Below are 564,717 nucleotides of genomic sequence, written 5' to 3' on the forward strand. Positions count from 1 at the left end.
TTATGAATTTGAATACTGCCTACTTCATATTAGTGGAATCATATAGTATTGTGTATTTGTGACTGGCTTATTTCACTGATCATAATATTCTCACGGTTCATTCATGTTGAAGCATGTGTCAGAATTCCTTCTGAATAATATTCTATTATATGTACAGACCATGTTTTGTTTATCCATTCAACCAGTGATGGAAACCTGGTTTGCTTCTTCCTTCTGACTATTGTGAATAATTCAGTGAGCATTTTTCATGGCTCTCAGGTGACCCCAGGGGAAGGCAGTGACTTTCAGAGGATGGGTAGCCTTATAGTGGCCACAGTGGTGGTGAGTAGACCCACAGGGGCTCGCCCCTTCCCTCCCCTCTGCTCTTCTGCTTCTCTCTCTGTACTCCCTTAACCAGTCTCCATCAGTTCAGGTATCTCAGCATTAAATTTTTTTTCTTCTTCTTCTATTTTCATTGTGTGCATAGAGGCTAAAATCTGCCCATGACCCCATCAAGACTTGACTTGGATTCCTGGTCACCTTAAAAAGCTACAGATCCCACCTGACCAGGCGGTGGTGCAGTGGATAGGGCATCGGACTGGGATGCGGAAGACCCAGGTTCAAGACCCTGAGGTCGCCAGCTTGAGCGCAGGCTCATCTGGTTTGAGCAAGGCTCACCAGCTTGGACCCAAGGTCGCTGGCTCGAGCAAGAGGTTACTTGGTCTGCTGAAGGCCACTGTCAAGGCACTTATGAGAAAGCAATCAATGAACAACTAAGGTGTCGCACCGAAAAACTGATGATTGATGCTTCTCATCTCTCTCCGTTCCCGTCTGTCTCTCCCTATCTATTCCTCTCTCTGACTCTTTCTCTGGCTCTGTTAAAAAAATTAAAAAAACAAAAACAAAACTACAGTTTCCTGAGCTACCAGAGGACACAGTATCACAAAGATCTGTGGCTGAGGGTATGTCTCTGAAGTCCACAGGCCAAGAGAGGACAGCAGGCCCCGTAGTAAGTGTGCCTGGAACCTGGCAGGTTTGCCCTCCACAGGGCCTGGGTCCTGCCTATCTCAGCAAAGTTTCCTCATCCTTAACCGAAGTCTGGGCTTCCCTCTTCCCTTTGCCAGGACTCCCCAACCTAGACTTATTGCCCCAAAGACCAATGAGTCAGCTCTTACAAAAGATGATTTCATGAGTGTTCGAACAACAAATGAAACGTAAGGCGGAGACTCCTTAAACCCCGAGTAGCTGCAGTGACATCCTTCCTGGGAATGGCTCTGACTGGGACTGGCTTGGTACGTCCGCAGTATAGTGAGGGAGAGAGGCAGGGGGAAGGTTTTGCAGGGCCGGGAAGGGTTTGGGATTGACCATAAACGTGAAGGGAAACCACTGGAGGACCCTGACTAAGGAGCGTATGATCCAGCGGGGTTTAGAGAACGGGGGTGAGGGAGGCTAGAGAGGAGGCTGCTGGTCTTCCGGGTCGGAGACCTTGGTCTTCCATTCAAATCTGTCCGTCTCTTATGCTTTCTCAGTTGCTTAGGCCTGGAACTTGGGGGTTGTTCTTGACTCCTTCCTTCTGGAAATGTTCCCCGACACATTCCTCCAACGCCCTATGTCCAAGCCCCCAAGGAAGACACTGTATTTTGCTATTTGTCACACTCTCTAGTAACCCCATTTTTGCACAGTTTGATGTGGCAGTCTTTTTTTAAGGAGAAAGGCAATTTTACTCTCAAGAAAAAAAAGTAGTTTTGGCAGTGAGTCTTGCCTGTGCCTCAGAATCATTTCGGGAGCCGCCTGGGTTCCACTTCAGGTGGTGCTGGAGGATCTGTATTTCACCTGGCTTGGAACTCTGTGAGAAAGGGATTTGATCTGAATCCCCAACTAGATCCTTACCTCCAGCAGGGTGCGTGAAATGGAATGAATAACCCAGTTTTGCTGGAGGGGGTTGGTTCCGGAGTTCACGTCTTGGTGTAGACAAGTCAAGCCTAAAATTCTCCCTTCCACTCCTATTAGATATGTGGCCTGCGCTGGTTTGAAAAGACTGACTTAATAAGTCGCTGGGCACTTACAAAGACTCCAGAAACGTTAACTGTTTCTGCCCGGGCGCCGTCTTTTCAAATCCTCCCGGGTGGATGCGAACATCTGCCCCATTTTAGGGATGCACAAACGAAAGCCCAGCTGACTGTGGAGTGCCAGGGTTGCTCTGCGTTCGGCCCGTCGCCCTTGACAACGCGACACAAGGTCACGGAGGTCCTGTCCCCAGGTCCAACTAGCCCCACACGTTCCATGCAGGCCCCCGCTGACCCGCCGGCGCAGGCAGGGACAGGGCAGCCCGGCGCGCACCGTGACGTCACCGCGCCGCACCCAAGGAAAGCCTCGTCCCGGCGCGCACCTGCGCGGGGCGCTCGAGAGGACGGCCATGGCGCGCGAGCTCAGGGCGCTTCTTCTGTGGGGGCGTCGGCTGCGTGCGTTCCCTCTGGCGGCCACTCCGGCAGGTGAGGGCAGCCGGACCAGTGGGCCCGGGTTGGGGTTCAAAGAGCACCCCGGGACTCCGATCCCGTTTCGTCCTCTGTCGGAGACGCGGGGACTGCAGCCCTCGCGTGGCGTGGGAGCCTGGGAGATTTATTCGTCTAACGCGCGGCGAGCGGCGGACGCCCAGCGCTCGGTGCGTTTTGGTTCCTCCTGGCTCAGCCTCGCATCATTCTGCGCGGCATCCCCAGGCCGTAACGCCTGAGTCCCGGCTCGTGTGACTACAGAAGGGGCTTTTTCCTGGGCCGGATGAGGTGGAGGGGCCTTGGGCTCCTGGCTCCTGGCTCCTGGCTCGTGGAGCTGAAGGCAGTTTCGAGGAGCGAATTCTGAGAGTGTGGACTGGGAACCGACTTCACCAGCCTGGTCACTTAAGTCCCTTAGTTGCGCTTTTCTTCCTTCCCGCTTTCAAGTTGTTTTATACACGAGTAATGCATTAGCTGCTTGCTCCCTCGTTCAGTTGACACAAACCCTAGTGCCCACTCCGCCCGGCAGGGCACACACGGCAGGGAACCAAACAGAGCCGGCACCGGCGGCCCTCCTGCAGCCCCTAGACCCGAGTTGGTGGCTGCCCGTCCTGAGGGCCTAGGATTGGTAGATGCTGAAATGAAGGATCGTAATCTGTGCTCCTCGCTGGGAAGTAACCATAGGTGAACATGTTCGCTTTCCTCCCAGGCTCCAACAGTTACACACATATTAATAGACTTGTCTATTCTTATGTATAAAGGTCTAAACCACATATGCATTGTTACAGAATTTTTGTTTCAAGGCTCCCAGCATGGCTTACACATATTTTTTTATTGGAACGGAAAGAAATATCGATTTGTTGTTCCACTCATTTATGCATTGATTGGTTAATTCTTGCACGCAGGCTGACAGTGGTGGGGGGTGGGGAGACGTCCCAACCCGCAACCTTGGGTATCTGGACCATGCTCTAACCATCTGACCCAGCCAGGCAGGCTTGCACATACATACATTATATGTATTTTCGTCAGTATGCACAGGTCTGCGACTTTCCACTGGCTGCGTATATCCTGTATTATGGACAAATCCTCACTTACTTAAAATTGTCCTGTTAATGGACATAATTAAGAGTATTTCCAGTTGGCTTTTTTTGTTTTTGCTTTTGGTTGTTAAACTGCTTTGTAGAATGGGCGCTATTTAAATCTTTGTGCACATCTATGGTATTTCTCTAGAATTATAGAACTAAAGTTTTAGAATTGATGGTTCAGAGACCATGCAAATTTGAAATGTTAGCCAATATTGACAAATTATTGTCCAAAAGGCTTTATCATTTTATATTACCATTAGCAGCAAATGAGAGTACCGATAGCAAGGTATCTTCTCCAACACGATATTAGATCTTTTCCAAACCAATGGTTTATAGACTATTTCTTGTCTAATTTACATTTACATGGAGCAAGAATGTTTTCATTTGTTTAATGGCCATTTGTATATCTTCTATGAATTTCTTCTTTATATCTTTTCACACTTTTTTTTTTAAATACAACTTTTTTTTTTATTCATTTTAGAGAGGAGAGGGAGAGACAGAGAGAGAGAGAGAGAGAGAGGAGAGAGAGAGAGAGAGAAGGGGGGAGAAGCTGGAAGCATCAACTCCCATATGTGCCTTGACCAGGCAAGCCCAGGGTTTTGAACTGGCAACCTCAGCATTTCCAGGTCGACGCTTTATCCACTGCACCACCACAGGTCAGGCTCTTTTCACACTTTTTATTGTTACTCAAGTTTTAAATTTTGCTGTACTCTCTAACCTTTTGTTTATGTGTGTGTGTGAGAGAGAGAGAAAGAGAGAGAGATGAGAAGCAGCAACTTGTAGTTGCATCACTTTAGTTCATTGATTGTTTCTCATACGTGCATTGACTGGGGGGCTCAAGCAGAGCCAGGGACCCTGTGCTCAAGCCAGAGACCTTTGGCTTTTGGGATCATCATGTCAATCCCACTCAAGCTGGCAATCCTGCGCTCAATCTGGTGAACCCGTGCTCAAGCCAGTGTCCTGGGGGTTTTGAACCTGGAACGTCAGCCTCCTGGGTTGACATTGCATTGTGCCACCACTGGTCAGGTTGGTTTTTTTGTTTTTTTTTGTATTTTTCTGAAGTTGGAAACGGGGAAGCAGTCAGCTCTCACATGCATCCGACCAGGATCCACCCAGCATGCCCACCAGGGGGCGATGCTCTTCCCATTCAGGGTGCCGCTCTGTTGCTACCAGAGCCATTCTAGCGCCTGAGGCAGAGGCCATGGAGCCATCCTCAGTGCCCGGGCCAACTTTGCTCCAATGAAGCCTCGGCTGCGGGAGGGGAAGAGAGAGAGAGAAAGGAGAGGGGGAGGGGTGGAGAAGCAGATGGGCGCTTCTCCTGTGTGCCCTGGCCGGGAATCGAACCCGGGACTCCTGCACGCCAGGCCGACGCTCTACCACTGAGCCAACCGGCCAGGGCTCGGTCAGTTTTTTTTTCCTTATTCTTAAAACCCTTTAACACTTCTTGCGATACTGTTTTGGTGGTGATGAACTCCTTTAGCTTTTTCTTGTCTGGGAAGCTCTTTATCTGTCCTTCAATTCTAAATGACAGCTTTGCTGAGTAGAGCAATCTTGGTTGTTGGTCCTTGCTTTTCAGTACTTTGAATATTTTGTGCCAGTTTCTTCTGGTCTGCCCTCCTCTCACTTAAAAAAGAAAGAAAGACAAAATGTGAAATAGTTCTTATTTATATCATACTTGGTAAAATGAGAGATGATCTGATTGCGATATTCAATTCCAGAAAAATAATCAGTGTATTTATCACAGCTTAAAATACTATGTGTCTGTGCCTAAAGCACATAACTTAAGATGCAGTATGAAACAAAACCATAATAAGGATTTTGACTGATAGATGGAAAAGATGGGTGATTTTTTTCAAAAGGAAAAGAAACACCCATTGTATTTTGACTAATTTGTCTTACTTGGCAGTTCCTTACTTGTATTTTTAATTGCTGCTTACTAGTCAAAAATGGCCTTGCAGGACCCTGGCCAGGTAGCTCATTAGGTTACTAGTGATTTTCAACCTTTGTTTCTCACGCACTCATAAACTAATTACTAAAGAAAAAGGGGCCCTGACCTCTTCTTTAGTAACGAATTTATTTGTGCCATGAGATGAAAATGGTTGTATTTAGTCAGGGGCACTGACCTTAGTAATTAGTGTGTGTTTGTGCCATGAAAAAAAAGGTTGAAAATTGTCCTGATACACCAAGGTTGTTGGTTTGTTCCCTAACCTGGGCACATACAAGAATCAACCAGTGAATGCATAAATAAAGTGAAATAACAAAAGGATGCCCCCCCCCCTTTCCCTTCCACTTTCTCTAAAATCAATCAATAAAAATTACATAAATGAAAATGACCTTGCAGGACCACTAACGCCATCTATCTCTAGGCTGCCTGAATGTTCTACTTGAGCATAGTGACGTATATACTGACCAGGCAGTGGTGCAGTGGATAGAGCGTCAGACGGGATGCATAGGACCCAGGTTCAAAACTCCAAGGTCACTGGCTTGATCGTGAGATCATAGACATGACCCCATGGTCGCTGGTTTGAGGCCAAAGGTCACTGGCTTGAAGCCCAAGGTCTCTGGCTTGAGCAAGGGGTCACTCGCTCTGCTGTAGGCCCCCAGTCAAGGCAATATGAGAAAGCAATCAATGAATGACTAAGGTGCTGCAACAAAGAATTTATGCTTCTCATCTCTCTCCTTTCTGTCTCTCTGTCCCTATCTGTCCCTCTCTCTGTCTCTGTCAAAAAAAAAGTTTCTTGATTATAAAAAGAGTTGCTTCTCCAGTAGATTTTTTTTTTCTTTTTTTTTTTTTCCGAAGCTGGAAACGGGGAGGCAGTCAGACAGACTCCCGCATGTGCCCTACCAGGATCCACCCGGCATGCCCACCAGGGGACGATGTTCTGCCCCTCTGGGGCATCGCTCTGTTGTATCCAGAGCCATTCTAGTGCCTGAGGCAGAGGCCACAGAGCCATCCCCAGCGCCCGGGCCATCTTTGCTCCAATGGAGCCTCGGCTGTGGGAGGGGAAGAGAGAGACAGAGAGGAAGGAGAGAGGTAGGGGTGGAGAAGCAGATGGGCGCTCCTCCTGTGTGCCCTGGCCGGGAATCGCACCCCGGACTCCTGCACGCCAGGCCGACGCTCTACCGCTGAGCCAACCGGCCAGGGCCTCCAGTAGATTTTTTGGCATCTCAAGAAATGAGGGTGTTCTTGCTTTGAAAAAGTTTGATACTAAGAAATATATGCTTGTTAATTTGGTGACCTAACTTATACATCAACAAAAAGTTAATAGAAGCCTGACCAGGCAGTGGCGCAATAGATAGAGCATCGGACTGGGATGCGGAAGGACCGAGGTTCGAGACCCCGAGGTCACCAGCTTGAGCGCGGGCTCATCTGGTTTGAGCAAAAGCTCACCAGCTTGGACTCAAGGTCGCTGGCTCGAGCATGGGTTACTCGGTCTGCTGAAGGCCCACAGTCAAGGCACATATGAGAAAGCAATCAATGAACAACTAAGGTGTCACACGAAAAACTGATGATTGATGCTTCTCATCTCTCTCCCTTCCTGTCAGTCTGTCCCTCTCTCTGACTCTCTCTCTCTGTCCCTGTAAAAAAAAAAAAAAAAAGTTAATAGAAGAGCCTGACTGGAGCACAGTGGATAAAGCATCAACCTGGGACGTTGAGGTTCCCAGTTCAAAACCCCAAGGTTGCTGTCGGGAGCCGATCCACTAATGCTGGCTAACTAGGTCACAGCAGAAGAAGATCCACAACTGCTGGTTGACAAAGTCACAGCAAAAGAAGATAGAGTCACCGCAGTAAGACCAACAGCTGCGGGTTGACAAAGTCACCGCAAGGAAAGGCACGATACTTCCCCCTTTAATCTTTTGAATTAATCTGGCCTTATATCCCCCCTTTTTCTGGGTGTGTGCTATTATTTGTGGCACAGGGATAATAGTACCGTACTTTCCCTGCAGATTTGTAGTAATTTCTTTGGAAATGAGACAGAAGGTGTAAGTTCCACAGAAAAGCCTGTAAGCCCCTTGAACTGGGCTCATAAACATAAGAGGCTGGCTATGATATCCCTCGTAAAGGGTTAAGTTTGTAGGAGAATTTCTTATTATTAATCATGTTAGAAAGAATATAGCCAGAACTTAGCTAGTGTATGAATATAGTAAATAAATAAAGTTTAACCAGACAATAGAATCTTAGATAAGGTGTTATGGAATGGCCTGTTGCATGGCCTGGGATAGGAATGCAGTCAGCAAGAAAAGGATGTTTTGCTAAGAGAATTGTTTTATGACTGAAGGCAGTTGCTGGACTTTCTCAGTGAGACACTCATGAGATTTATAAACTTTCCCAAAAATTCTTTCTTCTGATAATGAGAGGTATGGCAGGGGGCATCCATAGAAGCAATAGCAATTAATGTCTTCTGAAATTATGTTGCTACTAAGCTATCTTGCGAGTGCACTCTATATATCTTTAAGTAAAAGTTACTCTTAATGTTAAGTCAGTTTCTCAATGGGCAAGCCTTTTGTTATCTTGTGAGAAAAGCCAGGACACTGCATAAATTCCAGGCCATTTGCCTGAGCAAGCGGTGGTCCTTTGCTAGTCCTTAATGATTTTGTCTGTTAATCTCTCTCTGCCCCTTGACTCACAAACAACAGTAAAGTTGAGTTATTAGTTAGTACTAATCCTTTAAAAGCTTTTACCGATGTTATCGCTATTCAAGTTATTTTTTAGTTGTACTTTGAATGATTTGTAGTTTACAGATATAAACTAACTGTTATCTGGAAACATGTAAACATAGTGAAACAGAAGCAATGATTAATACCATGTAATTGTAACTTGGTGTGTGTGTATAAAAAAGGAGCTGTACTAGCATTTGGTAGAGATGCCTGGCAGTAAATGCTAACTAGAGAATAAAGAGAAAGAAAAGAATTCGGCTCTCTCACTCGATTTCGCCGACGCCGTCTCTTCCTGTGGGACCCCTGGATCCCCCCCGGGGCTGGACCCCGGCATTTGGCGCCCGAACAGGGACCTACAGGTAATCCCCCCTCGTTGTCTCGGGACGGCTAGGACTCCACTCAGGGTGCTGCAGACCCCCCTGTAAGAAAGACAGGGTGAGGATAGGTGGAGAATTTCAGAACTTAAGATTTTGAGAAGTCATGGGCCATACTGAGTCTAAAGAAAGAAGACTCTTTATAAAAGTCATTAAGTATACACTTTCCCAAAAAGGAGTTAATGTTTCCTCTAAACAAGTAGCTCGTTTTATGAAATTCATACAAAAATGTTCTCCATGGTTTCCAGATGAGGGAACGCTTGATTTCGAGGAATGGGTTCAAGTTGGAGAAGATTTAAAACTTTATTATGAGGTACATGGACCAGAAAAGGTCCCAGTTGATACAGTTGCTTTATGGAGCTTGATTAAAGATGCCTTAAATCCAGAACATGAGATGCATAAACTTTCTAAGGCAACTGCTCCTCCAAAAGAAGAGACTCCGTTAATTAGAAGTAAAAGGCAGTCTCAAGATACTACAAATCATGCTATGGCCTCTTTAAAATTAAGTAAACATCAGGATAATAGTGAAAATCTTTTATCTCCAACAGATGAGGCTGAATTAGAAGATGAGGCAGCTAAAAATAATAGGGATAATGAGGATTGGAAGTCAAAAACAGTCTTGCCCATATTATATCCCTCCAAGACTGACAAAAAGGATGAAAATAAGGCTATTAAAATGTCTTTGCCTCTACCAGTACAATCACCAGATGATAATGAAAAGAAAAAATCATCTGGGTTAACAGGGTTGCAGAAGGCAATTCAAGCTTCTTGCGACCAAGGGGAAACTGATTTGGCATTATGTTTCCCTGTGGCTGTGGCTGGTGAATTTGATGATGAGGAGGATCCTACATGGGAGCCGCTTTCTTATAAATTATTGAAAGAGTTGAAAATGGCTTGCAGTCAATATGGACCCACCTCTCCTTATACTATGTCTTTGATAGAAACAGTTTCTCATAATTGGATGACTCCTTATGATTGGGAACAAGTGGCTAAAGCTTGTTTATCTGGAGGAAATTATCTCCTTTGGAGAGCTGAATATGAGGAGCAAGCTAAACAACAGGCAGTTAGGAACAGGAGGACTCATGATCCTGTGATTAGAGAAATGATTACGGGAGAAGGAGAATTTGCTGATGTTAGTGAACAGTTAAAACTTTCTAAACCAGCTTTGATACAAGTGAATAATTGTGCTATATCAGCTTGGAGAAAGTTGCCAGCTTTGTCTGGTGGAGATGTTACTGTGGTAGGAGTAAAACAGAAAGGTGATGAACCTTATGAGGAGTTTGTTGCTCGGTTGATTCAAGCAGTAAGAAGAGTTATTTCAAATGAGGCAGCAGGAGATATTATAATTAAACAGTTGGCTTATGAAAATGCTAATTCCACTTGCCAGGCTATGTTGCGGTCAGTGAGGAGAGAAGGAACGATAGGAGATTTCATCAAAGCCTGTCAGGATGTAAATCCTGCTTTTGTTCAGGGAGTAACTATTGCTGCAGCTTTAAAAGGAGAAACGTATCCTCAATTTATTAAGACTATGTATCAAGGAAAAATGCCTTCTGTCAATGAAGCTTCCTCTAAGGGAAGTCTTACTTGCTTTACTTGTAATCAAACGGGCCACTTTAGCCGACAATGCCCTAACAAGAGTGAGCAAGCAGGCCCAGGAGTGCAAGGGACAGCTCCCATAATTAATAATGCTAATAATAATGTCCCATTGCCTAAGACTTTGTGTCCACGCTGTCAAAAAGGATATCATTGGGCAAAGCAGTGCCGTTCTAAATTTCACAAAAACGGACAGCCATTAGGACCAAAGTTAGGAATAGAATGGCAGCCCCCACATAATTCAAATCTGACAAGTAATCCAAGTAGCAATCAGGGAAACTGGCAAGGGGGCCAGCCTCAGGCCCCGATAACAATTGGGGCCAGCCTGAATCCATTTGTCAACTCCGGTCTGTCTCAGACCTCACCCGGGCCTCCCGCGTGGCAGGCGGGAATTCTACCACTGAACCACCCATGCCTCCATGCAAAATATGAGAAGCAAGCCTCTTGTGGGGGTTGAAATGGAGGGATTCCGGCTGCCGGTTGCAGCAGCTATTAGAAGTCAAGAATGATTAGAAAACTGAGATGAGTTTTAAAGTTGTGTTATTATCTGATTTTCTTTAGTAAAATAGAAGGACTTAAGAGTTTGGAAAAATTACAGTTTTTTTTGTTCTCCTCTTTCTCTCAACTCATTTTATTTCTTTCCTGTTCTATGCCTGAAAAGAGGGCAAAGGGAACACCTGTTTGGATATGGCTAAACAGAATCTCATAAACGGCCGTTCTTGAAACTTTTCAAGAGAGAGTTCTGTTTGGTTTCTATCCAATATGTTCCAATCAAAATTGCCCTGTGTAAAAATCAAGCAGGCCATATTCTAATCTCTAAAATCCCGGGTTTCTCTCTAATTTGTCTGATTTGTCTACTTTGTCTGATTCTTGTTTGTGTTTGGTCTTTGTTTAATGTTGTCTAAATGTGATTTTTTAAGTTCTTGCATGCAAAAATTGAATATGCTGGCTCTAATATTATAAAGATATCATCCCTACAAATTTATAATTTTAATTGAAACAGGTAAAGCATGCTCATTTAAATTTAAATAGAATAAAAGATGAATCCTAAAGGCTTGTTGATTTTGACTAAACTGCTTCAAGCTTCAGGCTGCTTGCTGTGGCTACAGAGCATGAAGCAGAGTAGATTTGCCTAACAAAGGTGTAGATTTTTTTAATATAGAAAAATAATGAAAGTCACTGGAATTTTCCAGCTTTAACGTGTTCTTTAAATTGCCTGTTAATTAATGGAGTAGAAATGTTTTTATGAATATAGGAAACTCGTATACTGGAACTCCTGCAAATCTTCTTTATCATGCTTCTTACTTTAAAAAATTTCTTTTGAATGTTGATATACAGGATTATTCAACAGTTGAAGAGACGCTGGAATCCTACAGGAGATGCTGAACCTGTTTCTTCGGAAAACTTTTACTCTCTTTTGTTTAATCCAGCTAATAACACTGTTTTGTCTTTTTACAAATAGCTCCAGATATACGAAAATGATTTATATAGGCAAATAAGGACCCTTAAACCCCTCACCAGTTGCGGTGCCTCATGGCTACAGTGTAATTGTTATAGATTTACAGGACTGCTTTTTTACTATACCATTAGCTACACAGGATTGTCGAAGGTTTGCATTTAGTCTGCCATCAGAAAATTTTAAACAACCTTATGAGAGATATCAATGGAAGGTATTACCCCAGGGAATGAAAAACAGTCCCACGCTTTGTCAAAAATTTGTGAATCAAGCTTTAGATCCAATAAGATTAAAATATCCTGATCTTTATTTAATTCACTATATGGATGACATTTTGCTTGCTCTGCCTGATCGGGAAAAATTGCATAATATTTTACAAGAAACAACTCAGTCTTTACAGAATTTTGGATTAAAAATTGCCCCTGAAAAAATTCAAGTACAGCCACCTTTTAATTACTTGGGACGTGTTCTGTCTACAGACATTGTCAGTCCTCAAAAGTTACAATTAAGAAAAGATCATTTAAAAACTCTAAATGACTATCAAAAATTATTGGGAGACATTAATTGGATCAGACCCTATTTGAAATTAACTACAGCAGAGCTTAAGCCATTGTTTGATATTTTGAGAGGAGATGCTGATCCAACTTCTCCTCGAGAGCTCACAGAAGAAGCGGCAAAAGCTCTTAGAAAAATAGAAGAAGTAATTAATAATCAACATTTAGTCAGAGTTATTATAGAGGAACCATGGCAGCTTGTGATTTTAGCCACTGAACACACTCCTACCGGATGTTTGTGGCAGAATGGCCCTCTAGAGTGGCTTCACTTACCTGTCTCTCACAAGAAAGTTATTATGCCCTATACTGATTTGGTGGCTACTCTTATAATTAAAGGAAGAAACCGCAGCAGAGAGTTGTTTGGTAAAGAAATGGCGGAAGTCATTGTTCCTTATAATAAGGATCAATTTCAAGCATTATTACAGCTAAATTCAGAATGGCAAATTGCTTTTAGTAATTTTACAGGGCAGGTTTTATTTCATCTTCCTGCTCACCCACTGCTGCAATTTCTAAAAAGACAATCAGTAATTTTTCCCACTAAAACTTCTAGAAATCCGCTGCCGCCACCAGCTGCACTGGTTTTTACTGATGGCTCATCTAATGGTAAAGCTGTAACAATTATAGGGGATGAGCATATTATCACTGAAACTCAGGAGAAATCAGCGCAAAAAACAGAAATTATTGCTGTTATAACAGCATTTCAAAAATTGAAACATGTTCCCTTTAATTTGTTCACTGATTCACAGTATATAGTTAAAATGTTTCCTCACATTGAAACTGCTTCTTTACCACATCATCTAACCACGATTTTTTCACTTTTAAACAGCCTACAAAAGCAGATTCATTCCAGAACTCTCCCTTTCTTTATCGGCCACATTCGCTCTCACACTTCTATTCCAGGGCCACTACACGAAGGAAATCGTCTTGCTGATTTTCTTACACAGCAGAAAGCAGTGTTTACAGCAGTAGAAGAAGCAAAACTTTCACATGCTTTACATCACCAGAATGCATCTGCACTCCGGTGGCAGTTTCAACTATCTCGTGAAGCTGCTCGAGCTATCGTGCGTAGCTGTAACACTTGCCCTACTCACTTTTCTAATCGTAGTTTTGGAGTTAACCCACGAGGACTCCGACCCAATGACCTTTGGCAGATGGATGTCTGTCATATTTCATCTTTTGGCAAACTTTGCTATGTACATGTTTGTGTTGATACCTTTTCAAATGTTGTTGCTTGTACTGCACGAACTGGAGAGGCCTTTAAGGATGTAGTACAACATCTTTTTCACTGCTTTGCTATTCTAGGAATGCCAAAGGCTATTAAAACTGATAATGCTCCAGCATATACATCAGCTGCCTTTAAAAGGTTTTGTAACACCTTTAATATTTCACATATTACTGGCATCCCTTACAATCCACAGGGACAAGGTATAGTAGAAAGGACTCATCAGACCCTGAAAATGCAGATTCAAAAACTACGGGAAGGTGAGTTAAAATATAGTTCCCCACATCAGCTTTTAAATCATGCTTTGTTTGTCATTAACAATCTTAATTCAGACTCTCAAGGCCACACTCGCATGCTGAGACACTGGAATCTGGATCTGGATAAGCCTAAACCAATGGCAAAGTGGAAGGATTTATTGACAGGTCAATGGAAAGGTCCAGATGTAATTTTAACTCAAGGGAGAGGGTATGCTTGTATATTTCCACAGGACGCTGACTCGCCTCTTTGGATCCCAGACCGGCTGATTCGCCATGCCTCGCCGGAGGTCTCCGCTGCCGCTGCCGCCCCCTCCTTATCTCCCTCCTCCTCCTCCTTATACACCATCCAGTCCGGAGGAGACTTCTGTGCCACCCGCGTCACCAGTGACTTTCCAGCAAAAGCCATCAAAGAACTCTCTGTATAATCCTGTTACTCGAGGGATACAGCGATTGTCACTACAGGGAGCTAGACGACCTCCCTATCAACGGATGGCTCGCTCTACTCGAACTGTCAACCCACCAACCTGGGGCCAGTTGAAGGCGTTGTCTGAAAGGGCTGATTCAATTTGTCGTCAACAAAATATAGAGCGTAACCCTGTTAATATGTTTATTGCTATGCTAGCTGTACTTTCAATTCAGGTACTTAATGTTGAGGCTACTGGACAAAACAAATCTTATTGGGCTTATATTCCAAATCCACCATTAGTTAAGCCTGTTACTTGGGGAGGAGATGATATACCTGTGTTTAATAATCATACTAAGTTTTTAGGAGGATCATGTAGTTCTTTTATTATGCATAAAACTGATTCAAATTTCTCATTTCATGGAAAAACGGATAAGGTACCTATATGTTTTATGTTTAATAATACTCACAAGATTTCTGGGTGTTTTCCTACTACACTTAAGACTATTTTGACTGACTCTCCTAAAAGTAATAAACCTGGACACCCAACAAGAGACTTATGGTCTCTCACAATTTTAATGCCTGGAGGCCCTGACACCCATGAGTATAATCCTGTTACATTGCCTCCTAAGGGATTTCACCCATGTAAACTTTATCCTCCAAAAAAGGCAACTCAAGAGCCTTACTGGTGGTCTGTGGAGAATAGATTTGGTTTTCCCCCATGGCAAGAATGTACATATTACAATTATATGAATTATACTGCATATGCTGTTAATTTCACTGTACAAGATTGGTCTAGTCCTTATTCTGAATATGATTATAGAAAATTAGTGCAGAAAATGAGAGACGATTACAGTTGGTCAGATAAATATAATCCTTTAAATAAAATCGTCACACGTTGGCAGTCTGCTGGATGGATACCTGCACAGCTGACTTATCAGGATGAATTAACCACCAGGTATCAAACAAAGCTTTGGCAGCTAATTGCAGCTGCTGCACCAGCATATTTGGTTAGGCCTTACCCTTATCCTGCTCAGAATATTTTTGTTCAGGCTTGTGTACAGGCTCCTTATGTACTCTTGATTGCTACAATGGACAGTAATCTTTCTGTTAGTACTTATAATTCTATATTTAGCATTTCCTGCTCTCGCTGTGTTTTAACAAATTGTCTATCTATTGACACCAAAGCTCAAGTTATGTTTATTTTGCGACAGCCACCTTATGTGATGTTACCTGTTAGTCTGTCTCAGCCTTGGTATGATGACCCAGGGTTGCATGCACTACAGGCTGCTTCTGAAGCGCTTGCTCACCATCGAGGAAAGCGATTTGTTGCTGAATTGATTTTGGGAATTACTGCTCTTATTGCTATTATAGGATCTGTAGCTGCTTCCACCACTGCTTTAGCTCAATCAGTTCACACTGCAAATCATGTGGATAGTTTATCTCGTAATATATCTCTTGCATTAGCAGTACAGGAGACTATAGATAGGAAGTTAGAATTGAAAGTGAATGCTTTAGAGGAGGCTTTTATTCACATATGTAATGAGCTGTTAGCTATGAAAGCTAGAATGACTCTTAGATGCCATGCAGGATTCAGGTGGATATGTGTGACTCCTTTAGAATACAATCAGTCTATCATAGCATAGAATAATGTACAGAATCATTTGTTAGGTGTATGGAATAATAGTGATATTAGTTTAGATTTAAGGGAATTACATCAGCAGATACAAAACTTAGGACATTCAGGCTCTTTAGTCTCTGCCTCAGAAGTAGCTGATCAATTTGTTGAAAACATTAAAAGTATGTTTTCTATGCATGGCCTGACCTCTCTGGCTACTGATATAGGCATAATAATAGCTGTGGCAATTATCACTCTTCTTGTCCTTCCAGTCATGTTCCGACTCTTAAACAGCAATCTCAGAGAAACAACGGTGAAAATACAAAAGCTTTATTTAAATAATAAAAAAGGGGGAGATGTCGGGAGCCGATCCACTAATGCTGGCTAACTAGGTCACAGCAGAAGAAGATCCACAACTGCTGGTTGACAAAGTCACAGCAAAAGAAGATAGAGTCACCGCAGTAAGACCAACAGCTGCGGGTTGACAAAGTCACCGCAAGGAAAGGCACGATACTTCCCCCTTTAATCTTTTGAATTAATCTGGCCTTATATCCCCCCTTTTTCTGGGTGTGTGCTATTATTTGTGGCACAGGGATAATAGTACCGTACTTTCCCTGTAGATTTGTAGTAATTTCTTTGGAAATGAGACAGAAGGTGTAAGTTCCACAGAAAAGCCTGTAAGCCCCTTGAACTGGGCTCATAAACATAAGAGGCTGGCTATGATATCCCTCGTAAAGGGTTAAGTTTGTAGGAGAATTTCTTATTATTAATCATGTTAGAAAGAATATAGCCAGAACTTAGCTAGTGTATGAATATAGTAAATAAATAAAGTTTAACCAGACAATAGAATCTTAGATAAGGTGTTATGGAATGGCCTGTTGCATGGCCTGGGATAGGAATGCAGTCAGCAAGAAAAGGATGTTTTGCTAAGAGAATTGTTTTATGACTGAAGGCAGTTGCTGGACTTTCTCAGTGAGACACTCATGAGATTTATAAACTTTCCCAAAAATTCTTTCTTCTGATAATGAGAGGTATGGCGGGGGGCATCCATAGAAGCAATAGCAATTAATGTCTTCTGAAATTATGTTGCTACTAAGCTATCTTGCGAGTGCACTCTATATATCTTTAAGTAAAAGTTACTCTTAATGTTAAGTCAGTTTCTCAATGGGCAAGCCTTTTGTTATCTTGTGAGAAAAGCCAGGACACTGCATAAATTCCAGGCCATTTGCCTGAGCAAGCGGTGGTCCTTTGCTAGTCCTTAATGATTTTGTCTGTTAATCTCTCTCTGCCCCTTGACTCACAAACAACAGTAAAGTTGAGTTATTAGTTAGTACTAATCCTTTAAAAGCTTTTACCGATGTTATCGCTATTCAAGTTATTTTTTAGTTGTACTTTGAATGATTTGTAGTTTACAGATATAAACTAACTGTTATCTGGAAACATGTAAACATAGTGAAACAGAAGCAATGATTAATACCATGTAATTGTAACTTGGTGTGTGTGTATAAAAAAGGAGCTGTACTAGCATTTGGTAGAGATGCCTGGCAGTAAATGCTAACTAGAGAAAAAAGAGAAAGAAAAGAATTCGGCTCTCTCACTCGATTTCGCCGACGCCGTCTCTTCCTGTGGGACCCCTGGATCCCCCCCGGGGCTGGACCCCGGCAGGTTGCCAGCTGGTCCGCTTGAATGCGAGCTTGCTGGCTTGAGCAGGGGTCACTGCCTTGAGTGCAGGATCATTGACATGATCCCAAGGTCGCTGGCTTGAGCAAGGAGTCACTGGCCTGGCTTGACACCTCCCCCCCAGTCAAGGGACGTTTGAGAAGCAGTCATTGAACAACTAAAATGAAGCAACTATACCTGACCTGTGGTGGTGCAGTGGATAAAGCATTCAACATGGAATACTAAGGTCGCCAGTTTGAAACCTTGGGCTTGCCGGATATAGGCACATGCGAGAAGCAACTACGAACTGATGTTTCCCGCTCCTCCTCCTGCCTTTCTCTCTTTCCTGTCTCTAAAATCAATTTTTAAAATCTTAAATAATAAAGTGAAGCAACTACAGGTTGATTGATGCTTATCATCTCTCTGTCCTTCCACTCTCTCTGATCCTATCTCTATCTCAAAAATAACAAATAAAAATAAAACCCAAAAATTTAATAGAAGAAATGCCACAGGATGAAGGTTATTGCAGATGTTTTCAATGAGCAGTATAGAGAGTGAGTGTTTGGAATTTTTAGTAGGGAGAGACTGTTGTGACCTTGGGAGACAGGAGGTTTGATGGAAGAGAGGGCCTCAGCCTGGGTGTGGTTGCAGGTAGAAAGCAGAGCACTAGCAGGTGTGTGTGTGCACGTTTTTGAGATTCAAATTATTGGTGCTTCCCATTTTGTGCAACCCCAAACCACCAAATAGATTAAATTGTGACATTGTAGCCTGACACTGAGGTTTGTGGTTTTCCCATAGGGTATAAAGGAAACATGAAGACAGATATTGTGCAGAGAGTGTGTCTTTATCTGGTTCAGGCATATTTATTATTGCGTTATTGGTTTGTTCTTAAAAGTCGTTGTAAAAAAATTCAGCTAACATGAAATCAAGCCTGCTTTAAACAGTGCTCTTGACTAATATAAACTTGGAATTACGTTGGCAAGTCTTAAAGTCCTGGTTGGAAATGTTAGATTACTTAAATTTTCCCTTTTCCAAACTATGAGGATTTATATTACTCCCATTATAAACAACATATTAAATTATTTCAAAAGTATTTTGAGTACTAAGTGGGGGGAAAAACAAAAGACATAGTAAAAATAAAACATGGAAAAATTATTTAATCTTGGAGTGACAAAGGCCTTTACAAAAACTAATTTCCTTGATAGATAAAGAGCTCTTACAAATCAATAAGAAAATGATGGAAAATGTGGTAGAAAAATGATCAGAGGAAATCAACAGTCCATTAACAAAAAAGGAAATGGAAAATATTTTAAAATATGGATAGATACTCACTATTGCTTATAGTAAGAGAAACGTTAATGAAAAACTACAGTGAAGTTTTTACCTGACCAATAGAGTAAAAAGTTTTAGAATAACACTGTGTTGGTAGGAGGTAGGGGTTATATACACTTTCATATGTTGGTAGTGAGAATGTAAACTGATACAGCCTCTCTGGAGGGTGACTTGGCAGCATTGACTATACTTTTACCGGGACATAGCCTTGGACCTGGTGATTTCATTTCTGGATGTGTACTAGGATGTAAACTCATGCATAAATGAAATGACACATATACAAGAATATTCCTTAAAGCAGTCTTATTTTAAAACTTTTATTTTTTATTTATTTATTTATTTATTTATTTGTATTTTTCTGAAGCTGGAAACGGGGAGAGACAGTCAGACAGACTCCCACATGCGCCCAACCGGGATCCACCCAGCACGCCCACCAGGGGGCGATGCTCTGCCCACCGGGGGGGGGGGGCGATGCTCTGCCCCTCCGGGGCATGGCTCTGTTGTGACCAGAGCCACTCTAGCGCTTGGGGCAGAGGCCAAGAGCCATCCCCAGCGCCCGGGCCATCTTTGCTCCAATGGAGCCTCGCTGCGGGAGGGGAAGAGAGAGACAGAGAGGAAGGAGAGGGGGAGGGGTGGAGAAGCAGATGGGCGCTTCTCCTGTGTGCCCTGGCCGGGAATCGAACCTGGGACTTCTGCACTCCAGGCCGATGCTCTACCACTGAGCCAACCGGTCAGGGCCTATTTTTATTTATTTTTTTGACAGAAAGAGGGACAGACAGGCAGGAAGGAAGAGAGATGAGAAACATCAATTCTTTGTTACGGCTCCTTAGTTGCTCACCGATTGCTTTCTCATATGTGCCTTGGGGGGGGGGGCTATAGCAGAGAGAGTGACCCCTTGCTTGAGCCACCGACCTTGGGCTCAAGCCAGTGACCATGGAGGTCATGTCTATGATCCCATGCTCAAGTCAGCAACCCTGTGCTCAAGCCAGAGACCTCAGGGTTTCGAACTTGGGTCCTCTGCGTCGCAGTCTAATGCTCTATCCAATGCACCACCACCTGGTCAGGCGAAACATTCTATTTTTATAACTCATACTTTACAGAGATATTACAAAAGTAATACTCAGGATTCCCTTTCCCTTCACCTAATTTCCCCTAACAATATCTTATATGACCATGGTACAACTATTGACAACTGAAATAACACTGACACAATACTACTAAGTTATCTGCTGATGTTATTTTAATTTAGCCATCATTCCCATTGATGTCATTTTTTAGGGTCCTGAATCCCACATTGCACTTAGTTATGTTCCTTCAGTCTCCTTGGGTCTGTGATGGTGTTTGTCCTCAGATGGTGTTTGTCCTTCAGGACCTTGATTTCTTTAACCAGTTATTTTATAGGAGGTCCCTCACTTGGGTTTGTCTGATGTTTTCTTATGATTAGACTGAGCTGCATTTCTGGCAAGAAGAGGACAGAAGGGAAGGCTGTGTCTTCTCACTGTACCAGGAGCTGCAGGATGTTGACTCATCTCATTCCTGATGATGGCGATTGTGGTCACTTAGGGGATATTTGCCACTTTCTCCATGATAAGCTGCTGTTTTTCTCTTTAAAATCAATAAGTATCTTGTTGAGGATACTTTGACATTATGCAAATATTCTATTTCTGGTGGACCTTCAACAGTTTATACTTGTTACTACTATTACTGTGCTTGCCTAATGGTGATTGTCTATTCCATCATTCCTTATACATTAATTGCAGTTCTACTGTAAGGAGGAGTTCCTTTCTTTCCCCCATTTATTTATTATTTAAGTATAGACTAATAGTTACTTGTTTTATTTGTCACTCACTTTGTAGCCCATTGCTTCCATTATGTTGTTGCTCAGATTGTCCTAGACTTTGCAGTTGGGAGCACCTTCCTGTTGGAGCCTGTGTCCTCTTGACATGCCCCATCATTTCTGAGTCCTTCATCACTTTCTGGTACCGCAAGGTACTCCAGGCTTGTCGTGTGTATTTCCTAACGGTCCTGGTTCCTTTCAGTGGAGAATGGTATTTACAAACCAAGATCAGGTGCCAGAGAGGGTTGCTACCCACCCTGCTTTGCCCAGGTCAAAGGTACTTCCTGGGAGATGGGACTTTCAAGTGGGCAGTTCCAGGATGGTCGCTCTCCCCGGGGCCAGCTGTGCCCATTGCTACTGGGGTGTCATTGCCTCTAGGCCTGTCAGTGGAGAGAGCTAGGAAATACTGTGCGTGTTCTCACGCACACATGCACGCACCTCAGTCCTTGTTTCTGCATGGGGTCTGTATGTGTCTGAGCACTCAGGAGTTCATATGGATGCTTCCCGTCCTGCTGTAGCGCCACAGGCTTCCTCCTGGCCTCCCTCTCCTTATTTGTAACTCCGTTCTCCTGACCCAGGAGCCACCATCTACTTACTTGCTTGATCTTTGTATATACTAAAGCAGTGTCAGGTGGCTAACAGTTCTGGTACAGTAACCTTTTAGGTTACTTTACAGTATACAGTCAGAATACCAGGTTCTGAAGTTCCTTAGATTCAGTCTTCCAGTGTGGTTAGGTAGTTTGTGATATAGCTTTGAACATTTGTTACTATTTGTGTTTCATTTGCTGTTCCTCACAAACCCTGCTTGCTCTTAATCCTTTACTTTTTGAGTATGTGGAATATTACCATGGTTCTGAGAGTCAGAGATCCTCAAAAAGGTACCCTCAGAAATGTCACATTCCCCTCAGCTCTGCTACCCTATTCCCAATCCCTTACTCTTTCCATTCTATTCCCACATACCTGTTGTGAGTTGTTATGCCCCCCCCCCCCCAAGATCTTGAAATCATAACCCCCAGCACCTGTGAATGTAACTGTATTTGGAAATAGGGTCTTTGCATATGATCAAATTAAGATGAGGTCATTGGGGTGGACCTTAATCCAATGTGGCTGTGTCCCCATGAAAGGGAAATTTGGGCGTAGACACAGGGGAAACGATGTGAAGACACAGGGAGGAGAATTCTACCCACACACCAAGGAGGACCTGAGGCTACAGAAGCAGGAAGAGGGCCTGGAACAGATTCTCCCTCTCAGCCTTAGAAGGAACTGACACTTTGATTTTGGACTTCTAGCCTCCAGCACTGTGAGAGAAGTTTCTATTGTTTAAGCTGCCTAGTCTGTGGGGCTTTGGTGTGGCAGCCCTAGGAAACTAACACACACACCTTGTAGTCCAGTGTTTCCCACCTCCAGGCCGAGGACCGCTCAGCCAGAATTCCCTGCTGGTCCACAAGAGTTACCCGCCCTGATGTTGGATAAGGACTACAGACCCAGTAATCTTAGTCAAATTCGCTTATGCTCAGGGTGATTTCTGCTTTAGCAGTCCCTGAAATAATTCTATTTTCACCAATCCTCAAGGGTAAAAAGCTTGAAAACCACTGTTGTAGTCAACCAATTTCTTTTTTTTTAAATTTTATTTAACTTTTCCATTGATTTGAGAGGGGAGGCATCACTAGTTGTTTCATTTAGTTGTGCACTTATTGGTTGCTTCTCATACATGCCCTGACCGGGGGACCAAATCCGCGACCTCGGCACTGTAGGATGACGCTCTGTTCACTGAGCGACCCGGCCGGGGCACCAATTTCTTATGATTTGAATTGTGTGCCCCCAGAAAAGTATGTCCAAGTCCTAACTCCCCATAACCTGTGGATTTGACTTTATTTGGAAATAGGGTCTTTGCGGATGTAGTAAGTTAAGATGATGTTACATTGTGTTAGAGAGCCCCAAATCAAGTCTTAACTAGTGTCCTTACAAGAAGAGGTATCTTTGGACACAGGCTGTGCGCACAGGGAAGAGAAGGTGTGTGATGACAGGCAGAGACTAGAGTGAGGCATCTACAAGCCAGTGAGCATCAGGGATTGCAGGCAACCCCGGAAGCTTGGGAACAGCCATGGACAAACTCCCTCGACCTCTAGAAGGAGTCAGCCCTGCCAACACCTTTATTTTGGCTTTCTGCCCCCAAAACAGTGAGAGAATAAATTTCTATTGTTTTAATCCACCCATTTTGTGCAACTTGGTTACAGCATTCCTAGGAAATGAATACATGATCTCATTAGTTTGTAGTTTATTCTTCCTTTGTTTCTTTTGGAAATAGATTTCTCTGTATTGTCTCTTTCATGATGGACAGCATGCAGTGGATAACTCTTTAGCACTTTGGAGGATCATTTTAACAGCACAAAACTGGAAGCAGTTTAAACATGCATCAGTTGAGAACTAGTTGAATACTTACCCATTATAGTGGAATATTTTGTGTTTGTTATAAAGAATAAGCAGCTTTCTGTACTGATTTGGAATGATCTCTAAGATGTGTTCTTGATTATGTACACATGCAAGACTGGAAATTAAAAAAAGCTCTGCTAGCCATAAATCAAACAGCTACTCTCCCTCCTCCCCCACACCAATATGGGGGCAAGTTTAGAACAGGTAGTTTATGGAGGTCTCAAAATATTAAGAGCTGTTAGCCTCTAAACTTTTCAGTTTTCTATGATTTCTGTTTTCTGGGGGGTACAGATGGTTTTAGCTGAGAGGCAGTGGAGGAATGCAACCTGTTTTTTTCTGAAGACCAAAGGACAGATGGCAAGGAAAGGACTCTGTTAGCAGAGCAGTGTGGGACAGGAAAGAGAAATGATCAATTCAGTAAATTCTGCTTTTATGCAAATAGAATGGGTCAAGAGTACTCCAAATAAAATTCACCAGTGAGGAAAACCAGCATCTATACTTGAGTATGTGATGTTATCTAATGTTTTGGGGACATGTGAATAGGAACTTGGGAGGTGCTCCCTATATGCCAAGACTGAGCTTGATATAGGGAGAGAAGGGCAGAGACATGCCAGTGTTGGTGCCCCTACAGAAAGGGGCACAAGGAGCAAGAAGGATGTCAGCAAAGCTGCTGGGCTGGGGCTTCCGGAAGGAGGGAGGGTTCCGTTGGTTTGTGGCTAGTTTGGTGGAGGGTTTGGAATACCAGCCTGAAGCATTCAGAGTTGGCAAGGTTGCATTCAGGAATAAATTCTCCAGAACTTGGGGAATCAGATGGAATTGGTGTCAGAAGCTGAGTGTGTAGAAGTTTAAAGGATGGATTGGAGAGAACACTGCTGCAGGAGACCGGGTCCAGACTATGTGGGGACAAGGGACCAGACGGGAGTCATGTGGCTGGAGGTGGGGCAGGGACCATGCTGGGGGCTACCTTCATTTCACTACTAAAAGACTGAAAGCCTGCACCTCTCTCCTTCCCTGTGGTCAGCTAGAAGGGAGTGGTTGCCAGGTGCAATGTGGTAAAGGGAATATTAGATGAAAGAAGTTCGAAAATGCTTTCATTGTTTGCGGAGGCTGCTCACATGGAGACGTGGTCAAGAACCCCACCAACCTGTTGATTGCTGAGCTCTCTACTCTTCCTTTTCTGAAGGACCTCCTCATGATAGTGGCTTTGATGCTTACACCCTTGTCAGTCACAGTGTGTCATTTAGAATTCAAATCCAGATCCCGTCCTAAGGTGGATTTAGGTCTAACCTTCCTCAAACCTCTCTACTTTATCCCACTCTGACTGGTTTCTTCCTTAGAGTCCAAGGTCCCCCACCTTTGGTGGGAAATCTGCTTGTGTCTCCAGATGTGTCCGTGAGTGTTGGCCCTGGTGGAAGGAGCTCACCCATGGTCTCCGTGCTCAGGCTGGGGGCCAGCTGGGCGCTCAGGGACTCCAGGCCAGCCCTGGTTTATTCAACCTTCTCACCAAATATCACTTAATTCCAGAAGGAAGAAATGCCCCAAGGTTTGGGTTGTTTTTATTTGTTTTAGCTGTATGGATAAATACTGCAATTAAGCACAGAAAATTAAATATTTAGACTGGAAATTGAGCAATTTTTGAGTTGGGATAGATATTTTTACAGTGTTATGCATACAGATAAAGGCTCAGGCCATGTTATTTATAAATCCAGGAATAAGCTTTAAAAAAGACAAGCTTCTATACCTTGAAGGCATGTGGAAGTCAATATGTTGACTTTTAAAACTGTCGGGTTAGCCTGACCAGGGCGGCGCAGTGGATAAAGCATGGACCTGGAACACTGAGGTCGCTGGTTCCAAACCTCTGGCTTGCCTGGTCAAAGCACATATGGGAGTTGATGCCTCCTGTTCTTCTCCCCTTCTCTCTCTCTTTCTGTCTCCTTCTCTCTTTTATCCCCCCTCTAAAATGAATAAATAAGAAAAAAATTTTTAACCGTCAGGACAATATGAATCCCTCTGTGTCTTCCACATGTATAGTACATACCAGTCAGGCACAGTGCAGTAAGGTCTAGAGCAGTGGTAGTCAACCTGGTCCCTACCGCCCACTAGTGGGTGTTCCAGCTTTCATGGTGGGTGGTAGCGGAGCAACCAAAGTATAAATAAAAAGATAGATTTAACTATAGTAAGTTGTTTTATAAAAATTTATTCTGCCAAACTTAGCGAAAATCTGACATAAAGTACTTGGTAAGTAATTATTATTACATGCTTTAACTTGCTCTAACTCTGCTTTATAAATTTTATAAAGTAAAGTTACTTCCCTACTTTATAAATCACCATTACTGTGGAATTGGTGTGCGGTTAGAAAATTTTACTACTAACAGAGAAAAAAGTGGGCGGTAGGTATAGAAAGGTTGACTACCTCTGGTCTAGACGTTCACATGGGGGGTCTTGCATTTCTGGCCTGTGTCCTTGGAAGCATTGGCCATGAAGCCCGTACATGGTGCCAGTCCCCAGGCTGGTGGTCCTGGAGTCGGTGCATGACACTGTCCTGAGGGGCTGCTAGTAAGTTTGGTTCCTGCTCGGTACAGTGGAGAATCTGCCTGTGTTTGTAGCACCCGGAGGCAGAGGACTCATCTGTTAGCCAGGATGGAGATAGTCGTGTCAGATCATGGGTTTCCCATCTTCCCTGTATGGTTTCTGGGTCCACTGTGCTCAGCGGGTTACAGAAAACAAATGCAAAAGGCCGTGTAACGCCCTTTCCTGGGTATAGGTGGAAGAGATCGTGCGCGGCTTTTCAGTTTGAATATAGTAATTTTAAAAAGTCTTGACACTTTTAGACAAGAAAAGGAAAGGAATCAACAAAGATTCTTTAAAAAATAAGACTTTTTCAAAATATTAACATTTAAATAGTTGGATCCCTCTTAGGGGACATAATTGTAGTTACAATGTAAGGAAGGCTTACCTGTTGTTATTCAGCCCCCTGTGGGGGCTCTGAGCATTGAGCGATGAGGGACGTTCAAGTTGGGGGCATTTGTACAAGATCTCACTGGGGGCATATGTGGGAAAAGGGACCAAAGGCCCCTGCCTGCCTTCAGAGCTCGCCCCTGAGTTCTGATACTTTTATTGTTATATGACACGTGTGAAGATCTGTTACGAAATACGTTTATGAACACATTAGGGAATCTGTTTCTGAGTGCTTATTAACTCCTTTGTGCACATTTGTTTTTTGTTTTTTTTTAGGAAAACCAGTTCTATGTTCTTGGAGGGCGCCAGTCCAGTCCAGCCTCCCCAGGCGAAACCTGGCTTCGAGCTTCCACGTTGGACGTCCGTTCAGCTCGCAAGCTGCTGAGGACCGGAAGGAAGAGCCCCTCCACTCCATCATCAGCAGCACTGAGACTGTGCAGGGTACTCTGTTCCGCTGAGCTGGGGTCTGGGAAGGCTTAGCGCCTGGCTGGCTTGCGAAGGGAGGTTTTTGAGGTGGACGTACAGTAATAACTGATAGAGCCACCGCTCGCTTCAGATACAGGAAGGTCTTGGTTGGAGGTAGGGTTCCCCAAACAGTGAGTGCATCCTCTGTAGGAGCTTCGCACTTTCATTCTGCTGTGTCTTGCCCCCTCTGGTGGTTACCCATGGGTTCGCGGCGGGGCACCCTCTGAGTCGTGATTCATGGCACATCTGCTAATAATCATGAAAGTGGGAAGGAAACTCAGTCTTGGCTCTGCTGATGCAGGACCACAAGCTGAAGTTGTCCTTCCGTTCCTAAGAAGTGTAGAGAAGCAGTCTCTAGAGCCAATCCCAAAGTGGGTCCATTTCTGGCTTTTAAATGAGACAACAGAATATTTGATGTTTAGGTTAAGAAGAGAGTGAGGTTTGCTTGCTATTTTGCTTTCTAAGTAATTAATTTGGAAACCACTGTTTGGAAGAATAGAACCCAGATTCTGGTGGTTGGAACCAGCCCAGTTTTTACGCGGGACACTTTGGGAAGTGCCGGCCTCTGGTCCCTCGTGGTAGCCCGGACCCCAGGAGTGCAAGCCTTAGCGATGGGTGGTGGGCGAGAGCTGTACCCCCTTTGCCCCTTTCTTGGAAACAAAGGGGAACCATTGGGTTTGTTCTGCTCCTGAGACCTCCTACCTTAGAGCCGCAGAGTTGGTTTCTTTTTATTTACTCTTTTGCAAAAACATTTAAAACTCATTATCTTAAACATTCTCTTGAATATTACATAGCATATTCTTCCACGGAAATATAAATGAAACTTTATTGGTTGTGTCTGTGATTTATTACTAGGTTCAATTTCCAAACATGAGTTCCAGGCTGAGACAAAGAAGCTTCTGGACATTGTTGCCCGTTCCTTGTACTCAGAAAAAGAGGTGCGGTACCTGTTCGTCACTCCCAGCATTAGCAAGCATGCTTTTGGCAAAACTATTTTTATACTCTTCTGGGAGAAATGCTAGATAGTATATTAACTATGAGAAGGTATTACATTTAGACAGGTCCTGATCTTAGCTACCAGTAAGAGTATTTTTTACCAAAATCTGTTTGAGTAAATGTATCCAGATGATTCTTTGGGCCAGATAAACTTTTTTTTTTTTTTTTTTTTTTGTGTTTTTCTGAAGTTGGAAACGGGGAGGCAGGCAGACAGACAGACTCCCGCATGCGCCCGACCGGGATCCATCCAGCACGCCCACCAAGGGGCGATGCTCTGCCCATCTGGGGCATTGCTCTGTTGCGACCAGAGCCACTCTAGCGCCTGGGGCAGAGGCCATGGAGCCATCCCCAGCGCCCGGGCCATCTTTTGCTCCAATGGAGCCTCGGCTGCGGGAGAGGAAGAGACAGACAGAGAGGAAGGAGAGGGGGAGGGGTGGAGAAGCAGATGGGCGCCTCTCCTGTGTGCCCTGGCCGGGAATTGAACCCGGGATTCCTGCACACCAGGCCGACGCTCTACCACTGAGCCAACCGGCTAGGGCCAGATTAACTTTTGAAATGAATGAATTTTGCTGATAATTTAAAAGTCCCCCATATATTAGCAAAGGGACCCTTCTCTCATCAACTGGTATACCACCCCTGGAGGAAGAAGATCCCTTGGACCTCTGTGGCTCTGTGGAGTATACCAGCAAGGAGATACTAAGGACCTTTTTTTTTTTTAAGCGAGAGGTGGACAGCAGTTCCAACGGGGACAGACAGAAAGGGACAGAGATGAGAAGCATCAACTCATAGTTGCGACACCTTAGTTGTTCATTGACTGCTTTCTCATGTGTCTTGACTGGGGGGCTCCAGCTGAGCCAGCGACCCCTTGCTTAAGTCAGAGACCTTGGGCTTTAAGCCAGTGACCTTTGGGCTTCAAGCCAGAGACCATGGGATCATATCTATGATCCCACACTCAAGCTGGTGAGCCTGCGCTCAAGCCAGATGAGCCCTCATTCAAGCCAACAACTTTGGGGTTTTGAACCTGGGTGCTCCGTGTCCCAGGTCGACATTCTGTCCACTGCACCACTGCCTGGTCAGGCCCAATGACCTTTTTGAGGGATTAAAACTCATCTAGGGATAACAGAACATGAAAAAATTAAAGAACAAATAGGCCATTATTGTTTCTGTGCTCATTACTAGAGTGCCAAGAAGAATTTTGAAGAAGGGTAAAGCACCAAATTCCAAAGTGAAAAGGGACTTTTCAAGAAATATTTCCAGGGCTTATGCTATGAAATATTATATTTCCGTATCTTTGTGGTGTCCAGCTTGTTACCTTGGGGGTCAGATTAGCCCACTTCCTCCCCATCTTTGTGCTGCTCTCACTGTAAGTGGAGGGTCTGCTTGAGGTCAAGGTGCTTTTCAGATACTGGTAGGTGAGTGGGTCTGTGGCCCTTTTTTATCCTGAACATAGTCAATTTGGTCTTTGATGATCCTGTGTTAAATGAGAATCTTTCTTCAGTGAGTAGTAGAGAGATGTTTGGGAATTATTTTCTCATCCCTGGGCAAGAGATGGGGAAGAAGTGGTTTCTCAGAGGGTTCTTCTTCAATTTTTAGTTAACAGATTGACACGTACTTTCAGGCTTGTTTTTCCGGAAGGAACAGTAGAGTTCGAGTTTACTATAATATATAATATAAAGCTGTGTCAAAGAGAAGCAGTTGCCTTTAACTATTTTGTGACCTAACCTGGAGAAAACAGCCTTTGAGTAAAGTAGAAAGTTTTTATGGTTAATGGTTAAAAAACTGAATATTCCTTGGCAATTTTTCCCTGTTTTTTAGCAGTCGTTGCAAAGGCTGCTAACCAAATAGATCCTGCCATGTTAGCGTCTTCTTTACCTGCCTAGGTGTTTATACGGGAGCTGGTCTCCAATGCTAGCGACGCCTTGGAAAAGCTGCGCCACCAGCTGGTGTCTGAGGGCCAGACACTGCCGGAAATGGAGATTCACTTGCAGACTGACACTGAGAAAGGCACAATCACAATCCAGGTACCTCCTCCTGGATCCTACGGTGGCTCACCCCCTGCCTCTTGTTTGATGCCAGCACTAGTCCCAGAGGTGCCTGGGCAGTGGCCTTCTTCACACATCAGTACAGAAGAGATTGGACCTACCTTTTATTAATTTTTTTTTTTTTTTTTTTATTTTCTGAAGCTGGAAACGGGGAGAGACAGTCAGACAGACTCCTGCATGCGCCCGACCGGGATCCACCCAGCACGCCCACCAGGGGCGACGCTCTGCCCACCAGGGGGCGATGCTCTGCCCCTCCGGGGCGTGGCTCTGCCGCGACCAGAGCCACTCTAGTGCCTGGGGCAGTGGCCAAGGAGCCATCCCCAACGCCCGGGCCATCTTTGCTCCAATGGAGCCTTGGCTGCGGGAGGGGAAGAGAGAGACAGAGAGGAAGGGGGGGAGGGGTGGAGAAGCAAATGGGCGCTTCTCCTATGTGCCCTGGCCGGGAATTGAACCCGGTTCCCCCACACGCCAGGCCGACGCTCTACCGCTGAGCCAACCGGCCAGGGCTACTTAATTTTTTTAATGTTTATTTTACTGATTTTCAAGAGAAAAGAAGGGAGAAAGACAGGAACTTTGATCTGTTCCTGTATGTGCCCTGACTAGGGATGGAACTGGCAACCTCTGCGCTTTAGGATGATTGTCTAGCCAACCAATCTATCCGGCCAGGGCATGTTATTGTCAGTCATTTAATGTTAGCCATTCTAGTGGTATCTCCTTGTCATTTTTAATTTGCATTTCCCTAGTGATTGATGCTTGTGAACATCTTTTCATGTGTTTTTTTGTCATTTGTATATCTTTTTTTGTGAAATGTCTCTTCTGATTTTTTTGTTCATTATCAATCAGTTTGTCTATTGAGTTATAAGAGTTCTTTATATGTTCTTGATAAAAATTATATATGACATACATTTTGTAGATCTCTTATCCCAGTCTGTGGCTTGCCTTTTGATATTCTTAGTGGCTTTTGAAAAGCAAATGTTTTTAATTTTAATGAAGTTCAGTTTATGCTTTGTGCTTTTAGTGACCTAAGAAATCTCTGCCTATTCCAAAGTTATAACCACATTCTCCTATATTTATTCTAAAAGTATAATAGTCCATGGTCCATTTTTGTGTGAAAGGTCAGGGTAGAGACTTATGTTTTGCATGTGGCTATCCAGTGCTTTAGCACCATTTGTTTTTCATTTCTCCATCAGTTATCTTCAATCATTTGTCAAAAATCAAGAGACACACTGTGCAGCCTTATTTTTGGATCAGTTTTATATGTCTATCCTCTAGTTAGGTTTTCTCAAGATTGTGGCTGATCTGACCAGAACTTGTTGTTTCTGATGACTGTGTGGATTGCTTCTCTGGGCCCTGCCAGCAAGTGTAGTTGACGCCACTGTGCCTCCAGGCTGTCCGTACACCTCATCCCATCTCCCCAGGGGCCAGCACTTTGGCGCTCAGTGTGTCTCTCTCCTTAGGACACTGGCATCGGGATGACACAAGAAGAGTTGGTGTCCAACCTGGGAACAATCGCTAGGTCAGGGTCAAAGGTAAGTTCCCCAGTGCCCGCCCCTTCCTCTCCTTGAAAGGTGGCTCCCACCAGAGGGCAGGTCCCAGCACACTCTGAACACCAGCTTTAGTAGGGCTGTTCTCTGGCGTAAGCTCTGTGTCGGTGCTGTGGAAACACCATGTGACATGATTTCACTGTATTGGCAGGCCGACATCTGAGGAAGTTGCTTTTATTTTATAGTAAAAAGGCTGGAATAAGTACTCCACACAAAGGTATAAACTGACCAGCCCTAGGTTCAAAGCCTGTTGGTATAAGTCTGGAATATGCCATTCTGCCTCCTGACACTTTTCTCAAGTCATTGCTCAGTGATTACTTGAGCTGCATAGGCTTGAGGCAAAGAGGGTAGGCAGAAATAAATGCCTTACTCTCAGAGAGCACAGTTCACAAGAATAAATTTGGCCTGCAGGGTCTGGGAAGGATGGTTCGGATGGTTCTTCAGAACCCCTGTGGGCACAGAGCGCCCACTGTGGGTGGTCGGTTGCTGGTGTGACCCGAAGTCTGTAGGGGAGGCCAGTGTTAGTGGTCAAGGTGTCCTTCCCAGTGGTTTTTGTGCCAACCCAAGACAAACTGGTGGCCCTCAGCTGCCTTCATCTATCTCCATGGTAACCAGATGCTTTTTGTTTGTTTTTGTGGGCCTCAGTGGCACCTGAAATGGTACTTCGCACCAAGTGCTTGGTCCACAGTGATTTACAGAAATTTCCACTTTTTAAAAATTTTAAATCTTTTATTATTATTCTTTAAATTTTTATTTATTCATCTTAGCAAGAGAGGAAGGGGAGAGAAGAGAGAGGCAGGAACATTGATCTGTTCCTGTATGTGCCCTGACCAGGGGTTGAACACCTCTGCACTTTGGGTTGATGCTCTAACTATCTGGTCAGGGAAGAAGTTTCCTCTTTTAAAAAACTTCTTTATCTTGGTGCAGTGGGTAAACCGTCAACCTGGAATGCTGAGGTCACCAGTTCGAAACTCTAGGCTTGCCTGGTCCAGGCACATATGGGAGTTGATGCTTCCTGCTCCTCCCTCTTTTCTTTTTTTTTTTTTTTTTTTTTGTATTTTTCTGAAGCTGGAAACGGGGAGAGACAGTCAGACAGACTCCCTCCCGCATGCGCCCGACCGGGATCCACCCAGCACGCCCACCAGGGGCAATGATCTGCCCACCAGGGGGCGATGCTCTGCCCCTCCGGGACGTCGCTCTGTTGCGACCAGAGCACTCTAGCGGCTGGGGCAGCGGCCAAGGAGCCATCCCCAGCGCCTGGGCCATCTTTGCTCCAATGGAGCCTTGGCTGCGGGAGGGGAAGAGAGAGACAGAGAGGAAGGAGAGGGGGAGGTGTGGAGAAGCAGATGGGCGCTTCTCCTGTGTGCCCTGGCCGGGAATCGAACCCGGGACTTCTGCACGCCAGGCCGACGCTCTACCACTGAGCCAACCGGCCAGGGCCTCCTCCCTCTTTTCTTTCTCTCTCCCTCTCTAAAATAAATAAACTAAAAATAAATAAATAAAAATAAAAAATAAAAAACTTCTTTATCATTACTTACTCCCTGCTATTACATTTATTGTTGTATTTCTATCTAGGAAGGCCTGTGCTATCTCATACAGTAGCCACTAGCTACATGTGGCCATTTAAATTTAAATTAGTTAAATACAATTTAAATTCAGTTCCTCAGCTGTACTAGGGCCAGGCACTGCTCAAGTGCTCATTAGCCAAATGAGGTCAGCAGCTACAATATTGGACCATGTAGAACATTTATATCGTTGCAGAATGTTCTGTTGGACAGTGTTTATAGCAATCAATGTGGTCATTTTACTTGATTTTAATCTTAGGAAATTTGAAAACATGAGTTATAACAGGTAAAGTAAGTGCCTTTGGTGTCATATACAGCGTGCACTTGGGGTGCCCTGCCCCCCACGGAGCTTAGCCTCTAGGAGGCCGCAGGAAACCCAGCCAGGCGTGGGTGGCACAGCCCTGTGCCCCCTGCCCCTCAGCTGCCCCAGCAGGGAGGGCGCCGCTCTTCTCTTTCTGCAGGGAGACGTGTGCACTCAGGCACACGGTTGCGCCTGGGTGTGTGACCCGCAGGCCTACGGCTGACAGGCAGGGTTACAGGCCCTGTAACTCAGATATAGAACCGGTTGGTTCCTCTGCTGCCCAGCTTGGGGTCTTTGGGCAAGTCACTTTACCACTCTATGCTGCTGTTCTCTCGGTGTAAAAGGGGTGAAAAAATATTCGGTGTGGTTGTCTTGAGGATTACCTGCGGTCTTAGCCCTTGTTAGAGGAACGTGCACAGGGCGTCACAAACATCAGTTCTTCCTAGGCAGGGGACTGCCTCCCTCTGACCAGCCTTTGCCACTGCAGGCCTTTCTGGATGAGCTGCAGAACCAGGCAGAGGCCAGCAGCAAGATCATTGGCCAGTTTGGAGTGGGTTTCTACTCGGCTTTCATGGTGGCCGACAGAGTTGAGGTCTATTCCCGCTCAGCCAGCCCGGGCAGCCCTGGTTACCAGTGGCTTTCAGATGGGTGAGTATGTGACAGTAGGGCCCCAAGTCACACAGGAGTGTCCCCTGTCCAGGAAGCACCGCAACTATGTGTCACCTGATGTGCAGAGTGGGATTCAGCTGAAGCATTGCCACTTTGCTTGGAAAGTTAGACCCTCCTCAGAAAATGCCAGTGGGCCTTCCTGGGCCTTTTATGGGATGCCTGACCTAACACTTTTGGGGACCAGCTACTATCTAATCCCAGGGCCTAGGAGTTGGTTTGGGCTCCATGACTGTGCTCCATAGTGTGGGACGTCCCAGGCGGGGCTCCTTGATCCATAATTAGGCCCTTCTCCTTCTCCCGGGGCCCTCTTGCTGTGGGCGGCCCCATGGCCTTGTCCTGCAGGTGCTCATTCCTGATTCCTCCGACCCTGGAGTTTCTGGGTCTGACCCACAGGCTCGGTCCCTTTTCCTGCCCACTCAGGCCTCGGCTTCCCCTCAAAGGGGCTGGTTTTCCTCTCCAGCAGGCTGTGGGGCTCTTTCTTAAAGTTGGCTAGGTGCATGTTCCCAGGCAATCTCGAGATTGAGGAGGATGATACCTTAGCCAAGTGTACGCCTTTGTTTCAGCAGGCGCCAGACTTGCTTCCTGCACCCGCTTTCCTGACGGAGTCTCCTGTCTGCCGCTGGGGTTCTAGTAGCACATCTGAGAGGAGAGCTGGCCAGAGCACAGCTCATCTTTCTCAGTCAAAACTAAGATTTGTTTTCCATGAAAGCATTGCTAGAGTAAACTTGGTAGTAATAAGGAATCGACTTATTTGGAGTTTGCCCCTCTTCTTTTTTTTTTAATGAGAGGGGAAGCTGAGACAGACTCCCGCATGCGCCCTGACAAGATCCACCTGGCATGCCCACCAGGGGGCGATGCTGTACCCATCTGGGGCATCGCTCTTTTGTAACCAGAGCCATTTTTTAGCACTCGAGGCAGAGGCCACAGAGCCATCCTCAGCACCTGGGCCATTAGGCTTGGCTGCCGAAAGAGAAGAGAAAGATAGAAAGGAGAGGGGGAAGGGTGGAAAAGCATATGGGCGCTTCTCCTGTGTGCCCTGACTGGGAATCGAACCCGGGACTTCCACATGCTGGGCCGATGCTCTAGCACTGAGCCAGGGCTTCTCTTTTACTTCTGAAATAATTCCTCTGCTCTTAAGGAGACACCTGGCCTCTGCTAGACCTAGAGGCTCAGAAGTGCACGGAATTAACATGGGAGCCAGGGCAGCCTGCAGGCCTCTGCTTCCTTCCTCCGGGTGTCCTCTGCACAGCTCACAGGCCTGCTCAGGAGAATGAAGGCTTGAGAAGCTGCGCTCCTAGGACAACGTCCCGAGGGAGCGGAGAGCCCTGCTCTCCACACTGCAGCAGCCACTGTTCCTGACAGAAAGTTGGTGGCCTAGGGGCTCGGCTGGGTCCAGAAAAGGTGGCACTCTTGCTTCCTTTCTGTGTGTCACTTTGGGTTCCATCTGGGGAAACTGAGGGCCTGCTCTATAGGAATTGTCAGTGGTAACGTGTGGAACTGGCTTTGCCTCTCCTGTGTCTTAGCTCTGGGGCATTTGAAATCGCGGAAGCCTCAGGAGTGAGAGCTGGAACCAAAATCATCATCCACCTCAAGTCAGATTGCAGAGAGTTCGCCAGCGAGGAACGGGTTCGGGGTGAGTGGCAGCCGGGCCTCTGCAGACATGTGGGCAGTGGCACCAGGTCAGCAAGGCACCTCCTGCTGGCATGGTTTAGAACATTCTGCCGTGATGGGAGTGTGTAGGGGACGCGGGCAGAGCCTGGGAGTGGGGGGCTTCCCGGGGTTGGCTGCCTAGGCCCTCCAAGGACAGAATCGGGGCTGACTGTGGACCCAGGAGGCAAGGCTTAGCCTCTTGACTGTTGGCAAAGTCAAGTTCCATTCTCTCTCCCTCCCTTGGGGCTGCACTTTCTCCCTAGTCACTTGGGGGACTTGCACAGTTCTTTCCTCCTCCGGTCTGTGGTGTCAGTTGTCGCTGGCCCACCCAGCCGGCCAGCCTGAGCCCAGGCTTCGTGTGGACCAGAGCAAGTGCTTCTGGTGGGTTTTGCTTTCTATGTCTTATTAAATACTGATCAGAGGTGCTGAGTGCTGTCTAGTCTTCACTGTTAGCTCATAAACCATACTTACGTCACCAAGATGGCGGCCTGGTCTTGTGGTAGCCTGGATCCAGAGACATCTAGCTCTGGTGTGGTTCTGCTCTGTGTATGCAGGCAGGATGTGTCCCTGCGGTGTCCTGGCTTCCTGCCTGTGACATGAGCAGAGCGCTGCTGAGCCCTTCCCGTCTGCCGAGTGACCCCTGAAGCAACTTGCAGAGCTTCCATTTCTAGAAGCTTCTTATATTCTCGTTTTTCTTTTGTCTCTTCCAGATGTGGTGACAAAATACAGTAACTTCGTCAGCTTCCCCTTGTACCTTAATGGGAAGCGCATTAATACCTTGCAGGTGAGACCCTCAGCTGTACAAAGGGCTCGGGCGCAGGTAGCTGTAGAGGCCAGTGGGTGCGTTTCGGGGCTGGATGGGCAGAGATGGGACTGGGTGATGCTGTCAAAGTCCCAGAACAGGTGTTCTTTGCGGAGAGGTGGGATTGGGACTCGTGGTGCAGACAAGGTCCCTCCCCCTACACACCCATCCCTCTGCACCAACTGGAATGCACACACCGCACATTTTACCCTTTACTTAGTGTACTCAGTCATGCAACCATCACCATAGTCAGTTCTAGAACATTTTCATCACTCAAAAAAAACAAACCCCATAGCCTTCAGCAGTCACTCCCCAGACCTAGTCTCTGGCCACAGCAACTACAGTCTGTCTCTATGGATCACCTTTCCTGGACATTTCTTATAAATGGAATCAAGCACGATGTGGCCTTTTGGGTCCGGCCTTTTATCATCATGTTTTCAAGGTTCATCCATGTTCTCCTTTTTGGGGGTTGAATAACATTCATCGTATGGCTAGACTGTTATTCACGATGTGTGGGCATGTCCAGATCCTGGCTCCTGGTTGGCCCTTCTGGACACACTATCCTGGGGAGGGGGTACTTGTTCTTAGCCTTCTGTGTGTCTCTCTTTGTGGGCTCCCCAACCCATCCATTCTGGGACACCCCTTCCCCGACTGCTGGAGTGGGTGGGGCTAGAGGCAGAGGGAGGGACTTGTACCTGACACGGCCACCCAGTCTGATCCAGGAGGCTGGTTCTCAGCTCATCCTGAGGGAGTGCTCACTAGTACCCAGGTGCCATGAGCTCCACCAGCTCAGCTCCATGTGGTTGTTATGAGAATGTGTCTTGAACTAACATTACCTATTAATCTCCGTTTCCAGGCCATCTGGATGATGGACCCCAAGGACGTGGGCCAGTGGCAACATGAGGAATTCTACCGCTACATTGCGCAGGCCCACGACAAGCCCCGCTACACTCTGCACTACAAGACAGATGCCCCTCTCAATATCCGCAGCATCTTCTATGTGCCAGAAACGGTGAGCACAGGCCTGACCGGGCGCCCTCAGTATGCTGGGGCTGCAGACAGCTTGTCCACAGCCCCCTGAGCGGGGCGTCACTCATGGCAACAATGTTTTCCATCACCAGTAGCATTTCCCCTGAAAGATGACAGTTCAGCACACATTTGTCACAAAAATTAATTTGGCAGCATCAAAGTAAACAAAAACAACAACAAAACTATGCCTGTGGGTGGGTGAGCACAGAGTTGAAAAGTGAGTGATTTACATGGTGTTTTTTGGTGGAACAGACTTTTGGCCGTGAATGCCTGGGCTTTGTAAACAGGGTGTCAGCTCAGAGTGCCTCCAGGGAGGGCCCTTGTAACAGCCCACAGGCTTTCTCTGTCTCCAGGTAGCGTGTTCCTGAACTCCACAGTGGGATGGGTTCTGCAGTGCTCAGATGAATTGTATGTTCTCCAGACTTCTGTCTTGCCCCTAAGACTTCCTGGTTCACAGGACGGTGAAGACTCTGATGAAGCCTGCAACAGAGAAACCTGCTCAGGGGTTAGACCGAGTCTCCTGGCTTCACTTGACTGGAGCCCTCTTTTTTCCTTTTACTTTTTTTCTTTTTATTTTTTTAAGTGAGAGGAGGGGAGATAGTGAGACAGATTCCTGCATGTGCCCCAACCAGGATCGGATCCACCCAGCAACCCCCATCTGGGCTCAATTCTCAAATCAACCAAGCTCTCCTCAGCGCCTGGGGCTGATGTTTGAACCAGTTGAGCCACTGGCTGCAAGAGGAGAAGGGAGAGAGAAGGGGGAGAGGGAGGGGAAGAGAAATGGTCACTTCTCATGTGTGCCCTGACTGGAGATTGAACCCAGGATGTCCGCACACCAGGCAACGCTCTCTCCACTGTTGGCCAGGGCCTCTTTTATATTTTTAAAGTTTAGTTATTATATTTAGAGAGAGGAGGGAGAGGGAAAAATGGGGGAAGAACATGAAGCATCAGTTCATAGTTGCTCCTTGTATGTGCCGTAACTGGGCAAGCCTGGGATTTTGAACCGGCAACCTCAGCATTCTAGGTTGACGCCCTCTGCACTGAGCCACCATGGATCAGGCAGCTAGAGCCCTCTTAACGCCTCACATTTATTATCTGCCTTGGAAAGAGCTATTCTCAACCCTCATTACTGAGTGTCCTCTGTATACCGGCAGTCCCAGTGTCTCCTGGGACTTGTTAGTAATGCAGAATCTCGGGCCCCACCAGGACTCCAGAATCAGTCTCTACTTTAAAAAGGACCCAATGTGTGTACAAACTGTGGGTTTCGAAGCACTGGGTTAGAGCAGGGATTGGCAGACATTTCTGTGCGGGGCCAGAGAGTGACTGGTTTGGGCTTTGCAGGTTCTGTCCAACCATAGAGTTCTGCCATTAGCGTGAAAGCCCCACAGACTGCACCTAAATTAACAAGCAGAGTCATGGTCCCAGAAGCTAGAGACACCAGCATTTATATTTCATGTACTTTTCACATACCATGAAATAGTTTTCATTTGCTTTTTCTCAACCATTTAAGGATAAAAGGCCATTCTAGGCTAGCAGACAGGTGACGAGCCAGATTTGGTCTGTGGACTGTAGTTTGCCAATCCCTGACCCCCAGCAGGTCTGGTTCTGTTCATGGGGACATGCAAGTCTATTTTCTTTCTTAACTCTTTTTTTTCTCCCTTTCCCTCTTACCTTACTAATTGTATTTTCATTTTATTCTTCAGTACATACCCAGGAGACTACATGTATCATTGACTTTTTAAAAAGTAACATATTTTATATTTTAAATCTCATAAGACATTTTATTATTTATACATTTTAAATGTAGTTAAATTTATTCATATTACATGTTCATTGTTTTCATTGATCTTTATTCCTATCATCTAGTTCATTAATTTTCTCTTCAGCCTCATCTAATCTGTCATTGAATTTCTTTTAAAAGTTCTTTTTTGATATTTTCATTATCTGGATCTCTTGTGGCTTTATTTCTTTTTTCTGTTTTCATGTTATTTTTCAGTCAGGTGGTCTGGTCTTTCCATATGTCTTTTTTTTTTTTTTTTTTGTATTCCAACATTGTACAGGAAAAATTCTAGAGATATTGTGAGTCCTAGATACTCTTTTCTTCTTCTGAAGAGAGGATTTCTGTGGTTTGGGTTTTGTTTTGGTTTCTTGCCACTGCTAGTTTTTTTTCTGGGCTACTTTAATAACTCAAACTTTCCTTAATCTAGTCAGAAATTGAGATAATTTGAAACTGAAATTCAGTAATGTCGGCTGTCTGTGTCGGAAGGTTTCACATCCAGGGATTCAATTAACTGTAGAGTGAGAAAAATATTTAGGGGGGAATGTTACATTGTTACTGATGTGTACTGTGTAGTTAGGCCTACAATGGTTGTGGCTGTACTAAACATCTACAGATGTTTCTTGTAATTATTCCCTAAACAGTACGGTATAACAATTGTTTACATACCATTTACATTATATTAGGTGTTATAAATCTAGAGATGATTTCAAGTATACAGGAAGATATGCATAGGTTATATGCAAATATTGCACCATTTTACATAAAGGACTTGAGCATCCATGGGTTTTGGTATCTTCAGGGGTCCTGGAACCAATCTCCTACAAATACCAGGGGTTAACTGTATCTGAAAAGGCAAGTCTGTGTATGGTTTACCTTTATTACTAGTGTGTATGTATCCTTTGATCCCAGTTTAAGGACTGGGAGTTTGATGTTTATAAGAAACCCTCCTCCTTGCCCTAGCCAGTTGGCTCAGTGGTAGAGCGTTGGCCCAGCATGTGGAAGTCCTGGGTTCAATTCCTGGCCAGGGCACACAGGAGAAGCACCCATCTATTTCCCCCCCTCCCCCCTCTCCTTTCTCTTTCTCTCTCTTCTCCTCTGGCATCCAAGGCTCCATTGGAGCAAAATTGGCCCAGGCACTGAGGACGGCTCCATGGCCTCCGTCTCAGGCGCTAGAATGCCCTCAGTTGCAATGGAGCAACTCCCTAGATGGGCAGAGTGTCGCCCCCTAGTGAGCATGCCGGGAGGATCCTGGTTGGATGCGTTGGGGAGTCTGTCTCTCTGCCTTCCCGCTTCTCATTTCAGAAAAATATTAAAAAAAAAAAAAGAATCCCTCCTCTCTGAACTACAGTGTTTGTTCTTTGGGCCCCACATTGCTTAAATAACAACAAAATACCCTGCTTAGTTTCTTAGCCTCTTGACCAGAACTTTTGGAAAGGATCACCTTCAGGAGCAACATCAACCCAATGCTAGGATTTCCTCTTTAGGTTTCTTTTCTTTTCTGGACCTTGGCTCTTTAATTTTTCAGTGCCTTGGTAGCTTAACTCTCCAATTCCTTCAGACAAATGTTTTGTATATGTGGGGGGGGGGTTGGGGGGTTTTTTTTTTGTATTTTTCTGAAGTTGGAAACGGGGAGGCAGTCAGACAGATTCCCGCATGCGCCCGACCGGGATCCACCCGGCATGCCCACCAGGGGGCGATGCTCTGCCCATCTGGGGTGTCGCTCTGTTGCAACCAGAGCCATTCTAGCGCCTGAGGCAGAGGCCACAGAGCCATCCTCAGCGCCCGGGGCCAACTTTGCTCCAATGGAACCTTGGCTGCGGGAGGGGAAGAGAGAGACAGAGAGGAAGGAGAGGGGGAGGGGTGGAGAAGCAGATGGGCGCTTCTCCTGTGTGCCCTGGCTGGGAATTGAACCCAGGACTCCCACATGCCAGGCCGACGCTCTACCACTGAGACAACCTGCTAGGGCCTGTATATGTGTTTTTAATTTAGTCAGGAGTACGAGTCGAGTACCTAGTCTGGCAATGACAGAAAATGAACTCCTGTATTTATTTTGTTTTAGGTTCTTTTTAATCTTTCTGAATGACATATATGTGATGATAGTTTTTAGATTATTAGTAGGAAATAATCTATATATTGGTCCTTTTCCTAGGTGCTACCATATTGCAAGTCTACTTTTCATATCCCCCGGGGACAGGACTGGGGAGGGCTGCAGCTGCCCAGAGAAGGCCCCCTGAGAGCTGTTATGTGGGGGTCCCTGGGCACTAGAGTTCTGAACGGGCATGGGCGGTCTCCTGGCCTCTCTGCTTCTGGGTCACTGCGTGCCTGCCCCACAAGTCCCAGTCCAGGGCTGGCAGTGGGAAGGATGGTTCAGAGTCATCAGGCTCCCCCTGACCTTGTAAGTTCTGCCCGTGTGTGTGGCTGACACTGCCCTTTCCTCACCCCCAGAAACCATCCATGTTTGATGTGAGCCGGGAGCTGGGCTCCAGCGTCTCTTTGTACAGCCGCAAAGTCCTCATCCAGACCAAGGCCACCGAAGTCCTGCCCAAGTGGCTGCGCTTCATTAGAGGTATGGGGCCGACACGCCGGACGGGAGTGGCTTCCTGCGTGTGGCCCAGGCTGCTGACTGCATTAGAAGGAGCTCATCTTGAATGAGTGTGGGCTCAGGGAAGCAAGCGAGCCAGGCATGATGCTCACAGAGCCCCCCAGGAAGCTGACCCCCTCCAGATCCTTGTCTCGGTTGATTTGGGGGAAAGGGACAGATGAACATGTTTAAATTGAGTTATTTTAGTGGTTAAAGATACTACATGAGTTTTAGACTTAAACATGAATTACTTTGCATTTGAGTGAGATTATAGTTTAATAATAAAAAAACCTCTATATGTAAACTTTTATATTCATCAAAGCACAAAACGGTGTAAAATACCATGACATATTTATGACTTTGAATATGAGATCCAGGAAGTGTTTTTCAGAGTGTCAAAGTGATGCTGAAATGTTAGAAACATCCCTGGCGACGGCCCACAGCCTGCCTGCTTTTCCTCCTATCACATCACATCGCCCTGACCTAGGCTGTCTGCAGAGACGCTAGAATGTCAGGACTTGGAGGGCCTGGGGGGGTGTTGCCCGCTGAGTCTCCTTCCTTTGTTCTTCCTGCCTCTGTCTTACCCTCACGTGCCTGATGTCACATGGGCTTTGGAGGAGAAGGTAGAGGCCTGGTGGCAGGCTAGTGGCCCTTTGGGAGGGCGAGGTGGAGTCTCAGGCACTGCCAAGGTCCTCATGGGCTTGTGTCTCTAAGGTGTGGTGGACAGCGAGGACATCCCCCTGAACCTCAGCCGGGAGCTCCTCCAGGAGAGCGCCCTAATCAGGTAAGCCACCGGGATCAGGCACCTGCTGAGACTAGGCCTTTCCTGGCTTGCCTTTGCCACCAGAGGGCCAGGGTAACTGGAAGAAGCCAGGAGCAGAGTAAGGGGCTGCAGTGAGGCCACACCCTAGGGGCTGTGTGCCTGGAGAATGTGTGCAGATCACGTGTGCTTTGCCTGATGTTTTGCTTATCATTTTTATAAAAAGAGTTTGGGGCCCTGGCCAGTTTGCTCAGTGGTAGAGCGTCGGCCCAGCATGTGGAAGTCCTGGGTTTGACTACCAGTCAGGGCACATAGGAGATACTACTGTCTGCTTCTCCACCCCTCCCCCTCTCCCTTCTCTCTCTCTCTATCTCGCTCTTCTCGTCCCACAGCCATGGCTCGGTTGGAGTAAGTTGGCCCTGGGAGCTGAGGATGGCTCCATGGCCTTGCCTTAGGCAATAAAATGGCTTGGTTGCCAAGCAACGGAGCAGTGGCCCCAGATGGGCAGAGCATCACCCCATAGGGGGTTTGCAGGGTAGATCCTGGTCAGGGCTCATGCAGAGTCTGTCTCTTTGCCTCCCCACTTCTCACTTTAAAAAGGGGGAGGGGGTATAGGGACTAACCTGCTGAGGAAAATTATTGCTGTGCTTGGATATATTCCCTCTCTTAGCCAGCCTCCATTACCCAAACCCAGGGGTGGTCACAGCTGTGGAGAGTCCAGACAGGCTGTCTCTCTTTTTTTAAATTTTTCAAGTGAGAGGAGGGAAGATAGTGAGACAGACTCCCACATGCGCCCTGACCGGAATCCACCTAACAACCCCATCTTCAGCCAATGCTTGAATCAACCAAGTTATTATTATTATTATTATTTTTTTTTTTTTTTTTTTTTTTTGCATTTTTTCTGAAGCTGGAAACAGGGAGAGACAGTCAGACAGACTCCCGCATGCGCCCGACCGGGATCCACCCGGCACGCCCACCAGGGGCGAAGCTCTGCCCACCAGGGGGCGATGCTCTGCCCATCCTGGGCGTCGCCATGTTGCGACCAGAGCCACTCGAGCGCCTGAGGCAGAGGCCACAGAGCCATCCCCAGCGCCCGGGCCATCTTTGCTCCAATGGAGCCTTGGCTGCGGGAGGGGAAGAGAGAGACAGAGAGGAAGGCGCAGCGGAGGGGTAGAGAAGCAAATGGGCGCTTCTCCTGTGTGCCCTGGCTGGGAATCGAACCCGGGTCCTCTGCACGCTAGGCCGACGCTCTACTGCTGAGCCAACCGGCCAGGGCAACCAAGTTAATTTTAGCACCTGAGACTGACGTGCTTGGACCAACTGAGCCATCCTCAGCACGCAGGGCTGACATTCAAACCAGTTGAGCCACTGGCTGCAGGAGGAGGAAAGGGAGAGAAGCAGATGGTAATTTCTCTTGTGTGCTCTGACCAGGAATTGAACCTGGGATGTCCATACGCCGGGTCGACACTCTATCCACGGAGCCAACCAGCCAGGACTAATTTTTTTTATTTTTAAATGTTCCTTTATTTCACTTTTTGCATTGAACATAATTGTTTATTGACATTTTAAAATTTTAACTTTATAGGAGGTATAACTGACATAAAATTATAAGATATTTAAACTGTACATATAGTGATTAGATATATGTATATGCTATGGAAGGATTCCACATATGTCATTCTGTATTGCTGCAGTTAACACCCTGATCCACAAAATCCCAATTTTGTAAAATTGTAGTGTGCATATAGTATATCTAGTAGTAATCCAAATTATAGTATATATGTTACATATACAGTATTGATCCTAATTATGCAAAACTAATGTACAGAAAGTAGTATAATTTTACATATGTACACAGTAATTTATTTGTATTGGGATTTTTCTGGCTTTTTTTTTTTTTTTTTTTTTTTTTTTTTTTCTGAAGCTGGAAACGGGGAGGCAGTCAGACAGACTCCCGCATGCTCCCGACCGGGATCCACCCGGCATGCCCACCAGGGGGCGATGCTCTGCCCATCCGGGGTGTCGCTCTGTTGAGACCAGAGCCACTCTAGCGCCTGGGGCAGAGGCCAAGGAGCCATCCCCAGCGCCCGGGCCATCTTTGCTCCAATGGAGCCTCGCTGCGGGAGGGGAAGAGAGAGACAGAGAGGAAAGAGAGGGGGAGGGGTGGAGAAGCAGATTGGCGCTTCTCCTGTGTGCCCTGGCCGGGAATCGAACCCTGGACTCCTGCACGCCAGGCCGACGCTCTACCACTGAGCCAACCGGCCAGGGCCTTTCCTGGCTTTTAATACGGGTGCCTTTTCATGTCATTAAAGGTCTGTAGATACTGTGACTTTTAGTGACTGCACTTTTTCTTTCATTTCAGCCTATTCTCTCCTGTTGAACACTTAGCTTGTTCGTAACTGTTTTTTCTTTTGTGTGCTACAATGCAGCCCCTGCCCCATAAGTCTTGGTGACTCGTTATGTTTCCCAGGTTGTAATCTCTGCAGTTGGAACCTTCCAGGCTGCCCCACCAAGGGCAGTTGGCCCACGCTCCTGCCTCTAGGGAGCACTTGTCTTCCTACCTTTTTGTTTGTTTTGGCCAGGATTGTATTTTGTTTTTATTCTTTGGTTATTAGTGGAGCAGAACGTTTTTTCATAGCCTCTGGCTGTTAGTATTTCATGAAAGTTGCTTATTTGTGATAAATTCACTTCTGTGCTGTAGGAAACTCCGGGACGTTCTACAACAGAGGCTAATAAAATTCCTCGTTGACCAGAGTAAAAAAGATGCTGAGAAATATGCCAAATTTTTTGAAGATTATGGCTTGTTCATGAGAGAGGGCATTGTGACTACTGCCGAACAGGAGGTCAAGGTAGGGTCTGGGTTTCTGTGGAGGAAGCTGGTGAGCCGGAAACCTGAGCTTCCCAGAATGCACGGTCAGGCACCCAGCTGCTGCCGCCGGGGTCAGCACACGCAGCGTGTGGCCTCTGGGTGTCGGCGGGAGGCTGCAGCAGGCCCAGCGTCCTGTTCAGGAGCGGCCAGCACGTTCGTGGTCTGATTGGTGGAGCTCCTTTAGTGGGGTGCTACTGGGGCTCGAGTTCAGTTCGTCGTGCAGCCTCACTTAACATGCTTGTTCAGTCAACATGCTTTGGCCATTTCAAAATTGCGATATTACACATAGAATATAAAATTCACTGTTAAAATGAATAATTCAGGGGCACTTGGTACATTCCCAAGGTTGTGTAAACATCACTGATGTATCATTCCAGAACATTTCCATCACTTTAAAAGCTACCCATCCTTATTAAACAGTCAGTTCCAGTGCGGGCGTTTCGCCTTTGTGCTTCAGAGAGCAGCAAGGAAGGCGGGGAGACCAAACACCTGGAGCTCCCAGGGGGTTGTTCTTCAGGCTGTGGGAGGGTGGGGCTGGAACGACACCGGGCATTCTGAGATTCCCCTTCTGCTTCCTCCCTGTGCCCCCCTCACTCCTGGTGGCCAGCAGACTCACAGCACCCCAGGCCTGGGCCTGTTGAAACTCCCCTCATTCTTGTCGTATTTTGGTTGACAGCAGCTAGGTAGGTGGTGTTCACTGCATGCCAGCGGATTTTGTAAGGGCTGGATAAATATTAACTCAGTGTATTTGTGTTTGTTAATGGAGACCTACAGCGTGCTCATCTGAATTAGAGCATGACTCGCCAGGTGGGTTTCCGCAGCCTGGTTGTGACCTGTTTTTCCTCTTTCTGTCCACCTTTCATCTCCGCCACATCACTTCATCGTTTGGGCCCAGCCCTCTGCTTGCCCTCCCCAGCTCTTCCCTGTGTCCTCCACGCTTGTGTGGGATGTGCTTATTTTGTTTTTTGTGTGAGTGTGACAAGAGACCAACAGAGAGAGGGACAGATAGGGACAGACAGACAGGAAGGGAGAGAGATGGAAAACATCAATTCTTTGTTGCGGCACCTTAGTTGTTCATTGACTGCTTTCTTATATGTGCCTTGACCCGGGGGCTACAGCAGATCGAGTGACCCCTTGCTCAAGCCAGCGACCTTGGGCTCAAGCCAGCGACCATGGGTTATGTCTGATCCACACTCAAGCTGGTGACCCTGCGCTCAAAGCAAATGAGCCATGCTCAAGCCAGCAACCTTGGGGTTTCGAACCTGAGTCCTCTATGTCCCAGTCTGATGCTCTATCCACTGTGCCACCACCTGGTCAGGCTGTGCTGTGCTTATTGATGAGTCAGTGGTGTAGAAAAGAATTTATGTCTCAGGTCATGTCCAGGCTGGTGGCATCAGGGGTCCAAGCCCCCAGTTTGTTGCTGCTGCTCCTTGGTCCTTACCAGGCAGCTCCCACCAGGAGTTGAGCTGGCTCTAGCAATCACATTGCATTTTAGCTGACAGGAAGGAGAAGGACAGGCCCCTCCTTTAAGGGCCCATTCTACATGTCACACACCCACTTCCACTTGCACCCCATTGGCCAAGACTAGTCATGTGGTTGAAGGAAGACTGGGAGATGTGGGCTTTACACATGTCTTCATGTCCCATGTGACTAGGGATGGAGGGAGGACAGTGGGTCCAGGAGCAGTTTCTGCCACGGGGATGGTCTGGCCACTCCTAGAGTGCACACAGCTTGCCCAAAATCCCTTCTCCAGGAGGTCCTGGGCCCCCCTGGGGTGGAAGGTACTCTCTGAGATTCCCTGACTTTTAATGTGATCCCTGAACAGCTCCAACTAGAGTCCACCATAGCCCCTAGGGGTTGAGCCACTTCGGAAGCCATCCCTAGGCCAGGCTTCTGTGGGAGCTGCAGAACATGGTAGGCCCACCAGCCGGGGGTGAGGTCGCAGGCTCTCCCCGCTTTAGCTGTAGGCTTCCCAAGCCTGCTCTGGAGGCTTTCCAGGCGAGGACCTGGAATGAGCAGTGGCCTGCCCTCTGTCTGTTTCAGGAGGATATTGCGAAGCTATTGCGATACGAATCCTCGGCACTGCCCCCCGGGCAGCTGACCAGTCTCATAGACTATGCCGGCCGCATGCAGGCCGGCACCCGCAACATCTACTACCTGTGCGCCCCCAGCCGGCACCTGGCTGAGCACTCACCCTACTATGAGGCCATGAAGCAGAAGAACATGGAGGTGGGTGAGCAACAGAGCAGGCTCAGCCCCTACAGGCTGTTGGGGCAGGTCAGAGGACAGGTGGTTTGTGGCAGGGGGGTGTCTCTGTGCTTAATGGGAAATGGCTGAATGTGCCCAGGACCTGGGGAAGCCCAGCAGTATGATTTAGCGTGCAGGGCACAGAGGCCCAGGCCGAAGTCTGCCATCTAGTCTGTGTCTGTAGGAGGTGACACAGGGAGTGCTCTGTAAACAGTCACTGTTTCTACTACTAAGACATAGCCAGAGCCTCCCTTCCCACCCGCTGGCACCTGCCTTATCTGCAGAGGCCCAGGAAGGCCCAGAGCGTCTCGGGCTCTCCCAGCCTCCCCCGTGGCCCTCTCGGTCCCAGGCCGAGTCTTCCCCAAGCCTGATGCAGAGGTCCTTGGCCCCTCTCAGGTTCTCTTCTGCTATGAGCAGTTTGATGAGCTGACCTTGCTCCACCTTCGTGAGTTTGACAAGAAGAAACTGATCTCTGTGGAAACAGACATTGTTGTCGATCACTACAAGGAGGAGAAGTTTGAGGATGGGTCCCCAGGTTGGTTCTATTCCTTCTCTCTGGGCACAGGTGTGGGTGGTGGCCTGGGGGTGCAGGTGAGCCTGGGACGGCCCAGGGCCTGACACTTTGCTGAGGGCCTCTTCTGTCCTGCAGCAGTTTATAGGGATTTTCTTTTCTCGTTTCTATCCAGGGTCACTAACTACACATAAGCAGCTCTTTGGAAACACCTTAATGATTAACAGGAAGTGTAGATGCCAGGTCTCTAGTGCCACTTCCAACTTGGCTTCCTAAGAGAAACCAAAAGTGTCTTTTTAAAGCTGTAACAAAATTGCCTGACTGGTGGTGGTACAGTGGATAGAGCATTGACCTGGGACACTGAGGACCCAGGTTTGAAAACCTGAGGTCACTGGCTTGAGTGCGGGGTTGCCGGCTTGAGCGTGGGATCACTGACATGACCCCATGGTCTCTGGCTTGAGCCCAAGGTCACTGGCAAGGGGTCACTGGCTCAGCTGGAGCCCCCGGGTCAAGGCATGTATGAGAAGCAATCAATGAACTGCTAAAGTGACACAACTATGAGTTGATGCTTCTCATCTCTCTCCCTTCCTGTCTCTCTGTCTCTCTCACAAAAAAAACGATATGGATCTCAGGGTAATCACAAAGGCCCTTCTGAGGCTCAGTTTCATCTGCTGAATTTTAGACAAAAGGCATCTCTGGTGGCTTCCATCTTGGTGCCAGGAGCCAGAGCTGGGTGGGGGTGGGACAGTGGACACTTGCCATCGGGGCGTCAACATTTCGGGCCCCCAGTGGGAGTGAGGTAGGAGTTGTGAAGATGATCTCTGAGCTCAGGCACTTCTCCCCTCAAGCTGATGACCGCCTGTCAGAGAAGGAGATGGAGGACCTGATGGCCTGGATGAGAAATGTGCTGGGGTCCCGTGTCACCAACGTGAAGGTGAGGCCTCTGGAAACCAGCCACCACCTAGCCCCCGTGGCTAGCCTGCTGGCTCTGAGTTTCCAGCCTGCTGGGAGTTCTTCTCACTTATGAAAAAAAAGAAGCGGTGCTTTTTTTTTTTTTTTGCATTTTTCCGAAGCTGGAAATGGGGAGATAGTCAGACAGACTCCCGCATGCACCAGACCGGGATCCACCCGGCATGCCCACCAGGGGGTGATGCTGTGCCCCTCTGGGGCATCGTTCTGTTGAGACCCGAGCCATTCTAGCGCCTGGGGAAGAGTCCACAGAGCCATCCTCAGGGCCCGGGCCAACTTTGCTCCAGTGGAGCCTGGGCTGCGGGAGGGGAAAAGAGACAGAGAGGAAGGAGAGGGGGAGGGGTGGAGAAACAAATGGGCACTTCTCCTGTGTGCCCTGGCCAGGAATCGAACCCAGGACTCCTGCACGCCAGGCCGACGCGCTGGTGCTTTTGGGTATGGAAGAGGGAGCCCCCAACAGGATGCTGTTCCGGGAACTCGGGGCAGGGCCGCAGTCAGGCTCCCTTCTCTGCTGGTGACCTGGAGGGAGGTCTGAGGCTCTCCCTGCAGACCTCTGTTCCGCCTGCTGACGTAGGGTAGACGCTTGGTTAAGACTGCCAGCCCATGTTTCCTCACTCGGGGTCTCTCATCCCAGGGTCCCCCCATCCCAGGGTCCCCCTCAGCCCCGGGCCCCGGCCTTGTTTACAGGTGACTCTTCGACTGGACACCCACCCTGCCATGATCACCGTGCTAGAGATGGGGGCCGCCCGGCACTTCCTGCGCATGCAGCAGCTGGCCAAGACGCAGGAGGAGCGCGCGCAGCTCCTGCAGCCCACGCTGGAGGTCAACCCCAGGTAAGGTGCGAGCCCGGGGTCCTCAGTGCCCGGGAACAGCATGTTCGTGTCAGACCTGCAGATATTCCTTTAAAATTGTGAGTGTTTGTATTCATGATACACAGGGAAAATGCATAAAGCTTATGGACAGTTTGGTGAATATTTATACAGTACCCATGGAATTAAACTACTCAATTTAAGCTACCCATGTAAAGTTGAAATAAAATGAACTTTGTTGGCACTCAGGTGCTCCCTGTTTTCTCACCATTAAAATTCTGTCCCTCAGGTAACCACAGTCCTGATTTTTGTGGTAGTCACTGCTTTGCTTTATGGTCTGTCTGTGCATTCTTAACAAGCTCAGTTTTGCCTGTTGATGGGAAGTCTTACTTTCCCTCTCAGCATGTGAGAGCTCTGTCCCTGTGGAGGGTGGCCGTCTCTTGTTTTCATAGCTGAATAATAACATGCAGAGTTTGAACCCACCTCCACACAATTATATATGCCTTTCTGACAGACCTTCGGGTGGTTTCTGTACATTCCTGTCCATGTCTGACACATGTGCAGTGTGAGTCTCTCTGACTTGTGCTCCCGGGCGTGAAGCTGCTGTGTGCGTAGTGGGGTGAGCTCATGGCCAGCTGCTTACACGTCCCGACTTTTACTTAAGACCTTGGCCTTCTCATGACACATGTTACAAGGCTTTATTCTTTTTCCTGTTGGGGTCTTTTTATTTACTTACCCCCGCCCCCCATTTTTGTTAAGGTTGGTTTTTTTTAATTGATTTGTAGTTCTCTACTATATCAGTTGTAAATCTCTCCCACTTTATCTTTTCACTGTATTAAGACGTCTTTTGATGAGAAGTTCTTTACTTAATTATATTAATGGTAGGTGCTTTTTGCATCTTAAGAAACCTGTCACCAGAATCATGAATTTATTCTGTCCCCTCCCCAGCGATCCAAGTTGCCTTCTCCGTCAGAGTATCAGGTGTCTGTGCGCATGCGTCTTCTCTGTTGGTCTGTCTGCAGCGGTACCGCTGTGTCTTAACCAATGAACTTTCCCCCAAGCCTTCGCATTCAGTGATTACTCCCCGTATTTTCCTTCAAGAATGTCTTGGCTACATGTAGGTCCTCTCTTGTATATAAATTAATTTCAAGAGTTAGTATCTTGCCTGACCAGGCGGTGGCGCAGTGGATAGAGCGTCGGATTGGGATGCAGAGGACCCAGGTTCGAGGCTCCAAGGTCGCCGGCTTGAGCTCGGGCTCATCTGGTTTGAGCAAAGCTCACCAGCTTGGACCCAAGGTCACTGGCTTGAGCAAGGGGTTACTCGGTCTGCTGTAGCCCCACAGTCAAGGCACATATGAGAACGCAATCAATGAACAACTAAGGTGTCGCAAAAAAAAAAAAAAGAGTTAGTATCTTTATGATATCAACTCATTCCGTCCATGTATATGATATATATTTACTAGGTCTTATTTCATGTCTTTGGGTAGCTTACATTTTCTGTGGAATTTCTTTATATTTTTTATAGTTATTCTATTGGATATTTTGAAATTTCATTTTCTAACTGAAACCAGGGTTTTGTGGGGTTTTTTGGAAATTGATTTTGTGTGCAACAATAAGTTTTAAAATAAAATTACATGAACAGTTCACCAAAAATTCTAAAGAAATTTAAACAAAATTCATAGTCTTATCCCCCACAAGTCACTGTAACAAAGTTGGTGTGTGTGTGTGTGTGTGTGTACACATTTTTTTTTAAGTGAGAGGCAGGGAGATAGTGAGATGGACTCCCTTATGTGCCTCAACCCAGGATCCACCCAGCAACCAATGCTAGGTACCAAGCTATTTTTAGCACCTGAGGCTGACACCTTGGACCAACCGAGCCATCCTCAGCACCTAGGGCAGTGCTCTATTGAGCCACTGGCTGTGGGAGAGGAAGAGGGAGAGAAAGTGAAGGCGTAGCAGATGGTCACTTCTCTTATGTGCCCTGACCAGGAATTGCACCCAGGACATCCATAAGCCAGGCTGATCCTCTATCCGTGGAGCCACTGGCCACGGCCAAATTTGATTTATTTTCTTTAGGACTTTTATCTCATATTTTGTGTGTGTGTGTGGGGGGGTTATGTATAATAGATGTCTAATTTTTTACATTATCACTTTATCATAAGTATTTTTCCATGTTGATATGTAACCATAGATTTTCTTTTTTATAAACTACTGGGGAACAAGGGGAAGTGCCTTTTACATTTTCTGAACCTGATTATTTGACATGGACTTGCTGGGTAAAAGAGGTGAGGTTGACGTGTGACTACTCATGCAGCGTGTCAGCCCTTTCCGTGAGCTGACCAGTTAGCGTGATGTGTGTGCCTTCCTCCCCGGAAGGAGTGTGGCTCTAGCTGAGTCCCCGACAGAGGGATGCTCGTGCCAACTGGACACCCACTTGGTGTAACCAGTTCTGGCACAAAGGTAGTTTCATAAGAATTGTGTGGAAGTACTTGTTTCTATTGCAAAATTTTATTTTTTAAATGCTATTTACCTTTAACATTGGTAATACGTTCACATGCCTGAGAATTCAAAAGAATCAAAAAATTTTTTTTAAAAAAAAGAATTATTTTTTTAAAATTTATTTATTCATTTTTTTAGAGAGGAGAGAGAGAGACAGAGAGAGCAAGGAGAGAGAGACAGAGAGAGAGAAGGGGGGAGGAGCTGGAAGCATCAACTCCCATATGTGCCTTGACCAGGCAAGCCCAGGGAGAATCAAAATTTAAAATAAAATTTCCCTCTTGTCATTGTCCCCATAAAGCCACAGTAGGTTCTGCATGGCTCTCTCCAAAGATATGGTGTACCTGTGCAGACATGCAGCTGTGGCGTCCACGTTACACAGGCAGTCACTTGCTGCACAGAGGTCTTCGCCTTGCTTTTTAAAAAATATTTCTGGTCTGACCAGGAGGTGGCACAGTGGATAGAGCATTGGCCTGGGACACTGAGGACCCAGGTTCGAAACCCTAAGTTGCTGGCTTGAGTGCTGGGTCACTGGCTTGAGTGTGGGATCATACACATGACCCTGTAGACAACTAAGGTGCGCAACTATGAATTGATGCTTCTCCTCTCTCTCTCTTCCTGTCTTTCCCTCTTTCTGAGGGACAGAGGTGTTTCTGATTATAAATAGTATTGCTGTGAAGGAAGGGAAATTGCTGTCTCAAGAGCACCGTCCATGTTTAGTATTTGTAGACTCCAGTTGTCTATAGTAGTCAGACAAATTTATGATTCTCCAGTGCCTTCAGTTTTATCAATTTTTGCCATTCTCATAAATGAAAATTTATCTTAGAATTTTGATGTACTTTTTTTTTTTTTTGACAGAGACAGAGTCAGAGAGAAGGACAGATAGGGACAGACAGACAGGAAGAGAAAGAGAGAGAGATGAGAAGCATCAATTCTTTGTTGTGGTTCCTTAGTTGTTCACTGATTGCTTTCTCATATGTGCCTTGACTGGGGGGCTACAACAGAGCGAATACCCCTTGCTCCAGCCAGCGACCCCACGCTCAAAGCAGTGAGCGTGCACTCAAGCCAGATGAGCCCATGCTCAAGTTGGTGACCTCGGGGTTTCGAACCTGGGTCCTCTGCGTCCCAGTCCGACGCTATATCCACTGTGCCACCACCTGGTCAGGCTGATATACATTTTTTATGAGTAAGGTCAAACACTATATATGTATTTACCTATGTTTTCCTGTGCAGAAAATAATTTCAATTTTTATGTTGTCAGATTTATATTTTCTTTTTGACTTCTGGGTTTGTATTTTGCTTGGAAAGGCTTTTCCCTCTGAGTTTATAAAAATTTCTTTCCTGGCCTGCCCAGTAGTTGCGCAGTGGATATAGCATCAACCTGGGATGCTGAGGACCCAGGTTTGAAACCCCAAGGTCGCTGACTTGAGCGCAGGTTCCTCCGGCTTGAGCACAGCCTCACCAGCATGAGTATGGGGTCATCGACATGATCCCATGGTCACTGGCTGGAGCAAGGAGTCTCTGGCTCAGCTGGAGCTCCCCGGTCATGGCACATATGAGAAACAACCAATGAACAACTAAGGTGCCGCAATTACAAGTTGATGCTTCTCATCTCTCTCCCTTCCTGCCTGTCTCTGTCTCTGGCAAAACAAACAAACATTTCTTCCCCGTTTTCTAAATTTTATACTTAACATTTGATCCTTTTGGAATTTGCTTTGATCTAAAGCAGGGGTCTCAAACTCGTGGCCCGCGGGCCACATGCGGCCCGCCGAACAATTTTGTGCAGCCCGCAGACTAATCCACAAAGTTCAAAATATTTTGGATAAAATTAAGTAAGCCTAGGGGCCTACTTGTATTTTTCATTTCTCTAGCATCCTAGCTAGATATTAGCTTAGTTAACAGCAGTTGTGATGCGAACTACAGTTTCTGGTCGTTTTGTGACACTGAGTAAACTGCATGTACGATTGTGCTTGTTGTACTGATTTTTTTTTTGTTTTCAACTGCAGTGAGAAAAGTGTTGCGTAACAGTTGCCTTTTGTAGACCTAGTGCGGCCCGCCGAACGGCTGTGATCTTGCTCTGCAGCCCACATGCTGAGTTGAGTTTGAGACCCCTGATCTAAAGAATCCATTTTTATTATTTTCTGGTTGGCTGGCCAGGTATTCTGTCTTTTCCACTCTTATGATGTGCTATCTTTAATCAAGTACAAATGAAGTTCCCGTATGTGTGTGTGGCTCTATACACTGCTGACTTCCTTGCACTTAGCTATTATCGCCTTTTTATTTTCCAGAACTAAACTGTTTAATTACCGGAATGTTATAATATGTTTTAACATCTGGGACTTCCTCCTCCAGCTTCTCCTGTCTCTTTTCTCCCATATTTACTTCTATTTGTGAATTTTATATTAGATTGTTTAGGTATAAAATTAAATTTTTAGTACAAAAGAATCAGATTAAATGTATGGATTAACTTAGGGGAGGTTTCACCTGTAATTATGGTCTGTTTATCCAAGCACCAACATATGCTTTTTTACATATATATTAAATTCTTCTTTGCCTTCAGTGTTTAGTTTAGGTAACTTACTGCATTTTCTAATATCAAAACTCTTGAGTGTTTCTTTGGGAATATAATCAGTCATGTGATCTGTCAGTGATCATTTACATCTTTCTAATTTTTACGTGCCTGTGTTTTATTCGGGACTGTGCCCGTGAGCGGGGTGCACAGCCCTGAACTCGCTCCTGGGGCTCCTGCTGCAGGCACACTCTGATCAGGAAGCTCAGTCAGCTGAGAGAGAGCGAGCCGGACCTGGCCCAGCTGCTCGTCGATCAGGTGAGTCCCCGGGAGACTGGCGGACAGCTTGCAGCCAGCGGGCGGCCAGTCTGTGAGCCTGCCCCTCCCCCTGAGCCGGACAGCTCAGGCTCCTAAAACGCTGTTATAAGGACAGCTCTCTCCCTCTCTTCTCTCTGCATTAAATTGCCCCTTAGTCGGAATTAGGACAGCCCCCGCCCCAGCAACCAGGTCACCACCCTGCCTTTCAGATCTACGAGAACGCCATGATCGCAGCAGGGCTCGTGGATGACCCCCGACCCATGGTGGCTCGCCTGAACAACCTGCTCGTCAAGGCCCTGGAGCGACACTGATGGGGCAGGCTGGGCCCTGTGGCCCAGGGGTGCAGCACAGCAGCCAGAGGGGCCCCAGGGGAGTGACAATGGAACTGTGTGTCTCTGCCATGGGAAGAGGAGGCGGGGTAGGAATGACTGGATACAACAATGAGAACGTCCCTCTTTTGACCTTTATTAAATTAAAAGGTAATTTCTTAATCTAAATGTTAGACTTTGTGTGCATACTGGTTGGGAAAGTTACTCTGGTGACACAACTCCATACTTATGATGGAAGCAAGTACGGTGAGGAAAAGCCCACTTCTGGTCCCCTTTCTCAAGCTGTGGTGCTGGTCAGGGGGACAGTAGGGAAGGGACAGAGGGGCCGCTGGCCGCTGGCCCTGTGCATTGGGAACTCCGTCCCCAGAACCTGAGCATGACAGGATCAGCCACCATCTTCAGGGTGCAGGTCTCCAGCCAGGGCCCCGGACCTGCTCTTGTCAGGCTCTCCTCAGCGTCACCTCCACTGGGTAGTGGTCACTGATGGCTTGGGCCTGTGGAGAAACAGGCAGTGAGCATGGGGATGCCCATGTGGCGGTGCTCATGAGGGCCAGGACTCGAGCCCAGACACTGCACGCTGTCACATCTGCCCGGGAGGAGGCTCCCAGGGCTGTGGACAAGGGTTCTTTCAAGTCAATGAAATGAGCAGTAATTCTACAAGTGCTGCGAGTCTGGGTCTCACTCCCCCCGCGCCCAGGCGCCCAGTAGAGACAGCCTGTACAAGATGGTCACCTACAGTCTGGTTGCTCAGTCCATATGCTGCTTGGAAGTCAAAGGGAGTGGCTGAGTCAGGAACAACAGCATGTTGGAGCAGAGTGCCAGCGACCACGATCCTGCAGCACCAGACACAGGAAGGTCCCCTTCAGCCCACTGTCCAGCTCTGTGCACTTAACCCTCGGAGCCCACCGTGTCCCCCCAGCGCATCCCAACAAGCTGAGCTGCAGGGCCTGAGCACTTCACCCAGCCCAGGCGCCTGGCCTTCACCTGCCGTAGGTCCAACTGAGGAAGCTGCAGGAGCCAGCTCCCGTCTGGCCTATGTGGCCCTTGGGTGTCACTGCCCAGGGAAGGCCCCCAGGCCAGGACCAGCTTTGTACCTGGCCAGACCCAGGTCTGGATGTGCCCAAACTGGGCACCACTGGCTGACCTGCATCCTGGAGACTGCTCAGAGGAGACGAGTACCATGGTCACCCCTGCATTTGCTTTTCCTGACAAAGACTGCTGCTGTTCCACTTCTAAGTGGTCTGCAGCTCAGGAGGCTGAGTCTCCTCAAAGGTGTTGGGAACCGCGTCTGAAGGTGGGCCTCAATAGAGGTCGCAGCTGCTTGTGGAGGTGTCCCCGTCCACCCGCTGAGTCTGCAGAACCCACTGGGGACATACTGCTCACCTGTCGTAAGCACAGTGCGTGGCCGTGACCGTGGTGTCAGCAGTGTCAGGAATCAGCCACTGGAAGATGGGGGTCGTGCGCAGGCGGATGGATGACCAGTGCGAAGGGGTCACATAGCTGCAGCCAGCATTGAAATCGCCCATCAACATGATGTCCTACCAGGAGACGCCAGCCAGTTAGCCCAGGGACAGAACAGGGTCCTTAGCAGCCCAATCCAATGTGTGGGGCCTCACCTCGATGTCCCACTTCTGCCGGACATCCAGGTAGACATCGTAGAGATAGTCGATCTCAGCCACTGCGTCCAGGGGGGCCGCGTGGAGGGGCACAATGGCAAACTCCTTGACCTCTGTGGGGAAGGCAGTCGTGCTCAGCGAGGGGGCAGGGTCGGGCGGTTCCATTCTGCTCTGCAGGGGTATCGGCCTGGCTCAGTCACATGTTTAGGGCTGGGGTGAGGGACACATGAGACAGTCCTGGGGGTGGGGTAGGGGTGTATGTTTCCCTAAGTAACTTCAACACAAAACCAGAGCAGTGGGGTGAAGAGAGCAGCCAGCTCCCCGGAGGGGTGCACGGCAGGGGCATTATGTGATGTGGGTCTTCACAGTGTCCCAGGAAGGGGCAGCGGCCTCTGGCAGCGGCACTCACGGGTAAATGGGGAGGAGAACTTAACGATGGCTGGCTCTCGGCTGAAGGTGTCGTTCCCACAGGGCTCACAGCCATCGTCATACTGGTAGCTGTCCAGCACGGACACCTGGTCAGGTCTGCAGAAGGCCAGGACAGAGGGTGCTTACTCGGGCTGGGGGCACTGCCTCATCTCGCTAAACCCACCTGTTGCTGCGGGCAGGGGCCCAAGCTAAGCTAGGACGTCACACAGACCCTCCAGCTGGAGCTCCTGCCCACCCATGGCCTCGCCTCACCATGTCGTGAGGCCTCGGGGCATAGCAGGCACCTGGAGGGTGAGTAGCCCAGCTCTTAGCCTGCCCTGGGGCCTCCATTCTTGCCCCCACTCCTGGAGGAGTGGCTCATGGGCTTTCTAGACACACACACCCCCCCTTGTATCAGTGACTTCAGAGGAGATGGTCACATCTCGGCACCCGGCTTTACCTGAACAGGAAGAGGTAGCGCTCCTTATAGGTGCTGCGCCCCAGGGGCTCGCTGACTATATAGTGATAGGTGTTAGGGTCATCCCTAGATTGAAGAAACAAATGTACCAGTCAGGGACCACAGGGGACATCCTACTGCCTACAGCAAGTCTCTTGCCCACATCCGTGTCCCTGGGGCCTGGCCGATGGCACTGAGCCCTGAAGGGACGGGCACTGTTCCCACTGCCTCCCCAGGCCCAGCCACCTTCACGCACTGATTCAGTCTGTCCAGCAGCTTCCCCACGGCTGTCAGGTGGCTGTCTCTGACCTCCTGGACCAGGGCGATGTCATAGCGACTGAGGATCTAGGGACAGGGCCACAGTGGTGCTGAGCAGGGCCCGGCTGGGTGGAAGCTGGGGCGTCTGGGCCGTACCCGCTTCATGTCCTTGCAGGGACCAAGCTGCTCTTTCCCGGGGTACTTTCACATTGTTTGCCCTGCCACCTGATGAGGTCAGCCACAGCAGTGACTGGGGCCCTGTCCCCACAACTGACTGGGGGCAAAACAGACCTGAGAGTCTATGATTGCCTTTAGGACTGACCACTGGCCCAGTGTCCCCAGGGCCTATTAGAGCACCCTTCCACCCCTGGGTTCCTTGGGGATAAGCTGGACCGGACCTACCTGCACAATGTAGTTGACGAGGGTGGCATTGGACATCTTGGTCTCCCCAAAAGTCTGGATGTTGAAGGCTGCTATTCTCAGAGGCAGGGCCACGTGTAGCACACCAGCAAGGGTGAGCAACACTCCCATCAGCCTGGCATCCATTCTGGAGAAGGGACATTCGTATGTGGGTCTGGTGAGAGACTGGGCCTTCTTCTCTGAGTCCAGCTGTGCAGAGCTGGTGGAGCCCAAGGCTGATAACTGTCTTCATGGGCAGTGCTGAGCGGCCCGGGTGAGCCGCAACCCTCACCCGTTCCCAGAGAGCCAGGCATCAGCACCAAGGAAAGGCCCTCAGGCTCTTCCCACCCCTCCACCCCCAGAAGACAAGCCCCCGGAGTGTCGCCAGCCTGAGGAGGTGCTCTAGTGGTGGGACCTGGCTCCCTAGACTGGCCAGGGCTCACAGCTTGGCCACAGCCACCCAGAAGTCCTCCTCTATGCCTCTGGACTTGGTGCCCACCCTCCAACTGGCCACACACGTCACTCGGCTCTTGGACACTAACTAGACACACTCACCTGAAATGTGACTTCCACCAAAGATGATGAGAATTCTGCCAAGAGCCAGGAATTGATACTTTTTCCTTTTGTTGCTTTAAGAAAAGAAAAATAATTTACAAAGGTAAGTCTATTAAGAAACACAGCTGAGAGGCCCGTGCAGAGCTGCTACAGCTCTGAGTCCCCACACAGGGAATGCCTGGGGTTTTAAAGGTTTAGGCGGCTGGGACCTTTCCAGGGGCATTACCTGAAGGACACAGAACAGTGGTGCTGCCTGTGTGGCTTTCCCACACAGGTGAGTGGTTGGCATGTGTTTGTTTTAACAGTCACAGGGTCTTCGTGCTGTAAAAAAGAACACCTGACGGTATTTGCACTTAGTTTTAAAAAGTCTAATAAGTGAGCCAGAGGCTCGTGGCCGTCACACATGCTGCTCTCCCAAGGGTGGGGAGCGGGTGTGCTCTGGAGGGCGGGGTCCTGGCTGCACTTCGGTTTGCAGGACTTGAGATAATGACCTTGGGACCAGGGGTCAAGGCCAGACTTCTCACATTGCTCGTTACAGATGGAGCCCATGGTGGCTGCTCTGTGGTCCAGGAGGTTGTTTGTTTGTTTGTCTGTTTGTTTTAGTGAGAGAGACAGGAATGGAGGAAGATGAGGAACATCAACTTGTAGCTGCGGCACTTTTAGTTGTTCATTGATTGCTTCTCATACATGCCTTAACTGGGGGTCTCCAGCTGAGCCAGTGACCCCTTATTCAAGCCAGCGACCTTGGGCTTCAAGCCAATGACCTTTTGGGCTCAAGCTGGTGAGCCTGCGATCAAGCCAGTGACTTCAAGGTTTTGAACTTGGGACCTCAGTGTCCCCCCAGGTCACCGCTCTATGCACTGCGCCACCACCAGTCAGGCCCAGCCCCTCTTCTTGATCCACCAGCTGTGAGGGCTGCAGGCCTGGCTGGAAGACGAAACTCTTATGTGCTGTGCAGCCCTGGGAGCTGCAGGATCTGGTGCCAGGAAGGGGTGGGGACTGCAGGGCCACCTCGGTTGGCAGCAAGGCCGTGGAGAGTCTTCTTGAAGCGGGAAGAGCTCCTGTGCGCTCCAGGTGCAGGTGACCCGAGTCACAGGCCACTGTCAGGCAGCAACTCAGGGTTCCCGACAGGCCTTGGGTCCAGTCATTTCTTTTTTGGATCCTTGACTTTCCCACTTGTATTCTTTTCTTGTGACTGCTGTAGTAAGTCACTTCAAACTTGGTGGCTTAAAACAGTAGGAGTTTATTCTCTGTTTTAGAGGGTAGAGTCCAAGCTCCACTTCACTGAGCTGCAGTCTGGTTGTCGCAGGGTTGCGCTCTCCCCGGAGGCTCTGGGGGAGGGTCCTTCCTGCCTCTTCCGCTTCCAGGGGCTCCTGGTGTACTTGGCTTGTAGCCATATCACTCTCATTTCTGCCTCCATCTTCACACTGCCTTCTGTGTATCAGTTCTCCACCTGCCCCCTTTCATAGGGACTGACTGGATTTAAGGTCCTCCCAGATAATCCAGGACCATCTCTGCATCTCAAGATCCTTTATCACGTCCGCAGAGTCCTTCTTTGCCATGTTCGTTTCAGATTCCAGGCTTCAGGTTCACGATTCCAGGTATTAGGACACGGATAACTTTGGGGGCGCCATTATGCAGCCCGCCACCCATCCAAGGGGACTCTGCCCCGCGTGGGGAGGGCTGGGTCCCTCCTAGGATGGAAGGATCATTGTGTGAAGGTGAGTGCAGGTCTTTGTGGGGGTTAGAAGGCCGGGAACAAGGGTGGCTTGAGGGCAGCAGGCAGTTGGGACCAAGGTCTAAGTCACAAAAGTGCCACAACCAGGCCAGGTGGTCATGAAGCAGAGGAACACAGAGGGGATTTCAAACAGGTTATTAGGCAAATCCACGTCACAAGACCAGAACCCCCGAAAGTAATGAAAACACGCTGACGGATGGCTCTGGCTCTCAGCACGAATGCTAATCAGCTCACGTGTCTCTTGATCGAGTGACTGTAAAATAGAATCAGGTGGCTTGGTACTCTAGCTTCTGGGAGCCCCGATGTAGACGTTTGCAAAGGTTTGATTATTGGGTCTCCCGTTGTCAGTCCCTGAGGCTGAGAGAGCCTTAAGCATGTCAAAGTCCAGATCCCAACCACCAAGCAAGACCATTGACCTAGGTCCCTTTCTTCCACGACCTTCTCTCCTGGACACACGAGCCAGACCTTTTGAGGGGACTATGTGAGCAAACCTGGAGGGAGGCCCCTGGTTCAGCGTTTGGTTGAACACAGAACACTGGCCGCAGATAGCATAGCCATGGCTCACACTGTAGGTGCCCGGCCCCTCTGGGTCTCAGCACATGGGGCACAGCCACCTGTCTGTCAGCACCCCTGCCCGCCCCTGAACCAAATGCTGTCCCTTCTGTTCTGGGGAACTCCCAGCCACAGTCCCTGCCCTCTCTCCAACGTGCCAGAAGAAAGGTCCTGACCTTGGTCCCACTGGGACAAAATGCCAAGCTCTGTTGCCATGTTGGCTGCCCTCAGGGTTGGGCCCACATGAGAGGCAACACAGCCCGGTGAAGAGCCTGGCCCAGGAGTCAGGGATTTGGGCCCAGAACAGGCTCATTCACTGCACCTTCAACCACTCTGAGTCTCGGTATCTACATGTATAAAAAGGGCATAAAACCATCACTGCTTTCCTCTTAGGTTTACCTTAAGGATCAATGGATACAACATTATTCCACAAAAGAAGCATTTAACATCTCAAAATATCCCTAAGAACAGTAACCCTATCCAATGGTGTCTTTTCATTACTCTTACCTTTCCCTCATGGACCTCCTTCCTTCCAGTCAGCTGTTGCTGTGTAACCAGCAACCCCAAAATTCAATGTATACAACAATATGCATTATTTCTCGCTCACAGGTCTACAGATGAGCTGGGAGGGCTCCGTTCCCTGGACTTCCTCTGGGGCCAGGCTGAAGGGGCTGCAGCTACCCAGGGCATGCTCATCAACGTGGTGGGAGGTAGAAATTTCCAGAGGGGTAGAGAAGACATGATGCCTCAGCTTGGCATCTGCACACAGCCATTCCTCCCCCATCCTCTCAGTCTCAGCCAGAGACAGGGCCAAGCCCAAGAGCAATGGCGGGAGCCGGGGAGCCTCCTCCTGTACCAGGTCCTCTCTGAAGACGCAGAAGGGATGCCAGGGAAGGAAAAGAGGCCCGGTGCTTCTGGCATTTTCCAAAGTCACATCAGCAGGAACATGGGCACTGACAGCAGGCCACTCTCTCTGGTCAGGGTGAGCTATTTGTACATGAACCCTGAGAGTCTGCCCCCCTCTTTGGTTCAATGTGGCCCAGGTACAGGTTGGGGGAGCGTCAGAGCACAATGAAGTTGGAACCAGTCCTGGGCTCTGATGTGGCTGAAATTGAAGAATAAAGGAAAAAATCCTCTAAGCACCGAGGCTGGGAACAAATGGCTTCAAAGGAACCCTGACATGTGCAGGCTGTCGGGCTTTCAGCAATAATGAGTGCCGCAAGAACTTCTGACCTGTCCCGATGAGCTGTGGGTGACCCGCTGCACACCAGTGTGTGTGGCCCGGGGGAGGGGAACAGCCACAGATGCAGAAGGAGAAGGGAGGGCACAGAGCTCTGGTTCCCCAAGGTGTGCTGAAGCAGCCTCCGTCCCACCATGAGTTCTGGCACCCTGGGATGCCTTTTTTTTCCTTTTTTTTTTCTTTTTTTACAGAGACAGAGAAAGGGATAGATAGGGACAGACAGACAGGAACGCAGAGAGATGAGAAGCATCAATCATCAGTTTTTTGTTGTGACACCTTAGTTGTTCATTGATTGCTTTCTCATATGTGCCTTGACCACAGGCCTTCAGCAGGCCGAATAACCCCTTGCTCAAGCCAGCGACCTTGGGTCCAAGCTGGTGAGCTTTTGCTCAAACCAGATGAGCCTGCGCTCAAGCTGGCGACCTCGGAGTCTCGAACCTGGGTCCTCCTGTCTGTCTGTCCCTACCTATCCCTCTCTCTGACTCTCTGTCTCTGTAAAAAAAAAGAGTGTGGCCCTGGCCGGTTGGCTCAGCGGTAGAGCGTCGGCCTAGCGTGCGGAGGACCCGGGTTCGATTCCTGGCCAGGGCACACAGGAGAAGCGCCCATTTGCTTCTCCACCCCTCCGCCGCGCTTTCCTCTCTGTCTCTCTCTTCCCCTCCCGCAGCCAAGGCTCCATTGGAGCAAAGATGGCCCAGGCGCTGGGGATGGCTCCTTGGCCTCTGCCCCAGGCGCTAGAGTGGCTCTGGTCACAATATGGCGACGCCCAGGATGGGCAGAGCATCGCCCCCTGGTGGGCAGAGCGCCGCCCCATGGTGGGCGTGCCGGGTGGATCCCAGTCGGGCGCATGCGGGAGTCTGTCTGACTGTCTCTCCCTGTTTCCAGCTTCAGAAAAATGAAAAAAAAAAAGAGTGTGGGGAGGGACACAATTCACCCGACTCTAGAGAATGAAATCACTCAAAATGTTTAAATGGCCAGTTTTGCATGTCAGAAAGAGCCTTTGGTCACTGAGGAGCAGGGCCGGGCTTGGGAGGAGGGAAAGCAAGCAGGGTGGCTTGGGTGAGGGACAGGCGCTCAGAGCAATAGGGATGGTGAGGCGGGCAGAGCTGCAACTTGGGGTCAGGAATTGTGGCACAATGGATGTGGAGAGTAAGAAGAAGGGTTTCAAATGGTCAGAAATTGTGTTGATAGACAATGGTCAGCTGTCAAGTCCTGAGGGTCAGTGGTTTCCCACCTACTGAGGATATTATATTCCTGACTCTCCTCTGAGGCGGGGCCTCATCCCTGAGCTGGGATCCCATAGCTGCAGCTGGGACATCTCCACTGAACTCCAATGGACTTCGAGGCCCCGGTTGCACCCCGCTGTGGCCTAGCCTCCAGTCGGATGCTCAGATGCCCGGTACCTGTCGGGTCACACTTTCCCTCAGCCCTGCCCCAGGTGCATCCCGCGTCTGCACTCCTCCAGGTTCTGCAGCCGCCACAGCTGTCCTTCCCTGACTGCATGCAAAGCCTGCCAGTGGTCACCCAGCACATCTTGTGAGCATGTAATCCGATCATGTTATTCCCCTGCTTACAATCTGTCATCGGTGTTTCATTATCCTTAAGATAAAACCTGGTGCCTACCAAGACCTGAGTGACTCTAGCTCAGGGCCCCCACTCTGCCTGGATGGCCAGTGCCACCTTGTTATTCCCCCATTTCAGCTCAAAGGTCACTTCTTCAGGGAGGTGGTTCTCTCCCCATCCACATGCTCCCAAGGTCATTTTTCATGATCACTTATTTTCTCTCTCTCTTTTTTTTTTTTTTTTTTTGTATTTTTCTGAAGCTGGAAACGGGGAGAAACAGTCAGACAGACTCCTGCATGCGCCCGACTGGGATCCACCTGGCACACCCACCAGGGGCGACGCTCTGCCCACCAGGGGGCGATGCTCTGCCCCTCCGGGGCATTGCTCTGCCACGACCAGAGCCACTCTAGCGCCTGGGGCAGAGGCCAAGGAGCCATCCCCAGCGCCCGGGCCATCTTTGCTCCAATGGAGCCTTGGCTGCGGGAGGGGAAGAGAAAGACAGAGAGGAAGGAGGGGGGTGGAGAAGCAAATGGGCGCCTCTCCTATGTGCCCTGGCCAGGAATCGAACCCGGGTCCCCCGCACACCAGGCCGACGCTCCACCGCTGAGCCAACCGGCCAGGGCCGCAAAGACGTTTTCTAAGGTGTAAGTTGGAGAGGTCAGCACACCTTTAGCGCATGAGTATAAGCACATTCGTGATTCAATAATAAACCCAAGGCCCTTAAACATTTCATTAGTTGCTGAACTCTACTGACTAGACTCCCAATGTGCTGGTAATATTTTCAACAAGGTAGCAATGAAAAATGTTCTAGAAATTTTCAATCTCTCAGTCTCTGCCAAGCACAAAAAACCTTCTCACTGGCACCTCCTCTCCACCCAAGGCTTAGGTTCTATAGAAGGGGCGAGCAGGGCCCTGAGGGGCCAGGACAAGGAAGCTCATGCGATAGCACCAGCTGGTTACACTGGTGTTTGCAGTAATACTTAGTACTGATCTATCTTCCAGTTCACTAATCCCCTCTTCAGCTGCCTCCTAACTGCTGTTAAATCCATCTACTGAATTTTAGTTTACTATTGTTGTTTTTTTAAAGTAAGCATTGTATTTATTCAGCCAACACGATGAGCTTTGGTTTCTTTATCAGCAAAATGGAGATATCTATCTTCACTGAGTTATCGTGAAGATTTCATTATTGCCTGGCCTGTGGTGGCACAGTGGATAAAGCATTGACCCAGAAGGCTGAGTTCACTGGTTTGAAACTTCAAGGTTGCTGGCTCTGAGCACAGGCTCGTCAACACAGGGTTGCGGCTTGAGCAGGGCATCGTCCACACAATCCCAAAGCTAGCCAGTTTAAGCCCAAAGGTCACTGGCATGAAAAGCCCAAGGTTGCTGGCTTGAGCAAGGGGCCACTGGCACAGCCCTGGTCAAGGCACATAGGAGAATCTCAATGTACAACTAAAGTGAAAGCAGCTATGAGTTAATGCTTCTCACTCTCTCTCACCCTCTCGCTCCCTTCCTGTTTCTCTCTCTCTCTCAAAAAAAAAAAAAAAAAGATTTCATTATTAACAGTCCATAAATGACAACCCATGAACAAGTTCTGTGACAGCTAAGCACTGATTACACCCTGGAGGTATTAAGGATGTGAAAAGGTCCCTGCTCTCAAGAACCTTAGTCTCCAGGTCTACCTACCACCAAATAATTCCTGATATGGTTCCACTGCTGTTTCTCTGCTCACTCTCCTTTATCATAGAGGAGAGGCAAGTTCAAGAGAAAACACTGACATGTTTTACAGAAAACTACAGTATTAATATATTCTAACATGTATCCAAGTTTCAAGCAGGTCACTTTGAACCTCAAATAAGGAATCACAATATTCAATATTAATTAAAAACTGAAAAAGGGTAGTTGGGGACTTTTGAGGTTTCAGTTCAAAGTGAAAATGCAGACATTTACTTTGGTGGATTTGTGTTGACATATTTCTCTTTGAGAAGCTTCAACTGTTCTTCCTTCTTCCTTGTGTTCATCTTCTGAAATGCCCTGTTGCCATTATATAAGGTGACCAATCATCCTCCTTTAGGGAGGACAGTCCTTTTTTCAGTTCCATCCTCCCTCGAAAAGTGTCCTCCTTTTTGATATTGGAAGACTAATCTGTAAATGTCCGTACTTAATCGATACAGAGTTGATCCATTGCATGTAATGAGACATATTTATATTTGACATGACGATTTGTCAAGGATTAGTACGGTGCGGAGAAATGCAATTATGAGACGCATGCGCTCCGCACGGGAGACCTTGAGAGAGTGCACAATATACTGAGTGTACAAATGGCTTTGTACACTTCTTACTGAAACCTGACATGGCACATAAGACATTGTAGTCTCATGATTATTTCTTTCTCAGTGAATATTCAATCATAGACAGGCAAACACAATTCACATTTTATTAATTCATTACCTATTTAATAATTTCCAAATACGTATAATTTTACTTATAAGTATTTTCCTGAAATTCGAGTTTTAAAGTGGGAATCTAACCTCAAACCATACCTATTAATGACGCATTTTGATTAAATAGTTGCATAAAACAGATGTTTTTTAATTAGAAAATGATAAATACACCCAAATATCACTCCAAATTAGTGGTTTTGTTTGATATTTAGTTTTACTAAATGAGTACTTTTTTCTTACAATTATCATTAAAAATTAATAGGCATGTAAGCATAATTACAATATAAAATATTACAAATGTTTTTATTATGCATTTATCATAGTGTATTATTGTTGCAATGAATAAAATGTTTCTTTTATTTACGATATTGTTTTATTCAATTATTTTTGTCCTCCTTTTCATTGTAAAAAAGTTGGCCACCTTACATTATAGTACAAAACCATGAGGTCTCTGTTACAAACATTGAATCTTGACGACAGGTGATCACACATATTCTTGGCATCAAAGATGTCTTCTTAGACCACATAAGCTGTGCCCTAGTTCCAGGTATGTTTCCCACTCTGATTTTATGAATAGGTCTGTATTTCCCAAATATATATTTCTTTTTTTTTTTTTTTAAGTGACAGAGACAGAGAGAGGAACAGACAGACAGGAAGGGAGAGAGATGAGAAGCATCTATTCTTCGTTGCGGCTTCTTAGTTGTTCATTGATTGCTTTCTCATATGTGCCTTAACCAAGGAGCTACAGCAGACCGAGGTGACCCCTTGCTCAAGCCAATGACCTTGAACTCATGCTGGTGAGCCTTGCTCAAACCAGATGAGCTCACACTAGCGACCTCAGGGTTTCAAACCTGGGTCCTCGGCGTCCCAGTCCGATGCTTTATCCACTGCACCACCGCCTAGTCAAGCTATCATACATTTCTTTTTTTTTTACAGAGACAGAGAGAGAGTCAGAGAGAGGGATAGACAGGGACAGACAGACAGAAACGGAGAGATGAGAAGCATCAATCATTAGTTTTTCGTTGCGCATTGCAACACCTTAATTGTTCATTGATTGCTTTCTCATATGTACCTTGACCGCGGGCCTTCAGCAGACTGAGTAACCCCTTGCTGGAGCCAGTGACCTTGGGCTCAAGCTGGTGAGCTTTTGCTCAAACCAGATGAGCCCATGCTCAAGCTGGCGACCTCAGGGTCTCGAACCTGGGTCTTCCGCATCCCAGTCCGATGCTCTATCCACTGCGCCACCGCCCGGTCAGGCTATCATATATATTTTTTTGGGGGGGGGTTTGTATTTTTCTGAAGCTTGAAACGGGGAGAGAGAGTCAGACAGACTCCCACATGTGCCCGACCGGGATCTACCCGGCACGCCCACCAGGGGGCGACGCTCTGCCCACCAGGGGGCAATGCTCTGTTGCGACCAGAGCCACTCCAGCGCCTGGGGCAGAGGCCAAGGAGACATCCCCAGCGCCCGGGCCATCTCTGCTCCAATGGAGCCTTGGCTGCGGGAGGGGAATAGAGAGACAGAGAGGAAGGAGAGGGGGAGGGGTGGAGAAGCAAATGGGCGCCTCTCCTGTGTGCCCTGGCCTGGAATCGAACCCGGGACTTCTGCACGCCAGGCCGACGCTCTACCACTGAGCCAACCGGCCAGGGCTATCATACATTTCTTTAGCTGTGATTTTGTAAGGCAAATTTCTTATATACAAAATCCAGTTTACTTCGGGTGGAAGTCGAATGTTTGCCACCTTGGCTACTTGCATCACCATCTTGGCAGGCTGATGAGGTTAATGCCATAAATACCGGAATTTCTCCTTAGTCCTCTGGAGCTGGCTCAGCTTTGAGCTCAACACAGCATCAGACACAGGAAATCCCCACCTACTGAATTCTAAATTTCAGTATCGTATTTTTCTGTTTCAGAACTAATTTTTTATGAATCCCAATTCCCTGCGAAACTCCTCTTATTTACTTTATGTTAGTTATTTTGAAGTCCATGTCTGATAGCTCTAGTATCCTAATCGCTGGTGGGTCTGTCACCTCCCCCTCCCCCCAGTTCTGCTTCTCAGTATGCCTAGTAACTTGACTGTCAGGCTCTGTGCATGGCAGAATGGTGGGGTCAGGATGGTGTCTCCCTCCAGGGTGGGAAGCAGAGGGGCAGGCCGCCACAGGCCAGTCGGGGGATCAGCTGAAACTGAGCCTGTCTGCAGTCCTTCTGAAGTCCAACCAACCTACCAGCAGCTTGCCCCAACTCCCGGAGTACCACCTCCAAAGGTCTCAGCCGAGAGTTTGGCATATTTTTTAGGGTCATTCCTCCTTGACAGGCCCTGGAAAATTCCCTAGCACCATGAAACTGCCCAAAATCCTGCTCTGCTTTTCAGCCACTTTCTGCTTCTCTTGCCTAAGAAATGTCATCAGCAAATACCTCGAGAGAAAACGACTGTTGTCAACTTCACTTTGTGGCCGCCTTCCTCGCAGGAATCCTGGCCCTAAAGTCCTAATGCCTCAGCAGGCCCAAACTCCCAGCTTGGTCCTCCCAGCCCTGCAAAATTGTGCGGAGCTCCTCTAGCTTCTCTGCCTCTTAGCTGCTACCTGTGCCCGGCCCCGAAGGGAAAAGCCAGTGCAGGGAACAGGGCTTACCTCCTTGAGCTTGCTACTGAGTCGTGGCTGCTGGAGTGACTCTGCACACCTTCAAGCTGATGCCTTCTGAATGATGGCTGGTTCGTCGAGTCCTCAGCAAGCAGTGGTCTACTATAAACTACTCCATGGCCAGAAGCAGTCTATTTTCATTACCTGGAATTAGTCACTAAAATGGAGAGTTGGAAAGGATATGGGCTGATATAAGTAGGCAAGCTGGTTCAACTGGCATAGGCCATGTGGACATCTCTGAGCTACAAATGTCCTGTGCAGAGTTATTCAGCCAATGAGAAAGCCAGAAGGGACACAGCCCATTCCCTCTGCCCAACCAAGAGCCTCCAGGACAGACCCCTGCAGGCTCATCGGAACCTTGTGGTATTTGTTCTCATCAGCCAAGTCCTAAGAGTGAAGATGGCACAGTGCCAACACATGGCAGTTTTTTTATGCTGGAAGCTCATCCTACAGCTTCTCAGAGAACAGGAGCATCTGTGCTCAGGTCTATTACCTCACTACTAGAGTAGAAGTATTGCGGACTGTCCGTACCAGGGGGGCATCCTTTCTGGGGTCTCTGTCCCCTCGGCCAAACGGACATTGATCATTTCAGATGGGTAATGCTCGTTTCTGACAAGAACTGGACCCTCTTCAGCTGTGCTGGCTGTCCCCATTTAAGTGTGAACATCTCACACAAGGTGAGCTGACTTGGTCCTCTCTGATAAATGAGTAGAGGGCAGGCTTCCATTCCTGGGCCCGTCTCCTCAGCCTCCATGTCCAAATCCTGGTAGGATAGAGGCATGTAACCAAGGGAGATAAGGGAGCACCCAAATTACAGCTCCTAACTGGAGGGATGGGCTCTCCATGGACTCAGGAGCCATCAGAGCAACAGTTAAGTAAGGCCTGGCCAGAAAGCAGAGATCAGAACCACTCTGCCCTGTCATGGAGGTCCCAGGCAAAAGGCTGAAGATTGCTAGAGAGCAGACTCCAGAGTGGAACTGGCATGGGCTCATCTCCATGGAGAGAACTGTTCATGCCCAAGCACAGCTGGACCCTCATGTGGGCAAATGCAGTGGTGGGATTCAAATAATTTAACAACCGGCTCTCTGCCCCAATGAGCATTTTAAGCACACACACAAAAAACGATATACCAAAAGGTAGTTTATTATTTCATGGATTTAATACTTAAATGAGAATGATAAAAGAGGTACACAAAACTAAATTATGAGTTTTAAAATGAAAAATGTTAAAGAACACCTGACAAAAAATAAATAAGACTGTTAAGACATTCCCATATTGCTTCTTGATGGGCATCCTCTCTTGCAATGTTTTCCACCTATGGACGTAATGAACATGACCACAGGTGCTTAGAATATGCTGTTGTGCAGATGAACGTTCCGAGTGAGGAATGTAATTGGTGATTTCCACATTGGGCGGCTGCCCAGGCGCCCACCTTAGAGAGAACCCTGATTACAGGTGCCATTTTAACAATCGGTTCCGATGGGGCTGAATCCCACCACTGCTCCCCACCCACAGGATGTCTCTGGAGCTAACGTCTGCCGAACTGCAGGCGTCCACCTGCGCTACTGCCTTTCCGCGAAGGAAGCTCTCCCGCCCTGTCGGGGCGCGGCGCTTCCCCAAAGACCCCTCCCTCCGTGTCCTCTTCGGCTCTGCAGGCAGGCGCGCTGCGAGGGCCGCCATGAGCACTTCCTGTGGGAACCGTGGCGGGCCCACACTTCAACTGAAAACTGCGGCGGTGTCCTGCACTCACTCCCCCTGACTTTCGCTCGCCTCTTAATGGACTTTGCCAGGCGCCACTGCACCAGCAGACACAGATACGTCCCAGCCCTCCCGCCGCCGGCTCCGCAGAGCCCCGTCACGCTCCCCGGAAACGCTCTTTGCCGGGGTGCATCGACCGCAGAGGAGTATGGGAAGCAAATCTTTCGGACTGATCTGCGCCTGCGCGGGCACAATTCTGCACAGAGGAGCCGGGTGGCGCATGCGCAGGCTTTCGGCTTTCGGTTGAGAAGGTGTCCCGGCGGCGCGGGAGGTAGGAGGGGCTGGGCTAGGAGTCTACACCCGGGAGGAGGAGGTACAACCATCTCGGCCCTTTCTCGCTCTCCCGAGGGAGAAGATCCTTTCTCGCCCCCTCCAGGGGCGGTGTAGAGGCAGAAGCCGCTCGTGGGTGGGGGAAGCTGGGGCTGCCGGAAGGGAGGAGAGGTAGGGGGATCCGGATACCCACGGAGTCACTGTCGGGGGCTCAGTCTGGCGACTGGAATTCGCTGTCCGAGTCCTTGGCAGCCCTCCCCCAGGGTGCGCCCCCTACCCGTTTCCCGTGTGTTACCCGGTTGAGGGGAGTGGGAGGGTCCGCCCCTCACCTGCCCATTCATTCCGCGTCTGCTGTGAGCCCGGCGCCGCGGTAGGTACAATGCTGAGTAGGACGAACCGCGGGCCCTATAGAAATTTGCGGTCCTGTGCGACCCGCTACTTCCTTCAGTAAATATTGATTGAGTTCGTATTGGAGATGGACTGTTTTAGCAACAGAGATGTGGAGACTGTAGTGTTGAGGCCGGAATTTGCTTATGCCGCACACATCCAACAGGATAAGATTCAGTTTGGTTAGCTTGACGTCCCAAGCGTTAGGACACTGATCTCTGCTTCTTCCTGAAGCCTTCTCTCATGCACCCCCGCTTTATCTTAGCTCGGAATGTACCAAAGTCTTAGCAGTTAACTAAATAATTGTTGAGCACTCTTTTTTTTTTTTTTTTTTTTAACAGAGACAGAGATAGAGTCAGAGACAGGGACAGACAGACAGGAACGGAGAAATGAGAAGCATCAATCAGTTTTTCGTTGCACGTTGCAACACCTTAGTTGTTCATTGATTGCTTTCTCATATATGCCTTGACCGCGGGCCTTCAGCAGACCGAGTAACCCCTTGCTCGAGCCAGCGACCTTGGGCTTAAGCTGGTGAGCTTTTGCTCAAACCAGATGAGCCCACGCTTAAGCTGGAGACCTCGGAGTCTCGAACCTGGGTCTTCCGCATCCCAGTCCGACGCTCTATCCACTGTGTCACCACCTGGTCAGGTTGTTGAGCACTCTGTATAAGTAAGGTGCCTAAGTAATACGAAGTAAAATAGATGAATCTGTACCTTCAAATTATTTTTAAAGATGTATTAATTTTAGAGCGAGGAGACAGAGAAAGGGGGGGCAGGAAGCATCACCTCATAGTCTCTGTGTGCCTTGTCCTGGCAAGCCCCGGATTTCAAACCCGTGACCTCAGCCTTTCAGGTGGATGCTTTATCCGCTGTGCCACCACAGGGCAGGATCCTCCTCAGTTTTGAGTGTAGTAGGGTATATAATTAAGTAAATGAGTGAAAATATAAGAGCTGATGCCCTGGAACCATACTGTTTGGATTTGATCCCAGCCCTGCCACTTCCAAAGCTGTGTGAACTTGAGCCATTTCCTCGTTCGTGTTGATTCCTTACTATAGAGAAAGGATGGTAATAGATTCTACTGAATAGGATGGTTATAGGGATTAAATGAATTAGACTTGTAAAGCGATTGACCTGGTGCCGAGCATACAGTAAGCTTTCAATAAATGTTACCTATTACATATGATTGTAACTTGGGATAAGCCCTGTTGTGAAAACTGTGATGAAAGAAAATAATAAGGATGGAGAGAGTGTACTTAAAGGAGAAGGGGAAACTTCTCAAAGAAGGTGACATGGAAGATGTGAATGAGATAGCCATGCTAAATAGATTCTGGGTCTGTGTGTCTGCCCAGCTCTGGAAAACTAGATGATTAATCGAATTACTGGACAGTGAAGATTGCATTATTGAATTTGAAGTGAACTTTCTGCCATTGAGTCATTCAGTTTGATTTTCGAACCTGTCAGGCCCAACCTTTGCATTTGGTCATCATTCTAGTCACCTGAGTTTGGAGAGCCCTTGCTAGGGTAAAAGGATGGAGAAAGTGGCCTTTTTTTTTTTTTTTTTAAAGTGAGAAAAGGGAAGATAAAGAGACAGACTTCTGCATGCACCATGAGCGGGAGCCACCCAGCGCTCCCCGGGCTGGAGTATGCTCAAATCAACCAAGCTATCCTTAGTGCCTGAGGCCAATGCTTGGACCAAACCAAGCTATCCTCAGCGCCTGGGGCTGTTGCTTGAACCAGTCAAGCCACTGGCTGTGAGAAGGGAAGAGAGAAAGGGGAGAGGGAGAAGAGAAGCAGATGGTTGCTTCTCATATGTACCCTGACCGGGAATTGAACCTGAGACATCCACACACCAGGCTGACCCTTTATCCACAAAGCCAACTGGCCAGGGACAAAGTGGTCTCTTTTTGACTTGGAAAAATAGATTTTATCAGTGAAAGATGAGCCTCCTGTGTTCTTATCTTTTCTTTGTTCCTGTATCCTGAGTGTCCAAGAGCAAATTCATTCACACTTTCTCTCTGTGTGTCTCTGTCTCTCTCATTACATTGACTGCTGATAGAGTCTCTGGTAGCTGGAGGCCTTGGACCAGCATAGACCTAAGAAATACTTTTTCTGGATTTGGGAGTCATCATGTTTTAGTGGTGACATCCCTTCATGGGATTAATTCCCTAGGCTTCAGCAAAAACAATACTCTTCCAAGATACCCAGATTTTTCTGCCTGTGAAAGACCATGCTTTGATGGGTTTCTAGACACCCCCAGCCCGCATTGTGTTGTGATGTTCTATAGGATGATGGGTCTGTATTAAATAGGCTTTACCTGAGTTTTGACAGAGGTATTGTTACTCCCATACTCTATGATCTTATACCTTCCTGAAAGAAATGGCATAAAATGACAGTATCTGTCTAATTACACTTAAATGCTTTTGGTTTTCCACAGATGTGAAAGAACCAAATATACTTGATCACCATGGAGATCTTGGAGAATAACTTGAGCACCAAATTCATATGTATTCTATCTCAGAGGCATCTATTGGACAACAAAACCTCTCAGATGTGAACTTTAACAGAGGGAAGCTTTAAACATGCTGTTTAACACAGGCTCAATTTGAAGAAAAACATTTAAAATCATTATGGAGGGGAAAACAGTACTTTTTGCTCAATTTTGCATGCTCTCCAGGTATCTCAGTGAGAAGTAAAGAGGAGCCCTAATGAAGTTGTGGTTCTGAATGAGGCCCAGCTAGGCTCATTCTTGAGCCCGCAGACTGACCCTCACACCTCTGAAAACCAGCTTAAAAGCTTTCAAACTCGCCAGGTGATGGATGAGTCAGATGATGATTTTAAGGAACTCTGTGCCAGTTTTTTCCAAAGGGTGAAAAAGAATGGCACCAAGGAAGCGTCAGGGGCCAGGAAGACACAGAAGTCTTCCAACAGCGTTCAGATAACAAGCAAACTGGAAAGGACTAAACAAACTGCTACCAGGAGCAAAACCCTGCAACGCCCCCGGGAGAGGAAAACTCGATCTGGCAGCCAGGCCACGAGGACCAGAAAGCAAGGGGTACCCAAGTGGCAGGAGAGTGAACCAGCTCCCCCTGAGAATGGGGAGGGAAGGGGGACTGCTTCCGCTGGGCTCTGGGAGAGCAGATGGAGCACCCAGACAGGTGACGCAGCCGGAATCACTGCCAGGGCTTCCGGAGAAGAAACCAAAGGTGATTTGTACTGTTTTAAACTAAGAGTCGGACAATTTTCTGTAAAGGGCCAGGTAGTAAATGCTTTTGGCTCTGTAAGCCATACAGTCTCTGTCACAACTCCTCAGTTCCCTAGACAAGATGTAAGTTAACGAGCAGTGTTCCAACAAAACTTCATTTACAAGAACAGGCAGCCCGCCTAAGGGCCACGGTTTGCCAACTCCTGTTTTATTTATTTATTTATTTTTTGTATTTTTCTGAAGCTGGAAACGAGGAGAGACAGACAGACTCCCGCATGCGCCCGACCGGGATCCACCTGGCACGCCCACCAGGGGGCGACGCTCTGCCCACCAGGGGGCGATGCTCTGCCCCTCCGGGGTGTCGCTCTGTTGCGACCAGAGCCACTCTAGCACCTGGGGCAGAGGCCAAGGAGCCATCCCCAGCGCCTGGGTCATCTTTGCTCCAATGGAGCCTCGGCTGCGGGAGGGGAAGAGAGAGACAGAGAGGAAGGAGGGGGGGGGGAGTGGAGAAGCAGATGGGCACTTCTCCTGTGTGCCCTAGCCGGAAATCGAACCCAGGACTTCTGCACGCCAGGCCGACGCTCTACCACTGAGCCAACTGGCCAGGGCCTGCCAACTCCTGTTTTAAGTAATAATCAAAAAATATATAACCCCTGTTTGAATTTTCCACATGATTATGTCTGGAGCCCTCTTCTCTTTCGGTTTCCTATTATTGTTTACATTATATAGTGGATACGAGTTACATGAACTTGAAAATAACGCTGCTTCCCCCATTTTCCCACATCTATTCTATAGTGGGTGCCATGTGGGCTTGAGTTCCAGGAGAATCTTTAATCCTTCCTTTCTCGTCCAGTTACCGTTTTTTTTTATTCATTTGTTTAAAGCAGCTTCCTTACTCTGCTGCCCTTGATGTGCTAAACCATATGCCTAGTGTACTTTCTCCATGCACAGCTGAAAACCAGCCTTGCATATATAATAATACAGCACAAGGTTTTTGGGCTCCTGAGTTCTGTTTCTAAATTTTTCTCACCTTCACTTCCTGATCTTAAATAATATTTTTTACCCAATGTGGTCAGCATAACTTCTCAGTGGAGTGGTTGGTGGTGAAGACTTAGCTCCCAGAGACTGTTGTGAGGCTTCAGTAGTGTAGTAGTGTTGAAATGTTTCAAGCTTCCCCTGAGAGTTGAGTGAAAGGTATGCATGATTTCCCCCACACATATCTGCAAAATTGACATATAACTCCAGGGGCTTCATGGAACTCCACTAGAGGCCATCTGAGGACACCGAGTTAAAGGAAACTCTTGACATAGAAAGATATAAATGTTTTTCATTAATATTTATTTAATAACGGCTTTATAGAGATATTCATGTTCTGTAAAATTCACTCTTAAGGTATACAGTTCAATGGTTTTAGTATATTCTAAGTTGTGCAACCATCGCCACTACCTAATTTTAGAACATTTTCATCACCCCCAAAATAAACCCTGTGCTCATTAGCAGTCACTCTCCTGTCATAGATCTTTATAAAGGTACGTTTATATGAGCACAAACAGTGAGGTTACCAAAAACAATCAGTCCTATTCACACTTGAGAGTTAAATCTAAACTCTAAACTAGTTGGTGAAGGACCTCTTTGAAACTTGGGTCTAACCTGTATTTGGTGGAAAGTATTGTTTCTCGCGCTGGAACAGACGCATGTGAATATTTTGCTCCGCAGAGGCTGCTCCTAACAGCGACTCCCAGCACCGTCCCGGTCTGACCGCCGTGGTGCCCAGTCCCTCCAAACCGCGAGCTGCGGAGCTGGTCCTGCAGCGAATGCAGCAGTTCAAGAGAGCAGACCCCGAGCGTTTGCAGCATGCTTCAGAAGGATGCTCCCGCCAGGCTGCGCTCGAAGGAAACGTTCCGAAGGGCCCTGGCGATGCGACGATGGCAGGGAATGGTATGATAGGAGTTTTCTGTCTTCCCAACAGGAATAAGTTCTAACTGGAGGGAAGGAGCAGGAAGCAGCCAACCTTCATTGTGTTTCTGTGGAGGGTGGGCTCTCACCAGCTTGGGCGTTCTGCCTTTGCCACTTCGTGTCTCTGGCCACAGACTGAACGGTCCCTTGGGTCATTTCTAACTTAGTCTCTTTGACAATGTACCTCTTCCTCTTGTTTTTATTTTCTTTTTCTTTTTCCCCCCTGTATTTTTCTGAAGCCGGAAACGGGGAGAGACAGACTCCCGCATGCGCCCGACGGGGATCCACCGGCACGCCCACCAGGGGGCGATGCTCTGCCCACCAGGGGGCGATGCTCTGCCTCTCCAGGGTGTCGCAACCAGAGCCACTCTAGCGCCTGGGGCAGAGGCCAAGGAGCCATCCCCAGTGCCCGGGCCATCTTTGCTCCAGTGGAGCCTCGGCTGCGGGAGGGGAAGAGAGAGACAGGGAGGAAGGAGAGGGGAGGGGTGGAGAAGCAGATTGGCGCTTCTCCTGTGTGCCCTGGCCGGGAATCGAACCCGGGACTTCTGCACGCCAGGCCGACGCTCTACCACTGAGCCAACCGGCCAGGGCTCCTCTTCCTCTTGTTTAAATTTTGACTTTTTATTTTGCATTTTTTCCATGCAGAAAAGTAAAATATATATGACAACAAATTCGCTGTATCCTCAGCCTGGGTTTAACGGTTGTTAACATTTTGCCATCTATTTTTTTGTCTCTATAAATACACGTGTTTCTGTACTGTATGAAAGTAAGTTATGTACATCATTACCCTTTACCTCTGGATTCTCTTCATAACCATTACCACAGTAATTCCATATTATTTCCTGGTGTCCAGTTCATATTCACATTTCCCCAGCTGTCTCAAGGGTAGCTTTTGGAGCTGGTTTCTGAGTATTCGTCAGAACTGTCAGTTTGCACACTGCATATGACTATAGCCAGTATAAGGTCTAAACTCAAGAACAGTCCCTATGTCTTGTTTTGTTCTGGTTTTTTTTAATGATGTTTTTTTGAAGAGTCCAGGATAATTGTCTTTTAGCATTTGCCACTTTCTGGATTTGCTTGATTGTTTCTTCATGATGTCATTTAACCCCTTCCTGCAACCCCTGAGCTGCACTACACTGAGTAAACCAGAGGACTCATTGGCTCCAGGTTAAACAGTTTGGCAACAGCGCTTTGCAGGTTTTACACCACCCGAGAAGCGCGTCATGTCTGGTGGTTCTATTCTTCATCCCCTGAACAATAGGAATCCTCATCTTGGATGCAAATATAAAGAAGGGAAAGAGGCCTGACCTGTGGTGGCGCAGTGGATAAAGCGTCGACCTGGAAATGCTGAGGTCGCCGGTTCGAAACCCTGGGCTTGCCTGGTCAAGGCACATATGGGAGTTGATGCTTCCTGCTCCTCCCCCTTCTCTCTCTTTGTCTCTCTCTTCTCTCCCTCTCTCTCTCCTTTCTAAAATGAATAAATAAATAAAAAAATAAAAAAAATAAAATAAAATAAAAAAAAAAAAAGAAAGGAAAGAAAGGAAGAAACTGTTGACAGACCTACAGCTAATGACCATGTAGTGTCTGGTATTGCATTTGCAGATCTCACCTCAGGAGCTCTGACCGTTCTCAGGCTACTCCGAAGGTCCACACAGGTAGCGAGGTGACACTGCCCTGCCATCAGACCTTGAGCACCCAAAGGGTACAAAGGAGTTGCTCAGCCAGTGTGTGAGTCCAGCACCGCCCCTACATGTGACTCAGTTGCTCCCATATATCCTTTTTTTAAATTTATTGATTCTAGAGAGAATAAGGGAGAGAGAAACATTGGTTTGTTTTACTTACTTATGCTTTCATTGGTTGATACTTGTATGTGTCCTAACAATCGAACCCACAACCTTGGCATATTGGGATAGTACTGTAGCCAGCTGAGCTATCTGGTCAGGGCTGCTTCCATATATCTGCTCATCATACCCAGTAATACTCAACTGCTTTGCTTAAAAAGAAGAAGAAAAGGAAAGAAAATAGGGAATTAAAATAAAGCAGGATGCTTTACTGGCTTTGGTAGAAAGAGTGATATAGGCCATTAAATATCCAAGAACTGAGGAGTCATGTTTTCAGAGCGTATCCTTCGTGAACACCAAGGGTCTGCTCCAGCAGTATCAGACGTGACAGGGTAGCAGAGGTGGGCGTGGCTACCTGGGAGCCATCTCAAGCTATTTCACTCTGACCTGGTTCTGCTCTGGGCAGTAAAGGTCATAACAATAGGAAAGGTTGAACTTTGAAGAGAAAACTTAGATTTGTTGGGGTAGGAGTCTTATAAACCTGGCATGTCCAAGACAGCTGACTTTAGAAGAAATGGGAAAACTGAAAGGAAAGTTCTCCAGGACTTGATACTCAAAAGAGTGGTCCTGGACCACCAGTATCAATGAGCCTCACCTGGGTGTTGTTAGAAATGCAGGACCTGACCTGACCAGGTGGTGGTGCAGTGGATAGAGCATCTACTTGGGATACTGATGACCCAGGGTCACCGGCTTAAGCGTGGGATCGTAGACATGACCCATGATCACTGGCTGGAAGCCCAACGTTGCTGGCTTAAGTCCAAGGTTGCTGGCTTGAGCAAGAGGTCACCGGCTCAGCTGGAGCCCCACTCCTACCCCATCAAGGCACGTATGAGAAATCAATCAATGAACAACTAAAGTGCTGCAACTACAAGTTGATGCTTCTCATCTCTCTCCCTTCCTGTCTCTCTCTCGCTCGCTTAAAAAAAATGCAGGGTCTCAGGATCCACCTAGACCTCCATAACGTGAACCTTCATTTTAGGTAGGTCCCCAGGTGATTTTTACACACCTTAAAGTTTGAGACGTACTGTTCTAGGAGCCCTGTGTAGTGCCCCACTTTACTGGATGGTGCCCGGCATGAGGCAGGGTAGCGCCCCTGCTCTGGGAGATCTGACACGTGCAGAGGTCTGAAGATGAGCTCATGCCCATGGCTCTGCGTGCCTCTCCACAGGGTCTGGGGCCTGGCTTCCTGCCACAGACAGCGACACTGCAGTGGCGCTGGCCCTGCAGCAGGAGTTTGGTCAGGAACGAGCCTCCTCACATGAAGACGGCCTGGAGGAGAAGGGTCTGTTCTTCTGCCAGATCTGTCAGAAGAACCTCTCGGCTATGAACCCGACGCGACGGGAGCAGCACGTGAACCGGTAGGAGCGGCTCCGCTGTCACTGTTCCTGTGGGTGTGACCTGAGCCAGGGAACCCTGTGGCTGTAATGGCAATCTTGAGATACCTTACTGTGACATAGCACCTCAGTGTTGGTATCAAGCTGCTCTTGCTTTTTACTAACAGCTTTGTTGAGATATAATTCACACACCATACGGTTCACCCCTTTAGAGTAAACAATTCAGTGGCTTCATTTAGTAATGTTCACAGTTACGCAACCATCACCCCAATCAGTTTTAGAATATTTTCATCACCCCGAAAAGGGAACTTTTGCCCATTAGCACTGGCTCACCATTCCTCCGCCCCCCAGCCCCTGGCAACCGCTAATCCGCTTTCTGTCTCTCCATTTGCCTGTCCTGGATGTAAGTAGAATCGAACACTATGTGGCCTTCTGTGTCTGGCTTCTTCACTCGGCGTCGTATTTTCAGGGCTCACCCATGTTGTAGCATGTGTCAGTGCTTGATGTGCTTTATGGCTGAATAATATTCCATCGTATGGATGGACTACATCTTGTTTATCTGCTCACCCATTGATGGACATTGTGTTGTTTCCACCGTTTGGAGATTGTGAATAGAGCTTCTATGAACATGCATTTCATGAGTTTGCTTAAGTGTCTGTTTTCAGTTCTTTTGGGAATATACTTAGTAGTGGAACTTCTAGATCATACGGTGACTCCGTGCTTGTGTTTAATCTGTCCTCGCTTTCTTCGGTCACCTTTGCTAACAGATACCTAAACTCCGTGTCTGGAGGCTGACTACAGGCTGTGTGGAGGAACAAGGTTTGGGGGAACGAGGTTTGGCCCCCAACATGTCCACATAGCTGTGGATCCATGTTTGCTTCGATTCACATTACCAGGGAAGGTGGTTCTCCTGTGTTTACTGTCCTCCCTCAGGTGCTTGGATGAGGCTGAAAAGGCACTGAGACCCTCCGCACCTCAAATCCCTGAATGTCCAATTTGTGGCAAGCCATTTCTCACCCCAAAGAGCAGAATCAATCATTTGAAACAGTGTGCGGTGAAGATGGAGGTCGGCCCCCAGCTCCTGCTCCAGGCCGTGCGGCTGCAGGCGGCTCAGCCCGCGGGGGCCTGCGGCTCGCTGGCTCACGCGTCCAGGTGAGTCAAGTGAAACAGAGACAAGCAGAGAAGTACTCTGACTTGTTTAAACATAAAGCCATCTGTAGTATCAGAGGACAATAGGCCCTCTTTGATTCTGGAAATGAGAGATACGAGGAGGAAATCAGTCATGGTCTCCACAGGGATTGAGGACGGGACGAATTCTGCATCCCGGAAGGCTTTGAAATGGTCTGCGTGAGCGTGGGTCTGTCTGTGGAAGTGACTATTGGACTGCTTTCCTTGAGGTCCTTCCTCCGGAGAGCTTTTCACTCCGGCATCCTGTGGGCCCTGCCTGTGGAGCAGCTGGGAATTCGGAAGTTCACTAGACCACATTTATTTTGTGTGAGGTGCAGCCTCACCACCATCTCCGTGTAGTCGATTTTTATGCTGATAATACAGATTACTCAGCAGAGTTCAAAGAGTTGGTGAGACGGAACCACAGGCCTTTAAAAAAATATTTGCATGAATTAGATCTTAAGCGTTAAAATAGGCTGTGCTGATGACACAAGTCTTCAGCATGCAAACCACAGGCACAGACGTGGCAGAGGGGTGGCTTGGCGCCGCACGACCCCTGCATTATAGGGAACACGGGCGCGTGGGCCCCGGACTGATGCAGGTTTGGGATTTCTTTCCTTGGACAGCTTTCAAGAACAAAGGGAAGCCCTGGCTGGGTAGCTTAGTTGGTTAGAGCATCGTCCTGATACACCAAGGTTGCAGGTTTGATCCGCAGTTAGGACACATATAAGAGTCAACCAATACGTGCTTAAGTGAGTAGAACAACAAAATCGATGTCTCTTTCCATTGATCTCTCTTCCTTCTTCTCTGTCTCTAAAATCAATTAAAAATAAAAAAGCAAAGGGAATGCCATGGACGGTGTGTTTTCCTGGCCACGGCCTGGCGCACGGGTCCTGGGCCTGTGAGCTGGGTCATTGCTGAGATGGGGGCAGAGGCTGAGTCTTCGCGGGGGAGCCGGTCTGCCTTCTAGCGCGTCCGCACTACCCTCGTGGACTTGGAAGCCTTAAGGCTGAGAACGGACCTTACCGAGGCCATCGCTTGCCTTTTGGCAGGACCGCACTGAAACTACCTGCTCAGATAAAATGTACGTGCTTTTTAAATAACTCCCATGAAGTGAAACAAGGTGTGTGAGGGTCCTCCTAGAAGGTTGTTAGAGTAGAGAGCAAAAATGGACGCCTCACTGAGGGGTCCTCACTTAGGGCCTCCCTTGCCCTGAGGCCAAGCCTGGGGTGTTTGGAACTCGGGTAGGCAGGCCTCCCTGGCCAGGGCACTTGTGCTGCTCAGAGCATCCCACCTGTCCCTGAACCCCTCGCCTGCTTCTATCTGGACCCAGGCCCACCAGAGGTCCAGCCTACACAGCGGCAGGGCCCCGCATGTTAGGGTGGCTCCTTTCCCTCTTGGAAGCTCTGGTTATCTATCGTGTAGGGTTCCCAGGAAGTTAGAACTGAATCAGGGCTTGCTTGGATCTTCCAAGACGATGCCTGGCCCAGTGGAGGGCATGAGCTTTTGTGAAGGTCAGAGGCGCTCAGAATGCCCTACAGCTGAGGGAGCGTGATCTGAAGGCTGCCCCAGCTCCGTCCCACCAGCACCCTTCTACTTGCCCAGCCTCGGGAATCAGCAGGCAGTCTAGGTTCTCTCGGCCAGAAAATCTTTCAGTCAATCTCCGAGCCAGATGAGTTGCTACATGATAGCCTCGTAGGCCACTGGCCACATTGGTGGCCCCAACTGAGAGGCTTCCCTTGCGGCCTTGGGCAGAGGCATTGCCCTGCAGCCCCTGCAGGAGGGAAGGGTCCTTTCATGGCCAGCGTGTCCATGGTTGCCTAGGTGGCATCTGAAGAGTCGATGGGCAGTTGGTGGAATCCAGGGTGCCGACTTGGAGCTGTTGAGTGTTGATGCCACTACATGGGTCTGGCCACATCTGGGGTGTGCAGGTACCAGTGGTGGCATTGTACAGCCACCAAGAACCCAGCTGGGCAGGATCACACAGAAGACCCCAGACCCTTCTGTGTCTCGATCGTGCCGGACTTTTGGCCTAGGTTCGTATGCGCTTACATGAGTCACAAAATGAGGATTTTGAATTCCTGGAGCACTCGAGGCCGCTGTCTGATAAGTCCACATTTACCCTTTCTCTTCCCCACAGAGGAGAAGGGGTCCGGCTCTCTGGTCCAGTGGGGACCGCCTCCAAACAGGAAGTGCTCGCACCTCTGGCGTCACTAACCTTTCTGTTTGGCTGCCCTTAAAGCTTCAGTAATCATGGTGGAGGTCTGAAGCGGAAGGGAGCCCCCAGAAAGAAGGAGCCACAGAAGCGGCAGAAGGTCAGTGAGCGCGAGGTGCTGTCCGAGGACCTGCTGGTGGCCATGGCTCTGTCCAGGTCTGAGCTGGAACAGGAGGCTGTGTCTGCGGAGCTCACACCGGGAACTGCTTCTTCTGAGAGGACCAGGCTGTCAGCAGGTATGTGTGACCACAGTGGTGGCTCCAGGGGCCTCACCGTGCCGCCTCTGGCTAAAGGTTACCTCTGGCCCTCAGGCGGTGCGGGTGGCCCTGTTACTGACTCCCACTTCTGTTTCTCTCTAGAGAAGAAGAGTCGCAAGAAGAAAGCGCCCCCTCTCCCACCCCAGCTGTTAGTCCAGGACTCGGAGACCACGGGGAGACAGATCGAGGATCGTGTGGCCCAGCTCTTTGCACAGGAAGAAGCGGAGTTGCCCAGCACGCCACCACTTCCTGCAAGCAGGCTTTTAAAGGAAGAGCTGGGAAAGGCCAGCAGTTGTCTGCAGCCACCTGAAAGGAAGCAGAACTTTCTGTGGGAAGGCAGTGCCCTGACTGGAGCCTGCACTTTGGAATCCTTCTATACGGCAAGCCTGGTGCCTCCCATGGTGCCCCAGTCCACCAAGGTGCACCCCCTTCCGGACACGTGTGGGCGGGCTCTGGGGACGGGTTGGCAGCTCCAGGATTATAGCACTGGGAGTTAACAGCTGGGGGACAGAAAGTTCTATCCACTGCGCCACCGCCTGGTCAATGGACAGAAAGTTCTAGAAAGAGCAGAGGGGAAGAGAGAAAGCCTAGGGGTGTCAGTTACAGGGTGTTTCTCTTTGCAATGTCTATATGGCTCTCTTGGTAAGAATAGGGAGGACCAGCCCTGGCCAGGTTGCTCAGTGGATAAAGCATCGATTCAATGTACCAGGGGTCAGGGGTTCGACTCTGAGTCAGGGTACCTACGAGAAGCAATCAATGAGTATACAACTAGATGGAACTAAGTGAAACAACTAGTTGATGCTTCTTTCTTGATCTCTCTCCCTTCTCCCCACTCTCAAATCATTAGAAAAAAAAAAGACAGGACCTGGAGAGTTTGTTTAAAATGCAGAGTTCCAGGCGCCACCCCCAGGCGGCTGACAGGATTTGCCTGTGATGGGCCCCAGGAGCCTGGCAAAGCCGATGCAGGTGGTCTGAGAGTTGGTACTCGCTTGCTTGAGGCTATTTAGATGACATCAGGAGAATGGGGCTCCCAGGGATCTTTCTGCAGATGTGGATGCCACAGGCATGGCTTCTGCCATGATAGAGGCCGGCTGACATAGTGATGAAGAGAAGCTTCCCAGGGTCGCTCTGGGCTGTGGCTGGTACCTTCGGGGACTGCCTGGGTGGTGGCTGCTATGGCAGCCACAAGATCATTCTGGCTTCCGACTTCTTTCAGGGTCTCGCACAGGAGCCCGTGCTGCCACCAGTATCACCTGATCAGCCACAGCCAGACGTGTGCATGCCACCTGCCCTCCATAGCACCTGTCCCAGGAACCAGTTGCCCTCTGCCAGCCAAAAGGAGTACCAGGCCCTGCAGGACCTCATGGACCTGGCAAGAGAGGGGCTGAGTGTCAGCCCATTGCCCTGCCCTGGGAGGAATACAGGTGAGACACAGTACGGGGCACCTGGACCCTCGCCTCCCCGTGACCCAGACCACGGAGGCCGCTCAGATCTGCGGTTCCCTGGCTCCTCCCCGTATGATGGGAGAAAGGCAGTCTCTGTAGGGGCTCATCCCCGTGTGATGGGAGAAAGGCAGTCTCTGTAGGGGCTCATCCCCGTGTGATGGGAGAAAGGCAGTCTCTGTAGGGGCTCATCCCCGTGTGATGGGAGAAAGGCAGTCTCTGTAGGGGCTCATCCCCGTGTGATGGGAGAAAGGCAGTCTCTGTAGGGGCTCATCCCCGTGTGATGGGAGAAAGGCAGTCTCTGTAGGGGCTCATCCCCGTATGATGGGAGAAAGGCAGTCTCTGTAGGGGCTCATCCCCGTATGATGGGAGAAAGGCAGTCTCTGTAGGGGCTCATCCCCGTGTGATGGGAGAAAGGCAGTCTCTGTAGGGGCTCATCCCCGTGTGATGGGAGAAAGGCAGTCTCTGTAGGGGCTCATCCCCGTGTGATGAGAGAAAGGCAGTCTCTGTAGGGGCTTTCTTTTTCTTCTCAAAAATAAATGTGACACAGGTAAGTTCATCACCATTTCCTAAACTTTAACCAAGGACAGAACAAGTGATCTGTGGGCTAATTCTGTTTATTTCAGTGCTTGTGCCCTCTCTGTTGGGAGGGGGTAGTGGTAAGAGTGGTGTGTGGGCTTCACTTTCACTGAAGAAGTCCCAGATAATAATCACTTCCTAGATGCCTCTGGGGTCAGCTTAGCCCCCAGTTCATGCCTTTTCCCTGGAAGCCGACGTTGCCAGGAGGTGATTTTTCTTTTTAACCAGTGAATCCTTCTCTCAGGGCTGGATCTGTTGCCTGATGGCCTTCCCCTGACTGGGTTTGTCCTGCCACCTGAGGAGCAGCACTTGGACACGGGCAGCCAGGCTTCGGTAAGGACCCCTCTGTGGGGCCTGGCCCTGCTCCGCTCTGCAGTGTTGGCTGCTGGGGCTTGTCGTACATTCAGTGGGGTCAGCTCACCACCAGCCTTCAGGCCCTTGCAGGAATCCGCTGGTCCCGCTGACATTATTTGAGCTGAGCCAGGCAAAAGCCCACAGGAGCCTCCTGTCCTCTGTCAGGGCTCCACCATGAGGCTTTGTCCCTTTTGTCACTGAACATGGGGGGTAGCTCATTCTCCCAGCCCTGGGGACCTGCTCTGCCTGGAGCCCAGAGGAACCACCAGCACTCTGTGCGGTCACCTCATTCAGCTGACTGCTCTGTTTACTCGCTTCTCAGAGTTTCATTCATTCACTCTGGGCTCACTGTGTCCTCCACCATGGGTCATGGGCTGGCCTCCCCCAACAGTTCATGTTCTGTGTTGGTGATGAATTGGGTGAAAAGGGGGTTTCCATTAGCGTGTACATCACCCCATTAGTATATCAGTGTCACTCCAAGTTTCCTGGTGACCATGGCACACAGAGAAAGGCCTTAGACCTCCTTTCAGCCCAGTGCCTGAATCGAGTAGACTGGGGTCCTCATCTGTTATTCCGGGCTGGTAAGTTTCTTCACGGGGCCACCATCAGCGAGTGTGGAACACTTGGCCTGGCACACAGCGCTCGGCAGCTACCGCTGCTGCAGCTCCATCTTTGTTAGAGCAGCCACGCCCCTCCACGTGCTGGCCCCTCCCACTTTAGGCCAGGAAACTCAGTGATGAGAATTGGAGAAAGTTAGTGTATTGCTTGCTGTTCCATGCCACTGAGTGACTTAAGGTGACTTACAGCTGCAACCCAATGGAGGTACTCCGTTGAGAGGACTGTGAGGGTCCCACCTGGCCACCCCAGCACCATCCCAGCTGGGGAACCGGCACAGTTAGAGAGGTGAGTGGCAAGTGGCAGTAACAGCTCTCCTGTTCCAGCTCTCCCTCAGTCTGCTGGCTGCCGACTTCAGTGCCATGGTCAATAACCCACACCTGAGTGACGTCCAGTTTCAGACGGACAGCGGGGAGGTGCTGTATGCCCACAAGTTCGTGCTTTATGCCCGGTGCCCGCTTCTCATTCACTATGTAAGTGCATGGCGAGCGCGCTGTGCCCGAGCCCTCTGTCTCCCTCAAGCCTGTCTCTCTCCCCCCCCCGCCCCTGCCTTCGTCCTTCTCTGCTTTCTTCTGTTCCTCCCCGCTCTGCCCAGGCTCTCTCTCCATCTCCCTGCCCCCCGCTCCCCCCCTGAGCCGCCTCACTCCCCCCACTCTCACCCCTCTCCCCTTCTGCCCGCCTCCCACTGCTTTCAACGTTTTTTCCCAATGTAGTGCCATAATGGTTACACTTTTGTGGAGAAGACATGTTTGAGATTAGAAAGTGCTATGAGGAAATGACTTCAGGATTGGGAAACATCAGCTTTCTTGTTCTGTTGAATAAAAATCCTTTTCCCTCCAGAATTGTTTCTTTTTTCTCTATTTGTGTAATTATGAAGACTAATCATCGATGTCTTTAAAGTTGAGCTGATGACAGATATCTCTGTGTTGACCTGTGTTTGACTTGAATACTGTGTTGTTGGAATCCAAGAAACTGCTGTAGTCACTCAGAAAGTTCTAGTGCCTTTGATATGTCTGTCAGGAGGGAATCAACTAGGTTCTTGAACATCTCCTGATTTGATTTTGAAAAGTTTTATGCAGAATTTATGGTCAACAAAATGGAGCGACACTGGCTAATGCTTGTGCCCATGCTGAGGCTGTTTGTAACTTAGAGACTGACAGGAGCCACCCAGCCCCCAGGCCATCTGCTTTGTCCCAAGTCATGACTGTCCAGGGAGTAAACCTTCTATACTTTATTTCACCCTCAGGTGAACAGCGAAGGGTTCTTTGCTGCAGAAGATGGCGACCTAAGAACCCAGCGCGTCCTGCTGAGTGACGTGAGCGCCGAGGCTGCCCGTGCGTTCCTGCGCTATCTCTACGCTGCCGACCCCGGCCTGCCTCCCCAGCTGGTCCCAGACCTGAGCTCCCTGGCCTGCAGGTCAGCACTGTCCTTTCCGTTGACTTCATGGCCTCGGACAGGAACTGACAGGTTACTAGGGTCCTGGCTCATGGGAGGATCAGGGCTGGGTCCTTTCTACACCTTCTAATCCCAAGGTTATGCCCAGTGGTGACTTTGAGCAAGGTGTATTGATAGGTGGTCTGGCCAGAAATGGACTCTTGCAGGAGAACTGAGTGCTGTTTGAAGAGTCCTCTGTCAAGTCCTGTGGCTTTAGTTCCCTGGGCGTGATGAGAGGGTGGCCCTCCGCCTCCGCCATCCCTAAACACGCTGCTCCCCGATGGTCCCAGCACCGAGGCCGGACAACAGCAGGCCTCTCCCAGCCCCAGAAACAGAAAGTAGAGAGGAGGCATAGTCCAAGTCCCGTGAATCTGCACCAGCCAGCCTTATCCACACACCAATATCTCAGGAGAAGTGACAGGTAGCTCAGCAAAAGAAAAAAAAAAAAAAAAAAAGCATTTTACCTCCTGACAAGATGTGAGGGCTTCTGGGATTTTTTTTTATTTTTCTGAAGTTGGAAACGGGGAGGAAGTCAGACAGACTCCCGCATGCGCCCGACCGGGATCCACCCGGCATGCCCACCAGGAGGCGATGCTCTGCCCATCTGGGGCGTCGCTCTGTTGCAACCAGAGCCATTCTAGCGCCTGAGGTAGAGGCCATGGAGCCATCCTCAGCGCCCAGTCCAACTTTGCTCCAATGGAGCCTCGGCTGCGGGAGGGGAAGAGAAAGACAGAGAGGAAGGAGAGGGGGAGGGGTGGAGAAGCAAATGGGCACTTCTCCTGTGTGCCCTGGCCAGGAATCGAACCCGGGACTCCTGCACGCCAGGCCGATGCTCTACCACTGAGCCAACCGGCCAGGGCCTTCTGGGATTTTTTTTAAAAAGGAAACAAACCTTGTTTATCCAAGGAAAGGATTGGCTCAGCCTCTAGAGCAGGGGTCCCCAAACTTTTACACAGGGGCCAGCTCACTGTCCCTTAGACCGGTGGAGGGCCCGACTATAAAAAAAACTATGAACAAATCCCTATGCACACTGCACATATCTTATTTTAAAGTAAAAAAACAAAATGGGCACAAATACAATATTTAAAATAAAGAACAAGTAAATTTAAATCAACAAACTGACCAGTATTTCAATGGGAACTATGCTCCTCTCACTGACCACCAGTGAGAGAGGTGCCCCTTCTGGAAGTGCGGCGGGGGCCGGATAAATGGCCTCAGGGGGCCACATGTGGCATAGTTTGGGGACCCCTACTCTAGGGTTTTAAGTGTGCCTATTAGACCACAGAGCCTTCAGTCAGGTGGCAGGCTGGTGTACTCCTCGGCCTGGGTGACCTGCGACAGGGTTAGTCTGCTTTGGTGTGCATCAGTCACAACACTGGGTGAGTTTCAAGGGAGCACGTGCTCCCCAGTTCTGCAGCGCCGCCAGTTGTCCTCGGCTCAGCCTGACAGTCACTATCACATGTGCACAGTGGAGTTAGTGAGGCCTACCTTCAAGTCCCACAAGTCTCTGTTTTTGTTTTTTTTTTCATTTTTCTGAAGCTGGAAACAGGGAGAGACAGTCAGACAGACTCCCGCATGCGCCCGACCGGGATCCACCCGGCACGCCCACCATGGGGCGACGCTCTGCCCACCAGGGGGCGATGCTCTGCCCATCCTGGGCGTCGCCATATTGCGACCAGAGCCACTCTAGCGCCTGGGGCAGAGGCCAAGGAGCCATCCCCAGCGCCCGGGCCATCTTTGCTCCAATGGAGCCTTGGCTGCGGGAGGGGAAGAGAGAGACAGAGAGGAAAGCGCGGCGGAGGGGTGGAGAAGCAAATGGGCGCTTCTCCTGTGTGCCCTGGCCGGGAATCGAACCCGGGTCCTCCGCACGCTAGGCTGACGCTCTACCGCTGAGCCAACCGGCCAGGGCCAAGTCTCTGTTTTGTTTTTTGTTTTTATTACTTATTTTTTTGTATTTTTCTGAAGTGAAAAGCGGGGAGGCAGAAAGACTCCCACATGTGCCTGACCAGGATCCACCCGGCATGCCCACCAGGGGGTGATGCTCTGCCCATCTGGGCCGTTGCTCTGTTGTAACCGGAGCCATTCTAGCGCCTGAGGCAGAGGCCATGGAGCCATCCTCAGCACCTGAGGCAGAGGCCATGGAGCTATCCTCAGTGCCCGGGGCCAATTTTGCTCCAGTGGAACCTTGGCTGCGGGAGGGGAAGAGAGAGATAGAGAGGAAGGAGAGAGGGAGGGGTGGAGAAGCAGATGGGCACTTCTCCTGTGTGCCCTGGCCGGGAATCGAACCCAGGACTTACACACGCCAGGCCGACACTACTGCTGAGCCAACTGGCCAGGGCTACAAGTCTCTATTTTTAGAGCTGAGTGGCCGGGGCTGGTGCACATGAACCCTGGTTGCAGGTGGGCAGGGAGAAGACCGAGACTGAGCCGTGGTTGTTCCCCTGGGAGGACTTCTGCTCCAGTCCTGGCCTGGCCGGGCGCCCAGTCGCAGCCGCCGTGAGGATGGTGATGAGACATGGCGTTTCCTGTTGCAGGTTTGGTGTGAGCAAGCTTGTTCACCTGTGTGAACAAGCGTCCGTCTTGATGGATTCAGAGGGCACACCGCAGAAGGAGAAGGAAGATGAGGATTGTGAAAGCAGAGCGGAGAATTTCCAAGAACTCTTGAGGTCAATGTGGGTAGATGAAGAGGAGGACGCAGAAGCCTTGCTAAAACCCGAGGCCCTCGGAGGAGATGGAGAAAAGGTCAATGACGCAGAAATGGAAGAAATTTATGAATTCGCAGCTACTCAGCGAAAGCTGCTCCAGGAGGAAAGTGCTCCAGAGGTTGAGGAAACCAAGCAGCTTGAGGACGGTCCAGGCTCCGGGCAGATCCTAGCAGGGGTCCGGGTTAAAGAGCAGGCGGAAAGTGCGGAGCTAACGGCAGCCTCCAGGCAGGGAAGAGACGCTGCCCCAGCCGAAAGGAAGAACGTGAGCCAGTCCAGGTTCCTGCCACCTGGGGGCCAGTGTTCCGATGGAGAGGGGGAGGCAGGGGCCCCAAAGGAAGCCCTGGCTCACACTAGCTCCTCCAGCCCTTCTACGGGCTGCTGGGCAGAGAGAAAGGAAGGGCCCTTGCTGTACTCAGTTGATGACGACGATGATGAACAGCCCTTTTCATCAACTCCAGAAGGATACCCTCAGCCGTCCCAAATAATAAGTCATCACAAGAGAGGCAGTGGCACTAGCAGAGAAAGGGGGAGAAGGAGCTCCCGTCCGCCTACTCGCCGGCAGACACCTCCATCACAGCCCGCTCCGGGCAGGAGTCCTGGACAGCCACACCCTCACTTCCATCGCACAGGTGACTCATCCCCACCCGCTCCCCAGTCGCAGGGCAGAGCTTCCAGGGTGGCCTCCCAGGACTCACCAGCAAAGCAGAAGAGGGGCCGGAGCCTTCTCACACTGCTTAACCATCCAGACTGCCAGAAGGGCGAAGAACGTGGTTCCATGATGGAATACAGAAATACAGGGCTCCTGATCTCACCAGAAAAGTCTCCATCCATTGACCTAACTCAGGCCAAACCGAGCCATCAGAGCTCCAGATCTCAGAATTCTCCATCCAGCATGAACAGAGAAGATGAAATTATTCTTTTATTGGATTCAGATGAAGAGCTGGAGCTAGAAAGAAACAAAATAAAGTCAGGTTTTAATGGTTCCTTGGAAGAAGGAAAAGTTCTAGAAGTTAGCCCCAAGTTCTCTGACCTGTTTTCCATCATCGACGTTGATGCAGAGCAGGAACCTTCCCAAAGCCCACCAGAGGGAGAGGCCCCAGCGCAGCAGGACGAGGGGCAGCCGTCAAGGAGCGAGGGCTGTGTGGGTGGCAGAGGGACCCCCCAGCTGTTCTGCAACCCCGAGACCAGTCCCAACGAGGACAGCACGACAGACACCTCGTGGCTGGTGCCCGCCACCCCACTTGCCAGCAGAAGCCACGACTACTCATCACAGACCCAAATCATGGGCCTCAGATCCAAGACTTCAGCAAATGAAATAGCTCAGCTTCAGCCCAGGACCCCATTAGAGAGCAGTGAAGGACCCCAAACCTCCAGTAAGTTTACAGTAATTGTGCCCCAGACGTCGTCGTCCTGCCCGGTGCCTGTCAATCCTAGAAGCCCTTCTAGTCCCCGTCCCAGACGCCACAAGCACTTTTCTCTGCTGGCTCCCTGTCCAACCTCAGGAGGCCTCACTGATTTCAGTGGACAGTTCCGGAAGCATTCACTGCCTGGGCCGAGCCTGCCCAGTCAGGTCACAGCCAGTGAGGTGGTGGAGGTGGAGGACAGTGAAGATGAGCAGGAAGTGGCCTCCCACCCGGCGAGCAGCAGTCCGCTGCCGGACAGCGGCCCCCCCATTCCGACTGATGACTGCTACTGGCATGTGGAGCCCCTCTCGCCAATTCCTATCGACAACTTGAACCTTGAGCGGACTGGGCCCCTGAGCACCAGTAGTCCGGGCGGTAGAGTGGGGGAGGCCCCAGACAGTGCTGACTGCCACTCCCCTGCACCCCCATCCTACTCCACTCCCCTGCACCCCACTCAGATGGGTACCACCCCCACCCGAGGGAGCTGCACCGGCCACAGGAAGCCTCAAGAGAAGTCCCCTCCGGCCAGCTCCCCTGGCAGCAGCAGGCTCAGCTTCTTGACCTCCGCTCTGTGGGACGATTGGGATGGAGAAGAGGAACAGAAGTCTCCAGAGGGTTTTCCTCTGGCTCAGACACCAAATGCCGATCGAGCTCAGAAATCGGATGGCTTAGAGAAGCCGAGTGAGTAGTGGGAAGAGCTGTTTATCTTTTACATTCTTTTACACCAAGGGCCCAAGAGGAAACCAGTAATGACAACATGGGGTGGCAATGCTGAAGGGCCGCTGGCCTGTGACGAGCCCCTTCCTTGCCTTCCAGACCCCTCTCCAGAGTTGAGGGAGAACAGGCTTGCTATCAAACACAAAATTCTTAGCCGGTAAGTCAGGGCTTTCTCCACTGGCCTGGACTCTACAGCTCACCTGGGCACACACTAAAAATCCCTGCCTGTGGACCCCACTTCAGAATTCTGAACCAGCACCCTGGGAGGCCAAAGTGCACACCTCAGGTGGGCCTTAGGACTGGGCGAGTGGAGTTCCTCAAACAGTTTAACATAGAATTGCCATTACAACCCAGCAATTTCACTCCTATGTATACATCCAAAAGAATTAAAATCAGGACTCAGATCCTTGTACACAGATGTTTATAGCAGCTCCATTCACAATAGCTAAAAGGTAGAAACAACCCAAATGCCCCTCAACTGATTGAGTAGGTATATAAAATATGGTCTAATCCAAAAATAAAAGGAATATTATTCAGCTATTGAAAGGAATAAAAGCAATCATACCTGCTACAACACAGCTGAACCTTGAAAACATGTTAAGTGAAAGAAGCCAGTCACAAAAGATCACATATTGTATGATTCCATTTATATGAAATAACCAGAACAGTCAGATCCATAGAAAGCAGATTAGTGTTGCCAGGGACAGAGAGGAGTGGGGTGACTGCTGGCTACAGAATTTCCTCTGGAGGGATTCAAACATTTTGCGACTAGACAGAAGTGCTTGTTGTACAACACTGAATATACTAAGTGCCACTGACTTACTTTAAAAAAATGTTTTTAAGTGAGAGGAGGTGAGACAGAGAGATAGACTCCCACACATGCCCTGACCAGGATCTATCTGGCAACCTCATCTGGGGCTGATGCTTGAATCAACCGAGCTATCCTCAGCACCTGAGGCTGATGCTCGGACCATCCAAGCTATCCTCAGCACACAAGGCCAACACTTGAGCCAGTCGAGCCACTGGCTGCAAAAGGGGAAGAGAGAGAGAAGGGGGAGCAGGAGGGGAAGAGAAGCTGATGGTCGCTTCTCATGTGTGCCCTGACCAGAGATCAAACTCAGGACTTCTGCACGTGGGGCTGATGCTCTATCCACTGAGCCAACCAGCCAGGGCTTAAAATTTTATTGTGTAAATTTTTTTTTTAATTTTATTTATTTATTTTCAGAGAGGAGAGAGAGAGGGAGAGAGAGAAACAGAGAGAGAGAAGGGGGGAGGAGCTGGAAGCATCAACTCCCATATGTGCCTTGACCAGGCAAGCCTAGGGTTTCGAACCGGCAACCTCAGCATTTCCAGGTCGACACTTTATCCACTGTGCCACCACAGGTCAGGCCTTATTGTGTAAATTTCATGTCAATTTAAAACAACAGATGCCGCTGTGAGAGAGGCCTGTTGTGGGCCTCAGTCCATCCTTGGATGATGCCAATTTCCAGCTCATTTCAGTCATGGGGAAAACCAAAGCAGCCAGTGTGGGCCCCTGAAGGTGCTGCCCCTCCCCCAGCGGGGCAGACCAAGGGGAGCCACGAAGGGCAGGGTGGCACTGAGCAGTGACCAGGAATGGAAGCAGAGCTTAAGGAGATCACATCTGCTTGCGACCTGGTGTTTCGTTTCCTCTTTAAGTCCTAACCAATTGGGCTTGACTGACCAGCACTTTCAGCCTTGGGTGGGCATCAGAATTGCCTGGAGAGCTTTTTAAAATGCATGTGGCCGGGCCCCACCCCAGAGTTTCTGCTTCAGGAGGTCTGGGGTGCAGCCAAGAATTTGCATTTCTGCCTGGTTCCCAGGTGATGCCGTGAGAACTGCTATAGGAGACTTGAGACCCGCACGCCCAGACTAAGTCAGGGGCCTTCGTCTGAATCTGAGGCGGGCTTTAGGGGTGACAGACTCTGAAATTTTATAAAGGATTTTGTGCAGTTTTTAGGGGACAGCCTGTTCTCGCTGGCGTTTCAAAGTACTCCATGCTCACAAAAAGGATGAGAACCAAAGTCCCTCTTTTCCTGATTACCCCGTTCACCTTTCATTTTCCCGTCGATTTGAGGGAGAGAGCGTGAGAAGCATCAGCTTGTTTCACTTAGTTCCATTTGTGCACGTTCTGGTTGTTTCTTGTACATGCCCTGACAGCTTTGAACCCACAACCTCTGGCGCGCTGGGTCAATGCTTTGTCCATGGAACCACCAGCCCAGGGCCCCATTTATATTTAAAATACCTGTTCCTTCCTTTCCTTCCTTTCCTTCCTTTCCTTCCTTTCCTTCCTTCCTTTTCTTTCTTTCTTTCTTTCTTTCTTCCTTTCTTTCTTTCCTTTCTTTCTTTCCTTTCTTTCTTTCCTTCTTTCTTTCTTTCTTTCTTTCCTTTTTTTTTTTTTTTTTGTGGTAGAGACAGAGAGAGTCAGAGAGAGGGACACACAGACAGGAAGGGAGAGAGATGAGAAGCATCAATTCTTCATTGTGGCTGCTTAGTTGTTCATTGATTGCTTTCTCATATGTGCCTTGGCTCTGGGGCTACAGCAGACCGAGTAACCCCTTGCTCGAGCCAGCAACCTTGGGCTCAAGCTGATGAGCCTTGCTCAAACCAGATGAGCCCACGCTCAAGCTGGCGACCTCGGGGTCTCGAACCTGGGTCCTCTGCATCCCAGTCCGATGCTCTATCCACTGCGCCACCGCCTGGTCAGGCTACCTGTTTCTTTTTTTTTAAATAACAGCTTTATCAGGACATTTTCACATACTATAACATTCACCCTTGAAATGTTCCATTCAGCGGGTTTTAGTGTACTCACAGTTCTGCAGCCATTGCCACTATATCCAGAACATTTTTATCACCCCAGAGATAAGTCCTGTCACTGCCATTGCCCCGTTACTCAAACCTATGTCAACCACTTATCTGCTTCTCCATTCACAAAGCGTCAGCATTGCACAAGGCCACCAGGGGCCTCTGTGTTCCGAGTGACACTTTCTAACAGGAAGTCAGGGTGGCAGAGTCAAACGGTGAAGGGGTGGACATCGTTGTTCTCATGGAACAGATGGGACTGGGCTTTCTCCACGTGCATCTTTCTCTTGGTTACACTAAGGATCGGAAAGGGGAAACCCAGGTCCCTCTTTCTGAAACATGTCTGTTTTGTTCTACCTGTAAGGTGCTAACCGGAGGAAGAACTTGCCCCCGAAAGTGCCCATAACGCCAATGCCACGGTATTCCATCATGGAGACCCCGGTACTAAAGAAGGAGCTGGATAGGTTTGTGGTGTGCTTGAACGCTTGCCTATTTGTGGTCCCTTCTCTCCCACGAGTGACCGGGCTTAGCAAGGCTGGGAGCTGAAGGCCCTGCCGCCAGATCCGCCCCGGGCTCTGGTGTGTGGGCTGTGGGGGGAGGGCCCTGTGCCTGCCAGCTTTCTGCGTGCTGTTCCCCAAACTCCCCAGGCCCCAGGAAGATAAGAAATGAGACTCCCCCGCTTACCCATTAGATGACAGGTCTCCTTGTCATGTGGGTGGTGATGGGACCCTGGCCTTAACAATCTGAATAAGGAGACATCTCTTTTTTTGTTTTTTAATTTTTTATTATTTTTTTTATTTATTCATTTTTATTTTTTTTAGAGAGGAGAGAGAGACAGAGAGGTAGAGGGGGGGGGGGAGAGAGAGAGAGAGAGAGAAGGGGGAGGAGCTGGAAGCATCAACTCCCATTTGTGCCTTGACCAGGCAAGCCCAGGGTTTTGAACCGGCGACCTCAGCATTTCCAGGTCGACGCTTTATCCACTGTGCCACCACAGGTCCTCTTTTTTTGTTTTTGAGAGTGAGTGTATGGCCATGCAGATTGGCAGTGAATTCGGGCAGATGATAAAAGAACTGTGGAGCCGGAGGATGGTGGGCCATTCTGATTTATTGGAGGCTCACAAAGACAGGCAAGCCAAAGGAAGAAAGAAAAAGAAAATATACAAAGGGAAAGGAAAACCTGCTTTTCGCAGTGGAGGGCAAGGGATCAGAAACCGACAGCACCTCTCAGTGGCGGGCGCAATCTAATCCCACCGCCCGGGAAGCACTGTCTCCTTACACTAGTGCTGTCATGTGTGCCTGCACCAACTGCACAAAGCGCTTGCAGCTAGTAAACCTGTGAGCAAGCTTAACAGCTGTTTTCCCCACAGAGTGAAGGGAAAGAAATGAGACGCTGAGAAGCATCAAGCTGCAGTCGCGGCACCTTAGTTGTTCATTGACTGTTTTCTCATATGTGCCTTGACTGGGGGGTTACAGCAGAGCCATAGACACCTTGCTCAAGCCAGCGCCCATGGGGTCATGTCGATGATCCCATGCTTGAGTTGGCGACCCTGCACTCAAGTTGGTGACCTCAGGGTTTCCAGCCTGGGACCTCAGCATCCCAGGTTGACTCTTATCCACTGTGCCACCATCGGTTAGCCTTAGAGACATCTTTTTTTTTTTTAAGATTTTATTTATTCATTATAGGGAGGGGAGAGAGAGAGAAAGGAGGAGGAGCAGGAAGGATTAACTCCCATATGTGCCTTGACCAGGCAAGCCCAGGGTTTTGAACCAGCAACCTCAGCGTTTCCAGGTTGACGCTTTATCCACTGCGCCACCACAGGTCAGGCAGAGACATCATTTTTTAAGAGAACATATAACCTAATGAATGCTGCTCTTCACATTGGGCCTAGAGAAATCATTGCCACCACTATTGCTCAGAACATGAGGAACAGCCCTTCTGGAATATTTTTTTCTTTTTCAAGTGAGAGGAGGGGAAGTAGATTCCCACATATACCCCAGCCGGGATCCACCTGGCACCCCCCATCTGGAGCCAATCTCTGCCCATCTGAGGCCATGCTCACAACTGAGCTATTTTTAGTGCCTAAGGCGGAGGCTCCACGGAGCCATCTTCAGCATCCAGCATTCAGGGACAGTGTGCTCGAACCAATTGAACCAAGGCTGCGACAGAAGAGTGAGAGAGAAGGGGAGGGGGAGGGTTGGAGAAGCAGATGATTGTTTATCCTGTGTGCACTGACGAGGAATTGAACCTGGGACATCCACACACTGGGCCGATGTTCTACCATTGAGCAAACTGGCCAGGACTGGAATATTCTTCAGAGTAAGCTCAATCGGCATGCAGGATAGACACTAACCTCTGAATGAATACTCATAAAAGCCAAACATTTAAGATTTCAGTTACACAAAACCAGTGATTTGTTGACAGTTGTTTGCTCTTTGCTGAAGTTAACCTGTTTCCCACTCAGATTTGGAGTACGCCCTCTGCCCAAACGCCAAATGGTCCTGAAACTAAAGGAGATATTCCAGTACACTCACCAGACCCTGGAGTCCGACTCTGAGGACGAGAGCCAGGCCTTACAGGTGCCCGCAGAGGCTCCTTGCAGCCAGACGCACACCACCAAGACCTCTAAGGCTTCAAAGGCAGCTGGCCGCACCAGGCTGGAGGCCACTTCTGACCCTAATCCCCACAGATCCAAGGGACTGGCTAAGGCCAAGAGCACCCAACGTCGAAAGCAGCAGCCTGGCGGACGCATCCCCCCCATGTCACCAGCCAAAGAGGTGCCACTAGGCCCTGATGATGACGCCCAGCTCCCAGCCTCCCAGGAGTCCACGGCTACCTCTGTGGACGGCAGTGACAGCTCCTTAAGCTCACAGAGGTAACCAGAGCAAAGGACAGGGCTGGTGGCTTCACAGGTCCTTTGACCAGGTCTGAGGGTTGGCATAAGCAAAGCCTCATGGCCGATGTAGGAAACCTCAGTTGCCTTCTGGTTTTAAACTCCAGGAAGTCCAGCTGGGGTTCCAGGGTAGCCCCCTGTGGGCCTCCTGAGCCGTCCTTTAAAGTTCCCACATCCGTGAGTGGGGCTGGCCCAGCATGCCTTCTTGGTGGGGGCCTGCTGCCACTGGCCAAGGACAGGAGCCTGAGCAGCTCAAGTGCCAGGAACACAGCCCTGGGGGGTCATCCATGCCTGAAACCCACTCCTTCCTTCAAAGAGCCTCCTGGTCTTAGTGGGGCTGGAGGTAAGGGGTGTTGCGAAATACTAATATCTGGTTCTTTGCAGTTCTTCCTGTGAGTTTGGAGCAGCCTTTGAGTCCGCAGGGGACGAGGAGGGTGAGGAGGAGGCCAGCTCTTCGCAGGCGGCCATCCCAGCGGCGGCCACGGAGGAGGCAGTGCGGCGCTACATCCGCTCCACGCCGGCGCTCTACCGCAAGGTCCTGCTGTACCAGCCCTTCGAGCTGGCGGTGCTGCAGGCTGAGCTGAAGCGGCAGGGCATCCGCATGGCCGCGGGGAAGCTGCTGGACTTCCTGGACGCCCACTGTATCACCTTCACCACCGCCGCGGCCCGGAAGGAAAAGGGGAGGAAGAGGCGGCAGCCCAAGGGCCGGAAGAAGGCAGACAGAACCGCCCGGCCTGCGCCCTGCTCCCCGTGCGTGGCCGTCGGCAGCCTGTGAGGGGCTGTGAGTCCAACTCTGGGCTCCTTGAGCAAAACAGGCGCCACAGGCGTTTCTGGGCCCTGAGGCCACTTCTACTGCCCCCGTGAAAGTGACGACCCGCTTCCTTCCTCTGTTCCCTGGAGTGGTGCTCAGAGCATGTCACCCACGGGCTTCGGGCCGGGCTGCCTCCTTTTAGCCCTGCTAGCCTCTGTGTGTTTCAGAGGCCGGCCTCCCCAGCGGCCAGGGCAGGCAGGGCCCGCTTGGCACACCTGTTCTCTACGTTTATCAACCGCAGTATGTCCATTCCTGAGCTAGCTGTGCAGACAGTGTGCCCCGTCTGTCTTCCTTCTTAGCACTTGTGCTGTGACCCCAGGCCCCACCAGCAGACCCGGTGTCCACAGGCCTCCACACTGCCATGCCCCAGGTACTCACTGGTCCTGCCATCCTGCCCAGACACCGATCACTGTCACCAGCAGTCTCCAAACTGGACAGTGCAGAAGGGCCCCGCGCAGCTCTGAAGCCCCCGGAACAAGCATGTGTTTGTAAGCTGGTTTGGGGGGGTGTGGAAGGCTGCCTCCAGCGTCGGGGGCAGTGCAGACCACAGGTAAGGCCTGGAGGAGAAAACGAGTGGGCCTCTGCGTCTTTGTGAACATCCTGTCTGTTTTAAATACCGTGTAGTCCATTTTATATGATGTGCAATAAAAAAGACTGCTTTATGAAAACCTTCCGAATTCTCCACTCTAGGAAAATGAGGGAAAGCAACCGTGACCCTCACCCCCTGTCCCTAAAGTATGTCTGCAGAGGCCTTTGTGCCTGTTCTTTATCGTAAGGGGTCACCCAGGCCTGTTGGCCCCTCATTCACTTTGGCTCTTAGATAATTTGGCTCTTAGATAATAGATGTTCATTTATCTACACATTTGTCTTTCCATGCAGCCATGTAAAGAGAGCCCTTATCGCCTGACCAGGTCGTGGCGCAGTGGATAGTGTTGGACTGGGATGCAGAGGACCCAGGGTCAAGACCCCGAGGTCACCAGTTTGAGCAAGGCTCACCAGCTTGGACCCAAGGTCGCTGGCTCAAGCAAAGGGTCATTCGGTCTGCTGTAGCCCCCGGTCAAGGCACATATGAAAAAGCAATCAACAACTAAGGAGCTGCAACAAAGAATTGATGTTTCTCATCTCTCTCCCTTCCTGTCTGTCCCTCTCTCTGTCTCTGCCACACACACACACACACAAAAGCCTTTATCAGGTGCTGCGCTCCAAGGGGGCACAAAGCCCAGTAGCCTCACCTGGACTTTGACACATTTGCAGGTTCAGGCCACCAGGCCCAGAGTCAGAATCTGCATTTTAACAGGACAAGTTTGTGAAGCCTGCTCTGGCCTGGGTGGGAGCCTCAGTAAGGAGGGAAATAAGTTGACGCTTCCAGTCACTTAGTGGAAAAAACAGAGTCTGGCCTGGCCTGTGCTTGGTGTGAGGGTCAGTGCTCAGGTGGCCCAAAGGGACAGCTTCCTGGGGGGGGGGGCTTTGTGAACTGGGCCTCAGGTATCCAGGGAGGTGAGATGGGTTTCCTCAGACACCTACTGCGTCCTGGTTCATGACCACGTGGAGAGGACCTGGGCTTCCCGGCATACACTGGCGCCAGGGATGCCAGGGCTCAAATTATCCAGCTAAAGCAGTGGTTCTCAACCTGTGGGTCGCAACCGCGGTGGGGGTCGAATGACCAAAACACAGGGGTCGCCTAAAGCCATCGGAAAATACATAATATGTATTTTCCGATGGCTTTAGCCGCTGAGAAGCCGCGCTACCGTCTGCAGCAGTGCTATTCAGCTTGAACGCAGGCTGTTATGGATGTGCGTTCCAAAATGAATGCCTGCGGTCATGCGCAGACGTGATTGCATCATCCGTCCAGGGCCTAAGGGGCGGGGAAGCGGGGGAACGCTCCACAGTCCATAGCAGCGCATTACGTGTGCCCGGCGCTTGCTGACGTCATCAGTGAGCGGGTGCAGCAAGCGCCAGAGGACAGAAGCCTAGGAGGCGGAGAGGCAATGAGAATACATAATGCATATCAGGTATTTATATTCCGAATAATAACTGTAGCAAAATTACAGTTATGAAGTAGCCAACAAAATTATTTTTTGGTTTGGGGTTACCGCAACATGAGGAACTGTATTGCAGGGTCACGGCATTAGAAAGGTTGAGAGGCCCTGGCCGGTTGGCTCAGCGGTAGAGCGTTGGCCTGGCATGCGGGGGACCAGGGTTCGATTCCCGACCAGGGCACACAGGAGAAGCGCCCATTTGCTTCTCCACCCCCCCCCCCCTCCTTCCTCTCTCTCTCTTCCCCTCCCGCAGCCAAGGCTCCATTGGAGCAAAGATGGCCCGGGCGCTGGGGATGGCTCCTTGGCCTCTGCCCCAGGCGCTAGAGTGGCTCTGGTCGCGGCAGAGCGATGCCCCGGAGGGCAGAGTGTCACCCCTGGTGGGCGTGCCGGGTGGATCCCGGTCGGGCGCATGCGGGAGTCTGTCTGACTGTCTCTCCCCATTTCCAGCTTCAGGAAAAAAAAAAAAAAAAAAATTAAAAAAAAAGAAAGGTTGAGAACCACTGAGCTAAAGACAGATACTGCTCTGATCAGACTAGTGGAGTCTGGCTGCCTGACCCGGGATGGCGCAGTGGATAGAGTCAACCTGGAACGTTGAGGTTGCCGGTTTGAAACCCCCTGGCTTGCTGGGTCGGGGCACATGTGAAAAGCAACTACTATGAGTTGACGCTTTCTGCTTCCCACCCACCCCTCTCCTCTCTCTAAAATCAATAAATAAAATCTTTAAACAAAAAAGGAAAAGATGGAGTCTGGCCTATTTTAGAAGGTACCATGTGTTTCTCACATGAAAGGCTCTATCTCCCTCCCCTAATATGGACTATTTTAGGGAAGTGAGATGGAGTTAGGAAAGTAGCAACGGGGTCCTTACCCAGCTTCACTGTTTCACAGAGATCATGGACCCAGGTGCAGTGGAAACCGGACCGGGATGTGGTGGAGACTGTGGACCTGGACATGCAGCTTGGGTTGTGGTTCCCTGGGAGAGGCCTGGGAGCCCTCACTCCTGGAAGGCGTGGCAGACGCAGAACCTTACCAACTCCAGGTCGATAAGGAGCTGTTGGGGAGAGGTAAAAAGTGGTAAAAAGCCAAAGGCCAGGAAGGCCAGGCTTTGTGGCAGGTCGGGTTTGCATGGAGTGCCCCGCCCAGGAGCCAGCAGGGGCCAGCAGTGGACCTGGTCAGCAGTGGACCTGGCCAGCAGTGGACCTGGCCAGCAGTGGACCTGGTCAGCAGTGGACCTGGCCAGCAGTGGACCTGGTCAGCAGTGGACCTGGCCAGCAGTGGACCTGGTCAGCAGTGGACCTGGCCAGCAGTGGACCTGGCCAGCAGTGGACCTGGTCAGCAGTGGACCTGGTCAGCAGTGGACCTGGCCAGGGCGCTAGCTGAGAGCTTGAACCTGAGTGCAAAGCAGGAAACTGGGTTAAAAACCAGCCACAGCCTGACCGGTCATGGAGCAGTGGAGTGTCGACCCAGAATTCTGAGGTCCCCAGTTTGAAACCTCAAGATCCCAAGCTTCAGTGCAGGATCATTGACACGATTCCCAAGGTCACTGACTTAAGCAAGGGGTCACTGGCTCAGCTTGAGCTCCTGATCAAGGCACATATGAGAAACAATCAATCACTAAAGTGAAGCAACTGTGAGTTAATGGTTCTCATCTCTCTCAAAAAAAACAAAAAACCCAGCTACCAGAAACCTCCACAATCAGAGACTCAGCGAGCGGTCTCCAGGGAAAGAACCTCGAGGCTTCTGAGTTAGCTCTGACTCAGGAACTGGGAAATTCGGGCCAGCTGATTGGTTGGAAAGGAAAACATGGCGGAAGCTGCCCTCTCCCAGATCACAATGGGCCTCTTGGTGGACCTTGGGCGCAGAGGTTTCCTTCCAGAACCTCTGCCCTGCCAGGCAGAGGACATAGCGCAAGAAGAAAGCATCCTGGGCCTGAAGCAGTGGACCCTTCACTGCTCAGCGCAGCTGCTACACCCACACTGCACTGGGACGTGACAGTCTCCTGGGCCTGCCCCACTTCCTGTGGCCCAGCCACGGCCTGGGCATCGTCACTCAAGGCAATTAAAAGAGAACCACAGGAGCATTTGAGAACTGGTTTGTTCCTCAGCATGTGTCATCAGTTTGATCCAAATAAACTTAAACTCTTATAAAAACTTCAAAAAAGGGGAGAGAGAGAGAACCGCAGCCCAGCCTTTGCAGGACCCAGGCAAGGTGGCCCTGAGGCCTGCACAACCCCAGCAGGCCCCACCCCTGCAGGCAAGAAGCCTCAGGCTGTCATCCAGTCGGGATGGGAAGGTTCCAGGCTACTGCTGGTCAGGATGACCGCAGCTCTGGGCGGACAGAACGCCCCAGAGTGAGAACAACCAGGACGACACTGCCCCAAACAGGCAAACATCCTCAGGAGAGGCAGGAGAAAGCCCCCTGCTTCTGGCAGGAGCCGGCAGAGGGAGCCCGTGGGCCAGCCCAGTCCGGTGGTGGGCCGTCCCTTGGGAGTGGGAAGGAGCGGTGTGGGCAGGAAAGTGCCCACTCCGGGATGTTCCCCGAGATCCCCGCGGTGGAGGCTGTCCCCTCTTGTGCTCAGGATCCATCCACTCGGAGTTGTGAGAGGAGGAACAGAGAAGGTCTCTTGGCCTCTTTCAGGGTGACAGATAGCCCCAGGCCCCTGCGGTTTCTGACATCCTGTGGGCGGCCTGGTTTCAGCCGCCTTTGCTGCACCCCGAGGCTGCGCTGCAGGCGCCAGTCTGTGCTCTGCAGACCTGGAGCCTCAGAAGGCTTCCCCAGGGCAGCTGCCGGGTCTCCCAGCACCAGGGAAATCGCTGGTGCTCAGAAAGCACTGATGGGGTGGCGAAGGCCATGGTAAGGAACAAACACTTCTAACCTGCCCTAGCATCTCCCCTGCCCCTCCCCTCTGTCACTCACACACAGCTGTTGAGAAAAGACCAATATAAGCACACACCTCCTCCCACGTCCCCTTATCCACAGATTGCTGCACCCGTTACTCTCCTGCCCTACAGCCATCTCTGGCTCCCACATGCTTGGTGAGGAAACCTGAGGTTCTTATCACTTGGCTCCCACCTTGTCACCTGCTTCTCTCAGTGGCTTGCTCCCTGTCCCTAGAGATGTACTGTACTTTTCCTCTACTGAAACGTTTCTCATGTTTTTCACTCTGTTCCTTGTCCTTCCCCCTCACATCTACCCACTGGTACAGCCCACGTGCTGGAGTCCAACTCTGGGGGCCTGAGTGAAGCGGCCATTCTGCCGTTTCAGGGTGCAGGTACCCTGCCGAGACTCACAGGAAGACACTGTGGGGTACAGCTGGGTTGAAGGCGCCTCTCGGGTGCCAGAGAGAAGTAAAGCAAAGGGGGTTAGAGAGGGTGATGAGGGCCATAGCATACCAAGGCACGCAGGCCTGGCAGTGGGGACATAGGTCCTGCCCCGGAGAGGTGATTTCCCTCTGTGGCCTTGAGCAAGTCACTGACTGGCCTCACCGCTCACCTGCTCCCCCCCCCCCCGGCCCCCAAAGCAAAGGTCTGCTGATGGCGAGTCTGCTTTTCTCTGTGGCTTCCACTGGACCACCGTCTCCTATGCATCAGCTCTGCTGGACCGGGGTGGCGCCCCCTGCCCCTCTGACTTAGGGGGCGGTGATGACAGAGAACCAGCAAGGCAGCCAAGGCTCAGTGATTTGTCTGAGAAGCTGTTGGCTTTTGAAATCAGACAGGAAGGAGGGCTGAGGTGGAGCCGGCACAGGAAGAGGTAAGAAGCCCTCGCTGCTGTGACAGCCGGTGGGCTCCGAGACTGCAGAAGCAGGCGGACTGTGTCCCAGCTGCCCGGAGCACGGCCTCGCCCCTGTCCTGGACAGAGTCTGAGGGCTCAGGATCCCGCTGACTGGCCACAGAGAGACCCGGAACTTTCCCGCCACCACCTAGCTGTCTCTGTCCACGGGGGCAGGGCCAAGCTGGAAGCCCTGGGATGGAGCGCGCCCCAGCCCCCTCGTTTTGGCAGCCCTGAGGCAACGAGGCCCAGGAGGTAAGTCAAGTCCAGGCTGCCTCAGTGCAGGACAGGGCAGGAAGAGGAGATGGCTGGCAGGCAGGACTGACTTTTTAGGAGTTGCCCTGGGGAGGGTGGCTGGGGTGAACTCCAGGAGGGTGTCTCCATGGTGCCACGAGCTACTGAGCAGGACCAGTTCATGGTGTGGAATAAACAAAGTGCCCAAGGACGGCCAAGGGCGCAACACCCAGCTCCTGAGGTACCAGTGATGGGGCAGGAGGAGCAGGAAGTGGCCGAAAGTGCAGCAGGCAGGCAAAGGGGACACAGAGCAGGGCAGCCCACTAGTGAAACTTGGAATCAGCAGACCTGAGCACCTTCCACTGTAACGTGGAGGCTTCAGTAGCAGACCTGCCCCACGGGCCTGAGGGCAAAGGGAGGCAGTGCGGTGGGTGGGGCCAGCACCCCGTGCCTGCGCCATAAATCATAAATGCTGCCCTCCTGTCGGGGGAGCAGCCCCCGGGATCTCTCCCAGCCCCACCCTTGGATGGAGATGAAGTTCTATCATACTGAGAGGAACAGTAACCATGGAGGACTTCTCAGAAGAGGCACTGCTGAACTGGGGGCCAGGGGTGGCTGCTGGCCCTGGGGTCCTCCCCTGTGGCCAAACTCCTGGAGCGCTGGGGTTCCTTCCAGGCCCCTCAATGGAGACACATGCTTTCCTCAAGCCTGGGGTTCACTCTTGGCCATCACAGGTCATCCTGTGGCTGACTTCCAGGTGGGGTACAGATTGCGTGTCCCCTCCTTCGTCCAAGGGGCACTGGGCTCACCTGTCCCTGTCTTCCCACTGGGACTCCAGGGGCCAGTGCAGGAGGAGCAGGAAGCATCAACTCCCGTATGTGCCTTGACCAGGCAAGCCAGGGTTTTGAACTGGCAACCTCAGCGTTCCAGGTGGACGCTTTACCCACTGCGCCACCACAGGTCAGGCAGGAGGGCTATGTCTTGCAGCAAAGGAGCCACTCCCTCCCCTGGGAAAGGCCAGTTGGTCTCAGGTCAGGAGAGAAGAGCACCCAAGAAGCTGTGGCCTGTGATACCGACAGCCCAGGCAGGAGGCCAGCAGGGCGGGCCCGTACAGTCAGCCGTGCAGGTGGGCAAAGCCGAGGCTGCCGTTCATGCACAGGCCAAGCAGACAGCTAGGGCTGAGGCCCCTGGGAGGGAGGCTTAGGCCAAGATGAGACTCACTGGCAGAGTCTACGAGTAAATTGAGAACCCGAGTCTTCTCAGGGATGAGGCAGAAGTCCCGTTGTCCAGCTGAGCGGTGTCTGAGCGACGCCCACAATAGGGAGCACAGGTCCTTAGCTGCGCAGCCTGCCTCACAGATGAAACTGGGGATGTGTGGGAGCAGGACAGCCTGGCTCCATGGGAGTGGCAGTGGCCCCCAACTGTACGGCCTTGCCCTGCCCCTCCAGCTCAGACCCCTGCAGACAGAAGGCCTCCAGCCTTTGGGTCTCTAAAGGGGACCCGAGGCCCTCTTGCTTGTGCGGGCTGGGGGTGGGGGTGGGGGCTGCGGCTCCCACTGGCTGTCGGCACTGGGCAGAGCCTACCGAAGAACCGCCCCTGACTTCCCCCCACCAGAGGTTCGCCGTGGGTTCCACCCTGCCCGGGGTGACATCTGGGGCCAAGGAGCACCCCCCTCAGGGAGACCCTCACCAGCTCTGATGCTGGCTCTGGGAGGTCACAGGGGTAGGCTTCCTGGTTCACCTGCTGGAGTCTCCTCCTCTGTCCTTACGGAAACCAGGTGTCTGAAGATAAAGCCAGGTTGGGGAGAGGGGAGTCCTATCTGATTGGGGTCTGAGGGGGAGGGGTGCCAGATAAAACACAGGACACATGTTAAATTTGAATTTCAGATAAACAACGAGATTTTTAAAACAGTATAAGTTTGTCCCAAGTACTTATACTTGGGATGTACTTATACTAAAAGAATTATTTGTTGTTTATCTGAAATTTAAATATCACTGGATGTTCTGTATCTTACTTTGCTAGATTTGGCAACCCGAAGCCCAAGGTCTGTGGAACAAGAAAGACAGGTGTCTGCTAAGGAGGGCGAGTTGACCCCCCACAGAGAGCAGGGGACGCTTGCCCCTCCCACCTGCCCAGGCACAGTCCCTGCCTTTTCTTCCTGCCTGCTGTTGTCTCTCCTTTGCCACTTTGCAAGCCTCTCTCTGGTCCAGTGGTTCGCAGCCCGGCTGCTCATTAGAATCACCAGGGCAGCTTTGAAATACATTCATGTTGGGGCCCTACCCCAGACCAACTAAATTTCTGGGTGGTTGGACTGAGCAGGGGCGTTTTATTTTTATTTTTTTTATTTTTTTTGTATTTTTCCAAAGTTGGAAACGGGAAGGCAGTCAGACAGACTCCCGCATGCACCCGACCGGGATCCACCCAGCATGCCCACCAGGGGGCGATGCTCTGCCCCTCTGGGGCATCGCTCTGTTGTGACCAGAGCCATTCTAGCGCCTGAGGCAGAGGCCATGGAGCCATCCTCAGCGCCTGGGCCAACTTTGCTCCAATGGAGCCTCGACTGCGGGAAGGGAAGACAGAGACAGAGAGGAAGGAGAGGGGGAGGGGTGGAGAAGCAGATGGGCGCCTCTCCTGTGTGCCCTGGCCGGGAATCGAACCCAGGACTCCCGCACGCCAGGCCGACGCTCTACCACTGAGCCAACCAGCCAGGGCCTGAGCAGGGGCGTTTTAAAAATAGCGTTCCATTAAAAAAAAAAAACTTATATGACTCAGCAATTCCGCTTCTGGGTGTATGTCCCCCAAAGAATTAAACACGGGGACTTGAACAGATATTTGTACACCTATGTTCCTAGGTGCATTATTCACAATAATCAAAAAGTGGAAACAACCCAAGAGTCATTGACAGATGAATGAATACACAAAATGTGGTCTTCCCATCAAATGGAATATTATTTAGCCTTAAAAAGGAATGAAATTCTGATACCTGTTACAACACATGTGTGTGTTACAGCACAAATGACCTGTAAAACATTCCACTCATTGAAAGAGGTCAGATGCAAAAGGGCAAATACTGTATGATTTCAGTTCTATGAGGTCCCCCAGTAGTCGGGCTCACGCAGAAAGAACGGTGGGCGCCGGGGCTGGGAAGGCGGGACGGGCGTTAGTGTTCAATGAGCACAGAGTTTCCTTTTGGGAAGATGAGGAACTGCTAGAGGCACATGTTGGGGATAATGGTACAACACTGGAAATGTACCTAATGCCACTGAATTGTACACTTAAAAAAGGTTAGAGTGGTAAATTTTGTTATGCATATTTTACTACAATAAAAAATTTAATTAAAACTATAGTTCTCCAGCCTGACCAGTGGTTCAAAACCTCGCTGGCTTGAGCATGGGCTCACCAGCTTGAGCACAGGGTTGCTGGCTTGAGTGTGGGATCATAAACATGACCCCATGGTCGCTGGCTTGAGTCCAAAGTTGCTGACTTGAACAAGGGGTCACTCGCTCTGCTGAAGCCCAGTCAAGGCACGTATGAGAGAGAAATCAATGAACACTTAAGGTGCCACAACAAAGAACTGATGTTTCTCATCTCTCTCCCTTCCTGTCTGTCTATTCCTATCTGCCTGTCACTCTCTCTGTCTCTGTCACACACACACACACACACACACACACACACACAGTTCTCCAGACTATGTACTGCCAAAACTGAGAAGCTCTAGGTCTGGCCCTTCTTTAACGTGGTGTCCTCTTACTCCTGGCCCCCACCTCACCCCCAGCAGTATCACAGTTTGTCACCTGGTCATGGTCCACCTCTGGGCCCTCCCTGGTATCACCCAGTCCAAGAGCAGGACACAGACCCTGGGTACACTAAGAGGCTGCGATTGTATTTCTTCATTTTAATTTATATACATTTAAAATTTTAGATAACTGTTAGTCTAACTTTTTAAAAAAATTTTAATTTATCTTATTCATTTTAGAGAGGAGAGGGAGAGACAGAGAGAGAGAGAGAGGAGAGACAGAGAGAGAGAAGGGGGGAAGGAGCTGGAAGCATCAACTCCCATATGTGCCTTGACCAGGCAAGCCCAGGGTTTTGAACCGGCGACCTCAGCATTTCCAGGTTGACGCTTCATCCACTGTGCCACCACAGGTCAGGCCTAACTTTTTTTTTTTTTTTTTTTTTTTCATTTTTCTGAAGCTGGAAACGGGGAGAGACAGTCAGACAGACTCCTGCATGCGCCCAACCGGGATCCACCCGGCACGCCCACCATGGGGCGACGCTCTGCCCACCAGGGGGCGATGCTCTGCCCATCCTGGGCGTCGCCATATTGCGACCAGAGCCACTCTAGCGCCTGGGGCAGAGGCCAAGGAGCCATCCCCAGCGCCCGGGCCATCTTTGCTCCAATGGAGCCTTGGCTGCGGGAGGGGAAGAGAGAGACAGAGAGGAAAGTGCGGCCGAGGGGTGGAGAAGCAAATGGGCGCTTCTCCTGTGTGCCCTGGCCGGGAATCGAACCCGGGTCCTCCGCACGCTAGGCCGACGCTCTACCGCTGAGCCAACCGGCCAGGGCTAACTTTTTTTTTTTTATGAGAGAGAGAGAGAGGGAGAGGGAGAGATACAGACAGAAAGGGAAAGAGATGAGAAACATCAACTCATAGTTGCAGCACCTTAGTTGTTCATTGATTGCTTCTCATATGTGCCTTAATCAGGGTGCTTCAGCCGAACCAGTGACCCCCTGCTCAAGCCAGAGACCCACGCTCAAGCTGGATGAGCCCGTGCTTAAGCCGGCAACCTCAGGGCCTCAAACCTGAGTCCTCAGCATCCCAGGTCAATGCTCTGTCCACTGTGCCACTGCCTGGTCAGGCCAGTGAACTCTCCCCTCTTTTTTTCTTAGGTTAGAGGAGGGGAGGTAGTGAGACAGACTCCTGCATGCACCCTGACCGGAATCCACCCAGCAACCTTGCCTTGGACTAATGCTCTAGTACCAAGCTATTTTTAGCACCTGAGGCTGACTCTCTTGAACCAACTGAACTACCCTCTGCATCGGGGCCATGCTTGAACCAACTGAGCCACTGGCTGCAGGAGAGGAAGAGGGAGAGAAGGGGTGGAGGGAAAAGCAGATGGTCACTTCTCATATGTGCCCTGACTGGGAATCAAACCAGTACATCCATATGCTGGGCTGGCGCTCCATCCACTGAGCCACCGGCCAGGGACACAAAACCTCTTTTTAAGTGCATAACACTGAGACCCGGAAAACACAGGGCTAGGAGCATGACTGGACCTGGTGCCATGAACTAGGTGTGATTTCTGCCCAGCTCTAAGTCCTGTTTTCTCTTCTAGACCCCTGGAGAAGGGATGGCTGACCCCCAACCCCAGAGTTCCTAAGTCCCTGCTGGAGGAGCTGCTGTGAGTGGGCCATGGGCCGGACATCCTGCCCTCTGCAGGTGAAAAGGGGGTGGTAAGGCAGGCTTGGGGGTCCTCAAGTGTCTCCCTTAGCTGAGGGAAGGACATGGGGGGATACACAGGAGGGCGGCTGGCCTCGGCCACAGGATCCACTCTCGGCCCCAGGGAGGGAAGGACATGTGAGCGGGTGGGACTGAGACTTGGCTCCGCCTCTGAGTGCCTCTGCATTCCCGTCCCTGTGGAGAGCGGTGCTACCTGTGGGTCAGGGGCCCTTGTTCTTCCAGGAGACGCCAGGAAACCAAGAAAATGAACTACGCTACTGCTCTGAGAACGAGCTTCCCTCTCTTTTGACTCTTCCATTCTTTTTGTTTGGTTCTTTTCTAACCACTGGACTTTAGTTATTAGAGCAGTTTTAGGTTTACAGAAAGATTGAGAAAAACTGAGCACAGAGATTTCCATCTGCCCCCCGCCCCTGTGTCTACCCTCCCCCCCGTTGGGCATCGCCGCCAGAGTGGCACATTGATTACGACAGAGGAGCCCGCACTGACACGCCATTAACCACGAGTCCAAGCTTCCGTTAGGGTTCACTCTTGGTGGTGAACATCCTACACGTGTACAAATGTATAAGGACATGCATCCACCACTGTAGTATGTCACACAGTGTTTCACTGCCCTAAAAACCCTCTGTGCTCCACTGAGTCAACCTTCCCTCCTCACCCCAAACCCTGGCAATCACTGATCTTTTTTTTAATTTAATTTTATTATTATTATTATTTTTTTGTATTTTTCTGAAGCTGGAAATGAGGAGAGACAGCCAGACAGACTCCCGCATGCGCCCGACCGGGTGGGCGATGCTCTGCCCCTCCAGGGCGTCGCTATGTCGTGACCAGAGCCACTCTAGCGCCTGGGGCAGAGGCCAAGGAGCCATCCCCAGCACCCGGGCCATCCTTGCTCCAATGGAGCCTTGGCTGCACGAGGGGAAGAGAGAGACAGAGAGGAAGGGGGGGGTGGAGAAGCAAATGGGCGCCTCTCTTCTGTGCCCTGGCCGGGAATTGAACCCGGGTCCCCCGCACGCCAGGCCGACGCTCTACCGCTGAGCCAACCAGCCAGGGCTTTTTTTTATTTATTGATTTTAATGAGTGAGGAAGGGAGGGAGAGAGAGGGACAGGAACATCGATCTGTTCCTGTATGTGCCCTGACTGGGGATCGAACTGGGAACCTCTACACTTCGGGACAATGTTCTAACCAACTGAGCTATCCGGCCAGAGCAGCCCCAGATCTTTTTACTGTCTCTACAGTTTTACCTTTTCTGGAATTACATAGAGTTGAAATCAAACAGGATGTAGCCTTTCCAGATTGGCTCTTTTCAATCTTCCCTTCTTATAACCACATCGCCGCTTCCAGGTTACAAATGAGGACACCACGGCACAGAGAGCTCAGGCGGCCTGCCCTGTGTCACACAACCGGTAAGTGGCAGCGCTCAGGTTCGAGTTGGGGCCTGGGTTCTTATCCTTTGGCCCCCTGCCTCTGAGCAATGCTCCTGACGCCAGGGATTATCCTCAGCATCCGGGAACAAACAGCCCTTCCTACCCCTTCCTGGAAGCCAGACTGTGGGCCACTAGCTGGGGTAGCAGGAAGGGTGGGTCCCCACACGTCCCCGAAGCCCCTTACCTGTCCCAGGCCCCTGGGCAGGGCGGCAGCAGGCGGCAGGCCCGGGCCCTCTCTGCACAGCTCCCGGCAGCAATCCTGGACTCCATGAGGAAACAGGAGGCGCGCGTGGGCGGGGAGGCCGGCCAGGGCCACGGCCAGGGCGCCGGCTCCCCTGCCGAGCAGGTGAAAGCCCTCGTGGACCTGCTGGCCGGGAAGAGTGGTCAGGGCTTCCAGGCCCCGCAGACCCTTGACAGGACACCCGACTCCCTGCAGGAGCCTCATGGCAATGGTAGGCAGACGGAGGGACATCCCCAGGCCCTCTCCCCTCTTCTCCTCTCGCCCCCCATTCTATCCCCTTCTTCTTCCTTGTCCCTCTCCTTGCTCTCACCCACCCTTCCCACCCTCTCCTCTGGCCTCCGCCCCACAGACTCAAGGATCCCGAGACGCTGGGAGGCCCTTCTGAGCAGGGCAGGAGGCGGCCTGGAGCTGGGGGGGCCCTCGCCCAGGCTGGCCAACCTCCTGCTGGTGGAGGGCCCGACGGACTTGCAGCTGAAGGAGCACGACTTCACCCAGGTGGAGGCCACACGGGGCAGCTGGCGCTCTGCCAAGACCATCGCCCTGAACCGGCTCTTCCTGCCTCTGTCGCGGGTATCCATCCCACCGCGCAACTCCATCACCATCGGGGTGGCCGGTGTGGGCAAGACCACCCTGGTGAGGCACTTTGTCTGCCTCTGGGCCCGGGGGCAGGTCGGCCGGGACTTCTCACTGGTGCTGCCTTTGACGTTCCGGGATCTCAACACCCACGAAAAGCTGTCCGCAGACAGACTCCTCCGCTCCGTCTTCCCCCACATCGGGGAGTCTGGCCTGGATGTGGCAGCCCTGGCCAAAGTCCTCCTCATCCTGGACGGCCTGGATGAGTGTAAGACTCCTCTAGACTTCTCCAACACCGTAGCCTGCACCGACCCCAGGAAGGAGATGCCGGTGGACCACCTGATCACCAACATCATCCGGGGCAACCTCTTCCCCGAAGTTTCTGTCTGGGTTACCTCCCGTCCCGGCGCAGCTGGCCAGATCCCAGGGGGCCTGGTGGACAGGATGACCGAGATCCGAGGCTTTAATGCCGAGGAGATCAGAGTGTGTTTGGAGCAGATGTACCCTGAGGACCAGGCCCTCTTGGACTGGGTCCTGAGCCAGGTGCAGGCCGACAGGGCCCTGTACCTGATGTGCACTGTCCCCGCCTTCTGCCGGCTGGCAGGGTTAGCACTGGGCCACTTGGGCCGCCACAGGCGGGGGCCCCAGGACGCAGAGCTGCCGCCTCCAAGGACCTTGTGTGAGCTCTACTCCTGGTACTTCCGGATGGCCCTGGGTGGGGAGGGGCAGGAGAAGGGCAAGGGGAGCCCGCGCATTGAGCAGCTGGCCCACAGCGGCCGCAGGCTGGTGGGGACGCTGGGCCGGCTGGCCTTCCACGGGCTGGTCAGGAGGAAGTACGTGTTCTATGAGCCGGACCTGAAGGCCTTCGGCGTGGACCTTGCTCTGCTGCAGAGCAGTCTGTGCGGCTGCTTCCTGCAGCGGGAGGAGACGCTGGCCTGCTCGGCCGCCTACAGCTTCAGCCACCTGTCCCTGCAGGAGTTCCTGGGGGCCGCATACTACCACAGCGCCTCCAGGAGGGCCGTCTTCGACCTCTTCACCGAGGGCAGCGTGTCCTGGCCGCGGCTGGGCTTCCTCACACACTTCAGGAGCGCAGCCCAGCGGGCCATGCAGGCTGAGGACGGACGGCTGGACGTGTTCCTCCGCTTCCTCTCCGGCTTCTTGTCTCCCGGGGTCAATGCCCTGCTGGCTGGCTCCCTGCTGGCCCCGGGCGAGCACCAGGGCTCCCGGCTGCAGGCAGCCCAGCTCCTGCAGGGCTGCCTGCGCCCCGACACGGTGGTCTGCGCCCGCGCGGTCAATGTGCTGCACTGCCTGCGAGAGCTGGGGCACACCGAGCTGGCCCGCGGCGTGGAGGAGGCCGTGCGGAGCGGGGGCCTGGCCAGGCTGACCGGCCCCCCGCACCGAGCCGCCCTGGCCTACCTCCTGCAGGTGTCAGATGTCTGCACCCCGGAGGCCAGTCTGTCCCTGGGCGTCAGCCAGAGCGTCCTCCAGAGCCTGCTGCCCCAGCTGCTCTACTGCCAGAGCCTGAGGTGGGCGCCGGGGTGGGGTGCGCAGGGGTGTCGGCAGAGAGGGGAGGACCTGGCAGGTGCTGCTCCTGCACCATGACCGTTCATCTCAGCGTCCTGGGGCCGCTGGAACAGGCGGGACTGCACACGAGGTGGCTCAGAGCTGCAGAAACATGTCCTCGCCCCGACCTGGAGGCCAGAGTCCGCGTCAAAGGTGTCGGCGGGGCCGTGCTCCCTCCGACACCTGCGGGGGAGGACCTCTGCCCCTCTAGCTTGTGGTGGTGTTCATAGTCTTGGCCTCATAAATGCATCAGCCCAGTCTCTGCCTCTGTGGTCACGTGACCACCTTCTCTGCGTCTTTATGCAGAGCTTTCCTCGCCTGTGAGGGCACTTCCCCCAGTATGACCTCACCTCACTTAATTACGTGCGTGCGTGCGCAACAACCCTACTTCCAAGTCAGATCTCACTTTTTTAAATTTTTTATTTTTCTGAAGTTAGAAGCGGGGAGGCAGAGAGACGGACTCCCACATGTGCCAGACTGGGATCCACCTGGCATGCCCACCAGGGGGCGATGCTCTGCCCATCTGAGGTGTTGCTCCATTGCAACAAAGCCATTCTAGCACCTGAGGCGGAGGCCATGGAGCCATCCTCGGCACCCAGGCCAACTTTGCTCCAATGGAGCCTTGGCTGCGGGAGGGAAAGAGAAAGAGAGTAAGGAAAGGGGGAGGGGTGGAGAAGCAGATGGGCGCCTCTCCTGTGTGCCCTGGCCGGGAATCGAACCCAGGACTTCCACACGCCAGGCCAAAGCTCTACCACTGAACCAACTGACCAGGGCCCAGATCACATTCTTGAGGCACTGGGAGGTTAGAATGCCAATGTGTCTTTTTTGCAAGGGACACAATTCAATCCATAACACCCTGTGAACCATCCCAGTGCTGACAGAAGCCACACCCACTCACTCCACCCTCAGCCTATCCTCCGTCCACTGCTCTGGACCTTAGTAAGGGGTCAGGGTGGGGAGAAGACACAAGGGCCAGGACCTTTCAGAACCTGAGTGAGTTTCCATGTCCTCAGAAGGGGGAGAGCTAGCAGCAACTGTCCCACGGATGCACGTGGTGTGTGGGGCTGCTGGGAGACACCCCTCTGAACAGGAGCCCCAGGGCCTCACAGAGATTGGAGTTCTGCATTCCTAAGACTTTGTAGGAAAGCCCTGTGGGCATGGGGGGGTGCTGGCCTAGACCTCTGGGCTGTGGAGTGGGGGCTCCATTGGAATGGAGAGAAGGGGAAGGGAGGGTCCCAGCCTGGGTGTCTGAGCTTAGCGCCCCCTCTTGCTGCCCCGATGCCAGCCAGGGACCTCATCTAACCTGCTGTGGGCCGTGGTGCCACTCACTGATTGCTGTCCCCCTGACCAGGCTGGACACCAACCAGTTCCAGGACCCCGTGATGGAGCTGCTGGGCAGTGTGCTGAGTGGGAAGGACTGTCGCATTCAGAGGATCAGGTAAGGCTGACCCAGAGACTCCGCCCAGGGTGCTCACGTGTCTCTCGGGGTCTGAGAGCCCTTTCTCATCCTCTCTGCTCAACTGGCAAGGAGGGGTGTCTTTGAAGCATATGTCTCAGGCTGTAGGCTGCTCGTTTCTGCCCGTTCCAAAAAGTGCTGAGGCTCAGGCGCTCGTTTATAAGAAAAGAGAAAGGATAAGGCGAGAATCAGAGGCTGTCGCGGACATGGAAGCATTTCTCCAAACACTGCAGGTGCTGATTTGGTCCCAGACCCAATTTTCTCAAAGTTAGCCCTCAAATAGTGTTCTGGGCACAGGATTCTATCTTTAAATAAAATTTTCTTTAAATTTTTTAATTAAAAAATTTAAAATGGAAACTGCATCTTTAATGTAATTAGAGTAAAGGTTCTACGCTGCCTGCAGAACAGCCCTATGTGCGTATGAAATCTCTTTTGTAATAAGTTCCAAGTTGGAGTAAGACCCCTGTTCATAGTTGAAATGATACCATGACCTGAGGGTGGCCTTCAGAGAGTTAGGGAGGTGATTTTGGGGAACAGGACCAAAGACTGATTTGTTCATCCTCACACAAGGTTCTGGGTTCTGAAAATAAATCTTTAACTGAAAAAAACAAGAATGTGTAATGGGTCAGGAGTAAGACGTTCATTGAGGATAGTGGTTAGAGTGATAGGCTCCATGTGACCTTGTACGGACTCCTCTGTGTCTAAGGAGGAACAAAATGAGTTTGCAACTGTATCTACGTGTGAGTCCAGGGGCTCCCATGACCACCCTGAGGTTCAGTGTTGCTAGAAGGACTCACAGGACCCAGGAAATCTGTCATCTCCACGCTTACAGTTCATTCTACAGAAAGGATACAGATTAAAATCTGCAGAGGGAAACGGTGAATGGGGCAGGTCACAGAGAGACCAGGCACGGGCCTCCAGCTCTCCCCTCCCCGTGGAGTCCCAGCGATGACACAGGACAACACACACACAGAGCATTCCAACCAGGGAAGCCCACCCACGCCTAGATGTCCAGAGTCTTTATTGGGGGTCGGTCATGAAGACATACCCAACCTCGCGCATGCTGACCATATTCTCTAGCTCCTCCAGAGGTCAAGCTGACACTGCGTGGCACAAGGTCCCCAACATAAATTGTGAGATAAACTATTCAGCAAAACCTAAGTCCTCCAAGTAAGCAGAGATATTCTTTTTTTTTTTTTTTTTTTTTCCGAAGCTGGAAACAGGGAGAGACAGTTGGACAGACTCCCGCATGCGCCCGACCGGGATCCACCCGGCACGCCCACCAGGGGGCGACGCTCTGCCCCTCCGGGGCGTCGCCCTGCCGCGACCAGAGCCACTCTAGCGCCTGGGGCAGAGGCCAAGGAGCCATCCCCAGCGCCCGGGCCATCTTTGCTCCAATGGAGCCTCGCTGCGGGAGGGGAAGAGACAGAGAGGAAGGAGAGGGGGAGGGGTGGAGAAGCAGATGGACGCTTCTCCTGTGTGCCCTGGCCGAGAATCGAACCTGGGACCCCTGCACGCCAGGCCGACGCTCTACCACTGAGCCAACCGGCCAGGGCTTAAACAGAGATATTCTTATCAGGCAGGGCATTCCAAGAGTTTAGAGGTCACCTCTTAAGAACCAGGGGCAAAATTAATCCTTTGCCAAACATAGCCTCCTAAAGTTGTTGTGAAGTTTCAATGAGTTAATTCAAGGAAAGTGCTTAGGACAAGGCCAGACACTGTATAAGGACCAGCTATTATTAGCAGAACTATCTTTGTCTTGTTATCCATAGATATAAATATAATTCTTTTGAAAGAAACATGATAATGACAACTTCTCATTATTAATGTTTTGTTTTTGTTCTTGTTTTCTTCCTGCATGGGAGCCATCAGCAAAATAGTCAACTTTCAGGTCCTGGCTGGTTTGCTCAGTGGTAGAGCATCGGCCTGGTGTGCAGGAGTCCTGGGTTCGATTCCCGGCCAGGGCACGCAGGAGAAGCACCCATCTTCTTCTCCACCCCTCCCCCTCTCCTTCCTCTCTGTCTCTCTCTTCCCCTCCCTCAGCCAAGGCTCCATTGACGCAAAGTTGGCCCAGGTGCTGAGTATAGCTCCATGGCCTCCGCCTCAGGTGCTAGAGTGGCTCTGGTTATAATGGAGCAACGCCCCAGATGGGCAGAGCATCGCCCCCAGGTGGGCGTGCCAGGTAGATCCCAGTTGGGCACATGCAGGAGTCTGTCTCTCTGACTCCCTGCTCTCACTTCAGGAAAAAAAAAAGTCAACTTTCAGTGTTTGGCTTAAAGGAGTCTAGTCTAGATAGTGCTCATAAATTTTTCTGAATAAAGCCAAATACTTCTTCTTAGGGCCACACCCTCTTTCTCACCTCTCTATAGTTGGTTCTCAGTACCACATCTCTGTTTGAAATACCCAAGGAATCCTTTACAAAGCCCACATGGCTCATGAAATATTACTTACAAAATATTATAAAAATCTTGGGGTGAGGGGTTTGGACAGAGACTCTCTAGAACCTGAGGTCCTCAAATGTTTTTTAAAGCAGTAGAACCGCTTTCTGAAAAGTAGTATATCCAGCCGAATCCCAGTAAGTCAAACAGACAAAAGGGAAAGCTGCTAAGACTGAGGAAGAGGGGCCGGAGTCCATGCGTCTGGCCCTCTGAGACTCCTGGGGGCTCCTGAGCTTTCCTGTGGAACCCAGCGGCCCTTGAAACTCAGCTTGAAAAGCACTGGGGAATCTAAGTGTATCCACGGGGCATCCCCACAGTTTTAAATATCTGAGAAACATTAAACCTTATCAGCTACCGTTTCTGAAATTGGGTACAGGAAACAACATTAGGTTGATCCACTGACATATTTCTGGACTCACCCTTTCGGCAGATATATACTTTTTTTACTTTAAAGTTAGTATGTAATAACTCTACCATTTTTCTTTCTTGCATTGGAAAAAGGGCTGGAACCAGGAGTAAGCTGGAACCGAGTTAATGAGAGCTGATTGATAAATTTTCAGGAATTTTCTTGCAAGCTGTGAGTGCTTGAAATTGGCCATGGTGGGAGTATTTACACCATGAAAATTGGCCAAGGCTACAAATCAGTGTTTTTATACTTTGTTTTTTCCTGGGAGCCAGTTTTCTAGCATACCCCTGGCTGGGGTCTATGTGCTAGTCTTCCGTTCCTGCCTGCCCTTTGTCCTGTGTTGTGTAGCAGCTGTTGTGCTGGATTCTGGCCAGACTTTCCTGGGACCCTTTGCCAGCGTGCCCACTCTGGTCCTACCTTGCCCAGCTTAGAGGCTTTCCTGGGCCTGGCGTTCCATTCCAGTACTCACATGATCTCTGCTGGCGTCCCAGCCCTGATGGCACTGGTGAGGGGGAGGGGTTTGCATCATGAGCCCGAGCGGAGGAAGAGATGATGAGATTGATAGATCTGCAATAACCACTCCTCTCCCTCTCTTTGGGCAGCTTGGCTGAGAACCAGATCAGTAACAAAGGGGCCAAAGCTCTGGCCAGATCCCTCCTTGTAAACAGAAGTCTGACTACTCTAGAGTAAGTACAACACCAAAGGCCAATCTTTCACCGTTCAGACAGGGGGCACTTGCGAGTCATCTTGTGAAGTCACTTTGACCACACTCTCCCCTGGGAGGGTTGGAAGAACAGCTGAGAAAACAGTTATGGTTCCTGCTCAGCCATTCAGACTCACCCAGGAAGCACCAGCATTTTGGCCCTGACCTGGTGCTATCCTTCTCCTCTCCATTCTTGGCCCAAGCCCACTCGTCCATCAGATCCTGTTTTCTTCTCCCCGTCACATAGGGCTGCCTTCGGAAATTCCTTGTTTGCCTACATAAAAATCTCTGTCCTGCTTCCACCCAACATGAAATCCTAAGCTCATACATTCTGTTCAGGACGCAGAGTTAAAGATCAGTGTAACTTCTGTTCCTCCTTCCTTCCCCGGGACCTGGATGGCAGGTCACGGTTCCTCTCTCCTCCTTCCACCAGCCTCCGCGGTAACTCCATCGGACCTCAAGGGGCCAAGGCGCTGGCAGATGCTCTGAAGATCAACCGTACTCTGGCCTCCCTGAGGTATATGTCACCTGCTTCCCCCTGCAGAGGGACCAAAAAACCTCGTCAGGTGCCACCCATGGAGTGGGAGGTGATTCAAAATGCAGCCATGAGATACCAGCTCCCACCATGGATTCCACAGGATCTTGTATCCTGAGCAAGTTTCCAGGTTTCAGCTCCTCCCTGGTTATCGTGCTTGTTTATGGCCTGAGCAGGGGGTAGAGCAGGGGTCCCCAAACTACGGCCCGCGGGCCACATGCGGCCCCCTGAGGCCATTTATCCGGCCCCCGCTGCACTTCCGGAAGGGGCACCTCTTTCATTAGTGGTCAATGAAAGGAGCATATTGACCATCTCATTAGCCAAAAGCAAGCCCATAGTTCCCATTGAAATACTGGTCAGTTTCTTGATTTAAATTTACTTGTTTTTTATTTTAAATATTGTATTTGTTCCCGTTTTGTTTTTTTAATTTAAAATAAGATATATGCAGTGTGCATAGGGATTTGTTCGTAGTTTTTTTTATAGTCCGGCCCTCCAACGGTCTGAGGGACAGTGAACTGGCCCCCTGTGTAAAAAGTTTGGGGATCCCTGGGGTAGAGGTATGTAGAGGGGGAGGGGCAAAATGATCTATGAGGAAAACCTCTTGTCCTCCGTGAGTGAGAAACCCCCGAGACCATGGCGTCAGAATGTTTCCCTGAGGTGTTTTCCAAGACCTCAAAGCCCGTCCTCCGGAAGGGTCTCGTGGTTGGCTCTGGTTTGCTGGGCTCCGTTTCGGGCCCGTGGTTGTATCCGTCCTTAGTTGAATGTGCACCACCATTTTGTTTTGTTTTGTTTCCATTTGTTTATATAGAAGTGAAATTCACAGAAAACTCACCATTTTGAGGCGTGCAGTTCAGTGGCACAAAATACACCCACAACTGAGCAGCTGTCACCTCCAGCAACCACCAATTTGCTTTCTGCTCAATGGCGTAGCCTATTCTGGATATTTCACATAAATGGAAGCATGCAATACGACCTTTAGTGCCTGTCTTCTGTCACATAATTTGTGTTCCAACTTTATCCACCTATCTACCTTTGACCATGTATCAGTTCATTCCATTTTAAGGCTGACTAATATTAATGGGCACGTAGGTTGTTTGCACTGTTTGGCAGCGTGAATGATGTTGCTGCACACATTTGTGTACAGCATTTGAGTACGTGTTTTTAATTCTTTCAGGGAGATGCCCAGTAGTGGAGTTTACGGGTCACATGGTAACTCTGTGTTTAAACTTTTGAGGAATTACCAGTCTGTTTTCTACAGTGGCCACACCATTTTACATTCCCACCAACAGTGGACGAGAGTTCCAATTTCTCTACCTCATGACAACACGTGGGTGCTATGACTTGTACCTGTAATTAGGATTTTGGATGACGTAGCTAGATCACCATGGGCATGCTGACCTCAGTCAGCAGACAGGTGCTCAGAGACCCAGAGGGGAGCCTGAGGCTAGAGCAGCAGAGGAAAGGACCAGTGGTTCCCTAGTTCCTGTGTGGTGGGCACTGAGGGCACGCTGTGGTCACAACTCCTTCTCTTGCCTGACCAGGTGGTGGCACAGTGGATAGAGCATCAGCCTGGGATGCTGAGGACCCAGGTTCAAAACCCGGAGGTCGCTGGCTTGAGCGCAGGGCTGCCAACTTGAGTGTGGGATCATAGACATGACCCCATGGTCGCTGGCTTGAGCCCAAAGGTCACTGGCTTGAAGCTCAACGTTGCTGGCTTGAGTAAAAGGGTCACTCGCTCTGCTGGAGCCCCCCAGTCAAGGCACATATTAGAAGCAATCAATGAATAACTAAGGTGCCGCAATGAAGAATTGATGCTTCTCATCTCTCTCCCTTCCTGTCTGTCTGTCCCTGCCTGTCTGTCTGTCTCTCTCTAGCTAAAAGAAGATAAAAAAAACAAAACTGCCCCCCGCTTGGGCATTGGTGACACTGTGGTGATGGTTCCGACCACCCCTGGGTGCCCTCGTGTGCTCCATCAGTGACGCAGCTCTTTCTTGCCTCCACAGCCTCCAGAGCAACAGAATCAGTGATGATGGTGCCAGGTCCATGGCCGAGGCTGTGGCAGCCAACCGGACCCTCTCTGTGGTGCAGTGAGTGGACGTGCTGGCCTCCCCTCCGTGTTCTCTCATCTCCTCCTCCAGAGGCCTCTCTACCTGTTTTCTGCAAGGAGGGCTGGGTGGGGCAAGGTCCTGAGGCTTTCTGGCCTGTATTATTATTTTTTTTTTTTAGAGAGAGGAAGAGGGAGAAATTGAGGGAGAAAGAGAAAAAGAAAGATAGGAAGGGAGAGAGATGAGACGCATCAACTCATAGTTGCAGCACTTTAGTTGTTCATTAATTCAGTGGTCCCCAGTCTTTTTTGGGCCACGGACTGGTTTAATGTCAGAAAATATTTTCACAGATCGGCCTTTAGGGTGGGACAGATAAATGTATCACGTGACCGAGACAAGCGTCAAGAGTGAGTCTTAGACAGATGTAACAGAGGGAATCTGGTCTTTTTATTTATTTTATTTATTTATTTTTTTACAGAGACAGCAAGAGAGTCAGAGAGAGGGATAGATAGGGACAGACAGACAGGAACAGAGAAAGATGAGAAGCATCAATCATTAGTTTTTCCTTGCGCATTGCAACACCTTAGTTGTTCATTGATTGCTTTCTCATATGTGCCTTGACCGTGGGCCTTCAGCAGACCGAGTAACCCCTTGCTCGAGCCAGCAACCTTGGGTCCAAACTGGTGAGCTTTTTGCTCAAACCAGATGAGTCCGCACTCAAGCTGGGGACCTCGGGGTCTCAAACCTAGGTCCTCTGCATCCCAGTCCGATGCTCTATCCACTGCGCCACCACCTGGTCAGGCAAATCTGGTCATTTTTAAAAAATAAAACATCGTTCAGACTTAAATAGAAATAAAACGGAAATAATGTAAGTTATTTATTCTTTCTCTGCGGACCGGTACCAAATGGCCCATAGACCGGTACTGGTCCATGGCCTGGGGGTTGGGGACCACTGCATTAATTGCTTCCAATTTTTGCCTTGATGGGGGGCTCCAGCTGAGTCAGCGACCCCTTGCTCAAGCCAGGGATCCTGGGATCATATCTATGATCCTGCACTTAAGCCTACAAGTCCATGCTTCAGATGGCAACTTTCGGGTTTCCAACTGGGTCCTCCGCGTCCTGGGTTGACACTCCAACCACTGCGCCACCAGATGGTCAGGTACTTTCTGCCCTGTCTTAATGGCCCCTAGAAAACTTTATGTCCATTGCTTTTCCAGAGAACAGGTGTTGGGCAAAATATTAAAAATGAAGCTTCTTGCCAATCCATAAAATCCTCTCCACAAACATGAGAAAGAAAAAAACAGCTTATTATATGGTAAGCATTCAACTAGACTGTAATGTGGATCATAGGTAACCCACTGATGAGATTGCCAAGACAGAAAGAAATCACACCTCTTTCCACAGCCAACAGCTAGAACCCATTACATACGTGCTTTCTCTCATCCAAGTACTAACCAGGCCCGACCCTGCTTAGTTTCCGAGACATGTTTTTAAGATAAACAACAACTTGGTGGCACGGTGGATAAAGCATTGACCTGGCATGCTGAGGTCGCCAGTTGGAAACCCCAGGCTTGCCCAGTCAGGGCACCTATGAGAAGCAACTACTATGAGTTGATGCTTCCTGTCCCTTCCCCTCTTTCTCTCTCTGAAATCAATGAATAAAACTTTAAACAACAACAACAACAACAAAAATCTTGTCCTCGATTAAGAGGACTGGAGAGCACTGTTTGTCACATGTAGTTCATTCTAAATTAGCCTGGCAGTTGGGGAAGCCATCTGTGTCCGTTAATTGCTTTCAGCCAAAGGAAAGTTAAAACCTCTTCTCCTAGGACAGGAAGGCACTTACAATTAGGAGGTTGCTGGATATCATCAGTATCTACTGGTCACTGCTTTCCAGTTTCTGACAAGAGAGGGCCCTTGCCTCTTACTCTCCACGTAATGTCAGTCTCTGGGCCTCACTTTGGCGACAATCGGCAGCCCGTTCCAGGTGCCCCTCCTCCCATGCTGTCATTCATGAGGCCGGCACGTGGCACTCAGTAGTCTCTGACGAGTCAGAGTATCTTCAGCTTGGGAACGGCTGTGACCAGCTTGGCTGCAGGACCCTCTCTTCTCCCACAGGCTGCAGAAGAACACCATCGGCCCCGCGGGAGCCCAGCGGATGGCAGAGGCCCTGAAACAAAACAGGAGTCTGAAGGAGCTCATGTGAGAAATGCAGAAGGGGCAAATTGGCATCCTCAGTGATTAAAACCCTTTGAGTAGTGAGTTTTTTTCATGCTCGCTGACCCCCAGGAGTGAGTTTTTCAAAAGATGAAATTAGTTCTAGTTCCAGTTTTATTCACTTAAAATCATGTTCGTTTGATAACCAATTTATGGAAACAAGAAGGACATACATTTGCCTTTTTTTAATGTTGCCTTACACATGTATGATCGTACTCTGGGTGGTCAGGAGGCACGAGGAGATACAGGAATAATCACACTACTCACAGGGTTAATACAATGCCCAGCACATCACAAATATTTATGAGCATGGGGATGGGTGGATGGATGGATGGATGGGTGGATGGGTGAATGGATGGGTGAATGGATGGGTGGATGGGTGAATGGATGGGTGGATGGGTGAATGGATGGGTGGATGGATGGATGGGTGAATGGATGGGTGGATGGGTGAATGGATGGGTGGATGGATGGGTGGATGGGTGGATGGGTGAATGGGTGAATGGATGGGTGGATGGATGGATGGGTGGATGGGTGGATGGGTGGATGGATGGGTGGATGGATGGATGGGTGGATGGATGGATGGGTGGATGGATGGATGGGTGGGTGGGTGAATGGATGGGTGAATGGATGGGTGAATGGATGGGTGGATGGGTGAATGGATGGGTGGATGGATGGATGGGTGAATGGATGGGTGGATGGGTGAATGGATGGGTGGATGGATGGGTGGATGGGTGGATGGGTGGATGGGTGGATGGATGGGTGGATGGATGGGTGGATGGATGGATGGGTGGATGGGTGGATGGGTGGATGGATGGATGGGTGGATGGATGGATGGGTGGATGGATGGGTGAATGGATGGGTGGATGGATGGGTGGATGGATGGATGGGTGGATGGGTGGATGGGTGGATGGATGGGTGGATGGATGGGTGGATGGATGGATGGGTGGATGGGTGGATGGGTGGATGGATGGGTGGATGGATGGATGGGTGGATGGGTGGATGGGTGGATGGATGGGTGGATGGATGGGTGGATGGGTGGATGGGTGAATGGGTGAATGGATGGGTGGATGGATGGATGGGTGAATGGATGGGTGGATGGATGGATGGGTGGATGGGTGGATGGGTGGATGGATGGGTGGATGGATGGGTGGATGGATGGATGGGTGGATGGATGGGTGGGTGGATGGATGGATGGGTGGATGGATGGGTGGGTGGATGGATGGATGCGTGGATGGATGGATGGGTGGGTGGGTGGGTGGATGGATGGGTGGATGGATGGACAGATGGATGAATATATGGGTGCAGGATAGCTGGCTTTGGACTCCAAAGCACTGGACCAGGAGAATGGAGACCCAGATTCCCAGGACTGAGTGAGCCATGACTGTCTCAGGCTCACATTTACTGCCTTCTCAGCTGGCAGAAGAAAACATTTCCTAGCCACGTTCACATAAAGAATCACAAACACCTGTCACTACAGAATTGGTCCTGCCCCCTGGCCCTTACCCCCTGCCAGGGAGCCAAGAAAGACTTTGCTACCTTGATCTCTTACAGGAAGCAGGAGGTCACTAATAGAGGCCACTGGCCAACCAGACTCAAGCAGGAGAAACCGTGTCCCGGCACCTTTGAGACAACAGACAGCCCTCCCCCAGGCCCTGCCCTGCCCAGCTGCTGCCGGGGGCCGGCTCACCCATGCCCCATCTCTTGCAGGTTCTCCAGTAACAGCATTGGTGATGGAGGTGCCAAGGCCCTAGCCGGGGCTCTGAAGGTGAACCAGGGCCTGGAGAGCCTGGAGTGAGTCAGCCTGATCACCCTCCAGGGGTGGCTGTGGGCAGAGGTTGGCTTCCCCCAACTCCTCTCTGGTTCCCCATTCAAAGGGTGGGTGGGGTCTGGAGGAAGGCTCTCAGTCAGGGCCACTTTCCTGCCGGAACCCAACCCACCACCAGCCCTGGGCACACTGGGATCTCGCTGTCTCTCACTTCATGCCCACCCCAGTTGACCCATCGTACTATACCAGCTCCACTTCCCTGGACAATTGGGTTTGGTATTGGTTCTGGGGTTTTCAGAGCGACAACAACTACTGAGAGCCCTTTAGAAGTTGGCGCAGGTAACTATAGAGGGAGTCAGCTGCAGGGGCCGTGGTGTGGGGTCGGGGAGCTCGGCGCTGCCCCCTTACTGGGGACAGCTGTGCCCCTTTCTCCGGGGGCTGCAGACACAGCACATGCCCCTCTCAGAGGCTGTTTGGAACCATCCAGACCCAGGCAGAGTCTGAACTTGGGGGCTGGTCGTACTGGCCCCGCCTGCCCTGCCCTAGCAGGGGCTGGGACGTGGGGGATGGGAGAGGAAAGAGGAGGGATAAAAGTGCCAGGTGGGGTGGCACCTGCCTCAGGAATCCCCAGCTCCCTGCTGAACTCAGTGCTTCAGCGGGACCGTGGCTCCCTCCGGGTCCTGAGACAGCCTCACCGAACGTGCCCCTCTTCTGCCTGCAGCCTGCAGAGCAGCTCCATCAGTGACGCGGGAGTGGCAGCACTGATGGGGGCCCTCTGTGCCAACCGAACCCTCCTCAGCCTCAAGTAAGTCCCAGCCTCCCTCGAAAACAGGTATGGACTTCGGGACTGGGAAGAGAAGGCTGGCGCTGGGATGCCCACACCTGACCCCGTGGGCTGGTTACAGTGAAGACCTGTGGTTGGGCAGCTTGGTACTGGAGCTGGCATCCTGCCCGCTTCCTGCTCGCGGAGGGCAGGGCCGCTGGGGCCCGCAGCTGGCCGCTCCTGCTGCTCCCTGCACGTACACAGGTCCTTAGGCACCCGAGCCTGCCCACCGCCTGCTCCTCCCAACAGAGGGCCCACTGTCCCATTCTCCCCACTGTCCTACCGGTGACAGGCCTGAAGGGGCGACCCTGGCTCGCTCAGCACCAGAACCCGGGCTTGCTGGAGGCACACGCCACTCCCAGCTCGCGCAGGAAGGCCGGTCCCCCCGCAGTTCCTCTGGTTCTGTACACCCGAGTGCCTGGGCCCGAGTTCCCGGGCCCCGTCTGCCCGGGCCCGTCCGCCCGGAGGCCTCAGCTGCCCAGGCAGCAGCTCAGGGCTCTTCTCTCTCCTCAGCCTGAGAGAAAACTCCATCAGCCAGGACGGAGCCCGGCACCTGGTGCGAGCTCTCCGCACGAACAGCACCCTGGAGAACCTGGAGTACGTGGGCTGGGGGGCAGGCTGCGCTCCCCAAGGCCCTTCCATGCCCAGGCCTCGGCCCCGCAGGCGCAGGGGCTGACGGCCCAGGCCGTGGTCACTCCTGCCGCTGTGAAATGCTGAAAGGGGCCTGGCTGGGAGGAGGCAGCATGGCCCCTGGCCCCTGGCGACCCTGGCACAAGTCTCCCGCTCTCGTGTCATAAATCACACGAGGATAAAGGCAGTGGTGACTCCGCCTGGCCCCCACCCTGCCCCATAGCAACGCACGAGCGTGTGGAAGGGGCCACATCGTGAGGGGCTGTCAGCACAGGGCTCAGGAGCGAACCCGAGCACCTCTGCCACCTCCTGGGCAGTGACCTATCACGGGCCCTCACCGGCTGAGGCTGAGCCCGCTCCCCTGGGGGGTGTCAGAATTGGTTACGACAGCCCAGGGCACAGGCCCGGCACACGCAGGTGCTCCTTAAGCATGCGCGAGGCTGCCCTAGTGGACGGGATGCAGCCCTTGGGCTGGAGGACAGCGGTCTGGATTCCTGGGGGCAGGACGGGGCATCCTGGCCGGCTTCTGCTCACTTGCTCCTGTTCCCCTCCCCGCAGCCTGACAGCCAACCTCCTCCACGACCAGGGTGCCCAGGCCATCGCGGTGGCAGTGAGAGAAAATCACACCCTCCTGTCCCTTCAGTGAGTCCTGGGTGCCCCCCACCCCTCCCCTGCAGAGCTGCAAGGACGGGCTGACACAGGAGGCCGAGTCCAGCTTTGGGCATCCCCCACACGGTCTCGGGGGCCTCCTGCCCTCTGCTCTGCTTCCTGAGGTTGATCCTCGGAGAGGTCAATGGTGGGAGGTGGGTGCCCACTGCTGTGCCTCCGTGTCATGTGCTTTAGGCAGGGGCCATCTGGAGTCTTTATTTGGGCCTGTCCCTGGGCCCCCCACCCCTAACCAGAGAGTAAATGCTGACTCCTTGGGACTAAAGATGCAGAGGGTTTCAGTTCTGCCCATCAGTGGTCCTTCTAGATTTTAGAATCTAGAATCCGCCCTGCGGGGACCCCATTCCCTGGTGTCAGACTCTCCTGGGAGAAGCCCCCTCTTTCAGAAGCCCCGGGATGTCCTGGGCTGCCCTGGGCCACTAGTCATGTGGCCTGTGTCTGCCTAGCCTGCAATGGAACTTCATCCAAGCCGGCGCCGCCAAGGCCCTGGGACAAGCACTACAGTTCAACAGGAGCCTGACCAGCCTCGAGTAAGTGGGGCCCCCTGGGGGCCAAGGAGCAGGGGAGTCGGAAACCTCAGCCCCCACCAGGCGCAGGGCTCCCGCCCGCAGCACACAGCCGCCTCTGCCCTGAGGCCTGCGCCATGCTTCCATCACCATCTACTTCTCAAAGAAATCACAGCTTTATTGAGAAATAATCTACCCACTTAAGGTGTATTAATTCACTGATTTTTGTTTTTTTACACAGAGAGAGAGTCAGAGAGAGGGACAGACAGGGACAGACAGGAATGGAGAGAGATGAGAAGCATCAATCATTAGTTTTTCGTTACGACACCTTAGTTGTTCATTGATTGCTTTCTCATATGTGCCTTGACCGCGGGCCTTCAGCAGACCAAGTAACCCCTTGCTCAAGCCAGCGACCTTGGGTCCAAGCTGCTGAGCTTTGCTCAAACCAGATGAGTCCATGCTCACGCTGGTGACCTCGGGGGTCTCGAACCTGGGTCCTCCGCGTCCCAGTCCAATGCTCTATCCACTGCGCCACCACCCGGTCAGGCAATTCACTGGTTTCTAGTATGATATATTCACAGCTGTGCAACCATCACCACCATCAAATTTAGAACATTTCTATCACCCTCAAAGAAAACCCAGATCCATCACCAGTCAGTCCCCGCTCCAAAGAGGAGGTCCTAGGCAACCGCTAACTTACCGTCTCTATAATTTACCTATTCTTGACATTTCATATAATGAAATCATACAATATGTGGTCCTTTGAGTCAGGCTACTTTTTTTCAATATAATGTTTTCAAGGTTCAACCACATCATAGCACTTCATTCCTTTTTACGACTAATACCACTGTATGGAGGGTCCACATTCTGTTTAACCTTCCATCTGCTGCTGCACATCTGGGCTGTTTCCACGTTTTGGTTCTTAGGAACAGTGCCGCTGTGAACATCCATGTCCAAGTTTCTGTGCAGACACGGATGCTTTCGGTTCTCCTGTGTATGCACCGGGGACTGGAACTGCTGGGTCAAAAGGCAACTCTAACCTTTCCTGAGTTTCATCTGCTTTTCATCCTGCCTGCTTCTCTCTCAGCGTCCAGCCATCCGTCTCTGGGTGGTTCTGTTTGACTCTGAAATAGTGGTGCTCCCCAGTTGTCCCAGGCTGTTTTCCCTTGACCAGCATCGCTTCTGGAAGCTCCCCTCCCCTCCCAGGCTTTGCAGTCCTGATGGCCCCACATCTGAATCCGACTTCTCTCCTGAGCTCCAGACCTACGTGTCCACTGTCCATTCTGTCCCTCCCCGTGGGTCTCACCAGCACTTCACATTACCCAACGACCTCCCGCATGAGCCGGCTTCTTGGTTCCCCATCATACGAACAGACCCAGCCCACCGTGAAAAGTGGAAACACTGTCATTGCTCTTTCCCAAGTCCTGTCGATGCATGTCCGAGTCCTGTTGATTCTCCTCCCCGTATCCGAGCCTCACGGCCACTGTACAAGCCACCAGCATCACCCACCTGCGTCACTGCAGCAACCTCTACATCCAGTCCACCTTCTGCTGGCCAAGATCTTTCCAGAATGCGAATCTGTCCCTGTCCTGGTGAGAGGTTTCAATGGCTGCCCAGTGCCTATCGAGTGCAGTCCAACCTTTAGCGTGGCTTCCAGGCCCCCAAACATCTGCTTCCTTATGCCTCCTCAGCCTGGTCTCACACTCTAGGGACTTGACTCAGTTTCTCTGGGTTCCTTAGATGGGCCAGGCCCTCTCCGCTACCGCTTAGCCTTTGGATTTCTGTCTAGACCCATTTCTCTGGGTAGTCCGTGGGACCACACTGCAGCCCCGCTTGGCTTGTAGTGACTGCTCATTTAATCACGTCTCCCCACCCGAGTTCCAAAAAGGCAGAGCCGGCCTTGCCAGCGCACAATATACTCAAATGTCATTTATTTATTTACTTATTTATTTTTACAGAGTCAGAGAGAGGGATACACAGGGACAGACAGACAGGAACGGAGAGATGAGAAGCATCAATCATTAGTTTTTCGTTGTGCATTGCAACACCTTAATTGTTCATTGATTGCTTTCTCATACGTGCCTTGACCGCAGGCCTTCAGCAGACCGAGTATCCCCTTGCTTGAGCCAGCAACCTCGGGCTCAAGCTGGTGAGCTTTTGCTCAAACCAGATGAGCCCTCGCTCAAGCTGGCGACCTCGGGGTCTCGAACCTGGGTCCTCCGCATCCCAGTCTGACGCTCTATCCACTGCGCCACCTCCTGGTCAGGCTCAACGTCTTGTCTTTTTTTTTTTTTTTTTTGTATTTTTCTGAAGCTGGAAATGGGGAGAGACAGTCAGACAGACTCCCGCATGCGCCCGACCAGGATTCACCTGGCACGCCCACCAGGGGCAACGCTCTGCCCACCAGGGGGCGGTGCTCTGCCCCTCCTGGGCATCGCTCTGTCGCAACCAGAGCCACTCTAGTGGCTGGGGCAGAGGCCAAGGAGCCATCCCCAGCACCCGGGCCATCTCTGCTCTAATGGAGCCTCGGCTGCGGGAGGGGAAGAGAGAGAGAGGAAGGAGGGGGGGTGTGGAGAAGCAAATGGGCGCTTCTCCTATGTGCCCTGGCCGGGAATCAAACCTGGGTCCCCCGCACGCCAGGCCGACGCTCTACCGGTGAGCCAACCGGCCAGGGCCTCAAATATCTTTTAAATTATTAATGCAAGCTAGCAAGAGTGGCCTGAGGATAGGGGGCTTTTAGTTTTCTAGTTTGTTTTTTTTGTTTTTTTGTTTTTTTACAGAGGCAGAGATAGACAGGGACAGACAGGAATGGAGAGAGATGAGAAGCATCAATCATTAGTTTTTCGTTGCGCGTTGAGACTTCTTAGTTGTTCATTGATTGCTTTCTCATATGTGCCTTGACTGCGGGCCTTCAGCAGACCGAGTAACCCCTTGCTGGAGCCAGCGACCTTGGGCTCAAGCCAGTGAGCTTGGGTTCAATCTGGTGGGCTTTTTGCTCAAACCAGATGAGCCCGCGCTCAAGCTGGCGACCTCAGGGGTCTCGAACCTGGGTCCTTCCGCATCCCAGTTTGATGCTCTATCCACTGCGCCACCACCTGGTCAGGCTCTAGTTGGTTTTGAAAAACATGCGCTTTATGTCCCAAGCCCTCGCTGACAGTGCTTCCATGTGTCCCTTTTCTTGATTGCCTCTGATAGCCCAGAATAGTGCAGACCCCAGATTCCTCTGCACATTAATTAGGAGGCCATGGGACTACAGTGGCCACACAGGGTGACCCGGGAGTATCATCGGTGTGTGTGTGTGTGGTTTGAATTAAACAGAAGGTTCAAGCTCAGCATGTCATGCTAGAGAGCCGGACCTATGCCCTGTGCGCCCAGGGGGCACTCTGTGTGTTCAGTTTACAGGAGAACGCCATTGGGGACGAAGGTGCCTGTGCCGTGGCCAGTGCGCTGAAGGCCAACACAGCCCTCACTGCTCTCTAGTAAGTCCCGATGTGCGCGGCGGCCGGGAATGGACCCTTCCCCGTCCTTCCATACAAAAACCTGTGTTTGTTTCCCAACCAAGGAACGTGTATCTCTTTTCCTAATGTTAGCCACCCGGCAGGGAAAAGGGTGTCCAGATCAGCCCTGCTCCCGCAGTTCTAACAAGATTTAGGGGTACAAGAAGCGTTTCCCTGCTAACTCTCCAGACTACCTCTACTTCCTGTACCCGCAGTATCTAGACAAGTCCTAGGCAGCAGACGGTGCAGGTGCAAGATGCACCGTTCTTTGGACAGATCACAGGCCACCAATTTTTAGTGCGATCTTCAGCACTTTCAGTCCGAAGTCAAGGGTTGTGAAAACAAAGGGCGACTATGAATGGAAGCTGGGCTCAGGGCCGGGGTGAGGGCTGGAGAGCCTGCCTGTCGGCCAGGCTGCGGCCGCGGCTGCGTTGACAGCGTCTCCTCCTACAGTCTCCAGGTGGCCTCCATTCGAGCACCGGGGGCCCAGGCCCTGGGGGAGGCCCTGGCTGTGAACAGAACCTTGGAGATTCTCGAGTAAGTAGCCCAACTCCCAGCTAAAGTCTCTTGCCCAAAGAAACCAAGCCGTTGATTCAAGATGAACAGATATTGAGAATTAAGTGTCAACTTACATCTAACTCAAATCATTTAAGTATCTTCACTTAGAGCAAGCATGCCCCAGATCTCCCACTCCTACGTCACCCCTTTTCCTTGGGAGTCACTTTGTTGGCCCTCCTTTCCCCGGGTACCTGCCCTTCTTGGTCTTGCCCAAGCTGAACATGTCATGAGGTCCTGTTTAGGACTCCGTGGGGTGGTCTGTGTCCTCTGATCTCCATCTTTGAGATCCAGGAGTTTGGGGGCCTCGAGCTCTGCGAGGCTTTCAGGCATGTCCAGGTCACCCCTGCTCCTGCGGCGCTGTGATGCCGAACACACAGGGGCTGCTGGGTGGAGTGTTGCCACCTCTGTCTCGGCCCAGCTCCCCCTTCGGAACGGAAAAGGAGAATGAAGGCTCCCACAAACCACCCAGGTTGGGCCGGCTCAGCCCGTCCTGGGTGCCCTTCTTGCTCCCCAGAGCCGAACTCAGTTCTGTGCCCGGGAATGGGGAAGGGGCACCCTGACACCCTCAGCTGCCCAGCCCACACTCATCCGCAGAGGTATCATTTCCACCTCTTAGCTGTCTCTTTTCTTACAGCTTGAGAGGAAACGCCATTGGGGTAGCTGGTGCCAAAGCCCTGGCAAATGCCCTGAAGGTCAACTCAAGCCTCCGAAGACTCAAGTGAGTGGTTGTTGAGCCCTATCTGCACCCAGAACACACTTCTTCGCTGGAGCCGGAACCTCCCCCCTGGGAGAAGATGCTTTTGATTTCTTCTGTAGCTGCTTCCTTTTGAATAGAAAAAGTTCAGATTATTCTGGTTACTATAGTCTATATATGGTGGATGGGCTTGTTCATTCTGCCTAGCTTAAGTCAGAGGTAAATCACTTAACATCTACATTTTTTGGTCTATATCCTCCCTGGCCCTTGGATGGGACACCCTGGCTCCCATCTGAGACTGCAGTGGGGGTTAAACGCCACCGCGCTGTTGCTATGGCACTTGTGGACAAATCAGCTCCAGAACTGCCCCCCGCCCCAACAGAATGCAGTGCTGCTACCTGGGATGTATTCTTCTGTCCTGAATGGCTCACTGTGGTGTCTCCATCTTTTCTCTGCCTAGTCTTCAAGAGAATTCCTTGGGGATGGATGGGGTGATATGCATTGCCACCGCACTGTCTGGAAACCACAGGATCCAGCATATCAAGTGAGTGGGTCTCAGCAGGACCTGCCCATTCCTGTCATTCTCTCTCACCCTTAGAACTGCTCCCAGGTCGGGCCCTACCTTTGGCCCAAGTCTCAGAGCCAGCCAACTCCCAGGCCCCTCCGCAGCTGTGGGGAAAACCTCGGTGTTAGAGTCATTCAAAGCCTTGTCCGTGGGAGGGGCCCCGGGAGCACAAAGGTTTCACCCAGAGCTCTGCATTCCCTGCAGTGAACCTCCTGCTCTTTACTACAGAGAGCCGGTAGGCCTCCAGTCCTTCACCAAGTTCTCAACTTGTCCCACTCCTTCTCTTCCAGTCTCCAGGGAAACCACATTGGCGAATCTGGTGCCAGGATGATCTCAGAGGCTATCAAGTCCAATGCTCCCTCGTGCACTGTTGAAATGTGAGCAAAGCAAGTTCCTGGTGGACTGGGAAAGTGGACGGGCAGAGACGCAGCTGGAAGCCTCCAAACAAAACGACCACTTTCCAGGGTGACTTCCTGTGATCTCACAATGACGGTGACCTGCACGCGAGCTAGTACCCTGCAAAGAGGTAGGAAAGATGCTGCCAGAGGTCACGAGCACCTCCCCTGGCCCAGGGTCTGTCTAGGCAGGGTGAGACAGACACTCCGGTATGGCACACAGAGGAGAGGGTCTTCCCCCAAGGGACCCAGGACTTAGGCCCTATGCTCGGCAAGTAAGAAGCTGGTCTGAGCTTATTCATACGTTGGGGTCTTCATGCATCTCCCCCCAACGTTTGTTTTATTACTTCCTTTTTCCACTCATCTGGTTAAAATCAATCCCCTTCCTCTGAAATGAGTAGCCATATTCCGGCCCATTTTGAGTATCAATGTGGCAATGTTGATAGAGAGGACCTCTCTTTTCCCAAGAAGAAAAGAAAGTTTTAGAAGTATGATCCTTAAAGATATGGAAAAAAAATGGAATTTTTTTGAAGAAAAATAAAGGCTTTAAAAAGAAGAAAAAGAAAGGCTTTATTTACAGAATTCTGGAGACAGAAATGAAAAAAAATTTTTTCCCAAGGTTTTCGCCATTCTTTTATCCATTACAAACTCTCTCAGAGGCGGATTATGTCTGGCACACTGTCAACAGCACAGTAAATGTCGATGCCTTAATGTATTTCATACTGGGCTTCCAAAGCACTACTCTGGCTACAGCTTCCCCCGGAAGGCGAGCCACGCTGAGCTTCTGTGTGGCATAAATTCCCTCCGATGTCTGTGTTGAAAGGGTTAAGATCCCAAATGGATACCAAATAAGCAAGGAAGATGCTTATAAAGATTATAAATTATCATTTCAAAATTTGAACAGGAAGCACTGTTGTTCCAGATGTTTCTTTAAAAATGTGTATTCAGGCAAGACTCATCACGGGTCACTAAAACCATGGATGAAAGCCAATTGAGGAAGAAGATATCCACAGTCTCAAAATTATCACCCCACTAAGGGTACTTAGAAGGTATCTTACAGAAACCTTATAAATGTTGTCTTAACAAAGTGATTAAACTTAATGTCACCAATAGTGGGACAGATGGACATGAGACCCAGACGTGAGGCACTGAGAAGGACATATCACTGATGTCGTTTCCTTGCCAAAAAAGGTTTACCTGAATCTAATCATGAAGAAAACTGAGGGGCATTCTGTAAAAAACAAAAACAAAAACTAGACTGACCTCTTCAAAAATGTGAATGTCATGAAAAATAAAAAAGGCTGGGGACTGTTTTAAACTGAAGGAAATTAAAGAGACATAACTTAATGCAAGATTTTCGACTGGATCCAAGACTGGAGGGAATAAAATCAGCCATAAAGCACATTATTTGGAAATTGATGACATTTGACCACGGGTCATACGTAGTATTTATTGGATTATTTTTTTAAAGATATTTTTGCTGGGTATCGTCCGTTTTTCTTTTGGTACTTTCAAGATGTTGCTATGTACAGTCTTCTGGTTTGCAGTATCTGGCTGAACTGAGAACTCCACAGAAGAAAAGCTGCAGTAGCTAAATCCTGAAGAAAGCTGTGCCATGCAGGAACCTGGCACTGGAGAAACCTGGGAGGTCAGGAGAGCGGAGAAAGTGTGCTCTCAGGGACTCCGAGAGCCCGCTACACTAGAATTGGAAGGAAAGCCCCTACTTTCTCCAGAGTCTCTCCAGCACCCTCTACTGACAAGTCTAACATCTTGCTGGCTGACAAAGGAGAGATTACAAACGATAGCACCATTACAACAGAGCAGGCCAAAAGGTGGATTTGGAGCAGAGACAATAAACTAATAAATCAGCACAGTGAAATCTGTCTTTTTTTTTTTTCAGGGGAGCAGTTTCTATTGCTATGTCTTCTGGATCAGTAATTTTTTTTATGCAGTGTCTGATCTGCTCTTAATGCCAGTTTGTATGGTTTCATCTCATTCTTTTTACTCTCTAGTTTTGTTTGAGGCTTTCTTAATATTGTCCATTTCTTTAGATTTTCCATATCTCGCCTTAATATTACTCATGTTTTACGCTACCACCTGACTATATGAAATATAGTTATAACTGTTAAATGTCGTTTTCTACTAATTTTATTACCGATCATTTCTGGGTCATTTCTTGATTTTTTTCATTATACAGGTACCTGGTAATTTTTTTTTACAGTGAGAAAAAATTTTAATTGACTTTTAGGGAGAGAAAAGGAGAGGGGAGAGAAAGAGAGATCAATTTGTTGCTCCACTTATTTATTCTTCCATTAATTCTTGTCTGTGCCCTGACCAGGGATTAAACCTACAATCTTGGCGTATCAGGATGACACTCTAACCAACTGAGCTACCTGGCCAGGGCTACAGTGAAAATGTTTTATATTTAGGATTAGCCAGCTGGACTCGATTTAGATGATCTCAATTGTATTGGCAATATCCAAAGCAGCCTAGTCAGGAGCCAGTAGAACACATGCTTTCTTCTCTCCATCAGGCCTGATTAAGTTGATATTGGCCTCGTCAATACCACAGAGCTTCTTCACAGCTTGTTTGATCTGCTTCCTGTTGGCCTCACCGTCCACAATGAACCCAAGTGTACTGTAATCTGTCTTCTTCACGGCTGACGGGCAGTCGGGGAGCTGGAGGATGGCAGTGGTCGAGTGTGTTTCTCCCGGGGTGCTCTCCGAGGATTTCTCCCGGGTGCTCTCCGAGGATTTCTCCCGGGTGCTCTCCGAGGATATCCGGGCTGCCTTCAGAGCTGCAGTGTCCTCATGCCTTGTATTTTTTTACTGGACACCAGACATTGGGAATTTTCTTTCTGGATGCTATTTTTATATTCCTTAAAATACTCTTGAGCTTTATTCTGGAACAGAATTACTTAGAAATACTTGGATAAATACTTGATTTTAAGCTTCGTTAGCCAGGATCAGCCATCCTTTATTCTAAGGTTATTTTGGCCCATCTTCTGAGAAAATGCCTCAGTGCTCTGGGCCCAAGTCCAGAAAACAGTTTTGGGCATATTTACAATAGACACTATAGAAATCCAGGTGTAGGCTCTGGCAGGTTGGCTCAGTGGTAGAGCATTGGCCTGGTGTACAGGAGTCCCGGGTTTGATTCCCAGCCAGGGCACACAGGAGAAGCGCCCATCTGCTTCTCTCCTCTTCCCCCTCTCCTTCCTCTCTGTCTCTCTCTTCCCCTCCCACAGCCAAGGCTCCATTGGAGCAAAGTTGGCCCGGGTGCTGAGGATGGTTCCATGGCCTCTGCCTCAGGTGCTAGAATGGCTCCAGTTGCAACAGAGCAATGCTTCAGATGGGCAGAGCATCGCCCCTAGTGGGCTTGCTGGGTGGATCCCAATCAGGCATATGCGGGAGCCTGTCTCTCTGAACTTAAAAAAAAAAAAAAAAGATACAGTGACTCTTTTGCATCTGAGAGGCCATGGCGTCTGAGGTGGTTAGCAAGGCCCCCAAACACACCTATTTCTCATTTAGCTTACTGTTTCAGACATGACACATCTCAACTTACTGATGAATTGAGTGTTGAATGTTTTACAAAAGGGGTAATCTCATACATAAAATTTAGGAAAAGATAGAAATAACTGTCACATGGTGTCCTAAAGTTTACACGTACCATATTAACCTGTGAACTTCCTTCAAGTAAGTATTAGTTATCGGTGCAAATAAAATAATTATACTCTCAAGTAAAAATTATTTAATAATATAAAAATATGGAAGTACACTTAAGAAAAGTAACTTCAGAAGTCTTGACTCTATAATTGAAAAACAAATAAAAACTGTTTTGTGCTTTCAAAAAAAGACAAACAAAAAACACCACCTGTCACTTCTCTTCACAATGGAAAATTCTAGTGTTACTCCATTTGAATCCATTCTGGTTTATTTTTTAAGTCAGAAACGCAAATCTGTACTGACACTTTTTCTTAAGTTGCTTTCCTAAGAAGGAATGTTACCGTCTGAGAGAAAATGGATTATTTATCACCTGGAGCACCCTCTGTTGCCTGATTTCCAAAGCTTACTTCCATTCAGAAAATTTCAGTAAAATACAGTTAAAGCTTGGTATTGTGAGCATGCAGAAGAAAAAAAAGACTAAAAAATGAAATAAAGGCTAGAATTAAAAGCCTTTAAATTGTATTGTACAAGTGATTAATAGTCCGATACTAATTTGTAAAATGAGTCCTTGTACGCAGTTCCAGCCCCAGATTTGTCCTACTGACTCTTAGATGATATATGTGACAATAATCAAAACTTATACAGAAACTTAGTGTATTTCTCCTTGAGTTCTTGTCCTATGGATGTGAATCACTAGGAATACACGCATTTCCCAAGTTTCAGGAGATAAATAAGGCCGGAACAAATCATCTTTGGGGTGTGTTCAGGTTCTTGTTTAAGCTTCACGGAGTAACACATAGGAAGCAGAAGCAAAAACAGGTCATACCTTCATGAACAGTGAGTCCAGATGGTTTAGTGGACCAAGCATGCTTCCTTTCTAACCTTCTAAATTACCATTTACCTACAGTCTGAGGGTTTTCATCTGCACGGGTGCCTTGGTCAGAAGGTCAGAAGTCATTCACTGTCCTCCAGAGGGTTTTCATCTGCACGGGTGCCTTGGTCAGAAGGTCAGAAGTCATTGTCACTGTCCTCCAGGGGCTCAGGTTTCCGGACCCTTCGACTGGGTCTGGCTGGAGAGAGAGCAATGCTCTCATCTTCCAAATCGTCGTCTTCTTCATCATCTTCCAGGTCAATCTCACTGTCCTCGGAGTCTTCCTATGGGAAAAAGACAGCAAATACAATTGAGGGTCTCATCTCATTCCTGACACCGTGTCGGCAAGACCCTGCCTCACTATTTTACTAGTAGTTCAAAAACTAGCAACAGAGTAGCAGTCAGGCTGTGGCGACATAAAAATGGACCTACATCTAGATATTGCTGGCTGGCATATAGAGATCAATGTATCTTCTAACGGGTAACCTTCAAATACGAACATGCCATCAAGATTGGAGCCGTAGGGCTGGCCTCCCACTGATGTCTCGGGAACGCCAGACCTGCCCGAGGCTCATGGATGCTGCTTTGCTCCTGGTGGCCCAGAGCCACCGATGCGTAGCAAGGAGAGAGGGGGCTTGGAGAGAGGAGGAGAGCTTATTTTGTTTTTTGATAAATAGGGGATGGAAAGCCACACAGGAAACAGGTGTAAAGAGCAAAATAAAAGAAACACTCTCCATCATCTAGATCTAGGGTGACCAGCCAGGTTTTAAAACGGCAGGTCCTGTATCCCAAGTAAACCAGGTTCACTGGTCACTCTACCTAAACAATAAAACCTCAAAATTTAATCCTCCCTTCCTCTCCAGCTCCTCTGCCGTTTCTCTCTTCCCCTTACAACAAAACTCCTTGAGTGAGTTTTGAACTCACCGGCCCGACTTGTTCCCACCTCACCGCACACTCCAGGTGGGCTCTCACCTACCAATACCCCCAAACGGCTCTTGTCAGACTGACATGTTCAGTGAGTGCAAATCCAACGGGTAATTCTCCATCTTCCTGCTGGACCTACGGCTCCTCCTTCCCTGACACACACTCTCCTGCCCTCCAGGGCATCCTTGTCCCCGGGTTCTCACCTCACCTCACCTCACTCCTGTGCCTTGTCTCATCTGCCCAACCCTCTTCATCTCTCCGACCTCCACAATGTGGGCTTGGGGTGGAGCCTTAGGCCTCCTCTCCTCTCCTCTCCTCTCCCCCCAAGTAATCACATGTATCCTTGTGCTTCCGGGTCACCTAGATAGGGATGTCTCCCCCAATCTCTAGCCCAGACATTATTTTGACCTCTAGACTTGAATTTCAACTGAGCACCAGCATATGCACATCTAGCAGGCAAGTCACACGTAGAACGTCCAAAATCCAAACTCTCCATCTGCTCTCCAAGGCCCTTCCTCAGATCCGCCCCAGCTCAGGAGACGAAAACGGTCCTTTTGGCTGATTATGCCACAAGCAAGGCACCCTTCATTTTCTCTAACATCCTGTGTCCAGGTTAGCTTAGGAGCATGTTCAGAATCTCCCACCTCCACTGCTCCCACCAAGGCTACGCCACCGCCACCATCGCCTTGGAGCTGACTGCGCAAATGCCTCCTCGCTGGGCTCTCTCTTTTTTTTTTTTTTAATTTTTTTAAAAATTCATTTTTAGAGAGGAGAGACAGAGGGAGAGAGAGAGACAGAGAGAGAGAAGGGGGGAGGAGCTGGAAGCATCAACTCCCATATGTGCCTTGACCAGGCAAGCCCAGGGTTTCAAACCGGTGACCTCAGCATTCCAGGTTGACACTTTATCCACTGCGCCACCACAGGTCAGGCTCGCTGGGCTCTCTTAAATGTGCGTCAGCTCTTGCACCCCGGGCTCAGGATTCTCCAGCACCTTCCCATTGTACTAAGAGAAAATGCCAAGTCCTTGTCACCTGCTGCAAAGCTCTGCACGGTCCCTACTGCCTCTCCTGCTGCTCCTGTCCCCAGTTCATTCCATTCCAGCCATGCTATCACCTCTGGTCCTCGAATGCAGAAACCACACTTCCTGTCACCAGAGTGCTGCTCCCTACCTCCCTAGCACCATGTCCCTCCTTCCATTCAGGCTTCTGCCCAATCATCACCTTATCAGAGGTCTTCCCTGAACAATCAAAAGGCATTCCTCATCCTTGTCACTCTGTTCCTGAGCCTACTTTATTTTTCTTACTACCATGAGCCCTGACGGAGCTGCCTCACTGCTACTGGACTATAAACTCCATAAAGGCAGGGACCGTGTTCTATTCACCGCTGTGCTCCCCACAATCCACAGCAGTGCCAGGCAGGTACAGGCACTCAAACAACATCTGCCAGTGACTGAGTGAACACACGGAGGATGGACTCCCACCCCTCAAGGGTGGTGCGTGAAAACAGCCTCCCTAAAATAAACAAGCACAACAGGCACGAAGGAGACTTGAGCTACAATCGTGCATTTGCTCTGAAAAGTAGAAAGCTGTACAAATGATCAAGCAAATCCTGAGAAAAGAGGCCAGCCAGTGCTCTCCAGGCGTCACCAGGCGTCCCCGGGGGCCGTGCCAGACTCTCCTGACTTCTGTGTTGAATAAGACGATGAATTGAAGCTGTTGAACCATCCATCCCCTACCTTGTTAAATTTGTGGTGGATTCTCTGCTTCTCTAAAGACATTTTCTGTGTGTTTAAGGCTGCCTTCTCTGTGCATCTTGCCCAGCACACCTGAGTGACCTCTTCCTCCTGTGAATTTCTGACAGTACACACTGCTGGTACTAAATAAACGGACCTTTTGTACAAGAACATTAAGGCCCACGCTCCCTCTCTGTGTAGCCACTAGTGCCACACGGTAGACACTCGTGACATTCAACCTGATGGGGAGCTCTGTGATTGGTGTCAGTCTTGTCCCCCTCTGCCTCCTGGGACTCACAATGCTGCCAGGGACCACAACGAAGGAGGCAGGCCCGGAGTGATGGATGAAGAGGCTGAGAGCTGGAGCCAGCAGGGCCCCTTGTGTCCCCACTCCGTTTACTTTCCAGTCATTATGCACTTAATGATGGTCAGCCTCCCCAGGCTGTGGTCTTGGGAGCACCTCCTTTCACGTTCCCGCTCACGATGGAGCCGAAGCGAGGGCCGGTCCTCACCCCAGCCCGCAGCACCCCTTCCTTTCCCGGCCAGGGTTCAAGGGCCAGGCGACTCCCCAGCCACAGCCCTCCTTGTCTCTGGGCTCAGTGCTCACTCTTCCCCCTTGGCACAGGCATCTTTAGGAAACTTCACCGTTCCGTGGGACCCGCTCTGAGGGCTTGCTCCCAGGAGACAGGCATGGCGCCTGGGGAAGGCTCTCCGCTGGCCCGGAGCCAGCACACAGCACACTCACAAACGGGGGAGGTGAAAAGAAAACCAACCCGCTTCTTGGAGCTGGAAGTCTTGCATTTACCTAACAGAGCTGGTGTTCCTGCCATCTTTGGAAAGTGAGAATAGACAGACCATGAGAAGGGAAAAAAAGGTAGGGCAAGCAGATTCATTTGAAAGAAAAGAAATAAGCCATCAACAAGCAGAAAGGAGAGTTCAGCTCCTTGGACGGCTACACTCGGCCACAAACCGAGTGATGAGGCAGGTGGAGAAGCTGCGACCCGAGCCGGGCTGCGCAGACGTGCTTAGCTCCTGGCTAATCCCCCCGAGGCCAGCCTTGGACCAAGCAGAACACCGCTGCTAACGGGGCGGGCAGGACTCACGTCGTCGTCCAAGTTTCCATCTTGCATTGTGCCCACGACGCGTTTGCTAGGTCTTCCTGGGGAGAACAAAAGCATGAAGAAATGCAAAAAGTAAGGCAGGAAACGGCATTCAAGATTGGTTTCCCTTTAGAAAACTGGGAAAAGTATAAAAGTTTACTCAAGTAGCATCCAACTAATCAGACCTGTCGACAAATGGGAATAAGTGTTCTGCATTTCCACAATGGAACAAGGCAACAGGCAGTGAAATGTAAGCACGAATCAGAAATCAGAAAGCGAAGATGTATCCTGTGAACCCCATTGTTAGTGTGCACACAGAACAGGTCTGCTGTGTGTGGAAGAAAGAATACACTTTCCCTTTATGGACTCGGGTCACCTGTACCTGCATCTGTGTCTGAGTTTCAAACAGAAAAAAGTTTAAGTATCACAAGAGTTCATCTTTCAAAATATCATCATATCTAAATGATTCTCCATTCCTCCTCTAAAAGTTGATGTTGTTTAGATGTGACTTCTACAGAAACTCAGGAAGCGTCCTTCACTGGGTAGAGACAGAGCACCTGAAGGCTGAGAAGCACCCATGGCCCCAGGTCCCGGCCTCGGGAGAGAGGCAGTAAGGGCCGCTCAGAGAGGCGCTTACTCAGGACAGGCCTGGATGTGACGTCTCAGAGCGAGTTATGGAAACTTTCCTTGGGTCAGAAAAAGTGCAGATCTTGTGCTGTTTCATGTCTGTAGTGAGTGGTCAGCAGTCGAATTTAGGGGCACCAGTGCCATTCCAATGAACTAATCATATGACTTTTTAGAGCCTGGACATCCATATGTAGAATGAGAGTCATAACCTCTAACCCAGGGATCCCCAAACTACAGCCCGCGGGCCACATGCGGCCCCCTGAGGCCATTTATCCGGCCCCCACCGCACTTCTGGAAGGGCACCTCTTTCATTGGTGGTCAGTGAGAGGAGCATAGTTCCCACTGAAATATTGGTCAGTTTGTTGATTTAAATTTACTTTTATTTTAAATATTGTATTTGTTCCCGTTTTGTTTTTTTACTTTAAAATAAGATATGTGCAGCGTGCATAGGAATTTGTTCATAGTTTTTTTTATAGTCCAGCCCTCCAACGGTCTGAGGGACAGTGAACTGGCCCCCTGTGTAAAAAGTTTGGGGACCCCTGCTCTAACCTCTACTGATGTCATGAAGCTGTTAAAAAATAAAAGGAAGAAAAAGGATATCAGAGCATCTAATTATCCCATGTAAAAAGCAAAATTTAATAAATAAATACAGCTGGACCTAGAATAAGAGAAAGCAGTTAACAACAAAAGTTAACGGGAAATGATGAAAGAAAGATGATTTAACCACTTAAATTTATTATGTATATAAAAATGAAACTGAGCTGAAAAAATTAAGTGGTAGGTAAGAAATGTTTTTAAAGACAAGTATAGAGCAACTTAGTGCTATCTATCAGACTTTACATAACCTTTGACCTAAGAATTCCACTTTTAATAATACAGCCTAACGACACACCTGCTGATATGCAGAAAAGTGCATCATCTACAAAGAAAAGAGCAGAAGTAACATAAGTATCTACCATTATGGGAATGCCCAAGGAAATTACAGGTATAGCCATACTATGGAATACTATACAACTATCAAAAAGAAGCAAGCAGATCTATATTTTACTGACTTGGAAACAGTTAAACATATTTAAAATATTTTTTAAAAAGCAGATTGCAGAACCATACACAGTCTGGTCACATTCAGGTTAACAAACACTTTAGGTGATCCTGGTGTCCATGTTTGAGTATGTGTGAGTAAAGGCAATTTGGAAAGACACACCCTTTGGCCACTGGCCATGACCTAAGGTGGGGAGTGGGACATGAGGAAGACCCCAAAACCAGATTTGCTCCACATATTTCATTGCTTAAATCTGTTGCAATGAGAAAGTATCAATTAGAATAACACTTTTAAAAGGCAGAGAAGTCAGCCCTGGCTGGATGGCTCAGCGGTAGAGTGTTGGCCTGGCCTTTGGAAATTACAGGTTCAATTCCCAGCCAGGGCACACAGGAGAAGCGCCCATCTGCTTCTCCACCCTTCCCCCTCTCCTTCCTCTAGCTCTCTCTCTTCCCCTCCCGCAGCCAAGGCTCTGAGGATGGCTCCGCAGCCTCCGCGTGGCAACCAAGCAGTGCCCCAGATGGGCAGAGCATCGCTCCCTGGTAGGCGTGCCGGGTGGATCCTGGTCAGGCGCATGAGGGAGTCTGTCTCTCTGCCTCCCCACTTCTCACTTCAGGAAAATAAAAAATAAAAAAATTTTAAAAATAAAAGGCAGAGAAGCTTGGGTAAGTCCTTTTTTGTACATTAATTCTCTGACCATAAGGTATGTAACTACACTGAGCAGTTTGGACTCAAAAAGGGCAAAATATAGTGCAGCGGCAGAGGCAGTGTGTTCCTGTGACCTCTGTGAGAAACACCAGACCTCAGATAAGAACCGACCGTTCTTGGGACCACAGGTAAGAGCACTAGTGACGAGGATGACCCCCGAGCAGCTCCGAGCCGCATCCTGATAAACAGGGCAGGATAAACCCTGGAGCAGGGCCACTTCACAGTGTGCTCTGGGCCTTGATACCGAGGAGCCCTGACCCGGGCCTGGCCGTGGTCAGGCCGGGGAGGAGGGCGAGTGAAAGGGGCCGTGGTACCTTGCATGAGCACCTCTATGGCTGTCCGCAGCTTGGACAGCCGTCTCTCTTCCAGTTCACTGTCAGATTCACCATCCTCCTGGATGTCAATGTCTGAGTCATCATTACCTGGCAGGAACACAAGTAAGCAAAAACAAAACAGAACAGAACAACTAAAAACCGGCTGTGTGCGGAGGGTCCACCATTACTTCCCGAACAGTCTGTCCAGCAAGGCGCTCGTACAGGATCTGCACCTCTCAGCCTTTCCCTTGATGCGTTCGAGTTTATGGGCCTCTCGGGATTTGCCGGTACTTAGCAAAGAGTGAGTGCAGACAATAGGTCGTTTTTTCTAAAAAACAATTTCTCTGGGGCAGGGGGAACACACAATATGGAGTACAGAAGCTGTGTTGTAGAATTGTTCACTGAAACCTATATGATCTTGTTAATCAGTGTCACCCCAATAAATTCAATTTTAAAAATTGCCAAAAATGTAGTGGCTGACAAAGGTAACTAACCTTTAAAAGGTTATTTTATGACTCATTGACTTGAGTTGGGTTTATAAGAATGAGTTCTTGATTAAACTGTAAGGAAGTAAAAAAAAAATTGTCGAAATACTTAATATCCTTTAGAATAATTGATTTTCACTCTGTATCTCTTCATGCTGTAATGAATACCACACTTGAATCTCCTTTGTAAATATTTACTTGTTCTAATAAAAGAAATTAAAAAAAAACTTTCCAAGGCTAGAAAAAAGTGGGTCAAAGATACGAGATAGAAACACTATTCCAGCACGTGAGACGGGACAAGGAACAATCGAACAGCCAGTTGTCAGGGCAGCTGGGAGTTCTTGTTAGTTGGAGGGAAAAAAACATTTTCTGTTCAGTCTTAGGCAGTGTTAGCAGAACTCAAGCTCCTTGAAGATAACAAAGATGGAGAATGCCCCACCGCAAAGGTCAGTGACTGCACGGAAACAAGACTGCAGGTGAGGGGACCAGGCTACGAAGGGCCTGACAGGGCCGGCCAGAGAAGGGTGGGAACTGGGGACTGCGCTGAGGGCTGCTGCTCAAGAGCTCCTTTACTGGAGAAAATTCCATTTTAAGGATGTATAAAGAAAGGTCATTCTCAATTCCATCGCCTTTTTCATTAATTTCTTAAATACTCTCCTGGAGTTCTGAGCAGGCTGAGTGTGTCCTAATGGAAACCCACGGAGCCAGAGCTTCCACGGCGGGAGGAAAGCTCAGTGCCCAGCCCCGGATGACTGGGTTAAGGATGGAACTGGAGGAGTGTGCAGTTGCTCTGATCACTGACTCCTAAGTCAGTCTGGAAGGATAGCAAGTATTCACCGAGAAAGGCTTTGATCTAGGAGGGTGATGGGATGGCAGCTGTGTCCAGCTGGGCACCGAGGAAAGCTTCCTGCTTTCCTTGGCCATGGAGAGAAGAGCTGTGTCCACAGCACAGAGGGGCAGACCTGGCAGCCGGAGGGTCAGGAAGAGCATCCTCCAAGACTCCAACACAATCACTCTGAAAACCACCACCTTACAAAAGCCCTTACAGAGAGTATAGTTAAATACTGACATGAATTAATGACTACAAAACAAAATCACTGTTCAGCTTAGTTCACTTTTTTCTTCACCCAGAAAAATTGTGACATTAAATCCGTAACCAATGCAACACATATCAATGGTATCATGAATTCTAAAACAGCATTAAAACAGAGATTTCAGGTTCAACATGATCTCTTCTGACAACTCAAAGCAATACACTGAAGATTAAGCAGGTAAACCAAAGCTAATGCATGGTGACACTGAAATCGCTGAGTTTTCAGTAACATGTTAAAATTAAGTAAAGCAGACAGTGGTGCTGGTATAATTCAACAAAAAAGAATAGTCTTTCCAACAAATGGTGCTGGGACAAGTGGAGAGACAAATGCAAAAGAATGAAATTGGCGCCTTACTTCACAGTATATACAAAAATTAACTCAAAATGGATCAGAGTCCTAACTGTAAGAGTTAAAACTATAAAACTCCTAGAAGAAAACATACGAATCATCCTTGGTAACTCTGAATTAGGCAGGGTTTTTACTTAGATATAACACTAAAAGCACAAGTAACAACAACAAAATTGATAAACTGGACTTAATTAAAACTTTGTACAGCCTGGCCTGTGGTGGCACAGTGGATAAAGCGTCGACCTGGAGTGCTGATGTTGCTAGTTCAAGACCCCGGGCCTGCCCGATCAAAGCACATACAAAAGCAGCTACTCCGAGTTGACGCTTCCTGCTTCTCCCCTCACACTCCTCTAAAATCAATAAATAAAATCTTTAAAAAAAGAGGAAGGAAGGAAAGGAGGGAAAGAGGAAGGGAGGGAGGGAGGAAAAGAGGAAGGGAGGGAGGGAGGAAAAGAGGGAGGGGGGAGGGAGGGAGGGAGGGAGACAGACAGACAGGTCATCTTAAGAACATTAGGATGAGTAAAAATGAGAATGGTCCTTTATAAATATTTTCTTAACTCCTTTGTCCACTTGAAGCTAATTAAGTGCTATTCTTCATTAAGTTGGTTTAAACTGGAAATATTTCTAAAAAAATTAAATCACACATTCTTCTAAGAATTTTTGTCCTTCAAGAGATCCCAAACCTATGGATTGCTAATGAAAGTCTGAGGTCAGAAGAACAGGGCAAAATGAGAAAGGTCTTAATGTGTGGGCCTGGGGCAGAACTGGATGCAGCCAACCAACCAGAGCTCTACCTGTGCCAAGCCTCCCAGGAGGAGATAAACCCCACACACGACTTACTGTGGCTTCGGGCTCTCCTGGCTGACCTGGAATCATAAAGGTGAGGGGCTGCTTTGGCTAGAGAGGCCCTTGGAATTTCCTAACTTACCCTAGGAGGATTTCCCAGCAGGCCCTACTCTCCTTCCAGAGTTTCCTGAGATTCAGGAGAGGCACAGAGCAAGTACAAAAGGAGAAAGGTACAAAGGGAAAAGGCAGAGAGCGAGCGAGCATGCCTGATGTCCCAGGAATACCACATCTGAAGCTCTGGAAAAGATGTCACCATGAAAGAAGAGCCGGAAGAGAAGTAACTCTATGAGACAAAGCCATGAATTCAGCAGGAAGAGCGTGTGCTGCTATAGCTCCTGAGGCTGACTTGACACATTGGAGACTAACCAGTGTGCTAACCAGTCATGGAGAACATCCCTTCCCAGAATCTAGGTCTTATACAAAGGTAGTGACCGCTCTGCTGCATACGGGTGGGGGTGGGGGACCTGTCTTTAGGCAAGCGACCTGCTCACCGGCACTGTATTATGATGCTTGTTTTCCACCAACCTGACCTAAAAGGAACTTACAGACCTCCACGACAAAGTTTTCTTTCATAATTATGTATTACATATAATTCAAACTATCTTTTAAATAGAGAACAGTATTTTAGTTGGTATGAAAACCAAATGTGCTTTAAATGCTATGTAGTTTAAACCACTCTCTTGAGTTTTGACAAAATTAAAATAGTACCTGATATAAAAGTTGTGAGAAAACTGCCTTTTGAAAATAAAATATACATATAAATATTTTAAATTACACTTTGATTGATTTTAGTGTGAGAAGAAGGGAGAGAGAGGGAGGGAGGGGAAAGAGAGAGAGAGGAAGGGGGAAAAGAGAGGAAGAGAGAGGAAGAGAGAGGGAAAGAGAGGGAGAGAGAGGGAGGGAGGGGGGAGAGGGAGACAGGAACAGTGATCTGTTCCTGTATGTGCCCTGACTGGGATTGAACCAGCAACCTCTGTGCTTTGGGACAATGCTCTAACCAACAGAGCTATCCAGCCTGGGCTACATATAAATTTTTCAATGCTAAAAATATTATTCCAGAACAAACACATCTACTTTGAAAATACAGACTTACTCGCACTCTTGAGCAGTCGCTTTTCTTCTTCCTTCAGCTTGTTCTGCATCAGATGGAGAGTATTTTCAGCTTCCTATGGTACAGGAAAAATAAGACACGGAAGAGATGACCCTTTTCTGTTTCTGGTTTGTCTTTTGAGAGCACACTTATTATCGCTGGGGACAGTGAAATAAGGAAGGACTTAGGCTAGAAGAAACAACCGGGGAGAGACTAGGCGGGGCTGCCACTGGCTCACTGGAGAGTCAAAAAGGGGCCCTGGAGACAGGCTGAGGGGGTGAGCCCAGGACAAGCTGCCACTGCCCACTGCTCCCCTGGTTGAGTTTAGGAGATGCATGCCTGAGAGGGAAGAAAAGTGTGGGTGTGCTCCCAGGAGGGAGAGTTCATGACCCTTTTCTGGACACTTTATTATTCTTTACCATTTGAGTAAGTACTGCTAAGTTTGTGATATAGAACCAGAAAAAAATCTAAACTAAAAGAAGGTGGGTGAAGAATACTAACATTGCGCCCTGGCCGGTTGGCTCAGTAGTAGAGCGTCGGTCTGGCGTGCAGAAGTCCTGGGTTCGATTTCCCGCCAGGGCCCACAGGAGAAGCGCCCGTCTGCTTCTCCACCCCTCCCCCTCTCCTTCCTCTCTATCTCTCTCTTCCCTTCCCGCAGCTGAGACTCCATTGGAGCAAAGATGGCCCGGGTGCTGGGGATGGCTCCTTGGTCTCTGCCCCAGGCGCTAGAGTGGCTCTGGTCGCAACAGAGCGACGCCCCGGAGGGGCAGAGCATCGTCCCTGGTGGGCGTGCCGGGTGGATCCCGGTCGAGCGCATACAGGAGTCTGTCTGACTGTCTCTCCCTGTTTCCAGCTTCAGAAAAATACAAAAAAAAAAAAAAAATACTAACATTGCCTGAGATATTACTACAGTTGGGAAATTGACACTCTTTCTCTATAATCACCCAGCAACCCTATGGAAAGGGAGGCTTCCAGAAGGGACACAACTGACCTAGGATGGGCCTGAATGGGCCCAAACCCATGCTCCTCCCCATACACCTCAATGACTCTGAACAAACTAAATGACACAATGAAATACCCATCGTGTATGCCTACACCGATGAATCAACTGCGAGTACTACAAGCCTCTTGCTCTGAAAAGAATAAAGCGCCCTGGCCAGTTGGCTCAGCGGTAGAGTGTTGGCCTGGCGTGCGGGGGACCCGGGTTCGATTCCCGGCCAGGGCACATAGGAGAAGCGCCCATTTGCTTCTCCACCCCCCCCTCCTTCCTCTCTGTCTCTCTCTTCCCCTCCCGCAGCCGAGGCTCCATTGGAGCAAAGATAGCCCGGGCACTGGGGATGGCTCCTTGGCCTCTGCCCCAGGCGCTAGAGTGGCTCTGGTCGTGGCAGAGCAACGCCCTGGAGGGGCAGAGCATTGCCCCCTGGTGGGCAGAGCTTCGCCCCTGGTGGGCGTGCCGGGTGGATCCCGGTCGGGTGCATGCGGGAGTCTGTCTGTCTCTCCCCGTTTCCAGCTTCAGAAAAATACATGAAAAAAAAAAAGAGAAAAGCACGAACCATTGTTTTTCTGCCCTGCACAACTCTAGCCCTGAAGAACGCTAACTGGTTGGACTGATAAAGATGGGAAAAGAAAGAAATACTAGTTTTAATTCCTAAAACACATTTTTTTTAAATTAATATTTCAGTTAGGTTACAAAATGTGGCCCTGATTATTCTCAAAACAGAGGATGAAAGACAAAATTAGCCTTTAAAAAATGTTTGTTGTTGACAGGAACATTAAAAAGAAAGCACTATGCTTCGGACACATTAGGAGGGACCAGGTATTAGCAGCACAGAGAGCAGGTGTGGCCACAGGAGATAAAGAGGGAAATGCTTGTTGAAGGAAGAACAGGCAGCCTGAGGCATGCTCTTCAGAATGGCGTCTGAACCCAGGGTGGCCCCACATAACAGCATCAAGTATCTAGTTTATTCTCACTGGCCCTTTATTGTTCATTCCCAGGCACCTAATGCTTAAAATGTCCTGGACTCTAGGCTCTCTCCAATGCCCTCAAAATGTGCCTGTCCTATATCCTGTTCCTCCAGGGCTTGCCTCTGACACAGAGTGTTGGCAACAGGGCCTTGTCAAGATAAATGTGTCTACATGAATGTGGTAGTCACTCACAGCCAACCCTCTTGGAGAGAAAACAGCTTCACCTAATTTAAATACCCAGGTTTGTAAGAAGGAAGAAGGCTAGCATAACCTTTATACCAAAAGCTGTCAGGGACAGTGTAAGAAAGGGAGATTGTAGACCAAGTTTACCATGAACATAGATCCAAATGACTATTCTTGGGTTAAACAGAAATACCTTAAGGGATAAGGGCAATTCAAAAAGTGAGTGCGATTTGGTCCAACTTCTTTTGCACCGAATTCTGTATTTATCAAGTCACACTGGTATTTGAACTATCCCTCCTAAATGGCCTCAAACACTGGCATGAAAGGAACCTATAAGCCGGTCAGGTTCTGGGTCACACGTATTTCCCAGAATAATCAATAAAATGCAATTCCTCTTTATAAAGCATTCTCCAATAAGCCAGTTTGGGTGATTCAATTTAAGGGCTTAAAAATCTTTAAGTGAACTGACCAAGCATGCTTTTAGACTCAAGACCAGTTACATAATTTGTGGGACTCAGTGCAAAATAAAAGGCACTTGCCCCAGCCCTGGCTGGCTGGCTCAGTGGACAGAGCATCGGCCTGGCATGTGGACATCCCAGGTTCAATCCTGGTCAGGGCACACAGGAGAAGTGTGCCTCTCTTCCTCTCCCTCTCCCCCTTCTCTCCCTCCTCCCCTCTCGCAGCCACTGGCTCTATTGGTTCGGGCGTCAGCCCTGGGTGCTGAGGAGAGCCTGGCTGGTCCAAGCAGTGGACTCAGGTTCTAAGGGTAGCCAGCTGATTCGAGCATCAGCCCAGATGGGGGTTGCTGTGTGGATCCTGGTCAGGGTGCATGTAGGAGTCTCCCTTAAAAAATAAAGAAAATAGGCCCTGGCCGGTTGGCTCAGCGGTAGAGCGTCGGCCTAGCGTGCGGAGGACCCAGGTTCGATTCCCAGCCAGGGCACACAGGAGAAGCGCCCATTTGCTTCTCCACCCCTCCGCCGCGCTTTCCTCTCTGTCTCTCTCTTCCCCTCCCGCAGCCAAGGCTCCATTGGAGCAAAGATGGCCCGGGCGCTGGGGATGGCTCTGTGGCCTCTGCCTCAGGCGCTAGAGTGGCTCTGGTCGCAACATGGCGACACCCAGGATGGGCAGAGCATCGCCCCCTGGTGGGCAGAGCGTCGCCCCTGGTGGGCGTGCCGGGTGGATCCCGGTCGGGCGCATGCGGGAGTCTGTCTGACTGTCTCTCCCTGTTTCCAGCTTCAGAAAAATGAAAAGAAAAAAAAAATAAATAAATAAAGAAAATAAAATGCACTTTCCCTGACTGGATAGCTTGGTTGGTTAGAGCAGAGGTTCTCAACCTGTGGGTCGCGACCCCAGCGGGGTCGCCTAAAGCCATCGGAAAATACATAATGCATATCAGTATTTACATTCCGAATCATAACTGCAGCAAAATTACAGTTATGAAGTAGCCACCAAAATTATTTTTTGGTTTGGGGTCACTGCAACATGAGGAACTGTATTGCGGGGTCACGGCATTAGAAAGGTTGAGAACCACTGGGTTAGAACTTTGTCCTGAAGCAGAGTTTGCCAGTTCAGGGCACATACAGGAACAGATTAATGTTCCTGTCTTTCTTTCTCCCTTTCTCTCTCTCTTTTTTTTTTTTTTTTTTTTACAGAGACAGAGAGTCAGAGAGAGGGATAGACAGGGACAGACAGGAATGGAGAGATGAGAAGCATCAATCATTAGTTTTTCATTGTGCATTGCAACACCTTAATTGTTCATTGATGCTTTCTCATACGTGCCTTGACTGCGGGCCTTCAGCAGACCGAGCAACCCCTTGCTGAAGCCAGCAACCTTGGGCTCAAGCTGGTGAGCTTTTGCTCAAACCAGATGAGCCCTCGCTCAAGCTGGCAACCTCAGGGTCTCGAACCTGGGTCTTCCGCATCCCAGTCCGACGCTCTATCCACTGCGCCACCACCTGGTCAGGCCATTTCTCTCTTTTTTAAAAAGCAATAAATAATTCTTTAAATGCACTTAAAAATTATTAAGGAGGCCCTGGCCGGTTGGCTCAGCGGTAGAGCGTCGGCCTGGCATGCGGGGGACCCGGGTTCGATTCCCAGCCAGGGCACATAGGAGAAGCGCCCATTTGCTTCTCCAACCCCCCCCCCCTCCTTCCTCTCTGTCTCTCTCTTCCCCTCCTGCAGCCAAGGCTCCATTGGAGCAAAGATGGCCCGGGCGCTGGGGATGGCTCCTTGGCCTCTGCCCCAGGCGCTAGAGTGGCTCTGGTTGCAGCAGAGCGATGCCCTGGAGGGGCAGAGCATCGCCCCCTGGTGGGCAGAGCTTCGCCCCTGGTGGGCGTGCCGGGTGGATCCCGGTCGGGCGCATGTGGGAGTCTGTCTGACTGTCTCTCCCCATTTCCAGCTTCAGAAAAATACAAAAATAAAAATAAAAATTAAGGATTGTGCTGGCTGGGTAGCAGTTGGTTAGAGCATCATACAGATGCACCAAGGTTGCAAGTTCAACCCCTGGTCAGAGTACATAAAAGAATCAACCCGTGAATGCATAAATAAGTGGAACAACAAGTCAATATTTTTCCTTCTCTCTCTTTCTTCCTCTCCTCTAAAATTAAAGAAAACATTATTAAGGATTTCAAGATGGCAACAGCAGAACATTACAGTAAGCACAGGATCTTGCAAGTTCAAAGTCTTGTGTGACCGCACAGGTCACATGTTAGGCCTGTCTATAGTCCTAACTAACCAAACCCTGATTATAAACTAATATCAAAGAATAGTTTCACCTGACACCTATACAATTTTATTAACCAATGTCACCCCAATAAATTCAATAAAAAATTTTTAAAAAAGATTTGGCTGATAAACTAGTATCAAACATTCACTGATATTTTTTTTATAAATTTTATTTATTTATTTATTTATTTATTTATTTATTTATATTTTACAGGGACAGAGAGAGAGTCAGAGAGAGGGATAGGGACAGACAGACAGGAATGGAGAAAGATGAGAAGCATCAATCATCAGTTATTTTGTTGCAACACCTTAGTTGTTCATTGATTGCTTTCTCATATGTGCCTTGACTGCAGGCCTTCAGCAGACCGAGTAACCCCTTGCTTGAGCCAGCGACCTTGGGTCCAAGCTGGTGAGCTCTTTTTTTTGCTCAAGCCAGATGAGCTTGCGCTCAAGCTGGCCACCTCGGGGTCTTGAACCTGGGTCCTCTGCATCCCAGTCCGACGCTCCATCCACTGCGCCACTGCCTGGTCAGGCCATTCACTGATATTTTTTACAAACTGATTGTCAACAAGTACAAAATAACACACCAGAAGGCATGGTCTGTGCAAAACCATTAAGCACTTACTAGCCCTGGCCAGTGGGCTCAGTGGGAGAGCGTCAGCCTGGCATGTGGATGTCCCAGGTTCAATTCCTGGTCAGGGCACACAGGAGAAGTGCCCATCTGCTTCTCCACCTTTCGAACCCCTCTCCTTTCTCTCTATATCCCTCTTCCCCTCTCACAGCCAAGGCTCCATTGGAGCAAAGTTGGCCTGGGTACTGAGGATGGCTCCATGGCCTCTGCCTCAGGCACTAGAATGGCTCCAGTTGCAATGGAGCAATGCCTTGGATGGGCAGAGCATCACCCCCTAGCGGGATTGCTGGGTGGATCCTGGTTGGGTGCATACAGGAGTCTGTCTCTCTGCCTCCCCACTTCTCACTTCAGAAAAATACAGGGGGCCCTGGCCGGTTGGCTCAGCGGTAGAGCGTCGGCCTGGCATGCGGGGGACCCGGGTTCGATTCCCGGCCAGGGCACACAGGAGAAGCGCCCATTTGCTTCTCCACCCCCCTCCCCTCCTTCCTCTCTGTCTCTCTCTTCCCCTCCCGCAGCCAAGGCTCCATTGGAGCAAAGATGGCCCGGGCGCTGGGGATGGCTCCTTGGCCTCTGCCCCAGGCGCTAGAGTGGCTCTGGTCTCACAGAGCGATGCCCCGGAGGGCCAGAGCATCGCCCCCTGGTGGGCAGAGCGTTGCCCCTGGTGGGCGTGCCGGGTGGATCCCGGTCAGGCGCATGCGGGAGTCTGTCTGACTGTCTCTCCCGTTTCCAGCTTCAGAAAAAAAAAAAAAAAAAAGAAAAAAAAGAAAAATACAGGGGAGGCCTGACCTGTGGTGGCGCAGTGGATAAAGCGTCGACCTGGAAATGCTGAGGTCACCGGTTCGAAACCCTGGGCTTGCCTGGTCAAGGCACATATGGGAGTTGGTGCTTCCAGCTCCTCCCCCTTCTCTCTCTCCTCTCTCTCCCTCTCTGTCTCTCTCTCTTCCCCTCTCTCTCCTCTCTAAAAAATGAATAAATTAAAAAAATAATAATAAAAGAAAAATACTGGGGGAAAAAAATAATTAAGCACTTACCTCAAACCTCTCTTGCTCCAGCCTATGATGATCCTCGAGCTGTTGTTCCAGGTAAGCCAGATTTCGAAATTTCTCCACATAAATGTCATACTGCTTTCGTAATTCTTCCTCTATCTTCTCATATTCATCCATAAAGGCTGGCCTAGCACGATCAAATAGAATCAAAAGTGAAAGATAGAGTAGCTTGAAACTGGGATACAGGATTTATATTCCACCATGGTTCTCTCTGAAAAGCCGTGAATTAACCGGAGAAGGGGCTTCACTGCTCTCTAACTGTGGGAAGCTAATTTCCCTCCTTCTCTTTTCTCCCCCCGAAGTGAACATACTTTTTTTTAGTCAAAAAGACATAATTTTAATAAAAACTTGAAGTAGTGCTCAAAGTACAAAGAATAAAGTAAAAATTACTCATAATCCCATATTTGACGTACATCCTTTCAGACTTTTTTATACATAGATACATATAGAAATGCATTTTTTCTTTTTTTATTTTTTTAGAGAGAGGGAGTGAGATGAGATGCATCAACTCATAATTATGTCACATTAGATGTTTACTGATTGCTTTTCTTACATGCCTTAACCAGGGAGGGGAGGGAGGGATGATGGGACTCCAGCTGAGCCAGTTACCCCTTGCTCAAGCCAGCGACCATGGGCTTCAAGACAGCAACCATGGGGTCATCTCTATGATCCCACGCTCAAGCCAGCAACCCTGTGTTCAAGCTGGTGAGCCTGCACTCAAGTTGGATGAGCCTGCACTCAAGCTGGTGCCTTGGGGTTTCAAACCCAGGACTTCAGTGTCCCAGGTCAATCCTCTATCCACTATGCCACCACCAGTCAGGCAGGAATGTATTTTTAAGCAAACATTAAATATATTACCTTAAATTAGCATTCTTTAACTGGTGTGCTGCAAGAATTTTTAAAACATGCAATACCTGCCTGACCAGGCAGTGGCGCAGTGGATAGAGCGTCGGACTGGGATGTGGAGGACCCAGGTTTAAGACCCCGAGGTCGCCAGCTTGAGTGCGGGCTCATCTGGTTTGAGCAAAGCTCACCAGCTTGAACCCAAGGTCGCTGGCTCGAGCAAGGGGTCACTTGGTCTGCTGTAGCCCCACGGTCAAGGCACATATGAGAAAGCAATCAATGAACAACTAAGGTGTTGCAACGAAAAACTGATGATTGATGCTTCTCATCTCTCCATTCCTGTCTATCTGTCCCTATCTGTCCCTCTCTCTGACTCTCTGTCTCTGTAAAACAAAACAAAACAAAAAACAAACAAACAAAAACACATGAAATACCTATTTAGTCAGGAGCCCTGACCTCTATTCCCTTAGATTCTAAAATAAAAAAAGACAGCACCTAATATAATAGATGTCCAGTGTGAATAAATAAAAATCATACCTATTTTTTTGTCAGATCAGCAAAAAATATAATTGTGTGTGTGTGTGCTGCAGAATCTTATTAATTAGCTTATCTGTGCCATGAGATGAAAAAGGTTGAAAATTGTTGCCATAAATAAAGCTCTGCAGTCTTTTTTCTCACTCAACATGCCACTGATTTCAATAAAGAGTTTACAAATCAGCATACCACACACATCTCTCAAAATCAACAAATCAGCATTATCTTAGTTGGGCATATTACTCTGCTGCCTTGATGTTTCAAAATTTAACCAGTCTCCTAAAAAGGAAAAGTAAGTTGCTATAAATTAAAGCTAAGTTTTTAAACAAAATTTAACACCAAAACTGTAACAAAAAGCTACTTCAACTGGTTTGCTGAATTACTTTTTCTTATTAAAGGGAAAACTCTATTCTTTTAAAAATACAAACAGATACACTAAAAACAATTTTATAATCGTTTGTACTAAAGCAAAACACAGCAACTTTTCTATTAAAAGGATCTGAGGTGTAACAAAAATGAATTTACACTTGAAAAGCATAACTTTTTTTTCACACTTATAAGAGAAAGTTTATTTAGAAAGTCACAGAGATGGGCATTCAACACAATCAACAGTTAAATGAAATGTTTACCTGAAACCTATGTACTCTTAAATGAGCAATAATATTTTTTTAATTAAAAAAAAAAGGCCCTGGCCAGTTGGCTCAGTGGTACAGCATCAGCCCAGTGTGTGGATGTCTCAGGTTCAATTCCTGGTCAGGGCACACAGGAGAAGTGCCTATCTGCTTCTCTACCCCTCCCCTTTCTCTTCCTCTCTCTCTCTTCCCCTCCTGCAGCCATGGCTTTACTGGAGCAAGTTGGTCCCAGGCGATGAGGATGACTCCATGGCCTCTGCCTCAGGCACTAAGAAGAGGTTGGTTGCTAGGCAATGGAGTGAGCATCAGATGGGCAGAGCATTGCTCCCTAGTGGGCTTCCTGGGTGGATCCCAGTCTGGGCGCATGCAGGGAGTCTGTCTCTCTGCCTCCCCTCCTCTCACAGAAAGAAAGGCACAGGGGTAGAATAAGTGAACTATAGCCCTGGCTGGATAGCTCAGTTGGCTCTTAGAGCATAGTCCCTAAGCGTAGAGGTTGCCGGTTCGATTCCTGGTCAGGGCATGTAAGAACACATTGATGTTCCTGTGTGTGTCTCTCTTTCCTTCCTCTTTCACTGAAATCAATAAATAAAAATTTTTTTAAATCCCCAAAAAACAAAGAAGTGAGCTGTAGAAGAAATGTGCTCAGGAAACAAGTAATAGAGGCAAAAGAAGGGCCCTGGGACCTCAAAAGAGAAAAGGTAAAGGTAACATGTCTGGGGGAAGAAGGAAAGGGCGGGGCATAAAGGCTAGGGCATGCTCCCGGGGCAGAGAGCCTTGAAAGGCTGAACTTTGTTGTTTTTTAATTGATTTGAGAGAAAGAGAAACACTGATTTGTTGTTCCACTATTTATGCACTCATGTGCCCTGACCAGAGATCAAACCCGTGCCCTTGGCATATCAGGGTAATGCTCCAACCAACTGAGCTACCCGACCAGTGCAAAGCAGAACATTTTAATGAGACAAACCTATCTGGTGGCCCTGATTCTAGAGGCAGAAGTGGCATGGTCCCTTGGCCGGGAGGAAACCTTTGATGTTCCCTGGGTAACTGATGTTGTCCCCAGGTGCTGCCTCCCCACAGATCTTGGAACAGTAGACAGACTGTGCCAGTCACCAGTATCTCAAAAGAGCAAGACACATTCAGAGCAGATACAGCTGCTGGACAGAGGAAGGAGTAAAGAGAGAAAAACAAACAGAGATTGAAAAGGGAGAAAGAGCAGTGACATGGGAGAAAGAACAATAAAATAAAACAGCAAGGGAAGGAGGGTACAAAACAGGGGGATGGGGGGGAAGGAGTAAGAGAGAGATCTTCTAAGAAAAGCTGAGGAACATGCTCGAAAGGCTCCTGTGACCTAGAAGGTGTTTCACACCACTGTCTCGTCTATCTACAAGCCCTGGAAAACACACTTTCTGTGAGGGAAAGCCAGAAGGAGGAGAAATTACAGGTGAGGAAGTAAAAGTCCATGATCTACTTAAACCAAGAAATGGAAGTAGGTTTCTGTTTCCACCTAATTTATGGCAAAGCACAGATCTTAGGAGACCAAATCTTGTATAACTTTCACCATCTGGATGTACTTACTTTGCCCTGAATCCAAGAAGCTATAAAAGCTAAACAGAAGTTCAAGAATTAAGCAGTTTTCCAGACATACTGAAAGCAGTAAAGAGAATGAGTTTAGCACTGCGCTTATCTGAACAGGCAACACCCAGACATTCTGAAGTAGAGGCAGTCTGTCGCAAGGCTCCTTCCATGGCCTGAAGGGTTCGTATCACTGACTCTGTCTGAACTTCCAAAGACAGCTTTTCCACGCATTCACTAGGTGTTTGTATCTACCTGACACTCTGCAGAGTCTGGAGTCGCTTCCGGTTTCTTTCCAGTTCTAATTTCCTCTTCTCGATTTTGGCTTCTAAATTAGCTTCATCAGAGGCCACATTACCGAGCAGGTCTTTAGTCTTCTGAACCTGCATCTAGGTTTAATTGAAAACGGATGAGACAAGATGCTAATAAGGACCTCTGACCTGACTCTTGGAAGAGTGGGATTTCTCAACTATATCATTATGCACAACAACATCATGCTTCACAGAAACAAAAGTAAGCAGAGAGAACTGAGTAAACCCTCCCACAAGTCATTGCTCGTTGAACTAATTATTTTCCCGGGGGAATATCACATAGGCCCAGACAAAATTATTACCCTTTTTCCCTCCATGAGAAGAGGTGTTTCTGTCCAGAAAATAAAGATGGAAAGAACAGTGTCCCAAGCGGAGCAGTGAGGGGCCCAAGATCTTCTGTCCAGCTCACTTGTTTAGTCTGGTTACACATCACTCTGAATTGTTAGTCTGCTTTTATTTATATCTTGCTCAGGCTACTCCCATAGTTACAAATATCTGGCTTTTAGAATATACAAGGATGGGCAAAAGTAGGTTTGCGGTTGTTCAAATGGAAAAAGATGTGCAGGTTATGATTATGATAATAGCTTTATTAAGTAAAAAGAATGTCACAATGGTACAGTACACTTAGGTACAATCATGTAAGTACTTAAATTGTCGGCTTTCATCACTTACACATTTTTTGTAGTCTACTTGTTATACTTAAGCACACTTTGGCACAAAGTTCTTACCTACTTTAACCCACCCTTGTAGGCACATACAAGTATGGCTTTATTTAAGAGTGGACAAAAAGAAACATTAGTTGGTCCCAGTCCTGCCTGCTAGGATTGCAGAGAAGAGGTTCTTTTTCTCTCTCCCTGGACACTGGACTTTGACTATGGACGACAAGAAACAAAGAAGCCATTCTGTGAGGTCAAAGTGGCTGCCTCATGCAAGATAAACCAGCCTCTGGGAGGAGCCTGGGCAGCAGTGGGACACAGGCCCTTGGACAGGGGGGTGGAGTGAGGAAGGGAAGAGGGTGACAGATCACCGATGAAAATGCAGGCCTCCCTGTCCTCTTCTGAGAGCAGGTTCATTTGAAATAGGGGTAGTCTAAGTATGTGCAGTGTGTCTTCACACTCGTGTTGTCTGGGAACCTGGCCGGATTGGGGTCTGTGGCTTAGACTTGCAACCTGCTGTAATACTGTTTGAAACTCAACCAGCCAAATGTGGAACAGCCTCCTCAAGTTTGGGCTCTCTGACTCTGCTTTAAGTTCTTTTTTTCGTATTTTCCCAAAGTTAGAAGCAGGGAAGCAGTCAGACAGACTCCCGCATGTGCCCGACTGGGATCCACCCGGCATGCCCACCAGGGGGCAATGCTCTGCCCATCTGGGGTGTTGCTCCGTTGCAGCCAGAGCCATTTTAGCACTTGAAGCAGAGGCCATGGAGCTGTCCTCAGCGCCCGGGCCAACTTTGCTCCCATGGAGTCTTGGCTGCAGGAGGGGAAGAAAGAGATAGAGAGGAAGGAGAGGGGGAAGGGTGGAGAAGCAGATGGGCACTTCTCCTGTGTGCCCTGACTGGGAATTGAACCTGGGACATCCACATGCCAGGCCGACGCTCTACCACTGAGCCAAACCGGCCAGGGCCTGCTTTAAGTTCTTAATGGCCAAGATGGGTTCTCCCCTCCAGTACTCTGCATATGTGTGGTGCACCATAATAGTTTATTGGTTGTTTACATGCAGGTCTCTGAAATGCTATGGGATACACAAAATCACCTAAGGAGCCAGGTACTCTCCACAAGTCTGAGACAGTGTGTATTTGGAAGCAACTGCTTTTATTGATAAATTTGTGGTATGAATTTTTTCATCTAAAACAACTAATCATTTCCAAGATGCTTTCATGTAAACAGTGTCACTAACAATCCATTTGCTGCAAGTGCTTTAAAAATACCAGCAGAGAGCCCTGGCCAGGCAGCTTAGTTGGTTGGAGCGTCGTCCCAATACCACTAAGGTTGCAGGTTCAATATTCAGTCAGGGCACGTACAAGAAGCAACCAAAGAATGTACAACAAAGTATAACAACAAATTGAAGCTTCTCTCTTTCTCACTTTCTTTCTCATCCTCATATCAATAAAAGAAAATTTAAGCCTGACCCCTGATGGCACACTGCATACAGTGCAGACCTGGAATGCTGAGGTCTCAAGTTCAAAACCCCAAGTCACCAGCTTGAGTGCAGGCTCATCTGGCTTGAGAGCCGACTCACTAGCTTGAGTACAGGGTCGCTAGCTTGAAGCCCAAAGTCACTGGCTTGAGCAAGGGGTCACTGGCTCAGCTGAAGTTCCCCCCCACCATCAAGGCAGGTATGAGAAGTTATCAATGAACAATTAAAGTGCCACAACTACAAACTGATGCTTCTCATTTCACTCATTGCCTATCTCTTGGGAAAAAAAAAAAGGTTGTATGGAAAAGCCATTGGAAATGGCTTGAGTGGGCTCCTAAGTTGGGTGGGATGGGGTCACAGGGAATCACCAGTGTGGAGTGAATAAGCAGAACAGAGAGATTCATAGGTGCAACGAAAGTTTTGATGCTGCCAGAGAGGAGATGGGGATTAAGAAGTACAGATTGCTAGTCATGGGGATGTAAAGTACAGCATAGGGAATACAGTCAACAATACTGTAATAACCAGTGCAGTGTCAGAAAGGTACTAGACTTTCTAGGCGATCACTTCATTAATTACATGTCACACCACTGGATTGCACACCTGAAACTAATATAATAGTGTACATCAATTTTAATGAAAAAAATTATTTATAAAAAAGAAAAAAATCACCAGCAGAGTTGTGAGTTCACTCTCACAGGAAGACAAGGTAGGTAACTGTTTTTCTGAATTATTGGATTAAAACCTAGTGCATTTACCTGCCCTCAAAAATAAAAATGCTTTTGGCCCTGGTCTGTTGGCTCAGTGGTAGAATGTCGGCCTGGCATGTGGAAGTCCCAGGTTCTGCGTTTGATCCCGGTGAGGGTGCACAAGAGAAGCGCCCATCAACTTCTCCACCTTCCCCCTCTCCTTCCTCTCTGTCTCTCTCTTCCCCTCTCGCAGCCAAGGCTCCACTGGAGCAAAGTTGGCCTGGGTGCTGAGGATGGCTCCATGGCCTCTGCTTCAGGCACTAAAATGGCTCTGGCTGCAATGGAACAATGCCTCAGATGGGCAGAGCATCATTGCCCCCTGGTGGGCATGCTGTGTGGATCCCAGTGGGCGCATGCAGGAGTCTGTCTGACTGCCTTCCCACTTCTCACTTTGGAAAAATATTTAAAAAAAATTTTTTTAAAGGCATCTGTTCCTCAAATTAAAAAGATCAAGTGATCCCGGCCAGGGCACACAGGAGAAGCGCCCATTTGCTTCTCCACCCCTTCGCCGCGCTTTCCTCTCTGTCTCTCTCTTCCCCTCCCGCAGCCAAGGCTCCATTGGAGCACAAAGATGACCCGGGCGCTGGGGATGGCTCTGTGGCCTCTGCCTCAGGTGCTAGAGTGGCTCTGGTCGCAACATGGCGACGCCCAGGATGGGCAGAGCATCGCCCCGTGGTGGGCAGAGCGTCGCCCCATGGTGGGAGTGCCGGGTAGATCCCGGTCGGGCACATGTGGGAGTCTGTCTGACTGTCTCTCCCTGTTTCCAGCTTCAGAAAAATGAAAAAAAAAAAAAAAAAAAAAAAAAAAAAGATCAAGTGATAAACACAACTTCCCTAGTAGTCTGAAATAAATGGCCTATATTTTAAAATCCCTTTTAAGTATCCATGTTGTTATGTTTTTGTTTTTAGAATTATCAAATATTATGGCTATTTTTCAATAAGGCAAAGACATATTTTTAGACATATTTTCCAAATTTGTTTACATGAGAGGAGGGGAGATAGTGACAGACTCCTACATGTGCCCTGATCAGGATCCACTTGGCAACCCCCTCTGGGGTCAATGCTCAAGTACTGAGCTATTTTTAGCACCTGAGGCTGATGTGCTTGGACCAACTGAGCTATTCTTAGCTCTTGGGGCTGATGCTGGAATCAATCGAGCCACTGGTTGTGGGAGGGGAAGAGGGAGAGGATGGGAAGAGGGAGGCAGGGAGAGAAGCAGATGGTCGCTTCTCTTGTGTGCCCTGACTGGGAATCGAACACCACAAGTCCATATGCAGGACCAATGCTCTAACTACTGAGCCAGTCAGCCAAGGCCCAAATTTAGTTTTCAATTATAGTTGACATACATCAGATTAGTTTCAGGTGTACAACATAGTGATTAGACACTTATACACCTTATGAAGTGTTTACCATGGTAAGTTTAGTACCCACATGGCACCATTCATAGTGGTTACAATATTAACTGTATATTCCCTATGCTGTATTTCCCCATGACTACTTTTTATAACTGCCAATTGGTACTTCTTAAACCCTTTCACTTTTTTTGCCCAGCCCACCCAGCCCCCACCTCCAATCTGCCAACCATCAGTTTGTTCTCTTTATCTACGAGTTTCTATTTGGTTTTTTGGATTTCATATATAAGTGAAATCATATAGTATTTGTCTTTGACTTATTTCACTTAGCATAATACTCTCTAGGTCAATCCATATCGGAAATGGCAAGATTTCATTCTTTTTATGGCCGAGTCCATATATTCCTGTGTGTGTGTGTGTTTGTGTGTATCCCATCATCTTATGTATTTGTCTACTGATGAATACATAGGTTGTTTCCATAGCTTGGCTATTGTAAATAATTCTGCAATGAACACAGAAGTGCTATATCTGTTCAAATTAATGCTCTCGATTTCCTGGGATATTAATTACTCAGAAGTGGAATTTCTGGGTCATATGACAGCTCTATTTTTAATTTTTTGAGAAATCTCTATACTGTTTCCACAGTGGCTGCACCAATTTACAATCCCACCAAGTGTGAGAGGGTGTCCTTTTCTAGATACTCACCAACCACTGTTGACTTATTGGTAAAGACATTCTGACAGGTGTAAGGTGATATCTCATTGTGGTTTTGACTTACATTTCCCTGATGATGACTAGTGATGTTGAGCATCTATTCATATGTTTGTTGGTCATTAGTATGTCCTCTTTGGAGAAATGTCTATTCAGGTCCTCTGCCCATTTTTAAATTGGATTTTTTCTTTTATATTGAGCTTCATGAGTTCTTTATACATTTTGGATATTAACCCCTTATAGAATATATAATTTGCAAATAACTTCTCCCATTCAGTAGGTTGTCTTATTGTTTTGTTAATGATTTCCTTTGCAGTATAAAAGCTTTTTATTTTGATGTGGTCCCATTTACTTTTGCTTCTGTTGACTTTTGAAATAATATCTTAAAAGTTGTCCACCAAGTAATGAATTATGCCCTTATCTAGCTGTTCTATTTTTGATATATACTAAGTGCTAAAGGCACATTCATGCCATGTTAAGCTGATTGAGCCAGGACAGTGACAAGCACAAAAATATTATCGTAAATTTTTTAAAATTTAAAATCAATCATAAACTTACAAACACCTGGAATATAATACAATACATTTAAATTTTTTATTTATTTATTTTAGAGAGAGGAAGGGAGTCATAGAAACACTGATTTGTTCCACTTATTTATGCATTCATTGATTGACTCTTCAATGTCCTGACTGGGGACTGAACCCGCATCACTGGCCTATTGATACAAAGCTTGAACCAACTGAACCAGCGAGGCCCAAAGAATTTTTTCTTGACCTAGGTAAGTTGCTGACCTAATGCCCAATCATTTTTAGACATTCTACTGTGTATTTCTTACAAAATGGACTTTCTCCTACATAACCATAATACAACCATCAAGACAGAAAATGAACGCTGATGTACCATTGCCACCTAACCCTTACACCCACTGAGTTTCCCATTCGTCCCCATGAAGTCCTTAACAGTAGATGGAGGTCACCCTTGGCATTCAGCTGTCATGTCTCTTTAGCCTCCTTCATTCTGAAATGTCTTCTGAGCCTTTCCTGGACTTCCATGACCTTTTCACTGTTGAAGAGTATGGGCCAAGTAATTTATGGGATGTCCCCAATGTGCCTTTGTCTGATTAGCTCCAGATTATAAAGCTATATCAGGAATAGCACAGATATGACATCATATCACATATGCTTAATTTTGATCTGTTCCATTACTGGTGATGTTCACTTTGATCACTTGATTAAGTGGGTGTCTATTAGGCTTCCCACTTTTGCCCTTGTAATTAATTGTATTTTGCCCTTGTAATTAATTGTATTTTGTGGAGAGCTACTTTTAAACTATGTGAAAAATTAGCTGTCAATATATTCACTTATGTTTTTATATCCGTGAGCACTCATGGTCTGCCATTTCATCCAATGGTCTATAATCCATTACTATTATTTACTTTGGTGTTTACATTGTCCCTAGTCTGACCAGGGGGAAGCCCACTCAAGCTGGTTTCTCATGGAGCACTTCTTACTTTTTTTTTTTTTTTTACTTCTTACTTTTTGACATAAGATCTTACACTTTTCTGTCCCAGCTTTGTAATCAGCCATTTCTTCCCAAGAGCCCTGGTTCCTTTTAGTGGAGAATGGCATTTAAAAGCCAAGATTTGGGGCCTGACCAGGCAGTGGCGCAGTGGACTGGTCAAGGCACACATGAGAAAGCAATCAATGAACAACTAAGGTGTTGCAATGCACAACGAAAAACTAATGATTGATGCTTCTCATCTCTCCGTTCCTGTCTGGCTGTCCCTGTCTATCCTTCTCTCTGATTGTCTGTCTCTGTAAAAAATAAATAAATAAATAAATAAATAAATGCCAAGATTTGGGTGTTGCATGCTCAGAGGTAAGAAGTGTAGGAATGTATATGAAGGCATACATGTACATATGTGTGTATATAAATATTAAACTTTTTATGAAATATATGAAAACTTATTACTATATTTACCTCTCTGTATATTAAAAATCATGCACTTAATTAACACTTCCAATTTCAGGGTTCAATCACTTCTCGGCCTTTTGGCTAAAATCAAGTGTAGTATCTGTTCTTATTAGTTCAATTTCAGGGTTCACTGTAATTTTCTTCATTTTCATATTTGTAACTCCCTTTTCCAACAGTGAGAAACTTGGCTTCTGTTGTCTTTACTATACAGGGTGGGGCAAAAGTAGGTTTACAGCTATTCATATGGAAAATAATAAACAATACAAAAACAGTTTTGTGAACTTACAACTGTAAACCTACTTTCCCCCCACCCTGTATTTACTTACTTGAAACAATATACCTGACTGTAACCAATCTCCCCTCTTGACTGCTCTGCCCTTCTTACCCTGCCGAGGCTCGGGCTCTCTGTGCTGGGTCTCTCAGGGAGCATGACCATATTAGAACAGGGTCTTATAAAAACCTAGCAATCTTACAATTCTGTACAACTTTCAGCAAATTTTTATGTCTACTCCAAATTTACATAAAGCCTGCCCCACTTGTGTCTACTGAATAAAATTAATCCTAATAATAGCTGAATAGGCCCTGGCCGGTTGGCTCAGTGGTAGAGCGTCGGCCTGGCGTGCGGGGGACCCGGGTTCGATTCCAGGCCAGGGCACATAGGAGAAGCGCCCATTTGCTTCTCCACCCCCCACCCCCTCCTTCCTCTCTGTCTCTCTCTTCCCCTCTCGCAGCCAAGGCTCCATTGGAGCAAAGATGGCCCGGGCACTGGGGATGGCTCCTTGGCCTCTGCCCCAGGCACTAGAGTGGCTCTGGTCGCGGCAGAGCGAGGCCCCGGAGGGGCAGAGCATCGCCCCCTGGTGGGCAGAGCATTGCCCCTGGTGGGTGTGCTGGGTGGATCCCGGTCGGGCGCATGCGGGAGTCTGTCTGGCTGTCTCTCCCCGTTTCCAGCTTCAGAAAAATACAAAAAAAATAAAAATAAAAATAAAAAAATGGCTGAATACCGACTGTATTCTGGAAACTATGTATGACGTGCACTGTCATAATAAATACTCAAAGGACCCTCTATGGCAGGCGCTGCCATTCTCCCCACGTTGCTAATGAAGAAAGTGAGGCACAGAGAGGTTAAGTAACTTGCCTAAGATCACAAGGTGGGATTCAAACCCAAACAGTCTAGTCTAGAGTGCCCCTCACTCTCTGCTTCCAATGAATGAACAAATAATAATTGATTAGTGGCTTAGTAAAGGATGGCAATCGTTTCATTTTAATATATTTAAATGTCCAGCAATGAAAAAATGGTTGTCAAGTGTGAAGAGTCCATATAATAGAGTATTTACTAAAATTATTGAAAAATTTAAGAGAATTATTAAACTATTAAAATTGACAAATTTTTAATAACATGAGAAGCTATTCATATATACATTACAAAAGAAAAAATAGCAGTAAGTGACCTAAGTATTTCAGAATGTTCTCTAAATGTTTCATTTCTCTACTAACATATCCTTCTTTGTTACTAGGCCTAGCTCATTCTGTCTTATGGAGGCAAGATATCAATATTTACAAGGCCCAGGCACAAAAATATTAAATAAAACCCAGGTAATCTTACCAAAATATCTTTTATGGCAATTCTCATCACTTTTTCAGTCTCGTTTATTTCCAGAGGTCTGGCAATTGCTTCTGTTCTCAGTTCCTATTGGAAACAATAAAAAAAAATTACATATATTTTCCAAAGAGGATTTCTCAAAACTAATTCCCAGATCTAGATATGGCTTATAGACTGGCTCTTTTAAAGTTTCATTAAAACATGGTTCTCCTGCCTGACCAGGCGGTGGCGCAGTGGATAGAGCATCAGACTGGGACGCAGAGGACCAAGGTTCGAAACCCCTAGGTCGCCAGTTTGAGTGCGGGCTCATCTGGTTTGAGCAAGGCTCACCAGCTTAAACCCAAGGTCGCTGGCTTGAGCAAGGGGTCACTCAGTCTGCTGTAGCCTCCCAGTCAAGGCACTTATGAGAAAGCAATCAATGAACAACTAGGGAGCAGCAACAAAGAATTGATGCTTCTCATCTCTCTGCCTTCCTGTCTGTCTGTTCCTCTCTCCATCTCTGTCACAAAAAAACAAACAAAAAACACAAAAACACATATGGTTCTCTATCACTCCACAGGGAGCTTGCTGGGCGCATGTGGGAATCTGTCTCTGCCTCCCCTCCTCTCACTTAATAAAAAAAAAAAGAAAAATCATGGCTGTCTGATGCAAAATCACTTCCACCATCACCTTCTCCAAATGTCTTCTGTAAGCCTACTGCCCACCTGGCTCTTTGCAGCGCTCAAGGCCTCTCTTTTCTTAGGCCCCAGGTCCCCACAGCACCATGGGCAACTTACTATCCCTCATCTTTTCTATTAAATTTGCTTCTTTACCTACATTCTCTTCAGAGGACCCTCAAACTAAGTGCAGCTCAACTTGCTGTCTGAATCCCCTGCCAACTTCCACAATCTTTATGATTAAGTCGCTCTAAGTTGTCTATCACTGACAACTGCAACCCATGAGAAGGGTTGCCTTCGTTCTGTCCTAGCATCAGTCATGGACCAATCAAGGGAAGTATTTGTACCTATTATATCAGTACTGGGAACTTCTGAGACATGGCATTTTCACGTGGATGCAGTTATGAGATTCCTGAATCACTTTATCAAACTCTGGCTTGTGCTTCCTTTACTCCATAGTGCACCTTACCTCCCCTCTAGTAGAAAACCTTTGAGGGGAGGGATTAAGACTTACTCAAGGGCTGGTGTCTTGCCCGTGGCTGGTGTTGATCTTCAGTGAATGCTGGCTGAGTATATGAAAAACAAATCCTGGCTAAGGGATCTTCCTCAGATCGTGACTGTACACAGAATGTGAGAAGGGTCACATGGCTTCCATAGTAATAGTTCAGTCACGGTTCCATCAATTCAGTACAGGATGGTATTAAAAGGGTCCCCAGTGAAATCCTGGTGAAGCCGTTGCTCCACTGACAGAGAGTAAGTGACCAGCTCTTGTCTCTAGGTCTGTTAGGAACATGTCTGGACATGTGAACTACTGCACTATCAACTAAACACGTGGAAAGCCCAAAGTTGCCTCAATAGTTATCACAAATTAGCTATGAGGCATTAGTGGCAGTTGTGTTCAGTCAACTACACTTCTGCAGGTGGCAACCACTATATCAAGAGCAGGGATGGGGACTTGGCACCCGAGTTTCCCACTCCCAGTCTTCTAGGGCAGAAATGGAAAGCGAGAAAAAGAAAAAAACCAACACACTGTAGCAGCACCGCCAGAACACAGGCAAGGAAATGAGAGTGGGCATGGCTGACACACCCGATGGGAACCAAATGAGTTCAATGTATTTAGTTATTTATTTTTAAATTTTTACTTACTGAATTTTAGAAAGAAAGGCAGGAGGAGCAGGGGAGGGATGGGAGGCGGGAGGGATGGAGAGAAGGGGACAGAGAGAAAAAAACATCAATTTGTTGTTCCATTTATTTATATATTTATTCATTGTTTCTTGTATGTGTCCTGACCGGGGATGGAATCTACAACCCTGGCCTATCAGAACGATGCTCTAACCAACCGAGCCACCCGGCCAGGGCAAATGTATTTAACTTAAAAATATTAGATGAGAGCATGTATGCTTCAAGTGCCATAAATCCTTACAGGTAAGAATTAAATTTCATTTCTTCTTAAACCAGTGGGTCCCAAACTCTGCTGTACATTAGAACCACCTAGAGGTCTTTACAAACTGGATGCCTGGCTCTCACCCCAGACTCTATGATTCACTGGTTTCAGGGTCAACATGGACATCGGGTGATTTAGGAGCTCTATGGGAGTGTTCCAGAACCACATCCTTAAACAGTTCCTTAAACATAATGGGCGGAGCACGCTCCTTGAATGACATTACCTAGCACAGGACTGCAAATAAATTTCAAATGTTAACATTAACATCAACTGATTGGCAATACCAAGATGACTGGTCCCCAGAACTTTGCTGTGCATGAGAATCGCACGGGAGACTTTGAGAGCCCCCAACACCCCAGCTACATTTTATACCAATGATGTCAAAATGAAAGCCAGGAATGACTAGTTTTTAAAAATCCCCAGGTGATTGCATTGGGCAGCAAAATTTGGGAACCATGGTTCAGAGAAGGATTTTCTTGAGAAGAATGCTGAGGCTGAGTTTACCGGGTAAAAGCATCATGATCAATCTAGGCTGGACAGGCACTGGAGAGAAGTTTCAGCAACACGCTATATATACAGCTCACAAAAATTAGGGATATTTTATCATTTCATATTCATTTTGTAATATCCCCTAATTTGGGGGGGGTATTTTCTGAAGTGAGAAGCGGGGAGGCAGAGAGAGAGAGAGACTCCCGCATGTGCTCAACCAGGATCCACCTGGCAGGCCCACCAGGGGGCGATGCTCTGCCCATATGGGGTGTTGCTCCTTTGCAACCAGAGCCATTCTAGCACCTGAGGCAGAGGCCATGGAGCCACCCTCAGCGCCCGGGCCAACCCGCTCCAATGGAGCCTTGGCTGCGGGAGGGGAAGAGAGAGACAGAGAGGAAGGAGAGGGGGAAGGGTAGAGAAGCAGAAGGGCACTTCTCCTGTGTACCCTGACCAGTATTTGAACCCGGGACATTTACACGCTGGGCCAACACTTTACCACTGAGCCAACTGGCCAGGGCCCAAATATCCCCTAATTTTTGTCAGCAGCATACTTGCCATTCCTGAACTAGTAGTCAAAGGTATTAATAACAGATCGGTGCCCATTAGAACCAGGAACAGCAGCTAACACCACATATTACCTTCTCACACATTCTCTCATTTAATCAGATAGAGTTTAATAAAATCAGAAGAACAGGGAAAAAAGAACTAATAAAGAAAACCTTGAAAATCTGCTTAGCTGAGAAAGTAATTGAGCCGTCTGAGCACCGCTTACCCTCAGCTCTACCTCCTTGCCTAGCAAGTCATACAGAGATGCTCCTTTGGAGGTGATTTCAGAAGCAAGCTGCCTGGCTGCTTTCAAATCTGCAATCTGAAAGGAAAATATCAAAAACAGGAACCTTAGTGACAAGTTTTTAATAGACATTCAAAAACAATCAGTTTGTTAATACCAATCCCTACTCCAGTCGGGATATTTGACTACAGAATACATTTTCCACAAGACATCTACTTCCATCCTGAGGAAGGATGAAAGCACACCAGCTTAGAAAACAATGATTTAAGTCTCTCTAAAGACCCAAATGTCAAGTCAAATGCGATCTTCCACCAGGAAGTGTACAGGATGAAAGCGGCCATGCCTCCTATTTAAACTAGGTCACAACAGAGGTCCCCGGCAGTGGCGGGTGACTAAAGGAACGTAATCTGAGGGACACACTCCTAGTTCAGCATCCTGATGCCCTGTTTAACCTTCCTGTCTCATTGTCTGCCTTCAGACTGCTCTCCACAGGCTGCTGTGAGGCTCCGATGAGCTAACAGGCAACAGTACCTGGCTCCCACGGGGTGGCAGCCATTGCTATGAAGATGATGATGATTTAGCATCTAGCCTTGTGCATAAGCTTCTTTCTTAGGAGTTTCGTGTTACCCGTCTTGCTTGACTATGCCAAATTTTCAGAGCCCAAACATCACCCTGCTCTGCCCAAACTACCTCTCTCCTAAACAAAAATCCCCGTGTTGGCCCTGGCCGGTTGGCTCAGTGGTAGAGCGTCAGCCTGGCGTGCAGGGGTCCCGGGTTCGATTTCCAGCCAGGGCACACAGGGGAAGCGCCCATTTGCTTCTCCACCCCTCCCCCTCTCCTTCCTCTCTGTCTCTCTCTTCCCCTCCCGCAGCGGAGGCTCCACTGGAGCAAAGATGACCCGGGCGCTGGGGATGGCTCCTTGGCCTCTGCCCCAGGCGCTAGAGTGGCTCTGGTCCCGACAGAGCGAGGCCCCGGAGGGGCAGAGCATCGCCCCCTGGTGGGCAGAGTGTCGCCCCCTGGTGGGCGTGCCAGGTGGATCTCGGTTGGGCGCATGCGGGAGTCTGTCTGACTGTCTCTCCCCGTTTCTAGCTTCAGAAAAATACCAAAAAAAAAAAAAAAAATCCCCATGTTTTTCTTTTATTATCAAGCCATCAGCATTCTGTCAGCATTCATTCAAAGCGGCTGCCTTTCTCCCTATTCCCTGTCCTCTAAGTATCTGTTCCATTAGCTCTAGCTTCTCCTACCTCACTAGCAGCTGGCTTTCAGTGAATCGCTGAATTAATTTTTTGTATTTTTCTGAAGTAAGAAGTGGGGTGTGGTAGACAGACTCCCGCATGCGCCCAACCGGGATCCACCCGGCATGCCCACAAGGGGGCGATACTCTGTCCAACTGGGCCGTTGCTCCGTTGCGACCAGAGCCATTCTAGCACCTGAGGTGAAGGCCATGGAGCTGTCCTCAGTGCCCAGGCCAACTTTGCTCCAGTGGAGCCTTGGCTGCAGGAGGGGAAGAAAGAGATACAGAGAAAGGAGAGGGGGAGGGTAGAGAAACAGATGGGCGCTTCTCCTGTGTGCCCTGGCCGGGAATTGAACCTGGGATTTCCACATGCCGGGCTGACGCTGTACTGCTGAGACAACCGGCCAGGACCTGAATTAATCTATTGTGACTTCTGCTCTTATCCAAATGCTGATGAGTACACAACTGACAAATTGCTCTTAGTCAAGAAGTAAGGAAAGAAGTGGTTCTGTGAGTATATGACATGTTCCATTTCAAAGTTTGAGAAACTCACATTCTGTCCCTCCCCACAAAACTTTCACTGTCCTTACCTTTGAGCCAAGATCAAACTTGAATTTGCTGATATCGTCTTCTCCTATTTTAGAGCCCTCCGTCCCTTTGGTCTTCATGGCATTATAAAGGACAGAGGTGATCTTCAATAGTTCTTTCACTGCATACCCATCTGCTTGATAAAGCTTCTTAGTATTGAGTTTTATACGTGCCTTGGTAGCCTATTTTCAAACAAACAAAAGAAAAGCGTAAGGCCCTTTCCATGTAAAATCTAAACAAAATTTCATGTAGGCACTTTGAAAATATTCTCAACTGGGACATAAGCTGATCATATTGAGTCAAACTTTCAAAAAAAAAAGTCAAACTTTCAAGTGACTCATGTATTGTAAGTGGGTATATAAATTGATACAATTTTGATGGAAAGCAATTTGGTAAATGAAAACAAAATTACAAATGACATGTATCTTTTGACCTAGCAATTCCTGTCCTGAGAACTTATCCTGGAGATGGATGTATAGGTTGTTACAGTACTGCTTCAAAGAGCAGAGGTCACAAATACCTAAATGTCTATCTATATAAATTACATAAATTGTGGTTTATTGCAGCAAGCAATACTGCTCAGGTGTTAAAAAAGAATAAGGAAGTTCTACATGTATTTGGAAAGTTTTCCAAAATGCACCATTAAGTGAAGAAAGATTCTAAACAGCATGCCAACATTTGTATAAAAAGAAGGAAAAAAATATATATTCTATTTGCTTATATTTGCATAAACTCTGGAAAATATCAATAGTGATTACTGGGAATAGAACTGGGCTGATGGCAGACAGGATAAGAAGTCCTTTGTGTGTGTGTGTGTGTGTGTGTGTGTGTGTGTGTGTGTGACAGAGACAAGATAGAGGGACAGATAGGGACAGACAGAAAGGAAAAGAGAGAGATGAGAAGCATCAATTCTTTGTTGCGGCTCCTTGGTTGTTCATTGATTGCTTTCTCAAATGTGCCTTTACCAGGAGGCTACAGCAGAGCAAGTGACCCCTTACTCAAGCCAGAGACCTTGGGCTTCAAGTCAGCAACCCTGAGCTTAAGCTGGTGAGCCCATGCTCAAGCCGAATGAGCCCATTTTCAAGCCAGTAACCTCAAGGTTTCAAACCTGGGTCCTCTCCATCCCGTCTGACACTCTATCCACTGCGCCACAGCCTGGTCAGGCAAGAAGTCATTTTATTCTATATCATTTCATGATCTAAAAAAACTTCTGAACCATGAAATATATTATTCAAAAATAAAAATTTAACAAATAATGAATTAAAAATAAGAACTTTGCTGGCAAAATGGCTTTACAGAAACATGATAATGGAATGGGTTTAGAAACTTGAAAGAAGCTCTAACTAGGATTCTAACTCTTTCTAATATATTTAATTTTACAACTCCATCAAGTAACTATGAACTAACCATGAACTGGGCAACTGCTTTAATGAAGAAAACTCTGTCCTGTTCCGTCTCAATATCAGAAGGGATGTCAGTCTGAGGTTCATACCTATTAGAGAGAAAATACACACCAATTAAGTAGAAAGTCCACGAAAGAGCAAGTGGGCAACTGAGAGGCCAATGGATCCATAAAAGGAAGCTCTCTGAGTCCCCTGCTAAGGTCGTAATATTAAGAAAGACTTCAAAAGCAACACAAAATACCAAACATCCAACAGAACAAATCCTCAGGCTAAGAAAAAGTTTAACTGATTTCAAAAGTCAAAACTGGGGATTCACCTTACAAAATTAAATCTCGCTCAGACCTCACAGTTTAATTAAAATAATCAGAAGGATTACTTTGGCTGATGGCCCTCGACCCAGAGTTAACTAATTAGTTCTGAGAAACAGCAGTTGTTGGGAGTTAGCAGACTGCAGCCCTTGGCCTCATTCTGTAAAGGCTGCGAGCTCAGAAGGGTGTTTACATTTTTAAAGAATTATTAAAAGAACAACAACAACCCACAAGATGGAATATGCAACAGAGATCTTATGTAACCTGCAACCACCTCTAAGGTCTTTACTATCTTCTTAACAAAAGTTTGCCAACTCCAAATGTTAGATACTAGATTTTTCACACAAAATGAAATAAAATTATTTCTAATCCAGTGTACTCATTAGTGTGCAGGGAGTCTCTCATGAAGGTGACAGGATGGAAAGAATCTTGGCCCCCAGTGGCACTTCCTATTGAAAACACTCCTCTCACCACTGCCTGGTGTATTCCTTCTCCCACAGCCGTCTTTAAAACTCAACTAACTTTTAATAGGTTACAAGTAAGTCTGTTAAACTCATATTTTATTGATGTATTCCTTTAGCTTCACAACAATATCCTGGTTTTTTTCCCTCTCTTTTTTTTTTTTAAGTGAGAGGAGGGAAGATAGAGAGAGAGACTCCCACCAGGATCCAGACAGCAACCCCTATCTGGGGCTGATGCTCGAATCAACCACGACAGGGGAAGGGACAAAGAAGGGGGAGTGGGAGTGGGAGAGAAGCAGATGGTCACTTCTCATATGTGCCCTGACTGGAGATTGAACTCGGGCCATCCACACACCGAGCCAACATTCTATCCACTGAGCCAACTGGCCAGGGCTAACAATATTCTGTTTCTAGGTGAGTAATAAGTAAAATCAAGTATTCATTCTTAGACCTCGATAAAGTGCAATTCTAACCTTTTCACAAGCCAGAGAAGAATTTCAGATACAAGTCCAAAATTTGGTGTGCGGAAATTTTCCATAGAAATATGTCGAGGGCATCCCAACGCTCTCATCATCTCAGTAAAATCTGTCCAAGGTAAAATACAATTTGGTTAATTCATCATCCAACAGCAACTACTTATTAACTTACTTCCTGTTTTCCCTTCTTCTTCCCCAATCTATTTATAATTTTAGGGACTATTTATCATAAACTCTCTAAAAGGGAAAGGGAAAAGTAGATAAAAAAAAAATAATCTGCTTCCTGAAAAACATGTAAGTTCCCTGGGAAAAGTGAAAGCTGTACATTAAAATGGGGTTTAGAGATTGGCTGTGAATTTGATTTCTCTTTAATATCCCATTTCTTTCCTGGATATCTTCTAACCACTCAATATGAGAAACACTTGACATTATAAAATGTCAACAGTGGTTATTTTGTGGAGGTGATGGTGGTAAAGTTCATGTTTCTGTCCCTTTTTTTTTTTTAGTGAGCACATAGGCCCTTAATAACAAATTTTAAACATTAGATGCATAGTATCTAGAGAAATCTTATAGAGAATGGTTAAACTATAGAGCACTATTTAGATTTATTTATTGATTTTACAGAGAGAGGAGTGGGGAGAGGGTGAGGAGTATTAACTCATAGTTGCTTCACTTTAGTTGTTCATCAATATCTTGTTGTATGTGCCTTGACCAGGCAAGCCCAGGGTTTCAAACCTGCGACCTCAGCACTTTAGGTTGATGCTTTATCCACAGTGCCACCACGGGTCAGGCTTGATTTATTTATTTATTTACTTACTTACTGAGACAGAGAGAAAGTCAGATAGGGACAAACAGGAACGAAGTGAGATGAGAAGCATCAATCATCAGTTTTTCGTTGCGACACTTTAATTGTTCATTGATTGCTTTCTCATATGTGCCTTGACTGGGGGGCTACAGCAGACCGAGTAACCCCTTGCTCAAGCCAGCGACCTTGGGTCCAAGCTGGTGAGCTTTTGCTCAAACCAGATAAGCCCACGCTCAAGCTGGCGACCTCGGGGACTCGAACCTGGGTCCTCCACATCCCAGTCCAACGCTCTATCCACTGCGCCACTGCCTGGTCAGGCCAGGCTAGATTTATTATAAAACTGATTAAGAAACAGTAATACTAGCACTTGTTGATACAGAAAGTTACTGTCACTAAGCTTTAAGCAGAACTTGGAAATAAACACAACTAACATGTTTTGAGTTCCCACAATGTGCCAAGATCTGTATTCAGTGTGCTCGTGGCTATTTAACGTCTGTCCTCACTCTTCTTGAAGGCAATTATTCAAAATGAGCCAACAACATTCACAAAGAAGCTACCCAGACACCAGAGGTTAGGTCATTTCACCAGACAACAGATGAGAAAGCATGAGCAGAGGAAATGGAAAATAAAGCAGCAGCCTTTCTACCACACAGTCAGGCATTGCCTGAATATTTCTTCCCCCTAAGCAGTAGTTCAGTTCTGTCCATTCTGCAATATTATTGTCAGAATGGAGACAATTTGAGTAAGATTCCTACCATAAATTGCACAATTGTACAAAATTCATTTAATGTGAAAATGTTCAGTAATGTCAAAATGTTCAGAAGTCCCCTTCTTGTACAGTCTTCCCCATACAACTCCATTCAATGTCCCCTAGCAGAGTGCTCTAACGACAAGGGAAGAGGAACTTGTTTCTACAACATAGTCACCAAGAACCTTCAAATCCCAGAGGGCAAAATTCATACCATGGTGCTAGTAGGTGATGCATTTTCCTGCATACTTATATGGCAGAAAAAGAGCACTTCATAATGGAAAGGAGTAATCTTTAATGATGAAATTTGAGGCACCAGTAATTCAGTTAGAAATTTGGCCTTACAGAGGCCCCTCAAATCACACCAAATTGGCAATCACCTGCTACATCTATGCAGGCGGAGTCACTTAGCCAAACTGCTTCTGATTCTGAAAATGACACTGTATAGAAAGGCAAGGAATTCTAATTCACACAGTACTATGTCTTGATCCTGGGTTCCAGCCAGTTCTGGTTGTGTGACCTAAAGCAAGCTCCTTTACATATCTGTGCCTCAAATATTTAGTCCAGAATTACACCACCTATTTTACTGTTAAAGTGAGGACTAAAATAAGATAGTGAATGCAAAATGTCTGGTGTGTAACAGGTGTCTCCCAAAGTATGAATAACCAATTTTCTTTTCCCTATTCTTCTATTTCTCCAACCTTCTAGCAAAGGCATTTGGGTTCCCTCTTAATCAGCCTCTTTAGAAAGGATGAAGGCTTCGGAAGTTAGCTGAATTCAAACTCCAGTGCCAGCTCGTACCACCTGTATCCTTGACTAAGTAACTTGGCTTCTCTGTGCCCGCTTCCTCATGTCTAAATACACAAATGTAGAATCAATCATTCAGAGGAGTAAATAAAATGAAGCACGCACACTGAACAGTTACTACCTGGCAGGTCATAAAAACTCAAAAAACTTGGGCTGCAATTATTACTCAGCAGTCCCCTCCTCGGTCTTGTTGTTCGTTTCTCTGAGCTCTAATTTAACCTAACCTTACCTAACTAACCCCAAAAGGGTCTCTGCGTTTTCTAATACCATTGCGAAGAGCCCAAGGGTTACACAAACCAATTAAAATTATTATAGATAAAATTAGCAAGAAAACCTGACTCGAAAGAACCACTGAGCTAAAACCAGTCAAAATTAGATAAAATTCAAACTTCGGTTCCTCAGCGACAGTAGCCACTGCCAATGGCAGATACAAAACTTCCCATCATTGGCAGAAAGCGATGTGCCATGGCTGGGGCGCTCAGCTTGGGAAGCCGCAGAAGGCCAGGGACGCCCCCGAGGCGCAGAGGCCCGGGAGGAGTCCGGCGGAGCTCAGACCAAAGGACCCGGCAGGCCGGAGTCTCGGGTCTTTCGGAAGGCCCTGAGATAACAAGGGGAAAGGTGGCCTTACTCCGGAGGTCGCGGAAAGACATGACGCTCAGGAGCCCGCTAGCCGGAAGTCTCTGTCGTTCTTCACTCAGTGCTCGTGTCTCTATGGCAACGCACGGAGCTCTCGACGGCGCGCAGCAGGGGCCAAACCAAACAAGAGACGAAACGGCTGGACTGCGCGCGCGCACGAGGGAAGAGGTGGACTACATAAGGATGTCCCGAATCAATCAGAAGCTCCGAGCTGCAGAGTGTCCGAACCCCCTTCACACGTCTTGCACAGACATTTGGCACTGGCTGACTAGTTCTGAGCACCTACTATGTGCTTAAACCGTGCTAGGCGCTCATCCTGCTCTCCATTTCCTCAACGCCTCTAGAATGTTTGATAACGTCACGAAGCCGGGTCTCCCTTGCCCAGCACGCTTCTTCCTGCCATGCATAAACTGCTAGCTGTGCGCGCATCAGAAGCCCCCGGGGAGGAACCGCAGTGTTAAAGGGCAAAACCCCCCAATACAGATGGACGGCCAGGATTGATCTTGGTACCGCGGGAGGATGTCAGGCCTGGACCCGCGCACGCGCACCCGACTCATTCGTCACGACAGGTCGGAAATTGACCCGGGTCCTGGCGCGCCAGTGGTTGTCTTGGTAACTTTTTTTTTTCTCCACCCCCACCCCCACCCCAGAGGTGGAGTGTTTGTGCGCCTGCTTAAATGACGGGAAGGTTCCTGTGAGAGGACCGTGCACAATAGATGGCCAGATCAGCTGGGTGTTCACGTGGGAGCATTCCTTAGGGCTGCTATGGTGGACAGGCGACAAAGAGCCGGGAGGTGAAGTGAACTGAGCTTGGCAGGGTGAGAGAAGAGGTGACTGCCAACCGCTGGGATGCCCTCCACCCCTGTATTGGTGTTGGCGAAGTAACAGGCGCATAAATGCACCAACTATGAAGAGAGTCCGTAGATATATTCACACAAAGATGACAACGCACTTAAGTAGACAGTAGTCTTTCAATAAATGGTTGGAAACAATTGGAAATCCAAATAAATGAATCTCCACACCTAAAACCTAAAACCGTCACTTATCACGGTAAATTGCTGTTCATATCAATCTTTAAGTTAAAACAAACAAACTAAAACTAAAACTGAATTTTCTATTAGAAAATGTAGGGACCTGACCTGTAGTGGCACAGTGTATAAAGCATCAACCTGGAATGCTAATTAAGGTTGACCTGGAATGCTGAGGTCACCTTTTCGAAACCCCAGGCTTGTGCCTTCAAGGCACATATGAGAAGCAACTACTAGGAGTTGATGCTTCCCACTCCTCTCCCCACCCCTTCTTTCTCTCTCCTCTCTCTCTAAAATCAATAAATAAAATCTTGAAAAGAAGAAAGAGAGAAAGAAAGAAAACTTAGGGGAAAAGCTTTATGACTGGGTTAAGCAAGATTTCTTAGATACACCAAAAGTGGCAATCTTTTTTTTTTATTTCTTATTTTTCTTAAGTGAGAAGTGGGGAGGCAGACAGACAGACTACCACATGTGCCCTAACAGGATCCACCTGGCATGCCTACTAGGGGGCGATGCTCTGCCCATCTGGGGCCTTGCTTCATTGCAACCGGAGCCATTCTAGTGCCTGAGGTAGAGCCCATGGAGCCATCCTCAGCACCCAGGCCAACTTTGCTCCAGTGGTGCCTTGGCTGTAGAAGGGGAAGAGAGAGATAGAGAGAAAAGAGAGGGGAAGAGTGAAGAAGCAGATGGGTGCTTTGGTATGCCCTGGCCAGAAATCAAACCTAGGACGTCCATGCACCAGGCCAACACTCTACCACTGAACCAACCGGTCAGGGCCTAAATTTTTTTTTTTAAAGATTTTATTTATTGATTTTACCTGGGTAGGGGGAAGAGCGAGAAGTATCAACTTAATAGTTTCTTCACTTTAATTGTGCATTGGTTGCTTGTCCTCTGTACCTTGACCAGGCAAGCCCGGGGTTTGGAATCGGTGACCTCAGCATTCGAGATCAACAATCTATCCACTGTGCCACCACAGGCCAGGTCCAAAAGTATAAATCTTAAAAAATGTTTTTTAGGCCCTGGCCGGTTGGCTCAGCGGTAGAGCGTCGGCCTAGCGTGCAGAGGACCCGGGTTCGATTCCCGGCCAGGGCACACAGGAGAAGTGCCCATTTGCTTCTCCACCCCTCCGCCGCGCCTTCCTCTCTGTCTCTCTCTTCCCCTCCCGCAGCCAAGGCTCCATTGGAGCAAAGATGGCCCGGGCGCTGGGGATGGCTCTGTGGCCTCTGCCCCAGGCGCTAGAGTGGCTCTGGTCGCAACATGGCGACGCCCAGGATGGGCAGAGCATCGCCCCCTGGTGGGCAGAGCGTCGCCCCCTGGTGGGCGTGCCGGGTGGATCCCGGTCGGGCGCATGCGGGAGTCTGTCTGACTGTCTCTCCCTGTTTCCAGCTTCAGAAAAATGCAAAAAAAAAAAAAAAAAAAAGTTTTTTAATAAACTGGACCTCATCAAAAATTTAAACTTCTCTTCAAGACGCTTTTAAGGAAAGAAAAGATAATCCACAATCTAGAAGAAAATATTCACAAAACACATCTGATGAAAAGACATCTCCAGGACTCTCAAACCGTAATTCAATTAGTGGACAAAAATTTAAAGATACTGTCCAGTTTTCCCAGCACCATTTGTTGAAGCTATATGGCAAATAATAAGCAAAAAGTTGCTCAAGGTTATTGGTCATTAGGAAAATACATATTAAACCACAATGAGGTATCACTCGGCAGCTATTAAGATGGCTAAAACAACAAACAACAAAAAACCTGACAGTGCAAAGAGCTCAAAAGGATGTGTATCAGCTTGAACTTTCATACATTGGCTCCACCGTTTTACATTCCAACCAGCATTGTAGGAGGGTTCCAGTTACTCCACCTCATTAACATTTGTCAATTTTAAAAAATTTTAATTATATCCATTCTCATGGCTGTGAAGTAGTATCACATTGTGGTTTAAAATTACATTCCCCTAATGACTAATGATGTTGAGCACCTTTTCTTGTGCTTGGTGACAGTTTGTATATCTTCTCTGGAGAAATGTCTATTCAACTTCTTTGCCATTGTAAAATTGGGTTGTCTTTTTGTTGTTGAGTTGTAAAAATTCTTTATATTATATTCTGGATACTAATCAAATATAAGATTTGCAAATATTTACACATCAAAATGTGTAGACTGTCTTTTACTTTTTTTTTCTTGTGTGAGAGACAGAGAGAGTCAGAGAGAGGGACAGATAGGGACAGACAGGAAGGGAGAGAGATGAGAGACATCAATTCTTCATTGCGGTTCCTTAGTTGTTCATTGATTGATTTCTCATGTGCCTTGACTGTCGGGAGCCGATCCACAAATGCTGGCTGACTAGGTCACAGCAGGAGAAGATCCACAACTGCTGGTTGACAAAGTCACAGCAAAAGAAGATCGATGGCTACTGGTTGATAGAGTCACCGCAGTGAAGACCAACAGCTGCAGGTTGACAAAGTCACCGCAAAGGAAAGGCACAACGGTACTTCCCCCTTTAATCTTTTGAATTAATCTGGCCTTATATTCCCCCCTTTTCTGGGTGTGTGCTATTATTTATGGCACAGGGATAATAGTACCATGCTTTCCCAGTAGATTTGTAGTAATTTCTTTGGAAATGAGACAGAAGGTGTAAGTTCCACAGAAAAGCCTGTAAGCCCCTTGAACTGGGCTCATAAACATAAGAGGCTGGCCATGATATCACTCATAAAGGGTTAAGTTTGTAGGAGAATTTCTTCTTATTAATCATGTTAGAAAGAATAAAGTTAGAACTTAACTAGTGTTGAATATAGTAAATAAATAAAGTTTAACTAGACATTAGAATCTTAGGTAAGGTGTAGTAGAGTGGCCTGTTGCGTGGCCTTGGATAGGAGTGCAGCTGGCTAGTAAAGAATGTTTTGTTAAAAGACTTGTTTTGTCACTGAAGGCAGTTGCTGGGCTTTTCTCAGTAAAACATTCTCATGAGATTTTTGTATTTTCTTTTTTTTTTTTTTTTTTTTTTCTTCATTTTTCTGAAGCTGGAACAGGGAGACAGTCAGACAGACTCCCGCATGCGCCCGACCGGGATCCACCCGGCACGCCCACCAGGGGCGACGCTCTGCCCACCAGGGGGCGATGCTCTGCCCATCCTGGGCGTCGCCATGTTGCGACCAGAGCCACTCTAGCGCCTGGGGCAGAGGCCACAGAGCCATCCCCAGCGCCCGGGCCATCTTTGCTCCAATGGAGCCTCGGCTGCGGGAGGGGAAGAGAGAGACAGAGAGGGAAAGCGCGGCGGAGGGGTGGAGAAGCAAATGGGCGCTTCTCCTGTGTGCCCTGGCCGGGAATCGAACCCGGGTCCTCCGCACGCTAGGCCGACGCTCTACCGCTGAGCCAACCGGCCAGGGTGTATTTTCTAAGAATAAGGAGAGGAATGTGGTGGGATTCATAGCAGCAATAGCAATTAATGCCTTCTGATATTATGTTGCTACTAGCTATCTTGCAGGTGCACTCTATGTATCTTTAAGTAAAAGTTACTCTTAATGCTATGTTAGTTTCTTAAATAGCAAGCCTTTTGTAGTCTTGTAAAAAAAGAATTAGGACACTACATGAACTCAAGGCTATTTGCCTGAGCAAGCGGTGGTCCTTTGCTAGTCCTTGATGATTTTGTCTGCTATCTCTTTCTGCGCCCTTGACTCACAACAACAGTAAAATAGAGTTATTAATTAGTACTAATCTTTTAGAAGTTTGTACCGATATTGTTATTACTATTCAAGTTATTGTATAACTGTACTTTGAATAACTTACCACCTGACTTGTAGCTTATAGATATGAATTAACTGTTATCTGGAAATATGTAACCATAGTGAAACTAAAACAATGATGTATTCAAAATACCATGTGATTGTAACTTAGTGTGTGTGCATAAAAAGTAATGTTAGACCAGCCATTGGCAGAGATGCCTGGCAGTAAATGCTAACCAGAGAATAAAGAAAAAGAAAAGAATTCAGCTCTCTCACTCGATTTCGCCGACGCCGTCTCCTCCTGTGGGACCCCTGGATTCTCCCCCCCGGGGATGGACCCCGGCACTTGACAGGGGGGCTACAGCAGACCGAGTGACCCCCTGCTCGAACCAGCGACTTGGGCTCAAGCTGGTGAGCTTTGCTCAAACCGAATGAGCTCGCGCTCAAGCTGGCGACCTCGGGGTCTCGAACCTGGGTCCTTCACATCCCAGTCCGATGCTCTATCCACTGTGCCACCACCTGGTCAGGCTGTCTTTTACTTCTTTTGTGTGTGTGTGACAGAGACAGAGAGACAGAGAGAGGGACAGATAAGGATAGACAGAGAGGAAGAGAAAGAGATGAGAAGCATCAGTTATTCGTTGTGGCACCTTAGTTGTTCATTGATTGCTTTCTCATATGTACCTTGACCAGGGGGCTCCAGCCGAGCAAGTGACCCCTTGCTCAAGCCAGTAATCTTGGGTTCAAGCCAGCAACCTTGGACTTCAAGCCAGCGACCTTTGTGCTTAAGCCAGCAACCATGGGGTCATGTCTATGATATCATGCTCAAGCCAGTGACCCCATGCTCAAGCTGGTGAGCCCGTGCTCAAGCCGATGAACCCACACTCAAGCTGGTAACCTCAGGGTTTTGAACCTGGGTCAGGTCCTCCGTGTTCTAGTCTGATGCTCTATCCACTGAGCCACCGCCTGGTCAGGCCTTTTACTTCTTTTTTTTATGATTTTATTTATTGATTTCAAGGTGAGGAGAGAGAGACAAAGTTGAGGGGGGGTAAAAAATTCATAGTAATTGTTTCTTTTATGTACCTTGACAGGACAAGCCTGGGGCTTCGAACTGGCAACATCTACATTTCAGGTCCATTCTTTATCCATTGTGCCACCACAGGTTAGGCTGTCTTGTACTTTTTAATAGAGTCTTTTACAGCAGAAAAGGTTTTTTTTTTGTTTTGTTTTGTTTTTGTATTTTTCTGAAGCTGGAAACGGGGAGAGACAGTCAGACAGACTCTCGCATGCGCCCGACCGGGATCCACCCAGCACGCCCACCAGGGGGCGATGCTCTGCCCCTCCGGGGCGTCGCTCTGCTGCGACCAGAGCCACTCTAGCGCCTGGGGCAGAGGCCAAAGAGCCATCTCCAGCGCCCGGGTCATCTTTGCTTCAATGGAGCCTTGGCTGCGGGAGGGGAAGAGAGAGACAGAGAGGAAGAAGGGGGGGTGGAGAAGCAAATGGGCGCTTCTCCTATGTGCCCTGGCCGGGAATCGAACCCGGGTCCCCCGCACGCCAGGCCGACGCTCTACCGCTGAGCCAACCGGCCAGGGCCTACAGCAGAAAAGTTTTAAATTTTGATGAAGTTCTATTTATTTTTTCTTTTGTTACTTGTGGTATTGTTGTCATATCTAATAATTTATTGTCAAATCTAAGATCATAAAGATTTATTTTATTTATTTATTGGCAGATTGATTGATTTTAGAGAGGGGAAAGGAGAGAAACATTGATTTGTTTGTTCCACTTATTTATGCATCCATTGGTTGTTCTTGTATATGCCCTGACCGGAGATTGAAATTGCAACTGTGGCATATTGGGACAATGCTCTAACCAACTGAGCTACCTGGCCAGGGCATAAAGATTTACTCTTATGCTTTCTTCTAAGAGTTTTCTAATTTTAGCTCTTACATTTAGGTCTTTGATGAATTTTGAGTTAATGGTGTGAGGTAGGGGTCAAACTTCATTCTTTTGCATGTGGCTATTCAGTTGCCCCAGGATCATTTGTTGAAGAAATTCTTTCCTCAATTGAATTATCTTGGCACTCTTGTTGAAAATCAATTGACCATAGATATATAGGTTTATTTATGGTCTATTTTATTGGTTGAGGTGTCTATCATTATGCTAGTTTCACACTGTTTTGTGTAAATTAAAATTTTTCTTTTTTTGCCTGACTTATGGTGGCTTGGTGGATAGAGCATTGACCTAGAATGCTGAGGTCACCGGTTTGAAAGCCTGGGCTTGCTCAGTCAAGGCACATATGAGAAGTAATGACAAGTTGATGCATCCTGCTCCTTCAACCCACCCCACTCCTGACTTTCTCTCTCTCTCTCTCTAAAAATCAATAAATAAAATCTTTTTTTTTTTTGACAGAGACACGGAGAGGAACAGATAGTGACAGACAGACAGGAAGGGAGAGAGATTAGAAACAGCAATTCTTCATTGCAGCACCTTAAATGTTCACTGATTGTTTTCTCATATGTGCCTTGATGGGGGGGGGCTACAGCAGACCAAGTGATCCCCTTGCTCAAGCCAGTAACCTTGGGTTCAAGCTGGTGAGCTGTGCTCAAACAAGATGAACCCACGCTCAAGCTGGTGACCTCAGGGTTTTGAACCTGGGTCCTCTGCATCCCAGTCCAACGCTCTATCCACTGTGCCACCACCCTGGTCAGGCAATAAATAAAATCTTACAAAATAAAATCACATTTTCCAGGGGAAAAAATTTTTTTTAAGTGTTTTTTTTGGTTATTTGGACTCCCTTGAAATATCACATGAAGTTTAGCATCAGATTTTCTATTTCTGCATAAAAGGCCATTGGAATTTTCAAAGTATTTGTAGATCACCTTAGGGAGTACTGCTGTCTTAACAATATTAAGCCTTCAACCCATAAAAAGGAGTATTTTTCCATTTAGTTGTCTTTTTTATTGCTGTCTTTTACAGCAATGTTTTAAAGTTAGGGTTTTTTGTTTGTTTTTTTATAGAGACAGAGTCAGAGAAAGGGATAGATAGGGACAGACAGACAGGAACGGAGAGAGATGAGAAACATCAATCATTAGTTTTTCGTTGTGACACCTTAGTTGTTCATTGATTGCTTTCTCATATGTGCCTTGACCACGGGCCTTCAGCAGACCGAGTAAAACCTTGCTCAAGCCAGCAACTTTGGGTCCAAGCTGTGAGCTTTTGCTCAAACTAGATGAGCCCGTCCTCAAGCTGGCGACCTCGGGGTCTCAAACCTGGGTCCTTCTGCATCCCAGTCCGACACTCTATCCACTGTGCCACTGCCTGGTCAGGCTGTTTTATAGTTTTCAGTGTTGTCTTATAGCTCCTTGGTGAAATTTATGCCCGTTTTATTATTTTTGTTCTTTTGCCAGTATATAAAAATACAATTAATTTTTTTTTAGAAATACAATTAATTTTTATGCCAATCTTATATCTAGCAACTTTGCTGAACTTTATTAGCTCTGATAGTTTTATTAACTCAAACAATTGAGTGTGAACTAATTTTTTCTCCATATATGATCATGTCATCTGTGAATAGAGAGAATTGCAAATTTAACTTAAAATTTTTTTTCAATTACAGTTGACATTCAATATTATGTTTCAGGTGTACAGAATAGTAATTAGACATTTATTTAACTTATAAATAATGTCTCCTATCTGCCTGACATCATCACAGATGTTACAATATCATTGACTATGCTGCACATTACATTCCAATGACTATTTTGTATCTGCCAATTTATACTTAAGCCCTTAACCTTTTTACTTAGTCTTCCAACTCCCTATCTGGCAACTACCAGTTTGTTTTCTGTATAAGTTTTGTTCATTCATTTATTTTGTGTTTTAGATCCCATATATAAATAAAATCATATGGTTGTTGTCTTTCCTTGTCTGACTTAATTTACTTAGCACAATATCCTCTAGGTCCATCCATGCTTTTGCAATTGGTAAGAATTTACTCCTTCTTATGGCCAAGTAATATTCCATTATATATATGTACCACATCTTTATCCAGTAGTCTATCACTAGACAGTTAGGTTGCTCCCATATCTTGGCTATTGTAAATAATGCTGCAGTAAATGTAGACATACATGTATCTTTTAAAATTAGTGTTTTGGGTGTCTTTGGATAAATATGCAGAAGTGGAATTGCTGGGCCTTATGATAGTTCTGTTTTTAATTTTTTGAGGACTTCATACTGTTTCCATAGTGGCTGCATTAATTTGTAATCCCAACAGTGCACAAAGGTTCCCTTTTCTGAACATCTTTGCCAACACCGGTTGAATTGATAATAGCCATTTTGACAGTTGTGAGGTGATATCCCATTATAGTTTAATTTGCATTTTCCTCATGATTAGTGACGTTGAACATCTTTTCTTACAACTATCGGCCAGATGGAGAAATGTCTATTCAGGTCCTCTGCCCATTTTTAAAAACAGATTGTTTGGCCTGACCTGTGGTGGCACAGTGGATAAAGTGTCAACCTGGAACACTGAGGTTTGAAACCCTGGGCTTGCTTGGTCAAGGTACATATGGGAGTTGATGCTTCCTGCTCCTCCCCCACTTCTATCTCTCATTCTTTCTCTGTCCTCTCTCAAAATGAATAAATTAAAAAATTTTAAACATTGTCATTTTGGTGCTAAGTTATATAGGTTTAATATATATATATATTTGGATATTAAACCTTTATCAACATAACATTGGTGAATAGCTTCTTCCACTCAGTAATCTGTCTTCTTTTTGATGGTTTACTTTGCTGTGCAAAAAGATTTTAGTTTGGTGTAGACCCATTTGTTTCTCTTGCCCAAGGAGACATATTCTATTACCTCTAATAGTTTTATTAACTCAAACAATTGAGTGTGAACTAATTGCTAAGAGCAATGTCAGAGTTTACTGCCTATATTTTCTTCTAGGAGTTTTATGGTTTCAAGTCTTACACTTAAGCCTTTAATCCATTTTGAATTCATTCTTATATATAGTGTAAGAAAATGGTCTAGCTTTTTTTTGTATGTTTCTGTCTAGTTTCCCCAACACAATTTATTGAAGTGACTCTCTCTACCCCATTGTATATTCTTGCCTCCTTTGTCATTAATTGACCATATAGGTATGGGTTTATTTCTAGGTTTTCTATTCTGTTCCATTGATCTATGTGTCTGTTTTTTATGCCAGTACCATGTTGTTTTGATTACTATAGCCTTGTAGTATAGTTTGACATCAGGTAGCATGATACCTCCAACTTTATTTATTTTTTTTAACAAACAAAAGGTTATTTAGAGTTACAGAGGTAGAAAAGCTGACCCAGTTGGGCTGCATGAACTCAGGAAACAAGTTACAGAGTCAAAAGAAGGGCCCTTGGAGCTCAGGAGAAAGACAAAAGTATTACACCTGGGAGAAGGGGGAAAGACGCAGCATAGTCCAGAGAGAGGAGAGAGAGGAGAGAGAGGGAGAGAGGGAGAGAGAGGGAGAGAGAGAGAGAGAAAGAGAGAGAGAGAGAGAAATTGTCTTTTTCTTAAGATTGCTTTGTCTATTTGGAGTCTTTTGTGGTTCCACATAAATTTTAGGATTATTTGTCTAGTTCTGTGAAAAATGCCATTGGTATTTTGATAGAGATTGCATTGAAACTCTAGATTGATTTGGGCAGTATGGACATTTTAACTACATTAAATTCTTCCTATCCATGAGCACAGTATATGCTCCCATTTATTTGTATCTTCTTTAATTTCTTTCTTAAAATTTCTTATAATTTTCCTAGTACAGTTCTTTTACCTCCTCGGTTAAATTTATTCCTAAATATTTTATATTTTTTGATGCAATTGTAAATGGTATTGTTTCCTTAATTTTTTTTTTTTTTTTTTGTATTTTTCTGAAGCTGGAAATGAGGAGGCAGACAGACTCCCGCATGCGCCCGACCGGGATCCACCCGGCACGCCCACCAGGGGGCGATGCTCTGCCCATCTGGGTCGTTGCTCTGTTGCAACCAGAGGCATTCTAGCACCTGAGGCAGAGGCCACAGAGCCACCTCAGCACCCGGGCCAACTTTGCTCCAATGGAGCCTTGGCTGCGGGAGGGGAAGAGAGAGACAGAGAGGAAGGAGAGGGGGAGGGGTGGAGAAGCAGATGGACGCTTCTCCTGTGTGCCCTGGCTGGGAATCGAACCCGGGACTCCTGCATGCCAGGCTGATGCTCTACCACTGAGCCAACCAGCCAGGGCTCCTTAATTTCTATTTCTGACATTTAATTATTGGTATATAAAAGTGCAACTGATTTCTGAATATTAATTTTGTATCCTCCTACTTTATTGAAGTCATTTATCAGTTCTAATATCTTTTCCATGGACTCTTTTTTTTAGTCAGAGAGAGAGAGAGAGAGAGAGAGAGAGAGAGGAGAAGCATCAACTCATATTTGCAGCATCTTAGTTGTTCATTGATTACTTCTCATATGTGCCTTGACTGGGGGGCTCCAACTGAGCCAGTGACACCTTGCTCAAGTCAGCAACCTTGGGATCAAGCCAGCAACCATGGGATGATCCCAAGCTCAAGCAGCCAAGCCTGTGCTAAAGCTAGATGAGTCATGCTTAAGCTGGCAACCTTGGAGTTTTGAACCTGGGCCTTCAGCATCTCAGGTTGACACTCTATCCACTGCACCACCACCAGTCAAACTAGAGTTCTCTCTATATAGTTAGTATGTCATATGAAAATAATGAAAGTTTTACTTCTTCTTTTCCAATCTGGATGCCTTCTATTTGAAAGTTTTAACTTTCTTTTAAAATTAATTTTAATGGAGTGATATTGATAAATAGGGTACATATTTTCAGAGAAAACATCTCTAGGTTATTTTGACATATGATTATGCTGCATTCCCATCACCCAAAGTCCAATTGTCTTCCATCACCTTCTAACTGGTTTTCTTTGTGCCCCTCCCTTCCTCCAACCCCTTCCCTCTCCTACCCCCCCACCCTGTAACCCCCACACTCTTGTCCATGTCTCTGAGTCTCATTTTTATGTCCCACCTATGTATGGAATCATATAGTTCTTAGTTTTTTCTGATTTATTTTGCTCAGTATAATGTTATCAAGGTCCATCCATGTTGTTGTAAATGATCCAATGTCATCATTTCTTATGGCCGAGTAGTATTCCATTGTATATATAAGCTTTTTAATCCACTCGTCCACTGACGGACACTTGGGCTGTTTCCAGATCTTCACTATTGTGAACAATGCTGCCATAAATATGGGGGTGCATTTCTTCTTTTCAAACAGTGCTATATGGTGTTATTGGGGTATATTCCTAAAAGTGGTATAGCTGGGTCAAAAGGCAGTTCGATTTTTAATTTCTTGAGGAATCTCCATACTGTTTTCCACAGTGGCTGCACCAGTCTGCATTCCCACCAGCAGTGCAGGAGGGTTTCCTTTTCTCCACATCCTCGCGAGCACTTATTCTGTGTTGTTTTGTGGATGAGCGCCATTCTGACTGGTGTGAGGTGATATCTCATTGTGGTTTTAATTTGCATTTCTCTAATGATTAGTGATGTTGAGCATTTTTTCATTTGCCTATTGGCCATCTGTATGTCCTCTTTGGAGAAGTGTCTATTCATTTCTTTCGCCCATTTTTTGATTGGATTGTCTGTCTTCCTGGTGTTGAGTTTTACACGTCCTTTATAAATTTTGGTTATTAACCCCTTATCAGACGTATTGTCAACTATATTCTCCCATTGTGTAGTTTGTCTTTTTATTCTGTTCTTATGTCTTTAGCTGTGCAAAAGCTTTTTGTTTGATATAGTCCCATTTGTTTATCCTGTCTTTTATTTCACTTGCCCATGGAGATAAATCGGCAAATATATTGCTGCGAGAGATGTCAGAGAGCTTACTGCCTATGTTTTCTTCTAAGATGCTTATGGTTTCACGGCTTACATTTAAGTCTTTTATCCATTTTGAGTTTATTTTTGTGAATGGTGTAAGTTGGTGGTCTAGTTTCTTTTTTTGCAGGTAGCTGTCCAATTTTCCCAACACCATTTATTAAAGAGGCTGTCTTTACTCCATTGTATGCTCTTACCGCCTTTGTCAAGTATCAGTTGTCCATAGAGCTATGGGTTTATTTCTGGGTTCTCTGTTCTGTTCCATTGATCTATATGCCTGTTCTTAAGCCAGTACCAGGCTGTTTTGAGTACAATGGCCTTGTAGTATAACTTGATAACTGGAAGTGTGATACCTCCCACTTTATTCTTCCTTTTCAAGATTGCTAAGGCTATTCGTGTTCTCTTTTGGTTCCATATAAAGTTTTGGAATATGTGTTCTATATCTTTGAAGTAAGTCATTGGTATTTTAATCGGTATTGCATTAAATTTATAAATTGCTTTAGGTAATATAGACATTTTAATGTTTATTCTTCCTAACCATGAGCACGGTATATGCTTCCACATGTTTGTATCTTCCCTGATTTCTTTTATCAATGTTTTATAATTTTCCAAGTACAAGTCTTTAATCTCCCCAGTTAAATTTATTCCTAGGTACTTTATTTTTTTGGCTGCAATGGTGAAGGGGATTGCTTCCTTAATTTCTCTTTCTGACAGTTCATTGCTAGTGTATAAAAATGCCTCTGATTTCTGAGTATTAATTTTATATCCTACCACCTTGCTGAATTCATTTATCAGGTCCAGTAGTTTTTTGACTGAGACTTTAGGGTTTTCTATATACAATCATATCATCTGCAAATAATGATAGTTTTACTTCTTTTCCAATTTGATGCCTTTTATTTCTTTTTCTTGTTTGATTGCTGTGGCTAGGACTTCCAGAACTATGTTGAATAAGAGTGGTAAAAGGGGGCACCCTTGCCTTGTTCCTAATCTTAAGGAGATTGCTTTTAATTTTTGCCCATTGAGTATGATGTTGGCTGTGGGTTTGTCATAGATGGCCTTTATCATGTTGAGGTATGTTCCCTGTATTCCCACTTTACTGAGAGTTTTGATCATGAATGGGTGCTAAATTTTATCAAATGCTTTTTCTGCATCTATTGAAATTATCATGTGGTTTTTCTCCTTCCTTTTGTTTGTGATGAATCACATTGATTGTTTTGTGAATATTGTACCAGCCTTGCCTCCCAAGAATAAATCCCACTTGATCATGGTATATGATTTTTTTCATATATTGCTGGATCCAGTTTGCTAATATTTTCTTGAGGATTTTAGCATCTAAATTCATCAGGGATATTGCCCTATAATTTTCTTTTTTTGTGTTGTCTTTGCCTGGTTTTGGAATCAGAATTATACTCGCCTCATAAAAGGAACTTGGAAGTCTTCCTTCATCTTGAATTTTTTGAAATAGCTTGAGAAGGATAGGAGTTAGTTCTTCTTTGAATATTTGGTAGAATTCACTTGTGAAGCCATCAGGCCCAAGACTTTTCTTTTTTTTTTTTTTTGTATTTTTCTGAGGTTGAAAATGGGAGGCAAACAGACTCCCGCATGTGCCTGACCGGGATCCACCCGGAATGCCCACCAGGGGGCGATACTCTGCCCATCTGGGCGTTGCTCTGTTGCATCCAAAGCCATTCTAGCACCTGAGGCAGAGGCCATAGAGCCATCCCCAGCGCCCGGTCCAACTTTGCTCCAATGGAGCCTCTGCTGCAGGAAGAGAAGATAGAGGCAGAGAGGAAGGAGAGGGGGAGGGGTGGAGAAGCAGATGAGCACTTCTCCTGTGTGCCCTGGCTGGGAATCGAACCTGGGACTCCTGCACGCCAGGCCAACACTCTACCACTGAGCCAACCGGCCAGGGCTTTTGGGAGTTTTTTGATAACTGTTTCAATCTCTTTGTTGTAATCGGTCTGTTTAGGTTTTCTGATTCTTCTAGATTAATTTTTGGGAGATTATATGTTTCAAGGAATTTGTCCATTTCATCTAGGTTGTCTAGTTTTTTGGCGTACAGTTCTTCATAGTATTTTCTTACAATATTTTATATTTCTGTTGTGTCAGTTGTTATTTCTCCACTCTCATTTCTAATTTTATTTGAGTCCTCTCTCTTTTTTTCTTGGTGAGTCTGGTTAAAGGTTCATCATCTTGTTTACCTTTTCAAAGAACCAGCTCCTGGTTTCATTGATCCTCTGTATTGTTTCTTTAGCCTCTATGTCATTTATTTCTGCGCTGATCTTTATTATTTCCTTCCTTCTACTAGCTCTGGGCTTTACTTGCTGTTCTTTTTCTAGTTCTTTTAGATGCAGGGTCAAGTTGTTTATTTGAGCTTTTTCTAGCTTCTTGAGGTATGCCTGTAATGCTATGAACTTCCCTCTCAGGACTGCTTTTGCTGTGTCCCATAAATTTTGAGTTGATGTATACTCGTTATCATTCATTTCTAGGAATTTTTAAATTTCTTCTTTGATCTCATTGTTAACCCATTCATTATTTAATAACATGCTATTTAGTTTCCAAGTGTTTGAGTATTTTTCAGTTTTTCTGTTGTGGTTGATTTCTAGTTTCATGCCATTCTGATCAGAGAAAGTGCTCGATATGATTTCAATCTTCTTAAATTTGTTGAGGCCACTTTTGTGCCCTAACATATGGTCTATCCTAGAGAATGTACCATGAGCACTTGAAAAGAATGTATATTCTGCTGCTTTAGGGTGAAAGGTTCTGAAGATACCTATTAAATCAAGTTGATCTAGTATGTCCTTTAAGTCTGCTGTTTCTTTGTTAATTTTCTTTTTTTTTTTTTTTACAGAGAGAGAGAGAGAGAGAGGGATAGACAGGGGCAGAGAGATGAGAAGCATCAATCATTAGTTTTTCTTTGCACCTTGCAACACCTTAATTGTTCATTGATTGCGTTCTCATACGTGCCTTGACCGCAGGCCTTCAGCAGACTGAGTAACCCCTTGCTCCAGCCAGCGACCTTGGGTTCAAGCTGGTGAGCTTTTGCTCAAACCAGATGAGCCCTCGCTCAAGCTGGGAGCTCGGGGTCTTGAACCTGGGTCTTTTGCATCCCAGTCCGACGCTCTATCCACTGCGCCACGCCCGGTCAGGCTGTTAATTTTCTTTCTTGAGGATCTATCTAGTGATGTTAGTGGGGTATTGAAATCCCCTAGTATTTCTGTGGATCTCACCCTTTAAATCCATCAAAGTCTGCTTTATATATTTAGGTGCTCCTATATTAGGTGCGTAGATATTTATAATGGCTATATCTTCCTGTTGGATTGCTCCCTTTATCATTATGTAGTGACCTTCTTTATCTCTTACTATAGTCTTTGTTTTAAAGTCCATTTTGTCTGATATAAGTATTGCTACCTCAGCTTTTTTTCATTTCCGTTTGCATGAAATATTTTTTCCATCCTTTTATCTCCAGTCTATGTGCATCTTTTTTTTAAGTTGTGTCTCTTGTAGACAGCATATGTATGGGTCCTGTTTTCTTATCCACGCAGCTACCCTATGTCTTTTGATTAGATCATTTAATCCATTTACATTTAAGGTTATTATTGATATGTAATTGTTTATTGCCATTTTATTCTTTAAAACTGTATTCCTCTTTTGCTATATTCTTTTTCTCCTTTGATCTGTTTACAACAGGCCCCTTAGCATTTCTTGCAGCCTTGGTTTGGTTGTAGTGAATTCCTTGAGTTTTTTTTTTTTTTGGTCTGGAAAGCTTTTTATTTTTCCTTCAATTTTAAACGATAGCCTTGCTGGATAAAGTAGTCTTGGTTGTAGGCTCTTGTTCTGCATTACTTTGAATATTTCTTGCCATTCCTTTCTGGCCTCAAGTGTTTCTGTTGAAAGTCGGAAGTCATCCTTATGTGGGCACCTTTGTAGGTGATAGTCTTTTTTTCTCTAGCAGTTTTTAATATTTTCTGTTTATCACTTAGCTTTGGTATTTTAATTATGATGTGTCTTGGTATAGATTTCTTTGGGTTTCTCATTAATGGAGTTCTCTGTGCTTCTGGAACTTGTGAGATGTTTACCTGCCTTAATTGAGGGAAGTTTTCAGCTATGATATGTTTGAACAAAGTCTCTATCCCTTGTTCTTTCTCTTCTTCTTCAGGAACCCCTATGATGTGGATGTTATTTCTCTTCATGTTGTCACAGAGCTCTGAGTTTCCTCAGACTTTTTAAAAAATTGTTTCCCAAGGTGGTAGCACCATTTAACATTCCTACCAGCAGTATATGAGAGCTCTAGTTCCTTCACATCTTTGGTACAGGCCACACAATACTCTGCCATTTATTTATGGGAAATTAGACAGTTAAAAACACTGTGATTTACCCAGTCACCTCGATGCTCAAAGCACTGACCCAGGTTTCACTAAGTCTGTACTCCTAAACTTCTTTTTTTTTTTTTTTTTACAGAGGCAGAGATAGACAGGGACAGACAGACAGGAATGGAGAGAGATGAGAAGCATCAATCATCAGTTTCTCGTTGCGCGTTCGACTTCTTAGTTGTTCATTGATTGCTTTCTCACATGTGCCTTGACCGTGGGCCTTCAGCAGACCGAGTAACCCCCTGCTGGAGCCAGCGACCTTGGGTCCAAGCTGGTGAGCTCTTTGCTCAAGCCAGATGAGCCCGTGCTCAAGCTGGCGACCTCGGGGTCTCAAACCTGGGTCCTTCCGCATCCCAGTCCGACGCTCTATCCACTGCGCCACCACCTGGTCAGGCTAAACTTCATTTTCTACTCACAGATGAGGAAGCTGTGGTCCCAAAAGGTCACTTCTGTAAGCGACTCCTCAGCCTGCAAGAGCTGTCTGTTTTGTGTGGCCTGTTCAAATCCAGAGGGACCAGGGATCTTCCTCCCCTAAGGTTCTACCCCTTTTGCTGTTCTCTTCCACCCTGTCCCTGTCCTGGGATTCATCCTCCATCAAACACAGAGGGTCCAGGGAGGCTGGAAGTCTTCACTGTGACATCACATAGCTGGTTGCCAAGGGAGACCTGCAGACCCACCCTCAGGCAGAGGAGAGGAGAGCCCTGCTGCACAGAAGGCTGGGCCACTCCTCCCCCACTGCACTGGCCCTCCATGGAAGCCTTGGTCTATGCGTTTTCTGAGCTGCGTCTAAGAGAAGGTGTGGGACTGTAGGGGGAGTGACAGGAAGAGAAATGTCCTCCTGCCCTGCCCTGGGCCCAAAGTCCCCAGGGTGGCCTCAGAGACATGCATGCTTGGGAGAGAGGAATGGTCACTGATCCACAGTGTGTGACCTGGATGGACTGTGATTCCGGACCCACTGTGCATTTCTACACTAGCACCAAGATGCTCTTTCTAGAGCAGGGGGCCACAAGGTGGTGAGGCTCAGGCTTCTCAGACCTCCCTGTTAGCTAGGAGAGGAAACAAGGAGTAACATGTTGAGTCAGGGGAGGCTGACGGCAGGGGATTTAGTTAATTTGACAGACAGGTAAGCTGAAAGTCAGCAGGTCAGCATGGAGTCCATCACATGAGTGTGTGACTGCATTCTCCCTGCATGGTTGCTGGGGCCCACTGGCCACATCTCTTCTACTTTCCCCTCCACAGATGCAGTGAGCTGGGCCCAAAGACTCCCCAGTCACCCTGACACACCATCCAACATCTACGAGGGAGGGCTGGGGGCCCAGCAGCAGCAGTGCCCCAGTGCCCAGGGAAGCAAGCCCAAGAACTTCCGGCTACGCCACCTCCAAGGCCTGGCACTCTATTTGCCAGGCCACATGTGGCCCGCTGGCCAGTGTGAGAGCCACTGGCTGGGCCGGCTCATGGCTAGGGGCCGCCTCCCATGGCCAGAGGGCATGGCCTGGCCCCTGGACCTGCCACAGGGGGCTTTGAACCCAGGTAACAGCCACTGTTCCACCCTTCTGGAAGCTCAACTGCCCAGGGACAGCCTGGGAAGTGAGCACCTGTCTAGATGAAGCAGGAGGTAAAGACTCAAGACAGGGTTGGGTTGGAGACCCAGATGGTCCTTTTCCTACTCCCAAGCCTAAAAGGTTTCTGTCCCATGTCTGCAGTTGACGAGCTCCCCACTGCTAGCCCGGGCCTCAGTTTCCCCATTTGTAAAATGAAGGGTTTGGGATAGATGAGGGTCCTTCCAAACTTGAACAATGTTTCCCTCTTCCTCCTTCCTTGATTATCTAGAGACACACCCCTCCACTCCAGGCTTGGACCCCAGGTTGTGTGTGGAGGGCACAGGATAAGATAGGCTGGCAGCCTCCCTTGGGTCCCTTTGAGTGACTCCTCTCCCCTCTTTCCTCAGCTTCCAGTTCCACCATGGATCCAACCAAGGGTGCCCCCTCCAAGCCTGGTACCTCTGCAGGCTTGGGGTTCAGGCCCAAGAGGTCTTGGGAAGCCTCAGAGGAGTCCATCTGTCCTTTGTGCAAGAGAACCCGCTCTGGGGCTCTGGAGAGGTTGTAGGGATCTAAGTGGGAGGGCTGGTTCTCACAGTTCAGGACAGGAGGGCAAAGATGACCCAGGAGGTGGTGCAGTCAAGAGCAGAAGGGCTCAGCCCCACCAGCAGCGCTTCCAGACTGAGACACCCACAGCTGCCCAGCACCAGAGCCTGGGCCAACCTCGGGAAAACTCGAGAGGAGGGAGGAGGTCCTGAGAGAGGCATAGAAAAAAATAGCCTGAGTATGTATGCCCTTGCAGCCTGCTCCAACTCAAGTCAACTGCTGGTACCTGGGAGGCCAGGCTAAGCAGAGTGGGGCTGCCTACAGGCTGGGGAGCCTACAGGTCTAATCTCAATAAAACCCAAAGCCTGCATGCACCTCTGTCCTCAGTCTGTCATCGGGCCAGTTCAGTTAGAGAAACAGCCCCTTGGCATCTCTGCTTCTGAGAGCAAGTTCCTATGTCCTTGGCCTGTTGATATTTGGGACCAGATCATTCTTTGTGGTGGGGGCCATCATGTCTGCTGCCTCTACCCACTAGATTCAGCTAGCTCCCTTCTCCTACTTGTGACAATCAAAAGTGTCTCTAGTGTCCAATGTCACCTAGGCACAGAACCATTCCTGGTCTGTCACCAGGCCTCAGTGACTGTCTGATTTCACTCCTGGAAGCCCAGGTGGGGCTAGCGCTGAGCTGCCTCTTTTGGGTGCTCCTGCGAGACCCACGTGATAATGTCAGTAACACTCTGGACACTAGGACAGCTCGGTTCCTCCAGACGCAGGGGAATACTCCCTTAGGCTCCTCCCCTGCACCTGTACATAGGTCCCTGGGCCATTTGCAGGTTGTTAGTATTGATGTGGCCCTGTGCAGTGGGGGAGTGAGGTTGCAGTAGGTAGACAGTAGCCTCAGAAGGACTATTGAGAGAGCAGGTGGGGAACACTGCCAGCCAGCTGGTCCACAAGGTGAGTCCCATGGGGTGTCAGAAAGGGCAGGTGCCTTCTCCACTCACTCCCCCCAGAAGGTTAGGGGGACCTGAGGGACCACTGCTCAAGACAGACATTAGGGAGCTACCCCACATACCAGGCAGGCACCAGGCAGATGTGAGACCATGAGAGAAGCTGTAATACTCGGTCCTTGAAGATGGCCATACTCCCCTTCCCATTTTTATTTATTTTTTGATGGAGACAAGAGAGAGGGACAGATAGGGACAGACAGACAGGAAGGGAGAGAGGTGAGAAGCACCAATTCTTCATTGCGATACCTTAGTTGTTCACTGATTGCTTTCTCATATGTGCCTTGACTGGAGGGCTACAGCAGACCGAGTGACCCCTTGCTCGAGCCAGCGACTTTGGGTTTCAAGCCAGTGACCTTTGGGCTCAAGCTAGCGACCATGGGGTCATGTCTATGATCCCATGCTCAAGCTGGATGAGTCTGCGCTCAAGCTGGCAACCTCAAGGTCTCGAACCTGGGTCGTCCCAGTCCGACACTCTATCCACTGTGCCACCACTGGGTCAGGCCCCTTCCCACTCTCTGATGAAAAATGAAGGCTTAGAGAAGACCAGACTGCCCAGGGTTAAGATCTCAGAACACCCAGGTTGTGATGGCCTCTGCTGGGCCATATCCTGGCAGTATGGCCTGGTGTAGAGCCCTGGCCTTGACATGGGACTGGCGCTGGGCCTCCCTTTACCAATAGAATGTGATGGAAATGACATGGCATCACTTCTGCCATGAAGGAGGCCTGGAAGCTTCTAGGTAGGGTGTGTGTGTGTGGTGCTAGGGAGGGGGTCAGTGTCCACATGAGGAGCCCCCACATGGTAGGAAATCAACCCACCCCAGGGAAGGCCACCTCTGAGCTCCAGGCCACCTTGGGAGTGGATCCTTCAGCCCACTGAGCCTCCCTCCATGAAGCATGGAGGGCAAAGGAACCACAGCCCTGATCTTTCCTTGACGAAGGCTATCTGCTAGAGCAGCGGTTCTCAACCTGTGGGTCGCGACCCCGGCGGGGTCGCCTAAAGCCATCGGAAAATACATAATGCATATCAGGTATTTACATTCCGAATCATAACTGTAGCAAAATTAGTTATGAAGTAGCCACCAAAATTATTTTTTGGTTTGGGGTCACCGCAACATGAGGAACTGTATTGCGGGGTCACGGCATTAGAAAGGTTGAGAACCACTGGGTTAGAGCAACACGTCAGCCCCAAAGGCTACTGGCTGAGTTAGCCCCTAAACCTCCCAAAGCTTCCTTGAAAAGCTCTCCATAAAGGATGAGAAGCAGAAAAGCATGGCCATGGCTTGCCGGGACAGGGAGCTAGCTGTGCAGCTTTCTTCACCTGTCCAATAGGGTGGCATGCACGACCCTATGTCCCCAGGGTGACCAGAAGCTCCAAGAGGTTAGTGGAGCATGCAGTCCTGGGCTTGGCCAAGCCTCAGGCTCCCATGATAGGGTACCCTGGCCCAGGGTCCCTGCCTGACCACTGCATTGTCACCTACCGAGTCTTCCCTAAGCCAGAGCAGTGGCCCCAGAGGACCAGACCCAAGGCCTAGAGCTGGCCAAGGAGACTCCTGAACAAATGGGGCAGCTGCTGAGGACCTTCTGAGTTTAGAAGAACCTGTTGTGCTTCTCAGCTCTAGAACCTCTTCCCCAGAACCGCACTACTTGGAAGGATAAATTACACAAAACGATCAGTCCTTTGAGCAGAAGCCATCTTCCAGACTTGTCAGTGACGAGCAACAAGCAGTTCTTAGACCATCCAATGTCACTGCCCCAAGAAGGGGACAAATCCCCATAGAAATGGCCCCAGTGCAAGACAGGATGTGACCAATTACAGTGTATTTATTTGTAATGAGACACTACAATCTGTTCAACACTAGGCTGGACACGACCGTGATTGGGGGCAAGAAGGATGGGGCACGGCAAGGTCTTAGCTCAATTATAAATGTCCAAGGCAGAACCTTTTGGAAGACTCTTCCCTTATCCCAAGGGGCGGAAATAAAAATCACAGGATAACCGTTGATTCAGATTAGAGAGGACACTGAGCTGGGCCTCAGCTCAAAGCCAGCGTCAGCACAGAGTGGGGACCCGTCAGCAAGTGTGAAGTGGCCGAGGAAGGAGTGCCTTCATCTCAGGAAACCCCTCTCCCCGCCACAAGGCCAGAGGGGAGGGGGGTCCTGAGGGAGGGAAGGACAGTAGTCCCTGCGGCCCCCTTGCCTGGTTATCCCCTCTTCCCCCCCACTCAGGCTGGTGCACCGTGGTGATGGCTCCATGACACAGCAGCAGTGCTGGGCGCAACTCCACCACCCTCCTTCCCTCTGGAGAGCAGTGCAGGGAGCAAGCAGCTTTGGGGGGCGGGGTGGAGGGGACGTCAGCAGCAAGTGATGTCCACATGCACGCTTCCTGGCACTGACACAGCCTCTCCTGCCTCTGCCCCCAGAGGCTGAGGGACCACAAGGCACATGACTGCCCCCAGCCCCAAGGCCAGGCCCTACTTGATCAACTCCATGCTCTGTCTTGGAACTGCATCTCACGGGACTGGGGGGCTGGAGGGGAGACCCCCTGGGACCCTCCCGAGTACCTGTCCTGAGCCCGGCTCCCTGTGGCAGTTCAACTAAATGGTGCATTCAGCATGTGAGGAGTAGTTCCTTGGTCTCTGGGACAGCAGGACTGCCAGCAGAGGAGTGGGGACCTTCCCATGATCTGACCACCGTGTCAGAGCTCTGTGCCTGGGTGGAAAGCCTCCCCCACTCTGCCCACCACTCGCCAGCCCCTCGCAGGGACGCAGGGGCTGCTCCCCGCCTGAGGCTCTGCGGGCTGGTTCTGGACAAGGGTCTGGCATCCCCTTTATCTCACCACCCCCACTATTCTGAGGCTCCCGTCTTTAAGGTCAAATCTATGTAGAACACTTGGGTTCCTCCCTCCCAGAAGTTCATTCTGGCTTTCGAGGAAGGAGCTAGAAGGAATGGGTAGTACAGGGGAAAGAGGCTGGTGAAGAGGTGTAGGGGAGGAGGTCCCCTCCAGTCCCCTTACTCCCAAGCAGCAGAAGAAACAGACTCCAGCGAACACTGCAGCCGGCTGGCGGCGCATGGGGCCAGGCCAGGGCAAGGGGCAGAGGTGTCCAGAGCAGGAAGGAGGGCTGGAAGAACCTGCAGGAGAGAGAAGAGGGGAGCAGGGGTGAAGGCCTTGCAGAAACGTTATGTCCTACCCTATGTCTGGCCTAGGAACCCACAGCTGGCCCCAGGTTCCCCTAAGTGTGAGCCCTTTTCCAGGCCTACAGTCCCAGTCCCTTCCAGGGATCCCTGGGCTCCTCAGTCCTAGCACAAGTGAAGGCACTGAGCGTGCCAGGCCAGGTAGCCTTGGAGCATTGTATGTGCTTGGCTCAAGCCACCAGTCTGCTCTAGGCCATGACCATGCACAAGCAGGAAAACCTGGAGTCCCCAGAACCCTCTCCCGCTCTGATGTTCTCTGAGCTCTGCGAGACCGGCCCCGGCAGCGCTCAGGGTGTTCGGAAGTGGCCATGCTGGAGCAGAGCCCTCCTCGACCAGGTGCCAGCTCAGGAAGCTTGGCCGTGAGCTGACGCCGCCACTGGTGTTAAAGCCAACACCTGAGCAGGACCCGCGGAAGCACGCCTGAGACAGCAGAGGGGATGAGTGGCTACGGTCGGGCAGAAAGGCCTTGGTCTTTGGTACCTATCCCATTTTCGAAAGATGTGAATGCACTATTTTTAAAAAAGTCATTCAGGAAGTGAAAAGATCAAGTTCTGCCCAAGGGCTCAAGGACTCTCTGCTTTCCTCCCTCAAGTTTCTGAGAGTTGGTTGGGAACTACCTTAGCACTTAGCAAGTGCCCATCCAGGGCCCGCTGCTTTTCTTGTTGAAAGCGCCAGGCCCCCCATTTCTCAGGACCATCCTCCCACTCAGCTCTGCTCCCCTTTTCCCTCCCGCCTGCTCTGGCATACCTGGTGGAGACCGAGCACACCCGCCCCACGACGCTCCGCTTCCAAGCCCACATAGCACCGGGCCTGCAGCTGGGGCAGGCGGGCGGGCAGCTCCTCTGCAGAGCACAGCTGAGGTCAGATGGCCAGGAAGGTGGGCTCCGCAGGGCGCCGAGGGGTGGGACCTGCTGAAGGGTGCCCGGCTGGCATCACATGGTCCGGCTGTACTCAATGCCGCCCTTGGTGGAGATGCTCGACCATGGCAGAAAGCTGCAGAGCAGGCTGTGGGCCTGGCGGTAAATCCTGTGCGGGATGGAGCAGGGGCTCAGGTTTGCTAGTGCAGAGCCCAGGTGCTGGATGTAGTCCGTGGGGCTCTGTTAAGGAAGACTCCAACTCGCCTCACCGGCCTGCACCCCTGGGGAGGCACTGTCAGCAAAGAACCGAACAGCAACCTACAGGACTGCGTCCAGACGGCATGCCATTCTCAAGGGAGGCCAAGAGTACGCTGACAGACTAAGGCTGCGGACAGGAACTAGGTGCTGTGGGGGGACCGCAGCAGAAGAGCATGTGTTCTTGATCCTCTCCTAGTCTCTAGCTTCAGAGTGGCAGGGCCTCATCCCTGTGACCCGGGGGCTGGGGTGGGGGTGTCAACAATGCTAAACACAGCAGAGACCCAACTTCACACAAGCTTGGAGGCCTGTGGGCTCCTGTACCACCTTTCTCTTTCCCATTTATCTCCCTATGAAATGGATAAATCCTACACTAATTTATTTCATCTCTCTCACACACACCCTGTAACTACTAAGAACTCTTCCAGACTCCCTCCTATCCACAACCAGAAAGAGTTGAAGAGGAGGGAGCAGAAAAGGGACACACCTCTGGGTCATGTACCCCACACTTGTTTTCTCCTCTGCCAGCTCACAGGCCCCGTGAAGGCAGGGGCTTCTGTCTGGTTTGTTCACTGTTGTAGCCCCTGCATACCAGGAACAGGAGGCTCTCAACCAATACTTACTGGATGAATGGATGGACGAATGGACAGATAGATCTTGGGCCAGGAGGGTTAGAAATCTTCAATTACATTTTCTACTCTTAATCCTCAAACCAGACTGAAGTCTGGGGAACACTGAGTGTCAGAGCACATCTGCTTTCCCAGTATCTGCAACCGGCCATCATTTTCTAATACATGCAACCCAGATCTACCCACACCACCATCTCACTGGGGAAAAATGCATCCTGTGAGCATGGCCTCGTGAATGTCATCTGAAGGCGACCATAGCTCCAACTGGTACACAGGCCCTGCTAGAAAGCCAACAGTCTCTCACCCTTAGAAAAGGATATAGAATGGTCCAGGGAGGGTGGCCGCCATTGATATAGAGGACATAAGTGAAGCCATCTTTAAGAACCCCACGGATGGAGTAATAATAAGGGAGATAGTGGTGTTGCTTAAAGTCTCTGTTTTCATAGAAGTTTATTGCTGTGTTGTTGGTGGTGAGGACGTGCAGGTAGATGGCTTTGCAGTGGTCCTGGGCGGTGGTGGATATGTGATCCTTTAAACTCTCCAGTAAAAGAGAACCTGCAGACGAAGAGGCGACAGTCAAGCAGGCAGACCAGGGCAGGAGGAAGCATGAGGCAGATGAGGAAGTGGCCTTCGCAGAGACATCTGCAGATCTCTCTGCCATCGTATCAAAGACTGCTTCCCATAAGCACCTGCTGACAAAGTCCTTAAATGCCACAGCCGGATGAGACCTGTTCACTGCAGACCACTGGGTGTGCAGGACCACGGGTCCGGGCCGTGCAGTTCCCTCCCAGGGGCTGTACCCACAAGCAGAGACACACTAACCGTTCAGACAACAAAAAGTGTAAACCTAAGCCCAGGGAACTGTGGAACGGGCAGATGTGGGTTACAGGAAGACTGCTGTTCACTGGCTGTGTGGCTGGGTGGGATGAGAATCTGGAGATGTGGGTGGCACAGCACCTTGGATGTGATAAGCATCGAACACATGGCAGCTAGGACTGTTTCTTCAATTACAGTTTCTACTCTTAATCAAAATACCTTGTGACCAGACATACGCTGTGTGTGGGGCAGCAGATGTATAAGAAGTGCCCACTGTGTACTGAGGACCTCTGGGAACTGTTAGTAAGCTGACCTTGTCAGATTTGGGAGCGAGGCCATAGCAGAAAAGACCTGGTAATGTGTGGAAAGAGCATGAGCTCAACTGAAGGTCGGTGGAAGGGGTGGGGACGAGGAGACCTGCTGGGAGGAGTGGATGAAGGTCTGACCCACGACGGAGGAGGGGTGGCGGAAGAGACAGAGGGAGACTGGTGAGCAAGAGTCATCAGGCTGCAGGAAGTGAGTGGACATGGGTGGGTGGGGTATGTGTGCCAAAATGCACGAGCTCAGCCGCCCTTACCTATGCCGTGCTTTCTGAATTCCTTCACTACTCCCAGGCTTAGGATGTATGCAACCTGTGTGTCAACAGAGAAGTTGGAGGCTAGAATATCTCCATCCTAAAGAAAAAGTCAGAAATAAAGTCAGGTTCACAGCTGAAGCACTGGTCCCCTGTAGAACACATCTCATGTGCTGACTCTTTAGGCCACAGCACCTGAGGGCACGCCGGGGCAGGGACAGAACAGAGATAATGGAGAGTCACCCCTGCCCCTGGAAACAAGAGGGTGTGGGCCATTCTGCTAAAAACTGAGAAAATTAAAACACTCACAAAAAGTCACTTCTCTTTGGAATGGGTGGTAGACCACACAAGGAAGGAGACTGAGGCCAGACCAGTGAAGCTGTGATGGCAGAAAGGAACGACTATGCTGGGTGGGCACTAAATGGTACCCACTTACTGACACACCAAGAGATCAAACAGCCAGACAAACACAAAGTCTGAAAATTTTAACTAAAGGATCCAGCACTGCCCCCAGTGGTCTTGGGAGTAAAGAGGATAGGGAGTTTGGGTGGCCCTTCTGCTGTCCACACCAGGCAGAGGGACACGCCACGGCCCGCACCCCTTGTTCTCTTGGTTCCAGAGATGGAATTCTGAACTGAGAGAGTCGTGAATTTGACCACCATGAGGTTCTGATAGTCTTCCAACTGAAAAGAAGGAGATTTGATGGATTCTTTCCCATGGGAAGGACGCTTGGTGACTTGCCCTCTCTGGTCCCCATCCACTTTCACTGAGTAGTAGCTCCTGTGTGCCTGGCATAGGTTGGCATGTCCCTGTCCCTGCGCCCACTCTCCTGGCCCGGCCCCAGCACTCCACACCAGTCTCAGGAGGTAAGGCAGGCACTTTGTTCGCCAGCTAATGTCTTCTCCAGGCCCTGCTTTCTTTCCCCACTGTTGAACTCATTCAGCTTAAGAGCAGGATCTGAGACAGTGCCAGAGTGCAAAGGCTCCCCTCTCCTGATCCCCAGAAAGTAGAAGGAAACAGTCCCAATCTCTGCCCTCAAGGGAAAACCCACACATTCAAATGAGCACAGAGATCCTGGCCAGTGGTTCAGTGGACAGAGTGTTGGCTGGGCAAATGGACATCCTGGGTTCAATTCCTGGTTAGGGTACACAAGAGAAGCGACCATCTGCTTCTCTTCCCGTCCCTCTCCTCCTTCTCTCTCTCTTCCCCTCCTGTAGCCAGGGGCTCAAGGGTCGGTCCCAGCACTGAGGATGGCTCTGTTGGTCCAAGCATCAGCTTTCGGTGCTAAAAAATAGCTCGACTGATTTGAGCACCAGCCCCAGACGGGGCTGCCAATGGATCCTGGTCAGGGTGCATGTGGAAGTCTGTCTCACTATCTCCCCTCCTCTTACTTAAAAACAAACAAAAAAACAAAGGAGCACAGAGATCTAGTAATCATGTGTGGGGCTGGACAGTTGCCAGGAGTACACAGGAAGAGCTTCACAGAGTGGGCTTTAGGGAACAAGTCAGGGGAGAGGAGAGTGGGCAGTTTGTCCCAAGAAAGAGGAAAAAAATATATTGATGCTTGCTGAAAACACTGCTGTTTCTTTGTTGTTTTGCTGTATTTTGGCACTGAAAAATGGAAGAAAAAAAACTCAGAAGAAATCTAGGATAGAAAAGTTACTCTTAAAAGAAACCAACTTTGCCAGAATCTAACTACAGATAAAATAGGGTGGACTTGAGTGGGTTAGATCTTTAAAAAAGAGAAAGATCCTTCTCACACTTTTAAAGGAAGAGCCTCAAACCAAACAGCTAGAAGCCGCTGTCAGTAATTGGTAGGTTTTCCCCCTCACTGGAGTCAATACCCACATGGTAAACGCTCCTTAGTTGCTAAGATGACCAAAATCATTAGGCAGAATCTTGACCCACCTCAACCACATTTTGTGGTTCTGACCATGACCTCACATTTGATGTTTAGAGCAGGACTTGCTAACCTGGGGTCCACAGGCTCTTCAGGATTCTTAGATAGATCTTGGAGGGGGTCTATGAAGCTGAACAAAAAAAAAGTTATATTTTTGCCTGACCAGGCAGTGGCGCAGTGGATAGAGAATCGGCCTGAGACGCTGAAAACCCAGGTTCAAAACCCCAAGGTCATGGCTTGAGTATGGGCTCACCAGCTTGAGTATCGGGTTGCCAGCTTGAGCACAGGGTCACTGGCTTGAGTGTGGGATCATACACATGACCCCATGGTTGCTGGCCTGAAGCCCAAGGTCACTGGCTTGAGCAAGAGGTCACTGGTTTGTCTGGAGTCCCCTAGTCAAGGCACATATCAGAAAGCAATTAATGAACAACAGAGGTGCCGCAACGAATAATTGATGCTTCTCATCTCTCTCCCTTCCTATCTGTCCTGTCTGTTGATCTCTCTCTAAAAAAAAAAAAAAAAAAGATTGACCAGGCGGTGGCGCAGTGGATAGAGCATCGAACTGGGATGTGGAAGGACCCAGGTTCGAGACCCCGGGGTGCCAGCTTGAGCAAAAAGCTCACCAGCTTGGACCCAAGGTCACTGGCTCGAGCAGGGGGTTACTCGGTCTGCTGAAGGCCCACGGTCAAGGCACATATGAGAAAGCAATCAATAAACAACTAAGGTGTCGCAATGAAAAACTGATGATTGATGCTTCTCATCTCTCTCCATTCCTGTCTGTCTGTCCCTATCTATCCCTCTATCTGACTCTCTCTGTCCCTGTTTACTAACTGAAACAGCATTTCCCTCAAGAAAGCACAGCAGTATCAGCAGTTTCTGTGACACTGCCTCCAAGACAAATCAGTCTCTAATAACTCTGCAGATTATCAGTGGACCATTTATACCCCTCCCAAATTCAAAATGACAGTCATTAGAAAGAAGCCTGCGGTTAGAACTTGTTCCTTAATGCACATATGACTGTATCCATACACACAGAAAGAAACCAGCTGGGCACTAGTCTCCATGTGGTCAGGGCTCCTAAGAGCAAGAGCCAGACAGCAGGCAGCATGACTCTGTCCCCAGGCCCCGCAGCCCCGCCATCACCGCACATACTTACCTCCTTGTGTATCTTGGTCCTACTTTTTATTTCGGCTACTATCATTCCTACAATGGTACCCCTGTAGGTTGCGGCAAGGGAAAAGAACTTCTTGTTGGAGGTGATCTCACGATACCATGAGTCTGGGTACCTGAGGAGAACAAACTCAGGTGAAACTGCAAAAGGCCAAGTTCAAGCAACACTGTGCTCCAGACAGTGGACCCACAGGGGACTCAAGGCTACTCTGACTACTGCTCCAGGTTGATAGGGAGCCTGCCCAGCACTCAGTCTCCATCAAAGTGTATCCCTCTCAGGGAATCATCTTCTTAAAGCAGCGATCTGTCCAGACAGGATGGGGTATTTCTGATGGGAAAATTTCACAAGATGCAGAAGTAAGAGGGGGAAAACGTCCCATGACATGATCTCCATGAGAGCAGTGCCTGCAGGGGCAGTTAGAACAGTTCAGATTCAAAGCCCTTGGGGGCCCCACGGGAACAAGGAAGAGAACATTTTATGCTAAACCCTATGATGCAGTGATGAAAGGCAGGTGACTCAGCCCCAGATGAGACTCACATGAGGGGGACAGGGCACTCGGGGCTTTTAGGTCACCTGGGGAATAACCAGAGAGCTTAGGCGCCTTTCTTGAGACTAAGAGCTGGAAGAGGCTGTCAGACCCTGCACTGTGTGGAGACAGTGATGAGGGGCTGTGCTCGGGTCGGCCTGCAGAGGCCACTAATCACCACCAGAGGGCTCTATGGGGCCTGGATGGCCGGAGCTCCCCTCCTGGTCACAGTGAAACCTGAGGTTAAGACTCCTAGAAATATGACTGTTTAGCAGGATCTTGTTTATTTTTATTTTTTTAAAGTTTGCAACTCTTTTTCCCACAACAAGTAATATGTACTATGTGCATATTACAAAAAAAATGTAGGGAATATAGACAAGCAAATTGAGACAAGCTACTAATAGTCAACCCCCCCAAACTACCAAAAACACTGCTAAATAAATGGTACATATCTTCACAGGCCTCTCCCCTGTGCGTGCTTTAAATAAAAGTGGAACTGTGCTACATACCATTTCCTAATCTGTTTTTTCATTTAATATCTCACTAAAACAAACAAAACAAACTCTCCTCGTCAAATAGAGCTCCAGGAGTTTTCCCTGACTGACTAATACTGCATTTTTGCATGCACATACCCTAATATGTGTCACTAATTCCTTAGTGTTAAAATACTTAAGTTGCTTCTCAATTTCCTGATTTATAAGTAGCAACGAATCAAACATGTCTGTACTTCAGGGTTCTCAGCAAAGCCCTTTTGGGGAGCTCTTCACATCAGGCACACAGTGAGGCAGAAAAGGGTCCGATGGCCACCAGAGAGCAGGGCATCTGACAAGCAGAGTAACTCGTGGTCACTAGCACCATGGCCCCTGCAGGTCATCCTCACGTCTGCATACGCTGCCAGCTTCAGCCGCTCCGTGGGCATCTCCCCACCTGCTCCCCTACCCTTTCACTCTGCAGCAGGGGGGCAGAGGACGCCAGTGCACTTACTCGATGGGGAACCAGTCTCCGCACAGATGCTTCACGGTGTCTATGTCATCGTGGCAGAGGAGGCGCAGGCTGACCTCGCTGAGGGCACTGGACGGCACCACCTCTGTCATTCACACCTGCAGAGAGGGAGGTGGCATCAGGAAGGCAGCCGACCGCCCCTGCAAACCTCTCCACCAGCTCCGACACCGCCAGGGCACATTCACTTCCCACTGGCCTGGGAGGCAGGGAAGATGGGGTGGCAGTCCCCTCAGAAACCGCAGGGAGGGTTTCTATCCCTACAATAACCCCCTGCAACAGGCGTCACAGTCACCCCCCACACTGCAGACGAAGAAACAAGGCTTCAGAAGGGCTGGCAGGATGGGGACCTCGGGTCCCCTCACTGCTCACGTGGGACATTCCTGAGCCCCAGAGAGCAGCCTGCCTTTGGTCGGTTTCTCTCTTCTCTGCGCCTCTGGGCATCACTCCTGCTCGGCCGGTCTCCTGTCTGCCTCACATCGCCTTTCCCCATCACACAGAGCACACGGCCGCCTCAGCCCTTCTCCGGACACGGGCCGTGGCTGCCAGCCCCTTCAGAGCAACCTGGGCAGGGCCGACGACTCGCTGGATTTCCAGGTGGCGCTTGCTGGGTGAGTCATTTCTCCTCCCTTATACAGCAGAGAAAGACTCGTGAGCAAAAACGGAGACTGTGAGACACCGGATGTTCAAATCAGGGGTCAGGAGCTGCTGAAGACTATGTTAAATCAGGAAGATACACTTAGTCCAGGCTGCTGATGGAGCAGCTGCCCTTGGTCCAGTTACGGTACCTCAAGAAGGCAGAAAGGAAGGCCAAGTATTGGACTGTGACAAAGGGAACACAAGAGTCTGTTTTCTTTATGTTGAAAGCTGGTAAGAAAAGGCAAAGGATTGTGTATTTACGACATCTTTTAAGGAGGAACTGCACAGTTAGTTCATCCTTGATGGCTGAAGAAAAAGTCTTTCTACAAAAGAATGACTGCCAATAAAAGCAGAAATAATGATAGAATTGGAATGTCATCACTTTGCAACTGCAAATGAAAATAACTGAGACAAAGCGAGATTCATAAAAGGCCTTTTTTAACCACTCAGTCGAGGGTGTTGGGAGCGGGAGCAGGTCTGAGACAGGGAGGCAAAGCACCTGTACACCCAGACTTACTGATCAGGGAAAAGCCTTTCAACCTCAAGATCCCCAGTCACAATTCCCACAGCGACGCAGCCATCTTCTCTGACCAGCGCCATGTGCGCAAAATCCGCAAAGTCCTCAGGCCGCCGCCTAAACTGCTGGGCCGGAAGCCAATCATGCCTCCAGACCTAACTTCACAACTATAGATAATACCTGGCACACAGCTGGAAATTCAACAGCACCATGACATCCCACAAACACAGAATGGTAAAATTCTGTAAGATGACTGGCCTGGCCTCTTCAAAAAGTCAATGTGAATAAAATAACAAAAGCAGATTAAAAGAGACAAGGAGGCTTACAACCAAATGTAATGTGTAAAACCCCTACTAGAAAATATAAAAGTAAAAACATTTTGTGGAAATTTAATTTCGAGCTAGACAGCAGATAAAATTGTTAACTGTCTCAGATGAGAAAGGGTATAATGGCTATGGAGGAAGTCTCAGGAGAGGCATGCCGAAACATTTTGGAACGAAGCATTTCGAGGTCTAGAACTAACTTTAAATGGTCCCCCCTCCTCCAAGCTCAGCTACTTAGGAAGCAAATATGACAGTTAACTGTTGAATCTAGGTGGCAGATAAAATATGATATAGGAAGTTATTGTCCATACATTCAATTTTATTAAAATGTATTTGAAACTTTTTAAACACTGGGGTTAGGGACGCCCTGAAAGAGACTCTATAACTTGCCTAAACTTACTCTAGAAACCACAGTTCTGCAAGTGGGTACCAGGATAGTCCAGTTGATGCCCAAAGGTCAAAGGGACCAGATTTTCTGCTCTTATAGCTCTGTAAGCACAAGTAACATGCCCGTGGAGATCCTTCAAGGTCACCTGCTCCCGACCCTGGCTTGTACCTGGTTCTCACAGGATTTCAGGCATTCTGGTGATGCGCAGGAAGTCTGTGTCTTAAACTGCCACAAGCCAGGGGTTGAAATCCACCCTGAGGCTTGACCACAGGGCCAGTGCTCAGCTTCTGAGCCCTGGGACAGCCCCAGCTTACTGTGCCCAGCAAAAATGGCTCCTTTGGCCCTGGCAGGTTGGCTCAGTGGTAGAGCGTCAGCCTGGCGTGCAGGAGTCCTGGGTTTGATTCCCAGCCAGGGCACACAGGAGAAGTGCCCATCTGCTTCTCCATCCCTTCCCCTCTGCGTCTCTCTCTTCCCCTCCCACAGCCAAGGTTCCATTGGAGCAAAGTTGGCCTGGGTGCTGAGGATGGCTCCATGGCCTCTGCCTCAGGCGCTAGAACAGCTCTGGTTGCAACAGAGCAACGCCCCAGATGGGCAGAGCATTGCCCCCTGGTGGGCATGCCAGGTGGATCCCAGTCAGGCGCATGCGGGAGTCTGTCTGACTGCCTCCCCATTTCCAATTTCAGAAAAATACAAAAAAAAAAAAAAAAAAAAGAATGTCTCCTTTGAGGGCTGGCCACGGGCTGGCAGCCCCCAAGGAACAGGTGCTGCTGGGCAGTTAGGCCGAGGGCATGAGTCCCTCAGCCTGGGTAATGACAGGTCCTCTGTTGTGCCCCTGCCCCTTCCTGGTGCCAGCCTACCTGAGGGGGACCATCTGCAGCCAGGGCTTTAGAAGCTACGACTGCAGGGCTAGAAACCTTGGTGACCTTGAAGTATACCTACAGGGTGGGAAGGAGGGAGAAAGAGAAGGAGGTACTCCAGGATCTCCAGGGCTCTGGGCCACTTTAGATTTGGTCTTTCTAGAATACACTGGACTCCAAGGGGTAAGCACTGTACCATCCTGACATGTACCCCTACAGAGAATGACTCAAAGGGTTGAAATGAGAAGCAACCTGCTTTCTTTTTTCTGTTTTCTCATAGTGCCTGTACACTGCCTACGTCATGTCTGCAAGGCAGGGTGAGGCAGGTTAATAAGATGCTAGGAAAATCCCTTGGCAAGTGGAATGGGGAAACTGAGACAGACACCTGAACACACTGGTCAAGCAATTCACAGCCAGATACAGAAGGTCACCAGGATGGAAAGCCCCAGGGGCTTAGCAACAGGCAAACTGCGACCTTGCCCCCAGGGTGGCCTTCCCTCCACCCACTCACATATTGCTGGTCATGTGGTTTAGACGCTGGCACTGACCAATCAGTGGAGACGATGATCATGAAAGGGAATACCTGAAAAAGCTGGTGAATATTCTATTGATATCCTTCCCTAAGACTTCCCCTAAACTCCTAGCTATTAAAACCATCAAGACCAAGGGCCCAAGGCATCTGTCTCCCCAGGAGCATACCCACACCTTTCCCTTCCTCCCTAAGGTCTCCCTCCACACGCATACATCTCCTAAACTCTTCGGGACCACAAAAGACTTGCAACCCTTAATTTGTCCCCAAGGCCCCTTTTCTGACTCTCCACCGAGCTGACAGCAGCTCACCTTGGCTCACTTCTTTCCTACAGCACTTTTAGGGAGCCAAAGCCACCCTGCCTGTCTCTCCCCGTTGCTTTTTTTTTTTTTTTTGACAGAGTCAGAGAGAGGGATAGACAGACAGGAAGGGAAATGAGAAGCATCAATCCTTTCGTTGCTGCTCCTTAGTTGTTCATTGATTGCTTTCTCATATGTGCCTTGACCAGAGGGCTACAGCAGAGCAAGTGACCCCTTGCTCAAGCCAGCGACCTTGGGCTTCAAGCCAGTGACCTTTGGGCTCAAGCCAGCGACCCAGCACTCAAGCGGGATGAGCCTGTACTTGAGCCAGTGACCTCAGGGTTTCAAACCTGGGTCCTCTGCATCCCAGTCCGATGCTCTATCCACTGTGCCACCGCCTGGTCAGACCATTGCTTATTTTATCCTAAGCTCTTCCTTGTTTCACTGTCCCCAGCTTTAGTAAATGTACTCTCAAAATCACCTGGACTTGTGTGTGAAATCTTTCCTGCACAAAATCAAGGCCCCATGCACTACCAGCAGGCCTTAGGCAGACCTGCTCTGGCCTGTTCCCCTTTCCAGGAATAGGTGGACTGCTCCCGTGACTCGGTTGGCAGCTCTGGGTGCCCTCACCTGGCCTGCATGCTGAGGGGCTCTGAGTGGTATGGAATAGAAGCTCAGCAGGACAATAAATGGGGGTGTTCTTGCCTGAGGCCTGGTGGATCCCCACAGGTGTTAGGTCAGGAAGAAGCTGAGGGACCACCTGCACCTTAGAAAGGAGCAGCATCACCAGTAGATGCCCTAGTCACTCAGAAGGGGACACAGCTGGTCTCTGGATACATGATCTTTTTTTTTTTTTTCTTTTTCTTTTTTTTAACAGGGACAGAGAGAGAGTCAGAGAGAGGGATAGATAGGGACAGACAGACAGGAACGGAGAGAGATGAGAAGCATCAATCATCAGTTTTTCATTGCAACACCTCAGTTGTTCATTGATTGCTTTCTCATATGTGCCTTGACCGGGGGGCTACAGCAGACCGAGTAACCCCTTGCTCGAGCCAGTGACCTTGGGTCCAAGCTGGCGAGCTTTTTGCTCAAGCCAGATGAGCCCGCGCTCAAGCTGGCGACCTCAGGGACTTGAACCTGGGTCCTCCGCATCCCAGTCCGACGCTCTATCCACTGTGCCACTGCCTGGTCAGGCGTGATCTTGATGGAACCTCCAAGAGCCAAGCTGACCCAGACAAGTCTCTCCTCGCAGAGATGACAAAACGAGGGACAGGGCCATCACAAAAGTAATGGCAAGGCCTGTTGAAAAAGGACAGGCCACAGCTGCTGGGCAGTGCTTATTTGAGTTCATAGTTCCAAACAATACAAATCCAAAACACAACCAAACAGAAACACACACACACCCCCGAGTTGGCAAATCTGAACTTTCCATGTCGTCCGCTTTTTCTTTTTACTGGACGCACCTTCAGAAACCAAGACACTGCACCAATGCCTTGTAAATAGCTTGCTGTCTGGTTCCTACCTAGTAGGACCATTCTGGTGCTCAGCACCCCTTCCTATGCCCACTGCTCCAGCCCCCATCCCTGATAGCACCCAGGAGGTTCTGGTGAATGTGGCCTCAGGGACCTCACGCTGCCTAAGTGGTTAGCTACCTCTTCGAAAATGAACTAGTTGACCAAAAATGGCAAATCCTGAATTTTTGAGTCATCACTGTCCCAAATATATCCCAGCAGTCCCTGGCTAGGAGGTGACTCCCTTGTCATCCTGGGTAAATGGCTGTTCTGCTCCACAGAACACAACTGTATGGGTTCGCTGGGTCCACACATCAAAAGCAGGACAGAGCCCAGCACATCACATTCCCCAGGGGCACCACTTCTCTGGAGGCTTCTGCACAGCCCTCACTGCACAGGCGACTTCCCTTCCCCCACAGAAGGAGCAGGCTACACACACACACACACACACACACACACACACACACACACACAAATCCTCTAAATGCTGAAATGTTGTTAATCTTGTTAGGTATGAGACTAGTATGTGGTTATGTAGAAAATGTTTATAATCCTTAAGCGATACCTACTGATTATGGAGGGGTGAAATGACAGAATGTTCTGGAAGTTAATTCAGTTGGAGCAAAAGTGGCAAAATGTTAGTAACTATTGAATTTGATGATGGGTATACCAAGTGGTTGTTTGAAAATGTTCCTAATTAACATTAACTGATGACCCACCAAACTTCCCCACAAAGACCACGTTTCAGATATGGACAGCAGGCTTCCCAGGGGACTGATTTCAATGCCTCCTCGAGAGCTCGGGAAGCAGCACCACAGCCTCTGCACGCCTCCTCACTGGGAACAGTGAATTCCCAGCAAATCATGGTTGGTCCACTGTGGAGCACTCTGGATCCCAGATGGTCAGATGCCCGGTTCAGTGTTATGGGGGCAGGGAACACTGCTTGGGACCCATGCTAACCAACCCTGAAACCCCACTGGGGTTTTAAAGTGACGGTGTAGATACTCATGGGGTAGTCCAAAGACACAGGGCATTGTTTTAGGAACCATGCTTGAAGCTGCCCAAGATGCTAGGTTATCAACCACAAGGCCACTTTAGGGCAATGCCCTTCCCTTTCCGTTAGAGCTAAGATAACTGGGGGGAGGCAGAAAGTCCTGTCAAAACTTTGACCCTTTGGGGAGTAAAGAGGGGTAAATATACTGTGATGGAAAGTGATTTGACTTTGGGTGATGGGAACACAACACAATCAACAGTTCAAATGTTATAGAAATGTTTACCTGAAACCTATGTACTCTTATTGACCGGTGTCACCCCATTAAATTTAATTTTCTAATCAAATTTATTTAAAAAACAAACAAAAAAATCTTCAACCCTTCAGAACAAAGTCAACACCCCTACATCAGTCCAGATCAAGGCCTATCAATGCAGTCTTTCCAGCTCCTGATACAAGGGTCTTCCTTTCCCTCTCAACAACCTCTAGGGAAAACCCTGGCAGACAAAGCCCAAATACCTCACCACCTGCCTACTCCAAGTGGCCAAACAGGATGATCTATAAAATTCTGCTCAACACCCTACGGAGAACACAATCATTACTCTAAATTGAGCAATAAAGTGTGAAGTCAGCCCTCAAGTGGAAGCAACCTAACTGCCTGTCAGCTGACTGCACCCATAAAATGCGGTCTATCCATATAGTGGCTATTTAGTACTGACACCTGCATAATGCTGAGAAAAGCCAGCCACAAAAGGTCACATGGCTTATGATTCCATTTATATAAAATGTCTAGAAGAGCCAACTCCATAGGGATAGATGGTAGATTAAGGGTAGACTGATTAATGGTAGATCAGTGGAGGATGATGGCTGAGGGACGCACAGCTCTGTGAATACACTAAAAATGTTGAATGATATACTTTGAATGGGAGAACTGTATGGCATGTGGATTATATCCTCAGCTGTTAATAAAGAAACAAAAAACAGCCCTAATCCTGAGAGTGAATGATTCTTTTGTGAGCAAATGGATAAAAAAGATTCTTTTGAAGAAAGTCATAATAAATTCCAGAAAGAATCACAAGCTTCCCACCCTGCAAGTCAAACTGCAGGGACTCATACTGTTGCCCCGTGGTGGGGCTCCTTCAGTGGGGGCTGGCCCAGACCCCACCTCCCGGATGCCCACCACTGTGTCAGATCTGCTACGGTGGGCGTGGGGGTGCTCCGGGGAAGATGACGCTGGTGATCGGGGACCTGGCAGAAAGCACAGACTTGCAGAGATGAGGAAAGAGCTGCCAACCCATGAACACCAACCTGGGAGCCACCTGCAGATCGGGGCCAATTTTAATACTTCATAGTCAAAGAAAAAAAGTCTGTCACTGACTTGATTGTCATAAGAAGTGACCAAAGTTATCAAGTCTCAACTAAGCACATGTGTTGTCCACGAGTTTTCATGGGGCAGCTGTTTAGATGACTGAGAAGGAAAAGATCACTCTCAGATCTCCCCTGGCTAGGCAATCAACACAACCACACACCACTGGATGAATCTCCAATCAGCTTTCAGCCCCAACGTGTGACCTGTGCCGGGAAACCCTGTATCACCCTCTTCCCTGGAAAACCGATTCCATGGTGTGTCTGGGGCCTGCCAGGCTCGAGCTGGCCCCAGAAATGAGATTACCTGATTGCCCTCGCTCATGGGCAGCATACCAGGTGTCCCACTGGCGATGTCCCCCCAGTTTTCTCCATCAGCAAATATGCTGAGGTTCCCTTACAAAAAGGAGCTGCAGGACAGGATGCTGTCAGCTTGCTCGCAGCAGCCACTCCCCCAGAGCTGGCAGGACGAGTGCAGGCAACTGGCAAAAGCAGCCGGCAGAGTCGGGTCTGGATGGCCACAGGCAGACCTGGGGTGCCCGAGGAACCGGAGCCGCTGCCCGGTCCGTCAGTGCTAACCAGCAAGGCCGGACTTCTCTGGTTGCCTGGGGCGGAGGACTGACATCCGAGAGGCTGGGGGGGGAAACTTCCTGAGGTGCTCGCGCTGTTCATCTTGGGGGTGGTTACACACACAAACATAGATGCACACATGTTCAAACTCACTGGGTACATTTTCTTGTAGGTATATTAAACTTCAACAAAGTTGATTTTAAAAGATTTAAAAACCCCTCTCCATTGAGGTTTGAAAGATCCATAATAAACAAGCATCTCTCATCTCTAATGCCCTGGGATTTATCCCCTTTCCCCCTAGTATCCTTGGGATAAGGCTCTTGACCAAAGGGGCAGGATTTGTTCCCTGTTCAACTTTCAAAAAAACCCACTGGGCTCCAATACACCCAGCTATTTGTGGATTTTCACATCCCTATTAAAAATACTTTTCATGTATTCAAAGGCCAGTTCTTTAGATGCCTTGACTTAAAAATAGAAACAGGTCACATTTAACTAAAGGAGAAAGCAGATATTACAGTGCCTAATCTGTCCCAGCCCAACTGACAGCAGGTGGAGGAGGCAGGAAGGCAAGGGAGACGTAGAAACTGGCACCTTTGTGCCAGTGAAAGGAGGGCATGCAGTCAGAAAGGGCGAATTTAGAGGCCCTGGCTGGTTGGCTCAGTGGTAGAGCGTCGGCCTGGTGTGCAGGAATCCTGGGTTCGATTCCTGGTCAGGGCACACAGGAGAAGCGCCCATCTGCTTCTCCACCCCTCTCCCTCTCCTTCCTCTCTGTCTCTCTCTTCCCCTCCCGTAGCCAAGGCTCCATTGGAGCAAAGTTGGCCTGGGCACTGAGGATAGCTCCATGGCCTCTGCCTCAGGCGCTAGAATGGCCCCAGATGGTCAGAGCATCGCCCCCTGGTGGGCATGCTGGGTGGATCCCGGTTGGGCGCATGCGGAGTCTGTCTGCCTCCCCGTTTCCAACTTCAGAAGGATACAAAAAGAAAAAAAAATGGGGTGAATTTAGAGATGGAGGCAGTGCAGGTGGGAGGCTGGTGTGGCAAGTGACTAGTTACTGCTGGCGGAACAAGTCAGGGAACCCGCATGTGGCACCTGTGGCGACCCCATTTGTCCATCCAGAACCTTCCACAGAGTACTCATCTCTTATTCTATGGGCTCCCTTCAGGGCTCAAGAGCCAAGGATTCGGAGACCTGCTAGAAACAGCTGACAGTGGGCAAAGCCAAAGCAAAGGCCCTGTGTTAGGCCCCCTGTTCCATGCCGAGCCCTGGGTGCTTTCGGGACGGGTACTGAAGCTGCAGATGTACATGCCATCTCTTGGTATACATTTCCCTACAAAGACACTGACGTGTCCACATCCCAACAGGGACAATACTGTACAGGAGAACTCAAAGTTCACTTGAATTTTTTAAGTGAAACATGAAGTTGAAAAGGTCAGGCTTGCGGTGAGAATTCTTCCTGGGGTTTCCTGGGTCTGCATCATGTCCTTAGCCTTTAGACGTTGGGTGAGTGGAGTCATTCAGGAGGGGCAGAAACTGGATTCTCCAAGACCCAAAGGAAGGGCCTGCCGGCTCACCACTCCGTCCATCTTCTCTCCTTCCCCAAACCTCATCCCTGGGGCTGTCTGTGAGCCTTGTTTTCCTTCTGTGCTGGAATGACCTTTCTGGTCCCTGTACCCTCGGCCGCTTTTCCCTGAGGACGTAGTGGTGGCTGTAAGGGGGTAGTGTCTGCATATCTGAACATTCCTTCCCCCACAATGCTTCCCGAGTACCTGTGTGTGCTCAGCCAGAGGCTCAGAGTGAAAATGGAGGAATGGCTGCCAAGATGTCCCCAGTGTCCACAGAAGAATTTTCCATTTCCCTGTCAAGTTCTGGGATTCAGAATCTGGGGGGCTCAAAATGGAATTGTTCCAGATTCTGGAAGGGTTTCCTGGTGTTGTCATGATGCCCACAGGGTCCTCTGCTCCCATCGTAAATAATAAAGCCAGAAACAATCCTATTTGCCAGAGACCCTTCTCCTTTGGAGACTATGTCCTGATGTCCCAGGCCCATAGGGCCTTTGCCTTGTTCAAAGGCAATGCTTCAGGGTCCCAGACAAGCCACACTTAACTGCTAAAAACCGCCCTTTTCTCTTAATGCCTTAAGAAGTGCTCTGGACTCTACCCTTGACGTCAGCAGACTTCCATTATTCAGGCCAGGCATGACCACACCGCACCCTCCATCACCCATAAAACCTTCCCTTCCTTCTCTTCTTTTACTTCCATTGGTTCCAAAGTGCCCTTCCTCCTTGACAAGACTAGGTCAACCTCCACTTATGCTCCGGATGCTGTACCTGCCATGTGCTCCCAGACCCTGCAGGTATGCTGGAGTCACAATGACTCAGGGTGACCCAGGTCAAATCCCAGCTCTGATGTCCACTGAGACCTCTGTCCTGCTTCATGCTTCAGCTTTCTTATCCGCCTCTGGGAAGACAAATGAGATGGCCACTTCCAAAGGGCTGCCCCAATCCCTGGCTCAAGCATCCCCTTCTCCAACACCTTCAACCTTCTCTTTTCATAAATTCCCCTCCAACGAGTTGTAAACACACCACATACACCCTTTTAGACAAGCCTCCTGCCTTCTTTCTCTTCAATGTAACCACCTACAATACTACCTCTGCTGCCACATTCTTGCTTTATTCCTGCCCCACCTTCTGCTCCAGCACACCGGTGATGACAACCAGCCGCTTCCTCTCTCTGAAATCCAGCAGCTCTTCCTGGGGAACTGCCTCCCCTGACTCTCTACAGCTCCCACCTCGGCTGACCCCTTCTTGAGCCCTACTCCCTTCACCCTATGACAAAGCACCACCCTGGCACACTACAGAATTCTTCCCCAGTGAAGTACAAAGGAAGATGAGCACTCTTCTGCGGCACAAGTATTCAAACCATCAAACCACCAGGCCCTTGGAAATGTGCAATTCTGCGGACGCCAGGTTTATTGGCTTAGAAAATCCAACACTAAACTCGAAGTTCTTGCGTTTAGGATAGAGTGGGGAGACTAGGACAGCGCCTTGCTCATCGGTAAAATGGGTCGTAGGCTAAAAGGCGAGAGTGAGGGAGCAGCGTTCATGGCTAGTCTGCTCAGAGGAGCAGCTGCTGGCGAGGGCGGCGAGCCATTGCCAGGGAAGCCTGGGCTCCTTCCAAAACTGCAGTGTGGGAGGAACGTGATTAATTTACAGGGTGACAAGAAACAAACACCGCTGCTCCACTGCCAGACAGCGCCCTCCTGAGCCCAACCTATCATGCTCTGAGGGGAGCCTGGATATCTGTGACATACAATTCAGGACATGTCTCTTCAAGCAAGAATTGATGATATTAGAGAATTTCACTTGCATGAAATTCTGAGACTGGCTAAGGGAACGGATGGTGACAGACATCAGAAAGTGGTTGGGAGGGGACACTGAGAGGGATACAAGGCAACTTGCTGGCGCAAGGATGACGCTCTGTTTCTCCCTTCGTGGTTGTCAAACGGAGGTATCTGCTCACTTAACATCTGAACACTTGGCTGAAGGTTAACTATGCCTCAACTTTAAAATAAGACCGCAGGCGGTTCTAGTGTGGCAGCAGGTCCAGATTACTCTTTCCGTTGGGTCAAAGACTCTTATCATCCCCTAAATTTCATGCTGAGAATCCATTTAGCTTTTATTTACCACACGGTATTGAAACCCCCGGCGCTGCTCTCGGGCCTGTGGCTGCAGCAATGGCAGTCAGAAATCTCTGAGGAGATGCTGGAGTGGGTATATGAGGGCCGGGGTGTGCACTCTCCTGCACCGCGCCAAGACCCTCCCAGAAACCACTTCTTCTGCTCAAGGAATTCCACGGCAAACAGCACACTGGTGAACATGAAAAGTGTTGTCAACCAGGCTGCGCAAGGAGGGGTCAATACAACCGTGTGGGAGGGACGCTCTTCTCTGAGCCACCAGGGAAAAGGCAGGGGGTCAATCCCTTGCATCTTCCCCAAACTGCACCTAAGACCCAAGGGGTCCTACTGAGAAAAAAAAAAAATGTCTTCATGTTGCAACATTCTTTCTTTTATCTTTCTTTAAAAGTGTGGTAAAGCATACATAAATTTTTATCATTTTAGCCATTTTTTAAGTCAGTGGCATTAAATGCATTCACACTGCTGTGCAACTACCACCAGTGATGGTCACCAATGACGAACTTCTGCACGTTCCCAAACTAACACTGTTCTCATCAAACACTAACTCCCTACCCCTCCTGTTCTAGTCTCCAGCAACCACACTTCACTTTCTGTCTCTACAAGTGATGCAACTTTTTTCTGTGTGTAACAGACACAGAGAGACAGACAGAGACAGGAACAGACAGGGTCAGACAGACAGGAGGGGAGAAAGATAAGAAGCATCAATTCTTCATTGCAGCACCTTAGTTGTTCATTGATTGCTTTCTCGTATGTGCCTTGATGGGCAGGGGAGGTGCTACAGCAGAGTGAATGATCCCTTGCTCAAGCCAGCAACCTTGGGCTCAAGCCAGCGACCTTGGGCTCAAGCCAGTGACCCTGGGCTTCAAGTCAGCAACCTTTGGGCTCAACCCAGTGACCATGGGGTCATATCTATGATCTCACGCTCAAGCTGGCAACCTCGGGGTTTCAAACCCGAGTCCTCTGTGTCCCAGGTCGATGCTCTATCCACTGCACCACTACTTGATCTGGCAACTTTTTATGCTTAGTGGTACCTCTTCACTCAAAATGTCGCCTTGGAAGGAAGCCTTCAACTTCACTTAAGCAGAGACTTCTACCAGTCTCCCACAGATGTGTCTATACCCAGTATGGTTCCTTTGCTTTCTCAGGAAGGGAAGGTGCCAGACCTGAGCACCATTTCAGCATGACAGAGGCCTTCATGCAGCTCAGAGCTGTGCTTTCCATTGTGTCCAAGATGAGACAGATCTTATTTTGTTTGAAATTTTATTTGACCATTGTGGTTTTTTACTTCATGTCCACGGTAAAATGACCCAATGTGAAGGGCAGGTTCTCAGTTTACTGTGCATGTGTGCCACTTGCAAACCCTGATGCTCCTTCAGAAGGCATTTGGGGCCCTAGCTCGGGTGGCTCGGTGGACAGAGCCTGTCCCAGGGCACTGAGGTCGCAGGTTTGATCCTTGGTCTGGGTACATAAGAGAAGCAACCAATGAGTGCACAACTAAATGGAACAACTAAGTGGAATAAGTTAATGCTTCTCTTTCTCTCTCCCTTCCTCTCTCTCTCCCCTTTCCTTTCTCTCTCTCAAATCAATGGAAAAATAAAAATAAAAAAAGCATTCGGGCTACCCTCGGTCATGGGAGCCTGGGAGACTCCCCTCCTTGATCTAAGGACCTATACCAGAGCAGCTGGTGAGTTTCCAAAGGAAGGACTGGCGGGTAGTACACTGCCCACGGACTGTTTGCCGTTTGTGGTCCCATTAGGTCAGGGGTCGGGAGCCTTTCTGGCTGAGAGAGCCATGAACACCACATATTTTAAAATGTAATTCCCTGAGAGCCATACAACAACCCGTGTACATTAGGCATTATCCAATAAAAATTTGGTGTTGTCCCGGAGGACAGCTGTGATTGGCTCCAGCCACCCGCAACCATGAACATTAGGAAATGAATGGATTGTGATACATGAGAATGTTTGATATTTTTAACGTTATTATATTTTTATTAAAGATTTGTCTGCGAGCCAGATGCAGCCATCAAAAGAGCCACATCTGGCTCATGAGCCATAGGTTCCCGACCCCTGCATTAGGTCAATGTCAGAATTGGAAAAGGACAGCCCAGTCTGAGAAAGAGACAAGGACAAAGAGGAAGAACAGAGGTAAGAACAAACCCCGGAAGGATCTGAACCGGGGGCCAGAGAGACCCCACTGTTCCCTCACCTGAAAGCTCAGAAGAGTCCTGTTCCTGGAATAGAAAATGAGAGTGCAGACAAGCCCGTGCTGCTGGCTCGCACAGTCACATGGAAAGATGCAGCCAGAGCTCAAAGCAGAAGACAGGTGGGGCGCGGGCTGGATGAACCGTAAGGATGGCCTGGTCAAGAAGTACCTTTGCCTGGTGGCTTTTTGAGCTGGGATCTTGGTAGGAGGCCGTTTGACATGGCATGCCCAGAACACAATTCCCAGTTCAGATGGAGTGAGCCAGCTGGTCTAGTTAAAAAACAAAACAAGGCCCTGGCCGGTTGGCTCAGCGGTAGAGCGTCGGCCTGGTGTGCGGGGGACCCGGGAACGATTTCCAGCCAGGGCACATAGGAGAAGCACCCATCTGCTTCTCCACCCCCCCCCTTCCTCTCTGTCTCTCTCTTCCCCTCCTGCAGCCAAGGCTCCATTGGAGCAAAGATGGCCCGGGCGCTGGGGATGGCTCCTTGGCCTCTGCCCCAGGCGCTAGAGTGGCTCTGGTCCAGGCAGAGCGACGCCCTGGAGGGGCAGAGCATCACCCCCTGGTGGGCAGAGTATCGCCCCCTGGTGGGCAGAGCTTCGCTCCTGGTGGGCGTGCCGGGTGGATCCCGGTCAGGCGCATGCGGGAGTCTGTCTGACTGTCTCTCCCCGTTTCCGGCTTCAGAGAAATATAAAAAAAATAAAATAAAAATAAAAACAAAACAAATCAAACAACAATAAAACCACCCATAATGACTATATTTTTGCAGGGTGGGAATCAAAAGGGTAGAAAAATACCCAAGACTAGGCTCGGGCCTGACCGGGCGGTGGTGGAGTGGATAGAGTGTCAGACTGGGATGCTGAGGACCCAGGTTCGAGGCCCCGAGGTCGCCAGCTTGAGCGAGGGCTCATCTGGTTTGAGCAAAAGCTCACCAGCTTGAGTCCAAGGTCACTGGCTTGAGCAAGGGGTTACTCGGTCTGCTGAAGGCCCGTGGTCAAGGCATGTATGAGAAGGCAATCAATGAACAACTAAGATGCTGCAATGCACAACAAAAAACTGATGATTGATGCTTCTCATCTCTCTCCATTCCTGTCTGTCTGTCCCTATCTATCCCTCTCTCTGACTCTCTCTCTGTCTCTGTAAAAAAAAAAAAAAAAAAAAGACTAGACTCGGCCTGGGGCTCAAAACCGAGAGCAAATTGGTTCTTCCAGAGACCTTCAATGGCTATAAGCAACTCTAACACTGCTTAGGGGGAAGAGTGGGTGACACGGATAAGCAGCTACCCAGTTTGAAAGGGGAAAGTACAGCAACAGGGGAATCGAGTTTCAGAAACCTGCCCACTCCCTGGCTACTGCCCTCCGCCACCCATCTCACTCTTCCGGGTTTTGTTATGATTTTTAATCTCAGCTTCTCTGGGTTTGCATTTAGGATCCTTCAGAGTTAAACAGAAGTTAAATATAGAAAAATGGGTCAAATTTGGTATAAATTAACACTTGATCATGAGGTAAACTTTTATACCAAAATGATTTTCAAAAGTAATTCAACCTCCTGTCGCATCTGCCTCTGGATGTTCTATGCCACTTAATTTTTGAATCATTTGAGATTTTTATTTATTTTATATAAAAATTATGGACATGTTTTTATATTAAAATAATCTCATGGGCTATGTTTGATTAGTAGTAATTTGGAAAATTCACAATGTCTCTTCAAATTATAAGTAGAATGATTACTCATTTTATCCCAAAATAGACTCTCTTAATGCCAACTTTTAAACCTCATACCACTGGAACAACATAACATCTGTCCACTGATGCCGGAAAGAAAGAGATTCAAAGTTGTAACGAAGCCAAGAGGAGACGGCTGAATAAGGACCCAAAAAGACTAGTCAACTATTTTAAAGGGTTCCTGTATAAACATTAAGAAGCAATTTTAGCATACTCTCCCTCCTGGGAGCATGCCACGCCTTTCTTCTCCCACAAGACTGCATCCCTTAAACTAAGGAACCCCATTAGACGTACAGCCAGGGGAAGAAATGGCCAGCGGCAGCTCATCCTGGGCTAACCCCCTGTACCTGTCTCTAAGACCCCCTTTTCTCTGACTTGCCAGGGAGCCAAAACAGCCCACCTAGGCTCTCCTGTTGCTTCTTCTGTCCTAAGTCCTTCCTTATTTCACAGTACCAGCTTTCATAAACGCACTCAAAATAAAAAAAAAAAAAAAGTTGGCCCTGGCTGGTTGGCTCAGCAGTAGAGTGTTGGCCCAGCGTGTGCAAGTCCCAGGTTCAATTCCTGGCCAGGGCACACAGGAGAAACGTCCATCTGCTTCTCCACCCTTCCCCCTCTCCTACCTCTCTATCTCTCTCTTCCCCTCCCACAGCCAAGGCTCCATTGGAGCAAAGTTGACCCAGGAACTAAGGATGGCTCCATGGCCTTTGCCTCAGGTGCAAGAATGGCTCCTGTTACCATGGAGCAATGGCCCAGATGGGCAGAGCATCGCCCCCTGGTGGGCATGCCAGGTGCATCCCGGTGAGGCGCATGTGGGAGTCTGTCTCTCTGCTTCCCGGCTTCTCACTTCAGAAAAAATACACACAAAAAAAGCAATTTTAGTGGCTATATAAAATCCAATTTAAAAAAATATTTTTAAGCCCTGGCCGGTTGGCTCAGTGGTAGAGCGTCGGCCTGCCGTGCAGGGGTCCCAGGTTCGATTCCTGGCCAGGGCACACAGGAGAAGCGCCCATCTGCTTCTCCACCCCTCCCCCTCTCCTTCCTCTCTGTCTCTCTCTTCCCCTCCCGCAGCCAAGGCTCCATTGGAGCAGAGATGGCCCGGGTGCTGGGGATGGCTCCTTGGCCTCTGCCCCAGGCGCTAGAGTGGCTCTGGTCCAGACAGAGCGACGCCCCGGAGGGGCACAGCATCGCCCCCTGGTGGGCAGAGCGTGGCCCCTGGTGGGCGCGCTGGGTGGATCCCGGTTGGGCGCATGCGGGAGTCTGTCTGTCTCTCCCCGTTTCCAGCTTCAGAAAAATACAAAAAAAAAAAAAAAAAAAAAAAAATCTAAGTTTTAAGATAACCACTTACAAAAAAGGCTTAAAAAGAATGTAAGAATTCATATGCAATATAAAGCAAAAATTATGAATCCCCTAACCACCCCATTTCCCCTAAAATGACTGTTACTGGTTTCTGCTGTTCTCTACAAGAAAATCAGTATTTTAAATGGAGAGGGCTTGTCTGATAAGGAGCCCAAGGGGTCTTTTGGGGTGGTGGTTGTACAGGTAGTTCATGCCATGAGCTTTCATCAAGCAGTATACTTTTCTACATGTATATTTCAATGAAAAGGCTACAAATGAGAAGCCAGAGAAGGAAAGTAATTTGAAACTAAGTATAAAGAGCAACAAAATAGCTGACCAACAAGACCTTCTGAACAGTTTACAACTAGAGTTAGGAGTCACCCTCTAAAAAGAAACAAGTTTGCCCTGGCTGGGTAGCTTACCTGGTTAATACATGCAACAGAGAGCCAAGGTTGTGGGTTCAATCCTGATCAGGGCACATACAACAATCAACCTCCACGGCAGGGTACTCAGGCTCCATCAAGCACTAGCTGTACTGTTGACATGAACCCCAAATAACTTTTTTTTTTTTTAGATTTTATTTATTCATTTTTAGAGAGATAGGAGAGAGGGAATGAAAGGGGAGGAGTAGAAGCATTAACTCCCATAACGTGCCTTGACGGGCAAGCTCAGGGCTTTGAACCAGCGACCTCAGCATTCCAAGTCGACACTTTATCCACTGCGCCACCACAGGTCAGGCCCAAATAACTTCTTGTAGAAAGCCCTGGCTTCCTGTTCAGATCCCTTTCTTACTTCACAAGAACTGAGCAAACGCCTTACAGTTCATAGCAGAATATGAACCGTACTATATGCACATTGGGTTTTCAAACACATAGCTCTCTTGTTAATGAGCAATGTTAGATGAATAGGCCTCAGGTAATTCTGAGCTGGTCTGCCAGCCCATTCTTATCAGAGGTCATGCTAAAAAAAAATGACATTTAGGGGAAAATATCTGATCCCGGAGTTATTAAAGATACTTACAAATATTTGCTGAACCAAATTTAGCATTTGAACTCAGCCAAAAAAGACCCAGAAGTTCCAGCATCATTTTGCAGGTCAACATTTTACTTGACAGCACTGCCCATGAATACAAGCAGGACCAGCTTCAATGTAGAGTCAAGTCAAGTTTGCTTTCTATAAACTAGGAACTGAGATGGAAAAACCAGGAGGACTTTGTAGATTCCTTCCAGGAAGAGATGGTGAAGGGAGATAACAGATTAAGACAAAGGAGCCACCATTCAAGGGGAGACACTGCCTGATAAGCCTTAGCTTTCTATTCAGGTAGGAGAGCCGTCACCAAAAAAGTGAGACCCTGTGGGCTATTTCAGCAGACAAAAGACATGCACTGCCCTGAACAGAGGAGTCTTCTCTACAGTGTTCCCTATGCCTGCTGCAATGTGAGGATGCCACGTCTACCTGGTCAAAACACCTCAGGCTGTGAGAGGCCAAACTGTTGGTAAGAGGTACACTTGAGGCTCCTTGAGGCTCCGAATGGGGACAGAGCCCCCAGGACAGCATCACCCTTCTCAGTTCAGGTGTATTTTTTTATCTCTTCAATCTCCTACCATCCGGGAATTTTCTCCCATCCAGGGCAGAGCATGCTGTTGCTTAGTAACTTCAACAAGTCATATTCCAAATCTGGAATAGGTGTGGTTAAAATAAACACAGTGATAAAAATCACTGCAAATTACATCTGGGAGAGGCTAAAGATAGGAAACACACAGAGACCTTTTCAAAAAGTGTCTACGTTTTTTTATTCTGACCTATAAACACCACACCATGTCCTGACTTTGTTTCTTATGGTTTTTAACTGTCTTCCTAGAAACCCAGCATATCTGCAAGTTCAGTGAGATGGAACTCCAACAAACCACAGTCCAGAGGAGAAAGAACCTTGTGAGCACTGCATTCTCAAGGGCCAATCTGCACATTAATTCTGATGGGTCCGAAATCCTAGAATGGAGGAGATGAAGACCTATGTGCACTGCCATGACTGATTTGTCCATTTGGAAAGATGACTAGGACTTATCGTGTTTCCCCAAAATAAGACAGTCTCTTATATTAATTTTTGCTCCTAAAGACACACTAGGTCTTATTTTCAGGGGATGTCTTATTTTTCCATGAACAAGAATTCACATTTATTGTTGAACAAAAAATTAACATTTATTAATATATTGTACTCATGTCATCACAAACATCAGCATAACCATCAAGAATTTCTTGTGACTCTATTTCCATGTACAATAATCTACCCTGTTTCTCTGAAAATAAGACAGTGTCTTATATTAATTTTTGCTCCTAAAGATGCGCTAGGTCTTATTTTCAGGGGAGGTCTAATATTTCTAAGCTTGAAAAAAATTTCACTAGGTCTTGTTTCTGGGGGATATCTTATTTTTGGGAAAACGGTATATTTCAGCTGACCCTTGAGTTTTTTTCTAGTCTTTAATTCCATTTTCTCTAACTTAGCTTAAAATTGAAATTGGAAAAATCAGTTTGTGCTGCCTGTGACCATTTTAGCCAAATAAGAAGAAATAGGGATTGACTATGGGAGCTTTATTCAGATAGCCAGGGATATGAAGAGACAGGGGTTATGTTCCCAAAGCCATCTCTCCCCCATCTTGAGCCAATCTTTTTATAAGGGGAACAAAAGGGAGGTAAGAGCTTTGGAATTTCAAGGGAGAGTTAATCAGATCATAGACAAAGTTAATTGGATCATAGCCAGCGGTTGGGTCCTTGGAGCACAAAGACTTTGCTTGCAGACCCCTGGGGCACAAAAGTAGACAGTTGGCAGATCTCCTGTGGCACAAAAGCAAACTATCTGTGGATCTCTTTAAGTCATGCAGGCCCGCCCAGTCATCCCAGCTCCTGGAACAAAGCCTCCACCTGCACTCACCCTGAAGCCCACTGACCAGAATCAAAGCCACCATTACTCAAGCTAATATTTTAATTATTTTTTTTATTTTTTATTTTGTGTGTGTGTGTGTGTGTGTGTGGTGACTGAGACAGAGAGAGTCAGAGAAAGGGACAGACAGACAGGAAAGGAGAGAAATGAGAAACATCAATTCTTCCTTGCGACACCTTAGTTGTTCATTGATTGATTTCTCATATGTGCCTTAACTGGGGGGTTACAGCAGACCGAGTGACCCCTTGCTTGAGCCACCGACCTTGGTTGGGCTCAAACTGGTGAGCTTTGCTCAAACCAGATGAGCTCATGCTCAAGCTGGTGATCTCGGTCAGGGTCTCAAACCTGGGTCCTCTGTGTCCCAGTCTGACGCTTCTTTGCACTGCGGCACTGCCTGGTCAGGCTAAAATTTTAATTCTTGAGTTCCTGCTATCAAAACAATTGAGGGTGTGTGTGTGTGTGCATGTGTGTGTGTGTGTGTGTGTGTGTGTGTGTGTGAGAGAGAGAGAGAGAGAGAGAGAGAGAGTGTGTGTGTGTGTGTGTGTGTGTGTGAGATAGAGACTATGAATTCAGTCTCTTTCAAATTCAGTGATGCTCAACTCCCCTTCCTCCCCGGCACCACTAGCCAAAGGACTTCTATCACTCACCTCTACATCACAAAGTGGTAGAAGGATTGTTGTATTTCTGTGGAAGACCTGGGGCAACCATACCGATTCAGTCGGTTAAGCATTAACTAGGAGTTTTCTGTCTTTAGTTTTCTGGTAAAATATCTGCAACTCGCAATGTTCTTTCCAGTCTGACACTCCAATTAACAGCCACGCCAGGTACCCAGGGACTACTGTATGGGGCTGTTATCCTTTTCTTCAGGACAAATGAGTAACAAAATCGCACGGTTTGAGGAGTTGGCAGAGTGAAAAGAGATAAAGCAGTCAATGTCTAAGTTAACTCCTTGCCCTATCTCAGGTCCTGGGCTCTGTCACCAGCTGGGCAGGCACACAGATATTCATTATTAGTGGTCCTGAGAAGGCCCACAGCCTCCCTCAAAATAATCCTATTCCTTAGGAAGTGCCCAATTCGGCAGAGGAGGGCAAAGTAGGGTCTGTATGTAAACCACCAGAAACGTAAGGAACTGAGATGTCTTACTACAAAAAGGTACAATTGAGGGAGTACGACGCCAAGACGACCAAGACAGAGCCCCAGGCTTTCAGGAGTTCACAGGAGAGCAAAGAAGCCGGCACAAGGACTACAGACCGTGCAACAAGAACCAAAGCCAAGCGAGAAGGCGGCAAACCGCTCAACTGTGAAAAGGCCAAGCACTTTCTCTCGCGCGAGGCGCGGGGAGCGAGGGGCAGGCTGCACTCTGGCTCCAAACGTCCCGAACAACTCGTCCTGGGGCCCGACATCCAGGCGCCCTAGGCAAAGCGGCCGGCTCGCCACCTATGGCTGGGAACCGCGCCCCTCGGGTCTTCCCTCCGCACCTTGCCGCCCGGGCCGCCCTACTACCTGGCGCGTGGTCCCTGGCGACGCCGAAACCCCGCGGAGAGATCTGGGCTCCGACTGGCGTGCCCTCCTCCGGCGGGGTTGTCCCGCACACCTCCAGGGTCGCCCGTGTCCCCTACGCCCCAACCCGAGCTTCTACTGCTCCCCATTCACGACCCCCGAGCCGGGCCGGCGGCTCCACTACAAGCCCGAGCCCAGGGGACCTCACCTTGGGCGGGAGCCGGCGGCAGCGGACGGCGCCGTCGGGGCTCAGCGCATCCTGGGGTCGCAGGGAGCCGGAAGTGGAGCAGCACCGAGCCCCGCAAAGAGTTATGTAACCGGCAGGGGCCGCAGCCGGGACCGAGGCGGCGGCCCGCGGCACTTCCGCCTTCTGCGCCGAGCCTACGGCGCAGGCCGGAAACCCATTGGCTACTGGCGCCTACGTAGGGCACCGCCTCCCCGAGGCCGAGGTCGCCATCTTAGGAGCGGGCAGACCTCTTCTGAAACTGGGTGACAGAAAACTTGGGACTCTGGTGGGGAGTGTCTGCAGGGGCCAGGTGATGTTCTGCGAGCCCACGGGGCCGCCCAGACGACGTGGGCCGGAGCCTGAGCGCCCCACACGCAGACCGGGAGATTGCTCGCAGCCCTCCAGGTCTCGGCTAACATTTCCCTTGTTTGGGTTTGGGACTTGTCCATCCCCAGCCACTACAGGTGTGGAACCAGGGAAGCTTGACTGAGTGACCCACCACGGCTGGCAGGCAGCCCCACCCCACCTAGCGCGGGATATCCGACCCACAGCCAGAGATCAGTCTTCGCAGAGTTTAGGTCTGTCGCTGTGTAAATAGGCAGGTGTCAGTTGCCCTTAGGTTGCATTGAACCCTGGTGAGCAAATTCTGGTATTAACTTTCAGGCAGGACTTTATTCTTTGCCTTCCAATAACTTAAACAATGGTTCACATAGCCAAAGAATAGAATAGAAAAGAACTGCTTTAAAAGATTTAATTCATATTCTGGAGAATAAACGTTATCACACATTTAAAGTCTAAATAAGAAAAACAGTACGTTACGTTAGAAATGTTAAAAGCACATTCTTTTAATACTTTGACAAGGAAATGGCACCTAAAGAGATTACAGTTATAAAGGTAACTGGTATAAATGTTGTAAAGTACTGCAATCCATGGGTTACACAGAGACACCAGGCAGGTTACAGAAGGGATTTGAGTAGTTTATTCATTAACCAGCTAGCTACACGGGGCACGATCCCAAATCATGTAGGCCCTTTTACTGTTCTAGACCTTTTGTACAAAATCAAGTACTGGTTGGGGTGGGTAAGGAGGGAGCATGGTACAATATTCAATTACTAACAAGCTTACAACATGTATTTATAGGATCTATTAAAAGGAAAAAGCATTCCTACACTGTTGGAATCCATGGTAGTCTGAAAAGACCAGAGTAACAGGCTTTATTGAAAGGAAGAAAGGAACCCTGCCAGGCACTTCTCCGGGGAGAAGGGCACCAGTTACAGACTATGAGGGGAATTTTATAGGGCTTGGGAGAGCCTGAGGGGGTACTGAGTCAAAAGTCCTGGTATGTTCCCTTTTACGGTTTTAGGATTTCAGCTTTCTGGAACTTTTCTGCCTCAGGGGCGATTATCCAGTAAGTAAGGGTGAGATCAGGCAGCCAGGTGGGACAACAAAAGGGCAGTTGGAAGTTCTGGTAAATTCATATATCATTTCTCAACTCTGTGGTATGATAAAAAAGGAAAAGAGGTGGGGGGAAGGAGAGGGTATGGGGTTCAGGAAGGAGCTTGTCTCAGACCAGCCATCTTCTGGAGCTACTTTCTGCTGTTATCCCTATTGGGGGCCTCCTTTGTGAACCTCTCCCTGGGGCAGTTGGAGTAGGAGTGTATTTATAGGGTTCCAGATTCTTCTGTTTTGCGAGGGCAGGTTTCAGGGTTGGTGTGTAGGGTTAGGTAGATTTTTCCACTTTTCTGATTGGCGAAGGTCTGCATTCAGTTCTGTAAGAAACTAGTGAACAAACGTAAGAGGCAGGGTCCAAAAGTAAGAAAAATAAATAGTAGAGTGAGTAGTCCAATGAAAGGCAATAGTCAAGACACCCAGTTTGTGTGAAATCACTGATTCCATGTTTACGAATTCGCTGGGCTTCAGAGAGAGAGGGAGTAGGAATATGATAGGGAAGTGGCCAGTCCCCCTGCCCCTAGACCTATTTTTATAGAAATTTTTAAAGCAACAAGAAGAGGGATTACCTGTATAGCTCATTTGGTCCTAAGATTGACGGGTAGTGTACTAGGAATTGGAAGAGGCTCATGGGGGTGGGATTAGATTGATATTTGGGGTGAGATAGATTAGGGTACAGGTTTCTGTCCAATTAGTAGGGAGATACATATAGGTGTTGGTTCCACACAAGTAGAAAGCCTTTGATTGGGTGAGGCAGGTTGAGAGGTGAATGGAGAATAGAAGGACAAGGGGTCAGTTTTGTTTCTCTGTTTCTGAGCTCCAGATGGTCAGAGTGGAGGAAAGAGCCGCCCCAATAAGTGGGGAGAGTAGAGGATTGTTAGGTAGGGTGACTAATCAAACATTCTTCGAAAACCAGTTTTCTGACTGTTCAAATTCTTTTTTCTCTGTACAAACTTCCTACAACCTGCACAAACCTTCTACAATTTACATAAACCTTCAGCTTTCATGCACTTTCTTATCCAGAAACAACTGGCCTTCATAACAACTTGCTTTTCCTTTTTCTTTCAAAAGTATTTCCATACATTGGTGGTCAGTGAGAGGAGCATAGTTCCCATTGAACTACTGGTCAGTTTGTTGATTTAAATTTACTTGTTCTTTATTTTAAATATTGTATTTGTTCCCGTTTTGTTTTTTTACTTTAAAATAAGATATGTGCAGTGTGCATAGGGATTTGTTCATAGTTTTTTTTTATAGTCTGGCCCTCCAAAGGTCTGAGGGACAGTGAACTGGCCCCCTGTGTAAAACATTTGGGGACCCCTGCCTTATACCTTCTATTATCAAAACCATATAATTCCTTTCTAGTCAGAACTCTTGATTTAAAAATCTTTCACTTTTAGTGACAATTAAGTTGAATTTCTTTTTACCCTAGTTTCCATTTTCCCTAATTCTGATTAAAAGAGTCCTTTGTTTCTTCATATATTTGCCATACATAGACCAACCAACTTCCAGTTTGTGGTTGGAGTAAGGCATGCCATTTTTCTACTTTAGCAGCAGTGGGAGTTATCAGGATCACGGTGTGTGGACCTGTCCATGTGAAAGTCAGTCCTTGAGTGATGTAATGCTGGAAGGGCCTCTTGGACAATCTTTGAACAGTTTGCTGAGTAACCTGTAAATCCTGAAACTACTTAGGGAAAGGATGGTTATATTTCTACACTTTGTACCTAGAGTTTAAGTCCTAGTGACCACTGCTTCTAGCCTGAATTAGCAGCAAGTCCCAGCCTACAGTAGGCATGGGGCATTGAGACAAGAATAAAGGAGATACTATACATTAAATAAAGCAACAAAATTAGACTGTCAATAACCACAGTCTTTGAGGGATCTTTGAGGGATAAATAAAACTCAAATATTCAGGCAAGGCATAGTAGATGGCCCTTGTGTTTCCAAGAAATGAGATCAGCTTATTTGCTACCTGGAAGAAATACCTTAGGCTCGTGAACGATGTTCTTGGGCCTTCAGTGGCAATTTCCAGCATGCTGGACAAGGTCAAGTCACAGGTAGCTGGAGCAGGGCTAGAAGAGACTGAATCCTCCCTCCATGGAGCAAGGGGGCAGCTTACCTTCTCATGTCCCTTTTCCACAGCACAGATGTGTCAACTGGTGGGGCTGGGAAGCCTGACAGGCTTCAGTTCAATGACCTTTCTTTCCACTCTTGATCAGGGCCCTGATGGAATTCTATGAAGCCTTTTAGGGCATTGGAGCCTTTAAGAGAATATGCCAAAATCTGGTATTTCCTGACTTTGGGGGGGCCTTATTTGTCTTTTCTGTTACTTCTTTGGCCATTATAGACCTTAAAAGCCATGCTCAGAAGATCTCACTGAGGGGCTTGACTAAGAGAGCAAAATTGAGAATCCAGTGTCTAAAGAAACTTATTAGACCAAGGAAAGAAAGGATTTGATCTGTGGTGGTAGGTGGTTGGAGACTGTGTACGGTCTGAGTTTGATCTAGGGTGAGACCTCAGGTGGTGGGGGTTAAGGTGATGCCCAGATAGACTACGGACTAAGTGAAGTTGAGCCTTAGCAGAGAAGACATAACATCCCTTCATAGTGAGGAAGTTAAGAAGGGTGGAGGTGTGTCTCCTTGAGCCAGGCAGGGAGGGGCTGCAGAGGAGTAGGTCATCTACATATTGTAAGAGAGTACTAGTTTTGAGATTGCATGCTACTAAATCCTGAGTTAGTGCCTGCCCAAACAGGTGTGGGCTGTTTTTGATCCCCTGGGGTAAGACAGTCTATGTAAGTTGCCAGGCTACATTAGTGTCCAGGTTAGTCCAGGTGAATGCAAACAAAAAGAGTCAGGGTGTAGAGGAATGGTAAAGAAGGCATTCTTGAGGTCTAGGACCATGAAATGAGTGGTGTTTGAGGGAATGTGTGACAGTAATGTGTAGGGATTAGGGACTACTGGATGGAGGGGAACTACTGCCTCATTGATTAGGCATAAGGCTTGTACGAGGCAATAAGCCCCTGAAGGTTTTTTGTTTTGTTTTGTTTTGTTTTTTACAGAGACAGAGAGTCAGAGAGAGGGATAGATAGGGACAGGCAGACAGGAACAGAGATAGATGAGAAGCATCAATCATCAGTTTTTTGTTGCAACACCTTAGTTGTTCATTGATTACTTTCTCATATGTGCCTTGACCGTGGGCCTTCAGCAGACCGAGTAACCCCTTGCTCGAGCCAGCAACCTTGGATCCAAGGTGGTGAGCTTTTGCTCAAACTAGATGAGCCCGCGCTCAAGCTGTTGACCTTGGGGTCTCAAACCTGGGTTCACTATGTCCCATTCCAATGCTCTATCCACTGCGCCACCACCTGGTTAGGCCCCTAAAGGTTTTTGAACAGGAAGGATGGGGGTATTGTAGGGAGAGTCCATGGGGATGAGTAAGCCTGATTTAAGAGGCAGGTAATTATTGGTTTAAGGCCTTAGAAACAGACACAGTTACACATTAAACAGACTTTACATACAAATTATACATTAAGAAATTTAAGTGCTTTACTTGTTTCAATTAAAATTATACTAGAAGTATTTTCTGACAAAGAAACAAAACAGATTACTCACTCACACTGCTCAATAGACAACTCTGCTTTTTTAAGGTTTTTGAGATGGCAGGGAGTTGTCAGCATAGAGGGGAGGAAGAGAGAAAGCAGACGGATGGACTGTGTGAACAGCTGGATGGAAAGAAGGATGGTCAGAATCTGCAGGAGGAGGAGGAGGAGATTAAAGTGTTGGTCGTGGTGCCATGTGGTCAGAGGAGTCAAAAAGATTAGAGCGGCCCTGGCTGGTTGGCTCAGCGGTAGAGTGTCGGCCTGGCGTGCGGGGGACCCGGGTTCGATTCCCGGCCAGGGCACATAAGGAGAAGCGCCCATTTGCTTCTCCACCCCCACCCCCTCCTTCCTCTCTGTCTCTCTCTTCCCCTCCTGCAGCCAAGGCTCCATTGGAGCAAAGATGGCCCGGGCGCTGGGGATGGCTCCTTGGCCTCTGCCCCAGGCGCTAGAGTGGCTCTGGTCACGGCAGAGCGACCCCCCGGAGGGGCAGAGCATCGCCCCCTGGTGGGCAGAGCATCGCCCCTGGTGGGCGTGCCGGGTGGATCCCGGTCGGGCGCATGTGGGAGTCTGTCTGACTGTCTCTCCCCGTTTCCAGCTTCAGAAAAATACAAAAAAAACAAAACAAAAAAACAAAAAGATTAGAGCTCTGAGAAGAGGGGAGAAGACGAGGGGTAGTGGGAGGCACAGTCAGTCTCTGAGGAGGGGGAAGGGTGGGTCGAAGAAGAAAAAGAGACAGAGCGCCCATCTGTAAGGAGGAAGGAGGGGTTTAAGAACACAGTGGAGAAGGGAGGGGCCCTTGGCCAACAGGGGAGGAGAAAGAGAGAATGTTATTTGTAGGCGAATGAAAAAGAGGATTCAGCGAAGAGAGGGGAGGGAGCTTTCTGGAGGGAAGAGACTCAAGTGGAAGAGATTTGCAGAGGGACCAGAGAGAGGTCCTGAGAGAGGGGTGCCCCCAGGGGTCAGGCAGGAGGTGGAGAGAGTTGGGAGTCAGGCGAAGGAAAGATTAGGAGTGGAGGTTTTAGGTGAGGTTTCTTTGGCCAAAAATGGCCTGTGTGTAGAACAAGCAACACAGAAATTAAGGACAGGAGCAAAGGGAGAAGAAAGCCTGCATGTAAGGAATCTCTGATGCCCTCCCCGTCCAGTGGCAGAAATTGTCAAGATCTCTTAGGATATTGTAATGGTAGTAGAAAGCAACCTGGCTAGGTACCTAGACTTTCGAGGAAGTCCGTAGAAGCAGGCTGCTCGAAGTAGAAACCCCCCAAATTGTGAACCTCAGAGAGTAGAGTGAGTCCCGAAGGAGTAGAGGAGTCCTGAAGGAGTAGTCCCGAAGGAGTAGAGGAGTAGTCTCTGAGGCCTGAGATTGGGAGGAACCCACGTTCCAAGGGGAGCCTAGCTGGACGGTTTGGACTGAGGGAGCCCACAGTAGAGGAGACTGGTGAGAGAAGGGGGCGTCCCCTTCAGTCATAGTTCTGAGAGGAGAAAATCTCTGTAAAAGGGAGTCTCAGACAGGAGTTCCTCACTCCAGGGCTGAGATCCTGGAATGTAGGAGAGGGGTCTGGCTAGGCGCACCTAGACTTTTGTAGAAGTCCATAAAGGAGTAGAGGCAGACCACTCATAGATATGGGGTCCGAAATCAAAACCGTCTTAGCAGGAAGGGGTGTTTTTAGAGAGAAATTTGGAGGCCAACTGGGGAAGGGGGAGGGAGAAACTCCTTACCTTTCTCTGGTCCAGCAGGGGTTTGGGACAGGGACAGATCACCGGCCAATCAACCTACAATTACACATGCAAACAGAATCAGGGAATAAGCCTGGGACGAGCTGCCACTGCCCATTGCTTCCCTGGTTGTAAGTTTGGATGGCAAAGAGGGATCGTCCAGGCAGTTAGTACCCTGTCCTGGGTTTCAGCACCAAATGTTGGAATCCATGGGAGTTTGAAAAGACCAGAGTAACAGGCTTTATTGAAAGGAAGAAAGGAACCCTGCCAGGCACTTCTCTGGGGAGAAGGGCACCGGTTACAGACTGAGGCAAATTTTATAGGGCTTGGGAGAGTCTGAGGGGGTACTGAGTCAAAAGTTCTGGTATGTTCCCTTTTACGGTTTTAGGATTTCAGCTTTCTGGAATGCTCCTCCTTGGGTGGTTGATCAGCTTTCTGGAACTTTTCTGCCTCAGGGGCGATTATCCAGTAAGTAAGGGTGAGGTCAGGCAGCCAGGTGGGACAACAAAAGGGCAGTTGGAAGTTCTGGTAAATTCATATATCTATCATACACCATGAGATAACACAGTAGTGATAATTGTTTTACATACCTGGCAAAGACATCCCCAAATCTTCTAGTATCTACCCCCCATCCCTGTCACCACAACGAAATGGTTAGCTTAGGATAAGGAGAGAGGCCAAATGAAAATACCTTAGCTAAAAGTGTTGGGGCTAGGTTTCCTAATAAGCTAGTCCCCGCTTGTTTAGTTTCCAAGTTTTTATACATATAAAGGATTTCAAGAGGGATGATTGTTAGAAAGCATATAAAATGTTACAGAATGCAGGTTTTTCAAGCAAGGGGAGTGGTCTCGTGGTCCCTTTGTCTAGAGGTATACGTCACTCTCAGGACTCCAGGAGGAGAGGAAGAGTTAGAATCAGTGTAGGAATTTTTTTTTTTTCAGTGTAGGAATTTTTAATTAAGATATGTAAACATTGTCTTCTAAAGGATCTTAAGGAAGGGGAAGAGGGAGTTTCCAGATAAGTCCCATCTTCTCTGTTGTCTAGCAAGTAGTGACCTCAGTCCTTCCAGAGAACTATAGTTAAACTATAACTAGATGACCCAGTTGCCCTTGTAAGCCAGGAAGCTCCCACATTCTTCTCCCTCCATTCTCCACAGGAAGGAGGGGGCAAGAAACCTGACTTTTCCTCTTTAAAATGGCATTGCCAATACTAAGTTTTACAGTTCTTTGATACCTTATCACATAAATAGGTCAAGAGTACTATAACAAGATGATGTAAAACAATAAATCATTTACTGTTATCTACATATATGTAGTGGCTGGTAGAATGCTGATTTACTTGTAGTTGTTTCTGTAAGTTCCTACTTTAAAAATAAAAAACGTTAAAAATCACTTGGACAGGCCCTGGCTGGTTGGCTCAGTGGTAGAGCGTCGGCCTGGCATGCAGAAGTCCCGGGTTCGATTCCCAGCCAGGGCACACAGGAAAAGCGCCCATCTGCTTCTCCACCCTTCCCCCTCTCCTTCCTCTCTGTCTCTTTCTTCCCCTCCCGCAGCGAGGCTCCATTGGAGCAAAGATGACCCGGGTGCTGGGGATGGCTCCTTGGCCTCTGCCCCAGGTGCTGGAGTGGCTCTGGTTGCAACAGAGCGATGCCCCGGAGGGGCAGAGCGTCGCCCCCTGGTGGGCGTGCCGGGTGGATCCCGGTCGGGTGCATGCGGGAGTCTGTCTGACTGTCTCTCCCCGTTTCCAGCTTCAGAAAAATACAAAAAAATAAAATCACTTGGACAAAATGAAAATTAATACAATACAATTTAAAGCCCTGTAGGGTTATAGGATTCAATACCACAAATCAGCTACTGTAAGCAAAAATGCTATGGTAAACTGTGTTTTGGCTCATTTAGAAAACATTGAGCACTCTACACAATTATACTTAGTGTGTTGTAAAGCCAGTAACCAAGGCCACCATCACAGCAGCCTGGCCAGTGCAGGTTCGCATTGGATTCGAACAGATGGTAATGAAACAATGGAGCCAAGAACTGGTGGGCTATTAGCTTTAATCCTAGCTTGCACCCGGCGGGCAAGAAATACACACAGTGGGAAAACACTTCTGTAAAGCCAGCAGGCAGGGCCAGGGCCACTATCACAGCAGCCCGGCCCATGCAGGTTCGCATTGGATTCGGACAGTCGGTAAAGAAACCATGGAGCCAAAAACTGGTGGGCCATAGCCTTTAATCCTACCTTGCACCCGGCGGGCAAGTAAAAATACACACTGGGCTCCAAAACCCAGTCACATTCAGTGCTCACAAAGCCACTGACTTATCCGAGTTTCCTAGAATCAAAGGTTTCTAGCTCACCAACCTTATTCTCCTCAGTTCCCCATTTCCTTCCTTATCCCAGATACAAACTCTGTACAAACTGGCATCTCACTCAGCACTCCGCCATCTTGGCTGCTTCTCCTGGCCTACTCCACGTGGCCTCCTTCTGCTGGCTCTACTCTCTCCGCTCTCTCATGCTAACCTCAGGAACCAAGAGCCCAAACTCTCGTTCCGTCCCCATTTTATAGTGTAGAAATCTAAACCCTTAATCCAATATACATAACAGGGAAGTCTCTAATACAAAGTCACTTCTCTGAGGCATGATTGGATTGTACCACCCCACATCAAGACGGGTGGGAGAGGCTTAATCCCAAAACCAAGCCCCAGGCTACAATGATCCTGTCTGCCTCCAACACACATTAATATCACCTGGGCGATGGCATCTTTAACAAAGTGAGCATAATACATTTTATCCGCCCAACAACTTCCCTTCCCTTTCAGGGCTCCCAAAGCCACTGATTTACCTGAGTTTCCTAGAATCAAAGGTTTCTAGCTCACCAGTCTTATTCATCTCTGCTCCCAATCTCCTTCTCTCTGCACAAACTCTGCGCAAATTGGCTTCTCCTTCAGCACTCCACCATCTTGGCTGCTTCTCCTAGCCTCCTCCACGTGGCCTTTTTCTGCTCTCTCTGCTCTCTCCTCTAATGCTAATCTCAGGAACCGGTCTGCCCCACTTTATAGTGTAGATTCAAAACCTTTAATCCAATATACAAACAAGGAAGTCTCTGATACAAAGTTACTTATCTGAGACATAATGGGATTCGTCATGAGAGTGCACCACCCCACATCAAAAAGGGTGGGAAAGTCTTAGTCCTAAACCCAAGCCCCAGGATACAAGGATCCTGCCTGCCCACAGCCCGCCCCCAACACACATTAATATAATCATGCCCATCCCAAGCAAGAAGGGCAACTAATATCATCACCTGGGCAACGGGCTTCCACGTGAGCAGCACCATCTTTTTGTTCTCTTTTTTTTTTTTTTTTGCTTTTTTTTCTCTGCACCATCTTTAACAAAGTGAGCATAATATATTTTATCTTCCCAACACGTGTCATTATTAAATTATTTACAATTAAACTTGTTGCAAAAAAAATTAAGAGTAATTAGAAAAGTCCACACAATACAGCAAGATAAATAACAGAAGGACACTTAAAAGTGAGGTGGGTGTGTAAAATGCAGACTTGGAAGCCCTATATGCTTTCTAGAGATGGGCTGCAAATTTAGATTTGATCTTTTTCAGAATCCACTTTGTTGAAAACAGCTGGTTACAAGATTTGGTGAGTTAGTGTGTCAGAGCTGGCTAATTGTCCCCTAGTGTCCAATGTGCCACTCTTCTTCCTCCTTCATTTTCTTCTTCTATTTATTTATTTGTTTATTTATTTATTAGAGAGAGAATGAGAGAAAGACAGGAAGGGAGGGGGAGGAGAGAGATGAGAAGTATCAACTCTTAGTTTTGTCACTTTAGTTGTTCACTGATTGCTTCTCATATGTGCTTTGATGGGGGGATGGGGAGGGGCTCAAGTCAAGCCAGTGACCCCCTTACTCAAGCCAGTGACCTTGGGATCATGTTGATGATCCTGCGCTCTAGCCAGCGACCCCATACTCAAGCTGGCAAGCCTGCACTAAAGCTGGCTCACCTTGGGGTTTTGAACCTGGGACCTCAGGTCAGCACTCTATCCACTGTGCCACCACTGGACAGGCTTCTTTTTTTTTTTTTTTTTAATTTGTATTTTTTTTAATTTTTTTTTATTTATTCATTTTAGAAAGGAGAGAGAGAGGGGAAGAGAGAGAGAGAAGAGAGAGAAAGGGAGAGGAGCAGGAAGCATCAACTCCCATATGTGCCTTGACCAGGCAAGCCCAGGGCTTCGAACCAGCGACCTCAGCATTTCCAGGTCAACGCTTTATCCACTGCGCCACCACAGGTCAGGCTGGACAGGCTTCTTTATTTCTTTTCTTTAGATAACTGCTTTATAATATCTTCTCGTAATAATAGAACTTTACCCTGCATAGCAGATAAAGAGCTGTCAAGCTAGGTTTATATTTCTTGGCCTCTCTTGGGGCAAAGGTGAAAGTATGTGCCAGAGTTTTTACAATGGGCAAGAGGGAAAGGGATGTAGGCAATTTCTGTGTCATATCCTCAAAAGGAAATTGCTTAAAAGTTAACAGTTGGTAAAGCTAGGTGAAAGTTACATAGGTGTTTACAGCACTGTTCTTTCAAATAATCCCGTTTGGAAAATTTTAAATAAAAAGATAGGGTTAAAAGAAAAAAGAAATTGATCACTTTCCTTATCTTCTTTCTCCCATTTCCCCATGTTGCTGTCCATGGAACTTGGATGCAGTGGTAACCCCTTCAATCACACAAGAGAGGCAAAACCCTATATAGGTCCTTGCTACTCAAAGTGTGGTCTGTGGTCCAGGAGCATGGGCATAACCTGGGAGCTTGATAAAAATACAAAACTTCCAGCCTCACCCAAATCAACTGAATTATAATTTGCATTTAACTAATACTCTGCATGTAAGAGGATTCCTAAGTGATTTATATGCACATTCAAGTTTGAGAAACACTCCTTAGCTGATGACAGGTTAACAACATTCTGTTTTTTCTAGGGTCCATTGGACAGCTAAGCTTAAAATGGGTTTAAGATGAACTGTCAAAATTGAGAAGGGCATATATATTTATTCAAACTTTAATGTTTTAAATTTATTGATTTGAGAGAGAGAGAGAGAGAAACATTGATTTGTTTTTCCACTTATTTAGGCATTTATTGGTTGATTCTTGTATGTGCCCTGATCAAAGATCAAACCTGAAACCTTGGTGTATTGGGATGATGCTCTAGACCAGGAGTAGTCAACCTTTTTATACCTACCACCCACTTTTGTATCTCTGTTAGTAGTAACATTTTCTAACCGCCCACCGGTTCCACAGTAATGGTGATTTATAAAGTAGCAAAGTAACTTTACTTTATAAAATTTATAAAGCAGAGTTACAGCAAGTTAAAGCATATAATAATAATTACTTACCAAGTACTTTATGTTGGATTTTTGCTAAGTTTGGCAGAATAAATCTTTATAAAACAACTTACTGGCCCTGGCCGGTTGGCTCAGTGGTAGAGCGTCGGCCTGGCGTGCAGAAGTCCCGGGTTCAATTCCCGGCCAGGGCACACAGGAGAAGTGCCCATCTGCTTCTCCACCCCTCCCCCTCTCCTTCCTCTCTGTCTCTCTCTTCCCCTCCCGCAGCCGAGGCTCCATTGGAGCAAAGATGGCCCGGGCGCTGGGGATGGCTCCTTGGCCTCTGCCCCAGGCGCTAGAGTGGCTCTGGTTGAGACAGAGCGACGCCCCAGAAGGGCAGAGCATCGCCCCCTGGTGGGCAGAGCGTCGCTCCGTGGTGGGCGTGCCAGGTGGATCCCGGTCAGGCGCATGTGGGAGTCTGTCTGTCTCTCCCTGTTTCCAGCTTCAGAAAAATACAAAAAAATAAAATAAATAAAAAATAAAACAACTTACTATAGTTAAATCTATCTTTTTATTTATATTTATACTTTGGTTGCTCCACTACCACCCCCCATGAAATCTGGAATGCCCACTAGTGGGCAGTAGGGACCAGGTTGACTACCACTGCTTGAGATACCCAGCCAGGCATTCAAACTTTATAAACACTGACAAATGAGAAAATAATAATGATAGCTCTTTTCCCAGGGCTTACTATGTGCCATGCACTATGTTAAGCATCTTATTCAGGATCTCATTTATCTTCAGGACAGCTGTTTCACTTCAGTGCCACATGTTGCTGCAGGGATATTCAAGATGGTTGTCCTCACTGGAAAGGACAACACAAAAAAGAAAACTACATCTATCTCTATATAGTTTTCTCTGTATGTATTTTTATATGTATCTCTAATGAATACAGATGCAAAAATCCTAAATAAAATACTAACAAATCAAATACAACAATACATTAAAAAAAATAATATGGCCCGACCAGGCGGTGGTGCAGTGGATAGAGCGTTGGACTGGGATGCGAAGGACCCTGGTTCGAGACCCTGAGGTCACCAACTTGAGTACGGGTTCATCTGGTTAGAGCAAAAGCTCACCAGCTTGGACCCAAGGTCACTGGCTCGAGCAAGCGGTTACTCAGTCTGCTGAAGGCCCGCAGTCAAGGCACATATGAGAAAGCAATCAATGAACAATTAAAGTGTTGCAATGCGCAATGAAAAACTAATGATTGATGCTTCTCATCTCTCCGTTCCTGTCTGTCTGTCCCTGTCTATCCCTCTCTCTGTCTGTAAAAAAAACAAAAAAAAAAACAAAAACAAAAACAAACTTAAAAAAAAAAATATGCTTGACCAGTGGTGGTGCAGTAGATAGAGCATCAACCTGGGATGCCAAGACCCCAGGTTAAAGACCCCAAGGTTGCCAGCTTGAGCGTAGGCTCATCCAGCTTGAGTGTGGGATTGCCAGCTTGAGTGTGGGATTGCCAGCTTGAGTATGGCACAATTGACATGATCCCATGGTCGATGGCTTGAGCCCAAGGTTGTTGGCTTGAGCAAGGGGTCAATGGCTTGGCTGGAGCCTCCAATGCACAGCACATATGAGAAACAATCAATGAACAACTAAACCAACACAACTACAGTTAATGCTTCTCTTTCCCTCCCCCCCCTCTCTCACTAAACAAACAAGCAAACAAACAAAACCATCACAATCAAGTGGGATTCATTCCAGGAGCACAAGAGTGGTTCAACATACATAAATTGATCAATGTAATACACCACATCAACAAAACAAAGGACAAAAATCATATGGTTCTATCAATAAATGCAGAAAAGGCATTTGATAAGATACAACATCCACTTATGTTTAAAACACTCAATAAGATGGGTATAGAAGGAAAGTGCCTCAACATAATAAAGGCCACATATGACAAACTATTAACCAATATCATACTAAATGGTGAAAAACTGAAGGCTTTTCCTCTAAAATCAGGAACAAGACAAGGCTGCCCACTCTCTCCACTCTTATTCAACATAGTACTGGAAATCTTAGCTAGAGCAATCAGGCAAGAGAAAGAAACAAAAGGCATTCATATCAGGAAAGAAGAAGTAAAGGTGTCCCTTTTTGCAGATGACATGATCCTGTACATAAAAAACCCCAAAGACTCCACCAAAACCTATTAGAAACAATAAATAAATACAGTCAAGTCAGAGGATATAAAATCAATATTCCAAATTCTACTGCTTTTCTATACACCAACAATAAAACTTCAGAAAATGAACTGAAAAAAAATTCCTTTTACAATTGCAACAACAACAATCAAATACTTAGGAATAAACTTAACAAAGGATATGAAAGACCTATCGACTAAAAACTACAAAGCATTATTGAAAGAATTGAAAGAGACACAATGAAATGAAAAAATAGTCCATGTTCATGGATTAGAAGAACCAACATAGTTAAAATGGCCATATTACCCAAAACAATATACAAATGTAATACAATCCCCATTAAAATCCCAATGTCACCTGAAAAAGCAGGTGGCACAGTGGATAAAGCATTGGAATGGGATGCAGAGGACCCAGGTTCAAAACCTCGAGGTCACCAGCTTGAGCATGGGCTCACCATCTTGAGCACAGTGTCACTGGCTTGAGTATGGGATCATAGACATGACCCCATGATCACTGGCTTGAGCGCAAACATCACTGGCTTGACATCTTTGAAAAGGAGTTAATATCCTAAATATTTAAAGAACTCACAAAGCTCAGCAACAAACAAGCAAAAAATCCAATTAAAAAATGAGGAAGGAGGCCCTGGCCGGTTGGCTCAGTGGTAGAGCGTCAGCCTGGCGTGCGGAAGTCCCAGGTTTGATTCCCGGCCAGGGCACACAGGAGAGGTGTCCATCTGCTTTTCCACCCTTCCCCCTCTCCTTCCTCTCTGTCTCTCTCTTCCCCTCCTGCAGCCGAGGCTCCATTGGAGCAAAAGATGGCCCGGGCGCTGGGGATGGCTCCTTGGCCTCTGCCCCAGGCGCTAGAGTGGCTCTGGTCGAGACAGAGCGACGCCCCGATGGGCAGAGCATCGCCCCCTGGTGGGTGTGCCGGGTGGATCCCGGTTGGGCGCATGCAGGAGTCTGTCTGACTGCCTCCCCGTTTCCAGCTTCAGAAAAATACAAAAAAAAAAAAAAAAAAAAAAAAATGAGGAAGGAGCCTGACTAGGCGGTGGCGCAGTGGATAGAGTGTCAGACTGGGATGTGGAAGACCCAGGTTCAAGACCCCGAAGTCGCCAGCTTGAGCATGGGCTCATCTGGTTTGAGCAAAGCTCACCAGCTTGGACCCAAGGTTGCTGGCTTGAGCAAGGGGTTACTCGGTCTGCTGAAGGCCCGTGGTCAAGGTACATATGAGAAAGCAATCAATGAACAACTAAGGTGTCGCAACAAAAAACTAATGATTCATGCTTCTCATCTCTCTCCATTCCTGTCTGTCTGTCCCTATCTATCCTTCTCTCTCTCTCTGCCTCTGGAAAAAAAAATGAGGAAGGACTAGAAGTGGATTAAGGTCAGTTGAAGCCCCAGGTACAGAAGAAAATATTGGGCCCCTTACATTAGAAAAAAGTGTAAAGTTGGGGTTTTGTGGGGCCCTTCAGAAGTCAGGGCCCAGGGTGCGCACCGGGTGTGCCCACTGTAAAATCCACCTCTGGGAAGGACCTGAACAGACACTTCTCTCAAGAAGACATACAAATGGCTCACAGATATATGAAAAGATGCTCATCTTCACTAGCTATTAAAGAAATGCAAATCAAAACTACAATGAGCCTGACCTGTGGTGGCACAGTGGATAAAGCATCGACCTGGAAATGCTGAGGTTGCCGGTTCAAAACCCTGGGCTTGCCTGGTCAAGGCACATATGGGAGTTGATGCTTCCAGCTCCTCCCCCCTTCTCTCTCTGTCTCTCTCTCTCCTCTCTAAATATGAATAAAATAAAAAAATTAAAAAGAAAACTACAATGAGATATCACCTCACACCTATTAGACTGACTGTTATCAACAAGACAGGTAATAACAAGTGTTGGAGAGGCTGTGGAGAAAAAGGAACCCTCATTCACTACTGGTGAGAATGTAAACTGGTACAGCCATTAGAGAAGACAGTATGGCAATTCCTCAAAACATTAAGAATAGCCTAGGCCCTGGCCGATTGGCTCAGTGGTAGAGCGTCGGCCCGGCGTGCAGGAGTCCCGGGTTCGATTTCCAGCCAGGGCACACAGAAGAAGCACCCATCTGCTTCTCCACCCCTCCCCCTCTCCTTCCTCTCTATCTCTCTCTTCCCCTCCCACAGCCAAGGCTCCATTGGAGCAAAAAGTTGGCCCAGGCGCTGAGGATGGCTCCATGGCCTCTGCCTCAGGTGCTAGAATGGCTCTGGTTGCAACAGAGCGATGCCCCAGATGGGCAGAGCATCGCCCCCTGGTGGGCATGCCGGGTGGATCCCGGTCGGGTGCATGTGGGAGTCTGTCTGACTGCCTCCCTGTTTCTAACTTCAGAAAAAAAAAAAAAAAAAAAAAAAGAATAGCCTGACCCGGCCTTGGTTGGTTGGCTCAACGTTAGAGCATTGGCCTAGTGCGCAGGTCCCAGGTTCAATTACTGGTTAGGGCACACAGAAGAAGCACCCATCTGCTTCTCCACCACCCCTCGCCTACTTCTCTCTCTCTCTCTCTTCCCCTCCTACAGCCATGGCTTGTCTGAATCAAGTTGGCCCTGGGCAGTGAGGATGGCTCCATGACCTCCCCTTCAGGTGCTGAGAAGAGCTTGGTTGCTGAGCAACAGAGCAATGCTCCAAACAGGCAGAATATTGCCCCCTAGTGGGCTTTCCAGCTGGATCCCAGTCCAGATGCATGCAGGAATCTGTCTTTGCCTCCCCTCTGCTCACTGAATTTAAAAAAAAAAAGGATTGGGGGGGGGGAAGAGAATAGCCTGACCAGGTGGTGGTACAGTGGATAGAGTTGGCCTGGAATGGTGAGGACCCAGGTTTGAAACCCTGAGGTTGCCAGTTTGAGTGTGGGCTCACCAGCTTGAGTGTGGGGTTGCTGGTTTGAGCATGGGATCATAGATGTGATCCCTGTTTGCTGGGTTGAGCAATAATAGGTCACTGGCTCAGCTAGAGCCCCACAGGCAAGGCATAGATGAGAAAGCAGTCAATGAACAAGTAAAGTGCTGCAACTATGAGTTGATGCTTCTCATCTCTCTCTCTTCTTGTAAGTCTGTCTCTCTCTCTGAACTAACATATGACCCAGCAATCCATCCACTGGGTATCTACCAAAAAAACTGAAAAACATTGGTACAAAAAGACACATGCACCCCCATGTTCATCGCAGCATTACTCACAGTGGCTAAGAAATGGAAACAACCAAAGTAACCTTCCATAGAGGTCTGGATAAAGAAGATGTACATACATACAATGTAATACTATTCAGCCAAAAGAAATAGTGACATATTGCTATTTACAACAGCATGGATGGACCTTGAGAATATTATACTAAGTCAAATAAGTAAGTCAAAAAAAGCTAAGCTAAGAACGATATGATTTCACACATAGGTAGGATATAAAAATGAGACTTGTGGACATACATAAAAATGAAGTGGTTACCAGAGAGGAGAAGGATGGGGAGGACAGGGGGACAACTATACAGTGACATAAAATGATTTGACTTTGGGTGATGGACACACAACACAATTAACAGTTCACATGCTGTAGAAATGTTTATCTGAAACCTAGGTACTCTTATTGATTATTGTCATCTTGTTAAATTTAATTTCTAAAAAAAAATAAAAGATAGTTGTTCTAAAAATACATTCCATCTTCTCCCACTGTGTGGGTGGTATTGACTCCACCCTCAAAATAATTTTAATCATGTAACCCGTTAAGGTCAGTCATTCTCCCTTGGTTTGGTGATTGGCTCAAGATAACCCAGAAAGTGGGAGAGGCATCTCCTAGTCACACTGATTGGTTCAGGAAAGGTTTAACCAGCACTAAGTTCAGTATTGATTGGTCCTCCTAGTTGTTGCCTTCCTGGTTTCTTTTTCTCTCTTTCTGATGGGTTTTAAGATTTATTCCAGTTAATTAAGAGACCACAGGCTTTGTGATAACCATCCTCTCCTTCAATTTATCTACTGTATTAAATAAAAAAAAAATAGAACATGCTTTTCAGTTCCAGCAAGTTTTACTGCAATCAAATCTCCAGTCCTTGTACTGGGGGTAGAGCTGTCACCTGTCACCTCCAGAAGTTCTCTTTCATCAGGAACTGCCTATTCTGACAGTTCTGCCTGCTCCCCCTTCCTCAGGTTTATTATTATTTTTCTCTTGCCTACTCATGGCCATTTTGACTCACTGGCTAGAATTCAAGCAGAGAGATATCTAAAGGCACTACCAGTGGGCAAAGCCAGCAGTCTCTACTCCTATAGTCTAGGCACAGTTCAAGCTGCCAAGTAGAGACAGTCCTTTATGAAGTACTTAAAGAAAACCCTCAATTCCTGCTTCCTCAGCTGCAGCACCCTCTCCCATCCTCAGAGATAAGAAGGTGATCAGGTTCCTCTGAGCCAGGAAGTGCAGCAACCATCTACATGGGCAGGCTCTGCCCTTCGGAGCTCTGGCTTAATTATTACTCTGGTAATTATGATGGAATTAATACATACTCTAACATATAAGAATTAACTTTCTCTGCAGTTCTATGAATGTTCAAGGCCAAGATCTCTCCAGAAATTAAGGCATTTTAATTTTCACCTCTCCCTCTGGTTCCAAGGCCCTCATCTAGCCCACAGGAGAACAAAGTTGGGTACTGCTCTCTTGCACCAACTTCGGTGATTACACTGCCTAGGGCCCTACTCACTGCTCCATCTGATGGAAAGAGGGGATAGCAGAGGCTGGTGATCCATGAAATACTCAGATATTCAGGCTGTAAAAATAGTATTGCAACTAACTTGTACAGAAACCTGCACATGGGCCTGACCAGGCCGTGGCACAGTGGATAGGGCATCGAAATGGGATGCGGAGGACCCAGGTTTGAGACCCGGAGGTCGCCAGCTTGAGTGCGGGCTCATCTAGTTTGAGCAAAGCTCACCAGCTTGAGCCCAAGGTCTCTGGCTTGAGCAAAGGGTCACTTGGTCTGCTGTAGCCACCCCCGTCAAGGCACATATGAGAAAGCAATCAATGAACAACTATGGTGCCACAATAAAGAATTGATGCTTCTCATCTCTCTCCCTTCCTGCCTGTCTGTCCCTATCTGTCCCTCTCTCTGTCTCTCTCTGTCTATGTCACACACACACACACATACACCAAAAGAAAACAGAAAAAAAAAAACCCTGCACACAGTTCAATTGATTTTCTTAGGGAAAATTCCTAGAATACTGGTTAAGTAAGAAGTCTCCTGTTCCACACATCCTTACCAGTATGAGGTATTATCATTCCTTACTTCTCTGCAATCTAGGTGAAAAAAAGATTTTATTATTTTAATGTGTATTTCTTAGTAAGTTTGATAATTTTTTTCCTATTTTTATTAACCATTTATATTTCTTCTTTACATTATTTTTACAGATGATTCCAACATACTTTTTCATTTTTGTCTTTTTATCATTTTTATTTTTAAATTATAGTTGACATACATTATTATATTCATTTTAGGTGTACATGCCAGTGATTAGAGATTGCATAACTTACTAAGTGATCATCCCACTAAATTTTGCACCCATCTGACACCATACATAATTATTAGAGTATTTTCTTTTTTGACAGAGACAAAGAAATAGTCAGAGAGTGGGACAGATAGGAACAGACAGGAAGAGAGAGAAATGAGATGCATCAATTCTTCATTGCAGCACCGTAGTTGTTCATTGATTGCGTTCTCATGTGTGCCTTGACGAAGGGGGGGGGGTGGTGGTGGCTACGCAGATCGAGTGACCCTTTGCTCAAGCCAGTGACCTTGGGCTCAAGCCAGTAACCTTGGGCTTCAAGCCAGCAACCTTTGGGCTCAAGCCAGTGACCATGGGGTCATGTCTATGATCCCACATTCAAGCCAGTGACCCCACACTCAAGCTGTTGAGCCCAAGCTCAAGCATGAGACCTTAGGAGTTTCAAACCTGGGTCCTCTGCATCCCAGTTCAATGCTCTATCCACTGTGCCACTGCCTGGTCAGACAATATAGTTATTAGAGTATTATTGACTATATTCCCTATGCTGTACTTTACATCCCATAACTATTCTGAAACAACCAATTTGACCTTCTTAATCCCTTCACCTTTTTCATCCATCTCCCGAATCTCCTCTCATCTGGCAACTGTCAAATGTTCTCTGTACCTATGAGTCTGCTTCTGTTCTACTTCTTTGTTTTTTAGATTCAATTGTTGATAGATGTGTATTTATTGCCATTTTATTGTTCATATTTTTTTAATCTTTTTTCTTCTTCTAAAGGAAGAACCTTTAACATTTCTTACAATACTGGTTTGGTGGTGATAAACTCCTTTAGCTTTTTCTTGTCTTGGAAGCTCTTTATCTGTCTTTTGATTCTAAATGACAGGTTTGCTGAGTAGAGTAATCTTGGTTGTAAGTCCTTGCTTTTGATCACTTTGAAAATTTTTGCCAACCCCTCCTGGCCTGCAAAGTTTCTGTTGAGAAATCACCTGAAAGTCTTCTGGGAGCTCTCTTGCAGGTAACTGTTTGTCTCGAACGGTTTCAAGAGTCTCTCTTTGTCATTAACCTTTGGCATTTTAATTATGATGTGTCTTGGTGTAGGTCTCATAGGGTTCATCATGTTTGGGACTCTCTGCACTTTCTGTACTCATGTCTATTTCCTTCACCAGGTTGGGAAAGTTTTCTATAATTTTTTTCACATAGGTCTTCAATTTCTTCCTCTTCTCCTTCCAGCAAGCACCGCCATGATGCAAATGTTGGCATGTTTGAAGTTGTCTCAGAAGCGCCTTACATTATCCTCATTTCTTTTTGGATTTTTTTTTTTTTCTGTTCTGATTGGGTAGTTTCTGTTTTCTTACCTTCTGAATTGATTTGATCCTCTGCTTCATCTACTCCACTATTGAGTCATTTAATGTATTCTTCATTTCTGACTGGTTCTTTTGTTTTCTGTGTTTTTATATTTCCTATCTCTTGAAGTTCTCACTAAGTTCATTTATTCTTCCCCCAAGTTTATTGAGCATGATTACACTATTTTTTTTTTCCTTTTGCTGTTCTGATTGGGTGGTTTTCCCCTCTTTATATTTCAAATCACTGGTTTGATTCTTTTTTTTTTTTTCTTGTGGGAGAGACAGAGAAAGTCAGAGAGAGGGATAGACAGGGACAGACAGACAGAAACAGAGAGAGATGAGAAACATCAATTCTTCGTTGCGGTTCCTTAGTTGTTCATTGATTGATTTCTCATATGTGTCTTGACTGGGGGGCTACAGCAGACCGAGTGACCCCCTTGCTCGAGCCAGCAACCTTGGGCTCAAGCTGGTGAATCTTGCTGAAAGCAGATGAGCCTGCGCTCAAGCTGGCGACCTCGGGGTCTTGAACCTGGGTTCTCCACATCCCAGTCCGATGCTCTATCCACTGCACCACCACCTGGTCAGACTTGATTCTTGGGTTTATGTACTCTACTGTTGATTCCCTGTAAATTATTCTTCATTTCAGTTAGTGTATCCTTTTTAATTTTTTTTAATTTTTTATTTTATTTTATTTTTTTTAGCAAGTAAGAGACAGACAGACCAGAGGGAGAGAGATGATAAGCATCAACTCATAGTTGTGGCACTTTAGTTGTTCATTGATTGCTTCTCATATGTGCCTTGACTGGGGGACTCCAGTCGAGCCAGTGACCCCTTGCTCTAACTAATGACCTTGGGCTCAAGCCAGCATCCATGGGATCATGTCTATGATCCCATGCTCAATCCAGTGACCTTGGGGGTTTTGAACCTGGGACCTCAGCATCCCAGGTCAATGCACTATCCACTGCATTACCACCTGTCAGGGTACTTCTCATTGGTCCTTTTTTATGCTGTTGAGGTTCTCAGTAAGTTAATTGAGCATCCTTATAACCAGTGTTTTGAACTCTGCATCTAGTAGATTGGTTTTCTTCATTTTGTTTAGTTCTTTTCCTGGAGTTCTGTTCTTTCATTTGAGACATGTTTCTTTGTTTTCTCATTTTGGTAGCCTCCCTGTGTTTGTTTCTATGTGCTAGATAGAGCTATTAGTCTCTTTGGGTTGGTAGAGTGGCCTAATGTAGCGGGTATTCTGTAGGGTCCAGTGGTATAGCCTTTCTGATCACCCAAGCTGGGTACTCAAGGTGCACCCTCCTGTGTGGGCAGTATACCCTTCTTTTGTAGTTCAGCCTGGATTGCTATTGGCACATCACTGGGAGAGATTTACACCCAGGCCAATCAGCTACAAAGATTTGCTGCGACCACAGGCCTCCAACCTCTGACCACCATGGAGGATCAGCTGTGCAGGGAGGGGCCCAACCCACAGAACACTGAGGACTTACTTTAGTGGGACCCTGGTGCCCGCTGAGTCCATCTTTCGAGTGTGTTGCTTGTGGAGGTAGTTGGGTGATGATTTAATGTGGTCTGAAGCTGTCTACTGGGTGTGCTGATTCTGGGCCTCCTGGGAGATGCAGGCCATGGTCAGCCACCACCTGTGTTTTGCCTGGGTCCACTGGCATGAGCTACAAAGTGATCTGCAAATGGCTACTATTTGTACTGAGCTTAGAAGTGCCCAGGCAAGGCCAAATTGTAAAACAAAGCCAGCTGCTGCTAGTGCCTAGGCTGGAGCCACTTAATAAGAGGCCAGATGCTGCTTGTTTGAGAGATTATAGGAAAATCTGAAGCATGAGCCAGGAAAGGCTATTTGTATGGAAAAGCCACTGGAAACAGGTTGGGTGAGCCTGAAAATTGGGTAGCACGGGGGGCCTCAGGGATTCACAAGGGTGGGGCAAACCATTGGAGCCAGGTTGATAGAGTCTCAGATATGACACCTGCCTGCTGGCTCTGTACAGGGAGGGCTTATCAGAGGAACAATGGCCTTTGCCAGCACCACTAGAGAAAGCTGTCCCACTGACCTCCATACATGACAATTCATGTCCTCCCAATATGTCTCTGGTGCCTTTCAAGCTGCTGCCCCAGTGCTGGAACTCAGAGAGAGTGAGTCTGAATAAGTCTATGAACGGGGCCTTAAGAGGAACTGCCTTGGCCTATTGTGGCCTCCATCTCCCTCTGCCTCAACCTCCATTTGTTTTTTTATTTTATTGTATTTTATTTTATTTATTTTTACAGGGACAGAGAGAGAGAGTCAGAGGAGGGATAGATAGGGACAGACAGACAGGAACGGAGAGAGATGAGAAGCATCAATCATCAGTTTTTCGTTGCGACACCTTAGTTGTTATTGCTTTCTCATATGTGCCTTGACCGGGGGCCTTCAGCAGACCGAGTAACCCCTTGCTCGAGCCAGTGACCTTGGGTCCAAGCTGGTGAGCTTTGCTCAAACCAGATGAGCCCGGGCTCAAGCTGGCAACCTCAGGGTCTCAAACCTGGGTCCTTCTGCATCCCAGTCTGTCGCTCTATACACTGTGCCACTGCTTGGTCAGGCTCCATTGGTTTTTATAGCCAGAAGTTACGGGGACTTTTCCGGGCACTGGCACCCTGGGCTGAGGGGCCTGGCTAGGGGAACCTCTGCAGCTGAGATATTCTCTCCTTATTTTTATCTGCCACATGTGGGTGTGGGACCAGCCTGTTCCCTGTCTCTGCCCCTCCCACCAGTCTTGATATGGCTTCTTCTTTAATTCCACAGTTGTAGGGTTTGCATTCAGCTTGATTTCAGGTGGTTCTGAATGATGGCTGTTCCATAGTTAGCTGTAATTTTGATGTGGTTGTGGGACAAATGCTGGGTACAGCATTTCCCAATGCTGTCATCTTGCCCAAATGTCCCAACATGATAATTTTACTTTTATTTAATTTGGGGGAATTTTTTGACATAAACATTTATTTTAGAAGCATGCATCCCACAGTAAATTTTTAAAAGCAGAACAAAATTATATATGGAAAAGTAAGTTTCCCTCCGATTACCAGATTCCTCCAGGTAACCACTGCTGCCAGAGTCTAGTATCCTCTCAGAGATCTTATTTACACAGATAAGCAGTACGACATTTTCATAGATAAAAAGCTAGCGTGAGTGAGATGAGGGCCATGTTTGCATATCGAATTTTTTTATTTTCCTCTTTCCTCACTTACAGAGAGCTGGGCACTGCGCCAGGAGCTGCGGGTACAAATGGTGACTGAGATACATTCTCTACCTTTGAGAAGATGTGTGATTACAAGATAGTTTGATGAGTATTTCAATAGAGGTACTTACACAGGACAATGTAATAGTGAATAGACATTTGCCAAGTGTCTGCTAGTTGCGACTCAATTGTTTTACAGTGCTTCCTAAATGTCCTTTCCCAACAGCCTTGAAAGGTAGGTATTGCTGTTTCATTTTACAGGAGATGAAAGACATCCACCCCAGCCAGGTCTTTATAGCATGCAGAATGAATCTTTTTTCCCTAGCAACACCATGAAGGATGAAAGCCAAAGAAATTGGTTCATCATTTAAAGCCATGATGCTTTCTCTTGGATCATAACTTTCCCGACTCACCCAGGAGGACAGCTAGGTTTCCAAAAACAGCCTTTCCAGGAAGACCCTAAAAACAGGGTCCCAGAAATACATCATGAACAAGCCATTTCATGGTAAGCACTGGGGACAGTCAGCTTGTTGGCCAGCATCTGTTCTGCCTGGGAGGACCCTGGACCACCTTATAGCACTCCCAAGAAAGGAAAGAACTCCCTGAGACTGGCTTGAGGTGGAATAGATTATGACTCACAGTTCTGAAGGGTTTGTTAACATTTGCATGGATCAAAGCCAATACAACCAGGAACCAAATATTTTGTTTTCAAAGAGATTCCATTTTTGGTGTAAAACAATGCAAGTGTATAAGGCAGGGGTCGGAAACTTTTTGGCTGAGAGAGCCATGAACACCACATATTTTAAAATGTAATTCTTTGAGAGCCATATAACGACCTGTATACGATATGCATTATCCAATAAAAATTTGGTGTTGTCCCAGAGGACAGCTGTGATTGGCTCCAGCCACCTGCAACCATGAACATGAGCGTTAGGAAATGAATGGATTGTAATACATGAGATTATTTTATATTTTTAATGTTATTATTTTTTTTAAATTAAAGATTTGTCTGCGAGCCAGATGCAGCCATCAAAAGAGCCACATCTGGCTTGCGAGCCATAGGTTCCTGACCCCTGGTATAAGGGATCACAAAGGATGATACTGCTTGCTGCAATTAGAACCAACACAGAGGTGGCAGAGATAGTGACAGTTATTATCTCTATTTTGCAGACCATGTGGTCACTTAGCCTGGACTCAGAGAGTCAGGCCAGTATATTTGGAGGGTCTGGTTCTCCACTTATACTCTCAGTGTACCCTGAGACTGGGCTTACCAGTCAGACTCATAAAACTGAGGCTAGGCCCTGGCCAGTTGGCTCAGCGGTAGAGCATCGGCCTAGCGTGCGGAGGACCCGGGTTCGATTCCTGGCCAGGGCACACAGGAGAAGCGCCCATTTGCTTCTCCACCCCTCCGCCGCGCTTTCCTCTCTGTCTCTCTCTTCCCCTCCCGCAGCCAAGGCTCCATTGGAGCAAAGATGGCCCGGGCGCTGGGGATGGCTCTGTGGCCTCTGCCTCAGGCGCTAGAGTGGCTCTGGTCGAAACATGGCGATGCCCAGGATGGGCAGAGCATCGCCCCCTGGTGGGCAGAGCATCGCCCCTGGTGGGCGTGCCGGGTGGATCCCGGTCGGGCGCATGCGGGAGTCTGTCTGACTGTCTCTCCCTGTTTCCAGCTTCAGAAAAATGAAAAAAACAACAACAAAAAAACAAAAAAAAACAAACAAACTGAGGCTAAAACCAAATGATGTCAAATGCTGTTTTACTTGTTTTATAGTTAAGAGTCATTCAAATACTTGTATCCCTTTTCCAGACACTTCTTCTATAGTGTTTCTGGGAAACTAGACTACCAACCAGAAAATTCTTGAGAACAGAGTATAAGAGGAAAGAAGACAGAGTCTTCTACTCAGTCTGCAAAGGACTCAGCAGACCCTTCTCTAGTGTCGGAATGCTGGTCCCACAATTCCCAGTGTTCCTCGTATCTGAGCAGCGCTAAAAGGCTTGCCAGATTCTTGCTGACTCTTCTTTCTCTTGGATCCCTTCAAACTGGGCCCCTCTAAACACATCTTTTACAGATCTATAAGTCATGTGTTGATTAACTTTCAAGGCTTTGGTTAAGATTACTTATTTTTACAGAAACATGATTTTATTTCCATTTCTCCAGTTTAATTTTCAAAATTCAGCTTTATTCCTTTTTGTTCTTTGAAAACACCTTATTACAGGAAGTGATATGTGGACTACACTAATGTATCTGATTGCTAAAACACCAACATATAATAATTGTATTTGAAAACTTCTTTATTATATGCGGCTTAAGTGTCTGTTTGTCGCCGATAACTTATTGGTTGCTTGCATAACTGTACTAGCCAATGGGGTGAAGTTGCTACGGCATTCAAATAGTCCCGCCTTCTGGCATGCCACCTCACAAATTGAGGTTAAAGATTGGAGCAATTATTATGCTGTTAAGAAATCTTAACACCAGAAGGGGTCTTTGCAATGGTACAAGACTAGAGGTTCTCCAATTGAAAAATAATGTCATAATAGCTAAGTCTTTGACTGGCTCCTCTAAAGGTGAAATACATGTCATCCCAAGAATTGATTTGGCTCCATCTCAAACAGGGTTGCCGTTTCAATTGAGACGTAGACAATTTCCTGTAAAACTTGCCTTTGCTATGACCATCAATAAGTCTCAGGGCCAAACGCTTAAGCGTGTTGGCATTTTTTTACCTGAGCCTGCATTTGGACACGGTCAACTTTATGTTGCCTGTTCAAGAGTTTGTGAAAGAATGGACGTAAAATTAAAAATAACTGATGGTCCTCTGCAAGGCGAGCTTAAAAATGATGGAAAGATCTACACAAGAAATGTGTACAAAGATATCTTTGACATGTGAATTAACATTTTATTATTTAAATCATCTTTATTTATTGAGCTAGCGGTGGCTCTTAAGAAATGTACCGCCAGTGGTTTCCTTCATTGCACTCTCTACTTTAAGCAATTAAGCAAGTAGAAGGGGGAAACCCCGTGGGGCAGTAAGCAAAGGGGCGTCCTCGCTGCCTGCCCTGGGTAATTCAGTTTGAATTAGCAGACACCTTTGCACAAATCATTTTAATTACAATTTATAATATCTAGAACAGCGGTCATTTCGTATGACCGCCGGGCCTTCTAGTTTCAATATAAAGCTTATACTTTTTGAGCACTTTTTTATGCTAAGTGCTTTTATGCTATACTTTTGTGCTAATTTAACCATCCCAACAATCACATGAGGTAGTTACAATCATTATTCCCATTCTGTAGATATGGAAACAGAGGCTTAAAGAGTTTATATGATTGACCCAAGATGTTAGGGCTGTTGGGAGAAATTTTAACCTAGGATATCTAAATCCAATGCCCTGACAATTATTCTGCTAGTTATAAAAGAACTATATACCCACTTTAACAAGTAAGAAAAATACAGAAAAGTATAAAGAAGAAAAAAATTACCCTTTACTCATCAGCCAGAGATAATCAATAAACATTACTGTGTCTTCTTACTGCTGTTTTCAGTACATTTTAAAATAAATATAATGGCATTTTGTGTACAATTTTGCACCCCATTTTTAAACTTATAATGGAAGCCTTTCACCATGTTATTAAAAACTCCTTATAAACATCATCTTAATTGGCTTAACTCTTTCCTCCTACGTAGACGTTAGGTCATTTTCAATATTTCTCTACTATAAATAATTCTGTGTCATTTTCAATATATTTCCATTTTAAACTTATTTCTTTAGGATAACATGGCACTTATTGCCAGTTGCCCTTGATGTCTACTTTTTCTTTCCTTGTAATTATAATAGAACTTGTGCTTTTTACCTGAACACAGGCTATCCAGAATAAATACATACCATGCTCCCAAGCCTCCCTTGATCTAGGTGTAGTGATGTGACCACATAAGTTCTAGCTAATAGGATGTGAACGGAAGTGACAGGTGCCACCTCCAAGTTCTTCCCTGTAAAGGAAGAGGCATGCCCTCCCTTTTCCCTTGATGCTGGCAGCAATTCAGATGTGACAGTGAGCCATACTGGACTAGGGTCATGAGAGAAAACACCCTAAGGACAGCAAAGCACAAAGCAGGAGTCTGGGTGCCTAACAACTTCCCAGAGCACAGCTATCATACTGGCTTGGATTCTATGTGGGAGAGAAATATATTTCTATTTGTTTAAGCCAATGTTATTTTGGGTTTCCTTGTATAATTAATGAAATCAGATGCCCAATTGATACTGATAGGTTTTACAAATTAGATTTACAGGGACAAATGGTATGACTAGTTTCAAACCTCACAATGCCTCCAGTATGAACACATTACTTTACTAAAAAAAGTACTCATTTACCTACTCACCAGCCAAGTAAAAGCATGTTTCACTAAACCTTTTATATCGCTCAGTATTAATAATTTAAAATATTGACTAATGGCCTGACCTTCGGGGACACAGTAGATAAAGCGCCGACCTGGAATGCTGAGGTCACTAGACTGAGGCCCAGGCTTGCCTGGTCAAGGCACATATGAGAAGTAACTATATACAATGAGTTGACACTCCTGCTCCTCTCCCTTCTTTTCTCTCTCTCTTTATGCTCTCTCTAAAGTTAATAAAATCCTTAAAAATAAATAAAATATTGACTAATAAAGTGGATTCCCTTTGAGTAGGTTTCCTCTGGCTCTGAAAGCATCACGCACAGCAGGAGACAGCAGGATTTCACTCACCCCCTGGAACCCTTCTCCCCACTCTGGCTGGCTCAGTGCCTCATTGCTTTAGGCACTGCCCTTCTGGATGCTGCAGGGGAGAAAAGGGCAAGGCCATCACTTCACCCCTGGCCATGCTGTCTCTATAACTCCTAGGCCAGTTGTCTCAGATAATTAAACTGATTTCAACTCTCTCAATCTGATGGTCCCTTTGGGAAGAAATTAATTATCTAAGCATATATTCTACTAACATACTATCCAACCCAATGTTTCTTCTCCAGCTTCACTGTCTAACCTGCATGCAGGGGTCTCCAAACTTTTTACACAGGGGGCCAGTTCACTGTCCCTCAGACCATTGGAGGGCTGCCAAATACAGTGGTCCTCTCACTGACCACCAATGAAAGAGGTGCCCCTTCCAGAAGTGCAGTGGGGGCTGGATAAATGGCCTCAGGGGGCCGCATTGCGGCCCGCGGACCATAGTTTGGGGACGCCTGCTCTATAGGTTTCACTGTTCTCCAGAACTTAATATATATAATTCTATAATCAGTATCAGTTGGTCCAGAATCTTCCTTTGGAAGCAACTCAGACCTCAATAACTAAAAAAAGAATCCTGCTAGAGTTGACATGGAGCAAAGCCACTTTCTGGTAATGGGATTAATGTATTGGAGGTACCATTTTAGAGCCCTGGGCCTGTTTCTGATGAAGGAACTCCTGCCTGGCTAGAGGTGATCCTAGTGTCAAAATAATGAGAGCCTCTTGTTTTTGGTGAATGTAAAAACTGCAGGCATGCACTGCAGCCATCATTCCCTCAATGAGAGACTGGATACTAGTAAATGTAGTTTTTAAATTTATTTTGTATTTGAGTGAGAGAGAGACAGGAAGGGAGAGAGATGAGAAGCATCAACTCGTAGCTGCATCACTTTAGTTGTTCATTGATTGCTTCTCATATGTGCCTTGACCAGGGAGCTCAAGCTGAACCAGTGACCCCTTGCTCAAGCTAGAGACCTTGGACTCAAGCCAGTGACCTTGGAATCATGTTATGATCCCATGCTCAAGCTGGCAAGCCCTCACTCAAGCCAGTGACCTTGGAGTTTCAAACCTGGGACCTCAGTGTCTCAGGTCAACGCTCTATCCACTGCACCACCACCAGTCAGGCTGAACCTAGTTCCTTTTTTTTGTGTGTGTGGAATAACAAAAGGCTTTATTTAGTACAGCGCATCCCGCATCCCACCCCACGAGGTTCCCTGGCCCCGAGGAAAGATGGAGGCCAGGGAAGTCGCCTGAACCTAGTTTCTTAACTGCTCGCTCAGGCATTCTGGATAGCTGTGAGAAAAGCCTCTTTCTGAAGTTGAGAAAAAAAGATAACCGTTCTTAAACTTCTTCCATGCACTGTGATAAGGTTCTGCCAATTTTCCATCAGTAACATATTCTAAAGGCTGTAAAATAGCTTACCTATTTTTATAAATAATGTACCCTAAAAAGAAGTATACCATCCTGGAGTATTTAAAACACCAAACTTAGTAAACAATTAATGCTGGAAATCATGTTTAAAATTACCAAGGAAAATACATATACTGAGGAGTAAACAATGATAATATTTGAGTGATAAAATTTTGGTGCTTTAATTTTCTAATTTTTTCTTAGCTGCATTTACTAACTTTCTAAAATGAACATAAACTACTTTTTAAATTATAAAAGGTTATCTTTAATTAAAAAAGATGATGTGGTCTTCAGAGAGAAAGCAGATGTTTGGCTATGGGAAGAATCTTAATATATACAATTATTATGGTAAAGGCTGAAATAAAGAAACTTGTCAAAAGGTTGTGGCAGAAGACTTCTTAAAGCTTTTATGATTAAAATATTTCACTTGAACATTTATGGATATATAGTCAAGCATCTCTGATTTAAAAAAGAAATCACATTAGGCATATAACTCTTATTCTTTCAATCTTGGTCTTAGACTTCATGTGTCATCTCTTTCCTTTCAGCAAGATCAAGCTTTGCAGCTTCTTTCTTGCTTTTCCTGCTTGGTTTTCGTAGTTAGAAGGCCTAGGGAAGACACTGTTTCCTATTTTTAGAGATATGGGTTATCCATTGAGTTAACACCACAAGCTTCATTTCCAGCATTGGAAACTGTGTTTATCTGTTTGTAATAATGAGAATACAGTTTAAAAGAAGGGGCCATGAGAGCCTCTTGCTCTTGTTGAAAGGGCCAAACATCAGAATCAAGAGAATCTAAGTTCAAAACAAGACACAAGACATGCCTGAAATAAGAATACCATTAAACATAAGAACAAAGGAGGAGGCTAAAGAGGACTATTTGAGCAGCACTCTGACTATGATGAACATGCTTTTGGTTTAGACCAATACATACCAGACTATTAGTTCTTCTTAACCATTTATTTTATTTTTTTACAGAGACAGAGAGTCAGAGAGAGGGTTAGACAGGGACAGACAGACAGGAACGGAGAGATGAGAAGCATCAATCATTAGTTTTTCGTTGCGCATTGGGACACCTTAGTTGTTCATGGATTGCTTTCTCATATGTGCCTTGACCGCAGGCCTTCAGCAGACCAAGTAACCCCTTGCTCAAGCCAGCGACCTTGGGTCCAAGCTGGTGAGCTTTTGCTCAAACCAAATGAGCCTGCGCTCAAGCTGGCAACCTCGGGGTCTCAAACCTGGGTCCTCGGCATCCCAGTCTGACACTCTATCCACTGCACCACCGCCCGGTCAGGCTCATCTAACCATTTATGTTTTAGATTGGTTTAGCCCGTAGGAAAGTTTGTTTTTATCATTCTTACACCTGTCCTTTCAACATCTCTTTCCTTCCTCCTGGAACAATCAGATACATTTTTTAAAAAATTATTACTGATTTTAGGGGGGAGGAGATGGGGAGGGAGGGAAGAAGAGAGAGAGAGAGAGAGAAGAGAAACATCAATTTTTTGTTTCCTTTATTTATGCATACACTTGTTAATTCTTGTATATGCCCTGACTGGGAATTGAACCTGCAACCTTGGAGCATCAGAACACTTAGCTAACTGGCCAGGGCCCAGATACATTTTTTGTGAACCATTCCCACAAGGTCTAGCTCTTAAGCAAGCTGTCAACAGATGCCACTTGTTGCATACTGTTAGTTACCTACTTTATTTCCTTCTTTTTCTTTTCCAAGAGAGACCTAATTTTGTGCAAATATATTGTCAGGGGATGCTGGGTTCTTCTCAGTGCCAGGTAATCCTTTTTTTAAAATATTTTTATTCTTGAGAATGACTGGTTTAGGATAGGTACATGACACAATGCATTGGCGCCTTCACCAACATGCTAAGAATGGAAGAGAAGAAATATGCAAAGATTGGGACTTCGATGGTATAAATGAACCACTGAATTAATTAACCTGCAACTGGGAACTTTGAACATGATTTTGTTGGGTTTTCTGTTACTAGCAGCTGAAAATATCCTGATATTCCATCAAATCCAAATACTTATTCTGTGAATTTGGGCAATATTGTTTCAATAACCATGTGACCTTTGAGTATCCTCTTAATTATCTCTCTGGCATTAGCACACAAACATATGTTGCTACTCAGAATTTTCTATTAGGGTATCTGTTGTAGAAATATGGTATGAAAAAATATGCAGAGTTAAGTAAACTACCAGAGACAGAGAGGCTAACCTAGGGTGAAAGCCCTGAGTGGACGAGAGTTCAGGGGCCTCTCTGACCCATACTGGAATCAGCAAAACAGCAGGATAAGATTCAGCAACACAGAAATGTTTAGGCTCTCAGAACAGAGATTAAAAGTCAGTATGTTCCTTGTCCTTTACTTCACCCCCGAAGACTTCTTTTATCTGTTTCCTTGAGTTATTTGTACTGGCTAATAAATATCTGAGTAAGGGCTGGGGCTGGGGATTCAGTCCTTCAGTCTGCTGACCACGGCCTTTGCCTCCCCGCGGCCCCCTGGAACATGTCATCTAGCTTCCAGGTAGTTAGCTGTTGCTCTAACATGTTGTCCTTGTTTTTTCAAACAACAACAGGAACAAAAAAACACCTTTGTAAACTGACTTCTTTGAAAATACACTCTGAAGAGAGGAATTCTGAGTTCTTTGCAGCTGAAGTAAGTAGAACTGTATATTGGCCAAGAAGATTCAAGCAATTAATGGGAGAGCTTGGGGATGGAGCTCAATTTTTAAATTCCAAATGCCTACACCACAGCACCCTGTCATTAAAGTGGAAAGTACGTGGCAGTGCGGCAGGTCCAATGTGAGGTATCATTAGGCATACAAAATTCGGAGAAAAGTATGGACAGCTCTACTCCCTGCCTTAGGTTCTGAGCCTGATCTCAGCTGGGCTGCCTCCTGGGGGACACAATCGCCCTAGACCAGCGATTTTCAACTGGTGGTCCACAAGGAGTACACTGGTGTGCCACAAGGATTTTTAAAACACGCAATACCTATTTAGACAGAGGCACTGACCTCTTTTCCTTTAGAATGTCAAATTAAAAAATGAGAACAGCCAACATAATAGCCCTCAGGTTTGAATGATAAAAAGTCATATCTATTTTTTCCTGTCAGATCGGCAAAAAAATTATTTTTGGGTGTGCAGATTTTCAGTAATTAGTTTATGTGTGCGATAAGATGAAAAAGGTTGAAAATTCACTGCCCTAGGCTACAGTGACTCTGAGACTAGCAACCCAGTCTAAGCTGAGCTGAACTTTTTCCACTTGGAAGACTCCTTTCCACTTACCCCCAATTAGCCCAAAACACAGCAGAATGCTCAGGCCTAGACCAGTACCGGTACTCCTCAACACTCTTTCACATGGTCCAAGCGGGACCTACGTTTTCGGCCCACAGGATATTGCTGACCGTACCCACTTTCGGTACCGATAATCTTTCGGGTCCCAGAGTCTTCCTGTCCTCTTGCTTTCTCCTTCCCCTAGAACATTACGTCCCTTTGTAGTCACCCTAATAATACACCTCAAGGTGTGATCCGGAAAGGAGCTCACGAGGGAGACCCAGGCAGCGGAACCGGAAATGCCGCCTTGGGAAACCGGAAATAAACTACATCTCCCAGCATGCCCGGTGAGCCTTCGGTCTGGCGTTAAGGATCAACACAGGATAACTGGCCCTCACGATTCCGCTGGCCAATCACAGGGCAGAGTTGAGTAAATACACGGGGGTTGAAACTTTCATGGCTTTTCCTGCAGCTCCTCTGTTGGGGAGAATGGGGGCGTGGGACTTGTGATGTTAGGTTTTGATTGGAGGTCGCTGTCTGCCGCTTCTGCTTGGGTAGCAGGAGGTTTTCGAAAATCGTGAGTTCTGGAGCTGTAAGTAGGACACGGCCGGCCCGGGGGTAAGTCCTTCCGAGGCTGGCCCTGGGCTCAGGTCTTAAAGGGAAATGTGGGAGCCTGGGGGAGCATGCGGAGCTTTGCAGCGGAATGGACCTTTAAGGACTATTATCATTTTCCGAGTTCTGATCCGTATTTCCTGTCGTGTCTTCAAGAAGGCAGTCCCGCACGCGAGTTGGCGTCCACGCTCTCGACAACTGCGGCCCAGGTGAGACCAGGTCCCTTCTCCTGATCCAAGTTCCAGTAGCTGCTTTCTGTGCTCTGCCTGCCCTCTTTTAGAAGAAGGTAGGCACTACATAATGGGATGGCCCCTGATCTCCAAATAGCCCCCTTTTTATTTATTTTATTTTATTTTATTTTTTGCATTTTTCCGAAGCTGGAAACGGGGAGGCAGTCAGACAGACTTCCGCATGCGCCCGACCGGGATCCACCCGGCATGCCCACCAGGGGGCGATGCTCTGCCCCTCTGGGGCATCGCTCTGTTGCATCCAGAGCCATTCTAGCGCCTGAGGCAGAGGCCACAGAGCCATCCTCAGTGCCCGGGCCAACTTTGCTCCAATGGAGCCTTGGCTGCGGGAGGGGAAGAGAGAGACAGAGAGGAAGGAGAGAGGGAGGGGTGGAGAAGCAGATGGGCGCTTCTCCTTTGTGCCCTGGCCGGGAATCGAACCCGGACTCCTGCATGCCAGACCGATGCTCTACCACTGAGCCAACCGGCCAGGGCCTTTTTACTTTTTATTAAGTGAGACGAGAAGGCAGGGAGGCATCTAAATAGCCCTTTAACCAAGTTGTGTTCCCTCCTAGTCCAGGCACATAGAAGAAATGGCTTACCAAATTCTGGTTAGTTTTTTATTTTAATTGAGTGAGAGGAGAGGAGGCAGAGACAACCTCCTTCCCCGCATGTGCCCTGACCGGACCATAAGCCCACTAGGGGGTGATGCTCAGCACATCTGGGGAAATAGTTCATTGGTCAGCAACTGAGCTCTAATTAGCGCCTGAGGCAGAGGTCATGGAGCCATCCTCAACGCCGGGGCCAACTTTGCTCCAATGGAGCTTTGGCTGTGGGAGGGGAAGAGAGAGACAGAGAAGAAGGAGAGGGAGAAGGGTGGAGAAGCAGATAGGCGCTTCTCCTGTGTGCCTGGCTGGGAATCGAACCCAGGACTTCCAAACACTGGGCTGACGCTCTACCACTGAGCCAACCAGCCAGGACCAGCCCTCACATCTTGCCCTCCCCAAGAAGAACCAGGAGGATGACTCTGAACACTGCAGAAATTGTGGGGAAATTTTGCTTTTGTTCTTACAATTCAAACTCTTAAAATGTTCTGATGTGCAATGAGCTTTCTTCATATCTTGGAGCTTATTTCTCTTCAGAGCATGTATAAAAAAGAAAAGTCCCATAAATGCCAAACATGTGCAAAACATTTTATTTTGGACTCAGAGCTTGCATGTCACTAGAGGAGCCACATAGGAAAGGAATGTTTTAAATGTACCACATGTGGGGAAACTTTCAGGTTGAATATGCATCTTGTTATGCATCAGCAAACCCATAAGAAAAATGTCATGTTAAATATAGCAAATTTTCATTAATGCTTGTGCTTTTCAGTATCTATACTAAAACTTGGGAACAATTACCCTTTATGTGCCAGACATTGTGGCTAAGCACTTTATACACATTCCCATGCAATGTCATTTAATTTTCACTACAACCTTGACTGAGGCACTATGATTTTTATAATAAAGGAAGCATAAACAATGTCACAGTTAGTGAATGAAGTCAGGATTCTAACTCAGTATCTCAATTATTGTATAAATTCCATTTGTATGAGGTGGAGAACAGACTTTTTAATTCAGTTTTCATTAAAATGAAGGTTATTGCTAGGGTTCTTTTAATTTTGTTTACATGGTTTCTAAGGAAGTTTTAGAAGGAGGAAGATTTATTTTTTGCCAGTTCTGCAGATACAGCATCTAACAAAGCAAATACTTTTATATCTGTGTTATACTTTTTTTTGCTATAATTATCTGAATGTAATATTTACATGAGATTATTATTGTTTTATACATGAATTTCTGGAAAGTTTTAGAAGGTTTTTTCCCCCCTGTGTGAAAAGTTTCCAAATGGGTGGGGACTAGTTAGTGTCATGATGACTATTTTTTTTTTAAAGATTTATTTATTTATTTATTTATTTAATATGAGTTACCTCCAGTCTCTAGGAAGCACATTGTTACCAGTCTTGCTTTGAAAAATAGTAACTACTTCTTGATGAGCGTGCTAGATACTTTATGTATGTTATGTAATTCCATCTTCAGAATAAATCTATGATAAATAAAGGACTATCCTCATTTCATAAATAGGAAGCTGAAGCCCTATTTATAAATAAAGGGGAAAGTCAGTACCTTGCCCAAGGCACAAAAATAGCAATTTGCTGAAATGCATTTAGCCTTGAGTCCCTGCCGCCAAAGGCTGTGCATTCTGCAACACAGCACTATGTATTGGCATTTGTATCACATGTTAGCACCTCAAGCCTCTGGGGAGGTTAGACAGATGGGTAAGCATGGTATCCATGGAGGCTATGCTGTACATGCCTATCCTGGAGTCCCTTCACTCTCCTTTAGTGCTTTATCCCATACCTGATTTACATGTATGGTTATAAAGCAACAGGAAGACTCAAGACCAGGGGTCCCCAAACTATGGCCCAGGGGCCGCATGCGGCCCCCGCTGCCCTTCCGGAAGGGGCACCTCTTTCATTGGTGGTCAGTGAGAGGAGCACAGGATGCAGATGCAAAGCACGGCGTTGCTCACGTACTGTACTACTTCTGGTGACGCGCGCGTCACGGCTCCGGAAGCGCATCATATCACTTCTTACGGCTAGCAGTGACAAATATGGAACCAGACATTGACCATCTCATTATTAGCCAAAAACAGGCCCATAGTTCCCATTGAAATACTGGTCAGTTCTTTAATTTAAATTTACTTGTTCTTTATTTTAAATATTGTATTTGTTCCCCCCCCCTTTTTTTTCTTACTTTAAAATAAGATACGTGCAGTGTGCATAGGGATTTGTTCATAGTTTTTTTTTTATAGTCCGGCCCTCCAACAGTCTGAGGGACAGTGAACTGGCCCCCTGTGTAAAAAGTTTGGGGACCCCTGCTCTAGGATTTTAAGTTCAAACTCCCATCCCCGTGATCGCCCAGTAGGGGGCTTGCAGAGTGGATCCGTTGGGGTGCATACCGGAGTCTATCTCTCTGCTTTCCTTCCTCTCACTTAATAAAATTATAATAATAATTGAGGTAAAGTCGTTTGCTCCAGGGAACACAGAAGAAAGTTCCAGTGCTACTCTGGGAGACAGCACTAGACTTCCAGTTCCCCTCTCTTTGCCCTACCGCAGTGTTACAAAACCAGGTACCTGCTGCAGCCATGCAGGATTGCCCTTGGGCGCTCCCTGGAGTGGGAGGTGGGGGTGCACTGGCTGGGGCTCCCAGAAATCTTTGCGCGGCCTTGGTGAACCCCCGCGACTTGTTCTTAGCTACCAGCCACAGAAGCGGGCAGAAGTGCCAATGAGCCCAGACATGCTGGAGTTGCCAGCAAGGCTGGGAACCGAAATTCCGGTGCCTTTTTTGGGTGGTGCGGATGAACACTCCTGGAACACTTGGGGTTCAGTGGGCGTTGGGGTCCTGGCGGGAGAGCTCGGACGGGGTCCCACCTCCACAACCCGCCCAAGGCAGACTCTGCAGAAGCATGGGAACTTGGGCGAGAATGATTGCCTAGGCTCCTCGAGCCTCTGCTCCCACACCAGCGGGAGGGTAACACCGGTCTGTCTGGGGCCAGCCTGAATTTGTCCTGGGACTCTAATTTGGCACTGACCCCGCTGGCGACAGGAGAAGGAGCACTGAGCTACCACGCTGGCCCTACCGCATTTTTGGCACTGAGAAGCCCTGACTGGGTGTCCCGGGTGAGTCGAAAGGCTTGTTGCTTTGTGCTTCTCACTTGCCCACGGCAGAGAATCCTTCTAGAACCAGCGCCAGTCTCTTCAGTCTCCTCGTCAGCTTTCTCTGCGCCCTACAGCCGACTTCTAACATGCCTCTGTTTGCTTAGAGTGTATTCACAGTTCACCTAAGTACTCGTCACCTCTGCCTCCAAGGGAGCTTAGCCACTCCCGTGATTACAAAGACCTCACTATAGCCTGTATTTCTCCTCTCCCCTGCACTCTAGATCCTGGGGTTCAAGTGCCTATGTGGGCTCTTCCCACTGGTGTCTCTGAGGGGTAAAAACATGCCCCCAAATGAATTCATCCTTTTGATCCCTGATATGTTTACCTCCAAATGTAGTGTTACGTCCACACAATTGCTCATGCTGCAACACACCATCTACCTCCAATTCTCGTTTATTCAATGAAGTCTCATGGATTCATTCTACCTCAAATATATCTATCAAACCCTACTTCATATGCTTCTGCATCCAATGTCTCTACCCTTTTCCGTTGTACTTGCCCTGGGATGGCTGAAATAGTCCTTTGTCCTCTCTCCCATCACTCTTGTTTTCTGCCAGTACAGCCTGCACATGCCCATCCTCTGATTCACCATAGCATTCTCCAGCACCTAAAGGTGCCTGACGTATAAGTAGGCATTCAATAACTATTTGTCACAAGGGTGAACGAGTTTGATGAATGAACCTCCAGGACAGCATTTTAGCTTCAGGCTAACTGTCCCAAACAAGCAACTGTGCAATGCCTCCTTACTGAAGCTGGATGTAGATCTGGCTAGAACTACATTTCTTAGAGGGCTCTACAATGGCCTGGTCCCCTTCACCCTAACTATGTAAAGCAATAAGAAACAGTGCTTCTGCCCTAGCTGGATAAATCAGTTGGTAAGACCATCGTCCTCATATGGCAAGGTTGCCAGTTTGATCCCTGTCAACAAGAATCAACCATGAGTCCTGGCTGGTTGGCTCAGCAGCAGAGCATCAGCCAGTGTGTGGAAGTCCCGGGTACGATTCTGGATCAGAGCACACAGGAAAAATGACCATCTGCTTCTCCACCCCGCTTCTCCACCCCTTCCCCTTCTCTCTCTCACTCTCTCTTTCTCTCTCTCTCTCTTCCTCTCCCACAGCCATGGCTGAAATGATTCGAGCAATTGGCCCTGGGCACTGAGGACAGCTCCATGGCCTGGCTCAGGTGCTGAAACGTCTCAGTTCTGCTCGGAACACTGGAGCAGCAGTCCCAGATGGGCAGAGTATCGCCCCCTAGTGGGTCTGCTGGGTGTATTGGGGTTGGGGCGCATGCGGGAGTCTGTCTCTCTGCCTCCCTACCTCTCACTTAATAAAAGTTAAAAAGAAAAGAAAAGAACCTGACCAGGCAGTGGCACAGTGGATAGAGTATCGGATGGGGACGCAGAGGACCCACGTTCAAAACCCCGAGGTCGCCAGCTTGAGCACTGGCTCATCCTGCTTGAGCATGGGATCATAGATGTGACCCCATGGTCGTTGGCTTGAGCCCAAAGGTCGCTGGCTTGAAGTCCAAGGTCGTTGGCTTGAGCAAGGGGTCACTTACTCTGCTGTAGCCCCTGATCAAGATATATATGAGAAAGCAGTCAATGAACAATGAAGGTGCTGCAAAGAAGAATTGATGCTTCTCATCTTTCTCCTTTCCTGGCTGTCTGTCCCTATCTGTCCCTCTCTCTGTCTCTGTCACACACACACATACACACACACACACACACACACACACACACACGCACATCTTCCCCAAGTTTCGTGCCAGACAGCCCAATCGGAGGGAACACAGTGTATAGGCACCAGTGCCTATGCCCCATCTGCCAATCAAGTCCCAAGGGAGTAGACAGTGTGCTTGGCTCCCTATGGCCAGTTTGGCTGCCAGCTGCCCACACACCACCCCTGGGTGAAGCACACACGCTGCGGTGGGACAAGGACAGGAAGGCAGGGACAGGGTTTTTGACGTGGCATGCGTTGTGGGGATAACTGCAGCCAAATGCTATAGATTGGGGTCAGCCCGGAGACGACAGACACTCAGGAGACCGCTGTAATAGAGCAAGGGAGAGAGGAGAGTCTATAGCAGGGTCATGGGAATGAGGGAAAGGGTTGACTTAGAGAATGGATTTAAGAAGCAAAAGTAATGATTTGGTGGAGTGGAAAGCAGAGTCAGCTATGACTTGGAAGTTTCTGGTTTGGGTGACAATGGTTGGTAGCTTTGTGGGAAGAAGATCTCTTGCCTCCTCATGAGTTTCCAGTTTTTCTAAACTTTCTAGGGAGATGCTTTAATCACAAGTGAGTGTGACATTGCAGCTGTGGTTGTGTTATAGAGAAGAGGCACATCGTACTGAGAGGAAATTTCACTTGGTCAGGAATGTCAGAAAACCCATTTTCTTTTTAGGAGAACTGGGAACTACACGATGACTTGGAGTTTATTGATTGGAAACTTCTGGAAAGGGCACAGGGAAGTGGGCTGATCTTTCTAATGGAGAACTTGTAAGAGTCTCAGCTAATGTATAGTAAGCTCTTCCTGTTCAATCTGTACTGTCTCTGTTTTTAGGGAAAAACAGCCAGAAAATGGAGAACTCAGGTGACAAACCACATCCTACAGACAGAATGTATGGGAGTCTATCTCCCCTCCTCTCACTTAAAAAAAAAAAAAGAAAAGAGAGAGAGAGAGAGATGCATTGCCATTGTACAAGAAAGTATATTATAGCAGAATAATTCAACAAAAAGACAATAAAAGGGTGTAAATATTTTATATCCACTTCTCCAGAGATGATACACAAATGGCCAGTAAGCACATGAAAAGATACCCCAAATCATCAGCCATTAGGGCAATGTAATTCAAAACCACAATGAGATACCACTTCTCATCCATTATCCTGGCTATAATAAAAAAGACAGATAATAAATGTTGACAGGAACATGGAGAAATGAGAATCCTCACACTCTGCTAGTGGGGATGTAAAACAGAGCAGACCCTGTGGAAAACAGTCTGTCAGTTCTTCAAATGGTTAAACACTGAGTCACCATATGACCTTCCAAAATATGTATATCCAATAAAATGGAAACATGTTCACACAGAAACCTGCACACACGAGTTCGTAGCAGCATTACTCATAATGACAAAAAAGTAGAAACCCAAATGTACATCAACTGATGAATGGATAAACAAAACATGACCTATCCACAAGATATTAGTCAGGCATAAAAAGCCTCTAGTACTGATAATCTCTACAACATGACGGACCTCAGATACTGTGCGAGGTAAAAGGGGTGAGGGCTCACGGGGCACAGGGTCGAGAGTGACTGCTAATGATGACTGGGTTTCATTTTAGGCTACTGAAAATGTTCTAAAATTAGATCGTGGTAATAAATGCAGAACTCTGTCAATAATTATTAAACTGTATTGAATTTTATGGTATGTAAAATACATCTCAATAAAGCTTTAAGAAACAGAATTTTTGTTTTAGAAATATCTGGGGAAAATTTCAACACTTCCATTAAGTCGGCCTCCACCCCAAACTGTCTATTGGATAGTATTAGTGAGTTAGTGTTAATTTTGTTGGGAGTGATAATGGTATCATGGGGCAGGTTTTACAAATCCTTATCTGCTGTAGATGAAAAACGCTTTACGGAGAAATCTGTGAGGTCCAGCCCCTAGCTGTGCACAGATGCTTCCCCTCTCCCCGTCCCCTGAGGGTAACCAGAGGACCAAATTACCTGAGTAGAAATCATCCCACTTTGACATGGGTAAGTACAGGGCAAACCCAGGAAAGATGGCGAATCTTACAGGCTGCCCCATGGGAGAGGGCTGCACATGAGAGGGGAAAGATCATCTTCTTACATGGGGTAGCTGATTGCAAGCCAGCAGGCCAGTGCTTTGTGTTAAGACCCTCTAGTGGAACCACATGTGGGGGAGGGCCCAGGGAGCACCTACATCTGACGAACAGCATACAAGCCTGCAAATGTGGCTGGACGCCCAGGAGCCTTCTTCCAAACCTTCAGACCCTCCCAGGCACTCACCACCTTGTCTGCTAAAGGCAAACTAGGCTGGGGGAGGTGAGGCAGCATCCCCTTTTGGGAATGAGTGATAGAGTGGTCATTTTGTCACCTTTATTCAAGGTTCACATACGAACAGGTATCCAAAGACATTAAGATTTAACAATTATTGATTTTGTAATGAGAAAACAAAACACATGTACAGGTTCTTCAAAATATACCAAAGAAACAAAGCTTTTTAAATTTTTTTAATTGATTTTAGAGAGGGGGAAGAGAATGAGAGAGAGAAACATCAATTAAATTTGTTCCACATAGTTGTACATTGATTGGTTGCTTCTTGTATGTGCTTTGACCAGGAATTGAACTTGCAATCTTGGTGTATTGGGATGATGCTCCAACTGAGCTACCTGGCTAGGGCAGAAACAAAGCTCTTATTTAAGTTAGAGTTCCTGTCCCAACTCTTAAATAAGAAAGGTGGAAATCTATGTTCCTTCACATTTAGAAGAGATTTTTGATTAATCAAGTTGACTCAATGGATGGGTGTGGTCAAATGAATCATGGCCCCCCAATGGTGTCCATATTCTAATCCCTGGAACCTATGAATGTTATTTTATATGCAAAAGAGATTTTGCAGATGTGATTAATGATCTTAAGATGGGGAGATTATCTTGGTTTATCTAAGTGAGCCCAATAACCATAATGTTCCTTGCAAAAGGGAGCCCAGAGGGTCAGTCAGAGCAGGTGATGTGTTCAGAGACTGGAGGGTTGCACTTTGAAGATGGAGAAGGGGCCACAGGCCAGGGAATACAAGCAGCCACCAGAAGCTGGAAAATGCAAGGGAACAGATTCACCTGAGAGCCTCTGGAAGGAACCAGGCCTGCTTGCACCTTGATTTCAGCTCAACAAAACTGATTTTGAACTTCTGACCTCTAGAACTATATGAGATGTTTGTGTTGTTTTGAAGCCACTAAGTTTGTGGTCATCTGTTACAGCACCAACAAGGAAACTAATAGAGGTAAATAGGATTAGTCAAGTTATTGAGAAACAACAGTGAAACTGGCATGGACAAAGGAGGTGGGGCAAGGTAGGAACAAAATGAGGAATCAAGGCCCTGACCAGTGAGAGACAGCAGATAGGAATGAGGTGAGGTTCAGGCCTAATAATGAAGATAAACTCTTCTAATATCTAACATAATAGCTGGGAAGAGGACCATGGATTCGAGTCTAAAGGGCCACCAAAAATTATGAGGCAGGCCACTAGTCTACCATTAAGTCCATCTCCACCCCCAAAACAAGAGGCTTCATCCACTGCATTCAGTAGATTATCACCACGATCTTTGATTCAAGCAGAAATGGGCCCTCAGCTCTTCCAATTGTTGACACCTATTCCTCCATCTCTCTTGGCTGCATATGGGCTAAGTCCAACAGCTAAAATGGTGATAAAACAAGGTTGTTGTTCTTAAAGACCTTTAATTGTATATGGTATGGTTTCCCAACCTTAGCACTATTGACACTTTGGATCAGATCATTCTAGTGGTGGCCCTCCTGTGTCCTGTTGGATGTTCAGCTGTACTCCTGGTCTACCCACTAAAGGCCAGGAGCTATCCTTCATTCCAAGTCATAACCAACGTTTACAGACATTGCCAAATGTCCTCTGGGGGGCAAAATGTGCTCCCAAATGAGCATCACTGATGTAGAGAGGAGCAGGGTGTGACAGGCCTTTAAGTCTAGTATGCCTAAAACTTGTCAGAGAAGGCTCTGCATTGCAGGCAACACTTCAGGGATGAGAGAGGGAATGGGGGGCAGGTCCTAAGTGCAAAGGAAATGATGTGTGCAAAGATCTGGAAGGTAGGGACGGACGTGTGTGCACTTGATCCTCTACTTAAGAAGACACATGATATTCGGGGGGGGGGGGGGGGCAACAACAGCACAGGCTACAGCCCTGAGGTTACTGGTAGTGACCTTAGGCTACTGCCCAAAGTGACTAAAAATTACAGACTGGGTTTTCATTTCCACTTTGAGAGAATAACGGGATGGGATTAGATAGATGGATGTTCAATCAGGCCTAGTTCCAGGATTTTAACATTTTATATAAGTATATTTTGTCATTTTAGAAATGTCATTTTGGTTTAAAATACATATTAATCCATTTCAATAATTTTTGAGTAAATGTACTGAAATAATGTTTTAGAACACTTTCAGTACCCTAGTCATTTTGTTATTCTTTAATTCTTTTTTAAAAATGTATTGATTTTTAAAGAGAAAAGCATTGATTTGTTGTTCTACTTCATTATGCATTCACTGGTTGATTCTTGTATGTGTCCTGACCAGGGATCAAACTGCAACATTCGCATATTGAGACAACACTGTAACCAACTGAGCTACCCGGCCAGGACCAATAGCTTTAATAACAACATGAGCCCTGGCTGGATAGCTCAGTTGGTTGGAGCATCATCCTGATGCACCAAGGGTACGGGTCTGATCCCTGGTTAGGGCACATACAAGAACCAACCGAGGTGCACCTTAAATAAGTGGAACAACAAACTGATGTTTCTCTCTCCCTCCTATCTTTCTAAAATCAATAATAACAAAAACTACTGGCCTAAGTGAGAGAGTAGTAAAGATCCCCTTTGACGTCTCCGTAGCAGTCTACATCCATTACTTGCTTTTGGTTGTAGCTTCTCGCTATCACTTGGGCAGGGTTGCAGCAGCTGTGTAGATTTTCTTTTCCTAAATCAAGGGTTCTTTGATATAAAAAGATTCCTCAATATGTGTTACCTGGTGCCCTATTCCCACATCCACTTCCCTCTGGCCACATATGCCTGTCCTCTCTGCTGAGAAAGCCTACCACGAACAGCTTACTGTAGCAGAGATCACCACTGTGTGCTTTGAGCCAGCCAACCAGATGGTGAAATATGACCCTCGCCACGGTAGATACATAGCTTGCTGCCTGTTATATTGTGGTGATGTGGGTTCCAAAGATGTCAGTGCAGCCATTGCCACCATCAAGACCAAGTGTACCATCCAGTTTGTGGACTGGTGCCCCACTGGCTTCAAAGTTGGCATTAGTTACCAGCCTCCCACTGTGGTACCTGGTGGAGACCTAGCCAAAGTGCAGCGAGCTGTGTGCATGCTGAACACCACCACAGCCATGGCTGAGGACAGGCTCACCTGGACAAGTGTGACCTGATGTGTGCCAAGCATGCCTTTGTGCACTGGAATGTGGGTGAGGGCATGGAGGAAGGAGAGTTCTTTGAGGCACACGAGGACATGGCTGCCCTTGAGAAGGATTATGAGGCGGTTGGAGCAGATGGTGCTGACGGAGATGATGAGGGTGAAGAGTACTAACCTGTCTGCTGTAATGTACACTCTGTTCTCTTGGAAATGTTTTTCTGTTCTGCGAAGTCCGTTTTACCCTAAAATTTGTCAATAAAGGTGATTATACTTTAAATGCAAAAAAATATATATATATTTATTTTCGTAAAAGTACTGTAAGTACCTGGAAATCCTCTACTCACACAAACACATTCATATTCTCCCTTCATGACCCTTTGTTATGAAAAGCCAGGAATTACAAAGAATATGAGGGGATTTATATGCCAATGAACTTTTGCCTTGAAATTCTTGTGGATCACCCATCTTTTTGTCATTAAGCTGTGTACTCATAGATTTTCTCCTACATGCCCTGACTGGGGATCAAACCCGTGATCTCAGTACGACAGGACAAATGCTTTCCCCACTGAGCCATCTGGCCAGGGTCATGGATCACCTATCTTTATTAAAGAAGTGTGTGCATGATCAAGATTATCTGGTATACCAGTAAATGTATAACTATATATAGAATATACCCTTGAGGATAAATAAAGCCGTGCAGGAAAGATTTAACATGGGGCAAGGACACCTGCAGGATCATCCTGACTTTCCCTCGGTTACACCCTGCTCTCCAGAACAGACCCCAGTTTCCTTTCAACTAATGCTCAGAGCTGCCATTTCCTCACCCTGTCACCATGCATGGTCATGTCCCCAGCAGCTTCTTCTGGGATCTCTCACCAACGAAATGGGCACCATCATTCCTCAGGGTCCTCCTGCTTTCCTTGTAAGTCACTCAGACTCTGTGATTTATATGCAAGAGGAAGAAGGAACACCAATACCTTCGTTCTGAACAGAAGGCCCAAAGGTCTGCTTTCACTCCCCATGGTGTAGTCTGTGATGCTGGTGAAGGTGTGAGCTCTGGCGAAAGCTTTTCCCACACTGGCTGCACTGGTACGGCTTCTCCCCAGTGTGGATCCGCTGGTGCAGTTTCAGAGTTGACTGTCGCCCAAAGCAGTTTCCGCACTCTCCACACGTGTAGGGTCTCTCCCCTGTGTGGACTCGTTTGTGTCTTTTCAGCTCTGAATTCCATGTGAAGCTTTTCCCACAGTCATCGCAGTTGTAAGGTTTCTTCACTGAGTGGGTGGGCTGGTGACTAAGACGCTGCAAACGATTGCTCAGGCTTCTTCTACTTCCTTTGCTTTTCTTCAGCTCTCTCAGTGGATGGCTTTTTAGGGGGCTGCTGATGTATTCCAGTTCCCTGCTGAGAATATTCATCTGATGTCTCTGGAAGTGAGTGAATGGCTTTTGAGCAACTGGGGGGCTGACCTGCCTCCGTGACAATCGGGATTCACTCATATTCATCCCTCTCGGTTCAGGACTCTGCAGACCATTCCCTTTGGATCTGCCAGGTGACACGGCATGTGGCTTTGCTCCTTTAGACCCCTCCTGTTGCGGATTCTCCTTGTTTTCACTTTTCATTCTGGGGGCCTCTATAATTAGAAAGAATGTTTCATTTTCTGGGCTTCAAAGAAAACTCAGCAAAGGAGTTATGAAATATGTTGTAAGGTTTCTCAAAGTGTGGTCCTCCACTAGCAACTTACATTAGACTCATCTGAGGCACTTGCCAGCAAGCAGGCTGCCCCTGCATCCCCAAAGCTGTCAAGTCAGAATCTTGGGGTGGAGGACCTGGAAATTGGCACAGTTAACAAGCTCCTGATATCATTCTGATTTATATTAAAGTTAGGAACCAAGTTCTCCAACCCTCTCCTTTCTTCCTAACTTTATGCAAGTTTTAGGAAAGGAGAAATAGGGAAAAGCAAACCCATAAGGCCATTTCTTAGAATCAACTAAGGAATGAAAAGATGAAAGAGAGTTGGAATTTCAACACTGCAAATATTCTCTCTTCATGGACACTGAATGGCTACCACTGTCTCTTCAAATAATGGTAAATCCAGTAAATGTGTAATTTTCTTTCCTTATAAAATTGAGATAATTTGTGTTTGGAAACTGGAATATGGGTTAGATATGCATCGTATTTACCACAGGATTGAGAATTAGGATGGAAATATGTTGGAATGGCCTGTGGGCAAGTTGGAGGATCTAGAGCTGTGCTACCCCAAAGAATTCCTTACATGTGAACAATGTGTGTGTGTGTGCGCGCGCGCGCATACAAGCTCATCACTATGCAATATGCTGGCCATGCATATCAGCCACATGCAGATATTGAGTACTTGAAATGTGACTAGTGTGACCAAGAAACTGGGTTTTAAACTTTTAATTAATTTAAATAAGCACCCCATACAATTAAGGTCAGCTGCTTTTCAACAAAGTTGTCAAGACAATTCAATAGGGAAAGAATAGCTTTTTAAATAAACGATACTGGGATAACTAGAATTCCAGTTGTAAAATGAACTTGGACTGGACCCCTACATCACAACATATACAAAAATTAACTCAAAATGGATCAAAGACTTAAGTGTAAGAATTAAACTAATGTCTCTTTAAACAAAACATAGGTGTAAACCTTACTGACTTCAAGTTAGGCAATGGTAATTCTGATATGTAATCAAAAACAAAAGCAAACAAGGAAAAAATAAACTGGACTTCATTAAAATTAAAAACACTTGTGCATCAAAGAATACTATCAAGAAAATAAAAAGGCAACCCATAGAATAGGAGAAAATACTTGCAAACTGTGTAAGTGTCTAGTATTCAGAATATGTAAAGAACTCTTTCAATAATATCAATAAAAGGATTGACCCAATTTAAAAATGAGCAAAAGATTTGAACAGACATTTCTCCAAATAATAAATATAACTGATGAATAAATACATGAAAAGATGCTCAAAGATATAAGGAAAATAACTCAAAAGCTCCATGAGATACCACTTCACACCTAACAGGATGGCTGTAATAAAAAACACCAGCAATAACCAGTGTTAGCAAGGATGTAAAGAGAGTGGAATACCCACAGACGGTTGGTGAGAATGTAAAATTGCACCGCTGCTTTGGAAACCAGCCTGGCGTTTCCTCAAAAGGTTAAACATAGTTACTGTTTCACCCTGCAATTCTACTCCATACCCAAAAGAAATGGAAACATGTTTACAGAAATACCTGTAAACAAATATTCACAGCAGTATTATTTATAATAGCCCCGAAGTGGAAACAACTCAAATGTCCATCAACTAATAAAGAAAATGTTCATTAATATATATAATATTGTTTAGCCAGAAAAAGGAACGAAGTATTGACACATGCTACAACATGGATGAACCTTGAAAACATTATGTTAAGTGAGGGAAGCCAGTCACAAAAGAGCACATATTGTATGATTCTGGACAGTGAAATGTTCCGAATAGTCAAATCCAGAGAGAGAAAGTAGATGGTGGTTGCCAGGGGCTAGAGAGGGAGGGAGAGTGACTGCTAACAGGTATCGGTTGCTTTCAGAGGTCATGAAAATATTCAGAAATTATTCATGATGGTTGTACAACTGTGTAATTATATATACTAAAAACCACTGTAGTTATACTAAAATTCATGCTTTAAATGGGTGGATTTTGTAGTATTTGAATTCCATCTCAATAAACAAAATTTAAATAGTTGCATGTGACTAGCTGCAATTGTATTGGACAGTGAAGCTCTGAAGGAATGCACTGTTGGATATTATGGATGAAAAGGATGAAAATCTACTCTCTTGCAAATCAAATGAAAGGAGATAGAGACTGGCCCTGGCCGGTTGGCTCAGCGGTAGAGCATCGGCCTATGCAGAAGTCCTGGGTTCAATTACCGGCCAGGGCACACAGGAGAAGCATTCATCAGCTTCTCCACCCTTCCCCCCCTCCTTCCTCTCTGTCTCTCTCTTCCCCTCTGGCAGCGAAGGCTCCACTGGAGCAAAGTTGGCCTGGGCACTGAGGATGGCTCCGTGGCCCACCTCAGGAGCTAGAATGGCTCTGGTTGCAATGGAGCAAAGGCCCAGATGGGCCGAGTATCACCCCCTGATGAGCATGCCAGGTGGATCCTGGTCAGGTGCATGTGGGAGTCTGTCTGCCTCCCCCCGCTTCTCAGTTTGGAAAAATACAAAAAAGAAAGGAGATAGAGACTGCACACACACCTGGTTGCCTCCACTGTGTGTGTTCCACTTTACTCAGGACCAAGAAGGCCATAGATTAGGGGGCAGGACTGCAGCCAGGATCACAATGCTTTTCTACTGGATGACCCAGTTCTCCAATCTTAAGTTCTGAGGCTAGTCAAACTAAAGTGTTTCACTGAATGTAACAAATCTGAATGGATCAAGGCTCCACTCTTCTCCCCAACTCTCTTCTCTAACCTATTGACTGTATCCTATATTCACATCACCAAGACTGGCCAAAGGGTCACTGTCACTCAGTTTTGGCAATCACAGGGAGCAGGGCTGACAGTTATACGGTATTGTACATGAGATAAGTAGGAAAGTGGACACAAAAGTTTTAAGCACAGGAAATGCCACAGGAGGAGAAAGAGGCAGAAACTAATACGGAGTGGGCTTTTTCTCTAATGAAAACATTCTTTAGGCCCTTTCTAAATATGAGACCATTTTAAGTGATGAAACTCAGCTACAGCTTGCATGGAAGTTCCTCAGCAGTCATATTTGGATCTGTCTTCAATATAGGAAGCTTTGAAAGGGATAAAAAAAATTGGAACTAGAATAGTTCTGTTGTGTACTGCATTGTCAAATAGTCATTTAAAGGAAATTAAAACATTATCTTAAGTATAGTATCACTACCATTCTAATCAGTAAAATTTGTTCGGGAATAAAGATCTATTACATACAACATTTTTAAAAAAACCAACACCTGGTCTATGCCTTTTCAGAACCATGAATGCTTTGATGAGATAAAGGACTGATGAGATGAGAAGGAGAGAGGAAGCACAGAGTAGTTACCTGTCCAAGCCCATTTGGTAGCTGGTTCCATAAGGAGTGGGAATTTCTCCCAAAGGTGGGGGCTAAGCTGGTCCTGAGGTCCTGTCTGGGAAGGCTCCTCCAGACAGCTCTCCCTAGGATATCTCCTAGGAGTTTGCAGCTGAAAGTCTGGTAGTTCCTGTTCTCCAAGCTGAGATCCAGTTTTCTCCAAAAGCACCTTCTGCCCCTGCGTACAAACGGCCACCTAGGAACAAGCCCTATGCATTAGAGCATAGCCAGAAGACTGACTGAAGGCAGCTTGACCTTTCATTGCTCTGTAATGACCCTTTCCCCTGGGAATTCCAGATAATGGCCTGGAGGTCACCTTGGACAGAGACTGCTGAAACTCTCAAAGGAAGCACGGAAAGGACAGGGGGAATGACCAGAATGAGGCTGCTTCAAATCAGCCAATACCTCTTTTTCTAAATTTATTTATTGACTTTAGAGAGAGAAAGGGAGAGGGAGTGAAAGAGAGAGAGAGATAAGAGAGAGAGACATCGGTTTATTGCTCCACTTAGTTGTACATTCATTGCCTAATTCTTGTATGTGCCCTGATTGTGAACCAAATCTGCAACCTTGGCGTATCAGGACGACACACTAACCAACTGAGCTATCTACCTTACTCGGGCCCAGCCATTACTTCCTGAGTGGATACTCGTAAAGCCTGGATTTTGCTCAAGGTCTGGAATCAGTCATCAGAGAGAAGATATAAATAGTCACGATCAGTCTTGAAACTGGCTCAGCAGATTCCCACATTATGCCCATCTGTTTCCCTACTTGTAAAAACAGGCTCTGTAGGACTGGGAAGCAGTATAGTGGAAACCATATAAAACCATCTTTATCTAAAATTGTTCCCAGGCTTTCCAGGTAAGGAGATCCCAGTAGTAGCAAGGCTCTAAGAGGACTGCCCAACTAACTGCTTCCAGGAAGCACACGGTTGGCTGCTTCCTGCTTAGGACTGACTTTGGTCTGACTTGGGAGGTCAGGGTTGGAAGGAATACTAGTCAACTGAGCTGTGACTTCCTGATCCAAAGGCAATATGCAAGACACTTCACTGGAACAAAGTCTCACCAAATCAAATTGCAGACGTTGTCTGCTAAGAATCGGACTGAAGGAAAACTTTAAGAGAATGGATGGGGGAGATGTCAGTAAATACTCAATAACCTCTCTTAATCTTCTGCTTCCTCATTGGAGTGCCAGTGGCTGGGTTTTCTGAAAACCTGGTACAGCTGAGGGTAGGGGCAATATTCCCCAAAATAGAGGCCAGAAGACATGTTTGAAGCCACGGGTCCGTTTCTGGGCTCTAATTAGGGAAAGATCCAGAGAACAAACACTATCCAGATGAAAAAAGAAATCCTGGGGACCATTAGAGAAGACCCTCCTTACCCACTGCTTTGGCCTCTTGGCTGCTCTCTGAAATTCTTCTATCAGAGTCACCATCTCCTTGCTGCTCATTGGACATCGATGCCTGACCCGTGCCTGGATATCTGGGGGCAGGCTGTTCAGAAATTGCTCCAGCACCAGCAGCTCCAAAATCTGTTCCTTGGTGTGTACCTCAGGCTGCAGCCACTGCCAGCAGAGCTGTCGGAGCCGTAGGAGTGCCTCTTGGGGTCCAGATACCTCTTGATAACAAAACCGTCTAAAGCTCTGGCGGGAGACCTCAGGATCGGGACAGTCTTTTTGCAGAGCCGGCCCCTGCTTCTCTTCTAGCTTTGTTATGATGTGTCTCTCTTGCTTGGAGGAAGCCTGAATGTAGGACTGAGAGCTCAAAGTTATCTCCAACTTAGTCGCCATTTTGGGGCTCCGGGAGACAGCTTCTCCTTGTCAACAGCTCAAGCCTGAGGAACCATGGCCCCGGAGAAGTCTTTCCGAATACTAGAAACGCAGTTCCTCTGAGGATGTTGAGGACAGGATGCAGACAGGGCCTTCTCATTCGCTGGCCTTGACCCCAAATTCAGGAAGACGACATTGTCCCCATGAGTGAATAAGAGTCTGTCTTTCCGCTAGTTTTCAGAACTGTCTTGTGAAGGAGAAAAGTCATAACGTCCTAAAAGGAAATTGGAGACAATGATTTGTTTATTTCAGCCATAAGTGCACGAAGTCTCAGAAGAAATGCGCAATAGGCCCTAAGGGGCTAACAGGAATCCCTAAGAAAAGTTCAAGTTGTCAGAAAGGTGGCCTGCACCAACTGTCCATCATTCTGGCTAGGCAGACCTCCGGCATCTCGCCGGGTGCCACAGGGTGATCCCAGGCAGGCCGCGGCGCACGCCGGGGGCTGGGAGTTAGCGAAAGCCTCCTGCTCGTTCGCAGGGCAGTCGGAGACACGGTGGCGGCTCGTCCCAGAGGCAAGGAAGGCCCAGCCGTTCCAGCCACCAAGAACGCCCGGCTCGGGCCCCGCGCCACAGCTGACCCCGGGCTTGGCGAAGCTTCCGCACTCCGGCGCTTGGCTCTCTTTTGTGGCCGGGTGCAAGCCCGGGGAGCCCCCGGGAAGGCAGCGACGACGACAGCACCGCACCCCGCGCCCACCGGCAGTGGACTCACCTCTCTGGGGACTGGGAAATCAGAACCTAGGAGCCAGAGCTGGGGGCGGGGCAGAAGCCTCTTGTCGCAAACCCTCCCACTGGCTGCGGAGGAACTACACCACGTCCGAACCCGCCTTCTCTCCAGGACGATTGGCTCTTCGAGAGCAGTTTCTTCTGTCTATTGGCTGCTGTAGCTGTCGATGCAGCAGAGGAACGGCGCCCAGCCGTCACAGTGCACTGTGGGAGTTGTAGTGCGGCGGCACCGCCTGCGAGCATTTGCGAAGCGCTGACCAGTGCGGGAGCTCGTGCGCTGACTTCCCGCCCGGCGGCTGAACGAGTTTGGAAAGCCGCTAGTGCGTGCATCTGGTGAGTGCTCTGCTTGCTCCAGGCGGTGGGCTCGCAGCTGGGCCCCACGCCAGCCTGATGCCCTTGTCACCGGCGTTTTTTCAGAGCAGTCGGGCCAGGCCCGGGCGCCTCTCGCATGCTCCGCGGTCACCTTCCTGCGTCCTGGTGCCCTCGTCCACCCCAGCTGACCAGGCCGGGTTCCGATCTCCGATCTCTGAGCTTGAGCCCGGACTCTCTCTGGCCAGTGACCCTGAACGGCTAATGCCCGTCAGGGTGCAAAGGAAGCCTGCAGATGTTTTCCTACGCCACACCAGCCACAGTACTGAACCCTAGCACCGAGTGCACTGCCAGTACTCAGTGCAGCCTTGCTGAGTGAAGTGAATCAGTCCAGCCCTAATTCTCATCCTGCTTTCCGCTGAGTAGACCGTTGTCAGAGGGAAACACGTTTTTGACAAACCAGAATTTTAAAATTAGGTATGAATGGGATGTCTGGGGGTCAAGAGGAGTGCCTGCCCCCCCCCCCTTCTCCATGAAACCTGGATAGCATTTATTATTCCAGATAAAGTGCGGGATGTACAGAAACGTGTAAGTCAAGGGGGAGTACAGGTTCTAGGCCTGGCCTTGCTGCTGAGAAGCTATGCTATGTGAAGGTTCTTTTTTGTTAAAAAGGACTTCAACAACAATTCCTTTGATTCCTCTATCTCTACTGCCACACTGAAATGTAAAGAGAATATAAATGAAGGCAGTTCAAATTCTTTGGAAGAAAGGCAACCTAAATCCATTTTTGGGGGGTATTTTTCTGAAGTTGGAAACAGGGAGGCAGTCAGACATACTCCTGCATGCGCCTGACCGGGATCCACCCGGCATGCCCACCACGGGGCGATGCTCTGCCCATTTGGGGCGTTGCTCCATTGAACCAGAGCCATTCTAGCGCCTGAGGCAGAGGCCATGGAGCCATCCTCAGCGCCCAGGCCAACCTAGCTCCAATGGAGCTTTGGCTGCGGGAGGGGAAGAGAGAGACAGAGAGGAAGGAGAGGGGGAGGGGTGGAGAAGCAGATGGGCGCTTCTCCTGTGTGCCCTGGCCGGGAATCGAACCTGGGACTCCTGTACGTGAGGCCAATGCTCTACCACTGAGCCAACCAGCCAGGGCCTAAATTCATTTTTTTTAAGTAATTTTTTTTTACTCCTATATACAGGCTCACCCCTTTGGTGGAGGAGATGTGGAATGTTGAGTGGGACATAATTGCAGACAGCTCCCATTTTACATCCTTCCAATTTAGCAATTCCCAGGAAATTCAGAACTTTCCCACCCGACATGTATGTAAAACCTCAAGAGAAGAATTTTGATAGGTCCAGCCTTTTTCAGATGCCCACTCCTGGGGTAGGGAGAAGGGTACTGTAATGATGAACAGCCCTACCAGAGACAATGGGATAGAGAGGGGTTCTTTCAAAAAGGAAGATGCTGCTGCTATTAAAGTGTGGAAGGATTGCTGGGGCTTGGGAGGAGGGGTGGCAACATACAGCAAACCCGAAGATTCATTTATCATCCACATTGTGTGGTGGTGGTGGTGGTGGTAGGGAGGATGATGTCAACAGTTAATTGAGAGTCACTCACATACTATTTTCTCCTTAAGAGAAGCTGACAATTGGGAAGATGGGTGCAGGTTTCTTAACGGTGAGGAAGGGCAGGGACAAGACCCAGAAGGAACAGCTGGACTACACTATGAGTAGTTTGAGGAATTCGTTAGCAGAGAGAAATCTCTGGTAGAAAACTATGTTATTGGGGTTTTTTTGTTTTTTTTTGGGGGGGGTTTTGGTGTGTTTTTTTTTTCAGAAAGAGAGAGGAATAGACAGGGACAGACAGGAATGGAGAGAGATGAGAAGCATCAATCATTAGTTTTTCATTGCGCGTTGCAACACCTTAGTTGTTCATTGATTGCTTTCTCATATGTGCCTTGACCTTGGGCCTTCAGTAGACCGAGGAACCCCTCGCTGGAGCCAGCAACCTTGGGTTGAAGCTGGTGGGCTTTTTTTGCTCAAACCAGATGAGCCCGTGCTCAATCTGGTGACCTCAGGGTCTCGAACCTGGGTCCTCTGCATCCCAGTCCAACACTCTATCCACTGCGCCACTGCCTGGTCAGGTTGTTTTTTTGGTTTTTTTTGTTGTTGTTGTTATTGTTTTTTTGAGGAAGGGAGCAAGTGTGAGAAGCACCAACTCATAGTTCCTTTCACTTTAGTTGTGCTCTGATTACTTCTAAGAGAGGGAGAAGAGAGTGAGAAGCATCAATTCGTAGTTGCTTTTATTTTAGTTGTACATTGAGCTTTTTTTTTTTTTTTACAGAGCAGAGAGAGAGTCAGAGAGAGGGATAGACAGGGAGAAACAGACAGGAACAGAGAAAGATGAGAAGCATCAATCATCAGTTTTTGTTGTGACACCTTAGTTATTCATTGATTGCTTTCTCATATGTGCCTTGACTGCGGGCCTTCAGCAGACTGAGTAACCCCTTGCTCGAGCCAGTGTCCTTGGGTCCAAGCTGGCGAGCTTTTTGTTCAAGCCAGATGAGCCCTTGCTCAAGCTGGCGACCTTGGGGTCTCGAATCTGGGTCCTCTGCATCCCAGTCCGACGCTCCATCTACTACGCCATCAGCTGGTCAGGCTACATTGAGCTTCTTATACATATCTTGACCTGGGCATGTCAGTGGCCTGGTGCTCAAGCCAGCTACCTTGGGCTTTTCATGCCAACCACCTCATGCTGATGAGCTTGTGCTCAGAGCCAGTGACCTCAACCTTGGGGTTTCAAAGTGGTGACTTCCGCATTCCGGGTTGAAACTTGATCCATTGTGCCACCACCAGTCAGGTGAAAACTTTTTGATATTACTAGTGCTTTGGGTCGTGGCTTGGATTGTGGAGGGAGTAAAAGAAAAGGATAAAATCACAAGAAGCAGAAAGAAGAAATATAGGACAGTCTTATGCTGTATTTTTCTACTCACCCTTCAAAGTTGAGCCCTTTTCAACTGTGATTCTTCACATCTATGTCCCTCTCATGTCTCTGACTCCTTTCATTGGCATCCAGGAGAACCGCTCCCAGTGATATGAAAAGAGATGGAGTCTGGGCCCTGGCCAGTTGGCTCCGTGGTAGAGCGTCAGCCTGGTGTGCAGAGGTCCCGAGTTCGATTCCCGGCCAGGGCACACAGGAGAAGCACCCATCTGCTTCTCCACCCCTCCCCCTCTCCTTCCTCTCTGTCTCTCTCTTCCCCTCCCGCAGCCGAGGCTACATTGGAGCAAAGATGGCCCGGGCGCTGGGGATGGCTACTTGGCCTCTGCCCCAGGCGCTAGAGTGGCTCTGGTCGTAACAGAGCGATGCCCCGAGGGGTAGAGCATCGACCCCTGGTGGGCAGAGCGTCGCCCCCTGGTGGGCGTGCCTGGTGGATCCCGGTCGGGCGCATGCGGGAGTCTGTCTGACTGTCTCTCCCTGTTTCTAGCTTCGGAAAAGAAAAAAAGAAAAAAAAAAAAAAAGAGATGGAGTCTGATCCCCAGTGTGGAAGTGGCAACCAGTGAGCCAGTTTGTGAAGTGAATGATGGCTGCCACAAGGCATCCCCAGGTACATCATCCCCAAGCAAGGACTCCACACAGGGACGGAAATCAGCCCTTCAGAGCAACAACCTTGACTGCGAAGCGTCCCGCCAGCGCTTCAGACAGTTCTGCCGTCAGGAGGCAGCTGGCCCCCATGTAGCTCTCAGCACACTCTGAGAACTCTGTTGTCAGTGTCTGAGGCCTAAGACACACTCAAAAGAGCAAACCCTGGAGCTGCTGGTTTTGGAGCAGTTCCTCACCATGTTGCCCGAGGAGATCCAGGCCTGTGTGAAGAAGCGGTGTCCAGAAAATGGGGAGGAAGCTGTGGCTCTGGTTGAGGATGTACAGAGTTCACCTGGGCAACAGGTGAGAAAAGGAAGTCAGAATCTTGTGGTTTTGATTATAAGAAGTGGGGCGAGTATGTGATCTGTGGTGGCACAGTGGATAAAATGTCAACCTGGAATGGCAAAGTTGCCAGTTTGGAACCCCAGGCTTTCCCCATCAAGACACACAAAAGAAGCAGCTACTACAAATTGATGTTTCCTACTCGGCCCCCCCAGTCTCTCTCTCTCTCTTTCAAATCAATAAAATCTTAAAAAAATAAAAAAGAAGTGGGGTAAGGAACACAGGAATCTAGTTATTGGAAAGGTGCTTAGTTGAGAAATGCACACTAGCCCTCTGTCAACCACCAAAGTACCAACTAACTTCCGTTGATCCTGTACCCTTAGTCTATGGGAAGAATTTCATACTTGCTGAAATAATATTGGTATTCATATATTCAGTGAATCTTTAGGGTCTCTAATTAAAGTAGTAAACTACTCGGAACAGTTCTCCAGAACAAGGTCAGGGAAAGGATAACTATCCTTCAATAAGGAGGTCAGGAAAATTAGAGATATTGATGAATTAAAATCTAATCTCTTGCCTGGCTTGTAGTGGCACAGTGGCAACCTGGAATGCTGAGTTTGCCAGTTCAAAACCTTGGGCTTGGCCCTGGCCACTTGGCTCAGCAGTAGAGCATCGGCCCAGCTGGTGGAAGTCCCAGGTTCGATTCCTGGCCAGGGCACACAGGACAAGTGCCCATCTGCTTCTCCACCCTTCCCCCTCTTTTTTCTATCTTTCTCTTCCCCTCCCACAGCCAAGGCTCTATTGATGCAAAGTTAGCTCGGGCACTGAGGACGGCTCCATGGCCTCTGCCTCTGGTGCTGGAATGGCTCCTGTCACAACAGAGCAATGGCCCAGATGTGCAGAGATCGCCCCCTAGTGGGCACGCTGGGTGGATCCCGGGCTCAAGTGGGAGTCTGTCTGTCTGCCTCCCCACTTCTCACTTCAGAAAAATATTAAAAAACAACAAACAGACAAAAACTTTGGGCTTGCCCGGTCAAGGCACTTACAACAAGCAGGCAATGAACTATAGAGAAACAACTGTGAATTGACACTTTTTGCTCCTCAACCCCTCTCTGTAAAATCTTTTTTTTTTTTGTATTTTTCCAAAGTTGGAAAAGGGGAGGTAGTCAGACAGACTCCCGAATGTGCCCGACCGGGATCCACCCGGCATGCCCACCAGGGGGCGATGCTCTGCCCATCTGGGGCGTCACTCTGTTGCAACCAGAGCCATTCTAGGGCCTGAGGCAGAGGCCACAGAGCCATCCTCAGCACCCGGGCCAACTTTGCTCCAATGGAGCCTTGGCTGCGGGAGGAAAAGTGAGAGACAGAGAGGAAGGAGGGGGTGTGTGGAGAAGCAGATGGGCGCTTCTCCTTTGTGCCCTGGCCGGGAATCGAACCCGGGACTCCTGCATGCCAGGCCAACGCTCTACCAGTGAGCAACAGGCCAGGGCCTCATAGTTTTTTTTATAGTCAGGCCCTCCAACGGTCTGCGGGACAGTGAACTGGCCCCCTGTGTAAAAAGTTTGGGGACCCCTGCTCTAGGACTTTTAAGTTCAAACTCCCATCCCTGTGATCGCCCAGTAGGGGGCTTGCAGAGTGGATTTGGTTGGGGTGCATACCGGGTCTATCTCTCTAAATTCCTTCCTCACTTAATAAAATTATAATAATAATTGAGGTAAAGTCGTTTGCTCCAGGGAACGCAGAAGAAAGTTCCAGTGCTACTCTGGGAGACAGCACTAGACTTCCAGTTCCCCTCTCTTTGCCCTACCGCAGTGTTACAAAACCAGGTACCTGCTGCAGCCATGCAGGATTGCCCTTGGGCGCTCCCTGGAGTGGGAGGTGGGGGTGCACTGGCTGGGGCTCCCAGAAATCTTTGCGCGGCCTTGGTGAACCCCCGCGACTTGTTCTTAGCTACCAGCCACAGAAGCGGGCAGAAGTGCCAATGAGCCCAGACATGCTGGAGTTGCCAGCAAGGCTGGGAACCGAAATTCCGGTGCCTTTTTTGGGTGGTGCGGATGAACACTTCTGGAACACTTGGGGTTCAGTGGGCGTTGGGGTCCTGGCGGGAGAGCTCGGATGGGGTCCCACCTCCACAACCCGCCCAAGGCAGACTCTGCAGAAGCATGGGAACTTGGGCGAGAATGATTGCCTAGGCTCCTCGAGCCTCTGCTCCCACACCAGCGGGAGGGTAACACCGGTCTGTCTGGGGCCAGCCTGAATTTGTCCTGGGACTCTAATTTGGCACTGACCCCGCTGGCGACAGGAGAAGGAGCACTGAGCTACCACGCTGGCCCTACCGCATTTTTGGCACTGAGAAGCCCTGACTGGGTGTCCCAGGTGAGTCGAAAGGCTTGTTGCTTTGTGCTTCTCACTTGCCCACGGCAGAGAATCCTTCTAGAACCAGCGCCAGTCTCTTCAGTCTCCTCGTCAGCTTTCTCTGCACCCTACAGCCGACTTCTAACATGCCTCTGTTTGCTTAGAGTGTATTCACAGTTCACCTAAGTACTCGTCACCTCTGCCTCCAAGGGAGCTTAGCCACTCCCGTGATTGCAAAGACCTCACTATAGCCCGTATTTCTCCTCTCCCCTGCACTCTAGATCCTGGGGTTCAAGTGCCTATGTGGGCTCTTCCCACTGGTGTCTCTGAGGGGTAAAAACATGCCCTCAAATGAATTCATGCTTTTGATCCCTGATATGTTTACCTCCAAATGTAGTGTTACGTCCACACAATTGCTCATGCTACAACACACCATCTACCTCCAATTCTCGTTTATTCAATGAAGTCTCATGGATTCATTCTACCTCAAATATATCTGTCAAACCCTACTGCATATGCTTCTGCATCCAATGTCTCTTCCCTTTTCCGTTGTACTTGCCCTGGGATGGCTGAAATAGTCCTTTGTCCTCTCTCCCATCACTCTTGTTTTCTGCCAGTACAGCCTGCACATGCCCATCCTCTGATTCACCATAGCATTCTCCAGCACCTAAAGGTGCCTGACGTATAAGTAGGCATTCAATAACTATTTGAATGAACCTCCAGGACAGCATTTTAGCTTCAGGCTAACTGTCCCAAACAAGCAACTGTGCAATGCCTCCTTACTGAAGCTGGATGCAGATCTGGCTAGAACTACATTTCTTAGAGGGCTCTACAATGGCCTGGTCCCCTTCACCCTAACTATGTAAAGCAATAAGAAACAGGGCTTCTGCCCTAGCAGGATAAATCAGTTGGTAAGACCATCGTCCTCATATAGCAAGGTTGCCAGTTCGATCCCTGTCAACAAGAATCAACCATGAGCCCTGGCTGTTTGGCTTAGCGGCAGAGCGTCAGCCTGGTGTGTGGAAGTCCTAGGTTCGATTCTGGATCAGGGCACACAGGAAAAATGACCATCTGCTTCTCCACCCTTTCCCCTTCTCTCTCTCTCTCTCTCTCTCTCTCTCTTCCTCTCCCATAGCCATGGCTCAAATGATTCAAGCAATTGGCCCTGAGGACAGCTCCATGGCCTGCCTCAGGCGCTGAAACATCTCCGTTCTGCTCTGAGCAACGGAGCAGCAGCCCCAGACGGGCAGAGTATCGCCCCCTAGTGGGTCTGCTGGGTGAATTGGGGTTGGGGCGCATGCGGGAGTGTATCTCTCTGCCTCCCTGCCTCCCTGCTTTCCTGCTTCTCACTTAATAAAAGTTTAAAAAAAAGAAAAAAGAAAAGAACCTGACAAGGCAGTAGCACAGTGGATAGAGTATTGGACGGGGACACAGAGGACCCAGGTTCAAAACCCCGAGGTCGCCAGCTTGAGCACTGGCTCATCCTGCTTGAGCATGGGATCATAGACATGACCCCATGGTCATTAGCTTGAGCCCAAAGGTCACTGGCTTGAAGCCCAAGGTCGCTGGCTTGAGCAAGGGGTCAATTGCTCTGCTGTAGCCCCTGGTCAAGACATATATGAGAAAGCAGTCAATGAACAATTAAGGTGCTGCAAAGAATTATTGATTCTTCTCATCTCTCTCCCGTCCTGTCTGTCCCTCTACCTCTGTCACACACACACACCTTCCTCAGGTTGAGTGCCAGACAGCCCAATCAGAGGGAACACAGTGTATAGGTACCAGTGCCTATGCCCCATCTGCAAATAAGTCCCAAGGGAGTAGACAGTATGCTTGGCTCCCTATGGCCAGTTTGGCTGCCAGCTGCCCACACACCACCCCCGGTTGAAGAACACACGCTGCGGTGGGACAAGGACAGGAAGGCAGGGACAGGGTTTTTGACGTGGCATGCATTGTGGGGATAACTGCAGCCAAATGCTGTAGATTGGGGTCAGCCCAGAGACAACAGACACTCGGGAGACCGCTGTAATAGAGCAAGGGAGAGAGAAGAGTCTATAGCAGGGTCCTGGGAATGAGGGGAAAGGGTTGACTTAGAGAATGCATTTAAGAAGCAAAAGTAATGATTTGGTGGAGTGGAAAGCAGAGTCAGCTATGACTTGGAAGTTTCTGGTTTGGGTGACAATGGTTGGTAGCTTTGTGGGAAGAAGATCTCTTGCCTCCTCATGAGTTTCCAGTTTTTCTAAACTTTCTAGGGAGATGCTTTAATCACAAGTCAGTGTGACACTGCAGCTGTGGTTGTGTCTAGAGAAGAGGCACATCGTTCTGAGAGAAAATTTCACTTGGTCAGGAATGTCAGAGAACCCATTTTCTTTTTAGGAGAACTGGGAACTACACGATGACTTGGAGTTCATTGATTGGAAACTTCTGGAAAGGGCACAGGGAAGTGGGCTGATCTTTCTAATGGAGAACTTGTAAGAGTCTCAGCTAATGTATAGTAAGCTCTTCCTGTTCAATCTGTACTGTCTCTGTTTTTAGGGAAAAACAGCCAGAAAATGGAGAACTCAGGTGTCCAACCACATCCTACAGAGAGAATGTGTGGGAGTCTATCTCCCCTCCTCTCACTTAAAAAAAAAAAAAGAGAGAGAGAGAGATGTATTGCCATTGTACAAGAAGGTATATTATAGCAGAATGCGAGAAAATATTAGCAAGTCATATATCTGATAAGGACTTTATTCTAGAAAGTATAAAGGACTCTTACAATTCAACAAAAAGACAATAAAGGGGTGTAAATATTTTATATCCATTTCTCCAGAGATGATACACAAATGGCCAGTAAGCACATGAAAAGATACCCCAAATCATCAGCCATTAGGGCAATGTAATTCAAAACCACAATGAGATACCACTTCTCATCCACTATCCTGGCTATAATAAAAAAGACAGATAATAAATGTTGACAGGAACATGGAGAAATGAGAATCCTCACACACTGCTAGAGGGGATGTAAAACAGAGCAGACCCTGTGGAAAACAGTCTGTCAGTTCTTCAAATGGTTAAACACTGAGTTACCATATGACCTTCCTAAATATGTATATCCAATAAAATGGAAACATGTTCACACACAAACCTGCACACAAATGTTCGTAGCAGCATTACTCATAATGACAAAAAAGTGGAAACCCAAATGTACATCAACTGATGAATGGATAAACAAACATGATCTATCCACAAGATATTAGTCAGGCATAAAAAGCCTACAGTACTGATAATCTCTACAACATGATGGACTTCAGATACTGTGCGAGGTAAAAGGGGTGAGGGCTCACGGGGCACAGGGTCGAGAGTGACTGCTAATGATGATTGGGTTTCATTTTAGGCTACTGAAAATGCTCTAAAATTAGATCGTGGTAATAAATGCATAACTGTCAATAATTATTAAACTGTATTGAATTTTATGTTATGTAAAATACATCTCAATAAAGCTTTAAGAAACAGAATTTTTGTTTTAGAAATATCTGGGGGAAATTTCAACACTTCCATTAAGTCGGCCTCCACCCCAAACTGTCTATTGGATAGTATTAGTGAGTTAGTGTTAATTTTGTTGGGAGTGATAATGGGATCATGGGGCAGGTTTTACAAATCCTTATCTGCTCTAGATGGAAAAACGCTTTACGGAGAAATCTGTGAGGTCCAGCCCCTAGCTGTGCACAGATGCTTCCCCTCTCCCCGTCCCCTGAGGGTAACCAGAGGACTAAATTACCTGAGTAGAAATCATGCCACTCTGACATGGGTTAAGTACAGGGCAAACCCAGGAAAGATGGTGAATCTTATAGGCTACCCCATGGGAGAGGGCTGCACATGAGAGGGGAAAGATCATTTTCTTACATGGGGTAGCTGATTGCAAGCCAGCAGGTCAGTGCTTTGTGTTAAGACCCTCGTGGAACCACATGTGGGGGAGGGCACAGGGAGCACCTACATCTGACGAACAGCATACAAGCCTGCAAATGTGGCTGGACGCCCAGGAGCCTTCTTCCAAACCTTCAGACCCTCCCGGGCACTCACCACCTTGTCTGCTAAAGGCAAACTAGGCTGGGGGAGGTGAGGCAGCATCCCCTTTTGGGAATGAGTGATAGAGTGGTCATTTTGTCACCTTTATTCAAGGTTCACATACGAACAGGTACCCAAAGACATTAAGATTCAACAATTATTGATTTTGTAATGAGAAAACAAAACACGCCCTGGCCAGTTGGCTCAGCGGTAGAGCGTCGGCCTAGCGTGCGGAGGACCCGGGTTCGATTCCGGCCAGGGCACACAGGAGAAGCGCCCATTTGCTTCTCCACCCCTCCGTCGCACTTTCCTCTCTGTCTCTCTCTTCCCCTCCCGCAGCCAAGGCTCCATTGGAGCAAAGATGGCCCGGGCGCTGGGGATGGCTCTGTGGCCTCTGCCTCAGGCGCTAGAGTGGCTCTGGTCGCAACACGGTGACGCCCCGGAGGGGCAGAGCCTCGCCCCCTGGTGGGCGTGCCGGGTGGATCCCGGTCGGGCGCATGCGGGAGTCTATCTGACCGTCTCTCCCCGTTTCTAGCTTCAGAAAAATTAAAAAAAAAAAAAAAAAAAAAAGAAAACAAAACACATGTACAGGTTCTTCAAAATATACCAAAGGAACAAAGCTTTTTAAATTTTTTTTATTGATTTTAGAGAGGGGGAAGAGAGAGAGAGAGAGAGAGAGAAACATCAATTAAATTTGTTCCACTTAGTTGTACATTGATTGGTTGCTTCTTGTATGTGCTTTGACCAGGAATCGAACTTGCAACCTTGGTGTATTGGGATGATGCTCCAAATGAGCTACCTTGCTAGGGCAGAAACAAAGCTCTTATTTAAGATAGAGTTCCTGTCCCAACTCTTAAATAAGAAAAGTGGAAATCTATGTTCCTTCACATTTAGAAGAGGTTTTTGATTAATCAAGTTGACTCAATGGATGGGTGTGGTCAAATGAATCATGGCCCCCCAAAGGTGTCCACATTCTAATCCCTGGAACCCATGAATGTTATTTTATATGCAAAAGAGATTTTGCAGATATGATTAATGATCTTAAGATGGGGAGATTATCTTGGTTTATCTAAGTGAGCCCAATAACCATAATGTTCCTTGCAAAAGGGAGCCCAGAGGGTCAGAGTCAGAGCAGGTGATGTGTTCAGAGATTGGAGGGTTGCACTTTGAAGATGGAGAAGGGGCCACAGGCCAGGGAATACAAGCAGCCACCAGAAGCTGGAAAATGCAAGGGAACAGATTCACCTGAGAGCCTCTGGAAGGAAACAGGCCTGCGTGCACCTTGATTTCAGCTCAACAAATCTGATTTTGAACTTCTGACCTCTAGAACTATATGAGATGTTTGTGTTGTTTTGAAGCCACTAAGTTTGTGGTCATCTGTTACAGCACCAACAAGGAAACTAATAGAGGTAAATAGGATTAGTCAAGTTATTGAGAAACAACAGTGAAACTGGCATGGACAAAGGAGGTGGGGCAAGGTAGGAACAAAATGAGGAATCAAGGCCCTGACCAGTGAGAGACAGCAGATAGGAATGAGGTGAGGTTCAGGCCTAATAATGAAGATAAACTCTTCTAATATCTAACATAATAGCTGGGAAGAGGACCATGGATTCGAGTCTAAAGGGCCACCAAAAATTATGAGGGAGGCCACTAGTCTACCATTAAGTCCATCTCCACCCCCAAAACAAGAGGCTTCATCCACTGCATTCAGTAGGATATCACCACGATCTTTGATTCAAGCAAAAATGGGCCCTCAGCTCTTCTAATTGTTGACACCTATTCCTCCATTTCTCTTGGCTGCATATGGGCTAAGTCCAACAGCTAAAATGGTGATAAAACAAGGTTGTTGTTCTTAAAGACCTTTAATTGTATATGGTATGGTTTCCCAACCTTAGCACTATTGACACTTTGGATCAGATCATTCTAGTGGTGGCCCCCCTGTGTACTGTTGGATGTTCAGCTGTACTCCTGGTCTACCCACTAAAGGCCAGGAGCTATCCTTCATTCCAAGTCATAACCAACGTTTACAGACATTGCCAAATGTCCTCTGGGGGGCAAAATGTGCTCCCAAATGAGCATCACTGGTGTAGAGAGGAGCAGGGTGTGACAGGCCTTTAAGTCTAGTATGCCTAAAACTTGTCAGAGAAGGCTCTGCATTGCAGGCAACACTTCAGGGATGAGAGAGGGAATGGGGGGGCAGGTCCTAAGGGCAAAGGAAACGATGTGTGCAAAGATCTGGAAGGTAGGGACGGACGTGTGTGCACTTGATCCTCTACTTAAGAAGACACATGCGTGCGGAGGACCGGGTTCGATTCCCGGCCAGGGCACACAGGAGAAGCGCCCGTTTGCTTCTCCACCCCTCCGCCGCGCTTTCCTCTCTGTCTCTCTCTTCCCCTCCCGCAGCCAAGGCTCCACTGGAGCAAAGATGGCCCAGGCGCTGGGGATGGCTCTGTGGCCTCTGCCTCAGGCGCTAGAGTGGCTCTGGTCGCAACATGGCGACGCCCAGGATGGGCAGAGCATCGCCCCTGGTGGGCAGAGCGTCGCCCCTGGTGGGCATGCCGGGTGGATCCCGGTCGGGCGCATGCGGGAGTCTGTCTGACTGTCTCTCCCTGTTTCCAGCTTCAGAAAAATGAAAAAAAAAAAAGAAGACACATGATATTCTGGGGGGTGGGGGGGCAACAACAGCATAGGCTACAGCCCTGAGGTTACTGGTAGTGACTTTAGGCTATTGCCCAAAGTGACTAAAAATTACAGACTGGGTTTTCATTTCCACTTTGAGAGAATAACGAATGGGATCTCAGGCCTAGTTCCAGGATTTTAACATTTTATATAAGTATATTTTGTCATTTTACAAATGTCATTTTGGTTTAAAATACATATTAATACATTTCTACAATTTTTTAGTAAATGTACTGAAATAATGTTTTAGAACATTTCAGTACCCTAATCATTTTGTTATTCTTTAGTTCTTTTTAAAAAATGTATTGATTTTTAAAAAGAAAAGCATTGATTTGTTGTTCTACTTAATTATGCATTCACTGGTTCATTCTTGTATGTGTCCTGACCAGGGATCATACTGCAACATTCGTATATTGGGACAACACTCTAACCAACTGAGCTACCCGGCCAGGACCAATAGCTTTAATAACAACATGAGCCCTGGCTGGATAGCTCAGTTGGTTGGAGCATCATCCTGATATACCAAGGGTACGGGTCTGATCCCTGGTTAGGGCACATACAAGAACCAACCAAGGTGCACCTTAAATAAGTGGAACAACAAACTGATGTTTCTCTCTCCCTTCCTATCTTTCTAAGATCAATAATAAAAAAATTACTGGCCTAAGGAGAGAGTGGTAAAGATCCCCTTTGACGTCTCCGTAGCAGTCTACATCCATTACTTGCTTTTGGTTGTAGCTTTTCCCCATCACTTGGGCAGGGTTGCAGCAGCTGTGTAGATTTTCTTTTCCTAAATCAAGGGTGCTTTGATATAAAAAGATTCCCCAATATGTGAGTGTTACCTGGTGCCCTATTCCCACATCCACTTCCCTCTGGCCACATATGCCTGTCATCTCTGCTGAGAAAGCCTACCACGAACAGCTTACTGTAGCAGAGATCACCACTGTGTGCTTTGAGCCAGCCAACCAGATGGTGAAATATGACCCTCGCCACGGTAGATACATAGCCTGCTGCCTGTTATATTGTGGTGATGTGGGTTCCAAAGATGTCAGTGCAGCCATTGCCACCATCAAGACCAAGTGTACCATCCAGTTTGTGGACTGGTGCCCCACTGGCTTCAAAGTTGGCATTAGTTACCAGCCTCCCACTGTGGTACCTGGTGGAGACCTAGCCAAAGTGCAGCGAGCTGTGTGCATGCTGAACACCACCACAGCCATGGCTGAGGACAGGCTCACCTGGACAAGTGTGACCTGATGTGTGCCAAGCATGCCTTTGTGCACTGGAATGTGGGTGAGGGCATGGAGGAAGGAGAGTTCTTTGAGGCACACGAGGACATGGCTGCCCTTGAGAAGGATTATGAGGTGGTTGGAGCAGATGGTGTTGAGGGAGATGATGAGGGTGAAGAGTACTAACCTGTCTGCTGTAATGTTACACTCTGTTCTCTTGGAATTGTTTTTCTGTTCTGCGAAGTGTATTTTACCCCAAAATTTGTTAATAAAGGTGATTATATTTTAAATGCAAAAAAATATATATATATTTTTTTTGGTAAAAGTACTGTAACTACCTGGAAATCCTCTACTCACACAAACACATTCATATTCTCCCTTCATGACCTTTTGTTATGAAAAGCCAGGAATTACAAAGAATACGAGGGGATTTATACTCCAATGAAATTTTGCCTTGAACTTCTTGTGGATCACCCATCTTTTTGTCATTTAGCTGTGTACTCATAGATTTTCTCCTACATGCCCTGACTGGGGATCAAACCCGTGATCTCAGTATGACAGGACAAATGCTTTCCCCACTGAGCCATCTGGCCAGGGTCATGGATCACCCATCTTCATTAAAGAAGTGTGTGCATGATCAAGATTATCTGGTATACCAGTAAATGTATAACTATATATAGAATATACCCTTGAGGATAAATAAAGCCGTGCAGGAAAGATTTAACATGGGGCAAGGACACCTGCAGGATCATCCTGACTTTCCCTCGGTTACACCCTGCTCTCCAGAACAGACCCCAGTTTCCTTTCAACTAATGCTCAGAGCTGCCATTTCCTCACCCTGTCACCATGCATGGTCATGTCCCCAGCAGCTTCTTCTGGGGTCTCTCACCAACGAAATGGGCACCATCATACCTCAGGGTCCTCTTGCTTTCCTTGTAAGTCACTCAGACTCTGTGATTTATATGCAAGAGGAAGAAGGAACACCAATACCTTCCTTCTGAACAGAAGGCCCAAAGGTCTGCTTTCACTCCCCATGGTGTAGTCTGTGATGCTGGTGAAGGTTTGAGCTCTGGCGAAAGCTTTTCCCACACTGGCTGCACTGGTATGGCTTCTCCCCAGTGTGGATCCGCTGGTGCAGTTTCAGAGTTGACTGTCGCCCAAAGCAGTTTCCGCACTCTCCACACGTGTAGGGTCTCTCTCCTGTGTGGACTCGTTTATGTCTTTTCAGCTCTGAATTCCATGTGAAGCTTTTCCCACAGTCATCGCATTTGTAAGGTTTCTTCACTGAGTGGGTGGGCTGGTGACTAAGACGCTGCAAACGATTGCTCAGGCTTCTTCTACTTCCTTTGCTTTTCTTCAGCTCTCTCAGTGGATGGCTTTTTAGGGGGCTGCTGATGTATTCCAGTTCCCTGCTGAGAATATTCATCTGATGTCTCTGGAAGTGAGTGAATGGCTTTTGAGCAACTGGGGGGCTGACCTGCCTCCGTGACAATCGGGATTCACTCATAGTCATCCCTCTCGGTTCAGGACTCTGCAGACCATTCCCTTTGGATCTGCCAGGTGACACGGCATGTGGCTTTGCTCCTTTAGACCCCTCCTGTTGCGGATTCTCCTTGTTTTCACTTTTCATTCTGGGGGCCTCTATAATTAGAAAGAATGTTTCATTTTCTGGGCTTCAAAGAAAACTCAGCAAAGGAGTTATGAAATATGTTGTAAGGTTTCTCAAAGTGTGGTCCTCCACTAGCAACTTACATTAGACTCATCTGAGGCACTTGCCAGCAAGCAGGCTGCCCCTGCATCCCCACAGCTGTCAACTCAGAATCTTGGGGTGGAGGACCTGGAAATTGGCACAGTTAACAAGCTCCTGATATCATTCTGATTTATATTAAAGTTAGGAACCAAGTTCTCCAACCCTCTCCTTTCTTCCTAACTTACGAAAGGTTTAGGAAAGGAGAAATAGGGAAAAGCAAACCCATAAGGCCTAAGAATCAACTAAGGAATGAAAAGATGAAAGAGAGTTGGAATTTCAACACTGCAAATATTCTCTCTTCATGGACACTGAATGGCTACCACTGTCTCTTCAAATAATGGTAAATCCAGTAAATGTGTAATTTTCTTTCCTTATAAAATTGAGATAATTTGTGTTTGGAAACTGGAATATGGGTTAGATATGCATCGTATTTACCACAGGATTGAGAATTAGGATGGAAATATGTTGGAATGGCCTGTGGGCAAGTTGGAGGATCTAGAGCTGTGCTACCCCAAAGAATTCCTTACATGTGAACAATATGTGTGTGTGTATGTATATGTGTGTGTGCGTATGTGTGTGTCTGTGTGCACACATACAAGCTCATCACTATGCAATATGCTGGCCACTAGCCACATGCAGATATTGAGTACTTGAAATGTGACTAGTGTGACCAAGAAACTGGGTTTTAAACTTTTAATTAATTTAATAAGCACCCCATACAATTAAGGTCAGCTGCTTTTCAACAAAGTTGTCAAGACAACTCAATAGGGAAAGAATAGCCTTTCCAATAAATGTTACTGGGATAACTAGAATTCCAGTTGTAAAATGAACTTGGACTGGACCCCTACATCACAACATATACAAAAATTAACTCAAAATGGATCAAAGACTTAAGTGTAAGAATTAAACTAATGTGTCTTTAAACAAATCATAGGTGTAAACCTTACTGACTTCAAGTTAGGCAATGGTAATTCTGATATGTAATCAAAAACAAAAGCAAACAAGAAAAAAATAAATAAACTGGACTTCATTAAAATTAAAAACACTTGTGCGTCAAAGAATACTATCAAGAAAATAAAAAGGCAACCCACAGAATAGGAGAAAATACTTGCAAACTCTGTAAGGGTCTAGTATTCAGAATATGTAAAGAACTCTTTCAATAATATCAATAGAAGGATTGACCCAATTTAAAAATGAGCAAAAGATTTGAACAGACATTTCTCCAAATAATAAATATAACTGATTAATAAATACATGAAAAGATGCTCAAAGTTATAAGGAAAACAACTCAAAAGCTCCATGAGATACCACTTCACACCTAACAGGATGGCTGTAATAAAAAACACCAGCAATAACCAGTGTTAGCAAGGATGTAAAGAGAGTGGAATACCCCCAGACGGTTGGTGAGAATGTAAAATTGCACCACTGCTTTGGAAACCAGCCTGGCGTTTCCTCAAAAGGTTAAACATAGTTACCGTTTCACCCTGCAATTCTACTCCATACCCAAAAGAAATGGAAACATGTTTACAGAAATACCTGTAAACAAATATTCACAGCAGTATTATTTAAAATAGCCCCGAAGTGGAAACAACTCATATGTCCATCAACTAATAAAGAAAATGTTCATTAATATATGTAATATTGTTTAGCCAGAAAAAGGAACGAAGTATTGACACATGCTACAACATGGATGAACCTTGAAAACATTATGTTAAGTGAGGGAAGCCAGTCACAAAAGAGCACATATTGTATGACTCTGGACAGTGAAATGTTCCGAATAGTCAAATCCAGAGAGAGAAAGTAGATGGTGGTTGCCAGGGGCTAGAGAGGGAGGGAGAGTGACTGCTAACAGGTATCGGTTGCTTTCAGAGGTCATGAAAATATTCAGAAATTAGTCATGATGGTTGTACAACTGTGTAATTATATATACTAAAAACCACTGTAGTTATACTAAAATTCATGCTTTAAATGGGTGGATTTTGTAGTATTTGAATTCCATCTCAATAAACAAAATTTAAATAGTTGCATGTGACTAGCTGCAATTGTATTGGACAGTGAATCTCTGAAGGAAAGCACTGTTGGATATTATGGATGAAAAGGATGAAAATCTACTCTCTTGCGAATCAAATGAAAGGAGATAGAGACTGGCCCTGGCCGGTTGGCTCAGCGGTAGAGCATCGGCCTATGAAGAAGTCCTGGGTTCGATTCCCGGCCAGGGCACACAGGAGAAGCATTCATCGGCTTCTCCACCCTTCCCCCTCTCCTTCCTCTCTGTCTCTCTCCTACCCTCTGGCAGCGAAGGCTCCACTGGAGCAAAGTTGGCCTGGGCACTGAGGATGGCTCCGTGGCCCACCTCAGGAGCTAGAATGGCTCTGGTTGCAATGGAGCAAAGGCCCAGATGGGCCAAGTATCACCCCCTGATGAGCATGCCAGGTGGATCCCGGTCAGGTGCATGTGGGAGTCTATCTGCCTCCCCCCGCTTCTCACTTCGGAAAAATACAAAAAAGAAAGGAGATAGAGACTGCACACACACCTGGTTGCCTCCACTGTATGTGTTCCACTTAGGACCATGAAGGCCATAGATTAGGAGGCAAGACTGCAGCCAGGATCACAATGCTTTTCTACTGGATGACCCAGTTCTCCAATCTTAAATTCTGAGGCTAGTCAAACTAAAGTGTTTCACTGAAGGTAACAAATCTGAATGGATCAAGGCTCCACTCTTCTCCCCAACTCTCTTCTCTAACCTATTGACTGTATCCTATATTCACATCACCAAGACTGGCCAAAGGGTCACTGTCTCTCAGTTTTGGCAATCACAGGGAGCAGAGCTGACAGTTATACAGTATTGTACATGAGATAAGTAGGAAAGTGGACACAAAAGTTTTAAGCACAGGAAATGTCACAGGAGGAGAAAGAGGCAGAAACTAATATGGAGTGGGCTTTTTCTCTAACAAAAAGAACATTCTTTAGGCCCTTTCTAAATATGAGACCATTTTAAGTGATGAAATTCAGCTACAGCTTGCATGGAAGTTCATCAGCAGTCATATTTGGATCTGTCTTCACTATAGGAAGCTTTGAAAGGGATAAAAAAAAAATAGGAACTGGCCCTGGCCGGTTGGCTCAGTGGTAGAGCGTCGGCCTGGCGTGCAGAAGTCCCAGGTTCGATTCCCGGCCAGGGCACACAAGAGAAGCGCCCATCTGCTTCTCCACCCCTCCCCCTCTCCTTCCTCTCTGTCTCTATCTTCCCCTCCCGCAGCCGAGGCTCCACTGGAGCAAAGATGGCCCGGGCGCTTGGGATGGCTCCTTGGCCTCTGCCCCAGGCGCTGGAGTGGCTCTGGTCGCAACAGAGCGACGCTCCGGAGGGGCAGAGCATCGCCCCCTGGTGGGCAGAGCGTTGCCCCTGGTGGGCGTGCCGGGTGGATCCTGGTTGGGCGCATGCGGGAGTCTATCTGACTGTCTCTCCCCGTTTCCAGCTTCAGAAAGATACAAAAAAAAAAAAAAAAAAAAAAAGGATACTTCATTGTCAAATAATCACTTAAAGGAAATTAAAACATAATCTTAAGTATAGTATCACTATCATTCTAATCAGTAAAATTTGTTCGGGAATAAAGATCTATTATATACAACATTTTTTAAAAAAACAACACCTGGTCTATGCCTTTTCAGAACCATGAATGCTTTGATGAGATAAAGGACTGGTGAGAGGGAGAGAGGAAGCACAGAGTAGTTACCTGTCCAAGCCCATTTGGTAGCTGGTTCCATAAGGAGTGGGAATTTCTCCCAAAGATGGGGGCTAAGCTGGTCCTGAGGTCCTGCCTGGTAAGGCTCCTCCAGACAGCTCTCCCTAGGATATCTCCTAGGAGTTTGCAGCTGAAAGTCTGACAGTTCCTGTTCTCCATGCTGAGATCCAGTTTTCTCCAAAAGCACCTTCTGCCCCTGCATACAAACGGCCACCTAGGAACAAGCCCTATGCATTAGAGCATAGCCAGAAGACTGACTGAAGGCAGCTTGACCTTTCATTGCTCCGTAATGACCCTTTCCCCTGGGAATTCCAGATAATGGCCTGGAGGTCACCTTGGACAGAGACTGCTGAAACTCGCAAAGGAAGCACAGAAAGGACAGGGGGAATGACCAGAATGAGGCTGCTTCAAATCAGCCAATACCTCTTTTCTAAATTTATTTATTGACTTTAGAGAGAGAAAGGGAGAGGGAGTGAAAGAGAGAGAGAGGGAGAGAGAGATAAGAGAGAAAGACATCGATTTATTGCTCCACTTAGTTGTACATTCATTGGCTGATTCTTGTATGTGCCCTGATTGTGAACCAAATCTGCAACCTTGGCGTATCAGGACGACACACTAACCAACTGAGCTATCTACCTTACTCGGTCCCAGCCATTACTTCCTGAGTGGATACTCGTAAAGCCTGGATTTTGCTCAAGGTCTGGAATCAGTCATCAGAGAGAAGATATAAATAGTCACGATCAGTCTTGAAACTGGCTCAGCAGATTCCCACTTTATGCCCACCTGTTTCCCTACTTGTAAAAAACAGGCTCTGTAGGACTGGGAAGCAGTATAGTGGAAACCATATAAAACCATCTTTATCTAAAATCGTTCTGACCAGGCTTTCCAGGTAAGGAGATCCCAGTAGTAGCAAGGCTCTAAGAGGACTGCCCAACTAACTGCTTCCAGGAAGCACCCAGTTAGCTGCTTCCTGCTTAGGACGGACTTTGGTCTGACTTGGGAGGTCAGGGTTGGAAGGAATACTAGTCAACTGAGCTGTGACTTCCTGATCCAAACGCAATATGCAAGACACTTCACTGGAACAAGTGAAGTTCCCACCAAATCAAATTGCTATCCAACAGTATGACGTCTGCTAAGAATCGGATTGAAGGAAAACTTTAAGAGAAATGGATGGGGGAGATGTCAGTAAATACTCAATAACCTCTCTTAATCTTCTGCTTCCTCATTGCAGTGCCAGTGGCTGGGTATTCTGAAAACCTGGTACAGCTGAGGGTAGGGGCAATGTTCCCCAAAATAGAGGCCAGAAGACATGTTTGAAGCCATGGGTCCGTTTCTGGGCTCTAATTAGGGAAAGACCCAGAGAACAAACACTATCCAGACGAAAAAAGAAATCCTGGGGACCATTAGAGAAGACCCTCCTTACCCACTGCTTTGGCCTCTTGGCTGCTCTCTGAAAGTCTTCTATCAGAGTCACCATCTCCTTGCTGCTCATTGGACATCGATGCCTGACCCGTGCCTGGATATCTGGGGGCAGGCTGTTCAGAAATTGCTCCAGCACCAGCAGCTCCAAAATCTGTTCCTTGGTGTGTACCTCGGGCTGCAGCCACTGCCAGCAGAGCTGTCGGAGCCGTAGGAGTGCCTCTTGGGGTCCAGATACCTCTTGATAACAAAACCGTCTAAAGCTCTGGCGGGAGACCTCAGGATCGGGACAGTCTTTTTGCAGAGCCGGCCCCTGCTTCTCTTCTAGCTTTGTTATGATGTGTCTCTCCTGCATGGAGGAAGCCTGAATGTAGGACTGAGAGCTCAAAGTTATCTCCATCTTAGCCGCCATTTTGGGGCTCCGGAGACAGCTTCTCCTTGTCAACAGCTCAAGCCTGAGGAACCATGGCCCCGGAGAAGTCTTTCCGAATACTAGAAACGCAGTTCCTCTGAGGATGTTGAGGACAGGATGCAGACAGGGCCTTCTCATTCGCTGGCCTTGACCCCAAATTCAGGAAGACGACATAGTCCCCATGAGTGAATAAGAGTCTGTCTTTCCGCCAGTTTTCAGAACTGTCTTGTGAAGGAGAAAAGTCATAACGTCCTAAAAGGGAACTGGAGACAATATTTTGTTTATTTCAGCCATAAGTGCACGAAGTCTCAGAAGAAATGCGCAATAGGCCCTAAGGGGCTAACAGGAATCCCTAAGAAAAGTTCAAGTTGTCAGAAAGGTGGCCTGCACCAACTGTCCATCATTCTGGCTAGGCAGACCTCCGGCATCTCGCCGGGTGCCACAGGGTGATCCCAGGCAGGCCGCGGCGCACGCCGGGGGCTGGGAGTTAGCGAAAGCCTCCTGCTCGTTCGCAGGGCAGTCGGAGACACGGTGGCGGCTCGTTCCAGAGGCATGGAAGGCCCGGCCGTTCCAGCCACCAAGAACGCCCGGCTCGGGCCCCGCGCCACAGCTGACCCCGGGCTTGGCGAAGCTTCCGCACTCCGGCGCTTGGCTCTCTTTTGTGGCCGGGTGCAAGCCCGGAGAGCCCCCGGGAAGGCAGCGTCGCCGACAGCACCGCACCCCGCGCCCACCGGCAGTGGACTCACCTCTCTGGGGACTGGGAAATCAGAACCTAGGAGCCAGAGTTGGGGGCGGGGCAGAAGCCTCTTGTCGCAAACCCTCCCACTGGCTGCGGAGGAACTACACCACGTCCGAACCCGCCTTCTCTCCAGGACGATTGGCTCTTCGAGAGCAGTTTCTTCTGTCTATTGGCTGCTGTAGCTGTCGATGCAGCAGAGGAACGGCGCCCAGCCGTCACAGTGCACCGCGGGAGTTGTAGTGCGGCGGCACCGCCTGCGAGCATTTGCGAAGCGCTGACCAGTGCGGGAGTTCGTGCGCTGACTTCCCGTCCGGCGGCTGAACGAGTTTGGAAAGGGGCTAGTGAGTGGATCTGGTGAGTGCTCTGCTTGCTCCAGGCGGTGGGCTCGCAGCTGGGCCCCACGCCAGCCTGATGCCCTTGTCACCGGCGTTTTTTTCAGAGCAGTCGGGCCAGGCCCGGGCGCCTCTCGGATGCTCCGCGGTCACCTTCCTGCGTCCTGGTGCCCTCGTCCACCCCAGCTGACCAGGCCGGGTTCCGATCTCCGATCTCTGAGCTTGAGCCCGGACTCTCTCTGGCCAGTAACCCTGAACGGCTAATGCCCGTCAGGGTGCAACGAAGCCTGCGGATGTTTTCCTACGCCACACCAGCCACAGTACTGAACCCTAGTACCGAGTGCACTGCCAGTACTCAGTGCAGCCTTGCTGAGTGAAGTGAATCAGTCCAGCCCTAATTCTCATCCTGCTTTCCGCTGAGTAGATCATTGTCAGAGGGAAACACGTTTTTGACAAACCAGAATTTTAAAATTAGGTATTAATGGGATGTCCAGGGGTCAAGAGGAATGCCTGCCCCCCCTTCTCTATGAAACTAGCATAGCATTTATTATTCCAGATAAAGTGTGGGATGTACGGAAACGTGTAAGTCAAGGAGGAGTACAGGTTCTAGGCCTGGCCTTGGTGCTGAGAAGCTAATGCTATATGACGGTCCTTTTTTGTTAAAAAGGACTTCAACAACAATTCCTTTGATTCCTCTATCTCTAGCCTCTACTGCCACACTGAAATGTAAAGAGAATATAAATGAAGGCAGTTTAAATTCTTTGGAAGAACAGCAACCTAAATCCATTTTGGGGGGGGGTATTTTTCTGAAGTTGGAAATGGGGAGGCAGTCAGATAGACTCCTGCATGCGCCGGACCGGGATCCACCCGGCATGCCCTCCAGGGGGCGATGCTCTGCCCATCTGGGGCGTTGCTCCATTGAACCAGAGCCATTCTAGCGCCTGAGGCAGAGACCATAGAGCCATCCTCAGTGCCCGAGCCAACCTAGCTCCAATGGAGCGTCTGCTGCTGGAGGGGAAGAGAGACAAAGAGGAAGGAGAGGAGGAGGGGTGGAGAAGCAGATGGGCCCTTCTCCTGTGTGCCCTGGCGGGAATCGAACCTGGGACTCCTCTACCCGAGGCCAACGCTCTACCACTGAGCCAACCAGCCAGGGCCTAAATCCATTTTTTTTGAAGTAAATTTTTTTTACTCCTGTATATAGGCTCACCCCTTTGGTGGAGGAGATGTGGAATGTTGAGTGGGACATAATTGCAGACAGCTCCCATTTTACATCCTTCCAATTTAGCAATTCCCAGGAAATTCAGAACTTTTACCACCCCACAAGAGAAGAATTTTGATAGGTCCAGCCTTTTTCAGATGCTAACTCCTGGGGTAGGGAGAAAGGTACTGTAATGATGAACAGCCCTACCAGAGACAATAGGATAGAGAGGGGTTCTTTCAAAAAGGAAGATGCTGCTACTATTAGAAGTGAGAAAAGGGCCCTGGCCGGTTGGCTCAGTGGTAGAGCGTCGGCCTGGTGTGCAGAGGTCCCGGCCAGGGCACACAGGAAAAGCGCCCATCTGCTTCTCCACCCCTCCCCCTCTCCTTCCTCTCTGTCTCTCTCTTCCCCTCCCGCAGCGAGGCTCCATTGGAGCAAAGATGGCCCGGCTGCTGGGGATGACTCCTTGGCCTCTGCCCCAGGCGCTAGAGTGGCTCTGGTCGCAACAGAGCGATGCCCCGGAGGGGCAGAGCATCGCTCCCTGGTGGGCAGAGCGTCGCCCCCTTGTGGGCGTGCCGGGTGGATCCCGGTCGGGCGCATGCGGGAGTCTGTCTGACTGTCTCTCCCCGTTTCTAGCTTGGGGGGGGGGGAAGAGATGGAGTCTGATCCCCAGCATGGAAGTGGCAACCAGTGAGCCAGTTTATGAAGTGAATGATGGCTGCCACAAGGCATCCCCAGGCACATCCATCCCCAAGCAAGGACTCCACACAGGGACGGAAATAAGCCCTTCAGAGCAACAACCTTGACTGCGAAGCGTCCCGCCAGCGCTTCAGACAGTTCTGCCGTCAGGAGGCAGCTGGCCCCCATGTAGCTTTCAGCACACTCTGAGAACTCTGTTGTCAGTGTCTGAGGCCTAAGACACACTCAAAAGAGCAAACCCTGGAGCTGCTGGTTTTGGAGCAGTTCCTCACCATGTTGCCCGAGGAGATCCAGGCCTGGGTGAAGAAGCGGTGTCCAGAAAATGGGGAGGAAGCTGTGGCTCTGGTTGAGGATGTACAGAGATCACCTGGGCAACAGGTGAGAAAAGGAAGTCAGAATCTTGTGGTTTTGATTATAAGAAGTTGGGGCGAGTACGTGATCTGTGGTGGCACAGTGGATAAAATGTCAACCTGGAATGGCAAAGTTGCCAGTTTGGAACCCCAGGCTTTCCCCATCAAGACACACACAAGAAGCAGCTACTACAAATTGATGTTTCCTACTCGGCCCCCCCAGTCTCTCTCTCTCTCAAACCAATAAAATCTTAAAAAAAAAAAAAAGAAGTGGGGTAAGGAACACAGGAATCTAGTTACTGGAGAGGTGCTTAGTTGAGAAATGCACACTAGCCCTCTGTCAACCACCAAAGTACCAACTAACTTCCATTGATCCTGTACCCTTAGTCTATGGGAAGAATTTCATACTTGCTGAAATAATATTGGTATTCATATATTCAGTGAATCTTTAGGGTCTCTAATTAAAGTATTAAACTACTCGGAACAGTTCTCCAGAACAAGGTCAGGGAAAGGATAACTATCCCTCACTAAGGAGAGCAGGAAAATTAGAGATATTGATGACTTAAAATCTAATCTCTTGCCTGGCCTGTGGTGGCACAGTAGTAACCTGGAATGCTGAGTTTGCCAGTTCAAAACCTTGGGCTTGGCCCTGCCCAGTTGGCTCAGTGGTAGAGCGTTGGCCCAGTGTGTGAAAGTCCCAGGTTCGATTTCCGGCCAGGGCACACAGGACAAGTGCCCATCTGCTTCTCTACCCTTCCCTCTCTCCTTTCTATCTCCCCCCCCCCCCGCAGCCAAGGCTCTATTGAAGCAAAGTTGGCCCGGGCACTGAGGATGGCTCCATGGCCTCCGCCTCAGGTGCTGGAATGGCTCCTGTCACAACAGAGCAACGGCCCAGATGTGCAGAGCATCGCCCCCTAGTGGGCATGCTGGGTGGATCCCGGGCTCATGTGGGAGTCTGTCTGCCTCCCCACTTCTCACTTCAGAAAAATATAAAAAAAACAACAAACAGACAAAAACCTTGGGCTTGCCGGGTCAAGGCACATACAACAAGCAGGCAATGAACTATAGTGAAACAACTGTGAATTGATACTTCTTGCTTCTCAACCCCTCTCTGTAAAATCTATTTTTTTTTTTTTTTATCTTTCTGAAGCTGGAAACGGGGAGAGACAGTCAGACAGACTCCCGCATGCGTCCGACCGGGATCCACCCGGCACGCCCACCAGGGGTGACGCTCTGCCCACCAGGGGGCGATGCCCTGCCCCTCCGGGGCCTCGCCCCGCCACGACCAGAGCCACTCCAGCACCTGGGGCAGAGGCCAAGGAGCCATCCCCAGCACCCGGGCCATCCCCGCTCCAATGGAGCCTCGGCTGCGGGAGGGGAAGAGAGAGACAGAGAGGAAGGGGGGGGGTGGAGAAGCAAATGGGTGCCTCTCCTTATGTGCCCTGGCCGGGAATTGAACCCGGGTCCCCCGCATGCCAGGCCAACGCGCCACCGCCGAGCCAACCGGCCAGGGCCTGTAAAATCTATTTTTAAAAAATCAAATCTTTCACTAGAAGGTTCCTTAGAGCCCAGTGGCATGGGTGGTACATTAAACAGAGTTGTATGAGTTGGTCCTTGCTGCCTGCATTAACTGGTCAGTTAGAGACAGGGACAAGTTTCACAAAATACCTCATGTGGAGGTAGAGACTAGGTCTGAGGTCTGATCAGTGTAACCATCCTGTATATATCAATATTTTGGAAGAAGGGAGGTGTAAAAGGCTCAGGAAAAGGAAAACTAGCATGAGGGCTTTGGTTGTGGGAGATTTGGTGGAAAAAGGCAACTGAAATCTGGGTCAGAATTGTAGGAGGGGCATAGTGTCACAGAGTGTGGGTCAGAGGGAATGCTGTAGCCTGAGTGGGTGGGTCTGTGGTCTGAGCAGGAAGCAGCTCCCTCAGTGCTGAGTCTTTGTGGCTGGAATAGGAGGTACTTCTGTTTCCCAGTGAGAAGGTGCAGTATAGATGAAATTTGTAGTTTTGACATAATTTAGAGAGTGAAAAGTAACATGGTGGTGATGCGTTAAGAAACTGAAGAAATTAATTTAAAATCCATGATGCCTGACTGGTGGTGGTGCAGTGAATAGAGTGTTGACCTGGGATGCTGAGGCCCCAGGTTTGAAACCCTGAGGTTGCCAGTTTGAGCATGGGCTCGTTGACATGACCCCATGGTCACTGGCTTGAGCTCTAGGTCACTGGCTTGAGTAAGGGGTCACTGGCTTGGCTTGAGCCCTCCTCCACCTCTCAAGGCACGTATAAGAAGCAATCAATGAACAACTAAAGTGCAACTATAAGTTGATGCTTCTCATCTCTCTCCCTTCCTGTCTCTCTTGCTAAAAAAAAAAAAAAGAATTCGTGGGTTTGGGACTATTAATGATAATTAGAGTGGAGTGGAGAAAAGCAAGTAGTAGGACATTTATAAAGTTAGAGTTTGGAGAAGTGAACTATATAAAGTGGGAAACCTTATATACTAATAATCACCTTGGTCCCAGTTCACTTTGGTGATGATCTCTTCCTTGTTTTTCCCCACCATTTTAGAACCAAACTCTTAATAGAAATGAAAACAGTAGAGGAATGTAAGGGTTAAAAGCTATTTGAAACCAATCATAGCCCTGGCTGGTCGTAGCCCTGGCCAGGCAGCTCAGCTGAGGCCATTTATCCGGCCCCCCGCCGCACTTCCGGAAGGGGCACCTCTTTCACTGGTGGTCAGTGAGAAGAGCACTATATGTGGCGGCCCTCCAATGGTCTGAGGGACAGTGAACTGGCCCCCTGTTTGAAAAGTTTGGGGACCCCTGGGTTAGAGCATCGTTCTGGTATGCCAAGATTGCACGTTTGACCCTCAGTCAGGGCACATACAAGAATCAACAATGAATGCATGAATAAGTGAAACAACAAACCAATGTCTTCCTCTTCCTTCCTTCCTTCCTCTTTCTCTTCCTTTCTTCCTCTCTAAAATTAATTTTTAAAATAGTGAAACCGCCTGACCAGGCGGTGGCGCAGTGGATAGAGCATCCGACTGGGATGCGGAGGACCCAGGTTCAAGATCCTGATGTCGCCAGCTTGAGCACGGGCTCATCTGGTTTGAGCAAAGCCAAGGTCACTGGCTTGAGCAAAGGGTTACTCGGTCTGCTGAAGGCCCACGGTCAAGGCACATATGAGAAAGCAATCAATGAACAACTAAGGTATCGCAACGAAAAACTAATGATTGATGCTTCTCATCTCTCTCCATTCCTGTCTGTCTGTCCCTCTCTCTGACTCTGACTCTGTCTCTGAAAAAAAAAAAAATAGTGAAACCAATCATGGCAATGAAGTGGGTGAGAGCAAGAAGTGGCAGTGAGAAGTATTGATAGTAACAGGATGATACCATTTCTTGGGACCCAGTTGCCTCTCAGTGCCTGTCCTGTAGCACTTTAAGGACAAGGTATAAGGTTGGGATTCAAAGAATGAAGATGGCTATGAAAGAATAAAGTTGATTGTAAGGGCCAATGATATGCCAAATATTGGGGATTTTCTAGTGAACGAGAGGCACAGCCCCTGGCCTGCCGAATCCTACATTACATGGGGGAAACAAACTATGCAAATGAATAAAGATACTTTCAGATAAGTGTTCTGAGGGTATGAGCAAGGTGACCTGATAGAGAATAACTGTGAGGGAGTCAGGTAGTGGGGCAATGTCCTCTGAGGACATTTGAGGGGACATTTGAGCAGAGAAGTGAGAGAGAAGGAGTTGGTTGTGCCAAGAGCTGAGGGGAGAGCACTGCAGCCCCAGGGCACAGCACTCTCCAAGAGCCTCAGGGGGAGAGGACTCTGCGTGTTTGAAAAAGAAGGGAGGGTTTGTGGCTAGAGCCTCAGGATCAAGGAGAAGACTGGTATGAGAGGCAGTGAGAGGGGTGGGCAGGGGCCACATCATGCAGGACCTTTCAGGCTGTGAAGAGGAGTTTGGATTTCATTCTGTGTGCAGTGGGATGTTAACACTGAAGTGTTAGCAGGGATGGATGTGAATCTTTTTTAAAGATCTACTGGATTCTGTGTAGAGAGAGAATGGATTAGAGCAGGGGTCGGGAAACTTTTTGGCTGAGAGAGCCATGAACGCCACATATTTTAAAATGTAATTCCGTGAGAGCCATACAATGACCTGTGTACATTATGCATTATCCAATAAAAATTTGGTGTTGTCCCGGAGGACAGCTGTGATTGGCTCTAGCCACCTGCAACCATGAACATGAGCAGTAGGAAATGAATGGATTGTAATACATGAGAATGTTTTATATTTTAATTTTTTTTTTTTTTTTTTTTTTTTTTACAGAGACAGAGAGTGAGTTAGAGAGAGGGATAGACAGGGACAGACAGACAGGAATGGAGAGAGATGAGAAGCATCAATCATTAGTTTTTCATTGCGCATTGCAACACCTTAGTTGTTCATTGATTGCTTTCTCATATGTGCCTTGACTGCGGGCCTTCAGCAGATCCAGTAACCCCTTGCTCGAGCCAGTGACCTTGGATTCAAGCTGGTGGGCTTTTGCTCAAACCAGATGAACCCGCACTCAAGCTGGCGACCTCGGGGTCTCGAACCTGGGTCCTCGGCATCCCAGTGCGACGCTCTATCCACTGCGCCACCGCCTGGTCAGGCCGAGAATGTTTTATATTTTTAACATTATTTTTTTTATTAAATATTTGTCTGCGAGCCAGATGCAATCATCAAAAGAGCCACAGGTTCCTGACCCCTGGATTAGAGGGTCCAGCAGCAGAGAAGATGCAGGGCAGACAGTTAAGCTGAGATGACAGCAGTCCAGTCCAGGCTGGATAGTGTCCTTGAACAGTCAGAAGAGCACAGCGATAGAATGAGGACCACTGCAAAGGATTTTTTGAAGATAGAATGGACTGCACTTGGTCATGTATGGATTTGGGGGGAGAGGAAATGGCAGTAATGCTGAGGTCACAGGAGCTTTCTTTTTTTTTTTTTTTTTTTCTTTTTTTGTATTTTTCTGAAGCTGGAAACGGGGAGAGACAGTCAGACAGACTCCCGCATGCGCCCGACCGGGATCCACCCGGCACGCCCACCAGGGGCAACGCTCTGCCCACCAGGGGGCGATGCTCTGCCCCTCCGGGGCGTTGCTCTGCCGCGACCAGAACCACTCTAGCGCCTGGGGCAGAGGCCAAGGACTCATCCCCAGCGCCCGGGCCATCTTTTGCTCCAATGGAGCTTTGGCTGCAGGAGGGGAAGAGAGAGACAGAGAGGAAGGAGGGGGGGTGGAGAAGCAAATGGGCGCTTCTCCTGTGTGCCCTGGCCGGGAATCGAACCCGGGTCCCCCGCACGCCAGGCCGACACTCTACCGCTGAGCCAACCGGCCAGGGCCTCAGGAGCTTTCTAAAGTGGAAGTGACATTCTCACTTCTGGTGTGTTAGGCTCTGTACTAGGTGTTTTCATATGAATGATCTTAATCACATGAGACAAAGTACTGTATTTCCCCATGTATAAGACGCACCTTAATTTTGGTGCCTGACATTTGAAAAAGAATGTATTACATAAAGTTACTGAACTCAAGTTTTATTCATCATAAAATTCATACAACTCCTCATCACTGTTAAAACTCCCATCCATTAGTTTGTCCTTATCTGTGTCTGATGACGAATCACTGTCTTCAACAATGAGCGCAAAAACTGACACGAAAAAGCAGGAAATGCAAGTTAAAAAATGTACACTGGGCCCTGGCCAGTTGGCTCAGCGGTAGAGCCTCGGCCTGGCGTGTGGGGGACCCGGGTTCGATTCCTGGCCAGGGCACATAGGAGAAGCGCCCATTTGCTTCTCCACCCCCCCCCTTCCTCTCTGTCTCTCTCTTCCCCTCCCGCAGCCAAGGCTCCATTGGAGCAAAGATGGCCCAGGTGCTGGGGATGGCTCCTTGGCCTCTGCCTCAGGCGCTAGAGTGGCTCTGGTCGCGGCAGAGCGACGCCCCGGAGGGGCAGAGCATCGCCCCCTGGTGGGCAGAGCGTCGCCCCTGGTGGGCGTGCCGGGTGGATCCCGGTCGGGCGCATGCGGGAGTCTGTCTGACTGTCTCTCCCCGTTTCCAGCTTCAGAAAAAAAAAATCTACACTGTATAAGACACACCCAGTTTTTAGACTCCAAATTTTTCGGAAAAATGTATGTCTTATACATGGAGAAATACGGTAGATGAGACCAAATCCTATTTAGTTTTTAGTTTTTTTTTACAGTGTCCTTGAGAATATTTCTCTTCTGCTTCCCTATGTGCCATGTCTTTTTTTTTTCTTTTCTATTTATTTTTTCTTTCATGTTTTTTTTTTCTTTTTCTTTTTTCTGTCTTTGTCTTTTCTTTTTTTCGTTTTTCGTTTTAATTTCTTGTTGTCATGTCCTTTTTTAATGCCACTCTTAGGGGTTGTAAGGTTCAGATTAGGCCAGAATGTGGGATGACAGATGGGATCTATTCTCAGGTCCTGGATTCTGGGAAGGACTTGAAAGTATTCCTCGATGAGACAGCCCTTTTGGAATAGCCAGAGAATCACTGAGGCCCCATCTGAAACAGGGGGTTCTTGCAGAGGAACAGACTTGGAAGGGGTCACAGAACTCACACAAAACACCACAGGAAGAGTCAGAAGGTAAGGAGAAGCCTGTGCCCTCACCTGAGGTGGGACAGGAACAAGCATCTATGGGAAGTGCAGGACTGGGCTTAAGTTTGCCCCTGGGATCCAGATTAAATGCCTTTGAAATGTACCTAAAAAACAAGTTGATGTACATATTAGTTGATGGTAATAGCACATAAATAGAGTGGAGATCCTTTATGTGTTAGCCGAATTCTCCTTTATTACAATTGAATTCTGTTACTTTCAAATCAGTTGTAGTAAGGTGAACATGTTTACTGTGACCTTCTTCTGCACAGCAGTTCTTCATGTACTGAAAGACATTAAATAAATCCCCTGCCCTATCCAGCTTAATGTGTCTTTCAGAATATAGTTCTGTTGTTTTTGTCTTTCTTCCAAAGCTCTATTTTTTGTTTTTCCTTGTCTCAATTTCTTTTTTTTTTTTTTAATTTTTATTTTTTTTTATTTTATTTTTTTTACAGAGACAGAGAGTGAGTCAGAGAGAGGGATAGACAGGGACAGACAGACAGGAACGGAGAGAGATGAGAAGCATCAATCATTAGTTTTTCATTGCGCGTTGCAACACCTTAGTTGTTCATTGATTGCTTTCTCATATGTGCCTTGACCACGGGCCTTCAGCAGACCGAGTAGCCCCTTGCTGGAGCCAGCAACCTTGGGTTCAAGCTGGTGAGCTTTTGCTCAAACCAGATGAGCCCGCGCTCAAGCTGGCGACCTCGGGGTATCGAACCTGGGTCCTCTGCATCCCAGTCTGACGCTCTATCCACTGTGCCACTGCCTGGTCAGGTGCTTGTCTCAATTTCTTTAGGAAAAAAACTTAATTAAAGAAAAAATTCTTAATGTAGGTGAATTCACATAACATAAAATTAGCCATTTTCAAGTGGCATTTAGTACATTAAAAATGTACAACTACTACCTCTCTCTAGTTCTAAAACATTTTATTCCCCTAAAAGTAAATGCTGTGCCTGTTAAGCAGTTGTTTTTCATTCTCTCTCTATGAATTTGCCTGTTCTGGTCATTTCATAGAAATGGAATCTACGTGACTTTTTTGCATCTGCCCTCTCACATTTAGCATGTTTCCAGCATGCATCACTACTTCATTCCTTTTTGTGGCTAATATTCCATTGCATGGACAGACCAAGGATCTAAATTTCTAAGTCGCTTTCCATGGAGTACTTTGGCTCCATACATTTCTAGATGACCTAAAGACCACTGCTGCTTTTTCTGCTTCATTGAAAGCTGCCGTTACAGGTAGCTAAATAAGTTTATTTTTTTTTAAACTTATTGTGTTGACATGATTTCAAGTGTCCTACTTAAATAAGTTTTAAAAGTTGGCTCATCTTAATATAACTCAAATTCTGGAGGAAAACATGGTGTCTTCATGCTGTTTAAGTTGGTAAGCTTTCTGTCAGTGAAATGGATAATCGTCTAAGAGGTTTATTTGCTTTTGTATTTTTTAAGTAATGTAAATACTCTGTCAATATATTTTTAAACTTTGCCACTTAGCATTTACTTCCTTTTAAACCTTGGGAACATCTGTGCTCTCTGGTGTGTGAGCGAAGGGGGCAGGGTTCACTGTATTCCTGGTCTGCTTTCTTCGCTCACGATGCCCTTCGGCTGCTCAGATCCCAAGTGTTATAGCCTCTATGGGGTCACAGACCTCTAAATGTCCTCTGATGGTTCATTAATAAAGCATCAAAATGAACCATTTCCTTTGTCTAATTGAAGGTGGGGATCCGGAAAGAATATATTATCTTGGTCCGGAAAAAAATAAAAGGTTTGAATTACTTTGGTAATTTTAAGAGTATTTGGTTATCTCTAGTATTTGGCTCTGAGACATTTCTCTCACACACCATTATTGTCTTATATTTTTTCTTTCCATAGTGTCCACATATTTCTTTGGAATGAAAAAAAAATTATTTTTTTTTTTGTATTTTTCTGAAGTTGGAAACGGGGAGGCAGTCAGACAGACTCCCGCATGCGCCTGACCGGGATCCACCCGGCATGCCCACCAGGGGGCGATGCTCTGCCCATCCAGGGCGTCGCTCTGTTGCAACCAGAGCCATTCTAGCGCCTGAGGCAGAGGCCACAGAGCCATTCTCAGCGCCCGGGCCAACTCTGCTCCAATGGAGCCCTGGCTGCGGGAGGGGAAGAGAGAGACAGAGAGGAAGGAGAGGGGGAGTGGTGGAGAAGCAGATGGGCGCTTCTCCTGTGTGCCCTGGCTGGGAATTGAACCCGGGACTCCCACACGCCAGGCCGACACTCTACCACTGAGCCAACCGGCCAGGGCAAAAATTTTTTTAAAAGGTATTATGCAAAGAAGAATCTGGTGAAATGAATTTCTCTACAGACAGCGAGACAGTGGCTATGAAAGTCTTCCTCAGATTTGTGTGTGCATCATACTCACCTGGGGCATGTTAAAACACATTCCCAGGCATCACTTCTAGAATTTCTGATTCAGTAGCTCTGAGGTGGGGCCCAGGAATATGCATTTGTGACAGGTTCCCAGGTGTGGCTGATTCTGTTGGCCCAGGAACTCCACTCAGAACCTCTGCTCTGTGACTGTTATGTGGAAGCCGCCCTCTAATAGTGGATGTTTCTGCCCCAGCCTGGCTTACTCCACAGGCTGCCAGGAACCATCTTTGGAAGAGGGGTCCTCAAGACCAGCAGACAGGGAGGGATAGATAGGGACAGACAGACAGGAATGGAGAGAGATGAGAAGCATCAATCATCAGTTTTTCATTGCAACACCTTAGTTGTTCATTGATTGCTTTCTCAAATGTGCCTTGACCGCAGGCCTTCAGGAGACCGAGTAACCCCTTGCTCAAGCCAGCGACTTGGGTCCAAGCTGCTGAGCTTTTTGCTCAAGCCAGATGAGCCCGCACTCAAGCTGGCGACCTTGGGGTCTCGAACCTGGATCCTCTGAATCCCAGTCCGACACACTATCCACTGTGCCACCACCTGGTCAGGCTGTTTTTTGTCTCTTGAAGTTCCCTTTACACTTTGTACTGACTCTCACTCTAAAACTCATTCTTCCCCAGAGATGTTAGGAAGACTTTTATGTGGTCCATTGAGCTTGTCCTGGGTTGTTTTCTTATTCTGTCCACTTGACGTCATCAAATGGCTGCTCTTACCAACCCTAATCCTTCCATTGGGGACCTGACCTCCCTCCCTTACCTTGCTTTGCCTCTGATCTGATGACTACGGTCCTGTTTCTGCCCATCCCAGGCTAGAGCAGTGCTATTTTATCAGTAGCAGCAGACCCCGGTGTTGTTACAGGGGCCAGTCATATGTGAGGACAGACTGTATTCCTCTGTCAGGAAGGACGGACGCACCTCAGACCCGTACAGAAGGCTCTCTCCAGGGGTGTTCCACAGAAGAATGACAGAAATGTCTTGCTAGGTACAGATCTGCATTCCCTCTAGGTCCAGCGTGAATGTGTTCAGATGTTCAGAGAGAAGGAGAATCCGAAACAACCTGAGAAGGAAGGAGACAGAGGCAGTGGGGAGTCTCTTAGGCAGAGAGAAAGAAGGAAATAAACAGGAAAATACTGAGAGTGGGCAAGAGACAGAAATAAAGGAAGATACAGAGAAAGGAAGACCCAGACAGAAACACATACAGAAAGGAAGACACGGCGAGGGACACAGAGACTGAAAGAAAAGGAAAGCAAAGGAGTCAGAAATCTCATGACTGGAATAGACAGCATGCGTGACAGTGAGCAAGAATAAGTGAGGGGGCATGAGACTGAAAGCTGTGGGGAGAGTGTGGACGGTCAGTGCAAGATGGGGAGAAGAGCTACGAGAGAAACACAAAGGAGGAGACAGCAGTCAGTGAGGTAACAGACTGCCACGAGCAGGTGGGAGACGAATGAACGTGTTTCTCACACAGGGAGGTGATGTCCTGTGAGCAGGCGGGGGACGAATGAACGTGTGTTCTCACACAGGGAGGTGATGTCCTGTGAGCAGGCGGGGGACGAATGAACGTGTGTTCTCACACAGGGAGGTGATGTCCTGTGAGCAGGCGGGGGACGAATGAACGTGTGTTCTCACACAGGGAGGTGATGTCCTGTGAGCAGGCGGGGGACGAATGAACGTGTGTTCTCACACAGGGAGGTGATGTCCTGTGAGCAGGCGGGGGACGAATGAACGTGTGTTCTCACACAGGGAGGTGATGTCCTGTGAGCAGGCGGGGGACGAATGAACGTGTGTTCTCACACAGGGAGGTGATGTCCTGTGAGCAGCGGGGGACGAATGAACGTGTGTTCTCACACAGGGAGGTAATGTCCTTAGTGGCAGAGGAAATTAACAAAACAACCCAACTGTGACACTCCACTTCTATGCCCAGTCCCTCAAGAGGCACCAAGAGCTCTATGTCAGTCTCAGGACTGATCACTTCCTTTTCTCAAATTAATTCTGCCCCATCCAGGCTGCTCCTTTTCAGGAAACCTCCCTGACCATCAGATTCAAATACTTTACAACTGGCTGGGGCCTTGATATTACCTCCTTGCTTCTTCACATATAGGGTTTCCTATTCATGGTCTGAATGTCATCTCTGGGCTGGATCAGAGCAAACACAGGGACCCCAGATAGTCACTGCTGCAGATGGAAGAAAAGTTCTAAGAGTTCACAAGTGAGACTGGAGTTGAAGCCCATGAGACCCTAGCAGAGGGGGAAGAAAAAATAAAGCGATGCAAATCAGCAGGACTTGGAGGATGGGGAAGTAGCAGTACACCCTTGGCCACTGAGGAAACCAGGACTTCCTTGTCTGTTCTTTGTGAGCTTTGGTTTTATAAGAAACTCCAAGTGTGCCAGCAGGGCCCTCAACTATACGGAGTCACTGAGCTCCGTGAACGTTTTCACCAGACTCTGGAGCAGTGTCAAACAGAATTCAGAAGCCTCTGGGCCACTTGCTATCAAGAGAGGTGAGGCCATAGCCCAGAACCCTGTGCATTTCAGGAGATGAAACCTCTGCAGGCCTCACAGGTCTTCTCTAGGAACTTAGCTGTTGAGACCAAAGGGCCAAGCCAAGGCTCATGGAAGCAGAAAGAGTTTGGGTATGAGAACACAATGAAAGACTCAGACAGCTACAAATTGGACAGCAAGCAGTCAGTCCTGGAAATTGGGAGTTCTGGCATGACGGCCTGCTCCAGAGACACTTGGTCGAGGACCTCTCACCACATGTGTCCTGTACTGATTGCCTGTAAGGAAACCACTCCCCTACAATAGGCCTTGTCTTCCAGCTATAAATTGAAGATGGTTCCTGTTCCCTCACTGTTGGGGGTATGTTGAAATAAAAGCTATAGTGGATACCCAATGTAAAGCCATTCATTTGGCCATGAGCAGGTTATATATAGGAGACAGTAGGACCTAAATCCAGGGGACTTTGACTTGTGAAACTGGAGGCCAAAGCCAGGTATGTTACCATCACCAAAATAATGAATTGTCTGAGTAGGTGTTATATCTAGATTTCTTCAAAAGAACAGAAAGGAATGAAGGTGATGTTGACCTGGGGAATGAGTATTGTATTGTCCATGAAAGGTGGGTGCCGCGGACCAGCATGGCTCCTAATAACGGTGCAGAATTAAGGAAACACACTTATTAAAAAATGGGCCCTGGCCGGTTGGCTCAGCGGTAGAGCGTTGGCCTAGCGTGCGGAGGACCCGGGTTCGATTCCCGGCCAGGGCACACAGGAGAAGCGCCCATTTGCTTCTCCACCCCTCTGCTGTGCTTTCCTCTCTGTCTCTCTCTTCCCCTCCCGCAGCCAAAGCTCCATTGGAGCAAAGATGGCCCGGGCGCTGGGGATGGCTCTGTGGCCTCTGCCTCAGGCGCTAGAGTGGCTCTGGTCGCAACATGGCGACGCCCAGGATGGGCAGAGCATCGCCCCCTGGTGGGCAGAGCGTCACCCCATGGTGGGCGTGCCGGGTGGATCCCGGTCAGGCGCATGCAGGAGTCTGTCTGACTGTCTCTCCCTGTTTCCAGCTTCAGAAAAAAAAAAAAAAAAATGGGACCGGGAGGACTCTTCAAATACTGCTGGCAATATCCGAGTGCCCTATAGCCCCAGTTTGCTTTATTATATAGCCATATGCAAATCAAGAAAGTCCTTGATACAAAGTTACACATCCAAGGCTAAAACAGGAACTCTCCCAATGCATAAACAGGAATCCCCCCACCATACATAAGTGAAATCAACCAACATCTGAACAAAGAGTAAGAGGAAAGGCATGTAAACTGCTTCCAGCAACTTAAGGAAGCAAGTGAAGTGGGTGCAAATACTCAGCATCACAGCCAATATGGAGGTGAAGGGGGGAGAACTTAGCCATTTGCTAAGCCTCGAATCTACAATGGCTTTTTGCCATTTATGATCCACAACAGGTGGGTGATGTTCCAGTAGGTGCCACCATGTGGAAAGGTTGTCATTAGTCTAGGAATCAGCTGCCACAGCAGCTGCAGGGTAATGAAACAGTAAGAATGATCAAGAGTGCGGGGGCAGAGGATGGGTTTCATTTTTGGTTTGGGTTATCAGGATAGTCCACATTGAGAAATAACATTTGGTTTTGGGGGGTTTACGGTGTTTTTTGTTTGTTAATTCGTCTTTTCCAAGTGAGAGGAGGGGAGACAGAGAGACAGGCTCCTGCACGTGCTCTGACCGGGACCCACCTGGTGACCCCCATTTGGGGCTATACTCGCAATTGAGTTATTTTTAGTGCCTGAGGCAGAGGCTCCACAGAGCCATCCTCAGTGCCCCAGGCCAAATGCGGTCAAACCAATTGAGCCATGGCTATGGGAGAAGAAGAGAGAAAGAGCGAAGGAGGAGAGGGAGGGGTAGAGAAGCAGATGGTTGCTTCTCCTGCGTGCCTGACTGGGGATTGAACCCGGTACGTCGACACACTGGGCTGACACTCTACCACTGAGCCAACAGGCCAGGGCCAGAAAAAGACATTTGAATAAAGACTAGAAGAAGAAAAGATGCACCATGTGTTTCTCTGGGGGAAGTTTAACAGAGAGACAGAATAGCCAGTGCAAAGGCTCTGAGGCTGGAGAGGAGCTTGGGCAAGGAGGCCACTGTGACCTACTGCAGACTGAGAGAGGAGGAGGAGGCACAAACGAGACCTATGAACCAGATCACGTGGGGCAGAGTTGTTGGAAGTGACGTGAAATGTAATTGAGAGTGAACTGAACATTTAGAGATTTTTATAGCAGCTTCACATTGCTGCATTATCCAACTGCATTTTTATTGTATTTTAAACAACAACAAAAACCTGGTTTTTCAAAGATAATTTGAGAATCACTAAGACAGGGCCTCGAGTCCCTACATGAAGGACTTTGTAAGGACACTGACTTTCTGAGTTATAAGGGGGGTAGCCTTGCAGGGTCTTGAGCAGAGGAGTTAAGAGTTTTATATTTCCCTTTATTTCTTACTTTACTTAAACATTTTTTGTGTCTCTTTTATATTACAGACACTTTTACAAGGCTGTAGCCTCCTTGAAAGCAGGATCTGTGTCATATCGATGTATGCATTTTTCAGAAACTACAATAATAGGCACTCAATACATGTTGGTTGAATTGAGTGGAAAAGGAGTGTGACATCTTAGGACAAGCGGTGCAGGCCACCAGCCATGAAAACTGAGTACATCCAGTACATGGCTGGAGGAAAAAAGATAAACATCCGTTAGAAATGTAGCAATATTTTCCACTGAACTCTATGTACCCAGATCAAGGAAGCCCCTACCTAGGGACTTAGCCAAGAATAAGGTCAGCTAACCGCACCCCTCCCACCCTTGTAAGCATTGCTTGCTTGCTCAGCCTAGATAGCCACTCTATAAAAAGGAGCCATTTTAGAAGCTCGGGGCTGCAGTGTTCCCTTGCGTGGGTTGCCTGCAGTCCCTGCGCAGGTTTGCAATAAAACTTATAAAATTCACTTTGGGTTTGCTGTGGTCTGTCTCCTGGGATGTAACAGGAAGAGGGCCACATTGACTGCTGGATTGAGAACAGACTGTAGGAAGTCAAGAGAAAGAAGGGGACCAGGGAGACAGCTATGGCAAAATCCAGGCATGAGATGGTGGTGGCTCAGAACAGAGGGGACCAGAAGGGGTGATGATAATAGAGGCTGTGTGCCCTTTAGAGCATCATGACCAGATGTACTCAAAATGCACTTGCTGGACCAACTCTAGCCAAAGGAGCCCTCATCAACTGGCCCAGATGGGTATCCCTTGAAAGGGATGCTGGACTTCAGCTGAGTGCAGGAGTGTGTGCTGAGGGATCTCATATCACCAGTCAGCCTGCAATGCTCAGCTCACATTAACTGCTTATTCTAACCTTTGGTAGTTACTAATGTACATCCTTGTTTCTACAAGGATGACAGGAGATGTAACAGATGGAGATGGGTAGATCAAGTGGTAATCAGACAGCAGAGTGGGGGTAGGCAGTGATCAGCTCTTCTCTCCTCTGAATCTTTTTTCTATTTAATTTTTTTATTTTAGAGAGAGAGGAAGGACAACAGAGAAACATCAGCCTGAGTTCATTTATGCATTCAATGGCTGATGCCTGTACATGCCCTGATTGAGGCTCGAACCTGCAACCTTGGTGCGTTAGAACGATGCTTTAATTCACTGAGAAAACTGGTCTCTGTTCGCCATGTCCTCTTATGTGGCCACACCCCAGCAGGGATTCCCACCAGTTTGGAGAGGCAAGCACTGCCCTGATGGAGTCATTGCTCAGGGACAATGTATGGGATTCAGGATAATTAAAGAGAAATAAAAAGGGCAGCTTTAGCAAATACACTATAAGCTTTCTCAGTTGAAGAGGATGTCTAGCTACTTCATTGCAAGTTTTTGTTTTAGGAAAACAGCTCACAGTGAGATACCGTCCAAGAATGCTGGTCACCAGTGTGGCACAGTTTGGGAAACTTGCATGTTGGGCTGCTAAAGTCCTGCACTGAGGCACCCGTCCTTTCTGATCTGATGTCTGTGTTCTTTGACCCAAGGGGCAGGTATGCACTGGGGCAATGAGACTCCCGGCCACTCTCAGTAATTCTGTTTCATAACTCCATACCCATCAGCAGAACACCCAGGTCGACAGGCTGTGGGGCAACAGCTCAAGGAGCAGGGTTTCCTGGGGACCCCAAAGCAGCCTCACACCAAGTTCAAAAGCTACAGCAGGGTTACTGCAAAGTGAAGACAGGTTGTGTGCCTGAGCCTTGTGTCTTTTATGAGGAAATGGATGCCCCTTCCCCTTCAAGCTCCTCTGCACCTCCTGGGGCAGGTGATGCTGTTTCAGGCTGAGAGGGAAGTGACATGGAGCCAGGGAGTTGAGTCAGCAGAACAGGGAGTCCACGGAGGTCGGAGAAGGTATCGCTGTAGATGGTACAGCCAGGGATGAAAAGGACTTCAGGGTTCCTGACCAGCAAGTTGGCAGCCAGTCCTGTTCCCAAGCTGGCTTACTAAGACTCGTGGCTCTGATGGTCAAAGGATGGGAAGGTACACTTAGAAAGGGTTGTTTCTGCTCCTGGTCTTGTCATCTTCTTGATGAATGACCATATACAGGCCAGAAAGCTCTGGTTTTCGTGGAGTTGAGTGATTATTGCCCTTGCAGTTTAGAGCCCTGACTTTGCATATGCTGGTCCCTTCCACAGAGTCCATGTCCTTTTTCTCATGGAGATTCGCTTACTTTGCTTCCTTCAATTGCCACTTAGGCCTCCAGCCCAGACTCTGTACCCTACCCACCTATGTTAACCTAAGTCTGTGCTTTCCAGATACTCAGAAACTTTGTTATTCTTGTTTCAGCTGCCCAAACTCAAGGTGGCATTTTATGATCTGCTCCCAGAAGCTAGGCCATTCAAGAATAGAGAATACGCCTGCAGACAGATTGAAGGTTGACACACAGTTCTGCTCTTTGCTTCAGTTTTGTCTTCGTGTCAAAATATCCAAAAAAGTTCAGAATAGGAGAAAAGTGTGTGTGTGTGGTGGGCGGTGTGTGGTATATTTATCAGTGACCACAAATATGGAGCTAAAAGGTATTGCAATTGTAAAATAAAACTTAGGTTTTCTTTAACAGAAGGCTTGAGTCATGCGAAGAATTCCAATTAGGTAGTTCTTTATGGTAGTTGATTTATAACTCTTTTTTCATTCCATTGTTTCCCTTCTCCTGAATCCAATGTAATTTTATTCTTTCAGATTCTGAGATGGAGAATGGGGTTAAAAAAGAGAATCTGAAATGTGATGATTCAGAAAAAGTAGAAACAAATGAGGCTGTAATAGTGGAAACGTTTTTTGGCACTCTGGGCTAACAACAGGCTGGGAGGGTAAGCCATTGTCAGGAAAGCAACACATTGTCCAGGGCAGAGGGAGGAGGCAGCCCCATGCCAGGAGAGGATGAGTAACCAGAGACTTTGAACTGGGGAGAATCCCTGGACACATCTCTTGTATGGGAGAAAATGCTCTCAGAGATCTCCCCCCTCTCATCATCAATCAGCCAGCTCCTGATCCTGAAAAAGCTTCTAAATGTCACCAATGTCACAAAAGCTTGAGCCGAGGTTCTTATCTTGTTCGGCATCATAGAATCCACACAGGAGAGAAGCCTCACAAGTGCAGTGAATGTGGGACAGGCTTCAGTGAGCACTCCCACCTCACTGCCCACTGGAGGACTCACACAGGGGAGAGACCAGACTAGTGTGGGGAATGTGGGAAAAGCTTCAACCAGAGCTCTAGACTCATTGTCCACCAGAGGACCCACACTGGGGAGAAGCCATCCATATCAGTTCACTGTCTGTTGGAAGAGATTCAACAACAGTTCCCAGTTCAGCGCTCATCGGTGAGTCCACACCAGGGAGAGCCTGTACAAGTGTCTCCAGTGTGGGAAAAGCTTCAACAACAGCTACCATTTCATTGCCCACCAGAAAAACCACACTGGGGAAAAGCCATACAAATGCTTTCAGGGTGAAAAAAAGCTTCACTGAGAACTCTGCTCTTATCTGCCATAGGAATACACAGAAAAGAGATACATCACAGGATGGAAAGATGTGCTGAGTTTGTAGAAATCTGATACATCAACTCCTTAGGTCGACAAGTGCTTCTTAGGGCTTCCTTCTGCTGTGAAAAGTTCTACTAGCCAATCCCTGGCTTAGCCTTAAACTTACTGACAACTGGATCTCAAGAACCATGTCTGGGAACAGGAATCAGCCTAAGACTGCAGAACCTTCTTTCTATATCTGCTTAGAAGTTCACACTTCTGTCCCACTGTGAGTATGCATTTTGCTTTGAAGGGAAGAAGGCTATAAAACCCCTAATTCCTGCCAGGAATCTAGGGTGCCCTTGTTCTGAACAAAGAAAGTGTGGCAGGTGGCCTGCGAACTGTTTCTGGGCCATATCAGAGAAGACAGTCTCCCCCCTCCTGGGGAGCACACCTAGAATTTTAACAGCCTGAATCTATTCAAAAGCAATAATTGAGCTGTAGTCACCTACTGTTATATACTACTGCTACCTTCAGGGTAGATCACTACTCTGCAACAGAGCCACCACCAGAAAGGGAACAAAGGAAAGAAAGGATAGGCTAGCCCATCAGATAATACTAAGTCTAAGTGACCTAATTTTTTATGGGTTTTATTTTATTTTTTAAAATTTTTCTGAGAAGCAGGGAGGCAGGCAGACAGACTCCCACATGCACCCGACTGGGATCCACCCGGCAAGCCCACTAGGGGGCGATGCTCTGCCCATCTGGGGCGTTGCTCAGTTGCGGCTGGAGCCATTCTAGTGCCTGAGGCAGAGGCCATGGAGCCATCCTCAGTGCCTGGGCCAACTTTGTTCCAATGGAGCCTTGGCTGCGGGAGAGGAAGAGATAGAGAAGAAGGAGAGGGGGAAGGGTGGAGATACAGATGGGCGCTTCTCCTGTATGCCCTGACCGGGAATCGAACCTAGGACTTCCACACGCTGGGCTGACACTGTACCGCTGAGCCAACTGGTCAGGCCTAAGTGACCTAATCTTAGAGGTAGCATAATATCTAGGGTACTTTTGTAGCTTTCTCGTGTTACCATCAACTCCAACCCAGTTCTTAGTTTCTTCTCTCATAGAGTTTATACAAGTTTATAAGTACTACTATTTCTGATTAAAATAAAGGCATTTCTCCTTCCATTTCCTTGGCCTATGTTTGTAATTTTCTCAACTAAAACTTTATAGTCAAATAAATACCTGCAGGATCATGAAGAATATCTAAGTGTAGAACCTGGTGCAGGCAAGTAGGACACGCAGAGAGGGAATAAAGGATAAGAAATCAGGGGAAGAGGAATAGAATTTGGTGAGAAGGCTTGAGCTCACAGTGCTGGGAAATTATAGGAAAAATATAGGGACTGCAGGAGGCTGTGGCTGCAGGTGAAAGAATGAGTGCAGAACATTAGGAACCAAAATTAAAAGTTACTGATCCAGAATAAGGCACAGATATTTCAGCTTCTGTGAAATCTCCATAAATAACAAGTGGTAAAAGATGGTTACCACTTTTATTGGCCCTTATACACAGTTATTGGCCCTTACAGGCAAGATGTTAGTACCTTGGATAAGCTATGTTGAAAAGACAGTGACATGGTCTCTGACTATTTTTGAGGAATTAAATATAAGCAAAGAAGAATACCCTATACCTCAAAATCAAAAAAATTAAATTCTAAATTTTGGGGAAGAAGGAGAAGCAAAGGCAGGACAGAATAGACTTCAGGGTGTCCTCAGTTTAAGCTCTGCCGGGGCCACCCCAGTTTCCCCACATAGCGAGTGTCCTTAAGCAAGCTATGCAACCAGTTCCTGGAGTCACATACTTACTTCTGCTACACAGAGACAAAAATTTACTCTTCCACAATCCTGCGCAAAGCAAAGGCAAAGGGTTGGGCTTGAATGTGATCTATTTAGGACAGCCTGACTTCATTGGAGACTCTTGATGTGGGATTAAAGTCAATAAAAATGCTAAGGCAGTGGAAATACTTAATGAGGCCTCACTATCAGAATTCTCCCACTCACCAGTTTGCATTGGCCAGGGAAACTGAGGCAACTGTTGAGCTCTGCAGTTTTAGGTTGGCTATGCCGTCCAAATTGCTTTATTCTCGAGTCTACTGGGCCGAAAAAGGAACACTAGAGCTTGGAACCCTAGCCTGTGAGTTATTTGGGATGGTCCGGAGTACCTAGGTAAGAATTGGAGAATACATTTATTTAAGAAATAGTATTTGATTGCCTACAGTCTACCAGGCATTATAGTAGGTACTAGATACCAAGCAGTGAACAAAGACACTGTATCTTCTAGAACCATCCTTGTTGGAACCCATAGAAATACAAGTGCCAGTCAGGCAACACCACCTTGTTACCAAGCCCCCAAGATTTGGATGCCAGCTCTGCAGGGCCTCTCTTCCAAGCTTCCAAGTTCTGGTAAATGCAAACTTTTTCTTGTATTCTTCCAGCCCCATGCTTGGTAGTTGCTTCCCACAGTTATGATTCTAGTTTACCTTACTCTCTACCTCACTGCCTAACACAGCCTGATACTGAACTATCCACTTGAGAATAAACTTAAAGCAGGTTGTACAAAAGGCAACCCTCCAAGTCTACATAGCTGTTCAGATGTGTAACATCAGCCTCTTGGTTTGGTTTAGCCCCTCAGATGCTCATTAAAAAGCCAGGTTGTCCCCCTGTAAATTAACTACTAGAGCTCTCCATATGCTTTATCTCCCTCTCTCACCAAAACATTTTAACTAATTGATCAAATTTTTCAATTCACACTGTTCCTTTTTCTCAAGGATTCCTAACCACTTCCCATAGATGGGCTCAGATATTATCACTATTATTCAGAGAAATGTAGGGCTAAGATTACTGACTGTCGCTGTTTTTACACATCTATTGAGGTCCCTCAGCCTAAGGTGGTAGATGAGTTGTCACAGCCAAAGCAAGAGTTGGGCCCCTAAAACCTAGTTATCCCACTTTCCTTTCCTCTTGTCCCTTTTTTTTTTTTTTTTTTTTTTTAGTGAGAGAGAGACAGTCAAACTGACAGGAAGGGAGAGATGAGAAGCATAAACTTGTAGTTGCGGCACTTTAGTTGCTCACTGATTGCTCTGATATGTGCCTTGGCAGGGGGGCTCCAGCTGAGCCAGTGACCTTGGGCTTCAAGCCAGCAACCTTTGGGCTCAAGCCAGCGAATTTGGGATCATGCCTATGATCCCATGCTCAAGCCGGCAAGCTGGTGCTCAACCTGGTGAGCCTATGCTTAAGCTGGAAGGCCCACGCTCCAGCTGGGACCTCGGGGTTTCCAACTTGGATTCTCAGCATCCTAGGTCGACGCTCCATCCACTACGCCACCATCAGCAGACTCCTCTTGCCACCTCTTCTGTGCCTGTCCTGTAAGGGGATTGTTCTACCAGAGTACGATCAGCCCGGGACTTCTGGTATCCTGAACGAGAGTGCCGTTTCGTTGCTCACTTCATCACGGGCGAATCCTCGCTTTCACTGTTATCGGCTCCAGTCTCCTCGCAATCCTGTTGCTCCTCCTTGTCTTGGCTTCTGGGTAGAGGCAAGAGAAAGATTGAACAGTCTTTACTTGTGGAGAACATAAGGCACTAGCAAGGAAGCTTGGCACTCCCTGAAGTAGGGGAAATTTTTTTGAAGTTGTGGTTGCCCTACTCTGGCATCTGGAGGAAGCTGTGCTCTGGCAGCTGCTTAGGCATTTCCCATTCACTTGGCCAGTCCAGCGGCTCCTATGGAGTTGTTTCATAAATTTGGGATTACTGAGAACTGCAACTGAAGTCTGGTATTCCTGGTAGCCCCAATTTATAACTGCTATCATGGGTTAAGTGACTTGTATAGTGCCTAGAGTAAAAGAACTGATTTTGGCCCTGACTGGTTAGCTCAGTGGTAGAGCGTCGGCCTGGCGTGCAGGAGTCCCGGGTTTGATTCCCAGCCAGGGCACACAGGAGAAGCACCCATCTGCTTCTCCACCCCTTCCCCTCTCCTTCCTCTCTGTCTCTCTCTTCCCCTCCCACAGCCAAGGCTCCATTGGAGCAAAGTTGGCCCGGGCGCTGGGGATGGCTCCATGGCCTCTGCCTCAGGCGCTAGAATGGCCCTGGTTGCAACAGAGCAATGCCCCAGATGGGCAGAGCATTGCCCCCTGGTGGGCATGCCGGGTGAATCCCGGTTGGGCACATGCGGGAGTCTGACTGCCTCCCTATTTCCAACTTCCTAAAAATACAAAAAAAAAAAAGAACTGATTTTAACATAGGTCAAATCAATTTGAGCCCTGTCCAAATAGCTCTGTTGGTTAGAGCACTGTCCCAAGGCACAGAGGCTGCAGGTTCCATCCCCAGTCAGGGCACATACAGGAATAGATCAATGTTCCTGTCTCTCCCTTCCTCTCTCTTTAAAATCAATAAGTAAAAAAAAATCAATTTGAAAATCTTAGGCAGTGCTCTCCCTCCTGGGAGCACGCGGACTCCTTTCCCTTCCCTGTCTTCTTCCCCCATAGGCATGCATTTCCTAAACTCTAAGGAACCCCTCGAGGCTTGCAACCAGGGGAGCAATGGGTAGTGGCAGCTTGTCCCAGGCAGAAACCCCTTAACCTGTCTCCAAGGCCCCCTTTTCTCTGACGTTCTAGTGAGCCAAAGCAGCCCTGCCTATACTCTCTCCTGTTGATTCTTCTATGCTAAGCCTTTCCTGTTTCACTGTCCCTAGCTTTAATAAATGTACTCTCAAAATCATCTGGACTCGTGTTGTGAAACCTTTCTCACATCGAGTCAAGAACCCACACACTACAGGACAGCCAAGATAGACAACTCCATCTGGTCCCTTTTCAGTAACAAATGGGTATCTCTTCAGAATTGTTAGAAGCATTCAGAATCTAAATACAGCTGGGGAAACTTGGATTTTATTAAACACCAGAAGGAGCCTTGTGAAGATGTAGCGGACCATGTTATAAGGCAAGCCAATCCAGCATAAGGACACTTATTTATATCTTATTTAAAGAATAAATTTGTTATAAAAAAAAGAATAAATTTGTTCAGAGTTACCCATAGATTTTTTTGCCTCATAGATTTTACTGTGGATGAACCCATCTTCCCACTGAATTTTATTATCCAGTTATTTTCATTATGTAAGCATAATAAAATTACTCAAGATAGCAACCAATATTTAAAAAACACATAGCCTGACCAGGTGGTGGTGCAGTGGATAAAGTGTCAGACTTGGATGCAGAGGACCCAGGTTCGAAACCCTGAGGTCGCCAGCTTGAGTGCAGGCTCACCTGGTTTGAGCACAGCTCACCAGCTTGAGCTCAAGGTTGCTGGCTTGAGGAAGGGGTCACTTGCTCTGCTGTAGCCCCCCGGTCAAGGCACATATGAGAAAGCAATCAATGACAAACTAAGGAGTTGCAATGAAGAATTGATGCTTCTCATCTCTCTCCTTTCCTGTCTGTCTGTCCCTATCTGTCCCTCTCTCTCACAGGAAACCCCCCCCCCAAAAAAAAAATTTAAAAAGTCTTTAATTACTTGTCTCTCGCTCTCAACAATCGTTCTGGCTAACAATTTCTGTGAAACCTCAGAGTAGAGTCCTTACACTGCATGTTAATACTGTAACGTCGGTGGGCAATGGGGAAAGGTCATGTGAGGAACCAGACCCGGGAACTTTGGCTGGAACCGCCCACACCCATGCGTGCCAAAAGAAACTTCCCAGAAGTCCTTTGGAAAAGAGTGACTGTCTGCCAGCCAGTGAGATCTCGCTACATCATATCAACTCACCTCCACCCTAGACGACCCTTTAAATATCCCCCATGCGGTTTTGTCCGTGCGAGTTCTCTGGCCTCTGTCTCCAGGACTAGAGAACATTGTCCGGGAAGCGCTGTACTAAATAAAGCTTTTATTATTCCACAGTTCGTGGCAACACCCTTCCTTCTTCCTCGGCAGGGAAAAATACCTTACATTTGGAGACGAAACCCAGGAGGAGTTGAAGCCCACTGGGGCCGCTCCTCTCCTCTTCCCTTCCATGGAAGAACCAGGATCTCCAACTTTCCACCCACTTTGGCACACGGTTCAGTAAGTCTCCTGCCTCCACTCTCCCCTCAGTTCTTTCCGCTGAGACTCCCTGTCTGTAAACGCTGCGTCAGGGACCTCTTTTCCGTTCTGAGTGCGTGTATGTCTGTGGAGATGTCCCAGGCACATCCACTTTACCTAACCATCCGGTGGCCAGAGCTTGAGTTGCGGGACGCCAATTCTCACCTCTGACCACTCCAAGGACTGAGGGCAGCCATAGAAGCACAGGAATCTAAACCTAATCCAAGAACACTCCTGGAGTTGCCTTATCCAAAATCTCCTTCCTTAAAGAAGAAGAAACTGTTATTCTTTGCTGTGGCCAGGCCACAGAACCCACTGGATAATCGGACCAGGTAGCCTCCTGAAGGGACTTTTGATTTTAACATCCTCACCAATTTAACTATTGCCAAAAGAACTGGGAACTGGTTGGAGATCCCTTACATTGAGGGCTTCTAGTATTTGTGTTCCCATCCTAATCTCTGTGCTGCCTGCTCCCTGGCGCAGGCCCATTTTGGCCAGAGAAACCTCACCTAAACCCTCCACTCCTGATCTTTCCTCCTTAGCCAACCCCCAACTCTCTCACCTTCCTGCCGGAACCCCAGGGGCGCCCCTCTCTTGGGACCCCTCTATGGTCCCTCTGCGGACCTCTTTCACTCGGGTCTCTTCCCTCCAGGAGCCCCCTGCCCTCCCTTCACAGGATCCTGTTTCTCATTCACCTGCAAATACCAGTCTCCCTTTCTCCTCCCCTGCTGGCCAGGGGCCCCTCTCTTCTCCACTGTGTTCTTAAACCCCTCCTCCGCCAGGCATTGGTTCTCAAGCAGGTTTGCAGGGATCCTGACCCCATGGCCCAACTCTGATCTTCTTGCAGGAAGGTCTGGCCCTGTCCTGCTCTGGCTCTGACATTTCTGGCCGGATCTGGGTGCCAGGCTCCCCACGAGTCCCCCTCCTCTTATTCTCAGCCCCTAAACCCCTATCCGGGACCTGTGAACACGGCATTTAAAGTTTTTAATCGTCATGATTAGTAGAAAAAGGCCAAGGCTGTTCACCAGGCCTGCATGCAGCAGAAGGTAACACTCCAAACCCAGGCTCTTGTGGCAGCCCTGAGGCTGGCAGAGCAACAGGGGTAAGGCATAGGAGGTGCCCAACCCAAGTCTGGGCCACAAAGAGGATCCCCACCAGGAGCTTGCTTTAAATGTGGCAAGGAAGGTCACTGGTCCCAACAGTGCCCCTGCCTGCGGCTACCCACTGAGCCCTGCCCTGACTGCAAGCAGCCCGATCACTGGCGGAGCGATTGCCCCTTTGGGCAACAGGCTTTTCTTCAGCACCTCTATGTAGAGGACAAGCCACCCAAATGGGAGGCCAAGCCAGCCAGACGGGCCCACCGCTCGAACTCCTCGGCCTCATGGACGACTGACGTGACCCGGACTTGAAGACTCCCATCACCCACTCCAAACCCAGGGCAATGCTGCAAAAGCGTGTAAGTTCATCTCATTTCTTGTAGACAGGGGACTACCTTCTCTGTTTTGCCATCACACTCTGGACCTCTAGTTCCCTCACAGGTCTCAGTTATGGGAATGGATGGGACCCCTTCTTTTCTCCTTCACACACCACCCCTGACATGCAGTTTGGACAGAATCCCCTTTCGCACTCCTTCTTAGTTATGCCATCATGCCCTGTACCTTTCCTGGATTGAGACATTCCACAGTCTTGAAGCCACTATCCAGCTGACAGCATCTTCCCACTTACTCCTACCATTCCTCACTACCAAGGGCTCCATAATAATCAATACTAACCATTTCTAACCATGTCTCTCACCTCAAGCTTGCCCCCATGCAGGACTGCTGGCAGTCGGAACCAGTTGGAACCCATCTCCGGCTCACCAAAAGGCTGGACCCTGCAAATCCTCCTATTGCTCATTTTTTTAAATCCTTACAGGACTGCATCTGCGAAGTTTCTCAAGTCACAGTCAAACAGATGTTCTTCTCGACTCCCCTCAAAACCACCTTCTGACCTCCCCTCCCCATGACGCCCCTAACCAGCAGGAAGTAGCCAGATGAATAGCAGCACCCCTATCTAACATGAAAGGTCGGAATGTAAGGTCGGTGGGCAAAGGGGAAAGGTCACATGAGGAACCAGACCCAGGAACTTTGGCTAGGACCGCCCACACCCATGTGCCCCAAAAGAAACTTCCCAGAAGTCCTTTGGAAAAAAGCGACTGTCTGCCAGCCAGTGAGATCTCGCCACATCATATCAACTCGCCTCCACCTTAGATGACCCTTTAAATATCCCCCACACGGTTTCATCCATGTGACTTCTCTGGCCTCTGTGCCCTGGACCAGAAAACATCGTCCAGGAAGCGCTATACTAAAGCTTTTATTATTTCACACTTCATAGCTACGCCGTTACTTCTTCCTCTGCGGGGAAAAATACCTTACAAATACCATCAGGGCAGTCTTGTTACGACAAATATTTATAGGATTATTGTCTGTCATTCCCTAAAAAGGAGTAAGGTTGGTGAGCAGGGAATTTGATGTGCTCATTGCTGAATCACAGCATCTCAAATAGTTTCTGGTGCTAAATAAGTATTTGGCAAATGAATCAGTGGGTGAAAAAATATGAGGAAGAGGGATCATGAGACTTGGTTAACTGACAGCATATCAAGTAATAAGCATAATAAAGAACACCAAAGAGACTAAGAATGTTCTTTGGATGACATGTTTGTTACACCCTTTCTGGTCCAGTTTCACTCCTTTCAGTCTATGGCAGGATTTCTTAACTTCAGCACTACTGACATTTGAGGCTGGACAGATCTTTGTTGGGTGTGGGAGGCTGGGTGTCTGTCCTGTGCATTCTGGATATTTAGTTGCATCCCTGGCCTCCACCACTAGATGTCGTTAGCACCCCCCAGTGGTGACAACAAAATTGACTCCATACCTTGCTAAAGGTCTTGGAGGGGCAAAAATTGCCCCTGGTTGAGAACTTATTATCTAGGGCCATATCATTAGAACAGGCTGGTGTAAGATTCTTCCATGTGTCCACCTACTTTCCTACAGAGCAGTTCTGGATTTCTTGACTTTCTACAAATCTAATCCAATTGTATAAATACTCTGCTCAAAAGCCTTCAAGACCGCCTGGCCAGGCAGTGGCATAGTGGATAGAGCATCGGACTGGGGTGCTGAGGACCCAGGTTTGAAAACCCGAGGTAGCTAGTTTGAGTGCAGGCTCATCGGGTTGGAACAAGGCTCACTAGCTTGAACCCAAGGTCACTGGCTTGAGCAAGGGATCACTCAGTCTGCTGAAGCCCCCCAGTCAAGGCACATATGAGAAAGCAATCACTGAGAAACTAAGGTGCCGCAACAAAGAATTTATGCTTCTCATCTCTCTCCCTTCCAGTCTGTCTGTTCCTCTCGCCGTCTCTGTCACACACACACACACACACACACACAAGTTAAAAGTAAAAAAAAAAAAAGCCTTCAAGACTATCTACCGTCACTGAAATAAGCCAAGATCTCAAGCTTGCAAGGCTATCTCTCCCTGGCAATCAAGTCTCAACCTATCCCTCAGTCTCATTGCCCAGAACTCTCTATACAGTCTACAATCCAGGACCAGTAAACTAGTCCCAGGTCCTGGAAAAGGCTCTGTGCTCTCCAACCTTAGTACCTAACTTTTCCTGTCTAGAATACTTTTTCCCCAAGGCAGGATTCGTTCTTTCTATTTACAGTGAACACAAGGGGCTGCTAGTGTCAATCCCTCCCAACTAGGAGAGGAAGGGCACCTGAGCCTAGGCATTAGGAATGTAGAAATAACGAAAAATTTTAAGTTCTCAAAGAGAGTACCATTAAAGAAGGCAAGAAACCATAACATCAGGACTGCTAATATCACCACCACCACATTCTTGAAGACCTAATGCTTTGAACTCCTCCATTCTATCTGTAAATCTTTCTCAGGGTGCCTTATCTCATGCCACCTAACACCAGAATTTGTTTCTGGTGGGTTTATGTATTCAGCCTTTTTGGGAGTTCTCTGAGGGCAAGAGGTGTGCCTGAACTGTTTTTGTGTCCCCACTGCCTAACACAAGGGCGCACGAGGATGCAATAGGCCTTAGTTAATGAGTGTTTTACTAGCGTAAATCTCAAGGGCAAGAGGCTCAGAGCCTTTCAAAGAAACTGTCACCTGGGAACTGAACAGCAGGGAGCCCTGATGGGCACCAGGGCCCACCTGCCGGGCTATCTCGTTCCCTCACAGAGAGAGAGAGAGAGACAGAGAGAGACAGAGAGAGAGAGACAGAGCTGGTCCACCTCCAGAATTGCTAAAAATGAAGGGCTGAGTACACGGCCGAGCTGCAGCATTAAGGGACCTCACTGACAGTAAAAGCCAGTCTCACATTCCCATTACTGGACAGGTCATCATTTCCAAGCCGGAAGATGGTAACCTGCTACAGGGCAAGCCAGGATTTCCACAAGGCCAGATGCATATTCAAGGCAGAAGTCCGAAAAGAGGCGCAGGTCAGCAAGGACTACCATCCCCACCTGTTTGTCTTTCTTTAATTGACAGCACTCCTGCCAATGAGGGGACAACATTCACGAAGTATCGCTAGCTGGGACCAAAGCCACTGTTAAGATCCAGCAGCCCTGGGTCTGGGTGTTTGTTAATATCTCCTATTGAGTTATTGCTGTTCTGCCTGAAATAAGGTTCCGCTTCTGTTACTTGGATGGGTCTTTGTACCATTCCTGGTTGAGCTCACACTGAGTTACAAATGCAATGACAATTAAATAAACGTAATGCTTGTGTGCTTGTCACAGTTCTAAGAACGTACATACTCATCCTCACAAGTCTTATGGAGTCAATATTACTATTTTCATCCTCCAGATGAGGAATCTGAGGCAAAATCTAGTATCAAAAGTAGGACTTAAAACTCACTTCTAACCCAATGTTTTATCCTATTATTAATATTGTGTACATACTGCAAAACATTCTCAGCTAAAAATGAACTCTTGTTACCTCTTACCTCAAAAACTACACTCCCTCTCAGAGGAAATGATTATAGTATATAAATCTTCCTGGACCTTAATCTGTCATTTTCCCCACTTACTTTATCTTCAAGTTTTTGTTTCAATAAATCAACTTCATTTAAAAAAACACAAAACTGCATTTAGACATTTATAGTAACATTCAATCTTCAGTCATTTCCCTCTTAATATGACAAACACTTTCCTAATTTTCATGTGTTATTCTAGATTGTGATATTCTGGATATATATTCGTGAGGGAGCTAATGGATTGGGGTGAGGGGAAAAAACAGTGGAAGTTTCTACACAGTCTCTCTGCCTTAATCTACCCCTTTTCACCCCTCACTGATTTCTGAGGACTCTTGTTGCACAATGAAGGCAAAGTAGCCCATCAGGATATAAATGGAGGGAGGTGAAATGTGAAATAGACTGATACGCCTCCTTAGATGATGTATTCCATCTTTAAGTATTACACTGAGAGATTTAATCAAAGCACACCCATATGCATTCCCTACTTTGATCCTTACATTCCTGCCAGCTATTATATTCATTTTACAGATGGTGAAAACAAGAGTGTTAAGAGACATCCCCTACCATAGTTCCAGAGTACAACAAAACGCTCAAGTGTCTTGGTGCCTAGTGTCATGAATTTTCTAGGGTATCTTGCTGCCTCCCTAGTCAGAGGGGATATTTCAAAATGAATATGAAGTGATAAAATATCCCCTCATTTTTGTGAGCAGGGTAGATGGTTACATTGACAGGAAAGAGCAGTCTGATTGTGAAAAGCAGCAGGAATGAAACAGTGCTTCTCAGTGGCCCTAGTCATGTGTGTCTCCTCAGCCATCCAGAAACATCTTCAGTGCCGCTTTAAGGTCTTTGTTCCTCAGGCTATAGATGAGAGTGGAGCACGGGTTTGACTATAAGAACAGGATAAGGAACTTGATCTGATTAAGAAAGTAGCTATTCTTAGTCTAGATTTAGTCAGAGGTAACTACAGGTATTGAGTGACTTACTACCTATGCAACTTACGACCATTTGACTTTACGACCACAATCGCTAGCCCGCGTCTGGCAGCGCAAGCATTGCCCAGCTGGGAGTACGACAGTGCGGACCAGCTTCCAGCAGCACTACCATCTCCACGTGTACCATTTCAACTGTTACCCAGATTCAGTATAGCAATTTGTTTTATGTCTTGGATATTTTTCATCAAACCCCTCCCAAGATGTCTACCAAGAGGAAATTGTCTTTGTCTACGCCTCAGCCTGCCAAGAAGGAAAGAAAGGCCATCCATCTCGACAAGATAATGAAGGTAATTAAGCAGTACGAAGGAGGAAAGAAAGTGAATGTGATCGCACGTGGTACGAAGTTATCATACTTGACTGTGTTGATGATTTTGAAAGATAAAGAAAGAATTCGTGAAGCTGTGAAAGGTTCTGCACCCATGTGATCAACAGTTATAACAAAGCAACGAAGCGGGCCCATCCACGAAATGGAGGAAATTATGATAAAATATGACTTAAATATTTTTATAACATCATTTCACAGTACTGTACATATAGCCTACTCAACTTACGACCAAATCGTGTTACGACTAGTCTGTCGGAACCAATCGTGGTTGTAAGTTGAGCACTAGCTGTATGCTAAAGGGCAGTCTACCACCTGGAGATCTCAGGTTCCAAAGTCTTTGTTTCTCTCTGCTCTTGGCTGTCTAGTTCCTTGGCTAGCTTTGTGCACACAGCCACAGTTGACAAGGGTCGAGCACACGAAGACCAGGAAGATGACTGTGGTAACTAAGACCAACTTTTTCAAGCAGGCCTTGGTTATGCTGCAGAAACACACAGCTCCAACATCTCAGTGGTTAGACACAAGTTTATTTCTCACTCCAACAAAGTGCATTATAGGTATGGGGACTCTCCAGAACGGCCGTCCTGTCAGGTGGGGGACATAGCATCCCAGACTGGTTTGATCCCGTGGTCCTCTGGGTGCTTCCATGATTGAGGCAGGAAGAGAGCACTACAGAGTCCCACACCAACAAATAAATGCTTCAGCCCAGAAGTGAGGCTTCTCTGGTCACACCCCAGTGACCAAAATGATCTGATGACCCTAACTGCAAGGAGCAAAAAACATAACCATTATCCTTTTTACTATTCACTAGAATACAAGCTGCATGAGGGTATGCAGTTTTTCCTTTTGTTCCCTACTATATCCTTGGTATAGACCAGTCAGTGCCTGGGCACATTAGAGGTCCTCATCAATTTAAACGAATGAATAGTGCTAGGAAGAAATCCACATGTATTGTGGGAGAAGAGATGGAGTCCTACAGGTCTAAGACTGAGGCTGTTGGGTAAAAGCTAGGCAGACTAGAGATTCAGAGCTGGCCTTGATTAAAAATAATACTTGGTGTAGCTCATCTTAGGGAACAAAATAAAATCCCATTGAGAGTGCCAGACCAATACCTCACGTGATTTACACAAAGAAAACACTGAAGCCACAGATCAAACCAAGTCAGCATAACCCTCACCACCAGGACTCAGCTCCTAAAAGTGAGGAAGGAGGGGCAGGCACCTCTTTCCTGAGAAGAAACAAAAAGAATACAAGGGAAAGGAGCCAGCAGGGGTAACCGAGTCAGCCAGTGATAAATTAACTATATCCCATAGTCACAGTACAAAGCAAGAATAACAGGATCTGTATGTAACTATGACCAGCATCTGAAAACCCCTTCCCCCTTGCTTACACCATCAAAACTCTCCCTCCCCTCTCCTGGAGTCCTGGGAAATCTTAAACAAAGACATCACATGCCCATTACTTAGATACTATAAAGGTATATAACCTGTAAGAAAATAAACTTCGGCCCTGGCCGGTTGGCTCAGCGGTAGAGCGTCGGCCTGGCGTGCGGGGGACCCAGTTCGATTCCTGGCCAGGGCACATAGGAGAAGCGCCCATTTGCTTCTCCACCCCCCCCTTCCTCTCTGTCTCTCTCTTCCCCTCCCGCAGCCAAGGCTCCATTGGAGCAAAGATGGCCCGGGCGCTGGGGATGGCTCCTTGGCCCCTGCCCCAGGCGCTAGAGTGGCTCTGGTTGTGGCAGAGCGACGCCCGGAGGGGCAGAGCATCGCCCCCTGGTGGGCAGAGCTTCGCCCCTGGTGGGCGTGCCGGGTGGATCCTGGTCGGGCGCATGCGGGAGTCTGTCTGACTGTCTCTCCCCGTTTCCAGCTTCAGAAAAATACAAAAAAACAAACAAACAAAAAAAACAAACAAAAAAACTTTGGGGAGCCTGTGTTTTGGAGCTACAATCCCCACATGCTCCACCAGCTTTAATAAATCCTACTTCCTTCATCAAGCTGTCTGGGCGTTTTTGTCCTTCTTTGATTCCTGCAATAAAAGGAGCTGAAAGAGCCACAAATGTAACTGCTCCTTTAACGTAGTCAGTCTTGCCCAACATATCACTGGGGAGCATGAAAAAAGGAAAGGAATGTACACTGATTGAACATCTACTGTTGGCCATGTTATCAGGACTTTTTCTTTCATTAACCCCTATATCCCCAGATCAGTCCTGAGGTGAGTATAGAGAAAATGGAGACTTAAGAGTGTTTCAGTAACCAATCAAGAAACAGGTATGTTTTATAAGCTGGAAATAGATATAATACAATCACATCTAGGCTGACTCTGCAAATATAACATACAAAGTCCTGATAGTCTTGCATTCAGGGTCTTGAACAGGTCCCTGAATATTTAAGCCTTAACTTCATTTATGAAATAATATATCTGGGCCTGACCTGTGGTGGCACAGTGCATAAAGCGTCAACCTGGAACACTGTGGTCACTGGTTCAAAGCCCCGGGCTTGCCCAGTCAAGGCACATACAAGAATCAACGATGAGTGGATGCTTCCTGCTCCACCCCACCCCTACCTTTTTCCTCTCTCTAAAAATCAATAAATAAAATCTTTAATATATATATATTTGGAAGAGGTAATTTACCCCTTTTCCTGATTCTACTTAAAAGCTCTAATAGTAATAAATCTGAGTAAACGTAAAGGTACCTAAAGGGTAAGTTATCAGAAAACCCAGAGCCTAGGGATATGCTCAGCAGTCTATCAGACTTGCCTCCCAAAATTACTGCTAAACGCAGTGCCGGAGAAAACAGACATTGCTAACCCCTGCCTAACAGTGTACAGTGTAAGACAACCAACATGGATGTGGATTTGCCACATTCGCCCACCACTCAGCATCAGTCTTCAAACGTTTCTTTTGGAAACATGGTCCTAAGCTGACTGACTTCCCAGGTCACCATGCCCAGTGTATGACAGAATCCTGCCTGCAGCACATAATCCAGTTCCCAAACATAACTCTCTCCTTATTCTCAAAAACAAACAAAATCCTGAGAAGTTGATCCTTAACTCCAATTAATTTTCTTTTAAGCCTCAGTAGAGTGCTAATTTTTTACTGTTTTATCCTATTGACTTTGTGAGGGAAGGAAAGCTCACTCTGTTACTGAAAATTCTCACTTACATCTAATATATATTCCATGGCTAAAAATCCAACCTGTTTCCATAAGATCTCATTAGAAATGTTTTCCTTTCTCAAACACCACTCATAAGGCACATAAGATATTATTAGTTATGGGGCAGATTCCCTAGTGGGGAAGTAAATATAACTTCATCACAGAAAAAATGTGCTAATCAGCCTGACCAGGCGGTGGCAGTGGATAAAGCGTCAGACTGGGATGCCGAGGACCCAGGTTCGAGACCCCGAGGTTGCTAGTTTGAGTGCGGGCTCATCTGGTTTGAGCAAAAAGCTCAGCAGCTTGGACCCAAGGTCGCTGGCTCAAGCAAGGGGTTAACTCGGTATGCTGAAGGCCCGCGGTCAAAGCACATATGAGAAAGCAATCAATGAACAACTAAAGTGTCGCAATGCGCAACGAAAACTGATTGATGCTTCTCATCTCTCCGTTTCTGTCTGTCTGTCCCTATCTATCCCTCTCTCTCTCTCTACCTCTGTAAAAAAAAAAAAGTGCTAATCGGATTCAAGAACTAAAGCAGCTAAAAAGGAAACTCACACGATGTCCAATGACAAGAGAGAAGAAAATCCAATTTGATGTTTGGAAAACTTTACATTAGAATTTATACCTACCCTATGGCACTATTAAAATTGATAATCCTCCTACCCTGAAGTAATGGTATGCAATAAAACAAGGACGTTATTGCTTTTTATGTGTTTTTTGTTGTTGTTGTTGTTGTTTGTATTTTTCTGAAGTTGGAAACGGGGAGGCAGTCAGACAGACTCCCACATGCGCCCGACCAGGATCCACCCGGCACGCCCACCAGGGGGTGATGTTCTCCCCATCTGGGGCATTGCTCTTCTGCAATCAGAGCCATTCTAGCCCCTGAGGCAGAGGCCACAGAGCCATCCTCAGCACCTGGGCAAACTTTGCTTCAATGGAGCCTTGGCTGCGGGAGGGGAAGAGAGAGACAGAGAGGAAGGAGAGGGGGAGGGGTGGAGAAGCAGATGGGCGCTTCTCCTGTGTGCCCTGGCCGGGAATCAAACCTGGGACTCTCACAGGCCAGGCCAACGCTCTACCACTGAGCTAACCGGCCAGGGCCTTTTTATGTGTTTAAGAGTGGCCGGGGAGTTCAATGCAAAACCAACAATATTTACCTTTGTGACCAGAGAAGACTGATTGATTCATGGTTTCATATGCTATTTGAAGCTGAATTTGCTATATTGTCAGGTACAATCTCAAAACAGATTTTTCCTTCATTCAGAATGTTCTCAGAACACCTGTGGCTAAGCTGAAAGTTATAAGTAAAAACAGTATATAATATGACTAATATATGTCCCCTGCAGGGTCCACCTTGATTCCTTTCTGTGAAACATTTATAGCCCCAAATTTTCCACTGATGAAAAGCTTTTCATGTTTTTTCATAAACTTGAGGATCAAGCTCCACTTGATAAAATTTTTCAGGCTCAGGACACTCAACAAGCTTTGCTTCACCAATGGAATTTCTGGTGTCTAAGAAGGTTCAACTGCTTGCTGAAGTTTCTTGTGCACATTCTATAGATGGGTTCTCTGGTGTTTAATAAGGTGGGAGTTCTGACTGAATTTTTTTCCACATTCATGACATGTAAAGGGCTTCTCTCCAGTGTGAGTTCTTTGGTGTGTGTGGAGATTTGAAGTTTGACCAAAGCTCTTCCCACACCATGAGCATTTATAAGGCTTTATTCCTTGATGTGATGTAAAGTGCTTATTAAGATCTGAACTCCATCTAAACCTCTTATCACACTGTGGGCATTTATATGGTTTCTCTTCAGTGTGAATTCTTTGGTGCTTAATAAGGTCAGAACTAACTCTGAAGCTTTTCCCGCATTCCTGGCACTTAAAAGACTTTTCTCCTGCACGTTCTTTCTTGTGACGATCCAGAAGTTTCAGCAGCTCTTGTCTCCAGGCTGAAAGATTCTCTCTTTCCATCACTGAAAAATCTTGGAGCCACTTTCCCACCCCATGCACATCACCATGATTATCTCTGACTCTTGTATTCTGGGGAACTTTCACTCTGTCCGGATTTGAAACTATGTCTCCTGGTGTTTGCATTTCTAAGTCAGAAAGGCATTTAGATGGATGATTTTCAATGCCACTTTTGAGCTTTAACCCTGCTGGAATAAACATAAATATCAACCAACTAAATGGCACAGCAAGAAAACCTCAGGAATAGAGACAAAAATTCAGTGATCACTCAATTTTAAAATAAAGAGAACTAGAATCTTAAAATGTTAAGTTCCTCCATCCTCCCACCAAAATATTAAGTCTTTTGCAAAGGTATCTATTAGGGCACAATTCTCTTCTTCCCATGGTGTCTTTACCTGTAGGCATTACTCCAGCACTGTCCTTGAACTCCATGGATCCTTGAACCCATGGCTCTTTCCTTTGCTCTAAACAGATCACTTTAGATTTTGGATGTACAAATATGGCTGTGAAATGGAAAAACTGAGGTCAAGGACTGCTAACTTAACAATGTCCATTAGTCATATACTATTTTAGGAACAGAGAAGAACACTTTTACAGTTTGTTACCCCAAATGGTTAAATGAATATACTCTCGTATCAGTCATTGGGTTTATACTACACTGCATTTGTTAGTGGATATGCAAATGGAGATTAAGAAATAAACCCAGCTTGATCAATGTTAAAAGATCATAGGGCCTGGCTGCTGGTGGCACACTGGATAGAGCATCGACCTGGAGCACTGAGATCACCAGCTCAATCCCATGGTTGCCAGCTTGATCCCGTGGTTGCCAGCCTGAGCCCAATGTTGCTGATTCAATCTGTGGTCAAGGCACAGATGGGAAGCAATCAACAGACGCACAGCTAAAATGGAGCAACAAGTTGGTGCTTTTCTCTCTCCCTCCTCCTCATTCTTAAAAAACAAACAAACAAACAAAACAGTAGGTCAAGGGAATCTTGTGCATGTACCCCTTCTTCTGCCACCATTTGACAAAGTTGGAATAAAACTCCAGAGGTTGCAGGGAATACAGGCTGGTCCTAATAACTCTTTAGGACTCACCCAGGATAAGACCTAGTGTACCAGCATCAATGTGAAGGTCAGTGGATTGGGAATCATATGCATAAATGATTCCTGTCATAATTATAGGAACTTTTATTTAGCAGCTGTGCACCAGATAATAGACTAGTATTTCTACCACTCTTTTTTTTTTGCATTTTTCCAAAGCTGGAAACAGGGAGACTCCCGCATGCGCCCTACCGGGATCTACCTGGCATGCCCACCAGGGGGCGATGCTCTGCCCCTCTAGGGCGTCGCTCCGTTGCATCCAGAGCCATCCTAGCGCCTGAGGCAGAGGCCACAGAGCCATCCTCAGCACCCGGGCCATCTTTGCTCCAATGGAGCCTCGGCTGCGGGAGGGGAAGAGAGAGACAGAGAAGAAGGAGAGGGGGAGGGGTGGAGAAGCAGATGGGCGCTTCTCCTGTGTGCCCTGGCCGGGAATCGAACCCGGGACTCCTGCACGCCAGGCCGACGCTCTACCACTGAGCTAACCGGCCAGGGCTCTGCCACTCTTATAGGTCACTGGTTCACATCCTATTGGATGAGATAGACCAGAATCACTAAGTGGACTTTTTCTACCTATAAATGACCAAATATGGAAAGTATTCATCATTCAGTCTTTCACAACGTGTACTGAGTGGCTATGGTGTGCCAGACACTCTCTATGAACTAGGGATATAGTGATGCATAAGCCAAAGTTCCCTGATCTCAGACAACTTATCTTCTAGTGGGAGAGTGAGACAATCAGACATCAATAATCAAATGAAATGTCAGGAATAAATGTTTTAAAAGAAACTAAAGAAGGGTAAGAGAGCATTTAAGATTCTGCTTCTGTGAAGCTATCTGAGATAAGGCTGTATGGAAGGACTTTTTGAGAAAGTGAAATTTAAGCAGACCTAAAAGTGAGAGTTTGCCACGTGGCAGAAAAGTATGCCAAGTAGAGGGAAGCAGAAAGTAGAAATGAGTATGGCAATTAAAAAAACAGCAATAAGGCCTGACCAGGCGGTGGCGCAGTGGATAGAGCGTTGGACTGGGATGCGGACGACCCAGGTTCGAGACCCCGAGGTCAACAGCTTGAGTGTGGGATCATCTGGTTTGAGCAAAAGCTCACTGGCTTGGACCCAGGGTCACTGGCTCGAGCAAGGGGTTGCTCGGTCTACTGTAGTCCCACGGTCAAGGCACATATGAGAAAGCAATCAATGAACAACTAAGGTGTTGCAACGAAAAACTAATGATTGATGCTTATCATCTCTTTCCGTTCCTGTCTGTCTGTCCCTGTCTAGCCCTCTCTCTGACTCTCTGTCTCTGTAAAAAAATAAAAAAATTAAAAATTAAAAAACAGCAATAAGACTAGTGTAGCTAAAGAGAACTGAACGAGGGCACTAGCGGCAAGAGTTGAGGGCAAAGAGGTTTCAGAGGCCAGATCAAAAGGGTTCTGGGAACCTTGGTAAGAAGGTTTAATTTTACTTAGCTGGATGAGAAGTCATCAAAAGGTTCTGAAACAGGAAAATGTCATGATCTGATCAGGTTCTAAAAGACTCTGGCTGCTGTATGGAAAACAGACTACAGGAGGGCAAGACCGATGGCAGAGGGCGAGTTAGAAAGCTATTAAGGGCCCTGGCTGGTTGGCTCAGCTGTAGAGCATTGGCCTGGCGTGTGGAAGTCCTGGGTTCGATTCCCAGCCAGGGCACACAAGAGTAGCACCTATACGCTTCTCCACCCTTCCCCCTCTCCTTTCTATCTCTCTCTTCCTCTCTCATAGCCAAGGCTCCATGGGATCAAAGTTGGCCTGGGTGCTAAGGATGGCTCTATGTCCTCTGCCTCAGGCGCTAGAATGACTCCAGCTGCAGTGGAGCAATGGCCCCAAATGGGCAGAGCATCGCCCCCTAGTGGGCATGCCGGGTGGATCCCAGTTGGGCTCAGACTGCAGTCTGTCACCACCCTTTGCCCCCCACCCCTGCTCCGCCTGCTTCACACTTCGGAAAAATACAAAAAATAAATAAAAAAGAAAGCTACTGAGGTAGACCTAGTTAGAGATAGCTTAGACCTGGATGTTAGCAGCACAGGAGGTAAGGCATGGCTGAACTCAGACTATACTGTGAATGTGGAATCAAGAAGACTAGTGATTCCTTAGTAGTGGACATGATGGCAAGATGAGAGTAAACGATGACTGCATTTTTCTTGTTCTGAGCAACTGGGTGAATGAAGGTGCCTTTACTGAGTACAGAAAGATATAAGAAGAGCAGGTTTGTGGAGGAAGAGGGAAGAGATCAAGAATTCTAGGCCCTGGTCGGTTGGCTCAGTGGTAGAGTGTCGGCCTGGCGTGTGGAAGTCCCGGGTTCGATTCCTGGCCAGGGCACACAGGAGAAGTGCCCATCTGCTTCTCCACCTCTCCCCCTCTCCTTCCTCTTTGTCTCCTGCAGCTGACGCTCCATTGGAGCAAAAGATGGCCCGGGTGCTGGGGATGGCTCCTTGGCCTCTGCCCCAGGCGCTAGAGTGGCTCTGGTTGCGACAGAGCAACACCCCGGATGGGCAGAGCATCGCCTCCTGGTGGGTGTGCCGGGCGGATCCCGGTCGGGCGCATGCGGGAGTCTGTCTGACTGCCTCCCCGTTTCCAGCTTCAGAAAAATACAATAAATAAATAAATAAATAAATAAAAGAATTCTATGCAGGATAAGAAGAAATATGTCCTTGAAAAAAGCTCCCAGACATGCACTGAGACACAGGGGAGAAGACCATGTGAAGAGGGAGCCAGAGATTGGAGTTATGCAGCTTCAAGCAAAGGAACGCCTGGAACCACGAAGAAAGGAAGGATTCTGTCTTAGAAATCTTTAGAGAGCCTGGCCTGTAGTGGCGCAGTGGAAAGAGCATCAACCTGGAAAGCTGAGGTCATCAGTTCAAAATCCTGGGCTTGCCCGGTCAAGACACATAAAACAAGCAATCAATGAACAACTAAAGTGAAACAATTATGAACTGATACTTCTTGCTCCATGCGCTCCCTCTCCTCTCACTGTAAAATCAATAAATAAAATCTTAAAAAAAAAATCTTTCTAGAAATCACTCTGATTTCAGACATCTGGATTCCAGAACTATGAGAGTCATTTCTCTACTGTTTTAAGTAACAGAGTTGTGGTCATTTGTTACGGTAGCCCAAGAAACTCAATATAAATATCATCTCTGGAAAAAGAAAGACAAAAGCACCCAAGTGACCTACATTCACCTTTCCCTGCCCACACATCGAGCTGAAAACCAACAGACTCTTTCCATAGAGGTGCATTCCTAGTTAGCTAAGAACATTACAGATGACTCAACTTCTACACAACGGAAGGGAGACTCTTTACCTAGAGAGATGACAGTCTCATAGTTTTCCTGCATTACGTCATTGTAGAGAGCCTTCTGACTGGGATCCAGTAACGCCCATTCTTCCTGGGAAAAATACACGGCCACTTCTTCAAATGTCAACAAGCTCTAAAGATAAAAGAATGGGCTTCAGCTCAGTACTGGCCACTCCAGAAGGAGCCCTAACATCAGCCCATGAACTGCATGGTAGGCCGAAAAAATTAACAGCACAGGTTTGTTTTTAAAAGTGACAAGTCAGAAAGAAAGGAGGCAAGAAATCAGCAAACAGCCTGGGAGGTGTCCAGTTCCCCAGGGAGAACATCTGGGCACATGCCTCTGAGCACCCGCTGGGCAGTGTGGTTCATGGCAGCAGGGAAAGGCAGCCTAAACAGCTCAAAAGCTCAGCTCACCTGGGACTCAGGCAAGATGAGCTCAGGCGGCACTGTCCAATCTTTGGTGTTTGTCTGCTCAGGAAAGGCTAGGATCTGGTGAGCAGGCACAGCTGTGGGTGGAAAAGAGCCATGAGAAATCTCTCTCTTCTATGCACATCCTGAGCTCATTTCTAATGTAAAAGATCTTCATTCTTTCAGTAGATGGGAAACCTTTGTAAGGGTGTGTGGTACTGGTAAGTGGCCTCATTGTTTTTAAGAACCAAGCACCTATCAACCCCCAGAACAGGTTCCCCAGTTTTCACAAGCAAAATTAATTAAATAAAACCTTTATTTTCTTCTCATAACATAGTTCTTTTTTTTTTTTTTTTTTTTGTATTTTTCTGAAGCTGGAAACGGGGAGAGACAGTCAGACAGACTCCCGCATGCGCCCGACCGGGATCCACCCGGCACGCCCACCAGGGGGCGATGCTCTGCCCCTCTGGGCGTCGCTCTGTTGAGACCAGAGCCACTCTAGCGCCTGGGGCAGAGGCCAAGGAGCCATCCCCAGCGCCCGGGCCATCTTTGCTCCAATGGAGCCTCGCTGCGGGAGAGGAAGAGAGAGACAGAGAGGAAGGAGGGAGGGAGGGGTGAAGAAGCAGATGGGCGCCTCTCCTGTGTGCCCTGGCCGGGAATCGAACCCGGGACTTCTGCACGCCAGGCCGACGCTCAACCACTGAGCCAACCGGGCCTTCTCATGACATAGTTCCGAGCTAAGATAAATTTAACAGATTTGAAAATGATATATTCATGAACTCCAACGTACAGCAGATGTATTGTTTATCATTTATTATCTTTCTCCTAGTACACAATTGTGTTCACATACTGCTACTAACAGCCCATTTGTGATCGCAATTCCTTCTGTGCTTTTATGATGGGAAGGCTTAAATCCTTTCCACTTTTCTAAAGAATAGAGTTCACGGTGTTATTACCAGCGTCCTTTAGTTTGGATATTTCTGTACCTTAGGCCAACCCCCACTTTTACCCACAGTTGGTCTATTCTAAGGCCACCTGTAAAAACACTGTACTTGTTAAACATGGCTGGATATGCGGATCCACATAATTAGGCACCCAGAATGTTCACAATGTTCTGGCTGAACAAATTACTATCACGACTCCCAGCAGAAAATTATCATGAAGCTCCTTACCGCTCTCAGACACAGATTTGGTTTCTTTACAAGTATTCCTGCTCAGCTGTTGCTGTAGATCCTGATATGTTCTCCAAAATTCTTCCTGGGACCTGCTCACTGGCTGGGACTCTGCCGGCTTCAGTTTGAAGCCTGGGGCCTCTGCTGTTCCTCCCAAGAGCACCGCCTCCTTTCCCAGCACATGGACTGCAACCTAGAAATAATTCCCATTCTTGTTAGCAAAGCTTACGTTAGGCTTAGGGGCTGGAGGTAGAGGGAGGAAAAAGCAGAGTCCAGAATGTGGGAAGTGTGAGGCACTAAAGGAAATGACAAAAGGCTTAAAGATAATGGGCCACAAATTTTCTACGAAGAACTATCCACAACCTGGGAAATTTAGGATAAAAGGAAAAAAGATGTGGCTACTGACAGCCCTTCAACACAGCGGCCCCACCCCCTCTGCATACAGCCCAGCTCAGACCACGACGGGGATTGTGCAGGCCACCTGTTCTCATGCTGTCTTGACAGCCTTTCTCTCTCCACTTAGATCCTTGCTGAAGTATTTCTTGTCTTATACTTTTCTCAAAAAATTAAAAATTTTCATTGTCTTATCAATGGATTTTCTCCACGGCCAGGGAAGGTTTTCTCAGAGAATGTGCATGAGGAAGAAAGAAGTAAAGACTCTGACTCTAAACTGCCATCAGTGATTCTGACACCAAACATATGCCCTGCTCTATATTCTACATGTTTTGCCTGAAGCCAGTTTATGTGCTGCCACCTGCCCAAGGGCATACCCTGGATCCCTCAATCCCCCTCACCAGCAGAGCCAAGGACTAACTAGTAAGGGAGGGCAGTGGATGGAGGCTCTTCACTGTGGTACAAAGGACACTAGCCCTCAGCACCTTTCTTCTCTCACTCTTTTGGGATTCTCAAATCTTTCCCTTTCTTCGTTATCTTCTCTTCTTTGTTCTCTAAGTGCACTCCATTTATTTTGTTCTGCCCCTTACTCTCCAACTCCTTGTTGCCCTTTATTTCTTAATAACTTAAGACCACTCTCATAGGTCAAGCCAGACTACGCTTCTTACCCTCAAGAAAACGTGCTCTATCCAGCTTCAGAAGAATACAAAAAGAAAAAAAGAAAGAAATCATGCTCTAAAAAGGGGAAAAAAACAACTCTTTCTCTAAGACACCTCTGCTAGGGTTTCCAAAATCTGTGGAATGACTATGGCTATGTGTCTGTGCTTTCTGGTCCTGCCAAGAAGGGCCTAAAGGAACAACAGAATATTGACCTACTTCATCTCAATTAAATGCCCCCACACCAGCCCTGGCTAGTTGGCTCAGTGGTAGAGCATCGGCCCAGTGTGTGGAAGTCCCGGGTTCGATTCCTGGCCAAGGCACACAGAAGCGCCCATCTGCTTCTCCACCCCTCCCCCTCTCCTTCCTCTCTGTCTCTCTCTTCCCCTCCCGCAGCCGAGGCTCCACTGGAGCAAAGTTGGCCCGGGCACTGAGGATGGCTCCATGGCCTCTGCCTCAAGTGCTAGAATGGCTCTGGTTGCAACGGGGCAACACCCCAGATGGGTTGAGCATTGCCCCCTGGTGGGCATGCTGGTCAGGTGTATGTGGGAATCTGTCTGTCTGCGCCCGCACCCTCTTCTCACTTCAGAAAAATACACACACAAAAAAAATGCCGCCACACCTCATATATCCACCTTCATCCTATTTCATTGTTCTGTACCTGGAATTTTTTTTCTCACCCCATTTCTCATTTCAGCAGATTTATTCTGCAAGTGGTCTATCAGGCCACAGCCTCCTAATGCTCTGTAGGTGGTGCTTCTTTATCTGGGATTTGGTATCCCTGGGCAGAATGGTCAGGAACTTCTCTAGCACCAGCAGTTACAAGATCTACTCTTTTGAGTAGAACTCCAGCCTCGGTATAAATCTTGAATATGGCCAACAGCCTCACAGTGTCCACCTGCTCATGATAAAGGAAACTCTGGAAAGTGTTGACGAGAGCTCTCCAGCCAAGACTGTTCGTTTGTGCAGTATATTTATTAGTCTGAGTGGAGCTCTCTGTCACAGGCCCTTCAGTCTCCCACAGAGCACTGACCTAAGGGTTCTAATACTCAGCCACCTTCAGACCTACCGTCATCATTCTGCTCTGGAACAGCGTGCTCCGGTACTGGACACCACCAGCACTATCTTAAGAACTGAGGCCCAGTCTGATCTGGAACAAAAAGGGATCTTCTCCCTAAGTCACTGAGAATAGAAAAAGAATGCAAATCAATAAGAAACACACATGAACTTTACTACTTGTTACTTACTGAGAGAAAAATGAAAACATCCTGCCCAGCCTGACCAGGCGGTGGTACAGTGAATAAAGCCTCAGCCTGGGATGCTGAAGACCCACGTGCAAATCCCCGAAGTCGCCAGCTTAAGCATGTTATCATAGACATGACCCCATGGTCGCTGGCTTGGCTGGAGCCCCCAGACAAGGCACATATGAGAAAGCAATCAATGGACAACTAAGGTGCCACAACTATGAGTTGATGCTTCTCATCTCTCTCCCTTCCTGTCTGTCCCAAAATCTGTCCTTTCTCTCTCTCTGAAAAAAAATTAAGTAATAAAAAGAAAACACCCTGCCTTGCCTCTTTACCGACTGCCAGGCCCTTTTTCTCCTTTTATTGAATTCGGCTATAGCATAGCTCACTGAAAACAAATGCCAAGTGATGACTGCTTTGAAAAAAATTCAGAAAAGGTTGGTGGGTGAGAAAATTGGCACCCAGTGGCTTCAAGCAGTTTGAGGAATATCCAGAGTTCACTAATATGCTTCCTATCTTGTCTTCCCAAAAGAAGATTAGGAGAACATCTGAACTTTTCTTACATTTTAACTATCAACCTTTTGCTTTTTTTTTTTTTTTTTTTTTTAATTTTTTTTAAAATTTATTTATTTTTTACAGAGACAGAGAGTGAGTCAGACAGGGACAGACAGACAGGAATGGAGAGAGATGAGAAGCATCAATTGTTAGTTTTTCATTGTGCGCTGCAACACCTTAGTTGTTCATTGATTGCTTTCTCATATGTGCCTTGACCGCAGGCCTTCAGCAGACCGAGTAACCCCTTGCTAAAGCCAGTGACCTTGGGCTCAAGCTGGTGGAATTTTGCTCAAACCAGATGAGCCCGCGCTCAAGCTGGCGACCTCGGGGTCTCGAACCTGGGTCCTCTACATCCCAGTCCAATGCTCTATCCACTGCACCACCACCTGGTCAGGCAACCTTTTGCTTTTAGTATGAGAGTACAACTTCTTTGATCTTTCATCCTCTTGTGATGCTGGAAGCCTTCACTTCGTGGAGCATTTGACATTATCATGAAGGAGAGCTGAGTCAGTGAGAAAAAAGGAAAGTAATAAGGGCGAAAGTAGGCTTTTAGTCACACAAAGCACCCAATTTAGTAACCAGATACTCAACATTCTTTTTTGGCACTTCTTTACAGGACGTATGAAGGGCACTACCTAGAAGATTTATAACTGTATTTTAATACTTCTCCTCAGCGGTAATGGGCCCTGGCCACGTAGTTGGCTCAGCTGGTTAGAGCATGGTCCCCACATGAACCAAGCTGCAGGTTCCATCTCCCACCAGCGCACATACAAGAACCAACCAGTAAGTGAATAAATAAATTGAGCAACAAATAAGTGTTTCTCTCCTTCCTCTATGATCAATCACTTTTTCAAATTAAAATTTCTCTTTAGTTGAACTAGGAAAAATTACATTTCTTTACAAAATGTTTATCCAAATATCAAGTCACAAAAAGGGCGATTATGGCATCTGGTGACTGCTGTCTTTGCATTTCAAGGGTCTCTTAGACTTCTAAGCCTCACTCTCCTGGGGTAACGCAGCAGAACCAGCACCGAGATTCTGTCCAGGATACCACGGTATTCAGTAACAGCCTGCTCCCCGCTACCCACCCCGGCTCAGGAGGACGGCGACTTTTGTTTGCATCAAGAGAAGGCGATGTGACTCCGAACTGCGGCTCTCCGGCGGTTAACATCGACCCGGGGACGGGTGGGGGAGGGGGGAGGCAGGAACAGGACGTTTCTGGAGGGCAGCCGGGCTCCGCGAGCACTGTGCAGGCGCGCAGCGTGCCAACGTGCCCCGCCGCGGGCCGGGAGCAATCTGTAGACGGCAGAAAGAGGAGCCCCCGAAGTCGGTCGGCCTCGCCCGAGACCGTGTGGTCGGAGACTCCGGCCGCCCAGCCACAAGAAACGGCCGTCTCGCCTCCAACTGCCTTGCTGCAGCCCCGAGCAACGGCCGGCAGCTGTCCGAGCCCCGCAGCCGACACCGAGGGGGAACTGCTTGGTTACCTCCGGCAGCTCGGTTTCTAAAAGGCCACTCCCTCATCCTCCGGGTCAACTGCGACTCTTCGCGGCATGATACCCAGGGAACCGCGAAGGCCGAGCTAGCGCTTGAGCAAAGGGTCGGGGCGCAGGCCTACAACACCCGAGTCTCGGCCGCCTGAGACCTTTATTACGCGTGGGTCCGCGGCCCGAGTTCCTACCGGAAGCTGAAGTTGAGTGCTTCCGGCCAGGTCCCGCCCTTCTGAGTCCGCGAGTGGCTAGACTCAGGGACTAGCGAAAGGAGTTGGCCTCCAGCCCCAGTTCAGCCTGGCTAAGAGTTAATTCCACCGAGTCTCCGAGCCACCGCGCCTAGAGTGGCCTCCGTGCGGCATGGTAGTGAGTGTCGCCCTCTCGTGGTCTTCGTCTGTGAGCCGTTAGGCTTCCGAGTCGTTGATGTGGAGTGCTGTGGAGGAATGAACTGGGGACCTGATAGCGAATGACCTGGGGAGACAGGCAAGGACATTTGAGGGGACATTTGAGCAGAGACGTGAGAGAGAAGGAGTTGGTTGTGTCTCGAGCTGAGAGGAGAGCACTGCAGCCCCAGAGCACAGCACTCTCCAAGAGCCTCAGGGGGAGAGGACTCTGCGTGTTTGAAAAAGAAGGGAGGGTTTGTGGCTAGAGCCTCAGGATCAAGGAGAAGACTGGTATGAGAGGCAGTGAGAGGGGTGGGCAGGGGCCACGTCATGCAGGACCTTTCAGGCTGTGAAGAGGAGTTTGGATTTCATTCTGTGTGCAGTGGGAAACCAGTAAAAGTGTTCAGGGGGATGGACATAATCTTAAATTTTTTAAAGATCTATTGGATTCCATGTAGTGAAAGAATGGATTACAAGGTCCAGCAGGTGGGGCAATATTTCAAATTGGTTAATAGTACGTAAGTAGAGTGGAGATCCTTTATGTGTTTTGTTACTTGAGAATCAGTTGTATTGAGAAAAGCATGTTTACCCTTACCTTCTGCATAGCAATTCTTCATGTACTTCAAGACATTAAACACTCCCTGCCCAATTCAGCTTAATCTCTTTCAGAATGCATTTCTATTATACTGCTCACAAAAATTAGGGGATCTTTCAAAATGAATCTGAAACGATAAAAAAAAAACACCTTTGATTATTTGTTTATTAAACAAGAATATCAGAAAAGCAAAGGACAAGTGAAAGAAAGTTGTTTGATTTTGCAAATGAGATGCAAAACCAACTTTTATTTCATTGGCGAAAATGCACTATACTAAAGATGAAAGTAGTGGAGTATCTGCCCTTTCCCTGATCCCCTAATTTTTGTGAGCTTTGTATTTTTGCTTTTCTTTTTTTCTTTTTCTTCCTTTTTTATTCTTTTCTTTTCTTTCTTTCCTTCCTTTTTGTATTGACTTTAGAGAGAGCAAGAGAGAGAGAGAAAGATAGAAAGACGGCTCTGTTCCTGAATGTGCTCTGACCAGGGATTGAACCTGCAAGCTTTGCACATAGTGACAATGCTCTATCCAACCAAGCTATCCAACCAGGGCTGGCCTCTTCCATTTAGATGCCAGTGAGACACTATCAAGGGGGAAGAAAAATCAGGGGTCACACTAAAGAGCTGGACTTGGCAGACAGGAAAGTGGCAGGTACACCCTGGGCTTTAGAGGAAACCAGGACTTTCCTAACTGTTCTCAGCGAGCCGGTTTTATGAGAAGCCTCAGTTACACAAGTACCGTAGCCAGCTCTACAGAAATGGCTGAGCTCCTCTGTGGTTTCTACCTGACTGGAGCAGTGTCAGACTTAGTTTATAAGCCTCTAGGACAGTTGCTGTTGAAGGCAAGGCTGCAGCCTAGATCCCTGTGCCTTTCAGGAGAAGAATGGAGGATCTGCTGACCTCACGAGGATCCTCCAGTTGTCCTAGAAGCTTGGCAGACAAGCCTGTTCAGGCAAAAGAGACAAGCCAACACCCATGGAAGTGGAATGAGGAGAGGTACAAGGACAATGGAGGCCTCCAGACAGCTAAAAATCTGACAGCAAGCAGCCAGTCCTGGAAACTGGGAGCCCTGGCATGACAGCCTGCTCCAGAGACACTTGGTCGAGGACCTCTCTGCATATGTGTCCTGTACTGATCACCTATTAGCAAACTGTTCCCCAGAACCTGCTTTTGTCTTCCATCTATAAACCATTGAAGATGGTTCTTGTTCCCTCACTGTTGGGGTATGTTGGGATCAAAGCTATAGTAGATATCCAACATAAAGCCATTCATTTGGCCATGAGCAGGTTATATATAGCAGAAGGTCGTACCTAAAGCTTTATGTTGTTTGGGTAATCCATGGGATTTTGATTTGAGTTGTGAAATTGGAAGGACAGGTATGTTATTGTCACCAGAGTAATGATTGTCTGTGTAGGTGTTATATCTAAATTCTTTCAACAGAACATAAAAGAATGAAGGTTTGTTGGCCTAGGCCGCAGTGGTCGGCAAACACATTAGTCAACAGAGCCAAATATCAACAGTACAACTATTGAAACTTCTTTTGAGAGCCAAAGTCTTAAAACTTAAACTATATAGGTAAGTATGTTCCTTATCGAGGTAGCACCCGCACATGGTATTTTGTGGAAGAGCCACACAAGGGGCCAAAGAGCCGCAGTTTGCCGACCAGGGTGTTAGGGGATGAGTACTGTACTCTCCGTGGAAGGTGAGTGAGGCCCTAGTAGGTGCCACCATGTGAATTTAAAAGGTTGTCATTAGTCTAGGAATCAGGTTCCACTGCAGCTGCAGGGTAATGGGACAGAATAAGAATGATCAAGAGTGTGGGGGCAGAGGGTGGATTTCATTTTTTGTTTGGGTTATCAGAGTAGTTCATATTGAGAAATGACATTTGTTTTTTCTGTTTTCTGTTTGTTTTATTTTGTTTTTCTTTTTCCTTTTCCAAGTGAGAGAAGGGTAGATGGAAAGACAGACTCCCACATGTGCCCTGACTGGGATCCACCTGGTTACCCCCATCTGAGGCTGATGCTCTGCTCATTTGGGGTCATGCTCACAACCAAGCTATTTTTAGCACCTGAGGCAGAAGCTTCACGGAGCCATCCTCAGCATCTGTGACTGATGCACTCAAACCAATCAAGCCATGGCTGTAGGAGGGGAAGAGAGAGAAAAAGAGAAGGGGCAGGGGTGGGGTGGAGAAGCAGATAGTCGCTTCTCCTGTGTGCCCTGACTAAGGATCGAACCTGGGACATCCATATGCCGGCCAGTGCTCTACCACTCAGCCAACTGGCCAGGGCCAGAAAAAGACATTTGAATAAAGACTAGAAGGAGAAAAGATGCACCATGTGTTTCTCTGGGGGAAATGTAACAGAGAGACAGAATAACCAGTGCAAAGGCTCTGAGGCTGGAGAGGAGCTTGGGCAAGGAGGCCACTGTGACCTACTGCAGACTGAGAGAGAAGGAGGGTAACAAACGAGACCTATGAGCCAGATCACGTGGGGCAGTGCTGTTGGAAGTGACGTGAAATGAAATTGAGAGTGAGCATTTAGAGATTTTTATAGCAGCTTCACATTGCTGCATTATCCAACTGCATTTTTATTGTATGTTAAACAACAAAAAACCTGGTTCTTCAAAGATAATCTGAGAATCACTAAAATAGGGCCTCAAGTCCCTACATGAAGGACTTTGTAAGGACACTGACTTTCTGAGTTATTAAAAAGGTAGCTTTGCAGGGTTCTGAGCAGAGGAGTTAGAGTTTTAAAATAACTGAATATTTCAATTTATTTCACATTTAACTCTATTTAAACGTTTGTTTGTATCTTTTATGTTACAGAGACTTTTACAAGGCTGTGTCCTCTTTGAAGGTAGGATCCGTGTCATAGCGATATATGCATTTATCAGAAACTAGCATAACAGGCGCTCAATACATGTTAGTTAAATTTATTTAAAAAGGAAGAGGGCCATATTGACTGCTGGATTGAGAAGAGGTTATAGGAGCTCAAGAGTGACATCAAGAAGACCAGGAAAACCCATAGAAATCTATGGGTTCAATGCAATCCCTATCAAAATACCAATGGCATTTTTCACAGAAATAGAACAAATAATCTTATATATCAAGCCAGAAAAGATCACAAATAGCGAAATCAATCTTGAGAACAAAGTTGGAAGTATCATGCTACCTGATACCAAACTATACCACAAGGCTATAGTATAATCAGGACAGCATGGTACTAGCATAAAACCAGACACATAGATCAATGGACCTGAATGGAGAGACCAGAAAGAAATCCATGCCTATATGGTCAATTAATCTATGACAAAGGAGGCAAGAATGTACAGTGGAGTAAAGATAGTCTCTTCAGAATGGTGTTGGGAAAACTCGGCAGATACATGCAAATGATGAAATTAGACCACCTTCTTATACCACATACAAGAACAAACTCAAAATAGATTAAAGACTTGAATGCAATATGCAAACCCATAAAAACTTCTGGCGAAAAAATAAGCGGTAATCTCTGACTTTGCTCTTAGAAATATTTTTTTGGATATGTCTCCTCAGGCAAGGGAAAGAAATAATAATAAACATACGAGACTCCATCAAACTAAAAACTTTCTACACAGTGAAAGGAAACCATCAATAAAGCAAAAAGACAAACTACTGAATGGATAAAGATATTCACTAACAATGCATCTGATAAGAGAATAATATCCCAAATACAAAAGATAGGGTAAAAGTAGATCTACAGTTGTGAGTATGTAGAAGACAGTTTATTCTTGTATTATTATTTATTATTATATAATTTATTTGCATCATTATGTAAACCTACTTTTTCCCACCCTTGTATATACAGTGATATATAGTATTACCTGGCCATAGAAAAAAATTAAATCTTATTTTTTGCAAGAGAGAGAGAGGGGGACAGACAGGAAGGGAGAAAGATGAGAAGCATCAACTCATAGCACTTAATTGTTCACTGTTGCTTTCTCATATGTGCTTTGACCAGGGGGCTCCAGCCGAGCCAGTGACCCCTTACTCAAGCCAGCAACCTTAGGCTTCAAGCCAGTGACCTTTTAGCTCAAGGCAGTGACTATGGGTCATGTCAAACTGGATGAGCCCATGCTCAAGCCAACAACCTCAGGGTTTCAATCCTGGGCCCTCAGCAGTCCAGGTTGACACTCAATCCACTGTGCCACTGCGTGGTCAGGCATTAAATCTTATTTTTGACATAATGAATGGACCTAGAGCATGTTATGCTAAATGAAATAAGTCAGACAAAGACAAATACCACATGATTTCACTTAGTATGTGTATCTAACAAAATGAACAAACGAAACAGAGACAAACTCATAGAACAGAGAATAAAATGATGGCTGCCAAATAGGAGGAGGTTTGGGGGGCTGGGTGAATAAGATGAAAGGATTAAGAAGCACAGATCGGCTGTTAGAAAATAGTAGCGGGGATATAAAATACAGCATAGGGAACATAGACAATAATACTGTAATGACTATGTGTGGTGCCAGGCGGGTACTATACATATCAGTGGGATCAATTCATAAGTTATGTAAAAGTCTAACTACTATGCTGTATATCTGAAATTAATAAGATATTGAATGTAAACAGTAATTTTATTTAAAAAAATTTTTTAAAGACCTTATTTATTTATTCATTTTAGAGAGGAGAGAGAGAGAAGGGAGGAGCAGGAAGCATCAACTCCCATATGTGCCTTGACCAGGCAAGCCCAGGGTTTTGAACCAGCGGCCTCAGCGTTCCGGGTCGATGCTTTCTCCACTGCACCACCACAGGTCAGGCGTAAACAGTAATTTTAAAAAAGTTTAAAAACAAAGTGTAGCTATGGTGTAATTTTTACATCATGGTGGCTCAGAACAGAGGGGACCAGAAGGGGTGATGATAATAGAGGCTGTGTGCCCTTTAGAGCATCATGACCAAATGTAATAAAAATGCACTTGCTGGACCAACTCTAGCCAAAGGAGCCCTCCTCAACTGGCCCAGATGGGTATCCCTTGAAAGGGATGCTGGGCTTCATCTGGGTGCAGGAGTGTGTGCTGAGGGATCTCATATCACCAGTCAGCCTGCACTGCTCAGCTCACATTAACTGCTTATTCTAACCTTGGGGAGTTGCTAACGTAGTTTCTTGCTTCTACAAGGATGACAGGAGATGTAACAGGTGGAGATGGGTAGATCAGGTGGTACTCGGGCATAAGAAGAGGAAGTATGCAGAAGTCTCCTGTGATTTGCTCTTCTCACCTCCGAATCGTTTTTTCTATTTAATTTTTATTGATTTTAGAGAGAAGAAGAAAGAAGCATCAACTTGTCATTCCTCTCATTTATACATTCAGTGGCTGATGCCTGTATGTAGGTTGAACCTGCAAACCTGGTGCATTGGGATGACGGTCTAACTGAGCAACCCGGGCAGGGCTCTCCTCTGACTTTCTGCTTCCCTACAGTTTTTCCCTGTTCACTGTGTCCTCTTATGTGGCCACACACTCTCAGGTTTCAATCAGTGTGGAGAAAGGCAAGCACTGCCCTGATGGAGTCATTGCTCGGGGACAACGAACAGGACTCTGAATAATTAAAGAGAAATAAAAAAGGCAGCTTTAGCAAATACACTTATAAACTTTCTCAGTTGAAGAGGATGTCTAGCTACTTCATTGCAAGTTTTTGTTTTAGGAAAACAGCTCACAGTGAGATACCGTCCAAGAATGCTGGTCACCAGCGTGGCACAGTTTGGAAACTTGCATGTTGGGCTGCTAAAGTCCTGCACTGAGGCACCCGTCCTTTCTGATCTGATGTCTGTGTTCTTTGACCCAAGGGGCAGGTATGCACTGGGGCAATGAGACTCCCGGCCACTCTCAGTAATTCTGTTTCATAACTCCATACCCATCAGCAGAACACCCAGGTCGACAGGCTGTGGGGCAACAGCTCAAGGAGCAGGGTTTCCTGGGGACCCCAAAGCAGCCTCACACCAAGTTCAAAAGCTACAGCAGGGTTACTGCAAAGTGAGGAAAGGTCGTGTGCCTGAGCCTTGTGTCTTTTATGAGGAAATGGATGCCCCTTCCCCTTCAAGCTCCTCTGCACCTCCTGGGGCAGGTGATGCTGTTTCAGGCTGAGAGGGAAGTGACATGGAGCCAGGGAGTCGAGTCAGCAGAACAGGGAGTCCACAGAGGTCGGAGAAGGTATCGCTGTAGATGGTACAGCCAGGGATGAAAAGGACTTCAGGGTTCCTGACCAGCAAGTTAGGGGAGTTGGCAGCCAGTCCTGTTCCCACGCCGGCTTACTAAGACTCGTGGCTCTGATGGTCAAAGGATGGGAAGGTACACTTAGAAAGGGTTGTTTCTGCTCCTGGTCTTGTCATCTTCTTGATGAATGACCATATACAGGCCAGAAAGCTCTGGTTTTCGTGGAGTTGAGTGATTATTGCCCTTGCAGTTTAGAGCCCTGATTTTGCATATGCTGGTCCCTTCCACAGAGTCCATGTCCTTTTTCTCACGGAGATTCGCTTACTTTGCTTCCTTCAATTGCCACTTAGGCCTCCAGCCCAGACTCTGTACCCTACCCACCTATGTTAACCTAAGTCTGTGCTTTCCAGATACTCAGAAACTTTGTTATTCTTGTTTCAGCTGCCCAAACTCAAGGTAGCCTATTATGAACCCCCAGAAGCTAGGCCATTCAAATATTTAGAATACACCTGCAGACAGATTGACAGTTGACACACAGCTCTGCTCTTTGCTTCAGTTTTGTTATTATGTCAAAACATCCAAAAAGTACAGAAGTGGAGAAAAGTGAGGGGTATGTATGGCATATATTTACCAGTGACCACAAATTTGGAGTTAAAAAGTGTTGCAGTTGGAAAATAAAATTTAGGTTTTCATTAACAGAGGACTGTCATGTGAAGAATTCCAATTAGCATCACTCGCCATAGGACGTACAGAGGAGCTTGAAGGCACATCCATTTCCTAATAAAAGATACAAGGCTCAGACACACCTTTCCTCACTTCGCAGTTCTTCCTTATGGTAGTTTAATTGTAACTTTCTTCATTCCATTCTTTTCTTCTTCTGAGTCCAGAGTAATTTTAATCTTTCAGGTTTGAGATGAAGAATGGGGTTAAAAAAGAGAATCTGAAATGTGATGATTCAGAAAAAGTAGAAACAAATGAGGCTATAATAGTGGAAACGTTTTTTGGCACTCTGGGCTAACAACAGGCTGGGAGGGTAAGCCATTGTCAGGAAAGCAACACAGACATTGTCCAGGGCAGAGGGAGGAGGCAGCCCCATGCCAGGAGAGGATGAGTAACCAGAGACTGAACTGGGGAGAATCCCTGGACACATCTCTTGTATGGGAGAAAATGCTCTCAGAGATCCCTCCCTCTCATCATCAATCATCCAGCTCCTGATCTTGAAAAAGCTTCTAAATGTCACCAATGTCACAAAAGCTTGAGCCGAGGTTCTTATCTGTTCAGCATCATAGAATCCACACAGGAGAGAAGCCTACAAGTGCAGTGAATGTGGGACAGGCTTCAGTGAGCACTCCCACCTCACTGCCCACTGGAGGACTCACACAGGGGAGAGACCAGACTAGTGTGGGGAATGTGGGAAAAGCTTCAACCAGAGCTCCAGACTCATTGTCCACCAGAGCAGTGGTCCCCAATCCCCGAGCTGCGGACCGGTACTGGTTCGTGGGCCATTTGGTATTGGTCTGCAGAGAAAGAATAAATAACATTATTTCCGTTTTATTTATATGTAAGTCTGAATGATGTTTTATTTTTAAAAATTGACCAGATTCCCTCTGTTACATCCATCTAAGACTCACTCTTTGAGGCTTGTCTCGGTCACGTGATACATTTATCCGTCCCACCCTAAAGGCCGGTCCGTGAAAATATTTTCTGACATTAAACTGGTCTGTGGCCCAAAAAAGGTTGGGAACCACTGCACCAGAGGACCCACACTGGGGAGAAGCCATATCAGTTCACTGTCTGTGGGAAGAGATTCAACAACAGTTCCCGGTTTAGCATTCATCGGTGAGTCCACACCAGGGAGAGCCTGTACAAGTGTCTCCAGTGTGGGAAAGGCTTCAACAACAGTTATCATTTCATTGCCCACAGAAAAACCACACTGGGGAAAAGCTATACAAATGCTTTCAGGGTGAAAAAAAGCTTCACTGAGAACTCTGCTCTTATCTGCCATAGGAATACACAGAAAAGAGATACATCACAGGATGGAAAGATGTGCTGAGTTTGTAGAAACCTGATACATCAACTCCTTAGGTCAACACGTGCTTCTTAGAGCTTCCTTCTGCTGTGAAAAGTTCTACTAGCCAATCCCTGGCTTAGCCTTAAACTTACTGACAACTGGATCTCAAGAACCATGTCTGAGAACAGGAATCAGCCTAAGACTGCAGAACCTTCTTTCTATATCTGCCTAGAACAGTGGTCGGCAAACTCACTAGTCAACAGATCCAAATATCAACGGTATAACGACTGAAATTTCTTTTGAAAGCCAAATTTTTAAAACTTAAACTATATAGGTAGGTACATTCCTTATCGAGGTAGCGTCTGCACGTGGTATTTTGTGGAAGAGCCACACTCAAGGGGCCAAAGAACCGCATGTGGCTTGAGAGCTGCCGTTTGCCGACCAGGGGCCTAGAAGTTCACACTCCTGTCCCACTGTGAATATGCATTTTGCTTTGAAGGGAAGAAGGCTATAAAACCCCTAATTCCTGCCAGGAATCTAGGGTGCCCTTGTTCTGAACAAAGAAAGTGTGGCAGGTGGCCTGCAAACTGTTTCTGGGCCATATCAGAAAAGACAGTCTCCCCCCTCCTGGGGAGCACACCTAGAATTTTAACAGCCTGAATCTATTCAAAAGCAATAATTGAGCTGTAGTCACCTACTGTTATATACTACTGCTACCTTCAGGGTAGATCACTACTCTGCAACAGAGCCACCAGCAGAAAGGAAACAAAGGAAAGAAAGGATAGGCTAGGCCAGGGGTCCCCAAACTTTTTACACAGGGGGCCAGTTCACTGTCATTCAGACCATTGGAGGGCTGGACTATAAAAAAAACTATGAACAAATCCCTATGCACACTGCACATATCTTATTTTAAAGTAAAAAAACAAAACGGGAACAAATACAATATTTAAAATAAAGAACAAGTAAATTTAAATCAACAAACTGACCAGTATTTCAATGGGGACTATGCTCCTCCAATGAAAGAGGTGCCCCTTCCGGAAGTGCGGTGGGGGCCAGATAAATGGCCTCAGGGGGCCGCATGCAGCCCGCAGGGCCATAGTTTGGGGACCCCTGGGCTACGCCATTGAATAATACTAAATCTAAGTGACCTAATTTTTTTATGTTTTTTTTTTTTTGTATTTTTCTGAAGTGAGAAGTGGGGAGGCAGACAGACTCCCACATGTGCCGCACAGGGATCCACCCAGCCTGCCCACCAGGGGGTGGTGCTTTGCCTATCTGGGGCAAAGTTCCATTGTGGCGGGGGCCATTGTAGTGCCTGAGATGGAGGCCAGGAGCCATCCTCAGTGCCCAGGCCAACTTTGCTCCAATGGAGCCGTGGCTGTAGGAGGGGAAGAGAGACAGAGAGGAAGGAGAGGGGGAAGGGTGGAGAAGCAGATGGGTGCTTCTCCTGTGTGCCCTGACTGGGAATTGAACCCAGGACTTCCACACACCGGGCCAATGCTCTACCACTGAGCCAATTGGCCAGGGAAAAACAAGAATGTTTTATAAGCTAGAAATCTCATCTAGCCTGGCTCTGCAGAGATAATATACAAAGCCCTGATAATACAGTACAGCTAGTGCTCCACTTACGACCATGATTGGTTCCGACAGACTAGTCATAACATGATTTGGTTGTAAGTTGAGTAGGCTATACGTACAGTACTGTGAAGTGATGTTATAAAAATCTGTCATATTTTATCATAATTTTCTTTCATTATTGTTATATATCATAATTTTCTTTGTTCATTTTATGCCACTTGTATCATCTCTACATTTTGTTATTTTTACATTCGTCAGGTTTAAGTAAAACACTGCATTACCAGTACAACTGGTTTAATATTTGCAAAGACAATTTCCTCTTGGTAGACATCTTGGAAGGGGTTTGATGAAAAATATCCAAGACACAAAACACAAATTGCTGTACCGAGTCTGGGATAACAGTTGAAATGGTGCATACGGAGATGGTAGTGCTGCCGGAAGCTGGTCCACACTGTCGTATGCCCAGCTGGGCAATGCTTGTGCTGCCAGACGCCGAGCAATCGTGGCTAGTGGTTGTAAAGTCGAATGGTCATAAGTTACATAGATCGTAAGTCGATCAACATTTGTAATACCTTGAGTTTTGTTGGTTTTGATTTTTGTTGATTTTTTCCACAAAAAAAATTTGTCTCGGTTTTCATTGATTGCCTCAGATTTCGTCATCATGCTCATGTGACCTTGCTGCTAATTTTGCAAAAACAAAGGGTAACCCACGCATTCTCCTGCTCAGAGTGGCGTTGTTTCTCATTGTGTGAGCATCACCCACATTTCAAGCCAAATAATTCCACTGCTTTCTAGTGTTTTTGTGATTTTTTACTGATTGTGAGTGCTAATACTACAATTACATGTAAGTGATTATTACTGCATATACAATATTTGGTGTGATGTTTATTTTGCGTTTTTCAGTTTCAAAATGTATTAATACTTAACTAAGGTGACCAACTTTTTTACAATGGAAAGGACAAAAATAAATTGAAAACAATATTGTAAATAAAAGAAACATTTTATTCATTGCAACAATACACTATAATATAAATGCATAATAAAAGCATTTGTGATATTTTATATTGTAATTATGCTTACATGCCTATTAATTTTTAATTGTAAAAAATTACTCATTTAGATACAAATAAATCACATCACGCGCAATGGATCGACTCTGCATCGATCGAATACAGACATTTACAGATTAGTCTTTCAATATCAAAAAGGACATGTAGGAGGACATTTTTCGAGGGAGGATGGAACTTACAAAAGGACTGTCCTCCCTAAAGGAGGATAATTGGTCACCTTAACATAACGCACATAAAATAAAATCACATGTGCTCAAATCTCATTGTCCCTGTTAAGTGTTTCCCCTGCTAATATGTTATCCCTTTCCTTTTAGCTCCATCATGGGACCAAAGAAAGTTTCCATTTATTCTTTACATTAGCTTTTTATATTAATTTGTTCTTAGTATTAAACACTACATTTATTCTCTATAAAATGTGTTTTTGGTTTGTATTTTAGAGTGTCTAGAACTAACTAATTGGATTTACACGGACTCATATGGAAATAATTGCCTTGGTTTTCATCGGTTTCAGACTTCGCTGTTTTCTGTGGTAGCTGCAAGTGGCAAAAAGCCTTTGTAAATTCTAGGCTTAGCAAAAGGCTAAGTCCCTCCCACACACCTATGAAGCTGAGTATTTGCACTCATCCCATAGATTGCTTAAGTTGCTGGAAGCAATTTACATGCCCTTCCTCTCAGCCTTTGTTCAGATGTTGGTTGATTTCGCTTATGCATGGTGGGAGGATTCCTGTTTATGCCTTAAGAGAGTTCCTGTTTTTGCCTCAGATGTATGACTTCGTATCAAAGACTTCCTTATTTGCATATGGCTATATAATAAAGCAAACTGGGGGCTATGTCTCTCTCAGATATTGCCATCAGCATTGAAGAGGCCTCCTGATCCCATCCTCTTTTCTCAATGAGTCTGAATTTATTTTAATTCCACACTGTTCTCCCTCAAGACCCAGAATTTCTAGCCGCGCTGGTCCGCAGCAGTTTTCAGATGAATTATAGATGAAAACCAAGGTATCACTGTACTACCTTCAGGCCTGACTGATGAAGCTAAGCGACAGCCAACACACCCACTAGCTATGGGGTCTTGAACAATCCCTGTCTCTCTTTGTACCTTATCTTCCTCATTTATAAAATAATAGATTTGGAAGAGATATTTTAACCCTTTTCTTGATACTACCTAAAAGCGCTAACTAAATAATACATCTGAGTCAAAGGTAAAAATAGATAAAGGGTGAGTTATAAGAATATCCACAGCCTAGAGATTTTTAGCAGTCTTAGCAAACACCACCCAAGACTACAGATAAATGCTATGCTGAGGAAAACAAATGCAGGTAGACCCTGCCTAATAGTTTACAGTGTAGAACAGGGGTAGTCAACCTTTTTATACCTACCGCCTACTTTTGTATCTCTTTTAGTAGTAAAATTTTCTAACCACCCACTGGTTCCACAGTAATGGTGATTTATAAAGTAGGGAAGTAACATTATTTTATAAAATTTATAAAGCAGAGTTACATCAAGTTAATAATAATTACTTACCAAGTACTTTACGTCAGATTTTCGCTAAGTTTGGCAGAATAAATCTTTTTTTTTTTTAATTTATTTTAGAAAGGAGAGAGAGAGGGAGACAGAGAGAGAGAGGAGAGAAAGACCGAAAGAGAGAGAAGGGGGGAGGAGCAGGATGCATTAACTCCCATATGTGCCTTGACCAGGCAAGCCCAGGGTTTCGAACCGGCGACCTCAGCATTTCCAGGTCGATGCTTTATCCACTGCGCCACCACAGGTCAGGCCGGCAGAATAAATCTTTATAAAACAACTTACTATAGTTAAATCTATCTTTTTATTTATACTTTAGTTGCTCTGCTATCGCCCACCATGAAAGCTGGAATGCCCACTAGTGGGCAGTAGGGACCAGGTCGACTACCACTGGTGTAGAACAACAAACATGGACATGGATTAACACACTTTTACCAACCACTCCTCCGTTAGTTTCCAAAACTGTCCTTTTGGAAATCTGGTCTCTTCAAGAATTCCTAAGTCACTATGCCCAGTGAAACACAAGATTCTACTTACAGCACATGTTCCAGTTTCTAGACAAACAAATCTCTCTTGATTCTTAATAACAAAAGCCAAATGAAAAAGCAAACAAAATCCTGAGAAGTTAACCCTGGACTCACATTAATTTTCTTTTAGGCCTCAGGAAAGTGCTGATTTTTATGGCTATTTTATCCTATTGACATCGTGAGGAGAGAAAACAGTCTAGGTTTTATTGTAGAAAACTCTTCACATCTAATATATTATTCTATGGCTAAAAATTCCAACCCGTTTCCATATAACCTCATTAATGAGAAGTGTTTTCTTTTTTTAAAACACCACCAACGAGAGACATAGACAGTGCATTATTAGTTATATGTCAGATTCCCTAGTGGTGAAGTAAATATTTCATCAAAGTAAAATTTGTGTTAATACACATCAAAGCTAAGTTGCTAAAAAGTTCAAGCAAAAACTCACATAATATCCAATGATGAAAGAAATAAAATCCAATTTGATTCTTAGAAAATTTTACATTAGAATTCATTTCTGCCCCATGACACTATTGAAATTGATAAGCCTGCTATCTTGAAGACAATGGTAAGCAATTAAATGAGCATATTATTGTTTTTGTCTTGGAAGACCATGCTACAAATGTTTCTATCATGTTTAAGTGACTGAGGAGCTCAATGCAAAACCAACACTATTTACCTCTGTGACCACAGAAGACTGACTCATGGGCTCATCTGCTATTTGAAGTTGAATTTGATATTCTGGCAGATACAATCTCAAACAGCTTTTTCTACTTTTAGAATGTTCCTAGAACACTGATCTTGAACAGAAATTCCCTATAGGTTATAAGTCAACACAGGAAATAGAACAACTTTAATGCATCCCCTGCAGAGTCAAATTTGATTCCTTTCCGTGAAATGCTTATATCTCCAAATTTTCCACTGATGAAAAAACGTTCATTTTTCATAATTTTGTATCTTCTCATAAACTTTAGCATCAAGCACCACTTAGTGAATTTATGCAGAATGAGGACACTGAATAAGCTTCCCTTCACTGATGGAGTTTCTGGTGCCTTAGAAGGCTTGACCGCCTGCTGAAGTTTCTTCTGCATATGTTACAGGAATAAGGCTGCTCACCCGTGTGGGTTCTCCGATGTTTAATAAGGTGGGAGTTCTGACTGAATTTTTTTCCACATTCAAGACATGTAAAGGGCTTCTCTCCAGTGTGAGTTCTTTGGTGTGTGTGCAGATTTGTATTTTGACTGAAGCTTTTCCCACACCATGAGCATTTATATGGTTTTATTCCTTGGTGTGTTGTTAAGTGCTTATTAAGATCTGAACTCCATCTAAACCTCTTATCACACTGTGGGCATTTATATGGTTTCTCTTCAGTGTGAATTCTTTGGTGCTTAATAAGGTCAGAGCTAACTCTGAAGCTTTTCCCACATTCTTGGCATTTAAAAGGCTTCTCTCCTGCCCGTACTTTCTTATGACGATCCATAAGTTTCAGCAGTTCTTGTTTCCAGGTTGAAAGTTTCTTTCTTTTCTTCACTGGACAATCTCGGAGCCACTTCCCCACCCTATGCACATCACCATGATTTTCTATGACTGTCGTTTTCTGAGGAACTTTCACTCTGGCCTTTTCTGATATTATGTCTCCAGGTGCTTGTATTTCTAATCCAGGATGATTTCCAGTGTCATCTTTGAGTTTTAACCCTGTGGGAATGAATATGACAATCAGCCAACTGAGTGACAGAGCAAGAACAGAGAGAGAAAAAAATTCAAAGACGACTGATTTTTAATAAACAAGAAGAGTCCTAAAATTTTAAGTCCTTGCAAAGGTTCCTATTAGGACACATTTCTCCTCTTCCAATGGTGTATTTACCTATAGGTAGCTCTCGAGGATTGTCCATGAACTCTGTGAATCCTTGAACCCATGGCTCTTTTCCTTGTTCTAGACAGGAGATCACTTTAGGTTTGGGGAGCACAAATATGGCTGTGAAATGGAAAAATAGAGGTCAAGAACTGGTAACAATGGTTCACTAATTCTAGACTTTTGGTAAGAGTAATGAACACTTACAATTTGTTATGCCCAATGGTTAAATGATTAGACTCTCATATCAGATAACAGTTTTATACTACACTACATTTATGGGTAAGTATGCAAAGTGGAGATTGAGAAATAAACCTAGCTTGATCAGTGGAAAGGACATAGGTCATGGGAATCTCGTGCATATTCTCTTTCTTCTGCCACCAACAACCCTACACTTGAACAAGATGGAATAAAACTCCAGAGGCTGCAGGGAATACAGGCTGGTCCTATTAACTAATTAGGACCCACCCTGATATAAGACCAGGCCTAACAGAGCTAATGTGAAGATCAGCGGGTTGGGTGTCATATGCATATATGACTCTTGTCATAATTATACTAACTTTTTATATTGCTCTTGAGCACCAGGAAGTGAACTAGGAAAGATTTCTACCACTCCTATAGCTCACTGGTTCATATCAAGTTGGACAAAAGAAGATGAGCATCATTTAGTGGACTTTTACTGAATACAAATATCCAAGTAGAGGAAGTATTCATCATTCAATCTTTAAACAAATATGTATTAACTGGCTATGGCATGCCATACACTGTCCATGAAATAGGAATATAGTGGTGTATAAGCTGAAGTCTGCTGATCTCATAGAACCTACCTTCTAGTGGGAGACTGAGACAATCAAACATCAATAAACAGACAAATGGCCTGACCAGCAGTTGGCACAGTGGATAGAGCATCAGACTGGGATGCCGAGGACCCAGGTTCAAGACCCTGAGGTAGCCAGCTTGAACACCAGCTCATCTGGTTTGAGCAAAGCTCACCAGCTTGGACCCAAGGTCACTGGCTCGAGCAAGGGGTCACTCAGTCTGCTGTAGTCCCTCAGTCAAGGCACATATGAGAAAGCAATCAATGAACAACTAAGGTGTCGCAACGAAAAACTAATGATTGATGCTTCTCATCTCTCTCCGTTCCTGTCTGTCTGTCCCCATCTATCCCTCCCTCTGACTCTGTCTCTGAAAAAATAAAAATTAAAAATAAAGTGGTTCCATTAAAAAAAAAATAGACAAATGAAATATCAAGAAGTAATAAATGTTTTAAAAGAAATTAAAGCAGGGTAAGAGAGCATTTAAGATTCTGCTTTTGTGAAGTTATCTGAGGTAAAGCTGTTTGGAAGGCCCCTTTAAGAAAGTGATATTGGCCTGACCTGTGGTAGCACAGTGGATAATGCATTGACCTGGAACGCTGAGGTCGCCAGTTCAAAACCCTGGGCTTACCGGGTCAAGGCACATATGGGAGTTGATGCTTCCTGTTCCTCCACCCTTTCTTTCTCTTTCTCTCTCTCTCTCTGTCTCTTTTTTCTAAAATAAATTTTAAAAAATTTAAAAAAAATTAAAAAAAAGTGGTATTGGCCCTGGCTGGGTGGCTCAGTTGTTAAAGCACCTCCCTGGCACACTATGGTGGTGGGTTTGATCCCCGGTCAGAGCACGTACAAGAAGCAATCAGTGAGTATACAACTAAGTGGAACGAGTTGATGATTCTCTCTCTCTCTCTCTCCCTCTCCCTCCTTTCCTCTCTTTCTCAAATCAATGGAAATATTTTTAGTAAAAGAGAGAGGAAGTGACATTTGAGCAGACCTAAAGGTCCATGTTTTGCCATATGGTAGAAAAGTGTGCCAGGTAAAGGGAAGGAGAAAGTAGAAATGAACATGGCAAGTTCTAAAAACAGCAAGACCAGTGTGGCTAAAGAGAACTGAACAACGGCACAAGTGGTAGCAGATGAAGGTAGAAAGGAGAGAGATGTCAGATCTTGAAGGGTCCTGAGAACCTTGGTAGGGAAAGATTGGATTTATTCTGAATGTGGTGAGAAGTCATCATAAGATTTTGCAACAAACATGCCATAAGCTGATCAGGTTTTAAAAGACTGCTGCATAGAAAACAGGTATGGGAGAACAAGAATGTTAGCAGCAGGAGCCAGTTAAAAAGCTACTGAGGTGGACTTGGTTTGAGATGTTACCAACTTAAACCAGGATGCTAACAAGGAAGAGGCTAAGACATATTCAGGCTATACTGTGAAGATGGAGCCAAAAGAATAGTGATGCATTAGTAGTGGGTATGACAACAAGATAACAGGGGAAAATGACTATGCTTCTTGCTCTGAGCAACTGGGTGACTAGAGTTGCTTTTTACTGAGATGAGAAATATAGAAGGCAGGTTTGGGGAAAAGAAGGGGACAAGACTCAGAATTCTATATAAGATAAGGAATGTGTACTTCATAAAAGCTCCCAGGTGACCTGGATACATCTTTCCTCTGCAAATACCATCGAGTTGAGTACCAATCTGCTACTAGAACAGATTCTCTCACGGGAGTATTCACAGTACGACAAGAACAGATGACTCAACTTCTACACAAAGGGAAGAGGAGACTCTTTACCTAGAGAGATGATAGTGCCATAGTTTTCCTGCATTACATCATTGTAGAGAGCCTTCTGACCAGGATCCAACAACGCCCATTCTTCCTGGGAAAAATACACGGCCACTTCTTCAAATGTCAGCAAGCTCTAAAGAAAAGAATGGGCTTCCGCTCAGTACCGGCCACCTCAGCAGCAGCCCTAACATCTGGCCTGTGAACTGCATGGTAGGCCAGGCACTGAAGGAATTAATGGCAAATGATTTTTAAAAAGTGACAAAGCAGAAAGAAAGGAGGCAAGGGATCAGCAAACAGCCTGGGAGGTGTCCAGTTCCCCAGGGAGAACATCTGGGCTAACATGTCCCTGAGCACCTGCTGGGCAGTGTAATTCACAGGCAACAGGGAAAAGCATCCCTAAACAGCTCGAAAGCAGAGCTCACCTGGGGCTCAGGCAAGATGAGCTCAGGCGGCACTGTCCAATCTTTGGTGTTTGTCTGCTCGGGAAAGGCTAGGATCTGGTGAGCAGGCACAGCTGTGGGTGGGAAAGAGCCATAGGAAATTTCTCTCACGTCTACAAATATCCGGAGTAATTTCTAAAATATACAAGATTCTAATTCTTTCAGTAGAGATGGAGCTGCCTTACAAATGTTACATGGTACCTATAAGTGGCTATCAGTCTCTACAACCAATTAACTGTCCTATTTTCATGAGTAAAGTCAGTACAAGGAAATTTGAATTTTTCCTTACATGACATAAATTATTCTGAGTTGGGCAAAAATTAGGTGTCTGAAAATGCAACCTCAGAGACTCCAATGTGGCAGGTAAAGGAAATGGGAAGTTAAAAATGAGCATGGCAGCCTGACCTACAGTGGTGGAGTGTATAGAGTTGACCTGGAATGCTGAGGTCACCAGTTTGAAACCCCTGGCTTGCCAGATCAAGGCACATATGAGAAGCAACTATGAGTTGATGCTTCCTGTTCCTCTCCTCCTTTCTCTCTCTCTCCTTCTCCTCTCTCTAAAATATCAATAAATAAAATCTTTTTAAAAAAAATGAGCATAGCAGGTTCAAGACACAGCAAGAACACCACTGCACCTAAAGAGGATGGAGCCAGGGCACAAGTAGCAGGGAAGTGAGCAGGGGTCAGATTCTGAAGGGTCCTACACCCCTCAGAAGGAGTTTAGATTTTATTCTGAATGTGTGAAAAGTTATTGTAATGTTTTGAAGCAGAGAAATGTCATGATCTCACCAGGTTTTAAAAAACTAGGCTGCTCATGGAAAACAGACTGTGGAAGGGCAAGAGTGGTGGCCAGAACGCTAGTTATAAAGCTGGTTAGAGAAGCTACTGGCTTAGACCAGAATGCTAACAGGGCAAGAGAATAAGACATGATTGGATTCAGACTATGATATAAAAGTGGAACCAAGAGAACTAGTGATGCGTTAGTAGTGGTATGATGGCAAGATTGGACTAAAGGATGACCCAAGATTTTTGGCCTGAAATATTGGGTAAATGGTGGTGCCATTTATTGAAATGGAAAGATGAAGGAGAGAGAGATCAAGAATTTTAGGATAAGCCTGATCAGGCAGTGGCACAGTGGATAGAGCATCGGCCTGGGATGCTGATGACAGTTTCAAAACCCTGAGGTTGCTGGCTTGAAGCCCAAAGTCACTGGCTTGAGACCAAGGTGCTGGCTTGAGCGAGGTGCTGGCTCGGCTGGAGCCCCCCCGTCAAGGCACATAAGAGAAAGCAATCAGTAAACTAAGGTGCTGCAACTCTGAGTTGATGCGTCTCATTTCTCTACCTTCCTGTTTGTCCCTCCTTCCTTCCTCTTTCTCTCACTTAAAAAAAAATCAGGATAAGGAATGAGCATATGCACTGCATAAAAGCTCCAGGTGACTGGGATACACCTTTCCCCTGCACACCATCAAGTTGAGGACCAACTAGATCTACTGGAACAGACTCTCTCATCAGGGTGCATTCCCAGTCAGATATTATAGGTTACTTGACTTCTACACAAAGGAGAGAGAATCTTTACCTAGAGAGATGACAGTCTCATAGTTTTCCTGCATTACGTCATTGTAGAGAGCCTTCTGACTGGGACCCAGTAACGCCCATTCTTCCTGGGAAAAATACACGGCCACTTCTTCAAATGTCAGCAAGCTCTAAAGATAAAAGAATGGGCTTCAGCTCAGTACTGGCCACTCCAGAAGTAGCCCTAACATCAGCCCATGAACTGCATGGTAGGCCAGGCACTGAACAAATTAATAGTACATGATTTTTTTAAAAAGTGAAAGTAAGAAAGGAAGGAGGCAAGAAATCAGCTAACAGCCTGGGAGGTGTCCAGTTCCCCAGGGAGAACATCTGGGCACATGCCTCTGAGCACCCGCTGGGCAGTGTGGTTCATGGCAGCAGGGAAAGGCAGCCTCAACACTCGAAAGCTCAGCTCACCTGGGACTCAGGCAAGATGAGCTCAGGCGGCACTGTCCAATCTTTGGTGTTTGTCTGCTCAGGAAAGGCTAGGATCTGGTGAGCAGGCACAGCTGTGGGTGGAAAAGAGCCATGAGAAATCTCTCTCTCTTCTATGCACATCCTGAGCTCATTTCCAATGTAAAAGATCTTCATTCTTTCAGTAGATGGGAAACCTTCATAAGTACCTGTGGTGCTGGTAAGTGGCCTCATTGTTCATAAGAACCAAGCACCTATCAACCCCCAGAACAGGTTCCCCAGTTTTCACAAGCAAAATTAATAGACAAAAACCCTTATTTTCCTCTCATGACATCACCTTAAGGAAAATTTAATGGATTTGAAAATAAAATACAAACTCCAGTGTACAGTAGATATATTGTTTATTATTTATTATTCTTTCCTGGTACACAATTGTATTCACATACCAGCCGGTAGCCCATTTGTGATCCCAATTCCTTCTGTGCCTTGAGGATGAGGAAGCCTAAATCTTTTCTACTTTTCTAAGGAACAGAGTGTAATTACCACAGTTCTTTGGTTTGAATATTTCTGTACCTTAGCCAATCCCCATGTTTACCAGCTTGTCTATTCTAGGGGCTCCTGTGTGAGTGGGCGGGGGGGGGGGGGGTATAGTAATTGCTAACATGGCTATGTTTACACATCCACAAAGCTGAGCACCCAGAAAATGCTCACAATGTTCTGAAAAACATTACTATCACAGCTCCCAGCAGAAGAAATTATCATGAAGCTCCTTACCCATCTCAGACACAGACTTGGTTTCTTTATGAGTATTCCTGCTCAGCTGTTGCTGTAGATCCTGATATGTTCTCCAAAATTCTTCATCCTGAGACCTGCCAACTGGCTGGGACTCTGCCGGCTTCAGTTTGAAGCCTGGGGCCTCTGCTGTTCCTCCCAAGAGCACCGCCTCCTTTCCCAGCACATGGACTGCAACCTAGAAATAATTCCCATTCTTGTTACCAAAGCTTACGTTAGGCTTAGGGGCTGGAGGTAGAGGGAGGAAAAAGCATAGAGTCCAGAATGTGGGAAGTGTGAGGCAATAAAGGAAATGACAAAAGGCTTAAAGATAATGGGCCACAAATTTTCTATGAAGAACTATCCACAACCTGGGAAATTTAGGATAAAAGGAAAAACAGATGTGGCTACTGACAGCCCTTCAACAGTGTCCACAACCCCCTCTGCATACAGCCTGGCTCAGATCATTAGCAGGGTTGTACAGGGCACCTGCTCTCGTGCTGCCTTAACAATCTTTCTTGACTAAAATCCTACCTTAGTGGTTTCCTGTCTTCTAAGGAATTAAGGAATTTAAAGTTGTCCTGTAGCCTGACCAGCTGGTGGCGCAGTGGATAAAGCATTGAACTGGGAAGCGGAGGGCCCAGGTTCAAATCCCCGAGGTTGCTGGCTTGAGTGCGGGTTCCCCAGCTTGAGTGTGGGGTCACTGGCTTGAGCATGGCATCAGAGACATGACCCCATGGTCGCTGGCTTGAGCCCAAAAGGTTGCTGGCTTAAGCAAGGGGTCACTCGCTCTGCTTTGGCCCCCTCTACCCCAGTCAAGGCACATATGAGAAAGCAGTCAATGAACTAAGGTGCTGCAATAAATTGATGCTTCTCATCTCTATCCCTTCCTGTCTGTCCCTATCTGTCCCTCTCTCTGTCAAAAAAAAAAAAATTGTCCCGTCAGCCAAATTTTTTTCCAATGGCCAGGAAAGATTTTCAGAAAAGGGATGAAATGGAGAAGGGAAAGATTCTGGCTCCAACCTCCCTCCAGATGATTCTAACACCAAACATATGCCCTACTCTGTATTCTACACAGTAGGCCTAAAGCCAGTTGATGAACTGCCCCCAACCCAAGGGCATCCCCTGCATCCCCAATCACCAGCAGACCCAATGACCAACCACTAAGGGAGGGCAGTGGAGGCTCTTGTCTATGGTACAAAGGACACTATCTCTCAGTGTCTTTCTTCTCATAGCCACTGTGTTGGGATTTCCATATCTTTGTTTCCTTTTTTGTTTCTCCTCTTTCTTTCTCTGCAATCTTTCCTAGTTTTGGGGTTTTTTCTCAATCCTCTCCTCTCATCTCTACATGTTCTCCCTTTTTTAGATCTGCCCCTTCCTCTCCAACCCCTTGTTGACCTGTTTCTTAAAACTTAAGATCCATCTTCTAGGCCAGGGGTCCCCAAACTTTTTACACAGGGGGCCAGTTCACTGTCCCTCAGACCGTTGGAGGGCCGGACTATAAAAAAACTATGAACAAATTCCTATGCACACTGCACATATCTTATTTTAAAGTAAAAAAACAAAACGGGAACAAATACAATATTTAAAATAAAGAACAAGTAAATTTAAATCAACAAACTGACCAGTATTTCAATGGGAACTATGCTCCTCTCACTGACCACCAATGAAAGAGGTACCCTTCCAGAAGTGCGGCGGGGGCCGGATAAATGGCCTCAGGGGGCCGCATGTGGCCCGCGGGCCGTAGTTGGGGACCTATGTTCTAGGCCAAACATGACTAGGCTTTTACTCTTAATACATTACTGTCTCCAAAGAGGGAAATATGCAGTTCTCTTTCTAAGGCCAGAGAGTCTCTGCAACAATCTCCAAAACCCGTGAAATGACTATTGATGGAGGTTTGTGATTTCAGGTCCTGCCTTAGCTGGCCTAAAGTATTAACAGATCATTGATTAAATCATCTCATTTCTAAATTAACTGCCCCCAAACCCCATATATCCACCTTTATCCTATTTCATTGTATGTATCAAGAATCTTTCTTCTCACCCCATTCCTCGTTTGACCAGATTCACTCTGCAAGTGATCTACCAAGGCCACAGCCTCCTCAGTGCTCTGTAGGTGGTGTTTCTTTATCTGCATCTTGGTGTCTCTGGGCAGAATAGTCAGGAACTGCTCTAGCACCAGCAGATCCAAGATTTCTTCTTTTGAATGTATGTCTGGCCTCAGCCATTGCTGGCATAATTTCTGAAGCTGGCTCACAGCCACACGGGGTCCAGTGGCTTCATGATAGTGGAAGTTCCGGAAGTGTTGGCGAGAGCTCTCAGGACTGAGACTGTCTGTTTGTGCAGTATATTTCTTACTCTGAGTGGAGCTCTGGTTCACAGGTTCCTTGGTTTCCCACAGAGCCCTGATCTGAGGGTTCAAATACTCAGCCACTTTCAGATCTACCATCATCATTCTGTCCCGAACAGTTGCTCCTGTGTTAGGCACACCACCAATACCACCTTTGACAACTGAGGCCCGGTCTGGTCTGGAATAAAATCAACAAAAGGATCTTCTTCCTAAGGCACCAAGGGCAGAAAAAAAGTGCAGGTCAACAAGAAAGTCACATGAACTTTACTAGGTGCTATTTATTATGAGAGAAAAATGAAAAGATCCTGCCTTGCCTTCTCTTTAAAATCAACTGCCAGGACCTTTGTTTCTCTCCTTTTCTTTGTATTATTCAGTTGACTACAGCACAACTTATTGAGGACAAATGTCAACTGATGACTTTGCCTTTAGAAGAAAATAAAAAAGCAGGGAAAGTTGGTGGGTGTCAAAAATGGGCATCCACTGGCTCCAAACAGTTGGGGATTATCCAGAGAGTTCATTGATGTCCTTCCTATTGTATCTTCCCTGTGTCAAAAGAAGATGAGGAGAACATTCTAAGTTTCTCTTAAATTTTAATATATCACCCTAGTCTTCTGCTTTTAGTAAGACAGTACAGCTTTTATGACCTTCCAAACTCTTGTGATAATGGAAGCCTTCACTTCATGGAACATTTGAGACTCTCCTTTTCTTGTATGAATACTAGCAGGAGAGCTGAAGTGCTGAAACCAGAGAAGTAAAGTACTTAGGGAAAAAGTAACCTTTCTTCTCAGAAAAAATCCCCCAATTAAATAACTAAATGCTCAATATTCTTTGGTATTTCTTTGCAAGACGTATTGAGAACCACGCAGATTGTACCTGTATTTTTTAATTTGTTTACTTAAAGTAGGAAAAAACACAGCCGACCTTTCTTTACAAAATGTCCAAATATCAAGTCGTAAAAGGGGAGAATGGCAGTTGGTGGTGATTAAAGTGATCCTGCTGCTGACTACGTTTCAAGGGTCTTTTAGACTTTGAGAACATCCTGAGCCTCTCCTCTCCCTCCCGAGGTGATGCAGCAGAACCAGCACTGAGATTCTGTCCAAGATGCTACCGTATTCACTAATGGCCGGCTCCTCGCTGCCCACCCCGGCTCAGGAGGACGGGGACTTTTGAATCACGACAAAGTGATCTTTCTGATTCTGAACTGCGGTTCATCGGCGGTTAACATCAGCCCGCAAAGCAAACAAACACACCAGCAGAGGCGGGAACGTAGACGTTTCTGGAGGGCAGTCGGGCTTCGCCGGGGCCCGGAGCTATCTGCGCCGAGGGCAGAAAGAGGGGCCTCCAGAGCCCGACGGCCGGCCTCGCCCGAGACAGTGTGGCCGCAGGCTCTAGCCGTCCAGCCACGAGAAACGGCCTCCAAACACCTTGCAGCAGCCCCAAGCAGCAGCCGCAGCCAAAGGGCTTCGTTACCTCGGACAGCTGTGCTTCGTGGAGGCCGCTCCGTCGTCCTCCGGCTTCAACACCAGACGCCACACTTCGGACCGCGGATCAAGCGCCGTAGACCTCGGCTTCTCCACTCTGGCGGGTCCAGAGAGCCGGGACCCCGCACGGATTCTAGAGCGCAGGCCCCACTAACGCACCGGACGCCCCAGCCACCTGTTGCCTCTCCTACGCAGCGCTCTGAAACCCGCGCTCCCACCGGAAGCGGACGTGGAGCACTTCCGGGCTGGCTCGGCAGCCCGGCAGCGTCGGCGAGCCCCGCGGCTTCCGGCTTCGCGAAAGGCGCCAGCCTGGTGCGGGGTTCAGCCCTGGCACCCAGAAGAGTTAATACTACAGCCTACAGGTCGTGGAGTCTTTAAGGGCCTCGCGCGGGGCTGGGCTCGTGGGTGTCACCGTCTCGCGGTCTGGCTCTGTGAGACATTACGAGTGTCCCGTGTTTCCTGCGTCGCCTTCCGGCGGCTGGGTAATCGGAAGTCCCGCGGGCAAGGAGCGCGGCCCGCTGCACTTGCAGGGGCTCTGGCGTTCCCCGCCCAGCCGGTGGTGCCCGAGCTGTCGTGTGCCCAGCTCTTCAAGGAGGCCTTTTTGACCCTGGATCAACGGCCCTGAGGGGGTTTGTACCCTGTTTTAGGCTGTGCGTTTCTATTTTTCATGTGAAGTATGTGAAATAGGTTACGTTTATAGTTCTCCGTGACACAAATTTAGAGCTGAGAAGTGACTTGCCAGGGTCTCATAACTTGCCATTTGCAGCCCTTAGACTGGAATTTAGGTCCCGTTTTCCTTTTTTACTACTGCGTGCTTTCTGTAGAATGCTTTCATTTCATCTTGTATTTCCTGCAGTGTCTGTTTGAATTACCTGGGTAAGATGGGCATTCCACGTATATTCACTGAATCATATTTAGAGGAATCTGAGTATTTCAGTTTGTGTTCTAATTGCTAGTATTTTCATAGTGTCAGCCTCTACCAGCAGAGGAATTATTAAGTCTACTAGGTGTACCCAGTGTTAGAGTTGATATAACAATGCTTTTGAATCAAGGAATCTCAGAGGGACTTTCATGAATATGAGTAACATGAGGAAAAGGGACATAAGCTGAATGCTGCAGAAATTTCAAGGAAATGGAAGTTGATGTTTGGTTGTGGAAAATTATGAAAGACTTGAGGGGTTTGCTAGCAGCAGGGAATGGGGGGGGCAGGGCAGCAATTTTCAGTATGCCACAGAATTTTTTTTTTTTTTTTTTTTTTTTTTTTTACAGAGGCAGAGATAGGGACAGACAGACAGGAACGGAGAGAGATGAGAAGCATCAATCATCAGTTTCTCGTTGCGCGTTGCGACTTCTTAGTTGTTCATTGATTGCTTTCTCACATGTGCCTTGACCGCGGGCCTTCAGCAGACTGAGTAACCCCTTGCTGGAGCCAGCGACCTTGGGTCTAAGCTGGTGAGCTCTTTGCTCAAGCCAGATGAGCCCGCGCTCAAGCTGGCGACCTCGGGGTCTCGAACCTGGGTCCTTCCGCATCCCAGTCCGACGCTCTATCCACTGTGCCACCACCTGGTCAGGCGCCACAGAATTTTTAAAAGATGCAATATCTGACTATTTAGTCAGGAGCACTGACTTTTCCCTTAGATTGTCAATTTTTTTTTAAAAAGGGCAACAGCCAACACAATAGCTATCCGTGTGAATGAATCAGAATTACACCTATTGTTTTTGTCAGTTTGGCAAAAGGTATAATATATATTTGGTGTGCTGATTTTTAGTAATTAGTTTATGTATACCATAAGATGAAAAAAATGGAAAGTCACTGGAGTAAGGTAAAAACATAGCCTTGAGAAGCTGGAAGGATTAGTGTTTAAAACTTTTTTTTTCCAATTCAGTAAGGCTTTTTCCCGTTTATACTCCTGTTGGTTGTTTGAAACCAAATTCAGTATGAATAAGAGAGGGAAATATACAACACTGAATTTGGAGGAGAAAATGAAGGTTCTAAGTAGGACTGAAGCTGGACGATCTTTTAAAAGTGTAATGGATGAATTTGGAATCAGTAAATCAACATTTAATGAAAGTAGAAAGAATAAGAAATTGATTTCGGGCTTTGTAATGAAGCAGGACATGCCATTAGTGGGAGCTGAGAAGAGAAAGAGGACAACCGGAGCCAAGTATAGTGATGTGGATGATGCACTCTCTGTGAGGTATCCACAGAAGTGCTCTGCTGGTGTCCCTTAGGGGTGTGGACCTGCAGGCTGCTGCAGAGAGATTTGCAGTGTTTTGGGCGAGCAGACTTCAAAGCTAGTACAGCAATGCCTCGGTTTTCGTTGACCTCCGGTATCATCAGTTTTGGTTATCATTGATTTTTCCTCAAAAATTTTGTCTCCGTTTTCTTTGGTTGCCTGGGATTCGTTGGCGTACCCATGTGACCTTGCTAATTTTCCGAAAACAAAGGGCGACCCTGGGTTCTGCTCAGTGTGGTGTGTTTCTCATTGCGTGAGCATCACCCCGCGCATCTAGCCAAACAATTCCATTGCTTTCCAGTGTTTTTGTGCTTTTTTATTGGTTGCGAGTACTAATACTACAATTACATGTAAGTGATTACTGTGTATACAGTATTCGTTGTGTTTATTTTGCATTTTTCAGTTTCAAAATGTACGTAACACAACGTAAGATAAAATCACATGTGTAATCTCATTGCCCCTGTTAAGTGTTTCCCTTTCTAATAAATTAATCCTTTCCTTTTAGCTCTATCATGGGACCAAAGAAAGTTTCCAGAGCCAGCAGCCCTTCGAAGAAGAAGGCTAGGAACACGATCGAGTTGAAGAAGGAAATCATTGAAAAATATGAGAGCGGCTTCAAGATTGCTGAAATTGGCCGCATGTACGGGAAGTCACCATCCACGATAAGTTCTATTGTGGCGAAAAAGGAAGCAATAAAGAAGGCTAATGTAGCAAAAGGTGTGAATGTGCTAACGAAACAGAGATCACAAACAATTGAAGATGTTGAACAGTTATTATTAATCTGGATCAATCAAAAACAGTTAGATGGCGATACTATTTCGGAGGCCCTCATATGTGAAAAGGCCAGACTATTGTATGCCAATCTCATTAATAAAATGCCTGGGACGAGTGCTAGCGTACTTAGTGATTTTAAAGCCAGCAGAGGCTGGTTCGAAAAATTTAAGAGGCGCACTGGCATACACAGTGTTACTAGGTACAGCATAGGTGCAAGTTCGGACAAGTCTGGGGCTGAAAAATTTGTGTCTGAGTTCAAAGATTACGTAGAAGCTAAAGGATTCATCCCCCAACAAGTTTTCAACTGTGATGAAACTGGCCTCTTTTGGAAGAAAATGCCAAAGAGGACGTTCATTACGCAGGAGGCCTGGAAGAAATTATGGCCAGGATGTGTGCATGAGAGAGATTTTGAAGGGTTTGAGTCTCCCCCTGATGACCCTACACATGTGGTGCAGTCCATTGTTGATTTGGGGAAGTCAGTGGGTTTGGAGGTGAGTGGTGAGGATGTGGAAGAGTTGGTGGATGACCGCAGTGAAGAAAAACTCACCACTGAAGAGCTGCAAGACCTTCACTTAGAAGTGCACCAGACAGCAGATGAAGAAGTTGCTTCAGATGAGGAGGAAGAGACAGGGGAGAATGTGCCTTCTTCAGAGATTAAGGACATCATCTCCATGTGGAGTAAAGTACAGAGGTTTGTGGAGAAAAACCACCCGGATAAAGCTGTGGCAGGCTGTGTCTGCAACTTGTTTAATGATAATGTCTTGCCCCATTTTAGGCAAATCTTAAAGAGGCGGCAGAAACAGACCTCTTTGGACAGCCTTCTTGTGCAACATGGGTCCACTGACTCTGAAGCTGGTCCTAGTGCCAAAAGACCAAGAAGGGAAGTGACCCCAGATAGTTCCTTGATACCTAAGGTCCTTATGGAGGGGCATTCCCCTTGCAAACAATAACATCTGCACCTCTCTCTCCCCTCCTCGCCATCTTCCATACGCCAAGAAGAGTCTTTAGAAATGCAATGTTAAGTGTTCATTTATTCTTTACATTAGTCTTTTATATTTATTTTATATTAATTTCTTATTTTTTAATATTAAACACTACATTTATTCTCTATAAAATGTGTTTTTGGTATGTATTTTGGAGTGTCTAGAACAAATTAATTGGATTTACATTGATTCATATGGAAATAACTGCCTCGGTTTTCATTGGTTTCGGATTTCGCCAATTGTTTTCGGACAGATTATCAACGAAAACCGAGGCATCACTTACTGGTTGGCTTTTTAGATTCAAAACAGGCACGCAATGGGGAACCAAAAAGTATGTGCCGAACAAGCCCTAAGTTCACTATTGTTGAGCTATTTCGACAAAACCTGTTCATCCTTATCAAAGAAAAGAAACTTTGTCTAGCTTAACTCTACAGTGGGGATGAGACTGACCTCTTTGGAAATCAGTGCTGGAAAACACTGAGGCAAGTAGAAAAGACATCTGCTTGCCTGAAAGGAAAATAAAGAATGGAATGGTTATCTGCTCTTTTATGTGCAAATGCTGATGGAACTCTAAAGTTAAAGTCTATCATTATTGGAAAATCAAAGGTACCCAAAAGTGTGAAAGAGGACACCAAGTACATTACCTGTTATATATAAACCTAGTAAAGGTGTTTAGTTCACCAGAGAATTGTTTTCAGAATGGTTCTTTCAAAATATTGTTCCTGAGGGTAAGGCATTTTAACTTAATGTTCTAAGAGCCCATGAAAAGGATGGGCTGTTATTTCTGGACAATTCTCCAGTTTACCCTTCTGCTGAATCACCAACTGGTGAGAATGGTCGAATAAAATGAATATTCTTTCCCCACAACACTTCAACCTTGATTCAATCAATGAATCAAGGTGTGATCTTAAGCTGCAAATGACTTTATAGGTGGAAGCAATTTGAAGAGAGTCTTGTAATTTTTGAAGAAAGTGACGATAAGCAAGGTAAAGGAGAAAAAGGAGTTCCCACGATTAAAATCTACAACATAGAAAGTGCAGTTTTTAATTGGGTAAAGAGTTGGAATGAAGTAAAACAAATAGCCATAGCAAATGCATGGGAAAATCTTTACAAAAAGGAACCTGAATATGATCTTCAGGGATTAGAAGATGGGGATTATAGAGAAAGTCCTAAGAACTCTGTGAAGCTGGAAACCAAGCTGGATGGTGATAAGGTGTGGGTCAGTGGGGACAATGAACAAAAGGGTACTCCCCCCCCCAAATAAAAATGTGGGATTACAAAGGAATTTGTTCAAAAAGAAGCTCAAGTGCAGACTGCCAAATTTAAATTACTGGCTTAAGAAAGAGTTTGGATTTCTTTCTTTTTTCTTTTTTTTTGTATTTTTCTGAAGTGAGAAGCAGGGAGGCAGACAGACTCCTGCATTCGCCCTGCTGGGATCCACCCGGCATGCCACCAGGGGGCGATGCTCTGCCCATCTGGGGCATTGCTCAGTTGTAACCAGAGCCATTCTAAGAGCCTGAGGCGGAGGTCACAGAGCCATCCTCAGTACGCAGGCCAACTTTGCTCCAATGGAGCTTTGGCTGCGGGAGGAGAAGAGGGAGATAGAAAGGAGAGGGGGAAGAGTAGAGAAGCAGATGGGTGCTTCTCCTGTGTGCCCTGGCTGGGAATCGAATCTGGGACCTCCACACGCTGGGCCTATGCTCTACTGCCAGCCAGCCAGGGCCTGGACTACCTTCTTGACTTTGTTGATGCCACACCTGAGTTTCAAAGGTTTCATTTCACATCGAAAGAGCTACAACGAGAAATAATCAAGAAACACTTCCAAAGTAGTCTATGCTAACATTGCTAGCTTTTTGCAATCATAATAACAGAGATTCTTGCCTGACCAGGCAGTGGCGCAGTGGATGGAGCATCAGACTGGGATGTGGAAGACCCAGGTTCGAGATCCCGAGGTTGCCAGTTTGAGTGCAGGCTCATCTGGCTTGAGCAAAAAGCTCGCCAGCTTGGATCCAAGGTTGCTGGCTCCAGCAAGGGTTATTCAGTCTGCTGAAGGCCCACGGTCAAGGCACATATGAGAAAGCAATCAATGAACAACTAAGGTGTCGCAATGCACAACGAAAAACTAATGATTGATGCTTCTCTCCGTTCCTGTCTGTCCCTGTCTATCACTCACTATGACTCTCTCTCTGTCTCTGTAAAAAAATAAATAAATAAATAACAGAGATTCTTTCAGTATGCTTTCAACTTCTGGTTCTAGTAATTAGATTTCGTACTTAAAGATTTCTGCAGTTATATGACAATATATGATGAACTGTTGTGAATTGTCAGTTTTTATCAAATGACCTCATTTTGTTTAACAATACCCATTTATATAGTTTATAAAATACACAATTTGAAAATAATAGATGTTTCTTTAATGTATAAATATATATATTAATCTATATCTTTCCTATTTTAGATAAGGAACTGAATAATGAGGAATTATTATCCCAGATTATCTAAGAATGGATGTGGGAAAATCATTAAATTCTACCTTGATGTATTCACAACATATAACAAAGCTATATTTTGACTAGTTCTAGTTACCTTTAGGATAAGGATAGATTCACTTTTCAATTTAATAATGACATGCTCTGCTTTTTAAAATCTGCTTATTGAGGGTTGTTTTTCTTATTATGAAACTAATATGGAATAAAAAAGATAGAAAGCACTCACTCACTTGGCCAATGATAGTCTCTCTTAACACTGGTAATAGCTCATGTATTTTTAAAATAGGCAGATTACATTGCAAATACAATTTTATATCTTATTATCTTAATATTTTAGGCTTTGGTGTTAATAAGTTAGCATTTGTTGACACTTTCCAAACCTGGGGTAGAAAAGCTTGTGGAAGAAGTTGAAGGGGATGTCAGATGAGCATACTGAACAGCTCTAATTCCTTTTGAGTCATTGCATCAAATATCTTTCCCCCATTCCCAGAATAAAGGGCTGGCAGACACATTGTCACCAGAGAAAGCCCAAGTGCAAGGGGGCTTCTCCCTCCTTGGTTCTTATGTTCTTGACAATGAATTTAGGCGAGAGACAGTGCAGCATTTAAACAAAGCAAGCAGTTTATTTAGCAAAGGCACACGCAGGCAACTTAGATTGTCTCAGCGCCCTGCCTGTTAGGGTCGTAGAGTTATATACTATTAGTTTGAAGGCTTTGTTTCCCCGTTATCTGGTTTAACATATAGGCTTTCCAGGTTCCCCTTCTTTGATAGTGGGACCAACATACAGTTTCAAGGCCATCTGGTGATTTTGTTTTCGCAGACCTTAAGACTGCTTGCTGACTGTCTCCTTTAGTGGTTGAGATAAACCGCCCTTATTTCTCCCCTTCCCTTTTCCTGCCCTGGTAACTATCTTATCTAACAACACCCTTTTCAAAAGTATCCATTTTTTCTGGAAACCTCACCTTACCATTCTATGCTAGGCATGCACAGTGTTAGGCATTTAGACATTAATTACAAAGAAAACAGGAACAAACCACTGCTGGATGTGTAAGAGCGGAGTATGGAGAGGGCTTTGAGAGTGCTTGGATAGCAGGGGAAGTACCGGAAAAGGTCAGGAGTGGTTTCTGAGTTGGGTTTTAGAGTTTAGTGGGGGAGGAGAAGGAGAGTAAGGGCAAAATGGGAGCTTGAGTCCAGACTCTGGTGTGAGTGTATCTCCTAGGGAAGCTACAAGGTCCCTGGATGTTTGCTGTAGGAGCAGCTGGCAGAAAAACAGCATGGCCAACATTTCAGTGCCCTTGGGGGTCATCTTGAAATTTTAGACTTGGGTCTGGGGCTACAGAGAGTCCTGTCAGTTTCACATCCTGAATATGGCTTGTCTCCATTTCTCCCGCCTCACTGTTTGTGTCCAGGTCCAGGCTGCCATCAGTTCCTGCCTTGGCGACTGCGCCTGTCTCTTTAGTGCCCCTGCCCTCCTTTCTTGTCCTCTCCCCATTCTTTCCCCACCGTATAGTCGTGCAGAGCGAACTAAAGCAAAAAACAAGCAGGGGCCTCTCCTGCTTAAGATCCCTCATGGACTTCCCATTGCATTCAAATACCCACCCCTGGAGGGCAGGTGCAGGGCGGCCTTTCCCTAGCGGTGAGAGGCCCCTTTCCGGGTGCCCATCATCCCCACCCAGCTTTGCGCTCACCACCTGCTGCTACACCAAGAGCCGGCCAAGACGACCAGCCCTGCTGTGGGCTCTGGGTTGGTGCTCGCGCATCTGAGGGAGGGGGACACCAGAGAGCTCGCGCCACCAGTATCCGCTCCAGTATGGAGGAAACCCTACAGCCGAGGGCGGCGGGGCTGGAGGGGGGGCACCCGGCACGACTGGAGCTTCAGCCAGCGGGTCAGACTGCCAGGAGCGGGTCCGCTGGCCGAGGGAAGGGAATAGCCCGGTGCAGCTATAAAAGCGCCTGCCGGAGGACCACAGCGGGTGGGGCGAGGCCGCAGGGGCCGCAGGTGTGAACGCAAGCAGCAATCAAGCCTCAGGCAGAGGGTAAGGTTTGTACGGGGCGGCAGCCAGCCTATGCCCCATCAGCCTTTGTCTTCCTCCGTGGGGCAGGCAGGGGGTTCTAGGGAAGTGGTACCCCGCCCCAATGCCCGCGAAGGCTAAGCTGCAGGAGTCATACATTCGTTTGCTTTGCCCCAGTTTGAGGAAGGGAAAGGACCGGTCTGGTTCTGGAAACCATCCTGAAGACTAGAGCTCCCCCCAGAAACCTGGGGACCTCACTCTTGTCCCAATGGCTGGGGCAGGATTCCTGAGTGTAAGCTGGACTCCCTCGCAGGAAAGTGGGAATTCCCTGAAGGGCAGCTTCACCTTAGGAGTGGGGAACCACAGCCAGGTTGTCGAGTGTTCCCCTGCCTTGAGGGGATGTGGGACTTGAAAGGCAACCAGTTCCTCCTGTCTAAAACATACCCCAGCATTTCTGAAATTATGTATTTTACTGTCTCCCTGAAGCAAGTTTAGATCCTGGCGAGTCACCAGTTTTGATTGGTAACTTCTGGAACATTAAAGGTATCTTAATGAATTGGGGACATTAACTGGAAGATGTCAGAAATTTTCTCATGGCCTGAGCCATTTCTCATCAACCATTCTGTCTTGTTGCATTTACCTAGTCCTAGACCCAGACCATTCTCCCTGCCTCCTAAGTCCGGCAAGACTTAGACCCTTTTAATAAAAAGTATTCGATGAGAAGGAATTATCCATCTCCCTTTTAAGAATGGAAATTAAGTTTGAATCAAAGTACTTGCAAGCTAGATTAAAGGCTAAAGGAAAATGTTTCTAATAAATGTATTTCTAATTTATCTTGCTATTCTTGAGCTCCTGATATCCAACTAAGTTAGGAAGTCTCCCAGTGCTAATAAATTCACTAGTTGGTTTCCTGTAGCAAATATTAAGATTTTTTACATGACTTAGTTGTTAAATGCTTGTGAGACATTTATATTCAATAAAAAGTACAAGTTGAAAGCTAGTGGTAGTGATTTTGCCTATTCCAAAATTGTATCAGTTGATAATTCAATGATTATCAATAGCAAATATATTATGATGTTGAGACCCATATATTCTTTCATTCTACAGTAAAAACTCTTTAAATGACTTGAGTTTTTCTGGAAAAAAAAAGTTAATGCTTAAATAACATTTCTCCGGCACTACAGGCTTTGTCCTCATTGCTCTGCCAGGCGTTTTCACACTGCTTAAATGTTACTGGATTCTCCACCCAGGAGCCTTGCTGCTGGTCTCCTGCACTACATTTGTTACCAGGATGTGTGGCTATTGCTCAGGGTCAGACCACATCTACCAGGTCTCCTTTGTACCCATTTAAAGTTAGGGACAGGTTTTTATTATGTTGTTTTCCCTTTGACATAAAAGCCAGTTGGAATCTGTCCTGGTTTCTTCTGCAAGAGGACTAGCAGATGAAAAGTATTATGTCAACAGTATGGGTGTAATGTAGAAATATGAATGTAAAAAGCACATATTTGGCCATCTCTTGTGGTGACCTCATGGGACCCTGCACGAAGGGCCTCTGACCTGTTCTTTGAAATTTGACTACAAGGGAAGACCTTATCAGTCCTTCCTGTGAATATCAGGCTGTTTCCTAGAGTTCTGCCAGTGTGGTCTTAAACTGATCTTAGTACCAGGTAGCTCAGAAAATACTCTAGTCTTGCAAACATCATCTGCCCACAGATGGCACAAATAGGTGAGTGCTTTCTAAGTATCCAGCACTACGGTAAATGTTTTACATGAAATAATTTGTGACATTTTGTTATAACAAGGCTGAGAATAGCTATGCATCTGAAATTTGTCAGAAAGGGAGCTACACTGGGGATGGAGTAGAGGCTCTATTTAGTGCCAAAAGCAACTACCTGGAGGTTCTTGTTTCTTTAAGTCTCAAACTGCAATGCTGCAAGTAGAAGCAACATCAGCTGGACACATAAGATCTATATGGGTGATATTATTGGGAGGAGAAAGAATTTGAAGGAGGGAGAGTGAAGGGTGAGGGGCACTTTCCATTCTTGTAAGATTTACAATGCACACAGGTTGCCATCTTAACCAAAGAGAATGCTTAGTAACAACTTGTCACCACCCCACCCATCTCATGGCATGAGCAGCCACATATCCCTGTCCCACTCCTACCACTGTGGATACTATCTTAATCTCTCTCAAATCCTCAACTCCCCAACCCCTGTACTACCATTGCCTAATAATGCTTTCCCCTAATAATTTTGGTCTCCCATATATCTTCCCTCCACTAGTGGGCAAAAACTCAGTTATACTAGGACCATCTTTTTCTGGGAATCGTTTGTTTTTTACAGAGACAAAGGGAGTCAGAGAGAGGGATAGACAGGGACAGACAGACAGGAAAAGAGAGATGAGAAGCATCAATCATTAGTTTTTCGTTGCACATTGTGACACCTTAGTTGTTCATTGATTGCTTTCTCATATGTACCTTGACTGCGGGCCTTTAGCAGACCGAGTAGCCCCTTGCTTGAGCCAGCGACCTTGGGTCCAAGCTGGTGAGCTTTTGCTCAAGCCAGATGAGCCCACACTCAAGCCGGCAACCTCGGGGTCTCGAACCTGGATCCTTGGCATCCCAGTCCAATGCTCTATATCACTGTACCACTGTCTGGTCAGGCTCCTGGGAATTATTTTTAAGACCAAAATATTCTGTCTCTGAATAGCCAAATCTTCTTTCAGTTACTCCCCAAGAAAGAAAATTCTAAACAAAGAAAGACATTTTTACTGTTGCACACTACAGAAGGAAAGAAAACCTCAAGAGACAATTATGACACCACCCCAAGCAGCCACACTGGGCTTGACCCTGTTACCACATAGCAGTCCCAGCCAGGAGCTGGGGAGGGCCACACCCTTCCTCAGCCTGTCTGCTGTCAGCTTTGTAGGACCCTTCATGACCAACCCAGCAAAACCACAAAGAGAAAGCGAGTCCTTCAAGCAAAGCAGATGGGAGACTGATCAACACTGGATGGAGCCCAGGACAAAGGCCCTCAATGAAGAGTCTCACACACCTTCATGTTTCCTGAAGATATTTATTACCATCCAAACATATTTCCAACAAGGAAGGGCATGATTCCGATTTCCCCCCAAGATTCACGTTTTCAAAGTTTCCTAGGAAGGCCATCTTACATGGACCCTCTGAAATCTCCAGAGCTCCGTTTATCTTTCTCTGACGGAGGTGGGGGAAGTCTTGATCTGTGCAAAAGGTAGACAACTTAGACTCCAGTGCCCTCCACCAATTCCTGGGCTGACCTGAAAATTTCTTATTACTACTTCCCTTAAGTTTCTGCGTCCTTTCTGTCTGAGGTGACATTGGCATGTATGGCCTGCCAAAAGGCCCTCCTGTCAGACCATGGAGGGGCAATGTGGCTTCTCTGACAGGGTCTTTGGAAGAGTTGCAACGCACCACCAGTCTTCCCTTGCCCTCATGCTGGTTTCCCAGGAGACTGAGCCCCTCTTCTTTGGTTTCAAGGGCCTCAGGAGCTCAAATGCTCCTGCTGAATGTCGCCAAGTGAGGAAACGGTAAGAAAAAGTCATATGGATTCCCAAAGTTGCTGGGAAAGACACCACACAGTAAGGCATCCAAAATCACAACCTGGCTAAATACGATGGGGCAGGTGCACCGTGAGCCAAGGTCGACTTCAGACTTCTGCCCTGAGCAGGTCGGCTCAAAGACTTGTCACCCTCACTAGCTCAGACAGAATCCTTTTAGTTTTATGCTAATCCTTTGCTGCCTCTGCACCTCCCTCACCATAACCCCACACACCCCAGTACCTGTTACTCTTTATAGTAATTACCTTAAAAACAGATGATTTGGTCATAAGGGCAAGAAATACCAGCACTCAACAACAGGACCCTCTGAATATGCCACTTTATCTGGGGCAAAATGAAGTACCATTGTTTCTATCCCGTGTGAGTTCTCTGATGACTAATTAGGCGTGAACTCCGAGAAAAGCTTTCTCCACATTCAGAACATTTATAGGGTCTCTCTCCGGTATGGGTTCTCAGATGACGAATCCGATTGGAGCTGTGAGAGAAACTGTCTCCACACTCGTGACAAGTATAGGGTTTCTCTCCCGTGTGAATTCTCTGGTGCCTGATTAAGTTGGATCTATGAGAAAAGTTTTCTCCACAAAGAGTACATTTGTATGGTTTCTCTCCTGTGTGCGTTCTCTGATGTCTGGTGAGGTGCATGCCCCGACGGAAGCTTTTCCCACAAGTCAAACATTCAAACACTTTCTTTTCTGCTTTGTGAATTCCATGATTTATAAGAAAGGGGCTGCTGTCACTCACTGCTTCCCCACACTCAGAGAAGGGGTAAAGCCTCTCTTTCTCGTGAGTTTTTTCGTGTATAACCAAATGGGAACTGCGAGAGAAACTTTTCCCACACTCAGCACACTTATAGGGTCTCTCTCCTGTGTGAATTCTCTGGTGCCTAAGGAGGTTGGAACTGTGAGCAAAGATCTCCCCACACTCAGGGCACTTATAGGGCTTTTCACCAGTGTGTGTTCTCTGGTGTCTGTGGAGATTTGAGTTGCAAGAGAAACTTTTTCCACACACATTACATTGATAGGGCTTCTCACCTGTGTGGGTGCGCTGATGGCGAGTCAGGTGGGTATTCTGACTGAAGCTTTTCCCACATTCCAGGCACTTATGGGCCTCCTCTCCCAAGTGTGCTCTGTGTAGTGATAAAAAGTGTGGGCTCCCACCAAAGATTTCACTGCCCTCTACATCCATACACAGTCTTTCTGCTACATGTATTCGTTGGTGTCTAATTAGGTTCGAGTTGTTAGAGAAATTTTTGCCACACAACGGACATAAATGGAGCTTCTTCGGCTGCAGTTCCTTTGGTCGTCCCACTTCTCTGCAACTTGTGGCCCCCAATAGAGACTGTTCCATCCGATCCTCTGGGGGAGGCTCCCAATGCCCATCTGCCCTGTCCCTAGGCCGTCCCTGCTCAGGACTCCAGGGCACCTCCCCTCTGGCCTGGCCAGGCAGAAGTACCTGTAGATGGATGCTCTCAGAAGAAACAGACTGAGCACTTTCTTCCTGGCTCTCAAATTTCTCTTCCCCTGGTAGAATGAGAAAACAAATCTCTACATTATTTCTACCTTGGAGAAAAGAAAATCTCATCTGCCTGCTATTGCCAGTAAGTCGGAAGTCGAGAAAAGCTAGTTCTATTTTAGTATCCTGTCTTCCCCATACAAGAAAAGCACCCTAGAGGCGTCTGGATAAAAGGTGGGGCCTTTGCTCAGAAATCAGAGCTCAGTCTTTTTCTCTTGTAAGGGCCCCACCTCATTCTTCCAACAGAGCCTCTGGCTCTGCCCTTCAGAAATGGGTGGGATGGAGCAGGGTTGGGACTACCATGGGCAACTGAATGCCTCCTCACATTCTGTACCTCCAGGTGTGTCACCTGCCTCACTAGGATGGAAGGGGGTGGGGGACACAGGACACAATGTACCTCCCTGGTAGTCGCAATGGCCTAGCCCCACACCAAACCCTCATTTTTGCCTGACTCCCAACAAGGGGAAAGTAGCTGGGTAAGCTGTTCATCTTCCTTACCTGGAGCTAGGCTTCTAGGGCTCTGTCCCTCCTTATAGGTCTGGACACTGCAATCCCATGGTTTTCTTCCTTGTTCCACCTGGGTGCTCAGGGCCTCCGGATTGGGAACCTGAGACTCTGTTCACAACGAGAGAAATTGATTTCTATGTCACCACTTTCCTCCACCAGGCAGGGGAAACAAAGAGAGTCTTGTTCCCTGTCCTCAGTAGGTGGATTAAGAAGGTGCAATAAGTCTGACAGCAATTACTTAAAATACACACTAATCTGCTCCTAGTGGTTACCTCTAGAGAAAGAAATTGGGGGACAATAGCTTTTATCTTTGCAATGAGAATATATACTTTTGTGATGAAAACAAATGAACATTGTTAGAGTGATCAGTTCCTTGAAGAATCAGTTTAATATTGTAAAAGAGCCTTGATTCTTAATAGAAAATAGAACTTAGTTTGACTAGGCAACTCCAAAAGGAGAAAACATATCATGATGGATGATCAGAAAAGGACAAAGGCTCTGAAAGGACCCCAAGGTCAAAATCCAAGTGTCATTGCTATGCTATACCAAAAATAAAAACCTTATTCCAACGAATTCCAGCAAACAAGGACTTTAAACAGTTGAGTTCTAAGAACTTATGAACTAAACTTTTCTTCCTATTTAGCACTCACTGGAAGAGCTGTGCTCAACTTCGGGCAGCAAAGCACAGCACAGTGATGGTAAACCTGGAGAAGGCCCAACGAAGGGAACCTGAGCCAGCAGTGACCCCTTTGTAGAAAGGGTGTAAGCAAGCCGACAGCTGAGCTCGTTATGAAAATCTGACATAGGAAAACAAAGTCCAGGGTGACTCTTCTGTGTGTGCGTCAGTGTCGGCACAATCGCAATGGACACATTCCTCTCTTAGGTTGTTTTTATAGACTTCCCCCAACTTTTATTATGAGAATTTTCATACATAACATAAAAGTTGAAAGGAATTAAACAATACCTATACACTTTCCACCTAAAATACTGTTTTGGGTTGTATTTCATAGGCCTCATTTTTTAATTTAGAAATTAAACTTAATGAGGTCACATTAATCAATAAGAACACATAGGTTTCAGGTAAACATCTCTACAGCATTTGAACTGTTGACTGCCTTGTGTTCCCATCACCCAAAGTCAGATCATTTGTATACTTGTCCTTCTTTTCTCCCCTCCCTACCCACTAGGCTTTTTTGTTTGTTTTTTGTTAACAAGCCTCATTTTAAATCTGCATAATAGGTCGACCCACAGATGCATCTTAATTTATGCTTAATTCATTTAGCTCCAGTTTTGGATATATACTATTTCCAAATGTCCTTAGGCCTTCCCCACTTCCTGAATTTTTAAGAGCTGGGAGAGAGCTGCTAACCTGGAATGTTGATGACACTGTCCTTGAAATTTGTGTTTTTGCGGAAGGACCTAGAAATACTAATGAAGCTCAGAAAACACAAATGAAATCAGAAAAATAAGCACTGCAAAATTGCAAGGCATCAAGAACTTACAGTTCCACAGCATCCTAGGACACTGAGTGTGTGTAATGTGGGGGAAAGGGCATAGGCACTGCAGTCACTGGATTTGATTTGTTCAACCCTGGGATGTCTATTATGGCTCAGACTCCCTGCTTTGGCTCTGGCAGCTGGGGCCTATAAGTGTGCCAAATGTGCCACCTGGAAGATGTTTAACTGATCCTAGTTCAGGAGATTTAATTTAGACAAAGGGAGGTCTTTGGGAAAAACTGGGAACTTATGTCTGGGCGGTGAATGGCTAAGATACAGAAATGTGGTCAGAAATGAATGGCTTAGTCTTCATCCCTGGAAAAGAAGTCCTTACCCAGTGAGTCCACATTCTCATAACTCTCCTGCACCGTGTCCCTGGAGAGGGCCCTCTTACTAGGATCCTGATGCCCCCACTCCTCCTGGGAGATGTACATAGCCACGTCCTCTAAGCTCTCAGGCAACTGAAACAGCACAAGATCTCCTTTAGCCTCCGAGGCACCAAGAACAATTCAAGCAGAATCATGGGTTAAAGGGGCAAAACCTGGGAGTGCCAAGGACACATTTCATGGGGAAGAAGGGTGCCAGGTCTAAGAGTAAGGTGAGGAGGAGGCATATAAAGAAGGCAGGGGAGATGCACTACTGGGAGAAAAAGGATCCTCTCCAAGAGGCAAAAGGACCCCACCTTCACAAGAGCAACACAGGGTGTGGGAGTGTGTGTACTAAGGGAAGACAATGGGAACTTCCACATCACCTGGGGCCCAGTCATCTTGTCTTCTGTGTTTCCTTCAGGAGGAAAGAGAGAAAGCCAGGGAGCAGATAATGCTGAAGGTGATAGAAATCATGATGAGAATGGCATTCCTACTTCGTGGCAACCCAAGGATTATTACAACACAGTATCCATTTCCCAACACCCAGTCTCTGCTCTGAGGATTGAACACTGAATAAAAGAAGGCAAGAAAGGGATAATAAAGCCATATCCAAAATGACATCCTAAATGCAGGGGAAGGAATACCAGCAGTCTGCAGTATTCAAGTCCTCAATCATTCATTTTCCTCTAAAGGTGTCTGTTCTGCATAAGAAGGGCTAACAAATCTCTCTCCCTCCTCCCACCTCCAGAAGAACCCAACCCCCAGTTCTAGGTCTTTCAGTCCACTCTGGGAACCCCTAAGGTCAGCAATCCCCTCTCCTTGGTATAGGTGTTCCATCCTACTGGTTTCAGAGGCAAACCCAAGCCCCTCTTCCCTCCCACCTACCCAAATAACTTCCTCACCCCTCTCCTTTACAGCCTGGGGGTCCCTTTTAGAGCTGGGCCCTAGCAGCTCCTGCAGCCTGGGGCCAGGGCTTCGCTCAGTCTCCATTGGCTCCAGCTTGAAGCTCGGTGACTCTCGTGCTGTTTCCAGGGACAAAGGCTCCTCCAAAAGCACTTCAGTTCCCCGCCCATGGTTTGTGACCTGGGAACCAACCCACATTACTCATCACAACAAGACCCCCCAGAAAGGGAAATTAGTACAGAATTCTGAGGGGCAAGCCTTTAACAGTGAACCGTGGTGATCCCTTTGGGTCCAGGAAAAGAGAAGGATGGTTTCCATCATAGGCTTTTCAGATCCCAAGTGCGTGTGAGAAAAGGGGGGGGGGGGGTTGGGCGGGAGAAGAGTCCACTCCCAGAGCATACCTGCCCCACACAGCTCTTCTGGACACACCTGACTTCCTCCTGCACCTCAACCTTTTCTAGATGCTTTCATTCCTCACTACTGGGTAAGTTAAACTTGGGTGGCCCTGGTGGCACAAGTGCCCTCAGAGACTCGATGCCAAACTGATTTTTTAAGTCCACAATCGACTCTCACCCAGCTCTGCATAGGAGACCAACTTGCTGACCCAGATATAAAAATAGCTAATAGCTACTAAGCACTATATGTTGCTCTCCCTTTAACTCTCAAAACAACAGTAGAAAAGTATTTTATCATCTTCATTTTACCACTAGCATATCCAAAAAGATTAAGCAGCTTGCACAAAGTCACAACACTAGTATAAAACAGTGACGATCTGAACTCTGCGAGCTGAGTCCAGGGCTCACAATGCAAACACTACCTTCATATGGAAACAGGGAACTCTTACTACTCTCCCTGTCCACGTAAATGAAATAATGTGGAAAATGAATGTTCCCCACTAAAATGCAAAAAGGCCTCTTACCTATTTAAGGTCTATTCAGGGAAACCAAGTTAAATTCGTACAGGGAATTGGGCCGGCACACTGTCCCAATCCTGGGGCCAAACAAACCGCAGATACAACAGCTCTTTTTCTCACCTGTTGCCTCAGTTTCCCAAGCTCTCGCTGCATATTTTCCACAAGGATCACAGCTTCCTCGCTGCTCTCTGGGTGCAGCTCCTGCACCCTGCTCTGGATCTCCTGGGGCAGGATGATTAGAAACTGCTCCAGCACCAGCAGCTCCAGAATCTGCTCCTTGGTGCGCAACTCTGGCCGCAGCCACCCATGGCAAAGCTCCTGGAGCCGACTGAGGGCTTCCCGGGGTCCAGCGGCCTCTTGGAAGCGGAACCGCCTGAAGTGCAGGTGGGAGGCCTCAGCGCTGGGCCCTGGGTCTGGCGGGAGCAGCTCCTGGTTCCAGGCGCAGTCCTCCTCCAACTTCACTATCAGGAGCCCTTCCGGATCCTGGGAGCCCGAGCCCGACGCCATCGTCAGCTCCTCGGAGTGCCTTACCCCGTAAAACAGCGGAACCCGCCTGGAAAGGAGCGCCCCGGCCTCGCGCAGGGATGGCCGGCGTCAGCAGGAGCCCGAGGACCCTGGACTTCAAGTCCCGACCGAAGAGCAAGCTCCACCCAGACCTCAGCCACCTCCGGCGCGTTGGCCTCAGTCGGTCCCGGGAGCCGCCGCACCTGCCCCTGCCCAGCCCTCCCTGGGGAAGGATCCGCGAGGCAAGCTTCGGCTTCGTCGCGGACTCACGCAGGACTTAGCGCTCGGTCCCACGCCGGAAGTTTCAGCGCGCGAGTTAGGCGTCCACAACCAACGGCGCCGGGTCGGCACCAATTTCCAAGTCACGTTCTCTGAACTAGAGCGGCCATTGGGTCAGATCTCGCTACGGATTCGCCGCCGACCAATCAGAAATGAAGATTTATCTGCAGGGACGGAACAAGCGAGGGGCCAATTCGAGGCGAGAGGCGGGGCCACCCTGCTAGCCCCGGGACCTCAGAGGTGTCTGGGCTTGGCCGCGGGCTAGGACCGGTCTATTAAGTCGATTTGTAAAAAGTGGTCCTGAAAGGAGTGCGACCGGAGGGCTGCCTGAGTCAGAATTCCCCGGAAATTTAATGATACAAAATCTCGAGCCAGGCGAGATCCAGTGCGTCATAATTCGTCATAATTGGGCTCGGAAATCTGAATTAACGTCCCCCTGCCTCAAGAAATTCTTCACCCATAGCCAAGTTTGAGGGTCACTGTCCCGGTTATAAGGGACTTAATGGCGGTCTCCACCCGTTCCAGTAACAGAGTTGGAGGAGAGGGGCCTAACTTCCCTAGCGGTCTCGGAGGCTCACTATCCGGTGCCCACCCGCCAGCTTGGCGTCTCGCCAAGTTGCCCCGCCCAGGTTGGTATCCCCGCGGGGCCTGCCGGGAGATGGGGCCATAGTGCTGCACGCGACTTCATCCGGGATCTGGGTGGGGCCAGAGCGGCGGTGGGCGGGGCCGGGAAACGGTGACGCCTCTGCGGCGCTGGGGGTTTAGGGATGAAGGTCAATGGTAGTGCTCTGACCCGCCAGGGTCTGGCTTTGGGGGCAGAACTTCCCCGAGGGCCGCTATGGACTCAGTCTCGCGCCACCGGCTTCCGATTTTAAACCGGATTTTAAAGTTGCCTGAGACGTGCCGTGCTGGACATTGTCCAGCCCTGCGGTGGCAAAATCTTATTCATCTCTCTCCTAGCCCGGCCATAAACTTTCATCCTGAGGGGGTGAATGGAAGCGAACCCGGAGGGTCGGTTTCCCCGCCACACAGTTGAGTGCTTTGTGCCGGTGAGGTAAGGGTCGCCCAGCTGTGAGGCGGGTGTCCCCAGCCAAGGATCGCCCAGTTTCTCCATTCCTTCCAGCAACGGTTATTATGCTTGTGGGCTCAGGCGATAGAAGCGTCAAAGGAGCGAGTCCATACAACCAGTACCGGTTATTGAGCGTATGCTTACATGCAGCCGGATCCTGACAAGTGTACGCTATTATCATGCCCACGTTACAGATAAGGGCACCAAGTGTCAATTAAGTCATTTGCCCAGTGTTACACAGCTAGTCTGTCGCTGAAGTTCAGGTTACCCGTGATGATAAAGAGTGATATGGGGACTGTTGGGAAGTAAAATATATTATGCTCACTTTGTTAAAGATGGCGCTGCCCACTGTAGAGACTGGTCACCCAGGTGATATTAATGTGTGCTGGGGGCGGGCTGTGGGCAGGCAGAATCCTTGTAGCCTGGGGCTTGGTTTTGGGATTAAGCCTTTCCCACCCTTTTTGATGTGGGATGATACAATCCAATCATGTCCCAGATAAGTGACTTTGTATTAGAGACTTCCCTATTTTGTATATTGAATTAAAGGTTTTGATTTCTACACTATAAAATGAGGGCAGAACGGGAGCTTGCTCTCTTGGTTCCTGAGATTAATACTAGAGGAGAGAGCAGAGAGGAGAGCAGAAAGAGGCCATGTGGAGTAGGGAGGAGAAGCAGCCAAAATGGCGGAATGTTGAGTGAGAAGTCAGTTTGTGCAGTTTGTGCAGGGAGAAGGAAGGAGATGGGGAACAGAGGTGAATAAGTCTGGTGAGCTAGAAACCTTTGATTCTAGGAAACTCGGATAAGTCAGTAGCTTTGTGAGCACTGAATGTGAGTGGGTTTTGGAGCCCAGTGTGTGTTTTTACTTGCCCGCCGGGTGCAAGCTAGGATTAAAGATTATGGCCCACCAGTTTTTGGCTCCGTTGTTTCTTTGCTGACTGTCCAAATCCAATGCGATCCTGCATGGGCCGGGCTGCTGTGATGGTGGCCCTGGCTACTGGCTTTACAGGGACCCAAAGAAAGAGCCTGCGGTGTTTGTTTTCTTCCACTCCAGGGGAAGTCAGATCCACAAGCTGTTGTGCCAAATGCAGATCCAGACACGTCACAGTGCACAAGCTGGTATAGGTCCATTTCAGAAAACTTTGACCTCAGAGTTTTCTAAGACAGTGATTTTCAACCTTTTTTGAGCTGCGGCACATTTTTTACATTTACAAAATCCTGGGGCACACCACCTACCAAAATGACACTCTAACACAGTACATATTATACATATAGTTAATAATATAGTTTCTAAATGTATTTATACTCACTTAGTGTGAAACCTGGGCCTGTTTCAATGAACACAAAAGGGATATCCTGGCAGGAATGGTAGAAAGACACACACAAAGCTCTTCCTCAACAGTTCTCAGTCTCTCTCTGTTTTTAGTTTTTATCGCAGTCAAGCTTGAGAAGCTCAGTTCACATAGATATGTGGTTGAAAACGGGAGCAATGTCAAAATAGCTTTGTTGGCCAGAATGGGGAACTCCTTGGCAACAGATAACCAAAAACTGTCCAAAGGAAGATCAGCAAACTTTAGCTTTAAAGTTAGATAACATTGTGATGCATTGTATATCACCCTCTGCAGGGGCCTCTTTTAAAAAGAAAAAGGTCAAATATCTATATACACCATCAGGATAGACATAACCAGCTGAGGCTGAGGCTGAGGCAGCACTGGTCAGGCATTTTATGATCTTTAATTATGAAATGAGTGCTTGTTGTGAAATCCACTCTCATTTCTATCCTATTAATCTGGGCTGAATAGTCCAGAAATGACTAACACTCCGACTTAAAGCCTCCTGTAGACTCCCTACTTCCTCTCTCCTCAAGTTCTCCGTAAAGATGTGGAATGAGGTGGAAGGAGAGCTCAACTTTGGCCTTTCTTTAGCACTGATAGTGAGTTTAATCAGCTCTCAAATCTGAGTGTTTTAACAACTGAGATGGGAAGACTTTTTATTTCTCTCTAGAATGAGAAATAAAACTGGGGCTAGAACATTTTACTCAGTCTAAACCACTGGTTCTCAGCCTTCTGCACTTTGAAATCACCTTGGGAGCCTTAAAAAATCTGATGCCTAGTGTCTTAGTCTATTACGGCTGCTATAAAAAAATACCACAGCCTGAGTAGCTTATAAACAACAGATATTTGTTTTTCACAGTTCTGGTTATTGGAATTTCCAAATCAGAATGCCAGTGTGGTCAGGTGAGTGCCCTCTTACAGGATGCAGGCTGCCAATCTCTGTGCCCTCACATGGTGGAAAGGGCTAGAGAGCTCTGTGTGGTTCTCTTTAAAGATAATACCATTAATGAGGGTTCCACCCTCATGACAAAGCAATTCCTAAAGGGCCCACCTCCTAATACCATCACATCAGGCATCAGTATTTCAACATATGAATTTTAAGGGGACACAAAATACTCAGACTATAGCTCCTAAGTATCACCTGCTAAAGATTCTGATGTATTTGGTCTGAGCATCAAGATTTTCTTTTCAGCGGGGGCGGGATGGGGTGGGGGTGTCAGGATTTTCCAAAGCTTCTCAGATGTTTCTGATGTGCAACCAAAATTGAGAACCACTGATAGAGACATCACTTTGAGGAAAAGCATAAGAAACTTGGAAGCAACAGACCTGGTAGAGAATTTCCAAAAGGTTGTACATTTGTAACTGGTGAAAGAAATGAAAGAGGTGGTGTGATCTGTTTCAGTGAAGGTTACTATAAATTATAAATCATAGGTCAGGTTGAATTTCCTATTAAAATTTTTTTATTTTTAACATCCAAATGTGGCAGGATAAAAATAGCTGCCATGTCTTTACTTCCTATATTGAGAGGCAGTATCTGATCTTCTTTCCCTGAATCTATGTTGTCCATGTTGTCCTTCTGACCTGCTTAGATAATAGAATGAAGTGGACATGACCTTCTGGACTTCAGAGGTAGTCTTAAAGCTGCCACCTGGGCCTCTTAGAATGCTATATGTGGCCTGACCTGTGGTGGTGCAGTGGATAAAGCGTCGACCTGGAAATGCTGAGGTCGCCGGTTCGAAACCCTGGGCTTGCCTGGTCAAGGCACATATGGGAGTTGATGCTTCCAGCTCCTCCCCCCTGTCTCTCTCTCCTCTCTCTCTCTCTCTTTCTCTCTCTCTATCTCTCTCTCTCCCTCTCTCTCTCCTCTCTAAAATGAATAAATAAAATAAAATAAAAATCTTTAAAAAAAAAGAATGCTATTTGTGGGAAGACCACCCCTTGCAGAATGCTGACTATGGCCCTGGCCGGTTGGCTCAGCGGTAGGGCATCTGCCTGGCGTGTGGAAGTCCTGGGTTCAATTCCTGGCCAGGGCACACAAAAGCACCCATCTGCTTCTCCACCCTTCCCTCCTTCCTATCTCTCTCTTCCTCTCCCTCAGCCAAGGCTCCATTGGAGCAAAGAAGGCCTGGGTGCTGAGGATGGCTCCATGGCCTCCACCTCCTCCATGTGGCCTTTCTCTGCTCTCATCCAACATGGGTTCCTCTGCCCCATTTTATAGTGTAGAAATCAAAATCTTTAATCCAATATACAAACAAGGAAGTCTCTGATACAAAGTCACTTATCTGAGGCATAAATGGGATTCCTCATAAGAGTGCACCACCCCCTATCATGCAACAGTCAAGGGTGTGGGGAAAAGCTTAGTCTTAAAACTAAACCTTAGGCTATAACAATCCTGCCTGCTTACAGCCTGTCCCTCACACCCAATGCAAACTACAAGCGAGCAAACATATACATCATATTTGCAAATTTATTTGACCAACAGCTTCCAAACTCATTTAACAGTTTCAGTATGAGATGGTGAGTGGGAGTGACAGAAGCCCCAGGCAGGAGAGATCAGCCTGGCAGGGGGTGAGAAGAGGGTGAGGTGGGACTGGGAACTAAGTAAATCAAATCTTACAGGGTGTGGGGAAAGGAGAGCCATCGCCTTCTAGGCTACTGTGTTTTCCTCCCTCACAGACCCGTAAGCCTTTTTCGGTCAGAGACTGTATGACCAAAGCGAGCCTTCTAGTAGGGATCTTATAAAGACTGGTAGAACAATTTTTTTTCAGATTTTAAAATTACAAAATGTTTAAGTACATAGAAAATTTTTAATTGTAAAACGAAGACCCACTGACCATTGAGATTTAACAATCAGAATAATAAGTATAAGTATATTTCTCAGTGGGAGGATCATTGCCTGAAATTCACTTGTAACTGAATGGTTAGTCCCTCAAAGTCTAAGATTTCTTCTTTAAAATTCAATATACTGGGGTCAAGGGAGAGTTCAAGTCACAATGGGATCCATTATTTTATATTTTTTTGACAGAGACAGAGAGACTGTTGGTCAAATAAGTTTGTAAAAATTATATATATATATATATATATATATATATATATATATATATATATATATATTTGCTCGATTATAGATTGCATTGTGTGTGGGAGACAGGCTGTAAGCTAGCAAAATTATTATAGCCTAAGGCTTAGTTTTAAAACTGAGCTTTTGCCCACACCCTTGACTGTTACATGATGTAGGGTGGTGCACTCTCATAAAGAATCCCATCATGTCTCAGATAAGTGACTTTGTATTAGAGACTTCCCTATTTTGTATATTGGATTAAAGGTTTTGAACTACACTATAAAGTGGGGCAGACTGGGAGCTTGCTCTCTCAGTTCCTAAGATTAATATTAGAGAGGAGAGCAGAGTAAGGCCACGTGGAGGAGGCCAAGAAGAAACAGCCAAGAAAGCAGAATGCTGAAAGAGAAGCCAGTTAGTGCAGAGTTTGTGTAGAGAGAAGGAGATGGGGAACAAAGGAGAATGAGGCTAGTGAGCTAGAAACCTTTGATTCTAGGAAACTCGGATAAGTCAGTAGCTTTGTGAGCACAGAATGAGTGGGTTTTGGAGCCCAGTGTGTGTTTTTACTTGCCTGCTGGGTGCAAGCTAGGATTAAAGATAATGGCTCACCAGTTTTTGGCTCTGTTGTTTTTTTTTATTATTAATTTTAATGGGATGACATTGACAAATCAGGGTACATATGTTCAGAGAAAACATCTCTAGGTTATTTTGACATTTGATTATGCTGCATTCCCATCACCCAAAGTCCAGTTGTCTTCTGTCATCTTCTAACTGGTTTTCTTTGTGCCCCTCCCCTCCCCAACCCCCTCCCTCTCCTCCCCCCCCCCCAACCACCACACTCTTGTCCATGACTCTGAGTCTCATTTTTATGTCCCACCTATGTATGGGATCATATAGTTCTTAGTTTTTTCTGATTTACTTATTTCGCTCAGTATAATGTTATCAAAGTCCATCCATGTTGATCCGATGTCATCATTTCTTATGGCTGAGTAGTATTCCATAGTATATATGTACCAAAGCTTTTTTTAAAATTAATTAATTTATTTACTTACAGAGACAGAGAGAGAGTCAGAGTGAGGAATAGACAAGGACAGACAGACAGGAACGGAGAGATGAAAAGCATCAATCATTAGTTTTTCGTTGAGCATTGCTACACCTTAGTTGTTCATTGATTGCTTTCTCATATGTGCCTTGACCATGGGCCTTCAGCAGACTGAGTAACCCCTTGCTTGAGCCAGCGACCTTGGGTCCAAGCTAGTGAGGTTTTGCTCAAACCAGATGAGCCCGCGGTCAAGCTGGCGACCTCAGGGTCTCGAACTTGGGTCCTCAGCATCCCAATCCAACGCTCTATCCACTGCACCACCACTTGGTCAGGCTGTACCAAAGCTTTTTTTTTTTTTCCTGAAGCTGGAAACGGGGAGAGACAGTCAGACAGACTCCCGCATGTGCCTGACAGGGATCCACCAAGCACACCCACCAGGGGGCGACGCTCTGCCCACTGGAGAGCAATGCTCTGCCCCTCGGGGGCGTCGCTCTGTCGCGACCAGAGCCACTCCAGCGCCTGGGGCAGAGGCCAAGGAGCCATCCCCAGGGCCCGGGCCATCTTTGCTCCAATGGAGCCTTGCTGCGGGAAGGGAAGAAAGAGACAGAGAGGAAGGAGAGGGGGAGGGGTGGAGAAGCAGATGGGCGCCTCTCCTGTGTGCCCTGGCCAGGAATTGAACCCAGGACTTCTGCATGCCAGGCCGACGCTCTACCACTGAGCCAACCGGCCAGGGCCTGTACCAACGCTTTTTAATCTACTTGTCCACTGATGGACACTTGTGCTGTTTCCAGATCTTCGCTATTGTGAACAATGCTGCCATAAACATGGGGGTGCATTTCTTCTTTTGAAACAGTGCTATGGTGTTCTTGGGGTATATTCCTAAAAGTGGGATAGCTGGGTTGAAAGGCAGTTCGATTTTTAATTTTTTGAGGAATCTCCATACTGTTTTCCACAGGAGCTGCACCAGTCTGCATTCCCACCAGCAGTGCAGGAGGGTTCTCTTTTCTCCACATCCTCGCCAGCACTTATTCTGTGTTGCTTTGTTGATGAGCGCCATACTGACTGGTGTGAGGTGATATCTCATTGTGGTTTTAATTTGCATTTCTCTAATGATTAGTGATGTTGAGCATTTTTTCATATGCCTATTGGCCATCTGTATGTCCTCTTTGGAGAAGTGTCTATTCATTTCTTTCGCCCATTTTTTTATTGGATTGTTTGTCTTCCTGGTATTGCATTTTACAAGTTCTTTATAAATTTTGGTTATTAACCCCTTATCAGACGTTTTGTCGAATAAGTTCTCCCATTGTATAATTTGTCTTTTTATTCTGTTCTTATTGTCTTTAGCTGTGCAAAAGCTTTTTAGTTTGATATAGTCCCATTTGTTTATCCTGTCTTTTATTTCACTTGCCTGTGGAGATAAATCGGCAAATATATTGCTGCGAGAGATGTCAGAGAGCTTACTGCCTATGTTTTTTTCTAAGATGCTCATGGTTTTACGGCTTACATTTAAGTCTTTTATGCATTTTGAGTTTATTTTTGTGAATGGTGTAAGTTGATGGTCTAGTTTCATTTTTTTAATTATTTTTATTTATTCCTTTTAGAGGAGAGAGAGAGAGAGAGAGAGAGAGAGAGAGAGAGAGAAGGGGGGAGGAGCAGGAAGCTTCAACTCCCATATGTGCCTTGACCGGGCAAGCCCAGGGTTTTAAACCGACAACCTCAGCATTCCAGGTCAACGCTTTATCCACTGCGCCACCACAGGTCAGGCTAGTTTCATTTTTTTGCAGGTAGATGTCCAATTTTCCCCACACCATTTATTAAAGAGGCTGTCTTTACTCCATTGTATGCTCTTACCTCCTTTGTCAAATATCAGTTGTCCATAAAGCTGTGGGTTTATTTCTGGGTTCTCTGTTCTAGTTCATTGATCTGTATGCCTGTTCTCATGCCAGTACCAGGCTGTTTTTAGTACAATGGCCTTGTAGTATAACTTGATATCAGGAAGTATGATACCTCCCACTTTATTCTTCCTTTTCAAGATTGCTGAGGCTATTCATGTTCTCTTTTGGTTCCATATAAATTTTTGGAATATGTGTTCTATATCTTTGCAGTATGTCATTGGTATTTTAATTGGTATTGCATTGAATTTATAAATTGCTTTGGGTAACATAGATATTTTAATGATGTTTATTCTTCCTAACCATGAGCATGGTATATGCTTCCACTTGTCTGTATTTCTTTTATCAATGATTTCTTTTATCAATGTTTTATAATTTTCTGAGTACAAGTCTATAATCTCCCTGGTTAAATTTATTCCTAGGTACTTTATTTTTTGGTTGCAATGGTGAAGGGGATTGCTTCCTTAATTTCTCTTTCTGACAGTTGTTTGTGTATAAAAATGCTTCTGATTCCTGAGTATTAATTTTATATCCTGCCACCTTGCTGAATTCATTTGTCAGGTCCAGTAGTTTTTGACTGAGACTTTAGGGTTTTCTATATACAATATCATATCATCTGCAAATAATGATTGTTTTATTTCTTTTTTTCCAATTTGGGTGCCTTTTATTTCTTTTTCTTGTCTGATGGCTGTGGCAAGGACTTTCATAACTATGTTGAATAAGACTGGTGAAAGGGGGCACCCCTGTCTTGTTCCTAATCTTAAGGGGATTGCTTTTAATTTTGCCCATTGAGTATGATGTTAGCTGTGAGTTTGTCATAGATGGCCTTTATCATGTTGAGGTATGTTCCCTGTATTCCCACTTTGCTGAGAGTTTTGATCATGAATGAGTGCTGAATTTTATCAAATGCTTTTTCTGCATCTATTGAAATTATCATGTGGTTTTTCTCCTTCTTTTTGTTTATGTGATGAATCACATTGATTTGCAAATATTGTACCAGCCTTGCCTCCCAAGAATAAATCCCACTTGATCATGGTATATGATTTTTTTCATATATTGCTGGATCTGGTTTACTAATATTTTGTTGAGGATTTTAGCATCTAAATTCATCAGGGATATTGGCCTATAATTTTCTTTCTTTGTGTTGTCTTTGCCTGGTTTTGGAATCAGAATTATGCTCACCTCATAAAAGGAGCTTGGAAATCTTCTTTCCTCTTGAATTTTTTGAAATAGCTTGAGAAGGATAGGAATTAGTTCTTCTTTGAATATTTGGTAGAATTCACTTGTGAAGCCATCAGGCCCAGGACTTTTCTCTTTTGGGAGTTTTTTGATAACTGTTTCGATCTCATTTGTTGTAATCGGTCTGTTTAGGTTTTCTGATTCTTCCAGATTAATTTTTGGAAGATTGTATGTTTCAAGGAATTTGTCCATTTCATCTAGGTTGTCTAGTTTTTTGGCATACAGTTCTTCGTAGTATTTTCTTACAATATTTTGTATTTCTGTTTTGTCAGTTGTTATTTCTCCACTCTTATTTCTAATTTTATTTGAGTCCTCTCTCTTTTATTCTTGGTGAGTCTGGTTAAAGGTTCATCGATCTTGATTACCTTTTCAAAGAACTAGCTCCTGGCTTCATTGATCCTCTGTATTGTTTCTTTAGCCTCTATGTCATTTACTTCCGCTCTGATCTTTATTATTCCTTCCTTCTACATCCTCTGGGCTTTACTTGCTGTTATTTTTCTAGTTCTTTTAGATGCAGGGTCAGGTTGTTTATTTGAGATTTTTCTGGCTTCTTAAGGTATGTCTGTACTGCTATGAACTTCCCTCTTAGGACTGCTTTTGCTGTGTCCCATAAATTTTGAGTTGATGTATGCTCATTATTGTTTGTTTCTAGGAATTTTTTTATTTCTTCTTTGATCTTGTTGTTAACCCATTCGTTATTTAATAATATGCTACTTAGTTTCCAAGTGTTTGAGTATTTTTCAGTTTTTCTGTTGTGGTTGATTTCTAGTTTCATGCCATTGTGATCAGAGAAAGTACTCAATATGATCTCAATCTTCTTAAATTTGTTGAGACCGCTTTTGTGCCCTAACATGTGATCTATCCTAGAGAATGTACTGTGGGCACTTGAAAAGAATGTATATTCTGCTGCTTTAGGGTGAAAGGTTCTGAAGATATCTGTTAAATCGAGTTGATCTAGTGTGTCCTTTAAGTCTGCTGTTTCTTTGTTAATTTTCTTTCTTGAGTATCTACCTAGTGATGTTAGGGGGGTATTGAAATCCCCTACTATTATAGTATTGCTGTTGATCTCGCCCTTTAAATCCATCAAAGTCTGCTTTATATATAAATATTTAGGGGCTCCTATATTAGGTGCGTAGATATTTATAATGGTTATATCTTCCTGTTGGATTGCTCCTTTTATCATTATGTAGTGACCTTCTTTATCTCTTACTATTGCCTTTGTTTCTTTTTTTGTATTTTTCTGAAGCTGGAAACGGGGAGAGACAGTCAGACAGACTCCCGCATGTGCCCAACCGGGATCCACCCGGCACGCCCACCAGGGGCGAGACGCTCTGCCCACCAGGGGGCGATGCTCTGCCCCTCCGGGCGTTGCTCTGTTGTGACCAGCGCCTGGGGCAGAGGCCAAGGAGCCATCCCCAGCGCCGGGGCCATCTTTGCTCCAATGGAGCCTCACTGTGGGAGGGGAAGAGAGAGACAGAGAGGAAGGAGAGGGGAGGGGTGGAGAAGCAGATGGGCGCTTCTCCTGTGTGCCCTGGCCGGGAATCGAACCTGGGACTTCTGCACGCCAGGCCGACGCTCTACCACTAAGCCAACTGGCCAGGGCTGCCTTTGTTTCAAAGTCCATTTTGTCTGATATAAGTATTGCTACCCTAGCTTTTCTTTCATTTCCATTTGTGTGAAATATTTTTTTCCATCCTTTTATTTTCAGTCTATATGCATCTTTTGTTTTAAGGTGTGTCTCTTGTAGACTGCATATGTATGGGTCCTGTTTTCTTATCCACACAGCTACCCTATGTCTTTTGATTGGATCATTGGCTCCATTGTTTCTTTATCGACTGTCCAAATCCAATGCGAACCTGCATGGGCCAGGCGGCTGTGATAATGGCCGTGGCCACTGGCTTTACAGAGACTAAGAGAGAGGGACAGACAGATAGAAATGGAGAGAGATGAAAAGCATCAACTCAGTATTGGCACCTTAGTTGTTCATTCATTGCTTCCTCATATGTGCCTCTACCTGGGGGCTACAGCAGACCAAGTGGCCCCTTGCTCAAGCCAGCGACCTTGGGCTTCAAGCCAGCGACCTTTGGGCTCAAGCCAACAACCATGGGATCATGTCAATGACCCCACGCTCAAGCCAGAGACCCTGCTCTCAAGTTAGTGAGCCTGTGCTCAAGCCAGTAACCTTGGGTTTTTTTATTTTTAATTTTTATTATTATTATTTTTTTTGCATTTCTCTGAAGCTGGAAACGGGGAGGCAGTCAGACTCCCGCATGTGCCCGACCGGGATCCACCTGGCATGCCCACCAGGGGGCGATGCTCTGCCCATCTGGGGCGTTGCTCTGTCGCAACCAGAGCCATTCTAGTGCCTGAGGCAGAGGCCATGGAGCCATCCTCAGCACCCGGGCCAACTTTGCTCCAGTGGAGCCCTGGCTGCGGGAGGGGAAGAGAGAGACAGAGAGGAAGGAGAGGGGGAGGGGTGGAGAAGCAGATGGGCGCTTCTCCTGTGTGCCCTGGCCGGGAATCGAACCCGGGACTCCTACACGCCAGGCCGACACTCTACCACTGAGCCAACCGGCCAGGGCCTAACCTTGGGGTTTTGAACCTGGGTCCCCCAGTCTGACACTCTATCCACTGTGCCACCACCTGATCAGGCGGGATCCATTATTTTTAACTCCAGATTAACATGGGAACTTTTCCATGATCTTCCAGCAGTTCTTTCCATTTTCCCAGTAGCAGATATGTATTATATTTACATGCTACTTTATAGACATTGTTTATCATGATGTTTGGGGTCAGGGTTGATAGAGCCTTAGAAGCTAAGCTAATAATAAATACTTTTTAAGAACTATATATTTTTCCCCTCACCAGGTGGTGGCACAGTGGATAGAGTCAGCCCGGGATGCAGAGAACCAGAGTTCACCAGCTTGAGCACGGGCTCATCTGGCTTGAGTGTGGGGTAACTGGCTTGAGTGTGTGTAAGGTCGGTGGATAATGGGGAAAGCTCAGGCCCAGGAATTTTGGCTAGGACCGCCCACAACCAAGCGTGCCAAAAGAAACTTCGCAGGAACCCTTTGAAAAAAAGCGACCTTCTGCCAGCCAGTGAGATTTAACCACGTCATATTAGCTCGACTACCCTAGGGACCCTTTAAATATCTCCCACGCGAGTCACCACTTGCGACTTCCTTGGCCTCCATCGTTCCTCGGGGCCAGGGAACCTCGTTGGGCGAGATGCGTGCGCTGTACTCAATAAAGCCTTTTATTACTCCACACTTTCTGGCTCTGAACCCTTCCTTCTTTCTCGGCGGGGAAAAATACCTTACAGTGTGGGTTCCTAGACATGACCCCATGGTTGCTGGCTTGAGCCCAAAAGTCACTGGCTTAAAGCCCAAGGTCGCTGGTTTGAGCCCAAGGTCACTGGCTTGACTGGAGTCTCCCAGTCCCCTGAAAGCACATATGAGAAAGCAATTGAACTAAGGTGCCGCAACAAAGAATTGATGCTTCTCATTTCTCTCCCTTCCTGTCTATCTGTCCCTCTCTCTCTTTCTGTCTCTGCCTCTCTTGCTAAAAAAAAAAAAAAAAAAAAAAAAAAGAAGCCTGACCTGTGGTGGCGCAGTGGATAAAGCGTCGACCTGGAAATGCTGAGGGCGCCGGTTCCAAACCCTGGGCTTGCCTGGTCAAGGCACATATGGGAGTTGATGCTTCCAGCTCCTCCCCCTCTCTCTCCTCTCTCTCCCTCTCTGTCTCTCTCTCTCCTCTCTAAAAATGAATAAATAAAATAAAAAAAAAAGAATTAAAAACTATATATTTATTTTATTATACAAATGAATGCATTGGAAAGTGAAACCGCCGGTGACCAAGAATGGGGTAAAGGCCAGGCTGACCCAGCTGTGCATTACTTAGGAATGAGAGCAGAACTGGACCATCTGCAGAAGCTGCACGGCATTAGATTTATCAGGTTGTCCCTAAGGAAGGGCACACAAACAGTCAAGAAGTACAAGAAATAAGAATTAATCAACACTCTAATTGTTAAACAAAAGATTTAAAATGCATCCCAAGGACTAGACTTCTTTTTTAATTTATTGATTTTAGAGAGGAAGGGAAAGAGAGATATGGGAACACTGATCTATTCCTGTATGTGCCCTGATCAGGGGTTGAGCCAGCAACCTCTGTGCTTCAGAGCAACATTCTAATCAACCTAGCTATCCGGCCAGGGCCCAAAGAACTATAATCCTATTTTCACATTTACTCATTTTTAAAACTCTCTGGAACCTAAAAAAATGAAAGCATTATGAGCCTCTCTTGACCTACCTAGAAAGGCATTGAACCATCCCAGCTGGAAAAGCCTCTGAATCTGCGAGAAAGACAACACCCCCGCAATGACCTCTCATAGTTTCAGTTCCCACCAAAGCACAAAGCATTTCCTGTGCCTTTTCTGTTATTTCACAAGCTGGTTCTTCTCATGCACCCCTTGGGCTCCAAGACAGAGGGCTTTCTCTACTCCCAGAAGCTGGACAGCTGGCTCCGGCCTCTCTTGGTCAACACCATGGCCAAGACTCCTAGTGACCATTTGTTGTACTCCCTGGAGGAGCTGGTGCCCTATGACTTTGAGAAATTCAAGTTCAAGCTACAAAACACCAGCCTAGAGAAGGAGCACCCCCGGATACCCCGAGGCCAGCTCCAGACAGCCAGGCCAGTGAAGCTGGCCTCTCTGCTGCTCACCTACTATGGGGAGAAGTGTGCTGTGCAGCTGACTCTGCAGGTTCTGAGGGCCATCAACCAGCACCTCCTGGCAGAGGAGCTCCACAGGGTAACTGGCCCAAGTAAGTGGACCCCATGACCCCTTCTCTGCTGGCTGTTCCTGAGGTAGAGTGGAAAGTGCAAGAACAAGCATTGTTTGGACTAGTGCGCTCTGACTTGGGAGCCAGGAGTCCCAGGTCTACCACAACACTAGTGACTTTAGCCAAGCAAACCCCTTTCCATGCTCTGGTCTTTGGAGCTGGATTAGTAAAACTAAACTCCCGATGGCTTAAAAGGGGTAGTGGCAGGGAGTGGACAGCTGAGATTCTGATTCAGAGAAGGATCAAGAGAGGCAGGAGCTGGATGCCTCTTTCTAGAGAATTCCTCATGTCATTTGTGATTAACTTGTCACAGACAAGTACATGGTGGGCATAAATGTCTTGCTAACCAATCATACTAATTGGGTTGATAAATAAACTCATTGTTACCCACCTAATTTCAATTTTAAGTTCTTCTTTAACACATTTTATAAAGGCATTTTAAAATTGTCAAAAGGACTTGCATCTTTTTCTTTTTTCTTTCCTTTTCTCCTTTCCTTATGTTGCTGGATCCTTAGGTGCCCCCCTGAAATCCCCAACCCTTTTTTTTGTGTGTAACAGAGACAGAGAGAGGGACAGATAGAAAAAGACAGGCAGAAAGTGAGAGAGATGAGAAGTGTCAATTCTTCATTGCGGCTCCTTAGACTCCTTAGTTGTTCATTGATTACTTTCTCATATGTGCCTTGACCCGGGGGGCTATAGCGGAACGAGGGACACCTTGCTCAAGCCAGAGACCTTGGGCGCAAGCCAGCGATCTTGGGCTTCAAGCCAGTGACCTTGGACTCAAGGCAGTGACCATGAGGTCATGTTTATGATCCCATGCTTAAGCCAGAGACCCCGCGCTCCACCTGGTGAGCCCCCGCTCAAGCTGGATGAGCCTGCGCTCAAGCCGGCGACCTCGGGGTTTTGAACCTGGGTCCTCCACATCTCAGTTCGATACTCTATCCACTGCACCACCACGTAGTCTGGCAAAGTCCCCAACCCTTTGAGAATCTATTGGAGGCTGTGAATCCTGAAAAAAAAAATCTATATATGCACATCTTCACAAAATGTTGCATCAAATTTCAGTTAGTTCCTTCCCTCCCCCATTCCTCCCTTCTTTTTTCTTTCCCTCTTTCCTTCTCTCTCTCCTCTTCCTTCCTTCCTTTCATCTTTTCTTTCCTTTTTTCCTTCCTCTCCTTATGGTTCTTCTTTTGATACCCTTTTGCTGTACCTTCCAGTTTTGTTGTATTGCAGTCAAATAATGTGACCTATTTGATTTCTGCTTTTAAACACTTTTTGAAGATTTGGAGAGACTAACACATGATCAGTTTTTTAAAATATGTGTTGGTACTTGAATTTTTCTTCTATTTCTCCAGTTTAAGATTATATTAGAAAGGCTTATCATGTCTATGTGATAGAAGAGTTTAAATAACATTAAAATTCTCTGCCCTTTGAAAGATAGAACTAACCTGAGTCTGGAATAATTTGATGAAAGAATTCTTAAATTACTTTTTCCTGTTTTAAAATCTGGTTATTAGCATCTTCAGGGTTTGTCACCAGTTCTTAAGCCAGTTTTGGTAACCTGTGTTTTCCTACAAAGCCAACAGCAAAGTGTTTTAAACAACTTTAAAGTAATTTTAATAAAAGCTCCCTCAAACCAAATATTAAGCTGCTCATTACAAGTTATCTTCATTTCTTTATTAAAGTAGTAGTTTTCAAAGTATATCCTAGGATGATATTTCAGGGATTCTTTAGAATATTAGGAAATACTTGATTCAACTTTTATTAATCTTTCAACTTAAAAAAACTAACAAATTTATATTAAAATGTATCAGTAAACAAGTTTCAAAATACTGAAGGCCACCAGTGTGATAGTTCACACTGTACTTGAACTCCTTTTTATGTAAATCTTGGAATTAAAGCTTTCCTGCCATTTCTGTTTTATTAAACAATATCCTGAAATTTCCAGGCAAGCTGTTTTGTTTTGTTTTTTAAATTACCATTTACACTTCCTTATCTGTGCGAGTTAGAATTTTCTTCACCTCATGAAACCAAAAAAAAAAAAATAATAATAATAACAATAATAAATTTCTGAAGTTTTTTCTGTCCTTCACAACCTCATTTCAAATTTTTGTGCCGATCAAACATCTTAATTCTCCCCCCCCCCCCACAGTTTTAGAAAGAAATAATTGACACACATTACTGTTTAAGGCATACAACATGATGGTTTGATTTACATCTATTGTGAAATGATTACCACATAGGTTCAGTTAACACCCATCTTCTCCTAAAGTAAAATGAAAACTCTTAGTATTTGCTTGCTCTCTTAACAACTTTCCATTATGTCATGTAGCTGTGGGGAAGTTCTTTGAGGTCTGGCTCGAAGTTGAGTTTTCCAGAGAAAGGTCCTTTGCTCACCCTAGTTGTCTGGGGGCAATGCAGTCTAGGACCCTCTTCAAATGAAATTACTCGTGAGGTTTTTCAGACTACACGAATATGAATTTGGGCTGAAGCCTAAAAGAGAGCACTTGGGTTTACAAATCTCCAGGTTTTCTTTTTCTACTGTATCTGATGTCAACATCTACAGGCACGCATCCTTGCTCTCCCCTTCTGTATGTAAGGCTTTCTTTCTGTTCTTTAAAACCTTTAAATATGGATTTTCAAACATACTCAGGAATAGAGGGTACTATGATAAATCCTCTTTGTATCCATCACCCACTGCAGTGATTACCAACCCTTTGCCATTCTAAGTACATATTTTCTTCCCCTTGCTTGCTATTGTAGTTGAATTTTGTTTTCCTAGAGAATTTTATTTATTTTTAACTGAAGTAACATTGGTTGATAACATTATATGTTTCAAGTATATATTATATTTGATATCTGTATGTAGTACAGCATGCTCACCAACAAAAGCCTAGTTTCTCCCTGTTCTTTAAAAAAATATTTTTTTCTTATTTTAGGGAGAGTCAGGAAGGAAGAGAGGGAAGAGAGAGATGAGAAGCATCAACTCATAGTTGCTTCACTTTAGTTGTTCATTGATTGGTTCTGATACATGCTTCATGGGGTGGGGGGCTCTAGCTGAGCTAGTGACCTAGTGACCCTGCACTCAGCCTGATAAGCCTGCGCTCAAGCCAGTGACCTCAGGGTTTCATACTGGGGACCTCAGCATCCGGAGTTGATGCTCTAAAGCTGTTAACTCTTTCTTGATTGATTTTATAAGTGAATTCTTTATTGATTGATTTTATAATCTGAAACAAATTTATACCAATAAGCTAGGGTTTTATTTAGCTTATGTATGAAGAATTCTGTTTTTGGAATTCTTATATTAGAAACAAATTCTTCTACTAAAATGTTTGAAAGCACTGTTTTAAAAAAAACATGTATCAAATAGTATGCTATTTACTGCTATTGTCTAGAATGTTCTGAACTTCTCTAATTTCTGAAGGGATTCTCCCTTCTCTCTCTTCCCCCAGCGCTTGGCCCTGAGCACCTGACATTTTCATACCTTTGCATTTCCTTGTCTTTTCAGAATGTCCAATACAAGAAAGTGGCACTGACTGTTCAGCAATGTCTTGTTCCTCTGGGGAGAATAAAGCCAAGAGCCCGAGGATACCAGATGGCCTGGAAGGTGACAGGCAGCAGCAAAGTGGCGATGGGGCAGCCAGTCATCCCAAGGCTGAGAGAGGGCCGCAGAAGAAACCTCAGGGCAAATGGGGAGATCAGAAGGGCTCAGAGAGCCTGGATGTGCAGAGCAAGCCAAGGGCCAGGAACGTGACTCTGTCTTCCAGGAGAAGTCCATTCTCCAGCAAGTTGCAAGGGGAGAAGCAGAGCAATTCAAGTTTCAAGCTACGCAGGAATGCCAGCTCTGCAGGAAGGCTGCAAGGACTCTCCTGTAGGTTGTTTGCTGGGTCCCTGGGAAGAAAAGAATGCCAGCTATCTGAAACATATATACCTTCAAAAGAGAATCGACCCAAAAGTCTTGAATTCACCATTTCTTCAGGAGAGAGAGAACCCCCCAATCCAGAAACTCTTCTGTCTCAAGAGAAAATGAGAGGTGAGAATACAGACTCAGCATCTACCCCCAGCAAAGTGGGCACTCCGGATGTAAGGGCTACTATGGCTCTGGAAGAAGGCTCAAGAAATCTAGAACATTCTGTGATTCTGGAGGGGGAAACATTCAGAGATACGTGTTCCAATGTATCATTGCCTGAAGAGGAGAAGACCTGGGAGCATTCAGAATCCACAGTACCTTCGGAGAAAAGTAGAACTGAGGTCCCAGAGACCCCTGAGACCATGGGAGAGGTGGTAGGCAGTGTGCTCCATGAGCTTGCAAATCTAGAAGTCACTCCATCTTCAGGTAAGAAAGGACTGCAGAATCCAGAAGATCAGTACCCTTAGGAATGGTGACCTATGCAGGAATTCCTCCACACATCTCCTTTTATCCCCACTGTAGTTCTGTTACTGGATCCCTGGGTCCCCCCTGAGGTCCTCAACTCTTTGAGACTTTTGGAGCTTTAAATCCTGAAAAAAAATCTATATATGCACATCTTCACAAAATGTTGCCTCAAATTTCAGTTAGTTAGTTCTTAGACACTCTGAAGTCCTGCTTTAGAATTCCAAGGGCTTCATGGGTCCCACGTTGAGCACCCAGGAAAGACTGGGTAAATAATCCCCTTCTCTTAGTAACTCCATGGCAGTATGTCACAGGGCTGAGAATCTGCCATCTGCCTCTCTCTGGGCAGGGAGGAGAGCTGTTGGCTAAAACCCTAGGTGTCTCTTGTATTAAGGAGGCAGAACTTAAGGTTATGTTGGATTGTGAATGACAGAAACATCAGAACAATAACTGAAAGAAGATAGAAGTTTGCTCCTCTTTCACATAAATGATACACAGATGGTCCAGTGCAGATGTGGAACTCTGTGGGCAGGAACCCAGGCTCCTAATGTTTTCTGCCCATTTGAGTTTGCTCATGGTCTTCCTTTTTCCAGGGTAGGACAGAGACAAAGAACATGTCACTGAGGGACCATTTCCAGAAGTTTCTAGAAGCTGGTCGTGGCTCCCCCATTTACATCCCTGTAGCCAGAACATAGTCAAATGACCATGACCAACTGCAAAGATGGTTAAGATGTATAGTTTTATTTAGGGGGGGCAAAGGTGGGGAGAACAGCCATATGGAAAGCAATTAATTCTATCATGAGGGAAGGAGGGGAGAATGGTTATTGGGGTCCTCTTGTAGACTCACGTACAGATATACTATATTTCCCTATGTATAAGATGCTCTCATGTATAAGATGCACCTTAATTTTGGGGCCTGAAATTTGAAAAAAAAATGTATTACATAAAGTTATTGAACTCAAGCTTTATTCATCATAAACTTCATACAACCCCCTTTCATCACTGTCAAAACTCCCATTCATTTGCTTGTCCTCATCTGTGTCTGATGATGAATCACTGTCTTCATATATTGCCTCATCCTCAGTTCCATCTATGGCATTTCAAGTGCCACAAGCACTGTATAAAATGCACCCAGTTTTTAGATCTCAAATTTTTTGAAAAAGGGTGTGTCTTATACATGGGGGAATACAGTAGGTTTCTGGGACCCTGTGAGAGGAGGAAGTGGGAAGACACTAGTGGATTAGTTATGTTTCTATTTCTTCTTGGATCTCCTGCCATTTCTGCTTTGTGAAGTTGTGCTGTGGTCTTGGGGCAGAGCTAGTCATAGCTGTATGTCATCATGGCAGGTTATAGTCTGTGGCTTTATAAAGTCCCCTTCTTTACTGTCATTTAGTGCTTCCTGACCCTGGATGTGAAAGGTGGCACATTTGTTCCTTCATTCAGCACACACTTCCCAAAGGTTTACCATAAGCCAGGAACTCTACTAGGGGCTGGGGGTCTGGCCATGAGCCAGTTAATGTCCCCCTGGGAGTTCCCCTCAAGTCATGAGCAGCCTGGCTGGTTTTAAGTGGTAAAGATCAAAATGTCTTGTTGTTTTAATATCACCTGCTAGATCAGTGTATGTGTGGGAGGAAGGTGTAGAATTTACAGCAAAAGGCCTTTCTTTAGGATGAGTGTCTAAGTTCCAGGTCTCAGGATGGTCATAAGGTCTAGCCCTTAGCTCTCAGCCTCAGGGACTTATCTGCTGCCTAGGAAGTGGCCACAGTCTAATGGGGAACGCATGTGTCCCAAGCGTGGGCTTTCTCTGCTGTGCTTTTGCATCACCCCTTTGTAACATCTTGGGTTTGTCACTCTGATTTTTCCACTTCCATGTCCCCAGGGTGGCCACAGGATGAAGCTGTGTGTCCCCTTTGCCGTTCCCAGGAAGGAGACTCGGTTGTTGGCACTTGCATGCAAGATTCCTGCAGCTCCTCCATCGCTTCTAGTGATCCCAAGGTTTTGGGTGGTTGCTTGCCCACCAACCCCAGGTGCCAAGCCTCGCTCCCAGGGAAGACCTCTGGAGGCCTTGAGCAGCAGGAGGGCCCACAGACAGCTAACCTGAGCCCCAAGCTCCTGCCACAATGTGAGCGTCACATGAAGCAGATCCAGCTGCTCTTCTGTGAGGACCACAGGGAGCCTATCTGCCTCATCTGCAGCCTGAGTCTGGAGCACCGAGGCCACCGGGTACGCCCCATTGAGGAGGCTGCCCTGGAATACAAGGTAGGGCTTCCTGCCTGGGGGCCCTTCTCTGCTGAGTACTTGAACACACCAGGGGTTACTTCATTTTCCCAATGACACTAGGAGGTTGGTGCACTAGCTACCATTCCTGTGCTATAAATGGCAAAAACACAGTACAAGCCAGGACAGCACAGAGAATTTACCAGTTCATGTAGCTTAGAGGTCTAAGGACCTCACTTCGGGAAGGGCTGAATCCAGGTGCTCATAGGAGGTCATTAGGACTTTCTCTTGGCTCTGCTTTCCTTGGTGTGATGGATTCATTCTTTCTCTTTCTTGGGCACCCGGCCCTTTGTTTTTGGCCGCATCACCCTTAGCTTTATTTCCTGAAGCTGATTTTTCCCCTGTAGAGTTGGCACCAACTAAAGATAGCGAGAACCAAGTTTAAGCTTTAACAAGTACTCTTTGTCCAGGAACAAATTCAGAAGCTACTGGATCATCTGAAGGAGTTGAGAAAATTTGGAGAGGAGCAGAGAGCTCAGGGGGATCAGAACACAGCGAACTACCTGGTAAGGCTAAGGGTGTTCTATGGCCAGTCCTTACCTGGGTTCACCCCTGTAGAAAGAGAGAGGGGACAGAGAGTAAACAGGGGTCCCTGAGGTTCTGTTCTAGTTCACAGGGAAGCAGACATGATCACATATTTAGAATGACCTGCTCTTGGGGCTGGGGCAGGGAGATAACGAATGGCCAAGGATGAGCTCATCCCTGCAGAGAGTACCACCCACCACAAGGAGGGGCATCTCGGAGGACCCTGTCAAACTTTCTCACATGCACCACAAAAAATGGTTTAGAGTAACTAATGCCAGTGGCCGTGCCATGGAGGAGGGATGGGATTTAAGGAAAAGGACGAGGGTCTTTTCAACTTTGAATACTCCACTGTATTGCTTTTAGCCTTATTGTTTTCCATTTTATTTATTTATTTTACAAAAAAACACATTGATTTTTAAAATTCTAATGGTTGAAATAGACATTTTCTTTAAAACTGAGGTTTTATGATGCCATACATTATTGGCCTTCCTCTGCGGAGCTGGTGTTCAGCCTTTTGGATACATAAATTGCTTCCATTTTACCTGCAAGTGAAGGTACCTACCCCACAGAGCCTTGAGTTATCTGATGCATTTCTGCTAGCTGGATCCCGTCTTCTTCTCTGGATTCCAAACCAATCATTTGAGACTCTATAATCTTCATACAAGGTGAGGGTGGTTAAGTTTTTTGAGGACCAGCATGAAATTTCTGGCCCACCAGTGGTTGGAAAACATTGGCTTAAACCACAGAAATTTACTCTCTCACAGTTCTGGAGGCTAAAAGTTTGATGTCAAGGTCTTGGCAGAGTTGGTTTCTTCTGAGGGCCATGAGGGAAGGACATGTTTCAGGCCTCTCTCTTCAACTTGTAGGTGTCTATCTTTTCCCTGGGTCTCTTCACATGGTATTCCCTTTATGTGTCTGTGTCCAAATATCCCCACTCCAGTGGTCTACTTCATTCCCATATGACCTCATCTTAACTGACTGCATCTGCAAAAACCCTGTTTCCAAATAAGATCATATTTTCAGATACTTGGGGTTAGAAATTTAACATATGAATTTTAGAGGGAAGACAATTTAACCCATAACAACAGGTTTTAGGGCATTTTCCAAGAGCCAGTCCTTTACACCCTGTTGTGGAAGGTTCTGGTCCATTTTGTCTCCTACTTTGAAATGCAGGCATCCAAGAGGCTGAGGAAGCCTGCCTCTTATCCTCTACACACATCCACCTTACTTCAGACCCCTATATCTCCTGTACCCTGTTCCCAGAAACAAACTGGAGTCCAGAAGCAGAGAGTCAGGAACCAGCTGGAGCAGCTGTACCAGTTTTTGGAGCAGCAAGAGCAGCTCTTTGTGGCCTGGCTGGAGGAACTGGGCCAGACCATTGGCCAGGTCAGGGAGACATACGACACCCAAGTGTCCAGGGACATTGCCCTTCTCAGTGAGCTGATTGAGGAGCTGGAGGTCAAGCAGTGCCAGTCGGAATGGAAGCTTATGCAGGTGAGTGTGGCTGGACCTGGCCTTGCCTTTCCCACTGTGCCTAGTAGGACAGTATGATCACCCAGCACTGACATCAGCTCTGCCCAAGCCAGCGGGTGAAGCCCTTGGGGACAAGGATGGGATTTGGTCTTGGTGATTCACAATGCCTCTTGTGCTCAGACCCCTTGGATGAGTTCCTAGGAACCCAAAGTGGTCCAGAATCTAGAGGCTCTCCTGGTATCTCCCAGAAGAGATCAGTACTGCTTGGGTGCAGTTCTGTTGTAGGCCACAGCTGGGCTGCCACCTTGGGGAATTAGAATTAGACAAATATATGTAACAGAAAATGATTTGAATTTGGGTGATGGGTATACAACTTAATCAACAGTTCAAATGCTATAAAAATACTTACCTGAAGCCTATGTACTCTTATTGACCAGTGTCACCCAGTTAAATTTAATTTTTTGAATAAAAAATAAATTAATTTTAAAAAAGAGAATTAGAATTGGGAGGAGTGCCCCACTTCTGCTGATACTCTGGGGCCCAGGAAAAGAAGCCAGTAGTCAGTGCAGCCCATAGGAGACTGGTAATGAAAAGCTTCCCTCTTTTCTCTCCTAGGACATTGGAGTCACCCTGGACAGGTACCGAGCGTCCCCTGGTGATACCTTTGGTGTCTTGCAGGAAGCATTTGGGAAGGCAGTCCTAGAAGGGAGATTCTCCCAATCCTGGGTCTAGGATTCCTCCCCAGGCTCCTCCCACTTCCGGCAGCTACCTAAGGCCTTTCTGGATTTGTGCAGGGGAAAACAGAAGTGAGATCAGGAGGGAGAACTTTGGGTTAAAGACCGGAAAGAATGAACACAGCCTGCTGCGCTGATGGTGGCTTCCTAAGAAACTTCCCTATCAGATTGTGTCTTATGCAATTCGCCTCATGAAAACCATTCCTGTAGAGTGCTTATGGACTCAGGGAGGGAAGTACTTTTCCAGAGTGGAGCTGCTAAGCCCAGCAGGCAGGGGACGAGATCAGAGGGAGGATGCTGAACACCCCAGGAGCTTTACAGAATCCTGACATCCAGAGTTGGTAGGTGAATTAAAGCAGAATCTATAGGAGTACAACCCAGGAACCAAGTTCTTTTTGTGGTAAAATATACATAGCATAAAATTTACCATTTTAACCATTTTTAAATGTATGTTCAGTGGCATTAAGTACATTCACATTATTATGCAACCATCAACACCATACCATCTCCAGGACTTTTTCATCTTCTCAAACAGAAGCTCCATACCATTAAACAACTCTCACTGCCCCCAACCCCAGTCCCCAGGTACCACCGCTCTACTTTCTGTCTTTGAAAATTTGACTACTCTAACTACCACATATAAGTGGAATCATAAGATATTTGTACTTTTGTATTTTGGCTTATTTCACTTAGTATAATGTCTTCAAGGTTCATCCATGCTATAGCATGTGTCAGAAATTCATCCCTTTTTTAAGGAATAACATTCCATTGTATATATATACCAAATTTTGTTTATCCATTGTTCGATCAATGGACACTTAGATTGTTTCTACCTTTTGTCTATTATGAATAATACTACTATGAATATTGGTCAAGATATATCTGTTTGAGTCTCTGCTTTCAATTATTTTGGGTGTATGCCGACAAGTGGAATTTCTCTATCATGTAGTAATTCTATGTTTAGTTCTTTTTGAGGAAGCGCCATACTGCTCACAGTGTTTGCACCATTTCACATTTCCATCAGCAACACATAGGGTGCAAATCTCTTTACTTCCTTGGTAACACTTGCTGTTTTTTATTTTTTCTTAACAATAGCCATCATAATGGTCTGAAGTGGTATCTCATTGTGTTTTTCCTCATCTACTATCATTTTATTTCAATAGAAAGAAAGAGACTAGTGAAGTGTAGTTAATTTGATATAGATAATTCTGGGCTGAGCATTCCAATATCAGAAGCATGTTGAGGCCATCATTAAAACTCATTGTGGTTGTAATATCAGTGATTTTTTCAACAAAACTTCCCAGGTGATGAAAATTCATGGCCAAAGTTGAGGACCAGTGTTTAGAACTTGAAGTCCAGGAAGGGCTTTGTGAAGCTCAGGCCGGGCTGGGTGTGTCCTATGGAGGCTGTATCTCCCTTCCATTTTATGGGGCTTGGGGCCATCCCCATGCTCCAGCCCTCTTTGGACAATAAATAGTCTTTTGTCTCTAGAGTCAAGATGGTGAATATACCTAAACCATGGACCACTCCTCGAGAGATGCAAGAAAAGATTCACCTGCTCCACCAGAAATCAGAGTTCGTGGAGAAGAGCGTGAAGTGTTTCTCAGGTAGGCGGCTTACTTCCTCCCTGAGGTCCATGCAGCCCAGAGCCCCCAAGAATCCCTTTACCACCTCTCACGGCCTTCTGATTCTGATCTGTCGCTAGCTGGGGAACTTAATTCTAACTCCCTTTCTCCTTTAGAAACTCTCCGTTCAGAAATGGAAACCTTCAATGGTAAGTACGGTGGTGGTAATATGCACTGAGCAGCAGTTACTGTCATTCTCTTACACTGTTGATTTCTGGGCGCTATTTAGAAAAGAGAAAAACACCTGTAACAAAGGCAAGAGAAAGGTCACGACAGGCTCTCATAGGCTCTGTGCAAGACTCCTTTGGCTGGGTCAACTCATCAGACTATAGAGTCTCCAAGGAAGGCCCAGGTACCTGGGAGGAATGAGATTATATCCAAGCAGAGGAATCAGGATCCTGAGCATTGGGGCACTTGTCTTTACTTTTTGTGGGGATCAAGGTAGATTTAACCCTCTGAGTGGGAATGCTCAAGTCTCCCTCCTCCCATTTTCTTTTTCTCTGTAGTTCCAGAACTGATTTGTGCTCAGGCATATGCTGGTAAGTGCCCAGATCAAAGTGAGTGGCCTTGGCCTGATGGGTCTTTATACTGTCCCCTGTGTCCCAGAAGAATGGCCCTGTTCATGTTTCCTGGAGGTGGGGAGAACCTGTGGGGATGTTGCCCATGGACCCAGCTAGGTATTCTAATTCTCTCTGCAGTTAATGTGTTTCTGGATGCAGAAACAGCTCACCCCAACCTCATCGTCTCTGATGACCTGAAAAGTGTTAGACTTGGAAACAAGTGGAACCATATGCCTGACAGTCCAGAAAGATTTGACAGCTGCATCTTCACCCTGGGCTCTCCAAGGTTCAGTGCTGGCTGCCATTACTGGGAAGTGGAGGTGGGAGACAAGACAGGGTGGGTCCTGGGCATCTGCAAGGCATCCACCAGCAGAAAGGGGAGCATGACCCTGTCACCGGAGAACGGCTACTGGGTGGTGATGATGATGAAACGAAATGAGTACCAGGCATCCACCTTTCCCCCAACCCGCCTGCAGATGAGGGAGCCCCCCAGGCGTGTGGGCATCTTCCTGGACTATAAGGCTAGAAACATCTCCTTCTACAATGTGACAGCTAAGTCTCACATCTACACATTCACCAGCTTCTCTTCCTCTGGACCCCTTCAACCTATCTTCAGCCCTGGGACACATGATGGAGGGAAGAACATGGATCCTCTCACCATCTGTCCAGTGGGTGGACAGGGGCCTCACTGAATGCCCTACACTTTGTATCTCTCTTCCAACTCTCAGTTTTGTATCTTTTTTTAATCATTAAAAATTTTATTAATTGATTTTAGAGAAAAGGAGGAGAGACAGAGAAAGACAGAAACATCATTTTGCTATTCTGCTTATTTATGCATTCATTGGTTGATTCTTGTATGTGCCCTGTCCAGGGACTGAACCTGCAACCTGAGCATATTGAGACAACACTCTAACCAACTGAGCAACCCAGCCAGGGCATCAGCCTTATATCTTGAATTCATACACTCAACAGTTATTATTGAACATACACTGGATTCTGGGTGCTTTGGGAAATATAATAAATCAGAGAATAGTTCCTGTGTCCCAGGAGCTTATGAAATAGGAGTAGAAGTAAGCGAGGTACTCAAATGATGGTAAAACAAGGGTGAAGAGAATACATGTACTGATGACATGCCATGATTTTTTTCAGAGTAGAAAGTACATGGCTATTGCTCAATAAGTGTTTGCATTAATCTGGACCCCTAAGATGTTCTTTTTTTTGTTGAGGTTTTTTTTTCCTTGAAGTGAGAAGCGGGGAGGCAGAGAGACAGACTCCCACATGCACCCAACCAGGATCCACCCAGCATGCCTACTAGAGGGTGATGCTATGCCTATCTGGGGTGTTGCTCTATTGCAACCGGAGCCATTCTAGTGCCTGAGGCAGCAGCCATGGAGCCATCCTCAGCACCTGGGCCAACTTTGCTCCAATGGAGCCTTGGCTGCAGGAGGGGAAGAGAGAGACAGAGAGGAAGGAGAGGGGGAAGGGTGGAGAAGCAGATGGGCACTTCTCCTGTGTGCCCTGGCTGGGAATCGAACTCAGGACTTCCACACTCTGGGCCAATGCTCTACCGCTGAGCTAGCCGGCCAGGGCCCCTAAGATGTTCTTGAGACAGAGATCCCACACTCATTTTCCCTCAGGATCCCATGGCAAGAATGTGTCCCCTCATTCTATTCTCCCCCGTCTTGAAGACTTGGGAATCTAGAGGGGAAAAACAAGCAGAGTGGCTTGCTATACATTTTTTTTGGCCTGACCTGTGGTGGCACAGTGGATAGAGCATCAACCTAGAACCCTGAGGTTGCTGGTTGGAAACCCTGGGCTTGCCCAGTCAAGGCACATACAAGAAGCAACTGTGTCAATGCTTCCTGCTCCTCCCTCCCACCTTTCTCCCTCTGTCTCTCCTCTCTCTAAAATCAATAAATAATATCTTTTAAAAAATAAATAAATAAAAATTTTTGTACCTGATTAATGAACTATGGTTCTTAAGAGTATTGGCTGGGCCTGATAAATGAATTAATTAGAAAATTCTATCATAATTCCATTTGTTGTCACTTGGTTCATTGCTGTGAAATCACATTTCCCTACTCACCACCATGAAAGAGATGGGCTACTGTGGTGAAAAAACATTTGACATATATTCCAAGTGTTGAATTATTATGTACTGATCTGTATTTGAAAATCTGTGGACCTGTAGAATATTAGGTGCTCTAGTTCATAGATGTCCCCTCTATCTTTCCCCATTTAAAGACATGTAAAGAGAAGGGATGTAAGAAGAAGAAAAAAAGAATCAAATGAAGATTAAACTCCAAACTCTTCCTACCTCAAATCTTCTTTCCATATCTTCACACTAGAACCTAGATTGGACTCTGGTTCTCCATAGTTGTGACTAGAGCACAAAACACATGCTTTGTAGTCTTCATGGAGCTTTGATCTATGTAAGTAATCTACATGCTGACACAGTTCATATGCCCTGTTTGCTTAGCTGTTCCCTATTGTTGATCATTTGTTATTCCCAATTATTCCTTGCTATAACCTTTACATAACCAGTTTTGTGTATGTTTTCTACTACATCCCAATATACTTTCTCCTGTTATTCTTAAAATGATTCTAAAATGTGAACTATTTGATAACAGTTGCTACTGTGGTCACACAATCCTCTAGAAAGATTTAAAAATGTTTCATGCCCAAAGCAATGTTTGGCATTAATTTTTTTTCTGATTTAACAGAGATATAATAGGGTTTTACCTGTGTTTTATTTCACTACCATTTATTGAGGCAGTGAATTTTCCCAAGAGAATTTCTACTTTGTGCTTGATTCTATAGAAATAGTACAGCTCCTTTGACTATTTACTTGTAGAATCTAGATACTGAACTTTTTTGTTTGTAGCATGTTCTTCATAAATATCTTAGATACTAAACATATTTATCTGTAAGATGAAATTTTCCCTGTCTGGTGGGTTTTTATTGTGATATAATCCAAATCCCATAAAATTCACCCTTTTAAAGTGTATAGGACTTTCATCAAGATTGGAGAAGTGTATAAATGCTGTACTTGTCTTTTCCCACCACCACATCAAAGCTGCAACTAAACTATAAGACAACTACCCTTGTGAACCATCTGAAGACTAGCTAAACAGAATTCCTATAACTGAGGATATAAAAAAAAGAAGTCACACAAACATTGATAGGAAGAGGAAAGATACGAAATGAGCTGGTCCCACATCCATGTGTGGTGGTTAAGACTTGGGAGGGATTTCTTGGCTGTGGATATCCCCCCCTGCAAAGCCAGAGCTCCTAAACCAAGGCCACCCACGCCAGGAAAAGGATTCCCCAAAACATCTGGCTGTGTAAATCAGTCAGGATTCCGTCTGGGTGACATAGAGGACTTCTGTTGTCCCAAGAGTTCCTCTTCAAGGGATTGTGCATGGACTTACTTGCTGACGTACTCACTTGCTCTGACTCCAGCTTGGGGGCAACTTCTCAAAAGTGCCAGTGAAAGAGAGCAGAACTGAATTGTCTGGCTTCAAGACAAGGGCTAGAAGAACAGCTCAATTTGGGACTAAACAGCTAGCAAGCACCACCATTCCTCCTTGAGCCCTCGCCCTCATAGAGCTGGCAGGCACAGGCTAGTACCAAATCTGAGTCTCCATCAAACTCACCTCACCCTGTTGATTCCCTTAAATGCACCCTACTCAACTCAAATACCAACCCAAACCTCTTCCAGTGGCTGCTCCTCACAAGTTGCTAGGCTCGCCCCATGCTGAGGACTTTCCTAAAAATCTCCAAAAGGTCCACAAACCTCAAACAAGCAGCAATTTGCCTCAGCATGCCCTCTAACTCTTGTTAAACAGCTGCAGGACTAGTGGAAGCATGCCTCAGTTTGCACTATAAACTCTCCCAAGCACCTACAACTCCAGCACAGGCATCTATCAAACACAGATCACTTTGTAGCTCTTAACACTTGTCTCCACACCAGGCACAGGTAGCGCCTGACCTGGGCCTGCACTAGAATCCCTCCCAAAAGGCCCCAAAACCAATATACCTGGTGACTGGCTTCAGATCACACCAGAGCATTACCCAATTAGCTCTACGAATGACACATCCAAACTGTGGACTCAGTAGGTACCAGAACACTAATATAGTGAATAACACTCCAGGGGGCAAACCATCACACTATAGTTCATCTACTATAGTCACAGCCAGTCCTCATAGCCAGTCAGCCTTAGAGTCAATCCCACTCACTGACGTGCCAACAGCAACCAACTACAATAAGGAGAACACAAAACCAACACCAGGGACACCCCTGGAACACCTAGTTCAGGTGAGCAGGGAGTCTGCTCTATTGGGCCCCACAGGAAACCTACTAGATAAGGCCACCCTTCCAAGACTGGGAGACACATCAGATTTACCTAATACATAGAAACAACCACAGGGAAGCAGCCAAACTGAGAAGATAAAGAAACGTGTCCCAAATGAAAGAACAGGACAAAACTTCAGTAAAAGACTGGTTATAATGATCTTCAATGAACTTTGGGGGAGAGTAGGTGAACTCAATGAAAACTTACACAAAGAGATAGAAACCATTAAAAAGAACCAGTAAGTAATGAAGACTACAATAACTGAAATGAAGAATTAGATGGAATCAATAGCACATTAGACAAAGCAGAGAACCAAATCAGCAGTTTAGAAGACAAAGTAATGAAAAATACCCAATCAGAAAAGCAAAAAGAAAAAATAATTTTTAAAATGAGAATAGTTTAAGGAACTTCTGGGACAACTTCAGTACAACATTCACGTCATAGGGGTGCAACAAGGAGAACAGAGAACAAAGGATTGAAAACCTACTTGAAATAGATATACAACTCCAGGAAGAGAGTCACAAACAAGATAAATCCCAAAGAGGCCCACACCAAGACATGATAATTAAAATGCCAAAGGTTAGGCCCTGGCCAGGTAGCTCAGTTGGTTAGAACATCATCCTGATATGCCAAAGTTGTAGGTTTGATTCTCAGTCAGGGCACATACAAGAATCAACCAATGAGTGTATAAATAAGTGGAACAACAAATCAATGTTTCTATTTCTCTCTCTCCCTTCCTCTCTCTCTCACTCTAAAATCAATCAATCAATAACTAAAATAAAATAAAACACCAAAGGTTAAAGATGGGAAATTAAAAGCAGCAAGAGAAAAGCAATTAGTTACCTATAAGGGAGCTCCCATAAAATGGTCAGTTGACTTCTCAACAGAAACTCTGCAGGCCAGAAAGGATTGGCATGAAATATTCAAAGTGATGAAAAGCAAGGACCTACAACCAAGACTACTCTACCTAGCAGGGGTACCATTTAGAACTGAAGAAAAATAAAGAGCTTCCCAGACAAGGAAAACCTAAAGGGATTCATTACCACCAAATAAATATTATAAGAAATGTTAAAGGGAATTCTTTAAGAAGAATTTTAAAATATCAAAATATGAAAAATAAAATGGCAGTAGCATACCTATTAATAGTTACTTTAAATGTAAATGCATTAAATGTTCCAATAAAAAATAGGGGCAGTTTGCCCTGGCCGGTTGGCTCAGCGGTAGAGAGTCGGCCTAGCGTGCGGAGGACCCGGGTTCGATTCCCGGCCAGGGCACATAGGAGAAGCGCCCATTTGCTTCTCCACCCCTCCGCCGCGCTTTCCTCTCTGTCTCTCTCTTCCCCTCCCGCAGCCGAGGCTCCATTGGAGCAAAGATGGCCCGGGCGCTGGGGATGGCTCTGTGGCCTCTGCCCCAGGCGCTGGAGTGACTCTGGTAGCAACATGGCGACGCCCAGGATGGGCAGAGCATCGCCCCCTGGTGGGCAGAGCGTCGCCCCCTGGTGGGCATGCCGGGTGGATCCCGGTCGGGCGCATGCGGGAGTCTGTCTGACTGTCTCTCCCTGTTTCCAGCTTCAGAAAAATGAAAAAAAAAAAAAAAAAATAGGGGCAGTTTAATGGAGAAGGAAACAAGACTTGTAATGTGTTGCTTACAAGAGACCCACTTCAGATCAAAAGACACACATAGACTGAAAGTAAAGGGATAGAAAAAGGTATTTCATGAAAATGGAAATGAAAAAATCTGAAATAGCAATATTTACATCAGACAAAACAGACTTTAAAAGAAAGGATATAACAAAAGACAAAGGAGGACATTTCATATACAATAGCCAAACTATGGAAGCAACCTAAATGTCCACTGATAGACAACTGGATAAAGAAGATGTGGTACATAAATACAATGGAATATTACTCAGCCTTGAAAGAGAATGAGATCTTACCATCTGCAAAAATACAGATGGGCTAGAAGGTATTATGCTAAGCATAATAAGTCAGACAGAGGCAGACAAATACCATACGATTTCACTTATATATGGAATCTAAAGAACAAAATAAATGAACAAAACAGAAACAGATTCGTAGAAACAGAGAACAAATTGATGGCTACTAGCTGGGAGGGAATTTGGGGGCTGGGAAAAAAAGATGAAAAGATTAATAAGTACAAACTGGCCTGACCAGGTAGTGGCTTAGTGGATAGAATGTCGGACTGGGATGCGGAGGACCAAGGTTCAAAACCCTGAAATCACCGGCTTCAGCGTGGGCTCACCAGCTTGAGTGCAGGGTCACTGGGATCACTGGCTTGAGCGTGGGATCATAGACATGACCCCCTGGTCTCTGGGTTGAGCCCAAAGGTCATTGGCTTAAAGCTCAAGGTCGCTGGCTTAAGACCAAGGTCACTGGCTTGAGCAAGGGGTCACTCGATCTGCTGTAGCCCTTCTGGCAGGGCACATATGAGAAAGCAATCAATGAACAACTAAGGCGCTGCAACTAAGAACTGATGCTTCTCATCTCTCTCCCTTCCTGTCTGACCCTATCTGTCTCTCTTTCTGTCTCTGTCACAGAAAAAAAAAGGACGAACTGGCAGTTACAAAACAGTAACAGGGATGTAAATTACAACATTATGCCAGGTGGGTTCTAGACTTATTGGGGGGGGGATCACTTTGTAAATTATATAAATATCTAACCTTTATATTGTATACTTGAAACTAACAATATTGAATGTCAACTGTAACTGAAGATTTTAATTAAAAATTTAAGTGTACAGTTAAGTGGATTTTAGTACAATTCATGATATGTACAAAAATTTACCACTAATATCAGCACATTTTCATCATCCCCCAAACAAGCCCTGTACCCGTTATCAGTAACTTGCCATTTGGTCAATCAAAGCAGGAAGCATCAACTCATAGTTGCTTCTCACACGTGTCTTGACTGGGCAAGTCTGAGGCCTTGAACCAACAATCTCAGCATTCCATGTCGATGCTTTATTCACTGCACTACCACAGACTAGGTAGTTTATTACTTTTTTATTGCTGAATAATAACGCATTTTATGGATATACTACTTGTTTACCTATTCATCAGTCATCAGCTAATAGACATCTGGGTTGTTTTACTTTTCAGCCATTATAAATAATGTTGCTATTCATTACAAGTTTTCATATGGACATATGCTTTCATTTCTCTTGTGCTTATACTAGGAACAGAATTGCTGGATCATGTGGTAATTCTATGTTAAAATGAGTGACTGCTAAACTGTTTCCAAAGTGACTAAACCGACTTTCAATCATTAATGACCAGTTCGTTTTCCTCCTCTGTGGAATGATTTCATGGCCTTTGCCTTCATCTTTTGTCAGTTGGTAGGTATTCCTTGTATGTTAAGTATGTCTAATTCTTTTTCTATTATTATTGATTTTTAGAGAGAGAAGAAAAGAGAAAGAGAGAAGGAAACATCAATTTGTTGTTGTTGACTTATTTATGCACTCATTGGTTGATATGCCTGACTGGGGATGAAACCCACAACCTTAGTGTATCAGGAGGATGCTCTAACCCAGTGGTCCCCAAGCCCCGGACCGGTACCGGTCCGTGGGCCATTTGGTACCGGTCCGCAGTGAAAGAATAAATAACTTACATTATTTCCGTTTTATTTATATTTAAGTTTGAATGATATTTTATTTTATTTTATTTTATTTTATTTATTTATTTAGTATTTTTCTGAAGTTGGAAACAGGGAGGAAGTCAGACAGACTCCCGCATGCACCCGACTGGGATCCACCCAGCATGCCCACTAGGGGGCGATGCTCCGCCCATCTGAGGTGCCGCTCTGTTGCAACCAGAGCCATTCTAGCGCCTGAGGCAGAGGCCATATAGCCATCCTCAGTGCCCGGGCCAACTTTGCTCCAATGGAGGCTTGGCTGCAGGAGGGGAAGAGAGAGACAGAGAGGAAAAAGAGGGGTAGGGGTAGAGAAGCAGATGGGTGCCTCTCCTGTGTGTCCTGGCCAGGAATCGAACCCAGGACTCCTGCACGCCAGGCTGACACTCTACCACTGAGCCAACTGGCCAGGGCCCGATGTTTTATTTTTTTTAATTTTTATTTAAAAATTTTTTAAAATTAATTTTTAGAGAGGAGAGAGAGTGAGAGAGAGAGAGAGAGGGAGAGGGAGGAGCAGGAAGCATCAACTCCCATATGTGCCTTGACCAGGCAAGCCCAGGGTTTTGAACCGGCGACCTCAGCGTTTCCAGGTCGATGCTTTATCCACTGCGCCACCACAGGTCAGGCCCGATGTTTTATTTTTTTAAAAATGACCAGATTGTCTCTGTTACATCCATCTAAGATTCACTCTTGACACTTGTAAGTTTGACAATTATATTTAAAAATACTACAGTTTTTACGCTGGTTGTATAATTTTATTTTGTGCAGTTATCCGTCCCACCCTAAAGGCCGGTCCGTGAAAATATTTTCTGACATTAAACCGGTCCGTGGCCCAAAAAATGTTGGGAACCACTGCTCTAACCAACTGAGCTACCCTGCCAGGGCAGGAATGTTTAATTCTTTTTTTTTTATTTATTTTTTATTTTTATTTTTTTTTTGTTTGTTTGTTTTTTTCATTTTTCTGAAGCTGGAAACAGGGAGAGACAGTCAGACAGACTCCCTCATGCGCCCGTCCAGGATCCACCCGGCACGCCCACCAGGGGCGACGCTCTGCCCACCAGGGGGCGATGCTCTGCCCATCCTGGGCGTCGCCATGTTGCGACCAGAGCCACTCTAGCGCCTGAGGCAGAGGCCACAGAGCCATGCCCAGCGCCCGGGCCATCTTTGCTCCAATGGAGCCTTGGCTGCAGGAGGGGAAGAGAGAGACAGAGAGGAAAGCGCGGCGGAGGGGTGGAGAAGCAAATGGGCGCTTCTCCTGTGTGCCCTGGCCGGGAATCGAACCTGGGTCCTCCGCAGGAATGTTTAATTCTTTACCTGGCTTTTTTACAATTATTTTCCAGTCTATTACTTGTTTGACTTTTCTTCTGTTTTTATCATACAACTTTGTTTATTCTAAACTTGTTGCCATATTTTTACCACAAAATAAATCCTTTTGTCCTGTGTTGACCTTTCAAATTTTAATAGGATTCACACTGTCAGCTGCTTTACTTTTGCAAAATGAACTAAATACTTCTCGTTGATTCAAAAAACTAGATGAAAAATATTTTAATGATTATTAATATTCTTTTAAAGTTTTTAAAAATATATTGTCACACTGGTTTATATTTCACTTTAAGGCATCTCAGTTTCCTGTTTTACTTCAAAATTAAGCTTAATGTTCTGTTAAGTATTCTTTTATTGGTTATTAAATTCCATTTTTTTATGTATCATAAGGAGTCTAATTTTTTTTTCAGAACAAATTTTGCTAGCACCACCTAAGTTGAAATGCTGTCCTTTCATATAGGTTTCCACATATTCATATCAATTTTAGCACTCACTTTTCTCCACTGTTCTATTTACTCTTAGTCAAACCCTATTGCTTTGATGTTGGTCAAATAAGTTTGTAAATATGATATATATGTTTGCTCACTTATAGTTTGCATTGGGTGTGGGGGGCAGGCTGTAAGCAGGCAGGGTCATTATAGCCTAAGGTTTAGTTTTAAGACTAAGCCTTTCCCACCCTAAGTGACTTTGTATCAGAGACTTCCTTTGTTTGTATATTGGATTAAAGGTTTTGATTTTTACACTATAAAATGGGGCAGACCAGGAGCTTGCTCTCTCAGTTCCTGAGATTAGCATTAGAGAGCAGAGAAAGGCCACGTGGAAGACAGAAGCAGCAGCCAAGATGGGGGAGTGCTGAAGGAGAAGCCAGTTTGTGCAGTTTGTGCAGAGAGGAGATGGGGAACAGAGGTGAATAAGGCTGGTGAGCTAGAAAACTTTGATTCTAGGAAACTTGGATGTCAGTGACTTTGGGAGCCCTGAATGGAAAGGGAAGTGTTTCCCACTATGTGTATTTCTTGCCCGCCAGGTGCAAGCTAGGATTAAAGCTAATGGCCCACCAGTTCTTGGCTCCGTTGTTTCATTACCGCCTGTCGGAATCAAATGTGAACCTGCATGGGTCAGGCGGCTGTGATGGTGGCCATGGATTCTGGCTTTACATTTGGTTAAAGGTTTTTTAATAATTCTGATGTTTGGCAAGGCACGTATTCTTCATTTAAAAAAAAAAAATGGTGCAACACAGTTTTTACTCTAGTCTCTCTATAACTTATTTTAAGCCATGGCTAAATGAGTCAACTACAGTTGGAGTTAAGAAAAGGCATTCACTTATATTTTCCTTAGCCGTCCCGCTAGAGGAGGGTGTAGAGGAATAAGACAATCCCTAGGGTAATCCCGGCCCTGATCAGTGTATTGGAACCGACTAGGAACAATGCAAAGAAAAAAGCCGTTAGGTGTCCGTAAGGAGCTGAAAACGAGGACGGAAACGGCCACAACATAGTGTTGAAGTTGGTAAGAGGAGGCTGGCCGCCTCTGACGGAAGAGACAGTTATAACAAGACCGAGTACCAAGGAGCGACCCTGAATTACTAGCCACTCCTCGGCCCCCGTAATTCTTTGATCCACTCCGGATGCTGCAACTGCGGCGGCCCGTATCAGACTTTCCGGTCCCAGAAGCAACCCGCTTCCGGTAGAGCCTCGGTTCTGCCCCGCCCCAACCGCCGCTCCTGGCGGCCTCCCATTGGCTGGTTGGAGATGAACTACATTTCCCAGCAGCCTCTGGAGTTAGCCTGTACCTGGAGTGGTGCCAGCCTGTCACCGGGGACTGGAGTCAGCCTTTTACTTTGTCTTCCAGGTGGAGCCACATACAGAGCGGCTGTTTACAGCCTGTCCTCCCTTCTTCCCTGAGAGCTCCGTCGGCCGGTCTTGAGCCTCGCCTTCTCTACTGCAGACTACACGCTCCGAGCAGGGAGACCAGGATATCGTACCGGAAACGAGGCACCGGGCGTGACGGCACAGATGCTGAGGTGCCCGGTCTCCCAGAAGGCACCGCGTCCCTGCCTTCTTCCCCATCTGACGGCACGGCACACCAATAGTCTCAGGCGGACTGTGAGGACACTCCCAAGGGCGAGGAGAGGGGTCGGTCTCTCACGCCTAGTTTCCCAGTCGTCCCCGATCCTGGTCGCTGGGCCGCCCTCCGCGAGCGCCCAGGGGTGGCAGAGTCTCCGAAAGGTGAGGTGCTCCGCGAGACCGGAAACAAGGTTTAAGGCGGCCTCTGGGGTCCCGGTGGGGAGCGGAGCTTGGTGTCCATTGTTGAAGGAGCCGGGAGCGCGCCCTGGGCGACGCCCATCCTGGGCTTGTGCTGAAGGTGGCCATTGATCGGTGAGAGTGTCTAGTGTAGGTCAGGACCGGTGGGCCCTGTTGGGATGCCCCCTCCGCTTTCAGCAGGGTTTTCTCAGCGTGGAGGAGTTAGCAAGCCATGTGTGGACACCTCATGCGGCCTTGCGTTCGCTCCTTGAGCCATCAGTTGTCCCCTGAAGGGCATCCGAAGGACCTGCGGTCAGATTCAGTGGCCAAGCTGACTGACTTCCATGTACATGCTCTCGGTATTGGCTGTTAGATTACCTGTCCTCTACTCCATTGCTCCACCAGCATTAATTAAGCAGCTCTTCCCAATGGAGTCTCCACTTCGATTTTCTTAGAATGGCCTTTGGTCTTTGGCCAGTGACTTTGCTCTCTTCCATTTGGTCCTTGGGTTTGGACATGCTCTGGCTTTCATTGTCAGGATGGTCCTTTCCAGCCTAAGTATCTATTTCAGTTAAGAATTCCCGGCCCTGGCCGGTTTGCTCAGCGGTAGAGCGTCGTCCCAGCGTGCGGAAGTCCCGGGTTCGATTCCCAGCCAGGGCACACAGGAGAGGTGCCCATCGGCTTCTGCACCCTTCCCCCTCTTCTCTCTCTCTCTCTTCCTCTCTCGCAGCCAAGGCTCCATTGGAGCAAAGTTGGCCAGGGAGCTAGAATGGTTCCGATCGCAGTAGAGCAATGCCCCAGAGGGGCCAAGCATCGCCCCCTGGTGGGCATGCCTGTGGATCCCGGTGGTGCGCATGCGGAAGTCTGTCTGCCTGCCTCCCCCTGCTTCTCACTTCGGAAAAAGTAAAAATTAAAAAAAGAATTCCCGCCTGACCAGGCGGTGGCGCAGTGGATAGAGCATCGGACTGGGATGTGGAAGGACCCAGGTTCGAGACCCCGAGGCCGCCAGCTTGAGTGTGGGCTCATCTGGTTTGAGCAAGGCTCACCAGCTTGGACCCAAAGTCGCTGGCTCCAGCAAGGGGTTGCTCGGTCTGCTGAAGGCCCGCGGTCAAGGCACATGTGAGAAAGCTATCAATGAACAAGGAACAACTACGGTGTTGCAACGCGCAATGAAAAACTAATGTTTGATGCTTCTCATCTCTCTCCGTTCCTGCCTGTCTGTTCCTGTCTATCCCTCTCTCTGACTCACTCTCTGTCTCTGTAAAAATAAATAAATAAATAAAATAAAATAAAAATAAAATAAAAAAAGAATTCCCTACCCCAGCTTATCTTTCCTTTCTGATTTAGATCTCCTGTGGTTTTACAACCCAAGCTACATATTGGAGTGTAAGCCCCACATTGGAGTGTAGGCATTTCCTGCTTGATCGTGTGGGTAACCGGTTATTTCTCTTGTCTGCAGCTTTGTGGCACATTTCCTTCAGTAAGAGTTGGCTTCTGAAGCTCTGCAGAAACGAGTGTGGTGTGTGATTTCAAGGCTCAATGGCTGCAAAAGTGTTTCCAATGTCCCCAAAGCCAAAGCAGTCCTTTATACTGAGAGTTCCTCCAAACTCCAAGCTAGGCCAAGACCTAGTTCGGGATGCTACTAGTGGGCCCAAGACCATCCACCAGCTGGTTCTGGAACACTTCCTCACCTTCTTGCCCAAACCAGGACTAGCCCATCCCAGTCAGAATGTCAAAGAGACCTTGGTTATCATGAAAGATGTGAGCTCAAACTTTAAGAACACAGGTAAGAACACTTCTGTTTCACTGGAAGAGAAGAGGATCGTTTCTCTGGGGCTAAGAATAGGCTTCCGTGCTAGTAACGAATTGTAGTTAGGATGGTGGGTATTAGGAAAAGGACTTGATTAAAAGTTAACATAGTGGGTAGAGGGAGTTTTTTTTCTCAAGCTGGGGTTTGTTTGCTTTGCTGGGGTGGGTAAGACCATAGAATAAACAATGTGTATCTTTTCTGTGGTGTAATTTTCCATGGACATTTCTGGGAGCAGGGGGTATCTTTTTAGGATAAATGTGGATGAATTATTGGATTGATTGCATTTTATGTGGCATTTTGGAAACTTTGTGCTTGCTGTGGGGATCTTCAGACTTGACCTTTCCCCAACCTCCCTTTTAGTCATTAGAGGAATACTAAGGGGAATTATTTTTTTATAATGAGGAGACCCTGTATAGGTTCAAGATGGTGTGGTTTATGGCTTGACCTGAGACTGGGCTCACAGGAACCATTAGTTGCTGCTGAAGGAGTGAGGACAATCTGCCCTCAGGATGCGGGTAGTCTCTCTCCATATTAGAGTCATTGACTTTTCCAGTAACAACAGCTTCCTCTTCCCCCAGTGCAACCTCGTCCCTTAATGAAGCTTATGTCCAAAGAAGGAATCCAACAGAAACAGAAAACAGTTTCTCTGTGCTTGACACCTGAGCCTGAGGTGGGTTTGGTTTTCCCATTCATTGTTTGAGTGCATCACCTTTGCTGCTCTTGCCAGTCTTTCTATGAAAACATACTCGTGGGAATCAGCAAGGAGAGTGGAGTTCATTCTTCACTGCCTCCTTGGACGTTTTCTTCTGCTTTTCCTCTGGCTCTTTTATGAGGCTGGCTTTCCTATATGGCTGCATCTGTGTGGGATCCTTTTCACCATTCCTTCCCTGATCTTTGGGTCTCAGCCTTTCTTACAGCAGGGCTGTCAAGGAACTTCTATTACTAAGAAGAAGGGGGACCTGTTGCTCTTTCAGGAGCTGCTGGTTTTTGAGGATTTGAATGTATTTCACTCCCAAGAAGAATGTGTGAGCCTGGATCATATTCAACAGCCCACTTCAGAGAAGGAAGAAGATAGTGTTGGGGAGATGATGTTAATGGGTAAGAAATCAAGTCCCTGTGTGTTCAGATTGAGTGCTACAGGAAAAGCATGTTCTTCTACTTCATCTCAGACTTTTTTTGAGACACCTCACACCAGCTAAGCACATGTTCACACACACATTTAATTTTTGTCTTATCCCCTGTGGCAGAGCCTACTTCAGATATGCTTCACTGTATCTTGGGGGCAGTGAGGATGGAGGGGACTTCTCTTGGTAAGCAAGAACTACGGCTGATGTACTAATATCAAACATTCAAAGAAATAGAAAATGTGGGCAGACTTTCTGAATTCATTTTTTGGATCCAGGGCTATTCTCCCAACAGAGATATTTTAAATTTGTGTTTTCATTGGATATATGAAAACTCTTTAAGTCTTTTTTTTCTAAATTTTTTATTTATTGATTTTAGTGAAAGGGGAAGGAAGAGAGAGAGAGAGAGAGGAACATCAATCTGTTCCTGTATGTGCTCTGAGCAGGGATTGAACCAGGGACCTCTGTGCTTCAGGAATGAAGCTCTAACCAACTGAGCTATCTGGCCAGGGCTCTGTAAGTCTTTTTTTTCCCCCTTGATGTTCAAAAGCTATGAAGCCTATTAGTGTAAATGAAAATACATCTTACTATTGGTGGAAATAATATCTAACAATTATTAAGCACTGTGTGCCATTATGTGCTAGGCACTAATTTAAGTACTTTGCATGCTTTATTATCTCTTGTAAATCTCACAATTGTACTGTGGGGTATAGAAGTTGTTACGATTTTACAGATGATGAAACTGTAGCCGAGAAAAGTTAAAATACTTTGCTAAAGGTCACACAACAGTAGATAATGGAGCAGGGATTTGGATTCTAGGAATCTAGCATCAGATCTTGCCATCTTGGCCCAGAGTTGTACTGCCTCCTGGCTGAATTTCTTATAATTTTGTCAGTGAATTTTCTGTATGGTTGGTGAAGGGGCCTTCTTCATTTGTATTCATTTCCCATTAATGGTTAACAAGGATCCTCAGTGCTATGAACTCTACTGGCAGCAGTTTAATTTTCCTAGAAATGCTTCAGCTTTTCTCTAGGAGTTCACTCTTACCATGCAGTCAGGAGCCTTCAAAAATTGTTTTGCTGAGTATCTCTTACTTTTTACCTTGATTTCGGGGATGTTTGCTTCTGAGGCTGAATTTGAGCAGAGAGTGGGTTTTGTCAATTGCCTCGGGTGATGAAAATTCATAATGACTATTGAACTTTGTAGTCTTCTTACACTATGTGGTCAGGGTAGTGGTACATAATGGGCCAGGTTAATTTCCCACAAATCATTCTGTTATATTTTCTTTTTTTAGGGAAAAGTATAAACATAATATTTATTACACAAGTTTTTCCTGAGTCTTGGGCAAAGATAGAATTTATTTTGGGTGACTAGTTGATGGGTATGTTGCCAGCCTCAGGAACACTTTGGTCATGCACCTGAGGCCTGGAGACCCCTCACTCTCCCCTCTCTCATCCACACTCTGAAACTGATTATTTAACCTTAAGAGTCAGATAATAAATAGCAATGATATAAACATGATTTTTAAAAATGCTTAGTCGTTAACCAGTATTTAGTAAACACCACCTGGTTTTTTTCTCAGGCAGGGTTGGGTTCTGGAGTTGATTTTAAAAATACATATTGTTCCATTCCTGCCCTCCAGGAGTCTTCAGTTCATTTTGTAAGATACATCATTCACATAAAAAGATAGGCAGTGTGAAACTGTTACAACTATTTATATAAAGAGATATGATGAGGTTGAGACAGGATTTGGACCCAAGAGCAGAGTTTGGAAGAAGATGGATTTTATTTCCATAGCAGGAAATGAAATGAGTTATCCTCTGGGCACTTGCACACTGGGAATTGAAGTCAGATGTAAGGACAGAGAGATTTGGGAGTCATTAGCATACAGTGGGTGGTTGAAATAGTAACATCTGGTTGGTTTGCAAAGGGGAAAAGGGAATGAACCTTATGGGGACAGGAATCAAAGAAGAGTTCTTGATTGAGGACAAAATGCATCTCAGTCAGAATGAACAACATGAGAACAGTTGGCAATGTAGAACACTTGAAGTCTAAGATAGTTCCTATGGTTATATCTACCTCTACTGTTAGTAAGCGAATATACCTTCACAAGGTTGATGCACATTGACTGCATGCCCTGCAACAAAGAAAGACTTAGAGAATTCCAAAGTGTAGAAATAACACAATAGGATATATATAGTACACCTAGAAAGAATGAAATCAGGAAAAAAAGTTCCACCAGGAATCTTTTTTTTTAATGTTTATTTTATAAATTTTAGAGAGAGGGAGAGACAGGAACATCAGTCTGTTCCTGTATGTGCCCTTACCCGGGATTGAACTGGCAACCTCTGCATTTCGGGACGGTGCTTTGTCCAACTGAGCTGTCTAGCCAGGGCCCACCTGGAAATCTTAAAAACTATTAAGTAACCTTGGGTCAAAGGGGAAATACAAATTTAAATAATTTTTCCAGAAAACACTCACAATCTATGGTATAACTTAAAGTAGTACTCAAAAGAAAGTTTATGGCTGTAAAAGTATGTGGGCTAACTTAGAAAAATGAAAGTAAGCAAGCCTCTGACTCAAAGTTAGGAAAACAACAAGATAAAGGAAAACAAAGTATTAATAATAAATTAGAAACCAATAAGTTAAAAATTAGAAAAAATAGAGGAACTAATAAAAAGAAAGATTTAAAAACAAATAGATCAATTTCTGCTGAGGAAACTGAAAATTTCAAAAACCAGCTCCTATCCAAGAAAAAGGACCAGCCTCCGTTTTATAGAAAGTGCTTGTAAATCATTAAAAACTAGAAAATTCAAATGCTATGAAAACTTCCAGAGTACAGAAAAAAAATAACTTCCAAATTGTTTTTATGAAATTAATGTAACAGAGATACCACAACTTGATAAAAAGCTGCCATGACTAAAGATTTATTCCAGGAGGGCAAAACTGATTTGATACTAGAAAGTCTGTTAAATATAATCCATCCTATAAAATCCAAGATCATTTTCTTTCTTTTTTTTTTTTTTTTACAGAGACAGAGAGAGAGTCAGAGAGAGGGATAGACAGACAGGAACGGAGAGATGAGAAGCATCAATCATTAGTTTTTCGTTGCGCGTTGCGACTTCTTAGTTGTTCATTGATTGCTTTCCCATATGTGCCTTGACTGCGGGCCTTCAGCAGACTGAGTAACCCCTTGCTGGAGCCAGTGACCCTGGGTCCAAGCTGGTGAGCTTTTTGCTCAAGCCAGATGAGTCCGCGCTCAAGCTGAGCTGGCGACCTCGGGGTCTTGAACCTGGGTCCTTCCACATCCCAGTCCAATGCTCTATCCACTGCGCCACCACCTGGTCAGGCAAAATCCAAGATCATTTTCATAGTTTCTGAAAAGCTGTTTGACAAAATACAAGCAATGTGTCAATGTGTTCTTCATATGAACACTTAACAAAGTAGTACTTAATGAATATATCCTTAATGGGGTACTTATCTTTTCAGCCAGCATCATGACAGGAAATGCTGGGAGGCATTCCCACTAAAATTGGGAATACAACAATGAAACCCACTATCACTATTTCTGTATCTAACGTTGTATTTTGTGTATTAGCCGGTGAAGTTAAATGAAAATAAATTAGATGTGTAATAATTTAAGAGAAGTAACACTACACCTATTTGTATATGATATGATTGTGTAGTGTAGCTAGAAAACCCTATAAGAATGTCTGAAAACTCAATAAGAGCATTCAGTGTGGCAGTAGGATGTATTAGTTTATAGAAATCATTAGCTTTCATATATGCAAACAATTATTTAGAAGCTATAATATAGAAACAAAAATTATTAAACACCTAGAAAAAAACTTGAGAAATGTGCAAAATTATGACACTAACCTAAAACATTTTCTCTCTCAATTAAAAAAAAGTCATTTCTGCCCAAGTTGATTCATGAATTCAGTGCAATCCCCAGAACAATACCAGTATGATTTACCCTCCAGAATTAGACAATCTGATACCAAATTTAAATGGAAAAATAAATACAAGTAACCAGGAAAGTTGAAAAAAAGAGCAGTGGGTTGGGAGGGGTTCTAGCCCTATCAGGTGTTAAAGCAGCCTCTAAACCTAAAACCTGTGCGATGAGAATAATGTTGGTATTCCAGTAAACAGACCAATGAATAGAATAAAAAGTTCTGAAATAGCCTCAGATACACTGGAGATTTAGTTTTTGATAAAGGTGGAATTTCCAGTCAGCAAGGTAAAGCGGGACTTTTTTTTAATGTAAAAATATTTTAATTTACATATCATATTACAATGAATCAATATGGAGTCAAAATTATACAATTAGACACCCATAAAATTCCATATGTCACTTCAGAATAATCAGTTTCTGTACAAAGATTTACAGATGTCCAATGTATTATATATGTAATTCTCTTCAGTGTGCTACTGAGTTCAGAGGCTCTGCCCGAATATTCCCCAAATCAAGCACAGAATCTGTTTCTTCATCAATTTCTCCAATGAACATTGTCACCTCCTACGATGTATAACCCTAGGACCACTTGTTCTACTCCTTGTGAGGAGCTGAGCACTCGTTCATGGCTTTCATCCAAAATCAAATTAATGGTCTGGTCAAAAGCTTTGTGTTCCCACTATCATTCTCCCGTCAGAGGTAATAACAGCAACAGTTCCTGAAAACTGAAGACTTCACAGAGCCTTTTTCAGTCGCTGCCTCCTGTAATGATCCATTAAGCAGCACTGTTTCCATTCTGTCACCAAAGAAGTCGAGGCTCCAAGTGGCAAAGGGGCAGAAATTCAGTTTGTGCACCACCCTTCCGATGCTTGCTGCTCTCGATCAACAAGCCAAGCCCAGGAACAGACCAAGTACAGGGATCTACAGGCTCCTGTCACCGCTGGGACTGTCCTCTCGCCCCAAACTTGACCGCACAGGCCCCCGGGAAGAAGTAAGGATCCATCAACAGCTGACTCCTACAGACAGAAACAAGTTCAGAAGAACTACATTTTGTAAAGGTTAAAATTAAAAGGCGCCTTGGGCCCACCGGGGCCGCGGCAGGCTCCAGCCCCGGGCGGACAGGTGGGGGCTGGCTCCTTAGCCCCAAACCGGGCTGCTCAGCAGCCACCAGTCCCAACCAACCGCCTGCCCGTCCGGTCCGGCCCAGCCCCGCAGCACCGGCCCCCTCCAGTCTAATGTGGGCCTCGCCCCGCTCTGGCCTGCTCCAGTGGCGGCCGCCAGAGGATACGGTTAATGTAGTTCTCCAGACGGACGTCAAAAAGAGGGACTTTTTGATAGAAGGTGTCAGCACAACTCAGTAGCCATTTGGTGAGTCATACCTTACTTTGCACACTAAGAAAAAGTGCAAATGGATTATAGATTTTAAATGTTAAAAAGAAAAAAGCACCTATAAAAGCATAATTAGAGAATATAGATGAATTCCTTTATAACCATGGGATAGAAAGGCTTTTCTAATTAAAGGTCAGTAGTCCAGAAGTCTTAAAAGGTCCATAAATTAAATACATAAAAATTAAATATGTAAGTTTAAAAAAAGCAATAAGTTGGAGGAACTCTTACTCCTATCAGCCATATGCCTAATCTTCCTAATTTATCGAGTTTCTAAACAGGGAAGAGAGTCCAACAGATTAATTTAGAAATACAAATTACCATTAAACATATGAAAATATGTTCAGCCCTACTCATTATTAGAAGTGAAAATTAAACCTCTACTGAATTATCATTTTTTTAAATCAGATTTATATAAACCAGTACCAGAACTTTGTGGTAATGAGGTTGTTGGGAGACAGCATATTATAATATAGTATATTGCTGGTAGGCATGCAGAAGGGTAGAGTGAGTCCCTGTGTATGGGAGTCTGTAATTACTCATGTTGCAGATGTATTAACCCTTTGATCCAGCAGTCCTACTTCTGGGAATCTGACCTATAGCTTATAGCAACAGCACACATTCAAAAGAATGTATAAACAGTTATTCATTGTCATATTGTTTATAAAAATACAAAGTCAAAAACAATCCAGGTGTCTGCAGAGTTGAATATGGTATGTCCACACATTATACCATGCTAAACTCTGCGCTGGAATATAGTGCTTGAAATAAAACAAGAAATATAAAAAATATACTACCTTTTATATAAGAAAGGGGGAGAAAAAATGTGCCACTGAAAGAAACAATGGAAGACTAAAAAGAAACTTAAAAACTGGTATTTGGGGGATGAATAGAATGGATGGGGACATGGTTTGGAGTAAGACTTCTTTTTATTTATTTATTTTATTTATTTATTTTTTTTGTATTTTTCTGAAGCTGGAAACGAGGAGAGACAGACAGACTCCTGCATGCGCCCGACCAGGATCCACCCGGCACGCCCACCAGGGGCGACGCTCTGCCCACCAGGGGGCGATGCTCTGCCCCTCCAGGGCGTCGCTCTGTTGCGACCAGAGCCACTCTAGCGCCTGGGGCAGAGGCCAAGGAGCCATCCCCAGCGCCTGGGCCATCTTTGCTCCAATGGAGCCTCGGCTGCGGGAGGGGAAGAGAGAGACAGAGAGGAAGGAGAGGGGGAGGGGTGGAGAAGCAGATGGGCGCTTCTCCTATGTGCCCTGGCCGGAAATCGAACCCGGGACTTCTGCACGCCAGGCTGACGCTCTACCACTGAGCCAACCGGCCAGGGCAAGACTTCTTACTATATATCTTGTCATGTTTTGATTTTTGAGCAATGTAAATTTTTTAATTTCAAAAATTAGTACTTTAAAGAAAAATCATGAATTTCAATATTGTCCTTAACAGACATTTTGTCCTTTAATGTAACTAAACATTTATTATCACTCATAAAGCACTGATGGTATTTCATTAAAACAGAACAAAATCAACCTGCTATCACTACTAATATCATTAACTAGGTTTTCTAAAGCAAAAAAGATAAGAAAAGGGGGTTAAGAAGAATAAATATTGGAAAGGGAGCGAACCCTTTTTGTACTTAATACAAACCTTGATTTATACCTAGAAAATCTAAAAGAGTTGACTAAAAGTTATATTTCATTTAAAAAAGAATTAAACTTTAAAAAGAAAGAACCATTGAGTTCTACCATAGTTTTGTTTCAACAGTTACAATAATCCCTTTAAGCTCAAATAATCTAGTATGTGACTGTAATGTATTCTCTATTTGGGGGTGTTGCTCCAATAAATTTGTAAATATGATATGTAGGTTTGCTCACTTATAGTTTGCATTGGGTGTGGGGTGACAGGCTGTGAGCAGGCAGGGTTGTTATACCCTGAGTTTTAAGACTAAGCCCTAGGTGACTTTGTATCAGAGACTTCCTTGTTTGTATATTGGATTAAAGGTTTGGATTTTGCCCTGGCTGGTTGGCTCAGCGGTAGAGCGTCGGCCTGGCGTGCGGGGGACCCGGGTTCGATTCCCGGCCAGGGCACATAGGAGAAGCTCCCATTTGCTTCTCTACCCCCACCCCCTCCTTCCTCTCTGTCTCTCTCTTCCCCTCCCGCAGCCAAGGCTCCGTTGGAGCAAAGATGGCCCGGGCGCTGGGGATGGCTCCTTGGTCTCTGCCCCAGGCGCTAGAGTGGCTCTGGTCGCGGCAGAGCAACGCCCCAGAGGGGCAGAGCATCGCCCCCTGGTGGGCAGAGCGTCGCCCCTGGTGGGCGTGCCGGGTGGATCCCGGTCAGTCTGTCTGACTGTCTCTCCCCGTTTCCAGCTTCAGAAAAATACAAAAAAAAAAAGGTTTGGATTTCTACTCTATAAAATGAGGCAGACAGGGAGCTTGCTGTCTCTTGGTTCCTGAGATTAGCATTAGAGGAGAGAGCAGAGAAAGGCCACATGGAGGGGAGGAGAAGCAGCCAAGATAGTGGAGTGCTGTAGGAGAAGCCAGTTTGTGCAGTTTTCAGTGAGGAGGAGATGAGGAACAGGGGTGAATAAGGCTGGTGAGCTAGAAACCTTTGATTCTAGGAAACTCAGATAAGTAAGTGGCTTTGGGAGCCCTAAAAGGAAAGGGAAGTGTTTTCCCACTGTGTGTATTTCTTGCCCGCCAGGTGCAAGCTAGGATTAAAGCTAATGGCCCACCAGTTCTTGGCTCCGTTGTTTCATTACCGCCTATCCGAATCAAATGCGAACCTGCATAGGTCAGGCGTCTGTGATGGTGGCCATGACTACTGGCTTTACATTTGGCATAGTCTGTGGCAGGATTCAATACAAATCGGTATGGAGCCACCACCACCTTTGAGTGGTGGAGTAGAGGACTGGATGCTGTTATGGTTCCCATGGCTGTCCTTTTGGGGGCTGTAGGCTGGCTGACTTTTACAGCCATGCGTGAGGAAACCGAGAGCTCTGTGGAAGAGGCTGCCTGGGACCTGCAAACTGAGCAGTGGAAGAAGCTGGATCAAACGTGGGAGGAAGAGATCCTGACCCTGGAGCTAGAGCAAGCACCACAGAAGGAGGCTGACCAGGTTCGTGAGATTTGCTTGGAAATGGAGCAGCTGCTGGAGAAGTAATCACAGGTTCGTGAGTTGGAGATTGCCCTGGATGTTGTGGACAGCCAGCAGCGACGGGAGGCCGGGGCTAAGGCTGGGGCTGCAAGGTCTGTGGAACAGAAGGCGGCAGCAGCCCAGGGCTCAAGCCCGGCAGTGGGAGCTAGTGTTTTCAATTCCTCTTTGGAGGATGAGGAGAATCGGGCTGGAGTTGCAATCCGCTATCTCCAGAAGATGAGAGCCCAGCAGCAAGGAGTACCTACTACACCCCTGGTAGGTCTGCGATTTTGAGACATAGGGGTGATGCCATCATGCTCTTTAGGGTAGAGATGGAAATGCTAACTGCCATTGCCACATGCTCCTCCTTGGGACAGTGTAAGACCTGCCAGGACGGCAGGGATGAGGGGGGTGGCTGAGGCCCCATGTGCTTGGACTGATTCCTGGACTACGACCGGAGTGGGCACTGGCTCCTTTGTTGGGTGGACTTACAGATTTTGGACAATGTGAAATACCCTGATGGGGGTGTGGGGTGGCTTAGCTAGAAGCCATCCCCTGCCCCAGGAAACTTTTCCCATGGCTAGAAAGAAGTCCGAGGATATTTTGCGCTTTTGGCAAAGTGTTCATAGACTGGTGAAGTGTATCTTTGTAATTGTTGAAATTGTATGATTTGTCATGTTGTTGTAATTTGTGTAATGTGCCTAATTTCCTTGTACAGGTATACCTGTGCTTTAGATTGTGAAGCAAGCAAAAAGGGTGGAATGTTGTTCAAATAAATTTGTAAATACGATATATAGGTTTGCTCGCTTATAGTTTGCATTGGGTGTGGGGGGACAGGCTGTAAGCAGGCAGGGTTGTTACACCCTAAGGCTTAGTTTTAAGACTAAGCCTTTCCCACCCTAGGTGACTTTGTATCAGAGACTTTCTTGTTTGTATATTGGATTAAAGGTTTTGATTTCTACACTATAAAATGGGCAGACCAGGAACTTGCTCTCTCTCAGTTCCTGAGATTAGCATTAGAAGAGAGAGCAGTGAAAGGCCACATGGAGGAGAGGAGAAGCAGCCAAGATGGTGGAGTGCTGAAGGAGAAGCCAGTTTATGCAGAGAGGAGGAGATGGGGAACAGAGGTGAGTAAGGATGGTGAGCTAGAAAACTTTGAGTCTAGGAAACTCGGGTAATTCAGTGACTTTGGGAGCCCTGAATGGAAAGGGAAGTGTTTTCCCACTGTGTGTATTTCTTGCCTGCCTGGTGCAAGCTAGGATTAAAGCTAGTGGCCCACCAGTTCTTAGCTCCATTGTTTCATTACCGTCTGTCCGAATCAAATGTGAACCTGCACTGGCCAGGCGGCTGTGATGGTGGCTGCAGCTACTGGCTTTACAGGGGGCATTTTAATTGTTTATACTTTTTCATTAGATAGGATAATATTACCTAATACTTAATATTTAACTTAGTGAGAACCTAGAAGTAACTCATTTTACTGTTCACTTACTATCCTCCAAAGGTACCCTTTAGTATGTCCTTCATCCCCTGGTACTTAGCTCAGTGCTCTACACAGAATATAAGCTCAATATGCACTTATACAGTAAACAGACATAAGAAGTCTTTCAATATCATCCCTCTCATTTCTTTTTTTTTTTTTCTTTCTCATGTAAAAAGAACTGTGTGCTTGCATTGTAGGGTATGAAAAGATCTATTAGTCATGTATCCCACCCTCAAAGTAGAAAAAGAATGTTGATGGTGATTTTCTTGCCAGTCCTCAGCTTTGTGGTTTTCAAGGTTATTTCATGAGAAATCAGATGTGTTTTTCCCTATTGGTGTCATATCCCTCAAAAGTTATTCTCTCTTTGTTTCAACAGTTGATGACAGTAATCCTGAGGGTGAAGATCATAGAGAAGAGTCTTCAGATTGTGATGAAACGGACTGTTCTGTGGTCTCTGAGCAACTTCCAGATTGCCATAAAGAAAAAGGACTAAATACATCCATTCCAAATGAAAGGAAAATGAGAAATCTTTTAGTTACCATTGAAAATGATACTCCACTAGAGGAACTCTCAAAATTTGTGGATGTCAGTGTTATTGCATGTACCCGAAATCGGAGAACAAGAAGATGGTATACTTGTCCACTGTGTGGGAAACAGTTTAATGAAAGTTCTTACCTTATTTCCCACCAGAGGACTCACACTGGAGAAAAACCCTATGACTGTAGTCACTGTGGGAAAAGCTTCAATCATAAAACAAACCTTAATAAACATGAGCGAATTCATACAGGAGAGAAACCTTATTCATGTTCAAAATGTGGAAAAAATTTTCGTCAAAATTCTCATCGTAGTCGCCATGAAGGAATCCATATAAGGAAGAAGACATTTAAGTGTCCAGAATGTGGGAAAACCTTCCCAGAGAACAAAGAATTTGTGCTTCATCTGCAGAGTCATGTGACTGAGAGGCCATATGGTTGTAAAAAATGTGGGAGAAGATTTGGTCGGCAGTCAAACTGTACTCGGCACGAAAAAACCCACTTGTCATGTAAGAACCGAAAGCAGAAGTGGGATAGGGAAAGGTTGGGTAGTCCTGCCTCAGCCTGAAACATTTCATAAGGAATTCTGAATTCACAGGCTGTCTGGAAAGATTCAGATGTGAAAACCTCATAATAGCCCAAATTGTATAAATACGCATCTTGGCTGAAACCTCAAATTTAGAAAATTCACAGGGAATAAAACATCCTCAAGGTCTATATACCTCAGTTAGCATTCAGGCTTTTTGGACTAAGGAGCTTTCCTTGTGAACTGATACAACAATGTACAGGTCACAGATCCCTTTCCCAAGAAAGGCTTCAAATATGAGTCTGGAGACTGTTTATGTGCAAAGTAAAGAGAGTAACTCTTGTGTATCCATTTTTCCACCACATACGAATTCACACTTGAGAAAAGAGAAATAATGCAAAGGTCCTTTTTTCTGGACTGGTATTCCTCTGACCCAGACTACTAATTTGTTAAGCCAACAGCTTTTATTAATTTGTATAATCCTTTAAGAATACCCTGTTAACACTTGAGTGTTGAAGGGGATTGTGTGCTTTGGAATATAGGAAAATATATTGAATATCAAAGGTTTACTCTGTGTGATCTAAACTATCAATTTCAGTAACGTTTGCAATTTATGGCAAAAAGTGACTTACAAAAATCCTTTTCACAACATAATTTTAAGATGTCTACTGTTCTTATTAATTCTTAATCAGCTAGTAATTGCCCAAACACCTCTCTGATGCCTCTCCCTTGCCATGAAAGAAGTTTGGATCACTCAGGTCCAGCCACCCAACCCCACCACTGGAAAAGCTCTTCAGAATCTTGTCTCTCTGCTGAGCCAAGAAGACTTGCTAGGAAGGAAACCACAAAAGCCTGAAAGGAGGAGAAACATTTGGTTTGGATGCATGGTTGCTCAATAATTTTACCATATGCTTAATACCCCTCTGAGCAGTTATCTGACCTTTGGCAATGGGTGGCCGCTACCTCACAAGCAAAGTGTTTTATTTTAGAAATGTCTCCAGTGGCTAACTCACCCCTCAAGAGACAGGATTCCAATGTCTTGCTTGTAGTAGATATTTGTTCCCTTTGGCCTCCTGATTTCACTTTCCTGACTTGTCTTCCCAGAGTCAAGGCTAGTGGTGCCTTCACAGGACCGGTCCTGTGGTGTGTGAATTTAAGGATTCTTGATCAGTTTTGCTTTTTTCAGGTTTCTTAAATTTTTTTTGTATTTTTCCAAAGTAAGAAGTGGGATGTGTGTGCAGGCAGACTGACTTCTGCATGTGCCCAACCAGGATCCACCTGGCATGCCCACCAAGGGGCGATGCTGGGCCCCTCTGGGGCATTGCTCTGCTGCAACTGGAGCCATTCTAGCACCTGAAGTGGAGGCCATGGAGCCATCCTCAGTGCCTGGGCCAACTTTGCTCCAGTGGAGCCTTGGCTGCAGGAGGGGAAGAGAGTGACAGAGAGGAAGGAGAGGGGTAAAGGTAGATAAGCAGGTAGGTGCTTCTCCTGTGTGCCCTGGCCTGGAATCGAACCTGGGACTTCCACACACTGGGCCGACGCTCTATCACTGAGTCAACCTGCCAGAGCCTACACTGGTATTTTGATTGGAATAAATTATCCTCTAAACTATTTGGGAAAATTTGTTAACTTTACAAGTTTTGTTTCCCATTCAGAACCATAGCTTTTCATTTATTAGAGTGTTCCTGAGTAAATTTTTCTCATTTTGTTAATTGTAAATAGTTTTTTATCATTATATTTTTCTAGTTATTGTTCTTATATAGGGAAGTTATTTTTAATTATATATTTGTGAAACTAGTCACCTCAGTGAATGTTCTTAATTTTCAATGATTTCTCAATTCTATTATAATTTGTAGTTAAATTATACTGCCTATAAATAATAGTTTTGCTTCATCCTTTTATTGCTCTTTTTTGTTTTTTAAACATGTAGCTCTATTCTTTGTTTTGGTACAAAACATTTTATGATACATGCAGTCCTGTATCCTAATTTAAAAACAGTAACAAAAACCAACACTCAAAGACCACAGAAAAATTGTTTTCTATTAATATTGTAATTCAAGCCTAACTTTTAAAACCAGGGATAAAACTGGCTACCAACATTATTTCTCTATTCCTTCAGAAGCCTTGCCAAGGTCCACCGGATATTACAGAAAAGACCAGCCTGCACACCTAGAGTATTTAAACACAGCATGTTCCGAGCCAGTGACTGGAGAAGGTGGGGTCCCCAGTGTAAGATGGTCCTGGCTCCTTCCCAAGGATCAAGCCACCTGGTCCCCAAGTCATGTGGGTGTGTGATGGACCCAAGACCTAAACAACCTCCTTGAACTTGGGAGGTTCTCTCTGTGTCCTGGGCCTCAGTGTGCACCAGGGCCAATGCAGTCAAGATGCCCACTGTTCAAAACAGCAGTGCTTGGACCAGCCCGACTTTTCCCATGCCTTCACCCTTGCCAAGGAGCACAGGGAGGGCCAGGGTGCCCCCAAATGCCAAGAGCACCTTGGATGAGTAAGTACTCCATCAGCTCAACAACCAGTTAATGGAAAAAAATAAACATATTAACACATGGATTTTCAGTAGAGTAGCAAGGGCCAGGTAGAAAATATGAAGGACCAAAGAGCCAATTCCAATGGCAAGTACAAAAGATGAACCCCTAAAGATACAACCCCATCTCTGGGTTTTAAAGCAGAGCAGTACACCTATGGAGTTTCATGGGGTGGGGGTGGGACAGGAATTAAGTAAATCTGAAGTATGTGTACAGCTACACAGTGTGACAGTGCTAGAAAAGAAATGGACTCTGGGATTGTTACAGGTGGGTTTTCCCGAGAGGATGCTAAGAAAGTGCCATTTAAACTGAGGCCAGGAGGATGAGATGGGGGTGGAAGGAGGGTACTGAAGAGATGTTCCAGGAACAAGACATGAACAGAATAATTTTTAGATAAAGAAATATGAATGGCTAAAACAAATAGGAAAGAATGTTCAGCCCCACTAGTAATCTAAGTGTTATAAATTGAAAGAATAAGATAACATTTTAGGTGTGTTAAGTGAGCAGGGTATGTGTGTATAAAATGTTTGACTTGGCAAAAGAAAAATGATAGCGATATCCATCCACTGTGAAAAGAATGTTTTTTAAAAATTACTCCTTGACCCAACAATTTATTTCCTATGTACAAGGAAAATTACCATATTATAATAAAAATTAGAAATAACCTAAATGGTTGAACAAATGGTTGAATATTATAAAGCTAATAAACATGCTTTTCACTAATAGTTGGTAGGGTGGGTCTTGTCCTCTCTTTCCATTCTCACTTGAGCCCAATCTAGTTTCACAGTCAACTCCAATACCACGGAACATTTACAAGAGATTTCACCCAGCAACAGAGGAATACCCATTCTTCTCAAGCTCGTGTGAAACCACCAAGATAGACTACATCTGGGCCATGAAACACCATAGCAAACTTTAAAAAGAAATCATATAAAATATGCCGTCATCACAATGAAGTTAAAAATAACAGTGGTAGCCCTGGCCGGTTGGCTCAGTGGTAGAGCATCGGCCTGGCGTGCAGAAGTCCCAGGTTCGATTCCTGGCCAGGGCACACAGGAGAAGCACCCATCTGCTTCTCCACCCCTCCCCCTCTCCTTCCTCTGTTTCTCTCTTCCCCTCCCGCAGCTGAGGCTCTATTGGAGCAATGATGGCCTGGGCGCTGGGGATGGCTCCTTGGCCTCTGCCCCAGGCGCTAGACTGGCTCTGGTAGCGGCAGAGCGATGCCCCGGAGGGGCAGAGCATCGCCCCCTGGTGGGTAGAGTGTCACCCCCTGGGTGGATCCTGGTTGGGCGCATGCGGGAGTCTGTCTGACTGTCTCTCCCCGTTTCTAGCTTCAGAAAAATACAAAAAAATAATAATAATAATAACAGTGGTAGCTGAAAATCTCAATATTTGGAGATTTAACAACATGCTTTTAAATAACAATGAGTCAAGTCTCGAGAAATTTAAAAATAAATGGAAATGCAACTTGTCAAAATTTGTGGGATGTAGTAAAAGCAAAGCTTAGAAATTTACAACATTTGGATGCATGTACTATAAAAGATCTAAAATCAATAACTTAAGTTTTAATCTACTTTATGATCTGCAAAAGAGGAAATTAAATCCAAAGGAAACAAGAAAAGACAAAAATTAGAAATCAATAAAATGAAATCAATAGAGAAAATAAAAATCAAAAGCTGGTTCTTTGAAAAGATCAATAAATTAGTAAACTCCTAGCCAGGCTAATAACAAAAGAGAGAAAGGACAAATTACTGCTTCAGAAATGAAAAAAGGGCCATCACTATAAATTCCATGGACATTAAAAGGATAATAAAGGAATACTGTGAACAACTATGCCCATACATTTGGTAACCTAGATGAAATGAACCAATTCCTTGAAAAACTATTGATACCAAAACTCAAAGAAAAGTAATCTGAATAGGCCTGTATCAATTAAACAGGATGAATAATCAATAACCTTCCAAAAGAGAAACTACTGGGCCCAGATGATTTTACTGCTGAATTCTACAAAATATTTAAGGAAGAAATTAAGCCAATTCTCTATAATTTCCACTAGAACACAAACAAAAGGAGCACTTCCTAACTCATTGTATGAGGCCAACATTTCCCTAATACCAAAACCAAGGAAAGCTATTACAAAAAAGGAAAACTACAGCCTAATATATCTCTTGGATATATATGCCAAAATCTTCAAAATGTTAGAAGATTTAATCTGACAACATTAGAAAGAATTACTGTATACACCAGGACCAAATAAAATTTACTCCACATATGCAAGGTTGATTTGACATCTGAAAATCAGTTAATGTACAATATCACATCAACAGGCTAAAGAAAATAAATCATATCAGATGTAGAAAAAGCATTTGATGTCTGACCAGGCAGATAGAGCATACTAGGATGCAGAGGACCCAGGTTTGAAACCCTGAGGTAGCCAGCTTGAGCGCGGGCTCACCAGCTTGTGCGTGGAAGCATAGACATGACCTCATGGTCACTGGCTTGAGCCCAAAGGTCACTAGTGTGAACTCAAGGTTGCTAGCTTGAGCAAGGAGTCACTTGCTCTGCTGTAGCCACCCCCCCCCCCCATCAAGGCACATATGAGAAAACAATCAATGGACAATTAAGTTGCCACAATGAGAATTGATGCTTCTCATCTATCTGTCCCACTCTCTGTCATAAGAAAAGAAAAATATTTGACAAAATCCAACACCCATTCATGATTATATATATATATTCATACTCATACCCCCCCCCCAGCAAACTTGGAATAGAACTTCAACCTGACAAAGGACATTTACAAAAAACAACAGCCAACATCATAATGGTCAGAAATGAGATGATTTCCCCTTAACATCAGGAATAAGGAACAATATCCCTTCTCACTACTCCAACGCATACTGAAATTTCTAGTTAATGCAGTATGACAAAGGAAATAATAGGTATACAAATTTGAAAAGAAATAGAAATGTCTGCAGATAACATGATTGTCTATGTAGAAAATCCCAAAGAATAGACAAAAATAACAAAACTGGAACTCAAACAATTATAGAAACCTATCAGGATACAAGACTAGCCTACAAATTTCAATTGCATTCCTATATAGCAGCAGTGAGGCACTGTAGAAAAAGAAGCCATTTTTCCAATCCTAAAACCACTAGCCCACATAAAGGCAAAGAAAAGGAGGCTGAAATGGTATATTGCTTATGATGACTGCGTGGTAAAATTAACTATCGCTTATCAAGCTAAGGATGTGGATGGATCCACTTCTCTTTAAATAGGGAATAAGGCTGAATTTAGTATTAGTGACAAACAGGGGCCTGGACAATGGATTGCAACCTGTTTGCGACTTTTAGGTCATAATTCTAACACCAAGAAACTCTTGGGTTATGTGGCAACTCTGAAGGATAATTTTGGATTTACTGAAACAGCTGCTCTGGCTAGTTGGCTCAGTGGTAGAGCATTGGCCCAGTGTGTGAGTGTCCTGAGTTCAATTCCCAGTCAGGGCACACAGGAGAAGTGCCCATCTGCTCCACACCTCTCCTTTTCACTTCTCTCTCTCTCTCTTCTCTTCCTGCAGCCATGGCTCAAATGGTTTGTGCAAGTTGGCCCCAGGTGCTGAGGATGGCTCCATGGCCTCTGCCTCAAGCGCTAAGAAGAGCTTGGTTGTGGAACAATGGAGCAATGCCCCAGATGCGCAGATCATTGTCCCCTAGTGGGCTTGCTGGGTGGATCCCGGTCAGGGTGCATTTGGCAGTCTGTTTCCGACTCCCCTCCTCTCACTGAATATCAAAAATATAATAAAAAAATTTTTAAAAAGAAAGAAACAGCCAATCATAATAAGGAAAACCTTTTTCATTACAGGGACTTCTCTGGCAATGTTGATAGCTTGGAACTGGGGAACATGGTTGATTACATTTTGTCCAAAGTTAAAGGCAATGGCAATAGTCAGTGTAGAAAAAGTCAACAAAACACATTTGGTGAATGGCATTCCTGAAGAAGCTGATCCTACCATCAACTCTGGTAAAGTCGTTCACCCCTTGATGAGTGTTGATCCAACAGAGACTGAGTACCAAGAAATTATTTAAAGCCCTGGCCGGTTGGTTCAGTGGTAGAGCATCAGCCTGGCATGCAGGAGTCCCGGGTTCGATTCCCGGCCAGGGCACACAGGAGAAGCGCCCATCTGCTTCTCCCCCCCTCCTTCCTCTCTGTCTCTTTCTTCCCCTCCCGCAGCCAAGGCTCCATTGCAGCAAAGTTGGCCCGGGCACTGAGGATGGCTCCGTGGCCTCTGCCTCAGGCACTAGAATGGCTCTGGTTGCAACAGAGCGATGCCCCCTGGTGGGCATGCTGGGTGGATCCTGATCGGGCGCATGCGGGAGTCTGTCTGACTGAACATTATTTTTTTAATTAAAGATCTGTCTGTGAGCCAGATGCAGCCATCAAAAGAGCCACATCTGGCTCGTGAGCCATAGGTTCCTGACCCCTGGCCTACATCATCACTCTCATAGAGCCACTATGGAGTGTGAAAAATCAGTTTGGCTTCATTAACTATGAAAAGAGCAAGAAGCTCTTTTTCCATGTAAAAGAAGTTCAGATGGCATTGAGCTACAGGCTGGAAAAGAGGTGAAATGCTCAGTAATTTATTTCCTTCCTCCCTCCCTCCCTCCCTCCCTCCCTCCCTTCCTCCCTTCCTCCCTTCCTTCCTTCCGTCCCTCCGTCCCTCCTTCCTTCCTTTGAGATAAAAAGCATCAACTCATAGTTGTGGCACTTTAGTTGTTCACTAATTACTTTTCATACATGCCTCGACCAGAGCACTCCTGCTGAGCCAGTGACCCCTTGCTCAAGCCAGCAACCATGGAATCATGTCAATAATCCTGTGCTCACCTGACCTGTGGTGGCGCAGTGGATAAAGCATCGACCTGGAACACTAAGGTCTCCAGTTTGAAGCCCTGCACTTGTCTGGTCAAGGCACATATGGGAACTGATGCTTCCTGCTCCTCCCCCCTTTTTCTCTCTCTCACTCTTACTCTTTCTCTTCTCTAAAATGAATTTAAGAAATTTAAAAAATAATAATAATCCTACACTCAAGTCAGTGACCTTGAACCCAAGCTTGATGAGCCCATGCTCAAGCCGGCAACATTGGGCTTTTGAACCTGGGACCTCAGCATCCCAGACTGACGTTCTATTTACTGTGCCAACACTGGTCAGGCTCCCAGTGGTTCTAAAGCTGTGCACTCACAAGTGCAGCACTTGTAATGTTCAGTGGGTCTGCGAGGGCCCCAAGGCTGTTGCAACACCATGAACTGATAGATTGGTCAATTGCTTGAACAGCACCCTGGATGATGCCAGTGCTCCTCACGTAATGGTTCTTCAGTAGCCAACGGGACCAAGTAATTCAACGGGATTTGGTGCAGAGAGAAAGATCTGTCAGTCTGGTATCACTGACTAACCACATCCACAAAACACATCATTAATCCATTATGATAAATTTGGGGGGATTCTTGTGAAGAGTTCTGAATATCTTCCTCTTCATCCCTCTTTCTAGATAAAACGTATTAAGATACCTAATAAAGATTATCGCCACTTTGTGACAGCATCTCATCCAAAGCAAAGACCCAGTTTCTCAACTCTACACAAGCCCAAGTCTTTTAATTAATATTTTCTAGCATCTTCCTACTAAGATGCCTCACTATTCACCCATGGTGGGTGTTCTCCCTTGTTATAAGTGATAAACCCAACTTATTCAACAAAAGGTGTGTTTCTAGTGGGTTTTGAGTGGAGGGCATTAAAATTTGGAACAGTCAAGTTATTTAGTAGAAGTGTTTCTTTTTCCATCTTTAACCTGAAGAGGGTGTATCGAATTCTGTTTTTCTTTTTTCTGAAGCTGGAAACAGGGAGAGACAGTCAGACAGACTCCCGCATGCGCCCGACCGGGATCCACCCGGCACGCCCACCAGGGGGCGACGCTCTGCCCACCAGGGGGCGATGCTCTGCCCATCCTGGGCGTCGCCATGTTGCGACCAGAGCCACTCTAGCGCCTGGGGCAGAGGCCACAGAGCCATCCCCAGCGCCCGGGCCATCTTTGCTCCAATGGAGCCTCGGCTGCGGGAGGGGAAGAGAGAGACAGAGAGGAAAGCGCGGCGGAGGGGTGGAGAAGCAAATGGGCGCTTCTCCTGTGTGCCCTGGCCGGGAATCGAACCCGGGTCCTCCGCACGCTAGGCCGACGCTCTACCGCTGAGCCAACCGGCCAGGGCTCGAATTCTGTTTTTCTGAGATAGATAGTAGATGATTCTTTTACAAAAGACAAATGGTAAGTTTTACACAATAGAAAAAAGCAAACACGATTTTATTAGAAATTAGTTCCCTTGGTGATTTTCTTAGCCTGTTTCATTTTGAATAGAAAAACTTTCATAGCAATCAATCACTTTTTCAAGAGCCCCTTTTATGTCCTTGTTTCTCAGGCTGTAGATGAAGAGGTTCAGCATGAGTCGCCACTGTGAACATCACCACAACTGCAATATCTGTCTCAGCTGAGTGGGGAGGTAAAGAGTTGAAATACAGAAATATGATGGTGCCATAGAAGAAAACTACAGCCCAGTGGGAACCGCAGTTGGAGAAGGCTTTCCATCTTCCCTGCATAGATGGGACTATCAGGACAGCACAAGCCACAAGAATATATAATACCAGGATGCAAATAAAAGGGAATAATCATTATCATCCCTCCTTTAATAAGAATCATCATGTCACTGAGGGGTGTGTCAGAACAGAGGAGTTCCAGAAGAGTAGTCCTATCACAGAAGAAGTGGGGATGGTGTTGTCCACATAGAATGAGACTTGAGCCATCAGCAGGGTATGCAATAGGACGGGCACGTCACAGAGATGACCCAGTGACCAGCACGGCACAGAGATGGTGGATTATCTTTTCTGAGTAGTATAAGGGGTGCCATACGGTGACAAAGAAGTCACAGGCCATCATAGCCAAGAGGAAATGGTCATATCCATGAACATGAAAAGAAAATAAATCTGCATAAGACACCCAGAGAAGGAGATGGTCTGACTCCCATGTATGTGGTTGGCCAGCATCTTGGGGATGGTCGAGGAGAAGCGGATGTCTGCAAAGGCCATGTTGTAAGGAGGAAGTATATGGGAGTGTGCAGGTGGGATTCCATGCTGATGGCCCAGAGAACGAGTAGGTTTCATAGGACTGTGATCAGGTACATGCTCAGGAAGAAGATGAAAATGAGCTGCTGCTGCTGCTGGGGCTGCCGGGAGAGCCCCAGGTGGAAGAGCCAGAAGACACTTGACTGGTTTGCCTCTCTCCTGGGCCTGGATTCATGCAGAGAATAGAGGCAGGGGTCAGAAACCTAGAAGCTAAGGGCGTGGATGCAATAACCCAAGCTCCAGTGACGGTCATGTTAGTGAAACCTGTTTTAGAGTAGCTCCATTAGGATCTGCCCCTAGTCTCTATGCCAGTGCTCCCCAACCTTTCTGGGCCACGGACCGGTTTAATGTCAGAAAATATTTTCATGGACCGGCCTTTAGGGTGGGACAGATAAATGTATCACGTGACTGAGACAAGCGTCAAAGAGTGAGTCTTAGACGGATGTAACAGAGGGAATCTGGTCATTTTTAAAAAATAAAACATCGTTCAAACTTAAATATAAATAAAATGGAAATAATGTAAGTTATTTATTCTTTCTCTGTGGACTGGTACCAAATGGCCCACGGAGACCAGTACCAGTCCGCGGCCCAGGGGTTGGGGACCAATGCTCTATACCATCAACTTCCAACTCCCAGTCCTAGGTGATGCTGGTCCCACTGGACTCAGTTTTAAAATTTTATTAAACAAAACATAGAAACAAGATCCAACATGGCAGTGGAGAAGGTGGACGGTACACTCACCTCCTCCCAGGACCAAACTGGAATTACAACTAAATTATAGAAGAATCAACCTGAATAACCAACTGAAGCCTGGCTAAAGAGAAGTATTAGAACCAAGGATTTACAGAAGAAGCCAAATCGAGACTGGTAGGAAGGGCAAAGATGCAAAAAAGGGATGACCCCACTCCCATGGGTGGCAGCTGAGGGACCTCTGAGCTGCAAAGGTTCCCCTTACGGAATGTGAGGTCTGACCCCGTGCTGGGCTCCCAGGTCAGCTCACCAGAGCACCCATGGAACATCCGGCTATGAAAAGCAGAGAGGTTTCTGTCCACAGGGAAGGACAGGGGTCTGTGGAGACACAGGCATGCTTTTAAAGGGCCAATGCACAAAATTTCATTTGCAGCCACTCATCCTGGCCTCCTGCAGAGGGAAGGCAGAGTGGACTACAGTCGCGTAAGGAGAGTTTGGGGTCTGTGGCTCTGGGGAGACAGCTGAAGGGAGAGCTGCCAGGATCCCTGTGCTGAGTCATCTTCTCATAATGCGGGCACCATTTTTCTTAGATGAAACACACCCCTCCCTCCAGAATCAGCCTGGGGAAAGCAATAGCCCCACCCTCTGGATTCCCTCTAGTCCCTCTCTGTGGAGCTTAGCCCTAGCTGAGGAGTTTACCCAGGGGCTATTCCGTGTCTGAGCTTAACAGGCAGCCAGCAAGTAAAGGCAGGCCGAAGCAAATCTTGGAGTGCCTTGGAAGTTTTGCTGACCTTTCCATAGGCTTATTGATAATAAAATCCAGTTCCAAAGAGTGGCCTTTTCTCCTCCTCCTCCTCTTCCCAGTGCGTACCAATAGCTTTATTCCAGGATTCTGAACCCGCCGTGCCCACAGGGCTCAGAGCAACCATGATAGCTAGATAGGGAGTGAATTACTGATGCTACAAATGTGGAAAATGAAGGTTGAGATGCATGGCCGGCTCCAGGTCTGACTGCTGGACATCGGATAATCTTGCAGTGGAACCTAGAGCTCTTGCAGGATGCCTGATATTTCTGTGTGGACAGACAGAGATGAAAACCTTTGCCCAGCTTCAGTAAGGCAGGAAATCAATTAAGGTTTTCATTTTCTGCTTAACCTCAAAAGACAAGCTGATGAGAAAAGGCCTAAGTAGAGAAATGTGTACAGATTCCTGGAAGTTTCACTCTGTCCCGGAAAAAAAAGAAATAAGAACAAAAAGCCTTACATGTCCTATTTAAAACATAAAAACTATAAAAAAAAAATCCAGCCTTGGGGTGCAGCTTGGTGCTTCCCATGTGCACCCAGGCCCAACAGGGACAGACAAAACTGTGGAATCTTTGTAGCTCCCAACAGGTTGCTGAGGGCCAGTCACAGGCAGTGTCTTACACTGGCCTGCACCGGAGTCCCTGGCAAGCTCAGAACCAACACATCCAGTGGCCAGCTTCAGACAACATCAGAGCAGAATCCAATTAGCTTCACAAGCAGCATAACCAAAGGTAGATCTCAACAGGAACAAAACCCAGCTGAGGTGAATTCTGCTTCCTGTGGTCAGCACCTGCCCAGCGGCTCACATGCCTTGGTTAGGGTACAGCCTCACAGTCAGTCAACCTGAACAGTCTCACACACGAATGGGCCAATAGCAATTGAGATTCAGTTACAACAGGAGGACCCATATAACCCACACAAAGGACATTCCTGGAGCAACTAGCTGAGGTGATCAAGAAGACTGCATCACTGGACCCCATAGAACACCTACTTTATAAGGTCTCCCCACAAAGACTGGGAGTCATAGCAGATCTATCTAATACAGAGAAACAAACACAAAGAGGCAGCCAAAATGGGGAGACAAAGAAACAGGTCCCAAATGGCAGAACAGGAGAAACCTCCAGAAAAAGAGCTAAATGAAACTGAAGTAATCAATTTATCAGATATAGAGTTCAAAGTAATGGTTATAAGAATGTTCAACACAGCATGAAAAATGACATAGAGCCCTGGCCAGTTTGCTCAGTGGATAGAGCATCAGCCTAGTGTGAAGACGTCTCAAGTTCAATCCGCAGTCAGGGCACATATGAGAAGCCACCACCTGCTCCTCTTCCCCTCCCTGTCCTCCTTCTATCTCTCTTCCCCTCCCAGAGCCAGTGGTTCGATTGATTTGAGTGTCAGCCTGGGCAAAGGATAGCTTGGTTGGTCCGAGCATTGGCCTCAGGCACTGAGGACAGTTCGGTTGATTCAAGCATCGGCCCCAGACAGGCATTGCTGGGTAGGTCCCGGTCAGGGCACATGCAGGAGTCTATCTCCCCTCCTCTCACTTAAATAAAAAAGGACATATATATCATTTTAAAAAGACCAGTCAGAAATAAAGAATACAATATATGACATCAAGAATACACTGGAGGCCCTGGCCGATTGGCTCAGTGGTAGAGGGTCGGCCTGGCGTGCAGAGGTCCCGGGTTCAATTCCCGGCCAGGGCACACAGGAGAAGCGCCCATCTGCTTCTCCACCCCTCCTCCTCTCCTTCCTCTCTGTCTCTCTCTTCCCCTCCTGCAGCAAGGCTCCATTGGAGCAAAAATGGCCTGGGCACTGGGGATGGCTCCTTGGCCTCTGCCCCAGCGCTAGAGTGGCTCTGGTCGCAACAGAGCGACGCCCCGGAGGGGCAGAGCATCGCCCCCCCCCCCCTGTGGGCAGAGCGTCACCCCCTAGTGGGCGGGCCGGGTGGATCCCGGTCGGGCGCATGTGGGAGTTTGTCTGACTGTCTCTCCCCGTTTCCAGCTTCAGAAAAATACAAAAAAAAAAAAAAAAAGAATACACTGGAAAAGTGACTGACCATTGGTCACACAGTGGATAAAGCATTGATCTGGTATGCTGAGGTCCCAGGTTCAAAACCCTGAGTTTTGTTTTCTTAGCTAGGCTCATCAGCTTGAATGTGGGGTTGCCGGCTTGAGCATGGGATCATAGACATGACCCCATGGTCGCTGGCTTGAAGCTCAAGGTTGCTGGTTTGAGCAAGGGGTAACTGGATCAGCTGGAGCCCCCCTGGTCAAGCCACATATGAGAAAGCAGTCAGTGAACAACTAAAGTACTGAAACAACAAGTTGATGAGTCTCATCTCTCTCCCTTCCTGTCTATCTGTCCCCATCTGTCTGTATGTATATATCTGATAATGGTTTAGCTGACTGGTTCTGGCTCAGGGTTTCTCATGAGATAGCAGTGAAACTGTCAGCAGGGGCTCCATTATCTGAATGCTTGACTGTCGCTGGAGGATGGGCTTGCTCACATAGCTATTGGCAGAAAGCCTCAGGCCCTCCCTGGACTTCTCCACAGAGCTAATATGATATGTCCTTACAACAGAGCAGCTGGTTTCCCCAGAGCAAGTGATTCAAGAGACACAGAAACAAGATGGAGGCCATGATATCTTTCATAACTGAGTTCCAGAAATTACACACCACCATTAGCACAACATCCTACTGCTTACACAGTACTATGGACTGTGTCCCCACAAAATTCATATGTTGAAATCCTACCCCCAAAAGTGATAGAATTAGGAGGTGGAGGCTTTGGAAGATGATTATTAGGTCATGAAGGCAAAGCCATCAGATTAGTACAAAAGAGGCTTGAGAAAGTTCCCTTGTCCCTTCTGCCATGTGAGGTTACACTGAAAAGACCACCACCTATTAACCAGGAAGTGAGCTCTCACCAGACACCAAATGTGCCAGCATATTGATTTTGGACTTTGTAGCCCCCAGAACTAGAAAAAATAAATTTCTGTTGTTTATAAGCTATTGCAGCCTGAACAGATTAAGACACAAAATCATCTCAATTGACAGCCATCTTGGCAACTGGCTACCACATCCCTTTTATTATAAAGAGAGTTTTTTGGTTAGAAATTGTTTGTAGAATTCCAAGTTGATGAATAGATCATTCATTCTTAATACATATCCTAGCAATCTTTCAACCACAGGTTGATTAAGCATCTCTTCGGGTACATTAATTTCCCTTCCTGAATGTTTCTGAATGTTCTCCAATACCAATGCTCACCACAGGTTTTCTACCTATACCATCCCAAAAGACTTTCATTATATCAGCTTGATTAAGTGATGATTCTTGAGTTGTCATAAAGATCCTGAATCAGTCTGACCTGAAGTGGAACAGCGGTTAAAGCGTCAATCTGGAATGCTGAGGTCACTGGTTAAAAACCCTGGACTTACTGGGTCCAGGCACATATGAAAAGCAATTATATACTATGATTTGATGCTTCCCGCTCCTGTCTCTTCTAAAACCAATAAATAAAATCTTTTTTTAAAAAATAAAGTATGTGTGTATATACATACAAGTAAAAAAAAAATCCTGAATCTGACTCACAAAGCTCAAACCTTAACGCCTCTTTTATGTTTGCACTATAGGTCACCGTCTGCAGAACCAAATACACATATCAACATTGCCTCCTAGACAAGAAACCTCGGGAAGCTTAAAGCAGCGATTCTCAAACACTAACATGCGTAGAAACCACCTGGGATATTGTTAAAGTGACGATTCTGATTCAGGAAGTCTGAGATGGAGCCTGAGATCATGTATTTCCAACAATCACCCAGGCAATGCCTGGTCCTCGGGTCACACTGAGTCGCAGGGGCTTAGCCCTACTCTGAGAAGGGTCCAAGTGATCTACATACGCTTATGCTATGCTGGCTCCCCAGCCAACCTTGCCTTTTGAAAGGATATCAGACTGGAAGTCAGACCTTGGCCTCCAACCGTCCCAGCCTGTGGAAGTAGGAGACAGAAATCCTTAACACCTGCCTTACAGGGAAGGGTTCAAAGGGCTAGGACCAGTGTGGAAGGCTCACAGGACCTGCCAGTTTTCCAGGTTTGGCGGGCACCAACCCCAGTGTGCCTCTTTATGCCATTTTGGAGTAAAAGGGTCACAGCCACTTACTGCAGAGCAGAACCTCCGCTCCACGCTGGAATTGCCAGCACACAGGACTTAAGTTGGGAGTCGCTGCAGCACTTTCGCAAATAGACTGCGCAGAGATGATTGATGCCCCGCCCCCTCCTGTTATTGGATAATAAAGACCTGCAAGGGGCGGGGCACTAAGAGGCTGGCGACGCAGCCTCTGATTGGTCCTGTTCGAGGGGGCGTGCAGCTCTTCCGGTAAGTGGTACCCAAGTGTTTGTCGCTTCTGCGCTGCGCCTGCGCAGTGAGGGACCCATCTATGGAGGACATTCAGGAGAAAGTAGGTGGGGGACGTAGAAGTGCAAAATTCAAAGGGGATCCAAAAACTTAGTCATCAACATAAATACTTCAATACAGTGATTTATTACAATTAATGCAGCAGTCTTTGAACAACTTATCAAAAGTTTAAAGACAAGTAAGATGGAAATTCATGTAATATTACTGAAGACCTTCACTTACTTGGTCGAGAGAAATTGTCAAATATTGTCTGTTCTCTCATTTGAAACGAAGAGAGGCCTAGAAGTAGATTTTGATGAACTGATTGCCACTAAAGCTAGTGTCAAAGTAAAACACAGCTGAACATTAATTAAAGCAATAAAAATCAATTTTATTCAGTAACTACTGACAGTAGGGGAGGGAGCTGAGCACCATTCCAATTTATGAAGAGGTGATTAAAAAAAAGATGAAGAAATACAGAGGGAGAATGGCAGGGGCGTAAGCCCTCAGGGAAGTAGAAAACTACAAAAAGTAGGATGAGGGTGTTGCTCTTTGTGAAACCTGCCTGGGTTTCCTCTTACAGGGGCCGAGAGAAAGGGGTCCTCTCTTCAGATGTTACTGGAACAAAGAGCAAATTCTTTTGGAAGTATTGATTTTTCTGGCACTTTAAGGGGTGGGGCAGGGTCATTCTAGGGATGTGGTCTTGAACTGTTAGATGCCATCTTAGTGTTTGTTCAAGTCTTTGAGGTCAAAGTTGAGTCTGGTTGATAAGAAGGAGGAGCCTGACTGGAACTTGGTCAAGGAAGGAATCTGTTACTAGAGAAGTAAAATTTTTAAGTATTCTGGTTTTGGTATAAAGAAAATATTGGAATTAAGATATGTGAGTTGTAATAGACCTAATTTTTAATTTCTTAATATTTTCAACTACTTTAAATATTTTGGAAAATTTAACCATTAAACATACATTAAAATATGCATATCAGGCTTCAGTATGACTTGGACACTCCAAACCCATCAATTTTTAGGGGACTTTTTCATTTTCCTCTCCAGTGACTTCCTCATATTAATTCATTCATATAATCACTTATTCGGGTAAAAAAATAATTGTTGAGCAAATACTACATACCAGGAAATGTTGAAAAAACTGAGTCCCTCTATTCATGAAATTAGTATGACAGTTTAGTTGGAGAAGGAGGGATAAAGGGAAAAACACAAAATAATTTTTTTTTTTTTTTTTTACAGAGAGAGAGATAGAAAGGGACAGACAGACAGGGAGAGATGAGAAGCATCAATTCTTCATTACAGCATCTTAGTTGTTCGTTGATTGATTGTTCATTGATTGCTTTCTCACATGTGCCTTGACTGGAGTGGGGAGGCTACAGCAGAGTGAGTGCGTGTGACCCCTTGCTCAAGCCAGCGACCTTGGGCCTCAAGCCAGTGACCATGGGGTCATAATTATGATACTACGCTCAAGCCAGCGACTCCACGCTCAAGCTGATGAGCCTGTGCTCAAGCCAGCAACCTCGGGGTTTCGAACCTGGGTCCTCCACATCCCAGTCCGACACTCTATCCACTGTGCCACCACCTGGTCAGGCAACACAAAATAATTTACTCAAGGTACCAACTTCTGCTATTTTCTCATTATTCATGAAACATGCACTTTACATGAACCAAACCTGGTGCCTAACACTGATTATTTTAAAATGTAAATGATGACCCATTAATTCAAGGACCTTGTCAGCTCATGATGGAAAACCCAAGAAGAATTAAAAAACAATTGCAGTAGAAGGTTGTACACAGCACATGGAAGGATAAGGCAAGCAATTCTACTGGCATGATGTGTAATTTCTTAGGGCTGCCATGACAAAGAATTATCAACTAGGTGTTTTTATTATATATTTTTTAAACTAGGTATCTTTAAATAACAGAAATTTATTCTCTTGTTGTTTTGGAGGCTTGGTGTCCAAAATCAAGGTGTTGGTAGGGTTGATTCCTTCTGGAGGTTTTGAGGGAAAATCTGTTCCATGCCTTCTTCCTAGCTTCTGTGGCTGCTAACAACAGTTAATGTTCCATCACTTAGGATTACTTAGTGCCAGCAATACTTAGTGATGCTTGTAGATGCACCACTACAATCTCTGTCACTCTCTTCACATGGCATTCTTCCTGAGTGTCTTCTGTGATTCTCTTTCTTCATATGGTTTTCTATGTGTGAATAGCTATGTCCAAATTTCCCTCTTAGAAGGACATCCTTGGATGGGTAGCTCATAGTTAGATCATCATCCCAACATGCCAAGATTATGGGTTCAATCCCTGTTCAGGGCACATAAAAGAATCAACCAATGAGTGCAAAAATAAGTGGAACAACTAATCAATGTCTCTCTCTCTCTCTTTCTCTCTCATAAAGAAATTAAAAATAAGAATAAGAAGGACACCAGTCATTGGAATAGGGCTCATCTTGATCCCCTATGACCTCATTGTAGCTAGATTACATCTATAAAGACCCTATTTCCAAATAAAGTCATATTCAGAGGTACTGGGAATTAGGACTGAACATATCTTTTAGGGGGAGTGAACACAATTCTACTCACTACAATAGGGAATAGTATTAAGAAATGATAGTAAGATAGAATGCAGAGCACTTAAGGACTTACTGGATATGTGAAATTAGGGAGAGAATAAGGGGATTGCACCATAGGTGAAGCATTAATTGAGGTAGGTGATGTAGGCAGGCAAGAGGTATATGGAATTTTTGTGCTGGTTGGGGTGGATTGTGCTGCTAATGGTGGCAGTGTGGAGATGATGGGTTCCATTTAGGAAATATTGGGTTATTAGAAAAGTTTACTTACAGGTGTAATGTCCATTGCCTCTAGCATCCCCACAGGAGACACATTATATCTGTCCCATCCCCTTCCCCCCACCCCCGCTTTTAAATGGTACAGTAAAATGGATATCTTTCGAAGTCTCGCTAACTTAAAAAAATTCATTCACAGATGTCTGGGCATGTGTTTAAGGAAAGTCCTGGATTTCTCACCTTTCTCTGTAGTCTAGGGTACAAGAGAAAAGGAAGCACACACTTAACATGGGTCTCAAACACCCAACCTGAGATTAAGAGTTTCATGCTGTACCAATTTAGCTAGCTGGACACATGATATTAAGATTTATGCTCAGAGAAGAGTGTGTACATATCAGTTAGTACGACACTGAGAATGAAGTGGGATTGTCACAGACTGCTGGCAGGAGAAGCAACAGCAGCAAAGCAGGACTTGATCCAGGTCCCCTGATTAGCAAGTGGTGCAGGCAGGAAAAGGGAAGCAAGCCTGGGATTTCTTGTGACCATGAAGAATGCCATTCTTCTTGGGTAAGGATCAGATCAATGGGACTTCATCAGTAACGGCTTGTTAAAGTATAAAGCCATATGGGGACACTCTTTATTATGTCCTTTAAGTGGAGCCACAGAAGCAGATCTGAGATTATCAAGCAGTTCCTTGTGATCGCCTAATCATGACCAGTATTTGTCTTGTCTGTTTATAAAACCCTGAATTGTGATAAACACAAATTGGCTAAGTTTCTTCTCATACCTCAGAGTCATTTTTATTTTAATTTTACAAGGGAGACTTAGAGAGCTCAGTAGACAAAGCCAAGAAGGGCTGTGCTCTGAAAATATGAGTGCAGGACGCAGCAGCCGCAGCACTATATCAATGTGAATCCACAATTTCCCAAGAAGGGACGATTACTCTCTGTTTGTCTCTAATGACATTCTCAGTGGATGTGGCCCTAGTGGCGACAGGATTCCTATAAAGAGCTGGGCCTGTGGTTCCCCAAAACATTCTTCCTGCACTGAGGGCTGAATCCCTGCACTGCAGCCGCTCCTTCATGCACAATTAGCCTGAAAACGTCCATGAGAGTCCCTCTCCCTCAGACCGATAATCTCTGGCCAAGTCTGGAAAAGTGAAGCAAGCAGGGCCTTCTCGTGACTGAACATTACTATTCTCGGGTAAGAGCCAGATCAGTGGGACTTCATCAACAACTGCTTGTTAAGGTATAAACAAATAAATAAAAGTGTAACAAAGTAACATTAGGACAGGAAATATAACTCGACAGTCAGCCTTGGATCTGCAGTGGTCTCTGGAAGACAGAGGTGATATGGCCTGGGTGTGACCTGGGCCCACGCACGGTTGCCTGGGAAAGTGGGAAACTTTAGCTCTTTATAGAAAACAGCTCTTTGTAGTTGGAACTCTTTTTTTTTTTTTTTTTTTTAATTTTTTTACAGGGACAGCCTGACCTGTGGTGGCGCAGTGGATAAAGCGTCGACCTGGAAATGCTGAGGTCGTCGGTTCGAAACCCTGGGCTTGCCTGGTGAAGGCACATATGGGAGTTGATACTTCTAGCTCCTCCCCCTTCTCTCTCTCTGTCTCTCGCTCCTCTCTCTCCCTCTCTGTCTCTCTCTCCTCTCTAAAAAAAAAAAAAAAATGAATAAATAAAATAAAATAAATTTTTTTACAGGGACAGAGAGTGAGTCAGAGAGAGGGATAGATAGGGACAGACAGACAGGAACGGAGAGAGATGAGAAGCATCAATCATCAGTTTTTCGTTGTGACACCTTAGTTGTTCATTGATTGCTTTCTCATATGTGCCATGACCGACGGCCTTCAGCAGACTGAGTAACCCCTCACTCGAGCCAGTGACCTTGGTCCCATGCTAGTGAGCTTTTTTGCTCAAACCAGATGAGCCCATGCTCAAGCTGGCTATCCTGGGGTCTAGAACCTGGGTCCTTCCGCATCCCAGTCTGATGCTCTATCCACTGTGCCACCGCCTGGTCAGGCTAGTTGGAACTCTTTAAGGGTCAAAGTCAGCCGCTGAAAAAGGGGTCTCTCACGGGCTAATGTTCAGAGGGAGCACAGGACCCCTGTTCCCACAGCATGGATCCTAGCACTAGGTCCCCACGCTTGCTCTGGGAGACATTGCCCTATCTGGGGCAGGGGGACCAGGGAAGACCTGGGAGCATCTAGGTGAGGGGCTTCAAGGACATGGATAGAGAGAGAAGGAGGAAGAAGAAAAGGGGGAAAACAGAAAAGGGAGGAGGGCCTCAACCCGGGCTCTATGTGCTGTCACCCATCCCACCTGGGCAATCTTTTTTTTTTTTTTTTTCACAGAGACAGAGAGAGAGTCAGAGAGAGGGATAGACAGGGACAGACAGACAGGAACAGAGAGATGAGAAGCATCAATCATTAGTTTCTCATTGTGCATTGAGACACCTTAGTTGTTCATTGATTGCTTTCTCATATGTGCCTTGAACGCGGGCCTTCAGCAGACTGAGTAACCCCTTGGTCGAGCCAGCGACTTCGGGTCTAAGATGGTGAGCTTTTGCTCAAACCAGATGAGCCCGTGCTCGAGCTGGAGACCTCGGGGTCTCGAACCTGGGTCCTTCTGCATCCCAGTCCAACGCTCTATCCATTGTGCCACCGCTTGGTCAGGCCCACCTGAGCAATCTTGCATGTAAATTACTGAACACTTAGCAACAGAAGTCCCAACCAGAGTAATTAATGGCCTTGAGCCCTCAAACGCGTGTGACTGTGGGAGGGCACTGCCTCTCACGGATTTTCCCCTCCTCAGGCCTTGAGCTGACTGGAGCACCTGGCAGAGCACCCTGCCTCAGTATGTCCGCATCCTCTGGACCCCCAGGACTCCATCCAAGTAAAATGTATAAGCATCAGAATCCATCGTGAGGCTTTTAAAGATTTTTGTTTGTTTGTTTGTTTTGTTTTGTTTTTGTGACAGAGACAAAGACAGAGTCAGAGAGAGGGACAGACCGACAGGAAGAGAAAGAGATGCATCAATTCTTCATTGTGGTACCTTAGTTGTTCATTGATTGCTTTCTCATATGTGCCTTGACTGGGGGGCTATAGCAGAGCGAGTAACCCCTTCCTTGCTCAAGCCAGCGACCTTAGGCTTCAAGCCAGCAAACTTGGGCTCAAGCCAGCGACCTTGGACTTCAAGCCAGCGACCTTTGGGCTCAAGCCAGCAACCATGGGGTCATGTCTATGATCCCACAATCAAGCTGGATGAGCCCGCGCTCAAGCCAGAGACCTCAGGGTTTCGAACCTGGGTCCTCCACATCCCAATTCGACGCTCTATCCTCTGCTCCACTGACTGGTTCGGCTAAAGATTTTTTTTTTTTATTCCTTTTCGTAGTGTTGGGTTTGACACCAAATGGCTGAGACCTCTGGGCAATCCCTAAATCTCTAAGAGGAAGTGGTTTTGTTTAAAAAAGGGACTTGTCAGGGACTTGAACCTGGGACCTCTCACACCATAAGAGGCTTTCCCCACACCAGTAAGCTACCCAAAGTTCCTAGTCTTCTTTATAATTATATGGCTCTCTACGGATGGCAGGGCCAGTCGAGTGGCACGGATACGCAGATTTCACACCCATCGGGAAGAGTTCAGTTCTGGGGCGGGTGGGTGCGGAGGGAGCCCTGCGCTCCCGCTTCGGACAAAACGAGGAGCAGTTCCTGCACTCTTCACTCCTTCACCCCAATCTGGTGGCTCCAGCGCTGGCTGAAAACAACGAACCCGGGCCTGAGAATGGCTGCCGGCGGGCTGGTGATCGTGCGTCTCCGTGCCTTCCTTAAGTTGCTGGGGACGCGGTGGGGCAATGGTCCGCCGGAGCTCCCGGTCCGCGGGGCGGCGCTGTGTCTTCTGAGCCTCGGCCCCTCGGAAGCCCTGGAAAGGCGGCACCTTCATGGATGCTCCCTAAGGATGCTCTGCCTGCCGGATCTCAGGACTCCAAGGTTCAAACAACAACAAAAAGGAGTTAGAAGAAGAAGGAGGAGGAAGAAGAGAAGGAAGGAGAAGGGGAGGAGAAGGAAGACGAAAAAGAAAGAAGAAGAGGAAGAACTGCCCGACGTGGGGTCAAACTCACGACCCTGAGATTAACAGCCTCATGCTCTAGCCACTGGGATATCCAAAAGTGCCTAGGATGTGTTACCGTGTCTGAATTTCTCCAGCTCGGCTGAGGTGGCGAGGTGGATAAAACGTTGACCTGGAACGCTGAGGTCGCGGATGGAAAACACCAGGCTTGCCCAGTCAAGGCACATTGAGAAGCAAGGAGTTGATACTTCCTGCTCTTTCCACTCACCTCTCCCCCGCCTTTCTCTCTCTCAAATCAATAAATACAATCTTTTTAAAAAGAGAGAAAGAGATTAAAATTTTCCGAATGCGTGGTGGGAACTAGGTTAGGTGATAAATTGAACCTGGGCATCAGGGAAAGGTTAATAGCTGAAGCTCCCAATCCGAAACTACCCTAACCAGCTGGTGTCATCAAGCTGAGAAAGCCGGCCTGGCCCGGGCGACCACCGCAGCGGAGCTGGCATCGGCGCTGGGAGGAGCAGCCCCAGAGGAGGAGAAGCGAGACCAAAACTTAGGGCGAAATGTTAAATTATTGATTCCTTGAAGGACATCTGAATTGTTTCCAGGTTTGTTTGTTTTTACTGTTACAATACAACAGCCATAAACATTCATGTAGAGGTTTTTTGTGTGAACATAAATCATGTTTCTGGGATACACAACCAGTGTAATTGCCGGTGGTGTGGTAGTTACATGTTTAGTTTTTAAAGAAACTGCCGGTGTTTTCCTGAGTATCTGTACCATTTTGTATCATCACCAACAGTGTTTGAGTGATGTAGTTTCTCAGATAAAATAAAGTGCCAGCATCTTTGCTGCATTTCCAACCTCAAAAAAAATGTCTTCAAGGTTTCAACATCAAAGTATGAAGTTTGCTGTAGTATTTTGTAGATAATTTTGGTAAGTTATGAATGTTTCTCCCTTTCTCTATTTTACTAAGATTTTTTAAATGTTTATTTTATTGATTTTAAAGAGAGGAAAGGATGGGGGGGGGGGCAAGAACAAACACCAATCTGTTCCTGTATGTGCCCTGACTGGGAATCAAACCAGCAACCCTTGCACTTCGGGACGATGCTCTAACAAACTGAGCTATCTGGCCAGGGCTAAGAATTTTAAAAATCATGAATGAAAGTTGTATTATATCAAATAACTCTTCTTGAATTTATTGAATACATTAATAGATGTCAAATCAACCTTATATTCCCCAGGATAAACTCAACTTGGGTGTGCTATATTATTCTTGTCATGTCATAAGATTTGGTTTCTTAATATTTTGTTTTAAAATTTACTTTTTTGAGATAGAGAGAGGAATGGAGAGAGAGACAGGACCATCGAGCTGCTCCTGTAGGTGCCCTGACTGGGAATTGCCCAGCAACCTCTGCACTCTGGGACAATACTCCAACCAACAGAGCTAATCAGCTAGGGTAAAAAAGAATTTACATCTATTTTCATGAGTGAGATTATGTACTTTTTAAATTCTTTTTCCTGCCGTTCATGCTTATTTTGATATTAGAGCTATGCCAGCCTGGTAGAATATGTTGGGCAGTCCCCTCTTCTCCTATTCTATGTAAGGTTTTGTGTGAGATCAAATTTTTTGTTTGTTTATTTTAAGATTTTATTTATGGGTTTTAGGGAGAGTGATGGGAAGTATCAACTCATAGTTGCTTCACTTTAGCTGTCCATTGGTTGTTTGTCTTACGTGCCTAGACCAGGCAAGCCCAGGGATCAAACCGGCGACCTCAGCGTTACAAGTTGATGCTTTAGCCACTGTACCACCACGGGTCAGGTCCAATTGTATTTCTTATACTCTTCACCTTTTTCACAAAGCCCCCTACCCCTCCTTGAATGTTTGGCAGCACACTCTACTGAAGCTATCTGGGTCAAGAATTTTCCTTGGAGGATATTTGATTATTGATTCACTTTCATTATTGATTTTGGAATCATTTACATTTCTATTCCATTAGGGCAGCGGTTCTCAACCTGTGGGTCGCGACCCCAGTGGGGTCGCCTAAAGCCATCGGAAAATACATAATACATACCAGGTATTTACATTCCGAATCATAACTGTAGCAAAATTACAGTTATGAAGTAGCCACCAAAATTATTTTTTGGTTTGGGGTCACCGCAACATGAGGAACTGTATTGCGGGGTCACGGCATTAGAAAGGTTGAGAACCACTGCATTAGGGCATGTTTTGTGCTCCAAAAATACATACATACATACATACATTCTAGATATATTTTACTTCTAAAATTTCAGAAAGTTTTTTTAGAATATTCTTATAGTATCTTCTTAAGTTATGTAACAACTATAAAGTCATTATCCCTGATATGGGTTAAGCATGTCTTTTTTCAAATTAAAAACAATATTGTTTCCTGTTAAAACAGGGGCTCTCATGAGAAGAGTGTGGAAAGAGAGCCTTCCACACCCTGGGCTTTCTCATATATCCCAGCAGCTGGAACTGTGGATTCAAAACTCTCCTCGCTGTGTAGGAGGAAAAGCTCTCCACCTTCTCCTGGGAAATTAGATTACTCTGGTTTCAATTTTGATTACTTGCATGCTAAAGGGCGGAAAAAACCCCTTCTGTTCTCAGGCTATCTGCCCCCTGCACATTTGCTCATTCCACTTGACAGACAGACATGGGCCTCGAGTCCCCATTTCTCTGTGCAAGTCAGGATAGGCTGATACCCTGGAAATCGGAGGTGGGGGGATTCCTGGTGAGGGATCAAAGAAGACCCCAGCTCCTGATCAGCTGGCTGATAACATGCATAATACCTCCAGCGAAAGGCTGAGATTTCCTTTTTCAAGACCAGTATTTTGGGTATAGTAGGGCCAGGGGTCAACCAATCAACAGACAATACTCTGGCCACAGGTGGTGTCTGGTCTAGAAGCTTACTCCATCTCCAAATCCTCCTGAGCTCCCTTAAATTGATAAGATGAATTCAAGTTTCAAAATGGCACACCAAGTTATACAGGTAGAGGATGTCGTTAAGGCAACTGGTCTCAACAAGTCCATGAACAGAGCTCTGATCCCACCTTCCCCCTCTCCTCACCCTTCAGGATGGCCTAGTCCTGCCAGTGCTACTCTTTGGTAACAGTCTCCAGCATCCAGAAGCTGTCAGCAGCCTTCAGTCTCACAAGCTGGTGGTGATCCAATTAAGGAACTTAATGGTAACTTCAAAGCCAAGAAAACAGGCCTGTGTTGGCTGGGAAGACTAGATCATCACTGCATTGGACCCTTTGTACAAGGATGTGACTCCTTCATCCCAGATAAGCTCCCTCAGCACATCTCTGAAACCATTAGGGTATTATCCAGGAAGTGCAGTCTGGAAGCAGGACATCAGCACGTTGTGGGGGACTGCCACCGCCCAGTTGAAGATCCCTGTGATGCCCCCAGCCACCAGGATCTGAGGCACGCTGAGCTCACTGACACTCCCTCTGTGGTCAAGATATTTTTCAGCCATTGATATGTCATAAAATACATCCCACTGCCTGGCACATCTCGCATAAGGGTGAGCACAGTCCCCTTGTGGATACCTCATATCCCAGGCTCCTGGTATAGCGTCCTTGCATAGTCCTAGGCACCACTGGATTTGGTTCCCCTGAAGAAGCCTACATCTGCAACAGCACTAGATCGCTTCTCCAAGGGTCATGATTCCTGTGGTGAATATGCCAGATGACATCCCAGATGCAAATAGCTGAGGTTAGCTGAGCACATCTTCTCGGTGTTTCTGTTGCAGTTTCTTCCCCAAACCAAACCCAAACGAGCACACAGGGAACATGGGGATAACTCCAATGATGGGGCAGCCATGCTTTCATATAGCCCAGTTATGCCGTCTCTAATAAGAGTCTTCCAGAAGCAGTCAGCGGTCACAGAGTACCTGGGAGGCTGTCCAGGCAAACTTGGGAGCTGCGTCTGTAGTCAGTGTCCAGTGCTGCCCCATGAACACAGGCACGTGCCTCCAAGGCCACGGGCCTAGAGCTCTGATCCGCACGTGGAGAGTTAAAGAGGGCTCAGCCAGGATCCCTAGCACCCCATCGAGCATCACATCCCTAGACCAACGAACCACACTCGATGCCTCTTTGTGGCCAGTGTGGCTTCCGGGGCGGGACCTGCAGAGATGGTGGAGCTCCACCAGGAGGAGACACCGATTTCAGACCCGTCTGGAAGGCAGCCCAGCGCTCCCGGGTTCCATAAAGTGGGGAGCAGCCTCTGTGCGACCCCCGCGTCCAGCTCTGCCCGCAATCCTCGGCCGCTGCCTCCACTCTGCGCTGGGACAACAAAGATCCTTGGCCAGGAAGTCCCGCCGGCGGGTTGGGAGGTCGGAGAGTCCCTGCGCCGCCCTTCTGTTACCTCCTGGGAGCTCCTCCCGGCGGTGAGCGTGAGCGCACTGGGGGCCCGCTGGGGCAAAAGCCTGCGCGCGAGGAGTTCCCGGTCCGGTGCAGATGGGTGCTCAAAAGTGGGGCGATGACCCGACCTGTGGTGGCGCAGTGGATAAAGCGTCGCTGAGATCCCAGGTTGGAAACCCCAAGGTCCCCGGCTTGAGGGCGAGGTGGCCAATTTGAGCGCGGGGTCATTGACTTGAGGGTGGGATCATAGACATGACCCCATGGTCGCTGGCTTGAGCTCAAAGGTCTCTGGCTTGAAGCCCAAGGTCGCTGGATTGAGCAAGGGGTCACTGGCTGGGTTTGCCCCCCCCCCCCCCCCACGACAAGGCATGTATGAGAAGCGATCAATGAGCAACTAAAGTGAGGCACCTACAAGTTGATGCTTCTCATTATCTCACTCCCTGTAGTCAGTGTCCATGCTGCCCCATGAACACAGGCACATGCCTCCAAGGCCACGGGCCTAGAGCTCTGATCCGCACCTGGAGAGTTAAAGAGGGCTCAGCCAGGATCTCTAGCACCCCATCGAGAATCACATCCCTAGACCAACGAACCACACTCGATGCTTCTTTGTGGCCAGTGTGGCTTCCGGGGCGGGACATGTCTCGCGCATGCGCAAAAAGAAAGAAAAAAGTGGGTGACAGCGTGTAGAAGTCCCCCGCTTTGAAAAACGCCTCGCCCCTATGGTGTGGCACTCATCAGGGGCTGGCCAAAAGCCTGTGAACTTCAAAAAGGAAACAGCCACCACCATCTCTGCTCTTCCCCTGCCCCTGCCTCCCTTGGCTCGGCTCCCTGTTCTCACCCCAGACAAGATCAAAACAAGAAAATGAGCTTCCGATGTTTGGCCTCCCACCCCAGAGCTAGCGCTGAGAGTCACTTTGTTCTACAGACCAAATCAGCCAGCCAGCAATTGTCCTGACCTCAGGTGGCCTAGCACCAGGAAAGGGTGTCTCCTGGAAGGAGGTGATTCCGTCTACCCAGACCCCATGCCAAGGCAGGTCAGCTCACCAGGATGAGGAGACGAGTCCTCCAGTACCCCGATAAGGTGCGAAGTCCCACAGCCCATGGCATCTAGGGTGCTAATGTCCTCACTTCCTCATCCAGGAAGGCCCTGTGGCCTGGGTGTGTGCGGCGGGGGCCACTGAAGTTCCCCAGCTAAAATGCAACTTTAGCTAAGAGTAGGTAGGATTTCACCCAGGACTTGAGTGATAATCTCGAACTCTAAAAGATTTGTACTCCCAGAGCAACCAACAAAGCACTCATAAAAAAAAACCTTCTGTTGCCTGACCAGGCGGTGGCACAGTGGATAGAGTGTCGGACTGGGATGCCGAGGACCCAGGTTCGAGACCTGAGGTCGCCAGCGCGGGTTTATCTGGTTTGAGCAAAAGCTCACCAGCTTGGACCCAAGGTCGCTGGCTCGAGCAAGGGGTTACTCGGTCTGCTGAAGGCCCGTAGTCAAGGCACATATGAGAAAGCAATCAATGAACAACTAAAGTGTTGCAACAAAAAACTAATGATTGATGCTTCTCATCTCTCTGTTCCTGTCTGTCTGTCCCTGTCCATCCCTCTAACTGACTCTGTCTCTGTAAAAAAACAAAACAAAAAAACCCCTTCTGTTTCCGGGAGTGGTTGGTTGCCTCAAGCTCAGTGGATGCTGTCTGCTCACTAGGTCCCCCACCCTGGTTAACCAGCAGGAGCCTCTGCCCAGTGGTCTCCCTTCTTCTGCTCAAGACACAGAAGGGGGAAAAGGGGAACCCAAAACCTCTCTCACCCAAAGCAAGAACCATACCCTCTAGACCAGCGATTTTCAGTGTGTGCAAGAATGCAATAACTTGTTTAGTCAGGGGCACTGACCTCTCCTCTTTTTCTTTAGATTATCAAAAAAAAATGACAACAGCCAGCACATCCAATGTGAAAGATTAAAAATTATTTTTTTGTCAGATAGGCAAAAAATAAATAATTTTTGGAGTGCCACAGAATTTTAGCAATTCGTTTATGTGTGCCATGAGATGGAAGAGATCGAAAATCGCTGCCTCAGACCAACAAGCCACGATGCCACACTTGCTTTGCCCCTGCCTCCCCCTTCTTTTTTTTCTTTCTCTTTTTCCTCGGGCAGCTGAGACACGGGAAATCAACAGCAGTTGCTGCGTGGGTGCGCAGCCATCCGTTCCCACCGCAGTTGAGCAGCTGAGCTGCTGCAACTCTCTTGGAATTCCCGAAACCACCCTCTTAAGCCTCCTGCCTGGATGGATGGTCTCCCCCTGGGCTTCCAGTCGAAGAAAGAAGAGTCGCAGGGTCCCAGCCAGTCTGCTCCCACACCTCAATCCTGCTCCCACACCAGAACCAATCCTCAATCCCCAACCTGCAGCGCCCACACTTCTGGGCCGGAGGCTTCTATTGGGGGTGGAGGGCAGGGGCAAACAGACACTGGAATTTCCAAACTATGCAACATTAGGATCCTTAGATCCCTCTACTTGATCAGATATCTGGGGGTCTTTTTATTATCGATTTTAGAGAGTCAGAGGGAGAAAGGGAGGGGGAGAGATACACACTTTCATTTGTTGTTCCACTCAGTCGTGCATTCATTGGTCACTTCCCATATGTGTCTGCAATTTGGGTGTTTCAGGACAACACTCCAACCGACTGAGATAACCAGCCAGGACCTGATATTTGAATCAAACTCTCCCCCAACACCCCCTCCTGGGGACCATGGGGACTGGAGTCTGGACAATGTTACGGAGTGAGAGATTAGCAGCAAAAGCAGTTTCTGTGAGTGGTTCTTTGGTCCAAGGGATGGTTCTCACTTAGTGTGCATAGAGAGTCAAATCCTGGAGGAGGCCAGTTTTCAGACTTCCATGTCTTTTTTTTAGGGGCATCCTGGGGAGGAAAACCCTTGTGGGACTCCTTCCAAGGGTCTTTGTTTACAAGGAGTGAGGATGCCCTCTGGTCAGTCTTTTTTTTTTTTTTTACAGAGACACAGAGAGAGAGTCAGAGAGGGATAGATAGGGACAGACAGACAGGAATGGAGAGAGATGAGAAGCACCAATCATTAGTCTTGTTGCAACACCTTAGTTGTTCATCGATTGCTTTCTCATATGTGCCTTAACCGTGGGGCTGCAGTAGACCGAGTAACCCCTTGCTCAAGCCAGTGACCCTGGGTCCAAGCTGGTGAGCTTTGCTCAAACCAGATGAGCCCGCGTTCAAGCTGGCAACCTCGGGGTCTTGAACCTGGGTCCTCCACATCCCAGTCCGACACTCTATCCACTGCGCCACCGCCCGGTCAGGCTCTGGTCAGTCTTAAAGGGCTCATTTGTCCTTGCCTTGTCCTGATTGGGTGGCTGAACTGCTATTCTCCTGGCCATCAGAAATGAGAGTCCAGAAGGCAGATCTGGTTCAAGGGGCAGACACTTCTGAGAGCCGTAACCCAACATAGATTCCTGGGGTGAGCAGGCATCCGCTTTTATTATAACTATTACCACTGCTTTAATTTTAATTCTCATTGTGCCCCATCAGGGTGCTTTTCAGACTAAGGTGGAAAGCCCAGAGCAGAAAAAATACCTATAGTATAAGGGACCAGAAACCTAGATGCCTTCATGGCCTACAACTGGTGATTAAAAACAAACCTCCCAGTGAAAACCCACCCAAACTGGGGGCTCGAACCCACAGCCCTGCGATTGAGTCTCACATTCCACCGACTGAGCTGGCCAGGCAACCACACGCTACAACTTACTGAATCTCTAAGGTAAAGCCGAGTCTGAGATCAGTGTGACGCAGGAGGCAAAACTGGCCTGTAGACAACATTTTCAGTTCAGATCCTGAAGGTCATACATATAGCCTGAGACCCCCAGTGGTGCCGAGCCCCAAGTTGGGTCCTGGTCCTTCTTTGTGCCCTGAGTCCCTGGATGCTGGCACCACCTTGAAGCCACAGGAGGTGGGTGAGTCAGTCTGAGCTTGGTCCAGAGACATGTGAACCAGGGGCACCATCCACATGGTGATGGAAAGCGGTCTGATCCATTGATTCCTTCTTCCCTTCATATATTTTGCTGAACTCAAGACTCGACTCCATCTGAGTTACCTGGTGGGAGCAGGCCCTCAGGATCAGCTTCTTCTAAGGGAGTGGCACAGAGCCAGGATCTGCCCATTTGGGACAAAAGACTGTTCAGTTTCCTACCCAAAGGTGTCAGGAGGAGTGTGAGGTGGGGAGGTGGGAGGGAGAATCAGGGCATTGAGAGGGGCCTCATTGAGAAAACCTGGCTTCCATCAGACCAGCTCCAGGAGTGGGGCTGCAGTGGGGGCAGGCAGACCAGAAACTAGAAAGGAGTTAATGTTACAGTCTTGAGGCACTATTCTTAATGCTTTTCAAAAAAATAGTAAGTTTTACTATCCCAAATAAATCTTTGAGACATGAGCTGCTATTATCCCCACTTTACAGATTAGTAAACTGAGGCCCTTGAGAACCCAAGCATTGTAGGTTCAGATTTAGAGTCCAGATGAAGAATTGAGGATCCTGGTCCTGTAGCCCTTCCCCGTCCCTAAAAGAACTGCCCAGGATTTGTGTCCTGGACCTTTCACACCTATGGGGAGGCTCCAGACCACAAGTCACTTGGCCATGGAAATTTCCCGGAGCAATATTTCTCCAGGAAGCACAGCGTTGTCTAAAGACTGAAGTTCAGGGGCCCTGGCCAGTTGGCTCGGCGGTGGAGCGTCGGCCTGGCGTGCGGGGGACCCGGGTTCGATTCCCGGCCAGGGCACATAGGAGAAGCGCCCATTTGCTTCTCCACCCCCACCCCCTCCTTCCTCTCTGTCTCTCTCTTCCCCTCCCACAGCCGAGGCTCCATTGGAGCAAGGATGGCCCGGGCGCTGGGGATGGCTCCTTGGCCTCTGCCCCAGGCGCTAGAGTGGCTCTGGTCTCCGCGGAGCGACGCCCCGGAGGGGCAGAGCATCGCCCCCTGGTGGGAAGAGCGTCGCCCCTGGTGGGCGTACCGGATGGATCCCGGTCGGGCGCATGTGGGAGTCTGTCTGACTGTCTCTCCCCGTTTCCAGCTTCAGAGGAATACAAAAAAAAAAAGACTGAAGTTCAGGGAGGGAGTCTGTGCGAGGAAGTTTGAACGCGTGGCTCTGGGACAGGAGTCAGCTCTGTGTGTCTACAGTGCCCTCAAGTGGGCTTTGAACAATAGGGGAGCCAGGGCTTAGGCTCCAGGGGCCTCTTTCCACTCTCTCCACTCTCAACCACTTTGCTCTCCATCATAGAGACCTAGAAATGGAGTCTACATCTCATCCACACTACGAAAATGTCCCGTGTACAAGGAAGGGTTTGTCGGGGACTTGAATCTAGGGTTTCTCACTCCCAAAGCCCAGAGAGTACCCCTAGATTAACATACCCACCAAGGTCAGTTCCTTTACCCGCTTCTCTTCCTTTCACGGAAGAAAGGGGTTTCGTCCCCTGATTCTGTGGGGCCTGTAACCACCCATTCTTCTGTAAGTCACTGGCTGACACAGGCTTTAGGGTTACAGTGAGTGGCTTGCTCCTGCGGACCTGAATTCAACATCTCTTGGAAAAGGCCAGGAGGCTACGTCTTGGAATGTCATCCAGGTCCTTTGATTTTACGTGTTTCAGTTTGGTCTAGGCCCTGCATTGGGATGGTGAGATTTGTTCAAGCTGAGAGCCCAGGGTGGGCGGAGGCCTCAGTTAAACCCACAGTTCCAGGGCTATATATATATAAGAGGTGGCCCTCTGCTCAGCACTCGGCCCCTCTCCCTGTGCAACCCTATGGGCCCTGCACCCAGGCCCGACTTGCCCCTTCTATGTCTAAACCACCTCCGCCCAAATTAAACCTCCAAACACAGGAAAGGACAGCCAAGTATGGTGTTAACCTTTTCCTTATAGAAGCAGGAGCCCAGAAGTTTTTCCCACGAAGATCTCTAAACAAAATTAGTTGTTGAAAAGCCTGGTAAAGCCCAACTGGGGGCTTGAACCCACGACTCACATTAAGAGAGTCTCACACTGCAGGGACGCGGCTCTCCCGGGGTGAGGACGGGCAGGCAGGCGGTGCTCTCGGCTCTTTCATCTGGGGCCGCCGGTTACTGGGCTGCTGAAGTTCCACTGCTGCAACCAGAGGACACGGGGACGGACGTGGGGCTTTCATCCCCGCAGTGGCCGGCTCTCCAGAGCCGCAGCAACGGAGGAACCAGTCCGCTTCTCGGCGACCTCGGACAGGCCTGCGCGCTGCGTGCTCCGCTGGGGCCGCTGGAGGCGCCCGGAATCCCGGGAGTGTGTCTGCCCGCCTCTGTTAGCATGGCTCTGGGCGTCAGTCCCGGGCATCGGCGTAGTGTGTCTGCCTCTGTTAGCATGGCTCTGGGAGTCAGTCCCGGGCATCGGGTAGTGTGTCTGCCTCTGTTAGCGTGGCTCTGGGCGTCAGTCCCAGGCATCGGCGTAGTGTGTCTGCCTGCCTCTGTTAGCGTAGCTCTGGGTGTCAGTCCCGGGCATCGGCGTAGTGTGTCTGTCTCTGTTAGCGTGGCTCTGGGCGTCAGTCCCGGGCATCGGCGTAGTGTGTCTGCCTCTGTTAGCATAGCTCTGGGTGTCAGTCCCGGGCATCGGCGTAGTGTGTCTGCCCGCCTCTGTTAGCATGGCTCTGGGCGTCAGTCCCGGGCATCGGCGTAGTGTGTCTGTCTGCCTCTGTTAGCATGGCTCTGGGCGTCAGTCCCGGGCATCGGCGTAGTGTGTCTGCCTCTGTTAGCGTGGCTCTGGGCGTCAGTCCCGGGCATCAGCGTAGTGTGTCTGTCTGCCTCTGTTAGCATAGCTCTGGGTGTCAGTCCCGGGCATCGTTGTAGTGTGTCTGCCTCTGTTAGCGTGGCTCTGGGCGTCAGTCCCGGGCATCGGCGTAGTGTGCCTGCCTCTGTTAGCGTGGCTCTGGGTGTCAGTCCCGGGCATCGGCGTAGTGTGTCTGCCTCTGTTAGCGTGGCTCTGGGCGTCAGTCCCGGGCATCGGCGTAGTGTGTCTGCCTCTGTTAGCATGGCTCTGGGCGTCAGTCAGTCCCGGGCATCGGCGTAGTGTGTCTGCCTGCCTCTGTTAGCGTGGCTCTGGGTGTCAGTCCCGGGCATCGGCGTAGTGTGTCTGTCTCTGTTAGCGTGGCTCTGGGCGTCAGTCCCGGGCATCGGCGTAGTGTGTCTGCCCGCCTCTGTTAGCATAGCTCTGGGTGTCAGTCCCGGGCATCGTTGTAGTGTGTCTGCCTCTGTTAGCGTGGCTCTGGGCGTCAGTCCCGGGCATCGGCGTAGTGTGCCTGCCTCTGTTAGCATGGCTCTGGGTGTCAGTCCCGGGCATCGGCGTAGTGTGTCTGCCTCTGTTAGCATGGCTCTGGGTGTCAGTCCCGGGGCATCGGCGTAGTGTGTCTGCCTCTGTTAGCGTGGCTCTGGGTGTCAGTCCCGGGCATCAGCGTAGTGTGTCTGCCTCTGTTAGCGTGGCTCTGGGCGTCAGTCCCGGGCATCGGCGTAGTGTGTCTGCCTCTGTTAGCGTGGCTCTGGGCGTCAGTCCCGGGCATCGGCGTAGTGTGTCTGTCTGCCTCTGTTAGCGTGGCTCTGGGCGTCAGTCCCGGGCATCGGCGTAGTGTGTCTGCCTCTGTTAGCGTGGCTCTGGGCGTCAGTCCCGGGCATCGGCGTAGTGTGTCTGCCTCTGTTAGCGTGGCTCTGGGCGTCAGTCCCGGGCATCGGCGTAGTGTGTCTGCCTCTGTTAGCGTGGCTCTGGGCGTCAGTCCCGGGGCATCGGCGTAGTGTGTCTGTCTGCCTCTGTTAGCGTGGCTCTGGGCGTCAGTCCCGGGCATCGGCGTAGTGTGCCTGCCTCTGTTAGCGTGGCTCTGGGCGTCAGTCCCGGGCATCGGCGTAGTGTGTCTGCCTCTGTTAGCATGGCTCTGGGCGTCAGTCCCGGGCATCGGCGTAGTGTGTCTGCCTCTGTTAGCGTGGCTCTGGGCGTCAGTCCCGGGCATCGGCGTAGTGTGTCTGCCTCTGTTAGCGTGGCTCTGGGCGTCAGTCCCGGGCATCGGCGTAGTGTGTCTGCCTCTGTTAGCGTGGCTCTGGGCGTCAGTCCCGGGCATCGGCGTAGTGTGTCTGCCTCTGTTAGCGTGGCTCTGGGCGTCAGTCCCGGGCATCGGCGTAGTGTGTCTGCCTCTGTTAGCGTGGCTCTGGGTGTCAGTCCCGGGCATCGGCGTAGTGTGTCTGCCTCTGTTAGCGTGGCTCTGGGTGTCAGTCCCGGGCATCGGCGTAGTGTGCCTGCCTGCCTCTGTTAGCGTGGCTCTGGGCGTCAGTCCCGGGCATCAGTGTAGTGTGTCTGCCTCTGTTAGCGTGGCTCTGGGCGTCAGTCAGTCCCGGGCATCAGCGTAGTGTGTCTGTCTGCCTCTGTTAGCATGGCTCTGGGCGTCAGTCCCGGGCATCAGTGTAGTGTGTCTGCCTCTGTTAGCGTGGCTCTGGGCGTCAGTCAGTCCCGGGCATCAGCGTAGTGTGTCTGTCTGCCTCTGTTAGCGTGGCTCTGGGCGTCAGTCCCGGGCATCGGCGTAGTGTGTCTGCCTCTGTTAGCATGGCTCTGGGCGTCAGTCCCGGGCATCGGCGTAGTGTGTCTGCCTCTGTTAGCGTGGCTCTGGGTGTCAGTCCCGGGCATCGGCGTAGTGTGTCTGCCTCTGTTAGCGTGGCTCTGGGCGTCAGTCCCGGGCATCGGCGTAGTGTGCCTGCCTCTGTTAGCGTGGCTCTGGGCGTCAGTCCCGGGCATCAGCGTAGTGTGTCTGCCTCTGTTAGCGTGGCTCTGGGTGTCAGTCCCGGGCATCAGCGTAGTGTGTCTGCCTCTGTTAGCGTGGCTCTGGGCGTCAGTCCCGGGCATCGGCGTAGTGTGTCTGCCTCTGTTAGCGTGGCTCTGGGCGTCAGTCCCGGGCATCGGCGTAGTGTGTCTGTCTGCCTCTGTTAGCGTGGCTCTGGGCGTCAGTCCCGGGCATCGGCGTAGTGTGTCTGCCTCTGTTAGCGTGGCTCTGGGCGTCAGTCCCGGGCATCGGCGTAGTGTGTCTGCCTCTGTTAGCGTGGCTCTGGGCGTCAGTCCCGGGCATCGGCGTAGTGTGTCTGCCTCTGTTAGCGTGGCTCTGGGCGTCAGTCCCGGGGCATCGGCGTAGTGTGTCTGTCTGCCTCTGTTAGCGTGGCTCTGGGCGTCAGTCCCGGGCATCGGCGTAGTGTGCCTGCCTCTGTTAGCGTGGCTCTGGGCGTCAGTCCCGGGCATCGGCGTAGTGTGTCTGCCTCTGTTAGCATGGCTCTGGGCGTCAGTCCCGGGCATCGGCGTAGTGTGTCTGCCTCTGTTAGCATGGCTCTGGGCGTCAGTCCCGGGCATCGGCGTAGTGTGTCTGCCTCTGTTAGCATGGCTCTGGGCGTCAGTCCCAGGCATCGGCGTAGTGTGTCTGCCTCTGTTAGCGTGGCTCTGGGCGTCAGTCCCGGGCATCGGCGTAGTGTGTCTGCCTCTGTTAGCGTGGCTCTGGGCGTCAGTCCCGGGCATCGGCGTAGTGTGTCTGCCTCTGTTAGCGTGGCTCTGGGTGTCAGTCCCGGGCATCGGCGTAGTGTGTCTGCCTCTGTTAGCGTGGCTCTGGGTGTCAGTCCCGGGCATCGGCGTAGTGTGCCTGCCTGCCTCTGTTAGCGTGGCTCTGGGCGTCAGTCCCGGGCATCAGTGTAGTGTGTCTGCCTCTGTTAGCGTGGCTCTGGGCGTCAGTCAGTCCCGGGCATCAGCGTAGTGTGTCTGTCTGCCTCTGTTAGCATGGCTCTGGGTGTCAGTCCCGGGCATCAGCGTAGTGTGTCTGCCTCTGTTAGCATGGCTCTGGGCGTCAGTCCCGGGCATCGGCGTAGTGTGTCTGCCTCTGTTAGCATGGCTCTGGGTGTCAGTCCCGGGCATCAGCGTAGTGTGTCTGCCTCTGTTAGCATGGCTCTGGGCGTCAGTCAGTCCCGGGCATCGGCGTAGTGTGTCTGTCTCTGTTAGCGTGGCTCTGGGCGTCAGTCCCGGGCATCGGCGTAGTGTGTCTGTCTGCCTCTGTTAGCATGGCTCTGGGTGTCAGTCCCGGGCATCGGCGTAGTGTGTCTGTCTCTGTTAGCGTGGCTCTGGGCGTCAGTCCCGGGCATCGGCGTAGTGTGTCTGCCCGCCTCTGTTAGCATGGCTCTGGGTGTCAGTCCCGGGCATCGTTGTAGTGTGTCTGCCTCTGTTAGCGTGGCTCTGGGTGTCAGTCCCGGGCATCGGCGTAGTGTGTCTGCCTCTGTTAGCGTGGCTCTGGGTGTCAGTCCCGGGCATCGGCGTAGTGTGCCTGCCTGCCTCTGTTAGCGTGGCTCTGGGTGTCAGTCCCGGGCATCAGCGTAGTGTGTCTGCCTCTGTTAGCGTGGCTCTGGGCGTCAGTCCCGGGCATCGGCGTAGTGTGTCTGCCTCTGTTAGCATGGCTCTGGGTGTCAGTCCCGGGCATCGGCGTAGTGTGTCTGCCTCTGTTAGCGTGGCTCTGGGTGTCAGTCCCGGGCATCGGCGTAGTGTGTCTGCCTCTGTTAGTGTGGCTCTGGGCGTCAGTCCCGGGCATCGGCGTAGTGTGTCTGCCTCTGTTAGCATGGCTCTGGGCGTCAGTCCCGGGCATCGGCGTAGTGTGCCTGTCTGCCTCTGTTAGCATGGCTCTGGGCGTCAGTCCCGGGCATCGGCGTAGTGTGCCTGTCTGCCTCTGTTAGCATGGCTCTGGGCGTCAGTCCCGGGCATCGGCGTAGTGTGCCTGTCTGCCTCTGTTAGCATGGCTCTGGGCGTCAGTCCCAGGCATCGGCGTAGTGTGTCTGCCTGCCTCTGTTAGCGTAGCTCTGGGTGTCAGTCCCGGGGCATCCGCTTGGGGCTAAGTGCCGCGGAGCTGGGGTGGGGCCCGGATCTGACGGGAAAGGGCACAGGGTGGGAGGCTGAGCGGGGAGTACCAGTACCTCACGCCTGCGCTGGGCTCCGAACAAAGGGACAAGCGCAGCAAAATGCTCAGTCCTGGCGCAGTGAACGCAGCGCTCCTTCGGCACCACGAGCACCGGGGGACACCTGGAGGTACCCGCTGGGTCTGGGCGCCACCAGTGTGGAAGGGGTGGGTGGGGGTTCCTAGAAAGGAAGCTCGCGCACAGTGGCCTAACAGACCTGGCTGGGAAGGAAGGTCCTGCTAGCAGGCTGGCTCTTCTCCATCTATGATTGTCACTCAAGATAAACCTCCTGAATTCCCCTCGGACCAGGCGGTGGCGCAGTGGATAGAGCATGGGACTGGGATGCAGAGGACCCAGGCTCGAGACCTCAAGGGACTGGGATGCAGAGGACCCAGGCTCGAGACCTCAAGGGACTGGGATGCAGAGGACCCAGGCTCGAGACCTCAAGGGACTGGGATGCAGAGGACCCAGGCTCGAGACCTCAAGGGACTGGGATGCAGAGGACCCAGGCTCGAGACTTCGAGGGACTGGGATGCAGAGGACCCAGGCTCGAGACTTCGAGGTCACCAGAGGTCGCCAACTTGAGCTGGGCTCATCTGGTTTGAGTGCGGGCTCACCAGCTTGAGTGCCAGGAAGCCAGCTTGAGCATGGGGTCATAGACCCCATGGTAGCTAGCTTGAGCCCAAAGGTCGCTGGCTTGAAGTCCAAGCTTGCTCACTGGCTTGAGCAAGGGGTCACTGGCCCAGTTGGAGGCTCCTCCACCCAGTCAAGGCACTTATGAGAAAGCAATCAATGAACAACTAAAGAGCTGCAATGAAGAACTGATGCTTCTCATCTCTCTCCCTTCTTGACTGTCTCTCTCACAAGAAAAAGAAGATGGAATCCACTGCTTTTGTGAGAATATGGGGAGGGGGTGTTAAATCATACCTCTTGGGTCCCTAATTAACTCAGAAGCCCAGGGTCAGGAGGCAGAGGACCTGTATTTAATTCACATCTGCACTCCCCCTGGGAAGGTTCAGAGGTAGATCCAAGGTCCACCTCCTCCCCAGGAGTCTTGACAAGTAGGCAGCCTTAGTCTCCTCAAACTAGTTAAGAAACACGCCATCCATTATGGGTCTGAGTGCGCCGTGTAAGGTTACTCAACTGCAGGCCTGATTCTCGTCCTCATTAGACAACAGGAAACAACCTAAAATCCCAAAAGGCAAATAACTAATTGCAACTTGGGACCTAAGTCCCTTGCCTGCCTTGCCTCACCCTGTCAGAAGTCACTCAACGCTCTTGAGGAGGGAGGTCTTTCTCCTTTGCCAAGACGCCACGTGGCGCCTGCAGCACAGCTCCCTACCATCTTACATGGAAGGTAGTAAGGGTCCAGGTGGACCTGGCTCGAAAGAATCCTGTTCATGGACTCTCTCCCAACAGGGGGCTTCAAACCAAGGCCCTGAGATGAAAAGTCCATACCATACCCACTGAGTTAGCTGGCGGCTCTCTTCTGATTTCTTTCAAGGAGGGAAGGAAGTAATCGAGAGGCACATTAAACCCCACTGCCACCTCCATCTCACCCTACCCCACCCCACCCTGGGCCAGCGCTGTCCTCGGCCTGACTCCCCCGTTTCTCCCAGAAACTTCCCAGGAACCTCAGGATTGAAAGCTGCGAGGGAGTGGACCCCTGGTCTGAAATTCAGGGACGCAGTGGGGTTGGCACGGTAATGGGGCAAACAGACATAGGCCCAGATGCGAGACAGTGCTAGGAGGACAGTCCCTAATGACACCAAGCCCCATAACACTACACTCGAGGGGCTTGCAGGAGGCAGTAGGGCTAAACTGCCTCTTCCCTCCCAATTCTGGGATCAGAACTGAAACTTCCCCTAGCCATCCCTACCTCCAGGGAGATGGAAAGCGGGGGACCCTCTTGCAGAGGGGAGGGCAGGACCATGGGAGTCAAGGTTACAGAGATAGGGAAACAAGGCACCCTTCTTTGCAGTGGCCCTGGGCGATGAGTCCCTCGGGGCCTGCAGGAGCTCCTGGGTCCAAATCCCAGACGAGTCTCACTTTCAAACTCTCAACATCCTCCCCCTGTGCCCCCACTTTGCATATCCACCTACTGGCCAGCAGGCCTGCATCTTGAGCCCTTGGTGTTGAGGACAGCTAAGAGCTTGGATTTGCTAGATCAGGGTGCCACCCAGAAACAGACAGGGCCCTCAGGGTGGGACTGGGCTCAGGGGACAGCTGCCTCCAGTACAATGATCCCTAAGGCCCTCCCAAGGAGCCATCAGCAGGAGCTCCCTCGGCCGCCAGCCACTTCTATCCCTAAAGCGCATGACTCCTATACTCAGGGTGATGCTTTGGACCTAGTTCTGTGGTTCCTAAATTGTGTGTGTTGGCACTTTCATAGTATTTAAATTTTTTTCAGGGATATTATAAAGTTTTGAGGAAAACAGCAATTCTCAACATCTATCAGACACCATACCCTGTGATCTACTAACTAGAGGCAGTTCAGTTCCAATTTTTGATGATGCTATATTTTTGCAAAGCCGGGTTTTCTATGGTTTCTGTGATTAAAAGCAAGTAGTGCAGGAAAATCAATGCGGAATAGGAACTGGGAAGTGCAGTATCCAGTCTGCTTCCAAGGTTGGAGAAGCAGTGCAGCGCCCATTAACTGCACAAATCCCATTAGAAAATAATTATTGGCATTTAAAAGGAATATAAAAAGATTTTTTTCCAGAAAAGTACTGTACAGGGTTGGATAATGCCCTCTGAATACTTTTGTCCACCCAGAACCTCAGAAGAGGTTAAGGTGAGATCATACTGGTGAGGATGGACCCAAATCCAATAACTGGTGTCTTTATAAAAAGATATGATATAAAGACACAGAGGCTCATAGAAGGAAGGAGTCCATGAGATAATACAGGCCGAGACTGGAGGGATGGGTCTACCAGCCAAAATTGCTGGATGCCACCCGACGCTGGAAGGCAGGAAGGATTCTTCTCCAGACCCTTTAAAGAAGAGGGTGGTTGGTCCATGGGCCATGGGCCTCCTTCTCATTTGAGGTATGAGAAAGCCCAGCGGAGTCTCGACTTGAACCCTTTTGAATATTTTCAGGCATGGCCTGGGATGTCCAGGGAAGAGGGTTGGAGAGGACAGTGCCTCCAGGGCTGGAAGAGGTGGGGACTGCAGACAGGAAACCAGCCAGGAACAGAGCAACTCCCGAGGGAGAGCCAGGAAAGGCCCAGGCCATTGGGAGTAACCAGTGCACAGTCCCCTCAACCTCACGACACCCACACTTTGAATCCAAATTTGCTGGCAGGTGGCGCAGAGTGGCAGCTGTACAAGGGCTCCTGCAGACCGAGGAATCCAGGAACTGTGGCTCTACGCCACACCCTGGGCAACAGAGACAGAAGAGGACCTGCAAGTTCAGCTGCGGTGGAGGCTTTGGTGTGCTGGGCATGGAGGGGCCAGGCAAGCCCAGAACTAGGAGAAGCAGAACAGAGTTCTGAGTCCCCAGAGCTGCAGTCAGTGCCGGGTCTGGAGACACTGAAACATGCTTCCTATCAGGGCTGTGAGTGGATCATACCCCAGCCTCTAGTGGGGTCATCCGGCAGTGGGAAAGGCCGACACTGTGGTGGGACAGGGAAACAGGCAAGTTCAGGACAAGTTTAGGTGTATGATTCAAGCCTCAGGCGCTAGAGGTCTCAGGTTCGAGTCCCACCCTTCCTATCCCTTACCTCAGTATCAGCCTGGGATACCTCACCCTTTGTAGCTCCTGCACCCCCAAGGGGGACTGCCTTGCTGGGCTGATAATGCCAGGGCACTGGTCCAGGAAGCATCCCAACTATGTTTAGGGTAAGCCACGTTCTGGCCAGCAGCCTTACGCTACTCCTTCTTGTTAATAATGATCAGTGCAGTGCTGGGTGTCCTGAGCATACACTTCACAATATCATACCCCTCCACTTTGGCCCTAGATTCTCCTCACCTCCCCTTTCCCTTTCCGGGATCTGAGCAGAAGCTGCAAGGCTACTTCAGCCTGCGGCCCAAAGCCCTAGCAGCAGCCTCCATGTCTTGCCTCGCATTACTCTGGCCTCTAATGGATGTTGCCCCAACCTTCTCTTTGTTCACATGGATTAAAAGGTGACCCTTAGCTCCCCAGAAGGTGTCAGTGGAGAACTAGGGGTCATTAACTCCATTCCTGCCCAACAGTCAAGAAGGCCCCACCCAGTGTAAACTACCCCAGCAACAACAGGGAAGCACCCTCTTTGCCCACCAGAGGGCGCTTTGTCAGAGGAGGCTAATAAACCAGAAGACAAGATCTAAAGTCTCATAATACCAAAAATGTCCAAGATGCAATGAAAATCACTGGTCATAGGAAGAACCAGGAAAATCTCAACTGGAAGGAGAAAGACAATCAAGAGACACTGACTCAGATGCTGGAACCATCTGATGGAGGGAAAGGTGGTAAAGTGGTAAAGCAGCACTGTAAACATACTTCAGTGAGCAATTACAACATACTTGAGACAAATTCAAAATTAGAAAGTCTCAAAGAAAGATAAGATATAAAGAATTCCCGGCCATGGCCGGTTGGCTCAGTGGTAGAGCATCGGTGTGGAAGTCGCAGGTTTGATTCCCGGCCAGGGCACATAAGGGAAGCATCCATCTGCTTCTCCACCCTTTCCCCTCTCCTTCCTCTCTATCTCTCTCTTTCCCTCTCTTTCCCCAGCTGGGCGCTGGGGATGGCTCCATGGCTCCGTGGCCTCTGCCTCAGGCGCTAGAATGCCTCCATTGCAATGGAGCAATGCCCCAGATGAGCAAAGCATCACCCCCTGGTGGGCATGCCGGTGAATCCCCGCAGGGCGCATGCAGGAGTCTGACTGCATCCCCGCTTCTTACTTCAGAAAAATATACACCTGCAAAATAAGAATCACCAAATGGCCTGATCAGGCGGTGGCGCAGTGGATAGAGCGTCCGCCTAGGTTTGAAACTCCAAGGTTGCCAGCTTGGGAGTCTTAAAGGGTTCTGGCCACCAGAGTAAAAAAGGCTTGGCGGGGGATCCTGGTTTCCCCTTGATGCCATGGGACTCAGGGTTGGGAGAGGCCTTTCTGGGCATTCAGGTAGGCCCTGGGTTCTGCACAGAACACCCACTCACTCAGGAACTCAAGAGTCAGAAGGCTTGAAAGGGGCACCCAGATTGCCACGGGGCATAAGTAGAGAAACCCAAGGAGGTTTAGGTCAGCAGTGAAGCCCACCGCCTTGCCTGCCAGTCAGCAAGCTCCAGGGAACACGGTCCCGGAGCAGCTTACAGGGAAGGGGTCGGGGTGCCGCTGTGCAGTACTTCTTGGGCCAGGCCCAATCAGTGACTAGGATCAGGAAACTCTTCCCCGACTGAGACTTCCCTGAATATTCCACCAAGGCCTCAATCCCTGCCTGTCTTTTATTTTCTGTGCTCTGATGTTTTGATTGCCCTGCCCAGAGTTAGCCAATTTGTGGAGATAGCAACCAACTCCTCTGTGAGCAGGCATTTCAAATGCAAACCAACACAGCCCCCAACCAGCTCTTTTTCTTTTTAAAATGTTTTACACTTATTCATTTTAAAATTAAAAAACATTTTATTGATTGAACTTTTAGGGACAGAGACAAGGGCAGAGGGAGAGAAAGAAATATCAATTTGTTATTCCACTCATTCATGCCATCATTGGTTGATTCTTGTACATGCCCCGACCAAGAATCAAACCTGCAACTTTGGTGTATCAGGATGATTCTCTAACTGAGCTGCTCCGCCAGGGCCCAGCCAGCTCTTTTATCTGGCTCTCACACTCGGGGTCACCTTCCAGAATCACCCCAAAGCCAGAAAACAACTCAAGACAGTACCTAAACCCAGAGCTGGCTGAAATTATTCAGGCTAGCCAGTCTGAGCCCGTTTACCGCTGCCTCACCTGTTTCACCTTCCCTGGAGCTGCAATAAAGGCTCTGGCCCAGACTTGCCCTTCCCTCCCTCTGCCTCTTGATCAACTCTGGTGCTTCTCCTGCGGCCCCGTGAGGCTTGCCTCCCTCCTTCTGGGAACTTTGATTAACAGGGCATCTTTTCAATGGCTGGATCTGCAGGGCTCACCATACCCGAATACCTATAATCATAAAACACTGCAGTTCTTTCAGCGTGAAGAAAAAACACCCGTGTCCACAGCGCAGCCTCGGGAGGCCCGTGAGGACCCAGGGCCCTTGGTGGCCCCGACACTGAGGAATAGCCCCTCCCTCCCCATGCTCGTTCTCCCGCGGGGCTTCCTTCCTCCCGCTGGCCCTGGAAGGCCCTTGGACAGCCCCTCAAGAAGTGAAAAGACATTTGAAATGCGGGCTCTCCGAAGTTTGAATTTATAACTAACTTTTCACAACTAAATTAAAAATATATTCCCAATGTCGAGTGATATGGCCACTCTGGACCCTGAGACGCCTGGCACACATTGACCAGGTCTCCCGACCGCGGAGAAAGGCGTGGCCACGAGGGGTTTGTCCCCCTTTCAATCCTGGGGAGCAGGGTCTGACGCCTGTCCCCTGGGATTCCGCGGAGGAAAGAAAAAAAGAGAAGGAAAAAAAAAAACAACAACCAGAAAAAAGAGGGCTCGTCCGGGATTTGAACCCGGGACCTCTCGCACCCAAAGCGAGAATCATACCCCTAGACCAACGAGCCAGTACGGTGAAAGCTGCTGACGTTCGTCCTTGGAAGGCTGCGGCCGGGGCTCCGCCCTCTTGTCCTGCTCCAGGCCGGTTTCGCTGTCCCCGGAGAAGCGCGGAAGGAGGGTGGGGCGCGAAGGGTTCCTTTCGATTCCAGAAAGGGAGGAGGAGGTGCGCCCGGCCGGAACCGGAAGGAGGGCGGGGACCGCGGCCCACGATTACCCCCAGATACGCGGAACCTGACTGCCCCCCTACCGGCTGACGGCCACCAGCCACAAGTAACTGGATAAGGGGCGGATGACAAGGAGGAAGGCCGCGTGGCCTGGGTGAGTGTGGAGGCCTCTCATGGTGGACCTCAGCCGGGAAATTTCACCCAACATGGGTGTTGTAGTAGTATAATGTTATAGTAATTAAATATATAGAAATATTTTTTTAAATAGAAGATATGTAAAAGTAATTAAGATATATTAAAATTAATTAAGGCAATTAAAGTTATGCCATCTGGATAGGAATTAATATAGTGTGTGCAGATGTGATAAACAGACTCTGACTTTCGAGCAGGGCCCAGTTAGTGTGTGTGTGTGTGAATGTGAAGTTATACATAGATAAGTGGCTTGATGTCATAACTCTGTAAGTTAACATAAACAAGAAGCTTCCCTAGGAACATCTGAAAAGTGGCTTGATGTGACATTTCAGGAAATTAACATAAAAAGGGTTTCCTGTGAGGAACTCCCAAAAAGGTGGTTTGAGGTGATAATCCTATAGATCAGGGGTAGTCAATCTTTTTATACCTACCGCCCACTTTTGTATCTCTGTTAGTAGTAAAATTTTCTAACCGCCCACCGGTTCCACAGTAATGGTGATTTATAAAGTAGGGAAGTAACTTTACTTTATAAAATTTATAAAGCAGAGTTACAGCAAGTGAAAGCATATAATAATAATTACCAAGTACTTTATGTCGGACTTTCGCTAAGTTTGGCAGAATAAATCTTTATAAAACAACTTACTATAGTTAAATCTATCTTTTTATTTATACTTTGGTTGCTCTGCTACCGCCCACCATGAAAGCTGGAGCGCCCACTAGTGTGTGGTAGGGACCAGATTGACCACCACTCCTGTAGACTGACACCTGTTAGAAGGCGTTGGCCAGAAAAGGTACTAAATCTGAGGGGCCCCCCTGCTGCGGTAGTCGCCCAACTCCAACGTGAACGTGGACTGTCTCCTCGCTGCTCTGAGCTCTGACCAAAGACAGCCGAGAGGAGCACGCCCACGGGGCCCCCTTAAACTGTCTGTACCTAGGCACACCAAAAGGATTTATGAGTAATAAATTGCCTGTGTGATTTTTGCAACTAACTTGTGTGTCGTCTGGTGTTTTTCTTCCGGTGGCAGTTCGAGTTGGCACTGATAAGCAGAATCCTCATAGCCGCCTCAAGAGTAGTCTCAAAGAGGCTGCTAGCCCTGCTGATAAGCAGAAGTGTCCCACTGCACGGGGAAGTCGAATCAGGGATGCCTGATTGACATAGAGCTTGGGCTCTACTGGGACAGTGGGACACAAATTCAGGACCCTAAGAATGATGTTCTGTCCCCCCCACCCCCGCAACCACATGCCCAGGAGATCCTCAGTCACTTCGGGGTCCCGCACTGACACTGGCGCTCCTGTCCTCAGCCAATCCTTTCATGCCAGCCTCGGCCTCACAGCACCCTCGCAGCTCTGGAGCCCCCAGACAGGAATCAGATGGGGTGGAGGCGCACTTCTTCCCCAGAGGACAGCTGCTCCAACGCTCCAAACTTTTCTTTGCTCTAGCACTGACAAGGGACCCATCCTCCTCCTGGGATGGAAGGTCTTCTTGGCTTTTCCCCCAGTGAAGCCCTGAGCCTTCCTGATTTGCTTCATTCTGCGTGCCCCGAGAAAAGGCTGAGAGTTTGAAAATGAGGGCGTCGGTGGTTGGAATCCGGTACTTCCCCCTAAGTTCCCACTGCATTCCTTACTGGCCATGTCTAGTGACACTCGTCCCCGTTCCCTTCCTTGCCGTCGCCTTTCTGGCTTTCTGGAGCTCCTGGAGCACAAAAACCTAGGACAGCAGACAGGGGACTGACGGTTCCCTCTCTTCCTGCTGGAAGTACCAGCAAATTCAGCGCTCGAAGGCCAGGGACGAAGCGTGCCTGGGATCCAGGGTGCCTGGATCTCTGCCAGTTTTAGGACAGCCAAGTTCTAGGCAGCTTCAACTAGCTCGTGGGGTGATGAACTCTCACAACGGTCTGACCTGCTTAGTAGAGCATGAGACCCTCACATTCCATGTCCTGGGTTTGAGCCTCACGGTGAGTGTGACTTTTGCCCCGATGGCTTTACAACTAAGCAGAGGTGACGGTCTGTAAGAACTAAACATCTTCCAAAGAAAGACCTGTTGCTTGTCAGAGAGAGGTCCACACGCAGGAGCTGACCTCCAATCTCACCAGAACAACTTGCTTTTGTCCATTCGTGTTTTATTACGTACTTTTTACAATTTTAAAAGTTGAAGTTGATACAAAAGAGTCTGGAAACCTCTCAGAGGGGTTCCCCTTCTAGGGACTGAAATTCCACCGTCCTAGAAGGCACTAACCAGGCCAAGAATTACTGCCTAAAGCACTTAGACGGGAACCCATTACTTATGAGGTTGAGTCTCAGCTCCACACGCTAAACAAGAGCGGCAATGTAGGACTTGGAAGTGGATTTTCTGCTAAAGGTAGAATCGCACTAACTCGGGGCCTGAGCAGTGACCTCCGTGGGGTACCATCTGCATGGAGCAGTGACCTCCGTGGGGTACCATCTGCATCCCGGGGTGCTCCCCACCCCAGGACTCTCACCTTCTCCACAACACTGTGTATCCCTACCCGCACCTGCCGTGGTTTTCTTCCTCGTGGGACAGAGATGTGACAGGAAAGGGAGTCCCTCACTGGAGTGTCCAGCCTTGTCCAAGCCCCTCTTCCTTTCTAAAGTAGAAAAAAGGGGGGGAGGACCATGGGATACTCCCAGTAAAGGTAGGTGTTGCAGTTCTGCAAGAAGCCAGCAGTGAGGGAAGTGTGAGCGCCTTTCTGGGGGTGGGGTAGGGAGCTGAAAGGCTGGCAGCACTGGCCTGGAGGCTCGGCATCAGTGAGTCAAGATAGATGTCAGTCAGCTGGACATCCGGGTTCCCAGGGGTCCGTTTCTCCTGGTGCCTCTGCAGCCCTGGCACCTAGCCAGCTCTCGGTTGTGGCTCTGTGTCAGAAAACCGAGGCTTCTGGGGTGGAGTGGGGAGGGTGGCTGGGGAGTGAGTAGATGCGTCCTCTTGGTGTCGGGGCTAAGGCACCCCACTGGGCCCAGAGAGCCTGTATTTGTCAGGTCAGGGCTAAGGCACCCCACTGGGCCCAGAGAGCCTGTATTTGTCAGGTTTCTCCATGGAGGGAATGGAAATTTCACTGACATGCACGTGTGCACGTGTACACACACACACACATACACACACACACACACACACACACACGCTGAAGTCTTGCTCCCCACTTGAGTTGGAAGACAATCAGAAGCAGAATTCCTTCCTCTCCGAGGGAACCTCAGTCTTTAAGACATTCCACTGATTGGATGAGGTCACCGACAATATGGCAATATGGAAGGTACTCTGCTTCGCTCATCTACTGATTTAAACGTTAATCGCATCTAAAAAATAACCTTCACAACAACATCTAGGCTGGTGTTTAACCAAACATCTGGGTACCATAATTTGACCAAATTGACAGAGAAAACCATTGCTGGTCCTATCAAGGGCTGAGCTTCTTTTTTTAATAATAGGAGACACAGGGACAAAAGCTTACCTTCTACTTTGATGTGTCCCAGTATGTGTCAGACCAGAAAACAGTCGCTCCCAAGCTTCTTGAAGATGCTGCTGCCTCCCCTCAACTGTGCATGTCTTCTTGCTTGGTAAATGGCACTTGCTCCAGGCATGGCCAAGATCCATAGTCAGCTGGTGGGTTTCTGCTCTGATACCGGAGGCCCATTCTAGCATGCCTGTGTCTCTGTCCCTTCTGAATCCTCCCTTCACAGTGTGGTATTTCTGGCACCTCTGCTCCATGTAATGTAGGCCATTGCATTGCTTTTCCCTTGCTGCCATTAGCCACGCTGGCAGTGTATCATAACCGGTTTGAGGGACACCTGCCAGGATGTCACGGAAGAGTGTCTCATATTCATAATTGCTCCATTTTCCAGCTTTTTACTCTCCCCATCCCGATCCGGAACCCTCAGGATCCACCCTGAGCCAACTTTCCTGATGACTTCGGACACGTTGTCCAGACCCTGCAGCTCCTTTGCTATATAATTCTCCTCCCTTCAGCAGGCCCACTGCTTTCCTAACTGAGTCATGCTGAGATGTGACTCTAGTGCAGGGGTCCCCAAACTTTTTACACAGGGGGCCAGTTCACTGTCCCTCAGACCGTTGGAGGGCCAGACTATAAAAAAACTATGAACAAATCCCTATGCACACTGCACATATCTTATTTTAAAGTAAAAAAACAAAACGGGAACAAATACAATATTTAAAATAAAGAACAAGTAAATTTAAATCAACAAACTGACCAGTATTTCAATGGGAACTATGCTCCTCTCACTGACCACCAATGAAAGAGGTGCCCCTTCCAGAAGTGCGGCGGGGGGCCGGATAAATGGCCTCAGGGGGCCGCATGCGGCCCGTGGGCCGTAGTTTGGGGACCCCTGGTCTAGTGTTTGGTCCCATGGCCTGGAGGGGAAAGAGAAGCAGGTCCCTGAGGAGAGCAAACATGATCCTGTCTAAGGTACCCGACTCATTTGAGGTTCTTCATAGTCTTCAGACAAGGGGGTGGAGGCCTGGGCCGCTTTAGCGGGCCCAGAGAGTTCACGGGTCTCCATGTGTCTACCCAGATAGCCCATTCCAAGTCTCAGGGTCACGTCTTCCTTATCAGCACCCTGACGTGGGCATAAGAGATTTACTGAGGTTGAGAATTCAACTTTTTCTCAAGTTTTTCTACTTTCACACTGAGGCCTTGAGCCTGGTTTTCGGCTTCCCTGGCCTTTCAGCTGTAGGAGATGTGGGTTGATTCCAAAGCTGCCAGAATGACCTTGTGTTTTCACATTGCTTTGAATTGGTGATTAGTCAACCTGAACCTTTTATTCTTTTGTTTTGATTCATTAAAAACACTCACCAACAGCCACATAATTCCGCAGTCTACTGTATCATTGAAAAGTCAGTCCATCCCAGTCGTACATGGGCAAAAGTCCAGGACAGCGCCAGCATGCCAGGGGCTCTATAAACTCGACTTACCATCAGTGATGTGGTTCTTGGTGCCAGGCAGTCAGCCAGCGACTCAACTTCAGAATCTGGTTCTTAGAATCTAGCTGCAATAGTTTTAGGACAAGTTTCCCGAAAGCAAGTCTGAGACAGGGACTTCTGTGCAGTCTGTTCATGAAGGGAACACAGGAGGCGTCTGTAAGGAAGGGGGAGAGGCAGGACAGGGCAGGTGTGCCAGTGAGTACGCTCTTACCTCTTCACTTCAACCTCACCCTTCTAGACCCTATTTAGGGAGACTCTACTTTTGCCAAGAGGAGAAACTAGAGAGACCAAAAGGCTGGAGGAGGAAGCAAGAACTCACTACCTCCTCTTTCCTGTGCCTATTGCCCCCCCCCCCCTTACTTTTTTGTATCCATGCAGCAACAATTCATTCAGAAATTGCAGCCGAATCCAGTTTGGAGGTTTCCCAGCACTCATAGAATCAGCCTCATCACAGCTCAGATGAGATGCCAATGAGAGCTGACTGAGGTCCCTCCGTAGGGTCTGCATTCCAGCTCTCTTCTGAGCCCAAAGACACCCACGCTAGCTGAGTGGTACCTCTTTTTTCAGAGATCTGCTTTTAAGCTCCCTACGACTGTCTCCAAGCTTCTTACACTTAATAATCTCACTTCTTCCCTTAGTCCCTCAGCCCTGTGGGTGGGAGCTGTTCTCTGTGTGTTCCCTTTCTGTTTCCAACAGAGCTATTCCGCTGCTGCGTAATTCTTATTGATTTTTAGAAAGATCCGGAGAGGTAGGGAGAGAGAGAGGAGGAGGAAGGGAAGCATTTGTTGTTACACTCAGTTCTGCACTTTTTGTTGTTGCTGCTGCTGTTGCTGCTTCCCATGTGTGCCCTGACCAGGATCAAACCTGCAACCTTGTTGTTTCGGGACAATGTTCTTAACTGATTGAACTAACTGGCCAGGGCCAAAAGTTTGTAGCTTTTAGCAACCTCTCCCCACGTTCCTTACCCACCTTTGGGTGAGTTTTCTGACTGCTCATGAACCCTGGTTCGGTCATGAACTTGGGCTTGAATGCAGTGCTGATCTCCTTGCCAACAGGAAATGAGATATTGATCATTTATGGCACACAGTTGGCATTATGATCAAGCTACATGTCACCTGGTTAATAATGACAAAGTGCTGACTGAAGTAAGTGTTCTGGCGGACCACGTGGCTACTGCTCTCGACTATTATGAAAGTAAAGGTGACTACAAGGACTGTGGCATGGAAATGATTCTTTCTTATAGAAAAATGACAAGGTCAGGCCTTTACACTTTCAGCCTAAGTCATGTTCAGAGACAGGGACATTTTATGGCAGCTATAAACCAATCTTATAGCTGCAGGGTTGATATTGTTAGAAATCCCGTTCATAACTGAATTATACGTGTTGCAGAATGACCATGTAAGTGGAGTTCACAGCCTCGGGAAACCTTTTGTGTTGAAGAAATGACACTGATTATGAAGGAGTGGAACTAAAGTCTTGGGGACATCTGGGTGGGCTCAGATAAGGTTGAGAATCTTGAATCAACCCCTGAAGCAGCCCATCCTCTGATATCCGAAGAGAGCAGCTTTTCTGAGTTTGACTATCCTATAATAATCCTATAATAATCCCAAATAGAAAGGTGGTCTTGCAAGGGAATGCCAGTTCTCCTCAAACTCTACACCAACCACCCTAGTTCCCACCTGCCCCATAACTAGTCAGATCAACATGCTGCAGGAAGTATGTACAAATGCTAACCCAGGAGCAAACAGCTTATATGTCAAAATAATTGCGAGTTTTGTTCGTTTGTGCCAGCAGAAACCTGGGGAATATGTATAGAAATGGATCTAAGGGTGTTAGAATAAGGAGGCTGGGATATGATTTTGCATCTGGTGAATTTATTGATCTGGGTACGCTTTCCAGAAAGCCTGTATTTCACACATTATCTCTGCAGCTGAATGTGGTTCTGGCAGGTTTCTTGCTTGGTTGTCTGAATTCAGAGGTGGCCTGTGTTTAATGAGACTAAGGTACGAGAGCTATGTGCCCTGGGGTCCCAGCCAGTAATTAGCCCCGTTCTGCAGTCACCCGCTTCTGTCCTTTCACCATGACAGATGCCTCTGTGACCTTCACCAAGGACTTCCCTCCAGGTGGAGTGGCTGCGACGATCTCCAAGACAATGGCAGTGCCCATCGAGAGGGTCCAGCTGCAGGTGTAGCATGCCAGCAAGCAAATCCCCACAGATATCAAATCATCACATTGTACACCTTCAAGATATATCATTCTTCTTTGTAAAGTGTACCTCAATAAAGCTGGAAAAAACATAATGGGTGAATGGAGGCATAGACAAAAGAAGCTTATCCATCAGTTGATAATGGCTTAACCTGGGGGACATGACGGCACATTACACAATTTTCTCTGTTTTACTGAATGTTTGAAATAGTCCATGATAAAGTTTTCTTTTTTCTAATTTATGCAATCTGTCCTGAAGGTAAAAGTCTCCCAAAATACAGGACATGATATAGAATAAGATCAGAAGCCTCCTGAATATATTACATGTACAGGAGATGACCACTGGAGCTTTGTCTTATGCATACATATAAAAACATAGTTCTCTTTTGCCTTTAAAACCATGAATGGACTCCTCTGTTCCACTAGCTCTGGCCTTACTTCTTCCACGTTCACACATTTACCACAGCCAAGGTAATGAACACATCTGTCAGCTCACAGTTACCTTTTTTGTGTATAAGAGAATGCTTAGGATCTATTCTTGTATCAAATTTCAAGTATACAACACAGTATTATTAACTATAGTCACCACCTAGCTCATTATAAAGCAAACCAGTTGTCATATAATTTAATCTCTAAATAATTGGGTGTGTTTATAAAATATAAAGACTTTTAAAAATATATGTGGCGCCCTGGCCGGTTGGCTCAGCGGTAGAGCGTCGGCCTGGCGTGCGGGGGACCCGGGTTCGATTCCCGGCCAGGGCACACAGGAGAAGCGCCCATTTGCTTCTCCACCCCTCCCCTCCTTCCTCTCTGTCTCTCTCTTCCCCTCCCGCAGCCAAGGCTCCATTGGAGCAAAGATGGCCCAGGCACTGGGGATGGCTCCTTGGCCTCTGCCCCAGGCGCTAGAGTGGCTCTGGTCGAGGCAAAGCGACACCCCGGATGGGCGGAGCATTGCACCCTGGTGGGTGTGCCGGGTGGATCCCGGTCGGGCGCATGCGGGAGTCTGTCTGACTGTCTCTCCCCGTTTCCAGCTTCAGAAAAATACAAAAATAAATAAATAATAAATAAAAAATAATAATAAAAATAAAAATAAAAATATATGTGGCCTTGGCCAGGTTGCTCAGTTGGTTAGAGCTTTGTCCCAATATGCCAAGGTTGTGGGTTCCATCCCCAGTCAGGGCACATACAAGACTCATAAGTGGAACTACAATAACTGGTACAACAAATTGTTCCAGAGAGCAATTGTTTCTCTCTTGCTCTCTCTTCCTCTTTCTCTACAAAAATCAATAAATATCTCCACACTACAATTAATACACCTGGAAAAATAAACCATTATTCCTTTATCATTAAGTAGAATGGATGAGTATTAAAATAGTATATTTAGAGGTCTGCATTCCAGCTCTCTTCTGAGCCCAAAGACACTAGCTAAGTGGCACCTCTTTTTCAGAGATCTGCTTTTAAGCTTCCTACGACCCTCTCCAAGCTTTTTACACCTAAAAATCTCACCTCTTCCCTCAGTCCCTCAGCCCTGTGGGTGGGAGCTGCTCTCTGTGTGTTCCCTTTCTGTTTCCAACAGAGCTATTCCACCACTGGTAATTCTTACTGATTTTTAGAAAGACAGAGAGGTAGGGGGAGAGAGGAGGAGGAAGGGAAGCATTTGTTTTTACACTCAGTTCTGTACTTTTTGTTGTTGCTGAACTTTCGTTATGAAAGCATGCAACCCTTACCAGAAAATAAGAAATCTCTAACATTATGAGAAAATGAAGACTCATCAACTTCAGCTGAAATCCGGATGCATCTGACTAATTTTCAGGAACCTCTGTTCACTTTTCAAGTTTGGAGGGTGTCTAAAACTCGGCCTTTTTCTACCCCGGGTGGGACTCGAACCCACAATCCCTGGCTTAGGAGGCCAATGCCTTATCCATTAGGCCACCGGGGCTGACGGAAAAGACACTGCAATAATCTTAAACCAGTCTCTTAATCATCTCCTCGTGTTTCCTGCAGGTTAGGCACGGTCTCCGGGTTGCATTCTAGCCTTTCTCCAGCCCCTCTACCACTCGGATCTTTTCTGCCCCCGAGCATCCTCGGATAAGAAGAGACCGCGCACGTGAGGACAAAGTCCAAAGACCTGGGACGGCAGGCGTTAACTCAGCCCGCTGAACTGGGATACGATCCTCATTTAGGGTGCAAGAAGTCAGGCGATCAATCCCAAAAGAACCTTTTCGCCGTCTTTTTAGGAGAATCCGGGTCCCGGATAACTAGCAGCAGAGAGGCATTGACTAATGCAACATAGAAGAGCCAGGGGGAGGGGGGACCAGCGGGAGTTCGGGAAAAGCGCAGGTCCTGTCTCCATCCTACTCCCCACATTTCCCTAGACCCAAAGTGCTCCCTGGACCCAGGTCTCCACGGTTTTTAGCGGAGCTCAATGGCTTTAGGTCTTTTTCAAGACCCATTATAATGGCTCTGTATCTGCCAGCTAGCTCAGTCACAGAACGTGAGACTCGAATATCATCAGAGAACCCAGTGTTTACTTTTCTACCATAAAAGATGAGAGTTCTTCCCCATCTTTAAAGTATTTTATCTTAATGACGTTTTCTTCTTTATATTTATGAGCCCTCAATAAACCTCTGTCTGAAACATCACCCAAACGATCAAACAGAAAGTGACACTCTGCGTGACACCCAGTCCGCTGCGCCGACCAACCGGGGTGCCATTCTTCCAGCGTTTCTCTTGGTGGTGGTGGTGGTGGGGGTCCCATTACCTTGGTCATTCGCTTAGAAAGAATCCCTTGAAAAAAACCCGGTTCCGCAGGGAGAGACATTTTTCATGGGTAAAGTGATGACTCAGTCCTGGGCATACTCTTCATATTTAAATTTTAATATGTACATTCACATAGTAATTTAAGGATACACACTCAGTGCAAGAAATGGAAATAGATTTTTAAAAACATTTTTATTGTGATACTTGTCATTTTAACCATTTAAAAATGTAATTCAGTGGCATCAGTTACATTTATTCACAATATTGTGCAACCATTACCACTGTTTCCAAACCCTTTTCATCCCAATAATCTCTTATATTTTAAAATGTATCCTAGGCCACAGTCCAACCTCTTGTCTGTCAGTTTTCTCCATCTAAACTATATTTCACGTAACCAATTCCCAGTGGGCTCCAGAGACCCCGAGAGCCCGCAGTCTGGCTGCGTCCCGCCGTTCCGAAAGGCGGAAAATATTAAGCAGCGAGAGAAAAGCCATCCTACACAGCGACCACGAAGGGACTTGAACCCTCAATCTTCTGATCCGGAATCAGACGCCTTATCCATTAGGCCACGCGGCCCCATGATATAGGGATCTACAACGGTTTTCATAAAGCTTCTCTAGGCGCCTGCGCGGCGTACATTAATGGGAGTGCTCAGAGTAAATGGGAGTTCTGCCTCGCCATCCCCTCGGGCTCCTTGTGGGCGGGGCTCGGATCTGGGCTTCTCCTTGTTCTTTAGCGCAGACCACTTCGCGGGTGACCGCTTGCGCGGTCCTGTTGCGAATTCGAGCCCTGGTCGGGCCTCCCAGACCCCCTCCTGCCCGGAAAGGTTCCTTCCGATCTCTTTCCCCACGCTCCCGGTCAGAGTTGGGTCAAGAAGTGCCCACTGCTCCACCCACCGTTGCTTTTCTCCCATCACCGCACTGCTAAACCTGCAATGCTTTGTTCCAATCCTATGGCACCAGACTGGACTTTGACAGTCGTGAAGTCAGAGGCCAAGTGTCCTTCCTGCTTTTCCACGGCTCATGTGCAGATAGGGCACATGGGCTGGGAGAGAGATAGGTACCCCAAGCTGCCACTTCTCAGGACATCCAGCCCAGCCTAGCCCATGTTGAGTTCCTTAGTCTCAGATGCTGCCCAGCGCCATTCAATGCAGGCCCGACATCTGGTTCCCAGGGGCACAAATGTGTCCTTATGAAGTGCCAGGCACTTCTCATACATTATCCCACTTATTGTGGCACCTCGCTGAGAGCAGGCACTATTCACGTGTGCAGCGTTCATCAACAGATGTTTATTGCATGTCATTGAGCCCAGTGCCCGGCTGTGCTGCTCCGTTTATAGGTGAGAGAACTGAGGAGTGGGTGGAGTCAGCAGTGGCACTAGGGTGTGGCCACCTGCTGTCAGCACCACTGCGGGGCAGCGGGCCAAGTCAGGCCTGCAGGCAGAGCCGGCGCCTCAGTGAGCTGCGGATCTCCAGGCAGGACTTGTGGCGCTCAGCACAGTCAGGACCCAGCACGTCCAGCTCACACACCTGACGATTGACCTGCAAGGACCACGCCCAGCCTGGCACCCAGCTTATTTATTGTGAGGCTTAAATTTTGAATTCTGCCTTGATATCTTTGGGCCCCAAAGGACTAACCATGAGTCCCACTGCTCTTGTCAGCTAGGCCCCCCAGCCAGCAGGAAAGGCTCACTCCCCACTCAGCTAGTTCCCCCACCAGCCAGGTCAGCTGTACTCCACCTGGGGCCTCCAAAGGAGGGGCATCCGTTCGGTCCCCTTGTGGAACTATTCAAACAAGCCAATCACATCCTCCTGCAGGAATCAGGAGGCGCTCCAACCCCTGTTACTACCAAGCAAGCAGCCCACAGCCCCTGCTGGGTCACCCTGTTCCTGAGTGTAAGCCCGCGTGGCCCTGCCTGGTGTAAGGTGTATTCTCGCCTGGCTGTGAGTACATGACTAATAATAACTGCTGTGGGTGTCATGTTTTCAAACATTCCATATTATTGAGGGTCGGTGTATAGGAGGTGATCAGAAAACCAGGGAGAAGAATGTAACTAGCCCCTTGTCCCCTGTTCCCAACTCGCATCTCCCAACATACCTCAGTCAGCAGCTCCAGGAGGTCTCCCCCGGGGGCAGCTCTGAGGACCTTCACTAGCGTCTGGATAAAGTCTGAACCCTTCTCATCCCGATAGGCTACACAGCCTAGGCCAGAGAACCAAAGCCAGAGCATTAGTCACAGGCTGACCAGCTGCCTTCCAATCCCCAGGGGTCTACGGACGGTGGAAGTGGGGGCACGTAGCCAGGACCCCATCGAGTAGGAAAGGGAATAGGGCAGGAATCAGGAACTTCTTATTTCTGGAACAAGTTGTTGCTTGATATTTATGGAGTGACTATACAATGGGCTCAATATCACACAAACATTCATTGTGAATGCACTATGTGCTAGGCTCTGGGCAGGACCCTGAGGCAGGCAGAACTGCCCTGCTCTCATAAAACTTACAGCTTGGGCCCTGGCTGGTTGGCTCAGTGGTAGAGTGTCAGCCTGGCATGTGGAAGTCCCAGGTTTGATTCCCAGTCAGGGCACACAGGATAAGCACCTATCTGCTTCTCCACCCTTTCCCCTCTCCTTTCTCTCTACCTCTCTCTTCCCCTCCCACAGCCAATGCTCCATTGGAGCAGAGTTGGCCTGGGCACTGAGGAAGGCTTCATGGCCTCCGTCTCAGGCACTAGAATGTCTCCGGTTGCAGCGGAGCAACGCCCCGGACAGGCAGAGCATTGCCCCTAGCGGATTTGCTGGGTGGATCCTGGTTGGGTGCATGCGGGAGTCTGTCTCTCTGTCTCCCCACTTCTCACTTCAGAAAACAAACAAAAGATGTGGCACAGTCAGCCCAACTCACATGCTCACCAGCGTTACAATTAGTATAAATAATAAATATAAAACAAAATGGCCTAATTGCAACCAGATGGGTGCCCCTGTGCCACAAATGCCAAGCCCCCACTAAAGCCACGCCAGACCTCCAGTCAGGAGGCTGGGCTTCTTGATGATCCATCCCCTTACCCTCGGCAGCTGCATAGACCATTAGAAGGTCTGCTTGGTCACAGCTTCCTGTAGTGGAGCCTCTGGGGGAGCTGCCTGTAAGGGGGATCAATGCCATTTACCCAGCATTCTGGGACTCCACCAGCCCCAGGGTCTCCCTGAGCCTGGCCAAGTCCGCACAAGGCAGTGGAAAGAGTGCAGAGCAGACAAGACAGATCAGAGCTCAAACCTCAGCCCTGCCACTTACCAGCTGGGTGACTTCATAAAAGCTATCTCACCTCCTGACTCCAGGGTTGTTTCAAGGCTCAAGTAGGGGAAAGCCCTTGATTTTCAAAGCCTTTTGTGGTTTAAAACAGTTTTTCTTCCCATCCTCTTGTCAGAGAGAGGACTGAGGGGGCAGCAGGACTGGAGCACTGGAGAAGTGCTGTGGGCAGCTCTCCCCCACCAGCCCTGCCAAGCCCAGGACCCTGAAGGAAGGCAGATCTACCTTGGGCGTCTGCATAGATCTGGAGGACGTCCGCGTGAGAGGGGGTGGCTGGCGGTGCCCGCAGCCAGCGCCGGTACCAGGGGAGAGCTGTGGGCCCCACACCGGCATCCCTGTGGCCTGGGGAAGGAGAGGACAGGCAGGTCTTTTCATTCAGCAGACACCTGGGGGTGCCTCCCGTGGCCAAGACCCCAGCCCCCCGAACTCCAGTGCAGACCTGCCAGGCTGGAAACATTCAGAGCACCGAATAAAAAGTGCTGAGGGCCCTGGCCAGTTGGCTCAGTGGTAGAGCGTCGGCCTGGCGTGTGGGGGACCCGGGTTCGATTCCCGGCCAGGGCACACAGGAGAAGCGCCCATTTGCTTCTCCATCCCCCCCCTCCTTTGTCTCTGTCTCTCTCTTCCCCTCCCGCAGCCGAGGCTCCATTGGAGCAGAGATGGCCCGGGCGCTGGGGATGGCTCCTTGGCCTCTGCCCCAGGCGCTAGAGTGGCTCTGGTCACAACAGAGCGACGCCCCAGAGGGGCAGAGCATCGCCCCCTGGTGGGCAGAGCATCGCCCCTGGTGGGCGTGCTGGGTGGATCCCAGTCGGGCGCATGCGGGAGTCTGTCTGACTGTCTCTCCCCGTTTCCAGCTTCAGAAAAATACAAAAAAAAAAAAAAAGTGCTGAGGGTGAAGTGCTCAAGATCATGGACTTGACCTCTAGGAGATGCTGGGAGAGGAGGCAGAAAAAGGACTCAGGCTCCCTGGAGGAGGGGGGCTGGCTGAGGAAATCTAGGGCAGGAGGAGCCAGGCTGGAGCCCAGGACCCAGCTGAGCCTCTAGGGAGGGCCCCGGACTCCACTCACCCCCACGGCAAGCCTGAAGCAGGAAGATCTTGGGGCGGCCCTGCAGGGCCCTGCAGCGGCTCAGCTCCTGCACCAGTGCCTCTGGCTGGACCTCCTTCCCATCAGCCCCCAGCAGCTGCCCCTGAGGCCCCCCGTGAGCCATCAGGGCCACAAGGGCACAGCTCATGGGGCTCCTGAGGGTGTCCAGCTGCCCCTGGAACTGGGCCAGCTCCTCCTGGAAAGCCTGGAGCGAGAACAAGCCTGAGGCTAGGGCCAGGGCCACGGCTTTCCCAGTATTTGGTGACCTTCCAGGCAGGTTTCTCCAGCCCCCATCCACTCTACCTCCCACCCCCTGCCAGCCTCAGGACCAGGAAGGAAGTCCTTCTAACCCCTGCTGCAAGGGCTGGCCTGGCCTCATTGGCAGTGACAGGTGGTTGTTTCTACAGCTCGTTCTCTAGTGCCAAGAAGTTTAAAGGCAGGAGGGGAGGGCACTGAGCTGATGGCTTTCTGGGAAGGAAACTGAGACCCTTCCGGGAGAAGCCTGATGGTTCAACTGTGGCCTTGAGCAGGACGGCAGAGAAACAGCCTAAGAAGCCACAGGAGTCCTGGAGAACGGGCTTCCGGAGAGGCAGGGAAGTGGATTCCCAATGCAGGCAGCAAGGGTGGAGGCTAGAACTGGGGGTGCACTTCTGGGCCACAGTGGATGAGAGGCTCAGGATGGAGTCCTCAGGGTGCTAGGGGGAGGTGTCCTTCTTTAGAGCACCACCGGAAGTTCTGGGGTTCCCCTCACCTGGGCTGTAGGATCTGTCTTCACGGTGGTCTTGAAGCCCAGGGTCTGACACAGGCCCCCCAGTGCCTCCACATCATGCTGGGCCCCAGGCCGGTCCTGGATCACAGCTAGGAGGAGGGCAGCCCTGTCCCTAGACAGGTCGTACTGAGCGCCGGGGCTGGGTTCTGGCTGTAAACAAGTTAAGGTGCACTGAAGCTCCTCGCCTCTCCCACACTGAGTCTCCCTGAACCCCTGTCCCACCTGCCACTCTTGCCAGGTGGTTGGACACTCCATCCTTCCCCCTTACCTCAGTTTCCCAGGGCTCCACGTGCCCCAGGCACAATGCCCCCCGCAGGGAGCTCCGAAGGACTGGGCAGTAGGTGGCCCCTGAGGACTCTCCAGCTGTCCTACAGAAGACCTGGGAGAACGGGAGCAGAGGACTGTCAGAGGGCTGTCCCACGGGGGCACGGTGGGAGGAGAGCCAGGACCCTGGCTCCAAGGAAAGACTCAGCCACACTCATAACTACTGCAGCCTCTTTGGGGCTCTCTGCCAGATGGAGGGAGGAGGAGACAAATGAAAGAGGGAAGGATGGAAAGGGGGTTCTGTTTCAGGCTCAAGGTCATAGGCTTCCCTGGACACGGATTATACAGTGACCATACCTTGCCGGGGAAGAGACCAGGCTGAGGAGAGTGGTGGAGCAAAGCCAGGGCCCACCCCCCACCTGCAGGACCACCCAGCGCCACTTAACCATCCAGTGAGACCTTTGGGTGTTGGAACCAGACCTGAGTCATCCCCACCCCTGCCCTCCAGGGACCTGCACTCTGATGAAATCGTCATTACCTGGATGAGTGTAAACTGGGGTGGGCAGATGTCCGTATAAGCATGACTCAGGGAGCGTGAGGAAGAGTGGGGCTGACCAGGACAACAGGGGGGGCACGGCAAGCAGAGCGAGCAGCTGGGGCAAAGGCGTGGAGACGTGAAGATGTTGGAGTGTCTGGGGGATCCTGAGTGGGTAGGAGGAGGGCTGTGGGTAGAGGATTGGAGGCGAGACTGCAAGGCTGACACCGCGTGTGTAGACAATGAATTGTAGAATGGTATTGTAGAGTGAATGGGTGGGAAGCATGTGAATGAATCTGTGTGACAGGCCCAGGGGAAGCGACTGGTGTAGCGCCCTTCCTGTGATTCGCCATCTAGGGTCCCCACCTCTGTCAGTAGCTGCAGCAGGGACCAGTGAGGACGGCGGCCACAGAGTTCACCCAGGCCCGTGAGAAAGGCTCCCGTCGTGGGGGCAGCTGTGTGGAAAAGCACAGTGTTGGTCTGGAGGGAAGATCTTGGCCTCCGACCCCTGACCTTCCCTGGCCACAGTGGGGGTCCCTGCCCGGCCACGCACCCCCAGGAGCACTAGAGAGCAGCAGGAAGACTTTGGGGCAGCCCCGCAGGGCCTCACAGTCACTCAGCTCCCGGACCAACTTCTGTGGCCGCCGCAGCTGCCCCCTGGGGGCCACCAAAGCCACCAGGACACAGCCCAGAGGAGCCCCGTGGGCATCCAGCTGCTCCCGGAACCCAGTCAGCTCCTCCAGGAAGTCCTAGGGCAGGAGCAAAGGCAGGCCTGGTCCGGGGAGGCCCCGGCGGGGCTGAGCATAGAGGCAGCAAACAGGCGAGGGCTTACCTGGACCAGGGCCTCCCTCCGCTGGCAGCTCTCAAAGCCCAAGGTCTGGAACACACCCTCCAGGGCAGCCACTGTAGAGATGGACACCTCAGGGCTGCTGAGTGTCAGGGCCACCCTTGGACCCTGCACATTGTACTTCCCCTGGGGAGGCAAGTCCAGAGTTGGGCTGGATAGGGCTCAGCGAGAAGCCAAAAGTGGGTTGGGACCGGCAGTGCCTCCCACTACCTTTCTTCCCAGGCTGTCTTGAGCATCGGCCATCTGTGCTGCCATCCGCAGTGTCCCAGACACCAGGAAGGCCATGTGTGCCAGGTGGGTGCTTCCTCTGAGCACAGAACTGCCCCAGCACCAATGCCCTCTGTTGCAATCCTTGCCCTCTCCCAGGTCTCTGACCTATCGGCTGTTTATGAGCTGAGCGGACTCTGCGCCCTCTCTTGGAACTTGGGTCCTGGGCCTCACTCCTTGCTGTTTCCTAGGCGCAGCGGGCTACTTCCTGGCTGGCACCGATATGCCCCTGCCTGAGCCGGGAGCCTGTGCAATCCTATTCTTAGCTCCTGGGCCACCTCTTATCTGATCTCGTTACACCGAGCGTCTCCTTCTGAGCCAGCCATCAGCATCAAAGAAGTTGGTGCACTGCTCCTGCCACCTGTCACCCACGTTCAGTGAAGGAAGGTGCTCAGTGGTGGGTGGGATTCAGCCGGTTCTCACTGGTTCGGCAGAACTGATACCTAATTTTTTGTTGAGTTCGGTGAACCGGTTGTTAAAATGGCATTTGTAATCAGGGTTCTCTCTAAGGTGGGCGCCTGGGCAGCTACCCAATGTGGAAATCGCAAATTTACATTCCTTACCGTTCATCTGTGCAACAGTGTACTCTAAGCGCCCATAGTAATGTTCATTCTGTCCATGGGTGAAAAAAAATTTGATGTAACAATGCTTGTAATATTTATTCATTTCATAAAACTCATTATACCTTTGTTGAAATACTTATATTTTAATTCCCTCACGTTTGTTACTTCAGTAAACAAACATACAACATAAAGAGAAAAAGTGCCAAACAACCAGGGGGACAAGCTCTCATTTGTTTCAGCTTTGTGGGGTTGTTTTTTTTTTTTTAGCAGAGACAGAGAGAATCAGAGAGAGAGACAGACAGGGACAGACAGACAGGAAGGGAGAGAGATCAGAAACATCAATTCTTCTTTGCAGTTCCTTAGTTGTTTATTGATTGATTTCTCATATGTGCCTTGACCGGGGGGGCTACAACAGACTGAGTGACCCCTTGCTCAAGCCAGCGACCTTGGGCTTAAGCTGGTGAGCCTTGCTCAAACCAGATGAGCCTGCGCTCAAGCTGGCGACCCCGAGGTCTCGAACCTGGGTCCTCCACATCCCAGTCCAAGCTCTATCCACTGTGCCACCATCTGGTCAGGCTCAGCTTTGTGTTATGCCCAAAATTCCCCCAGAGATATTATGAGTGTGGTGGTGCTTCCTGAATGGTAAAGCCAATAGGAAGCTAGGACACAATGAACCAACAGAAATATAGATTTCCAGAGTTATCTTATTGCCCATTTTGGAAGCCGTGGAAGAATGCTCACAACTTTCCCATGACAAACAGGTCTGTCATACACATTATTTGATCGTATTTAATCTGTATAGCCTATGCCATTTATTAATTCAGCCTAGAAATTTTCATTTAGTATTGAGAAAAATGAAGAAAATGTATGTTCTAACTGATGTTTATCATTAGTATGAGCACAATGCTTTGTTTATAAAAGTCTCTGATATGGTCACACATGGACAAAAAGTTCTCCTGAGAGTTTGAAGTCTTAGCCTGACCAGGCGGTGGTGCAGTGGATAGAGTGTTGGACTAGGATGCGGAGGACCCAGGTTCGAGACCCCAAGGTCGCCAGCTTGAGCGCGGGCTCATCTGGTTTGAGCAAGGCTCACCAGCTTGAGCCCAAGGTGGCTTGAGCAAGGGGTCACTCTGTCTGCTGTAGCCCCCAGTCAAGGCATATATGAGAAATCAATCAATGAACAACTAAGGAACTGCAACGAAGAATTGATGTTTCTCATCTCTCTCCTTTCCTGTGTGTCTCTGTCCCTCTCTCTGACTCTCTCTGTCTCTGCCACACACAAAAAAAGAGCGTTTGAAGTCTTAGAGCAAACAATGTAATAATTTTTAATGAAAAGATGATTAAGGGTAGATCACACAGCAAATGATGCTCAAATAAAAGCAGAGAAAATTGCAAGTGAGGATGCCAATCAAGAAGCAATATGGCCTGACCAAGCAGTGGCACAGTGGGTAAAGCGTCGAACTGGGATGCGGAAGACCCAGGTTTGAGACCCCGAGGTCGCCAGCTTGAGCATGGGCTCATCTGGTTTGAGCAAAAGCTCACCAGCTTGAGCCCAAGGTTGCTGGCTCAAGCAAGGGCTTACTTGGTCTGCTGAAGGCCCCGCGGTCAAGGCACATATAAGAAAGCAATTAATGAACAACTAAGGTGTTGCAACACGCAATGAAAAACTAATGATTGGTGCTTCTCATCTCTCCATTCCTGTCTGTCTGTCCCTGTCTATCTCTCTCTTTGTCTCTGTAAAAGAAAAGAAAAAAAAAGAAGCAATATGGAAACATCTATTTTTTTTCTTATCCAGTGAGGAGGGGAAGCAGAGACAGACTCCTTCATGCGCCTCCACCAAAATCCACCCGCCAAGCCCACTAGGGGGTGATGCTCTGCCCATTGGGGGCATTGCTTTGTTGCTCAACAACAGAGCTCCTCTTAGCACCTGAGACGGAGGCCATGAAACCATCCTCAGTGCCCAGCCCAGGGCTAACTCGCTCCAATCAAGCCATGGCTGCAGGAGAAGAGAGAAAGAAGCAAGAGGGGGAGGGGTGGAGAAGCAGATGGGTTCTTCTCCTAGGTGCCCTGACTGGGAATCAAACCCAAGACTTCCACATGCTGGGCTGACACGCTACCACTGAGCCAACTGGCCAAGCTGGAAATATCTTAAATATCAGTTTTATTGTTGTTGTTTTTTTGGTCAGGTATTATTTAATATTTTTTCATTAATATTTTAAAACTCTTTCTTATGCCTGACCAGGTGGTGGCACAGTGGATAGATCGTCGGACTGGGATGCGGAGGACCCAGGTTCGAGACCCCGAGGTCGCCAGCTTGAGCACGGGCTCATCTGGTTAGAGCAAAAGCTCACCAGCTTGAGCCCAAGGTCGCTGGCTTGAGCAAGGGGTTACTCGGTCTGCTGAAGGCCCGTGATCAACACACATATGAGAAAGCAATTAATGAACAACTAAGGTGTTGCAACAGGCAATGAAAAACTAATGATTGATGCTTCTCATCTCTCCATTCCTGTCTGTCTGTCCCTGTCTATCCCTCTCTCTGACTCTCTGTCTCTGTAAAATAAATAAATAAAATAAAATAAAACTCTTTCTTATAACATAATCTAGTTTTGTGTGCCTATTTTATTGTTCTTATCTAAGTATTAAATGCATGAAATAATAAACTACCTTTCAGTATATCTTTTTTTATATTTAAAACGGTCATTACAGCAAAGAACCAGTGTGTGGGAGATGGGCTGTGGGCTGGGTCATTGTAGCCTAAGGCTTGGTTTGGGAATAAACCTTTCCCACTCTCTTAATACTAAGATCTCTTCATACTAAGATCTTTTAATACTAAAATCTTTTCAACACTAAGCTTTTCTCCACACCCTTGACTGTTGCATGATGTAGGGTGGTACACTCTTATGAGGAATCCAATTTATGCCTCAGATGAGTGGCTTTGTATCAGAGACTTCCCTGTTTGTATATTGGATTAAAGGCTTTAATTGTCTATGCTATATAATAAAGCAAAGACCGGGGGCTCTCTCTGATATTGCCATCAGCATTGAAGAGGCCTCCCGATCCCATCCTCTTTTCTCGGTGAGTCTATTGTCTTAATTCCACATCGTTCTCCCCCAGGACCTGGAATTACTAGCGGCACTGGTTCATGACACCAGTGTCTAAATTATTTAAATCCCACTACTGAAGGTGCCCATACCGATGTACTCAAGATGTAAGCTCAAGCTTAAAGTACAGGGAGTGAAGGGTGCTGCCCCAGAGGTAGAAACCCCCAACTGAAGTTAACTGTCCATAGTGACACCCCAGTTGCTTCATCTGAGAAGTGAGGTCTGTCCCAGCCACCTCAGGAGGAAGCAAGTATTAAGTGGGAAAAGACTTAGGAAAAGCCCAGGGGGCAGAAAGGCTGGCACAGAGACCAGGGAACAGAACATCTTGTCACAGTCAGCCACACCCCTCCTCAAGTAAGCCCACCTAGGCCATCATCCGGGGAATTAGGGAGGGCTCAGCAGGGGTGGGAGGAGCTCTGACATGAGCCCAGCAGCTACATGCAGGCCCAGCCTGCTGCCTGGGCCTGGGGGTAGTCAGATGTGAAGGGATACATGGGGAACAGGGGCAGGGCCTACTTTGACTCAGAAGCCCTCTCCCTAATAGATTTGAACAAAGGCACCAGCATGAGCATACCACCACCCTGACCATTCACCCTGTTTCAGGGCCTGTTTCTTCTTTCACCATTGAGGAGAAAGGGAGTGGCCTGGCCAACACTCCCAAGTCTTGCTTGGCTGAGATAGGGAGGGGTGCTTCTGGCGGTCTCATCCTGAGCTGTCCCCAGACCAGGGCAGGCACTGGCCAACACAGGAGGATCAGAGGTTAATGGCTACCGTTTGGGGTCCAGCTCACCTGGAAGCCAAGAACGTGGCTCCACCTGGTAACTGCTCAGTGCCACGTGCCAACAGGACTACCAGGCCAGGAGACCAAGGGGTGAGAATTCTGGGTTACCCCACCCAGCGGCTACCTAAAGAATAGAACCATGTGTTCTCTAGCAGTGCCAAGCCCCGGGTAGTTTGGGTGGTGGGCACATGACGGGCATGGGACCCTCACTGCCTGGCACTGTCTCCTTTTGTGTCTCCCTCACTCCGCTGGCCCTGCCAACCTCACAGGAAGGCCTGGACAACTCCCGCCTTCTTCTTGGAGGAGGAACTTGGACTTAAAGCAATAAATGTAGATTTTTAAAAGTGATGCTGCTCTACAGGTGGACATTTCTAATGCTCTTAGCAGAGAGATAAAGTAAAATTCACCATTCACACAAAGAGTTCATTGCCAAATTTTAAACAAAATGAGTTTTCCTTGGCGGTGGCCAGTTAGCTAAGTTGGTTAGAGCCTCATTCCGAACTGGCAAGGTTGCAGGTTTGATCTCCGTCAGGACACACAAAAGAATCAGCCAGTGATGACATGAATGAGTGGCGCAACAAATGAATGCTTCCCTTATCCCTCCCCTCTCTCTCCCTTCCTCTGTCTCCCTAAAAATATCAGTCAATAAAAAAATAAATAAAATTAAGCCAGATAGCTCCGCTGGTTGGAGTGTTGCCGGTTCCATCCCCAGTCAGGGCACATACAGGAACAGCTCCATGTCCCTGTTTCCCTGCCTCTGTCTCTCTCTCTCTAAAAAAAACAAAAGAGCCTGACCTGTGGTGGCGCAGTGGATAAAGCGTGGACCTGGAAATGCTGAGGTCGCCGGTTCGAAATCCTGGGCTTGCCTGGTCAAGGCACATATGGGAGTTGATGCTTCCAGCTCCTCCCCCCTGTCTCTCTCTCCTCTTCCTCTCCCTCTCCCTCTCTCCCTCTCTCTCTCTCTCCTCTCTAAAATGAATAAATAAAAAAATAAAAAAAACAAAAGAAAAAACAGGAAAAGTTTTTCTTTGTTTGACATCAGGAATTTATCTGGCTTCGTGCTTCCTTTGTTGAAAATGAAGACTATGCAGGTTACATTATCACACCAGCACCACCAAGACCTGATTTTGATGCTTCCAGGGAAAAACTATAGAAATTTGGAGAAAGAAAAGGGTCCATGATGAAAGAGGAATTCACAAAGATGCAACAGGAACTGGAAACTTAATATTTGGCAATATTCAAGAAGACTGTCGCAATGCCTGTACTCCTGTGTTGTTGTATGGCTGTACATCCTATTTTGGAAAGAGATTTAAATTTCCATGTCTTCTTGGAATATAATCAAGACTTGAGTGTGTGAGGAAAAAATATAGAAACTTGAACGTTTAAAAAACACGGTTAAATCAACAGATGAAATAATTGTTTCAGGAGAAAAGGACATAGATGATTTCTCTAAGCATGAATGAACATTCCTTTTAGAATATCCTAACCGAAGATAAGGATGCACTTGCTAAATCTGATAGGGTGACAAGATCTCACAAAAGTGCTGCCAACAATTACAACAGAATTGGTTCTTCCTTATATGCTTCAAGAACTCAGGATTCTACAGATACATGCACGTTTTCTCTCAAAGTTTCAGAACTGCGTGATAAAAAAAACAGAAGCACAAGCGTCTGCTGATCAAGACATCAGACTCTCTGACCTTTGAAAATATTACTTTATTAGAAACCTCAAGCTGCTAAGGATCTCTCCTCTATCGAAGATGTAAGGTCACTAGTGGATTATAAAAATGCTAATAAAGCACTGGATAAAGCAGGAACAAGAAACGAAGATGTTCTAGAGGCTGATACATCCAACAACCATGTTGTCAGAAATATGAAAAAAAAAAATGCAATCTTCAGAACAAGAACTTACAGACTTTAAAGAGTTGCGACATTCAGAAAACTATGATTGGGCCTGGCCGAGTTAGAACTGAAGCGTGCAGTCGCCTCCAGCTGCTGCAGAGGCCCTGGCGGCGCTAAACGGAGACACCCAAACCACATTTCACCTTCCGGTTAGAAAGGGCTGCCTTCCTTCAGATTTTATTTTTGTTTTCTTACTGATATTGGGTATTTACTGCTCAGTAATAACAGCTGACAAAGTGCATCCATTCCAGTCTGAAAAACAACGGAGCACTGCCGTCCACAGGTGGGGCCAGTCTGAGGTGAACGGCGCACTCCTGCACCAGCTGCTCCGGGGCAGCTGGCCCTCTTCAGAAGCCCAAAGTTCACTCTTTCCTAAGTAGCCTCTATAACTGTGTTTAGTTTATGGTTGCCAATCTTACTTACCTTTTAAGTGATTTCTGAAGTAACCCTTTCAAAATAGTCTTCAAATAAGATAGATTGGCATTACTTTCTATTGAATTTTGTTTTAAAAAAAAATCGTGTACCACCTTAGTTCACTCATGTATCCTGGTATAGCATCTTAATCAGCCTTATTTTTAATTAACGAATATTTCTTAGAGGTTTTGGGACAGACTTTACTTTAATCTTTCTAAGTATGATTCCTGAAACAAATGCATTAGTAAGTTTCCCTTAAACCTATAGAACAAACCAACTACTGTCAAATAAACAGGATAACTGGCCAGGAAAAAGAACAGAACAGCCTAGAGAAAGTTTCCACATTTATTCAAACCGTCTTGCCGCCCTGTGGTATGTCCCTGTGAATCCCCGTCTGCAGGTGATGCAAACATGGAATGCAGTGCCTAAGCAGTCAGTGACAGTGCTGACGGAGTACTAGTGTTACGTACCATAAACTCCACCTGTCTGGATGAGAGTGTCAGAGCAGTGGGCTTCCACTGGCCCTGCTCTGTCTTCAGAGTAGACCTCCAGTCCCTGCAGCCACCACTAGCCTCAGCAGACCATGGCTCTCAAGGGGGAAGTCAGTGGGGATCAGCATGCCTGGCAATGTCCGTATTGCCGGAACAGGGCAGAGTGGTCTCGGCCTGGAAATGGGGGCGGGGTGGTGGTGTGTGGACCCAGATCCTCTCAGGTGTGGGCTGACTGGCCCTCCTAGAGCCTGTCAGCACCCTAGTGGTCAAAGCCCGTCCTCCACCCCTGCAGGAAGGCACAGGTTAGCAGGGCAGAGGGCCTGGCCCATGGACTGAGTCAAGAAGGTGAGGAACGAGGAGCCCCAGAGCAAGCAAGGCTCAGGGGAGCTTCCCAGATGGGGGTCCCCAGGCCCTGCCAGAGTCCTCACACTTCCCTGCTGCTTCAGCCTTTTTCCCGCGCTAAGGCCACCTGCCAGGAATGTGCTGGGGCTCCAGAAGTCAGAGGGCAAGAGAAACCTGCAGAGCAGGGAAAATGGCCACAGGGTTCCGGGGGATTTCTATTATTTGAGAGCGCTGACCAGGTCCTGGGAGAGCAGGGCAGGCAGTAGGAGGGTGGGGTGGTTGCAGAATTGGCAGCAGAGGAAGGCGGCATCCTGCTGCTCGGCCTCCCAGAAGATCCCTTCAGCCCTGACCCCGCCCCCTCACCCCACTGGCTGGGCCATCTTGGCATGCAGGCTCTGGTGGGCGATGAGGTGGGCACGCTGCTTGAAGCTCTTGTCACATTCGCCGCAGCCGAAGGGCCGCTCTCCCGTGTGCACACGCCGGTGGTCCAGCAAGTAGGAGCGCAGTGAGAAGCTCTTGCCACAGTCGATGCAGCCAAAGGGCTTCTCGCCCGTGTGGATGCGCTGGTGGTCCGCTAGGTAGGCGCTGCGGCTGAAGCTCTTGCCGCACTCGGAGCAGGAGAAGGGCTTCTGGCCCGTGTGCACGCCTTGGTGGCGCACCAAGTCCGAGGAGCTGCGGAAGCTCTTTTCACACTCCTGGCACTTGTGAGGCTTCTCGCCTGTGTGCGTGCGCTGGTGGCGCGCAAGGTCTGAGCCCCAGCGGAAGCGCTTGCCGCACTGGCCACAGCTGTGTGGCTTCTCCGCTGCGGCTGCGAGGTCCCGGAACTGGCGCCTGCGCGTAGGCGGCCGCCCCCGCCTCGCCCCAGCCGCTGGCTCCAAAGGCTCGGCCTCCTCAGGGCTCCAGGCCACAGTCACATTGCTGCCTGTCTGGCCTGGGAGCACCCTCACCGCCTCCTCCAGACAGGATCGCCCCCTTTGGCTCTTGAGCCCCAAACCTGCAAGCAGAGAGAAGGTGGCCTCTTCAGTCCCACCTGATCTGGGCTCGGAGCTGGGAAAATGCAGAAACAAGGCTCAGTGACAAGCACCTTGACTGTCACGTCCTTCCAGTCATGTCCCTCGGTCAATTTTATTTCCTACAATCCAGGAGCGGTGTGTTTTACCACGGTTATTTTCAGAATGTGAAGCTTTTACTCTTGACTTAATTTCTCCTGCACAATTCTAAGGCCAAGGCTCTAGAGCTTGTTCTCTAAAATGTAATAACGAGTTAAAACACAGTATCATCTGTAGAGCCTCCAAGGTTCCAAAATTTGAATTACTTCTCTGGCCTTCAGAGCTGCTTGTACATATATGTATAGCTATGTATAAACGCTTCATTTAAAAAAGTCAGAAAGTCCAGGGCTGGACAGACCCGAGCCACAGTCTCCTTGCTATAAAATGGAGACATGAGGCCCTGGCCAGATGGCTCAGTGGATAAAGCATCGTCCTGGCCCACCAAGGTCCCAAGTTCTGCCCCAGAGAGAAGCAATCAATGAGTGCACAACTAAAATTGAAACTAAGTGGAATGAGTTGATACTTCTTTCTTCCTCTCTCTCCCTTCCCACCCACTTCTCTCCCTTCCTCTTTCTCTCAAACCAATGGAAATAAATTTTTTAAACAGGACATGATAAAAGGCCAGCAGAGAACCAGTGCAGAGGCAGCAGCCCAGTCTGCTAATCCTGCCCCAGAGGCACTTCCTAATTATACACCTCAACAAGCTGTGCCGCCCTTCCACACTAGGACCCAATGCCCCGTTCTCTGAAACCTGGCTATCCAACTCCAAAACTGAATACGTGAAGGTAAAGTCTGTAAATGATCCAAACTCTATTCATTATCAGAAACGAGGGAACCACATGGGTCCAGCTCTCATGGTTCCTTCCATTACATAAGCTCTTGTCTTCTTAACTCAGGAACAGAGTTGGATCCAGAGGGATCCTAGCCCAGCCCATCAAATTATGGGGGTTAAATGAGATGATCGCTAAACAGCGCGTAGACAGGCCCTGGCTTGGAGAGGAACCGGGGAGCGTGACCTCTAGTGCACAGGCCCAGGCTTGATGCGCAGTACGTGCTCTCACTGTCAGCACCTCTTCACGGGGCAGCCTGGGGGCCTTGCCACCACCGTTTGGATCGAGTCCCAGCTTTGTCCCCTTGGTGTCCATTGACCTGAGTCTGAGGTCCTGTGTCTGTAAAATGGGGACAACAGTTTTATGCACCTGGCTGTGAGAATCACAAGAAAAAGCCCATGCAAGTGCTCAGCAGCACAGTGCTAGCATGTTGCAAGCACCCATCATGTATCAATGTACATTCACGGGCAGAGAAAAATTGACATTAACACACACACAAAAAAATCAGCCAGGGCTCTTGAAGAGAGCCAAGGAAAGCCTACCTTAGAGCCCCCTGTGAGGGAGTAGGGAGGAGGACTGAGGATTCCATCAAGACCTCAGGGGGATGTGGCCTGTCTGGGCCCTCTCTCTGCTGCTGGCACCCCCGAGGAGACTGCTGCCTCCAGCTCAGAGGAGCCAAGGACCCTAAGGGTCTTGGCTGCACCTACTGCTTACCCAGGGCAACGTTCCGGGAGTTTTCCCGCTTTATGTCCCAGAAAAGATCCCGCTGAGCAGGGTCCAGGGACCCCCATTCTTCCTGAGAGAAATAGAAGGGAATGTCTCCAAATGTCAGAGGCCCCTGAAATGAAGTGAGAAACCCTGCTCAGGACTCACCAAGCAGCTGTGGGCGGAGTGAGGAACAGGGCTGGGATAGGGGACACCAGCGAGAAGCAGGACGATGGAAGAGGCTTGAGAAGGCAAGGTCCATTTTAGGGCCTCATCAGCACTGAGGGTCTCAGAGGGGACAATGGGACTAGTAACTCACATGGCTCTCAGAGTCAAAGCAGGCATTCATTTTCTGTCTGGTACTCCCCTCTGTAAGAAGAGCAGGAAGCTGGGCTGAAAGAAAAGAACGGAGCCTCAGAGACACCAGCTCAAGCTAGGGATGAACCCCCACACACCACTGTGCACAGGCACGCACACACACATCTAAGTTTCAGGTACCCTTCCTGCTACCCATAGGCAATGTCCTGAAGGAGCCAGGCCCCTGCCCAGCCACTCTGCGGCCTACTCACCACCATGGTTGTGCTGCTCCAAGGGTACAGGTGGCTGGTTTTGTGCCCCGGCTGTCGGGGGAGGTCCCCTGGCCTGGGATCTCTGGACTGCAGTCTCGGGGTCCACCTCCTCTGACGGCACATCCTGTGCAGGAACCACAACATGCTCATCAGCACCGAGACCAGACGAGGGAGACAGAGTTTAATCCCTGGGAAGGAGACACAGGACATGTCCCTCAGGAGACTGGGGATTGGGGAGAAATCAATACAGGGTCCCAGGAAAGTCCAGAGGAAAATGTGATACCAGGCAGTGCCATGTGCCCAGGGACACTCCCTGATCAAACACAAGGCAAGAACCAGCCCCCAAAGGATAGAATCGCAGAGCCATTTAGCAAGGGGGAGTGCAGAGACCTTCCTGTGAAGGGCAGAACCCCATACCTTAGTCACTCATTAGCACCTCCCCAGACGCTTCCAGTGTCAAGGGCCCAACACCCCACAAGACAGCAGGGTTCACATGTACAGCTCTACCTTCTCATGCCCCCTCTGGTGCTCTCACCACGCACATCACTGTATCCCCAGTGCCTGGCCTAGAGCAGAACACGAATAAACATATGCAGAACCTGTGTGGAGCTAACACCTGCCTTCCTGGAACATGCCCACTTTGGTCCTGCTCTGCCCTCCAAAGCCACCAATAAAAGAAACCAGATTCATCTGGACAATGTCTTCAGATAGGCAACACCTCTTATGACATGCTCCTGTGGATGTTCCCTACGGCTATGTCCCCACCACCCCTGGAAGGCTCATCTCTCAGTGCCAAACAGATGCGCCCCGGACGTGGGAGGGTCCCCTCACCTGCGTCCATGATTCCACTGGATGCTTCTGCAGTTCCTCCACCAAGGCAACAGCTTCCTCGCCACTCCCTGGGCACTGCTCGCGCACCCAGTCCTGGACACCCCCAGGCAGCACTCTCAAGAACTGCTCCAGGACCAGCAGCTCCAAGATCTGCTCCTTGGTGCGCAGCTCAGGTCGCAGCCAGCGGCAGCATAGCTCCCACAGCTGGCTGAAGGCCTCGTGGGGCCCGCCGGCATCCCTGTAGCAGAACCGCCTAAAGCGCTGGCGGCAGGCCTCAGAGTCCTTGCTGTCGTCTCGCTGGCCCGAGTCCTGATCCCAGGAGGAATCTTCCACCTTCACAATGAGAAGCCCTTCTCCCTCCCCAGGGGCCTGGTCCTGAAGCTCCAGGGGGGCTGCCATTCCCCTGGTCTAAGGCTCGGGGTTGATGGGCCTCAACCTGGGCCCAGGAGCCTCCCCTTCAGTCTCCCAGGGGGGTTCCCTGCGGCAGCTGGGCCAGCATCTGGACATGTACTCCTAGGAAAAGATCAGAACAGCAGGAGTGGAGATGTACAGGAGCAAACACCAGTCTGGAGGGACATTCAAAAACTTGAGCTCCCATCCTTTCCTGGCCCTGAGCCCGCTTTCATGTTCTCCTATAATGCCTTCCTTATGTGACACTCTCTCCCACCAATACTGGCCCGTGGCCCCTTATCCTCAGCTCTGAAATCCAAAATTGCCAGATTTCTACCACCTGGCCCACTGATACGACCATGTTTGTAATATCCATTTACTCCAGTTAACATAAATGCTTGTGTTTTATGACAGAAATATTAATGTATTCTTGCAGTTTGTAAAAATTCATTCAGCTGTCCTCACCAAGTGTACTTCTGTATGTATATTATGCTTCAAAAAAGTTAATTAACACGTTTGATTATTGAGTGTTGCCCTAGATTCTGCTGGTGGGATTACTGGATATACTATGTGTACTTTATTACCTTTCTCATATTTGAAAACTCAATTCCAAGACACATCTGGCCCAGGGGTGTCAGTAATGGGCTCACAGACACCATCCTAAGCCATTTAACCACAGGTACATATGAATGTATGACATACCTTACACTACCACTCAAAAGTCCTGAAAAGTGTGTATTTTGGAACTTTGGGTTTTTTCTTTCAATAAAGAAGTGACACAAACCATTGTAATAAAAAAAGGAGATTTACATGACATGGAAATACATAAAAGAGAAACTCTCTGTTCCACAATGCAGTGCAATTTCCCATTAACAGTCTGACAGATGACTTTCAGACCTTTCCCTGTGCATTTATTAAAAAAGGAACCTATAGAAACGGAAAACGAAACAGTGTTGTGTGTGTGTGTGTTTTCACATAAATGAGATCTTACTGCACAAGCTATTTTGTATATGCTTTCCCACCTAACAATGCTTCATTGGCGGCTCTGGAAGATTCCGCGGCATGGACGTACTGCAGTTTCCGAACCAATACCCCAGTGCGGCATTCAGGCTGGTTCTGGTCCTTCCCTAGCACACACTAAACACTTGATTCTGGTATTCCTCACAACACCCCTGAAAAGTACGCGCTCCGTTCTCAGCCACTAGTGACCGAGGAGGAGGCTCTGATCGGACAGGGCCAGGGACTCACCAGGGTCGCTTGGCAAGACGCGCGCGGCAGGCGGGAACGCGAACCTGGCCGAAGCCCGGTGCTCGGTTTCCAGCAGCCTCGCCTACGCGGAGCTGAGAGGAGGCGGGACTGGCAGCGGGTGCAGGAGCCCGCAGTCCCCACAGCACTTTTCAGCGGTGTGCGCCCCCTTCGGCTTCTGCCTTGCTTGGGGGCGCGGGCCCCACCCGCCCGAAGACCTGCGCTGGACCTCGGAGTCCCGCAGCCCTTGTCGCCGGTCCCGCCCCCAGGCCACACACCTCCCCCAGCCGCCCAGGCGTTCCCAGTTCCGCTGCTAGGAAGCGACACCGGAAGTTCGCGCAGAGCTTGCCGGGAAACAGCATAGCGTGAGCGCCGTTTTAAACACTCGAAACTACCCGCCCCAGAAGGCCGTTCGTGCACCGAGCTTTTTTTTTTTTTGCCTTGACGAATGGCCAATGAACGGGAAGAATTCCTAGGGCTACCCAGTCAGAAGGCAGCGATACCACGCGCATCAACACCCACGCCCGCGGGTTGTGTCCGTGTCTAGGCTCGCGTGGTACTTCCTTTGGCTTTTCCGTCAAATTTCTCTGTCCCTCTGGCTCTTGAGGGGCGAAAGGGAAAGCCGTGGCTGGCCTGATGAGCAGACATAGCAACTGGCCCAGCCACAAGTGGAGCGCCAGCTCCGCCGGGAGGAGTGCGCTGGAGCGGACTTTTTTTCCCGCCTCCGGCTCTTTCTGGGGAGACTGTATTCCAGCCTCTTGGATTCCGCCGTCGCCCTTTAGCCGCTCCTAACGGGACATGGAGCTTCCTGGGAAATGCGTCCAGTGAGGGGCGCGGAGCTTCCTGCGGCTATTCGCGGTCCCCGAGCGTTGGCCGGGGCCACTCAGCAGGACTCGGCAGGTGGGGACTCTGATCCCGGGGAGCCCCGCGCTCTTCTACTAGCAACTTTATCTCTGGAGCGGTGGGGGTCCCGAGGCCAGAGCATGCGAGCCATGTCCGGGAAGCTTTGGGTTCTCCCACCCTCTCTCTATTCTCATACCTAGAGATCTGAGGCTCCAGATCTTTTAAAGAAATACAAAAAGTTTTCTTGTTTCTATTATGCAAGCATGCTCTCAGTGTAGAAAAGAAAATTTAAAAAGTATGGAAACTTACAAAGATATCGATATCCACAAGGCTAACTCCCTCACTGCTCAAATGTCATTCCCTCAAAGTGGCTTTCCCTAACCCTGTGTAAACAGCACATACACCCCCCCCCCCCCCGCCATGGCTCAACTTTCTTATTTTTCTTCCTAGCTTTTACCAATACCTGACATATTTGTGTAATATTCATCTCTTACTACTGAACTATTGGCTCCATGAGGTCAGACTGTTTTCATTGCCCTACACCCAGCACCTAGAATTGTTTCTGACACAGTATTTGTTGAATAACTAAAGGTTTAAAATATTCGTAATAAAGCCATTAGGAAATAAGCACTATTAACATTTTAGTCTGTACTTACAGTTCTACATCTATGAATATTTCTAATATAAATCTGGAATCAGTCTATGTAAGTCATGTTTTGTTGACTCAAAAGTCTATCAGGGACATTTTTCCATATCAGCATTTATAAATAAAAGAATCTGTTTTGCGGAATGTACAGTATTCCATAGCATGGAAGTCACATACTTTATTTAAAGCCCCTTACTCTTGGACATTTAGTTTCCATTTTTTTGTATTTCCACATTCACCTCGCTGCATTTGCTTGAGAAACTGCTGAAGGGCGTGAGCCAAGGCTGTTCTATGAAGACTGCTGAAGTGAATGCTACTGGCTCCCTTCACTCTATTGGCCTCAAGGGAAAACCATTTGGGGAAGAAGGAACTTGAAAGTACCGTGTTCCAGGTGTGGCCTTATCAAGTTCTTCCAACGCCCTCTATTGGCAAAAACTAACATCAGATTGGGTTGCAAAGGAGAAAGGTTCAATGATCTGGCTGCAGTATCACAAAGCACCACGAAATGTGTATTGGAGGCTGAGAGATAGATCAATAACTGGCACACATACTGTATATTGTATTGGGCATTGCTGGTAGATGATAAATTACTTGCATATAAATACAATGAAATTGACGACCTAATTGCATTTTCTTTTCCTTCTGATAGTGTTTTAGTTTATTTTTCTAGCTAGAAAATATCTATAAATGAGTAAAAATTTATTTCCAAAAAAAGTTATATTTACTTCCAGAATTTATATTCATTACTTTCTTAGTTTTATAATGTTGTCTAGAACTCCTTAACAATGTTAGGTCAGCAGACATCATTGTCTTGGTTAATGAAAACTTTTAATGATTTATGATTGTCTAGTGTTTGTCTCTGATAAATAGCCATGCTCACATTAAGAAGCACCTATTCTCATTTGTAGCATAAAGACTACTAGTTGTTCCCCAATATCAGTTTTCTCCTTAGTAAGAATTTTTTGATGGGCACATGGCAACTCATAATAAAGAGTATATTTTCCGAGTCTCTCCAGCAGCTAAGTATGGCCATGTAATTAAATTGAAGCCCATGCGATGTGAACAGATGTGATGTATGCATCTTACTGGAAAGGGATGGGTCATGTCTTCCTAGTCTGTTTTCCCCAACTGTTAGCAGAAATTTGGACGTAATGATACGAACCATGAAGATGAGAGTAACACCCAGAGGTGTCAAAACAGTAAGATGGAAGGTGCCTGGACTCCTGAGTGTGGAGCCATCAAACCTGCCCTGGACTTATACCCAGACAGGTGAAAGATAAAGAGATACTATGTTTAAGCCACTGTTACTTTTGGGTCTCTATTACAAACAGAATGTATACCCTATCTAGCATTACTGACTGCTAAGAGTTCTTTCATTAAAAACAAATAGAGCCTGACCAGGCAGTGGCGCAGTGGATAGAGCGTCGGACTGGGATGCAGAGGACCCAGGTTTGAGACCCTGAGGTCGCCAGCTTGAGCGCGGGCTCATCTGGTTTGAGCAAAAGCCCACCAGCTTGAGCCCAAGGTCACTCACTGGCTCCAGCAAGGGGCTACGTGGTCTGCTGAAGGCCCGCACATATGAGAAAGCAATCAATGAACAACTAAGGTGTTGCAATGCGCAATGAAAAACTAATGATTGATGCTTCTCATCTCTCCATTCCTGTCTGTCTGTCCCGGTCTATCCCTCTCTCTGTCTTTGTAAAAAAACACACACACACAAAAAAAACAAATAGATCCTGGCCTGTGATGGTGGAGTGGATAAAGCATCAACCTGGAATGCTGAGGTTACTGGTTCAAAACCCTGGGCTTACCCAGTCAAGGCACATACGACAAGCAATCAATGAATAACTAAAGTGAGGAAACTATGAGTTGACACTTTTTGCTCCCCCACTCTTCCTAAAATCAGTAAGTAAAATAAAATAAAATAAATAGAAAATAGATATTTTTATAATTTCTCTTGTGGTATATTTAATATTCAGAACGTTTACATCTTGTTGACTAAATATTTTGTTTTCTGTTTTTGAGCAAGAGAGAGACAGGGACAGACAGAAAGGGAGAGAGATGAGAAGCATCAATTCATATAGTAGTTGCAGCACCTTAGTTCATTGATTGCTTTCTCATATGTGCCTTAACTGGGGGGATCCAGCCCAGCCAGTGACCTTGGACTTAAGCAAGCAATCTTAGGCTTCAAGCCAGTGACCTTTGGGCTCCAGCCAGCGACCATGTTCATGATTCCACACTCAAGCCAGCGACGCTGCGCTTAAGCTAGTGAGCCCGCGCGCAAGCCAGAGACCTCCGGGCTTCAAACCGGCGACCTCAGCATTCCAGGTCAACACTTTATCCGCTGCACCACCACAGGTCAGGCCAAAGGTGTTGCATTTGGAACCTGGGCAGGAAGCCTGCCTGACCACATGTCAGAGGCTGGACCAGGTGCATGAACATGAGGAAGGTTGGACCATCCTCGTAACCTCCCATTCTCCACCCTCCACGAGACACCAGGGAGAAACCTAGGCCATAGCCCCTCACAAGTCTTAACCTCTCTAGCTTCCCATCCCTCCCAGCAGGGTTGTCATTTTGCCCCACACAACACCAATCTCTTCATGCAGGGCCTTTATTCATTTTGTTTTCCTAGCTTGGAAGGTTCTGCCCAAAAATTCTTGTAAAACAGCATCTTGTCATTCTTCAAATCCTTGCTTACATGTTCCCTCCTTGCATGGGCTTTCTCTGTCAGTTCCTAGCATCCTCCATTGCTTCACCCGTCCTTTCTTTCTGACATTTGTCACTACTTGAGATTAATGTGTCATTTATCTGCTTGCTAGTCTCCCCCAGTATAGCCAACCCATGAGGGTAAGGATCTTGTCTGGCTTGTTCATTGCTTATTCCTCAACATTTAGCAAAGAACCTGGAATATACTCATTTTGTATTTGAAAAATGAATGAGTAAATGCAGCAAAGACCCTTTTTAACGTCTCTCCACCTCTTACTACCCCTCACCTCGCACTGGCCTAAGTGTAGGTACCCGCTTCCCTTGAAGAAGACCACAGTCTCCTTCCAGACGGTTGCCACACTCATGCCCGTCTCTCAGGGGCAACACTGGTCAGGCCCTGCTCGGGCCTGGGCCAAGTGCAGGGGTTGGGGCTCCTCCAGTGCCACGAACGAGCCAGCCATCAGCAGGACTGGACGTGGCCGCCGGGCTTGGATTCCCGGAGTATCTCAGGCAGCAGCGAGATGCGGGGACTCGGTGCCCAAGCCCTGAGAGTGATGACTCGGGTGCCTTGGTGAGGACACTGGTTGACCTGGGAGCCTCCCATAGTGTGGGGCTGTCATCAGCACCCCCCACCACTCTTCCCAACCCGTCCACCCTACGACAGAGCAATAGGCCGAGGCTTGAATTCCAAGGCCTTTAATTTGCAGTAGTCAGCCTGGTATGTGCCCTAGCTCCTCCCAGCGTTGTCATGCCGCACCCCCATGCCAGCACCTCCCCAACTCCCTCACAGGGCTCCTCTCGCTCTTCCCCAAGGGCCCACTCCTCCCTCTCAGCCTCCTAGGTAGGAGCAGGTGAAGGTGCCGCCAGAGCCCCCGCCGCACCCAGCATCAGCATGGCCAGAGCCTTGGGGCCCGTGGTGTGGATCTTCTCGTGCCGGTGCAGGTTGGAGCGCCGGCTGAAGCTCTTGCCGCAGAGCGGGCAGGAGTAGGGCCGGACGCCGCGGTGGGTGCGCTGGTGGGCGGTGAGGTGTGAGCTATGGCTGAAGCTCTTGCCGCAGTCGAGGCAGTGGTAGGGCTTCTCCCCAGTGTGCGTGCGGTTGTGCGCGATGAGGTTGGAGCGCTGGCTGAAGCACTTGCCGCATTCGGGGCACGGGTAGGGCTTCACCCCGGTGTGGGTGCGCTGGTGGGTGACCAGGGCCGAGCTCTGTGTGAAGCACTTACTGCAGACGGGACACTTGTGGGGCTTGGCGCCGGTGTGAGTGCCCTGGTGGGTGACCAGGTCCGAGCGGCGGGTGAAGCGCTTCGCACAGCGCTCGCACACGTAGGGCTTCTCGCCCGTGTGGATGCGCTGGTGCTGGATGAGCGTCGAGTGGTGGCTGAAGCTCTTCCAGCAGGAGGGGCAGGTGTAGGGCTTCTCGCCCGTGTGGATGATCTGGTGCTGGATGAGGTGCGAGCTCCGGCCGAAGCGCTTGCCGCAGTCTGTGCAGGCGTACGGCTTCTCCCCCGTGTGCGTGCGCCGGTGCGTCACCAGGTGCGAGTGCCAGCTGAAGCCCTTGCCGCACTGCTCGCACTGGTAGGTCTTCCTGCTGGCATCCCCATCAGGGGCCGGCCCCTCCTCGCTGCCCCCGGAGACGCCTGTCTCCTCCTTGCCGGGTTTCTCTGGGAGGCCAGTGTCGGACAGGGCCGGTTCTAGGGGTCTCTCCATCGGGGGACCTGGCCGCCCATCATCTCTGGCTGGCCCCAATCTCTGGCCACTGGCTGCTTGTCGTCCACACTGTAGGACGTCCCCATAGGCTCTCCCTGTCCTGGTCCTGAAGGACTTCACATCCCCAGCGACTGCCAGGGATGAGGTCGCTTCCTCCTTTCTCCCCTCCACTGCTCCTGGAGAAGGGTTTCCAACCAGAGAGAGGCTTTTGTGAGGGACCAAGGTGGAGAAAGGGGCAAGAACCCACAGGGAGCCGGGGCAGTGAAAGCCACCTCCTGCAGAGGTGGGGAGGCTGGCGCCCTGCCCAGAAAGGCACATATGTCTGCACCCCACAGGAAGCAGAGCCTGCACTGACAAAGGGGCACCAGGGGGTGACGGTCATGACCCACTGCCCACCCATCACCTCTGAACGCACCTCTCTTCTCATCTCCCATCTGCAGGCACGAACTTGAGGCCTCGCCCTTGCCCTGCACTTGGGAGGCCCAGAAATTTCTGCTGAAGGGAAACCCTGCCCAAAAAGAGATGCAGTGCTCAGTCGCGGACCTCCCGGGCTGCCCAGCTGGAGACAACCCCCCCACCGGAAGTGACAGAGCAAAGGGGAATGGGTGTAACTCCAGTGAGACTACATGAACTCGCGGTTGCTTGGGGTCAGGTGTCCACCCTCTCTAGGAAACATGTTCCAGGGTCACCTCTAGACACTCTTTTCAGGGCTGAGTCAGGGCTCTTCCTTATCTCCCTGAGCCAGCACCAGAAATAAAGGGTGAGGGACTGGGCCAGGTCAGCTGCCAGCAATCCCCTTCCTCACACAGCTCCAGTCATGGGCCCAGCAATGGTGGAAACCAAACACAGTCCCCCACTCCCACACCTGCACCTTCCCAGGACCATCAGCACAAAGGGCTCCTGGGGGAGGGCCGGGGCAGAGAGACACCAAATGGGAGGGCCTGGAACTAGAGGCCCAGGGGCGCTGACCACCCAAATGTTAGAGACCGAAGTTCCATTTGTCAAGTTCCAGGGTGAGAGCCCAAGAATTGTGGTCAAGTCAGTAAGAAAGCAAAGAGCCTGGCCTCCATCCTCTGATCCAAGTCCCAGAGGAGAAAGGGAAATGTTAAGATACACTGGGGAGTTAAGGTCACTCATGAGGCCTGTCATGGGACTACAAATGAGCGCTAGGTTCCCTCTGATCTCCCAGGGCTCAGACCAGCAGGTCTGGGCAAGTCCTGGGGTGTTAACAACAGGTGGTACACAAACCTGAGATAATTAAAGGACTGAGCAGAGTGGCTGTGATCTTGGGGTTCACCAAGGACAATGGGAGAGCTGGCCCACCACTGAAGTCCAAGGGTGGCACTACCAAGTCCCCAACTCTATTTGGACCAGCAGGTGTGCAACGGGTCCGTGTTGACAGACAGACAGACTAACTGAATGAATGAATAACAATAAATGAACATTCTGAGTTTCCCATAAGATCTCATAAAAACCTGCCAAGAAAACTAGAGTCTGAAAGTGAGGAGTCAAAGCCCTGGGACATTAACTACTTGCTATGAGAAAAACCAAGAGAGCCAAGGCACCTCTGAGAAGAGGGCACGCCCCTCAAGAAGTGACAGCTCAGAAAGTGTGAGTCTGGAGATGAACCGGCACCATGTCCCCCCTACCATGGGCACGCAGCCCTGACCCCAGAGCAAAGTCTCTGCGCAAAGCCAGGCTTTGAGAAAGAGGGTGACACTACAGGAAGAAGCACCACAGAAGAATAAAAAAGAGCAGAAGCTCTAGGCTGGCACTATCTAGTACCGCAGCCAACTAGCCACATAGAGCTATTTCAGTTCACATTTGAGCTGATTAAAATGAAATAAAATTTACCCTGGCCAGATAGTTCAGCTAGTTAGAGCATCATCTCAATACACCATGGCTGTGAGTTCAATCCCCCGTCAAGGCACATACAAGAATCAACCAATGAATGCACAAGTAAGTGGATAAATGAAACAACAAATCAGTGCTTCCCTCTCTCTCTCTCTCTCTCTCAAACCAATAAAATTAAATTAAATACTCAGTTGCTCTAGCCACTTTTCTAGTGCTCAACACGCCCCTCTAGCTACTGGCTACCACCATTTCGGCCCACATATGGAGCACAGCCATCACCAGGACCCATCACTAGGAAGGTTCTGTAGAACAGTAGTCTATGTGAACAGTAAGAACAGCCTTAGAGAGCTGAGAGGTGACGGTAGGATGGACCCCACCTCTGACATCCAGGGTCTCAGGAAGAGGTCACCCCAGCACAAGTGCCAGCCCTTACCCAAGGCCAGCCCATTCCGCTTCTGCAGGACATCCCAGTAGAAACTCTGCTGCGTGTGGTCCAGCCGCCCCCACTCCTCCCGGGACAGGTACAGAGCAACGTCCTCAAAGGTCACTGGCATCTGAAACACGAAACGCCCACTCTGCAGGACACACTAAGACATGTGGAGGGGCCTGATGGAGCCAAGATGAGATCCCAACCCCCGCTGTCCAGATCTGAGAGTCAAGCCACCCAAAGGATGGCTTTTGGGGGCAAGAATAAGGCAGTTACATACAGCGGACAGGAGACAAAAACAAGAGGCCTCTTTCCCGACAGACAGCCAAAGCTACATTCCCTTCCAGCCCTCACCCTTGGGGCCAGTGATGAGCTCCACATGACAATTCAGTCGGAGACACTGTCCCTCCACGCCTAGTTCCCCTCGGTCTCGGACAGGGGCACTTACCTGGGACCAGGCAGTGAGGAGCGCTGCGGCCATCTGCCGGTCTCTGGTCCTCCCCTCGTAAGAAAGCACGGGGATCTGGGGGGAGGGGAGGGCTGAGAGAGGAGAGAGGTCCTCAGGGAGGCCACCTCGTCCTGCTGGGTCCCGCTGCTTCCGAGTGGCTCATGCCCAGCAAACCCACACTGCCTCAAGCCCCACCCTCAACCCCACCCAAGAAGAGTGTCAGTAGGCTCTGAGGCTGTGCCAGGGTGACCTCTGACAGGCAAGTGGGTAGACATCCAGACATCTCTCCTGACCTCGCAGGGGCCTTGCAGAGACCTCTTCCCCTCCCCATCCGGGCTGTAAGCTCCACCTCTCCCCACAGCTGCTGCCCAGGAAAGCGCCTCTCTCAAAGTGCCTCTCCTCACCTCCGCCAGGCAGAAAAAGTGTTTTCTCTGTAGAGTCCTGGCTGAGGCGCCCCCAGTTCCCAGCTCCTTGAGCCCTGTCCTCCTGCGACGCTCCCTCGGGGTGAAGATCTTGCAACTCTGTCTTAATGTCGGGTGACTCCTGAGCAGCTCCCAAAGGCACCATCTCCTTTGACTTGGAAAGCATTTCTTGACAAGGCTGCCCATGACCTGGAACCTATGAACAGCAGCCCCCATCAGTACTGGAACAGAGACTGAGAAACACAGCCAAGCCTACGTCCTCCACACCCAGGGGTCCCTGCAGGGCCAGGCACCTAGTGTGTTCAAACCCACGACCAAATGCAAGACAGCTTGAAGGACTTGCCTCGCTTCCTCCTCCCACCCCCAGGGGACTGTGCATCTCCCGCTCACCGCCACGGAAGGCAGGCAGGACGGCAGGCTTATCAAGGCCCTGCTAGGTGCGGCCTGGCCAGGTGCCCACAGAACGGCTGCCTGATTCAATTCAAGCCTTGTACCGCTAACAGCAGTGTGGATTATAATTTCTAATATATGAGTAAACCAAGTGTAATGGATTGAAAACTCAATGACTGGTGTCCTTATAAAAAGAGGTGAGGACACAGAAACATGAAGGCCAAGCAAAGAAGAAGCAAGGATTGGAGTGATGCTGTTACAAGCCAAAAAATACCTGGATCCCCAGAAGCGGGAAGAGGTAGCAAGGACCTTCCCCTACAGTCTTGGGAGGGACCCTGTTCGCACCTTGATTTTGGGTCTCTGGCCTCCAGAACTGTGAGAGAATAAATTTCTGTTGTTTTAGGCCACCAAGTTTGGGGTCCTTTGTTACAGCAGCCCCAGGAAATGAATACACTAAGGCTCAGAGATCAGATAATGGCCCAAGGTCATGGAGGTCAAGAGTGGCTCAACCAGGATTTGTACTCAAGTGTATCTGACTCCGAAGTCACCCTTAGGACCACCATGTCTTGAAGATGACAGGGAAGCATCATGTGCCTTGGGACGTATCCGGCCTGACTGAATTTGGTCACAGTTGGAGTTTTGGTTAGGAGAAAAAAACCCCAAGGATGCCCCTAAGTGTACAAGGCCGGTGCCCATCTTGGTCTGACAGAAGGAGAACTCCTCTCCAGCGTACCCCCTTCAGCATCACCCCACCCAGTGGGACCTCAGGGTCCTCCCAACTCGTCCCCACCCCTTATCCCACCAGTCTCAGCGCCAGTCCTCCAGGAGAGTGAGGAGCAGGCTTCAGTCAGGTGACTGGGGCTCCAATCCAGGGCTGCCCCTCACTAGCCATTCAACCCTGAGCAGGCACCGTCTCCACTCAAACCTCAAGAGCCTCGCCGATTAAGTCACTTCTCTTGCACCGGGAGGACCCTGGTGAAGCTTCATTGACATCCATGGCATGGAGATTGGCCAGCCTTCTACTGGGAATTCGTGCCTATCCCTCCCACTCCCCACCCCTCTTCCGTCTGTCTAGGATCTCAAAGGGAAAGACCCCAGGCTAGGAGTCAGAGTGCTTCAGAGCCACATGGTTGAGGCAGCCTCCAAGACTCAGCTGCTCTGCCTCCCACACAGATAATGCATGAGAAAGAACTGCCCACTCCAGAAAGTTCTGGATAAACATAGAGCAGTACTTGTAATTATTATTACTCTACTATGTGAGCTGACAAAACCCAACATCAACAGAGAATGTCACAGACATGTGAGGCCCGCTGGTGCTACAAAGGCATGTGGAAGGGAAACCAAACAGTGGTACAATTCTTTGTGCTTCTATGATAAAAAACAAACAAACATAGAACTAATACATGATTTGTGTTTGTCCTTACAAAGACTATACTTTCAGGGATCATTTCTATAGTTTGTGTTTGTACTTACAACCACTGGTATTACTGGGTGAAGGGATACAGGTCTCTCTGACTTAGGCTCCAATTGCTGTGCATATTCTTGTGTTGTGTATTACAATAATGATCTCCTGTAAGCTGACGAACTGCTTACTGAGGACTCTTGTGCCCACTATCTCATCTGAGCCACCCAACCACCTGGGTGAGATGGATGGGAACAACTGGCACACGATCCATCCACATTCTATAGATCACATACCTGGTTCCCAGAAGCCAGGGAACTTGCCCAAAGTCACACACCTGGCTATGACCGACTCATATTCCTGATTCCAAGCCTGGTGACTCTGGTGTCCCCACAGGTTGTAATTACATACATACATACATACATACACACACAGGTGGGCAACAGGTACAGGAAGGTGTAGGTGCTCAGACCCAAAGAGAGGAGATGGGGCCCCAGGGTGAGGAGAGTGGGGTTGGGGGGAGACTAAGGCTTCTCTGTGTGCTATTCATACGGCTAGCCTCCTGGGTAGGACCCCCACACAGCCTCATGTGGCCTTTGGTCCACTGACTATGGAATTCTCTAGGCCAAGCAATGCAGTTCTTCAGAATTCAATTCCCAGGTAGAAGGTATTTCCATCATAGCACCTTCTCTTCAATACCCCCCTTCCACCCCCATCCACCAGCTCTGCACCCCAGCAAGTCTAACTCTTCCATTGGTCCCGATGCCCTGCTGTGAAGATCCCATCCGGCTCCAGTACCTTCCAGAGCACACCTCCCTCACCTAACACCCGTCCATACCTCCTGGGCTCTCTCTTTGTCCTGGGTAGCCTGGATGCCTTCACGGTCTGCAGACATTTTCTATCTCAGAGTTAGAAAGCACAGCTGAGTCGGTTCTCCTTCTGTTGGCCAAACCCCCTCCAGCTTCTGGCCAGGAGCCTGGAAGAGCAAAGGGAAATCATCTGGCGTCTCCTAGACCACTCTGAAGTGCCCCGAAAGTCCCATGTGGGGCCAGACCCATCCCTGTTCCCAAATATAAAGCCTTCTTGATGCCACCCAACAGCCTCCCTCTCTGGATTTGGTTCCTCACTTCTATAGAATGCTAATTCGTATTTTCTCTGTCACTAAAACAAGAGCCCTGCAACTCAGGGAGAGCCTGGACTGACTAGGAATCTGTATTTCCTGTCATCAGAGCCAAAAACGCTGCAGAGATCCTATAAAACAGGTGCTGCACGGGGCCCCAACCGCCACAGCCAGCTTGGCTGAGGAATCCAGGCCCTGCCATTTCCCCAGCCCAGGACACATACACCCTTTGCTGAGCCTGACTCGGCCCTGCCTGAAATCCAGAAATTGAGCGCCCCACTCTCAGCAGCCCTCCCTGCGGCTGCAATCACCAGCCTGGGCTCGGGTGTCTATCCGGCTCACAGTCCTGGACAGAGGATATCCTTCCCGTCCTTTCCCTTCCCCAACCGGGATCCAGACCCCCTTCTCTCCAAGACCTCTCCACCTTTGACCCCGTCCCCTCCTGTCAGCTGGCAGCCTGCTCGGGTCTCTGGATCCAGGTCCCCTCCCCAGACCCCACCCTCACTAAGGTGGAGGTGGGTGGGGCACCTTGGGCAGCGGAAAGGGGGGCGTCTCCCCTGGGAAGGGAGTCTCGGCAGCCTGCACCGGGAAAAGGGAGCCGGGTGGAGACTGGGATTAAGGACAACAGGAAGTCCCTCCCAGATCCCGTTCCCCGCACAGCTACAGTCCTATAAAGTTCCCGGCTTCAAGGGTTCCGCGTCTAGGGTCCCCAGCCCAATTGCACCTGCCCTTAGCCATAAGGACCCCCTAGATTGGTATTGGCAGTTTACGATGTTTTCCGGGCACGTACTACTTGTGATGTCAGCCAAGCAGGAGTGCCAATATGGGAAACTACATTTTATAGGAGGATTTTTTATTTTTGACGTTTCAGAGAGAGCATTAGAGCATTGCCGTTGTCCTCACAGGAAGAAGGGCACTTTGCTGGGTGGAGGGGTATGATGGTTCGTTTCAGCACCCTTCAGGGCTTCTGAAGGTCTATGGTCTCCATAAAGACATCCCTGTATTTTATTAATGGCCTCCAGGCTGGCCAGCGGGTCTTCTGGGTTCCCTCCATAATTGACACAGAGTTCTCTATCTGTAAGAAACAGAGGGGCCTGGGATCTCCCCTCTACCCCTATGTCCTACACCTCTGAAAGATGCAGAATCAATCTGACTTTTCAAGATGCCGCCTTCCCCAAGATCTCTCTCAAGGCTGGGGTTAGCAGGGGTAAAGGGGTCTGAACCAACTATCTATGGGGTCCCAGACCCTCAGACATCACTGGTGGCTTCTTCTTCTTCTTTTTTTTAATTCATTTTAGAGAGGAGAGAGAATGAGAGAGAGAGAGAGAGAGAGAAAGAGAGAGAGAGAGAGAGAGAGAGAGAGAGAGAAAGGGGGGAAGAGCGGGAAGCATCAACTCCCATATATGCCTTGACCAGGCAAGCCCAGGGTTTTGAATCGGTGACCTCAGTGTTCCAGGTCAATGCTTTATCCACTGCGCAACCACAGGTCAGGCACTGGTGGCTTCTTATTCCACTCGCCAGTCAGGAAAGGAATGGGGGCCAGCCCTGGAATCAGATTCTTGTTGTTGTGTTTGTTTTTTTGTAGATTTCATTTTTTTCAATTTTAGAGAGAAGGGGGGGCAAGAGAGAGAGAAAGAGAGAGAGAGAAGGAACAGGAAGCATCAACTCCAATATGTGCCTTGACTGGGCAAGCCCAGGGTTTCCAACTGGCGACCTCAGTCTTCCAGGTCAACGCTTTATCCACTGCGCCACCACAGGTCAGGCTGGAATCAGATTCTAGGAAAGTTTCTTCTTCCAGCAAATGTTCCCATACCCACTGCCTTTGGCCCATCAGCGACCTGTGAGACGCATCCACTTCACCCAGTAAGACAGGTATGACTGGCCCCCGTAACGAACACACAGGCAGCTGCAAGAGTGCACAAGGATTTAATTTAAAAAACAAACAAAAATTCCCCAAAACTTAGTTTCCAACATTTGAAAATTAGAAGAATTCTCATAAAATTGATTTTCTTGAAAAATTAGAACACCTGGCAACCCTGGACCCAAATTCCCCACATTCAGGGCCGGCTCTTAAAGACTACCACATTTGGCCCCTACAGCATTTTGAATTTGCAACTCTCCTAATGGAGCTAAACATGTTTTAGGAGTCCTAACATTCTAACCCATTATATTGTCACTTTGATGAAGGGAAAATTACCCCCAGGGTTTGTCTCATTAGTATTTCCAGGCACTTGAATCCTCAAGGTAATAAGGTACAAAGGTGTGGCAAAAGTCAATATTGTTTTCAAGCCAGAGTGCTGCAAACTGGGGGAGGAGGGGAATAAACTGCTCGATCTGTGAATGTTTCTCCAATAAGGAGCACGGGAGCATAGCCAGTGTCCAGAGTAAGGGACCTTGCTCCTGAGGTGAGCCATTTTAGCCTAGAAGTGCACCAAGTCCAAAAAGAGTGGGTGTGTCCTGACTCCTGGGCAAATGTTTCTCTACCAGACAAAAGGGATACTTCAGGGATACTGGGGAAGCCCAGAGATTTGGATCCCACCAAAGCCCCGCGCTTAGAAGTTGGCGCCACCCAGGGTCCCAGCCCATCAAGCACCAAAGTTGGGAGCGCGTCGCCTAGGCAACGACTCAGCCCGCCCCTCAGAGACACTGGTGATTGGCTGACGCCCTATGACTCCGCCTCGCCGCGGCACCGCTCAGCCACTCTCACCTGCACGATCCAGTCTGCGCCTCCGGGGGCATCCCCGCAGTGTATCATCCCGGTGCTTCCCGACCCTGGCGAGTGTGCCAGCGTTTTCCGTCCGGCTGCTCCATTCCAACTTCCGGTTTTCCCGACTCTCGCGGCCCCAGCTGTGAGCCCCGGATGCGGGGCCACCCGAAACAGTGAGAGCCGCGAGGCAAGCCCTCGAGTTGGATGGGGAAATTGAGGCTAGGCGAAGGCGCCCGCCCGGGAGGGCCAGCGCATGGCCATCGTGCTCGGGACCCGGAGCAGAAATTACGCCCCAGCCTCCAAGAACAAGAGTCTCCCCCCCACATTCACCTGTTCTGAATTTTATTTCAAAAAATGGGAGTATACCATATGCTGCTGACTTGCCCCCCCCCCCCGTCCCCGTGTGTGGGACATATCTTAGAGATTGTTCAATATAAAAAAAATAGAAAAAACCATGCAGTGTGTCAAAGACAAACACAGCCGGACATTAGTTAAAGTGGTGGAAAAGATTTTATTCGATAACCACTGATAGCAGGGGAAAGGACTGAACACCATCCAGTTTGAGAGGGCATTTTCAAGGAAGAACGAGAGAGGGGAAAAAAATGGGGTTCAGAAAGTCAGAGAAGTGAGAAATCACAAAGAGCGGGTTAGTGTAGATATGATTAGGCCAAGTGCGTCTGCTAGCTGTGAGCTACAGGAGTCAGCAGTCCAGCCTCCCATGGAGCAGGGAGACAGACGGCCTGTCCCTCCTTGAGAATACATTTCAAATGACTCTCAGGTCTGTACAGATACTTTTGGTTTTTAAGAGATGCATGTTCACAATTATAAGACCTTTTTAGTAAATACTCTAAGAAAAGGAGGTCAGGCGCTAATCATCAGGTGTTGGCTAAAACAGTAAATTCTCCTGGCAGCAGTGTTGAGCTTTTTCAAACATGTATTTTATTGGGCTGGGGGTTAAAAGGGGACGCTATCCTTACGCTGTTAGAAGCCATGCCACAGTTTGGTCAAGTCTCTTAGGGCAGGTTTGGACGGAGTGGTTGGGTGCCAAGAGTTGTGCAGTTCTCAAGTGGTGCCCTGCTGTTTTTTTTTAACTATGTCATATTCCACTGTATGGCTATATCAGTTTCTTTAACCAGGTCCCTACTCACCACCCAGTTCTTGATGCCCTTGTCTTGCAGCAACTGGAACTATCCAGCAGTTATTATCATGAAGCCTTTATTCCATCCTAGTGGTTGAGCAAGATAATATCTGATCTTGCAAACAGGGAAGGCAGAGAGTCTGCCAACCCCTAGCCGAACTCCTGGATCTCAGCCATGATGGTCGCATGGCAGCCAGTCCGTCAGTCACCTTCTCCTGTGCTGGGCAAGCACCAGGACAGAAGTCTTCTCCCTAAGTAGCAACACAAAGTGTTTGCTTTCAAAATCGCCAAGACTGGCAGTTTCAGCCTTAGCCAAGCAGCCCACTAAACTTAATAGGGTGGACTGAATATGCTCCCCAAACACTTTCGTCCCACCTTCCTGAACACTGTCTCTACCTGGAAACTGAAAACAGCTTACAGTACTGGGAATGAAGAGACACTATTGAAACTAAGCTCAATAGTCACTCTGGTTGGCCCTTTGAGAATAAATTAAGTTACTTTCCCTTTAGAGGCTGATACACTTTTAGGAAACTAGGAGACTGTCATCATCCCCAAATTACCTTAGCTTCTGCTGCCACTGCCTCCTATTATCTAATACAGGGGTCCCCAAACTTTTTACACAGGGGGCCAGTTCACTGTCCCTCAGACCGTTGGAGGGCCGGACTATAAAAAAAACTATGAACAAATTCCTATGCACACTGCACATATCTTATTTTAAAGTAAAAAAACAAAACGGGAACAAATACAATATTTAAAATAAAGAACAAGTAAATTTAAATCAACAAACTGACCAATATTTCAATGGGAACTATGCTCCTCTCACTGACCACCAATGAAAGAGGTACCCTTCCAGAAGTGCGGCGGGGGCCGGATAAATGGCCTAAGGGGGCCGCATGTGGCCCGCGGGCCGTAGTTTGGGGACCCCTGATCTAATACTTAGTGTCCTCCAATCTTGGGTAGAGTTTCAGGCTGCATTCATGCATGTAGAACACTGAAGCAAGTGGGAATGGGGACACGCAGGTGGCTTTCTGACCAGCCCAGCATCAGAGGGTCGCTGCTGGAGGCCCTCACGGGAGCAGATGGCAGTGGCACCCAGGCACCAACCCTTGTTGTTCCTTTCAGCTTATGTTTTCAGCCCCTCATCCTGCTGCAGATTCTGCCCCCACCCCACCAGCCCTCAGATGCTCTCTCCACGTGATACGGTCTTTCACAAGAATCTTTTATATTCCAGTTACTCCACGGGGTGTGAAAAAGGTGTAGATATTCCATTTGTTTTTATTTCATCCTTTTGAAAAGGTCTATTAGTGTGATTGTTTTATAATGTGGAAAAGGTCAACTAATGATAAAAATCAGGACTCCTTGGAGAAATAGCTCAATCTAGGACTGAGGCAAGGAGTGCACTAGATAAATTTGCAGATGGTGGAAAGGGAAATGGTTTAAGTTCTCTAGACAAGTGTGTGGAAGAATCTTCTAAAGCTGAACATCTACATACCCTGTGTCACAGCGACTCACTCCTGGGTACAAACCCAGTAGTATCTCATATATGTGGACCACAGACATACAAGAACTACTTGATGTAGCCCCAAACTGAAAATCATCCACTGAAAATCACGTTATTTCTTTTTTTTTTTTAATTTTTTTCTTTTTTTTTATTTATTCATTTTAGAGAGGAGAGGGAGAGACAGAGACAGAGAGAGAGGAGAGACAGAGAGAGAGACAGGGGGGAGGAGCTGGAAGCATCAACTCCCATATGTGCCTTGACCAGGCAAGCCCAGGGTTTCGAACCGGCGACCTCAGCATTTCCAGGTCGACGCTTTATCCACTGCGCCACCACAGGTCAGGCACGTTATTTCTTTAGAGAATAAATAAATAGCATACCCTGGCCAGGTAGCTAAGTTAGTTGGGGCATCATCTCGACATGTCAAGGTTGTGGGTTCGATTCTTGGTCAGGGCACATACAGGTGTCAACCAACGAACACATAAATGAGTAGAACAATAAATTGATGTCTCTCTCTCTTCCCCCTTTCTCTCTCTCTCTCAAATCAATAAAATACATATTTTAAAAGAATAATATATAATGCAATGGGGAATACCATTCAGGGATCAAGCAACATATGGATAAACCCCCTGCTGTGAAGTAATACCAGAAGCAAAGTTCCAATTGTGAGACTACATTTTATAAAAAGTTCAAAAACAGACTAAATAAATTGGTTGTTGACAGAAGTCAGGATAGCGATGAGTAGGGAGGGGAAGTGACCAGGAAGAGCCCAGGAGTGTTGGTAAGTTCCGATTTGATCTGGATACTGTTTTAACTTGGTAGAAATCTATCTCACTTTTCATATTTGGTTTGTTACATTTGTTACATTTCTGTATGTTATATTTAAAAGTTTACTTTAAAAAAGTGTTTTTAAACCAGTGTCACCCAACAAATTCAATAAAAAGGGGGGAGAAAGTGAATGAAGAAAAACCGGTTTGGCCACTGCTGATGTCCAGGCAAGAGGAAATAGTGATGGCAGTGGAGGTAGAGAAACATGCAGATTTGCCTGACTGGTGGTGGCACAGTGGATAGAGCGTCGACCCAGGATGCTGAGGTCCAAGGTTTAAAATTCCAAGGTCGCCAGCTTGAGTGCAAGATCATCAATATGAGCCCAAGGTTGCTGGCTTGAGCAAGGGGTCACAGCTCAGCTTGAGCCTGCCAGTCAAGGCACGTATGAGAAACAATCAATGAACAACTAAAGTGACACAACTACAAGTTGATGCTTCTCATCTCTCTGTCCCTTCCTTCCTTCCTCTCTCTCAGAAAGAAAGAAAAAAAGGAAGGAAGGAAGGAAGAAAGGAAGGAAGGAAGGAAGGGAGAAAGGAAGGAAGGAAGAAGGAAGGAAGGAAAAAAAGAAAGAGAGAGAGAGAGAAAGAAGAAAGAAAGAAAGAAAGAAAAAAAGGAAGGAAGGAAGGGAGGGAGGGAGGGAGGGAGGAAGGGAGGGAGGAAGGAAGGAAGGAAGGAAGGAAGGAAGGAAGGAAGGAAGGAAGGAAGGAAGGAAGGAAGGGAAAATAAGTTTGGAACAGGCAAAGGCTCACCTTATGTTCTTGTCACTAAGACACTTCTTTGACCAGAGTTGGCCCTCAGTGAGGGGAGCCACCTGTGTGCCCCCAGTCCCACCTGCTTCAGTGTGGTAAAAGGCACACTTTTACCAGAGTGTGCCTTCAGTGAGGCATCTGGCTATACCATAAACACCGTGCAATTTCTCCTTCAAGATTGTGACCACCCGAGGAAAATTCTGGGGTTACTGCAGGAAAAGATGTTACTAATCCAGTTTAAAAATACACACTTAGGCCACTGGATTAACTGGAGGCTATTCAAGAGATTATAGTGCTTTTAATAGTATTCTTCCCAGAGTTGGAGAAGAAGAAGTTCTTGCTTTGCCCTGAATTATTCTAAATGGAGGAATCCTATAGAAATTGAAAACACAGGGAAATTTGATTTTCTTTTTAAATCTCTGAAGAGCTGAGAGGAAGGATGAAGACCCCATCGGTCAGCACTGTTAGGTGCTTTTGCTGACTAGACTGATGCTAGATTTAATTTTTTCCCACTTTTAATAAATAAATGGTAAGGTTTTTTTTTAAAGACAGAAATATTACTTCCAAAAATTCTAAGGTAACAAGTACAACAGTTGACTTTGTTTTTCTGGAGAGAAGTATCAACTCGTAGTTGTAGCACCTTAGTTGTTCATTGATTGCTCCTCATATGTGCCTTGATGGGGGTGAAATCCTGATGGAGCCAGTGACCTTGGGCTCAAGCCAGTGACCTTGGGCTTCAAGCCAGTGACCTTTGGGCTCAAGCCAGCAACCATGGGATCATGTCAATTATCCCAAACTCAAGCTGGCGACCCTGTGCTCAAGCTGTTGAGCCTGTGCTCAAGCCAGTAACCTCTGGGTTTCAAACCTGGGCATCCCAGGTCGACACTCTATCCATTGTGCCACCCTAGTCAGATAAAATTTGCATTTTTTCAAGATAATTTTAAGAGATATTGAAATATACCCCAAATTGGTAGGTAAATATTAAAAGTCCTTGGGCCCTGGCCGGGTAGTTCAGTTGATTAGAGCGTTGTCCCAACGTTGCATGTTCGATCCCTGGTCAGGGAATATATGTGTCAACCAATGAATTCACAATTAAGTGGAACAAAATCAGTGTTTCTCTCTCTTTCTCCTCCCTCTAAAATCAATCAATCAATGTTTTTGTTTTTGTTTTTTTTAAAAGTCCTTGGGGACATGTTTATCACTAAATAGAGATAAGTAACAATCCAGCAATTTAAGAATTTTAACACTCTGGGAAGGGAAGTGTATTTTTAAAGATCAGGAAAAATTTGAAGAGGATTAAATGTTCATTAACCCCACCCCTTTTATTTTTCTAAAAAGTAACTTCGGTTAATAAGAGAAGTAGAAGAAATCCCTGGCCCAACCTGTTATGGCACAGTGGACGGAGTATAAACTTGGAACACTGAGGTCGCAGGTTCAAAACCGTGCGCTTGCCAGGTCAGGGCACATTATGGGAAACAATCAATGAGCAACTAGAATGAAGCAATTATGAGTTGATGCTTCTCTTTCTCCCTCTCCCCCAACTCTTTCTAAAATCAGTAAATAAAAATTTAAAAAAAATAAGGAAAAGAAAAAAAAGGAATCCCTGCTTTAGGGACCTAGACCTGTCCAGACTGTAAGTCTCATGGGGGCAGCACTTGTCCGTTCCGCTCAGCCCGCGTCCCTGGGGTTGGGGACAGTGCCGGACACACAATAGGAAAGCAAATATTTTCTGAATGAATGAATGGTGCAAGCCCGTGGTAAGCCAAGAGCAGGGATATAAGGCAAACGCATAATCGGCCGGAGGGTTAGGTACGAAGAAGGCCCAAAGCTAGGGTAGGTCTTGTCTCCCTCCAAGCCTTTCTGCCTGGCTGATATTTCTGGTACTTGAGTCAAGCAGGTCTCTGCTTTCTAACAATATCTCCAGGAAAGGTGTGCGCCTGAGTCGGAGGCCCTGGAAATCCGTGTTAACAGCGAACCCCGAATCTTCCGCTGCGCTCTCAGCCAGCTCCCCCAGGCTCTCACTCCGGACGCTCCAGGCCCAACGCCCAGAGACAAACCAGGTCGGATCCTTACCCGGACAGGCCGAGTTCTCCCAGTCCAGCCGCCCCCACTCCCAGGGGTCAGGTACACGGCCACGTCCTCGAAGGCCACGGCATGGGGACGCAGGTAAGTCCTGGGGACGGGAGCAAGGGAGGGAGAGGCGGTACTGCCGGCGGGTCGAAGGACCCACGTCGGGGTGTGCGGGAGGCGCTGCCGCCCGCCCGGCTCCGCCCAGGGGTGGGGTTTCCAGACCCCGCCCAGGGGCGGGCGCAGCTGCCCGAGACAGAACCCGGTGAAAGGAGTCCTCACCGTGTGGGTCCCGGGTGAGCGGTGGCAGCAAGCCTCCGAGTACCGTGCGCCCCGCTGGGCTGCTCTTCAGCCATTTCGTCCGTCCTGATATATGCCAGGCGCTAGGCTGGGCGAGGATATGGAGCAGACCAGGGAAACACCACTGTCAGCAGGGAGCTTACGGTCCAGTGAGGCCCGCGCTAGACAAATAAAGAAGCCAGATAAGCCCCAGTGCAAAGCGCAGGAGGACAGCTACCCTGCAGTGGAGCCAGAGCGAGCGCAGGGCCTGTCCCTGATGAGCCTGGGCCTAGGGGCAGCCAACCCCAGCCTCCACCACCGTGTAGGTGGCCCCGGGGCCCCAGGACAGGTTAGTGCTGTGGGGGTGCACCCTCCAGGCTGCCGCCAAGAACACAACCCAAAAGTGTCCCTAGAACAAAGGGGAAAAGCTTGACTTTGGACTTAATTTTAGGTGAGGTCACTTCCCCTCACGGGAGCCCCGGCTTTGTCATTGGTAAAGCTGGAGTCAAAAGCCACCTGGGTGGATTCTCGGGAGGATTTTAGGTGGCAATGTTAACAAACTATAGAAATGATCCCTGAAAGTATAGTCTTTAGGTGGCAATATTGATGGCGCCCTCCCTTCCCCCTTTACATAGTCCTATTCTGTTCTCTTCTCAGTGCCCACCCCTGTTTGTTCCTGCACCGTGGCTTGTAAATCCGGGAGGTCAGAGCCTGTTTCTCCTGCTAACTCTGTGTGGGCAGCACCTACTATGTGCCTGGCACAGGGCAGGCCCTTGACAAAGATTTGTTGCATGAATGAAATGCCTAGCAAAGAGCCCAGAGCACAGCAGGCATTTTAAAATGGCAGCTCTTGCCCCCGCACCCCCCCAAAAAAAGTACAGGCTGACAGACACCTCCCTCCCAGGGGGCATAATTAGACCAGTCTTTTTTTTTTAACTTTTTTTTAGACTTTATTTGTTGACTTTTGGAGAGAGGGGAGAGAGAGAAAGAGAAGGAGAGTGAGAAGCGTCTATTCATAGTAGTTGCTTCCTGTATGTGCCTTGACCCGGCAAGCCCAGGGATTGAACTGGCGATTTTAGCGTTCCAGACCAATCTTGATTAAGAGGGGGCAGTTCTTACTTGGAAGAGTTGGAATCTGGATTAGCCTCTTTGTCTTTATTCCTCTGGCCCCGCCCTGCCTTCCCCCAACCCTGCTCCCAAGCTGGGAGGTTAAGGGTTAACTCCAGGATGCCCCCTCATCACCTGAATGGGACTGGGGCTGGGAACTTCCTGTTCCATTTTCCTGGAGTCCTAACCCCAGCTGGCTGAACTCGATTCTGGTCCTACGGCCCTCAGAGAACCCCAGCACCTCTGTCTCTGGAGTGGGGACCCTGAGTGGTGAGTTGCAAGGATGGCTGGGGTGCAGGCCGCCAGGACAAACGTAAGGGGTCATAGCAGCTTGCGGAGAAAATTGGCAGGGGGGTTGGGCAGGCCTCAATGGGGGATTAGGTAGCTGGAAGAAAGTCCTGGGAGGGTGGGTGGTCTGTGCTATGGAGGAGCCCAGCGCCAGCGATCACTGGACCTGTGGTGATGGGGGCATCAGGGAGGTTGTAGGACTTCCTAGGACATGGGCTTGCTATCCCCACTGGGGAGGGGAAGGCAGGCTCCACGTGACCCTAGAAGGACTGACCAGCCTTATCGACTCAGCTCAGCACTAGCAGGGGAGCCCAGCCAACAAAGACGAGCCATTCCTGCCAACTGTGTCCAGGGAGAAAGGGAGAGTTCCTGGCCAAGGACCCTGGACTCTGGGCTCCCCTATTGTCTGGGTGGGTTTCGTGGCAGCAACTCCACCCTGGGCTGGTCCAGCCTGTCCCTCCCTAACTCTCTGGGCTCCAAATTAAGCTGGTCGATTTTAGAGGGTGGCTGTAGAGTCTCCCTCGTCACCCAACCCAACCCCCACAGATGTGCATATTAACTAAGCTTTTGTGCGCTGGGGACCTGGGGGTGGGGGGAGGGAGAGACTCTACGCCAATTTCCCTTGAATTCCACTTTCAAACCTTTTGGTGAGGCCTCACCTGGAGTTTCTGGCATCCCAGGAATCTAGGCCTGATGGCTAAAATTTGGAATACCTTTATTTTTTCTGATTTACACTGTGATATTCTAGCTAAAGTGAGGCAAATCCCACAGAGTGGGAGGGAAACTGGGTCCTTTTCTGTTTCTGAGCTTTTGTGTAGTGGTCAAGATCACCGTTCTCACCTTAGAGCAAATCTTCTCTTCACCCGGTATGACCTGAAACAAATTACCTATCCTGTCTGAACATGGTCTTTGCACTTGTCAAATGGAAAAGTAATTTACCCCATGCACTGAAGTGGGATTAAGCAACCTATATACACTATAGGTAAGCACTCAGAACCTGCCAGCTGTTAATACAGGGTTTCTAATTACACTTGATCAGTTCTCTAATTATTTTGCTCTTGCTACCAAGACACAATGAAACAAAAACCCATTATTAAAAATATTTATAGCCTGACCAGGCGGTGGCGCAGTGGATAGAGCATCGGACTGGGATGCGGAGGACCCAGGTTCAAGACCCTGAGGTCGCCAGCTTGAGCGCAGGCTCATCTGGTTTGAGCAAAAGCTCACCAGCTTGGACCCAAGGTCACTGGCTTGAGCAAGGGGTTACTCGGTCTGCTGTAGCCCCACAGTCAAGGCACATATGAGAAAGCAATCAATGAACAACTGAGGTGTCACAATGAAAAGCTAATGATTGATGCTTCTCATCTCTCTCCGTTCCTGTCTGACCCTATCTATCCCTCTCCTTGACTCTCTCTCTGTCTCTGTAAAAAAATATATATAATGCTTTTTCTGCATCATTTTACATGCATTCCTCAAAAATTACAACTATGAGGTACAGTGATTACACACTATATTCTCGTTTTGTTATTTCCACTAACAAACACTGAAGTCACTGCAAGAGCTGGATGAACAGTTCCTTAAGAAGAGCCAGTTCCTACTTGTTAAGTAGCAGATCAAGGGGAGAAATACACTCAACCAAGACTGTGGCACAGAATGATACTTGAGGGGTTGAGACAGGTGGCTGGTGTTTTGTGGAGTCCCGGAAGTGAGGGGACAATAGGTAGAAGGAGCCAGCGATAAAAGGAAAAGCCCCATGGAGGGTCAGATGACACAGAGCAGGAAAGAATGAAGCTTGGAGAGGCTGGGGGGAGATTGAGATGCTGGAGAGTCTGGGAAACTGCTGGAAAGAGGAAGGACAAAGAAGGGGAGATTATGGAGGGGAGGGGAAAGACTGGAGAGAAGCAGAAAAGTGGGGGGAGGTGAGAGAAGCTGGCCTGGGCAGGTAGGTGGTCAGGATATAGTCCTGAGTCTTTTTGTTTTAACATCTTATCCCTCTCCCCTCTCCCCTCTTCCCTCTTTCCTCTCTCCTGAAGCAGGAAGTGTAGAACTAGACTTTAAAAAAACAACTGTAAAGGAGATTCAATCCACCTGTAAAGGAGATTCAGAGAACCCTCAGCCCCTTGACCCCTGAGTCCCATATCAAGAGGTCTCAACAAACTGTTCAAACCTCTGGACCAAACTAACTTCCCCCTAGCCCCATTGCCAAAGTTGGGTTACCATAGGCAAATGTCTGTGCCCCTGAGCATTGGTGTCCTCAGCTGTAAAATGGGACCAAAGTTAGCTGTGCTCATTTGTATTATTACCCAGTTATAGTGAGAATGAAAATAGCTAGCCCTTATGCACCCACAGTTTACTCCCTGTAGGTAGTGGGAAGTGATGCTAAAGGCTTTCTTATCCCCCTGCCTGGGATGTCCACAGGGGAGGATGGGGAGACAGGGTTGGGAATAGCGCATTTACTGTAGCCCTGAGGCTGGAGAGAAGGGAGGGCAGAAAGAGGTTGGAACTTGGGTGTCTGTATCCATAAAATAATTCCTGCCCAAATTAAAATATAAAAGTACCCCAAAGCACTGTGACAAAAGCACAGGCCTGTTCAGACAAGGGTAAATCTTCTGAGTTGTACTGAAGGACTAAACTGAACCCCTGTGAGTGGGGCTGAACGTGGGCAGCTCCTTCTTGAGAAGCTGGACTACTTCCTAAAAGGAAGGAGTAGCCCCACAAAACTTTTTGGGTCTTGGAAAAAAAGGTGAGGGCACTATCAGTTGCATGGACCCAGTGCCCCCTGGTGGCGGCGGTGAGAAACAGCTTATCGCCCGCCAGAATCCCGGGGGGATTCCTCTCCCAGGGGTAGGGTAGACCAGGAAAGAATCCAAATTTATTTATTTTTTAAAAAAATTAGGTAAAAAATGGAAATCACGGCCTCTCCTACCCATAAGCCAACTCACAAGGTCACACCCACTAGAGGCCTTTGAAATGACCAAGGCAGCTTTGGCCTGCCTTGTGGATACATCTGTCACATACTTTTCTGCAAGCTGTAATCCTCTTTTCACCTGGAGACTCATCCACCCATTCTAGCTCCTTGGCTCAACCTGATTTCAGTCTCTGGTGAAGAGTGAGGAGATGAGTAGAATGGAACACCAGGAGGGAGATCAGCCCTACACTGGGCAGCTGAGTGGCCTTGGCCTTGACTGCTAAAAGCCACCTCCAGAGCCATTAAGTGAGCATCAGGATGTCTAGACAGAGATCATATGCATGAGCTTTTCCCTCAACCTTTTATCCTTAAAATTCTTAAACTTCCAGAGGAGTGAAAGAGCAGTGCAATAAACATCCATACATCACCTGACCAGGCGGTGGCTCAATGGACAGAGCATCGGACTGGGACCTGGAGGATCCAGGTTCGAAACCCTGAGGTCGCCAGCTTGAGCCCAAGGTTGCAGGCTTGAGCAAGGGGTTACTCACTCTGCTATACCCCCCAGTCAAGGCACATATGAGAAAGCAATCAATGAACAAATAAGGGGTTACAATGAAGAACTGATGCTTCTCATCTCTCTCCCTTTCTCTCTGTCTATCCCTATCTGTCCCTCTCTTTGTCTCTGTCACAAAAAATAAATAAACATCCATACATCTCCCAGATTCTACAAGTGCTAAGTTTTGCCACATTGGCCATGTTGGTTCGTAAACATGGCTGAACGTCTTCCCCTTCACTTCCAAACCCTTCAACATCTAAAAATAAATTTCCTACATACCACAAAACTGAAATCTCATCTCAGAAATTCATTTCCATTGTCATCTAGTGCCCTATCCATGTTGAAATTTCCCCAATTGACCCCAATATATCTTTGAGAGCCTTTAAAAAAAAAAATCAAAATCCAATCAATTTTATGCATTTCATTGTAAGGGTTTTGGTCTCCTCTAGAGTCTAGAGCAATACACCCCTTACTGGAACTTATTCTTTTTTGTAACAAAAGACTGAAGATCCTGGACCAACTGTTTGGGAGAATATGCTGTCTTTAGGGTTTGTTCGATTGTTTACTTGAGGGCTCATTTGACTTGTTTTTGCTCCCTATGATGCCTTATATACTGGAAGTTGGGTCTGAAGGCTGGATTGGATTGCAATGGAACTTTTTTTTTTTTTTTTTGTATTTTTCTGAAGTGAGAGTGGGTAAGTGGAGAGACAGACTCCCACATGTGCCCAACCGGGATCCACCTGGTATGCCCACCAGGGGGCGATGCTCTGCCCATCTGGGGCCCTTGCTCCATTGCAACTGGAGCCATTCTAGTGCCTAAGGCAGAGGCCATGGAGCCATCCTCAGCGCCTGGGCCAACTTTCCTCCAACTGGGCCTTGGCTGCAGGAGGGGAAGAGAGAGACAGAGAGGAAGGAGAGGGGGAGGGGTTGAGAAGCAGATGGGCGCTTCTCCTGTGTGCCCTGGCTGGGAATTGAACCTGGTACTTCCACATGCCGGGCTGATGCTCTACCACTGAGTCAGCCAGGCAGGGCACGATAGAACATTTTTGGTAAGGACCCATCTTCGGTGTTTCCATGTACTCAGCTTGGCATAAAATCAAGAGACAGGGAAAGCCAGATTATCCTTTCTTGGGGAGATGCCAACTTAGACTGCTAGGTTAGGTGAGGCGAAGTCTAGCTGTTGCAGTAGAGGACAGTGACACAGAGCTGTCCGTTTTCTCTGCCTGTTAGTGCAGTGGTCTGGCTGAGCCATTCCACATGACCAGTGCGAGAAACGATTCTTCTGGAGGCTGCATCTTTAGGCATCTCTTAACACCACAGGTGTGGGAGCGGAGAGGGAGAGAAACCCAAGAGCCAAAGCAGCTGTAGTGAAGTGTCGTCCAAGGTGAAGAATGCTTGTAGAAACTATCCCAGCTGAGAGGGAGCCAGAGCAGCTCGGAGCAGTAAAACTGGAGGAGGAGGAAGAGGCTGCCGGACAGGAGGACCACAAGCGGCCAGATATCAGGCTCCGGCCAGAAGTGGCTCACCAGCTCTTTCGATGCTTCCGGTATCAAGAGGACATGGGGCCCAGGGCGTCACTGAGCCGCCTCCGGGACCTGTGCAGCCATTGGCTGCAGCCGTCACTGCACACCAAGAAGCAGATCCTGGAGCTGCTGGTGCTGGAGCAGTTCCTATGCGGACTGCCCCCACACCTCCTGGCCCGGCTGCATGGCCAGCAGCTTAAGGATGGTGAGGAGGTGGTGCTGCTGCTGGAGGGTGTCCAGAGGGAGTTCATCGACATAGGACCATTGGTAAGAGGGTGGCAGCCAGGTGGGGTGGCTGGTGGGGAAGACAAAGAATTTATGCCCCCATTAAGAAATCACTGAAAACTCTACTTTCCTCCCTCTGCCAATTCTTTCTTGTCTTCCTAACTCCTTCCCTGTCTGACTGTCACTTTTCCTTGGTCCCATTTCTTTTGGGAGTCAGTAGGACATGGGTCACCATCCTGTCTGTTGCCTAACGTGGATGTGTTTTGAACAGGATTTTAGTTTTAATGCTGGCAAGAACTGTCCTCGTGCAGACATTACTTTGGAAGAACAGAGGGACCTTTCCCAGGTCTCTGTTCATAGCCCCAAAAAGGAAGTGCCCCCAGAAAGGCCTCCATACCTGGAACCATCAGAAGAACTCCTGCCATCCCAGCCAGAGCCCTCCACGCCTGCTGAGCTAGAGGCCTGGAGACGTTCCCCAAGTTCAAAGCAGCCACTGAGCCCAGGTCTCAAGAGGACATTCCAGGCTCTGCAGGAGAATGGTAAGAAGCTGGTGCCCAAGGGAAGTAGGAGCTGGGAGGCCTGGTGGGAAGGGAAGTGGACAGTCTCCGTAGTTGACAGGAATGGATGAGAGCCACGATGTGTCTCACAGGGACTTGACAAGAGGTGCGTGTCTTTATAGCTTTATGATAGATAAAGCTGACTTCTCACAACTCTTTCTTTCTCCCCCAATGCGGTCAGGTCCCCAGGGCCCTGAGCTGTGGCCTGAGGAGAACTCCCATGATCAGGAGCTAGCGGCTGTTCTGGTGAGTTGGACTGGTCCCCTCACTCCAGGGTGTTCTTTTTTCCCAAATGTTCATTGGTTCTGCAGTTTTAGCAAATCCATGTCTTTCTGAATTTAAGCCTAAGAAACTGTTCATTCCCCTCAGGTCCCAGAGCCCTGTTCCTCACTCACTGAAGGTGTCTGCCCCTCCTTCTGTTACAGGAGTCCCTGACCTTTGAAGATGTCCCGGTGAAGAAGACGTGGCCTGTGCACCCTCTGGGTAAGAGCCCTTCCCAGAGCTGACAACCACTGAAGCCTCTATCTTTTTGTTGGGATGTGATTCCTGAAGCTTTAGACCAAGGGTCCCCAAACTTTTTACACAGGGGGCCAGTTCACTGTCCCTCAGACTGTTGGAGGGCCGGACTATAAGAAAAAACTATGAACAAATCCCTATGCACACTGCACATATCTTATTTTAAAGTAAAAAAAATGGGAACAAATACAATATTTAAAATAAAGAATGGCCCTGGCCGGTTGGCTCAGCGGTAGAGCGTTGGTCTGGCGTGCGGGGGACCCGGGTTTGATTCCCGGCCAGGGCACATAGGGGAAGCGCCCATTTGCTTCTCCACCCCCACCCCCTCCTTCCTCTCTGTCTCTCTCTTCCCCTCCCGCAGCCAAGGCTCCATTGGAGCAAGGATGGCCCGGGCGCTGGGGATGGCTCCTTGGCCTCTGCCCCAGGCACTAGAGTGGCTCTGGTCGCGACAGAGCGACGCCCCGGAGGGGCAGAGCATCACCCCCTGGTGGGCAGAGCTTCGCCCCTGGTGGGCGTGTCAGGTGGATCCCAGTCGGGCGCATGCGGGAGTCTGTCTGACTGTCTCTCCCCGTCTCCAACTTCAGAAAAAAATAAATAAATAAAAAATAAAGAACAAGTAAATTTAAATCAACAAACTGACCAGTATTTCTTTTTTTTTTTTAATTTTTTAAATTTTATTTATTTATTTTAGAGAGGAGAGAGAAAGGGAGAGAGGGAGAGAGAGAGAAAGAGAGGAGAGAGAGACAGAGAGAGAAGGGGGGAGGAGCTGGAAGCATCAACTCCCATATGTGCCATGACCAGGCAAGTCCAGGGTTTCGAACTGGCGACCTCAGCATTTCCAGGTCAACTCTTTATCTACTGCACCACCACAGGTCAGGCCTGACCAGTATTTCAATGGGAACTATGGGCCTGCTTTTGGCTAATGAGATGGTCAATGTCCGATTCCATATTTGTCACTGCTAGCTGTAACAAGTGATATGACGTGCTTCCAGAGCCCTGACACGTGCAACCCACGGCACCACCACCTACAGTACTCCAGGAGCACAGGATGCATCGCTCCTCTCACTGACCACCAATGAAAGAGGTGCCCCTTCCGGAAGTGCGGCGGGGGCCGGATAAATGGCCTCAGGGGGCCGCATGCGGCCCGCGGGCCGTAGTTTGGGGCCCCCTGCTTTATATCTACTTCACACTTAGACCTCTTTGGTTCATATATATATGAACCCCCAAGAGTTCATTGTGTCTGGTCTAATTATCAACCCCTTTAACACTGAGCTTTTAAAATAGGTGGTCATACCCTGGCTGGGTGGCTAAGCTGGTTAGAGCATTGTCCCAATACACCACGGTTTCAGGATGGATCCCCAGTCAGGGCACATACAAGAATCAACCAATGAGTGCATGAATAAGTGGAACCAATCGATGTTGAGAGAGAGAAAGACAGACAGACAGACATCAATTTGCTGTTCCACCCATCCGTGCACTCATAGGTTGACTCCTGCCTGTGCCCCGCCGGGGATGGAACTGCCACCCTGGTGCATCAGGACAACACTCCAACCAGCTTAGACCACCTGGCAGGGCTCAATAAATAAATGTTTAAACATAAAAAATAGGTGGTCGTAGGAGTGCTTGCTAATGGCTATGGGGTATCCATTTGGGGGAATAGTCAAGTTCTGACCCTGGATAGTGGTGACAGTTGGGGAACATTGTGAATGTATCTGATGGACCAGAATTGCACACTATAAAACAGTTCCAGTGTTAAATTGTATGTTACTTATTTTTTAGCCCACACTCTCTGCTCACCCACTAGCTTTTCAGGATCCCCGGTTTCTTGTCACTTTCAGGCAATGGTGGTCTGGCGATACCTAGTAGCCCTCTGGACAGGCCTGACCAATCTTGTTATTTGCTTCTTTTATAGGATGTGGAAGCAGAGCCTCAGATGAGTTTAAAGACGAACCTAAGGCGATCGCCTGGCCTGCTGCCATCTCCACAGAGTCTCAGGAAGATAGTCCAGGGGCGGCAGAAGAGCCCCATGCGGAGTCACAGGGTCCAGGGGTGAGCAGCTCCTGTGAAGGAGAGTCCCCCGAAGGCAAGAATGACATTCGAGAGGCCAAAGTGGCCAAAGGGACTCCCAAGTCAGAGCCAGAGACAAAATTCATCTGCACAGAATGTGGAGTAAGTTTCCCGACGCTGGCCCGCCTGGAAGGGCACCATCTGCGGTCTCACCCTGGCTCGCGGTCCTTCTCGTGCCAGTGCTGCGGGAAGACTTTCGGCCGCAACTCCATCCTCAAATTGCACATGCGCACGCACACGGACGAGAGGCCACATGCCTGCCACCTCTGCAGCCACCGGTTTCGCCAGACCTCACACCTTAATAAGCATCTGCAGACGCACTCTGAGCCTGCCTTCTTGTGTGCCGAATGCGGTCAGGGCTTCCAGAGCCGGACCAGCCTCCTGCAGCACCTGCTAGGACACGCTCGGGATCAAAAGGCCTCCTGTGCTCCAGAGAATAAGACCAAAGCACCAGAGCTGACCGTGGTCCTGTGCTCACATTGTGGCCAAACCTTCCAGCGTCGCTCCAGCCTCAAACGCCATCTGCGGATTCACGCCAAAGAGGGGAGCTCCGAGAGCCTGCCCTCAGGCTCTGAGCACAACAGGCCCTACGTGTGCAGCGACTGTGGCAAGGCTTTTCGGCGCAGTGAGCACCTGGGGGCGCACCTCCGTGTGCACACAGGTGAGCGGCCCTTCTCCTGCCAGGTCTGCGGCCGTAGATTCAACCAGAGCTCCCAGCTGGCCTGCCACCAACGGGTGCACACGGGCGAGAAGCCTTACGGCTGCTCTCAGTGCGGGAAACGCTTTGTGCGCCGGGCTAGCTTGGCCCGCCACCTCCTGATCCACGGTGGCCCGAGGCCTCACCGCTGCTCCCAGTGCGGCAAGAGCTTCAGCCAGGCGCAGGACCTGGCCCGCCACCGGCGCAGCCACACTGGCGAGAAGCCCTGCCGCTGCAGCGAGTGCGGGGAGGGCTTCAGCCAGAGCGCCCACCTGGCGCGCCACCAGCGGATCCACACCGGGGAGAAGCCCCACGCCTGTGACACCTGCGGTCACCGCTTCCGCAACAGTTCCAACCTTGCCCGTCACCGCCGCAGCCACACGGGTGAGCGGCCCTATGGCTGCAAGACATGCGGCCGGAGCTTCCGGCGCAATGCCCACCTGCAGCGGCACCTGGCCACCCATGCAGGGGCCGGGGACGAGGCGGCGTCCGGGCAGGCCGAGCCCCCCCAAGAGTGCCTGGAGTGTGGCAAGAGCTTCAGCCGCAGCTGTAACCTATTGCGTCACATGCTGGTGCACACGGGGGCCAGGCCCTACTCCTGCACACAGTGTGGTCGCAGCTTCAGCCGCAATTCCCACCTGCTGCGCCACCTGAGAACCCATTCCCGAGAGGCCCTGTACTAGCTTTGTTCAGGTTCCTCCGGGCCTGCCCTGCAGGCCTTTCCCTGGCCTCCTCTGAACCCACAAACAACAGGGAGACCCCTGCCCCACCCCCTTGTGCCCTGGCCAATCCCACCTCTCCCTGGCTCCAGTTAACCCTGTATTACTTCTCCCCTCCCCCAGAAGCATCTCTTCCTGGCCTCAGGAATGCTTTTCCAAATGCCCTCAATAAAACAGCCTTAAAAAAAATAAAAACAGCTCATTTTGGCCTGACCTGTGGTGGAGCAGTGGATAAAAGTGTCCTCCTGAAATGCTAAGGTAACCAGTTCCAAACCCTGAACTTGCCCGGTCAAGGCATATGCGAAAGTTGATGTTTCCTGCTCCTCCCGCCCTTTGCTCTTCCTATCTCCTCTCTAAAATCAATAAATAAAATCTTTAAAAATTTCATTTTGTATTTAAGCACTGATTTTACAAAATGTGGCATAAAGGTGAACTAAATGTACAACTTAAATTCTTCATATAAATTGTCTTCTAAATACATTGCGCCTAATGATTACATTAACTAGTGTTTGTGTGTGTGTGTGTGTGTGTGTGTGGGTAGGTGGAGGAATGAGACAGAAACAGGGACAAGGGGGTGGACAGAAGTAGGAAGGACAAGAAGAGGGAGGTCTGAGGGTCCTGATGAGAAGGGCACACCCCTTCCCCTCTGACCCTGGCTCCTCCACTGTCTGAACCAGGGAATCTCTGAGACCAGGAATGGACCTCTTGCTCGCCCCACCCCTCCCCCATCAGCCTGAGACAAAGGAGGGGCAGAGGAAAGACCAGGCGAGGAAGCAGGTTGGAGTATTTTCAAGACCTTCCAAGAATAAAGTCGCCTGACCAGGCGGTGGCGCAGTGGATGGGGCGTCGGACTGGGATGCGGAAGGACCCGGGGTTCGAGACCCTGAGGTGACCAGCTTGAGTGCGGGCTCATCTGGTTTGAGCAAAAGCTAACCAGCTTGGACCTAGGGTCAGTGGCTTGAGGGGGGGGTTGCTCGATCTGCTGGGGGCCCGCGGTCAGGGCACATGTGGGGGGGCGATCGATGGACCACTAAGGTGTCGCAACAAAAAAAAGGCTGATGATTGATGCTTCTCATCTCTCTCCATTCCTGTCTGTCTGTCCCAGTCTGTCCCTCTCTCTGACTCTCTCTGTCTCTGTATAAATAAATAAATAAACAAAGTCATCCAGGCAGGGGTCAGGGTACAGGGGAATGTCCACCAGGTTCCTTAAACAGTGTATCCCAGCCCAGCCCCAAAGTCCAGAGAAGGTTCCATAGCAGCTTCAGGCTCAGGACATCCAGGACCTGCAAGGTTCTTTGTGGCTTTGTTGCTCATAGCCTGGCTCACCTCTCAGCTCTTCTCTAAGACCCAGCTTGGAGCCAAAGCCCCACACAGCTCAGCTCAGCTATTGTCTTGCCCTCTGGATTAGTGTTCCGGAGCTGCCAGAACAAAGCACCACGGACTGGGTGGCTTAACAACACAGATTAATTTTCTTAACAGTTCTGGAGACTAGAAGTCTGAATCAAGCTGTAGGCAGAGTTGGTTTCTTCTGAGGGCTATGAGGGAAGGATCAGTTCCAGGCCTCAGTCCTAGGCTTGTAGATGGCTGTCATGTTCCTATGACATTCTCCCTGTATACATATGTCTGTCTCCTAACGTCCCACTTTCAAGAGGAAGGGCCGATCCTATGACCTTATTTAACTTGATTCCCTTTATAAGGACCTTGTCTTCTATTAAGGTAATATTCTGAGGTACTGAGGTTAGGGCTTCAGCATATGAATTTGGGGGGAACACAATTCAACCCCTAACATCCTCAAAACGAGCCCAGGTTCCTGAGAGGCCACCCATGGGATCCCCAGAGGGACAGACCTCCACATCACACTTTCTTGGTACAAGTCTAATTTGGGTTAACTAGACCTCAGCTGATGTCTCTTAGCCCCTTAGGAGCCATTCAATTGTCCGAAACCCCCTTTCCACACCTAAGAAGTCCAGATCCTTCCCTGAGTTGTCTGGATTCCAGGGTAGGAGAGAAGGGAGCTGCTCCCGCTTCAGGTACAAGTATTATTTCTGGGCTTCATCTCCAGAAGCCTGGCTCCCTGACCCCACATAACACTCTTCCCTTCCGTGACGATCTCACAAAGGCTACCATCTGAAGAAATGTTGTGTTTCATTGTGCACTGTACCATTTTTAATAGCTTTAGTGAGATATAATTCACAGACAATACACCCAGTAAAGTGTACAATTCAATGCCCAGTTCAACCATCACAATTAATTTCAGAGTATTTTCATCCCCCAAAAGAAATTCTGCACCCCTTAGGCACCATCCTCAAGCCCCCATATCCTCACTTCCCACCAGACCCAGGCAACCACTAATCTATTTTTTGTCTATAGATTTGCCTATTCTAGACATTTCATATAAGTGGAATCATACAATATGTCACCTTTCTGTGTCTGTTTATTTTTACTTTAATATTTTCAAGGTTCATTGAGGTAGTAGCATGTGTAAGTACTTCATTCTTTTGTATAGCTGAATAATATTTCACTGTGTGAATAAACTGCATTTTGTTTATCCGTTCATCTGTTGATGGACATTCGGGTAGCTTCCACCTCTTGGCAAGTATGGATAATGTTGCTATGAACATTCATGTACAAGTATCTATATGGACATGTTTTTCTCCGGAGTATATACTTAGGTATGGAATTGCTATGTCACAAAATAACTATGTTTTTAATTTTTTGAGCTACCACCAGACTCTTCTCCAAAGTGCCTCATCATTTTATATTCCCAGAAGCAGTGCATGAAAGTTCCAATTTCTCCACATCCTCATCAACACTTACTATTGTCTTTTTTATTATTATTATCTTTTTTAAGCGAGACAGAGAGATGGAGGGACAGACAGGGAAAGACAGACAGGAAGGGAGATGAGAAGCATCAACTCACAGTTGTGGCACCCTAGTTACTCATCAATTGCTTTCTCGTCTGTGCCTTGACTAGGGGGCTCCAGCTGAGTCAGTGACCCCTTGCTCAAGCCAGTGACCTTTGGACTCAAGCCTGCAACCATGGGGTCATGTCTGTGATCCCACACTCAAGTCATCAACCTTGGGGCCCAAAATCTGGGCCCTCAGTGTCCCAATGGTCCATCCACTGCACCGCCATCTAGTCAGGTTTTTTTTTTGTTGTTGTTGTTTTTTAAGAGAGAGGGATAGACAGGGACAGACAGACAGGAAAGGAGAGAGATGAGAAGCATCAATCATTACTTTTTCTTTGTGTGTTGCAACACCTTAATTGTTTGTTGATTGCCTTCCCATATGTGCCTTGACTGCGGGCCTTCAGCAGACTGAGTAACCCCTTGCTTGAGCCAGAGACCTTGGGCTCAAGCTGGTGAGCTTTTGCTCAAACCAAATGAGCCTGTGCTCAAGCTGGCGATCCCGGGGTCTTGAACCTGGGTCTTCCGCATCCCAGTCCGACGCTCTATCTGCTGCGCCACTGCCTAGTCAGGCTAGTCAGATTGTTTTGTTTGTTTGTTTTTGTTTTGTTTTTTGTATTTTTCTGAAGCTAGAAATGGGGAGAGACAGTCAGACAGACTCCCGCATGCGCCCGACCGGGATCCACCCGACACGCCCACCAGGGGGCGACGCTCTGCCCACCAGGGGGCAATGCTCTGCCCCTCCGGGGCGTCGCTCTGCGGTGACCAGTCACTCTAGTGCCTGGGGCAGAGGCCAAGGAGCCATCCCCAGCGCCCGGGCCATCTTTGCTCCAATGGAGCCTCGGCTGCGGGAGGGGAAGAGAGAGACAGAGAGGAAGGAGAGGGGGAGGGGTGGAGAAGCAGATGGGTGCTTCTCCTGTGTGCCCTGGCCGGGAATCGAACCCGGGACTTCTGCACGCCAGGCCAACGTTCTACCACTGAGCCAACCGGCCAGGGCTTAGTCAGGTTTTTTTAAAAAAATTATTTTAGAGAGAGAGGAAGGGAGAGAGAGAGAAAGACAAATGTCAATTTGTTGTTCCACTTATTTATGCATCTATTAGTTGATTCTTTTATGTGCCCTGGCCAGGGATCAAACCCACAACCTTAGCATATCCGGGCAATGTTCTAACCAATTGAGCTACCCAGCCAGGTCACTACTATGTCTTTTGGATTCCAGGCATCATAGTGGGTGTGACATAGTATCCTATTATGATTTTGATTCATATTTTCCTAATGATTAATTGATGTTGAGCCTTTTTTTCATGTGCATACTGGCCATTTGTATATCCACTGCTCATAAAAATTAGGGGATACTTTATCGCCTCATATTCATTTTGAAATATCCCCTAATTTCTGTGAGCAGTATATATCTTCCTTGAAGAAATGTATACTCTGATTCTTTGCCCATTTTATTTATTTACTTCTATTTATTGATTTTAGAGAGAAGGGAGAGAGAGAGAGCAAGTGAGAGAGAGAGAGAGAGACAGAAAGATAGGAACATAGATCTGTTCCTGTATGTGTCCTGACCAGGGATCGAACTGGCAACCTCTGTGCTTTGGGTTGGCACTCTAACTAACCAAGCTATCCAGCCAGGGCTCCTAGCCCATTTTAAAAGTGGGTTATTTTTCTTTTTATTATTAAGATTGTAAGAGTAGTTTATATATTCCAGATAAGAGTTTCATCTCAGATATATCATTTGCAAATACTTTTTCCCATTCCTTGGGTTGTCTTTTTACTTTTTGATGGTGCCTTTTGAAGGACAAAAAAAGAAATATTTTTTGAGAGAGAGGCAGGAAGAGACTGAGGAATCAAACCGGCAATCTCTGTGCTCCAGGAGGACACTTCAACTAACAAAGCATCCAGCCAGGACTTAATTTTTTTTTTTTCTTCAGAGATAAAGAGAGGAAGGGAGAGGAGGGAAGGGAGAAGGGAAGCATTTATTTCTTGTTCCACTCAGTCGTGCATTAGTTGGTTGCTTCCCATGTGTGTGTCCTGACTGGGAATTGAACCCATAACTGGATGGGGGTTTTTTTTGTTTTGTTTTGTTTTTACAGAGACAGAGAGAGAGTCAGAGAGAGGGATAGATAGGAACAGACAGACAGGAATGGAGAGATGAGAAGCACCAATCATTAGTTTTTCGTTGCGCATTGAGACACCTTAGTTGTTCATTAATTGCTTTCTCATATGTGCCTTGACCGCGGGCCTTCAGCAGACCGAGTAACCCCTTGCTGGAGCCAGCGACCTTGGATCCAAGCTGGTGAGCTTTTGTTCAAACTAGATGAGCCCGCGCTCAAGCTGGCAACCTCGGGGTCTTGAACCTGGGTCCTCGGCATCCCAGTCCGACACTCTATCCACTGTGCCATCACCTAGTCAGGCGAACTTTTCTAACTGAGCTAACCAGCCAGGGCCAAGAACAAAATATTTTATTTTGATTATGAGACTGTACCATTTAAAAGTAATATTAATCGCCCTGGCCGGTTGGCTCAGTGGTAGAGTGTCGGCCTGCCGTGCGGGAGACCTGGGTTCAATTCCCGGCCAGGGCATACAGGACAGGCTCCCATCTGCTTCTCCACCCCTCCCCCTCTCCTTCCTCTCTGTCCCTCTCTTCCCTTCCCGCAGCCAAGGCTCCATTGGAGCAAAGTTTGCCCGGACACTGAGGATGGCTCTGTGGCCTCTGCCTCAGGCGCTAGAATGGCTCTGATTGTGGCAGAGCATCGCCCCCTAGTGGGCATGCTGGGTGGATCCCAGTCGGGCACATGCGGGAGTCTGTCTGACTGCCTCCCCGTTTCCAACTTCAGAGAAATAAGAAAAAAAAAAAAAAAAGTAATATTAATCAATTTGACCTGGCACTTTTGTATAAGTGACTTAATAAAATTTAAAGGCAGGAGAAGGCCCTGGCCAATGGTTTAGTGGATAGAGTGTCAGCCTGGCATATGGATGTCCAGGGTTCAATCCTCAGTCAGGGCACACATAAGAAGCGACCATCTCACCCCCATGTTTACTGCAGCATTGTTGGTTTTGTTTTTGTTTTTTGTGGGGTTTTTTTTGATAGAGATAGGAACAGACAGACAGGAACGGAGAGAGATGAGAAGCATTAATTCTTCATTGCAGCATTTTAGTTGTTCATTGATTGCTTTCTCATATGTGCCTTGACCGTGGGGCTATAGCAGACTGAGTAACCCTTGCTCAAGCCAGAGACCTTGGGCTCAAGCTGGTGAACCTTGCTCAAACCAGATGAGCCTGCACTCAAGCTGGCGACCTCGGGGTCTCGAGCCTGGATCCTTCGCATCCCAATCCAATGCTCTATCCACTGTGCCACTGCATGATCAGGCCTGCAGCATTGTTTACAATAGCCAAGATCTGGAAACAGCCCAAGTATCTATCAGTGTATGAGTGGATTAAAAAGCTG

The 564,717-nt window shown here is 47.5% G+C and overlaps 17 protein-coding genes, 3 long non-coding RNA genes, 5 other non-coding genes and 11 pseudogenes across 50 annotated transcripts; 19 read left to right on the forward strand and 17 right to left on the reverse strand.

The window, feature by feature from the left end:
- The first annotated feature begins 2,341 nt into the window (after nt 1-2,341).
- TRAP1 (TNF receptor associated protein 1) lies at nt 2,342-199,569 on the forward strand. Of its 2 annotated transcripts, XR_010751169.1 has the most exons (19): nt 2,342-2,471; nt 26,185-26,349; nt 27,229-27,311; nt 29,250-29,390; nt 30,869-30,940; nt 33,309-33,469; nt 35,014-35,123; nt 35,851-35,924; nt 36,799-36,954; nt 41,197-41,317; nt 42,047-42,116; nt 44,794-44,941; nt 47,005-47,190; nt 47,605-47,743; nt 48,568-48,653; nt 49,376-49,521; nt 54,748-54,820; nt 55,030-55,187; nt 199,560-199,569. XR_010751169.1 is itself a non-coding variant. In XM_066382716.1 (18 exons), the coding sequence occupies exons 1-18, from the start codon at nt 2,396-2,398 to the stop codon at nt 55,129-55,131; spliced, it is 2,109 nt and encodes a 702-aa protein (XP_066238813.1). In that variant the 5' UTR covers nt 2,342-2,395; the 3' UTR covers nt 55,132-55,232. The 2 variants fall into 2 exon arrangements, 1 of the variants encoding a protein (XP_066238813.1); XM_066382716.1 differs by lacking the exon at nt 199,560-199,569 and having other exon boundaries at nt 55,030-55,232.
- Nucleotides 55,272-59,146, reverse strand: DNASE1 (deoxyribonuclease 1). 3 transcript variants are annotated; one of them, XM_066382728.1, is made up of 10 exons: nt 59,069-59,146; nt 58,843-58,916; nt 58,291-58,435; nt 57,887-57,975; nt 57,634-57,717; nt 57,175-57,290; nt 56,766-56,878; nt 56,533-56,687; nt 55,886-55,982; nt 55,272-55,643 (listed from the first exon to the last, which is right to left on the reverse strand). In XM_066382728.1, exons 1-10 carry the CDS (start codon nt 59,129-59,131, stop codon nt 55,590-55,592), a joined length of 990 nt encoding a protein of 329 aa, XP_066238825.1. In that variant the 5' UTR covers nt 59,132-59,146; the 3' UTR covers nt 55,272-55,589. The 3 variants fall into 3 exon arrangements, with proteins under 3 accessions (XP_066238825.1, XP_066238824.1, XP_066238826.1); XM_066382727.1 differs by having other exon boundaries at nt 58,291-58,507; XM_066382729.1 differs by lacking the exon at nt 59,069-59,146 and having other exon boundaries at nt 58,843-59,030.
- Nucleotides 65,876-68,136, reverse strand: LOC136402526 (splicing factor 3B subunit 6-like; annotated as a pseudogene).
- Nucleotides 70,947-99,825, forward strand: SLX4 (SLX4 structure-specific endonuclease subunit). 2 transcript variants are annotated; one of them, XM_066382698.1, is made up of 15 exons: nt 70,947-71,042; nt 73,863-74,631; nt 76,347-76,568; nt 79,596-79,785; nt 80,695-80,913; nt 83,171-83,379; nt 83,503-83,819; nt 84,617-84,824; nt 85,666-85,754; nt 86,717-86,863; nt 87,637-87,806; nt 90,359-92,613; nt 95,834-95,933; nt 97,931-98,341; nt 98,744-99,825. In XM_066382698.1, exons 2-15 carry the CDS (start codon nt 74,241-74,243, stop codon nt 99,132-99,134), a joined length of 5,319 nt encoding a protein of 1,772 aa, XP_066238795.1. In that variant the 5' UTR covers nt 70,947-71,042; nt 73,863-74,240; the 3' UTR covers nt 99,135-99,825. The 2 variants fall into 2 exon arrangements, with proteins under 2 accessions (XP_066238795.1, XP_066238796.1); XM_066382699.1 differs by lacking the exon at nt 70,947-71,042 and adding an exon at nt 71,105-71,411.
- On the forward strand, nt 104,947-137,929 carry NLRC3 (NLR family CARD domain containing 3). 3 transcript variants are annotated; one of them, XM_066382700.1, is made up of 20 exons: nt 104,947-105,229; nt 110,543-110,646; nt 112,010-112,071; nt 112,286-112,544; nt 112,683-114,432; nt 115,821-115,907; nt 119,372-119,455; nt 119,906-119,989; nt 122,011-122,094; nt 124,171-124,254; nt 125,977-126,060; nt 126,756-126,839; nt 127,371-127,454; nt 128,046-128,129; nt 128,600-128,683; nt 132,055-132,138; nt 132,610-132,693; nt 133,349-133,432; nt 133,869-133,952; nt 134,264-137,929. In XM_066382700.1, the coding sequence occupies exons 4-20, from the start codon at nt 112,361-112,363 to the stop codon at nt 134,352-134,354; spliced, it is 3,204 nt and encodes a 1,067-aa protein (XP_066238797.1). In that variant the 5' UTR covers nt 104,947-105,229; nt 110,543-110,646; nt 112,010-112,071; nt 112,286-112,360; the 3' UTR covers nt 134,355-137,929. The 3 variants fall into 3 exon arrangements, with proteins under 3 accessions (XP_066238797.1, XP_066238798.1, XP_066238799.1); XM_066382701.1 differs by having other exon boundaries at nt 112,337-112,544; XM_066382702.1 differs by having other exon boundaries at nt 110,543-110,608; nt 112,337-112,544.
- CLUAP1 (clusterin associated protein 1) lies at nt 138,114-179,541 on the reverse strand. 3 transcript variants are annotated; one of them, XM_066382703.1, is made up of 12 exons: nt 179,004-179,533; nt 176,013-176,124; nt 174,775-174,859; nt 173,370-173,549; nt 171,528-171,623; nt 168,170-168,253; nt 159,594-159,727; nt 155,743-155,884; nt 149,212-149,284; nt 145,346-145,453; nt 142,661-142,716; nt 138,119-139,185 (listed from the first exon to the last, which is right to left on the reverse strand). In XM_066382703.1, the coding sequence occupies exons 1-12, from the start codon at nt 179,023-179,025 to the stop codon at nt 139,039-139,041; spliced, it is 1,239 nt and encodes a 412-aa protein (XP_066238800.1). In that variant the 5' UTR covers nt 179,026-179,533; the 3' UTR covers nt 138,119-139,038. The 3 variants fall into 3 exon arrangements, with proteins under 3 accessions (XP_066238801.1, XP_066238800.1, XP_066238802.1); XM_066382704.1 differs by lacking the exon at nt 145,346-145,453 and having other exon boundaries at nt 138,114-139,185; nt 179,004-179,541; XM_066382705.1 differs by lacking the exons at nt 174,775-174,859; nt 176,013-176,124 and having other exon boundaries at nt 179,004-179,532.
- LOC136404539 (U2 spliceosomal RNA) lies at nt 166,628-166,794 on the forward strand (annotated as a pseudogene).
- On the forward strand, nt 196,767-198,202 carry C4H16orf90 (chromosome 4 C16orf90 homolog). Its single transcript, XM_066379989.1, has 3 exons — nt 196,767-196,812; nt 197,256-197,601; nt 197,957-198,202. Exons 1-3 carry the CDS (start codon nt 196,767-196,769, stop codon nt 198,120-198,122), a joined length of 558 nt encoding a protein of 185 aa, XP_066236086.1. The 3' UTR covers nt 198,123-198,202.
- A 1,341-nt stretch (nt 199,570-200,910) lies between the features above and the next one.
- On the reverse strand, nt 200,911-231,775 carry NAA60 (N-alpha-acetyltransferase 60, NatF catalytic subunit). Of its 4 annotated transcripts, none has more exons than XM_066382745.1 (7): nt 231,616-231,775; nt 210,011-210,126; nt 208,486-208,615; nt 205,433-205,487; nt 204,360-204,594; nt 203,046-203,387; nt 200,911-202,235 (listed from the first exon to the last, which is right to left on the reverse strand). In XM_066382745.1, exons 2-6 carry the CDS (start codon nt 210,118-210,120, stop codon nt 203,231-203,233), a joined length of 687 nt encoding a protein of 228 aa, XP_066238842.1. In that variant the 5' UTR covers nt 210,121-210,126; nt 231,616-231,775; the 3' UTR covers nt 200,911-202,235; nt 203,046-203,230. The 4 variants fall into 4 exon arrangements, with proteins under 4 accessions (XP_066238842.1, XP_066238839.1, XP_066238840.1 ...); XM_066382742.1 differs by having other exon boundaries at nt 205,433-205,529; XM_066382743.1 differs by lacking the exon at nt 231,616-231,775 and adding an exon at nt 223,916-223,934 and having other exon boundaries at nt 205,433-205,529.
- TRNAG-GCC (transfer RNA glycine (anticodon GCC)) lies at nt 226,551-226,626 on the forward strand. Its single transcript has one exon. It is a non-coding gene; the product is annotated as a tRNA-Gly (tRNA).
- Nucleotides 231,776-233,006: 1,231 nt separating the features above from the next.
- Nucleotides 233,007-265,702, reverse strand: LOC136402528 (uncharacterized). Its single transcript, XR_010750984.1, has 3 exons — nt 265,563-265,702; nt 238,391-238,444; nt 233,007-233,412 (listed from the first exon to the last, which is right to left on the reverse strand). It is a non-coding gene; the product is annotated as an uncharacterized lncRNA (long non-coding RNA).
- A 140-nt stretch (nt 265,703-265,842) lies between these two features.
- Nucleotides 265,843-292,651, forward strand: LOC136403710 (uncharacterized). 2 transcript variants are annotated; one of them, XR_010751174.1, is made up of 4 exons: nt 265,843-266,014; nt 266,191-266,320; nt 271,139-271,203; nt 292,607-292,651. It is a non-coding gene; the product is annotated as an uncharacterized lncRNA (long non-coding RNA). The 2 variants fall into 2 exon arrangements; XR_010751173.1 differs by having other exon boundaries at nt 266,191-266,243.
- LOC136403708 (tubulin alpha-1C chain-like) lies at nt 272,786-277,558 on the forward strand (annotated as a pseudogene).
- On the reverse strand, nt 277,760-284,821 carry ZNF174 (zinc finger protein 174). The gene is made up of 3 exons (XM_066382768.1): nt 283,659-284,821; nt 282,255-282,477; nt 277,760-278,823 (listed from the first exon to the last, which is right to left on the reverse strand). Exons 1-3 carry the CDS (start codon nt 284,064-284,066, stop codon nt 278,207-278,209), a joined length of 1,248 nt encoding a protein of 415 aa, XP_066238865.1. The 5' UTR covers nt 284,067-284,821; the 3' UTR covers nt 277,760-278,206.
- LOC136403701 (zinc finger protein 174-like) lies at nt 288,647-307,550 on the reverse strand. 2 transcript variants are annotated; one of them, XM_066382765.1, is made up of 4 exons: nt 307,427-307,550; nt 306,273-306,943; nt 304,841-305,063; nt 299,937-301,000 (listed from the first exon to the last, which is right to left on the reverse strand). In XM_066382765.1, exons 2-4 carry the CDS (start codon nt 306,816-306,818, stop codon nt 300,384-300,386), a joined length of 1,386 nt encoding a protein of 461 aa, XP_066238862.1. In that variant the 5' UTR covers nt 306,819-306,943; nt 307,427-307,550; the 3' UTR covers nt 299,937-300,383. The 2 variants fall into 2 exon arrangements, with proteins under 2 accessions (XP_066238864.1, XP_066238862.1); XM_066382767.1 differs by lacking the exon at nt 299,937-301,000 and adding an exon at nt 288,647-289,068 and having other exon boundaries at nt 306,273-307,457.
- On the forward strand, nt 298,106-299,546 carry LOC136403709 (tubulin alpha-1C chain-like; annotated as a pseudogene).
- A 2,055-nt stretch (nt 307,551-309,605) lies between the features above and the next one.
- On the forward strand, nt 309,606-322,243 carry LOC136403707 (zinc finger and SCAN domain-containing protein 32-like; annotated as a pseudogene).
- A 2,881-nt stretch (nt 322,244-325,124) lies between these two features.
- Nucleotides 325,125-353,281, reverse strand: LOC136403705 (zinc finger protein 75D-like; annotated as a pseudogene).
- Nucleotides 353,282-362,173: 8,892 nt separating this feature from the next.
- On the forward strand, nt 362,174-364,900 carry LOC136404337 (zinc finger and SCAN domain-containing protein 32-like; annotated as a pseudogene).
- A 3,045-nt stretch (nt 364,901-367,945) lies between these two features.
- LOC136403698 (zinc finger protein 75A-like) lies at nt 367,946-381,476 on the reverse strand. Of its 3 annotated transcripts, XM_066382753.1 has the most exons (9): nt 380,822-380,961; nt 379,046-379,560; nt 377,006-377,201; nt 376,235-376,326; nt 375,822-375,948; nt 374,228-374,319; nt 373,812-373,938; nt 371,222-371,332; nt 367,946-371,052 (listed from the first exon to the last, which is right to left on the reverse strand). In XM_066382753.1, exons 2-9 carry the CDS (start codon nt 379,454-379,456, stop codon nt 370,388-370,390), a joined length of 1,821 nt encoding a protein of 606 aa, XP_066238850.1. In that variant the 5' UTR covers nt 379,457-379,560; nt 380,822-380,961; the 3' UTR covers nt 367,946-370,387. The 3 variants fall into 3 exon arrangements, 2 of the variants coding, with proteins under 2 accessions (XP_066238850.1, XP_066238851.1); XM_066382754.1 differs by lacking the exons at nt 373,812-373,938; nt 374,228-374,319 and having other exon boundaries at nt 380,822-381,476; XR_010751172.1 differs by lacking the exons at nt 367,946-371,052; nt 374,228-374,319 and having other exon boundaries at nt 371,316-371,332; nt 380,822-381,073.
- On the forward strand, nt 380,824-387,175 carry LOC136403703 (tigger transposable element-derived protein 1-like). The gene is made up of 2 exons (XM_066382769.1): nt 380,824-381,194; nt 383,575-387,175. The coding sequence occupies exon 2, from the start codon at nt 383,582-383,584 to the stop codon at nt 384,791-384,793; it is 1,212 nt and encodes a 403-aa protein (XP_066238866.1). The 5' UTR covers nt 380,824-381,194; nt 383,575-383,581; the 3' UTR covers nt 384,794-387,175.
- Nucleotides 387,176-392,396: 5,221 nt separating this feature from the next.
- ZNF263 (zinc finger protein 263) lies at nt 392,397-399,446 on the reverse strand. Of its 3 annotated transcripts, XM_066382752.1 has the most exons (7): nt 398,741-399,446; nt 397,707-397,887; nt 397,188-397,258; nt 396,771-396,897; nt 394,932-395,048; nt 394,374-394,441; nt 393,881-394,047 (listed from the first exon to the last, which is right to left on the reverse strand). In XM_066382752.1, the coding sequence occupies exons 1-7, from the start codon at nt 399,125-399,127 to the stop codon at nt 394,021-394,023; spliced, it is 978 nt and encodes a 325-aa protein (XP_066238849.1). In that variant the 5' UTR covers nt 399,128-399,446; the 3' UTR covers nt 393,881-394,020. The 3 variants fall into 3 exon arrangements, with proteins under 3 accessions (XP_066238847.1, XP_066238848.1, XP_066238849.1); XM_066382750.1 differs by having other exon boundaries at nt 392,397-394,441; XM_066382751.1 differs by lacking the exons at nt 397,188-397,258; nt 397,707-397,887 and having other exon boundaries at nt 392,397-394,441.
- A 13,976-nt stretch (nt 399,447-413,422) lies between these two features.
- MEFV (MEFV innate immunity regulator, pyrin) lies at nt 413,423-427,340 on the forward strand. Its single transcript, XM_066382746.1, has 10 exons — nt 413,423-413,854; nt 417,381-418,208; nt 420,124-420,503; nt 420,932-421,027; nt 422,310-422,540; nt 423,135-423,157; nt 424,745-424,860; nt 424,995-425,027; nt 425,385-425,417; nt 425,577-427,340. The coding sequence occupies exons 1-10, from the start codon at nt 413,494-413,496 to the stop codon at nt 426,128-426,130; spliced, it is 2,655 nt and encodes an 884-aa protein (XP_066238843.1). The 5' UTR covers nt 413,423-413,493; the 3' UTR covers nt 426,131-427,340.
- Nucleotides 427,341-436,825: 9,485 nt separating this feature from the next.
- On the forward strand, nt 436,826-451,617 carry ZNF200 (zinc finger protein 200). The gene is made up of 5 exons (XM_066382770.1): nt 436,826-436,985; nt 438,460-438,786; nt 439,389-439,480; nt 439,785-439,908; nt 450,273-451,617. The coding sequence occupies exons 2-5, from the start codon at nt 438,540-438,542 to the stop codon at nt 450,995-450,997; spliced, it is 1,188 nt and encodes a 395-aa protein (XP_066238867.1). The 5' UTR covers nt 436,826-436,985; nt 438,460-438,539; the 3' UTR covers nt 450,998-451,617.
- A 1,572-nt stretch (nt 451,618-453,189) lies between these two features.
- On the forward strand, nt 453,190-458,941 carry LOC136403371 (cold shock domain-containing protein E1-like; annotated as a pseudogene).
- A 16,860-nt stretch (nt 458,942-475,801) lies between these two features.
- LOC136404338 (mitochondrial carnitine/acylcarnitine carrier protein-like) lies at nt 475,802-484,149 on the reverse strand (annotated as a pseudogene).
- Nucleotides 484,150-495,363: 11,214 nt separating this feature from the next.
- Nucleotides 495,364-495,435, reverse strand: TRNAP-UGG (transfer RNA proline (anticodon UGG)). Its single transcript has one exon. It is a non-coding gene; the product is annotated as a tRNA-Pro (tRNA).
- A 7,408-nt stretch (nt 495,436-502,843) lies between these two features.
- LOC136403700 (putative caspase-16) lies at nt 502,844-512,980 on the reverse strand. 3 transcript variants are annotated; one of them, XM_066382763.1, is made up of 11 exons: nt 512,704-512,980; nt 512,479-512,619; nt 512,200-512,395; nt 512,013-512,101; nt 511,116-511,226; nt 510,830-510,997; nt 510,061-510,283; nt 509,222-509,338; nt 508,756-508,830; nt 507,796-507,899; nt 502,844-503,019 (listed from the first exon to the last, which is right to left on the reverse strand). In XM_066382763.1, the coding sequence occupies exons 1-11, from the start codon at nt 512,776-512,778 to the stop codon at nt 503,011-503,013; spliced, it is 1,308 nt and encodes a 435-aa protein (XP_066238860.1). In that variant the 5' UTR covers nt 512,779-512,980; the 3' UTR covers nt 502,844-503,010. The 3 variants fall into 3 exon arrangements, with proteins under 3 accessions (XP_066238860.1, XP_066238859.1, XP_066238861.1); XM_066382762.1 differs by lacking the exon at nt 502,844-503,019 and adding an exon at nt 506,156-507,239; XM_066382764.1 differs by lacking the exon at nt 502,844-503,019 and adding an exon at nt 506,156-507,239 and having other exon boundaries at nt 512,479-512,549; nt 512,704-512,934.
- On the reverse strand, nt 504,806-504,878 carry TRNAR-CCU (transfer RNA arginine (anticodon CCU)). Its single transcript has one exon. It is a non-coding gene; the product is annotated as a tRNA-Arg (tRNA).
- On the reverse strand, nt 506,203-506,275 carry TRNAR-CCG (transfer RNA arginine (anticodon CCG)). The gene has a single exon. It is a non-coding gene; the product is annotated as a tRNA-Arg (tRNA).
- Nucleotides 512,981-518,382: 5,402 nt separating the features above from the next.
- LOC136403706 (sorting nexin-6 pseudogene) lies at nt 518,383-519,166 on the forward strand (annotated as a pseudogene).
- Nucleotides 519,167-519,799: 633 nt separating this feature from the next.
- Nucleotides 519,800-540,754, reverse strand: ZNF213 (zinc finger protein 213). 6 transcript variants are annotated; one of them, XM_066382761.1, is made up of 9 exons: nt 538,463-538,554; nt 537,653-537,790; nt 535,005-535,218; nt 534,601-534,692; nt 534,159-534,279; nt 532,287-532,379; nt 531,079-532,047; nt 520,717-521,155; nt 519,800-520,185 (listed from the first exon to the last, which is right to left on the reverse strand). In XM_066382761.1, the coding sequence occupies exons 2-9, from the start codon at nt 537,707-537,709 to the stop codon at nt 520,056-520,058; spliced, it is 2,115 nt and encodes a 704-aa protein (XP_066238858.1). In that variant the 5' UTR covers nt 537,710-537,790; nt 538,463-538,554; the 3' UTR covers nt 519,800-520,055. The 6 variants fall into 6 exon arrangements, with proteins under 6 accessions (XP_066238858.1, XP_066238857.1, XP_066238854.1 ...); XM_066382757.1 differs by lacking the exons at nt 519,800-520,185; nt 520,717-521,155; nt 538,463-538,554 and adding an exon at nt 540,642-540,754 and having other exon boundaries at nt 529,439-532,047; XM_066382759.1 differs by lacking the exons at nt 519,800-520,185; nt 520,717-521,155; nt 538,463-538,554 and adding an exon at nt 539,773-539,793 and having other exon boundaries at nt 529,439-532,047.
- On the forward strand, nt 536,838-536,927 carry LOC136404569 (small nucleolar RNA U3; annotated as a pseudogene).
- Nucleotides 540,755-541,132: 378 nt separating the features above from the next.
- On the reverse strand, nt 541,133-545,732 carry LOC136403711 (uncharacterized). Its single transcript, XR_010751175.1, has 2 exons — nt 544,855-545,732; nt 541,133-542,030 (listed from the first exon to the last, which is right to left on the reverse strand). It is a non-coding gene; the product is annotated as an uncharacterized lncRNA (long non-coding RNA).
- Nucleotides 545,733-548,509: 2,777 nt separating this feature from the next.
- On the forward strand, nt 548,510-558,327 carry ZSCAN10 (zinc finger and SCAN domain containing 10). 2 transcript variants are annotated; one of them, XM_066382748.1, is made up of 6 exons: nt 548,510-548,577; nt 553,380-553,849; nt 554,079-554,346; nt 554,546-554,610; nt 554,790-554,847; nt 556,793-558,327. In XM_066382748.1, the coding sequence occupies exons 2-6, from the start codon at nt 553,451-553,453 to the stop codon at nt 558,325-558,327; spliced, it is 2,325 nt and encodes a 774-aa protein (XP_066238845.1). In that variant the 5' UTR covers nt 548,510-548,577; nt 553,380-553,450. The 2 variants fall into 2 exon arrangements, with proteins under 2 accessions (XP_066238845.1, XP_066238846.1); XM_066382749.1 differs by lacking the exons at nt 548,510-548,577; nt 554,079-554,346 and having other exon boundaries at nt 553,485-553,714.
- A 5,448-nt stretch (nt 558,328-563,775) lies between these two features.
- On the forward strand, nt 563,776-563,851 carry TRNAG-GCC (transfer RNA glycine (anticodon GCC)). The gene has a single exon. It is a non-coding gene; the product is annotated as a tRNA-Gly (tRNA).
- Nucleotides 563,852-564,717: the final 866 nt, after the last annotated feature.

The sequence above is a fragment of the Saccopteryx leptura genome, chromosome 4, assembly GCF_036850995.1.
Source record: "Saccopteryx leptura isolate mSacLep1 chromosome 4, mSacLep1_pri_phased_curated, whole genome shotgun sequence".
In the NCBI taxonomy this organism is placed as follows: domain Eukaryota; kingdom Metazoa; phylum Chordata; class Mammalia; order Chiroptera; family Emballonuridae; genus Saccopteryx; species Saccopteryx leptura.

Excerpts from the sequence above, each read along its gene's own strand:
- TRAP1 (XM_066382716.1), top strand. The coding sequence starts at position 2,396 with ATGGCGCGCGAGCTCAGGGCGCTTCTTCTGTGGGGGCGTCGGCTGCGT. Across the intron at positions 2,472-26,184 it reads TCTGGCGGCCACTCCGGCAG|GAAAACCAGTTCTATGTTCT; the intron begins GTGAGGGCAGCC and ends GTTTTTTTTTAG. Across the intron at positions 27,312-29,249 it reads CCTTGTACTCAGAAAAAGAG|GTGTTTATACGGGAGCTGGT; the intron begins GTGCGGTACCTG and ends TTACCTGCCTAG.
- DNASE1 (XM_066382727.1), bottom strand. The coding sequence starts at position 59,131 with ATGCCAACCACTCACCTGTGTGGGAAAGCCACACAGGCAGCACCACTG. Across the intron at positions 58,917-59,068 it reads CACTGTTCTGTGTCCTTCAG|CAACAAAAGGAAAAAGTATC; the intron begins GTAATGCCCCTG and ends CTTTTCTTAAAG. Across the intron at positions 58,508-58,842 it reads TGGTGGAAGTCACATTTCAG|CTCTGCACAGCTGGACTCAG; the intron begins GTGAGTGTGTCT and ends GGGCTCCACCAG.
- SLX4 (XM_066382698.1), top strand. The coding sequence starts at position 74,241 with ATGGATGAGTCAGATGATGATTTTAAGGAACTCTGTGCCAGTTTTTTC. Across the intron at positions 76,569-79,595 it reads TGCGACGATGGCAGGGAATG|GGTCTGGGGCCTGGCTTCCT; the intron begins GTATGATAGGAG and ends GCCTCTCCACAG. Across the intron at positions 86,864-87,636 it reads GCCCGCTTCTCATTCACTAT|GTGAACAGCGAAGGGTTCTT; the intron begins GTAAGTGCATGG and ends TTTCACCCTCAG.
- NLRC3 (XM_066382700.1), top strand. The coding sequence starts at position 112,361 with ATGAGGAAACAGGAGGCGCGCGTGGGCGGGGAGGCCGGCCAGGGCCAC. Across the intron at positions 119,990-122,010 it reads CGTACTCTGGCCTCCCTGAG|CCTCCAGAGCAACAGAATCA; the intron begins GTATATGTCACC and ends TTGCCTCCACAG. Across the intron at positions 132,694-133,348 it reads AGAACCTTGGAGATTCTCGA|CTTGAGAGGAAACGCCATTG; the intron begins GTAAGTAGCCCA and ends CTTTTCTTACAG.
- CLUAP1 (XM_066382703.1), bottom strand. The coding sequence starts at position 179,025 with ATGTCTTTCCGCGACCTCCGGA. Across the intron at positions 173,550-174,774 it reads AAGCAGTTGCCCAGTTCATG|GCTACCAAGGCACGTATAAA; the intron begins GTTAGTTCATAG and ends GTTTGAAAATAG. Across the intron at positions 149,285-155,742 it reads TGGAGCAAGAGAGGTTTGAG|GAAGCTGAAAATACTCTCCA; the intron begins GTAAGTGCTTAA and ends CCTGTACCATAG.
- C4H16orf90 (XM_066379989.1), top strand. The coding sequence starts at position 196,767 with ATGGAAGCCTTGGTCTATGCGTTTTCTGAGCTGCGTCTAAGAGAAG. Across the intron at positions 196,813-197,255 it reads TGAGCTGCGTCTAAGAGAAG|ATGCAGTGAGCTGGGCCCAA; the intron begins GTGTGGGACTGT and ends TCCCCTCCACAG. Across the intron at positions 197,602-197,956 it reads CTGCCCAGGGACAGCCTGGG|TTCCTCAGCTTCCAGTTCCA; the intron begins AAGTGAGCACCT and ends CCTCTCCCCTCT.
- NAA60 (XM_066382742.1), bottom strand. The coding sequence starts at position 210,120 with ATGACAGAGGTGGTGCCGTCCAGTGCCCTCAGCGAGGTCAGCCTGCGC. Across the intron at positions 205,530-208,485 it reads GGACCAAGATACACAAGGAG|GATGGAGATATTCTAGCCTC; the intron begins GTAAGTATGTGC and ends CTTTTTCTTTAG. Across the intron at positions 204,595-205,432 it reads ATTCAGAAAGCACGGCATAG|GTTCTCTTTTACTGGAGAGT; the intron begins GTAAGGGCGGCT and ends CTTCGTCTGCAG.
- ZNF174 (XM_066382768.1), bottom strand. The coding sequence starts at position 284,066 with ATGGCGACTAAGTTGGAGATAACTTTGAGCTCTCAGTCCTACATTCAG. Across the intron at positions 282,478-283,658 it reads CCAAGAGGCCAAAGCAGTGG|GTGGCCGTTTGTACGCAGGG; the intron begins GTAAGGAGGGTC and ends GCTTGTTCCTAG. Across the intron at positions 278,824-282,254 it reads TACCAAATGGGCTTGGACAG|AGGCCCCCAGAATGAAAAGT; the intron begins GTAACTACTCTG and ends TTCTAATTATAG.
- LOC136403701 (XM_066382765.1), bottom strand. The coding sequence starts at position 306,818 with ATGAGAAGGCCCTGTCTGCATCCTGTCCTCAACATCCTCAGAGGAACT. Across the intron at positions 305,064-306,272 it reads CCAAGAGGCCAAAGCAGTGG|GTGGCCGTTTGTATGCAGGG; the intron begins GTAAGGAGGGTC and ends GCTTGTTCCTAG. Across the intron at positions 301,001-304,840 it reads TACCAAATGGGCTTGGACAG|AGGCCCCCAGAATGAAAAGT; the intron begins GTAACTACTCTG and ends TTCTAATTATAG.
- LOC136403698 (XM_066382753.1), bottom strand. The coding sequence starts at position 379,456 with ATGATGATGGTAGATCTGAAAGTGGCTGAGTATTTGAACCCTCAGATC. Across the intron at positions 376,327-377,005 it reads CAAGTCTGTGTCTGAGATGG|CTGTGCCTGCTCACCAGATC; the intron begins GTAAGGAGCTTC and ends TTCCACCCACAG. Across the intron at positions 375,949-376,234 it reads TCATCTTGCCTGAGTCCCAG|AGCTTGCTGACATTTGAAGA; the intron begins GTGAGCTGAGCT and ends TTTTATCTTTAG.
- LOC136403703 (XM_066382769.1), top strand. The coding sequence starts at position 383,582 with ATGGGACCAAAGAAAGTTTCCAGAGCCAGCAGCCCTTCGAAGAAGAAG.
- ZNF263 (XM_066382750.1), bottom strand. The coding sequence starts at position 399,127 with ATGGCGTCGGGCTCGGGCTCCCAGGATCCGGAAGGGCTCCTGATAGTG. Across the intron at positions 397,888-398,740 it reads TTGGGAAACTGAGGCAACAG|GTCACAAACCATGGGCGGGG; the intron begins GTGAGAAAAAGA and ends GTTGGTTCCCAG. Across the intron at positions 395,049-396,770 it reads TGAGAATGTGGACTCACTGG|AGTCTCAGGTTCCCAATCCG; the intron begins GTAAGGACTTCT and ends CGTTGTGAACAG.
- MEFV (XM_066382746.1), top strand. The coding sequence starts at position 413,494 with ATGCACCCCTTGGGCTCCAAGACAGAGGGCTTTCTCTACTCCCAGAAG. Across the intron at positions 421,028-422,309 it reads AGAACACAGCGAACTACCTG|AAACAAACTGGAGTCCAGAA; the intron begins GTAAGGCTAAGG and ends CCCTGTTCCCAG. Across the intron at positions 424,861-424,994 it reads GAGCGTGAAGTGTTTCTCAG|AAACTCTCCGTTCAGAAATG; the intron begins GTAGGCGGCTTA and ends TTTCTCCTTTAG.
- ZNF200 (XM_066382770.1), top strand. The coding sequence starts at position 438,540 with ATGGCTGCAAAAGTGTTTCCAATGTCCCCAAAGCCAAAGCAGTCCTTT. Across the intron at positions 438,787-439,388 it reads CTCAAACTTTAAGAACACAG|TGCAACCTCGTCCCTTAATG; the intron begins GTAAGAACACTT and ends CTCTTCCCCCAG. Across the intron at positions 439,909-450,272 it reads TGGGGAGATGATGTTAATGG|TTGATGACAGTAATCCTGAG; the intron begins GTAAGAAATCAA and ends TTGTTTCAACAG.
- LOC136403700 (XM_066382762.1), bottom strand. The coding sequence starts at position 512,778 with ATGGCCTTCCTGGTGTCTGGGACACTGCGGATGGCAGCACAGATGGCC. Across the intron at positions 511,227-512,012 it reads TGCTGCAGCTACTGACAGAG|GTCTTCTGTAGGACAGCTGG; the intron begins GTGGGGACCCTA and ends CCGTTCTCCCAG. Across the intron at positions 510,284-510,829 it reads AGACAGATCCTACAGCCCAG|GCTTTCCAGGAGGAGCTGGC; the intron begins GTGAGGGGAACC and ends TTCTCGCTCCAG.
- ZNF213 (XM_066382761.1), bottom strand. The coding sequence starts at position 537,709 with ATGTCTGCAGACCGTGAAGGCATCCAGGCTACCCAGGACAAAGAGAGA. Across the intron at positions 534,693-535,004 it reads ACTTTTTCTGCCTGGCGGAG|CCCTCCCCTCCCCCCAGATC; the intron begins GTGAGGAGAGGC and ends CTCCTCTCTCAG. Across the intron at positions 521,156-531,078 it reads CGAGAAGATCCACACCACGG|CGGAGAAGCCACACAGCTGT; the intron begins GCCCCAAGGCTC and ends TCGCAGCCGCAG.
- ZSCAN10 (XM_066382748.1), top strand. The coding sequence starts at position 553,451 with ATGCTTGTAGAAACTATCCCAGCTGAGAGGGAGCCAGAGCAGCTCGGA. Across the intron at positions 553,850-554,078 it reads TCATCGACATAGGACCATTG|GATTTTAGTTTTAATGCTGG; the intron begins GTAAGAGGGTGG and ends TGTTTTGAACAG. Across the intron at positions 554,848-556,792 it reads GTGGCCTGTGCACCCTCTGG|GATGTGGAAGCAGAGCCTCA; the intron begins GTAAGAGCCCTT and ends CTTCTTTTATAG.